This window comes from Eucyclogobius newberryi, unplaced genomic scaffold, assembly GCF_026437365.1.
Source record: "Eucyclogobius newberryi isolate DKJ021-1_F unplaced genomic scaffold, fEucNew1.0.hap1 SCAF_2, whole genome shotgun sequence".
Taxonomy (NCBI): domain Eukaryota; kingdom Metazoa; phylum Chordata; class Actinopteri; order Gobiiformes; family Gobiidae; genus Eucyclogobius; species Eucyclogobius newberryi.
In genome coordinates this window covers 25,334,481-25,894,361 of record NW_027315834.1, presented here as the reverse complement: position 1 = coordinate 25,894,361, position 559,881 = coordinate 25,334,481, and the positions used below count along the sequence as shown (strand labels likewise).

Below are 559,881 nucleotides of genomic sequence, written 5' to 3'. Positions count from 1 at the left end.
TAACGGACACTTAATTAGCATGTCTTCAATCTAACGTTATACTGGACAAAGTCGCAACAAAAGTATAGTGGGCCACAACAATTTGGCAAGGAAATGTTGGTTTTATTTCATCAAGCGACACAAAACTGCAAAACTGACCCGGTACACTTTATCTTGGTCGTGAAGCTTATAAAGTGGGTTAAAAACAATCAATAGCCTTTAATCATCTGGCGTCTGTAAGAATAATGCACATTGTAAATATTTAAACGTGTATATTTTGGGATTGCTGATGAGGTGTGCCCTCTCCTGGTGATCGGTTGTCTGCGTTTGACTGTTTTCTTCAGTTGTTTTTGACATGTTAAGACATATTGACTGTTATGAATCACTGGCAAACGTAACGACATACAGTATTCTGCGCTGTCTACAAATGTCAAAAATCATGTTTTTTTTTCAAGCCGTCCTATTAAAATGAATGGTTATAGTATAGAATAATAGGTCAGCACCAGGAGGCTTGGAAAGGGCAATAATTTACTGCGATGGCCAGAAGAAGACAAATTTCAGATTAATTATCCGCCTTCTGTTTAATAGATTCACCACATAGCAGAAGGCGGCGATACCAAAATGGCAAAATTTACATCACATTACAAACATTGGAGTATTTTGTAGAATACAGAACAAAAATAACAAAATATTATTGTTATTTTGTGGCATTTAGAGTTAATACTATTGGTGTTGTTGTGTGGCTCGGTAGTAAAGCTGCAGAGCACAACACACCCACCTGTTCAGCGTGTCTCTAACAATTGTGGCATTGACAAACAGCCAGTTAAAAGGTCCGTTCTGCTATATTTGTATTCACCCGTATGAGTAACCTCGCCACACCACCACACGCGGGTGAGAAAAACAGTAGTTTAAACCAGGCTAATTAAATGGTATATGTGATAATGAGGGATGTGTGGTGCTGGGGGTGAAACATCTTGAAAAGCTTCCTTCGTGGGGGCAGCCAATCGAAGCGGTGAGTCCCTCTGGTGAAGAGCGCGGTCGACCAATCACGTGGCTCGATCGGAGCCTTGGCAACAACCTCCTCGAACAGCGGTGTGAAGTGAGAGCGATGTGTGTGTGTGTGCGCCGCGGCTGTGTGTGTGTGTGTGTGTGTGTGTGTGTATGTGTGTGTGTGTGTGTGCGCCGCGGCTGTGTCTGTGCATATGTGCGGAAACCGAGTGTGAACTCCACTGGGCCCTGAACTGAGGGAGCCTGCAGAGTCCTGGTGCTGTGTTCAGGGACTGTGGGTTCTTTGGCTGCTGTGGACACTAATGTTAAATACTGTAGATGCCAATAAGTGACGCAAACATGATAAGAGGTTTTTTCATGCGTAATGCTTCTGTAACACCTTATTTCTTGTGGCTCACCAGTCTCTGAGGCAGTGGGTATTGCGGGTTACAGTTGAGTTTATAATGTTGTGGGTTTTCTCGTTATTTTCCTCTGCTTAAATAGACCAACACGGCAGGACAGTGTTTGAGCAGCCGTCTCTTTATTTCACGTGCTCTCAACTCAATTCGACTTCCTGTACGTCAACAAAAAGGATTGTACTGAAACAATATACAGAATAAATAAATGTACCCAAAATGAAATAAGTGCAACATCCTATAATCAAACCCTCAAATCAATATCAAATTATAAATTCCCCAAATAAATATAAATCAAACAGAAATTAATGTTAAATAAAATGATATGTTACACTTCTTTTCCTGAGCATATTATGTGAAGAGAGAAGGTAAATGATTGCAATTACAGACACACAGCAAACACACATTCAACTTTAATATCAATGTGAATTGAGTGTTTAGCCCAAGAGAGAGAACCACAATCGAATGCACATGAGATCACGTTACAAAGAAGCGCCATGATGCCTGAACAAGACGGTCATCAACCAAAGTGTGCACAATAGGTAACATCCTTCAGATTCAGTAGTGTGAGCCAAGCCAAGGCCAAGATCTGGAGATGGGTCCTTAGCGGCATTGAAGGATGGGTCAAATGCAAGAGGACAACTTTCCCTACGGAAGCAATAAAGTGTACCCTAGACTACAATAATTTGTAAAGAAGGCTTAAAATCGTGTTTGTTGCCTTAAGTTATCTGTCCAGCAAACAAACTACAATAGATTTACAGAAGTGAGAAAAAATACATCTGCAACTGAATCAGGTGCAAGTACTACATTTGTTGAAAACGTATCTATACAGTACTTTTCAGACTTTAAACCGCTACTTTTTTCCCACTCTTTGAACCTTGCATACAACGGTGCGTCTAATTTATAGATTTTTAAGGCTAACGGCCTGCACTCTTGCAGGAAGTACAAGCATTTGACACATTGTAGAAGAAGACATCAGTGGAAGCACTGTTCAGGGGACATACTGGGTTCTCTGGTTGTTAAGCTTCAAAATGCTGTGTGTTTTATTACAATCAGTAACTCATATTCACAGAGAAATTAGTCTAATTAGACCCGCGGCGCATCACTGTCATATTTATTTATGTGTCAATATCTCATGTTACAAAATGGGCACTTGCGGCTTATTGACAGGTGCGGCCTGTATATGTACAATTTATTTTTTTCTTTGTAAACTTCGTTGATGCAGCTCTACAGCCCGAAAAGTACGCTATATATGGTATCGTCAAAACTGCTTGTTGACTTCCAACCAGTGCGCCGAGGGAACATGGTGTGCCTCCAGATACTGCCATGTGTGCCTTGAAAAAATGACATGACATTGTCTTGGTGTCCAAGACAAATTTCCTCCGGGACAAATAAAATAATCTTGATCTTGGCCAGAACTGACAAATTTATCATTTCTGCATCAAAAACAAAACCGCGCTATCGCCAACTTTGAAGAACCAGATAGTGGCACGGACATTATTTACTTCATTATAAACCATACTGTTAAACTAAAGCGTCTGATTTTGTATTGTTTTCGTAGACGATGGAGTGCCGTGGAATCTTTTCAAACCAAAAAGGGTTCCGCAAGGTCAAAAAACACCGCTACAGGTTGTTATGTCATGTGGTTACAGACGATTTCAGTATTTGCAACGCTTGAATCCAGTGAAAGGCAGATTAATTGACGTCGTCATCGTGATTGCATTCTCTCCTCCTCTGAACTAATGCAGCCAGGTGTGCTCCTGCATAAAAAGCACTACATTTACCGCGGCTGGTTCAGGCTCAAACTGATCGTGCCGGAGTCGATCTGGATCTCTCACAATATACAGTAGAACGATGACGAAATCACAACCAAACAAGGGCAAGATTTTCACTCCAAAGATCAACGTCTCGAGTAGGTCAGCGAAGACGTTTCAAATAATCATGACTAGCTGGATCGAGCTGGTTCCATGTTCAAAGACAGAAGTCATATTGCATGCCGTGTGTGTAGCCATGACACAGAGACCGTACAAATCAGCATACTTTAAACCATTTTAAACCTCACTGAGCAGCTGCTGAGGGGTGAACAAAGCAAAGCGGTGGCAGCTGAGGCGCAGAGTTCAGCTCCATGTCACGACCATCCGCTCCGCGTAAAAATACTTTAAAGGACAAATATTGTGCTAAGATTGTGCTAAGGTTTGTATTTTTTTAGCTTTCGACATTGTTCCCTCATCAAAAACATACCTGGACTTGTATTTAGCTTCTACCGCATTTTCCGGACTATAAGTCGCACCAGGGAAAAAATACAAAAAACATATATAAGTTGCACTGGAGTTTGAAATGCGGTTACAAGTGTGAAAATAACAAATAATATCACATATAACTCGCTCCGGAGTATAAGTATAAGTATATAAGTATAAGTCGCACCGGAGTATAAGTCGCACCAGCAAAAAAATGCATAATAGAGAACGAAAAAAACATACATAAGTTGCACTGGAGTATGAAATGCAGTTGCAAGTGTGAAAATAACAAATAATATCATATATAAGTCGCTCCAGAGTATAAGTATATAAGTATAAATATAAGTATAAGTCGCACCCCGGCCAAAACTATGAAAAAAGGTGTGACTTATAGTCCGGGAAATACGGTACATGCTTGTCTCATGATTCCTGTTTTGAGATCCCCATGAGCCTCAGAAAACACTCAGCTTCAAAGGGATCAAAGGTCTTTTAAGTCCATTGACAAGTTCTGAGCATTTCTGCCGATAAATCATGTTTATTACGACGCATGTTGGTAAATCGCGTGTTTGTATGTCGTTGCGTGTCCTTAGCTTTTGTGGTAGTTCACAGCTGCCAGTAGATGGCGCGCTAACACCAAATCCCGATGAGAGAACGCATGACAGATCGATAATAATAAGTGCTTACAATACATACATTATTTTAAGTTCTAAAACTCGAGATGCTGCAGCAGAAGTACTTGAGAGCATGTTTAAAGGTTAATAACAATACAAACGGCCAGAATAAACCTCTATAAAAGATTTGATAAAGTTACAATGGTGAATAATTATGGTAAATTATTCAAAAACAGCCAAATAAAACACTGATTGTTGTGTCATAGCTCATGCAAGGGCATTCTGTTTAGTTTTTATTGAGATTTTTAAATTGTAAAATGAAGTTTGCGTTTAATCAAATGTATTCTGACTGTTGTTGAGTGAGTGAATCCACTGCTCTACTTTTTTAAATATAATTATGGTTAACGTTAACTTAAAGTGCTCATGTCAGGTTAGACACTCATTGAACTAAAATGCAATTAAGATAAATATATTTAGAATTTTGCTAAAAATTATAAAAATGTTATCACAGAATAGCACATTTTTTATGTTTATATTTTCACTTTCTGTTTGAAATCAATGACATCACACTAGGAAATTACCCAGCAAACACTGAGCAAAAACTCATCTAATGTGACGATTGTTTTATTTGACAAACAAAAATATATGAGCACGACTTTATTTTGATGAATTAATGTTTAGAGAGATGTGATGTCACTTCCTGTCATTCTCCACATTTTTCAACGTTTTCCCCACAAATACTTACTCGATTGGTGTAGACTATCAAAGTCAAAATAAGACATTCATAAAAACCTGTCATTGGCTCTTTAATTTTAATGTACTGCTTAACAAACATGCTGGACTTTGTTAATAACGTTCCGTCTCGATCTCTTGTGCAGCTGTCATATATTTTTAAATGATACCACGCAGTTTTAAACCCAATACATTTGTTTCAATAATTTAAGAAATGATGTATTTTCTAACAATTACAGACCGTTGCATCAGAGTTTCAGCTTTGGCGTGGCTTCTTATGTATAATTTAGACGGACATTTTGGTCAAATCCTTCCATTAAGTCTGATGATGAGCTGAGTTTGCCCGGCAACGCAGCCAAGCAAGTTTATCAAAGCGTGTTTAATGTGTACATCGCATCGCTTTAGAATTACAGCATTCTGTGTCTATGTTCTGGGAAGTTCTGAGATATTTAGGGTTCAGGTTCTGCGCTGATAAGAGTACCAAAAAAAGTACTGAAAAAAGTATCGACAAAAGTACCAAACGATGATGAAGTTTACAAAAGATATTAAGGAACAAGATATGGGAATACCTCAATAAAAACATGTAAAAGTAAGATAGAACCGTGTAATTCTAAGGGGACGATTATAATTTCAAAAGTGGTTCTAAAAATACTCGCTAAAAATGTATTTTGACATTTTTAAGAAGAAGGAATGAAGTATGCTCAAAGTTACATAATTTACAACAAAAAAGGAAGAAATATCCAAAATAAAATTCACAAATGTTGAATTTATTTGTTGGGAAGTCTTTTTTTTAAAGTTGAATAATGGCTCCTTCCTTCCTTCCTTTCTTCCTTCCTGACGGTATTGCTAAAAAACTCATTTCATTTGATTTTTTTTAATTTGTGGCGACATAGACGACACTGAACTTTGTGCCTGTTTTCGTTTCATGTGGAGAGGTAATAACACACGGTAATAACAGACGGTAATAATAGACGTAATAACAGACGGTAATGACGGACGCAATAACAGATGGTAATAACACACGGTAATAACACACGGAAATAACACACGGTAGTAACAGACGGCAATAACAGATGGTAATAACACACGGTAATAACAGACGGCAATAACACACGGTAATAACACACGGTAATAACAGACGGCAATAACACACGGTAATAACACACGGTAATAACAGAAGGTAATAACACACGGTAATAACACACGGTAATAACACACGGTAATAACAGATGGTAATAACAGACGCAATAACAGATGGTAATAACAGACGCAATAACAGATGGTAATAACACACGCAATAACAGATGGTAATAACACACGATAATAACAGCCACTTTAACTATTCCAACACCGACATCCAATTAGAATTATAACATTTAATAATTCCAAACAAATACATTCAATCTTTCGAATGGTCAAAAGTCGCCAAAACGGCCACAAAAACCCCACCATTACTTTGTTTCTCCTTTCTTTCCGAGCCCCTGTGACTTTTAACCTCCCTTTAAGGCCATCGTCCGGGCAACAGTTGTCAGGGTGACGGGGAGTTTGTGCACGGGCAGAGACGAGGGCAGATATTTGGAGACGGGAGAGGCGTTTTTGAGCGGTCGTCTGCACGTGCACGACGCCTTTGTGCGGCCGCGTGAGTCAGTGCGCTGTACGTGAGTCACAGTGAGGGGGCGCCGAGCATGACAAGTGTGCACAGCTTGACTCGCTTTCAAGTCCACGACCACAATCCATATGGTCCAACAGATACTTATATGTGTACTTTGATTCGAGTGTTGTTTTAGTTGTAGTACAATAATAGCCCGCTGTAGTGTTTCTCAAACTGTGGTTCAGTTGGTTTGATCCATATTTCTTTACTCTTTCGGGCGAAATCTTGGTTTAAAACTGCAGTAGAAATGATGTAGTCCTGTTACAGACCTGGTTTAAATCTGGTGGTACTCAGTAAGGTCAGATCTGTCCTTGAGTGGTACGTGAAGTACTCTAAAGGAGGGTTAATATGATTGTTTTTGGAGTAATGACTACTAAGGCTAATGTTGCAATAAATCCAATACTGATAAATAATTCTTTTATAGAAATAAATATATTGAAGCTCCCACAATAAAGAATTCAAGTTTATTTGAACTTCACCTCGGCAAAAATCATGAAATATATGTGCAGAGAAACTGAAATACAGCATAGCAGAGAGAGTCGTTAACAAAAATATATATTATTCAGAGTTTAGAAGTAACTAAACACATGCAGCCTACCAAATATAAGTACTGTACTCAAAATATTGATATGGAAATACTTCTTGGGAATATATTGATACAGACAAATATTATGATACTTTTAAATCATGTTCATTAAGTATATATTGGCGAGTTATACACATGTCGGCTGACTACTGCATTAAAGCTGAATCTGTTGAACTAAAAGTTGTGTTCTGATATTAAAGCCGGGTTATTTTGTATCCAACTGTTCTTCTGTTTCCAACACACAATGCTACGTAAAAGCAGAACGTTGTGAAAAGATCAGACATCCTCGTGTCTTCTTATTCTAATTATGAAACATTTTTTCTTTTCAAACTTGTGAGAAAGAGCCATGTGAGTCACTAAATGACTCAGTTTACTACTACTAGTACTACGGCTTTAATAAGCGAGCCTGGAAAATAAATCTCATGTATTTTATTATTCAACATAAGGAAAACATCCATGAAGTAAACTTTTGAGGCCAGTTTTGGGGGATGTGCCTGTAGTATATGCATCACATCATGGACCCTGCACCAGGAAACATATTGTATCATAAAGTTAAGATAAGACATGCCTTTATTTGTCCACACAATGGAGACATTTTGGTGTTGCAACACAAGTAGATACAGAAGTAAAAGAACAGATAACTTATAGAAAGCTTAAAAAAAAAAAAAAAAAAAACACTCTTAAAGGTGGTATGGACGATTTTTTTCAGCAAATTTTTTATCATATTTCCTCGTGGCGTGGATAAATCATTTGTCCTGCCACGTATCAATCATAAAACGCACCTACCGCTCACCTGCAGCCGCGTCAGGCTCGTCCCCACGTTTCCGCGTGCCTAAGCGCATGGATCTATCATAATATAGTTCCCTCAGTGTACGGGGCAAAATGAAGACGGAGAAAGACAGTTCGAGCTGACGCAGAAGTGGACAGAAATCTACGGGAGACGAGCGATGTGATGCGCTCCGTTGCGCTAATAAACAAACGCACGTGTGTGTTGTATCGGTCCGCACGGGGGAGTGCGCATGCGCACTTCCGCCTGCGTTCTCAAATCGCCGAAAAATCGTCCATTCCGCCTTTAACTGAAATCTCTTATAAACAAAACTCTTAAAGACAAAACCTCAAATATTCTTAATAAGGAATAGAAAAAATAAAAAAATAATACATAAAAGAATAAAATAGAATAAGACAAAAATAATAATATTAATAATAGTGGCAAAAGTAAACACTCTTATTTACAGCAGTTAAATGCACATGAATATGACATTATTGCGTATGAATATGACAGTATTGCACATGATTAAGTCAGTATTGCACATACAATACTCAGACGTAATATAATACGACTATAATACAACAGACAACTCAGAATACTTTGCATTGACCATGTAACAGAATACATTACAAACTACATTTTTATGCTGAGTACACAGTATTCCGTAACTAAACTAAACACATTTCCAAAGTAGCCGTCATTGAACAATGGCTTTATTTCATTACAGCTTTAGGTACTCCAGACTATGAATAAATGTAGCTTCTCTTGAGAGCTAGAGCCTGGTCCCTGGGAGCCTCACTGCTGCACAGCTTGTCCCAGCAGCTTTGAAGGGTCAAATGCAGAGGACACATAAAAGGACAATGAACAATATGTAATGACAACAAAATACTATACGAATACTAACCCTATTTTTCTCTTTTTAAAAACACAATTCAACGTTTCAAAAGGATTCAAATCAATTCATTTGGAGCTTATTTTGACTTGTCTATCATTTGATCTTTGCTTTTTGGGTCGAGGAGGTCCCTGTAGATCTGTCCGTGCTGCTCGGATGCGACAATACGGGTTGATTCTTTTGTCGTGGCAACCGCCTTCTGTGTCAGGCCAAACCGACTGCTTTCGAGTGTAATAATAGAGTTTGAGAGTGTGTGTGATGTAATCCAGTCCTCAGAAGCCTGACATAATCAAATCAGTTTTGACAGCGCTGCCCATTGTCACAGAAGAGACGCTCGTCACAGCGGTGAACAACTGCCCCCTCCTGGTGAGAGGGGGAACTGCAGCCATGTCACTACTGGTTCCCCAGTGTGTTTATATTCATTATATATATGTTCATTATGTATATGTTCATTATATATATGTTTTTATATATATATATATGTTCATTATGTATATGTTCATTATATATATGTTCATTATGTATATGTTCATTATATATATGTTCATTATGTATATGTTCATTATATATATGTTCATTATGTATATGTTCATTATATATATATATATGTTTATATATATATATATATATATATATATATATATATATATATGTTCATTATGTATATGTTCATTATGTATATGTTCATTATATATATGTTCATTATGTATATATTCATTATATATATATATATATATATATATATATATATATATATATATATATATATATGTTTTTATATATATGTTTTTATATATATGTTCATTATGTATATGTTCATTATATATATATATGTTCATTATATATATATGTTCATTATATATATATCTTCATCATGTATGTTCATTATATATGTTCATTATATATGTTCATGTTCATTATATATATATGTTCATTATATATATATATATATATATATATATATATATATATATATATATATATATGTTCATTATATATGTTTATGTTCATTATGTATATGTTCATAATATATATATATATATATGTTCATTATATATATATCTTCATCATGTATGTTCATTATGTATATGTTCATTATATATGTTCATGTTCATTATATATATGTTCATTAAATATATATATATATATATATATATATATATATATTCATTATATATATATATGTTCATTATGTATATGTTCATAATATATATATATATATATATATGTTCATTATATATGTTAATTATGTATATGTTCATTATCTATATGTTCATTATGTATGTGTTCATTATATATATGTTCATTATGTATATGTTCATTATATATATATGTTCATTATATATATATATATGTTCATTATATATATATATATGTTCATTATGTATATGTTCATTATATATATATATATATATATATATATATATGTTCATTATATATATATATATATATATATATACATATATATGTTCATTATGTAGTGTAGCAAGTGAGTATTCTTATGTTGGCATTGGAAAAAGGAAACACAATATAACGCAATATTTAGTTTAATGTTGTTTTGTTTTATTTATTTATTTTTAAATACCCAATGTGGACAGAATGGTTATTATTCAATTGGTTTACCTTTGTCCCATCCTTTTGATGAAAATGGAAAATAAGGTTTTGGATTATGAGAAAGAGGTAAAGATGTCATAAAGGTAGATCAAGCTTTGAACCGTTTTTTCTCTACGTTTTCAAATATAACACATTTTTAAAAAGACCAGAGAACTGTAGACAAATTAATGAATGAACCCACAGGACAGGAATTAAATCCTGACAGATTAAACAAATAAAAGTGGTCCCACCTGGTCCAAAGTCTGTTCAGTTTGTCCGGTTCTAAATGGAGGCAGAATGTTTTTTTGTCATTTTCCGTACGTCTGTGACAGCGTCAGTCCGGTCCTTGATTGTAGGTGAAGTTTGCGTCATACATTTCTTTTTCCCCCAATGCCAAAAGTATATTCCATAGATATCCACTGACTGTGTCCATGGCAGGAGTTTTAAGGCCCAAATACTGAAGTCAAATGGGATCAGAATGTCAAATACTGTGGTTCATTTCTGAGCAACAGGTTTAGCTCGTGGCTGCTACAGCACTTTGAACCGTTTTAATGTTAAATAAATTAGATGTTTCTCCAGTCATTTTTATCTTGATTTATTAAAAATACCCAGGAAAACTATCATGTGAATTTGTTTAAAGCTGGAGGTGGCACGTCTCCTGAATGACAGGGAAACGTTCATGGAGATAGATTACTTATACGCCGCCATGTGGATTATTATAGACAAATGAACAACATTTCCATGGAAACGGCTCATCCAGACCAATGACGGGTCAGGTTTGTAAACACACATGTTTTCTTTGTTTATCAGTGCAATAAAAAACAACACACAAAATGAAACCATGCTTTTATTTTACTCCATCTTTGTGGCTGAAAAGTGACACACTAGGGCTTTAATCAAACCTTTGAACATGCAGTGTGGACTGTGGTCACCTCATTCATGGGTTTCAACTTCCTGTTGTATATCAGACAATAGGTCTCGTCTGAAATAGAAGAAACAACAAAACCAAAAGCTTTTTTTTTTCTTTGCTTTTTTTCTATTTGGTAATCATAATGGGAACAGTCCTCATTGTCTGTGAACAACAACAACTGTGGAGTCTTGATTCTTGAACTAAATATTCTATCCTTTGAATGATGAAAAGTCAAAATGGCAGATTTCCGCGTGAACAAGAACCTACTGAAGTCCACACATAGACATGAGCTTGAGCCTGCTCTTCACTGAGATCGATTGTCTCCGTGAAATCTGTGAAAACCGAATTTCCAAAGGTCAGCCATGTTGTGTCGTTAGCGTGGACCTCGAACACTGGCCCTGCCCATATGTGCCAAGTGACCAGTGATTTATGATTCAATATTCTGCACATATTCCCCACCTGCAACTGAAACGATTCAACCCACAGTCTAAACCAAAACACAACGAATGCACTTTTATACTGTATTTTCATAGTTTGGCCGGGGTGCGACTTATACTCCGGAGCGACTTATATATGATATTATTCGTTATTTTTACACTGGTAACCACAAGAGGGCGCTCTAGGCTCTAAGCGACGCAGAAGAAGAATCTGCACTTCCTCTACCTCTGGAGTTTGTGGAGTTGTTTAGAAGTGACACAGAGGAAGAAGAATTCAATGGATTTAGTGATTTGGGGTAAAACTGATGCTTTGGTAAACTTGTTAGCATGTTCTTTATGCTATAGTTGTCTGAATAACTGTTAATATGTTACGTTAACATACCAGACACTTACCACAGTTCTGTCTGTGCCTCATGTAGCTGAAGGTGTTAGCGTTAGCATACGTACACCTATTCACCATGTTCTCTAATCTGTTATTATTTTAAACTGCATTTCAAGATTACGTTTTTGGGGGACATTCATTTTATCAAATAAATGTCCCCCACAAATGCGACTTATACTCCAGTGCGACTTATATATGTTTAATTTTTTCTATTTTGCATTTTTTGGCTGGTGCCTCTTATACTCCAGAGTGACTTATAGTCGAGAAAATACGGTATATTTATACAGTTACAGTTAGCCTAATCTAGCCTGTTGTATATTTGCAAAAACAAAATGCTAAATGACCAGTTGTTTTGTCAGTGATATTGAAGTTAATATCTTAATTTGGGTCCCGGAGCTTCACTAGCTGAAAAAGTCATGTTAGTAGTTAATGTAAATAAACACTCTAAACTTTTGGGTCAAATAGTGAGAAAATGCTGCTCGGGAAAGTAAGGCAAGTGAGGCCAATTTTCAAGGATTCACACTTTTTGAAAATAATTAACATCAGTAAAAAAAAAATTGAATTGACTGTCAAAACATGTTTCAATCTAATTTTGTACACTCACAAAAATAACACTTTCATTAAATAGATCCTCTATTTAGTAAGTCATTTTTTTTTAAAGATGTTTTGGCTTTATTAGAAAGAACAAACTTAGTACTTCAATTCAATTTCAATTCAATTTATTTTTGTAACGCCCAAAATCACAACAGTGGTCGTCTCGGAGGGCGACAGTGAAAAACAGATTAAACAATGTCCATAGGGACGAGGGGCAATGTCCCAGAGTCCCCTGTCCTTCTCGGCCAGTAAAAACCACACTACGACACAGAGCGACGGGGAGACAAACTGTTGAGGCTGGGAATCAAACCAGCGACGCTCTCACTAATGTGCAACACCCTAAACCACTGTACCACCAGCAAGCACGCAAATGCAGATTTAAATTTTTAAGTGTAGTAGTCCGAGTCCTACATGAAGCCGGGTCAGCCCTATGTTCCCCCTGGGTTAGGGTCATATGCTGAATCTGCGTTTCAGTTTTATGCAGCTAAAATCTGGAACAGTCCTGAAGATGTGAGACATGTTTTACTCTGACAATGTTCAAATCTAAGCTAAAAACAGTTTTGTTTAGCTGCGCATATGACTGAAAGGATTTTTCTTTGAACTCTCTCTTCTCTTTTATGTGTTAAATTATTTACACGTCACCCTTTTTTTATTATTATTTTAATTATTTATTTATTATTTATTTTTGACATTTTAAATACTAAAATATGTATCTGGGACTATTTTGAGGTCGTACCCTACACCATTAAGGTCTTTCTTTAGAGAAATTCTCTACAATTCTAAACAAATAAATATGGGAAGGAGTGTCTGGAATGCCTGCCAATGTGGTCAGATAAATTTGGATTTGGTGTTTATTTAGTTAATTTTATTGTATTTCTGTTTCTGTAATTTCTTTGTGATTTTATTGCATTTTTCCTGCTGTGTGAAGCACTTTGAATTGCCTTGTGTATGAAATGTGCTCTACAAATAAACTTGCCTTGCCTATTTTATGCTGTAAACCATACATTTATGCACAATTATTGGGGCTATGGAACCTGAACCAGTAGCCTATGCTAGTATTAGCGCAGTTCCCCCGTTAATAGAAAAGGGGAACATAGGAACCGGTCACCTTTGTAGTTTGGGCTGGACCCGCAGCGTAGTGGCACATGTTCATTTTTGCGGTTTTATCTTGACCAGAATAAAACGGTCCCGTGGCTACTCTACGCACCACAACCATAAAGATAACACGACGCAGAACACACCGGTCAGGACAAATCATCTGTATATTGTAGAATTCTAATAGCAGTCTCATTTTCGTAACAAAGCGCTGCTAACATCCCCGTTCAAGTTTCATTGCCACAGCTTTAGCACACGCCCGGCTCTAAGGGGAAGAGCGGAGGGCCTGGCAAAGTACCGCACGGTCGCCACTCGACGCTCGTTTGAGAAATGGGCCGATCTATAGGAACTGCCACGCTAACAGCTGTCGAGACGTTACGAGCAAAGGAGGAGAATTAACACACGTGACCCTTGTTAGCGAGCGTCTGAGCCTGCCAGCGCTAACATGCTAAGCGCTAAATGGCTCCGGCTATTGCCAACGTGGTACTCGACGAGGGAAATGGAGAGGCAATAGAGTCGAGATGCGCCACGAGAAGCTGTAGCTAATCGCACACAAGACGCACAAGTCTCCGATAAAAATGTTTATTTTATAGTCTAGGAGCTACAGCAGCCAATTATTTGTCAGTTTTTTGTTCTTTTTGTTTTGCCTGGAAAGCTCCCAAGTGCGGCTTTACTTATATATGTGGAAATGTATGTTACAAGTCAGATCTGTGAAGAGACCAACATACTCACAATAATTACAGTATTTTCTGGACTATAAGTCGCACCTGAGTATAAGTCGCACCAGCCCAAAAATGCATAATGAAGAAGAAAATAACATATATAAGTTGCACTGGAGTATGAAATGCAGTTGCAAGTGTGAAAATAACAAATAATATCACATATAAGTCGCTTTGGGGAGTACAAGTATATAAGTATAAATATAAGTTGCACTCTAGTGTAAGCATTATTTATATTTAATTATTATTATTAGCATATTTAAAACACCAGCGGGTCACTAAAGTCGTCAGTGTTTGGGATCAAATAGAGCCATTATTTATTCGCTCTTATCTCATCACTGTCCTGCACGTCTCCTTTTCATCTTTTCAGTCTGGCTCCACGCGCAACATCAAAAAACCAAAGCCAAACTCATTTCCATGACTATCCTAACGAGAAAAAGTGTAAAATACTTTCCCTTGTTTATCTCCCCCGCCAAACTCCCACTTGTCAAAAATATTGGCACGGCAAACAAGAAAGGACTGTTGACGCTCCAGTTTTAATTGCACGCCGCCGAAACTTGTGTGATTGTTTTGGACGCGCAAACGGAGCCAATTATTGATTAGAGCAGAGAAAAGTCATTAATATAATTACATAATTGGCTTTATTTTGCCACTGTAATGAAGTGTGTGTAGATGAGGCTGCCAGTCAGAAGTCACATTTACACAAGGCAAGGTGGGTGAAGTGTGTTGCCCAAGGACACGACGACAGGGTGTGCTAGAGCCACTGCTGCCCCCTCACTGTGGCACCTGGTATTGCAGACCATCGATGTACGGTACTAACCAGGCATGTAATTTATAAAACTTGATGTGGAATTCTTTCTAAAAATTAAATGTACGGATGAAACACACATTTGTTCAAACTTTTGTTTCTTTTGTTTCGTTTGGATTAGTTTTTGCCTCATTTCTGAAACCTTCAATGTACAAATCAAAGTGTTTGGACCGTTAACAAATTTTCATGTCACATATTCATTTTGTCACAAACTTGGAAACTGGTTTTCTTTGCCTTATATAGCTTGTTTTATAATTATTCATCGTTTTACGTTGCACTGAATCACCAAAGCAAGTCCTTATGTTTGTGAATTCTGTTAATTGACAATGGAAATAAACCTTTTCTGATTCTGAAACTTTTTTACGTGCTCAGCTTCTGAGATCAAAAAAGTGCAAGTACACCTTTAAATATTTTTGAAATCTAGAAAACTCATGGCTCGCACAGAATTTACCATTTAAATAGTTCTGCGTATTGCCTGCCGTGATAAGTAGATGGCATGTTTTTTGAAAACATGAAACGTGCCAGTCAATTCAGGATTACATCATATCCCATGAATTTGTGACATTATAATCTACAAGTTTAAACTGATTTTACAACAGTTTCCTCTTCTCAGTGCAGCAGTAAGATGCCAGTCAAGTCATGCAAACCTCGTTTTGTCTATGTGAAAAACTTCTCAAAATGCTCAGGACGACAACTGAGACAGGTGTTTGTATGAACTCTGGTCTCACAGAGCTGGGTTTCGATTCAAATTTCAAGAATCGATTCGATTCAGATTTTTACGTTTCAAAATTGATTCCATCCAATTCGATCCGGGGGTTAATGTTATTAAAAATGAAAAATGTATTTGAACCATTTCCTTCACTTCATGACTGTGTAGAGAAGCAACATATTAAAACTAGTATTATATCAATATTAAACAGCAAATCTTACAAGTATTGGTAGTTACTGAAGGCTGGAAGACTGATGAAAAGGTTAAGGGTCATTCTACCTTCAAGAAAGATAATTCAGGACAATAAATGGAGGACATCATTGAGGTGACTACATCTGCACAAGTGCATTATTATTATGCTTGAAAATAATTAAGAATTCACCCAAAAGCAGTCCCAAGGACAGGTTAGGGTGATGCCGCTGCAGATGATTCTTTAAGTTGGTGGTATTACCACAGTGCTTTACCTCAATTCCGCACTTTTTGCAGACAGCTTTACTTTTGTCCAGCTCGTTGGTCCCTTCTATTTCCCGGAACCCGAAATTCCTCCAAAATCGGCGCCCTCAGTGTCTCAGGTGTCTTTAAGTGTTACGCCAACATTACCATCTGTGTCAGACGCCACGATTGTTTGAGTTATCGTTATCTGTATATTAATGTGTACTGTACGTGTTGTCCCCCCCCCTGTCTGTAAATACCCCCCCTTTTTTATTATGTTCAGCGTCTTTGGGTCACTGAAAAGCGCTATATAAATAAAAGTTATTATTTTTAGACTAAGGAAAAAAATAAAAAAAATCTTTGGACGGATGAATCGATAATTGGTCATTAATATGCAAATTGATTTAAAAATCGGAAAATCAATTTTTTCAACCCAGCTCTAGTCTCACACCAGTTTAGCTGAGGTACAGTAGATCAGGCTAAAAAGGATTATTGATTCAACTAGATTTGTCACTCACAGGGAGTCTGTAATTTGATTTTATTAGGGAGCATTTAAAAGCTGCACTGTTTTTTTTTATTGATTGTAATAAAATTAATACATTCATAACATCTCCATGGGGACAACAGACCTTCCAATAGAAAGTTTACAATGCATTTTTATATCATTTGATTTAAAAGTTTTGTAGCAGACAGAAGTGTGCTGATAGTACAGAAAGTACCAGAAACATGAGGACGACTTGTGCTATGAAACAAGCGACAGGAATTTGTCAATATGAAATGATTTTTTTTAAATGTGGGCCAATAAAAAGTAGCTTAAAATATAGTATGAAATAAGATTTCTTATCGAGCTTAAACCTGATTCTAGGACAAACTTTATAACCACATATTTTGCTGTATTGACCAGAGAAACCCAATAGCACCTTGTCCATGAACCAAAACTCTCCACCATTTCCACTTGACAAACAGAGACGGGAAATCAGTGTTTATTACTACAACGTTTCAAATATATAGTTTAGCTCGTAGTACGTCACAAACAATATTCATCAAGGTTTGACAGGAAAAAGCAGCTCATACTTATACCACGTAGTGCAGTCATCTTAGCCATGTGGTCGACAAATGTGAAATTTCTTTTGTGCTGCCAAATTATACAATAGTAAAAAAATATCATAAATCATGGAAACAAACATGCAATATGTACATTACACCAATTGTTTTGCGCGGTTACATTTAAAATTGTACGCCACACAGCTATTGTTCGACAACCAAAACATTAGTCTAAAGGCGGAGCTAAATATTAAGCAGCGAGACTTTGTTAGATTTATAAATAAGTTATATAGGAGGCATAAAAATAAAAGACAAATACATTAAAATTCCCCCACGTCGACCCTCTTGTCCCTGAACTTGCTTCTGGCCTTGGTCCGCGCTTTGAACGCGGCGGAGTTGTGGAGATGCTAGCGGACGCAGACGGAGAGCGTTAGTCGAGTTGATTGAACGTGATGAGAGTTTAAAAAAAAAAAAAAAAAAAAAAAAAAAAAAAAAAGACACTGCTTACCCTTTCAAAGCGGGAGATTTTCATGGCCTTCATGGTCTCAGAGTCGACCAGAATGGGTGGTCCCAGTTCAAACACGTCGCGGATAAAGTCGTTTGCCTGCGGGGAAATAAATGAAAGTTTCGTCAACATCCGGTACATTTGGAGTGGGTGGAGGGTCAGATGGATTTGGAGTGGGTGGAGGGTCAGATATGGAGTGGGTGGAGGGTCAGATATGGAGTGGATTTGGAGTGGGTGGAGGGTCAGATATAGAGTGGATTTGGAGTGGGTGGAGGGTCAGATATGGAGTGGATTTGGAGTGGGTGGAGGGTCAGATATAGAGTGGATTTGGAGTGGGTGGAGGGTCAGATATGGAGTGGATTTGGAGTGGGTGGAGGGTCAGATATAGAGTGGATTTGGAGTGGGTGGAGGGTCAGATATGGAGTGGATTTGGAGTGGGTGGAGGGTCAGATATAGAGTGGGTGGAGGGTCAGATATGGAGTGGATTTGGAGTGGGTGGAGGGTCAGATATAGAGTGGATTTGGAGTGGGTGGAGGGTCAGATATGGAGTGGATTTGGAGTGGGTGGAGGGTCAGATATAGAGTGGATTTGGAGTGGGTGGAGGGTCAGATATGGAGTGGATTTGGAGTGGGTGGAGGGTCAGATATGGAGTGGATTTGGAGTGGGTGGAGGGTCAGATATGGAGTGGATTTGGAGTGGGTGGAGGGTCAGATATGGAGTGGATTTGGAGTGGGTGGAGGGTCAGATATGGAGTGGATTTGGAGTGGGTGGAGGGTCAGATATAGAGTGGATTTGGAGTGGGTGGAGGGTCAGATATGGAGTGGATTTGGAGTGGGTGGAGGGTCAGATTTGGAGTGGGTGGAGGGTCAGATTTGGAGACGATTTGGAGTGGGTGGAGGGTCAGATTTGGAGTGGGTGGAGGGTCAGATTTGGAGACGATTTGGAGTGGGTGCAGGGTCAGATTTGGAGTGGGTGGAGGGTCAGATTTGGAGACGATTTGGAGTGGGTGCAGGGTCAGATTTGGAGTGGGTGGCCGACCTGTAGATGGTAGTTCATTCCAGACCCCACAAACTCTCTGAAGGTGTCGTACATCCTCTTCCTGACCCAGCTGTCGATGGTCATGCGCTCCGTCCCAAAACGAATGGTCTCCATCTGAAAGTCTCCATCCTGAAATATAGGAAAACTTAAGTTAAGAATAGACCTTACATATTGCACCTTAAGTTTTTATTGCTCAAACATGCTTAAGGTGAGTGGGCCTGCCACATTTATCAGTCATTTTCATTATTTTCATCGTCTGTATTTGTAGTATTATCATTTTCCTAATTACTATCTTTTTTTTTTTAACCGTTTTTTTTTTTTACCATTATCATTTTTTACTATTAAGTTTAACATAATTTTTTTTACATTTTTTTTTTAAATTATTATTATATTTTTTATTTGTTTACTATTATTATTAATATTATCTACATTTTGTCACCAGTTAAGAGCGTTCAGGTGCTAGTCCAAATTAGGCTACATTACACTTTAAGTTGCAGCAGGTGGAAATTAGGAGATGGTGAGAAAACCCCCAAACTGCAGAACCCACAGGTTGGAAAAACAAACTCTTCATGCATCACTAGTGCCTAAGCCCGTCCCGTCTATAGGTTCAGTATATAAAGTACTATTACTATAAATAAATACAGTGGCTTAGAAACAAGATCAAGTTAGCGTTTGGTGAAAAATAATTATTTTCAGATTTTTCTTGTTCTCGCCCGAGCTACATAGGGTTAGTCCCGATCCGCTCCAAAGCAAACCGGTGGAAACTCTGCTATAGCACCCCTTCACGTTAAACCGGGACTCACCTCGACAGCCTTCAGTACGTCCCTGAACACCGAGCGCTGCTTCCTCTTGTCATTTTTGGCCCGGTGTTTGTTGCAGTCCGTGGCCAGCGCAGACAACTTATCGCACAGTTCGTTGTAGTTGTCAGTCTCAAAATCCTGCAAGAGAAAAAAAAAAAAAAAAAAAAAAACTGTTTTAACTATGAAGCATTGGAGGCGTAAACGTGCAATTTTGAAGAAACAGCTAAAATTGCAGCTATAGATGTGCAAACACATGACTTACAGCGTCTAGGTCTCGGGCCAATTCGAAAAGCAAAGCGATGGTCTCCCCGGCCGCTATCCTCATGTTGACGTCGTCGCTCTCCAACAGTCCAGGGAGTTTGAGCATGTGTCTGTGAAACACAACCACGTCTGGTAAGCATTCCATTTTAACTTTTTGATTGAGAAGGTTGGGTTCAGGTGACATCACGACATACTGTGGCCCGTTTCATTGCAGATTCCAATGATAGAATTTGATTGACTGTCAACTTGTGAATGTCGTGACCTGGTTTATGGTTCAAATTACTGCACAAATTGACAATGGTTTATTATTAAAAAAGTGGTGGCCGCATTGACAGTGATAACCACAAGAGGGCGCTCTAGGTGACGCAGAAGAAGAATCTGCACTTCCTCTACCTCTGGAGTTGTTTAGAAGTGACACAGAGGAAGAAGAATTCAATGGATTTAGTGATTTGGGGTAAAACTGATGCTTTGGTGAACTTGTTAGCATGTTCTTCATGCTATAGTTATCTGAATAACTGTTAATATGTTACGTTAACATACCAGACACTTGTAGCTGAAGGTGTTAGCGTTAGCATACGTACAACTATTACACCATGTTTTCTCATCCGTTATTATTTTAAATTGCATTTCAAGATGAAATTTCTGTTCTTGGTCTAGAATTTTATCAAATACATTTCCCCAAAAAATGCGACTTGTATGTTTTCTTCTTCTCCATTATGTATTTTTTTGGCTGGTGCGATTTATAGTCCAAAAATACGGTAAACGTCATGAACACAACCTATTCATCAGTACAAGGGGTCTTCTGGTCTTACTTGCGGATGACTTCCTTGAGCTGGCTGCCCGAGCAGATGGTGAGCAGAAGAGCCCAGGACAGCAGAGCGTTGGTGTAGAGTTGGCTCGTCTGAGGATTCACCGACGGAAAGGTGCCGTCGCCTTTGGCATACGACCGGGTGAACAGGCTCTCGAAGCACTCCATGGTGGAAAACACATCCTAAAGGAAAAAAACGGAGACTTCAGGTTATGGCAGCGCTTTAAGCTGACGCGCGCACACACCTCTGCTGCTAAAACTTAAGCTTTAAAATCATCACTTGACCCACCTAATCCCAAGAACAAGGGATGAGTAAACAAGGTCGGCACAAGTCTGGTAACACTTCGGGACTAAAACAAACTAAGCTGATGTAGCCGTAGTCCAGGCTTTGTTCCAAAATAAGTTTAGAATCATTGTAGTGCAAAAATGTGAACGCACCTAATGTTTGGTCCTGGTTTAGTCGGCGATCCCATTGGTAAATACCCTGCCTCGCAAGCTAACGAAGCTAACATGACTAGCAAAACCAGAGAAACTGACTCCTGATAGCCCAGATAAAGACTCTCATGACTTCTTTACAGCGGAACAGGGCGAGAAGACAGAAGTTATAGCTCAAGATGTCCGGAATAAGAGGCGAAATGCAGCGCGATGGAGTCTTTTAGAGCAATCGCTGCCATGTGTCCGGCCACATCTGCTGCAGTAGCCGCTGAGCTGAAAGCAGCGGGAGATCTGCATGAAATTACAGCTTCAGTCTGGCACTTCATAACCAGGAGCATATGATGGAGCCGGTCATGCGTTTTTGATGTGTTGGACTCTTATTGTGACTTCATAAATCTTAAGACTGGGGAAGACCTTGTCACAGCGGCTGAATACAACCTTCAGACAGGCGAGGAATATACAAAAACAACGAGAACAGCCAGTTACCCTGGAGCCCAGACGTGTCGACCCCAAATTGCACGTGAAGCAGAGCGGGAACTCACCAAAATGTCATCTTCCGCGACCAAAGTACATAGACCCAAGCTTGTCGCCACCTATAACATAAACGCGTTTTGGATTGTCAAGTACTTTTAACATCATAAGATTGGGTTATTTTGAACTTATTTTGTACTCACAGCTTGCCTGGCCTGGATGTTGGCGGAACCATCTGCCAAAATGGTCTTGAAGACGGATTTAAGGGTCTTCAACACCTCCTCGCTCTCGATACCCGAGCCCAGCTGGATGCAGAGCAGGCACGCTAAAGAAGCTGCGGCCCGCTGCTCTTCGCCTTTCCCTGAGAACCACAGATGATTAAGACACTTGCAGTACTTAAAACTACTGTATACCACTCGACACTTTGTTAGCAGTGAGCCGTAACATGTACCATTGGCACATTAAATATTGCAATAGTTTTTGTTTCGTCTATTCCTAGCCGGAAGGCTATACTCGACAGGTCATTTGTGTGAAAGGGGGAGAGAGCGGGTACAGACAGTCTGTTGACGTTGAGGGCTGGACACAAACCCACAAGCGACCACACATGGGCTTCCGTTACCTTTCTTGAGGCACCGCTCAATGCTGTCCGTGATGGTCATTCTTCTCTCGGAGATAAACTCATACAAGATGCGGTTGGCCATGGCGGTCTTCAGCCCGTCCAGCGCCCCCTGTCTGGTCTTGGCACTAAAGCGACGAGACATCAATTATTAATACAAGTCTCATCCAAGTGTATTATTGACCCGTGTCTCGGAGCACGGCAGCATTTAAGCAGACCGTTTTAACTATGCTCAAATCCTGCACACATTTATTTATGCAGCGGTGGCGTGTGGTCAGGGCATTCAAGGTAAGCAGCGATTGGTCGAACATCACCGTGTGCCACAACTATATTTAAATTGGTCCAAAATATATCCAAATAAGCCCGTTTTCCCCTCACTTCTGCTGCTGTAACTTGGCTGGAAGTCATGGCGGCCTTTACAAAACACCGCAGGAAGCTCGATTCTTCTTCTCCCGCCACTATTCATTTTGTGGCGGTGTTCAGAGGCCGGTTCACGCAGGCTTTTAGAACCAGAGCGGACAGCAGCTTGTTTGAGAGCTTTGTGCATGCGCTCTGAGGACCACACGGCCTCAAACTACGCTCAATAATCGTGTATGAGAAGGTGAAGAAAAACCTAGAAACTTAGACAAGTCTTTGTATTTCTTATTACCGGAAAAGTCTAATTAGCTACGAACAGGCAGTATTTTAATAGCAGAGTGCTAATTTGTGTAACGAATTGATCGGTAAAGTGAGTTTATTTTTTACGGGGGAAACCTGGGTTCGAAACTTACTCTTGAATGTTAGGATTTTGTTGTTGTTGTTTTTTTGTTTTTTTTTTTTTACACACTTTAATGCAAATATTAGCCACTAAATATTGATGAACACTCCAAGACTGCTTGCCCATCCATAAAAGTCACTGCACGCCACCATTATAAACTAATGTATACTTGGACGTCTAAAATAATAGTTTTAAACAGACTGCCACTTTGAGCCGTTGCCATTTTTACCTCTTGTCCACAGTGCTGTCTATGAACCCCTTCAACTTGTACTGGAAGTCTTCCTGGGCCGTGTCCTCACTGACCTCAGCGCCTGGCAACACAACAAAAACTCTTCAAACACTCGTAGAAAAGGGGGAATTAAAAAAAAAAAAAAAAAAAAAAAGTGTTCACAACGACGAGGACAAGCATTATTTGAGGACGATGATAAATACCTTCATCTGCAACGCTGGCGCCGTCGCTTAAGCTGCTGCAATGACTGAGCGTCTCTATGGAGGCGTCCTCATCGCTGAAGGGCTGCACGTGTCCATGCTGCCCTCCTGCGCAGACAACAACCACGTTTAATACAAAAAGTGTCAGGAGCAGAGGTTCTGTGCGTTATGCAAGCGGAGACTCACAGCTGCTGCAGGAACACAAGATTAGATAAACCAAACTGTAAAGTTTGCACGACGACCACAGCCGGTACCGGTGTTATCTGATGTGAACGACGCCGGGTTTCAAGTCAAGGCCGAACACGTGTGGGATTTGCAAACACGGAGTCAAGTTTATAGAGACATGGTCAAACAGGTCAACGTGACAAATGTTTGTCGGGAAAATAAGGACGACTACCATAGCAGTAGTACCGCATTTAGAGTATAAGTCGCATCAGCCAAAAAATATATATAAATCGCACTGGAGTATGAAATGCGGTTGCGTCGTAAGTGTGAAAATAACCAAATATATCACGTAGAAGTTGCTCCAGAGTATAAGTACAAGTATAAATATAAGTAAGTCGCACCCCGGCCATAACTATGAAAAAAAGGTGCTACTTATAGTCCGGGAAATACGGCAGTTATCCTTCAGCCATTATGAGTATTGCATTTTATCATTAATAGGATTTTTATGCGTTTCACCAACGCACTCTCTTCTGATTAGTATTATTTATTATTACTTTTTTTTGTATTAGTATTTGCTATTATACATTCTTTTACATAAAATTCTTCTTTTACATAATAAATTATTATTTTACATACCACATAATTATTATTCTTTAACATAATAAATTATAAAATATGTTAAAAAAAAATATTATGATCATGGAAAGCCTCTAATTCCTGATAATTTTGGATGTTTGGTTTATTTTACATAATATTTCTGAAGTGACAGCTACTAATAAGACGTTTATTACTAACTTAAGAAATCTAGTGAAAATTGTATTAATGACTCGCCATAGTAAGTAATGACCAATTATTTTAGTCGTGGTACAGTCAGCGATACAGTCTGCATTTGTCAATCAGTACTTTTCTACCTCAACAGAAAAAAGGCTGAACTATGGCGACTGAAGTATTTACAAGTGTATTATTAATGAAAGTGAGAAATTGTTAATTATCTTTTTATTTAGTTATGCCACAGTCTTGATTAAAACAAAAGTGGGTATTTGTGTGCATTTAAGGGTGTGTATAGTCCAAATACTTGCATTTTGATCACCACAACCGTTAAATAAAATAAACTCTTATAGTCGACTAGTAACGATTAGTTGGATTAATCGCTGCCGCCCGAGTATTGCTAAAGTACGTGTAGCATATTACTGTAAAAAGCTAAAAAAAAAAAAGAGGTTTGTTTAGCAGTAAGGACGGACGGCATGGCTCAAAGTCCAGAGGAAGATGTGGGGGGGGCAGCTCAAACCTCCTCCTCTGTGCGTTCATGGCTCTCAGCTTTCGGTTATGTTGTAAAGTCCTCAAAAATGTTTAAAAAGAGGAAGCTGAAACTCAAACAGGTGAAATTTGAGATCAAATGATAGAATGAAGAAAATAGGGCTTCCATTGTTAACGGTTTGCATTTTGCTGAGCGACAGTAAAACAAGAACAAAACAAATACAATATAGCATTTTGTTTTGATCGTCCATGAATACATACGTTTCAAAGTGATAAAAATCTAGCGCAGTTGACGGGGCAATGACATACTTCACCAAGTACTTCATATTTATCTTGTCTTTTTTTTCCTTCTTCGAGTCCTTGATATACATAACAGATGTAATACACATTTTATCCAATATAGACATAATAGCATCAAAAACTTAAATAGGGAGCAGACACAACAACAAACAACTGCAAGCATTTACATTTGTTTTTGAGGCATCCAAACATAGGACACAAATAAAATGCAGATAAGCAAACAGTTGTCACGTTTCGACATGAATTCTTTGTGATGGTTGTTTTTTGGATGTCTGGCAAAATCCATATCAATTTAAGTTTCAATAGGATAACCATTGTAGCCAGTTAGATTGTACTTCCACAGCTTTGTCTTGCCTAACAGCAGCTGAAGCCCATGAATAGCTGCTGCTCGTGTCCTAAAATTAATCTTATCCTCACATGGCGTTTGGAGCACAGCTAAGGCCACGAGCAAACCAAAAAAGGAATTTCCGGTAGTATTTAAAAAAAAAAAAGAATAGAATACACCCTCCAATTTGACATGGCCCCTCTTTCCTTCCTTCGTTCTTTCTTTCATAAGGAGAGATTTCCTTACGCTCTTCGGTCATGTGTTGACGTGGACTTTTTTTCACACCAGCTGATTCCACAGAACCGGGGCGCCGCCTTTTTCGCCCTTCGTCCTCACACACCCGGCAGCATAAATACCCACAAAGTATCCACATTCTAAGTTAACCATTATAGTAATCATATACGATGAATCCATATGAAAAGTGGTGGTTTAATCAACTGATTAAATAACTCGGTGCCGGTTTGACGTCAGCAGCAGCAGCAGCGCTAAATCGCACGTAAAAGGAAAAACACACACGTCGATCGATAAACGAAAGCGCAGGCTGTTTATTTTGTGTTCAAACAATATTGTAACCACTTATATTAAAAAGCCATACGTTAATAAGCTGTAAATATAAATGTACACTGGTTGGTGGAAACGTTTGCGTAAATAGAAAGGATCAAATTTGGATTGAGCATCGTTATTACTGTTAGCAAAACTAACAATCAGTTTACCACATATAAATTACCGTATTTAACGTTGAATGACAACTATCTCAACATCTTGTAACGTGTTTTCCAACAAACAGCAGCGCTTTGTGTAATTTACAGCTAGCTAGGTTTGCTTTTTTTTTTTTTTTTCCCACAGCAACATGCCGAGCGCTTACGTTTGTAGTCCACGTCGCTCGCGCAGTCCACGTTACTCGACGACAGAGCGACTCCGACAGAACTACAACTCCCGTCGGCCGCCCGAGTGGAAAAGCTAACCTAGGCCCGTAGCCGTCGCTAGCCGCTCACACTCACCCTTGTTGGTCCGTTTCTTGGTCCGTGGCATTTTTGTTTACGCCGTTTTACAAAGTGCAACGTTGATCCAAAATCAGCCAATACACGACCAGCCTTTATTGTATTGTCTCGTAAAATGAAAGTGTTCCCGTGGCACGGCAGGCAGAAAGGAGATGAGCGCGATCTTGGAGGAAACCTGTGGGCCGAGACGATACATTTTCCCTCAGAAACCGGGGGCTGCTTAGGAACAGCGCGCCGCGAAGTACTTATACCGGCGCCGAGTCACGTGGCGGTGTCTCCGGCGAGCGCGGCCAATCGGGGACGGGAACGTAGGTCGCGCGTGTCTCTCGCCGCTCGTGCCGCAGTTCTCGGAAACGTGAGGCTTTAACGGCAACGTATAAGATAAGATATTCCTTTATTGTCCCACATGGGGAAATTTCATTGATGCAATGACGCGCGTGATGAGTTTTATTCATGGAGAGTCGGTGGGAATGTGAAGAATGAAGTTTAAAGTAAAGAATAACGTCTAAAGAATAACGTCTGGCGGTAATGTAAACAACAACAACTTGGGCTTTGTCAAAGCACTGGAGGTCAAAGCACTGGAAGAACAACTTTTAGGACTACGACAAAGTCTGGGGAATAAAGTCTGGCGGTAATGCGACACTCGGATGCCAACCGCCATAAAACAACAACAACAACAACAACATTATATATTAGGGTTAATTGCACTGTTATAAATGCCTTTTGGAAAGACTGTTTACAATTTATAATTCTTCACATTGAATCCAATTTGAACATATATTTTTTTGGTTTTCATGACACAAATATGGACAATAGTATAGTAAGAAAATGGTAATTAATTTAATTCTTATGTTTGGCAAATTCTAAATTCATGAAAGTACATTTTCATCATCGGTATCCCTTTTTTTCCTCTGTTCTTATTAAACAAATTAAATAATATTTTCTCACCATCTCCAAAAGTTTAAACCAAAAAGTCATTTTAACTTATGAAAATTGTATCTAAATGTTTTTGATGTATGAAGTGTAATTATAATTATAATACCACAGAATGGACAGAATTTCTAGTCAGGGGTCGGAGGGTGTCCGGTTTGGGGACCATAGGATCTCATCTCTGCTGTTTGCAGACGATGTTGTCCTGATGGCTCCATCAAACCCGGACCTGCAACATGCACTGAGACGGTTTGCAGCCGAGTGTGAAGCGGCTGGGATGAGAATCAGCACCTCCAAATCCGAGGCCATGGTTCTCGACCAGAAAAAGGTGGTTTGCCCTCTTCAGGTGGGTGGGAAGTCCTTGCCCCAAGTGGAGGAGGTCAAGTATCTCGGGGTCTTGTTCACGAGTGAGGGAAGGATGGAGCGTGAGATCGACAGGCGGATCGGTGCAGCGGCTGCAGTGATGCAGTCGCTGCATCGGACTGTTGTGGTGAAGAGGGAGCTGAGCCGAAAGGCAAAGCTCTCTATTTACCGGTCGGTCTACGTTCTGACCTCACCTATGGTCATGAGCTTTGGGTAGTGACTGAAAGAACAAGATCGCGGATACAAGCGGTCGAAATGAGTTTCCTCCGCCATGTGGCTGGGCACTCCCTTAGAGATAAGGTGAGGAGCTCGGCCACACGGAGGGAGCTCAAAGTAGAGCCGCTGCTCCTCCACGTCGAGAGGAGCCAGCTGAGGTGGCTCGGGCATCTGTTCCGGATGCCTCCTGGGCGCCTCCCTCGGGAGGTGTTTCAGGCATGTCCCACCGGGAAGAGGCCCCGGGGAAGACCCAGGACACGCTGGAGAGACTATGTCTCTCGGCTGGCCTGGGAACGCCTCGGGATCCCCCCGGAGGAGTTAGAGGAAGTGTCTGGGGAGAGGAAGTCTGGGAGTCCCTGCTCAGACTGCTGCCCTCGCGACCCGGCCCCGGATAAAGCGGAAGAAGATGGATGGATCTTATCTTATCTTATTATGTACCGTGCCCATTTAGGTGATCCCGTCTTGTCCTGCAGCTCATGTTGGAGTGCCCAGAACATTCCTGTTTTTACCTACCTCCTATCCCCGCCCACATCCCCAGCTCTGAGTTGCAATTATATGAAATATGAAGTGAGAGTGAAAGCCTTCTGTTCTAAAATGTCACATACTTTTCACACACAAAAAAACCACGTCCATGACATTCCGCTGCTTGTTACGCTGAAATGTCACTATGAAGAGGCGGGGCTCATCAGTTCTACAGCGTTGAACAGGAAGTCAATAGACCTGTTTCTATTACTAAGCCAGTTTAGATCCATTTTGCTCCATAGTGTGGTTCTTTACTAACTGAAAAGAGCATAGTCTCTTTTGAAATAAAGACTTAGGTTTCATTTAAGCAAATATTTGTCTATGGAGGGGATTTAAGGCTGATACAATGCGCTAAAAAAATATGAATATTGGCCAGGATCAAACGCCATAACGACTGTCTGATATCAACAAAATACAACATGTTCGTCTACCAGTGTACAAAACATGTACAGAGATGCATCAGCATAGCCAAAATAAAATAAAATAAAGAATAAACGGTGTTACGTACATCAATCCTTGTATAGGAGATCTTTTTAGGTTTTCAGTATAAACAGTACTTTATATTTGAAAGTATTCATGGAGGGGCCCTTGAGATGTGCCATTAAAACAGAGCTTGACTTGAAATGCTTTTCATGTAGTGACTGACAAGCTCCTGCTGTATCACTCCAGCCATCCTTCTGCTTATCCGGGGCCGGGTCGCGGGTGCAGCAGTCTAAGCAGGGACTCCAACACTTCCTCCAGCTCCTCCGGGGGGATCCCGAGGCGTTCCCAGGCCAGCCGAGAGAGATAGTCCCTCCAGCGTGTCCTGGGTCTTCCCCGGGGCCTCTTCACGGTGGGACATGCCCGAATACCTTCCCAGGGAGGTGCTCAGGTGTGACTGAGCTCCTCACCCTATCTCTAAGGGAGCGTCCAGACACCCGGCGGAGGAAACTCATTTCGACCGCTTGTATCCGCGATTTTGTCCTTTCGGTCATTACCCAAAGCTCATGACCACAGGTGAGGGTAGGAACGTAGATTGACCAGTAAATTGAGAGCTTTGTTTTTCGACGCAGCTCCTTCTTTACCACAACAGGTCCCAGTTTGTCTTGGGCCCTGTCCCAAATTTCTCACATTTTTCAAGATGTCTCTCACCTCTAACGCACCGTCACAATCTCATATCTGCCAATAAATGAAAAACACGTTCCACGCCCTGCAAGTGCAACAGGTTCAGTAACTCGTTTATTACATACGCCTTATAGAGCAATACTATTAATCTCTGCTGTTGCAAAAGCCCATGTGCACCATTTATTATAAGCCTGATAATATGAGGAAAGCATGAAGTGTCTCAGGCTGATCTGAGATTGTCTGTGACTGTCAATAAAGTGTCTCAGTCGCACTCAGACCCAACTTCTCAAGCCGCTCTGCAATCTTTATTAAAATGTCACCAATTCCGCCATTGTCTCATTTCTTCCAAACAGAAAGTATTACACTTTTTGAATTCTTGTAACTTTGGTTGTGTAAAACTTGAAATAGCACCTTCCTCACTTTCTGCAAAACCTCGTTCACACGTGTATTTTCAGTGAAAGGAGCTGACCTTTGGAACGCTCACGTAAAGAGACCGTCCACGTTCAAAAAGAGTGATATTGCAGATTGTTTTAGGTTGTAAACACATGCATCAGATTGCTACATTGTAAATCAAATTAATGATGGATAAATGCAATTTTTCAAAATTGGCTCTTAACATTCCATCGCCCCAATTCAGCAAAGACCTAATCTATTAAGTTATTCCCTGTTCCTGTTGTTGAGGATGTAGCATAATTAAAACAGCCTCTGGGTAAAGTCACACTTTCGAAACAGATGTGCAAATGTCCTCACCTTGTGGACGCATGAGCACACAAAGGAATAATTTACTTAATTTAAGGTTGGCTATAATAAGATGACTAGAGCTGGGTTGAAATAATCGATTTTCCGATTTTTAATCGATTCGCATATTTATGACCGATTATTGATTCGTACGTCCAAAGATCGATTTAGTATTTTTTTCATTTTTTTCATTTTTTTTTAATTTTTAAAAAAAATTAAAATTATATTCTACATTTCCCTCAGTGAACTTCAATCTACCTTCAAGAAAGATAATTCAGGACTACTGGATTATCTTTCTTGAAGGTAGAATGACCCTTAACCTTTTCATCAGTCTTCCATCAGTAACTACCAATACTTGTAAGATTTGCTGTTTAATATTGATATAATACTAGTTTTAATATGTTGCTTCTCTACACAGTCATGAAGTGAAGGAAACGGTTCAAATACATTTTTCATTTTTAATAACATTAACCCCCGGATCGAATGGAAATCAGATCGAAATCGGAGCGAATCGGATGGGATCTGAGAAAACGGAAAAAAACGATTTTGAAACGTAAAAATCGGAATCGATTCTTGAAATTTGAATTGAAACCCAGCTCTAAAGATGACCAATGAATACAATTTCAAAAGGTCTGATAAATGTGCATGGCTTGTTTCAGAGCTGCAGAAACAGGTCATGTTCAGTGAGTTTCTTACACTAAAGAGGACATTTCAAGCAGATGCAAGTGTTCCCATGGTCCAGCTTTACAGCCAGAGTAGACACGTCTGAAAGAGAATAATAATAATCAAAAATAAACATAATTTGCAGGTTGTGTTTGGATTTTAATTGCAATATCCAGCTAAATCAATAGACCTGTTTTTAAAGCATAAAGTGTATTTGTCCTGGAAGCATTGTCCTTGCAGAAGACACAATATTTTGTTCCATGGAGGAAAAGCATATTACAACAAAGCACAGTTTTGTCCAAAGTGCTGCTGCAGCGGCTGCTTTTGCATAGTAAATAAAGGTAATTTGGTTTGAACTGAGCCTTGAGTGTGGAATTGGGAGACGCGCTCAGAGATTGTTTTTCGGGCTGAAAATGAATTACAGCTCCGCTCCAGCACAACAAACTGATAATGCTAAATCCCTTTGAATTGCAATGTATTTTCACTCATGCATTTGGACTCACAAAGTAGCACTGTCTTATTTTGTGTAAAGTTTCATTTTAGATTACCGGACCATTTCTGAAAGTTCTCTTGCCATAATGCATTTATTTTACAACGTGCGACGCCTATTTTCAACATGAAATAATAATGCTATGGTACACTTTATTGTCCCTTTGCATTTGACCCATCCTTCAATGCCGCTGGGGAAACCTGTCAGGAGCAGTAGACCCAGCTCCAGATCTTGAGCTGCAGGACTTTACCTGTGGGACATGTTTTTGGTTTAATGGGGGATTCTACTCAAGATGGACGCGGCCCGGTCCAGGGGTGGAACCAGGACCCCCTGTGAGCGTGCTAACCACTCTGCCACCGCTATCAATAACAATGCTCATGGCATATAGATGTGAGAGTTCAAATGAGCTAAGACTAAGTATAAAAAGCTTTTCTTAGACCTTATAATTTTCATTAAATAAAGCTGTAGCACATTATTTATTCATTCATTTTCTACCGCTTGGGCCCGATCGGGGTCGCGGGTGACTGGAGCCTGTCCCAGTGACTTTGGGCCTTAGGCGGGGCACACCCTGGACAGGGCCAACACAGAGACATAGACATTACAGACAAATATTCGCGCTCACATTCATTCACTCCATGTATTGAACAATCTTGATTTAATTTTTTTTTTCTTTTAAAAACTGAAAAAACACCTTTCAATATACATTTCCTGAACATAAACAAGACGTTTAATAAGAATCAGTTTTATTGCCATTGTCAGTGAACAATTCACAAACTAGGAACCGGCATTAAGGTGCAACATTAAACTGTGTACACTAATAATAATAGTAAAATAGTATAGACTATGCTAAAATAAGATAAATTGAAATACAGGCATGCAAAATATAATTTGTAGAATAAAAGTGATTTAAATATAATATATGTACAACAACAGGATCAGAACTGGCAGTGCAAAACGGTGGAATTGGAGGCATTATTTACATGTATTATTAAAGTGACAGGTGTTATTAAGGTGCAATGAGGAGTCCAGTGGCAGAAGGGAAGAAACTGTTCTTGCGGCGGGAGGTTCTGGTCCAAATGGGCAGAAAAAACACATTTCCTCTGTGCTCCAAACCACAAGCATCCAACAAGTTCTACAATTGTTGCTTTGGAGATATGCAAGTTTAGAACATCGATTGTATTGTCTATAATTAAAACAATTTAAAATGAAGACATTAACTTTGAGTGTAATGTCCCAAACAAGAGTATAAAGTCATATTTCTTGCCCTTTTTTGGTCAATTTAATAGTCGACTCACGTCTTGTGTGACACACGACGCCTCAACTGAGATCCAGGCACAATTAAAAATGACTGGATCTAGATAATTAAATTCATTGCACAGCCTTAGCCTTAACAATGATCACTCAAAACATTAAATAAAACAATCTCTGTGAATTAGGATTAAAATCTTAAATCACAGTTATAACGTGACCTCTGCAGAAGCCTCCACGTGCGCCGTTCATGCAGTAAAACCGGTTTGAGCACTAGGGAGCGCCATTCTGTTTAAAATTCAAACACGCACTCCCCACATGAAACCCTCACTCATGTTCTGATGCATTATTTATTGAGCCAGTGAAGTGTGCTCACCACTGGACTGCACCCTCACGCATCTAATGGGCAATGCAAATATCAAGAAGCCCAACCGCTCCCATTATGGTAATATTATGTTGTGATATATATCGTTTTGTTATCTAATACAAGAGTCTGTGTCCTGGGAGATCAGTCAAACAACTTAAGCTCATAAGCACAGGAAAATAGCAAATCACATGCCAATTGGGTGCGAAACAGGGCAGCCTGGTCAGAAGTGGCTCTACATGCATGACACGTGGGCTCCGGCCCTGACCACACTAATGCCAGAGGAATACAAATGATGCATTTAAGCAGGGGAGGCAGGGTGGGGGGGCCTGACAGCACATAATAATACATTTCTGTATATTAATTTCTCATGCGTCGCAACTGTTTCTAAATAATTCATGCGCTACATCGCCCGGAGCCGAGTGGTAGAGGCTGCGGGGCAAGGTGTAAGGTAGGCCCCTCTGTTAAGCTTCAATCACGGCAGCATCAAAGACCCCCGCGCAGGTGAGAAATCTATCAATGTGCAGGATAAAATTGTTGCACGCGTTTACACTCCTGCGATTTGCATGGACCGAGAGTATGATGCGTTTGAAATCATTTAAAAGGGACTATTTTGGGGGGGAATTCATGTTGTAAATGCAGCTAATGCACAGAAAGGTACATAAAATGATGAGAATGATGGACGGTAAAGCAGAATTTAACTTCATAAAGTACATGAAAATAATGTGAATAAGAATAATTAACTATAAAGCAGAATTGAACTTCAGAAAGTACAGAAAATGATGAGAATGATGAACAATAAAGCAGAATTTACCTTCAGAAAGTACATGAAAATAATGAGAATACGAATAATGAACAATAAAGCAGGATTTAACTTCAGTCGGACTCAATTAACAACGTTCTGTGATGGAATAAATCGCAATGAATTCACTTATATTCATCTATTCTTCTTTATCTCACTTTTAGTATGTTTTACGCCACTATTTGTTGTATCTTGATTGAATTGAAAGATGGAAATGTTATTGCTCTCTCCTGTAATGCAGAATAACATTTGTATGTCTTGTAGAATTCAATAACGTTTTAATTACTACACCAGCCTTAATAAAGCATGAAAAATATACTCAATTCATCATGAACAATTGAGATTGAGAGATATTAATTAAGTAACCCTACGTCATTCTTAATAAACTATTTATTAATCGAACACATGGACATCTTTATTAGAATGACTGCGACAAATTTTCTTAAATAAATATGAATTTTAATATTTAAACTGTAAAACTACCAGGAAGTGTTCTAAATAAACACAATAAACCTGATTTCTTCACGGACATGGATGATATTAATGTCATACTTTGGAACCTCCCGAACACAACAGTGACATCTCCATGGAGACGAGCAGGAGGCGGATCCTTACATATTGCACCTTTAATGGTCAAAATGTCTAATACAATCACATTTCAGACGTCTTTTATGCTTAATTCTGCAATTATTGCCTTTTGAAACATCCTATTTATTTATCAAAAAGGCTGCCCTGCTTGACAATATAAATAACTTATGACAGATGCTAAAATTGGAGCGTGCCACTCTTAATTACAGTCTGTTAGTCTCCGAACGCTGCCTCATTGCCACGTACTTTCTGGTTTCTAGCGGGGTTTAGTCGTTATCGCATGAGCTCAGTGACAGACAGGCCGCGCTTCTGTCGGGACGATTACCTCATCTTCCCTCGGCGTCTTTGTGGCTCATATTTTACAACTTCAATCTCAATCCATTAACCTTTTTAAGAGGCCCCCGAGAGCGGGAACGCGCCTTTGTTCCGGTGTTTGCCGTGTCGCCAACAACATGGAGGCCGCTGGATCAAAGAAACTAAAAAGGGGAATAGAAAAAACTTGGGGAAGGTCAGCGCAAAAGGCTTTTATTTCAACTTCAAACATAATCACGAACACTGAAGGCTTAAAGGCAATCTTGATGATAGAAAATCTAACCATGTCATAATGTTGTTCCCTCATTAAAAAGATACCTGTGTTTGTATTTAGCGTCATTTGTTCTTGTTTAATTAATCCTGTTTTAGCTCCTTTTCTCTGCTTCTTCTCTGAGCCTTACAAAAACACTTGGTGTAAATTTTCTTCGGATTGTGACGTCCTTGCGCCCCAGAGATCTTCTGTTTTTAAGTCCATATAGATAATTTCTTTAGGCGCGCTGAGCATTTCCGCCGTCAAAATTGCGATCAGTACAACCGCGTGCTTGTGTTAGCGTGTCAAGGGCAAGCTAGCTTTTGCTCATTTACTTTTACCGACAAAGAAGTATCTGTTCTTCTTGATTAAAAAGACCCAAATTTATTGCTGATTAATTTACACAATCGATTCTCAATTTTAAGCATAGTATTCAACTTTTAATTGTATAAAGATAAGATAAGATAGACCTTTATTTGTCCCATAATGGGGAAATTCCAATGTTGCAACACAGATTAAGCACAGAATATAATAATTTAAAAAACTCTTATACAAAAACTATTATAAAAATCTCTCATTTACAGTTGAATTCAATTACATTTTAGTTTTGAGCACATCCTCTAGCTGAAAACGTGGTACTTGTTAATTTGTAAAGGTTGTTCCGACCCGAAATTACTCAAAGACGTCATCATCAAGTTTCAGCTCCATCTGAAAAACAATCTGCAGAGAAGGCATTTCGTCAGGTTTACAGGCTTATCAGGCTAAAACCATTTATGTCCCACTCACACAAACACACACACACACACACACACACACAAACAGGCAGAATGATAAGGTAATGTCATTGTTATGTGACCACCTGATTAAGTAGATTAAAAACACATTTGGCTTCTGGCGTTGCGGTTGGTCCATTCTATGCACACTTGCTTTGTCCTTTGTTTTCCTTTTCTTTTCCCCTTCACAAGACGTTGTTTGCCTTTTCTTCATCACAAATATGACGTATTTTCCGGACTGTAAGTCGCAAATTTTTTCATAGTTTTGGCCGAGGTGCGGTATGTGATATTATTTGATATTTTCACACTGACAACCACAAGAGGGCGCTCTAGGCTCTAAGCGACGCAAAAGAAGAATCAGCACTTCCTCTACCTCTGGAGTTTGTGGAGTTGTTTAGAAGTGACACAGAGGAAGAATAATTCAGTGGATTTAGTGATTTGGGGTAAAACTGATGCTTTGGTAAACTTGTTAGCATGTTCTTTATGCTATAGTTATCTGAATAACTGTTAATATGTTACGTTAACATACCAGACACTTACCACAGTTCTGTCTGTGCCTCATGTAGCTGAAGGTGTTAGCGTTAGCGTTAGCGCATGTTCTCTCATCTGTTATTATTTTAAACTGCATTTGAAGATGAAATGTCTGTTCTTGGTCTTGGATTTTAGCAAATACATTTCCCCCAAAAATGCGACTTATTATTGTTTTTTTTCTTCTCTATTATGCATTTTTTGACTGACTTATACTCCGGAGAGATTTATAGTTCGGAAAATATGGTACTTTTCTTAGCTTAGATGTAGAGTAGTGACTTCCCATGTGTTACCATGGAGACTCGCGCCCCGCTATGAACGTCAGCATGCCGGGACTTGACTATTTCGCGGTGTCATTTTTTGTCCATCTCTTTTCTTTCGTTTCGGGGTTCACGTGATGTACGAGCCGCAAAGGAAATATCTGACTTTCTGAGGTCTGTAAAAGAATCACGCCGAGCCTAAACAAAGACTAAACCAGGTCTAAGAACCGTGTAATTCTAAGTGATGACAAAAATAGGTTTTGAGTTTGTTGTAGAATTTGATGATTGTGGGTTATGTAACGTTACTGGTTTTGAAAGAAATATCCAAAATAGAACATTGAACCAAATCAGGCTGAATAATGGCACCGCTTTTTAAGTTAGTGTAAAGAATATAGGTTCACTTTTGTTAGTTTGGATGTAGAGTAGTGACCTCCCAAGTAACTGACAGAGAAGACGTTGAACTTTGAACTTCGGTGTTTTGTTCACGTGGACCGGCCCAGTAATTACAGAATCATAACTTAAGACAGATCAACAAATCCACAATCTGACAGTTTAACGGAGAATTCTGACCTGCCTCCAGCTCAATGTTAAACCGTAGCGATTCTCCAATGCTGTGATGTCACATCAACGCAACCTATTAAACAAAATCGACCGTAAAAAACATATTGCCCGTAAAAAAAAAAAATGCCTTGGATTGCAGCAAAGGACAAGGAGCCCACGACTAACACGGACAGATAACGTCGACGTACAGGGATTATTAACGTCGGCGCATTGATCAGAAAAGCTGAGAACCGAGACGAGTGACGAGTGGCAAGTGGTGTCATCCCTGCACAGGACGGCACAAAAAAACTTCAGTAAAAGCGAACGATCACACAAAAAATCTATCACAGCGAAACAAACCATACACAATCAAATCAAAAAGGTATTATGTCATCTCTCTGACACTCTGAATGTCTAAATCTACACAAAACCAAATCAAATTAAAGCCGCAAGCGGCATCCAACGGCCCTCGCGGGCCGCCGGCCTTCCGACTCTGCGCTTTCGACTTGATAAAGATGGCGCCCTTATTGTGTGTTGAATAAAAAAAGAACTTGACAGACGGCGACACATTGGACATGGCCAATCCAGTGCAAATGAACACAAGTGTCAGTCAAATTTGCTGCGCCGCCGCACAGAGACCGTAGCACTTGGAATAAAAATATGGATAACTTTTGATGCCGCGCTTGTGTAGATGATTTTTCCCAAAGTAAAGCTTGATCGAGCTATTGCCCACGGAGGAGTTTGTTAAAGTGTGAAGCATAAATGTGAACATTTCAAGGATTTGGCGTTTTTCCCATTTGTGACAGTATATTTGCAGCTCCACGGCACAGAGACCGTACCACTTAAAATCAAAATATGGATAACTTTTGATGCCCCGTTTGTGTAGATGATTTTCCCCAAATATGAGCTTGATCGGGCAATCGGCCTAGGAGGAGTTCGTTAAAGTGTGAAGCGTAAAAATGTGGTGATTTTAGAGATTTCGCTGTTTTCCCATTTCTGACATATATTTGCGGGTCCGCCACACAGAGACCGTAGCACTTAGAATCAAAATATGGGTAAGTTTTGATGCCCCGCTTGTGTAGATGATATTCTCCAAATATAAACTTGATCGGACAATCGCCCTAGGAGGAGTTTGTTAAAGTGTGAAGCGTAAAAATGTGGTGATTTGAGCGATTCTACGATTTTCCCATAAGGATAACATGGGATGTTTCTGTCAACGCTACGGTTACGCCGTACAAAATATGACTTTGGCTCTCATACTTGTATGATCAGGATGGCAAATTAGAATTTCGTTCAAAATATCATGTCATTTGGAAAAAACTCTATTGTTTATAGGCCACTCTGAAGGCCAAATAGTCAGAATTCTGGGAAACGTTTGCGGCTCCGTCGCACAAAGACCGTAAAAGTTATCCTTAAAATTTGGATAACTTTAGATACACCACTTGTCTAGAGGACGTACACCGATTTTGAGGTTGGTGGGCAAAACGCACTAGGAGGACTTCGTTAAAGTGTAAAACATAAAAATGTGGTAATTTGAGAGATTTTGTGGTTTTCCCATAGGGATAACATGGGAGGTTTCTGTCATCGCTACGACTACGGCGTAAAAATTTAGGCATTTTTGTGATTGGCTTTTGTGATCGGGACGGCAAAATAGAATTTTGGGTAAAGTTTAGACAATTTTGGTAAAACTAATTTTTGACCTTCAATGTTAATTCAAAGGTCACTCTGTAGGGGGCGCTATCACTGCCATTTCAATTTTGTCAGCCTAAACTGGTCCAAACTAGAAAGTTTAACAACTGATTCAAATTTGGTCCTAATCGGACTGGTTTTGATCAAATGGGAGCAATTTTTAGACCTGCAATATTCCAAATTAAGTTGTCCAACTTTGCGGCTGCGCCGCACACAGACCGTAAAAGGTATCTCAAAAAATTGAATAACTTTAGATGCCCCACTTGTCCAGAGGACGTACGCCGATTTTGAAGTCGGTGGGCAAAACGCCCTAGGAGGAGTTCGTCAAAGTTTGACGTAAACAAAATGGCTAACTCAGCTTGTTTTCATTTTCAAAGGAAGATGGCGGCCATAGGGTAAGTTTGGGGGCGTGGCCACAATGATTTTTTTTGTTTATCCTCACGAGAGGAATGCGTGTCCCGAATTTCGTAGCTTTACGCCAAAGTTGACCTCGGGGCGTCTCCCATAGGCGCAATGTATTTTGACTTTTGTCGGTGGCGCTGTCGCGCCATTTTTTAACGAAAAAAAAAATGGCCCAGAAAAAATAAAATTTTTCGCCGATTCTGAATTTTGGGCAAAGTTTGGTGAGTTTTTGAGCATGTTCAGGGGGTCAAATTAGAGATCAAAGCGCTGAAGAAGAACAAGAAAAATAATAATAATAATAATAATAATATTTTTAGCAAAAACAATATAGCCGTTTTTACTATAACAACAAATGATACATCGTTTGAAAGCTCTAAGCCTTCCCGATGCCGCCATGGGGTGGAATCATCATTACGAGCGCTTACGCGCTCGTCACTCCCTATTCCGTCGGGATGCCCCGCCCACTCCCCATAGACTTCCATTGATTTGAGCAGATACAAGCATGGCCCATGCCTGCGGCATGGATTCTCGCGTACGGGACGATGCCAGGAGGGTTTTTGGAGGAATGCAGCGCTTCGCGCTGCTGTTGTCAACAATTAGTGAATGGGCTACGCCCATTCACTAATTGTTGACTATTTCTGTCATAGCAGGAGTAAGTATGCATGATCCATGCCTTCGGCATGGGCTAGTTCACTGTACTTGCCAGGGGCGACGGGGTACCAAACATGCGGGCTGCGCCCGCATGTTTGGTCAGACAGTTGCAACGCTGCCTTCGGCAGCGTTGCGGGAGCAATAGGCCCTCCCCCTGCTGGGGCTCGGGCCTAACTATTGCCTCTCCTTCCTTACTTTGCTAAAACGAGTGTCCTGTATCTGTCTTTAAGCGTTTGACTCAATGACTTCTAATATTCCCCCGCTTTGCTGTTTGTTTGGGGCGCGAGCGTCTTCTTACTCTCATTTAGGGAACAGGCAGCAGTAGGAAGTCGATCTATTTTTCAGTTTACCCTCGTCAGGCGTAGAACCAACAGTGCGATCGATACAATGCTGTGACTTGTTCAATTCCATTTCCTCTGAAAAGCCCCTTTTCCTATAATGAGGATTCCTCTATTTCTCTCTCTACCTCTCTCTATATCTACACTACTAGAACTGCACCGAGGTAAATAATGCCAATACTTGAATGGGAACAGAAATCTTCTTAATTGGAAACACTAGGACAATATTACTCTAAAAGCCAATAACTGTGTAAATCATTTGACTCATGTGGCGCAACAAAGTTATAATATTGGTGTTTTCCTCTCTCACAATGTAAAACCTGTTACTCTACGTGTTGGACCAGGGATATTTCAGGCATTAATGCTGTTCCAGTGGTTTTCTAAGGTTTGGATTTCCACCAGATTTAAACCTGGACTAATATGGGGCTAAATATGGTCTAAAATTAGATTAAACCAGACTTTATTTGAGACTAATCCATAGATAGTTCTAAAGGTTTATTGACAAAAGAGGACAAAAACATTTATATATTTGGTTTTAAATAAAAGAAAACAGCAGAGGTTCTTGCAGACCAGCAGAGGTCTGAGCTGACTCTGGCACCAGCAGGAGGCCGGTCCATGTTTAGTCCTGACTCTGGCACCAGCAGGAGGCCGGTCCCTGAGCTCCATGTTTAGTCTTGACCAAATAGATTTGGTTCTGAAATAATATTAAATGACTTTGATCTCCATTTGCTGTGGCGAGTTCTTACATAATCCGCAGACTGTGGACATTTTCTAAAGTTTTATTATAATTTGTGCAGCTACGATTTTACCGAGCTGAAAATGTTACAAGAGAATCTCCCTTCGCTGTTCAGTGATCATACATGCTTCTGTTCGCTCTGTGCTGCCAGGGGCCCGGGAGACGACAGTTTTTCATCTGAAGAGGACATTACACCCGTGGGCTATTAAACATGGCTGACAATCTGTTACAGGACGCTCCCGCTCTTCTCCCCATCCACACCACACCACAGTTTCTCACAGATTTTCAATTTTCACCACCTTATTTTCATTTTGATTTCATAATTCCGTATTTACACGCTCATCTTTATCACTTTATCTCGTGCGTTTCCGCCCATTGTTAAGTGCCCCGGGCTGCAGTAAAAGTCTGTGTATCATGGTATCTATTGACCTAGTTGTTATCGTTAGCCTCTAAGCAAGAAAATGTCAATCGTATTAGTGTTGGGGGAACTATCGATGTAGATCTCTGCTCACGCCCTCGAGCTAAAGTGGCAGCAAAAGCAAGTGTAGGTTGGATAAGATTTGGTTAGAATTCAGTGCTCAGAAAATCTGGTAGAACACATGCACACCGCTAAAGCAAAGCTCTTTAAAAAAAATGTTATATTAATGATAATATTAATTTGATTTTTAATATTTGAAGCTTGTACTTTTGTGGCCATGTTTTGATGCCACACATATTGAATGCATCTGAATGGAGGCCGTAAATTAGCTTGTACATGGACATTGGTTACCTGTTTGATGCAATGTTTAATTGTACTGTCCCTGTCAAATCAGTATATCAAGCAATAAATCAATAAATACAGTTTCTTCCTCTTGGGTGTACATGTTCTCCCCCAAACTGGCCAAGTCCTCTTCTTTCCTGTTAAGAGCACTCATTTCAAAGTTGCACCCATGTCGTTGTATTAACCATGTTGAAATCCTTCTGGTAAATTTGCTTTTGTTACACAGCTCTCAACAACACAACACAACACAACACGGGAACTACAATCACAGGACACAAAAGAACAAACAAAATGCTATTTAAAAAAGCGCTCATGCTCAAAACATGAAAAACTAACAAGAGCCCACAGACTGATCCAAAAAGGGATCAGAAGATGAATAGAAAACCATTTTCTAGGTTAAAAAAGGCCTTCTGATACAGTAGATATTACATTTTCACCTGTGTATTTACAAACTAAAGTTAGGACACACTGGCCCACAATGGGCAAATACTCACATGTCTCCAGTAAAGTCCAAGTTCATTAAAACAAAGGGAAAACCGGAGAGAATAGAAGACTGATCAAGGATCCGGTAAGCAGTCTGCAAATGCCAATGCCTCCTCCGGTGTAGTAAATCTTTTTATTTTTCCATCCATGTTGATCCTCAGCATTATGGAATAAACCAAAGCATAATCCACTTTCTTTTTCCTCAGGCAGGATTTCACTGGGTCAAAAGTTTTCTTGAACACTCTCGCAGAGTAGTTGTTGTGGCTAGTTGTAGGTGCGGGGGCCTGCTAGCTTAGCTGGAGCATGCTAGCCCATTTCTCTGTACTGTTGTTGTTCTTCTTTGGTTTCATGTTCATTTCAAATTAAATAAATGTCCAGGCTGATTATATGTCTGCCCACACGTTAAAATATAGAGTCTCCCTGGGTAAACTTGAAATAAAGATGGATAATTCAATAGAAGAACCACAGCCTGACAGACACAACCAAGCTAGGGGGCCATCGGGTGCGTACCTATATTCCCCGGTACCCATGTTCCCCCTTTTCTATGAACAAGAGAACTACACTAATACTAGCATAGGCTACTGTTTCAGGTTCCACATCCCCAATAATTGTGCATAAATGTATGGTTTACAGCATAAAATATAGCATCATATAACCCAAACCCTAACCCTAACCCGAGTCTCGGGAACATAGGGTTGACCCGGCTGCTATCATCCTGGAAGTCACATTATGTTTTAATGTTTTTTATTGAACATAACATGTAAACACAGTGCAGGGTTGATAGTGCAGGGTGGAAAAAGTGTTTGAACCTTTGGGATTAATAACTGATTGACCTTTGACAGAAATAACCTCAGATCAGACCTCCACCACGGTCAGGAGGAATTTTCGACCAATCCTCTTTGCAAAACTGTTTTAGTTCAGCAAGATTCTTGGGATGTCTGGTGTGAATCACTCTCTTGAGGTCATGCCACAGCATCTCAGTTGGGTTGAGGTCAGGACTCTGACTGAGCCACTCCAGAAGACCTGTTTTCTTCTGTTAAAGCCATTCTGTTGTTGATTTACTTCTATGCATAAGGTCATTGTTCTGTTACATCACCCATCCTCTGTTGAGGCAGACAGATGGTCTAAAGATTTCCTGCAAAATGTCTTGATATACTTTGTAGTTCATTATTCCGTTGATGGCAGCAAGCCGTCCAGGCCCTGAGGCAGCACAGCAGCCCCAAACCATGATAAGCTCCTCACCATATTTCACAGTAGGGATGAGGTTTTGATGTTGGGGTGCAGTGCCTTTTTTCTAAACTCAATTTTGGTTTGTTGCGCAAACTTCAAACGTGCTACAATGGGGTTTTTTGGACAGTAGTGGTGTCCTCCCATGAACTCCATTCTTGTTTCATGTTTGCCTTGTTGTAGATTTGTCAACAAGAATGTTCGCATGTGCAAGACATTTCTGTAAGTCTTTTGCTGACATTCTAGAATTTGTCTTCACCTTAAATAGCATTTTGCGTTGTGTCCTCGCAGAATGGCCACGCCTAGAGTAGCAACAGTGCTTAACATGAACATCAAGGCTTTTAAAGATCATTTTGTAATCCTTTCTCAAGACAACAATTTTTGATCGTAGGTCTTTTGAGAGTTCTTTTGTGCAAGGCGTGCTTCACATCAGGCAATGCTCCTTGAGAACAGCAGGGCATAGCAGCTTTAACCAACACTTTGTTTTTTGATTGTTGTGATTCAGATGAAGATCAGAATATATTTTATGACCAATCTATGCAAAAATCCAAGTGATCTCAAAGGGTTTACATGTTGCATTTGCAACTGTATGCACTGCCCGACCTCCCTCTTTCATTTACAGACAAGAACTGCATGAAACTTGCTGTTATAGACCAACTTAGTTAACACTATTGGAAACAGACATAATTATGTCCAAGAATGTTGTGAAACTCCTTCTTAAGCTGGGCTTACACTGTGATTTTGTGTGATTTTAAGTAGTTTTAAATTACTCCCAAACTCACACTGTGCGATGAAATCCCATACAAGGAGGATCCGAGCGCTGTACAGAGCAATGAACAGATATGTTTACCTGCTCACACAGTACGAGGGACATGAGACAGAAGAGACGTGTGTGCAGCGCTGTGGACACAGCTGTGGTCTCCCCAAACCTCATAGAAAACTGTTCAAACTGTTGACTTTAGCACTGCTTTGTTTAAGTCAGAGGCTTTCGTGTGTGCGGTGATTTGTTCAGAAATAGGTCAGAGGCCCTTGTTGTGCTCAGTTTCACATCCGCATCTCTCGCTTCACTCCAGCCCCTCAGAGAGGTGTTTACTGCCACCTGCAGCTGCATTTGACCGTGTCTGCACTGCTCTGTCACTGGGTTAAAGCAGCGCTCGGACCATATGACACAGACGCACGGACAAGGCAAAGTTTGGCAACATTTTGAAATTGTTGCGCAATTGAAATCTGTGTCTGTCAAAATCTGCCCAAACATCACACAGTGTAAGCTTAAAACATGTCAATGCAAGTACAGTCTTCAGCTTTTGTACCTTATCTAAGTTTCCATAACTTGACTAAGCAAGTGCAAGGCAAAACAGAAGGTTCAGAGTTTAACTTGAGGAACAGGACAGGTCTATTATTACTTTACTCACATTTGTGTGAGTCACAGTGACTAGACGCTGAATCAAAACGTCCGGCAAATCTGCAAACTCCACAAGTAGTAATTGGGACACATGATGGCCAAGCACTCAAAAGGAACTCTCTGTACTTCAAAACAGTCAACTGAATATAAAGCTAATTTATTGTGTCACTGCTGAGCTACATTGCAATGAAATGTTAGTGATGATATTATTTTGGCTTTTTGTTGGTCACATTTGAGGTCATTGGTCAGGAAGTCGGTGGGGGAACTCCAGTTTTTATCTGATGTCCAGCGAAGTATCTGTTCTCCTTTTTTGTAGTTCCTTTTTTGCTGTAATCACTGGTTCTGAAAAAACATGCACAAGAGAGACACAACTAGCATGAGGTAAAACCGTGTACGCATAGCCTCATTTATATAGCATGGAGAGCGTTGCACCGTCTTTGAGTGTTACAAAAGGCTGTCGGAGTTGCTTGGAAACCTTCTGTTCAGTCTGAGAAAGTGTCACGTGATGTCTCAGTGAGATGAAGAAAAATGTACTTAGTAATAGGCTACACTGGATTTTTATATAGATATTAAACTGAAGAAGAAGAAAAAATTCAAGTGTGAAGTTGTGATGATTTTTTCAGCGTTTCTGAGGAACTGTTGATGTACAGTAAATGTGCTGTGAAATGATGTGGTTGCTATACACACACAAAATGAATGTGTGTCAGTTGTAAAATGTTGATGATAATTAAGAAAAAGGGGAAATTGGGAAAACGGTTTCAATTATTTTAAATGTGTTCTGTTTGTTGCGCTAATTTTAAGAAGAAATTCTTGAGGATAGTATCTTTATCTCAATTCTTATCCATCTAAAGCTAAACTTGCCAAAATCAAGAATAATCAGGTTTGTATTAAAATGTCCATCATTGTAAAATGTATACATCACTGAAATCAAGAGGCAACAGTAGCTCAGTTGGTAGAGTGCTCAGATCTACTTACCCACAGCGTTAGCGGTGTATGTAAAACATTGCATTGAAAGTAGAAAAGCGTTATATTAATGTGACCATTTACCATTTTTTTATTTCTGACAGTTAGAAGGCAGCTACATTTTCTCCACTTTGTTTTAAAGTGTTATTTCTTAAAGTTTCCACTTTACCTAAAACAGTTCTTGATTCCATTTAGATGTTAATCACATTCCTGCAATAAAACGTAAGATGGCCGCAGAGCATTTGAATTTAAATCATTTAATGATTGGAACCACTCGCACACTTCAATCCGATCAATTACATTTATTTTACTAAAATGTAAATTAGATTAGAAGGATGTTAAGTTTAGAGAGCCATGTTGTCTTGTACTATGTGCGTGTAAATGTTGTCATGGTGCAAATGTTGTCATGGTTTGTTGTTCTGTCTAATTGTCTTGTTACGTTGAGGGCACCGCCAAACAAGATTTTGCATTTCACGGTTCTATCCCTCTAAGTAAACAAATAAATTACAATAATATTAATGTGTGCACTCTTTTTTAATCTCATATTGCATGTGTTAGATTAATCACGTACGACCATAAACCTTACCATCCCCATTCTGTCACCGTGATAAATACTATCTTTAAATGCACTTCCACAGTTTAAACGATTACAATGGGTGTTAATGCTTCCTCAACCCCTTGCTGTGCTCTGCAGGGTGGCACCGCCTTAAGCCCCGAGAACCTTCCCTGAACCCACATCTAGATCCACATCTCACCGCGGCCTCTCCAAACCCCTCTATACCGGGATCAACACCTGCCCAGGGGCATTCTGGGTAAACTCGCCGGGCTGCGTCTGTGGGGAGGATTACGGCAGATGTCTATGGACAAGATGGATGGAGAACGGGAGGCATTGTAAGTTGGGAACGGTGGAGAAATAGATCAAATGGAGAGAGGTGGTGGTGGTGGTGGTGGTGGGCAGGCAGCAGCTGGGTGATCATGACTCCCAGGTTACATCGCTGTATGCTCCAATTCTCCAGCGAGCGGAGGGAAAGAGGGAGATAAGAGAAGGCGAGAGGGAGATAGAGAATTTTTTAAAAAGTGGGAGAGAGAGAAAGATATGGCGACAAGAGAAAGGGGAGATAAAGAGAGATGGGGGAGTGAGAGAACGAGACGGAGCGAGAAACAGGGATACTCACTTACTATGGTCACTACACTAAAGATCCAGTGCACTCCTGCCATTAAGATGATGGCATATTTATGAAGCAGAACCGAGAGGCCGAACGTGCACCTGCTCCGTGCGTTTGTGCTGCGTTATGTCGTCTTCCTCCACAATAATGTCAGGTGGAAATGGGTGTATTTTTGCAACAAATGGCTGACGATGGCTGACAAACTCATTTTTGAAACTTGGCAGGAGAAACTTCACAGCGTTTTTTTCATAACGTGGTTCCAGCTGTTCACGGAGGTCGGATTTTTCTGAGTTCAGACTGGTATATTCTGGCATTGTTTCAGAGCATGATCCATGTGAGACAATCCAACACGGCTGCACCCTGCGTTTTTGATCAAGTTTGATATCTGACGGTTAAAATATCGATAGTTCTCGCGTTATTTTCCTTTTTGGTGCTTTTTAAACAGTTAAGCCGGAGCTGACAACAAGAGCAGCGATTCGCTCACAAACAATGCATTATAAAGTGTAACAGAGGTGAAGGTTTTAAGCAGGGAGAAAAGATGGTTTGAAAGAGGAGTTAAAGAGGCTATTTTTGTTAAAAAAGAAAGACCTTCTTTAAACAGGAATGGAATGAATGAATGGGGTTAAGGTTCAATGGGTTAAGGTTCAATCTTCCTGTGGTTTATAATGGAATTTTGAGCCCCTGGAGAGGTAGAGGTCCAGGGCATTCTGATGCTAATCAGGTACTCAGGGAAGAGAAAGAGAGTGAGCCAGGGACACACACAACAACAAAAAAACAAAAGGGAGACTAATAGCCCATTAAAGGGCTGATAGTAAACAAGAGGCTAGCTTGATAGAAAACAAAGAGGTGAAAGTTTCTGTTGAAACAAACAACTTTTTCTTCTACTTCAGGAGGGCCCGCCCATTGGGCAGGGCTTAGCACAGAATATAATAAATATCTGAGTTCCCGGTCTAAATTCGCAAATTGACAGTGACTCTTGGATGAGTCGAAACATCTTGTTTTTTCTAAAACTGAGTCCAGATGATACAACTGAACCTTTTTCTACAATGGAACACTCCTGGAAGAATGAGGGATTACACCGACACCGTCTGGGTTTGTAAATGGACTTTAATCCACATTCAAGCTGACTTGAGAACTCTCCTGATTTCGTTCTACTTGTATGAATCGTTAGTGCACATAAACTGTCATGTACGGCTCATTCTTTTTCCAGAAACTTGGAGAAAACATCAGTCCATGTCAGTCCTTTAAATACTCGTCAATAAATCATAAAGTCATAAATAAACATTTCAGGAAGATGAAAAATTAAGTGAAAATCAAGATGGCGTAAAAAAATATGTACCACCTCGATGCGTTCTTCTTCTTCCTTTGGTGAGCAGAAGTATATATACGTGTAAAAATGCTCAGATCTAGCAAAGCAAAGAGCTGAAAGGCCACGGGGCAGAAGCATGAGGACAGAAGGCTCACAGATAAAAATAAGACTCATGAATTTAGTTCTACTCTCATTTTCAGGGCTCTACCGGGAGACGAGACATTTTGCCCGGACTTGCTGAGAACAAAAGGTGAATAGATTTAACTTGTAGAAAAAGGGATGAGAGGAGCAGCTAAAAGGCCCAAGGACATTTTATGGGGACATAAATCAGCCCAATTATTGTGGCTGGGCTCCAACACGGCCTCATAGAAATATAAAGCGAATTTAACGTGTGTTTTTGACAACAATAACGGCGATAAAGGCAGCGGTTTCGGCGGCTGCACGACCTGAGGAGCTGCAATAGCTGCGCTGGGGTAATCAAAAGCTATAATAGTAGTTAAATGAATAATTAAACGACACAAAAAAAAGACTATATGAGATGATTGTAATGATCAGAAGTGTTTTATATTGTTCAGTTGTGAGCAGCAGTCTTAAAATAATAATGAGCCGCAATTATTTTTAGTGAGGTGAGGGGAGCAGGAGAACTTTACTCCACTTTTCTTGTTTGATCGAACTTGCATCACTAGCGTGCACTTATTTACTGTTAGATATTTGCTCAAAGTTGGTTAAAAAACATGTTTAGTGAGACACTTTTTGTCTTAAATTGTTAATCGCTATGGCAACTGTTTCATTCTGAAACCCATGGATTAAAGCAATGTTTGCATTTTTTTAATTTATTTTTCAATTCATTTTATTAATTTCATTTTTTATATTAATTTTATTAATTTTATTAATTTTATTAATTTTATTAATTTTATTAATTTTATTAATTTTATTTATTTTATTTATTTTGTTTATTTTATTTATTTATTTTATTTTAGCCCCTCTTGGACTTATAGGACAGTGAAATTAAATGTTTGCAATGGGGCTGACGAGTTGGGAGACATTCATTTAATTATTCAAACCTGTGTAGGCCATAGTGCATCATATCTTTATCATTACAAACAAGGCCATAAGCAGTTTCTTATAGATGTTATAAGATAATCCTTTATTGTCCCACATGGGGAAATTTCATTGTTGCAACGCAGGTAGATACAGAGGTAGATACAGAGGAAAAGAACAGATCACTTATAGGAAGATATATTATATATATTATATATTGTAGATATATAGTTTCATATCCAGTCCTTAAGTGTACATGTCATAACAAACAATAAGCAAGGAGTATTTTATTTCTTTATGATGTCTAACTTAATTGTTGGACATTGTCTTTTGCAAAAAATGCCCCAAAATCAAAAAATGAATGATATAATCTGGTTTATTTACTGTAAAAAGTGGATTATTGTGAAAAGTGGCTTGATGACATATTAAAGCTGCACTGTGTAACTTTTCTGGCGGAGCGTTCACCATTTGCGAGAGATGTTGCTGCTTTGCTTGGAATTTATCCTCAGTAGGTAATTCAATTGATCACCGTGGAGACAAGCAGGTAATCCCACAGGCCAAGTAAGATCCGTGGAGAGGCGAGACGTCTTCAATGTACAGCACAGTATATCTCAGCAATAGGAAACGTCAAATTGAACAAATGCAACAACAACAAAAATGCGCGTCATGCCATGCTATGGAACATTCCGGGCAAAGGAGTACGACAAGGTAGTGGCCGTCACCAGACAAGTTACACTGTGCACCTTTAATGAGCAGAAAAATGAGAGAACGTTTTCAGGCCTGGCGTGTTTTGACACTGGCGTTAATCACGTTTCCCGGTCCTAGGTGTGAATTTTCTGCTCTGTTTACTTTAATGTGTTGTGTATTTAAGCTGAATAACGGGCGCGTGTATTTGCCGGAGCGTAAACATCTGGCGGACGATCCCTTTCCTCACCTGGACACGCTGGACGCCGTCTGCGCCGTCTCCACCGGCAACAGAGACGAACTCGGCTGTAGCCTCTGTAAAACTGTTTTGTATCTCGTGCGCTTTATCGGCTACTGCAAAACTGTCCGCAAACTATTTACTAATTCAACGCGGCGTTTTCAGGTCTTCACTGTTGTTCTCCGGCTCTCGGTGTTTTCTCTTCTGTTTTTTCCTTCCTCCTCGTATCGATTGCATTCTTGGCACAAGCGGCGTTAAAGAGGAGAGATGCTTCGTGCTGTTTGTTTGTGGGTTTTACTGGCGGTCGTCCCCCGTCTCTGTATCTGACTCGCACTGGGAAAATGACTATGCTGTATTTGTTGTTACATTTGTTAGCTTAATGCAGTTATGGGAGGTGTTTGTGAGCGTTACAGCCCCGTGTGCAACATGAAAACCATCAAATATACTGAAATAAAAACGTCTTTAATTGTGGGTGTTTGGATTTCTCAAAAAACATCCAGATCCACATTTTTGTGTGGGGAAAAAACTAAATAAAAGCTTGTACCGTACTTTCCGAACTATAAGTGGCACTAGCCAAAAATGGCATAAAAGAGAAGATAAAAACATGTATAAGTCACACTGGAGTATAAGTCGCATTTTTGGGAAAATGTATTTGATAAAATCCACAACCAAGAACAGACATTTCATCTTGAAACGCAGTTTAAAATAATAACAGATTAGAGAACATGGTGAATAGGTGTACGTATGCTAACGCTAACACCTTCAGCTACATGAGGCACAGACAGAACTGTGGTAAGTGTCTGGTATGTTAACGTAACATATTAACAATTATTCAGATAACTATAGCATAAAGAACATGCTAACAAGTTTACCAAAGCATCAGTATTACCCCAAATCACTAAATCCATTGAATTATTCTTCCTCTGTGTCTGTGCGATACTATGTGCGTCCGGTATGCACTGATTATTGATAAATCTTCAGCTGAGTCTTCCTCGGTCAGAAGGAACAGACAACTCCAGTTCACACTTTGAACATTTATTGAGGGGATCAAACATTGGGAGGAGGAGGTCTATATACAGATGGGTTGAGAGGAAAGGTGCGAGGGTGTGTGTGTGTGTGTGTGTGTGTGTGGTTATCTGAAAGAAAAACAATAAAAACTGTGTCAGGAACAGTCACAAACTGGTTGCATTGAATATGGATAAAGGCATGTAGTTACACTCGGCGACCACCAGAGGGAGCCCTGATGCAGTTACACTCGGCGACCACCAGAGGGAGCCATAGTGTAATAGCATTAAATGACCACCAGAGGGAGCCATAGTGTAGTTACATTGAATGACCACCAGAGGGAGCCATAGCTTATAAGTGGTTACAGGTGAAGCTTAACATTATACAAAGTAAACTGCACAAATATACATAAGGGACTATTTACCAGGAAACATACAGGTCAGAGGATTGGATTATGGACATGCATGTGTAGAATTTAAGAACTATTTGTAGGTAGTAACAGGTGGAGCAGAGCCGCGCGCTATCACTTTAACAGGCACGCAAACAAGCATCTGCGCTCTAACTTATAGAACTTTAATATGCATGCATGGTTACAAACAATACTCACATCATATGGACGCACACGGTACCTATACACACAGGATAAGGTTGGATAAAAGGGCAAGATAAAAAGGCAGGAAAAGGGGCAGGATAAAAGACAGCGAACCTGGGCTCTGCTCCTCACACAGTGATGGCAAAAACAGTAATGGAAAAACACACGGCATACGGGCCTTAAGGAACTACAATGAACCCTGTTGCATTGTGGGATGTGTAGTACTTTCCCAGGGGACTTTTAACAGCCGCCCCTGTATTTGCAGGGCAAATACACACATACTAAAGTCCACTAGTGTAGAGAAATGCTAACAGCGTCTTCAGGCACTGCAGGAAGCTCTACCAGTTTGGTTACAGGGCGAACGTAGGTACTGTCATTAACCTGAACCTCTGCGGCTCTAACAACGCTGTCTGATCCAGGGAAAACTTAGGTGATGGTGCCAACTGGCCACAGTCCTCTGGGGAGATTTGCATCCACTATCATGACCACCTGTCCAACAGCAACATTGTCAGTAGATTTACGCCATTTCTGTCTCAGCTGAAGGCCGGGGAGATAGTTCTGGACAAAGCGCTTCCAAAAGTGGTCACTTATCACCTGGCTGTGTTTCCATCTCCTGTTGGACAGAGCATCATGAGGTCCGTACACAGCCTGAGGTAGTGCTGAGTCACGCCGCCCCATTAGCAGGAGATTAGGTGTGATGGGGTCCGCGTCCGCTACATCGGAGGAGGCGTACCCGAGGGGTTTTGAGTTAAGGATACCTTCAACCTCTATCAACGTGGTAAGCAGGACCTCTTCTGCCACAACTTGGTCCTTCAGGACGACCTGCAGAGCCGACTTCACCGACCTTATTTCCCTCTCCCAGGCTCCACCGAAGTGAGGCGCGTACGGTGGGTTAAAGTGGAAGTTGATCGTGTGCTTGGCCAACTTTTGCTGTAGTTCTGGGGCCATGTTGTCAAAGGCGGTCTGGAGCTCTTTGTTGCCACCCCTGAAGTTCGTGCCTCGGTCTGACCACAACTCGTATGGCTTTCCCCTGCGTGCGATAAACCAGGTATGGGCCAAAACAGTCCATGCCCGTGGACCAGAATGGTGGTTTGTACAGTCTCAGGCGAGATGAGGGAAGATCCGCCATTTTTGGAGTAGAAGGAGAAGCGCGCCATCTTCTGCAGTCAACACACTGGTACTGATGTTTCTTAATGGCCTGGCGTCCTCTGATGATCCAGTAGGTGCGCCTTATCTCTGCATAGAGTCTCTCTGCGCCAGGGTGGAGGAGTTGAGCGTCGTAGTGTTTGATGACAAGCATAGTCAGAGGATGATCTGCTGCCAGCACTATAGGATGAATGCTGTCTGGGTCTACATCTGTGGCCAGACGCAGACGTCCTCCAACTCTGATCAGTCCGCTGAGCTTGTCGTATTCAGGAGAGAGAGCACTCAGAGGGCTGCTGGTTGGTACTGTGTGGCCTGTTCGGAGGGCTTGAACCTCTTCAGGAAAACTGTCTGTTTGTGCAGAGCGAAGCAACTGTGTCTGTGCCTCGAGACGCTCGGCTGCAGTGCAGGGAGTGGCCGCCCCATGCAGGGACTGGTGAGTGGCCAGGACTAGGTTGTCCAGAGTTGCATACTGTGCTGGATTTGGGAGGTTTGGAAGTGCAGTGGAATGGCCACAAAATGCTGCTTTCTTGAGCTCCTCACTGCCACAGTCTGTGAGCTCTGTCGGGGTCTGTGGCCACAGGTCCGGTGTTCGAGTCAGGAAGTGTGGCCCGTCCGACCAGCGGCTGGAGACAGTCAACTCTGCCAGATGTTTGCCTCTTGTGAGGTCATCAGCAGGGTTATTTCCAGAGTTCACGTAATGCCACTGCTTTGGGGAGGTCAGCTCGTGGATCTCGCAGATTCGAGCCCCGACGAATACCTTGTAGCGGCAGGAGCTGGACTGGATCCATTGCAGCACTGTGGTGGAATCTGTCCACAGGTAGACAGACAGAAGTGGGATTGTGATTTCGGTTTGGAGCACCTTTGCGAGTTGGGCTCCGGTGAGCGCAGCACACAGCTCCAGTCGGGGCATTGACACTTGCTTGCGGGGTGCGACTCTGGACCGGGCCATGACAAATGAAGTGGAGATGTGCACTTGCTCGTTCTTCACTGAGATAGGCTACAGCCCCATAAGCCCTCTCAGAGGCATCACAGAAGATGTGGGCCTCATATGTCACACCGTTGCTTTGTTGAGGAGGAGCATAACAGCGAGGAATGGCAACGTGCTGAAGATGTGAAAGCTCTCCCTCCCATTCCAGCCAGGACTGGAGCAGCGTGCCTTCTATGGGCTCATCCCATCCTCTCTCTGTGCTCCAAAGGGCCTGCACAATAAGCTTTGCCCTTGTGGTGTATGGGCAGATATAACCCAGTGGGTCATACTGACTGGCCAGGACTTTGCAGACATTACGCAGTGTGGGGGTTTTGTAGGTCACTGGGCGGTACTTGTATCCCAGGACGTCGGTTGGGCAATGCCAGCTGAGGCCCAATGTTGATTCCTGAGGATCAAGACATTTGAAGTTTAGCCACAACTCACAGCTGTCTGACCTGGCTGTGCTGGGTAGATGAGCAACCACTTCGGGGATGTTACTGGCCCATTGGCGTATTTCAAATCCACCTTGGAGGAGAAGATCTCTCATTTTGTCTATGAGAGCCTTAGCTTCTTGTGGATTGGAAAGGGACTGCAAACAGTTGTCCACATAAAAGGCTTTGTGCACTACGTCATAGATGTCCTGGTGGGTGTCTTTGTGCGCCCTCACATGGCGTTGTAGTGCAAAGATAGCACAGCAGGGGCTACACGTAGTCCCGAATGGCAGGACTCTCCACTCATAAACGTCTGGGGGCCGCTCTGTTTCACCATCTCGCCACAAGAACCGCAGGAGGGGGCGGTCCTCTGGCAGCAGCCGGACCTGGTGAAACATGGCTTTTATGTCTCCGCTAACAGCCACAGGAAACTGTCGGAAGCGGAGGAGCACGCCGAGCAGCGTGGGGCCCAGTGGAGGTCCTGGCAGGAGGTAGTGGTTGAGGACGGTCCCCTGGAACTCAAAAGAGCAGTTAAAGACAACCCTAGACTTGTTGTTGTGATGTACTATGTGGTGTGGTACATACCAAGATTCAGTAGAGTTATCTATCTGGTCTGGAGTCAGCTTAACAACATAGCCTGTGTCTACTAACCTTTTGATCTCCTTGTTGTAAGTGAGCGCTAGATCAGGGTTCCTAGCTAGTTTACGTTCTGTGGATCTCAGGAGGCCTTTGACTACTTCCGGAGGGACTTTAAGCTGTGGGAAATCTTTCCTCCTAAGCAGGGGAGTGGCATATCTCTCTATCCCTTCTTCAGGAACTCTGATGGTCTTGGCCTCTAACATATCTATGGCTTCTACATCCTCTTTAGAGCGTGTAACCTCCTTCTCTGGTCTGTAGAGGGGAGCGTCTAGTTGCCACAGACGCTGTACATTCTGCTGTAGGGCTTCTGCAGGAGAAAGGCACGATATGTTCAGGCAGTGCACCTCCCCCTGCTGTGTAGGCAGAGTGCTGCTTGGACCCGGGATGGTCCACCCGAGCTTGGTGCAGATGGCCACGGGCCCATGGGCTGGCCCACGCAGGACTGGACAGACAGGAGTGATGAGGTGAGCATTGTCAGAGCCAATTAACACCAAAGGCTGCACCTGTGTGAAACCCTCAAGGTGTACCCGCTGTAGGTGGTGGTACTTCTCCTTTAAGAGCTCTACTTGGCATGACTGTTCAGCTAGACTCAATTGTGTAGCGGTGAAGGCCTGCGTTATCTTGTAGCGGGTTTTCGGCTTGGACTTTGGTGAGAGCTGAAATGAGACATAGGCTCCCTGTACCTGGATCACATCATGACGGATAGTCCTCAATGAAAGGGTCTCCTCTGCCTGTTCTAAACCTAGGGATTTGACTGCCGCTGGAAGTATGATAGTTTTCTCTGAGCCGTCGTCCAGAAGAGCAAATGTGTCCAGGGACTTGCTGTCATGGTGTAGCTGAACGGGAACGATCTTGAGCATAACACGCCCTGAGTGTCCGAGAGGACCCATGAAGATCCTGCTGGTGCTCACAGTTAGAATGTTAGGGTCGCGTTTCTTAGCTTCAACTAGGTCATGTAGCACTGACAAGTGCTGATCTCCGCAACTGCTGCACGGTTTCTTCAGGGTACACTGATCAGGAGAGTGTTTACGGCCACAGCGCCAACATTTGGATTTCTCTTTAACCCAAGAGGCTACAGCTTTAAGGTCTAGCTTCCTGAAGTCTTCACAGCCGTTAAGGTAGTGCTCTGTGCCTTCACAGTAAGGGCAATATGGCTTGAACTTCTGCCTCTGCTTAGAAGGGACGGAAGGAGAAGCTTGTGCCCTGGGCTCTGGCTTTAGTTGTGTTTGAGCAGGGTCTGAGCCATAATAAATGGAGGTAGACTTACTCTGTGACTTGGGCCCTGTAGTGCCTCTTGGGTTGCTTCTCTCTTGGCGTGGCTTGTCTGCCAGCTGAGGTTGAGAGGTGTATCTTGACAGCTGCAAAACATGTGATTTCCGTTCCAGCCATTCCGAGATGTCATACATGTTGTATGTACGACTGCTGCCAGTGCGGATGATACCACGTGTGATGCAGTACTCGATGAAACTGTCCCTGTAGCTTGGAGGGAGCTTGGTGAGTAGTCTGTCGACATGTGAACCACACTGAAGCTCACTGGCTGCCACATCATCTATAGAGCTGAGGAGACCGACCAAGCTGGATACTGCTAGTGAGAAATCTTCGAAGGCCTGAGTGTCACCGGCCCTAATAGGAGGGCAATTAGGTATGGCACTCAACTCACTCTGGACTAACTGCCTAGGTTGTCCGTACCTCTGTTCTAGCGCCCTCATAGCACTAGTGTAGGGAGTGCGGTCATGAATGTAGCGCCGGGCCACCTGTGCAGCACACGGATGCTCTAAATGGTCTAGCAGGATGTGGAATTTATACTCCTCTGTGAGATGAGTATGTGGGCCAAGTAGACTGTCTAGCCCCTTCTTCAGCAATGCAAAGTCACTCTCTCTGCCTGACCTGAACATCGCCAGCTTAGGTTTAGGGATGCCATATGATGAAGCTACTATAATTTCCATCAGGTTTGGCGGGGTTATATCTGCGGTAGGAGGATGATAGGCATTGGCTACATCAGTGGGCGGAGAAACATATTGTTGGTTAAGGGCAATAGGCTGCTGTACTCCTGCCACCCGTGACGGCTGATACAAGGGTGTAGAGTAGTGCCTACTGACATCTGCAGGCCCATGAGGCTGTGCAGAGTTAACCTGGTTAGAGTTGTGTAGAGGAGGCAGATGTTGCAAACTCGGGCTGTACAGGAGTTGGTCCCGACTTGGCTCCATTCTTTCAAGCTGCATTGATTGGGCTACTCGAACGGCAGGTTGTCGCTCAGGATGAATAGCATGATTGGCTCTAGGTGGGGGAGCAGGTAGTGGAGCAGGCCAAACCATCGGAATAACTCTCGGGTGCGGAGCAGGCTGGACAATAAAGCTTGTATTTACTGCAGCAGGTTGCACTGGCCTAAACAACAGGTTCACATGTGTTTCGGTGTCCTGCCTTGAGGTTGATGCTGGTTCAGCTGTAGGCGGGAGAGAAGAAACTCTGACTGGTGCAGGCACATCACTGCGCTGAGGAAAAGGGCTACTTGACGTACTAGGTTTTCCACGCGCTTGGTTAATGCACTGCTGGTTTCCGTCATGGTGACTTGCATCTCTTTCATGGTTGTCAGCACTTTGTCCCAAGCATTCTCCATCTTCTCCCATCTAGACCTCTCCTCCTTGTCTGATTCTACTGAAATGCTGTCAGATAAGTCCTCTGGATCAGATAAACCATGTTTGTAGTCTGCCAGATGTCCTGGAAGCTTCCTGCTCCTGCGTGGACAGTGACTACGCTCTGGACTCTTCTCCTGAGGCGCCTCATCTGGATTCTGTGGAGTTGTCATCTCGTTGACTCAGCCAAAGATTATCCGGCTCGAAGGACCACTTGTGCGATACTATGTGCGTCCGGTATGCACTGATTATTGATAAATCTTCAGCTGAGTCTTCCTCGGTCAGAAGGAACAGACAACTCCAGTTCACACTTTGAACATTTATTGAGGGGATCAAACATTGGGAGGAGGAGGTCTATATACAGATGGGTTGAGAGGAAAGGTGCGAGGGTGTGTGTGTGTGTGTGTGTGTGTGTGGTTATCTGAAAGAAAAACAATAAAAACTGTGTCAGGAACAGTCACAAACTGGTTGCATTGAATATGGATAAAGGCATGTAGTTACACTCGGCGACCACCAGAGGGAGCCCTGATGCAGTTACACTCGGCGACCACCAGAGAGAGCCATAGTGTAATAGCATTAAATGACCACCAGAGGGAGCCATAGTGTAGTTACATTGAATGACCACCAGAGGGAGCCATAGCTTATAAGTGGTTACAGGTGAAGCTTAACATTATACAAAGTAAACTGCACAAATATACATAAGGGACTATTTACCAGGAAACATACAGGTCAGAGGATTGGATTATGGACATGCATGTGTAGAATTTAAGAACTATTTGTAGGTAGTAACAGGTGGAGCAGAGCCGCGCGCTATCACTTTAACAGGCACGCAAACAAGCATCTGCGCTCTAACTTATAGAACTTTAATATGCATGCATGGTTACAAACAATACTCACATCATATGGACGCACACGATACCTATACACACAGGATAAGGTTGGATAAAAGGGCAAGATAAAAAGGCAGGAAAAGGGGCAGGATAAAAGACAGCGAACCTGGGCTCTGCTCCTCACACAGTGATGGCAAAAACAGTAATGGAAAAACACACGGCATACGGGCCTTAAGGAACTACAATGAACCCTGTTGCATTGTGGGATGTGTAGTACTTTCCCGGGGGACTTTTAACAGTGTCACTTCTAAACAACTCCACAAACTCCAGAGGTAGAGGAAGTGCAGATTCTGCTTCTGCGTCTGCGTTACAGCCCCCTGTGTGCAACATGAAAAGCAACAAATATACAAAAATTATAAAATCTTTAATTATGGGTGTTTGAATTTCTCAGAGAAAGAAAAGAAAAAAACTGCATAGTTAACCTTTTTGTGTAGAAATAAAAGCTTGTATTTGATGAAATGCTGTGCACTGGGGCTTTAAGCAACGTCATGAGTATTTGGCTGTGTTTATAACTAAAGCATTTTAGTTCTATTATGATCATTTATGTTTTTATTCATTTGTGTTGTGATTTCAATGCATCTTCATGTGTATGAATTGTGATCTACAAATAAACTGATTCTATTCATGGGTTTCAGGCATAAGAACTTTTCCTGATTGAAAGGATTCGGCATGGCAACGGTCCGATCGGTCTGTGTGTGTGACTGCGATGGTCCCTCTGAATCTGTGAATGGATTTATGAAACAACGATCGGACCTGAGAGAAAACTCCTCCATCAGACGCAGCACATGAGAGAGGTTTGTTTTAATGAAGCTCTGAGACGACACACAGATCCGACTCGTTCATTCGTCGTTACGCGCCGGGCACTGGAGTGATGAGCCAAACCGACCCCGTGTGCGACACGTGGCCCAGTGTCTGAATTCCCTTCGTTATTTTGTAATAGGCAGTTGGCTCGTTGGGGGCTCCCTGTTTAAATAACTGGAATAGCCTGTGCCGGCCCTAGGGGCACACTCACAGGAGTAACACACAGTTTTATTGTCAGAATAAGAGCACATGACATGCTGCTTTTCCTCTGTCTGGAAGGGCATCCGAGTCACTCACTGACCCCTCATTTCATTCAAACATAAGAGTCTCAAACACAACAGAAACAAAATGGCCTCTTGCCTTAATAGTATTAAGTGCAGGCAAATAAAGCACAATTTATTCTGTCGTTTTAAAAGTGAATTTGGGAGGGATAAGTCGTTGCAATCACTTTTATTTGCATTGGTCATAAAGCTTGATGTGGCCGCTGCTGCGTGGAGCATCTGCCTCACGTATTGATAATGTTCACTTTATTTGGAATAGTTGATTTACCTTTACTCACAAAGGTTTAATAACCCTTAAGTCACTTCCTGAAATACGTCTGGACAAGTGCAGTCTGAACGATGCAGTGGGATTTAGCAAAGTATTGTCTTCAAAACAAGTATAAGTAAACGATACATTTACTCAAATATCTGAACTGCACAAAAAATGATTTAAGAATATGTGTTTGAATGTTTGAGATGTCTAAAAACCATTATAATCATCATACCGTCATATTCATGTGCAATTACTGTCATACTCACAAACAATAAAGGCCATATTCATGTGCATATAACTGATGGAAATAAGAGTGTTTACTTACCAATAGTATTAGTATTATTTAGTCTTATGCTAGCAATTTTTACTTTACTTTACTTTATTTTATTATTATTTTCTTTTCTTTTTCTTTTTACCTTTATATATATATATATATATATATTTTTTTTTTTTTTTTTTTTCCTCCATTCCCTATTAAGATATGAGAGGAGTTTTGTTAATAAGAGTTTTTTGTTTTGTTTATAAGAGTTCTTCTATTAAGAGTGTTTTTTTTTTCAAACTTCCTATAAGTTATCTGTCCTTTCCCCTGTAACTACTGCGTTGCAACACAGAAATTTCCCCATGTGTCGACAATAAAGGATTATCTTATCTTATCAATTTATGAGTGTATATTAAGGTGCTTTTGCGTCTTTGTGATTGTCCAGGAGAAGATCACTGAGGTCACTGAGGTCACTGAGGTCACTGAGGTCACTGAGGTCACTGTCAGAAGAGCCCTGGACCTCCAGCGTCTCACCTGCTGCTTCTGTGTGGACATGATGGAGGGAGTGGGGACTCGTCCTTACTCTGGACCAAGTACTTTTCTGAGTTTATTTTCTTGACAGACTCTGGTGCGTGATCCTCCTGTGTTTCTTAAGTCTGATCATTTGCTTATTGATTTGGACTAAAACAGTATTGTTGGACTAAAAATAAATGTATTTATGTAACATTGTTTTTTTCATGACTGTACTGTAAGTAAAATAAACAAAAGAAATTAGAGAGTAATGATGTACCTTTACTTGGTAATAAGAAGTACAGGAGAATGATAAAAATGTATGTAACCAATACAAAACTTTATCAAATGTAAGAGTAAAAGTTACTCCAAAGAAATGTAAAAGTACACCTTTACTCTTGAAGTTTGCTTTACTTGTCAAACCTTTAGGATGTATTTAAATGAAAGGTTCAAGCGTGTTTCACAGTCTGTTGTTATGGAAAAGAAGTGCGGGTTAAACCAGAACAAAGAAAATATAAAAACAGCTTTTGTACCTTCCAAATGTATAACAAATATGTTTTCTCCCTCTATGCTGTAAAACCTTTTTGCACCCTTCTGACTACATCATAATTTTACGCCTTATTAAAATAATAGCTTCTGCATTAGTCTGAGAGATTTACTTTAAGACGACTGACATCAAAGTCTCACTATTTTGTTTAAAGTGAAAATATACATATTTCACAGAGTAATGACAAACACAAATTGAATCCGCCCCGCGCGCAGCTCATGTATAATAACGTCGCCTCTCGGGAGAATTGGTTTTGAATTCATAATTTTCGTTGCTTTCTCCTCCTTCAAGGTGCTTTTACCACCGCCGCGCCGCCATAATGTATGCATCCGGCGCCGAGATCAAAGATACACGCGTGATATTTTGGTGCGCTGCATGCTACACGTACGCGAGCGGCTAACAGGCATGTAGGCACATCTTCAAAAGCGGCGGAGGAGGCCCGGGGTGAGAGGTGCATGCTGGGATACATGTCTTGATGTCACGTTCTTTACCGGGATCTGCAGCCTCCCCTTAATTCGCCGTCACATTTTACAGGCGCAGTGTGAAGGCGAATCACGGCCGAGCGCATCCACGTTCGCGCGTACTGACCTTGCAATGTTGTAGCTCGATGGCTGATGCGTTTGGGAGTTTCTCTGACTCCGCGAGTCCCCGGGGGGGGAGGAGGGGGAGCGGGAGAACGAGAACATGCGGTGAACCAGGTTAACCGTGAAGAAGACGCTACAAATAAAGGCTGATGAACAATATTTTTGGGGGGGAAATAGATCTGTTTGTGGCTGAATTTTAAACGTTTCGAAGTGATGATTCCATCCTGAGCACATGTCAAACACGACCAGGAACATTCCAGAGGAGATGGAAATTTTAACTGAAACGATACGAGAATCTCATGCCGCTCAGAGCATGTTTGTAGAGATTTAACGACAGAGCTAACAAGTTTAATGCATATTTACACAGGACTTTTTCTTGCTTGTACATTGTGTTAGATGAATAATTACAGTGTTTGCAATTAGAACTGAAACAAGTTACTGTATTTCCTGGTCTATAAGTCGCACTTTTTTTTCGTAGTTTTGGTCGGGGTGCGTCTTATACTCCAGAGCGACTTATATGATATTTGAAATTATTCCTTATTTTCACACTGACGACCACAAGAGGGCGCTCTAGGCTCTAAGCGACGCAGAAGAAGAATCTGCACTTCCTCTACCTCTGGAGTTTGTGGAGTTGTTTAGAAGTGACACAGAGGAAGAAGAATTCAATGGATTTAGTGATTTGGGGCAATACTGATGCTTTGGTAAACTTGTTAGCATGTTCTTTATGCTATAGTTATCTGAATAACTGTTAATATGTTACGTTAACATACCAGACACTTACCACAGTTCTGTCTGTGCCTCATGTAGCTGAAGGTGTTAGCGTTAGCATACGTACAGCTATTCACCATGTTCTCTCATCTGTTATTATTTTAAACTGCATTTCAAGATTAAATGTCTTGGATTTGATCAAATAAATGTCCCCAAAAAATGAAATTTATGTTTTTTTCTTCTCTATTCTGCATTTTCTATAAAATAATCTTTTTCTGAACTGTACACACTTCAAAGCATGACGTGTGCTGAGAAAAGAGGTTTATGACACAGACAGAGCTGTAAAAGTTGTGTATTTAATGATTTGTTTGTTGGGTTAATTGTAAGAAATAATTGACGGATTAAGCGATTACCAAAATAATCTTAATTGCAAGATATTTTGCAACCCTTCTTAAAAAACAATCCAGATAATAATGAGAGCAACTAATGAAATTGTCAGCACTGAATTTCTGTCAGGCCAAACTGTAAATGGAGAGGGTTTGTGGGCATCTGGGTTCAAGTTCATTACAAAGTATTATCATGCAAAAACCTGTAATTAACTTCAAAGCAACTACTTCATCAACAAGGGTATTTTGAGTGTGATGTAGAATGACACTAAACAAACAGAGAAACACACAGTCTCCAGGTCAAAACAAACACTGCAAATAAATACTGAAAAGTAAAGATAAAGAGGTACAAATGGTGAAAGAAGTCTGATTTTGTTATAAATCATATGTGAGCTTGTCTGTTTCCCGTGCGTCATTGAAATGAGCAAACCTGATTGCACGTTTCTGTCTGAGTTTGGCTCTTCACATCTTTTGAAGAGAGAAAACAGAGAGAATACTCGTTTAATAATGTTCTCGAAGACTACGCGTATACTTTACAAACTGAATTGGACCATATACATTGTGAGAACATTGTAAAACAGTATGCTTTAATGTGTTGTGTATTTATGACCGTTACTAGTTGAATCGTGGCGCTGGTACTATTAAACACATTGTACTACTGTATATAAGTACTTGCTGCAGACCATTATCGACTGGCTCAGTTATTTCAGTGCTCTGTGTCTGTAGAGTGAATAATAGAGAGTGAAATACTGCAGCAATCAAACGGCGAGCTTCTTTGAAATATTGCACAATAAAGAGCCACTGTGTTTTTAAAGGTTATGTTGCCACTTGTGACAACTGACCTTAACGTCATTTCTGAACAAAGATGAGGCTCCAGATGTAAAGATGTGTTTAAAAGGACAATAATAAGACGAGGACAATAGCATGAAACAATCTCAGCTGGTGTCTTTTATAAAGTATAGTGTGTCTGCGAGAAAAAATACTTGCAATTGAATGAAAAAGGTGTTAAATTGGATGGTTGCACTTGAAATGATCCTATTTTTCATAGTTGACTAAAACAAGGGATCATCCTTAGAAATAAGGATTTTACAGTAACTTATGAAGCAATACGAATCTAGAAAAAAACTTATTTTTTCTATTCTGCGACAAACTTTTTCAAAATCTTCCATCAAATTCAATGTATTCTATGTGTTGTTGTTTTTTTCTTTAAATGAGATATAGTTTTGCATATTTTTCTGCTTATATTCATGCTTTTTTCATGTACTTAGTATTAAACTACAACATAAATAGACTGTCAGTTAACATTTTGTTCATTGTAAACTGCAATATTGATCTAAAATGGCTTGGTAATAGAAACAGGTCCATTGACTTTCTGTTCAAAACCAGAATTAAAATGTCCTGGTGACATTTCACTGAAACAAGCAGTGAATTTTTACAAGTTTTTAGTTTTGAAAAGTGGCTGTGACATTTAAGAACCCTACATGTATTACTTTGGGTCTTAATTTTTTTTAAATTATCACAACTAAGTAAAGGGATACGGGATAGGCCCTAAAATGGAAATGGAAAAATCTGAAACGGTTTATTGCCAATGAACAGAATTCACAAACAGGAACTTGGTGATTCGGTGCAACATAAAACGATAGAACAATATGGCCTATATAATATACAACACAGTAATAGTTCTATGTGGACAAATCTGCAGCAGGTGAAAGAGTCCATATTCATTCAGCAGCAGCTGGAACAGGAACATGGACTTCTGATATCATTGATATTATTATGATTTTATTACTAATGTGAAATGTTGATATTGCAGACCTGTTGGCTGTTGCTGCACAAACTCAATATGAGCTCACTATTTTTAAAGTTGAAGTTTATTTCAGAGACAAATTATTCATGTAGTGAATGAAATGAGTGCATTGTGTTTGTGTTCAGTCACATTGGTGTGGACACAGTCACAGCAGCTTCACTCTGTCAGGTTTATACTTTATTACACTCTGACCTGTGTTTAGCTCTTACATTTATATTCTGACCTGAATACTCTATTAACCAATTAATCTGGACATCTGTAGTTGCAGGACAATACAGGATTACTCAAACATGCATGAATCAATCAATCAATCAATCAATAACTTTGAGGAAACTAATGATGCGGGAATATCCTCTTTAATACAAACTAAGTCTAAACCAACAAACTAACAAACTCGTAATTGTAAAACATACATTTCATGGGAGATTAAAAGGACTAAAATGGATGTAAAGCTCTTTGTACGACCCATAGTTTTCCATGTGATGACAGTTCACTCCACTGCACTTTTTACACATGTTCACCCCCTGAAATAAATCAAATCTCACCTGGTGCATTGTGTGAGGAGCAGAGTGAGACCTCCTCCTGAGGCTGAGCCGCAGTGAGCGCCGTGAGCCTTTAAACAGGAGCTGAGGATGATAAATCAGGACCATGGGAAATCTGGCCCTCTCTTTTTCCCACTCTCTCCGTCCAGGTGCACTCTGGGTAACGCTCGACACTCATCTCGCGTCACATGACCTCATCCATCTCGCAGGAAGTAGGTATAGTCTGCTCACATCCTGTTCTGTAGGTGCATGAATAGGTGCATTGTGTGAAATGTTGAAACGTGCTGTTCGATGTTAAGAGTTTCCACATATATTTATATATATATATATATATATATATATATATATATATATATATATATATTCCACAGTATGACATGAAACTCATCTATGTGCACGGGAAATGTTCTGAAGTTTGGTTTTAACTCTCTGTTCTCGTGGAATTATGCAACTGGCTTTCCACTTCCAGAAAGTAACATACTGTGCTTTTAAGTCAAAGTAAAAGCATCACACAAATTAATCTAGTAAATGTGTTGAAGTACATGTTGTGAAAGAAAACACAGATTTTGTTCAGATTTTTTGTCGACGAAATGACAGAATCAAGAACTTCCAGGTCATTTTTATTTCCATATTTTTGTTTGCTGAAAGCCAGGACTTTCAATTCTAATTAAAAATGAAGTGAAGCACAAAGTATGATATCTGCTCTCAAATGCATGAAATAAAAAGTATCTAATACTAATTTTACTGGATTAAACAGATGATTTTCTTAATAATGGAGCACTAAATATTAAATATAGACATTTCATATGTTAACATTGAACGAGAGGTTAATTAACACTTTAACAAGTCTTCATTGATTAAGCTCTTCATAATATTCAGTGTGTTCGTTCATTCAGTTTGACAAGCCTTTGAATAAATAAGTATTAATATTATTTTGGGAATAATCCAGTATTTTATGTTTTAGCTTTTTAATAAGGCCGACATGGAAATACACTAAAGTCCTTAAACATGAGCAGGTGCTGCAAAGTGCTGCGTTCCAGTCACAAAGTCACAGCAGATCGTTCACAGTGAAGCCTTTAACAGAGACACATCTGCTTCATGTTGCATTTGAAAGTTTTTCTGCATAAAACCGTGTGCTCTAAGTGTCTGGCAGTGCAGCCTGGCCTCATGGAAATAAGACCAAAATAGCGTGTCATCTCAACACATTTTACACTTTTTGCGTGTTCATGAAACACCATTATTCCCCAATGTGTTTCTATAGCAGATGTAAAGAGTGCTATCGTCTGCTGTTCAACCACGACCAGCGATCAGCATGTATACATTGTGTGAGCGCGTTTACCTGGCCCTAGTTTAAAGAAGGAGGTTTCTCTCCACAGATCTGATCAGTAACTTGGCCTGTGTCACATTGAAGATGTATGTATGATGTATTTTGTGCCATGTAGATGAACTTATTATTATTATGAACTTATTCCAAATTGCTTAAAAGACAGCAGGATGTCCCTCCTGGGCTTCTGTAGGTGTTCACACTCTTCATGTAAGATGTGAAATTAAAAACTGCAGGTGTCTGTCTTAATATGCTGCCAGACATTCACTACTCACCAAACACTTTGAAAATCACAAATCAAAACACACGATAATGATAAAAATATGTTACTGTAGTATTACTGCTAGTCAAAGTACTGTATTGTTATTCGTGTCCTCGCACTTATGAAAGAGGGAGACATTCATAGTGGATATTGATTAAAGAATTGGATCAAGATTTCAAATGGTTATGCTTATTTAGTATTTTGAAAGTGATGTGGGGCACCAGCCTAAATTAGGTATTAAAAACACATTAACATTAACAATTCGCAAATATCTAAATTAATAAATGTTTAAAAATTAATAGTTAGCTAATCTGAAGGTTATGAGAATGTAACCATGAAGAACACTTTACCAACTGTGGTTTATGGAGCTTTATTGACCTATAAATAAACAGAAATATGGATATGGAATATGCAAATGAGCAATAAACAGGTCGAGGCACGAGATATGATTGTTCTAGATTTTTTATAGTTTGTGTGTTTGAGTTAAAGTTGATATTAGGATGATTTTTATCAGCAAATTGTGAAATATATGTGTTTCTACAACCAGAAGATGGAGCTGTGTGATTCAGCCGAGATTGATCTGTGTTTCCGCGGTGATGGAGCGGTCGCCTCCAGGGATCAGCCCTGCGGGGTCACGCTGGGAAGGTCATGGGCCGCTCGGTCTGAAGCCCCAGTTCAAACAACTGTTTCCATGTGTTTTTTTCTAAGTCAGACAATATATACAATATGATGAAATTACCTTTGACATGTTTCAACAGAATCAGAATCAGAAAGGGTTTATTGCCATTGTCAATGAACTAAATCCACAAACATATGAACTTGTCTTGGTGATCGGTGCAACGTAAAACAATAAAAAAATAAAATAACAATGAAATAAGTCAAATAACAATAAGCTAACAGTTAAAAATAAAAAAATAACGCCATATGATTGTTGATGTAACGTGTCTTAAGAGCAGTTGTTCCTAGTTATGGTCAATCTATCTTTTTGTTAAAATGCCTCAAAATGAAAAATAAATGGAAAAGACTTGATGATTGAAGCACATGTGCCAGGACCAATCAGAGATGAAAACCTATGTTTTCCCGTACATGTATTCATACTCTAGAGCTGCTGTGCTCGTACAGCCTCATGGTCAGCCACAATCCTCTGCCATCTCTTCATCTCTTGTGCCCCACGCTTTCACCACACTGCAGTAATTCAGCTTTCCTCCAGGAATGGCCTTTCTGCTGTGAATGACACGCCTGTCGAGGATGCGTGTGTGTGTGTGTGTGTGTGTGTGTGTGTGTGTGCGCGCGTCTGTGGGGAGGGCACTCACCTCTGAAAGGACATTATCTACAGAAAGCCTGCTGCTGCTCCCACAGTGTGAAAAACCTCTCTCTTTCATATGAGCTGTAATGGACGACGATTATCACGTACAAACACACACGAGATTACTTTTATGTGAGAGGTTTCTGCTCCTTGTAGTTCTACATTTGAGAATAAGGAGCGAACGTGAGGTTGTACTGTTTACTCTTTACAGTGTGTTCTCCATTCTGTGTTTTCTTAATCAATAACAGTCTAAAGTCACTCACTTACATAACAAGCAGGTGGCGGACCACAAACGTTACATAATGCACCTTTAATATACAACTATTTAAAAGCTATTCGATGCTTGGATCAGTATTGCAACTCCCCTCTTATGTTTGCCCTTGTATGATGAATAGTAAAAAAAAATGTGTAACAAAATTTGGTTTGTTTTTGTTCAATGTTGTTCAATTGGATCTCTTGTAAAAAATATTATGTCTATTCTTTATTTTCTCATTTTCGTTAAGGTTTTTGATCGTTTGTTTGGGTTCAGTGTGTCATGAATGTTAAAGGATGCTATTTTATTATTGATCGTTTCGGAATGCTTTTAGACTCTCAACAAAAGAACACAAGAACCCCAGAAACAGGAATCAGATCAAAAGGTAACATAGAAAACAAAAAAGGGTTCGTGCTGAAAACGTGAAAAGGGAAATAGCCAAAATGTAGAGAGGCACGATTTTTAGAGGTGTGCAAATTTTTGTGACTTTTCGTCAATGTTCACTGGGTGAAAAATTGGGGGGTTGGTCCCGAGAAGAAAGAAAGAAGAAAGAAGAATAATATTCCGATGCGAAAACAATGTTTCCCATTTTTCAAATATCATAAACTATACATTTTCGGAAAGCGCTCGCGCTTTCCTACCTCATGGTGTGGGTCCCTGGTCACTGACGGGTACTTTCGTTAATTTTGAGTGGGCTCCGCCCACTTTGTGTTTTTGGCTCTCTATACAGTAATAATGTTACATTTTTGCATTACATGCTTATATGCACGGAACATGCAAGAGATGGGAAACGTATTCGTGAGCTACTTAGCGCAAATGAGTGCTTTATATGGAGATGTAATGGGGATCAATGTAAAGTGCTCGTTTAGTGCGCACTTTTGCACGGGCTTCGCCCGTTTACAACGGTAATGTTCCATTTTCCTACTACTAATTAGTATGCATGGGGCGTGCATGAGTGAAGGAGTGCGTTAGTGAGTGTTTGGAAGTGGGCGAGCGCTTCGCGCTCGATTTCGTGCCCACTACATGCGCACTTTCGCAGCCAACAACAACAACAACAACAACAACAACAACAACAACAACAACATTCTGATAGCAAAACGGCTTGATCCAAAGCCACACGAGGACACCATGTGACACTGTTATGATTGTGCTTTAACAGCGGGGCGGTGGAGACAGTTTGCCTGGGGTTTTAAGAGGCAATTTCATATCCTGCAGTGCCTCTAATGCTGTTGGCTTATCTGTCCGGATCTGACTTCCTGTTTCTGGTTTTGCCGACGAGATTCTCTGTAAGCAGTGGATCTGAGCTGCTCTCCCGATCCCCCTCTTTCCTTGTCCTCCCTGTTTTGCTGCAGCATCACTCAGAGTCAATGAATGCGAGGTTCTATCGCACTCGTTCTGGTTTGCTCCTGGTTTGAGCCAACTTTAATCTTGAAATGGGTTGTTTCTCCTTAATCCTGGTTTAGGGTGAGATTTTTCCCACCTTAGACTGAAAACAATGCAAACTTGTAATTGCTACTTGTGACCTAGGAGATGGTCAAGGGACTCCTCCATCACACACGAGGATCCGAATGGTTAACCGCCAAATAATCAATGTAAACATATTAGAGACATTTGTTTATGTTTTACATTTATTTATGGTTTAGAATTAGAGGTTGGAACTCGTAACGTTCAGGGAAATAACGGATCTATCAGTAGCCTGGAATACGGCAGTTTATCCTGGTTTAGTTCTGAGTTTATCCTGGTTTAATTCTGAATTTATCCTGGCTTAGTCCTGAATTTATCCTGGTTTAGTCCTGAATTTACCCTGGTTTAGTCCTGTGTTTATCCTGGTTTAGTCCTGCGTTTATCCTGGTTTAGTCCTGAGTTTATCCTGGTTTAGGCCTGAGTTTAGGCCTGAGTTTATCCTGGTTTAGTCCCGAGTCTATACTGGTTTAGTCCTGGGATCGTCCTGGATTGGTCTTAGTATGATTTTGACTTCCTGATTTAGTCAGGAAGTCCTGTTACTTTGTCACCAAATTAATAAATATAACATTTTAAATGTTCCTTTTCCTTCTTAGCGCTGACAGGTCTTCACTCCTCTCACCAAACAACAATATCATCACATTTGATCATTTAATCAGATATAACGTCGGAACTCCTCCATCCCAATCAGCCAGCCAAATTCAATTACCGCACGCTTTGACCCGGGCGCGGTTATCAGATGTCTCCTTTTAATAACATCAATATCTGCAGACTAATATTGTTGTCATTGGAGACGGCCCCCAAACCCAGATATCAGGGAAGGCAGCCATGCATCATCCTCTGTGGGAACGACAGGAAAATCTATAAACGCTATCTTCACACTTTCACACATGCGCCGGCTCCTACAGCGCATATTTACTGCCATTACGCTGAATAATAACAATCTCGGGGTAAGCAGATGGAGACTGAAATTCAAATGTCCTTTATACACAATGTCCTTGCATATAAACTAGATCTTAGAGCAAGAGAAAGTGCTGACTAAATGGAACCGCGTCCGAGGTATCATAAGCGGTAGTTACAAATGTGTCAGCGTGTTTCCATGTCGATAACCAAGATAATAACAACCTGAGGGAAGAGCCAAAATTACCAGCTCCACGGCCGGCGAAGCCTCCGTATACCACCTTTTTGTGCGGATTAAAGGATGTAGGAGGAGAGGCTGGAGTTAGCACAGCGCGTATGCCCACAAACTAGAGAGAGAGAGAGAGAGCGAGGGGAGAGAGAGAGAGGGAGGGGGGAGAGAGGGAGAGAGAGAGGGAGGGAGAGAGAGAGAGAGAGAGAGAGAGAGGGAGGGGAGAGAGAGAGAGAGGGAGGGAGAGAGAGAGAGGGAGGGGGAGAGAGAGAGAGAGAGAGAGAGAGAGAGGGAGAGAGAGAGAGAGAGAGAGAGAGAGAGGGAGAGAGGGAGGGGAGAGAGAGAGAGGGAGGGGGAGAGAGGGAGAGAGAGAGAGGGAGAGAGAGAGAGGGAGAGAGGGAGGGGAGAGAGAGAGAGGGAGGGGGAGAGAGGGAGAGAGAGAGAGGGAGAGAGAGAGAGAGGGAGGGAGGAGAGAGAGAGAGAGGAGAGAGAGAGAGAGAGGGAGGGGAGAGAGAGAGAGGGAGGGGGAGAGAGAGGGAGAGAGAGAGAGGGAGAGAGAGAGAGAGGGAGGGAGAGAGAGAGAGAGGGAGAGAGAGAGAGAGAGGGAGGGGAGAGAGAGAGAGAGGGAGAGAGAGAGAGAGAGGGAGGAGAGAGAGAGAGAGGGAGAGAGAGAGAGAGAGAGGGAGGGAGAGAGAGAGAGGGAGGGTGAGAGAGGGAGAGAGAGAGAGGGAGAGAGAGAGAGGGAGAGAGGGGAGAGAGAGAGAGAGAGAGAGAGAGAGGGAGAGAGGGAGGGGAGAGAGAGAGAGGGAGGGGGAGAGAGGGAGAGAGAGAGAGGGAGAGAGAGAGAGAGAGAGGGAGGGAGAGAGAGAGAGAGGGAGAGAGAGAGAGAGAGGGAGGGGAGAGAGAGAGAGGGAGGGGGAGAGAGAGGGAGAGAGAGAGAGGGAGAGAGAGAGAGAGGGAGGGAGAGAGAGAGAGAGGGAGAGAGAGAGAGAGAGGGAGGGAGAGAGAGAGAGAGGGAGAGAGAGAGAGAGAGGGAGGGAGAGAGAGAGAGAGGGAGAGAGAGAGAGAGAGGGAGGGAGAGAGAGAGAGGGAGGGAGGGAAGGGAGGGAGCAATAGAGAGAGGGAGGGAGAGAGATAGATAGATAGAGAGAGGGAGGGGGACCGAACAAAAACATGAAAAGAGCAAACAGTATTCAGTGATAGTCTGCATGGGGCCAGTCTGTGGTTTTGACACATGTGAGTCAGACGCATGATTAAACTTAAAACAACATTATGTGGCATATGGGTTTCTGCTCTAGAAGAAGGTGGAGCCTAATATTCACCCCCCTCTTTCTCGCCCTCTGACCCATGCACTCCCCCTCCAGGAGGCGTGTCCAAATGTTTCGTAGCCGGATATAAGTCCAGCCGTCTCCCTTCAGGTGCATCAGCGCTTGTGTAACATGAAGAAGTTACTGTGCGTTATGGTTTTATTTCACACCTTGAGCCAATTGAATCATCTAATGTTTAAACTGAGGGTTTGGTTGAGTCATGGCCCATCACAGTCTTGTTTCCTGTTGTCTTGCCTTCCTCTCCTCCACAACTGCACTTTATTCTATTGTCTCTGATTGGTCCGTGGGGATGTTTATGAACTGAGACGTTTTGACTCTCATTCAAGAGTCATTCTCAATTTGTGGATCTAGTCTGAGGACTCAGATATTTATCCTCCTCTGAGCTGAGTAAGCTCTGCCCACCGGGGAACAACTCCTGATAATAGCCTCTTCTGTTTATCTATTTGTTTGTGCTGTTTTAAGTTTCCTTGTTTGTTACTGCACAAAAAGCTGTATCAACAAAGAAGGCAAGCAAACCACTCTTTAGAAGACAGTGAGGTGAAGACCACGTTTATTACCTTTTAAAGGGGGGCTACCTGACTTTAGTCTTGTAAATGAGTATATTTAGTGTGTAGTAAAAGCAGCACTCAACATTCACTTGTCCCTCAATTGTATTTCATGAAATACTTCGCTCCATGTCTGAGTGCTCAGGGAGTAGGTGGCTGTAGGAGCACACTGGCATTTCTTTCAAGTGGCTAACAGATACAGCCATTTATGACAACCATCTGTCCACCGTGTGTGTGTGTGTGTCTGTGTGTGTGTGTGCGCGCGCTCGTGTGTGTGTGTGTGTGAGTGTGTGTGTGTGTGCGTGCGATCGTGTGTGTGTGAGTGTGTGTGAGAGTGTGTGTGTGCGCGCTCGTGTGTGTGTGTGTGTGTGAGTGTGTGTGTGTGCGTGCGATTGTGTGCATGTGTGTGTGTGTGTGTGTGTGTGAGTGTGTGTGAGTGTGTGTGAGAGTGTGTGTGCGCGCGCTCGTGTGTGTGTGTGTGTGTTTGTGTGTGTGTGTGTGTGTGCGTGCGTGTGTGTGTGTTTGCGTGTGTGTGTGCGTGTTTGTGTGTGTGTGTGTGTGTGTTTGTGTGTGTGTGTGTGTGTGTGCGTGCGTGCGTGTGTGTGTGTTTGCGTGTGTGTGTGTGTGCGTGTTTGTGTGTGTGTGTGTGTGTGTGTAGCTTGAAGTTATGCCGCTGCTGGAGGTGCTGTGGGTGTTGGGGTCCAGGTGGCTGCATACAGTAATATTTCACCCACAGAGAGTAACAACACGGGGGCTGTGGGGGCACTGGGAGCCTGTTAGTCATAAGGAACATTGTCAAAGAAGCTCCAAACCGGCTGTGGCCACACACCAATACTGTGACATGGAGAGTGTTCGTCCAGTGTGCGGGTGAAAATGTACATCCACATACATTCAGTTCAATTTGATATAGTTAAAAATAGTAACACACATATTTTTCTCCATTACAGTAATTGTAATAGTAGTCTTCATACTGGTGTGAACCTCGGATGAAGCATATTTCCATCAAATTCTAGTGTAGAATGTCCTGATTCTATAGGAGTAATCACTATGTATTAACCATAATTGCACTATTACTTACCAAGCCATTTCTCTCTCATTACCACGCTCTATTGTGCTATGTTATGTGCTAAATTAGAGATAGACAAATGTATTTATTGGCCAATATTGTGCCGATATCTACACTTTTTAGCTTATTGGCATTATCTGTCATCTCCATGATGATTCGGCTGATCACCTGACTAAAGTATTGAACTTTAACTTTATTTTAACTCTTTAGTGCAAAGTGGATATTATACAAAATGTGACTTAGCTCTCTTTGCAGTCATAGAATTTGGTTAAAATGATCAAAATCTGCCTTACGTATCGGCCCAACTGTATTAGCAGAGATGATCAGCCATTGGTTCCCTAAATTAGTCATCTGGAGTGTGCATGTCTAGTGCATGCAAGTGTCTCCACAATTCAGTTTATAAAGTTATCAATGTATAGTTAATTGTCCAGATCAGCTGTTTAAGAGCCCGGACAGTCGGACGCAGTGACCCGCACTCGCGTCTGATCTTGTTAAGCCCATACCGAAGCATCTGGACGTGTGGGAGAGGCTTTTTGAACATGATACCTTCTGCTGGGGGGCTCGGGGTGACAAAGGGTCTGTTCAGACGATCCCTAAAGGAGCAGAAGGATGAAAAGCACCGCAGCGGGCTCTGTGCGGAGGGTCCCACGTTTTGAAACCACAGATACCGTTCGTCACACTGATTTAGAGTCGGGAGAAGGGGCGGGGCCGACGTTCATTACTTTATTTATATCTTTTCATCATCCCAATGGCAATATTTAGACAATATTATGACAATCCATCAGTAACGTGCTAAAATGTCCCGGTAAAATGTCTGAGGTTCAAGTATCTTCTTAACTTTTGTCCGAAGTTGGATGATTGATTGCTGCTCAGAGCCAGTTCTGTCATCGTGTCCTGAAGAAAGACACTTTACCCACATTGTCCAGTATAAATAAGGTTAAGGATGAAGTTAAGGTTAGCCTCTATTGTCCCCGTAAGAACGTTTGACCTCTACATTTGACGCATCCTTCAGTGTCACAGGGGAAACGTGTCAGGAGCGTTATAGACTCTAGATCTTGTGCCAGGCTCAATCAGGAGCTTTTACCTATTGTGCATGTTCTGGGGTAATGGGGGGAGGGGCCGGGAGTCGAACCCAGAACCTTATCGCTGTGATGGCTTTGAAGTTCCTCCAATCAATATATTGAGTTCTTCAATTCATTATTGATATTGCACGATACAAGACAAAGACAAAATGGCTGCACAATTACTCAAAATCGAATAGAAAAACTGACATTTTAATGGATGTAATGAGCAAATCTTTCCTCCACAAACAATAAAATATCCTGTTTCATTCTGCGTTATTCTGCTTGTCAGTTCATAGGCCAATTTCCGTCTTTTTGTCAAAAAAGACTGAAACAAATCTGTTTAAACAAATCTAATCGCAAAACTGGTCAGAAAAATTGCAATTCGATATTCTTCCCGAATTGTGCAGCACTACCACAAACTACTTTGAAATCTACCGTAATTTCTGGACTATAAGACGCACCTAAAAATCTTTAATTTTCCTAAAAAACGACAGTGCGCTTTATAATCCAGTGCGCCTTATATATGGATTAATTAATTAATCAATAAAGCGATTTTGTGTGGTAAACGTTTTGTTTTCGCTTAATGGGTCTTATAATCCAGTGCGTCTTATAGTGCGGAAAATACGATAATCTACAAATTTTCATCATTTATAACAGGAATTAATTTAAGATTATACGATTATTACCGGTAACTCTGAAAGCTTGATAGTCTGGCTAGATGATTTTAGAATTCTGCCACCATTTCTGTTCACTGAAGCAGGCTTATCTTGAGCTGGATAATCATTGAAGGCAAGGGCCGTATAAACTCCCACCGGCCCAGGAACCACCAATGTTCCTGTGCCCGACCCTGGACACGGAGTTTAGTGAAGGAAGATCCACTTGTTGATGTTAAATGTTTGCCTTTGAAGCTTCACAGGTTTTTTAAAAGTCTGAAAAAGTAACTGAATTTGTGTGTTTTTTTGCAAGACTCTCACAGTTTTTCAGCCGTTTGATTCCCAGAGCGAACACTGAAAACTGACAGGGCCCGTTTCTTGTTCGATAATTCACGTCTCGGTGCTTTTGTCTGCGGCTCGGGAATATCAAAACCAGAAAAGTCATCCGGCGTGCAGCGGTGTGAGCGGAGGATAAAAATGGAGAAGGGTGGTCTATTTTTACAACCAGCCACAACACAGTGAAAGAGAAGGTCTAGAGGAAAGAGAAAAGACTTTATACACAAGTCACTGAGCCTATTTGAGTTGGTTTTGTTCTCTCTTGTTCTCTATTTACTATTAGTGTCAGAATTGAAAGATATTTACCATGTGTAGAAAAATGCTGTGAATTCAATATTAAGTATTCATATAAATACTACAAATACTAATGAGAATTTTGTGCATAAAATTGCACGTGACGGATTCAATGTTTGGTTTTACTGTAAGAGTTTACAAAAAAAAATCTTGCCTATAAATTGTTCCTTGTTTGACAATTTTGGATAAATGTATAATTTTACATTCTGGTTGGACAAATTTAGAGGCAACTCCATAAAGTAAATGACTATTTACATAATTTACATCCATTATCTTCAGCTTTATCCGGCGCCTGGTCGCAGGGGCAGCAGTCTAAGCAGGGGCTCCCAAACTTCCCTCACCCCAGACACTTCCAGAACAGATGCCCGGAGTAGCAGTAGCCGCTGCTCCTCCACCGCTCGACGTGGAGGAGTAGCGACTCTACTCCGAGCTCCCCCCGTGTGGCTGAACTCCTCACCCTGTCTCTAAGGGAGCGCCCAGCCACCCGGCGGAGGAAACTCATTTTGACCGCTTGTATCCGCGATCTTGTCTTTTCGGTCATTACCCAAAGCTCATGACCATAGGTGAGGTCAGAACGTAGACTGACCGGTAAATCGAGAGCTTTGCCTTTCGTCTCAGCTCCTTCTTCACCACAACAGTTCATACTCGTTCCATCCTTCCCTCACTTGTAACGCAATAGTAATGATTGGTTGATTCATATCCTTTTTAGAACACAAAATTATTATAAATATTTAGCACAGGTCAATAATAATATCAAACAAAGTAGTTGGGAAAAATAATATTATATTCACTTTTTTATGCCAGATATTTCCCCCTCCAGTGAAGTGTCATGAATCTTGCATTTGAACATTTTAAAACAGCCTAATCCCCATTCAAAACTCTGCTTCTAATACACTGTATGACTGTGTACCATTGTGCATCAATTCACATGGTCGGTCGGTTGTGAATAGGCTTTTATGGGCAGATTATATCCTTAAAGGAATTACATGACGCGGAGTAAGCGAGTGGATTATCCTTCTCTACGGAAAGCTACTGCGCCAAAACCTTTGAGAAAAAAGGCAAAGCAATTAAGACCTCCGTCCCTGTAGGAGTATTCATTATAGAGGTATTAATACGTTTTCATTCTAATAGTTGAAGTAGCAGAATACATGGTACAATTGAGTTTGTCTTTCGCAGTTACAGTGCTACGCTGCAGGCTTAGCCCATATTTCATTAAAGTTGATGGTTAAGAGTTGGTTAAGTCTTGGTTTATTACTTGCTTAGCTCTGGTTTGATCTTGACTTAGTTCTGGTTTAGTCTGAATTACTGGAAGTCAATATTTATGCTACAGAAGCTGGTTTAGTCCTGTTTTATCACTGCCGTGTTTAGTCCTGACTTTATCCTGAGTTTATCCTGGTTTAGTCCTGAGTTTATCCTGGTTTAGTCCTGAGTTTATCCTGGTTTAGTCCTGAGTTTATCCTGAGTTTATCCTGGTTTAGTCCTGAGTTTATCCTGGTTTAGTCCTGAGTTTATCCTGAGTTTATCCTGGTTTAGTCCTGAGTTTATCCTGGTTTAGTCCTGAGTTTATCCTGAGTTTATCCTGGTTTAGTCCTGAGGTTATCCTGGTTTAGTCCTGAGTTTATCCTGAGTTTATCCTGGTTTAGTCCTGAGTTTATCCTGAATTTAATCCTGAGTTTATCCTGGTTTAATCCTGAGTTTATCCTGAGTTTATCCTGGTTTAGTCCCAAATTTATTCTGGTTTAATCTTGAGTTTATCCTGGTTTAGACCTGAGTTTATCCTGGTTTAGTCCTGAGTTTATTCTGGTTTAGTCCTGAGTTTATCCTGAGTTTAATCCTGAGTTTATCCTGGTTAAGCCCCGAGTTTATCCTGGTTTAGTCCCGAGTTTATCCTGGTTTAATCCTGAGTTTATCCTGGTTAAGTCCCGAGTTTATCCTGGTTTAGTCCCGAGTTTATCCTGGTTTAATCCTGAGTTTATCCTGGTTAAGTCCCGAGTTTATCTTGGTTTAGTACTGGGATTGTCCTTGATTGGTACAAGTTTGATTTTGACTTCCTGCTTTAGTCTGGATTAGTTTTATTACTACTATAGCCCTGATTTAATCCTAGTGTATTCATGCATTTGTCCTGTTTGTTTTTGGTTTGATTTTTTTATTCCAAGTTTATGACCGAGTTATTTCACAAGTTTAACCGTTCCTCAGTAGCTTTATGAAATCAAACTTTCTGAAGAAAAAAGTTATAATATTGGCATAAATTGAACTGAAATTACTCATTATAGCCGCCTTACGATTTTTTTGTTCTTATCATCGATTGACATTCCCATTCCAACATTAGACCTGGATTACATATTTCTTAGATTATTAGACGATACGAATAGTAGCGGTGTAGCTCTTAGTCCAGATTTAGCCTTATATTTACACTTCCTGTTTAGTTCTGTTTCAACCCTCGGAATTGACGCCATTGTAAACTAAAACGTGCCACAGTGTATATATTGTATATCGCAGCGGTGTGAAATCACAGCTTCATTGTATTCCTCATAAACCGTGCGTCTATATTTAGAGCGGCGTCGAACGCGAGGACGCCGCCCGCTGTGAGAGCTGCACGAGGCGTATGCCGTTCATCCATCTGATTCCATCAAACGGATCGGGACGCAAAGTCTGTGATGTTACCATATTTTTCGGACTGTAAGTCGCACCGGAGTATAAGTCGCACCAGCCAAAAAATGCATAATAAAGGAGAAGTATAAGTCGCATTTTTGGGGGAAATTGATTTGATAAAATCCAAGACCAAGAACAGACATTTCATCTTGAAATGCAATTTAAAATAATAACAGATGAGAGAACATGGTGAATAGGTGTACGTATGCTAACGCTAACACCTTCAGCTACATGAGGCACAGACAGAACTGTGGTAAGTGTCTGGTATGTTAACGTAACATATTAACAGTTATTCAGATAACTATAGCATAAAGAACATGCTAACAAGTTTACCAAAGCATCATTTTACCCCAAATCACTAAATCCACTGAATTCTTCTTCCTCTGTGTCACTTCTAAACAACTCCACAAACTCCAGAGGTAGAGGAAGTGCAGATTCTTCTTCTGCGTCGCTTAGAGCCTAGAGCGCCCTCTTGTGGTTGCCAGTGTGAAAATACGAATAATATCACATAAGTCGCTCTGGAGTATAAATCGCACCCCGGCCAAAACTATGAAAAAAGGTGCGACTTATAGTCCGGAAAATACGGTACTCTCCACAAGCAAATGGTCACTAGATGAGCTGGACCGCTTTGCCAAACGAGCTGATGTAATTTTATTTGTAAAACATTTTGACAATCAGTTTTAATCATAATATTACTTTCAGTCTATATTTGGTGATGAAATTCCACGCCAATTTAGTCAATTCAGGGCGTGTTCACATTGTCGTTATCTTGGTTCTAAATTGAGTCCATTTTCGCCCTTATAAGGACTTGGTTTAGTCCAGGTTTGGTTCTGATCTAGTCCAGGTTTAATTTCTGGTTTAGTCCAAATTTGGATGTGGTTAATGTGACGAAAGTAAAGTCTAAATCTGTATTGTAATGGATCTATTTTCTTATCCCTTTTTTTAATGCTTTATTAGTTGACCTTTTTTTTTTGCCATCACTGATTTTTATTTGGAATTTCTTTATTTTAATCTGATTTAATGTAAGGCAAATTAATCCATTTAAAGTTAATTTTCTCTGTATATTCTGAATATGTCTGAATGTTGGTCTGTGGGAATTGAATTATCTAAGAGCGAAAAGTGCTGCCAAAAAGCTGCTGTTATCAAAGCTGTTATCAACACTTTAAAAACATGCATATATGATACTCAGGGTAAATAAATATGTCCGATTTGCTGTTTGAAAAAGAGTTTGAGACATTTATAGTGTTATCAGCAAACGCAGAGAACCGAATACTCCACCTCCAAGTCATATTTCCCGGAAAACCATTACAAGGTTGAAAAAAAGTGAATGAAAAGTACATGAAAAAATGCTACAAACCTCTTCACTCCGTCTCTCTTTTGACCCGGGACAGTTTGATTGATGCGCCGCAGCTGTTTGGCTTATTCGTGGTAACGGGGCAGAAGATGAAACGCTTCTGTGCGGTTCGAGATGCAGGAAGCGCCGGGTAATCTTGGCGACCCATCTGGAGCCGCGGGGGCCTCCGTGACGACGACCATCTCCGCCGCGGCTTCTTCATATTCAGGAGGCGCTCGCCGTCGCGCTGACGAAACACACGGGAAACGTCTCTGCGAGTGACGATACGCGAAAGTGGCAGAAGAGATGAAAGGAGTATAAGCCTGACCGTCAAACGTATGCGTGACCTCTGCCACTCTGCACTCACTCGGCGCTCACTTAGCAGTCGCTCGGCAGGCGCTCCATCACTCTATATTAGTCCTGGTGACAAGACACAGGAAGACACAACATTGCGACATAACATTTGCTATTAATATCTAGAGACAGATGGGCCAAACTATACTTTACAACGACACTTTTAATATACGGAATGTAGAGGAAGAATGTTGTCAAGTTGCAGGGTGCATTTCAGTTTAGAGGTAGCCTATGAAGTAATCAAAAGAAAGAAAAAAAGTGTAAAAAGCAGTGGTTCTACTTTTTGGAGCAGTTTTTGTTGTAAACCCTGACGTAGTCCAGTCTGATTTGACCTCTGACCTAGTCCAGAGATGGTTGGTTATAATACTGGTTAAGTCCTGAGTTAGTCCTGGCTGGGTTTAGTCTTGTGTAGTTTGATATGAAGAGTTTGCCCCGCCCACTCTCTGTTCAAATGCAGGAGGATTTGAGTTTGTAGTTCATATATTGTGACAGCTCACAATACTACTGTAGTGAGAGTTTTTACTATAAGATAAGATAAGATAAGATAATCCTTTATTGTCCACACATGGGGAAATTTCATTGTTGCAACGCAGGTAGATACAGAGGAAAAGAACAGATCACTTATAGGAAGTTTAAAAAACACTCTCAATAGAAGAACTCTTATGAACAAAAAACTCCTCTAGACAAAACCTCCCATTTCCCAACAAGGGATGGAGGGGAAAAATAATAAAGATAAAATAAATAAATACCATTGCATGTGATCACGACAGTAATTGCACATGAATATGTGTCACGACAGTAATTGCACATGAATTGCACAGTAATTGCACATGAATATGACAGTATTGCGAGTGTTCAGGACTAACAGTGTTTGTTATAAACTCTGACAGCAGCAGGAAGGAAAGACCTGCGAAATCTCTCCTTCACACAGCGAGGTGATTACCGTATTTTCCGGAGCACCAGCCAAAAAATGCATAATAGAGAAGAAAAAACATATATAAGTCCCACTGGAGTATAAGTCGCCTTTTTGGGGGAAATTTATTCGATCAAATCCAAGACCAAGAACAGACATTTCATCTTGAAATGCAATTTAAAACAGATTAGAGAACATGGTGAATAGGTGTACGTATGCTAACGCTAACACCTTCAGCTACATGAGGCACAGACAGAACTGTGGTAAGTGGCTGGTATGTTAACGTAACATATTAACAGTTATTCAGATAACTATAGCATAAAGAACATGCTAACAAGTTTACCAAAGCATCAGTTTTACCCCAAATCACTAAATCCATTGAATTCTTCTTCCTCTGTGTCACTTCTAAACAACTCCACAAACTCCAGAGGTAGAGGAAGTGCTGATTCTTCTTTTGCGTTGCTTAGAATTTATCACATACAAGTCGCTCTGGAGTATAAGTCGCACCCCGGCCAAACTATGAAAAAAGGTGCGACTTAAAGTCCGGAAAATACGGTACATTATTCGGTTATTGCTGCATCCGAACTTACCAGGTATTTGTTTCGTTTGTTGTTGTTGGACCATGTGCTTTACTGCTCAGTTAATCCACCTGTAAATCACGGGCGTCCGTAATCGTGTTTGATTACGTACGTCTTTGAAAAGTACTGTCAAAGTGAGTGGTCCTGGCGGGCAAACTGAAAGTGTGAATCCTATTTGAATCTTTTTGACTGTGATTCCATTGAATAAGAAAATAGAGAAGTGGGAACTATGGGGTTTTCCTCAAATGTTCTGTTTTATGACTCACAATTCATGGAAAATATAGACGTTTACAAGATTAGATTACACCAAATTTATCTGTACTATTTCGGAAGCCACTGTTTCTTTATCGAGACAAACACCATTTCCTCCTCCTTGATGGGACCGATCCATGGGGTTTTTCCTTTCACTTTGTGCCCCGCCTAATGATTTATTCATACGTAGAGAACATTCCTCTATAGCTTACAATGCACCCCCAACCCCCAACAACCTCTGATCACAAATATCAAAATACTGTACAATCTAAACCAGCGTTACATTTAGAGCCGCCCTAATATGTATGTTTTGTATTGTATTTGCATGGGGGAAACATGGCCTGGATAAAAAAGGCAAGACAACCCTGCACTAGCGTTACTTTTCAGGGGATGTCCTTTCATAATTCACTATATAAACTACAAAGGTGTGTGGTTAAACGTCACGCAAAGAGAGGAGGGAGAAAAAAAGGGCGCATTTGACACTTCAAAGCGATAATGTTTTTGCCACAGAGGAAAAGACCTTGATAGAATAAGCCTTTACGGAAAGGCTTTGTACTCAGGTAGAATACACCGGTCTGATGAGGCAGAGAGAGGGAGTGACATGTTTGATAATCCATCTGTGGCCTGGAAGTGACATTTAAACGCTTCAATAATTTGCCTTTTTCTCTAGTCGCCGCGGCACTATTTAGAAATTGTATGTGGATGTATTAAATAGTGATGACGGCTCATAAAAAAATGTGTGACATTTGAGGAGACTCGCCCACAGCAACAGCAGCAGAGTCACGCTAACACGGAGAAGATAGAAGCAGAGCTGCAACTGGTCTCTCATCTGGTCTCTCATCTGGTCTTCACTGGACTTTACTGGTCTTCACTGGTCTCTCAATGGTCTCTCATCTGGTCTTCACTGGTCTTTACTGGTCTTCACTTGTCTTCACTGGTCACTCATCTGATCTCTCAATGGTCTCTCATCTGGTCTTCACTGGTCTCTCATCTGGTCTTTACTGGTCTCTCATCTGGTCTCTCATCTGATCTCGCATCTGGTCTCTCATCTAGTCTCTCATCTGGTCTTTACTGGTCTTTACTGGTTTCTCATCTGGTCTCTCATCTGGTTTCTCATCTGGTTTCTCATCTGAGCTTCATTGGTTTCTCATCTAGTCTTCACTGGTCTCTCATCTGGTCTTCACTGGTCTCTCATCTGGTCTTCACTGTTCTCTCATCTGGTCTTCACTGTTATCTCATCTGGTCTTTACTGGTCTCTCATCTGGTCTCTCATCTGGTTTCTCATCTAGTCTCTCATCTGGTCTTTACTGGTCTTTATTGGTCTTTACTGGTCTCTCATCTGGTCTCTCTTCTGGTCTCTCATCTGGTCTTTCATCTGGTCTCTCATCTGGTCTCTCATCTGGTCTCTCATCTGGTCTCTCATCTGGTCTTTCATCTGGTCTCTCATCTGGTCTCTCATCTGGTCTTTCATCTGGTCTCTCATCTGGTCTCTCATCTGGTCTTTCACCTGGTCTCTCATCTGGTCTTCACTAGTCTCTCCTCTGGTCTCTCATCTAGTCTCTCATCTGGTCTTTACTGGTCTTTACTGGTCTCTCATCTAGTCTCTCATCTGGTCTCTCATCTGGTCTTTCATCTGGTCTCTCATCTGGTCTTCACTGGTCTTTACTGGTCTCTCATCTAGTCTCTCATCTAGTCTCTCATCTGGTCTCTCATCTGGTCTTTCATCTGGTCTCTCATCTGGTCTTCACTGGTCTTTACTGGTCTCTCATCTGGTCTCTCATCTAGTCTCTCATCTAGTCTCTCATCTGGTCTCTCATCTGGTCTCTCATCTGGTCTCTCATCTGGTCTTCACTGGTCTCTCCTCTGGTATCTCATCTAGTCTCTCCTCTAGTCTCTTATCTAGTCACCCCATCTGGTCTCTCATCTGGTCTCTCATTTAGTCTCTCTTCTGGTTTCTCATCTGGTCTCTCATCTGGTCTCTCATCTAGTCTCTCATCTGGTCTCTCCTCTGGTCTCTCCTCTGGTCTCTCATCTGGTCTCTCATCTGGTCTCTCATCTAGTCTCTCATCTGGTCTCTCCTCTGGTCTCTCATCTGGTCTCTCATCTGGTCTCTCATCTGGTCTCTCATCTAGTCTCTCATCTGGTCTCTCCTCTGGTCTCTCCTCTGGTCTCTCATCTGGTCTCTCATCTGGTCTCTCATCTAGTCTCTCATCTGGTCTCTCCTCTGGTCTCTCATCTGGTCTCTCATCTGGTCTCTCATCTAGTCTCTCATCTGGTCTCTCCTCTGGTCTTTCCTCTGGTCTTCACTGGGCCCCATGTATTTTTCATCCACTCCCCGCTCAGACCACTGTTGAGGAAAGTCTTTGTAGTACAAGATCATGTTTTGCAATAAGCCAAGGACACTGCTGTCAGCTCACTTCATATTGTATGTTTTTCATGTATCTAATATTGAACTATAATATAAGTAGAACACCGGTTTACATTTTGTTCATTGTGAAACTCCATATTGACCTAAAAGGGCTAAATAATAGAAACGGGGCCATTGACTTCCTGTAAACGGCCATAGCAAACATGTTTTTTTTAAGTGACTATGTGACATTTTACAACCTCACGTGTATCACTCGGAGTCCGATTCTTTCCATATAATCACGACTAAGTCCAGGGGTGTGTGGATAGGGACTATAAAGGATTACTCAAACATGCAGGAATCAATCAAAACACAACTCAAGAGTTCCTACTGTGAACACAATAAATAGGGCATACTTCAGGGGGGGAAATGGAGTGGAAAAAAACTAATTAAACTCATGGTGAGGAAACATTGTTGCTGATTCTGATTGAGCTTATTAAAGTTAATTTTGCAGTATATGTTCCCTCTAATCAAACCCTTAGAGATGCTCTCATCATGATCATTCAGTTGTATGATAGATAGATAAACAATATATATTTTATGCTTGTTTCTAGTCTACATAATGACAATAATCTACAGCCACACTGAATTTCTGCACAAACTACGTTACCCAGCATGCTTTGTTGATTTCCCCGCCCCCTCTACGAGATGTCAATGGTGCTGCGTTCAGGAACAGCTGCAGCCTTTTCATGCAAATCAGTGTGAGTAAATGGCCTTCACTTAAGCTAAACATCCCATATGGTTTGTTGTGATGATGGTGTTCCACTCCTATGCATTGATGGGTCAGAAACGAGCGCGTAAAAGTACAGAATTAGTAGTTATAGCCGTGTAATGTTAGAGTATACTGGTAAAATAGGGCTAAAAAATGTCCCACATAAGATACACCTAGATAAATTAGATAAACCACATAGAGTTTAGGATTGTGACAGCACTAATCATAGCATTGTCAGTTAGCCTAATGTAAAATCAATAGCTTATTGCTCAAATTAGCATTCATCAAAAAGTATTCGAACACTGTATATTGATAAATGGCTGAGCCACTACTGGTAATTACATTTATCAGGTTATTGCATGGCTTTTTAGATAACTTTTTTTTTTTTTTTTTTAACATTGTTTTGGCAAATGTAGCTCAATGCACGTTTAGCACACAAACAACAAACATGGCAGATTTCTACGGTAAGTGACGTTCCACCCTGAGCTTTATTAGAAACAATAAAATATTGCTCTTAAAGTGTATGTTAAATGTATCTACGTGTAATTTTGTGGCTAAATGACCTGGTTGTGCCACAACCACTTTGCCTTAAATGGCTATGCTAGGAAATGTTTATTTTTGACAGTTTAGTTAATTTTTTTCACAACCAGGGTACGGATAGGTTTAAGTGCCTATGACAGGTTTGACGAAGTTTTATATATTTAAAATTTAACCAAAAGTTATGCAAATTTTTATCCCAGAATAGCAAAATTTTTAGGTTTATGATTTCACTTCCTGTTTGTAATTGACATGACACTAGGAAATTACCCAGCAAACACTGGGCCAAAACTCATCTAACGGCACCATTTTTTTAATTGGACAAATTAAAATGTATGGGAGCGACTTTATCAAAAAGAAGTTTATTTTGTGTAAACGTTGTCTGGAATGAGTGTACCTAGTGTGATGTCACTTCCTGCCATTTTCTACAGCTTTTTCAGTTCAAGTTTTCTCTTCAAATACCTGCTCGATTGGTGTAAAACATAATTCATGTGTACAACAGCTATCACCAAACCAAGTTCCTATGTTTGTGAATTATGTTCATTGGCAATGGCAATGCACTTTTTTTTCTGATTGTGATTCAATTATGAAATTTCCCCATGTGGGACAATAAAGGAATATCTTATTCTAAATACACCAAATAAAGAAATGACAGGTTTTGTAGAGTTTTTGTTTATAAGAGTTTTGTTTATAAGAGTGTTTTTTAAACTTCCTATAAGTTATCTGTCCTTTTCCTCTGTATCTACCTACGTCGCAGCAATGAAATTTCCCCATGTGTGGACAATAAATGAATATCTTATCTTAAAGTAAAAAAATAAATGAATAAAAAGTAAATCTTAAAAACCTGTCATACGCTTGTCGTAGGATTTTGAGACAGGTTTTCTAATTGTAGAACACCGTTTGAAAAAAAAATAAAATAAAAGAGAGACGATTTTGCGTTTGACCTTTACGACGGTCGCGTTTCCCACCGCCCGTGAACGCAGCACGCGTCGCTCTCGCCGCTCCGCGCTCCGCTCCTCCGGCAGCAGCAGCAGCAGCAGCAGCAGCAGCGGCAGAAGAAGAGGCGGTAGCGGCGGTCGCGGCGCTGCTTTCTCTCCCCGTCCCGACCCCCCGAACAATGCCCGCTGCCACACACCGGAGAACGGGAGCTCGCCAGTAGCATGACTCCGCGGACACGTACGGACCTCCGCTTTCTTTCCGCCGCTTCTCCGCGCGAGCACGTAAACGCGTAAACATGTGGATACCTACGGAACACGACAAATACGGCGTCGGTAAGTTCATTCTCCTCTTCTTCTGACGGTTACGGCTGCTCCCGTCTGTCCCGCTTCACGCCGCTGCAGAACATCATCATTGTGCATTGTGGATGATTTGTGCGGTGCTTTTATTTATTTTTTTAAATTGCGCGTAAAACGTGCCAGTGTGCGTCTATTTATTTATTTATTTATTATTAATTTATTTATTATTTTCCCCCCTCCCGTAGTAGCATCTCTGTTCCGAGCAGTCCGTGATGGGATAGTAGGTTTCTCGCAATGTTTTTTAAAATATTTAATTTAATTTAATTTCATGCTCTGTCGACGTATTTGATTAGTCTTCGTGCACGTTTTGAGTGTTTTTTAGCGTTTTTTTTTTTTTTTGCGAATTAGAAAAACGCTGGGAGATCATTAAGCCCCGTCTGCAATTATCATCCCCCCCACACAACACATATTTCATTATGAAGAATGAAAAAAAAAAAAAAGCTTGACAACCTCGAGAGATGGAGAGAGAGATGCAGAAAGAGGCATTCGGGGGTCCTGTAAAATGTGTGTGATATACTGTGCATTGTTACATTGTTCCAGACTGGAGAGACCACCACAGGCATCACAGTGAGACAAACACAACCAGCCACATAAACACAAGAGACGCGTCCCAAAGACGCACAAACGCACAGACGCACTCCTGTTGTGGTAGAAATGTGCGCTTGTGTCAGTCTTAAAGCGGTGAAAAGAGCTCATTGAGACACCGGAGTCGAGAGGAGGCGTTTAAATGTCTCATCATCATATCCCCCCGGAGGACGTTGGGGTCTGCTCAGCGTCTCTGTGCGCGCCACGCTCGCTCCGGTGGTCCTGAGAGTGGGCAATGTTCATCAAAATCAACACATATCGATGGCCTGTCTGTGTTTTTAGAGTGTCGATAACCATGTGCAGGCAGTTTTAACAGTGCATCGATGTGGGAATGTGTTAAAAAACGTAAATGGACCTCGACGTTGACCGCTGAGGTGCAGAAATGTCACTTTATACGTTTTGTTTTTGGAGAAAACGCCGGATTTTTCAGGTCATTTTTACTCAATGTTCTAGTTTTGACAAAGCGACAATTACGACGTTATACGTTTTCTTTTTTAACTGTCTCCCTCGTCTACTCGTAACGGCAAGCAACAATTTTTGCATTTGGAATTGCGTATTTTCCGGAGTATAAGTCGCACTAGAGTATAAGTCGCACCAGCAAAAAAAAAAAAGCTTAATAGAGAAGAATAGAACATATATAAGTCGCACTGTAGTATGAAATGCGGTTGCAAGTGTGAAAATAACAAATAATATCACATATAAGTCGCTCCTAAGTCGTACCCCGGCCAAAACTATGAAAAAAGGTGCGACTTATAGTCTGGAAAATATGGTATTTTTTTGTTTTACAGCGTTATCAAGGCTTTAAAAAACAAACAAACATTAAAAATAAAAAAATAAAAAGATGAATAAATAAATAACATCTATCTAGTCACACGAATTGAAGAAGCTACTTGGATGAGTAGTAAAACATCTTCACTCGTCCAATTGACAAAAACACAATTTCTTTAACTTCTATACCTTTTTTAGACTACTTTTTTACTCCGATGCACATTTCCAGTTGCTTATTGTTAAAAAATATATAAAAAATTGTCCACTGAGCCTGCTCTTTTCCATATCCGATCATCCTCAGCTGTAACAACAAACCTCGCTCGCTTCTGTCGGGTAATTGTTGCTTACAGCGTCCAAAAACGCCACTTTGCTCCGCGCCGACTGGCCTCACTCGACCGCATTGAACTCAAAAAACCCGCCTCCGTCGCGACCCGGCTCGTGCACTGCTTCTTATTCACTTTGGAAAATTCTTGCGTCTAATAGACTCGTTCCTCTGCCTTTTTTCTTTCCCTCTTCGTGCACTTTGAATCACGACCCCGATCGCTAAGCACTTACGTTATAATATGCTTAATCCTTGCGCTGGACTGTTCACCCCAGAGCACTTGAGCGTCACCAATTTCGATAAGCCTCCTTATGTTTATTGAATTCTCCTTAATCCCATTTCTTGACCGTCTGTATTCACTGGATAGAAAAAATATATAAAAAAAATACACATTTATTTGAAAAACGTTGACACCAGCTTTTGACCCAGAGCTGCTAAAAAGCCTGTTTTTCATTGCGATTGGTTGTGATTTCTCTCGTTAACATGCTCTAGCAGCAGAAGTACGCTCATTTATGGCCTGATTTGTTGAGGAAGGAACTAAGCTGTTTTCCTGTTGTGAAATGTAGGTTACATTATGACACATGTGTGCGCACGGACGCTGCTCAGGCATAACTTAAGCAACGTTTCAACAAGCGACAACGAGCACTTAGCATATTGTAGGAGACATTTAGTGGGCGAGGTTGTCCTGGCTTTTTTGAAAATCTCTGGGCCAAAGCGCAAGGCAAGATAATTAAAAAGTGTTAAAGTAAACTGCACATTTATTTGCAAAAAGAAGAATAAACTCTCAAAACTACAGCTTATTCAGTGCGTTCTCCTTTCTGCTGTGCTCCATATCCAGCCATATATTACCAATAAAAGTATTTGTTATTGAATAAAAATATATGTTGAATAAAACCAAATTTACTAAACAGTTACAATCCTGCAGCACGATTCATTATTTATCTGCTTTTACCAAATTTACCTTGGTTCATCTCCAGTCACAATAACATTTTTGGACACTTCCTCCTGTTGAAGACCATTTATAATTCTGTAAAACCCATGATGAACCCTTTTCTAAACGTATTCAAGGTATATACCACTTGAGCTTGGGCGAAATAACACACATTACAATGACAATAGCACGTTATAATGAGTCATTTGTGATTATTCAGCTCTTATGTTGTCAGACTGTACCATCAGGAGATCACGTGTTCCTCCATTTGCTGTGGACGATAAGCTACAAACGATATGTCATGGTTTTCTCTGTGACAAATAACAAGTTTGGGGACCAATCGCATGCTAGTCTTACTCCTCTTTAAAAATTGCCATTACATACATAAAAGCTATACATTTAAAAAACACACCGTAATAAGATTGTTATAGTTGCCTATTATAAGTATATAAAATCAGTCTTACTTTGTAACATGTTCATTTGATCATCTGCAGTAATTGTGAAGTTTGAAGTCTTTTTAAAGTGTGTATGACAGGTTTTTACACTTTTCTAATTTTGACTTTATTTGGTGTATTTGTACTTGTTGTACATATAAATTATAGTTTTACACCAATCGAGCAGGTATTTGTGGAGAAAACGTTGAAAAATCTGTAGAAAATGACAGGAAGTGACATCACAGCAGGAATGGTCAAAGTTTATGCAGAATTTACACAAAAGAAACTACAACATTTTTGACACTCTAAACATTAATTCAACAAAATTAGTCGCTCATATATTTTCATTTGTCAAATAAAAACAATTGTGACATTAGATAGGTTTTTGCCCAGTGTTTGCTGGGCAATTTCCTAGTGTGATGTCATCAACTACAAACAGGAAGTGACATTATAAACCTAAAAAAATTGCTATTCTGGGATAACATTTTTATAATGATTAACAAAATGTTACATACATAAATCTCTTTTAGTTCAATGGGTCTTCAAACCTGTCAGAGGCACTTTAAGTTTATATTTAACTTCAGTCGTACGTGCGGCGAAGAGGAGCTGATGAAATACGGCTCTATAAAACACAGACTTTATCAAATTTGTCTTGGCACGTCGCCACGGGGATCGGATCACCATTTCATTTTGATCTCCCAGGCTCACCTGCCACTATAGGCCAAGTAAATATGAGAATCTTTTAATACATCCACCAATAAGTCATGTAACGGGCCTTCTATTGTACAGTTCTATCACACATTGATTTATTACCGCATTTTCTGTACTATAAGTCACACCGGAGTATAGGTCGCACCAGGCAAAAAATGCATAATAGAGAATAAAAAAACATAACACCTTCAGCTACATGACACACTGACAACAAACAGTGGTAAGTGTCTGGTATGTTAACATGACATATTAACAGTTATTCAGAAAACTATAGCATAAAGAACATGCTAACAAGTTTACCAAAGCATCAGTTTTACCCCAAATCACTAAATCCATTGAATTCTTCTTCTGTGTCACTTCTAAACAACTCCACAAACTCCAGAGGTAGAGGAAGTGCAGATTCTTCTTCTGCGTCGCTTAGAGCCTAGAGCGCCCTCTTGTGGTTGTCAGTGTGAAAATAATTAACATGTGAAATGCGGTTGCCAGTGTGAAAATAACGAATAATATCACATATAAGTCGCTCTGGAGTATAAGTCTCACCCCGGCCAAACTATTAAAAAAGGTGCGACTTATTGTCCGGAAAATACAGTATGTCTCTTCTGTTCAAATCCTCCACATTGGGTCTTGCTTGTGTTTTTTGGCGGATACCTTGCGTGCTTTATTGGGTGATCATTAAGCTGCGTATTGAATTGTCATCTATAAATGTCCAGTGATCCAGTTAAATCAGATCAATTCCGCACCGACTATCGGACGTCACATAATTCAACCCGTGCTATTTTTTTCTTTTCGTTCACGATTCTCAATCTCACTCTCTCTGCTGTCTCACCATCTCGGTTATTGTTTTGCAATTACGCTCGCTGCAGGTGGATTATGCAGGAGTTTGTGTTGTGGGCCTAATGTTTACCCCGGCGGCAGAATAACCTCTAGCAGGTAATGATCTTTAAATGACCATTGATCTCTTGAAAGCGGCTGAAAATACCCTCTTCTTTTCTTATTACGCGAGCCGGGAGAAGCAATTTTGCCTTTTCAAAAAGTATCCGAGCTGTTGCGCCGGGATCACATAATGTCTATTTGAACTTGTCTCTTTGGCACAATTGAGTGTTTTATGAAGAAGACTCGTGTTGTGTGCGGCCGTCATATCTTATCTCGGCGCTCTTCGGAGTCACATCACGGCGTATTCTCGTCTGCAGTCCGAGTGAGACTTACAGAAATGATAAACGCAAAAGGTTTGGGATTGGTTCATACGTAGATACATCCGTTAGAGCAATAAAAGTCGATTTGCAGATCACACTGTGTGGAGTTTGCGTGTTCTTTCTATGTCCGCAAAGGGAAACCGCCGTGAACATTGGTCAGGTGGTCGGCCATACTGGACGATTGTTTTGGTAATCGATTAATTGTTATTCTTTCGATTTAATCAATTCGCTGTTTGTTAGGATGAAGCTAAAGGGAAGCCTTTTTCACTACCAGCAATTAAAGCCGCGCTAGCGGCGATGATGGCTCTTGCCACCCGCGCGACCGCCTTCCCACGCAACTCCCTTTTGATTGCGATTGCCCCGACACTGAACTCTCTCAGACTTTATTCTTTACACTTTATTCTCTAGACTTTATTCTCTAGACTTTTATTCTCTTGACTTTACACTGTACCCCCTCCTCCCTGTACCCCGGTCACCTACCAACAGAGACCTGCCGCTAATGCTGATGCTATTGCTAACGCATTTTGCTTCATCTGAGTCATAAAACTTATTTTCTCTGCACATTGCATGCTTTTGAGTGTTTAGTTCAGAAAACAAATTAGTTTAGAAGTATTGCAATAATTGATCAGTTAATTACTTTTTATCTAATACTACTCATGACTAACTCCCGATCTGATCTTCTAAATGTAGTTGTGTATGTAACGACAAATAAACAAATTAACTGAAGCATTTTAAATCAAATTAAAGGAAGTCACCAGCTATGAAGCTTTGTGCCGGTGCAAAATCTGGACAAATTGAGCTATTCGTGTCCAAAATACACTGCGAATCTCAACGAGGCAGGTAAGGTTACTGTCGTGAACCTCGATGAGAAGAGCCAAAATGTCGACATTAAAGTAGCGTTTGAGCAGTTAGCTTTACCAATCTCGGTGAACGTTTGACTGTCCTAATGCCACTGGAGCTGGGTTAACTAACACTCTCCAAACTCCCTTGGATCCTCGCGGGAACGTTTTGATCTCTGGCCAAACGTGATCGCCGCCTAATTGGAAGGTAGCTGGTAGCGTTTGATGTGCGGTTCGCCTCCGCTAGCGAAACGAGCCCCGGCAGAACGAGGGGCGCCACCGCCGATGAAATATGAATGGACTCCTCGCCGAGTTAACGTTCAGACGCCGACGGTGGAGTCATTACTGGATTTGAACGCCGAGCGAGAAGGCTGGAAGATTGATGAGATCATGCTAATATCTGATTTCTCAATGTACTCGGGAGGCTGGGGGTAGGTTCTCGGAGGCGCGGACAAAACGACGGCTGCGTTACTGCCTTTCGAGACCTTTCGCGGGGAAGACGTACGGTGCCAAGTTGCGATATCGGAACCGAGATGACAAGGCTTATACTCCCGAGATACTTCTGTGACGCTCAAATTGAATCTGTCACAAATGTCATTGGATAAGCTTTGAGTCAGGCACTCGAGGCGGCGTTGTGTCATATCGGGGCGGATGAAACTGTAGACAGACGAGACGGAGGGAAAGAGCGTGAGAGAAAGAGAGAGAGAGAGAGTGGTCTTTCCCTTCATTAAGGCCCCTTTGATTTGACCAATCAAGCGTGTCATTGCTCATCATAATTAACTTCTTTTTTAACAAGCTAGTTTGTGTTCTCTGGGGCAAATCCGCGACAGCCCCATCCCCCCGTGTTATGCTTTTTATTCATTTGTGCAAGTCTATATTGGTTGCTGTTGAATATTGAATCTAGCACGTTTGAATGCTGAAGAGTGTCATGATGCTATCGCTTCGAGAAGAGTTCAATACGTGACACAGTTGTAGATGCCACAAAGGAATGTTTTTGAGGCAATTGAACGTAATTGTCAAAGCTATATAATAATTTCTTAAACACAAAGTTCTGATGTTGATCAAATCCGTTCTAAAAATCTATTTATCTATTGTGTGTTACCAGGAAAAACAGGAAGTACATTTTGCCGGCAGTCAAGTGTCACAGAAACTGTCCGAGTCGATTGGGAGCAGACGCCGTGTCCCCCTCGGAGCGCGGCGCCGCTGCAGTGGGCCGTCCCCGGGCCTGGGGGCCGTATTGCTCTCTCGCGGCTGACAGGGCTCGCTCTCCCTGGGGGGATGTCAGCGTGGTTGATGGGGTGTGCGGGAGGCAGGACTGGGCGGTTCGCCGGCGCGTGTCGAGGTCGGACTCTCATTTTCGAGGTGTCGTGAACCCCATCCCTGGCACCGGGGGCACCCCTCGCCGCCCCCTGCTGCTCCGCGCGGGGCGGCGGGGGGAATTAGCAGGTTGTTTTGGCGACAGCTTGAAGCCCATTCCGGCGTTATGGGCATGATTCCGCTAATGCTGTGGCTATAGGCGACAACGGGCTTAAGGGGGGATGGGGTGTGGTTTTAGCCTATACCACCACCGGCTTGTAATTGCTTCATCGCCCGCTGCCGTCCTCTCCATCTGAGACACCGCCCCCTTTCCCCTCCCCTTCATGCACGCGCCGTCCACAGCCATCATTCAACACGGACCGAGCCTGTAGGACGCTCCCCGATGAATTGAGTGGACGCGGAAAAATAATTTAGAGTTAACACACGTGACCAGGCTGTTCGCAAGGGTTAAATAAATCTGCATTGACATGTGACATATGACAGAGGCGGGCGTTATTCAGCCGTGATTCACCGACACAAGGTGGAATTTGTTGCAGAGACTTGGAAAAATGCCACCGCGCCAGCTTTGATTGTGTTATTCAATTAAAGCGTGCTCTATTTATCACGGAGCCTGCAATTTTAACAGCCAAATTACACAAACATTGCTACGCCTGTTTAGAGACGACAACCGGATACGCAGAGTTGTGTCATCTCACTCTCCCGTGTTTTGAAGTTGAATGCTGAATGTATTTGACTTTCTGATTGTTCATGATTGGGATGAACCTGAGACATTTGCACAGCTATAAATAGGACCAAAGAAAATGCTGCGCGGAAAAATAACTCTGAGAGCGTTGGCATTGGCAGAGGCAAAAGATCTCGCTGTGGTAATGATGTGTATATCTGAGGTCATCCCTTTTGGCAGTGGAAAAAGGACCATACATGTTTTTTGAATATTTTGATCGAGTATCAGATCTGATCCAGAAAGATTTTACTGGTTTTACTGGTTGTGTTCAGATATGGTGTTTAGGGTTAGGCCCAACGATGAAGACTGGTTATTGTTGAAATATGCTGATTTAGTTTAGTCCTGACTCTGGGCACCAGCAGGAGGCCGGTCCATGTTTAGTCCTGACTCTGGCACCAGCAGGAGGCCGGTCCATGTTTAGTCCTGACTCTGGCACCAGCAGGAGGCCGGTCCATGTTTAGTCCTGACTCTGGCACCAGCAGGAGGCCGGTCCATGTTAAGTCCTGACTCTGGGCACCTGCAGGAGGCCGATCTATGTTTAGTCCTGACTCTGGCACCAGCAGGAGGCCAATTCATGTTTAGTCCTGACTCTGGGCACCAGCAGGAGGCCGATCTATGTTTAGTCCTGACTCTGGCACCAGCAGGAGGCCGGTCCATGTTTAGTCCTGACTCTGGCACCAGCAGGAGGCCGGTCTATATTTAGTCCTGACTCTGGCACCAGCAGGAGGCCGGTCCATGTTTAGTCCTGACTCTGGGCACCTGCAGGAGGCCAGTCTATGTTTAGTCCTGACTCTGGGCACCAGCAGGAGGCCAATTCATGTTTAGTCCTGACTCTGGGCACCAGCAGGAGGCCGGTCTATATTTAGTCCTGACTCTGGCACCAGCAGGAGGCCGGTCTATGTTTAGTCCTGACTCTGGGCACCAGCAGGAGGCCGGTCTATGTTTAGTCCTGACTCTGGGCACCAGCAGGAGGCCGGTCTATGTTTAGTCCTGACTCTGGGCACCAGCAGGAGGCCGGTCTATGTTTAGTCCTGACTCTGGCACCAGCAGGAGGCCGGTCTATGTTTAGTCCTGACTCTGGGCACCAGCAGGAGGCCGGTCTATATTTAGTCCTGACTCTGGGACTGTCCCCTCTGAACTTATAGGAGAAATATATGCAAAATCTGCTTAAATGAGCTTTTAATATTGTTACAATATTTTCATTATCATTAGTTCTATTTTGATTGATTCCTGCATGTTTGAATAATCCTGTACTGTCCTGCAACTGAGGCTCGAGTGCTCGGATAAATCCTGCTTTCACCTACCCCCTATACCCGCCCACATCCCTGTACTTAGTTGTGATCATTTGAAAAGTAAAGACTCCAATGTTACATGTAATGTTCTAAAATGTCACTCAAGCCACTTCTCACAACGAAAAAGATACAAATTCACTGCATATTAAAGTGAAATGTCACTATGAAGAGACAGGGCTTATACACTCTACAGTTTTGAACATGGAAGTCGATGGATTTGTTTCTATTACCAAGCCTTTTTAAATAAGTATTACTGTTTACAATCAACCACATGTAAAGTGCTGATCTACATATGTTACAGTTCAATACCAAGTACCTGAAAAGAGCACAACACGTCTCCTTTAACCAGTGCTTCTCTGCTGTAATAGTCAGTCCATATCCATGTTCCGTGTTATCCATGTGTGGACAGGCAGCTGGCTGGGGGTCCTGTGTGGGGGTCCTGTGTTTCCACTCCAGTGCCATCCCAGATCCACTCGCTGAAGGGCAGTGATGCTGTTCCACTCTGAGACGCTCCAGTGATTCCCAGTTCAGACCAGAATACTGCGTGCATACGGCTGTCTTAATGGCTTGGCCCTGTCACTTTGACTTGATATGAATAATTACTCTCTGCGGCCTGTGTGTCTTGTTTATGAATATGAACTTTGCATTTTCATTGTTTCTGGTGGACATGGTTAGTAAAGCGTGAGTGGAATGTGATTAAAACCCCAAAAATGACTGAAAGCTGAGATTATTTTTTTTTCATAGTTTTGGCCGGGGTGCGACTTATATTTATACTTTTATACTTATACTCCGGAGCGACTTATATGTGATATTATTTGTTATTTTCACACTTGCAACCGCATTTCATACTCCAGTGCGACTTATATGTGTTTTTTTCTTCTCTAATATGCATTTTTTGGCTGGTGCGACTTATACTCCAGTGCGACTTATAGTCCGAAAAATACGGTACATAGATTCTTATTTTTTCTTTCAAAGTAGTTCTCCTATTGCAGGGTTACTCAAAGTCCGCACCCCGGTCTGGATCCGGTTCGCGAGACAATTTTGTCCGGACCGCTGTGACTTCCGTCGTATTTTGACTTGCCCGTTTGCCTTACCCTGACCCGGTAGAGCGCTTGCGACCTCATGTTCAAAATCAACTTCGTTCCACTCTTTCAGCAAAAAAAAACAACAACAAACCCTTTTATTACTAGAATTCCAGTCAATTCTCCTGTTCGCTTTGAACCCAATGCCATGAGATGAAGGAGTTGTGAACAGAGTAGAAGTTTGTCCCTAGAGGAGCTGAACAGAATACAGCGATTGCATGGATAAGATAAGATTTATATTACAACACGGTGGCTCAGAGCACCCGTCCCCGTGCACCGTCCGGTCGTATTGCCTGGACAGACGGGCCCAGAGGAGCTGCCAGAGAGGATTCCCGTCACCCACTGCGGCGGTTCACTGTCAGTATCGCGCTGCTGGGGTGGACGGAGGGCGTTTGGGACGGACCGAACGAGCCCACAGAGAGCGGCGCTGTCTCTGCCTCGTAGACGGACACGTGCGTCCAGCCGCCGGGTGGGCTCCTCGTCGCTGACCGCTCTGCACAGGCGATGAACATTGAAGCGCTTGTCCCGCGTGGCTCTGATGTCTGTGTGTGTTTTTAAAGCTAATTTGTTTGCGTTACCCCCGACGATGTGGAATTTTAACTAATTTTAGGGAACGACAATACCAAACGGGCGTGTCGAAGAACAATCGGGCTATTATTATAACATTTGAACAAAAATGTTTGGAAAAGGAAGCTCAAATACTGTATTTTGAAGACGAAAAGGTCGATTGTGAACGTGATTAAAATTCAAGTGATGGCAAATTAGTTTACGGCGAACTGATGTTAAATCAAGTGGGTAAATGTATCACGGTGTCATTTGCGGATCTGCTGACAGCGATAATAATAATAATCATCCTCGTGAGACTTCCTCTAAACCGTGTATCCTCGCTCGTCTGTTCAAATGTAGCTTTCATGATACGGCCGTCATCCGTAAGTGAGTGAGGTTAATGCAATATGTCCGAATGTATGAATGCACCGGAGTCCAGAGCAGTGTGTTCGTGTGCTGTGTTTGCGTGTTGCTGTGTTTTGCGTGTTGCTGTGTGTTTGCCTGTTTGTGTGTTGCTGTGTGTTTGCCTGTTTGTGTGTTGCTGTGTGTTTGCCTGTTTGTGTGTTGCTGTGTGTTTGCGTGTTGCTGTGCTTGCGTGTGTGTTGCTGTGTGTTTGTGTGTTGCTGTGATTGCGTGTTCCTGTGTGTTTGTGCTGTGTGTTTGCGTGTGTGCTGTGTTTGTGTGTTGCTGTGATTGTGTGTTCCTGTGTGTTTGCGTGTTGCTGTTTTTGCGTGAGTTTGTGTGTGTTTGTGTGTTCCTGTGTGTTTGTGTGTTCCTGTGTGCTTGTGTGTGTGTGTGTGTTTGCGTGTTCCTATGTTTGTGTGTGTTTTTGTGTTTCTGTGTGTTTGCGTGTGTTCCTGTGTGTTTGTGTGTGTTTGCGTGTGTTCCTGTGTGTTTGTGTGTGTTCCTGTGTGTTTGTTTGTTGCTGTGTTGCTGTGTGGGCCGGTGCAGAAATGACTGACGCGCCATTTTTATAAACGAAGAGCGTCTGCCAATGACAATCAGAGTGAGTGACAGCTGAGGGGAGCTGTTTATGCGTCAGGAGACCGGGTTTCAGCACAAAGAAAAGACAAGTGGCGCCAGAGATATTTGTGTCCGGTCAGAGAATGGTGGCGCAGTGGTTAGCGCGTTGGACTCATAGCAACAAGGTCCTGGGTTTGACTCCTGGGTGGGGCTGGTTACCGTTTAAGAAAAACAAACAAACTGCTTTTTGATATCAAGACCCGAATGGTTCTTTTTTCTGTGCCCGTATCTTGCGAAAACACTTTTCAAGCTTTTTATGACTCTTTTAAACATGTTTGCCTCCAAAAAACAAAGTGGCATCAGTACTTACCAGACCTTTTTGGTCAGTATCGTAGAGGAACCAAGCTTTGACTTGGGAGACATGGAGGTGTTCTGTGTGCAGTTTGCATTCTCTCCTGTTCTTCCCCTGTTTTCCCCCTGTTCTTCCCCTAGAAGGACCGCCCACCGCCCCTCGCCCACCGCCCCTCGCCCACTGCCTACTGCCCCTCGCCCACTGCCCCTCGCCCACTGCCTACCGCCCCTCGCCCACTGCCTACTGCCCCTCGTCCACCGCCCCTCGCCCACTGCCTCTCGCCCACCGCCCACTGCCTACCGCCCCTCGGCCACCGCCCCTCCCCCACTGCCTACTGCCCCTCGTCCACCGCCCCTCGCCCACTGCCCCTCGCCCACCGCCCACTGCCTACCGCCCCTCGGCCACCGCCCCTCCACCACTGCCTACCGCCCCTTGCCCACCGCCCCTCGCTCCCTGCCCACTGCCTACCGCCCCTCGCTCACCGCCCACTGCCCACCGCCCCTCGCCCACCGCCCCTCGCCCACTGCCCCTCGCCCACTGCCCCTCGCCCACTGCCCCTCGCCCACTGCCTACTGCCCCTCGCCCACCGCCCCTTGCCCACTGCCCCTCGCCCACCGCCCCTTGCCCACTGCCCACTGCCCACTGCCCCTCGCTCACTGTGCCCCTCGCCCACTGCCCCTCGCCCACTGCCCCTCGCCCACTGCCTACCGCCCCTCACCCACTGCCTACTGCCCCTCGCCCATCGACCACCGCCCCTCGCCCTCCGCCCCTCACTCCCTGCCCACTGCCTACCGCCCCTCGCTCACCGCCCACTGCCTACCGCCCCTCGCCCACCGCCCCTCGCCCACTGCCTACTACCCAACGCCCCTCGCCCACTGCCCCTCGCCCACTGCCTACCGCCCCTCGCCCAGTGCCCCTCGTCCACCGCCCCTCGTCCACTGCCTACTGTCCCTCGCCCACCGCCCCTCGCCCACCGCCCCTCGCCTACTGCCCAAACCGGTCCCGTCACTGCGGGCTCAGTTATCTGTGTCTGCATCTAATTCGGGCCCACATGTATTGACCGTGAAGGAAGTGTACATCGATTTGCTTGTGCGCTGCTGGTGTTTGACCCACTGCATCATCAGCGCGACCTCAGGCTTTAATTTCTCTCCGTCGTCGCGGCGACCTCGACCTCGGGTACTGCCGCTAACGCCGATGCACTTCATGTATTATTAATGTGCTAGTAAAAAGACATACTTAATGACATGTTTAGGATGAACCTCTCATTGATGCTTTATTGATGGCTAATGAAGAGATGAGCTATGCTGTTATGCACTTAGCGCTAATGCATTATTTAAGAACGTGACGGCCTTTGTGTTAATTGCGTGATGCCGTTTCGCGCTCTTTCACAGTCGCTGCGGGGGAGGTGTGACGGGCGAGACGCTTTTCGCTCACCTTTTGTTGTGCTTTGCAGCTCAGTCCGTTTCTCTGTGGGACGATTGACCCGTGTTACATGCACAGCGTCTTATTGTTGCACAACATTTATTTTGGGATATTTGTATTAAATTGAAGTAAAAGCAGTAGAGTTTTAGCATTAGTAATTGCCAGCGTTAGTCCAAAAGATGAAAAGATCCAGCATTTTAAAGTCACGATTACGTTCTGAAAGGGCGTGTTAGCTGGTGGTGTAGCGGTTTAATGCGTTGCACATTGCGTTGCGCGTTCGCCTCTCGACCCTCAACGGTTTTTGGAATACCTCCCAGCTTCAGTTCTAGCCGTCCTGCCAAGTTAAGCCTTCGTGCCAGAAAATCTTGAACAATAAATTAATAGATATTGATGATGCTTTTGAAATTAAGGCTTTTAAAACCCTTTTTAATCTGATTGTATAATTGTGTTCTTATTTCCGTCCGCAGAAGTAGCGGTGAAAATATAAGTATTTCTTACCCGTCTGCGCAGTCCAAACATCTCTGTGATTGTTCTAGTCTCAGGATAAACAGAAAGCTCGCTTTTAGATGCGAATCCGACTTAAAAAATAAACAAACGACGCGCAATTACCCAGGAGGCATCTGTTGTGTGGTGGCAAACCCTGAAGGAAACAAAAGCAGCTAAAATGACTGGCATTGATTGGAAATACCACAAAATGTACAACAAATGATAGTATATTCCAAATAAAAACATTTTATGCTACATTTTGTACAAAAATGAAATGTTGATGTGTAAACTTTCTTACAACTTAACATCCATTTGTGGGATTTTTATTTAGGTTGTAACATTATTGATATCGGTATCGGCAAATGTCTTTAGTTTGGTTTTTCCCCTTTAGTTTAACAGCATTAAACGCGGCTGAAGTCTACGGTACATGACCACTACATACATCCATGGGTTTCAGAATGATGACAAATCAGAAAAGCAGTTTAAAACTAAATTTATTGTAATTTAAAGTTTCTTTTTAAATATTAAATCCTCAAAATGTTGCTTACAAGAGGAAGCTGAACCCCGTGGATAACCGCACAGATGCTCGAGTGATATTTCTGTCTTTTAGCATTATATAACCTGCCGGATCAGATACAACACAAACCGGGACTGCTTAACTGTAATTTCAATTGAAAGTCTACTTTGATCCTCCTAGATTTGGAGTCTGTCCAGGGCAGGTCAGTGAGTTTGTGAGTGGGTGACACAGACACACACAGAGCAACAGACCCACATGGACAGGTCCATTCCACTGGCCCCTGCAATGTCGATTTCAGTCCGGTGGTGTTGCCCGTATTATTTCCACATAGTTTAATGTGGCGTTTTGCGCTGGCTTCGTGAACCGTTTCCTCCTGGCGCTTTCGTATTCGGCTCATTTCTGCAGTGGACCGTTTCACAGACAGCGGGTTACACTGTGATGACCCTGCTGTCGCTGTCGCATTTAAACCAGAGTCTTTTCCTTTGCTGCTTTTCCTTCTGAACCACACATTTCCTTTATTTAGATTTAGATCATCACTAAAGCCATAAAAAACAAGAACGAAACAAGTACATTTGTTGACTAATTGATGCAGTTTGGATAGCAGAAAGTTGTTTTCAATGCCATTCAATAAGATAAGATAAGATGAGCCTTTATTTTCCCCACAATGGGGAAATTCCAATGTTACAACACAAAGTAGACAGAAGTAAATAAAAAACAAAAAACAAAATTATATATCTGTTTACTAGCGTGTCATAATAAATATCATGATAAATATACATTTGGAGACTAATTGATGCAGTTTGGATGGCGGAAAGTTGTGGGCCATGACACTGAGGAGGAAGAATTCAACGGATTTAGTGATTTTGAGGTTATATTGATGCTTTGGTGAACATCCATCCATTTTCTACCGCTTGTTCCCTTTCGGGTTCGCGGGTGACTGGAGCCTATCCCAGTGACTTCGGGCCTTAGGCGGGGTACACCCTGGACAGTGGCCAACTCATCGCAGGGCCAACACATAGACATTACAGACACTATTCACTCTCACATTCATTCACTAGGACCAATTTAGATTTGTCAATTTTGCCTAACACATGCATGTTTTTGGACGGTGGGAGGAAGCCGGAGAACCCGGAGAGAACCCATGTAGACTCCACCCAGAGAGATCATGTGATATTGGTCTGGTCCGGGAATCAAACCCATGATCTCCTTCTTGGGGGGCAAGAACGCTAACCGCCTTTGCCACCGTGCACCCCCAGCGTGTTTTTTTGCGACTTATATATGTGTTTTTCTTCTCTATTATGCATTTTTGGCTGGTGCGACTTATACTCCGGAAAATACAGTAATCGACCAATCATTTCTTCAGTCGATTACAGCCCTACAAACCTTCCTTTTCAGACATTCCTGTGCTAGACCCTTTTCACTGTTGCATCCATGGCCAGAAGCGTATTTAGGGATCGTGCATGACGTCTGTTCTGACGCTTTTATCGTTCCTCTGCTCGTCGTGCCACAGAAAAGCGTTCTTGCATGCGAGTGTTTGTGATCTGCTCGCATCGGCCCCAGCAGACAGAAAATACAATGTGCAGATGATAAAGCGCTCAGACGCCCTGCAGGCTCCGGAGCTGTGGCCACCGAGGACGCCGCCGTCTCTGTCATTTCGCTGTGTCGCTTTTCCCCGCGATCTGTCGGAAACGCAATGTTTTCCTGTTTTCTTTTAGAGGGGAAAAAATGCATCAATCTGGGGAGGCCGGTGTCAAAGGAGGAACAAAATGTCTGTCGTGTAGGTGAAAACGGCGGCTTTGATTTTATAACACGTTTAGGAGACCGGCGAGGCATCCATCATGTACTCCAGGGTCCAGACGAGGCAATCGGAAGTAGCAGCGACGTGTAAAGCAGATAAACACTCATGTACCATCTAAGAAAACGTGTGAAGTATAGTTTGAAATGTGCCTGTACTTATCCAAAAATATATTCTCTTTTGCTTTAGTAATACAAATAACTTTTGAACATTGTAAATTCAAGGATCGTTTTCTCACAATGCAATGCAGACGTAAAGATCAGCCCTTAAAGTTGCACCTACACACACCAAACTTTACAATATTGTACCTAACCTTAGATTTGACGAATCATTAAGAAAGATTTGGTCATATCGAATTCCAAGTTTGATTTGTTTAAGATTTGACGCACATAAAAAAGCAGCTTTTTCACACCAGTTTTCAGTAAGATCTCATTTACTCCAATATAAAATTAACACATCCAAAATTTGTCTTGCTCTGTACATTTTTTTTCATCTAATGTGACAAAATGTTTTAGCCTAGCTCTCATCCCCCCCAGTTTTATATGTCCCCACCCCCCCTACAAAAAACATTTTACACATAAAATACCCTATTTATACATGAAAGCATCGCGTGATGAAAAGCTTTATGTATACAAACTACATGAGAAATTCAAGCTTTTTTAAATATAAGATGTATTCCTATTCCCCTGCAGTGTCTTGCCTTAAGGAAAAGAAAAGAAATTGTAATGAAAAATGAAAAATAATGCTTGAAATTCCTCAAAACGCCTGGCCGACAGTGCAGCGTCTCTTTTTACACATTTAAATCGGCTTATAGCTATAACAGGATGAACCGTCGCAATCTTCACAGCTCTCTTCCTCTCTCACACACACACACACACACACACACGCGCACACGCGCACACACGCACACCGGTCAGACCCGGGCATCCCACATTAGCAGCAGCACTATCGACTGGATTGTGGCGGTGACAGTGACCGGTGTGGACGTGTCTTCTCAGCGGCTCGTCGGCTCTCGCGGTCATCACTCTCTCTGTCTGTTCACATCACAGCGGGTACAGCAGGCGCTCTCCACCGCTGTTAGCTGTCTTATTACCTGCCCCGCCGTCCAGCGCACGTGTCTGAGCGCCGACCTACAAGCCGCGCCCCAAACGCGTGATGGATAACTACGCTCGAAAGGAATATTAGCTCGGTCTAGAACCTGTCGGTCAAGTAATGTGTTTAATTTCTTTCAATTTGGACTTTCCCTGTGGGTTAAACTAAACGGAGAATTGAGAAGTGCAAGTTTTTAGTGTGTAAAAAAAGGCCCTACCGCTGATGCCACCACTTGTACTGCACTAAATGTGTTCTATAATACTGCTACTCCCGCTTCCTACTTGTGTACTGCAACAGAATTGATGACGCCTTTTGAAGCCTCATTCATTTCCAAAAGTATTAATTGGAACTGAAAGTAGAGGTCAGATTTATATTGGAAATGTAATGATATTGTGTTTTTTGGAGAAAGATTCTAAAAATAAAAGTGTTTTCTTTTCACAACAACAATAATAAAAAAACAACAGCTGTTAACTAGAGCTGCAACTAGTAAAGATTATTTTAGTCGTCGACTAGTCATTGATTTGTGTTTTCAATTAGTTGATGTGTCAAACAATTCTTTTTATTGTACATTTAGACTTAAAATACATTATCTACTAAATAAAAGTTGAAATATGCAGACTGGAGGCTTCTAGATGGAAATTATTTAGGAATAAAGTGTATTATTGATAATAATCACAAATGGTTTGTTATTCCTTTTTTAGATTTTGATTCAAAAATATGATGTCTTTGTTATACAAATGTCTTTTCATATGTGTTTTAGAGTCTTTTTAGTCGAGATAATGATTACAATGATCAAAAATATGACTAATTTGATTAATTTGTAGTTACAATTAGTCTATTAACCAGTTCTGCCCTTGCATTAGCTATTACAAAAGCATACTAATACCAACCCAATAGAAATAAAAAATACAACTCACCTGCATTTTTACTCTTTCAAATAAAGTATAATGGGATATTTCTGCATTTTCTGTTTTCAGTTACATTTTGTGCAGAATTTGAACCCCACCCACGACATTTACAGGCACATTTTAGCACATTTCTAATGCATTGCCGTAAAATCATCTAAATTTCATCATCGGGATAATGCAAAAAGTCATTGTCATGCTTATTTTGATGAATATCGGCCACTACAGGAATGTAAATGGACTCTCCTGCTGCTATAGTCCTGCGCTCTTGGTCCTGCTGCTATAGTCCTGCGCTCTTGGTCCTGCTGCTATAGTCCTGCGCTCTTGGTCCTGCTGCTATAGTCCTGCGCTCTTGGTCCTGCTGCTATAGTCCTGCGCTCTTGGTCCTGCTGCTATAGTCCTGCGCTCTTGGTCCTGCTGCTATGGTCCTGCGCTCTTGGTCCTGCTGCTATAGTCCTGCGCTCTTGGTCCTGCTGCTATGGTCCTGCGCTCTTGGTCCTGCTGCTATAGTCCTGCGCTCTTGGTCCTGCTGCTATAGTCCTGCGCTCTTGGTCCTGCTGCTATGGTCCTGCGCTCTTGGTCCTGCTGCTATAGTCCTGCGCTCTTGGTCCTGCTGCTATGGTCCTGCGCTCTTGGTCCTGCTGCTATAGTCCTGCGCTCTTGGTCCTGCTGCTATAGTCCTGCGCTCTTGGTCCTGCTGCTATGGTCCTGCGCTCTTGGTCCTGCTGCTATAGTCCTGCGCTCTTGGTCCTGCTGCTATAGTCCTGCGCTCTTGGTCCTGCTGCTATGGTCCTGCGCTCTTGGTCCTGCTGCTATAGTCCTGCGCTCTTGGTCCTGCTGCTATAGTCCTGCGCTCTTGGTCCTGCTGCTATAGTCCTGCGCTCTTGGTCCTGCTGCTATAGTCCTGCGCTCTTGGTCCTGCTGCTATAGTCCTGCGCTCTTGGTCCTGCTGCTATGGTCCTGCGCTCTTGGTCCTGCTGCTATGGTCCTGCGCTCTTGGTCCTGCTGCTATAGTCCTGCGCTCTTGGTCCTGCGCTCTTGGTCCTGCTGCTATAGTCCTGCGCTCTTGGTCCTACTGCTATGGTCCTGCGCTCTTGGTCCTGCTGCTATAGTCCTGCGCTCTTGGTCCTGCTGCTATAGTCCTGCGCTCTTGGTCCTGCTGCTATAGTCCTGCGCTCTTGGTCCTGCTGCTATAGTCCTGCGCTCTTGGTCCTGCTGCTATAGTCTGGCACTCTCTGTCCTCCAGCTCGTGTTCGTGCCGTTATGTTTTCCTGCCCTGGCTGTTCTACCTCCGTCTCCTCTGTGGACGAGCTGATGGCCGGACTCTTGGCTGCATGTGGACCGGTCTCTGGCTTTCGGCCCGGCCTCCTCACCTCTTCCCTGCACTTCCTTTTGCGCTCCAAAAAAACCCACTTTAATGTCATGTCCACTTTCAAAAGGCCTTTTCATTGCCGACCACCGCCGCTTGCGTGCTCGTTTTCGTCACGCCTTCTCCTCCTTTTTACCCTCTTTTCCTGCCAATTTGGAGAGACTGGAGCGTTGGTGTCGATTGCAATTGATTTTTTGCATGCGCGACTGCTTGGCTGATTGAAATGGCTTTATTTCATAGAAGGGATTGGCAATTCTGAGTACGCCAAAGATGGGCTTCAAACGGGCAATTTGGAAATGAGATTATACAGTTGCTTCAGATCCAAATTGTGATTATTGAGATACAGGGTGCTTGTCCTTCTTCGGAATGAATGATGTGAGTGTTTGATTGTTGAACCTTAATTTGGCTCAACAAAGCATGGACAAAGCCTTAATTCATAATGAACAAATGGTTTATTAAGCTTGATTCGTGCTTATTAAGTACTTAATTAAGGTTAGGGTTTGGTTTATGATTATTCTTAATACACTATTTGTTCACTATGAATTAAGTCTTTGTTCATGATTTACGAAGGCATGAATAAGTGTAGTTAATGTAAAGTGTTACCAAGGTTTGTTAAAAAAGTAGTGGATTAAGTCTGAATAGGTTGTGTTGATGAAATGGGCTGTAAATGTCCGGAAAGATCTTGGAAAATTCTTGGAAAATGGTAAAAAATACTTAAACATATTTTGGCAGATTTTTTTGCTGAACTTTTAGAGCCACGTCTGAAACCACATTTACATGATATTATGACCCCGCAAACACTCATACAATTAATACAATTTGTGAAACTACACAAACATATACAACATGTGACATTTTTGCAGTTTGTTTGAACCTTGTCAGGTCTCAGTGACTTCTGTCCTCCTCTGTAGGGTCACTATTTAATTTGGTTCTGGTGTAATTCTTTGAGATGTTTAATAAATTCCCATTAATGCCCATAAAACCCTGAAAATTCCTGAAATTTTGCAACTCTTTTCTCAAATGCCCACCTTTTGGATTGAATTTGCTGTTTAACTCTCAGATTGCAGATTTGATGATCCGTTTGCTATGGTCCACTTAAATCCTCAAAAACCTAAAAAAATAATTACTTTGTCAAAAAAAAAATGGTTGACAAAGATGCCTTACCAACCGATTAACCAACCAAAAAGGCCCACTGCCCTTGTACAATCAGAGACACAGAAATACATTTCAAAGTTAAGACCAAACTTTTGAATGCATCTCGAAGTCTTTCTGAAGGGAAAATCCTCCTCTGCTCTTGCCCCTTGCGGCGTGTCATTGTTGATTGAATGGGGTCTTTTCAGTATTCCTCCAGCGACACCAAAAGGTTGGCTTCCGAGTTCATTGTGGGGCTGATTGGCTTTGTTTGTGCTTGTTTTCTGGAAGTAGCACAGACAAATCCCACTGCTGGTACTTCACCGTAACTGAAACTAACTATTTGTGTCACTTTCTGTAATCTGAGCGAGTATTGGACCAGTGTAGGCACAAACATCGCCTCTAGGGACTATAAGTTTTCGAGCCATTGCCGCCGAACGATTCCTCTGATCTGATGGTAGAAAGAGGTTTTTGCCTGGTTCTCAAAAGTTTTATTATGCAGCTTTTCTGTTGGAGGATGTGCCACCTGATTGTCTCTGTGGAGATCTTGCATAGTAGCATCAAACTCTTGCATTTATTCAATTACGATTTCTCAGTAAGCATCGGTATAGCTTTACTGATGGCATTTGAATGTTTTTTGAACTGAACTATGACATTTATAAGACTTCTTAAACCTCAACTTTTGCAGCATTACAAGTTCATTGCCAGGTTCTATGGATGACAACACTATCAATTTGATCATTTATACTTTATACAGTACGTGGCTGCGAAGGGACAAGATCTCGTCGGGATCACAAGATGCAAAGAATGAGCTGGTGAGATTTTTATTCTCCTCGTGTTTATATTCGCTCTGGACAAAAAAAAGAGTTGGGCGCTGGTAAGTTGTCTTTCTTGAGAAGCTGTAGTTCCAAAAAGCAGCTCTACACTGAGGGCAAACAATTGTGAGGCCGAATTGGCAAGGGAACCGTTCAATGGAATGAGTCAAAATCAGATATTTTTCATGTTTTTTTTTCCACCCCTCGTATTTTTGTTCGCTTTGGACAACAACAAAGAGAAAGAGTTGAGGGCTGGTGAGTTGTATGTCTTGAGACGCTGTAGTTCCAAGTAGTGCTACAATGACGCAAACAATAGTGAGACTGAATTGGCAAGGGAACCGCTCAACGGAATTAGCGTAAGTCATGGCAAAATTCTGATCTTTTTCACGTTTTTTTCCTCGTGTTTACGTTCATTTTGGACAAAAAAAAGAGTTGAGGGCTGGTGAGTTGTCTTTCTTGAGAAGCTGTAATTCCAAAAAGCAACGCTACAATAACGGCAAACAATTGTGAGGCCTAATTCACAAGGGAAATGCTCATCTGAATTAGCGTAAATCCTGTCAAAATCTGATCTTCTTCACGTTTTTTTTTTTGCACTGGACAACAACAACAAAAAAAGTTGTGCACTGGTGAGTTGTCTTTCTTGAGAAGCCGTAGTGGCGAATTGGCAAGGGCTCATCGGAATTAGCGCAAATCCTGTTCTGAAATCTGATCTTTTCTCGTTCTCTTGGACCCAATCTCGCGTTGCGTCTCCTGTAAACGGCATCATCACTAGTGCATGGTGCAGAGTTGCAGCTGCATCCTGCCTCACCAGCACGTGCATAAAGTCAGACTATATACACACCACACGCCCGCTTGGCATTCATTTCCTTTCTCACCTTTCAACTCAGCTCTCAGCGTTGATACGATAAAAAATACCACACGTCTGACACAACCTGTTCGCCATAACCTTTCGGTTCGGATCCAGCCTCGCGTTCAGCGCTGATCCAGTCTCGGGGCCTGAAAGCGGGTAGCGCCGTTGCTCAGAGCGGCTGAAATGGATCTCGTTTGTGTGGGCTGGAGAGAGGGGGAAATGAGCAGGAAAATCCCCACCGCGAGAGCCTTTGTGTGGGGCGCCGGAGCGTTCGAGATCGGGCTGGTGCCGGAGGGTCCCGGAGGCCTGTGGGGCGGTCGGAGCAGTTGGTTGGAGGTGGCAGATGAGACGACAGGAAGATTTATTGGTGTGTGTGTGTGTGTGTGTGTGTGTGTGTGTGTGTGTGTGTGTGTGTGTGTGTGTGTGTGTGTGTGTGTGTGTGTGTGTGTGTGTGTGTGTGTGTGTGTGTGTGTGTGTGTGTGTGTGTGTGTGTGTGTGTGTGTGTGTGTGTGTGTGTGTGTGTGTGTGTGTGTGTGTGTGTGTGTGTGTGTGTGTGTGTGTGTGTGTGTGTGTGTGTGTGTGTGTGTGTGTGTGTGTGTGTGTGTGTGTGTGTGTGTGTGTGTGTGTGTGTGTGTGTGAGAGCGAAGGTTATGTACACAACGTGGACGCGGTGTCAACCTATGGAAACATGCTCCCCGTGCTGCCATTCCTCAGAGGCCCCCGTGGCTATTCCTGTTAGGAAGCAATTTGGGTTCAAAGCTGACCTCACACAGCGGTTGCTCGGAGTGAGTCAGATGTTTGGTGCTTATTCGAGTGCATTTTATATTGAATTGTCACTGAGATCGTGGTCAGTTGTTTGTTACTCTCGCGAGATATTCGATGTGAATGTTTTTTGTTTTACTCTGCATTTTCTAGAGTGAGATTTATTCTTTAAATGTCACGTGGGTCAGCTGAAACAAGCGATATAGGCCAAATATTTGACCAAATTACTTGACGCCTTTGGCCAATCCAATCCACTTCAGTTATATCGCACATTTTATATACAGAAACATTTCCAAAGCGCTGTACACAAAACATGTACAAAACACTCGCTTTACCAGTGCCCCAAACCAAAAAGATAATGATTAAAAAATAAATTGTAGCCAGTAGGGCTTTTAAAAAACGTATTTACTTGTTGAAACAATTAGAAAATTTGCAAAAATACTTAAAATTAGAAAGTTTAAATAATAATATTGACATAAGGGTTTGAATCTATTATCCATGATTAAGCTTATTTCAAAAGTCTGTATACAAATATATTTATTTTTTAATTGATTAATTGACAACACAATTTATTATATCAAATTCACCTCTCAATCAGTATATTCATGAGCGCTACTTGGCTGATAGAAACACATTTTGAATTGCATAATGAAGTGATTTAAAACTACTGTTGCTTATTATACATCTTGTATATATATATTTTACACCTATATAGGCTAAGGCTTTAACAAAAAACTTTTTTTTTTTACAATTCTGACAAGCAGAGGAAATAAATTCATGAGCTGGAGATTTTGGAAAATATGTCAAAACAGGTTCAATGCAACTTATTCTTCTTTATTACGAAACGGTGCTTTCTCCGTTCTGCCTGAGCTGCAATGACCAATCAGTCGGAGGTGTGTCTATTTCCGTCTCCATCCGAGTTTTTAAAAAAGTCCCCGATCCCGACTGGAGGAATTTTCCTGTGGAGTAATCCCAGCCGCTAAAGGATCGATAATGGAGATCTCTTTCCGTAACCCAAGCCTCGTTCGTCTCTCTCGGACTGACCTGTCAGACGCCGACGCCGCTGACCTTGGCACCGACTCGCCGCGGCCCAGTTTCATCTTTCAGTCTTTTGGTTTTTGATCAGGGCTTCTTTCAAGTTGCTTCATTAGTTTTACTTGAGCAAACCGGCGGCAGGTGTAGTTTAACCCCCTCATTTCATGTTCCTGCCTTTGAAACTCGATGCTGGTTTCCTCGTTGATGCTGTGAGGGCTGCTTTTCTTTGGCTTCATGAAAAGTCCTAGTTGGTTTAAGGAAAGTAAGGTTGCTGAAACATTTTTACAATATTTTACAGGATCAGTGCACATGATTTAACACAACACTTTAACGTCTTGACTGCAAATGTGTGATGAGTGTATTTTGTTTGTCGTCTTGATTGTAAAATATCGAAATAATGGGTCAGTAAAGAAAGAAATACTAATAATTACAACATCCTGTTAAAATTAAGTCTTTTGATACAGAAAGAATATCATATTATGCATATATTGTATACAAATAGCTATAACGTTTTACACAAGGTACCACAAAAAAAAAAACATTTGGCTTTTCGAATGTTTTAGTCTAATGAGTAACAATGGGAAAAGAAGAGCAATTAGGCTAGAAAATATGTTGTTGTTGTTATTTTTATGTTGCTTTTAATGGCGATTGGCAGCCAACTGAAAAGGTGCATTTACCGCCACCTACTGTAGTTGTAGTACGTTTTTTCTCCCGATCTGAAGGTCCCGAGTACCGTATTGGCAGAGTAAGACTGTACTGCCGGTTGGGTCGGAGCAGAAGTGTGTGCATTGTGTGTTTTCTTGTCTTTCTGCGGGTTCAGCCGGACCCAGTGTGCTGTGCTGACTTAATGAGTATGGAGAGGCTAAAAATACTGACGCACAAATGGAGCACGCCGCACTGCACACGTTTATGACACATGTTGTGGCTGCGGATGCTATAGTCGCACCCAAAACCGAAGAGGGGAAAAAAAAAATGCGATATGCTCTTTCGGACGTACTGAACTACATTAAGTAACACGAGTCGCTGAAAAACTTGTGACCGACATACTTTACTTCCTGTACGAGTCACGTTTCAAGTGCAAAAAGAACTTCACGACATATTGTACTGTGTGTGCATGTGTATGTGACTTAATATTTGAATAGCATGAGAGGTAAAAAGTATTGATCAGTCAGTCGAGCACCATCCTGCGTTTTTCTGGTCTGATTTTTATTCTACAGCTGAATAAGTATGAATAATTTAAAATTGACATTAAAGGACAGGTTTTTACGATGTTCTAATTTTGACTTTATTTGGTGTGTTTATTGCTGTTGTACTATAAATTATAGTTTTATACCGATCAAGTAGATATTTGGGGAGAAAACGTTGAACATGACAGGAAGTGACGTCACAGATGAGAGAACATGGTGAATAGGTGTACGTATGCTAACGCTAACACCTTCAGCTACATGACGCACAGACAGAACTGTGGTAAGTGTCTGGTATGTTAACGTAACATATTAACAGTTATTCAGATAACTATAGCATAAAGAACATGCTAACAAGTTTACCAAAGCATCAGTTTTACCCCAAATCACTAAATCCATTGAGTTCTTCTTCCTCTGTGTCACTTCTAAACAACTCCACAAACTCCAGAGGTAGAGGAAGTGCAGATTCTTCTTCTGCGTCGCTTAGAGCCTAGAGCGCCCTCATGCTGTTGTCAGTGTGAAAAGAACGAATGATATCACACATAAGTCGGAGTATAAGTCGCACCCCGGCCAAACTATGCAAAAAGGTGTGACTGATAGTCCAGGAAATACGGTAGCTTGAGAGGGCATTATCAAAAGTGACACTTTCAAAACACGCATATTCATCTGAAACACACACACCCCCCAGGGGCACGCGAGCACTTACGCTTGGAACGGTTTCAGGTTTCAAAAGGTGAAATTGAATTGTACACGTTATTTTTCCCCTTAATTGAGCATGAATAAAGACTTAATTCACAATGAACAAATCGTTACTAATAGAATGAATGTCCTTTAATTCAGTTGTTACGCCTGAATCATTCTTAATAAGCTATTTATTCATAATTAAGTCTTTGTTCATGCTTTATTAAGTCTTTGTTCATGCTTTATTAACGCCATTTAAAATGATGTAATTGTAAGTGGTATAGAATAAGGAAAGGAAATTATTGCAATACTGTATTGCGGTTAATGACTGCAATATTATAAAAATATTTGAATACAATTTTTAAAAATGCAGATAAAAATGATATCGTTGTATTAAAACAAATATGTTCATGTCTGAATGTCTTAGTCAAACTCAATCACAAATAATTTGGACTGATATAATACAAGTAATGATAATAAAAAATCATAATATTGCAAACAGTTTTATTTTCAAAACTGTCTAACTCTGTCACCTCCACGAAATATATCGCAATAACACCAAGGTCCTCCACCTTGGTGTATATATTTCGTTTGTTGGGATATCCTTTGTTCCGTCAGACAATATTGTGATATCGATACTTTTGAAATATATTGTGCAGCTCTAGTAGCACATGTTCTTTGTAGTCAATTTTACATTTTTGAGAATGTTTTGACTGCTATATATAAAAAAAGAAAAGAAAAAAATATAATAGAAATAACTGACAATGCAGTAGTACAGATTTATTTGACTAGTACCCGAGTTAGGAGGTACTTGAACTGTGAGACAGACTTTAGGGAGTACTACTAGAGCAAAACGTGAAATATGCAGATCAGTCGGAGGATTATATAGTTATTGCATAGTAAAAAATTGACAAAAAATACAATAGTTTTTCCCTTTTCGCTTTGAATATTTACCCTCGCAGAACATCCAGGATTGTAGCTTTACTTTGCCCAAATACAAGCTGTACATGTTTTCATAAAGATTTAACACCTTGAGGTCAAGTGGGGAAAGGGAAAATTGCTGTGTGGATCCAATAGTATTCCCCCTTTATAAATATTTGATTCCTTGTTCAGGGTCACGTTAGGCCCGGCGTGTCCCAGCTGACTCCATCAGAAACCAGTTTGGTAGGTGAATATTCGAGAGAGGCCGTTAAACCAAGGCTTAAGGGCAACGAGTTATTAAAACAAAATCAGGGTCATGCACAATGTTGCTGTCATTCTACTGGTGCAGAACATGGTATTTGTCCCACAATGGGGAAATTCAAGTGGTGCAACATAGATTAGGCACATAAACACAGATTAGGAACAGAAGTGGATTGATAAAAACAGATCATTTACGTAAAAATAAATTGTTTCCCGCTGTGGTTTTACACTGCTGATGAATCGTTTCAGTTTGCAATCTTGATTTGATTTGTTTTTGCTTTTATTGATACTAAGCCTTGCAATACTTGTGGAAGATGCCCTCAAACTTTTGTCAATAAAAGCTGCATTATTCTAGATTTGTGGGCTTCAGGAAAATGATTACTGTCTGATTTGAAGGATTTTTTAAGGACTTTTCCCCATTCAAAACACACACCGCCACAGAAAAAAGGGTCACACCACTAATAATTTGGTAGAACCGCCTTTAGCTTTAATTACAGCACACATTCGCTCTGGTATAGTTTCAATAAGCTTCTGCAATATTAAAAGATATATGTCCATCCAGAGTTGCATTATTTTTCACCAGTTGATCTTGTATTGCTGATGTGAGAGAGTGACCACTGCACACAGCCTTCTCCAGCTCGTCCCAGACACTCACTGGGGTTCACTCACCGCGGGATTCGTCTTTCCACACGGTTGTTTCAGAAAGCCGCTCAGTGCTTCTGTCGGTTTAAATACCGTGTTGCGGCTGAAAGATCATCACCTGCAGCAGTTCTCCAGCAGGAGCAGAGGACCTACTGCATTTACTCAGGTGAATCCAAGTGGTGCCTTTTCTTTTTGGACAGGCGCTGTACTTATATTTTGATTTGAACTGTGCTCCTGCTATTAATATACGAGTTGTCAAAATAAGCAATACCAGATACTAATCAATACATAAAATACTATCAAAACTACATGTTCATTTTGAGTATTTTTATTGAAAAAACACACAAACAAACAAACAAACAAACACAAACACACACATAGGACACAATTGGACCTTGAATGGGTTGCAGATGACATCACTAAATTCGATTGGCCAACAATATTTAGCGCTGTGGCTTTTTTCTGTAATTTGGTAAATTTTTTTCATCAGAGTCACTTGTGAAAAGCAGCACTCGGTGACTAAATTAGACCACTGTGCGCTGTCTGCATCTAATAATAAAGTATTTTCTTGTCAACCTGGAAGTAATGCCGAAAGCAGTGTTCTGATTGGCTGCGCTCATGTTTCATTTTGCTGTCTTAAAAAAAGCTGGTGCACGAGCCCGAAAATGCTGGTTTGTTAATTTTAACAATGTGTGAAAGGGTTTGTGAGAGTTAGGGACCAGTTAAAATAAATATGTTTTTGCTGTAATATAGTCCTATACTTCTAAGGTCTAGTCAGCTGTATAATTTCAGCATTGGTTAATTGATCTTTTGGATATTTCCCATGCGATTACCGTGTATCGACAGGGAAATGGGCTTTTCTAGAATCAGGAAGTGAAAATCAGAAATAGCATGGCTGCCTGGCAATTAAAATGGTGTTTAATTTTGGTTTTGAAATCATCTGACGTCGGATGGTATCAAACTATTTTCCTGAGTATCAAAGTCAAGTCTGAAATTGTAATATTGCAACAACACTAGCACGGATGATTGAAAGTACAAGTCTAAGTTGGACATGCTATTTTGGCAGCCTGGTCTGCGCCAAAGACTCCCCCTGGAATTATGGAATCATCTGTTGTTTGCTCAAAAATGTGGACAGGGAAAATTATGAGAGACAAACACGAGCTGTGACCGTTATCAAGCGGTGTTTGATATGTTGAATATTGGTGGCAGAGTGTTCATGCCTCCCGCTGCTGCCGTCTCTGCCAACAAAGAGAAAAGTACATCAAACTTTATTCAAGTGCTTTTCATACCTCTAATGTTTAGATTTAATTATTTTGTGTATATTAAATTCGCATTCAATTATGAAATGCCAAAGTCACAATATCACATTTTAGTGTCACAATTACTGGCACTATAATGTTGTAACAATGAATCAACTAATAGTCAATTGTATACATTTAAAAAAAAAAAAATCTGCTTTATTTATATAACAGACTGTAAAACACGTGAAAATACCTTTTATTATACTGGCAGTGGGATTATGCAATGAAAAAAATAATAAGCAATTTCTGATTTTCATCAATAATACACTTTATTTGTAAATATTTTCTATCCATAAGCCTTAAGTCACCATTTTATTAGTTGATAATGTATCTAAAAAGTGTCAGTGTACTATAGAAATAATCGCAGACTAGTCAAATACTAAAATAAGCTCTACTTGACACTAAACAAAGCTTTAATTGTACATTATTCACACTTTTTGAATACTAGTCCTCTAGAATGTGACCAGCTTTATGACATTAAAGTGAAACGTATGTAACTTTAATAGCCAAATAACAAATAACTTTACTGTTAGTCGTACTTTTTTTGTTGCACCAGGGTCAGTTAGAAAAAATCCCCCAATATAATATACCGTAGTAATACAACAATGCCGACGCCTTCTTGCTACTACACTTGGCTGTCATGCTCTTTCAGACACCAAGCAGGGGGAAAAAAACGGTTCTACAAGTGGAATGAAGAGCAAAAGGAGAAGAAATCCGACTCTGAGCTGGCTGAGTTGGAGAAGAGGAGCTAGCCAGGCGCATCAAATCCTCGACAGCCCATATATATATATACTGTCTGTGACGCTTGATGGCTTGTCAACTGTCGGTCCACACGGATTTCTCTCCCCTCGTCCGAGCTGAGCGGCCAAGCCTTCCCCACGTGTCTCTAACCGTCCGTGTGTGCCTCATTATAATCGTTAGACTTTACCTTTTCCTCAGGGCGTTGGATGAGCACGCAAATGAGTCCCGCGTTCTGCTCGCTCGCCGAAAGAGGTGGAGAAAAACAAAGATGGAATTAACAGCCGTGTAGCTCCCTTTAGCTCTTCCTTCAATTCTCCTGCGGTTTTTACAAGTTTGATTACAGACGGCTTTAAAGGTCACAAACGAGTCTTGTTGTCGACCTAAATCTAAAAAACTAGGGCATATTATCTCCCCAACTTTCTTACCCCAGCCCATTGATTCGAATAGTGTATGGGCAAATTAGCCGGGCACACCGCGGTCACTTTTGACACCGCCGCTGTCGAGTACGTCTCCAGGCTGCTGCCACATCCTGTTGCTGGGTCTGAGTTAGCCTAGTTTAGCCCCGTGCACGTGTGCGTTTCCTTGTACAGTTATGTCTACGGAGGCTTCGCCGGGAATCTCATCCATTTGGCACTTGCTGACAGGACGGGGGGCCACTGTGAAACAAATTGCGGAGCAGCCTCTTTGTTCGCAGTGATGTATAGCCGCTGAAATGTACAAGATTAGAGATTAAGTGTGACAATAGTTCCTGGGCAACATTCAAAGAAGACACTAGGGATTTTTTTGTTGGTGTTGTTATTGTTTTTGTGGAGGATGATGGGGCGAGAAAAAACACACATTCACTTTGATGCAGCAGCTTTCTTCCCATAATGAAATGAGCCAAACAAGGAACTGAATTTAGACAATGACACAGGGTATGACTGGGTATAGCCTAGTACCTCACAATACAATACGTATCCCGATACAGTGTGCTTGATGCGATGCGCGTCCTTATTCACGATATCCCTTGTTAAAAGTTTACTATTATGTTTTCAATAAGTAGAACAACAAAATGCATTAGAATTTCATGTTCACTATGTCCTCAATATCAGAATACAACTGTCCCATGATGAAGTCACATGTTCAGCTCTTGTTTCAGCAGTCTGTAGGTTCAAAAGTGTAACTCTGCTATTTCTTATGACTATGTTGTTTAAAAGTATTGCGATACGCATCTCTGAATCGATACAAGTACAGTGAATCCTCGTTTATCGTGGGGGTTACGTTCCAAAACGAACCCGCAATAGGCGAAATCCGCGAAGTAGAAACCTTTTATTTTTTTACAGTTATTATACAATGAAATACTCCATATAACATTGACGCTCACGCGCCGCTCTCACCGGCCTCTCACGCGCGGCGCCGCTCTCACCGGCGTGTCCCGCAGCTCACACGCGCCGCTCTCACCGGCCTCTCACGCGCGCCGCCATCTCCCGCTGCTCACGCGCCGCTCTCACTGGCCTCGCAAACTTCAATTTAGCAAGCGGTTTTACGTACGTGTACATATTAATCCATAACGTTATTGACACACAGGTAGAGAAGACGCGGAGAGACTGTTTAGCCAATCAGAATGCAGAACACAATGCATGATGAAAATCCGCAAAGCAGCGAGACCGCGAAAAGTGAACCGTGTTGTAGCGAGGGATCACTGTATTGCCAAGAAGTCCATCACGATACATCACAATATCGATATATTGAGCACAGCCCTAATACAGGAAAAGAGCGGACGTACGAGACGGCTGCCATGACTTTTTACCCCAACCCAACCCCACCCACGCAGCAGAGAGGACAGTCGTGATGTCAGGTGCTTGTGAGACGGGCTCTGACCTTTGCCCGCCCTTCGTCTTCATAGTTCTGTCACATTTGCACATGACACTGCGCAGATGCAATGGAATAGTTGCCTTGCCAAATGCATTATGCCAAATGTCAAATGTCATTAGCAGCAGTCCAGTAACTTAAAAGGTACAGATAAAAGGCCAATTTCTCCACATTACATCTGTAGCCTATAGGCCTACAAGCAAGGGGGTCGTTGGGTCGCGACAAATGTGATCGAGTTGACAAAGTGGGTCGCCAAAAACAAAGCAGAACCACGGCTGTAATTCCACACTAAATCTTTCCTTTTTTTAACGTTGCCCTTATCTATACGCTCGGTCAATGCCATGTGGACTGACGAAACAAAGCTACAATAACAACATCCTGGAAGAGAGGCTGTCGCTGTCACATTGTGGGCGACTGAGCGCAGAAATATGTCGAGGAGGAATCTGCCATGTCCATCTAAGTCTCGAAAAAAAAAAAAAGTGTTTTCATATGATCCCTGTTCCTGTAAACCACGGTACGATAAGTGAAATATCACACAAGTATGCGCCAGTATCCGTCCTCGCCGCCGTGGCTTGAATTCTTTTCCTCTTCGATCTGAAATTTGCCAGACGTGACGGTCGTTGGCGCGCTGTCCGTTCTGACATCTGCTCCGAGTCGGACGGACCGATAATTGATGTCAAAAACACATTTGAAAGGGAATCTGCTTAGATGGAAGGACCACAAGTGCTGCTCGCGTCGCCCGAAACGTCAACAGGAAACGTATGGGGCTAACGAGGAGCATGAAGCAACATCAAAACCCGCATGTCGTGTCTAAGGGCCTTTGTGGGAAGTGGCTTTTCCTTCCTGGTACGTGCTATTGGTGTCTTACGCTGTCAGAGAAATGCGTGGAAGCTCCGAGAAACGTCGTAAATTTGCTTTCATGTTTTGACATAAATGGATGCAAATGTAAACAAGGCGGGCCGAAGGGGTTTCCTCAGCAGCGTCGAGGAATAAAGAGCCGTGTGTGTGAATGTATAGCCTCTTGTCTGCGCACGTGGTCGCACACATTCCTAACCGGGCTAAGGGCTTCAGCTGTCGCCAGGGCTATTTTCCTGCATCCGACATGCCATTGGCGGATCGAGGAGGCTTATTCCCGTGGCTGGAATGGTGTTATGCTTCTGCGAGGAGAGAGAGGGGGGGGAAAATGAAGTAAAAAAGCCAGAAGAAGACCGCAGAAGTTTGGAACAACTTCTCCGGGGGAATGAAAGCGGAGCGGAGCGCGGAGCGAGGCTGTGTTTGTTATAGCTAACCACACTGAGCAACTCGCAGATGCCAAGAGCTACACAGGGAAAGAAGGCATATATAGGGAACATCTATAGCGTAGTGCTTCTCCAGGGCTAAGCAATATACAAGCTAAACAAAACTCGGGCAAACGTATGCTGTGTTTTGACAGTGTTATGATTTCAACAGCGCTGCGCAAGAACCGAAAAGGGTTTTTCATATGCCAACGAATTATTTTTCCGAGACCCTGGATCACAATGTCAATATTTCACGTTTTAAAATGCATACGTTCTATTTCAGAATCAGAACGGGTTTATTGCCATCGTCAATAAACTGAATTCACAAACATTGAAACTTGTCTTGGTGATTCGGTGCAATGAATAAGTCAAAATGAGAAACAATTTAAATCTGCTATAGGATTAGAATAACAAAAAGCTATAAGATAAAAAATAAGAATGAAAATAATAATAAAAATATGCTTAATATACGTACACACATTTACAGTTGAGTTTACATATGTAGTGCAGAAAGTGAACAGTGCAGTGAGTGATTCATCCCTGACTCATAGAACCATGGTTACATGTTTAACTTCTAATCAACTAAATTGCTGCGTCTGAAAGTTTACAATTCCCCCTTGAAATCTTATGATGAAACAAAAGCAACTGTCTTGATGCAAAGAGGTCAGGAGGTCAATACATTCCATAGGAAACAACTTGAACCACAGAGTTGCCTTGACAAACTGCTCCCTCAAAAACTTTGGACGTAACCGCAATCGATTCAAAGTTAGACGTCCGATGTGTCTGGAATATTATATAGAGAAGAATTATAGAGAAGAAAAAAAACATATATATATTGCACTGGAGTATTAAAAATAATGTATTTGATTAATCCAAGACCAAGAACAGACATTTCATCTTGAAATGCAAGTCAAATTAATAACAGATTAGAGATCATGGTGAATAGGTGTACGTATGCTAACGCTAACACCTTCAGCTATATGACGCACAGACAGAACTGTGGTAAGTGTCTGGTATGTTAACGTAACATATTAACAGTTATTCAGATAACTATGGCATAAAGAACATGCTAACAAGTTTACCAAAGCATCAGTTTTACCCCAAATCACTAAATCCATTGAATTCTTCTTCCTCTGTGTCACTTCTAAACAACTCCACAAACTCCAGAGGTAGAGGAAGTGCAGGTTCTTCTTCTGCGTCGCTTAGAGCCTAGAGCGCCCTCTTGTGGTTGTCATTGTGAAAATAACGAATAATATCACATAAGTCGCACCCCGGCCAAAACTATAAAAAAGGTATAGTCCGGAAAATACGATACGATACTCTGTTACAGCTTTCGTTTACCATTTAATTCAGCTCAAACTCTTATCATTCACTTGAAAGATTCTCCAAGTTTCTCTCGTCTCGCTTACTCTAGAGAAATATATCCCGTTTCAGCTGCAGATTGCTTCACTCGTCGCACAGTGGCTCTCTGAAAGGATGAAAATGTATGCTCCGGTGGCTTGTATTTGCGTAGCACCTGCCATCTGCGCGTCCTTGAGCGCTACAAGTGAAGCGTCTGAGAGTTAACCGCCTCTTCCCGTGTAGTGCTCTCATTTGGCCCGGTTTGGCTTTTTTTCTCTGAGGCGATCTCCACCGCCGCCGTCTGTCGTGGTGATTTCGGGCTCGTGAAAAAGTGCTGTTTGTGTGCACGTTCCAGTCGGGAGTTGTTTTCCTCTGCCACGACCCCATGCAGAGACCAGATCAAACGCAACTCAAAGGCCTTCAATGCGGTGCACATGGTTCTGTTTGGCAAAAAATGTCAGTTGTGATGCGTTTTGTTCTTTATACCGAGGGCAATGCTGGGCAAATTTGGATCAAACCGACATCTAATGGTTTTAAGTCGTCGGCGATCAGCTTTGAAGGTTTATAGTCCAGAGTTCTACAGCCGATCCTTTGTCAGTAAATGCATGATGTCACATTTTAATGTCATGATTATTGAGAGGAAAAATGTCACGATTGAATGATTTTTCGCGATTATTGAGATTGTGACCAAGCAACAGGGAAATCTTTCATTTTTCTTTCATTCCCGAGGTCTAAAGTGTTACCGTTCTTTACATTTTTGACCGGCTTTACAAAATTTTACTTTCTGAAAGACGAGATAAAGTCAAATTGTCGAAAACACCCAGATAAATTCAAGTTCTTCAAGAGACTTAACTAAAAAGACATAATTTTGCTTCTAAACTATTGTTATTTTGTAGTTCTTACAATCATATTGTCACCTGAATAATCCCAATTATTGATTGACCGAATTGAACCCGATTTGGTTCAGAATTTAGACCTTAACTTTGTTTGTAAAATGGCTTTGAGTTAAAGGTTTTTAAGATTTACTCATTTTGACTTTATTTGCGACGAGTTGGCCACTGTCCAGGGTGTACCACGCCTAAGGCCCGAAGTCACTGGGATAGGCTCCAGTCACCTGCGACCCCGAAAGGGAATAAGCGGTAGAATATGGATGGATGGATGGTGTATTTGTACACGTTATTACATTATAGTTTTACACTGATCAATTAGATATTTGTGCATAAAAGTTGAAAAATCTTTAGAAAATGACTTTCCAGACTTTTAACTGTATGCATAAATTACACAAAAGAAACTATTTTGTTGAATTATGTTTAGAATGTCCAAAAAATTAAGTCGCTCTTGTATATTTTCATTTGCCATTTTTTTTTAAAAATAAATTAAAAAAATGACATTGGATGAGTTTTTTTCCCACTGTTTGCTGGGTAATCTCCTAGTGTGATGTCATCAATTACAAACTGGAAGTGGAAGTATAAACTTAGAAAATGATCTATTCTGGGATTTTTAGCCAACTGCATTTTAGTTCAACGTGTGGTCCAACCCATCACTTTAAAGTCTGTCTTGCTGGGCGAAGAGGTGGGAGTGACATCCAGCGTATTGTCGGGGCTGGGGATGTGGCACAGTGCTTGGCGTTTGACCGTACAGTGCAGGAGGAAAAGGAGTGAAACATAAAGTGAAGACTGATCGATACTGAATTGAATCTCCGGACTTGTGCGATGTTCCAGCCTTAGTTCTGACTCGATTGTTGACTCCTCCTTCACACCGTCTCTCTCAGGGCTCATCACTGAACTCTGTTTCATCTTCCCGAGAGGAGCAGCTGAATGAAGAGCGCTAGGCCAGGGCGTGGTGTGAACATGTAGAGAACGAGTCTGCTGGGATCTGCTCTGCCTCATCCGCTCTGCCTGATCTGTGTTTTAGTGGGTTTGAACTAGGCTAATACACAAACACACTAGTTCCAAAAATGCCAAATGTGAGTGAACATGTAAACATTGTGCTCCAGTGGGCTTTCTGCAGTCACTTCATCAATTGTCGACATCCCTTTTTTTGTCAAATTAGTGTTATAGCAATGCATTATTCTGCTTAAAGGTCACTTATTCTGCATTATTTTAAGTTATTGACCTTTAAACATGTGCTTGAGTATCTTTACTTTGGCAGCTCATGTTTCAGAGCTTAACTGAAAGCATATATATTTGTGAGGCGTTTTGTCAGCATGATTTGTGTTAAAACTCCATCTATGGGCAACAGAGGGAATTACAGTGAAGAAATAATGAAAAGCTAGCTTTCCTCCGACACGCTAATGTAATTATACGGTTATAATGTATTTGGTTTGAGAAAGAAATGCTCAGAATGAGTAAATGATGAGTGACAATGATTTATGCACTTAAAAAGAGGAGAGTTCTGTAAACAATCTCTTAAACCGGATTAAAGAAAAGAGCGTGAATTAAGCTAAATACAACTCCAGGTATGTTTTTGATGAGAGAAATGTTATAACATGGTTAAAAGCTCAAAAAGAAAATGTTGCATTATGGGCCATTTAAAGAAAATTTTGATTTTTTTTGGGTGGAGGGCCTGCCAACCGTTTGCATCCATGGATATGCCTGTAATATTTCACATTATGGCATTATCTCTATGGAGATAGGTGCATATCCAGGCCACCGGGCCAACCAGGATAAGTTATAGGTCAGATCTGTGGCGAGGTGACCCTGCTCAGAATAAGTATTAATGTTTTCCAAGGCTTTCATAGTTGGCGATGAAAACAAATATAGATACTATACATTTAATGCCATATCGTGGAACATTCCAGCCAAAGCAGAACAGTTGCATAGCACTCCTTTACGTTCATTGTTCACAGCTGAGTTCCATGCACTGTAACCTGTAGCAGCCACAAGGGTCGCTCTTGTTCCTGATTGGCTGGCCCCGCACATGCTCGGTCAGCCTCATCTCTAACAGAAGACTTATGATCAGAGTGGTAATGAGATGAAAATGGCTGCAGAGGTTGAAGTCAATATTGACCCCAAAGACCGGCGCTGCTATTTATCTTCAGGACATCCTCCTCTCCTTCCTCTCCATCCTCTCCTTCCTCTCCTTCCTCTCGTCGTCCCGGGTGACCAGCTCTTCCATCCTGCGCTCGCTGCTTGGGCTGAGGGCGGCTAATCAGATCGCGGCGCATGTTTGGTGCTGTCCGCTGGGACCACTCTGACACCTCCACATGTTTAGTCTTGTGCACATCAACAGGAGCAGAACCAGATGTAGCGCAATGTCGTTTTTATATATTTATTTCTACTGCATTTGTTCGTTTACATGACAATTAGTAATAACTTTAATTTTGCGATCAATGAATTTCATAAAGTATCTGTTAAATGGTTTCTACTACAGATTTTGATTCCACAATGATAATGAAAAATACAGTTTTATGTCATTTTCAACACAAAGTAATAGTTTAGGTTTCGTTATGTTACTGTGTGGTCTCACACTAGTTCTGAGATAATTTGTAAACTGTTCAGGAAGTAAGTTTTTGTCCTGTTTATGTATGTTTTTTTTTATTTAATTTAATGTTTTCTTCAATAAACACTTGCTCAAATTAGTATCTAAAGCTTCAATAGCATCAATTAGTATCTGATTTTCTACACTTTGACGACCTAAAAGAGGCTAAACAAGAGGTAAAATGTACACAATGCCCATTTATTAATTACAACTAATCAATTATTGTGATTATTGTCAACTAATTTAGCAGTTTCCCGGTTTATGAACAGACTTCAAAACATATGTGTTGTTTAGGATTCTGATGTAGAAATCTTATAGTCACTGACCTTTTGCGGTGTAAAAAAAACAAATTAATTAATCAAAATAATAATCACTATTCATCGATAATTAACATTTTCGGTGGTTGCAAGCCTTATTTAGTAAAACGAATGTCTCATGCATTATTCATCATTGAGACTGAACAAAAATGCATTACAATGATTTTCTTGCATTATAGAGATTTTTGATACAGTATTTTATTTTGCGTGCCATTAAATTCACAGCGTCCTTTGCAGAGACTGATGTTCTTTGTTCAGTGGGTCCAGGGCGACACCTCCAGCTCATGGGGAGCTTAACCGGATACAGCGCTGTGCCATAAGGGACCACATAAGCAGCGGTTTCGATTAAGGCACGTTGTTTTTACATCTCTCGCTTCCTCTGTGCCATTTCCTTCCAGTCCCCAGCGACATGGGCGCCCCTCACCCTCACATTATCGTGCACTTCTTGCGCAATGACTGTTTAATTATGCTTTCCTTTAGTCGGTGCTTGCAAACATTTCCTTTTTATTTTTAGTTTAGTGTCGGCAAGCTTTGTGCCACATGCGTGCTGCGACGTTGATGTGTTGCTGTGGCTACTGGGCTGTGAACCAGAGTCTTCCATATGGTGGTTTATAGCTTGGTGCTGATTCGCAAATATACTTTATGCATCATGCTTCTGGGTGCAAGTGAATGCCAAGGAAAGAGGAAGGGAAAGGGGAAAAAAAACAAAGAAAATGAGGTAAAATGTTATGAGCTGCTCTTCCAATCTCGCTCTGCACAACGTGTTTGCTTTACTTTTACCGGTACTACAATTGGAAGCGGTCACTTTAGGGGAGAGGGTGAATAATTTGAATGACTTTAGATCATGAAAGTCTTATAGTAAATTATATTTTGTTCACATTTTATCTCAGCTTTAGCGTTTGTGTTGAATCAAATAGTCTGTGATTCCGTTCATAAGCGTAACACTAGAACTGTAGCCGTTGGTCATCCTTATCTTTGTTTTGTGCAGAGCGATTTCCATTTGGAATCGCTTTCCTATTAAAATTCATTAACTTAAAGATAAGCAATCATCTAAAATTAACCTAAAGAGTCACAAATTGTTTGATATAAATTTGCACTAAACACTATTATGGACTGAAATTTAACATTACTTAATAAAAAAAAACTGTTAAGTTCCTATTGTATTGAAATATTGTGAAATGGAATAATTGAAAACCATGTTATTGTATTTGAAATTAAATTAGTTTTTAATTGTTATGGACCCAGGAAGACTATAAGTTGCACCTTTTTTCATAGTTTTGGCCGGGGTGCGACTTATACTCCAGAGCAACTTATATGTGATATTGTTTATTTTCACACTGACAACCACAAGAGGGCGCTCTAGGCTCTGAGCGACACAGAAGAAGAACCTGCACTTCCTCTTCCTCTGGAGTTTGTGGAGTTGTTTAGAAGTGACACAGAGGAAGAAGAATTCAATGGATTTAGTGATTTGGGGTAAAACTGATGCTTTGGTAAACTTGTTAGCATGTTCTTTATGCTATAGTTATCTGAATAACTGTTAATATGTTACGTTAACATACCAGACACTTACCACAGTTCTGTCTGTGCCTCATGTAGCTGAAGGTGTTAGCGTTAGCATACGTACACCTATTCACCATGTGCTCTAATCTGTTATTATTTTAAATCGCATTTCAAGATGAAAAGTCTGTTCTTGGTCTTGGAGTTTTTGGGGAAATACAGTTCCCCCAAAAATGCGACTTATACACCAGTGCGACTTACACATGTTTTTTTTCTTCTCTATTATGCATTTTTTGTCTGGTGCGACTTATACTCCAGAAAATACGGTACTTCATTGGGCCATCGGAGAATAACTCAGAGAGAATAAGTCATAAAACGGCCGGTACGGTTCACTTTAGACAGTGGAGACGCCGAACAATCTGCTCCACAGAAACCAGTCAAAACAAGTCGATAAACCCCATGTAATTCTCCTGCTTTGTTTGTCGCTCTCGTCGTGAGTTCTTCTTTCGTTCCTCCTCTCTACCCGTCTCCAGTCGGCACAAGTCTCTCGATCCCTGTGAATTTGCCGGCTTCGGGGCTGTGGCTCTGGACTCCCTCGTTTTTAAATCTCCCGACGGACACGTAACACAAATAAAACTCTTACCTGTCGTAGAGCTTGTGCCTGCTCCTTATTAAATCCCATTGATTTAGTGACACGTTCCTTCCGGCTGTCTTCATTTAAATGCCATTGTGTGTTGTATCTGCCCTTTGGAGCTAAGACTGTGTGTAGTTTAGGCTTTGGCTTTTGTTTCATCATGTTTTACATCAGCTTTTCATCAGCTTCTCGATACTCTCGATACCTTCTGGCTCTAATGTAGCCCACTGCAATGAGAGAGGCATGTACTGCGGCAGGGAAAAGTTTCACTCCCATTTTTTGTGTTTGCTGTTTGTTGTACATCTCTCTACATGGATTTTCTTTTTTTTGCGGTGATACATTTTTAGACTACTGTACTTTTTGGACTTTCTGGATTTTCTGACCTTTTTTCATAGTTTAGGCCGGGGTGTGACCTATACTCCGGAGCGACTTCTATGTGATATTTTGAATTAGTTATTTTCACCCTGACAACCACAAGAGGGCGCTCTAAGCAACGCAGAAGAAGAATCTGCACTTCCTCTACCTCTGGAGTTTGTGGAGTTGTTTAGAAGTGACACAGAGGAAGAAGAATTCAGTGGATTTAGTGATTTGGGGTAAAACTGATGCTTTGGTAAACTTGTCAGCATGTTCTTTATGCTATAGTTATCTGAATAACTGTTAATATGTTACGTTAACATACCAGACACTTACCACAGTTCTGTCTGTGCCTCATGTAGCTGAAGGTGTTAGCGTTAGCATACGTACACCTATTCACCATGTTCTCTAATCTGTTATTTTAAACTGCATTTCTGTCTGTTCTTGGTCTTGGATTTTACCATATTTTCCGCTCTATAGGGCGCACCGGACTATAAGACGCATTAAGGGAAACAAAACGTGTACCACACAAAAGATTAGTAAGCACAACCAGAATTAATCCATATATAAAGTGCTCTGGGTTATAAGGCGCACTGAGAAAATGAAAGGCTTTTAAGTGCGCCTTATAGTGCGGAAAATACGGTATATGTTTTTTTCTTCTCTATTGTGCATTTTTGGCTGATTGGCTGGCGACTTTTTGTCCGGAAAATCATATATCTGGTTCAATCTTGGTGCACTTGGACATGAGGCTTGATGGACAGTAGTTTAGACCTTCCCTCAATAGTTTTTGAATGGTCTTAATCTATTTTAATCTATTTTAATTTATGGTCTTAATCTCTGAATCTGTTTTAACTTGTCAAAGACATTGATCCGCTGCAGCATGATTTCTGCAATTAAAAATATCACGAGTCTGAGGAAATAGGTTTCTTTTGTGGAGCCGCGCCTAGATGTTTGTCTTACTTTACTTGATTTAACCTTTGTGCTGGTTTCCTGTCAGCTTTAGGGTTTCGACTGTCACTCAGTTCATCTCCGGCGGATGCAGGACTTTTCAGAAACACTACTAAAGGTTTCAGTGAATCACGAGGTGTTTGCAGTGGTTTCACTCGCCATGCCCTTTCAAGCCGTTTTCTGAGGAAGTTCAGCATGTATTTTCAGAGCAACAGGACACAAGCCTAGTTTGTGGTCTTCAATTACGGGCAACAGAGCGCTCCTGAATATAAACCGCTAAATTGTACATATACAGACCGTACATGACATACATATGACACCGCATGTGTCAATCAGCCGCAGGTGCCCACGTTGTAACATCAGATATTTACACAGAAGGATGCAGAAGGTCAAGAAAGTCTCATTTCAGTGGTAATGGTTGGTAGCAAGTGTTTGCAGAAAGTGAAAATATTAGTGTTAAAAATAAGGTCTTAACTAGTGCAAGGAGCCTTTAACTTTACTTATTTAACGTCTTTTGAACATGATATGAATGTGAACACAGAATGTTATTGTCATGACTGTGTAAACATACAGTATGCAGCTCTTCTATTTCCATTTTTACTCATGAGTCTGTTCAAAAAGACAAACCCGATGTCCGGAGACAAATAATGGCAGTTTTTAATATCATCTTGTGTTTTTACCCTACTTTTTACTCAAGATCATTTTAAAACCATTCAAAGGTATTTTTTTCCCCAGTACCGATATATTATACACTTTATTTATACTAGTTTTAGTATTAATTAGTACCTGGACATCACTTTTTTGACAATGCATTTTGGCGGGAAGACGCGGCACAGCAAATGATAAAGAGATTTGGCTCTAGTGACGTGCCGCACTGACCGGAAGAAGGAAACAAAACAAACCCGCATGAGGTTTCGGCCAATCACAGAAGACGTGAGATTCTCACTGAGACAAAAGCGCGTGTTCTGCTTCTGTCATTCTGACATGTCTAAGGTCTAATTTATTAATCGAATCATCATTTTCTGGACTAGACACAGACTCCAAAACATTGTGCTGACAAAAGACAAGGCAGGAATTACATAACATGCATGTTTTTAAAGTGCTTTTATTGAAAAATCAGGTATCAGAGTATAACTCGCACCAGCCAATAAATGCATGAGACAAAAAAACATATAAGTTGCACTGGAGTATGAAATGCAGTTGCAAGTGTGAAAATAACAAATAATATCACATAAGTCGCTCCGGAGTATAAGTATAGATGTATACATATAAGTAGAAACTATGAAAAAAGGTGCGACTCATAGTCCGGAAAATACGGTATTCTCCAACGGCCTCACTAAAGCTTCATCTGGGTCAAATTTAACAAACTGTCATATTCACAGGACTTTTGCAATATTTAACTAATCGATTAATCAAAGGAATAATCACTGGACAAATCGATTAGTAAAATAATCGTTAGTTTCAGCCCTAGATTCATCTAAAATGCATTTTCAGTGCTTCATCCGCCCTCATCTTGTCCTCACATGCATTCTAGCCTTTCCTGCCCTCGCTCATGAGTCTGCAGCCTCCACAAATAGTAGGAGGGATGCGTCGGCACTGCTGTCTGCATGATTTAAACTGCAGAAGAAGAGAAAGACTATTTTACAGCGCTGCGTTAGCTTTCTTTCTACATTTGTATCTGGAGTGTGAAGACGAGATGAAAGTTATTCGTGGTCGAGGTGCCAAAGTCTGTCAGCGAAACAAAAACGATTCACGACCACATTTTGGCACAGACTCTGAACCATATTAAATAAACCTTTTGTCTTTTTGCCTTTGAAATGCAACCATCTAACAGCCAGTATTAGGTAATGGCTCTGTTCTGTTAATCCAAGTGTTTGTAGCGCGCTGAACGCTCGAAAAGCCGTGAAATTAACATTTGCCAGTCCAAACAGCCGAAGTCGAAGATGATGCTATCAAACTAGGGGGGGATTGAAACGTGTTCAGGTGAGGCAAATCCACCCAAAAAAAGATTAAGATTATAATCTCATCTCAATAAGAGCATCGGCGGTGGGCTACAGAGCGACGACATGCCGTATCTAATGGGAGATTTAGCACCCAGTCAGATTACTGCGTGGTAATGGGGCATGAAGCTTAACGCACTTTGACCCATATTTGCATTTAATCTGACTGTTTATGATTTATTAATACAGCAGATCAGCATTTTCTTTTCTTTTTTTTTACCCACGAAGCAAAAGCTGGATTTGATGTTAAGCAAGTCGAGCAAGTCACTCTATCTTAGTCCTTTTTCTTCTTTTTTGCTGTTTTTTTTACGGATTATTTTGGATTGATTTATTGTTGAGGATCATTTTGAATTAAATAACTAACTCTGAATTGACACCGGGAGCTACAGCAGTGCGTAGCGTATGCAAAAGCGTCAACTCGAGTCGAGATGTCAGAGCTCAAGTCAGTCTTTGGCCTGTAGGCTTTATTAGACTGGACGGTTTAGCGTGAAATGGGGATGAGAGAGAAGGGAGGACATGCAGCGATCTGTTGGGAGTCAGGGTTTCAACTCAGGACACCTTGGCCGACTGCGCTGCCGCCTTAACCGCGGGGCGAAGCTTTTGGAAGAGAAATAACGAGCTGTGGCTGCTGCGTTGGCATTAATTAGGCCGTTTGCCGTCAAAGTTTTTGGCCGTTTCACACTCCTGTCTTAAGTGTCCTAAATGTTTGACTAGGACAACAAACATGTCCTCGTCCATCGTGAATTATTCCCCAAGGTCCTGGATGCAAAGCACCTCGTTTACGTCCATATCATGATTTAGATAACTTATTTTGAAAGGGCTTTGGCAGTTTATCTTGACACTTCACTTATTGTAAATAAATAAATGGGGGTAATTTTAGAAGTATGAAAAGAATAAATGAATAAGTAATATTTATGGCCAATTTTAGATAAATACTTAAAACGATATACATTTACAAAGGTTTTATTGGGACTATACAATTTCAATATTACAGTTCTGGAGCTCTATATTGTGACAGGTCTGTTTGAATGCTCCAATATGTGGCTTTAAATTGATTCATTTTGCATGTAGTCAATTGCAAGTCTAATGCTCGCCTCTCCACAGAACTTAACCATAACTCGGCCTGTCGACAACGCCTGCTTTAATGCCATACGGCGGGAAAGTCTAGGCAAAGCAACATCATCTCCATAGAAACGACCAGGGCCGGGAATCACAGGGTCCCTCACGATCCGATGCGATACATGATAAGATACATGATACGATATCACAATTCTGCGATACATTCGATAATCGATATATTGCTCAAGATATTCTGCAATATGTCACTATTTTTTCAAGAACCCAATATATTTTAGCAACATTTTTCTTTATTAAGCCACGACCTGCACAAACTGAAAATAAAACACACCCCATTTTAATAATCAAAATGTCAAATGGTTTGGGTAAAAAAAAGTTTCCTTTCTTTTAACAAAATAATTTGGGACATTAGGGTTTCAGGTTAGGGCGATAAATTGATACAGAAGCCCTCGATATCGATACACCGGATTTAGTATTTCGATATTTTGGTTAAATCGTGCCATCTTTAAGCTAAGCTGTCCAACGAAAGAGCGTCGTCTTGCCAAAACCTTTCCAAAAATCCCTCTTTATGCCAGATTTTCGTTGGATTTCATATTGTGATTTCAGTGAGGCGATGAAGCGCTCCTCGCCCTGCGCTCGGTGACTCACCCGCTGTTTTCATTTCACACTGCGGCTGCCCTGAAATCACAAGGCACTTTGAGCTGCACCGTCTTATGAACTTCTTGGTGGGGGGGTGAAAAAAAAAAAAAATAATGTAATCTCACTCCTCTCACCTCCGCTCGTCGCTCTGAAAGTCGCTCCCTCGGCGGCGTTTGTGCGACGGCTTTTCATTGTTGTGCCTTTTTTCCCCGCGACCGGCGTAAGGCGCGCTATCTCCGAACGCACAAAGGCCGCAGACTGAAACCGGGCGATCGGGAAACGCGGCGGACAAATTGAAAGCTGTTCCTCCTGGCTGATCCCGCCGCCCTGGCTTTTTGTCTGCTCTGCCTATCACACATCACTGCTCTCTTTGTGTGTGTGTGAGTGTGTGTGTGTTTATTTGTGTGTGTGTGTGTGTGTGTGCGTGTGTGTGTGTGTGTGTGTGTGTGTGTGGGGCGGGGGGGATGCCAAGGTGAGTCCAACATATAGGCTCTGTATAGCATTCCCGATCCCAATGACTTCCTGTACACAAAGGAAGGAAGCCAAGGATTCAGTGCAATTGTTTCATCAAAATAATACTCAATCTTGCCGATGTGTACGGTAGGGCTTGGCAATTCATCGAGGTTCGGCTAATTGTAATGGTCAGAGGTATGTTTAGGGGTGATCGGAAGTAGAGATCGACCGACGATATTTAGAATCCAGAGAAACCTTTGGATGATGAGCTCTGCGGGTGTTTTTGATCTGATATGTAGGTCAGATCTAGATAATGATTCCCCCTAAATGTAATTTAGATTTACTACAAACTCACCAACAGTCCTGTTTTAATGCAAACCGGATAAGAGATTTCCAAACTGGTCAGTCTGGATTGAACTCATTTTCAAACACAGACTCAAAAATTTGGCCTGGCAATAATATTTTCAATTAGTCGGGTAGTCAAACGTTTTATTTCCTTCTATTGAATATTGAGACTTTTGAAGAAATATAACCATCTTAAAAACAATATATTTTAAAGTAAATGTGACTGAATAAACAACCAAACTACCCACATCCTTCTGTTCTGTACCCTTTCATCTCTTCTACTCGACCCTCGCAGAGCCCCTTCCTTTAAAAAATTCATGATTCCTCCATCCCGGCGTTCTCAATAGCGCTAGACATGAAATCGCTTCTTCCACACTCGAGCCAGGGCCCACACTGCCTCAACGTGGGCCTCTCCTAAACCCCTCGCTGCCACATGACTCTGTTCAGCTTTGTGTAAGAATAAACCTGATTTTTGTGGTTACAATTTGGGTTACGAGATCTCTGAGTAATTCCCCCGTGGCAATGGGTCGGCGGTAGTATCTTGGCAAGGGCGACAAAGCACTTTAAAGTCTTTTTTAAAAACCACGGCGTGTTTGGCCGAACGTAATTGTGCTGGTTTTGGGTGAACGAGGAATGCTGTAGTCACATTGCTGGAATTAAACGCGCTTTTTGGTTTGGCACATGCGCGCATTAGTTACGACGGCGTAGCGTTTATTGATAGTTATCTGCCATTTGAGAGTTTAATAAGGAGCTTGCGGTGCCTTGGTTTTCACGTATTTACGATTCCACCGACTGAATGTGCGGTTTGTAGTTTTACTTTACTTGAGGGAAAGTTCCTCAGCTAATAACACGATGTCACGATGGCTAAAGGTTTATTGGTTCGTTCTTGAAATCACTCACGGTTTTTAATAAAGGCAGAGGGTCTACTATCTGCTTGTCTCCATGGTGTTATTGCTTTGCCTAGTTCCGCAGGATGGCATTTTACTTTCTGCATGGAGACAAGTTGCAAGTTAGATCTGTGATGTTTTTAAAGGGATGTGTGTGCAATAAAAAGCCTGTAATAAATGCTCTAGCAGAAAAGTTACACGGCGCATCTTTAAGCGTGAAGTATGCAGTGAGTAAAGATCAATTGTTCTGTCAAGTTATTGTCAACACTGGTGCAACGTGTGTCATCACCTTCCAACCAGAAGTTTGCAGGATTAAATAACGTATTTTCTGGACTATAAGTCACATATTTTTTCATAGTTTTGGCTGGGGTGCGACTTATACTTACATTTAAACTTATACTCCGGAGCGACTTATATGTGATATTATTTGTTATTTCCACACTTGCAACCGCATTTCATACTCCAGTGCAACTTAAATGTTTTTTTTCTTCTCTATTATGCATTTTTTGCCTGGTGCGACTTATACTCCGGTGCGACTTTTAGTCCAGAAAATACGGTAATAAGTAGCTGATCGCAACATGAAAGACATCTGGAATAAAAATCATCATGTGACTCGTTTGCTGTTCCAAATGGCGCCACACGACATTTATTTAGGACGGCAAAATAGTTGCATGCTGATTTTTAAAGACCGTACATAGAAGAAGACAGAGCTAAGCCGTTAGCCACTGAGTTCAAACTAGGAAGAGAGGACGTGAGCAAGCTGGCTCTTCGTTTTCGATTGAACAATCCGCTCCCTCTTCCCAGCGCCATCTTGAGGATGAAAGCTGCACGCTGCCCCGCGAGCTGGGCCAGCAAAACGTCTTGAAACAAAGGATTTATCTTCTGTAATGTCCCCAAAGACCCGTGTTTGTTGCCAGAATTGTATTACTGTGGTCTGGAGGGACCAGCGGACTTACAGAAATCACTCCAGACTGAGCGCTGAGCTGTTGGTTTCAAGTAGTCAGCGCTAAGTTCGCTTATGCTAGTTTGCATATTGTTGCGTGGCTATGCTAATAAACGTTAGCCTACTTGTAGACAGTTTTAACAAGCATAATTCTTGAAAACGTTGAGTTTGTACGCAAAATCCTTTTAGTGTTGTTAGGTGATGAAAGGATGAAAGGCCATAACTTTTGTCTTCTCTTTTTTCATTTTCAGTTTTATTTGCTGTTTTTCATGACTATCTAACAGCGGAGATAGGCCACAGCATGCAGCGTTGTCTTCAAAATGACATCAAATAAATAACTGGACTGAAACCCATGAATTGAATTAAAGCAAATGTTGCATATTGTGTATTTTAATAAATATCAGTGCTGTTGGAGAGGTTATTGGACTGGAAGTATACTTATGTGTATAGATGTATCAATATGTAATTTCTAATCATCAGCCAAGAGGTCTGTTGTAAAAGTGGGCGTGGTTTGGAGCAGATTGAGAAATTGCGCAATTTCTTTTTGGGGTTCAGTGGCAAACATTGTCAATGAAGGATATAAAATTAAAAGTTATTTAATTTGTTTTTAATTGCAATCATTATGAGAGTTTTAAAAAAAAAAGCGTCCATGCTAGAACACCATTTTTAAAAATTGAATTAATAAACATGTAAATAATTGAATACCGCTAAAAACAAGTTGGCGCGGATCCCCGAAGCTCACGCGAACGTTACCGCAACCGGATGAAATATTCACGACCTGGGCATCTGGCGGTAATGGAGGCCAAACCAAGCCCCACCAGTTGCAGAGTAGCTAAATTAGCATATTAATGACATAAATGCAGTATAATTAACGCAAGAGTGGATTATCTGCGGGAATCAATGTCAGATCAATCAGGGGAGAAGAAAGGGCAGAGCTAATGAGCCTACAAAACATATTAACACGAACGGCAACTGTTATTTAAAATAAAATGCCAACGAGAGCCACGGAGGGTTAGAAAACGCGTAATGGTTTTTAACTTAAAAGCTGTGAAACGGAGTGTGGAGGCAACAACATGTCCCACTTTGATCATTTGAATAAGCTGGTATTTGGGATAAAGGCGGACTCTGATGTTGTTCTTTCGTGAGGCCCCTGGCTGTTTGTTCCTCTAAGGAGCTTAAAGACAGCGAGGAGGAAACCCAGTGTAACATGACAAGTGCCGGCTCCGTGCGGCGGGCCCCGGACGTATGTATTTGCCTAATCCGCGGCGCTGTGGGCTCTCCAGGAACGGCATCTTACTCAGCAAACGCTCCAGCTGCCTAGATGTGAGGGATAGCTTAACGATGGAGGCTGGAAGATGCTAGAAGGAACTGCGTGTTGTAATTTAGAATATTTAAAGTGCGTATGGCAGGTTTTTATGGTTTTCTCATTTTGGCTTTATTTGGTGTATTTATACCTGTTGTTGTGAATATTAATGATAGTTTTACACCAATCGAGCAGGTATTTGTGGATAAAACATTTAAGGATCTGTAGCAAATGACAGCAAGTGATCACACTAGGGACACTCATTTCATCCAAAGTTTATTCAGAATTTACACAAAACAAACAACTTTTTAAACACATTATTTCAACAAAACAAAGAGGCTTTCATATTTTTATTTGTCAAATAAAAAAAAAAGTGTGACTTTAGATGTGTTTTGGCCCAGTGGTATAAATATAAACCTTAAATAAGTGCTACCCCCTAAAATATCTTTATCTTAACTGCATTTTATTCTAAAAACAAGCTGGTTAACAGTAATGTTAAAAATATAGGCTAAGTGCAATAATCTCTTCTGCTACCATACTTTAATCTGAATAATAATACATACAATAATTCAAACACCACCACTACCACTACTACTCTAACAACAACAAATGCTAATGCTACTACTGCCACTACTGCTACTACGGCTACTGTTAATGTTAATCTAGAAAAAAATGAAATTGTATTCATCCGGTCACAAGACTTAACAGTATCCAGATGTTTACAACTGAATATTTATCTTCGATAGATCACTCCTGGATGAATAAAGGATTATACCAATTTACTATTGTTAATGCTAATGCTAATGCGTTTAACCTTTTTACAGAAACACACTTTTCTGTTTAAATCGTTTTGATTGAACTCCTGTGCAGAACCTTTGCTACGCCTCATTTTGGTCAATTAATTACTTTAGTCGAATACAGTCCTTACACTAATTGGGTCATAAGCAGGTACAAATCAAGTCATTGGTGGGAACAATTAATTGAATAATGGACCGTTTAAAGCTATCATTGAATCCAGGTTTTGAGACATAACATTGTCAGATTTGGCTGATATAACAGTGATGGATCGTTAATGTATTGTGCAGCTAATTCAACCTCTGACTCCCACTGTCACTGATAAATTGATGTTAACCTTGATTAAAATGTGTTTGGTCACATTTTCTTGCCGCTTCCTCTGCGTGATGATTATTTTGTATTATTGATGAATGAATCTAATCTCTTTAATCATTCATGCACATTGACTTTGAGCTCAAGGTGATGTAGAGTGCTGTCTCAACCGTGCTCCTCTCTGCAGTTGCGGTTGTGGTTCTTAACATGGATAGCGCTGCCCGGTACATGTGTTTTGTATAACCAAAAGGATATTATGTGTGACAGGTTGGACGGGCCAAATTGGGTCCTGAGGTGGAACAAAAATGTAATATTACCAGTTTGCCCAGGGTCAAAGCAGACTTACATATTATCCACCGCGATCAGGCATTTTTGACATGCATCACTTCAATTGTGAGTTTGATGTGCTTTGTTAGTCTATTGTGAGGGAAATGTTCTGACTTTAGCTTTTGTTCTGCTTTGGGGACGGGACCAAGTCTGGTCAAGGATTGTTGTATTGACTCTAAAGTAAAAGAGAAGAAGATGAACACTCCGTTTATAGTTGTTTTTCCACAACTTTCAGAGGCCAGAGCTAACTTTTTGCCATCACGGTAAAGCTGACAACAACTAGCACGTTACCTAGCATGTTCGCTTCCTGTTTCAGAGGATAAACCGCTCTATAATAAGATGCAGAGAGCACACAGACGTCTCATTTTGATCATAAGAGTTGCTTTTACCACAAATCTGTACTGGAGCAAAACCGAAAGAAAATGGCATGGTAGCTAAAAGTGCAATTATGGTTTCGTAATTACTCATGGATTTACCGTATTCTCCGCACTATAAGGCGAACTGGATTATAAGGCGCACTGTCAATGAATGGTCTATTTTCGATCATTTTTCATATATAAGGCGCACCGGACTATAAGGCGCATTAAAGGTTGAATGGACGATTTTTTTGGCCCAAATCTGAGTCTTATTTCCTCGTGGCGTGGACGGCCGATTAGTCTTGCCACATATCAATCATAAAACGCACCTACCGCTCACCTGCAGCCACGTGCGGCTCGTCCCACATTTCCGCGTGTCTAAGCGCATTGATCTATCATAATATAGTTCCCTCAGTGTACGGGGCAAAATGAAGAGAAAGAAAGAGTTTGAGCTGACTCAGAAGTAGACGGAAATCTATGGGAGACGAGAGATGCAATGCGATCTTTCGCGCTAATAAACAAACGCACATGTGTGTTGTATCAGTCCGCACAGGGGAGTGCGCATGCGCACTTCCGCCTGCGTTCTCAAATCGCCGAAAAATCGTCCATTGTGCCTTTAAGCGAAACAAAACGTGTACCACACAAAATCGCTTCAGGGTCATTAAGCACAACCAGAAATAATCCATATATAAAGCCGCACTGGATTATAAGGTGCACTGTCATTTTTTGAGAAAATTAAAGACCTTTAAGTGCGCCTTATAGTGTGGAAAATACGGTAATTTCATGGTGATAGTAGGCATTGATTAATCCTGGTATAGGCCCATTTGAAGACTGCAATTACCAGTGAACATGGTTTATATTTTCTTTATGTAAAAGACAAGGCTATAAATGCATTGATCACTTGCAGTTACCACGCCCTTACTGTCCTATTAAAATGCTGTCGCTCCTGGCTGATTAAATGAGACTTTTTTATTTTTTGTTATATGTGTCTTTTTTTATACGACAAGAAAAAGTGATAACAAGGTCACAACCCTCCTCCGGTACAGATGTCGCAGCTGTGGGGATGCAGACCTTTGGAACAGGCTGTCAGTCTGCGCCAATTTAGCCTTGTCAGAGTCATTCAAGTCTATATCTGCTCACGTCTCCTTTTCACTGTAGACACAACCTCTTAAGTGCCTTAGAAATGAACTGTAGATATTACATAATGACATTTACACAATATGAGGCGCACAATATGAACAAAATGCAAGATGCCAAGTTGTTACATATTGCCTCAAACATAATACATATTTGAATTTGCTCGAGTCTATTCTGCGTCTAAAGAATTTAGCATCTGACATATTTTCCGATAGCGAAAAGAGGGAAAATACTTCTACTGGACATTTTTAGAGCTTCAGAAACACAACTCAACACAGCACGAGACAGGAGAAAGCATGGGTTGAGTTAGCTGGATGAAGCATTGATTGAGTTAGCTGGAGAAAGCATGGATTGAGTTAGCTGGAGAAAGCATGGATTGAGTTAGCTGGAGAAAGCGTGGATTGAGTTTGCTGGAGAAAGCGTGGACTGAGTTTGCTGGATGAAGCATTGATTGAGTTAGCTGGAGGAAGCATGGACTGAGTTAGCTGGACAAAGCGTGAATTGAGTTAGCTGGATGAAGCATGGATTGAGTTAGCTGGAGAAAGCATTGATTGAGTTAGCTGGATGAAGCATGGATTGAGTTAGCTGGAGAAAGCGTGGACTGAGTTAGCTGGAGAGAGCATTGATTGAGTTAGCTGGATGAAGCATGGATCGAGTTAGCTGGAAAAAGCGTGGATTGAGTTAGCGGGATGAAGCATGGATCGAGTTAGCTGGATGAAGCATGGATCGAGTTAGCTGGATGAAGCATGGATTGAGTTAGCTGGAGAAAGCGTGGACTGAGTTAGCTGGAGAGAGCATTGATTGAGTTAGCTGGAGAAAGCATTGATTGAGTTAGCTGGATGAAGCATGGATTGAGTTAGCGGGATGAAGCGTGGATCGAGTTAGCTGGATGAAGCGTGGATCGAGTTAGCTGGAAAAAGCGTGGATTGAGTTAGCGGGATGAAGCATGGATCGAGTTAGCTTGATGAAGCATGGATCGAGTTAGCTGGAAAAAGCGTGGATTGAGTTAGAGGGATGAAGCGTGGATCGAGTTAGCTGGATGAAGCGTGGATCGAGTTAGCTGGAAAAAGCGTGGATTGAGTTAGCGGGATGAAGCATGGATCGAGTTAGCTTGATGAAGCATGGATCGAGTTAGCTGGAAAAAGCGTGGATTGAGTTAGCGGGATGAAGCATGGATCGAGTTAGCTTGATGAAGCATGGATCGAGTTAGCTGGAAAAAGCGTGGACTGAGTTAGCTGGAGAAAGCGTGGACTGAGTTAGCTGGAGTTGTTTGGAATGACTGGATAGTTACAGAGATTTGCACAGGATCCTAGTTTCTTTGAGACCTTTTTCGAGTTCTTCTCTACACGCCCTTTTAGTCAATGAATCGGATCAAGCTGTTTTGCAGTTTTGTCTCCTCTTGAAGTCAATTTATCTCCCAACCTCCTCTCAGCTCACTCTTTTGCTCCGTCTGATGAAGATGAGAGCTGCCACCACGGCCCGCCGAAGCTCTGGTGACACTCTACGTCTCGGCTGCTGAGGATTCTAATTCAGTCCAAATCTCGTCCCTGTTGAACCTGTCACTCTCTATTCCATCCTGTTTACCTCTATACATTCCAGTTCTTCCAGTTCCGGGCTGCACTGTTCATACTTTTCAGCCGTTACAGTATTGAAACCTAACACATCATTAAGGCTAGGGGTCGGCGATGAATTTAATTATTGGTTATATTGTGACGTTTCTAATAAAAAAGCTATCTCAAAATGCTACAAAAACAGTGAGTAATCATTTTAAAGTGGAATAAATAGTGTATTCTGTAATATTTCAATCAAGGTTTGCAAATCTGATCATTAAACCACAACTCTTTAACTTTGAAGACACAACATTTTAGCCCAATTCTGATTGATTGCCTATAAAAATGTAGTTACCTGGGGCCCAGTCTCCTATTAAATTATAGGTGCCTTAGTCTGGCCTCGTAAGACCTTGGCAGGAATGAAAACGGTCAAATTGTAACGAGGCCCTGGGCAACTCTGAGGGCGAGATGAACAGACCTCAATAGGCCTTAACAGCTAGAGTAAAAGAGTGATAACAAGTTTCAGTTATGCCTCGTCCCCTTGGGCAGGACCGACGTGAGCTCAGGAGAGATTCTAGCTGCTCCAAGCATTTCCATCAGATTGACAGTGACGTTTGGAAAGGAGTCAAAACATTCTAAATCAGCGTCCGGATGACTACCTTTGAATAACTAATAGTGAAGCTCCTGAGAGGTACGCCAGCCTTCATCCAATCAAGCACGTTGTTCACTAAGAATCACAGGATAACAGCTGCCTGACACTATCCCGGGCAGTTTATTCTCTGTCATGGTGCAATATCAAAGAGAGAACTAAAACATGCTGCTGACTCATGGTTCAAAATTGAACTGGAGTATAAGTTGCATTTTTATCAAAGCATCAGTATTACCCCAAATCACTAAATCCATTGAATTCTTCTTCCTCTGTGTCACTTCTAAACAACTCCAAAAATTCCAGAGGAAGAGGAAGTGCAGATTCTTCTGCGTCACTTAGAGCCTAGAGCGCCCTCGGTGTGAAAATAATCAACATGTGAAATGCAGTTGCCAGTATAAGTTGCTCTGGAGTTGCGCCCCGGCCAAAACTATGAAAAAAGGCCCGACTTATTGTCCGGAAAATACGGTACATCAACTTTGCTATTTGAGCTGAATTGAGCTCGGGTACTGCGATGTGCTTAGGATCCAAAGTGCCCTTGCTGAACCCCATTGGACCATCACCACACGGCATAAGTCTCCGTCTGTGTCACTGAGGATGAGTTTGCGTCTTAGTAGCCAGACGCTTTGTCAATGAAGGCTGAATTTATTGTTCACCGGTGCAGTTTGTCGGCGCAGTGTAGTCGCTGCTTCCAAAAGCGTTGTATGCATTAGCCTGATTATAGGATTTCCTTGTTTTGCACACGCCTGGCGTTTCCACATCGCTGCAGCAAGGGCATGTGGTGGAGCAAGCTAGGAAATGATTGGAATTTTTTAGTAGAATCCACGTGCCAAAACCCTTAACAAAAACATCAACAAAAACTTCGATGCATTTCGGTGTTTATTTGGTAGCGCTCCGGATGGATTGTGAGGTAATACAAAAAAAAAAAAAGATATTGTGGTTGAATTAAAGGCATAATGGACGATTCCACTCGTGCGTAAGCAGAGAAAAGCCTCGTTGCTACACGTGCGTTTGTTTATTAGCGCAACGGATCACATCTCCCGTCTCTTTTGAGTCAGCTCGAACTGTCTTTCTCTGTCTTAAATTTGGCCTGTACACTGAAGGGACTATATTATGATAGATCCATGCTCTCAGACACAGGGAAACATGCTGCTCTCCTGGGGATGAGCCAGAACGCGGCTGCAAGTGAGCAGTATCATAGTAGTCCTGTGATTGATACGTGGCAGGACCAATCGGCAGTCCACGCCACAAGGAAATGAGACTCCAAATTTGGTGCCAAAAAATAGTACATCCCACCTTTAATTTGCCAAGTGTAATGTTTTCAAATAGTCACGCTGCAACTGTCAGAAAGTACACTGTAATGATTCCCTTGCATGTCTGATTCCCTTCATTCATCTAGTTTTGGATGTTTTCTCCGATAACTCACACGTTTCCATGCTTTCGTTTGCTGCGACTGCTCGTTTTCGGCGGGTTTTGAGGATTCAGGCGAGCAGTTTGCCGTTCCGACGTATGCGCGCTCGTGATAAATCCCCTGCAAGGAAAATGTGTCTCTTTTTTGTTTGTTTTTTACCCTTTTACGTCTCGTCGGATAACAAGAGGTCGGAGAAGCGTTTACTTGACACGCGGACTGAACAATCAGCGTTGCCGTCGAGCTCCCGTTTGAAGGCACCGGCAGCAGACTTCATTTCAATGTCAACTCGAGAGCGTGGGCGTGCGGGTAACTGAGCGGTATAAATGTCTACTTCACTTCATATAGCGACGTAACATTCTGCCTCTCGAGCTTCTTTGGTCCTACGGTGCGTTTGATGAGAGATTAGGGCGATCTCGCTGTGTCTTTTCACTGCGTAACCTTCACTCGACGGGCTGGCTGGCTTTGAGTTTGCCAGACGCGACTGTTTAAAAAGGTTTTGAATTCGGCGTGGAAGGACAAATGTCAGTGCGGCTAATTGCCTCGCCCGGACGCAAATGCATTTTACCAGTGTGAAACGTGTCAATGTTATTTTCACAGTAAATTGACTCAGAACTTTGTGTTTTTATTCTTCAAGTTTGTGACAAAATTGAGTTTTACGAAAGACAAAATAAGGTTAAATACGACAAAAACAGCCAGATAAAAAGTTCTTTACATTTCCGTCTATTTTTTGGGCTTTAGATTTAACTAAAAACACTTAATTTTGCTTCTAAAATCGCAACAATTTATTATTATTTTGTTGTTATGATTATATTCTGATCTGAATAATCACAATTATTGATTAAGCTAATAATCCTGACATCCTTCCTTCTAAGGCTTAAGCACAGCCACGTTGAGGGGACATTCTAAGTATACCGTATTTTCCGGACTATAGGTCTCAACCTTTTTCATAGTTTTGGCCGGGGTGCGACTTATACTTATATTTATACTTATACTCCAGAGTGACTTATATGTGATATTATTTGTTATTTTCACACTTGCAACCGCATTTCATACTCCAGTGCGACTTATACATGTTTTTTTCTTCTCTATTATGCATTTTTTGGCTGGTGCGACTTGTACTCCGGTGCGACTTATAGTCCGGAAAGTACGGTAAACGGAAATTAAAACAACACAACTCCAGGGGACATACTTCTTCCTTATTGTAAAGTCAGGAAGGGTTATTCCATCGTCCACAGCAATGGAGGAAGCTAGAAGTGTTATTTTCACTGCCTTAAACTAAAGCCAGTACATTATGCGTGATAACGAGATAAACATCCTGGATAAATATCACTTTTTGAGGGCGTAAAATGCAGAGCCAATGAAGAAAATTCTTAAAAAGCCACGAAAAAAGATGGCTAATGCTAACCATCGGTGTTGTCATTATGTTAAAACAGAAAAACCCACACATTTCACAGAGCTGTCTTCACATTTCTCTGGTGAATCAGCAGCTTGAGTCATAATTTTGCAACCACAAAAAACAAAACAAAAAAAACAGGTAAGAAGTGAAGATGTTTTGGAAAAAATCCTTTCTTCAAACTAAAAGACGGTCAGATATGAGCCAAGTGGCCATAAGGGACACTTCCTGGACACTTCAGCCGACATTTTCTTCCTTCTTGACATCTTTACAATTATATTTTCTCCTTATAAAAGCTAAAACCTTCTCCAACACCACTCATCTGATGCTAGCCATCGCTCCCATTATTCTTATTATGTACAATCCACAAATCAGTGTTTAGTGCTGAAAGTTGTAAGAGGAAAGGCAGGTTAATGTGGCTTTCAGATAGAATGAGTCACTCTTTCATCTCCATGCAGGTGCCATGGTAACGAGGCTTTAAAATCCATGATAAACTAATACAAGAACCACATCTGCATTTTAGATCATGATTGCGGTTGAAACTATTTATATTTTTTGCATATATCAAATAATGGCATCCGTCGTAGTTTGCACTTGTTTTGAGCCCAGTTTGATTCTGATTTAGACTTAATTATGTCCAGTTTTAGCCTAGTCTTGTCTATGTTTAGTTCAGAATTTAGTCCTAATCAGTCCTAAAATTAATTTGGTGTTCATGCAACTTTTAATTGCGATACTTTTGTAGCCCTAAAGGGATTTTCCCCAGTACAAAAGTGCTTTTTCGGTCCACGATCATCACATTCACAATTGTGTCTACAGACTTGAAGCTGGGTGTCTCTCGGCGCACCTCAAAGTGTGTTTGAATTGCCGAGGATTAAGTATAAGACTTCTCAAGTGGGGCACATGTCTCAGCGCTGTTTACGTTTTGTTGAGGTAGACTGGGCAAGGGCTGCGGGTGGAGAAGTGACATTTCTTCTAAACACTTTTATTTTTTGAGCCTGATCCTTCCCACAGAGCTGTACGTCTTGTAAGAGGTTTTCAGATCTTGCAATTCCAGTGACGCCTTTGTGTGACTGCGCCCGGAGATTGAATCAGGTGAAAACGGGGGAATTTGGGATTAGTTTGAGTTGTTGTGAGATTGAATAAACTATGTCTTTTCACGGCTTGAAAATACGGCACAAGACTGTCCATTAACACTGTCTTATTTGATGACCGCAAGAATAAAAAGGTATGGTGTGAAGGACTCTCGATTCGAATTATAGTTTGCAGTAAAAAAAAGAGTACTGCAATTGCAGTGCTAAAATGATTTTAAAGGACAAAGCGACTGTTGGGCCCATTTTTGAAAATGCGCATGCGCACACTCACCACTCTCACCTCCCACCCTCCTGTTGTTTCCAAGAGGCCGCCTCCCATCAAACCACCACCATCAAACCAGAAGCACTCAACAGCCACACGTATGTTTGTTTATTAGTGTGACAAATCCCATCATCTCTCGTCTCCGCAGATTTCCATCTTTCTCTGTCGTCATTTTGTACTGTACACTGAAGGATCCCTCTAAACACACACCAGCATATTAACCACCAGCCAGGGAAACGTGCTGCTATCCTGGGAACGAGCAGGGAATCATTGACATGTTGGAAAGCTACTCGGCTGTCCACGCCACGAGGAAATGAGAATCCTCTATTATTCCTTTAGCCTTTTCTTTTAACCATCTTATTAAACTGGAGTTGTATTAAGCTTCATTTGTGCTTGTTTGCTGAATCCTGTTCTGCAAGTCCTCTTCCTGTGAGCATCAAAAAGACCCCAGTTTTTTGACATCATAATGTAATCAAACCAGCTGATATTGTTAATTCTATTGCTTTTTTCTGTATATAACGTTTCTAACATGGTCTTTGCGGCCTCTCCGTGTCGTCAATATGAATGGTCTCGATTCGAAGCGGCTCAGGTCAAACTCGGACCGCTGTACGCTTCCAGTCCTCGCACCGTTTATTACTCGTGCGGGTTTCAATCGATCGTCTCGCGGGGCATTATCTCAATAGCTTCACTGATTAAAACGCCATAACCGTGCACCTGAACCTCATGATGCTATTTGTGTCTCTTTCCATCATCTCATAAACGGTCTGCAGTATTGATTCGAGTTTATACAATCAGAACACCAGAGCAAAGCGTTTACGTAAGGCTGTTATGTGTTGTTTTGGAGTGCAAATGATTTTATACACTGGGTTCACCTGCACTGGCTGTGACTTCTGTGTTTTCATAACCGCAGACTTACGTAAAGCTCGTTGTTTTGCTTAAGTGTGGTCATAGTACCAAAAGTCCAGTTCTACTTACAAATTGCCTTTTTTAAACTCTCTTAAACACCTCCTTATAGGCTCATGCTCACATTCTTTATTGTTGCATACATAGGTGCAAATGTGGACAGTATATATAAAAAATAAATTATGGTATTTTGAATGTTTTTGAAGAGTAAACAGGAGTATTATACAGTCCATTCACATTACTCAACTATACACGTTGTAACACATTTCTGTTGAGTGGACGAGCAAAACAAAAACATGACCAGGAACAGAACCAGGACTAATATAAATCACATAATGTTGTCTATATTCTTTTTATCATTACCAGGATACTCAAAAAAGTATTGATATGACGTACTCATTTTTGTTAGTGTCACCCATCTGTAGATCTATCTCCACGGAGACAAACAGGTCAACACAGGGTCAAGTATTTATTCAGCTTAAAAATAAATACAATAAATACATTAAATACAATACATTTAATACATTTAGTATATAAAGTAAAATAATGTAAAATAAATGAAAACAGGGTGTACCCCAGCCCAAAGTCACTGGGATAGGCTCCAGTCACCCATGACCCCCAACGGGATAAAGCGGTAGAAAATGAATGAATGAATGAAAATAATTAAGATAGAATGATAATTGAATAATAATAATAAAGTAATAATGATAATAAAAAAGGAATACATCATAGATAGATAAGTGGCCATACTGCAGAACATTCCTCCCTCCACCAGTAAAAGTCACATCGTGCACCATTTAATATTGTTTTATTCACCAAGAAGAAAGCTTTTGGTTACTGCAGACTAATAATACCTTTATCAAATCCTGTTTCGATTAGTTTGTGCATGTAGATGTTTACAAATTCCTTGCATTTGCATGAGGGAGTTTAATGTTCCGTTTTTTTCTTGTTGTTGCAGTGCTGGCCAGTTTCCGAGGGACCGTCCAGCATGGCCTCCCACTGGAAATTGGAGACACGGTGCAGATTCTGGAGAAATGTGAAGGTAACAGACAAAACACACTCTTTTTCCATTTAAACACTTAAAACAGGGCACAACCTACTGACTTTACCAAGACCAAAACAACAAGCACATCCTTATAGATTATATTAAGTGTATTATGAAGCGTTTAGTGAACTCAAACATGTTGACTCTAAATACATCTGCAAATTGCTTCCCTGCAGCAGTAATTGAAAAAGGCAGCGACGCTAAGGTTTGAAGAGAGCAAGAGCAGACTGAAAATGTCACACAACTATTTACTAATACTCTATTTGCCAATGTCAATGTCAATATCAACCATAACTGACTATTAAATACATAGAAATCAAATGTGGTCCCTATATAAATATATAATCTCACCTTTTACTATTTAGATTTTAAGAGTAATTTAAAAGATACTATAAAAAACATGTAAATTAACAAAAAAGTCACACAATATTTTTATTTAGAGTATAGTCTGCCATTGAATTTGTGTATATTACTGAATAGTTTAGTCAGAATAGATTTTCTCGGATTTACTTTATTGCATTTTCAAGTACATACGAAAGCGATAAATCTATTTCAATTACAGCTGCAGGGAAGCTATAGGTAAGAAAGTATAATTAAGCCCGGGAATTGTTTGGTGCAGTGGGAGGCTCCAATGGCTACGGTAAAAACCAACCGACCCGTTCACTTTGTTCCCTTTTTTGCGCCAATTCAAACGAGCCACATTGTGTCTGCGACGCACGGAAGCTCGGATTTGCGTCTGCTTCCTGTGCTCCGGCCTCGCCGATTTTCCCCGTCTCCGCTGCCCACGCGCAATCTGTTTTTCTCCTCCACTGCCTCCCGATAGACTCTCCTTTGACTCTTCTGTTTACGCCATCCAAAGGTGAAGAGAAACGAGGAAAACAAAGCAAGAAGGAATCGTCAAACAAACCGAAGTTGAAAAAAAGTGCACTTGCCGTATTTTCCAGACTATAAGTCGCACTGGAGTATAAGTCGCACCAACCAAAAAATGCATAATAGAGAAGAAAAAAACATGTATAAGTTGCACTGGAGTATGAAATGCATGTGTGAAAATAACAAATAATATCACATATAAGTTGCTCCGGAGTATAAGTATATAAGTATAAATATAAGTAGTCGCACCCCGGCCAAAACTATGAAAAAAGGTGTGATTTATAGTCTGGAAAATACGGGTACTTTTTGTGTGGAGTGTACAAAGTGTTCCACAGTATGGCGTCGAACTTGTCTATCTACATGGAGACAACCGGGTGACGCTACCAGGGCAAGTGACTGGTCAGGTCTGTGGAGAGGCGAGCCCGCTCACTATAAGAATGCATGTTTTTCAACCCGTGTCATCGTAATTGCGAAATAGTTAACTTTAATGCCATATTATGGAAGACTGCAGTCAAAGCAGTGACCTCTCCATGGAGACGAGTGAACTGTGAATACCCCACCAGAAAAGTTACATGATGCACCTTTAAGTGATGTAATTGCTGGCATGTCTTCCTTAAAGCAGATATATTGTGCAAAATCAACTTTAATGAGCGTTTAACCCTGTTACAATATGGTTTACATCATTGTATATTTACACAAAGTTGTATTTAGATTTAGATTCTTGCCTGAGTAATCCTGTGCTTTACCGCAACTGACACTCAAGTGCTCAGAAAAGTCCTGTTTTCACCTACCCCCTATCCCTGCCCACATCCCTGTACTTACTTGTGATTATTTGAAAAATGAAGACTCAAAGTGACACGTGTAGAGTTCTAAAATGTCACGGAGACACTTTTTGATGTAGATTATTGTTTGATGCTCGTGGCGGTGAAATGTCACTGTGAAGGGGCGAGACTTATCAGTTCTGCCTCTTTGAACTGAAGTCAATGAACCTGTTTCTATTACGAAATGGTTTTAGAACAATATTGCACTTTTCCAACACATGAAATGCAAAATGAGAATGTTACGGTTCAATGCAAAGTACATGGAAAAGGCACATTATGTCTCTTTTAAAATAAATAGTGTAATTCATTCATCAATCATCATTTAACCCGGTGAGGTTGATCCATTTTTCATTTTTTAGCAGCAAAACCACTTGTATGGCAGCTATTTGAACAAGTATCAATTAGAAATCAAATCAAATAAATAGGACAAAAAGTGACCTTTCCAGAACAGTTTTAGGAATATGTTGAACCTAATTAGAACTAGTATCAAACCACATGGTAACGCAAATAAAATTCTATTGTTTATTGTATATCATATCATCAAAAAAGATATGTATATCATATCTTTTTTTACTTATCATTGTGGTTTCAGAATTGGTTTTGCGTATCAAGCCTATTCTTTAGTATCGAAATTGAGTTTGAAATGATAGTATCGTGAGAAAACTAGTTGGAGCACTTTATACACAAAGACACCTTTGCCACAAAAACACACACACACGCACGCACGCACACACACACACACACACACACACACACACACACACACACACACACACACACACACACACACACACACACACACACACACCACTCTTTTCCGGAGGTCTTGACTCAGTAGGTCTCACTTCCTGTTTTTAAGATTTAAACACGTATACAGGGATTAAAATGACGAGCACCAACCGACCGACCAATGGTTTATTTGTACTTGTGTTTCGGGAAAGTAGAGAGGACTTGAGGGTGCGATATTGCAGTCGACGAGATCCACGAGGAAGAAGACAATAGCAGAGCCAGTGGAATGTTTGGCCCAGAGGGAAGGAACAAAATGAAAGTCCTGCCAGCAGTCGGCGGGGAAGGAGAGAGAGAGGGAGGGAGAGAAGAAGGGAGAGAGAGGAGGGAGTGAGGGAGTGAGGGAGAGAGAGGGAGGGAAGGAGGGAGGGAGAGAGAGGGAGGGAGGGAAGGAGGGAGGGAGAGAGAGGGAGGGAGGGAAGGAGGGAGGGAGAGAGAGGGAGGAGAGAGAAGGAAGGAGGGAGAGAAGGAGGGAGGGAGTGAGTGAGGGAGAGAAGGGGGGAGAGAAGGGGGAGGGAGTGAGAGAGAGAAGGAGTGAGTGAGGGAGAGAAGGAGGGAGTAAGTGAGGGAGACAAGGGGGAGTGAGTGAGGGAGTGAGTGAGGGAGAGAAGGGGGGAGAGAAGGGGGGAGTGAGTGAGGGAGAGTGAGGGAGTGAGGTTGCTGACAACAGGAGACACACTAATAGCTTTGCCGTGTGGAGATGCTGTTGGAGCTTCACGACAGCGCTCGGCGGCTCGTGGCCATAACTGACATGTGGCTCCGGCTCACACACAGACCTCGCCAGTAATTGATTTTTGTCCCTGGAGATGTTGCTGCTGCTGGACTTTATTTGCAGTCTGTGGACACAGTATGTACAGTTTGAATAGATAACAACGTTTGGGTGTGTGTGGGCGCTACTGTAAGGGCGTAAGAGAAAGTGGGCATTGTTTTAGATAATGTTCCTCAAGCAAGTTGATTTAATGATAATAAAGCATCATGTTGTGAGAGAAAACGGACCCAAAACGTCCCATCTTTAAAGTGTTTTTCAAAATTAGAAAATCGTAGAAACCTGTCATCGGCACTTTAAGCGGTAAAACAAAAACATCTTGTAAAACTTGCACAACTGCAAATATTATGTCATATATGTCAATGTCACGTGTCCAGATCAACGGAGTGTGTGTACTTTCGACCACGTCCCAGGCCAGTTGAAACGTACATACATATCACATTTCTGTTGACACTACTCGCAAAGCAAAACACGTTTGAAATAATCGAATTGACCGTTTTAACGCTATAATTCTATTGGTCATCATCATAATCATCTTTCTTCGCGCTCGTTTCTAACTGCGATCGCGGGGAATGAGCCGTATGAATACTGAAGCACATTTACAAAGTGTGACGGCTTAATGGGCCCCGACGCGAGTGATGAGTTTCCATCATTCTCTGCGATTTTGCGAAAAATTTGTCGCGCAGCGCGGCCTCTGATCCCGAACAAATGACTCAGGCTGGAAATATGTGGAATATCTTCCTCCAGCGACATGTCATCTCCGCTTAACCGTCCACACAGGAGGAAAACAGCTGTAAAATGCATTTGTTTTGTGTTTTGTTTTATTAGAACGCTTGAGTTTAATGTTATTTTATTTTTACAACGAAACACAGTGTTCATTGTATTCTGTGCAATAATAATAATAATAATAATAATAATAACTTTTATTTATATAGCGCTTTTCAGTGACCCAAATGTAATTATCAGCATATTGTAATGTGACAATGTAATTATCAGCTCATAATGTAGTGTCTGTCATTCAAAACTGTAAAGGAAACTTTGTAGAATGAGTAGCTATAGTTTGAAATGTTATTTTTTTACATTTTAGTATTAATTAGTTATCTGGGGATCCATTTTTTAATTTTATTTATTTATTTTTTTACAAACCTGCACCAGTGAAATGCATTAACTCTCTGTATTATGACAACATTGAGCTAAATTGTCTGCCATTGCTTCATATGATGTATTCAACTCCTGTTTTAGTAGTTGATAATGCGTTCTTTATGGGTTTTACTGCTTTTCTTGCACACTCTTAAGTCTATTGTCCTATTCCGCATTTGGGTTTGTGGTTTCAGGAAGTTTAAAACAAATGGCTTCCTTCCGCCGCCGTGAACGCGCTTGTGCTGATGCTTTCATTAGCTGCTGATAGGGTTAGCCATCCGTTTAGTCGTCAGTTATGCTGCGTAAGATGTACGTTTTGTCATTAATATCAAACTAAATGTTCAGTTATGTAGTTTTTTGTCAAATGTGATGTTGTGGGGACAAGACGAGACACAATTCCCACGAGATGAGACGAGTTTTACTGTTTAGATTTAGTTTAGATGAGGTAGACAAAGGTTAAACATGACTGCGAAGCATGCTAGCATAAACGTGGGAACAGACAATTAGCTAATGTATTAGACAATTGTATAGTTGAATAGTTTTTAAAGGAATCGTGGGAATGGATTTAAGATTCCAGAGGCTGTGTGTACTTGGTCAGTTGGGATAAATAACAGTAGAGGATTGAACATTGTTTTCTGTATATTTAGAGTGAGGGAGTGAGGGAGGAAGTGAGGAGAGAGAGAGAGAGAGAGAGAAGAAGGGAGTGAGGAGCGAGAGAAGGTGGGGGGAGTGAGTGAGGGAGAGAAGGAGGGAGTGAGGAGAGAGAGAAGGAGGGAGTGAGGAGAGAGAGAAGGTGGCAGGGAGTGAGTGAGGGAGAGGAGGGAGAGAAGGGGGAGTGAGGAAGAGAAGGAGGGAGTGAGTGAGGGAGAGAAGGGGGGAGTGAGGAAGAGAAGGAGGGAGTGAGTGAGGGAGAGAAGGAAGGAGGGAGAAAAGGGGGGAGTGAGGGAGAGAAGGAGGGAGGGAGTGAGTGAGGGAGAGAGTGAGGGAGAGAATGAGGAAGAGAAGGGGGGGTGAGGGAGAGAAAGAGGGAGGGAGGGAGGGAGGGTTGGTTTGTTTTAAAATCCCTCAGTGTATTTATTTATTTATTGGGTTTATTTAACAGAGACATTGTACATAATCAACATTTGTTCAACAGCGTTTATATTTGGATGAGATGATAGAAGGCACGTATCATCGGCAAACATATGTGGGACACTGATTTTTTACAAACATTTCTTAGATCGTTAATACGAATTATGAATAAGAGAGGCCCCAAAATGCAGCCCTGTGAGACACCCGCAAATTAGCATACCTCTATTTGAACTGTGGTTGTCAATATAAACAAAAAAACATCTCGGGGCAGTTTAATTTAGCTATATATATGTTGATTGAATGTATTTACTAATTGCACGGTGTATTTTCAGGCTGGTACAGAGGATTCATCTTGAAGAACCCGAATGTCAAGGTAATCAAGTCTTACATCTTAATTTACAAAGTCTCTGGAGAACAGTTGAGCGACTCTGCGTCTCACATTATGACAGGTACCATGGTCTAATTAAGGGTAATTAATCGCTGGTAATAACAGCTTAAAGGCCTGAGCGTGGCAATAACGCGAAAATGATACGTTGAGGCGTAATTCAGGTTTCCACGCGGTTAATTATCTCGGGGTATTTAAAAGCCTGACGTCGGTGTTTACCCAAGAAGTATGATCGCACGTTCCAGGCCTCGTCCCTAAATTAATAGCGAACATCTATCACTTTGCCGCTCTGATGTTTTCTACGATTTAGGCCTTCTCGATGATGAAAGGGAAAAGAAAGAGCTTAATAGAGAAGCGGCTAGCGTTGGGCTTCCATCTTTCAAAAAGCCGAGAAGGGAGAACGAGTTTGCGACATTTTTGATACCTTTTGTGGGTAATAAACCCAAAACGTTGGATTGTACAATTGAAGCATGAACGAAGAAAATATAATGTCGTTAAGACTTGCTGGTAGAATGAACTGATGGAGCTGGCGGACTGATTGACAGTAATCAAAGTGTCAAATCCCCTGATGTGCGAAATGTGTGAATATGGAAGGTGGAAAGTCTGAATAGAAAATGTCGGCTAGATTTCTTTAGCAATTAGCTTTATACATTTAAATCTAACTTATTTTGATCTTTTTTTTCTTCCATACCAGTGCTAAGGTTGTTTTTTAACTTTTATTATTATCGTATTTTCCAAAATGTTAAGTCACAGCAGCCAAAAAATGCATAATAGAGAAGAAAAAAACATATATAAGTCGCACTGGAGTATGAAATGTGAAAATAACAAATAATATCACATATCAGCCGCTCCGGAGTATAAGTATATAAGTATAAATATAAGTTGCACCTCCGCTAAAACTATGAAAAAAGGTGCGACTTATAGTCCGGAAAATACGGTACCCCTTTCTCATCAATCTACTACTAACACGCATAGAAATGAGTGCGTTCACGGTATTTTGATGAATTATACTGTTGTACTTTAGTGCTAACGGGAAGTAAATGGCTTTTCATGAATTAAAATTAATTAAACGTTGTGGTCTTTCTGAAGGGGATCTTTCCGGCCAACTTCATCCACTTGAAGAATGCCCACATCAAAAACAAAGGGTAAGTTTTTCCGTCAACACCTGATTTATGTAAATGAGACAAAATACACAAAGCGGCACGTAACATGATTGGTCCATTTGGTGATAAAACGTCCAATTGTGATCTGATCTGCTCTCGTCATATGGTCATTTTGTGCTTCGCCGTTTAATGCAGCGCTAAAGCTCGAACGCCGACACTTCTCCCCGCTCACTCCTCTGATTGGTCGGCCTCTGTCATGCTCTGAGCGATTGACACGTGGCTTTGATCAATCACGGCGGAGTCTGAACGCTCGGAAGCAGAAGATGACAGTGGTTTCCTCTTAACGGCCGATGGAAATGTACTGCATGAGTTTGGATCAAAGCACGATTGTGATCTTGGCTTAAAATATTGTTTTGTTGGTATATCACCCTCCCCCGACAGTATGTGCACGTTACTGCATGTCTGGAATGTTCCACAGTATGCCATTAAGCGTTCATCTGGCAAGTGTTAAACGGCAGATGTTAATATTGCAAAAAAAAAAAAAAAACATTTACGGTATTCTTAATATGAGCAGTATCAGCTCTCCACAGATCTGACCTGTAAGTTCACCTGTTTGTCTCCGTGGATATAGATGAGCGTAATGCTATACCGTGGAACATATCCAGGCAAACCTTTAAAGGAGACATATTATAGTTAGCGTTTAACTAAAAAAAACTACAGAACTTACAAACTAGAGAAGTGACATCGCACCTTATCAAGCAGCGTATTGTTGTTTACTTGTTTTTACTTTTGATAGTTTAGGACCCTTCCTTTTATCACTCTGAATCGTAAATTGTTAAATGGTTGCAACAAGGTACAGGGATGTGGGCGGGGATAGGGGGTAGGTGAAAACAGAAATTGTCTTGAGCGTTCGAGCCAGGATCATTATAACATGCATCAAGTGAGTCAACTCTAAATATAACTTTTGAGTAATCTAATGATGAGGGAAAACAGTCGTAGCGAAGGGTAAACGCAATCTACGTTTGATTTTGAATAATATGTCTCCTTTAATCTCCATGGAGACCAGAAAGAGCCATTTTCAACAAATGGGCCAATAACTACTAAATAGCCTACTTTAGATTAAAGGGCGTATGACAGGTTTTTACAATTTTCTAATTTCAACTTTATTTGGTGTATTTATACCTGTTGTACATACAAATTATAGTTTTACACCAATCGAGCAGGTATTTGTGGAGAAAACATTAAAAAATCTGTAGAAAATGTTCCAGTAAAAGTTTATGCAGAATTTACACAAAGAAACAACTTTTTTGACTCTCAAAACATTAATTCAACAAAATAAAGTCCCTCTCATGTATTTTCATGTGTCAAAATAAAATAAATCTGACATTAGATGAATTTTTGCCCAGTGTTTGCTGGGTAATTTCTTAGTGTGATGTCATCAATTACAAACAGGAGGTGAAGTTATAAACCTAAAAAAAATAGCTATTCTGTGATCATTAGAATTTTGCTAGAAATAGTAAAAATATCAATTGCATTTTAGTTTAACGAGTCGTCCGACCTGTAGGGGGCGCTTTAAGAACATTCATCACAGCGTATTGCATTTTATAATCCTTCAGTTTGTGTGTGTGACAAATACAACAACTTTCAATGTTTCCGCTGTACCAGGCAGTATGAAAACCCTTCTCGTGGCGCCAGAATCTCTAGCGCCACAAACCGCACAGTGCACCTTTAACTAACTGCCACAAAGTCATGATCGTTTCCCCGCTCCATTACCGATTTGTAAAAGCCGACAGCACATAAAGCTAACTCCTGTTTTGTTTTTCAAGCCAATTTGAAACCGTCATCCCCGTGGAGGACACCGTCATCACCGAGATGACTTCCACTCTCCGGGACTGGGGCGCCATGTGGAAACAGCTCTACGTGGTAACCAAAGCACTCCGCACCCCGCAAACTCTTTTAGATAGCGCCGGTGCTTTAGTCCTATTGCCTTTGTAGTTTTCTCATCAAAGGGCTTTTTTACCTAGCCCTCGGTAATTCACAAACTGTTGAATCTGCTTCGTGATGCGTTCATTAGTGGGATTGATGGCGTCGGGGGCCTAATAAGACAACTATGTGCCGTTTCAGTTGAAATGAGAATGTCTCCTGAATCGAAGCACGTACGTTCAGATTTATTTGAGCTCTAAGTCTGTTTTCTTTTTGGACTTTTACCTGTCTGTTAATTTAGCGTTTTGTTCCGCAACCGTGATCTAGGGATGTCACGGTGTCAAATTTGACTGTTTTTATCGATTATTGTGAGAAAAAGCATCACAGTTTGTAACAATTATGCACGATGATGGTGCTGTGGCTAAATAACAGAATAACAACGGATTTAAAGACAAAATACAGTTAAATGTGACAAAAACGGCTAGTTATTTATATTAAGGTCTAGAATGAAATAAAAATGGTTAATTTTGCTTCTAAAACTGTCACGATTATTATTTTTTGGTTCTTCCGATTAAATTGTGACTTGAATAATCATGATTATCGATTAACAAACATTGCCAGTGAATCAAAAGCGAACATTTTTGTAATTCTTTGATTCCTTTCACGTTATGCTAAAATGTGCATATTTTCCTATATAGATTTATTGTCATTATGTAATCAAACTAAAGTAGTAGAGTAAAACTGAACTGTGTTGTTCTGAATGACGCTCGGTGCCATCTTTGTCACATCATGTCACATCATGTCATAGAGATTAAATTCTGGTCTGGAGGTCTGGATTGCCTCAGTGGATGATTGACAGCCGCCGCATCCGTCAGTTTTGTCCTTTTCCCTGGAGACGTAACAGAACGTTTAACTCCCACGTAAATAAATGAGCTAAATCCACAACGTGAGGGCAAAAGGTGTGTGAATGAACAAATGAGGAAAAGAGAAGACAGAGAGCCATGAAGGAAGCGAGGGAAAGAGAAGACAGAGAGCCATGAAGGGAGCGAGGGAAAGAGAAGACAGAGAGCCATGAAGGAAGCGAGGGAAAGAGAAGACGGAGAGCCATGAAGGAAGCGAGGGAAAGAGAAGACAGAGAGCCATGAAGGAAGCGAGGGAAAGAGAAGACGGAGAGCCGTGAAGGGAGCGAGGGAAAGAGAAGACAGAGAGCCATGAAGGGAGCGAGAGAAAGAGAAGACAGAGAGCCATGAAGGAAGCGAGGGAAAGAGAAGACGGAGAGCCGTGAAGGGAGCGAGGGAAAGAGAAGACAGAGAGCCATGAAGGGAGCGAGAGAAAGAGAAGACAGAGAGCCATGAAGGGAGCGAGAGAAAGAGAAGACAGAGAGCCATGAAGGGAGCGAGGGAAAGAGAAGACAGAGAGCCATGAAGGGAGCGAGAGAAAGAGAAGACAGAGAGCCATGAAGGGAGCGAGGGAAAGAGAAGACAGAGAGCCATGAAGGGAGCGAGGGAAAGAGAAGACGAAGAGCCATGAAGGGAGCGAGGGAAAGAGAAGACTGAGAGCCATGAAGGGAGCGAGGGAACGAGAAGACAGAGAGCCATGAAGGGAGCGAGGGAAAGAGAAGACTGAGAGCCATGAAGGAAGCGAGGGAAAGAGAAGACAGAGAGCCATGAAGGAAGCGAGGGAAAGAGAAGACGGAGAGCCATGAAGGAAGCGAGGGAAAGAGAAGACAGAGAGCCATGAAGGGAGCGAGGGAAAGAGAAGACGGAGAGCCATGAAGGAAGCGAGGGAAAGAGAAGACAGAGAGCCATGAAGGAAGCGAGGGAAAGAGAAGACGGAGAGCCATGAAGGAAGCGAGGGAAAGAGAAGACAGAGAGCCATGAAGGGAGCGAGGGAAAGAGAAGACAGAGAGCCATGAAGGAAGCGAGGGAAAGAGAAGACGGAGAGCCATGAAGGAAGCGAGGGAAAGAGAAGACGGAGAGCCGTGAAGGAAGCGAGGGAAAGAGAAGACGGAGAGCCGTGAAGGGAGCGAGGGAAAGAGAAGACAGAGAGCCATGAAGGGAGCGAGAGAAAGAGAAGACAGAGAGCCATGAAGGGAGCGAGAGAAAGAGAAGACAGAGAGCCATGAAGGGAGCGAGGGAAAGAGAAGACAGAGAGCCATGAAGGGAGCGAGAGAAAGAGAAGACAGAGAGCCATGAAGGGAGCGAGGGAAAGAAAAGACAGAGAGCCATGAAGGGAGCGAGGGAAAGAGAAGACAGAGAGCCATGAAGGGAGCGAGGGAAAGAGAAGACAGAGAGCCATGAAGGGAGCGAGGGATAGAGAAGACAGAGAGCCATGAAGGGAGCGAGGGAAAGAGACGACGAAGAGCCATGAAGGGAGCGAGGGAAAGAGAAGACTGAGAGCCATGAAGGGAGCGAGGGAACGAGAAGACAGAGAGCCATGAAGGGAGCGAGGGAAAGAGAAGACTGAGAGCCATGAAGGAAGCGAGGGAAAGAGAAGACAGAGAGCCATGAAGGGAGCGAGAGAAAGAGAAAACAGAGAGCCATGAAGGGAGCGAGGGAAAGAGAAGACAGAGAGCCATGTAGGGAGCGAGGGAAAGAGAAGACAGAGAGCCATGAAGGGAGCGAGAGAAAGAGAAGACAGAGAGCCATGAAGGGAGCGAGGGAACGAGAAGACAGAGAGCCATGTAGGGAGCGAGGGAAAGAGAAGACAGAGAGCCATGAAGGGAGCGAGAGAAAGAGAAGACAGAGAGCCATGAAGGGAGCGAGGGAACGAGAAGACAGAGAGCCATGAAGGGAGCGAGGGAACGAGAAGACAGAGAGCCATGAAGGGAGCGAGGGAAAGAGACGACAGAGAGCCATGAAGGAAGCGAGGGAAAGAGAAGACAGAGAGCCGTGAAGGGAGCGAGGGAAAGAGAGGACAGAGAGCCATGAAGGGAGCGAGGTAAAGAGAAGACAGAGAGCCATGAAGGGAGCGAGGGAACGAGAAGACGGCACAGAAAGGAAAACAACTCAATAGGTTCAGAACGGGCCCACGTACGGGGAACGGGTCAACACTCGCTTGTGCCGGACTGGGCTTGGACTCTTCTCTTCGGGCCGGGGCTGAACTCTCATGCCGACCTCCTTGTTTCCTTGCGCCGCAGAAAAACGAGGGGGACCTGTTCCACCGGCTCTGGCACGTGATGAACGAGATCCTGGACCTGAGGCGGCAGGTGCTGGTGGGCCACCTGACCCACGACCGCATGCGGGACGTCAAGCAGCACATCACCGCGCGCCTGGACTGGGGCAACGAGTGAGTAAACGGCAGCGAGAACGGCCTAAAATCGCCCGGTTTGATGAGGGTTAACCCAATAATCTACAGAGTTTCACGTATTCAACTTTGTGTTCCATTTGTTTCGCTAACTTTGGGCTAATCTAATGCTAGGACGCGTGAGTCAGACTGCTGCCGTTCTTTATACATTTTGTTTTCTTCGAAACCTAGGGCCACTATTGCAACGTTAATGGATTTCTCGCCCCAAATCGGCGGGGGACCTGCACTATGGAGTATTTAAAAGCGTATAATAACATTGCCCGCACAGCAGCGTAAATAATTTAATCTCTATTTTATACTACAGCGCACGTTTGGAAACACAATAAACCGGCTCACATTATCCATCAAAGCCTTTATGGAATTATAAAGTTGCTCTGGAAAATTACTGGTCCAGCGTAAAAGAAAATACACTGCACTTTACTAAATGAAAAATAGATCAATCATACGTGTTTTGCCTAACATAATATCAATAATAAGATATAACAGATTTTAAAATTGAGATCAAAGCTTATAAATTGTACACAGATTGTCGAAAAAATACATATTCACTTTTTTTGTGTTAATTTTGTGTAATAAAAAAATTCTGCTTGGATGTAATATAATTAGTTGCATTGTTTATGATTGTGTGAACAGTCAGCTCTTTAAATGTATTGTCTTTCTACATCTATTTTAATTGCCTAGCGTGTTTATAAGACACGTCTGATGCACTGAAGGAATGACACAGGAGCTCACCGTGATGGCACTGAACATCTGGCTTCATATAGAAAATCCCAATATTTTCCTCCATATATTAGGGATTTTTGCATTGAAGTAACTTTTTTGTGTGTTCTAGCTTCTGTTTGATGTGCATTTGCATAGAGTAGGATCTATCTACCGTATTTTCCGGACTATAAGTCGCACTGGAGTATAAGTCACACCAACCAAAAAATGCATAAAAGAGAAGAAAAAACATATATAAGTTGCACTGAAGTATGAAATGTGGTTGCAAGTGTGAAAATAAAAAAAATAATATCACATATAAGTTGCTCAGGAGTATAAATGCATACAAGTATAAATATAAGGCGCCAAAACTATGAAAAAAGGTGTGACTTATAGTCCGGAAAATACGGTAGTAGGGAGTACTGGGGTCCCATTACACATTTCCACATACATAGCAGTTATAATAGGCATTAGTGGTCTACAAAACATCGTTCCTAGAGATCTGAAACTTAACACAGTTGTTGTCAACAAGATAAAAATCATGTACAATGAATAACATAATTTTACAATGAAGTATGTCTTGCTTCGGACCTTTGCAAATTGACAATATTCAAGCAAAAAAGCTAAAAAAAGAATGTATTTTGTATGTTTGGGCTTCTGTAGTGTGAGTTCTGAAGCCCTGACAGTGTTCATGTACACATCTGCAGAAACTAGAAGGCCTAAGCTTTCTAATTATGCATCACACTCACATGTGGGCTGTAAGATCCTCTTTTAATAAGCAATGCCATTTGGGTCTAACTATTGTGCACAGGGCGAAATAGGCGAATATTACAGGGTTTTTAAACACACTTTTGTATTACTTGGCTCAAAAATAACAATTTATAATGAGAAAATAGCAACCAAACGTCTGACTGCTTTATTGTTAATTTCATGATCCGTTTGAGCTTTTTGTGCGACACAGTTTTAAGTACATGAGTCACAGTGCTCAAAAGGAGTAGGCGGAAGGGAAAAATACTTTTGTTTTCCTAACATAATTAAATACGTCAATATTAAAGCCGGTTACTTTCAGCTGCCGTCGCTGTGGTTCCTCTGACAAAGGGACTGTGGGACGACGCATATTAAAACTGAAGCTTGCCAATAATTATTCACCAAACTAACCACCTATTGTCACGTCATATACTTCAGATTTTCAGTGTTATTAAGTGTTATAACGTGACTTTCGCCCGGTACATTGTTACATTATTCATTGTTCCCGGCTGGACTGGTGCGTCTTTGCTCCTCTTGCCTTTTGTCGTGGCCCTTTTCCCTGCAGCCACCGTCCTCACTCACTCACATCCCTCTTTCCTCACACAGACTGCTCTCCCTCCGTCCTCACTCACTCACTCACTCACTCGCTCACATCCCTCTTTCCTCACACAGACAGCTCTCCCTCCGTCCTCACTCACATCCCTCTTTCCTCACACAGACCGCTCTCCCTCCGTCCTCACTCACATCCCTCTTTCCTCACACAGACCGCTCTCCCTCCGTCCTCACTCACTCACTCACTCACTCACATCCCTCTTTCCTCACACAGACTGCTCTCCCTCCGTCCTCACTCACTCACATCCCTCTTTCCTCACACAGACAGCTCTCCCTCCGTCCTCACTCACTCACATCCCTCTTTCCTCACACAGACAGCTCTCCCTCCGTCCTCACTCACATCCCTCTTTCCTCATACAGACAGCTCTCCCTCCATCCTCACTCACTCACATCCCTCTTTCCTCACACAGACTGCTCTCCCTCCGTCCTCACTCACTCACATCCCTCTTTCCTCACACAGACTGCTCTCCCTCCGTCCTCACTCACTCACATCCCTCTTTCCTCACACAGACAGCTCTCCCTCCGTCCTCACTCACTCACATCCCTCTTTCCTCACACAGACTGCTCTCCCTCCGTCCTCACTCACATCCCTCTTTCCTCACACAGACAGCTCTCCCTCCGTCCTCACTCACATCCCTCTTTCCTCACACAGACCGCTCTCCCTCCGTCCTCACTCACATCCCTCTTTCCTCACACAGACCGCTCTCCCTCCGTCCTCACTCACTCACTCACTCACTCACTCACTCACATCCCTCTTTCCTCACACAGACTGCTCTCCCTCCGTCCTCACTCACTCACATCCCTCTTTCCTCACACAGACAGCTCTCCCTCCGTCCTCACTCACATCCCTCTTTCCTCACACAGACAGCTCTCCCTCCGTCCTCACTCACATCCCTCTTTCCTCACACAGACCGCTCTCCCTCCGTCCTCACTCACTCACTCACTCACATCCCTCTTTCCTCACACAGACTGCTCTCCCTCCGTCCTCACTCACTCACATCCCTCTTTCCTCACACAGACAGCTCTCCCTCCGTCCTCACTCACATCCCTCTTTCCTCACACAGACCGCTCTCCCTCCGTCCTCACTCACTCACTCACTCACATCCCTCTTTCCTCACACAGACTGCTCTCCCTCCGTCCTCACTCACTCACATCCCTCTTTCCTCACACAGACTGCTCTCCCTCCGTCCTCACTCACTCACATCCCTCTTTCCTCACACAGACTGCTCTCCCTCCGTCCTCACTCACTCACATCCCTCTTTCCTCACACAGACAGCTCTCCCTCCGTCCTCACTCACTCACATCCCTCTTTCCTCACACAGACTGCTCTCCCTCCGTCCTCACTCACATCCCTCTTTCCTCACACAGACAGCTCTCCCTCCGTCCTCACTCACATCCCTCTTTCCTCACACAGACCGCTCTCCCTCCGTCCTCACTCACATCCCTCTTTCCTCACACAGACCGCTCTCCCTCCGTCCTCACTCACTCACTCACTCACATCCCTCTTTCCTCACACAGACTGCTCTCCCTCCGTCCTCACTCACTCACATCCCTCTTTCCTCACACAGACAGCTCTCCCTCCGTCCTCACTCACATCCCTCTTTCCTCACACAGACAGCTCTCCCTCCGTCCTCACTCACATCCCTCTTTCCTCACACAGACCGCTCTCCCTCCGTCCTCACTCACTCACTCACTCACATCCCTCTTTCCTCACACAGACTGCTCTCCCTCCGTCCTCACTCACTCACATCCCTCTTTCCTCACACAGACAGCTCTCCCTCCGTCCTCACTCACATCCCTCTTTCCTCACACAGACCGCTCTCCCTCCGTCCTCACTCACTCACTCACTCACATCCCTCTTTCCTCACACAGACAGCTCCCCCTCCGTCCTCACCCGCTCTGTCCCTGGAGAAAGTGTCCCGACTCTTCTTTCGCCCGTCCTTCACTTTCAATCCCCTTCGGCCTCATACGTCCTCGTACGTCACCTCAAGTCGCCGTTACTCGTAGTCGTAGTTATTAACCAAGCGTGTCTTATTTGGCCACGGCATAGCGTTTGTTTCTTCTTTAATTGGAGGTCAAATTAAACTCGTCTGTCGGGGAGGCAGCCACTCGCTTTCCGTGGAGATACATGAGTTTAATGCCGTACTGTGGAGCATTCCGAACCCAAATCAGATCAGAAAAGGTTTATTGCCATTGCCAATGAACAAAAGTCACAAACATAGGAACTTGCTTTGGTGATTCGGATCAACATACAACAATGAGCATTAATAAAATAACATATACCGTATTTTCCGGACTATATATAAGTTCCACTGGAGTATGAAATGCAGTTGCAAGTGTGAAAATAACAATTAATATCAAGTTGCTCCGGAGTATAAGTATGTAAGTATAAGTCGCACCCCGGCTAAAACTATGAAAAAAGGTGCGACTTATATGCGGTATCAAATAAAAAAGGCATGCATTAAAGAAAAACAATTTCAATTTACTATAAGATGGAAATGAAAATAGGCTTACTATGTAAACAAAATGTACAGTTATACTTACACACATAGTGCAGAAAGTGCACAGTGCAATTCTTCAACACATTTTACGATCTCGATGACAATAATCAGATGATATTTTTGCAATTAAATAGAAATGTGCTAAAGTGAACCTGTGAAAGTCCTTGGGGAGGTTCAATAATGCAAAAAAATTGAATAAACTATAAAAGTAACACTTCTTAAACATTGTCACTTTAACCATAATTTAATCACTCACTGCACTGTTCACTTTCGGCACTACATCTGTAAATTCAACTGTACATTTTCTGTACATAGTAAGCCTATTTTTTTTTTATCATTATCCTATAGCAGATTTAAATTGTTTTTTCTTTTTTACTTTATGCAGGTCGTTTTATCATTGTTTATTGTTTTAGGTTGCACCGAATCACCAAAGGAAGTTCTTATGTTTGTGAATGCTGTTCATTGACAATGGAAATAAACCTATTCTGATTCTGACATAAAAAATAGGGGCAGAAACATCACTTTATTAAAATCGCCAGCTAGACAAATTATCATGGTTTTAGTGAGTTTGTGTGGGACTGGAACCAATCACAGAACACCCTCAGTGAAAAACATTTAGCCCCTGCTTTATACTATTGTTAGATATTAATCCGCAAATTTATTTCATTTTTTGTTTATTTAAAAAAAAAAAAAAAATCCATTTTCCCCCCCACTTTTTTCAATTTTTTTTCTCAATTATTTAATTGTTTTCATTCCCCTAAATTTCCCCCCCATTTTTTGCCATTTAAAAAAAAGAAAGAAAAAGTGTTCTTTTTCTTAACATATTAAACCTAAACTATTATTTCACCATTTATGCTCTTGACAATGTATTGGCCAACTAACACTTTTACACAAAAGCAGTCTTCTCCGTCCCGCACTGACCGCTCCTTTGTGGATGGACTGTCCCTTGTTACTACAAAAAGTACGCTTGACCAGTCATATTTCAGCAACAGCACGGAGATGGTGGTCTGGAGCGGCGTCTTGGTCCGCGGGGAGTGCATTCTCAAAGGAACACGTTTAATATCATGTGGCTTTGAGAGGAGGATGGATGTTTAGACGGATCAAACGTGTGGAGTGAAGTCAGCGGCGAGGAACGGAGCGAGGGAGCGTTTTAAGGAGTTCAGGGACGGCGGAGGGAGACGAGCGGCTTTGGGAAGGAAGGATCAAGTGTCCTAGCGGGGGACTAAAGGAAACGTTTTTGTCTTTCATCTTTTTGCCCCGGCGAGCACCATCTGTCGCACGTGTTTGGATAACTGACGGAGCTGATCCGGCCGCACAGTGGAACTAAGAATAAGAGTGTCGTCGTAATGTCATTCAAATTATACATGAACGTTTCTACTTCCAACTGTGGCCATTTGTTCACAAAAGCCAAGTTACTTAAAAACTAACTTAAGTTAAAAAACTTAAAACGTTTCTTAAACTTAACTTTTTAACTACTACTACTAAGATAAATTAACCTTTATTCGTAGCACAATGTGGAAATTCCAGTGTTGCAACACAGATTTGGCACAGAAGTATAATAATTAAAAAAACAATTACGTATAAAATCACTAGTAGAAAAAACTCGTATACTCTTAATAAAAATAACACTCTTAGTTACAGCTGTTATATTGACATCAAATATTGCACAAGGGATAACAGTCACAGTATTGCACATGAGCATGACAGTATTGCACATGAGCATGACAGTATTGCACATGATTATGACAGTATTGCATATGAATATGACAGTATTGCACATGAGCATGACAGTATTGCACATGAGCATGACAGTATTGCACATGAGCATGACAGTATTGCACGTGATTATGACAGTATTGTACGTGAATATGGCAGTATTGCACATGATTATGACAGTATTGCACATGATTATGACAGTATTGCACATGATTATGACAGTATTGTACGTGAATATGACAGTATTGTACATTATTATGACAACATTGCACATGATTATGACAGTATTGCAGATGATTATGACAGTATTGCACATGATTATGACAGTATTGTACGTGAATATGACAGTATTGTACATTTTTATGACGACATTGCACATGATTATGACAGTATTGCAGATGATTATGACAGTATTGCACATGATTATGACAGTATTGCACATGATTATGACAGTATTGTACGTGATTATGACAGTATTGCACATGATTATGACAGTATTGTACATTATTATGACGACATTGCACATGAATATATGACACTATTGCACATGACTCTGAAGCTGGATGACACATATTCAGGGCTAACAGTGTTTGTTGTAGAGTCTACTACTGCTACTGCTCCTCCTACTCCTCCTACTCCTCCTCCTACTACTACTACTACTGCTGCTGCTGCTGCTGCTGCTGCTGCTGCTGCTGCTGCTGCTGCTGCTGCTACTGCTACTGCTACTACTACTACTACTACTACTACTACTACTACTACTACTACTACTACTACTACTACTACTACTACTACTACTACTACTACTACTACTGCTGCTGCTGCTGCTGCTGCTGCTGCTGCTGCTGCTGCTGCTGCTACTGCTACTGCTACTGCTACTGCTACTGCTACTACTACTACTACTACTACTACTACTACTACTACTACTACTACTACTACTACTACTACTACTACTACTACTACTACTACTACTACTACTACTACTACTACTACTACTACTACTACTACTACTACTACTACTACTACTACTACTACTACTACTACTCGTAAGCAGTAATTACATTTCAGTCACTGTACTAAAAATACAGACTTCTTTGCGAGAGCACTTTTTGTGTTGTCATTACAATAAAACATTCTCATTACCCGTTTCATGCCACCATGAAACAAGCTAAACAAAAACAAGTCCCTTTTTAATGAACTCGTACATTTGCCTGCACAAAACTAGCATAGTCCTAATTCTGTACAATATGATGCGACATTCATCATAAAATCATGATAGTTACTCAGTCCGCCCTGTCCAATGACGTGTTCCCGCTTCTCCAGTCGTGTTTTACCTGATGCTAGTAGCGATAGAAAAGCTGCATTATTAAAGTGCATTTCCCGCTCCTGTGCTTTGCAGGCAGCTCGGGCTGGACCTGGTGCCTCGGAGAGAGTTCAGCATGGTGGACCCGGAGGAGATCAGCGTCACGGAGCTGTACAAACTGGTGAGTGCTCCACATCTCCAGCACCATCTCACCTGCTCCACTTTCACACACGGCGCCCGCTCAGTGTGGAGAATCGCAGGTGCAGACAGGACCCGGCGCTGCCCTGATTCGAGCTGCCACTTCCTCTGCCCAAAGTCGCAAAACTAAACAAAAAATATTCTACCTTCACCACATATTTACACACAGAAAAGACAAAAAATAAGCTTAAAAACAAACCAAGTAACATTGATAAATCATACGTTGAAAATTATAATAAATAAATAAAAATAAACCGAAAACAACACCAATATTTCAATATATTTTAGTAGGTATTTTTATAGCTTTAATTTAAATTTACTTATTTACTAAAATGTAAGTAGGGCGGGTTTTAAAATAAAGAAATAAAAAAAATCCGTCTTTATTATTTATTCAAGTCATTTTTCTTGTGAGTAGATGTTTTAGTCATGTCAGGCAGAAGAGAAGGTTACATTTTCTTTTATTTTGAAATTTTGAATTAAGAGTTACAGTGGTGGAAAGTCACTGTAAGAACACAGGTTATTATAGTATTAAAAATCATCCAAAATACTTATTATTATTACTATTACTATACTATTACTATTATTTTAGTCTATCTTTTGGCAAAATACAACGATACAGTGGGGCTTTAAATGTGTTAGCTCTTGTTGAATACATATTTATATTAGAAATAACAATATCTTGTAATGTTTTGGAACAAATGCAATATTATAAAAGTATGTTGTCTTCAGCAAACAGTGTAAATTCAAAAGAATGAATAGTGTAATCTTCCAATTGTGTAATCTTTCAAACCACAATATTTTCTGTTGTGATATTTTTGAGTCATATTTGAACCACATTTGCAGCATTTACACAATTAACACTTCATTTCTGGTGGATTACAAAAATAAAACCTGGTTGTTATTATTCAAATTGGTCAAAAACACTTAATTGATATAGGTTGCTGTTTGAAGACCAATAAGAATATTCTGTTTGATTCAGGCTTCAGGGAGGTTTACATAATATTGGACTTAACTGATGCAGCTACTGTTTCACTCTGTAAATCTATCCATGCAAAGCGAGAGGCAGAAGAATTATGTCTGACGTCTTTATCGGAGCGCTGTCCACTTCAAAGCCTGTCCACTTCCCTTCTCAAACAAGTGCCTATTGACTTTGCAGTTCAGATTAAGAAGAAGAAGAAGTAGATGAAGCACCATTGTCTGTGTGTCTAAACTGGTCCAACTGTGGAAGCCATGTTGATGTTTTATTTTAACCAGATGCGTAAGCCACATTTTTTTTTATTTTAAAACGTTTTATTTCCCATGTGACATTAAACGTTTTGGCATTGGCTTTGTTCTGTACATTGTTTCAGTGACAGTTGCAGGGATATTCTTTCTGCTCCATTACATTGCTTAACTGCATTTTTAGCATTTTCATATTTTGAGAAAACAAAAATATACATCAAAAAGAATGTTTAAGGAACGTTTGTTTAACCAAAACTCTAACACTGTAGCACAAAATCTTGGTCCCGGTTTGGTCCCGGTTTGGTCCCGGTTTGGTCCCGGTTTGGTCCCGGTTTGGTCTTTGTTTGGTCCTGGTTTGGTCCTGGTTTGGTCCCGGTTTGGTCTTGGTTTAGTCCTGGTTTGATCCTGCTTTGGTCCTGCTTTGGTCCTGCTTTGGTCCTGCTTTGGTCCTGCTTTGGCCCTGGTTTGGTCCTGCTTTGGTCCTGGTTTGGTCCTGCTTTGGTCCTGGTTTAGTCCAAGTTTGGTCCATGTTTGGTCCATGTTTGGTCCATGTTTGGTCCATGTTTGGTCCATGTTTGGTCCATGTTTGGTCCATGTTTGGTCCATGTTTGGTCCATGTTTGGTCCATGTTTGGTCCATGTTTGGTCCTGCTTTGATCCTGCTTTGGTCCTGCTTTGGTCCTGCTTTGGTCCTGCTTTGGTCCTGCTTTGGTCCTGCTTTGGCCCTGGTTTGGTCCTGCTTTGGTCCTGCTTTGGTCCTGGTTTAGTCCAAGTTTGGTCCATGTTTGGTCCATGTTTGGTCCATGTTTGGTCCATGTTTGGTCCATGTTTGGTCCATGTTTGGTCCTGCTTTGGTCCTGCTTTGGCCCTGGTTTGGTCCTGCTTTGGTCCTGCTTTGGTCCTGGTTTAGTCCAAGTTTGGTCCATGTTTGGTCCATGTTTGGTCCATGTTTGGTCCATGTTTGGTCCATGTTTGGTCCATGTTTGGTCCATGTTTGGTCCATGTTTGGTCCTGCTTTGGTCCTGCTTTGATCCTGCTTTGGTCCTGCTTTGGTCCTGGTTTGATCCTGCTTTGGTCCTGCTTTGGTTCTGGTTTGGTCCAAGTTTGGTTCTGGTTTGGTCCTGGTTTAGTCCAAGTTTGGTCCATGTTTAGTCCTGTTTTGCTCCTAGTTTTGTCTAGGATTGTCTTAACATGTAGTGACACTTAAAAAGCAAACTCTGTAACAGGAGAAATGGCAGTCCTGCATAATTCATATTAGAGCTGGGTGATATTGAAAACAAAAACAAAAAAACACGAGGAAAATACAACATTTCACAATTTTTATTCCATTTTATCTCGTCTTTGGTCGAGGTCCTGTCTCCCGGGCGACGTGGGGCCTTGCTGTGTGGAGTTTGCATGCTCTCCTCGTGTCTGTGCAGGACTCCCCCCGATAAAGAGATGTTAAATCTCCTGGGGATTTTCCTGGTAAAGGCAAAGCACTGCAGGTGAAGAGGACAAAAAAATAACATTCAAAGATGTCAATTTGAAACTTCCCGACTCCGAAATTTACTGCATGTCCTCCCATCTCTCTCATCCCCCATTTCACGCTTTCCTCTCCTGTCTAATAAAGCCTACAGGCCAAAATATATTTAAAAAGAACAAACAAATCTGTAAAAACAGCCAAATTGGGACCTATTTGGGACAAGAAAATCTGAAAAATGGGCAGAGCTAGGTGTAAATAGCTCGGCTTGTTTTGTTGACATATTATATAGTTTAAAAAATGTGCAGAGGAGATTCTGTATATCTTATTCTGCTTTTGAGCCTTGATCTGACTTAAAATTGGCTTAAAATTTCCACATTTTGGCTCATTTTTTAGAGTTAAATCTTTAATAAATCTGGCTTTGAACTAGATGGCAACAAATTCAATGTTCCAAAGACATTTCTGGCTATAAGTGGATTTAAAATGAATACATAAATTAATACAAAATAGGAGAATATTAGATAATTGTTTTTAAAGTGCAAACTGGACAAAAAAAAGAAAAGAAAAATTGCCTATAGTGTCTCACCGTAAATATAGGTCAATAACTGCTCCAATTAGGAAGACAAAATCTGTTTAAATCAGCCGATCAGACATGTCACTGCAACATTATGTGGTGTGTGGGAGAAAAGAACAGCCCAAACTGTCAAGGTCTGATAAAAACAGAAGTCTGTTCATAAGAAACTATTGTATTCTTTTGGTTGTTGTTCCTAATGTAACTTCTAATGGGACAAAACAACAATCAAAGCAAATAAAAAAAAATAAAAATTCAAACTTCCTTGGCCTCTTTTCTGACTCATTTTCATTACAACCGTCTCACAAACACATATCATCCAGAGTAATTGTCAAAAGCATCATTTTCAAGGCAGATTCAAATCATTTTCCTAATTAGAGTGAATTTCTCTATCATCTCCCTCGCTCCCCCTCTCCCCACTTTTCCCCCCTCTGTTTCCCGTCGTCCCATTTCACCCCAACCGCTGTTACCGTGGCAACCACTTCTCTGCCCTGGTACGGCGCATAGAAACAAACCCCCAAAAAAAACGCACACGTACACAGATAACGCCGCGCACAACACGAGGCCTCCTTCGCATGGGGTAATTGAGGCTCTTAATCCATCTGTTTTCTCTCTCTGCGCCAGTCAAAACAAAAGCAGACGCAGCGACACCAGAGCTTAATGCATCTCGGCTTAATTCAATACGAAATGAGCAAACGATCGGGGTGTTTTTTTTGTGTTTCGTTAGTATCGGGGGACGCGAGGCGGATAAAGGAAACATCACTTCACTAAAGAAATATACACAGCATGACGGCAACGGCGAAGCTCAAATGACATGAGTGTTTGCCCGTCTCCTTCCTGGGAGTCTTTGTTTCCGATTCGCCGCCTTCGTGGAGCGACTTAATTAAATTGGGGCGGTGGGGGGGACGGTGGTGGTGGTGGTGGTGGTGGTGGTGGTGGTCAGGAGATCGCTGTGTGGGATGTGGTTCTGAGCGACTTGGATTGGCAGGGTTATTCAATACAGATAGTGTCATGTCATGATTACCATATTTTCCGGACTATAAGTCGCCAAAAAATGCATAATAGAGAAGAAAAAAACATAAATAAGTCGCACTGGAGTATGAAATGCGGTTGCAAGTGTGAAAATAACACATAATATCACATATAAGTTGACCGGGGTATAAGTATATAAGTATAAGTCGCACCCCGGCCAAAACTATGAAAAAATGTGCGACTTATTGTCTGGAATATACGGTATTATTTTAATATAGTCTCATCATGTTTTTAGAGACTCACTTGTAGCTGTTGAAATTCAGGTTGAGTTCATTATTACTCCTAAAAGTCTTACTTTGACAATGATTTCAGTCTTGTCTGAGTTCAGTTGGAGAAAGTTGTTTTGCATCCATAAACTGATCTGTTGGATGCAGTGACTGGTCCATATTCACCTGCCGACAGTGAAACATAGATCTGACTCGTCTGCATAGTTGTGATAGGACATACCACTGTTTTGTATTAGCTGTCCCAACGGCAGCATGTACAGATTGAACAGAAGGGGTCCAAGGATTGACCCTTGGGGGGTCCCACAGGTCAGTGCCATGCTGTTTTTTTTTCCAAGTGTTTTTCGCAAACTGCTACATGATTGACGTAAAACCATCAGTTATTTTGCAAACGTTATCATCCCACCAATATAAATCCGCATTAATATATGACTGCATCTGATATAAAATGTATTTACCAAATCCATTTCTGAATGACTGAAGTATTTTTAGTAAATATTGTCCGCCCAGGAGACTTAAAAGTGCCTATAACAGGTTGACCAACTCATTGAACTAAAACACATTCAAGATTTGTGTATTTCAAATTTTTACTAAAAACTACTTTCCCAGAATAGCTAATTTTTTAGGTTTATAATGTTACTTCCTGTAATTGATGACATCACCCTAGGATAACTACCCAAAAAACACTGGCCAAAACACTTGAACTGATGTCACAATTTTTTTAATTATTTTAATTTTCTACAGATTTTTCAACGTTTTCTCCACAAATACCTGCTCGATTGGTATAAAACTATAATTTCTATCTACAACAGGTACAAATACACACACAAAAAAGTTAGAAAATGGCCTTCAACTTGTACAGAACTTTAAGTGACAATTTTGCAATACGACAAAGCAAAATACAGTATCAGTCAAACCTGCACTGGAATTGGGAATTTAATGCTTAGTACATAGGAAGCTGCAGTGTTGACCTTTAATGGAATAATTACTATGACATTTCTATTATGTATTTATATTTTTACCTCAGACCAAAACACAGCAGATAATTGTTTTCAAACTTTCCCCTGCATTCGTTTTTGTTCTCGATGGTTTGTCAGACTTGAAAAATAAAAGCTTTGATTTGGTTTAAATACTGTTGGTGCTAAGTTTTCAGATGCAGGTGAATATTCCTGTTTGAAACAGTTACGATAACGTTTTGTCCTTTTGCACCTTTTTTCCCGTCCCCTTTCAACATCTCACCTCAGAAACGTCGATGTGTTAAACCCGGGATAAACGGTCCGAGACCCTTAGCGTTGACCCGGGCGTGCACTTTGCGAGGAAAAGATGAAAGAGTCTCTAATGCGCAAAGTGTCAGGGCGGACGCCGTAATGGAGCGATCTAAAAGCCTTGACATTTGTGTTTGACTTTCATTTGACCTGCTTGTGTTGGTTTAAGTGCGGTGGAGGCATTATGCAATTTAGGAAAAAAAAACACACACACAACAATTCTACTCATAATACTAGCATTTAAATTCATTTTTTATGTTCCATCCTGAGCTCAACACACCAGACGTCAGCACCTTACCCCAGTTTTTTTTGCTCTGTTTTGGCACGTCCTTCCTTATCTGTCAACCCGAAACCCAAGCAGTGCTCCCTACAGGTCGGACAACTCGCTGAACTAAAATGCTAAAAATGCATACATTTTTTTATCACAGAATAGCACATTGTTTTAGGTTTATAATTTCCTGTTTGTATTTGATGACATCACACTAGCAAACACTGGGCCTAAACTCATCTAATGTAATCTTTTTTTTATTTGGCAAATTAAAATACATGAGAGCGACTTTATTTTTTTTAATTCATGTTTAGAGAGTCAAAAATTTAGTTTTTTTGTGTAAATGATGTATAAACTTTGACTGGAATTAAAGTCACTGGTGTCATGTCACTTCTTGTCATTTTTTACAGTTTTTTTCAACATTTTCTCCACAAATACCTGCTCGATTGGTGTAAAACTATAATGTATATGTACAACAGGTATAAATACACCAAACAAAGTCAAAATTAGAAAATCACAAAAACCTTTCATAGGCACTTTAAGGTCCCCAGAGCCAGACTCAAACTCTGGGGGGATTGAGCCTTCTCTGTCGCTGGTCCCAGACTCTGGAACAAACTGCCTCCCGACTTGCCCCCCCCGACCCGCGCCCCCCGACCCGCGCCCCCCGACATGCGCCCCCCGACATGCGCCCCCCTACATGCGCCCCCCTACATGCGCCCCCCTACATGCGCACCATCACAGACTGTAGCCTTTTTAAATCCAGGCTTAAAACTTATTTATTCAGACTGGTTTTTAACACTCTGTAATGTACCATATTTTCCGCACTATAAGGCGCACTTAAAAGCCTTTAATTTTCTTAAAAAATGACAGTGCGCCTTATATATGAATTGATTTTGGTTGTGCTTACTGACCTCGAAGCGATTTTGAGTGGTACATGTTTTGTTTCGCTTAATGCTCCTTATAGTCCGGTGCGCCTTCTATATGAAATTGATCGAAAATAGACCATTCATTGACAGCGCGCCTTATAGTGCGGAGAATACGGTAGCGACACTTTACTTTGTACAGTATGTTTTTACTTAGTTTTATGTTTCGTATTGCCGGGATTTTTATTTTGAAGCACTTTGGCCACTTTGAGTGTTGTAAATGGCGCTATGAATAAAGATTGATTAATTGAATGCGTGAATAAGTGTACCATCAATAATAACATTAGGAAGTAGTAATGCACTCACACTTAGAATCCATCTCTGTTTTTGTGTCACGGCGGATCCGTCACACGCGGCGCTCACTGTTGCCGCGCCCACAATCACCCGATAATCGGTGAAAACAAGACCTTCTGCGTCGGAAAGGAAAACGCCAAAACTCCAGACAGACAGCGTTATTGGAGGTTTTCACGGCACTCCGCGATGCGTCGTTCTCCGGGGGATCTCTGAAAGGGCAGCGCTGTCCGGACCAAATCAAACGTATTCATCACCGTGACACATACAGCGATTGTAAAGTGATTTGTGGTCAGATTTTCACCATCAAACTGACCCGATGCCAGTCCGTCCGGCAGATGACTCCGTTGCTGTTGTTGTTGTTGATTTTTGAGACCCGAGATGATTCCAGACCGTGAGATTTGTTTACTTGTCCGCAATCGAGGGACGGCGGAAGTATTTCAATCGACCGCCGCCCGCAATCTGCAATCACAATATAACGCCGAACCTGAGAGATGCACCGAAAGGAGAATCCATTTTGAAAGATGAACATCTGTCTTCTTTACGGCCTCTGGGGGTCCCTGGATTCATCTGGAGCTCCTCACTGTAGTACTCAAGTGTAGTGTTACCTGTTAGGAGAAGAGCTATATCAAAAATACATAGAAAACGGATATAAAACAGATTAAATATAAAAAAGAAGAAAAAAAAAGATTCAAATAAGGTTATAATGTGTAATTTTGCAGGTATTGAACATTTGTCTAATAATCACCAAGACACGTTTTATATCTTTTAAGCATCCCGATATCTATAATCAGAAGATATTTTAGCAACCTAACAAGAAGGTGCTAAAGGTGAGGTTTAAGTGTCAAGACAAATGCAAAAGTATTGTAAAAAATACCCACAACGTTGCAGAAATGTCACTTCATATCCTTGTGTGTAGTAATACAATGCAAGTTTTCTGTGTTTTTAGATTTGATCTGCTGTTTGCAGCATTATGACGATAAATTATTCTCTCAATTGAAACATTTAACATCTACACAACATTCATGATAAAGCAACACAACTTGGCGTACCTTTTCGGACCCCGGAACGGCGCCGACGTACCTAGGCTTTTTAAAAATTCATATTATTTTTTTAAAACTACAAAGCAATAATGATAGTGAGGACAACGAGGACAAAAACTGCAAAAGACAGACAACAACACAGACATTAGACAAATAGAGGGAGAACAGTCTAGAAACTTCAGAGCGGGGTGATTGTGCGTGTCTGTGTGTGTATGTTTGTTTGGTGCATATGTGTGTATCTGTACCGTATTTTCCGGACTATAAGTTGCACCGGAGTATGAAAAAATGCATAATACAGAAGAAAAAACCCAAATATAAGTCGCACTGGAGTATGAAATGCAGTTTCAAGTGTGAAAATAACAAATCATATCCGGCCAAAACAATGAGAAAAGGTAGCGACTTATATTCCGGAAAATACGGTACATTCAAACACAGTAAAAACGTGTTGTATTATTATCACCGTCATCACAATGCTGCCCGTATATTGACGTGCCCAGCCTTTCTTTTTATGTAATTCCTTCGTTCTTTTTTTAGCCCTTTCCCCTTCTCTTTCTTCTGGAAATCCAAACGTAATGTGGAGCATGATTTGGCGCAGGGAGCAGTGACCATCTGCTGTTGTATGTGAGGTTTTGTGCTCAGGTCTGTGTGTGTGTGTGTGTGTGTGTGTTTGTCCTTGTGTTTGGATTGTATTTTAGCAGATTAAGATGAAGCTCTGGTTAACATCGCTGTAATGTTCTTGTTGTCGAGTTGTTTTACAAGTCATCATTATTTGAGCATTTCCTTCTTGAATACAGAAGTAGACATTTTACATTTATATATATTTCTTTTCTGCCTTCTATTGCGCAGGACGTAGATGGGTAATTGTAGCTCGCTTTTGGCTTGGCATCTGATCTGCTGCATAATCTCTGTCCAAGCAGTTTGCAAATCACTGCGCGTAGAACAGAGAGCTACTTAAAAAATCCACCGTTATTTCCCATTCCGACTGCCAAACCTGTTCAAAACTTGCCTGTTTGTCTCTATATAAAAGCAGTTTGCGACTGAATCGGACCCATGCGCACATTATGCAAACACAGAAGAAAGAGCCCTTATGTTTGTGAAAATAAAAAATAAAAATGTGCCAAAGCGTTTGAGAAATGGGAACAAAATAAAGCCATGGGTGATAACGGTTTTGAAGTGCAATCTAATATTTTTCCTGTGTCTAAATCAGATACTTCAGCATCGACTTCTCTGTGACTCTGAACTGTGATTGGCTCGAGTTCTAGAATATGGTATTTACCTTCTCACATAGACTTTACTTAACGAGCTCTGGGGAGTTATTTTAGGATTAAGGCTCATGGATTTCAGCGTTTTTAATCCACTAAAATCCACCCAGAACATCCAGTACTGTGCATTTGTGGTTACAATATACCGTTTATAGTATTTGCTCCATTATTGTTTTTTTAAATTTCTCTTTTTGCCTTTTTAGTGAGACAAATGAACAATAACAACATAAAGAATGCTCAAAAAACCACACTCAAAAGACAATAAAGACAATAAGGACAATAAATGGACAAAAAAAGAGACAAAAAGGGACAAAAAAAGAGACTAAAAGGGACAAAAAAGACAGAGGGGACTAAAGGGGAAAAAAATCGACCAAAGAAAATAGAAAAAAAACAAGAGACCAAAAAGAGACAAAAAAAGAGACAAAATAAACTCAAAAAAACAACAACACCATTTTTATTTTATTTTTTGTCAGAGGCAACACATTACAAAAGTAACTCCCCAGGAAAGTACTATTTTTTTTTTTTACTATTTGTATACATCTGCCTTATATATAAGGCAGATGTATACAAAGCCCTAAGGTGACATTTGGCCTTCTCCACTCCAAACCACGACCTTTAATCTTCCAATCTTTCTAATTCATGGGCTTTATTTCTTGCTTTACAGATGGAGCACCGACACAGGAAAAAAGACACTCCGGTTCCTGCCAGCACGCACCACTTGTTTGTCCACGTCAAGAGTCTGATGAGCGCCAATCTGGGGGAGGAGCTTGAGGTCTTTTTCCACATCTACGACGGGAGAGAAAACCGACCGCTCAGGTACAGATCAATGCACTCCAACTGAAGGTTACAGGGACTTACAAAAAGATTAAGCGGTTAATTAATAATTGTAATTATTCAGGTCGCAATATGAATTTAAGAATTGAAACCTAATCATTGTGATTATTTAAGAAGCAAAATTTATATAATTTTTATTCAATTTGGACCCCAAAAACTACACCCACATGTATAGTAAATTTCATGTGTCAGTTTGAATCACAATAACTTTTGTATTCAGAAAGTGTGAGTTCATTAAAGGGCCCATGACAGGTTTTTACGATTTTCAATTTTTTACGTTATTTGATGTATTTATACCTGTTGTACATATTATAGTTTTACACTAATCGAGCAGGTATTTGTAAAGAAAACTTCTGTAAAAAATGACAGGAAGTGACATCACACTCATTCCAGTCAAAGTTTATGCAGAATTTACACAAATTAATCAACTTTTTTGACTCTAAACAATAATTCAACAAAACAAAGTCGCTCACATGTATTTTTAATTGACAACTTTAAAAAAATGGGACATAAGATGAGTTTTGGCCCAGTGTTTGCTGGGTAATTTCCAAGCGTGATGTCATAAATTACAAACAGGAAGTGAAGTTACAAACCTAAAAATGTGCTATTCTGTGATGACATTTTAGGCAACATTCTAAATATATTTATCTCAACTACATTTTAGTTCAATGAGTTGTCCGACCTGTAGGGGGCACTTTAAGCTGACGCTTCATCTCACAATAATCGTGACAATAAACTTGATATTGCGACATCCCTACTCTCCACAAAAGCTAAGTAATGCACCTTTTAAAATGATAAGCAAGTTTAATAAGAGTTAGTTTATAATCTCCCAAGACCATCGTTGTTATATTTTACACAAATCAATGCGCAGTTTCTGGAGGGCTCTGAATAACACTTTTTTATTAACTCCAAGCTGGGAGTATTCCACATCCGTGTGACAGTCATTTCGCTTGGTTTTGAAATAACATATCCTTATGTTAAGAGACATCTGAAGACTGCCAGGCATGACTCATACTGCGCTTCACTCTGAGCTGGTAATTGGTTTCCAGATCAGGATCATACTGCGTTGTACTCGATGTACTTTCTCTTTTTGACCTGTTCGTCATCTCTCTGGCGTGTCGTGTAGTTTTTATTAATTTTCCCTCCTCGTTTTGCTTCTAAAATTATTTTCTTTGGTTATGACGAGCAACGCTTTAATATTCCAGTACTGAGAGTGTAGTGTTTTTTTACAGTGACCCGTAGCTTTCGACTCTGAGGGGAGGGTTGAAGGTCCGGCTGACACATTTACATAATACTATTGTGTCGTTATAGTGCCTATGACAGGTTTTTACGATTTTCAAATTTTGATATTATTTGGTGTATTTGTACCTGTTGTACATATGAATTATAGTTTTACATCAATCGAGCAGGTATTTGTGGAGGAAATGTTGAAAAATCTGTAGAAAATGACAGGAAGTGACATCACACCAGGGACACTCATTCCAGTCAAAGTTTATACAGAATTTACACAAATAATCAACTTTTAAAACTTTCTAAGCATTAATTTAACAAAATAAAGATTTTTAAAAACAATTTTCAGCAAAATTCAAAATAAATGTATCTCTTTGAATTTTAGTTCAATGAGTCGTTCAACCTGTAGGGGGAACTTTAAGGTTGTGCTGTTTAGTAGTATTTGGTGGTAATAGTAAAGTTCTTCTAATGCATAATAATATACTTGTTCATTGTTGGTGGGAAATATATTGTAACTCATAAGATGTAGTCAAGATATGCAGTATTTGAATTTCAGGCTGCAATGATTACTCGACTTATTAATCATAACTCATCGACTCTAAAAATACATAATTGTAGTTATTCATCATCTTGATTAGCGTAATCGTTATCTGGAGTATACTCTAAAACTTTCCCAACAAAGGGACATTAGATTCATTTTTTTTTTTAAAGAATAAACAATTTCTTATTTTCATCAAAAATAATCATTATTTGTAAGTATTCTTTATCTACAAGTGGTTTTAACCTTTTTATTTGGTTAAAGTACTCGCAATGCACCAACAATTAAAGACTGAACCCATATGATAACATGTAAAAAAAATAAAGAAAAAAATAAAATAAATAATAATAAAACAAAAATTACGGCATAGTTGTGCTGTAATTTTTGTTCATTCATTCATTTGATGTCTTGCTGTTGTTTGCTTGCTCTCTGTCATGTTCTTTGTTTTGTGTTCTCTTTTTAAATAAAAAAAGTTAAAAAAAAGTCTAAATGTTTACAAATCGGGGGAAAAAAAGAAGCTGAATAATTAGATTATACCACTAGAATAATTGTTTGTTGCAGCCCTAATTGAGTATTTAAAGCTTCTAAATAAAAATGTTTTCGTACATACATTTTTCGTGCATTACCAGGCACATTTTCAAACATGCCCGATGGATTACAAAAAACAGCAGCTGATCATTGTTTCCGGAAACCAACCCAGAATTCAACAACATATTCAATTTTGTCCATTTGCCTCTCTAATTTGATTCCGTTTGCTTGGCGTAAATCGCCCTGTGGCGCCGGTCCAAATGTTTGCTTGCACATGTAAACAGCGCCGCACGCACATTTCACATTTCAGCCACCGGTCGTCCCTCCGCAGAGCCGGTCGGTGTGTCGGGGACCAGATGGGGGGGGCTCGACCTCTTCTGTCTCCGCCTGTGCCAGCACCAGCACCAGCCGAGCCCTGTTCACTGTGGCAGCTCTTTTCATCTTTAATACTGGCTCCTTCTCTCTCTCACACAAGCTGAATACTGTACGGCGCTGACAAAGAACTTTAGAGAACATGAGACTTGACTGCCCCCTTTTGTGCCCTCTTTTGTGCCCGCTCTTGTGCCCTCTTTTGTCAAACTGGCACTTTGCCTCTTCCTCACACTAGTCCAGCACGGTCGCCCGCAGATGAATGGGCGTGTGTTTGAGTGGCTGCTGTACATTTTATATAGCAAAAGCGACGTTCATGTACCTTTAACCTCGTCACAACAGTGTTTCTGCATCATTAGTTTACTCAGTTTAATTGTATTGTCCTGCAACTGAGGCTCCAGTGCGCAGAAAAGTCCCATTTTCACCTACCCCCTATCTCCACCCACATCCCTGTATTTAATTGTGATTATTTGAAAAATGAAGACTACGAGTGAAACTTTTAGGGTTCTAAAATGTCACATAACCACCCAAAAAAATATGAAATAACAATCGGCTTCTTGCTACAAAGAAAGATGAAGAGGCGGGGCTTATCATACATGCAGTTTTGAACAGGAAGTAAATGGCTGTTTTAAATCAGTATAGCAATGTATAATCTGCCTTTGTTATAGTTCAATCCTGAGAACATGAAAAAGTATAATATTTCTCCTCATAATAAAAAAAAAGTTTGCAAAGCACTTTGGTTGTCACAAATGTCCCTAAAATTTCTTATTTTACACCGCTCTCCCTCGTCTCCACCCTCTTCTTGGTTCCTCTGGACTTTTTTTGAGAGCACGCATCGATTTCATAAGTGGGATTTCATAAGTGGGAATGGTAAATCCGCTGCGGAGAGGGAGATTGTCCATTCATGTTATGTTAATGAGGGCGGCGATGGAACGGGATAGGGGTCCCACTGGGGGGACTCTGGTCCACTGAGCTCGGAAGATCAACAAGCTGCAGCTGGGCGTGAGTCGGCGCGTACGAGGGCCGAGACGAGCGTCTGTCGGTGCAGAAGGGGCCGTTAATTAGCATCGGGGAATTCGACAATAGAGCGCTAATTTGAGTTTCAAAAAACGTGCTCGAGCTGTACGTCGCAGGAGCGTGTGGTTAAATGTAGTAAATTAACTTGAATAATTAAGAAAGGCAAACGGTGGGTTGTCCAGGCTTGAGTCCAGCATTAGAAATAGAAGATGAATAAAAACGCTAAATGATTTATTAATTAGTCGAGCATATTCTTTCTATTTTCTGTAACCAGTGTGTCAGCAACTGTGACCGCTACTAAATAAATAAGCAATGGGATAGGATTTATCTAGTCTCAAAGTCTCTTAATCCCTCAAAAACAAAAAAAATATTGAAAATTCTGTCATCATCAAATAAAAAACTTAATATATCCAAACTTTTAAACTGGTACATAGTAAAAGAAAATGTATTTGACTCAACTGGGCAAACGTTTTAAGAGTGAAGACGTTGGTGTAGGCCTGAGGTGTAAATAGGTGATAAATCGTACCCTTGTCCAGAACAAGCAAAACAACGGGGCTAATCAGAGTGTAAGAGTAGAAAGACCTGACGAAAGGGCATGAATAAAGTTGTAAAATGTGACTCGGGTGACAGTTCACACCTTAGACAGTTCAATAGACTTGACCAACTGCAGATGCACCTTACTTTAGAAAAAAAAAAAAAAAAAACAAGCTTGAGTTAGTTTCATTGCAGTTGGCTCCTCCCTTCAGACAGATCTAAAGCAAAGACTCACCTCTGTCAGAAGAACCGAGGAAGCTAAACCGATGAGTAAAACGTTGCACTGGTCTTGCAAAGTGCTGTTAGGGTAAATAAAAGTGCAGAAGAAAAGATTAGGGCCAAATTAAAATTCTCTATCTGAGGATTAGAAAAATGTAAAACAATGAATCTTTTGATGAGGGATTCTCAAGACAAGATTGGAGTTTTGAAGATTATGCTTATTTTCACCCACATAACACGGTTTTGAGGTCTTTGCAAAAGCACAGTATTGCACATTGTGGAATCAAAGGGCATTTAAGACATAACAAATGATGTTTTAAGGGCCACTTAGTGTAAATAAGGTTTTTGACTGGATTTAGTTCAGAGGAGTTACATCCCTCATTAAGCCAATCTACCACATCAATGTACCAATCACAGACAGTCTTTTCTTTTAAAAAATATTTGATGTATGTTATTAATTTTGAAACATAAAATGAAACAAGATTAAAATTCTAACAGACAATGAAAAATCACCGAAAGACAAGACAATGACTGGTGCGGTGAGTTGTAGGTTACAACACTCTTGTGCAGCTGACATAGTCCTTATGGCTCATGGCTCTTTTGTAGCTGCTTCCAACCCAGAGACTATCAAAGTCTGAATGCACCGTCTCTGAAGCCTGCTCTGACCAGTGTCCCAGTCCTGTAGGGTACATAATCCAGTTTCAATTGCTTGGACGACTGAGGCTTTGCACTGACTTTAAACTGGGGCAAAACAACTCTCTTACTAAGCATCAATATTTGTTTCTGTATACTGTAATGTGAAAGTCAATTTAGATAGATTAATACATGGATTATACATGATTACCCTGTTTATCACAAATGCTTTTATTGAATTGGATGTGAATTTAAATCAGAAACAGAAAATGTTTATTGCCAATGAACCAAAATTCACAAACATAGGATCTTGCTTTGGTGATTCGGTGCAACATAAAACAATGAACAATGATAAAACAACATATATAACGTAAAAAAGGGCATGCATTAAAGAAAAACAATGTAAATCTACTATAGGATAAAAATACAAATAGGCTTACTATGTACACAAAACAAACGTCTGGTGCTTGAAAGGAATACTATGACCACAATAATGGAAATAACTGATGGAAGGTACATTTTTACAGACATTATTCACGTTAATTATCTGTGATTTTCCCAACAATGGAGAACCAATTAGCTGCTCTGAAAATGAATCCGGAGCCTCCATATGGCCACATACAGTAAATGAAGTGGAAAGTTAGACGGCACAGCTAATGAGCAGAGTCGTAGCCAAAGTCCACCATCTCTCCACCGGTTTGTTCCGATACATTGGATAAAAGGGACTTTACAGAAGGAATACATGTATTAAAAATCATGAGCATTTGTATAATTAATCGTGTGGGGCCTAATTAATTCAAACACGGGCACCCACTGGCCTACATACACAAAACACTTGATTTATGGTGCAAGCTTGCCTCTTATTTACTTCATCGACATAGACAGTCACTTTTATTCTTGTAACAGGCGTGTGGAATGTACAAAACATCCATAATACAAGCTCGTTTAGTCGCTGTAGAAGTCAAATGCGCATTGTTAATCTATGACAATGTGTAGGGGCAAATAGATGACAGAATGTTGCAGAATAAACACGGAATTAAGGATTAAAATCACACATAACATTCACAAACCTCGCACATAATTCACTGTAGGCTCTTCATTTATTATTTCTGTCCATTTTTGGCGTCGTTCTGTCCATTCGTGCCTCCATGTTTGTTTTCCTCGTTGGTCTACGTCTTCCGTTTAGTTCTCCGACTGAATTTGAGTGGTTGTTTAGCAGAACGCATACTTAACAGGAGTAAATAATGTACATTTATGAGTGTAAAAAGTGTAAATGAAGTGACAGTAACCGATCAGTTTATGTACAAAAATTGAGCTTTAGTTACTCACGCGTACATCGCATTCAAACACAGACTGGGCGGGCAAAATGTCTTGCCCAAGGACACGTAAACACATTTGATCCACTGCGTTAAAGTGAAAGTGAAAACGACCAGATTGTCAACGTGTTTGTTTGCGCTGCGGAGAGCAAATAATGTGTGAGAAGCGCAGTCCGAAAATCCCATTCTCAATTGAGTTGTTGCTTATTTATGCTCAGTGAAAGTGTTTGTAAAGGCTCTGGAGTCGCCCAGCCAGTCTCCAGACCGGAATCCGATAGAAACTGTTTGATGGGAGCTGGAACTCTCGTGTTGCCAGCTCTAGAGAGGATCTGTGTGGAGGTGAGGGCCAAAATCCCTGCTGCAGTTATATGTGAACCTGGACAAGAACTACAGGAAACGTTTGACCTCTGTAATTGTAAACAAAGGCTTCTGTACCAAATATTAACACTGAATTTCGCAGATGTTCAAATACTTATTTACACCAATAACATACAAATCCATTATTTAAAAATCATACAATGAAATTTTCTCTCACAGTGGAAAATGATGAACATTTCAGACCCCTCCATAAATTCTAAGTAGGAGAACTCTTTTTCAAATGCTTACCGTATTTTCGGACTATAAGTCGCATACGTTTTTTCATAGTTTTGGCCGGCGCACAACTTATTTGTGATATTTTTTATTTTCACACTGGAAACCGCATTTCACATGTTGATTATTTTCACATGACAACCACAAGAGGGCGCTCTAGGCTCTAAGCGATGCAGAAGAAGAATCTGCACTTCCTCTTCCTCTTCCTCTGGAGTTTGTGGAGTTGTTTAGAAGTGACACAGAGGAAGAAGAATTCAATGGATTTAGTGATTTGGGGTAAAACTGATGCTTTGGTAAACTTGTTAGCATGTTCTTTATGCTATAGTTATCTGAATAACTGTTAATATGTTACGTTAACATACCAGACACTTACCACAGTTCTGTCTGTGCGTCATGTAGCTGAAGGTGTTAGCGTTAGCATACGTACACCTATTCACCACGTTCTCTCATCTGTTATTATTTTAAACTGCATTTCAAGAGTAAATGTCTGTTCTTGGTCTTGGATTTTATCAAATAAATTTCCCCTAAAAATGCGACTTATACTCCAGTGCGACTTATATATGTTTTTTTTCTTCTCTATTATGCATGTTCTAGCTGGTGCGACTTATACTCCGGAAAATACCGTATTTCCTCACTGCTTTCAGCCCCCGCTTGCACCTAATCGTTTCTTTCACCTGCTGTAGACAAGAGTGATCTGACGGGTTTGAGTTTGGTTGTTTCGAGCTCTTGCGTTCTCTGCACATGTAAACGCACTGGCAAACAAAAGCCTTCCGACATGTTCATCCCTTTACATAATCTGTATACTCCGCTCTTGTGAGAATGGACATATCTTTCGCCACTAGCCTCGGCGGCGACTTGGCCCATTGTCAGACCCTGGTGCGTTACAAGGTTTCCCGTCTGCTTATCGTCGGACTGTGAAAGTCACCTAACTGGATTAGCCCTCAGCTCTTGGGCCAGGACGAGCCGGACCCAGCAGGACGCCTCCGCTGTGACTCCGTAAGCCGAGCGAGTGATGGCGAGCCGCAGAAAAGTACAAAAGAACGAGAGATCCAGTAGTTTAGCTCCGGCAGCACATCGAGAACTGGCCCATTTCACACAATGTTAACTGTCTTTTTTCCTCCCGTTCCATTTTCAAAGTAAAATTTGGTCCCGATGAGAAGAAATCCATTTGACTTGCTGAAAATGTAATTAAACCATCCAAACCGTAGTCCTCCCACAAACTCCCATAAACATGTAAAATGTCACAGAACATTTGTAAAGAATTCTTCTCCAAGATACCGACTCATGATCTGGAAAATCTGTCTTATTGTGATATTTTATTTGCTCTTGTATTTATTTGGCAGGTAGTGACACTGCACGCACTATAATTTCACTTTGGATTAATGTAATACTCTTGACATAATCGCAGTTTTGATTATTATAATAAGTGGTATTCCATTACCGTTTCTTATTAGATTAGATCAGCCTTTATTGTCCCCCGTATGGAAATGTGTCCTCTGCGTTTGACCCCTCCAGATCCATGTCCAGATCTTGAGCTTGGCATAGTGAGGACCTTTGTGCATGTTTTGGGTCGATGGGGGAAACAGGATTGCCTTGTCTGGACTTTAATAGTTGAATGTAGAGAAAAGCCTGCTCCAAAATGTTTTCTTTTAGTTTCTTTGAGAGTATTGTGACGGTTTGTATCGTGAGCTGGTTTGGAGAAGTTAATGAGGTTCTAAAACGGGGCCTGAAGAAGGTATGACACCCGCTCTCTGCAGTTTGTCCTTCTGCCCTCTGGTCATCGAGGAACAGGTCTGAGTGGCTTTCGTCCCTCGAGTTATTTATAATTTATTCAATGAGTGACTGTCTGGTCGAACTGCGCCTAACCAATTCCCTCAAGGGCACAATTAAAAGTGTTCTATTCCATTCTGTTCTATAGGTTGCGTTCATGTAATATCACGGCATTATAGAACTCCTATACCGTATTTTCCGGACTATACGTTTTTTCATAGTTTTGGTGTGACTTATATGTGATATTATTCGTTATTTTCACACTGACAGCCACAAGAGGGCGCTCTAGGCTCTAAGTGACGCAGAAGAAGAACCTGCACTTCCTCTACCTCTGGAGTTTGTGGAGTTGTTTAGAAGTGACACAGAGGAAGAAGAATTGAATGGATTTAGTGATTTGGGGTAAAACTGATGCTTTGGTAAACTTGTTAGCATGTTCTTTATGCTATAGTTATCTGAATAACTGTTAATATGTTACGTTAACATACCAGACACTTACCACAGTTCTGTCTGTGCCTCATGTAGCTGAAGGTGTTAGCGTTAGCATACGTACACCTATTCACCATGTTCTCTCATCTGTTATTATTTTAAATTGTGTTTCGAGATTAAATAGCTGTTCTTGGTCTTAGATTTTATCAAATAAATTTCCCCCAAAAATGCGACTTATACACCAGTGCGACTTACACATGTTTTTTTCTTCTTTATTATGCATTTGTGTCTTTTGCGACTTATACTCCAGAGCAATTTATAATACGGAAAATACAGTAATTTAAAATTGAGAGCACATTGGACAGCAAGAAATCTAAAGCGGAATTTGCTGTTAAACTGACAGATTGCATATTTGTTGACCTGCTTTATAGTTCATTTCTTTCGTGTCGATGAACCCAGTAATTACTGGGCTGAACCAGGTCTACATTAATTACAACGTTCAACCTCTTCACTGGCACAAAAGTGAAACAATCTTTTCACATTTCCTATGCATAGTATCGTCATATTTAATCCTGAAACGCCCTTTGAGTCCCAACCTTAACAGCTCCCAAACGACTCTCTGTGGCTGTAAAAATGTGTCAAATAACTTGGATATAAGTAAACACATATACAATTATCAAGGCCTGAGACAGTAGACTTTTTGCTGACAGTTTTCTATGTCGGCTGAAGACGTCGGCGAACAATAAGCAACAACACAATGAATATTTCATCCAGCCGCATTTCCGTGTAGACTTGTCACAGACGGTCTTTGTGGGAGATTTGCTTCAGTAAATCAAACTTTGCGCATCCGTTCCCCTCCCTCCGCGGGGCCGCTGTTGTCTCCGAGCCCGTTTATACCCCCCGCACTCCATTCCGTTTGAAAGATCCACACCATTTTTAGCTTTATACTTCCAACTTTGAAGCCGTTCCTCCGATGGCTACGGTTGAGCGCTCGACACTCTTTCGACACGTTTCTAATCTGGTTTCCGTTCGCGGCGGGTTCGGCTGCGTTTTTTTTTTGTGTACGGCGAAGGCGAGCCGTCGCTTCTGACCCCGTTTATCTTCATGCGCGCCTCCTCTGTTGCAGTGAACGCTTCTTTGTCCGGCTGAATAAGAGCGGGCTGCCCAAGTCGCCGGAGAAGACGGAAAGACAATGCACGTTATTTGTGGTGAGTGGTCGATATCAAACAAAGTGTTGAGTCACTAAGCGGCTTTGTGTGGATTTGAACGAGTCCGAGTTTCTGTATGAAAGTGGATCCTAAACAACTATTTGGCCTTCAAAGTGCAATTCATTCACAACAGCGAGGACAGGGCAGTGATCGGTCAAAGCTGAACGCCACTGAACAAGGTCAAGGTCGTGTTTTTATAGCACAAAAGTAGCTGTCCCAAATGATGCCTTAAATAATATGAACCGATGAAAAATGGTCCAAGCCAGGTCTAAACTTGGACTGAACTAGAACCAAGGCAGGGCTGAACCAGGTCTACATTAGACCTAAACCAGGGCTCTAAATCAGGTCTAGATTAGGCCTAAACCGAGACGAAACCAGGACTAAGCCAGGACAAAACTATTACTAGAGTTGTATTAAGTCAGGGCTAAACCGGGCCTAAACCGAGCCTAAACCAGGTCTAAAACAAGTCTAGATTAGGACTAAACCAAGAAAAAAACAGGATTTAGCCAGGACAAAACTAGGACTCTAAATCAGGTCTAGGTTAGGCCTAAACCAAGACTAAACCGGGCCTAAACCAAGTCGAAAACAAGTCTAGATTAGGACTAAACCAAGACTAAACTGGGGCCAAACCAGGTCTGAAACAAGTCTAGATTAGGACTAAACCAAATCTAAACCGGGCATAAACCAGGTCTAAGACAAGTCCTGATCTAGAATCAGGACTAAACCAGGACTTTAAACCAGTTCTAGATTAGGCCTAAACCAAGACTGAACCAGGACTGAGCCAGGACAAAACTAGGACTAGAGTAGTATTAAGGACTATACCAAGACGAAACGGGGCCTTAACCAGGTCTAAAACAAGTCTAGAATAGGACTCAACCAAGACTAAACCAGGACAAAACTAGTACTAAAATAAACCAGTGCTAAACCAGCACTAAAGTGGCATAAAGTGATCCCTAAAATTAATAAAACTAGATACTCCAAACCAGTACTTTACTAGGACTCAACCAGGACTCAGTCAGGACTAAACCAAGCCTAAACCAGGTCTAAACCAGGTCTAAACTAGGACTAAGCCTGAACTACCCCAGGATATATTAAAAAAAAAAAAAAAAGATGAAAACAATAAAAAATGCTCCAAACCAGTGCTTACATAGGAATAAACCGGACCAAAATGATGCTCTTGGACTAAAATAATAAGAGGCTAAACATTGCAAACATCTCTTTACAGGATTTGGGAAGCAGCGACCTGCGGAAAGACGTCTACATCGTTGTCCACATCATCAGAATAGGTGAGCGTCCCAACACGTTTGGATTTTGGTTTCTCCGATCCATTTCTTCGCACCGGTTACATATTTTTTTCCTGTTTCGTTTTGTGTTTTGCAGGGCGAATGGGAGCAGGAGAGAAGAAGAACGTTTGCAGCGTGCAGTACAGACGCCCGTTCGGCTGCGCAGTCGTTAGCATCGCCGATCTGCTCACGGCCGACTCCAAAGACGACCATCTGCTCAAGGTTTACGCGTAAGTCTGAACGAACTCTTTATTTTTACCGACCGCAACGAGCCATATTTTAACTTAATTTTAATGAATGGTGGTAAAAATGTCTGCTAATTATAGGCCAAACTTTGTACAACTCTGTAGCGCTAGACGCGTACTCAGTAGTGGAAAGTAGCAAAGTGCACAAGTAAAAGTACTGTACGTGAGTAAGATTTTTCCAATCCAATCCAACTGTATTTGTATAGCACATTTTACCATCACAAAGTCTCTAAAGTGATGCACAGAGTACAAAACAAGCATAAGTAAAATATGTTAAAAAATAAATACATACAAAAGCAAATAAACGGACAAACCAATAAAAACAAATTAAAAACAAAATAAAATAATAAAAGACTAGCCAGATTTTTAGCTTTTTGGTCTTTACTTTGATACATGTTACAGTGGATACTTTTTACTTCTGAGAGCCGGTATCTGTACTCCACAACATTTTTAAAAACTAAAAAGTACTTTTCTTTGCTGTTTAAGGAGATTAATTTGACGTCCCGACTTTGAGCAAACAAAAAACATACAAATAGAATTGATTCAGTTTCTGTTGAATACAATTGCGCGCTTTTGAAAAATTCGGGTTACGACTTTTGATACTTTAAAGGTGCCATAACATGCTTTTTTTCACGTTTTCGTAGTCTATCCTTCGTTATCTAGTGTATAATTGATAATAATAAGTGTTGTGCAACACCCATAACAGAATAGTTAAGAAATATCACCCAGACCTTGGACCCCCTCACCAACCCGGAAATGCAAACAGCTTGGTTTGATATTCGACCCCACCCTTGCAAAGAGCGATCTGGCTCCCCCGCCCAACCCGTGACGTAGTCTCAGAGCGTGTGTGTGCCCCGCCCACCCGTGACGTAGTGTGTGCCCCACAGCTGTCTGCTCCGCGCTGCGCCGCTCCTGCCGCGCGAGTGAGTGAGAAACGATAGAACTTCAGATCAACACTACTTTGAGACTAAATAAATCTGGTGTTTATTCTACAGCGTGCGCAGAACAGATATATCTATAGATCTATAGATCTATATATATACATATAAACCCACAGCGCGAGCCACGGGTTTGCCACCCCTGCTTTTATAGATCTCAAAAATACTATTAAAGCAGCTTATTAAAATGCCCACTACAGGTCTGGTGACTCATTGATCTAAAAAATGCTGTTAAGATAAATATATTTTGAATTTAGCTAAAAATTATAAAAATGTTATTCCAGAATAGCACATTTTTTAGGTTTATAATTTCACTTCCTGTTTGTAATCGATGACATCACACTAGGAAATTACCCAGCAAACACTGGGCCAAAACTCATCTATTTTCACCATTTTAAAATTTGACAAATATAATGAAAGCGACTTTATTTTGTTGAATTAATGTTTAGAGAGTTTCTTTTTGTAGATTATGCGTAAACTTTGACTGGAATGAGTGTCCCTAGTGTGATGTCACTTCCTGTCCTTTGCCACAGATTCTTTTTAAAGTTTTCTCCACAAATACCTGCTCGATTGGTGTAAAACTATAATTTATAAGTACAGCAGGTATAAATACACCAAATAAAGTCAAAATTAGAAAATCATAAAAACCTGTCATAGGGACTTTAAAGTACATTTTTCATCTGGCATTTACGAACTTTTATTGACGTAGTTTATTCGTGTGATACTTTTACTTGAGTAATATTTCATTTTCTCCTCAAGTACCAACATGCCTCTGCTCATACTTTTTACATTCAAATTAATGTGACATTCTAGTATCTGTTTCTCTGAAGTTTATGTAACTCTATTGCTGTTTTTAAAGTATTTTATCAAGGATTTTTAAAAGATACAACTCGTACTGCTGCATGAAGTCCTCTCCAATGCCAATGAACAATTATTTAATACTACAGTGACAAACTGATATAAAGTTCTTCTCTGTCAGCACAAGATGAAGTGCTGACAGATAAGAACTTTATATCAGTTTTTGTTTAACGTGTAAATGCCCAGCAATGACTTAAAACAATAGAACATCAAGTGAACAGTAAACACATTGAGTTATACTTTCTCTACGCGTTCTCTGTATAGCGTATAGCCTCTGTTCCAGTCCACGCTCTCTCTCACACGCTGCTCTGCCCCGGGGCCCCGACAAACTAGTGCTGACACAGTGGAGTGACCTAAATTACAGCCGGATCGGAGCGGCCAGTGCCCTTTACGCCAAAGAAACTCCCGGATTAGCATTCGGCTGCGGATCTGGAGGTGTCGAAATGGGACGCGGGCGGGGCCGGGTTTTTACTGCAAGTAGCGTGTCACTACTATATGTTTGGCTCAACGCAATAAGAAGTGATAAAGCATCAGTTAATGCTTTTAAGTCTTGTTTAAAAACACAATTTAACTCACTAACATTTAACTCGGCATGAGAATTGTGTGGTCTTTTATTATTTTATATATTTTATGTTGTTTTTAATTAGTTTTTATTTTATTGATTTTATATAATTAGGCCCGAGCGCCACAAGCTGGCGAGAGGCCTATTAATCTCGTAAGGCCGTGCGAAGCACGGCTGCGAAAGTGCGCACCTAGTGCGCACGAAATCGAGCGCGAAGCGCTCGCCCACTTCCAAACACTCACTAACGCACTCCTTCACTCATGCACGCCCCGTGCATACTAATTAGTAGTAGGAAAATGGAACATTACCGTTGTAAACGGGCGAAGCCCGTGCAAAAGTGCGCACTAAACGAGCACTTTACATTGAGATGACGACCGCGAAGCGGTCGTCATCCCCATATAAAGCACTCATTTGCGCTAAGTAGCTCACGAATACGTTCCCCATCTCTTGCATGTTCCGTGCATATAAGCATGTAATGCAAAAATTGAACATTATTACTGTATAGAGGGCCAAAAACACAAAGTGGGCGGAGCCCACTCAAAATTAACGAAAGTACCCGTCAGTGACCAGGGACCCACACCATGAGGTAGGAAAGCGCGAGCGCTTTCCGAAAATGTATAGTTTATGATATTTGAAAAATGGGAAACATTGTTTTCGCATCGGAATATTATTCTTTCTTCTTCTTCTTCTTCTTCTTCTTCTTCTTCTTCTTCTTCTTCTTCTTCTTCTTCTTCTTCTTCTTCTTCTTCTTCTTCTTCTTCTTCTTCTTCTTCTTCTTCTTCTTCTTCTTCTTCTTCTTCTTCTTCTTCTTCTTCTTCTTCTTCTTCTTCTTCTTCTTCTTCTTCTTCTTCTTCTTCTTCTTCTTCTTCTTCTTCTTCTTCTTCTTCTTCTTCTTCTTCTTCTTCTTCTTCTTCTTCTTCTTCTTCTTCTTCTTCTTCTTCTTCTTCTTCTTCTTCTTCTTCTTCTTCTTCTTCTTCTCTTCTTCTCCTCCTTCTCCTTCTCCTTCTCCTTCTCCTTCTCCTTCTCCTTCTCCTTCTCCTTCTCCTTCTCCTTCTCCTTCTCCTTCTCTTCTTCTTCTTCTTCTTCTTCTTCTTCTTCTTCTTCTTCTTCTTCTTCTTCTTCTTCTTCTTCTTCTTCTTCTTCTTCTTCTTCTTCTTCTTCTTCTTCTTCTTCTTCTTCTTCTTCTCTCTTCTTCTTCTTCTCCTTCTTCTTCTTCTCCTTCTTCTCCTTCTTCTCCTTCTTCTCCTTCTCCTCCTTCTCCTCCTTCTTCTCCTTCTCCTTCTCCTCGGGACCAACCCCCCTATTTTTCACCCAGTGAACATTGACGAAAAGTCACAAAAATTTGCACACCTCTAAAAATCGTGCCTCTCTACATTCTGGCTATTTCCCTTTTCTAAAATAAAAAAAATTGGCGCGTCAGCGCCCCCAAATGTACCAAAAATGCATTGAGAGATGGGAAATGACCCAAAAAAAATCTGATCGTAGAATCATGAAATTTGGCGCAGAGGTAGATGGTGACAAGAGAAGTAAAAAATATTATTACGGCAACGCCGTCCGCCCAACCAAATGTCGGCCATATTGCTTCAAAAATGGCTAAACATGACTTCGGAGTTTTTCCAAACGTCGTACTTTTACGAACTCCTCCCAGGGCGTTGGCCCTAAAAAGCTGAAATTTGGTGAAAATGCTACTGAGGAGTGGGACATCAAAAGTTATCCAAATTACATTGATACCTCTCACGGTCTCGGTGCGGCGAAGCCGCAAACTGTAGCTAGAATTTCAGAAATCTCCCATATTTAAAATTTCTGCCGTTTGCGCAGATAAAGTCCGAATTGCGTCAAATTAGAATCAGTTGTTAAACTCTTTGCCCTAAACCTACTTGAAGTGAAATAAATTCATTTGGCGCCACAGCGCCCCCTACAGATTTTATATGGAGGTTAAATGTTTAGTTTTGCGAAATGATATGAAATTTGACACACAACTCAATTTTAGCATCCCCATCAAAAAAGTCAATGAGACCCATGTCATAATTGTTATGGCGTTGCCGTAACGATGACCGAAACCTTTCATGTTATTCCAATGGGGAAATCGCCAGAACATGTTTACACTTTAGACTTTCACAAACTCCTCCCAGGGCGTCAGCCCTATTAACCTGAAATTTGGTGAGACTCATCTTCAGGACCATCAAAAGTTATCCACATTTTCATTCAAAGAGTCACGGTGTATGTGCGGCAAAGCTGCACATTTTGCCAAGAATTCAAAATAAAATAGCTTTTTGATGGTAAAACAAAGGGGAGAAGATGTGACAGCGTCACAGATTCAGCAGTAGGCGTAATAAAAGGACAATTGGGGCGCGTTAGCGCCCCCTCCTCTTGCGGCGTGGCGGCGGTGGCGTGGCGAGGGCCGATCATTGCCACTTGCGGCTATATTTTATGTTGTTTTTAATTCATTTTTATTTGATTTTATATTTTTAAATTGTTTTAAATTAGTTTGTTATTTTATTTTATATATTTTATGTTTTTAATTCGTTTTTATTGCTTTTTATATATATTTTATGTTGTTTTTAATTCATTTTTATTTGATTTTATATATATATATATATATATATATATATTATGTTGTTTTTAATTAATATTTATGCGATTATTTATATATATATGTTTTTTTTAATCCGTTTTTATTAAATGTTATATATTCTTTGTTGTTTTTAATTCATTTTTATTTGGTTTCTACGTTTTTTTTGTTTTTATGTATTCAATTTTATTTTTTTTACATATTTTACGTCTGCTTGTTTTGTACTCAGCACTTTGGAGACTTTGTGTTGGTAAAATGTGCTATACAAATAAAGTTGGATTGAAACGAGCCGCTCCCTCCTCCCCCAATGACCATGAACGATGGGTCAAATGCAGAGAATAAATAGCGATTAATAAAGTACACCTTAATCTCAGCCTTAATTACCTACACATGTGATTTCATGAGTTTAATCACTATCTTCTCTTAAAAAAAAAAAAAAAAAAAACACTACAGCTAATCAATATTCATTTAGATTAAGTGCAGAGAGTAAAGCTTTCGGGATTAAGAGGAAGATCTATTATATTGATTCATTTTCTGTTTCTCTTCATTTATTTGTGATTCAGGTGCAACACGGAGAGCGAGTGGCACCAGATCCACGAAAACATCATTAAAAAAGCCAATTCCAGATACAACCTATCGGGCTCCAACACCGGTGAGTGTCTAGTTTATTAACACGGATGATAATGTGACGTTTGATTCAACATAATGATCAATTATGATGATGGGTAAAATGTTTAGAGTAAAAAGCTCATCTCAAACTGGCACAAAAGGGCAGAATATAAAGAAAAATACATTCAATTATGCTGTAATCTTTTATAAAAGGGTGAGTTTGCCACATTTTTGTGGGTTATTTGACCGTCTTGTCACATTTATCTGAAAAATACGTTCCGATTATTGTTGCTGGGATACTAAAAATATCAATATTTTCTTTTAATACCCTCAATGTACAAGTTATTATTTTATTTTTCTGTACTGAAGATGTGTTGAACCTTAATAAACATATTATAATTCACACCCCTGTTTATGAAGGCGACCGTTTCAAAGAAATCATCAGATGCAGGAAGTGGAAGCTGTTAAAAATGCATTCGAAAATAGCAGCCTTCATTAACACCAAACAGAACAACGGCATCAGCGGTCTCCCGTAGCAACAGGTCGGCGTCAAAGGAGCGGCGTGACGGACGAGGACGCGTTTTTGAGACCTTCGGCTGGTTTTATTGTAATTTATCCAAGCCGGTGGAATCAGGAAGTCTATCTGCGTAAAATACACAGGTGAAAATTAAAATAATGACATTAAATCGATAGACGAATGACAGCGCTCAGGGAGGAAGCTGATTTACTGCTTTATTACTGGAAAGGAAAAGCTGAAAACCAAAATATGAAGGATTTATTAAAGCAAGTTGTTATTTATTTAAGACGTATTTGGCAATTTGCTGCGAGATCCCTCAAAATGTTTTTTTTTTTTTTAAATGATTCTAAAGGAAAAAAATGTGTTGCGTTGTTATTTTTTACAGGTCTAGGATTAGAAGTAAATGTGGAAAATGCTTTGAATTTTTCATTTCATTTTCATATTCATATTCAGTATTTTGCATTTCTTGACAGATGAATCGTGAACCTAAAACACACTGTAATTGTCCGTGGATGTTTCGCAGGTTCCTGTTTACCTTGTGTTCTTTTTGTAGACAGAATTACTACCACGTGTATAAATAATTGTGTGTACCGTATTTTCCGGATTATAAATAGCATTTTTGAGGGAATGTCGTCTTGAAATGCAATTTAAAATAATAACACATGAGAGAACATGGTGAATAGGTGTACGTATGCTAACGCTAACACCTTCAGCTACATGACGCACAGACAGAACTGTGGTAAGTGTCTGGTATGTTAACGTAACATATGAGCAGTTATTCAGATAACTAAAGCATAAAGAACATGCTAACAAGTTTACCAAAGCATCAGTATTACCCCAAATCACTAAATCCATTGAATTCTTCTTCCTCTATGTCACTTCTAAACAACTCCACAAACTCCAGAGGAAGAGGAAGTGCAGATTCTTCTTCTGCATCGCTTAGAGCCTAGAGCGCCCTCTTGTGGCTGTCAGTGTGAAAATAACGAATAATATCACACATAAGTTGCTCCACAGTATAAGTCGCACCCCAGCCAAACTATGCAAAAAGCAGCTTATAGTCCAGAAAATACGGTAGATATATCATATATGTGACTCTGATGTTGGCCAGAGGTGCAGTTTATCACTTAACGCTTAAATGTGAGTGATAGTGGAGCTGTGGACTGAAAACATTGATCCAGAACAGTGCTTGATTCACTCCAATTCTACTCTCTCTGTCTCTCTCTGTCTCTCTCTCTCTCTCTCTCTCTCTCTCTCTCTCTCTCTCTCTCTCTCTGTGTCTCTATGTCTCTCCCTCTCTCCCTCTCTGTTTCTCCCTCTCCCTCTCTCTCTCTCTGTCTCTGAGTTCAAGAAAGCCCATGAATAATCCAAAATGACATTACAACCACTTAACACTTGATATTGATCTTAATAAAGAGAGTTCCACTGGGTTTATGATTTGGAACATTCTTCAGAACGGAACCTTTCAATCGCTCTCTCTGGTGTTGAACCATGACAGAGAAACAATGATCCGTTATATTGTATATGTAAAAAGAGTGGACTTTAGCGTGGACTAAGAAGACATAGGACTGAAAAACTGTGAGATCCTACAATTATTTGAACTTCAAACCTGTGAAATTACCGTTTCGTAAGCCAACCGTATAGATATGAAAAAATAACCTTTACAAATCTTCTTCTTGTGCTAAGTGGGCAAAATGAACGTATATATACAATGATCGTCAAACCAACAGCAATGTGTCAAAATATGTTTTAATTTGTATAAATATTAGGAAAATGCGACATATGTGTAAAATGAATCACAAAAGTGCAGAAATATCCCGACATCTTCATTTTCAATCGGTTCTTCAACTGTCATTTTTTAACCGTGAACGATATACTCAATAGTAAACAACATTCCCGACATTACCGTATTTTCTGGACTATAAGTCACACCAGCCAAAAAATACTTGATAGAGAAGAAAAAAACATATATAAGTTGCACTGGAGTATGAAATGCAGTGGCAAGTGTGAAAATAACAAATAATATCACGTATAAGTCACTCTGGAGTACAAGTATAAATATAAGTATAAGTCGCACCCCGGCCAAAGCTATGAAAAAAGGTGCAACTTATAGTCCGGAAAATACGGTATTTACATTTCGATACACTGCCCGCCGCTGTTCCACTCCACACCTTTTCCTCATCTGAAACCGCCGCGCACAAGCTACTCCCTGTGCTCTGTTTGCGAACGCTCGGGTCGCGGGCGAGTATTTCCTCTGCTGCAGGTCGGCGCCCCCCTCTCAAGTTCGTCCCCCGTTAAAACGTCCGCGCTAAAGTTATGGACCGCCGTGTGTAATTAAAGTCGGGCTATTTATTACAGTCCTTGTCAGGAGGGTAATTAAAACGAGCGTGCGCAGTGGCGCTTCGCTATGTGCCATTGTGTACATGTTTATCTGCGGGCCCCGTGGTTGCAGAAGTGTGTGTGTTCCGTTAGCTTCTCCATGCTACTCCTACACACTTGGTCGACTGCCAGGAGTCTCCTATTAGCGGCCAATTAGCAGTGAGGAGATGAATGCGCTACAGCCTTTAAGATACAAAGAGCGCTGCACACTGTGGCTAATAGTCAGGCAAAGAGGTAGTGTGAGTGGTCATTTTGTGCGCACGTAACCTAATTAGCTACAGCTTATTCAGTGTAAGGATGCATCGAAATATCCCCAAATGTTTGGACTAATTTGTGAGCGAGCCTTTCTTTTAGTGCTGTCAATCAGTTATCATGAGATTAATCACACTTTTTAAATATGATTACTCACGATTAATAACACCGGCAAGTTTTCCTTTTATTTTGAATTTTTAAAAAAAATTAAAATCACAGACATGGAAGAAATCTCAAAACAGTTTAAGACAAAGAATGCAAAGAAGATCATCTCAGTCACATGCACAGCTAAAAGAAATTCTGAAAAGGAGTAGAAAGAAAGAACAATCTTTTGTCATCTACTCCTTTTTCAACTTGTACTTAACACTGATATTTTAAAACGCATTGCAATAAACATTTGCAATAGGCAAGGCAAGTTTATTTGTAGAGCACAATTCGTGCACAAGGCAATGCAAAGTGCTTCAAATAACAGCAAAAAAAAAAAATCACAAATACATGACAGAAATCACAAAACCTTCATTTCTATTCTTTAAAATTAACAGTTTTGCTGATATGAATCATACAGTTTGTCCGTGCTTAATGATCCACCGGATGGAAAATCTATTGGCCCACACTGGCAGACACTCCAGACACTTGCCATATTTAAGCGTCTCCAAACGGACACATAGCTTTTAGATTGATTCTTTCCCATGTTTGACCGTCCCTAGACGTCAGCGCGCTATCTGCCTCTGCACACGTCTGTGCTGAGCGTATGTATCTTTTACCATGACTCTCTCGGCAACGCCTCCACCTTATGTGTGGAGCTTTTGTATCTTTAACAACGGACCCAGTCTTGTCTGCCCCTCCCTAGATTTATCTTTCGCTAAAATAATTGCAGGACAACCAAGAATGTCTTAAGTTATGACACTATCCACGACTGGGCAATACAGCGATAAAAGTCCAATTAAATCCTATTCCTGTGACAATATGCTTTTGGTAACATTGACACATGTATTTCTCTTGAAAGCAGCTTTATGCTCAAACAAAGACAATTTTTCACACTGCATCCTCCTCTGAATGAGTGACAATTTTACCAATTGCACTAAAACTGTGGTACGCGGACACCTCTTTAGTTCTTGTCTTTACTTCATTTAGACTACATTTTATTCAAAATTGTACTCCTCTTTGAGTATTAAACTGTAGCAAGGGGGTATTCCTCCTTAAGACCCGATTTAGCCCTGAAGAGTTGTTTGCCTGAATCGCAAGAAAATCCTATGCATAATTTGGCTCCAAGTAAATTGTGATCCACATTTTTTGCCCACCCCTACAGCCCACCTCTGCAAGTCACATAATGTAACTATTGGTACCTAAAATGAACACATGTAAACTCCTATGGAAATCTGAATAAACTGCTCAAATATCCGAACAGCCATTAGCATTGTGATTAGCATACAGGTCAAACATAATGGACTATAAGAAGTCTTCTAACAACTGGGATACGGCTTTTAAGTGTCTGAAACTTTCTGTGAGCATAGTGATTCTGGTGCACTAGACATTATACATTTTGAGCTTTTAGTGCTTACTTTGACAAAGATCTTTGCCAATTACAAATCTGTAAAAAGCCATAGAAAAGCCGTTCAAAATCCCAGAGTTTCGACAGCTATTCCCGACACAGGTCATGCAACATCTGTCATCCAATTTTGCATGTGTAAAAAGGCAAAGCAGAAATAAATAATACTGTATGTCATGGATGAGTTGGATGACTCTAAATGACCTAAATGACCCTGACCAAAATGCATAAGTACCATATTTTCCGGACTATAAGTTGCACCTTTTTTCATAGTTTTGGTCGGGGTGCGACTTATACTCCAGAGCGACTTATATGTGATATTTTCACACCGACAACCACAAGAGGGCGCTCTAGGCTCTAAGCGACGCAGAAGAAGTGTCTGCACTTCCTCTACCTCTGGAGTTTGTGGAGTTGTTTAGAAGTGACACAGAGGAAGAAGAATTCAATGGATTTAGTGATTTGGGGTAATACTGATGCTTTGGTAAACTTGTTAGCATGTTCTTTATGCTATAGTTATCTGAATAACTGTTCATATGTTACGTTAACATACCAGACACTTACCACAGTTCTGTGTGTGCCTCATGTAGCTGAAGGTGTTAGCGTTAGCATACGTACACCTATTCACCATGTTCTCTCATCTGTTATTATTTTAAACTGCATTTCAAGATTAAATGGCTGTTCTTGGTCTTGGATTTGATCATTTCCCCCAAAAATGAGACTTATAGTCCGGAAAATACTGTATGTTTCACGCTTCCGTTACCAACATCCCTCTGAAGGTGAAACGATTGCTAAGAAACGATGCACGGCCGATGAAAACATGTTTGTTTTGTACTCTCTTCTCATCACTGCGGTTTGCTGTAAGTTCAGGCAGGTAAAGCGTTCCCCACCTCCACGCGAGCGTAGGCAGCCCGAGAAAAACCTGCTCCAGTGTGCCGGCGTCGAGTTTTTGTTTTGCTCTTGGAGAGTTGTGAAGAGGCAGCTGGGCGGGGCGGGGCGCTGAAGGTCGACTCTGTTTCTGTCGGCGTCAGCGCAGCACCGGGATGAATAGTAATGAAACGGCGTTCTGTAATTGTGGCTCTGCAGTAGCTTTTTACCGCTCATGATGCGTCTTTGTACAATTACATGGAAATGATGTGATAATTATGAATCATCGTCAGATCAACAACGGAACAGGTGGCTGGACTTGAAGAAAACGGATCATTAACATGGATATTCTCACTTAGTACTCATAAGTTTGTAACTGTATTTCATTTACATCTTTGACAATTTGGCTACCTGCGTTTTATGTTATGGTGAAGACTGAAAGTGTAATAAAGTGATAATTCACATAGAAACAACAAGACACACGTATGATTCTATGTAATACGATGAATCAAGGTTATTCAACCCACAAAAGAATGCAAAATATCACCAACACTTGATCTGTAACCATAATTATAATTACCTGCTGTAGTAGATACATTTTTCTGCAATATTTTCAATCCAGTACTGAATCAGAATTAAACCAGGACTAGACTAGTACAGACCGGGCCTGAACACTAATCTTTCCAGATTTAAATTAGGGATAAACCAGGATTGAACCAGATTTAACCCGGGTCTAAACCAGGACCAAACCAGTCAGAGAAAATGTACAGATGGGGCCGGATCTGATCGTCTGAAGGGCCGAATCTGGCCCGCGAACCCGGCTTGCGACAAATCCCAACCCAGATTTAGTATGAACAATATAAAATACAAACGTTTTTAGTATTTTCATAGTTATAGGTTGGAATTGGATACTAGAATTCACAACCAAGAGCTGATATTTCTGAGCCGCTCTGACAGTTGGGCCGTCACAATTTGGCACTTGTTAAATTCCCACTCAATCCCTCACCCAAACCACTTTCCCTGCGTCAGTTTTGAAGACGGCATGTTCTTTTCCTGCCTCGTGTCGTCTGCTGAGGCATAATCCGTATTTGTCAATTGTATCAACAAATTGTCATGTTTTACCTGGAAACTACTGCTGTTGTCCAGTGGAAATAATGGGAAACACCACGTCTTTCAATGCTCCACTTCAGATAACGGTGTCTTGTTGAACGATCACTCAATCCTTCACAATAAACACGACTACTCCACTATTTATCCTGTTTATCCTTTCATTTTTCATCCTGTCGTGAAGTTAAAATGTTCCTGAATAAGTCGCGTCGTCGCGTCAATCTTAATGCGACGCAGTTTTGCCTTAATTTCGTCATAATCACCGTCATTCCCCCTGGTTTCCGTCCCGACTGCGCGGCCTTAACGGCCTGCCAGTCGCCGTCGCGGGCCCCGGCAGACGCTTGGAAGAAGTGCACTTTTTTTTTTAACACATAAGCGTGGGAATTCATTTAGCTGGAGTGACATTTGCAGCGTTGCCGTAGCGGTATTGATTTGGACCGGCAGCTTTCGCATAGGATTTTCTCTTAATAACATGGATTTGTGTATAAAGGTTAGGCTCCGATTTTACATCGAGATAAAAAGGATAAAGTCGTCTATATTTGTCAAGTCCCTGGGTCTCATTTGTAGGGTCTCGTTTGTGATCTATAAAAAGACAAGTTTACCTAGAACAAACAACATTAAAAAAGCACTGTAGGTAAAAATCTATTGTACATGTAACTTATTATTGTTTATTGCCCCATACCCTACAGTTACTACTACTATAACTTTAAGTGTAATGTAGTGTACTCTTATAAATATTGACAGGTGACTGGACACTTTCCGTTGCTACATCTCAAGGCCGTTTTCTCCAGGATTATCGGAGTGATATAATGTTTTATTGCGTGTCCTTTGTGTCCTCTCGACACATACTCGTTCAGACAGCGCTGCTCTTGTTCACTGCTTGTATGAAATGGTGTTATCGGTTGGCAGGTCTGGCCGTGGCTCTGCAGTTACTTCACGGCGACATCGAGCAGCTGAGACGTGAATACATGGTGCTTTTTACCCGCGGCGTGTCCATCACCAGGAAACTGGGCTTCTCCGACGTCATCATGCCAGGTAAGATACACGCTACACGGGAAAAGTGAAAAAGAGTAGTGGAAGTTTGAGTGTACAGTAACAGGTTTTTTTCTGTCCTGGGGTGTGTCTTTTTAGCACCTGCACAAATTTTGCCTAGTCAAAATATCTATAATAAACTATTGCCTTAAATGTCATTAGTGTTAGTTAAATAATCATGTAACTGTCTCATATTATTTTTTATTATTTGTTATATATTTTTTATTAAAGAAAAACACAGATCAAAAATTATATTGTCTCAAATTAAAGGATTTAGGCCCGAGCTGAAGGACCTATTGTACCCTGACTTCGACTCCCTCCTCACTGAGTACCTGATTAGCACCAGAATGCCCTGGGCGTCTCCTGCTTCAGGAGGAGGTTCCGCCCAGTGGGCAGGGCTTACACAGAGCAGGATATAAAACCTGAGTTCCCAGACTCGAGTCGCAGATTGAGAATGACTCTTGGATGAGAGTCGAAATGTTTCCCATGTCCAGATGCTACAGCAGTATTTTTCTACAATGGAACCCTGCTGGATGTATGAGGGATGACACCCATTTGACATAAACAGTTGAGATTGTTGCACACTTATTCTCCACATCACACTGAACATAAAAGCCAGTGGGAACATAACTCTATCTCGAACCGTGCGGTTGTGAAAATATTGAATGAAGTACAGGGTTTAGAATAAGCAGTATCGCATCGCAAAATGCGACGCAATTTCTCTCAAATGCGATGCATTCGTCATAAAAAAGTGTGTTTGTATCGCAGCTTTTGCGATACAAAAATGCGTGTTCAATTGTATCACCAAAGCGCCTAAAAGTACTGATCACTCGTTAATCGATGATCCGAATGTGCAGCCGGAGCCGAGACGAGAGTACTTAGGGACCGTCATCAAATAGCAAAACGAAAAATGGAATGGAACGTCAAATAGAGCGGTACAATTTGAATAACGCATAAAATACACCATGATGGAAACACCACAGCAACCTTTATTTTTCCATCAGAAGCTTAATACATATTTTTTTCCGAGTGTAATGACAATTAATATGTAAATGAGACTCATGCAAATAGTCATCTGATTGATGATGATATGGAAGAAAGTTGTAAATAAGGGTTAGTCTTAATCTGACTTTGTGTTGATTAATTTGTTCAACAATTAATTTTATTTGCAAGTTTTCTGTTTTATTTAAAGAAAACATGTTGAAAAAGTGTTTAAAAGTTAATTTGTTGAGTTTTTTTTTTAAATAGAATGTTTACAAATACATTTTAAATAAATAATCGTGTTATATCAATGGAAAATATTGATTGTTAGTCACTTTCCTGTTTTGCTATGCAATTATGAAATTACTGTACTAATTTCGAAAAATTTACGGATTGTTTAGCAGCACCGCTATACAAGTGAAAATCCTCAATCTGAGCCCTGAAGTAGTATAAATGTGGTACCCGCGGTCCCAAGGGGGAAGGGGGAGGGCCTTTATCGCTGCACGTAGCTTCAATTATAATTACAATTGGATTTTTCTTTTTTTAGATCTAAAGTAGTCACACTGCGGGGCATCTAAAGAACTTTACAGAAATAAAAATATGATAATTATCTGTTTGGCTTGGAGCTTTAAGCCTTTTCTCCAGAGTTTGTCCTGGAGCATAAATGACACATGAGCTCCTTCTGGTTTTTTGCATAACTGCCTCTTGAAATATGTGATTGTCCATGTCACATCGCTGGACACACTTTTCATTACAGTATTTTATATATATATATATATATATATATATATATATATATATATATATATATATATATATATTCTTCTAGATTTAAAGTAATGTACTTTTATTAAATAATATATACAATTTAATGCTTTACATATTACATAATACATTAACTGCTTTTTAATGAAAAGTGTTACACAGCAGGACATTTCAGTGTTCTTTTTTTTGTGTTAAAAATACAAAGAAACGAGAAGCAACTTAATTAAAAAACTATGTACTTTTTGTGTGGACTGTTGAGTTGAATTTTAGAGGAAGAAAAATATAATTTAGACAGTAATTTAAAGTGATAAAACAACAAAGGGACGTCACGGCAAAGGCAATAATATGTTACTGTAAAGGATTATTTACAGTAACCGACCCTGAGAAAGTCGAATACTCTCTCCTCTGTTTATCCATGGCCCTACATTCATACATATTTCACAATCAAGGCTTTCAGAAAGTAAACAAGTTCGTCAAGGTTTTTCTTCACTGATGTTTTCTTCATAAGCAGTTGTTTCACAATATGGGTCAAGATCTAAAAGCGGCTTGACACGATGGTGTTTTAATTCCTTCACAAACACAGTTATTATGTGTCATACAATGCAACAGCTTTTATTCTGAATTGATGTAGATAACAGATAAGAGAAATGCATTGGTTATGCTCAATTCTGCCTGATATTAACTTAAAAAAGGGCTGTCTTCTGTTTCATTAGAAGAAAAAGCAAGTTAATATTAAATAAAAAACTGAATGAATTTCCCAAATATACATTCGGGCTGAATTTGACGTGTTGTATTTTTTTCAGTAGATCTATTGTCGGGTTTGCCTCCCAAACAATAAATCCAAATTTCTCCGATTGTAGGTTAGATTACGGTAGTTTATATTGGTCAAATGTATATTTTTACATTATTCCAAGTAGGAATGCCAAAACTATTTGGTTAATCAGTAACTGTCACAATACAATCACAAGAACTAAAAAAAATAACATCCATTTATAATAAAATAAATAAAATAAATAAAATAAATAAAATAAATAAAATAAATAAAATAAATAAAATAAAATAAATAAAATAAATAAAATAAATAAAATAAATAAAATAAATAAAATTAATTAAATTAATTAAATTAATTAAATTAATTAAATTAATTAAATTAAATAAATAAGTCGATACCTGGATTAAATTCAAGCAAATACAGTAGGTTCGAGCCTCAGACTGGATACATTGCAACACAGAATTTCAACCATGTGGAAAGACAAATCCCGTGGACATGTCCCGATGTTTACAGATCTGACCTGCAGTGAGCGTGTTTGGGTCGAGCTGGGGAAGGCTTTGTGCAGTGGTCACTCTCTTTGTGCAGTGGTCACTCTCTTTGTGCAGTGGTCACTCTCTGTGTGCAGTGGTCACTCTCTGTGTGCAGTGGTCACTCTCTGTGTGCAGTGGTCACTCTCTATGTGCAGTGGTCACTCTCTTTTTGCAGTGGTCACTCCCTCACATCAGCAATACAAGATCTGATGGAAAAATAATGCAACACTGGATGGAAATAAATCTTTTAATTTTGCCAGAAACTATGCCACGGTGAAAGAGTGCTCTATTTGCTCGTTTTTGACAGGCTTTATATGTCCACCACACATTCATAAGTCTGTGTGTATTACTAGCCTCGTCTCTTTTTCAAGCTTCCACAAAGTGCTTCTTTTTATCTGGCTTTTTATGTCACAATATCAATACATTCATCATTCATAAAGTTTGATTTGTTAGTAGCATAACTGAGCAGTGTAAAATCGTACTATTACTTCACAGACTAAAACTTGATATGAGGCCATCCCTGATTCAAATCTGTATCTTTTGTCTTTTGTACAGTATAACGTTTTCCTGGCAATATTTATTTGTTTTTTATTCTTTTTTTTTTTGTGTGAAGAAAAGCTGAATTTGACCTATTATATTAAAAAAAATAAAAAAAATAAAAACGAGTTAACCCAAAGACGACAATTAATTATTTAAAACCCAAAATGACAATGACTATGAACATTAACACCGCTCTTGAGCAATATTTGAACTCGACTTATGTACGTTTTTGAACAAATACGACGTGATCTCGGTTACACGTACGCTCTCCTCAGACACCTTCCTCACTAAACGACACCGTTCCCCTTAGGGCAAGATGTGGTCGCTATGGAAACACTTAATACACCTCCCATTTAAATGCAAGACGTTCCAGACGGCTTGAATTGCCTCTCGTCTGCTTGTATTTACATATATAGTGCGCGGGTGGGTATAAAAACGCAGGTCTCGGCTCGAGCTGTACGTCCGAGCGATGCGCAGAACAGGAGCGCCTCTTGTCTCATGGTCACTGAGGTTTTCTGTGTGGTCGAGTGGATGAAGAGGAAGCGGTGAGTCCGGCTCCCCCTGCCGCTGCCGCTGCCGCTCCCCCGGCTCCTAACTAAGACAGATTTATGTTCCGTGTCTCGCTCTTTGTCTGCGTCTTGCCCATAAAACCCTCTCGCCCGGCCCGTCTGCGGAGCTCTGCCCTTGGGCTAAACATCTCCAGCTCTCCTCCCTGTTTTTCCTCCTAACCCTTCTACATTCTTTGCTCGTTTTAGTCGCTATGCACAGTAGACTTTGTTCATAAGGTTCTAAAATAATTTCAAATGGAGGGCAAGGGGCTTTATTCATGAGCTTATTAAAAAACACATAGAAAATTATACTTTGGTGGTTTAAAGTCCTTTCAACTGAGAACAATTGGTACTTTTGGGGTTTTAGAATAATGCAAACACTTATTAATAGACCCTTCAAAATGCTCTATTATCAGAATGTTCCAAATTATGGAATATGGAGGTGACTGGAGGCAAAATTACGTAAACTATAGCAAACCAGATCTAAATGCTTGTCTGTATAACAAAATAAATATGAAAACATTTGAATTTCCTGGCTAGAAATTTAACTTTGCCTTTCTCTTACAAAGGAAGAACAAAATTGCAATTTGAGTGTCACAAAAAAAAGTAGTAAATGTGGAGATAAAATTAAAAAAAAACTATTAAAACCATTGTGAGTCCACATTTCTGTAAGTAATTGTCCAGGAAAACCTAGAAATCGCTGTCTTTCATAACTAATACATGAACAGATGACGTAAAATACAATAGTTCCATACTTTTCGCTGTTTTCGTTGTTGCGGGTCTAATTAGACTTATTTCTCAGTGAATATGACTTGGATTGATTGGAAAACACTCAGCATTTTGAAGCTTGACAGTGAGTGTTACGTTGTCACATGAGATATTTACACAAACATATGGTCCACCCCACGCAGGAGTCAGGTCTGGCCAAGAAAGTCTCATCACATTGCAGCAGATTCTAAACTGCAGAATCGTACGTCCGCTGTCCGCACGTGTCTCTCCGTTTCGTCTAGATTCACTTCCTCATTAGACTCATTTCTCCGTGAATATGAGTCCCGACATTTTCTCTCTTCCTTAACAACAAGAGGAGCTACACTCTCATTGTTGTTCTTTGCTCTTCAAATTATAACTTATAACATCCTACAAATACACAATGTCACTATAAAATCAGTTAATTAAGAGCTAAATTCATGGATTACGTTTTGTTTATGTATACATTGTTATTCATTTTGTTCATAAAGACTGTAATTATATGTATTTTTTTTTATTTTAAACTAGGCAATAGGTTTAACAGTTATGCTTGGAATCAGTCCCACAAACATATAGCAGAATTATGGGTGATACATCGGTCCCAGTATCGTATTGTTCAACATGGATATTTCAAAATGGAAGAGAAATTAATGCACTTAATTATTTTACATCCCAGATAAATACATTTTGTTACTTGTTTTTACACAAGTGAAAAGTGAATGTGTGATCGTTGCTTCACCTTAAAGCAACAATATGTAACTTTCTGTAGGAGGCACATCACCTGAATGATTCCAGGGAAATAGAAAGCTAAAATCATACTTAGATATTGAGATACATTTTATGGCATACTGTGGAATATTATAGCCAAGAAACAAAATCCATGGAAACAATTATTTATATGTTATGTGCTGGGGATTTTAAGATTGATTTCTAGACATTGTTGTGGATTTTAAAATCTAAATATCACTATTTCAAATATTGGTTCAGCCACCACAGCAAGCCTAATATTGGTTATCGGCTCAGAAAATCCATATTGTACCGTCCCAGAATTATTAATTACACAATAAAATGAACATACAGAAATGCAGTATACTAGCAATATCCTACTGTACAATAGTATAGCCATTTACTACATTGTTGTTTCTTTTCCAGCACCAGCTATTCAACCCCCACTTCCTTTTATTTCCTATCGTACAGTCTGAACCCCGCACATCCTCCCATTCTGTTTTCCTCCTCACAATCTGTGCACAGCAATAATACTTATGTCTAAACCTTCTGGACAGTAACAACATATACAAAGCCCGCGTTTCCATGGAGACACGTTTCAAAGGGGAATGAAAATCAATGTTGACTGGTGCCCCTCGAGATACGACAGGCCAGGCTTCAGTCATGTGCGCTCTGAGCTGGAGAGGAACCTAGGATTGTACAATAGTGTCTGGCCACAGCCCTGGTTGCTCCGGAAACCACCACATCCTTGTCTCTGTACCCACAATGCATTGCACTATTTTTACTTCCTCTTCAGGGAGAAATAAAGACACACTGTTTGCGTTCAACGGCAATAAATCAAATTGCTTTATTGTTTGTCGTTGGACTCGAGCTTCCTCAAATGATGTGAATAGTTTAAATCCTTCCGAGGTCGAATGTACGTGAAGTATATATATTTGCTGTACATACATGTTTGTACAATGTATCAAACAACTTAATTATTTTACAAACCCAGCAGTAATAGGTCATCGATCCCAGGTACTGATGCTACTGTAGCTAAAGCAGTAAACACACTATTTCCTGTTTATCGTCAGCTTTATCTAAATTCATTTCAGTTTCTTGCACCTCTGCACTGTGTTTAACATCGATTTATGTAATGCATTGTGTTTGGCTGATGTTGGATACATTATTCACTGGAAATGTAATGTTTTTTGTGTCTTGATGCGAGTGTTGCGCGTCAATAAACAGGAAACAGCTGATGCTAACATGCGCTAGCTTTGTTTTGCCAAGCTTTGTCGGCTCAACATATAAAGTTATCATCATTGGAAATACGAAGGTTTATCACTAGACAGTGTTTGAGGAATTATTGTTTTCTATTGTTTTTCTATTTATATATATTTTTTGCGGTCTTGTCTTCACCGGAGTCTGTGTGTTCTCTTGTCCAATCAGCTCGGTCAAAAGCGTTAGTCAGCTTTGGTAGCTAGAGCTCTCATTGGAGTTCTTTAACGGTGCCGATGGTCCACAGTGTGGTGCTACATATATCTATCTCCATGGAGACAAGCAAGTGGCACTACAAGGTCAAGTTACTGATCTGTGGAAAGGCAAACTCAAAGTAGAATATATGTTTTTTAAGGTTTTTCAGGAACTAATAAAAATGTATGACATGTTTTTACCATTTTCTAATGTTGACCTTATTTGGAGTAATTGTACCTGTTGTAAACGTGAATTATAGTTTTACTTCAATCGTGCGAAACGTTGGAGAATTGTGCGAATTCATGGAGAAAACTTTGAAAAATCTGTAGAAAATGACAGGAAGTGACATCACACTAGGGACTAAGTTTATGCAGAATTTACAGAAAGAAACAACTTTTTTGACTCTCTAAACGTTAATTCAACAGAATTAAGTCGCTCTCATATATTTTCAAAAATTGTGATATTAGATGAGTTCATGCCCAGTGTTTGCTGGGTAATTTCATACTGTGATGTCATCAACTGCAAACAGGAAGTGACATTATAAACCTTAAAAATTAGCTTTTTAGTGATAAACAAGTTTTTTAGCAAAATTCTAAATACATTTATCTTAAATGCGTTTTAGTTCAATGAGTGGTTCGATCTGTCATAAAATAAAAGCTAAATGTCACACTGTGGAACATTGGCTGAGCAATACCATCTCCACAGAGACCTGCAGGTGGCAGTATCTGCACCAGAATCGCACCTTTAATCTGCGTAATACAGTTTTTGCAGTGCACAGTAAAATAAACCGACTCCATCATGTTTTGCCCTGCACTTACATGTAAAGTGATCATGTAATTACCGTCTTCATTTGTACAGGTCAAAACATTGACTTCCACTGCATTTAAAACCACTTCTCTGTCTGTCAATATGTCACGATGAATTACTCAACAAACTGAAGCCAGGGAAAGACCATTAATTATGCTTTCTTATCCGCGTGACATCTGCCGACCTTCTGGACTCCTCGCGGTGCAGGAGAGATGAGGAACGACCTTTACATCAGTCTGGAGAGGGGTGAGTTCGAGAAGGGAGGCAAGAGCGTGGCCAGGAATGTGGAAATCACAGTCTACGCCCTGGACATCGATGGGCAGATACTCAAGGTAAACGTATAAAGCTTTTACAAGAATCAACGTATTGTAGCTCTAGCATTCTTTCTATATTCTGCTTTTCATTTTGCTTTGTCAACAAGAAACTTCATCCTTTGTTGTTTGTTCACTTTAGCATTTGTTGTTGTTGTTTAAAAGTGAATAAGATGCGCCCCACAAACCACATCAACATTGCGACAAAACTGGGACTAAACCCGAAATGAAACCTGGACTAGACTTGCCTGACCGGCCAAGACCACACGCTGTGACAATACTTTACAAAGACATTCTGGTCTGGATCATTGTCCTGCCGCCCTTGATTTCAAATGACCATGATTGACAGGGGGTTTAACCAATCAGAGAAACGCACGGTTTGTTCATGTCTTAACAAACATAGGTGTATCTGTATCTGAGATAAAGTAACATATACATTTTGTTCTGAATAATATCTCTGCACTTGAGCGACGTGTGATGCAAATTAGTGGCTGTGGTTGGACCGTCCCAAGTTAGATGTTTTAATTGTTTATAATACCTTTATGTTCTGATTCCAGACCCTTCTGCATGTAAAAATAATATACCGTAATTTTTGGACTATAAATCGCTCCGGAGTATAAGTCGCTCCAGCCAAAATATGCTTAATAAGAAAAAAAACATATATAAGTTGCACTGGAGTATAAGTCGCATTTTTGGGTGAAATTTGTTTGATAAAATCCAAGACCAAGAACAGACATTTCATCTTGAAATGCAGTTTAAAATAATAACAGAGAACATGGTGAATAGGTGTACGTATGCTAACGCTAACACCTTCAGCTACATGAGGCACAGACAGAACTGTGGTAAGTGTCTGGTATGTTAACGTAACATATTAACAGTTATTCAGATAACTATAGCATAAAGAACATGCTAACAAGTTTACCAAAGCATCAGTTTTACCCCAAATCACTAAATCCATTGAATTCTTCCTCCTCTGTGTCACTTCTAAACAACTCCACAAACTCCAGAGGAAGTGCAGATTCTTCTTCTTCTGCGTCGCTTAGAGCCTAGAGCGCCCTCTTGTGGTTGTCAGTATGAAAATAACAAACAACATGATATAATAATGTGTTAATAATATCACACAGTCGCACCCTGGCCAAACTATGAGACTTCTAGTGTGGAAAATACAGTAATAGGAACTAGCTGGTCAGGCAAGGACTAAACCGAGACGGGACAAAAAACAAGTCTGTATCGAGTCTGAACCGGACTAAAACCAGGACTGCAATGTGTTATATATTTTCTGCCCTGTGTCTCTTTTTGTTCATTTGTTAAAACTGAAACCTCTGCTGAGCACCGAGCACCTCTTACTCTCTTGTGTATTTCGGGTGCAGCCCTGTGACAGTTTCGCCCTGTGGTTTCCCTGCACACTGCCCCGGCCTTGGACAGAAAATAGCTCCAAATATAACCCTCGTGCCGCCGCCGCTGTCAGCCACATGGCATGCTCCCTAGTAACACATGTAAACACACAAAAGAAAACCCATGCCACTCTTTCTTTATTGGTATTAGCGGCGCTTGCATGAAAGGCCCCGGCGGTTTTAATACATTCCCGTCACATTCATTAACTGCATGTGTGCTGGACTCGCCTCCCTCGTTTCCTCTTCCCGTCTTTTTCACTCTCACCTGCGTTCCGCTCACGTCGCGTCTCTTCCCCGTTCCAGAGCCAGGTGGCTGCCGGGGCCGGAGAGCCGGGGGCCGACGAGTACCACTCGCTGGTGCTGTACCACAACAACAGTCCGCGCTGGGCCGAGCAGGTCAAGCTGCCCATCCCCGTGGACATGTTCAGGGGCTCCCACGTCCGCTTCGAGTTCCGACACTGCTCCAGTAAGTGCCAGTCGCTTCGCCCACAATTCTTAGGGCGGGAAGGTCGCCAATCTGCGGCTTCTGACCGTCGCCAGTCGCTCGCTCGCTTACTGTCCATTTTGATTCACATGATAAATTGGAATACACATTTCACTAAAACGTAGAGGTCATGATTGTATTTAGGATTTCACAAACAAAAAGTGCATATTTTCCTCCAGTTTAAGTTTATAATGTCTCTTCTTGGACCTGAGCAGCAGATGTGACGTAGGTAGAGGTCATTTCACAACAGTTACCTAGCAACTATATCGTAAACAACAGCTTAAATCAATATACATTACATAATAGTTGTGATTTGACGAATAATAATACCTGTTAACACCTTTATTTTGTTAAATGATGATAAAAAAAAAATACATCTTAAAAAACAAATCAGTTTAAATATTAGGACTCTTACCTGGCAAAGGGAGCATATATTGCATTAATTGTGCCCTAAATTTGCAATATCTGGACCTTTGACCGACTTTCTACCTTCTAAAACTATCTATCTAAAACTATCTATCTATCTAACTATCAAAAAGTGGCCCTGGAGATGTTTTTGAGAAATACACATAATTATTAAGTGCTGGACCGATAACGTTTACCGATGCAGTGTGATCTGAATGAAATGGTGAAAAACGAAAGTGCTTTAACTAACGTGAAGCTGTTTTTACATGACGGAGGCTAATTCACTCCTCTCAATGTTTAATTTCAGTTTGGGAATTCATTTTTCCGCACTCAACGTTTCAAGGCCGTCAATTGTGCAAACAGCGGTTTTGAAAAGCACTTGGGATTGTTTCGCATCCAATTTACGCTCTCTCGCCTGGTTAATACTAAACACGCAACCTCAATAGAGATTTTCAATCGTTACGAGACCAGGATTAAAAATGTCTCCCAAGTTAAAAAAACAAAATCAATGCAATAAAAACATATGTAGCTTAATTAATGTGCATCTGGATTCAATACTAGTCAATTTAGTTGCGGAAATCTACTTCTCACTTTGTAAATCTGGAAAAATCGTGTGGTTTTGCATCATCCTATACCATTTGTAAATATTTGAATCGTTACGAGACCAGGATTAAAACTTTCTCCAAGTAAAAACACAATCAATGCAATAACACATTTGCATTTTCATTAATATGCATCTGGAGTCAATTTAGTTGCAAAAATCTACTTCTCGCTTTGTAAATCTGGCCAAATTCTGTGGTTTTCTTCTGCTCCATCATTTGTAAATCCTTGAATCGTTACGAGACAACGTCTAAACTTTCTCCAAGTGAAAAAAAAAAAAACTCAATATGATGCAATAACAGATTTGCAGATTAATTAATGTGCATCTGGATTCAATACTAGTCAAATTAGTTGCGGAAATCGACTTCTTGCTTTGTAAATCTGGCAAAATCCTGTGGTTTTGCAGCATCCTACACCATTTGTAAATCCTTGAATTGTTACGAGACCAGGATTAAAACTTTCTCCAAGTAAAAACCAAAATCAATGCAATAAAAACATATGTAGCTTAATTAATTTGCATCTGGAGTCAATTTAGTTGCAAAAATCTACTTCTCGCTTTGTAAATCTGGCAAAATCCTGTGGTTTTCTTCTGCCATCAACAATTTGTAAATCCTGTTGCGCAGAAATAATCCACAATCGCCGCTAAAGTTCGTTAATTGCATCCGATCGTATACATCCCACAAATACAATAGGATTTTGAAGTGTAAAACCCGTGTCGGTAAGTGCTTTGAGTGTCTCCTCTGTATGAAGTCACTTTCCATACGAATAAAATAGCTCACAACCTTTGTTTTACGAGACTTTGTAAAACTTTTGACCCGCTGATGACATAAAACTCGAATTACAGCCCGAGTTTTACCTGCTCTCCATATTTTCAGGACTTCAGGGAAAAGCTGAGAGACTCTCATAACGAGCTGATATTCTTGTGTATTCTCTGTGCAGTGGAGCTGAATGTGTGCAATAGATATTTTAGCCTTATTAGCGCTGCCAGTGCTAGCGCCGCGACCCGAGGGCTGCCCATTAAAGGTCTAATTTAGGCCTGTGGTACCAGCAGCGGGTACGATATTCCATGTTCTATTAGCGCTCGGGGACTTTGGGTCTGTTCAAAATGCAATGGCTAAACTCTGTAATTTCAATTAAAACTGAAAACCCATTCTTAGGGACACATTTGAATATATTGGCCTGGGAGGAAGTCCAGTCAGTTTTATTTTTCATTTCAGTTGAGAGGTTTAGAGAGGATTTTTGCTAAAGGCATTTTTGTTGGAATTTATACAAATTAGAGTGCTGTTACTCTAAGATAATATTAATCTTTAGAGGTGGACAGTACGTCGACATTTAGATAATATTTAAAACAAATTAAGGTATGCAAAATTTGAATATTGAGTATATCATTTATTTTTAAAAAGCTGATAAAAAATAATGGGTTATTCCAAAGATAGAGATATAAAAAGGTAAAACGCTGTGACCCAAATAGTTACTCAAGTTTAACTAAATAAGTAATGCAATAGGAGAAACTTGAGTGTTTGGAGAGATAAATTTGATATTAAAGTTTATGTATTCTGACAAATCTACAAATCAAATCTGGCACAAATTGTGTTTTTTATCCAATTATTAGACCAGCTAATGTAATTAAAGATAACACAAATGTTCAAACCATTGTAAAACCTTCTCAAAGTGGAAAGATTAACAAAACATTAACATTTTAACAAGTAACAGTACTCTTAAACTTACTACTCTTAAACTAACCTCTTAAACAGGAAAACTGACCTCTTATACTAGAAAACTAACCTCTTAAACTAGAAAGCTAACCTCTTAAACTAGAAAACTAACCTCTTAAACTAGAAAACTAACCTCTCATACTAGAAAACTAACCTCTTAAACTAGAAAACTGACCTCTTAAACTAGAAAACTATCATCTTAAACTAAAAAACTAACCTCTTAAACTAGAAAGCTAACCTCTTAAACTAGAAAACTAACCTCTTAAACTAGAAAACTAACCTCTCATACTAGAAAACTAACCTCTTAAACTAGAAAACTGACCTCTTAAACTAGAAAACTATCATCTTAAACTAAAAAACTAACCTCTTAAACTAGAAAACTATCATCTTAAACTAAAAAACTAACCTCTTAGACTAGAAAACTATCATCTTAAACTAAAAAACTAACCTCTTAAACTAGAAAACTAACATTTAAACTGGAAAACTAACATTTAAACTGGAAAACTAACATTTAAACTGGAAAACTAACCTATCAAACTAGAAAACTATCATTTAAACTGGAAAACTAACATTTAAACTGGAAAACTAAGATTCAAACTGGAAAACTAACCTCTTATACTAGAAAACTAACCTCTTATACTAGAAATCTAACCTTGATAAGTGAGATTTTGTTCCAGAAGCGACTCGTGTAAATAACATAACTGAATACTGCCAGACCTCTGGATTTTAAAGCTAAAATACTCTGAATGAAAAACAGCAGTATATTCACGCTCTCACGGGATAAGTTACGGGTGCATTTCACACCACTTAATCTCCTGTAATCTTTCTCACCTGAGGCTCTGCACTTTTATCTTCAGCGCTGACATCCGTGAGACGTTTAGCTCTATGTTTTGATGAAATAAAAATGCACTACAAGTTTTTATTGGAGTACGTTTGTGGCTCTCGCTCCCGGGGGCCAAACGATGCTTAAATGAAACGCTGCGGTCGCGAGAAAACGGTGGGAAATTTGCTTCCACAAGGGGGCGACGGTCACTTCCTGCTGTGCCCGCATTTGCAGAGAAATCATTTAACTCTGATTAAATTCAAATCGATTTAAATCTCAACAGCCAAATTATGCTCGTGTTACAGGAAGCGGCGTTGATTGTAGAGGGACGATCTGGAGCGCAAAGGAAAACAACGAGTCATTATTTCATCCACAGATTTAACTACCGTATTTTCGGGACTATAAGTCGCACCGGAGTATAAGTCGCACAAGCCAGAAAATGCATAATAGAGAAGAAATAACATATATAAGATGCACTGGAGTATGAAATGCGGTTGCAAGTGTGAAAATAACAAATAATATCACATATAAGTCACTCTGGAGTACAAGTATATAAGCAAAAATATAAGTAGAAGTCGCACCCCGGCCAAAACTATGAAAAAAGGTGCAAGTTATAGTCCGGAAAATACGGTATTGTTCGTAATCAATTTAGGGCTCAATTAAATGTACAGTTTTAAATAACTCACCATTTGGCATCGATTAAACAGTGTTATTTACATTATTTCTTACTTTTAATTATTGCTGTTTTGCTCCGACCAGTTTTTGCTTATGACTCGACACCTAAAACTAATAATGTTGTCTAATATGAAATTGGAAGAAAAAAAACATATATTTTGAAAGCGGTTGGTTTGAATTAAATAATAAAATAGGATATACAGATATAGTTCTTGTTTTTCCAATTTTACAGTCATCACTCAGATTCTTATTTTTTCCACATGATCACACCGAAGTACAGGAATGTGGGCGGGGCTAGGGGATAGGTTAAAAACAGGAACTTTCTGAGCACACGAGGCTCAGTTGCAGGACAATAAACATTATTGAATGATGGTGATGAAGAAACACTATCCTAACGGTCCTAAACGAGGGTAAAAGCTCTAGTTTTAGTTGAAATTCCTATTTGTCCTCTTTGGTCCTACAGAACATGACCATACTCTTACTTGATGTCATGCACCACGCCTTAGTCTGAACAGAGGTGTTCAGAGGTGAGTTACTGTTGTAGGCCGGCGGTGCTCTCGGCTAAATGCATTTTGAATGGATGAAAATCTTATCTGATTATTTTTTATCTAGAAAATATTGAGATGGATATTTTTGTAAATTTTTCTGAAGCTTTTTTTTTTTTTTTTGAGACAAACAAACAACGACAATAGCAACATAAAAAATATACAGAAAAGACAAAAGACAAAAAAAAAGCAGAAAAGACGAAAAAAATAAAAAGTAAAAAAACGTTTGTTGTAACTTTTTCATACTTTATTTTATTAATTTTTGCTTTTTTCAGTGAGACAAACAAACAATGACAATAGCAACATAAAAATTACACAGATAAGCCGGATTTTAAATTTGTTTTTATTCTAATATTGAATGGCATGACATGACATGACATAAAACCCTATCTAACTTATTGAAGCTTATAGCGACTCTGCTTTGAGTCATTTTGAGACATTTTTGCCTTATTGTTTGACAGCCAAAGACAAGGGGGAGAAGAAGCTGTTTGGCTACTCGTTTGTGCCTCTGATGCAGGAGGACGGCCGGACGCTCCCAGATGGCACCCACGAGCTCATTATCCACAAGGTAAGACCCCAAGAGCGGCGGCGGCGGCGGCGGCGGCTCAGGGTCCTGGCTCCGCTGCAGAAATCACTCACTTCACCGCGACCTTGAACAGGCAAAATAATAGTCCAAAATAAGGCTTGACTTAATCTCGCTCTGCAAATTTCATCAAGACTAACAGAGATTTAGTCACTTAAAACAAGATAAGTCTGATTTTTTTTGTCTAGGTTTAAGACATTTGTACTAAATAAATGCTAAATACGTGAGATTTAGCGTATTTAAAGTATTATTGTGCAAAAAAGTTTAGAGCGCACAACAAGACGTCAAAAAACAACCACGCAAACAAATAATGGACGTACAAAAGACAAAAAATTCCATGAAAAATTTAACACGGTGAAAGGAAACAAGCAAAAAAGTTAATATGAGAAAAATAATGATAAAAGCAAGTAAAGCGCTTGATCCTAATGGTTAACGTGCGTTGCTCAAGCGTGTGACGGCGTGTGGGAAGAAGCTTTTAGCGCGATGAGAGGTTTTACATGTTTTAAGCTTTTCTCTCTTTTGGATGTGCAATAAAAGTACAGTCAAATCTTCAGTTTTTATAAATAGAAAAGACGCTGACGAGCTTTCTTCATAATGTTATTTGTGTTTTTTGTTTGTTTTTTAGACACCGGCAGATAATTTCACTTATTTCAAGGACATTTTTGCTAAGTGTAATTTTCTAGTTTTAAGAAGTTGTAATTTTGCAGTGTGGTTTTCGACAAAGAGCATTTCAATTTAATTAAAGCTGCATTTCCAAACTTATTTGTCATAAATGTGTAAAACAAGAACTTAAAAGCCATGTGAGTCACTGTATGCTGCTTTAAGATGAGAGCTGATTGGCTGTGAGAGGGTGGTCCGCCCTGCTTCACTTCAAAAAGATGATCTCTATTCAAAACGGGACTCTACTCTAACAATATTGTAGTCGCAGTACTTAACCATATAGCAAAGACTACAGCAACCAATTTACAATCTCGTGCAGTCCTTATTATTTGTTCATATGTATTCCTTAAGGTTGTTAAACTAAACTAATAATTCAACTGACGGTTAAGACTCGAAATAACTCCAGTATTCGATCAGATCCATTTGCTTTTTTAAGCTGTTTGCCAGATAACGCCGCAAATACTGCTCGTGTCAGTATTTGTTCGAAAAGTAATGAGCCAAGGAGCAAATCGGTTCGGTGCATCCGGCTGAAACATCCAAATATTCAATTTACAAGAGACGGGTAAAGACATGACCCAAAAGCACTCCCCTGTGAAAGACCCAGTTCATGTCCAGATTTTTAGACCATTTGCGTAATCGTTGCATGGATGGAACAGTTTTTTATCGTCTTTAGTTTTTGGATGCTCCTTGTTAACAGACTTACGGTACCAACAACGTCCTACAAAGCTGTGTCATGTCTGCAGTTTAATGTTCAGTGAGAGAATATTGTCCGATTTCACATGTGACAAACGTCTGAATAATTTAATAATCGTTCAGGTTGGGATCGCCTCGTTTTAGCACGTCGCAGTTTATCTCGTATGTGCGAAGGGAGCGACGTTCAGGGGCATTTTTTAAAGTCGGAGGTGACCATAAACAACCTCCTCAAGGGTCATGTATTCTCCATCTTTGGACGTAAACAGATCCAAATGTGAATTCCGTCACCACGTTTATACTTCGGCCGTCTCTTATGTCATAGCCGTGTAGTGTTCTGTCAAGTAACCACCAGTGGGCGCTCAAGGTCAGTAAGAGAATTGACCAAAACGGAATAAAAGAGCAGCAAGAGAAACGGCGCCGACCACCGGGGGCAGCAGCGGACAAAGCGCAATAACTCGATGTTTGAAAAGTGACAAGAACGAGCTACAGAACGTGTATCTGATTTTCTCAAATCGTTTCCAACAACACGGCGATGTTTGTGCATCACGTGTGTTTTTAAGGGCTTTAGTCTGGTCCAGTGCGTCATTAAGTGAATCACGTGTTCTGAAAGTTGTGCAGTTGTTCTGTAATTATTATCATTATTATCATTACGCTGTTGTTTTTGTCCATCTGCAAAACATCTCACATCATCACCCCGAGTAAGTCATCTCGAGCAATGTCCGCTGATGTAAATGCAGGTTTTCAGGCTTAAAGGTGCACTGTGATGTGATGTTTGTGGTGTGGGGCGCATCAGCTGATGTGGAGAGTGTGTTGCAGCATGGCTTTAATGGCTTTAATGGCTTTAATGGCTTTAATGGCTTTGGATTTAGATTTATTGACGATATCCTGGAATCTGTCACAACATCAAAAAAGATTTAAAAAAACGTACCTTTAAAAATATATATTTAAAAAGATAAAAACTTTCTTAAAACCTCAACTAATACGCATACTAAAACAAGACTAAAACAGGACTAAAACAAGACTAACACGAGCCAAAACAAGACAAAAATGGGACCAAAATGGGACCAAAAATATGGTCTGAATATTATTACCAGGACACTCTATACAGCTTTGCCTCTGTAATCTGTAATCAATGCTGAAAATGACAAAATAGGGCAAATGTGTAAATTTGAATCTGCAAAGACCTAGAATGATCTGATCACTTCAAAAAATCAAAACCTTTTGTGTGGAAAATTACATTCTATTGCCAAAAAAATAGATTTTTCTTGTTATTGAGGTATTTAAATTAGTATCAATCCTTATTCTTGGTTTCAAAATCAAGTTCAATTCTTAGTATCAACGCAACCTGATGATCTTTTTAAAACCATCTCTTTTTCTATCTTTTCATGTCCCAAACTTTACCTCCTGTATATTCTACCACACCAGTCTGAACTTTATAAAATCAAGTTGATAAACGCCGCAATGTAAATTCTTTGTATTTCACACGTCGTCCATGACCAGTCTTAGTCATATTTTCACACATTTAGCTTTGTAGGACACATCTAAAGCCCCAAACACATAAAACAGCGCTGTATCCCTGCGTAAAAGCCGCCCGGGAGCCTTTCTTGGGTGTCATTTATAATAATTGCAGAGTGCGCGCACATTTTGCATGGCCGCGGGGGGAGGGGCCTGTGCGTAACCCTCAGATGGAGCGGCGAATGGAAACTACTGCACGGTCTGTCTTTTACGAGCCGAGAGGCCGAGCAGTGACCGAAAGTTTTATTATTTATTCCTCACGGAGGTTTTTGAGTACATTTCAGTCGGATGTGAAAACTCAAAGGCGTCCCAGTTCGCTGCTGGACTAGTATTTGGACTTTTTACGGTAGCGTTTTAGTTATTTTAGTATTTTTCACGCTTGTCCAGGTCTGGTCCTGGTTTGAGCTTAGTTTAGTCCCGATTGAGACTCCGTTTGTGTTCTAATCCAGGTTTAGTCCTAGTATTGTCCCAATGTTTTGATGTGATACTAACATTTCAAACTTTTGTTCTGGAATGGGCTGATTTTGATACTATAATGATAATAAAAAGACTAAAGTAAATTTCAACACAAACTAATAGTACTTTCGTTATTACCCTTGCAAACTAGTTCAGGAAAAGGTCAAATTTTGTCTGGTTTATATGATTTTTTTTAATTGATTTTTTTGTATAGATACTTGCGCAAATGAGTATCTAGTTTTGATAATAGTTTAGTATCGAATAGCACCTGATATTTGATACTTTTGACAACACTAGTGTCCAGTCTTGGTATAGTGTTTAAGTCCTAGTATCTAGATCATTAGCATAGTCCTGGTTTGGTGTGTCCTGTTTTTGGTAAAGATTCAGCCGGTCTTACACTTCCTTAACTGTCTTTTAGTCTGAATAAAAGTATAATTACCACATTGATTTGTCCTGTTTTGTTTAGTTTAAATGGTTTCCCAAAATAGTGCATCAATAAATCATCAGACAGTTTATTTCTGGAGCACTTGAGAAGACCAAGAAGAAAAACCTCATCTAAATCTAATGTGGGTTTAAAGACATGAAAGTATATGAAGTATCATATTGACTTCCCATACTCTCACACCGCCTGCGCCTCTCGGCCGTGCGGATCACACTCTGCCACTTAGGAGCGGCGTATCGCGCCGTATTTTACATGGTATTTGGCCGTGGAGGTTCGGCAAACGTGGAGCTTCGGCATTTTCCAGACCACGGCTCGGCAGCCAATCAGAGCCAAGCACACAAACTTTGTCGACCAATCAGCGCGCAGCATGCACATTTTCACTTGTTAACAGTGAGCTGTCATGGCGCGAACCACGGCGGACTATCGTCAAACGCTTCCCGGCCCGATTTAATGATGACCCTTTTCTAAAATGTATTAATAAAAATTACACCGTCCTTGCCCTCGAAAATGTCCGTCCACATGTCGAGATACCCCGTCCAAAAAACGGGAAGACGGCCCTCTAGCTAAAAGCCTGGGCTGTATTATTGTACAGCCTATACCGTTTGCCGACAATCCCTTTGCGTTTCTGAACAGATAAAAACATAATAATTAAAATATCAAATAAACAAGCAAAGTAAATGCTTCTGACCGAGCTTTATTTCTCTTTTATGTTGACTGATCCACACAATGCAATACCATACAATAAGCATGTGTAGGCCTGTCCTCAATGCAATGAAAAACATCACTGAAACAACATTAGTGGATTAGCAAGAGCACCGACGCACAACAAAAGAACGCGCTTGTTTTAGCTCTGTCGTTTATTTAAATGAAACTCACCACATCGCTGTTTCCCTGCATTTACTCCTCAGCTACAAAATAGTAGTCATATCGATGGAGATTTTTAAAACGTGCATCTGAAAGTGTATTTTTCTTAGGCTTGAGTCTCAATAGTCACTGATTTGAAAAAAGTAACTAGTACTAGATTACGTGTATGCACAAAACTAACACGTCACTACGTTCCTTGTTATTCTAAAACAGTCATTTGAGTACTCTAGCGTACTCTTACTTTATTCCAAGTCGACCCCTGACCTGTTGTAAAGGACCAGTTCCTGTCGCCCTCGTGTTTCCCACCACGGGCTCGAAAAGCCTCTAGTGCCAGATGGAAGTGGTTGAAAAGCTCAATGAAACTGGCCTAGATTCTCCTTTGACTTAAAATAGACACACACAAGACTCCAAACAGTGGGGCATCGGGTGACACTGCCACGGCTCAGAGAAAGTGACCCAAAAGCTGTCATTAGAGTCGTTAGTGTGGGAGTCTGTGGAGGATTTATCAGTGTTATGCCACGTTGTTAACAGAATCCTCAGTCAATGTGGTCAAAAGACTGAGGTAGTTGCTTTGATATTCTAAAAGTGTATGTTGCTTTTTCTATCTGTCAGCTTCTCAACATCCCTAGTTTTGGCATGTCCAAACTACGGCCTGGGGGCTAAATGCGGCCCTCAGACCAATTTTTTTGGGCCCCCCGGTTTCCTGCTAAGTTGGTCCAAACAACAAAAAGTAGTACTTTTTACTGCAAAATTGGAAAAATTCAAGCAGTTTGGTGTTATACCAACCTAATATTAAATTTGCCAAGTCTTGTTAAAGGTGTGGAGGCATTGAAACACAAAACAACATTTCAAATGATTCACTTGGTCATTCGACAAATTTGCAATTTTTAGCTTGTTTGTGGCCCTCTGCTCTGTATAAGCCTCACAATGCTGTCCTATAACTATGTACAAAAAATAAGTCAAAGAAAATAATCGATACATTACTTTATTACTAACTTTATTACTAAAAAAATCGATGGCTACAGCCCTAGAGGTATTACTAATACTAAAAACTGGTACCAACGTTTTTTTTTTTTTTTATTCCTTTTGATAAAAAGTATTTATGTCTTGTGGGTTCTTTGAGAGCACTATAGATTATTTCTAGGCATCTTCACCAAGTAGAGTATTTGTTGATCTTTTATCCATGTTCTAACATTGTTCCCTCGTTGTAAACATACCTGGAGTTGCATTTAGCCGCACTCATGCTGGTTTAATTAATCCTGGTTAGAAAATTCTCCGTTCTGCGTGAGGTTTCTCCCGAGATCTTCTGTGCAGTTTTAAAGTCCTTAAAAATCATCGCTGCACTAGTTCTGAGCATTACCGGTACTGCCGTCCAGCCGTCCATCATGATCATTACAACTGCGTTAGCTTCATTAATAAGGCGAGAACATTTTTATTTTTCTCTCAAAATTGTTATATCCTCTGCCGTCAGGATTCCGTTTTGTTATTCGGTCAGTACAGAAATAAACATATCGAGCTAGCTTTTAAAAAAAATATTATTACAGTTGTTTTAATGACTCAAACATGTCAAGTGGGGTCGCCTCTCCACAGATCTGCCCTGTGTCTCTCATCTGCTTATCTGGTTAAATACATAAAGTTATATTTCTGGAATTAATTTTGATTAATTCCAGATATGACAACAATATACAAGGGCTGTAGTTGATGGACCAACAGTTTTATTTGTCGAATAATTACTTTATTTGGATTATAAAGCTTTTATCACGGCAGAAAGGAAAAAGGGCTGAGTCAGCTGGAGTTTTGAGATATAATTGTGAATTTAATTTGCCTTTTTAGACATAAAGACATTGTTAAATAGTACTTCGCTGTACTCATAGTTGATATTGGTATTTTTGTCCAAGTACATTGTTAGATCATAGAGATAAACGACGCCACAGCCCTTTTAGTCGACTAATTGATACACTGCAGTATATGCGGACCCATACTTTTGTTTTATTGTATTATTACGGGAAACACTACACACGGATGCTATCAATTTAACCTATGTATCTTGTCTTATTCCCCCCCCCGTCCAGTGCGAGGAGAACACAAGTCTGGCCGACTGCTCGCGTTACCTGAAGCTGCCCTTCTCCAAGGCCAACCTGCCGTCCAACAATCAGACCTTGAAAGGGACCAAGGAGTCATTCTGGATCACCAGCTTCCTCTGCTCCACCAAACTCACTCAAAACGGTAAACTGTGCAGATGATTCATAGCGTTCATTGTCATCGTTTTGCCAAGGCAGTGTGTTTACAAAGGGAGCAATTTAATGAGTAATTTTCCTTTTGTTCTATTGTGAATTAATATTGAGAAATGTGTTGGGTTTATTTTAAATTGGCAGCGAAGTGAAGAGTGCAGCATGCAAAGTAACTACTGAATATGCAGATAATACGCCATAAACTCTCTGTAGTGGTTTTCCATATGCAACAGTACAAAGCTAGTTTTTATACAGGTATTTAGATAAAAAAACACATTTTAAATAATCAGTGTCTGCAAAGTCTTATAAATGTATCTAATCTATGTTTTATTCATGGGAACTGTGCCTCGGGAGATAACATTTTAATCTCTTGTCACTGTTAAAAGTTTGGATGTTTCGGGGCTGTGCTGATGACGCGGTGGTGCTACTTCCTGTTGCTTTATGTTATTGCGTGTGATGCATTAATTATACACTGATTGTGAGGCAGATAAACACAGACTATCTCTTCATTGTGACCAATATCCAAACATGTTTTTAGATATTTATGCATTAGTCCAATATCACTGCAGCGGACGCCTTTACTAGACAGGTGGGTATTTAAGGATGGTCCTGGTTTGGTCCTAGTTTGGTCCTGGTTCGAACCTGGTTGGTCCTGTTCTGGTCCTAATTTGGTCCTAATTTGAATCTAATTTGGTCCTAATTTGTTCCTGGTTGGGTCCTAGTTTGGTCCCCGTTTGGTCCTGGTTTGGTCCCGGTTTGGTCCAGTTTTGGTCCTGGTTTGGTCCCAGTTTGGTCCTGATTTGGTTCTGATTTGGTCCTGGTTTTGTCCTGGTTTGGTTCTGACTTGGTCCTGGCTTGGTCCTGATTGGGTCCTGATTGGGTCCTGATTGGGTCCTGATTGGGTCCTGATTGGGTCCTGATTTATTCCTGATGTATTCCTGAGTTACATAGTATTCTGGGTTGTTTTAGTAAGTGGTGGTGTTGAGTGTTTTTAGTGATTATCTACTGTGCCATTGTCCTCAGCAACCATGTAGATCTGTGCCCAAGAAAAGTTGTCTCTTGAGGACAATAAAGTGTATTCTATTCGATTTGATTCTTGAACAAAAGGGTCAACCACATTTTTGTCTGAGGGCTTTGGACACCTCTGGCCCATTTATCCTTCAAGTAACTATGGAGCTGAACAGAATGAATAGAGCTCGGGATCATCATTTAAGGCCCTAAAGTATTCTGAAAAGACGTTTTTAAGAGCAAACACTGTATAAAGTGATGCATGTGTTTACCAGCAGTGACACGGCAGTTTATCAGGTCGTTCTACTTCTCTTCTGTTTATTTTTTATTCATGTTTTGGGTAATGCATCTCTATGGAGGTTTTGCACACTGGCACAGTAAATAATATTAATTAATTAATTATTAATAATAATAATATTTGTATTACTTATACTACAATCTCATATCCTGTCCCTGAATTGTTGCATCCATAATTGGCAACTGACCAGTGAAAAGAAGAGCAACAGGACAATTCAGAAAATTATAAAATCAATAGAAAGTATGTTAGAAAACAACGTTGCAGGTTGTCGGCGCTGCATGTGCCGCCTCATCGAGCTACAGTGAATATATTACCACCACTTGTATTTTTAACGTTATGCCCGATTCAGTATTTATGTATATTATGAAGAAAAGAAAAAGAAGAAAGGAATTTAGCTTGAGTTTTTTTACTTAAATCATTTTCACTTTTAGACTAGATTTAGTCAAGAATTATTTCCGTCTTGGTTTTAGTTGATGATCAATGGAGTCCACCAAATCCATCATAGTTTTAGCCAACCAGAAAATCTAATGTTCAGTTTAACTATGATAAATTGTATAACATTAATTCCCAAACATTTACGGGCGTGTTCCTTGGAGTTTGTTTCTCTTTTTTGCCTTTTATTCATTTATTATTTAGCACTTAAGTTGACAGAAAGATCTACTTTTAGTCATAGATGAAATCGCCAAAAATGCATGTCGTTTCAGTCATAGTCTTTACGATTACTTGTTATTTCGTTTTAGTCAGCAGAACGACAACATTGGCGAAAACTGCGACGCAAATACTGCATTTTAGTCGACGAAACGAGCGCTGTCCTGATTTTCGGCGCTCTACATTCTTACTTCTGACCCTGTGTCTCTCCAGGCGACATGCTGGACCTGCTGAAGTGGCGAGCGCACCCCGAACGCATCAACGACAGCCTCTCCAAGCTCAAGGAGATCGACGGCTCGGAGATTGTCAAAGTAGGTCCACGGCGGAGAATCCATCGCTCGTCGTTTTGGTTTCGGTTCATGTGATTTCTCGGCACGGCGTGAAAGGTCGCTGCGTTGAATAGTGTTTGTCTTTCTTTCAGTTTCTTCAGGACACGCTGGACACGCTGTTCGGGATTCTGGATGAAAGCAGCCAAAGATACGGCCTGAAGGTTTTCGATTCGCTGGTGAGCGCGGTTTACTGAAGAGAAGTGGCCAATTTATGCCTGATTTGATCTGAGAGAAGAGCGCAGGGTTTCATCAATCATCAAAGAAATCAATCAATCAATCAATCAAAGAAATACAAAACTATTCGTGTAATATAACTTCCAATTGTATTATTTACCTCAACAATATGTGTTTATTAGTTTGCTCGGATAAATTAAGTTTCTGATAGTAGAATGATGGAAAATAATGAAGTTGTGCAGAGGAGTGTACATGGAAAAACACAAAAAAAAGTGCCTATGACAGGTTTGAACGGTTTTCTAATTTTGACTTTATTTGGTGTGTTTATACCTGTTGAGCATATAAATTATAGTTTTACACCAATCAAGCAGGTATTTGTGGAGAAAACGTTGAAAAATGTGTAGAAAATGACAAGAAGTGACATCACACTCATTCCAGTCAAAGTTTATGCAGAATTTACACAAAGAAACAACTTTTTTGACTCTCTAAACATGAATTCAACAAAATAAAGCTGTTCTCGTGTATTTTTATCTGTCAAATTAAAAGTATGTGATTTTAGAGACGTTGTTGCCCAGTGGTTGCTGGGTAATTTCCTGGTGTGATGTCATCCATTTCAAACAGGAAGTGAAATTATAAACCTAAAAAATGAGCTATTCTGTGATAAAATGTTCATATTTCTTAACTTCGTTTTAGTTGAGTGAGTGGTCCGACCTGTAGGGGGCGCTTTAAGAATGCCATGACTGTTTTTGGAAGAAAGATTGAAACTGAAAACGTACAAATGTCTAAATGTATCATTAATTATTCAGGATTGGATTCAAAATGTGAAAATATTCATCTTTTGACATGAAGGTTTTTTAATTGACAACTTTCATGACTTTAGGGTTGATTAATGCCACATTGTTTCAACTTAGTTTATTTGTGCTGATTTTGAAGATTTTGTGCAATTTTTTATTTTTTATTTTTTCTTACATGTGGATAGGCAAAGTAAACTACTTTTCTCTCAACATTAATTCAACAAAATAAAGCTGCTCTCATTTACTTTTAAGTTTTTGCCCAGTGGTTGATGGGTAATATGACAAAACAGGAAGTGAAATTAAGAAAGAAAGGACATGAAAGGAAGAAAGGAAAGAAAGAGAGGAAGAAAGAAAGGAAAGAAAGAGAGAAAAAAGGAAAGGAAGGAAGACGGAAAGAAAGGAAAGGAAGGAAGAAAGGAAAGGAACAAAAAAATAAAGGAACGAAGGTAAGGAAGAAGGAAAGAAAGGAAATTTAATTCTAAATATATTTATCGTAACTGCGTTTCAGTTCAGTGAGTCGTACGGCCTGTAGGGGGCGCTTTAATCACAGTTGTGGTTTGAGTCATTTCTTTTGGATTCATGCTCCACATTTCATTGCGTTCGACGTGTCCAGAACTTTGCCCGACAAAATCCGCTCAGACAAAGTTGGGCCGGCGCCGTAACGCTCCAGCGATCCGTGAACCAATCTCCCTCCGGTCACACCGCGCTGCGCTGACCGGCCGCGGAGAGATCGATTGTTCGGCCGGCTGCACACCACCTCAAACCCCGCCCCGTGTGGCATTATGGGCGATGAAAAGGTCCGCACAGGCCGGAGAGCTCTTCTGTCCGCCACTTCAAATCGATCGAATTAACCCGACTCCTTTAGACGTTTTATCTCCTGCGGTCAGATTGGTGATGTACAATCAGCAGCGGTCGCCGTGGAGTCAGAAAGCCAGCGTCATGGTAACCGTGATGTCTCCTCATACAACCGGCACATGCCATGAGAATATGTGTGAAATGGAGCTTTAAAATCACCCGTTTTGTACCGTTTGTATCTGTACTTGAAGTACATTTTACAGTGTGTACTTTTCACTTTTACTTCATTACGTTTAAAAGTGGGTAACTGTACTATGTTAACTGGACTGACAAGTAAAAAGTACATTTCATGACATCTTGACTGAAGGTTTAGAGCAAACAAAAATATACACATAAAATGCACAAAAAAACTACAAAAAAGAAATATATAATGTCACAATGTTTTATTTCTAATTTTGCTCTCTGGTTCTGTTCTGTGTTTTATGTTTTAAATAAATTAAATTAAAACGTAAGAACGTAAAATAAAATTAAAATATATAAATAAATACAATAAACACAGTACAATAAATAAAATAAATACAATAAACACAGTACAATAAAATAAATAAATAAAATAAATACAATAAACCCAGCATCTGTGGAGAGGTTTTTCAAGGTAATTTTGAGCCCTAAAAATACTCGTAATGTCATAAATGATAGATAGATGTGTTTTAGACCTTGCTTTGTGTATTTTTTTTGGTTGTACTTGTTTGAAAAGGACAATGTTTAATACATTTATTCCTTCTTCTTAGGTTCACATTATTAACCTTCTCCAAGACAGCAAATTCCAACATTTTAAACCAGTCATGGACACGTACATCGAGAGCCACTTCGCCGGAGCTTTGTCTTACAGGTATTTACATTGTTTATTTATTTGTATTATTTCTTATTTGGTTTGTTGTAAACTGAGAATATCACATTTCCAATTCAAAAGGCGTTTGCGTTCTTAACCTGTGAATTTTGAAAACAAAGACGGGAACAAACGACTTATAATTTAATCCCAGCTTGTCGAGAAAAAGCAGTTTGACATTTAACATAACAGTGTGAATACTTATACTGTTATTAAAGTTGAAATAATGATAATAATGCACTCAAAAGTTCCCTCTGCTCACTTTCTGCTGCTGATTGTACCGACTGTAGTGCAAACACAATGGCTACACTGCCCCCTGGCGGTTTGAGTGGAGAATAACACCCTTTCCGGTCTCCTTTAGCAGCCCTCCTTTCTTTCTTTCCTTCATTTCTTTCTTTCCTTTCTTTCTTTCTTTCATCCTTCCCTCCCTTTCTTTCCTTCCCTCCCTTTCTTTCCTTCCCTCCCTTTCTTTCTTTGTTTCTCTTTCTTTTTTCCTTTCTCTTTCTTTCTTTCATCCTTCCCTCCCTTTCTTTCTTTCCTTCCCTCCCTTTCATCCGTTCTTTCTTTCTCTCTTTATCTCCTTTATTTTTCTTTCTTTCATCCTTCCATCCCTTTCTTTCCTTCCCTTCCTCCCTCCCTTTCTTTCTTTCTCTCTCTCTCTTTCCTCCCTCTCTTTCTTTATTTCATCCTTCCCTCCCTTTCTTTCTTTCTTTCTTGCTCTCCCTCCCTTTCCTTCCCTCCCTTTCTTTCCTTCCCTTCCTCACTCCCTTTCTTTATTTCCTTCCCTTCCTCCCTCCCTCTCTTTCTTTCTCTTTCCTTTCTTTCTTTCTTTCATCCCTCCCTTTCTTACCTCCTTCCTTTTCTTACCTCCTTCCCTCCTTTCTTACCTCCTTCTCTCTCTCCCTTTCTTTCTTTCTCCCTTTCTTTCCTTTCTTTTGTTCCCTTCTTCCCTCCCTCCCTTTCTTTCCTTCCTTTCTTTCCTTTTCTTCCCTCCCTCCCTTTCTTTCATTTCCTTCCCTCCCTCCTTCCTCCCCTCCCTCCGTTGCAGACTCACATATTCAGGAGCTGCTGTTGCCTTCTCCTTCACACTCTCTGTATCTGTGATCAGACCGGACGCATCATCCTGTTATTTTACACACATAAAACACACAATGTGACGCCGCGGCAGCTCCTCCACTTTAAAGAGGCTGAATAATGGAAACAGGCGTAGTTACCACTTGCTTTACTTCAAAGAGCACATTTTGGCTCTCTTGTCCCAGTGGTGAATATTTATCATGGTGTTAAGTCGGTCAAGTTGCATTTTTTGTGAAGAAAATCATAAATTGACCCACTTTTCTAACGTTTAAATACTGATTTAAAATAAAGGTGTTATTATCCGTTCAAATCAGATCTGTTGTTGAATTGATATGGCTTTTGGCCGTCGTTTACAGTATAGTTGCTGGGTAACGGTTGTGGAATGACCTCCAACTGCGTCACATTCGCTGCTCATGTCAGACCAGGAAGTAACGTTATAAACCTCTCCGAAATAGTCGAACTGGGGGAAAATAGGCAAAATTTTTAGTGCAATCTTAAATATAATCATGCTTAGTCCATTCTAGTGAAATGTTTAGTCGAACGTGTCGTATGCACTTTAACCTAAATGAACTGTTGTTGATCTAATGTTGGATGAATACACGCTCATCAGGCCAGGAGTCTGGAGAGCAGAGGTTAAATAATGTTCAAGTACAATTTAAAGTGCTTCTGACAGGTTTTTACAATGTATCAGACTTTTAATTTTGACTTTATTTGGTGTATTTATACCTGTTGTACATATACATTATAGTTTTACACAAATCGAGCAGGTATTTGTGGAGAAAACGTTGAAAAATCTGTAGAAAATGACAGGAAGTGACATCTCACAAGGGACACTTTCAACAATTCAACAAAATAAAGTCGCTCTCATATATTTTTATTTGTCAAATAAAAAAAAAATTGTGACATTAGAGGAGTTTTTGCCCAGTGTTTGCTGGGTAATTTCCTCGTGTGATGTCATCAATTACAAACAGGAAGTGAAATTTTAAACCTAAAAAAATGTGCTATTCTCTGATAACATTTTTAGCAACTTTTAACCTGTATAGATCTTAACTGCGTCTTGGTCCAGTGTTCAAACCTGTCAGAGGCGCGGTTAAAGGGTCATGGGAGAGTTACGTGTTTTGTGCGTTTCAATCTAACCTCCTGCGTTGCCTCATGTGCGTTGCCTCATGCGCCGCTGCGGAGCCCGCCGGCGCCCCGCGAGGCTCTCCGGCGGCTGGAGGTGAATGGTAAAACGGCTGCGTGTTTTTGTCCTCAGGGATCTGATCAAAGTGCTGAAGTGGTACGTGGACCGCATTGTGGACGCCGAGCACCAGGATCACATCCAGCAGGTGCTCAAGGTGAGACGCGCCATCAAACCGCATGCACACGCACACGCACACGCACACGCACACGCACACGCTGACTATGTAGTCATTAATACCTTTTGTGCTCCCATTTGTGTGTCTGCTTTTAGCACTATGCAGAAAAAAATCTATGAAAATTGTGATAATCCTCTAAAAAGTGTTTTTCGTCGACTACGTTTTACACAAAAATATAAAAATTGTGCAGGAACAAATCTATTGGTAAACATCGCAGTTCAAATGTTGTAAAAATGTCATTTCAATATTTTTCTCTCTCTTCTGTACGTTTCATGACATAACTTTATTGATTTGAGACCTCCGCGTTTGCAAATGGAGAATTCAAACATTGATTTTTAGTTTGCTTTAATATTCATCAAACATTTGTATCTCTAAAAGTCTAAACGGGTAAAAGCACATTCTGAAAATATGATTCATTTATCATTTTGAGAGATGCAGAACAGGAATTTATGCATTTTGTTGGGGATTTATCTTTGTAGTTATTAAAGATATTGAACATGCTCTTACTTGTAATATATTGCTAGAGTTTGAAGTGTGAGGGTGGTATAACATAAATGTGTGCTCCTGAAAATGAAACGACAGCAACAAAACTGTGAAATTAAGTGGATTTGTTCTATGGCGGTGTTAAAATCCCAAATTCCAACAATGTTTTTGATATTTTTATAGTGAAATTAAATGTTAAATTAATGAGCAAACACTTTGAATTTGCAGCTCTACATCCCTTTTATCATGTGGGACTCATTCATCCGGGGACGGAACTATTTATTAATTTTTCACTATTATTAGCAAATAACACACATATATGTATGTTTACAACATATTTATCATATTTGGATTAGGTTTATAAATCATTTATCTGATTAAAATCAGGACTTTTGGGACATTCAATGATAAAATTCGATTATTCCTCACATTTCTTTGGAGCTAATGTTTATTTTGGACGGTATATTATCTCAAATTCAGGATGAAATGAGGATGAGGATTAGGTTTCGAAGCAGTTATTTTAGTTAAAATCAGACGTTTGGGACCCTGGATGAAATGGCGACCTTTTAGGGCCATTTTAATACCTCAGTTTTACCTCTTTACCACGTCATACATTGTTAATAAGTCACCCGTGATGCTTTGGTTTACTCCATCTCCATGTCCACGTCCATGCTGCTGTCAGAGCGTGCTGCGTACTCATCTAACATTCAACATATACATTTGGCAACACTGTAAATAATACTTTGTTGTGCACTTAATAATAAATGAGCGAAGCGCCACAGATGTACACGCAGCTTATTCTTGTATGAGGCGTTTAAAGAGGTTTTCTTTTCATTTGCACATTTTCAAACTCATCAAAAGCTTAGCGTACGCTTTGATTCATTGTCTAATTATTTTCAAATAAGGATTTCACAATATCAAACGTGTTGCGCATGGATTTAATGATCATTCACACACAAAACAACAGTGAAATCCTTGTTCTTTCCTCTAATATGTGACACGCTTAAATCAAATCTATGTGACATAAACGGACACATAGCCAACGTTTCACATCACACTGTTTCGGGGTGTATAATAATAAATTGAAATTACTTGAATTTTTTTTATTATTGCAATGCTTGTCTTTTTTTCTTTCTTTTTTTGGAAATTATTATTCTTCTCCTGTGATTTTACTGTTTTAGACCTGAAAACAACTTTAGTTCACCCTGGAGAAACTTTATTGAGCTTTATTACGTGGGTTATTTGGCAGGAGGTGTGGTGGTTATGGGCGTGGCATAATAGAGTATACAGCTAGTGGTAGATATGATGAAGAGGGTAGAGAGGATGATGAGGACGAGGTGAGGGATGCAGAGGAGGAGGAGGGGAGGCGGTGGGTCGCAGCACAGACTTAAACTGCATGAGGGTTTAATTGGGGCAGACTGGGCACTGACAGGGCCCTGATTGGGCAGAGGAGGTGCCAGGGGGAGGGGTTACTCGGGCGCGTTGATTGAAGCTGGAAGCGGGTGAGCCCTTGTGTAGCAGTGGACGTAGATTGGGTGGAGTTGGGTGCTCCAGGCTGAAACTACGCTAGCTTCATTACTCTAAAATATTGCTGTGAAACAGTCAAGAACAATAATGGCATTTAAGTAATTATTGTATATTATTTAAATGCAAATGTCTAGTGTCGTGTTTAAAACTTATCTGTGTTGAGTATAAGTTAAAAAAGTGGATATTCATATTTATTGTGCTTACTGTACGTCACTGATCATCTTTTTATGCGTCATTTAAACACAGAAAATATCTAAACTCAAATTATTTTCACCGATGACAAGGAATTAAAGCCAAGCTACTCACCAGTTACAGTATGTACACATCAAAATCTTCTCCTTATCATCTCATTTCTGGACCTCTAAGACAATTTAAATGACGTTCAAACTGCAAAATTGGATCAGAGAGACCACGATCAGGAAGAAATTTGATCACATCAAATTCAACTGTCTAACGTGTCATTTTAACGACTCCAAAGTGGTCGTGATCAGAGTTTGAGTCGCTGATGACAACGCGCACTGACGGCTCTCCTCCCTTTTAGGCCAGCGAGTACATCTTCAAGTACATCATCCAGTCGCGGCGGCTCTTCTCTCTGGCCACGGGGGGTCAGAACGAGGAGGAGTTCAGGGTCTGCATCCACGAGCTCTTCATGTCCATCCGCTTCTTCCTCTCCCAGGAGAACAAGGGCGCGAGTCCGGTCGCGCAGACTCAGGTACTTGCGTGTGTGTGGGTGTGTGGGTGCGCGCGTGGGTGTGGTCGGGAGGGGGATGTATCGAGGTTTTTTGGACATGATAATACCGACAAATGAGTCTGTTTGATCCCTTTGCCTCTGCTAAGTTACGAGTCGCCATGAGGAAATTCAGTACCGTATTTTCCGGACTATATGTTGCACCTTTTTTCATAGTTTTGTATATTTATACTTATATACTTATACTCCGGAGTGATTATGTGATATTATTTGTTATTTCCACTCTTGCAACCGCATTTCATACTCCAGTGCGACTTCTATATTTTTTTCTTCTCTATTATGCATTTTTTGGCTGGTGCGACTTATACTCCGAAAAATATGGTATGTGTCTCAGTAACACTTAAACAAGCTGATAAGATTTGTGAGCTTGGTCTTACAACCTTAGCTGGAGGATTTATAAAAAATATATATACACCGTATTTTCTGTATTATAAGTCGCTCCGGAGTATAAGTCGCACCAGCCAAAAACTGCATAATAGAGAAGAAAAAAAAACATATATAAGTTGCATTTTTTTGGGAAATTTATTTGATAAAATCCAAGACCAAGAACAGACATTTCATCTTGAAATGCAGTTTAAAATAATAACAGATGAGAGAACATGGTGAATAGGTGTACGTATGCTAACGCTAACACCTTCAGCTACATGAGTCACAGACAGAACTGTGGTAAGTGTCTGGTATGTTAACGTAACATATTAAGTTATTCAGATAACTATAGCATAAAGAACATGCTAACAACTTTACCAAAGCATCAGTTTTACCCCAAATCACTAAATCCATTGAATTATTCTTCCTCTGACACTTCTAAACAACTCCACAAACTCCAGAGGTAGAGGAAGTGCAGATTCTTCTTCTGCGTCACTTAGAGCTCCGGAGTATAAGTCGCACCCCGGCCAAACTATGAAAAACCTATAGCAACTTATAGTCCGGAAAATATGCTATACAAGTTGTTTCCTCCTCTTAAAAGGCACGTCAAATGCCAAATATACTTTTTTTAAAGCTTTTGTGACACTGTTCCCTCATCAAAAACACCCAGAGTTGTCCTGGAGCTTCATTCATGCTTCTTCGATCAACCCTGTTCAAAAAGTCCTCTCCGCCTGAGCCTCAGAAAACACTTGGGTTTCAGAATTTTTGTCATCGGCAACATTCTGAGATCTTCTGTCCATAAATCATTGTCAGACTCTGCGTCAGCATGTCTGGAAAGCTAGGTTGGTTTATCTCCCCTATGCAATTCCCTCGGCTGTCAGTTAGATGGAGCTCTAACGTAATTCCTAACGGGGGAAAAGCCTGACTGATTATGTCGACCTTTTTTAAAGTTCTAAAACATGAGTTAAAGTAAAAGTACTCAATGGCATGTTAAAAGACAATAACATTACAAAAATAAATCCATAATATCTGTCCTTTAACTCCTTTTGTGCACCATAAAGTTGTGATTCATGAAAATAGTTAAATAAGTGTATGCCAGAATAAATAACAGATACATGGAAAAGGTAGTGCCGTACATAACTTGTGTTATATGCTGACAGGTTGTCAGAGGCACTTAAAAAAAAATGGTGACATTAGATACGTTTTGCTGGGTATTTTCCAAGTGTGATGTCGTCAATTTCAGGAACAATTAACCGGAAGTGGAATTATAAACCTAAAAATTGTGCTATTCTGTGATAAAATGTATATGTTTTTATCAAAATTCAAACATTTATCTTAACTGCATTTTAGTTCAATGAGTGATCCAACCCGTCAGAGGCATTTTAAGTATTTGTGTTAATTCCCTTGTGAAAGGTGTGTAAATGCCTGTAATTGAGTTTAATGCCACTCGAGGCTCTTTAGCCAGTCTGTGATTTTTTTTCGTTTTTTTCCCTTCTGTCACCATTTTTGTTCCCTCAGCTGTGGGAGGTTGGCACAGCAGGGCGGCCGCCTTCACTGATTTTCAACAACGGCAAAACAAACAAGCTAAAGAGGCCTGAGAAATGTATAATTACACACTACAGCATGTCTTTTCTTTTACAGCCAAGATACTGTATGTGCGTGAGAAATGGGGTCATAGTGCCGTTTGGTCATATATATCTACTATTTTAATATACAATGGTGTATAAAAAAAAAAAAAGTGTTTGCATCCCGGGATAGTCTTGCTAACATAAACACAATTCGTAACTAAATGGTGAAAGTAGAAAAAGATTCAGTTGTAGTCATCTGGACACTTTTTTAGGAAAAAACTAAACGTTTCAACACTCATCCGCGAGTCATTCTCAATCTGCGAAGACCGGGAACTTGGATATTTATCCTGCTCTAAGTGGGCCCTGCCCACCTGCGATACCTCCTGATAAACTGTATATTTGGTTTCACCAGAAACTAACCCTCTTTGTTCACGATCAGTCCTTTTATGGGCCATCAGCCTCCTATTGTACCCGGCTCACTCTCTCCTCCCTGAGTAACTGATTAGCATCTATACGCCCTGGGCTTCTACCTCTCCAGGGATTGAAAACTCCATTATAAACAACTGGAAGGTTGAATCTTGAGCCACCGTTTCTATTTAAAGACGTTTTTTCTTTTTTAAGAAAGATTGCCTCTTCAACTCCTCTTTGTGTCCTCAAGGAGTTAAAGAGGATGCACTCTCTCAACTGAATCAACTTAAAATGCCCCCTACAGCTTGTACGATTCATTGAACTAAAATGCAGTTAATATAAAAATATTTTGAATTTGGCTAAAACCTTTAACAAAAATGATCGCTGATAGCACTTTTTGTAATCGATGACATCACACTAGGAAATTACCCAGCAAACACTGGGCCAAAACTCATCTAATGTCGCTTTTATTTTTTATGTGACAAATAAAAACATTTAAGATCAACTTTATTTTGTTGAACTAATGTTTAAAGAGTAAAAAAAGTTGTTTCTTTATCTAAATTCTGCATAAACTTTGCCTGGAAAGAGTGTCCCTGGTGTGATGTCACTTCCTGTCATTCTCAACAGATTTTTTTACGTTTTCTCCACAAATACCTACTCAATTGGTGTAAAACTATAATATATATCTACAACAGGCATAAATACACCAAATTAAGTCAAAATTAGAACATTGTAAAAAACAGTCATAGGCACGACTATAGTATAATTGTGCACCTTATATTCCAGCCGTATGGACCTCTGCTTTTCTTGTCTTTTCGCCATATAATCCTTAAATACAAAATGATTTGGGATTAGACTAAATCCATTCCAGTCCACTACGTGCATTTTCACACTCAAATGCTGTGCAGTGTCTTGTCCCAAACCACTCAGTTAGATCACGTAAAGCTGCGAGATTGCCTTTAGCAGCAGAAAATATCAATATATAGATTTTTGTCTTAAAAGAGTAATTATTTTAACATTGACGGATGATGTCGGTGTAATCCCTCATTCGTATCTGCTCTTTGGCTCCAACCACCCACTACAGCACAAGCTGGGTGTGATCAGAACCTTACAACACAGAGCTCAAGGTGTGCCCACCAGCTCAGAGGGCAAGAAGAAAGAGGAAAAACATGTCCGAAATGCCCTCTCAGCCTGTGGTTACCCCGCTTGGGCTCTCAACAGAGTGAAGAGAACCAAGAAGCAGGACAAAAGGGAAACTGAACAGAGAAGGAAGGGTGTTTCTATCCCTTATGTGTCTGGCCTGTCGGAAAAACTGCAGAGAATTTTTAGACAACACAAAGTCCCTGTTTATTTTAAACCAGGTAACACTTTAAGACAAAAACTGGTTCACCCTAAGGACAAGTTGCCGACTCAAAAACAGAGCAATGTAGTTTATTCGATCCAATGCAGTGAAGAAAGCTGTAAAGAACGGTACATAGGTGAGACAAAACAGCCTCTACACAAGAGGCTCTATCAGCACAGAAGAAATACTAGTTCAGGACCACAGAGTGCCGTGTATCTCCATCTTGAAGCCTCTAATCACTCGTTTGAAGACGGTGATGTGAAGGTTTTAAGCAGGGAGAAAAGATGGTTTGAAAGAGGAGTCAAGGAAGCTATTTTTGTTAAAAAAGAAAGATCTTCTTTAAACAGAAATGGAGGGCTAAGGTTTAATCTTCCTGGAATCTACAATGGGATCCTGAACCCCTGGAGAGTTAGAGGACCAGGCCCAGGACATTTAGATGCTAATCAGGTACTCAGGGTGGTTGAGCCAGGGTCTCATAAAGACAAAGAGGATTCTAATAGCCCATTAAAATTCTGAATAGGCTAGCTCGGTAGATACAAGGGGGGAGTTTCTGTTGAAACAAACAACTCTTTCTACTTCAGGAAGGCTCCGCCCAATGGGTGGGTCTTACCACAGAACAGTATTAATATCGGAGTTCTCGATCTAAATTCTTTTATTGACAATGACTCTTGGATGAGTGTCGAAACGTCTATTTTTTCTAACTGAGTCCAGATGACTACAACTGAAGCTTTTTCTACCATTGACGGATGATGTTTCTTGTTCTCATATTGAACTCTGCGGTAAAGATTGCTTTTCTTCCCACCCCTACAGGCTGTCTTCCTTCGGACATTCCCTGCAGTATATGGAGAGTTATTGAAGATTTTCACGGTACGGGAGGTGGCGGGATTCGTTCGTGAGACGCTGGCGAGTTTGCCCACCGCCATTCAAGCGGACTCCCCCCTGGAGACCATCAAACTGCAGTGCATCGCCAAAACGGTGGAGACCCAGCTTTACGTCAACCCAGGTGAAGGCAAACGGGACGCACGCCTTTGAGTAGAACTGTCAGGGTCGTGCGCTACCTCAGGGTGTTCTTATCCCAGCGCTGAATTGTCTGAAATGATGAGATCTAAGGAGTGGATGCGGCCGAGTTTTCTAGTCGGTGTTAGTGGTGATAAGGTACCGTATTTCCCGCACTATAAGGCACAATTAAAAGCCTTTAATTCTCTCAAAAAACAACAGTGTGCCTTATAATTCAGAGCGCCTTATATATGTTCTAATTTTGGTTGTGCTTACTGACCTCGAAGCGATTTTGTGTGGTACACGTTTTGTTTTTTTCCTATCTTATCTTTTCTTATAGTCTTTATATATGAAAAAGGGTTGAAAATAGACCATTCATTGACAAGTGCGCCTTATAATTCAGTGCTCCTTATAGTGCAGAAAATACAGTACTCTTATGATATGACCATTGTACTTTGTGGACATCTACAGAGCCTAAGAAAAAACAAAAAAGTACAAAAGTGACTTCTACAAAGGCTAAGACAGTCAAACAGTGGCCTAGGACGTCCTCAAGCAACTCCCCCTTTGACCCTCCCATTATAATATAATTCAATTCAAAGTGTCCATGACAGGTTTTTACGATTTTCTAATTCTGACTTTATTTGGTGTATTTATACCTGTTGTACTTATAAATGATAGTTTTACACCTATCGAGCAAGTATTTGTGTAGAAAACGTTGAGAAATCTGTGGGAAATGACAGGAAGTGACATCACACTCATTCCAGTCAAAGTTTTACCCAAAGAAACAACTTTTTTGACTTTCTAAAAATCAGTTCAACTAAATAAAGTCGCTCTCATATTTTTTTATTTGTCAAATAAAAAGCAAGTGTGACATTAGATGAGCTTTTGCCCAGTGTTAACTGGGAATTTTTTTTGTGAGTGATGTCATCAATTAGAAACAGGAAGTTAAATTATAAATATACAACTATTCTGTGATACATTTTTAATACTTTTATGCCAAATTCTATATATATTTATCTTAATTGCATTTTAGTTCAATGAGTTGTCCAGCCTGTAGGGGGCGCTTTGATATTGATACATTTGACATACTCATTGTATTCTTTGAGCTGCTGTGTTCGTGTAAAATATAATGCTAAATCTAAGCCTGCGACATTGTTTTTGCTGCAGAGTCCCGGTGCATCCTGCTGCCGGTGGTCCTGCGACTGCTGCACGCTCACATGCAGGAGCAGAGGGATCTGGTCATGTGTGCGCGCATCCTCACCAGCATGTTGTCTCTCATCAAGAAGGAAGAGACTGGCACTGCGGTAAGTGACGGCGGACACGTCAGAACTGCTATGAAGAGACCGCCTTGACAGTGGGACGAGGGGGAGCGAGAGAGAGGAAGAGGGAGCGAGAGAGAGGAAGAGGGAGCGAGAGAGAGGAAGAGGGAGCGAGAGGAAGAGGAAGAGGGAGCGAGAGGAAGAGGGAGCCAGAGAGGAAGAGGGAGCGAGAGAGAGGAAGAGGGAGCGAGAGGAAGAGGGAGCCAGAGAGGAAGAGGGAGCGAGAGGGAGGAAGAGGGAGCCAGAGAGCGGAAGAGGGAGCGAGAGAGAGGTAGCGTGAGGTAGCGTGAGGTAGCAGGAGGTAGCAGGAGGTAGCAGGAGGTAGCAGGAGGTAGCAGGAGGTAGCGTGAGGTAGCGTGAGGTAGCGTGAGGTAGCGTGAGGTAGCGTGAGGTAGCGGGAGGTAGCGGGAGGTAGCGGGAGGTAGCGGGAGGTAGCGGGAGGTAGCGGGAGGTAGCGGGAGGTAGCGGGAGGTAGCGTGAGGTAGCGTGAGGTAGCGTGAGGTAGCGTGAGGTAGCGTGAGGTAGCGTGAGGTAGCGTGAGGTAGCGGGAGGTAGCGGGAGGTAGCGGGAGGTAGCGGGAGGTAGCGGGAGGTAGCGGGAGGTAGCGGGAGGTAGCAGGAGGTAGCAGGAGGTAGCAGGAGGTAGCAGGAGGTAGCTAGAGGGAGGGGAAGGGAGTTAGAGGGAGCAAGTGGGAGTAATTTGAATTAAGTAAGAGTACAGATAAAGGAGCAGAAAAAGAGGGAGGGGAAGGGAGCAAGGGGGAGCAAGAAGGAGCAAGAGGGAGCGAGAATGTAATACTTCTTTATCTTTAATTTTATTTCGTACATCAATAAATCACATCACAAATTGAAACCATATTCTGATCCTCACTGGCTTTAGTCTCGTCGCGTCCCCTCGGCTGATACACACCAACACATTGCTTTGTTTTGTGTTTAATTGGTCCTGGTACCGGGACACTGGCACGGGCACAGTCTGGTAATGAGCCCCGTCCATTTAGCGCGGGACATCGTTGAAGCGGCGGTCACTCCGAACCAACCCGTTTGTGTGTGTTTGGTGCCAGCTGGCCTCTTCCTGGTTGCGTCTAACGGTTGGCAGAGGGTTGAAGTTGGGGTGAAGGTGCCCAGTAGGGTATTATAATACACACACACACACCCACACACACACACAGACTGGCAATGACTCTAAAGGGAAGTGGCAGCCGTGGCAACCAATGTGCCCGTCTGAAGCTACTTCTCATTACGCTTGTCCAAGATCTGTCCGTCTTGTCTGGGGAGAAAATTATATTACTTTTAATAACAATAATGGCGAGGATGATGATGAAACTGATAATTTATGTATGTTTATCTTCTGATTATTATGACTATAGCTATGACTTTTCCTGTTTATATAATTGTAATTTTTAATAGTCATTTTATTTATAATTTTAAATTTTTTTATTAAAAAAAAAAAGAAAAAAAACATTTAAACTTGCCTTAATCTGTGAGAAAAAATGTGTCTGGACGTGAGGGACCCATGAGGGGAAGGGGAAAAATACAATTGTGCTTTTGTTTTTTCAGCCTCCCTAAAATTATAATTAAAATTGATTAAAAAAAACAAAAAACCAAACGTTCTCATCACCTTCCACTCATCCGTCTCCTGTCCATCCCACAGGAGCCGGTCGTCTCCGAGGAGGTGCAGCTGATCGTGGAGAGCCTTTTGGGGGTCTTAATGCGGACCATTCTGGAAATCAGCAACCGGCCCCAGCCCGCCGGCCCCTCCATGAGACTGCAGTTCCAGGACGTCACTGTGAGTCACGTCTCTTGTCTCGTCTCGTTACACGGTTTTGGGGACTTGACAAACTCTGCTCGAGTAATTACGGATTCAAACTCGACCCGGTGCCACGCCGACTTTAATCCCGCCGACATTATTAACGGCGATGATTAAGATTCATGGGACAATGCGGCGTCGGGGGAGAAGAGGGCACGGTGATGTGGATATTAACGGGACAATCATCTCGACTAATAGTCCGATCGAAAGTGAGTTGTGCTAATGATGAAGCAGGGACGGGAGCGGGAGGTTAAGCGAGGCCTCGGAGCGCAGCAAAGTTTTAGTCCTGACTCTGTTAAAGCGCATACGACGGGTTAGGCCAATCATTTCACTCACACACGTTATTATAAATCTTGCTACGTATTTGTAGATTTTTAATTTTGTTATAATTTTACTTCCTTCTGAGTGTTGTATGTCCGCAGTGGCCTCAAGCAGCGCTCAGTTTAAATGTAGTTAAATGTAAATGTAATTCATGTCGATAAATACAGAAGAGAAGAAGAAAAAAAACATATATAAGTTGCACTGGAGTATGAAATGCGGTTGCAAGTGTGAAAACAACAAATATCACATATAAGTCGCTCCGGAGTTTAAGTATAAGGCCAAAACTATGAAAAAAGGTGCAATTTATAGTCTGGAAAATACGGTAAATGTGATAAATCTTTCCTTCAGTGCTTCCTTGTGCTTGAGGTAATTCCTTAACCGTTACCTAGCAACGCAAAACTTGTCTAAATGAATAGGCATTTATCAAAATTATTTATTACTATTAATTATTATTATTACTGTATTTTCCAGACACACTTTTTTTTCATAGTTTTGGCCCGGGTGCGACTTATACTTATATTTATACTTATATACTTATACTGCGGAGCGACTTATATGTGATATTATTTGTTATTTTAACACTTGCAACCGCATTTCATACTCCAGTGCAACTTATATATGCTTTTTCTTCTCTATTATGCATTTTTTTGACTGATGCGACTTATACTCAGGTGCGACTTATAGTCCGGAAAATATAGCAGAATTTTTCTACAATGCAACCCTGCTGGATGAATGAGGGATTACACCAACTTTTATCAATTAACCGAATAATCTTGACATCTCTACCGCACGCGTCGTTATCCCACCAAATATATAAAATCATAAAAGTCTATCTGCACTTGTTTTTGGGTGAGTTTGTATCGCGCTCTGTTTCTGTTTCAGGGAGAGTTTGTGGCGTGTTTGTTGGCTCTGCTTCGACAGATGAGCGACAGGCATTACCAGCAGCTGCTTCAGGCCTTCAGCAACAAAGACGACCTGAGGGTACGAGCAACGTCTGCGCGTGGGCCTCCGTGTCATTCTGTGACACGTGTGAAAGAATTTACTGACAGAATGTGCCGGTTGGGGATGTGTGGGTTTAGTTTGGGAAGATGGGTCTTTTTAATTGTCTGTAAAAAAAAAAAAAAAAGCTTTGGATTTTATGTTCAGAAAATGAAGATAACATTTTTCACAATTTATTTGTTCCACAATTGGGAAATTCCACTGTTGCAACGCAGATTAGGCTCAGAAGTATAATAATATAAACATCAATAGGTTTTTTTATAAGAGCTTTTCTATTAATAGTGTTTTCTATAAGTTATCTGTTCTTTTACTTCTGTACCTACTTTGCGTTGCAACCTTGGAATTTCCCCATTGTGTGGACAAATAAAGGCTAATTTGATCATATCTACATAACTTTTATACTCTTAACAATAATAACACTCTTATTTACACTTATTATTATTATTATATGGACAGATTATTAGTACAGATTACACAGATTATTATTAGACTAGAATATTATTATTTTTTTGACATTTTTATTAGACATATTTTTTGACATTATTATTAGACATATTATTTTTTACCATTATTATTAGACAGATTATCATTATTCGACATTATTATTATACAGATTATTATTATTAGACATTGTTATTAGACATATTATTATACATTATTATTAGACAGATTATTATTATTATTAGATGGATTATTATTACAGATTAAATTAGCTATTTATTTGAACTATATTCTTGGTTGAATTAGAAAAAACTAGATATAATATTGTTTGTTTTTGTAGTTATTCAGTCTATCTAATGAAATAAGATAAAGTTGAACAAATCTATCATTATGAGGTTTTCAAAATATATAGTTGAAACGTTTTCATTGTCAAGGCCAGATTTTAACGGTAAAATAATACCTTGATAAGTACAGGGTAAAATCTGTTGAAAAATATTTTCTTGAATAGGACCTGGAAGAAAAGTTATGACATCATCACTAAACTTGTAAACAACAGCATGTGTGTGGTGTAAACTTCACTTTATTCTGGATTATTATTGACGGACTTCACCAAAAACTACACAATTCACTTTTCTTGATACGCACAGCCTTAGAGGTTGTATTGCCTTTGCATTATTCAGATGGCTGTACCGCTGCATGTTTATGAATGTATTTGCATACCAAAATATGTAAAGACACACACTGTATGTAATGTCATACGGGGCAGATGGTTCGCCTCTATAGATGGAGCTGCATATAAATATAAATGGAGGATGTGAAACAGTGATACAGAGATGGCCTTTTAACTTCACTTTTACTTTGTTTGTGTCCAGGATTTCCTTTTGCAGATTTTCACAGTTTTCAGGATCCTCATTCGACCAGAAATGTTCCCTAAAGACTGGACAGTGATGCGGTTGGTCACGAACAAGTGAGTTTCAACTGGTGTTTTCATTGTAAAGTCCAGAGAATATTAAAGTCAAATTCAATATTTATCTTTCCTTTTCAGTGTCATCATCACAACAGTCCTGTATCTTTCTGACGCTCTGAGGAAAAACTTTTTAAATGATAAGTTTGACTATAAGGTAAGTGTGTGAGTGTTTATATTAATGTGTGAATGATTAGATAATTGTTTTGCTAAGCGCGCATGCATCACAAACTAAAGCCCTGGAGTTCTATATGTTGTACATAAAGTATAGGTTTACATACTTCCAGACAAAGTTTATGCATAATTTACACAAAGAAACGTTTTTTAAATCTCTAAACATAAATTCAACAAAATTAAAGCAGGAATAAAGCAGGACTAAAGCAGGACTAAAGCAAGGCTAAACCAGGGCTAAACTAGGTCTAAACTAGGACTATACCAGGACCAAACCAGGACTAAACCAGGACTAAACCAGGACTAAAGCAGGACTAAACCAGGACTATACCAGGACTAAACCAGGACTATACCAGGACTAAAGCAGGACTATACCAGGACTATACCAGGACTATAGCAGGTTTATACCAGGACTAAACCAGTACTAAACCAGGACTAAAGCAGGACTAAAGCAGGACTAAAGCAGGACTAAAGCAGGACTATACCGGGACTATACCAGGACTATACCAGGATTATAGCAGGATTATAGCAGGACTAAAGCAGGACTAAAGCAGGACTAAAGCAGGACTAAAGCAGGACTAAAGCAGGACTAAAGCAGGACTAAAGCAGGACTATACCAGGACTATACCAGGACTAAAGCAGGACTATACCAGGACTAAAGCAGGACTATAGCAGGACTATAGCAGGACTAAAGCAGGACTATACCAGGATTATACCAGGACTAAAGCAGGACTATAGCAGGACTATAGCAGGATTATACCAGGACTAAAGCAGAACTAAAGCAGAACTAAAGCAGAACTAAAGCAGAACTAAAGCAGAACTAAAGCAGGACTAAAGCAGGACTAAAGCAGGACTAAAGCAGGACTAAACCAGGACTTACCAAAGACTCTAAACACAGTTGTATTTATTATATTTTTTACTTTTGGTATTATGTTCATAGTTGAGGCAGGCCCACACACCACGTCCTCCCCCTCACCAGTCACATGACGACGTGTTATGAAAACCAGTGGCAAATCACCTTCTTTTTCCCCCAAATATTTCCGAATCCTCACGGTTGATGGAGGGGTTTCCGCACCGCTTTGACAGGATTCTCCTCTCCTCTGTCGTTTCCAGGTGTGGGACTCCTATTTCTATCTGTCGGTAATATTTATCAACCAGGCGTGTCTGCAGCTCGAGTCCTTTTCTCCCTCCAAGCGGAAGAAGATACTGGAAAAGTAAGCACTGTTTCCAGGTTAACGAACACACACACGAACGCGCCGGATCCGTGTGTGTTTTTTGAATGTGAAAATGACATTGCTCTTTTGCTCCGTGTCAAACCTGAAATGTGTCAAACACAGACGTCTCCCTGTGGGCCCGCGCACCGTGTTATAATGAGGCCTTAACCTGCTCCTGCCTCCCTCCTGTTTGGCCCGGAGCTGAAATGCATATTTTGTATTCTTTTCTTACAGGTACGGAGACATGCGGGTGATGATGGGCTGTGAGATATTCAGCATGTGGCAGAATCTAGGTGAGTGGTTTTGTTTTAGTTTAGTGTGTTTATGTACACGCTCTTACACTTTCTACACATTTTCTTTACTTTTTGTGGTCCATGGTTGAAAAAAAAGGTCGTCGGGACAAAGTTTTTGAAGCTAGAATTTATACCGCCCTAAAAGAAGGGGAGCTTGTTTAGTACTGCCTTAAACTGCATGATTTTAAATGATGATTTTAAAATTTTGACTTTATTTGGTGTATTTGTACCTATTGTACACATACATTATAGTGTTACACCAATTTAGCAGGTATTTGTGGAGAAAATGTTGAAAAATCTGTAGAAAATGACAGGAAGTGACATGATACCAGTCAAAGTTTATGCAGAATTTACTCAAAGAAACACATGTTTTAACTTTCTAAACATGAATTCAACGTAATAAAGTTGCTCTCATATATTTGTATTCGTCATAGGAAATAAATTGTGATATTAGATGAGTTTTAGCCCTGTGTTTGCTGGGTAATTTCCTAGTGTGGTGTCATCAATTACAAACAGGAAGACAGCCCACTTTTACAACGGCCAATTGGAGCAGCAGGGCCGCGCCGGGCTCCGTTGCCTAGTGACGGCTCTTAAACTGCGCACGTGTAGGTGTCACTTCCGGGTCTCAGGCGCACCCGTCACCTGATTGTAAACCGTTTTTCCATGCACTAAAGTAAAATCATGTGTCGCCTCAGTACAGATGTATTGCGAGACCGCTTTGTGTCGCCTGTGCCTGATTAAAGAGCGTTTTAATCTCTGCAAAACAGGAAGTTAGCATGCTAGTTGTTAGCTTTACCGTGACTGTAAATTCTGTTCCGAAAGATGTGAAAAAATCTCGGTGAGTAATAGTAATTTGGATGTTTGTAACGCAGTAGGTAAATGAGCAATAACTTTGTACCGCTGCAAGCTGTTTGAATTGAATTTGCGCAGGACAAGCTCGCCCGCGTTATTCTTTCTTTCATATATCAGTACGACAACACGTTTGTATCCAGGCCTGTTTCAAGAGTAAAAAAACAAACGAAAAAAGGCTTTAATGTTTCCATAAACAAAACGGCTGTTGGCCTAAAATCAACTCACCTTCTAAATTGTCTTTCTTTATTCTTATTCCATGGAAATTGTTGAACATAAAGCTTCTCTGTCCTCTTTATTTATTTATATAGCATCGTGTTAAGTGACGTCACGTTTAATAATCCAATAATCCAAAACATCCTTTTCTTTTCTGTCATTTTGTCATCATCGTCATTTTTGTTTTGTTTTTGCTGTAAATAAGATGAGCATAAAACATCACCCAGCGTTTTTTTGGCCTTGTGTATTTGTTTTCATCCCGACTCCCGTTTGAAGGTCGCCAGCTGCTCCTCCACAGATCTGACCTGTAACCCTTTCAGTTTGCACGTTACACCTATTTATTTTAGAATGTTTTGATTATTATTTGAATATTTAGGTTTTGTATATTTTCAAGAGTGCTCTTTCTTTAGGAGAATTGACAGTTTGTTGCAGTGGAACTTTATTGGCACAGATTAGACTTAGACTGATTAGCAGCAAAAAACAACCATTTTGACCTTCACATAAAAGCCTTAAAATAGATGATAAATGTGTTTCCATGGAAACTAGAAGTTTCAGAACAGTTTGAGCACATTTTTCCCTACTCTGTCTTTTTGTGTTTCATTAACAATCATTTAAAAAAAAAAAAAACTTTTAATATATAATGATGTGCCGTGTGCTTTTTCTACTTTGAAGTGTGTGACCTTTATTTTGTTTTTTCATCCAACAATTTTCATCAACAATATTCAATTAAAAAAAAAAAAACTTATTCAAAACCAGGCTTATTATTTTCATATTCTTTTTTTGTGTGCAAAATCATCAGCCCAATAAAATAAAAACAAATGTTGGTTTTATTTTGGCCGGTGTTTTCTCTTTCAGGCGAGCACAAGTTGAACTTCATCCCGGCCATGATCGGTCCGTTCCTGGAGGTGACTCTGGTTCCTCAGCCGGATCTGCGGAATGTCATGATCCCCATCTTCCACGACATGATGGACTGGGAGCAGAGGCGCAGCGGCAATTTCAAACAGGTTCGCTCCCATGACGACAGACTGTGCAACGTGTGTATGAACTTGTGGTAAAGTAGCTCTTACTGTAACACCAACAACCACCACCCTACTCTGTCTGTACTGAGCAAAGACCAGATTCATGTAAACACGTTTTCTAGGAAGGGCATCCAGCATAAGACTATGTGCCAACTCAGGATTTTAATGTATTATGATTGTCAAAATGGTAGTAGCAGCAGCAGAAGTACAAGCAGTAGTAGTAGTAGTAGCAGCAGCAGCAGTAGTAGCAGCAGATGCATAAGAAGTAGTAGTAACAGTAGAAGTAACAGCAGAATTACAGGTAGTAGTAATAGTAGAATTAGCAGAAGTATAAGCAGCAGTAGTAGTAGCAGCACCAGTAGGATCAGTAGAAGTAACAGCAGAATTACAGGTAGTAAAAGCAGGAGTAGCAGTAGTATAACTAACAGTAATAGCAGAAATAGCAGCAGTAGTAGTAAAAGTAACAGCAGAAATATAATTAATAGTAATAGCAGAATTAGGAAAAGTACCGGTACTAGTCGTAACAGCAGAAGTAAGAAGGATATCAGTAGAAGTATAAAGGGTAGCAGTAGAAGTATCAGTAGAAGTATAAATGGTATCAGTAGAAGTAACAGCAGAAGTATAAAGGGTGTCAGTAGAAGTAACAGCAGAAGTATAAAGGGTAGCAGTAGAAGTAACAGCAGAAGTATAAAGAGTGTCAGTAGAAGTAACAGCAGAAGTATAAAGAGTGTCAGTAGAAGTAACAGCAGAAGTATAAAGGGTAGCAGTAGAAGTAACAGCAGAAGTATAAAGAGTGTCAGTAGAAGTAACAGCAGAAGTATAAAGGGTGTCAGTAGAAGTAACAGCAGAAGTATAAATGGTATCAGTAGAAGTAACAGCAGAAGTATAAAGGGTAGCAGTAGAAGTAACAGCAGAAGTATAAAGGGTGTCAGTAGAAGTAACAGCAGAAGTATAAAGGGTAGCAGTAGAAGTAACAGCAGAAGTATAAAGGGTAGCAGTAGAAGTATCAGTAGAAGTAACAGCAGAAGTATAAAGGGTAGCAGTAGAAGTAACAGCAGAAGTATAAAGGGTCTCAGTAGAAGTAACAGCAGAAGTATAAAGGGTGTCAGTAGAAGTAACAGCAGAAGTATAAAGGGTAGCAGTAGAAGTAACAGCAGAAGTATTAAGGGTAGCAATAGTAGTAATAATAGCAATAGGTATCAGTACTTTGAATGACAGATACTGTAGTCAGTTTATTCTCCTCGTGGGGCCACATCAGATCAGAGACAGTGAGTCAGGCGTTACTAAGCAACCATTGACCGACATGAGTGATGTGCTGCCGGGCCCCGGACTTTGTCAATACTGTCTGAACAAGGCAGCTGTCTGAGCGTTACAACGTCTGGCCTGCAGGTGGAGTCCAAGCTCATCGACAAGCTGGACAGCCTCATGTCCGAAGGCAAAGGAGACGAGACCTACAGAGAGCTCTTCAACAGCATGTGAGTGTGATGCTAACGGGAGCTAACGGGCGCTAACGGGGCGCTAACAGGCACGACGTCACGGCACTGTGGTTACACCAGAGCGACAGGCAATCACACTGTTTATGGGATAGAGTAATCAGATCACTGTATACATGATTGAGTAATCAGATGACTGTATGCAGGATAGAGTAATCAGATCACTGTATGCAGGATAAAGTAATCAGATAACCAATAATTACACTCTAGAAATGCACACAAGAAATGTCATCATCCGTCACACCAGGTGAACAACTATAATTTTAATATGATGTTGTTTTTTTTGCTTTTTTTTTTTTAAGTAACACTGGCCATGTTTCCAAAAACCCAAATCATTATCTGATTTCTGGGAGGGATCAGATTATTGAAATGTCACAAAAGTGTTACATCTGATGTGAATAATCAGATTTATTTCCGATTATTTACACATGTACAGGTTTTGACGAGGAAAATGAAGGCAAATTCATGTGCCAAAGAACATTTTAAAGATTAAACTGTTGTTTAAAAATTTATCGTACTTTGTCTTCCAAATACAACAATTATTCTAAAAATGAATATGAACTGGTGTTTTGGACGATCCACTTTCTCTCGTGCGCGTACAGTAAACACACCAAAATATCTGATTATTATTATTTATTTATTTTTTGCAAATGGACCCAATGATATTTGGAAGTCAAAGTATAATTCTTGTCAGTCTTTTACATTTTGCCTGTAATCTTTGTTAGATTACGGTAGGGTTTTTTTTTTGTGAACGAACAATATGGAAGAAATCACATCAGATTTGGCCGTTTGATCAGATTTCTGGTTCATGTTCTGTCCATGTTACTCCTGACCTGGACTCTCACAGTTTTGCCTTAAACAAATAAAACGTCTAAATAACTTATTCTAATATAATGTAATGTAAAGGTAAGTCATCACAAGGCCTCCGTGGCGTTTCCTTTGACCGCTCTTCTCCATCCTGTGTATGTTTTGTGCTTTGCATGTGTTTGTGTCCCGTGTGTTTATGTCCCGTGTGTGGACGTGTGTTCTTGCTTCTGTGACGTTTTGCTGCTCATTTAACTAAAAAGATATCAAAGTTTATCATCTGATTTGCATATTCTCCATATCTATGTTCATCACTGCACACATTACTTCAAATACCACACGTTTGAGCACACGCAGTCACTTTGTACCCATCATTATTTGAATATTCATCTATTTAATTCCATAGATGTGTGTTCGATTGTAGTGATATAGAGTGTAGTGTTTATTCAAAAACATTTAAATATATGTGCTACCATACGCTAACATATTTAATTTGCAATATTTTAGTTTGTATTTCTGATTTATTCTAATTTATGTACTTTTACTTTAGTTTCTTCTTTTCCTTTCTCCTTACTAACCCCACTAACCCCTCGTCTGTGTGTGCCGGTATTAATCGTATTAATTTATTCCGCCTATGCTTCCCGCCTGGATAGAATTCCTCTGTTTGGTCCGTACCCTAGGTAAGATTTACCCTCCTCTCTGTTCTCTCGGTGTCGTCTGTGTGACTAATACCAAGGATCATCTTCATAACAGGCTTTTGGCCAGTTGTCGGTCCGGTTTGTTCTGCAGTACGTGGCTCAGTCTCGGGTGGTGTTCAGGACTATTCTGCTTTAATAACAGGCCAATTCCATTACAGAGTGTGGGGAAAAACAGCTTCAGTACTTTAATATTAACCCCAGTTGAACGCAGTATTTTTCGGTTCAGCCATTGTCGTGTTCTGGCAGGGTTAAAGTAATAATAGAGGATTTTTCTCCGAGTTGAGAACTCAAACAACTGTTGGTCCCTTTTCAATAATGCGCATGCGCACTCTCACCACACTCACCCTCCCACCCTCCTGTTCTTTTCAAGAGGCCGCCTGGCATCAAACCTCGTGCAGAAGCACTCGCCAGCCTCGCTTCTACACGTGCACGTTTGTTTAATAGCGCAACGGATCGCAACATCTCGTCCACGCAAATTTCCGTCTCTTCTGAGCTCGAACACAGTCTCTGTCGTCATTTTGTCCTGTGCACTGAAGGAATTCGCTAAACACACACCGGCATATCAACCACGCATGTGCAGCCAGGGAAACGTGCTGCTATCCTGGGAACGAGGCTGCAGGTGTGCGGTAGAACGCAGGGAATGATTGACATGTGGGAGAACTACTCGGCTGTCCACGCCACGAGTAAATTAAACTGATTGCTCGCCAAAAATCCTCTATTATTCTTCTAAGTCCTGGTTTTGTCCCAGTTTAGTTGTCTCACTTTTACTCGGTTGCTATGGCCTAACAATAGAGTTAGACTAGCTAATAAACTGAAGAAGCTACTTTGATGAGTGATGAAACGTCGGCGAAACTTCTTCCAGTTGACATGATTAAATGTTCTTTTACTTAGACTAGTTTAGTTTGTCAGAATGATCAGGTTTTTGTTTAGTCCTGGTTACTCCTTGTCTTACTTTTGACTCGGTTGCTATGGCCTAACAATAGAGTTAGAGAAGCTAGTGAACTGAAGAAGCCACCGTACTTGGATGAAACGTCGGCGAAACTTTTCTCAGTTGACAGAATTACCGTAAAATGTTATTTTGCTTGGACTAGTTTATCTGGTTTAGTCCTGGTTACTCCTTTTTACAGATTACAAATTGCTCTGGGTCACAATAAAACTAAAACATAATAATTGTGACCATTTTAGAAGCAGCAAAAGTAAATCTCTTTTAATAAGATAGATTTAATAAGTAGATAAAATAAATGTTGAGTCCTGGTTTCTTCTCGTTCAGACTGCACATGATCAAATCTAGATGGTTTTGGGCTATTTAATCCTGTTTGTCCCATTGTTTAACTTCTCATTATGATACCAGTTTAATTGCTTAATGTATTGATGAATTAGTCCTGTAATTGTTGGCCTACTCTAGTATATTTGTGTGAACACAGGCTGGACGTCAAGCATGGTGACACTGGCTTTGACCTCTTATCGTTTGCTTCCTTCTTTTCCTTTGGTCCATCGCTTTCCTTTTGCCTCTCTCTCTCTCGGTGGTAGATCTTTTGTTGCTTTTAGAGAGTCTTCACATCTTTCTCGTCTTGTTTTGTCTGTGTTCGTTCAGCCTGTTGAAGAAGATCGAGAGGGAAACCTGGAGGGAGAGCGGAATTTCCCTGATCGCCACGGTCACCCGGCTGATGGAGAGGCTGCTGGACTACAGGTACAACCGCCGTTTCCCGCACGATCACGGGCATTTGAGCCCATGTTCAGCCGCTTTTTGAGACCGGGGCGTCATTGAAACGTCCCCGTGGCGCGAGAAACAAAGATGAATGCTGTGATGTCTTGCAGGGACTGTATGAAGTTGGGGGAAGTGGATGGCAAAAAGATCGGGTGCACCGTGAGTCTATTGGTGAGTAATGACCTATAGCATTACCGTATTCTCCGGACTATAAGTTGCACCAGCCAAAAAATGCATAATAGAGAAGAAAAAAACATACATAAGTTGCACTGGAGTATGAAATGTGGTTGCAAATGTGAAAATAAAAAAATAATATCACATATAAGTTGCTGCGCAGTATAAGTATATAAGTATAAATATAAGTATAAGTCGCACCCCGGCCAAAACTATGAAAAAATGTGTGACTTTTTTGCGAACGCTATTTTAGTTTAAATATGCTATGAGAAAAAGGTGATAAAAGCACACACACACAAATAAAAGTACATTAAATAGAAAGTTACTTTCATTTAAATGTGCCATGATTTTGTTTTTTGCTGTTTAGTTGATGTTTATTTGTATTTTATTTCCTCCACTCTGGTCTAGTTCTGTTGTGATTGTGTTAAGTTTAGTCTTTGAAAAAAAAAAACCTCTAATGAAAGAAAAGGATGAAAAAAGCACCAAAAATATATTAAAAAAATAATAATAGCCTGTTAAAAATTAAATAGAAATAGTTATTTTAATTTAAATATGCCATGGTTTTGTTTCTTTGCTGTTTCTTTGAATTATCTCCATCCTGGTCTAGTTCTGCTGTGTTCTGTTGTGTTTGTGATATGTTTAATCTTTGGAAAAATTTAAAAAAATTAATCTAATCACAAAAATAGAAAGGTGAGAAAAGCACAAAAAAAGCACATTAACTATAAAGAGTTATTTTAATTTGAATATGCCGTGATTTTTTTTCTTTTTCTGTATTATTTTTGTAATTTATTCTCTCCACTTTGGTCTTATTCTGTTGTGTTTATGTTTAATCTTTTTTTGGGGGGAATCTAATGGAAAAAATATTTTAAAAAGGTGAGAAAAGCACACAATCTAAGGGATCTCTCTGGACCCCCTCCCCCCCTCAAAAGACGAATGACTGGCTTCACATAAAATGTTAACGCGTTGATAAAACGATAGTAGCTTGATAGACCCTGCTCACCTTTAGTCCCTGAACATCCTTTGGTATGTTTATCAGTAGAAGTTATGAATTCTCCAAATAATGTCACCTGTCGCTTATGTTTGTTTACTCAATCCACATGGTCCACGGCGCGTCGTGGCCAGCGCGGGGAGCGGGGCGGGTTCTCCCTCGCACGGGCCACTGCGCGCCGTGGTCACAACGCACCGCGCACACGGGCCCCGTGCTCCGCGCCGCACCCGCCGCCTAATGTTGGCCTAATGCTCGTTGCTGAGAGAGTTTTTTATTTTTCATTTCAAAACAATTACTGCCACAACGATGTATTGAAGCTTCAAAGCAACAAAAAGACGAAAAATATTACGTCTTTTCGGCTTCAACCCATTTTGAGATGATCCCTAACATGTTCCACAAACTTGGCCATTAAGCAGATTTGGATCATTGTGGACACATTTTGACGCCCTCATTTCAAATTGACAGTAGAACTATTGTGTTTGCGTGTTAAATCCCATATGGTTATTAGCATATTCATAAAGTTGTTCCAGAAGGACAGTGGCAGGAGTTTTTGCTTCTGTTCCCACGTAAACAAAAGCATCTGGAGAAGCACCTGGTCGAGCAGAGAAACTCGCCACAGCAGCCAAAACGTGAAGTTTGATTTCCACAACTGGACGTCTCCCGCTCTGCGTTTAATTGGATTTGTCGTTGTCTTTCTGTCGTCGTTATATTATCTCTAAATTGGAATAGTAATTGTCTGTTGCTGCTTTTCCAGAATTTCTACAAAACCGAGTTGAACAAAGAGGAAATGTACATCCGCTACATCCACAAACTCTACGAGCTGCACTTGAAAGCACAGAATTACACAGGTACGTTATTTTTATCTCCTATTAGTTTTATTTCTCTATTTACTATTAACCATACTTAAGTCTTTACATGCTTTAACCATCACATACTCTCTGCATGTGTCAACATAACAGCTAGCATGAGTAAAAGGTGTAAAAAGTAGTAAAAGGAACAATTTTGACCTTTTCTGAACACTTTTAGAACAATAATAATAAAAAATAGTTATTAGTTGAAGCAGAACTAAGTCACATTTTGACATATTGAAGGTCTTTGCCTCTGCGATGGTTAAATATGTATTTTTGGGGGTTTTAAAGTGCCCATCGTCGCCCCCTGCTGTCTCTGGGTGGAACTGGGTCAACTCTCCTGAGAAACTCTGGCTCTTTTTTTATGTTTGGCATCGTGAAATGTTTTTGCTTGTGATTTTATTGTCTTATTATGAAAAAGAAAGAACAAAAAACTATTATCTTTCTATTTTCAGATGATGCATTTTAACAAGTGAGCTGCTGGGGGCACTCTATCACCAGAGTTTCTTAGTTCTGCTTTCAATGCCACATGTCAAATTTAAGAAAGTCATACATTATATTGGATAAAAGTAATGAATAATGCTGTACTTCACTGTATCTTTGGTTCAAAAGTGCATCCGTTAATGGCAACTAATGGATTATTTTGATATTTGTCGACTCATTTCTAAATCCGACTTGGACAGACATTTAGTCTTTAGCTTCATCTGGGTTAAAAATCTTGTTCACGAGACACTGCAGGGGAATAGGAAAACATATTTAGAGGTATACATTTGAAACATGAAAAAAATGATGAATGTATGGTGTTTGTCATATAAAAATACGATAAGATAAGCTTTATTTGTCCCATAATGGGGAAATTCCAATGTTTTAACACAGATCAGGCACAGAAGTATAATAATTAAAGAAAACAGAAAACTTATAAACTTATATCTTATTTAGCATATTGGAGCCTGATTTCACTTGAAATTGAAAAACTGAAAAAAATTGAATAACTTGAATAACTTGAATAACTTGAATAACTTGAAAAACTTGAATAACTTGAAAAACTTGAAAAACTTGAATAACTTGAAAAACTTGAAAAACTGGGAAAAACTTGGAAAAACTTGGAAAAACTTGGAAAAACTTGGAAAAACTTGGAAAAACTTGAAAAAACTTGGAAAAACTTGAACATTCCCTCATTTCTAATCCCAAATCCAATCCATATTCTCTCTCCCAAAGCAAACCATGAGATATTCATCCACCTTGACTTGGTTTCACATCCCAGTTTTGTTGCGTTGCTTGTTGCAGAGGCGTCGTACACGTTGCTGCTTTACGACGAGCTGTTGGAATGGTCTGACCGGCCGCTCAGAGAGTTCCTGAACTATCCCATGCAGAGCGAGTGGCAGAGGAAAGAGTTCCTGCATCTCACCATCGTCCAGAACTTCGACAGGGGAAAGGTGACCCGACAGGACGTTTTTTTACACCCCTTCTCCGCGTTTATGACGGTATAAAAGATAATAACTCGCATATAACGTGCAATTTGCGGGTTGGATCCCGTTTTTTTTTTTTTTTTCGTGAAAGCGCGCTATAAATGTGCCTGTTTTCTTTATGGAGCGTCTTAAATGAATATATGATCGCAATAAACTGTCTTAGACGTTCACTTCGCAAACAGGCAAAACTATATGATCACAGAAGGATGAGGTTAAACACTGTCTATTCAATTTGCAAGCAATATGTGTGGAGATTTTGATCTATGTCGGAAGTAATTAAGCTGCGTTCACACTTGTCAGGCTTGAGTCTTTTCCGTTAAGTCCTGATTTAGACTTGGTTTGGTTTACTCCTGGCCTGGTCCAGGTTTAGATACTTTATTGTCCCTGTAGGAATGTTTGTTTAGTTCCAGTTCTTTTCCATCAAAAAAAAGAAGAAGAAAGAAAATAAAAATAAATTGTTGTTATCTTTTTATTGTATTTTAACATAAAACCCTCTCGAGTTCGAAAAAAAGACAAATAAATATAGAAACAATATAAAATATATAAACAATATAGACAACTGGAATATATGCAACAAATGTGTATGAAATTATAAAGAATGTATTAAAGTAAATAAATAATGACATTACTACTACTACTGTTACTACTACTACTACTAACCTGGAGTCAGTAATAAAGATTTAATGAAATGATAATAAACTATGTTTTATGAAGAAAGCAGATACAATCAAAAAAACATTGTTTAGGGGAATTTTCTTTTCTTTTTTTTTTTTCTTTTTTCCCACAGGTCCCAATATAAAATGTTAATGCTACAATTATTGTGAGACTAAACATCACATTGTTATTATTATTCACGATCATTGGTTCTCTTTGATGAAAAAACAGTGAAATCATTCATTTGCTTGAATAGAATAATATTGACACTTAAACAGCCTGTAAAAAGCCATTTTTAGATTCATTTATTTATTTGAGTTTATATTCAGCTGAAATTACTCACTGTTGCTGCCTACAATTCCCACAATTATACATTTTTAGTTCCTGGATAATCACGTTTAGCGATTCACGGAAAAATCTTGACATCCTATTGGTCAGGTTTTCTTTTTCTCTTCATACAATTTTTATTTTTTTGTTTTATTTCCAGTCCCCATTTAGACGAAGTGTGACTTTAGAGGATAAACATGATCAGACCAACAAACAAACAAGCTGCTGCTGCTGTAAAACTCTGTCTGACGTTAAGTTTACAGGAGCTCAAGGACATGATGGTGACATCCAAGGACTGCAAGTTAAATTACACTCAATAGTACATCTGATTGGCATAAAAATTACATTAGCTCAACAGTCACAACACACGTGATTTATTACATGAAATGAAATCCCCTCTCGGCGATTCGGGTGGGTGGGGGAGGGGGGGTGAGGTGTACGCTGCGACGAGCTACAAAATATGTGCCGTTGTCTATTAGACATTTAATTCTTACTTGTCATGAACCGTGGCAGTGGCTGGAGGCGTCAACACCTCCCCGGTTTAATCAGATAAATGGCTGGCAGCCGCAATTAAAGTAGGATTCATATCATCTCCCCAATATCCTGCCCGTCTGTCTGGGAGAGCGCTAGGCGGGACGCTAATGGTGCGAGCGACATTCAAGGCGTCATATCGATGGCTAAACCCACTCGTGAACTTTAATCCATGTTACTATTTTTATCTTTATCTCAAAAACACAGCCACTAGTTGTGTTTTCTTTCTATAATCCAACTTATTTAGTCTGTCGTCTTCTTCAGAGCACAAAGCTAACGGCGGGCAATATTGACAAGATCAAGTATCGCGATATTCTTTGGGATATTATGTCAATCCAACAGAAACATGTCTTTGAATTTATTAGAAGAGGTCAGGGCTATTCAACTTAATTTTTCGGAAGGCCACGGTTTGACGTAGCTCGAGTTAGCATCGGCCAAGTGATCGCGTTTACACAGCGGGCAGAGATTGAGACTTTTGAGTTTATAAATGTCCATATTACGGTTAAATCCATGAAGCTCCTTGTGTTTTTAAAGTCTGATCATTAGCAGTGCTCAAGATCCATCTGCTAAATAGTCGTTTAGCATTTGGACGATAACATAAGATAAGATATTCCTTTATAACTAGCGTTATTTTTAGCTTACAATGCAGCAGTTAACAATTCAGAGCTAAATATGATATATACGTCCTCAAAATGACAGGAAAGTGAAACCCAGAATTAAACTACATTTTAGGTAACTAAGGCTTTGAGTATTTGACATATTTATACGCCTTGTTTATATTACTTAAATTTATACTGCAGTAATACCAATGCCAAAGCTTTAAGCATATTTTTTTTTATATATTTTTTTTTTCCTTTTTAGTGAGACAAACAAACAATGACAATAGCAACATCAAAATTATACAGAAAGGACAAAAAATAATAATAATCTATATAGTTAATGTAAAAAAAAAAAAAAATTAATAATAAAATGCTTTAGCTTATTAGCGCACCTGCAGCATGTACGCTCATATAGCCATCAGCACAGATATACACATACATATAGATATATTACATGTATATTATATTGCTTTATGCGGTTTAAAAATCCAGAATACACAATGAACAAGATGACAGGTTCTATGCGTTGTAGTAAATGTTTCTATTTTGTTTCACCTCATTGAGATTAAAACCTCTTTCACAAAGGAGTTTTGACCAAGAAGCAAGCAACGTTTCCATTTTACAACAAACAAACAACATTAGAATAGCACACATTATGAATAACATCTGCACATTATCGACGCCGTCTCTAATGCATTTAAACACATGAACTCAGTCATTTTCCAGTCAAATGGCAGGCTCGGCGCTCCCGTTTAAAACACTTTCCCTCCGAGAGCGCGCTCATGATTACCGAACCGGCGCTGTAATTACTTCTTAAAAAGCAGAATTAAGGAGCTCCTCAAAAATTCACCAAAACATCAACATCTGAACGATTAAAAAACGATTAGCGTTCGGGAGGCGGTGCCAGTCGCCGCTCTGACGCTCGAGGATTAAATGCACAGCGAAAGTTTTATTGAATTAGGCCGGTCAGTCTCCACCTGCAGGACGAAGGGCGTAACTGTCGTCAAGCGCAGGCCACTCACCAGTGCCATCCAGTGGAACCGATACAGTACTGCAAGCAGCGTCACAAAACACGTTACTGCAGGTTTATTCGTGAATATCGGATGTGTTGTAGTAATGTAGTGCAGTAATGTTGACGTGTGGATACTGTATAACCTTGTGCATGTACGTATTCTTCTCCGTAGTGCTGGGAAAATGGCATCATCCTCTGCAGAGAGCTGGCGGACCAGTACGAGTCTTTTTACGACTACAGGAATCTGAGCAAAATGAGAGTGAGTCACTACTGCTACATATATTATGAAACTGTACGAGTGTTGTTTTGAAGATATGTAAATGTTTGATATTAAATATATTGTTTTATAGTAAGAAAGATTATACAAGAAGAGCTGTTTGAAAATGAAAAATGAGGATGTGTGGTGATATTTCTGCCCTTTTGTGATTGATTTTACAGACGTTTCATATTTGTCTGATAATTAAACCTCAACCAAATAAATGTAAAGACATCTCTGTTAGACTGACATCTGAATATCATTATCGGGATGTTCCAAAAATATGTTGAGGTATTCCTTTAGTCTAAATCCCCCAAATATTGGTGGTTTTCAGATTATAGAATGTGATGATGGTATAATCTGATTATTTGTACTTTGCCATAAAGTGTCCTAAAGATAAATGAACAAATGTTGAACCTGATCATTCTGTGAAGTCACTGTCTTACAACACAAATCTGTATTTTAACTATATTAATTTTAGCTACCCGCTAAGTAAATAATGTTTTAGATAATATTGGACTGTATAATGCTGTGAGCAAGACGGACTTGTCAACAGTACTTTGCATGACTTGTTCTTTTTGCTGTGATATTTAGATGATGGAGGCCTCACTGTATGACAAGATCATGGACCAACAGCGGCTGGAGCCCGAGTTTTTCAGAGTTGGTTTCTACGGAAAGAAGTTCCCCTTCTTTTTAAGGGTAAGACATGATTCTCTTGTCAGAAAGGCCCTTTAACATTGTAAAAGTTAAATCCTCTTCAAAAGCAGTAACACTGCACAGTCCAAACTTTTAAAACTCCTTAAGTTGGAGGTGATATTCAACAACACTTACTTAATGCCATTAAATGATGTAACAGACTTTGTCCTTGGACTTTTTTCCCTCAGGCGCAGTTGCTCATTGTGTCCACTAGATGTCAGTCTAACTCTGCGCTCCTCTCTTTCCCTGTTCTGCAGAATAAAGAGTTTGTTTGCAGAGGCCACGACTACGAGCGTCTGGAGGCTTTCCAGCAGCGGATGCTCAATGAGTTTCCCCACGCCATCGCCATGCAGCACGTGAACCAGCCGGACCAGACCATCTACCAGGCCGACGCCCAGTGTATCCTTAACGACGGGCGCCCAGGCTCGCCCCGCAGGCCCAGACCGGTGCTGCACGGCCTGGAATACAGATAATAACACAAGTGCAAAAGCTATTCAGTTATTAATAGCTTGTATGTGATAACGGACATTTTAAATTGGGTCCATCAAATCATTTGATCCATAGATTTTTCTAATTTCATTTTCCAGTTTTTTTTATTAATTACCAGTGTTGGGAACAAACTAAATGCAATGTTGCAAAAAATCGTATTCAGAATTCTAATACACTTTCTTTCATTTGGTGGTCTTCAGAATATAGATACGCTTTTAAAGCCTGAGAAATACATACTGGATCACTCTAATTAAACTTGAATAAATAAAATAATAAATAAAATAATAATAATAATAATAATAAAAACACAGCTCTTGTGATGAGTGTGTGTGATTTTTCCACTCAAATCAGTGATAAATAAATGTCAAATGCACAATGCAACAAACATAAACCTGTAATCCTCCATTTTATTGTTTTTACGCTATAATACAATACAAATTACAATTAAAAGTATTCAGAATACAGTTATCTTTCATATATGTTAATGCAAGTATTTGATATTCTGTGGTATTATTGGCATTACAGTTCATATATGGATCTTCTGTGTTTGTTCTAAGCTCGGATAATGCGGTAGGATCATTTGGAAAACTTAAAGAAAAGACTATTAAATTGAATCATCGCGCTAAGCAGAGGAGTTTAAAATTAGCTCTGTGAGGGTAGCCTGGTTAAGCAGCTCTTTATTCATGCGTTTAGTCCACTCACCTGCACCGCCGTCCCCCCTTTCTCTTCTCCTACAACCAGACAAGGATCATGAATAAATTATCGCTCAGCTTTATATTTCTGTCACAAATGCTAATTAATATAAATCCTTTTAGATTGCCCACCCATCAGTATGTGCTGTCGAGAGTGATTCCACCGCATATTTCCCAGTCTGTCCCGAAGCGGCCTTATCTCGTGATGGATTTGAACGGCGCAGGGAAAGCTCTGAGTCACTTTCTCTGCATCCTCCTTCGCCACAATCTCTGCTTTTAAATACAGGGCGAAAATATGATTTACACATTAGTGTTTTTTTATTTTTTTTATTTTTTTATTCCTGCGCTAAACAGTTCTGCGTTATGATGAAATTGCTTCTAATGGTGAACAATATTAGTAGGAAGTAGACATTCTGTTGTTATTTTAGGTCATTGAAGAATTACAACATTCTACAGGCGCATTATTTAATTTATTTCATGTATTATTCATTTTATTCATTAATTAATTTTATTCATTTTATTTTATCTATTCATTTTATTTTATCTATTCATTTTTATTCATCCCATTCATTTTTATTTAATCCATTCATTGTTATTTATTTTATTTTAAATCCATTAACCCGAATAAGGAACAAAACGACTCAAACAAAAATGATGCAACGGTTAATCGACTAATTACATCTAATAAAAAAATAAAAAATACAAATATGACCATTATAATAGTGGACTGGACTTTACAGAGCGTCAAACACGTGACAAAAGCCCTTTTTATAACAAAGACAGACAGAGGCATTGTTAAACTGAAAAGTCAAAATTAAATAAATCAATCCTTGTATGTATTGTTTTACTTGATAGGGACAGTGCATAATAATGAACGCATGGAAATGGAAATATGCAAGATTATTGATGTTAATATCAGATGCTAATTTTTATTCGTACTGTACAAATAGAGACAAATACAGAGCCATATTTTTCAATGCGCTTTATCCGTAAACTCTTTATGAATACCTTCAGTTACTATTTCAACCTTTATTTAGTTATAAAGTCTCCATTTACAAAGGAAATAATCAAAAAATGATCCGCTTACGAGTCTAAAATAACCATCAGCTGCAGCGCTAATGACGAGGGCCAATTTCATTTTCAAATTACTCGGATGGAGCTAATATGATGTTGTAAGATCTCATTATATACATCATCTTTCATTATCTTCTAACGCAGCGTTTCTCAAACTATGGTCCGCTTACCACGCGCCCTGCATCTGGATACACGTGTGGCTCTCTTCTGTTTGACTATTTTTAAATCTATTCATCTTTTTTGCCAAGTAATTATGTAGAACAGCCCTATCCATGGTTTGGTCTCATTTTCAACCACGTTTGACTCTAATTTAGGTCTCAAATACTGCATTTTCCGGACAATAAGTCATATGCTAACGCTAACACCTTCAGCTACATGAGGCACAGACAGAACTGTGGTAAGTGTCTGGTATGTTAACGTAACATATTAACAGTTATTCAGATAACTATAGCATAAAGAACATGCTAACAAGTTTACCAAAGCATCAGTTTTACCCCAAATCACTAAATCCATTGAATTCTTCTTCCTCTGTGTCACTTCTAAACAACTCCACAAACTCCAGAGGTAGAGGAAGTGCAGATTCTTCTTCTGCGTCACTTAGAGCCTAGAGCGCCCTCTTGTGGTTGCCAGTGTGAAAATAACGAATATCACATACAAGTCGCTCTGGAGTATAAGTCGCACCCCGGCCAAAACTATGCAATTTATAGTCCGGAAAATACGGTAGTCTGGGTTTTGAGCTGGCGGTGGTGGAAAATCAAATATCATCTTCAACGTTCAGAATTGTTTCTCTAACACGTATTATCTTCATTTGAGTCGCTCCAAGTTGAAATAGAGTGAGTCATTTTTTTAAATATTACACATTGTTTTCAGGTTAAATAATGATACATTTTAAACATTAAGGCAATTTTGTCAGCCTCCATCTCAGCTAAACATATACTTTAGACGTTATTTCGATTCCGCAGTTGATCCCATCACTATTAGATGAAGTAGTTTGCACCAGACTCTCGATCAAGAGACAAACACTACCCGTAGGGTCTTAAAGCCGTGGAGCTGGTTTCCTTGACGCGGCGCGCACAGACCTGCAGATCTACGCCGTCACCCCCATCCCGGAGAGCCAGGACGTGCTGCAGAGAGACGGCGTGCCCGACAACATCAAAAGCTTCTACAAGTTCAATCACATCTGGAGGTTCAGATACGACCGGCCGTTCCACAAGGGCAGCAAAGACAAGGAGAACGAGTTCAAGGTACGACGAGGCTCTTGTCTGCCCTTTATCCCCTCTTCAACTGTTTGTTCTTATTCATTTAGACGTATGACAGGTTTTTACGATGTTCCAATGTTGACTTTATTCAGTGTGTTGCACCTGTTGCACAAATATATTAGTTTTACACCAATCGAGCAGGTATTTGTGGAGAAAACGTGGAAAAATCTGAAGAAAATGACAGGAAGTGACATCACACTAGGGACACACTCATTCAACACAAAGTTATTGCTTAATTTACACAAAGAAACACATTCTTTTGATTCTCTAAACATTAATTCAACAAGATAAAGTCACTTTCATGTATTTTTAAAATTGTGGCATTAGATGAGTTTTGGCCCAGTGTTTGCTGGGTAATTTCCTAGTGTGATGTCATCAATTACAAACAGGAAGTGAAATTGTAAACTAAAAAAAATGCGTTTCTGAATTTTTTTCTGACTTAACATTTTTATAATTTTTTTGCAAAATTCTAATTATATTTCTGCTTTTGATGCATTTACTCCCACACAACTTTAATCCTTCATAACATTTATTTTAAACATTTAGTAATAGATAATACAGCCTTATGTTTAGATGGGGTTCATTTGGCCAGAAAACTAGAATAATCAGATAACATAATATTTGCATCAGATTTTTGCTTTTCTATGCTCTAAGGAAATCTGATTGTCAAAAACTGTTGGATGTAAATTTGACAAAGGACAATACATTTTAAAGTAAGTATTTCACTCTTCAACATTTTCTCTTTAATTTGTATCCAATTTTTGCATAATTTGCCTCGTCAAAACCTACGCAAAATCGAACAATCAGACAAAAATCCGATTACTCGCCTCTGATAAAACTGTTTACATGACATTTCAATAATCAGATAACTCCATAAATCAGAGAATGATCAGACGTGTGGTGTGTTCTCACTCAAACTGTACTTTTTTGTCTTGCCGTAAAATATTTGTTATATATATATATATATGTTTATTTAACTTTTAATTATATTTATGTCAAAAATCTTCCAAAACAATGCAAAAATTACTATGTATCCGTGCTGCTCCCAGAGAAAATACGATTAAATAAAATGAAACGGCTGCGTGAGGGTTATTACGCGTAACTAGTGCTGAAGTCGGACTCATTTTGCGCCGCTGACCGCGCGATAAAAGAATTCAGATAACGGGGCGGTCGCTCAAGTTTAATTGTTTCAGAGTGATTTTTGGGCGCTTTTCTCTGGTTTAAAAAGCGTCAAATCGATTAGGGGCAGTTGGGTTGTGTAGAGCGCTGGATTCGGGATCAATAGCCTGTGTCAGCACCTCCGGCACCTGCTGCACCTCCTGTACCTCCTGCACCTCCGCTCTGCTCGGGTGTCCTTGAGCAAGACTCCAACTTTCAATTAAGCTTAAATAATGTAGGATTTCCGTTGTGCGCCCGTTCTCTCGTAAACTCAAGGTGAAACCTGAGTAAGGCTTGTTCATAACACTTTAATGTACGTATCCAGCCTCAATATTTAAAATTTTCCTCACATTTCGCTGACTTTTTTCCATAAAAGTCATATTTTTAAGGTTGTTTGTCGGGCTGTAACGATTAATCAGTTAAAGGCGGTATGGACGATTTTTCGGCGATTTGAGAACTCAGGTGGAAGTGCGCATGCGCACTCCCCCGTGCGGACTGATACAACACACACGTGCGTTTGTTTATTAGCCCAACGGAGCGCATCACATCGCTCGTCTCCCGTAGATTTCTGTCCACTTCTGTGTCAGCTCGAACTGTCTTTCTCCGTCTTCATTTTGCCCCGTACACTGAGGGAACTATATTATGATAGATCCATGCGCTTAGGCACGCGGAAACGTGGGGACGAGCCTGACGCGGCTGCAGGTGAGCGGTAGGTGCGTTTTATGATTGATACGTGGCAGGACAAATGATTTATCCACGCCACGAGGAAATATGATAAAAATTTGCTGAAAAAAAACGTCCATTCCACCTTTAATTGTGATTAGTCGACTATAAAAATATAATCGTATTTTGATTAATTGTTATCTGAACGGACTGAACAATTCATACGAAAAGACCTTTTTACAACGAAAACAAAAAGCATTATTACCATTATATCATGTTACAAAAATGTTTTAAAAATCATGAATAACACACTATTCATAAATATTCTCTACTTGAATTCAGTCACACTGATTCAACCTTTATTTTCTTGATAATTTATTTACAAAGACTCAAATGGAAATAGAAATAACCGTTTGAGCGGTCAACTAATCGAAAAAATAATTTCTGACGAGACTACGGCTAAAATAATCGTTATTGACAGCCGTTCTTAGGTTAGCAATACTATATTTTCCTGAGTATAAGTCGCACCAGCTGAAAAATGCTTAATAAAGAAGATAAAAAACATATATAAGTTGCACGGGAGCATGAAATGCGGTTGCAAGTGTGAAAATAACAAATAAAATGAGATAAGCCTTTATTTGTCCCACAATGGGGAAATTCTAATGTTGCAACACAAAGTAGGTACAGAAGTAAATCATAATAAAAAAAACTGATAACTTATAAATAATATCACATACAAATTGCTCTGGAGTATAAGTATATAAGTATAAATGTAAGTATAAGTTGCACCCCTGCCAAAACTATGAAAAAAGGTGCAACTTATAGTCTGGAAAATACGGTAATTGGTTTAAACCATTTCAATAATCAGCCGTAACAACAACAAATCGATCAACCTCACGACACATTTCTTATCCGTTCGTTCTTCGTCATTTCAAGCTCAGACACCGCGCGACACCGGCCTCACGTGTCCACAGAGGGCGCCGACGCACAGCTCCTTGTTAAGAGCGATAGAACGCGTCGGGTTTGTTAGTTTATGAGCTGTCAGCCTGACCTTGTGCTTTGTTGGCGTATTGACAAGCTGGCTCACACAAGTATTCGTGCGAGAACATGAATGATGACTGGAGATGTAACGCGTGACATTTGACCTACAGCTCAAAGTGGGTGTTTGGCACAAGATGGAGTCGACATATTTAGCCTGTGCGTCATAGTAAATGCACATACAAGTAAAAACAGTGGCCCGTATTTGTTTATCTAAATGTTTTTCCGCCTGTTGAAGCGCCCCCTGCAGGTCGGACGACTCATTGAACTAAAATGCAGTTAAAGGCGCAATGGCCGATTTTTTTCGGCGATTTGAGAACGCAGGCGGAAGTACACATGCGTACTCCCCCGACTGATACAACACACACGTGCGTTTGTTTATTTCGTCGGATCGCATCGCGTCTCTCGTAGATTTCCGTCTGTTATGAGTCAACTCGAACAGTCTTTCTCCGTCTTCATTTTGTCCCGTACACTGAGGGAACTATATTATGATAGATCAATGCGCTTAGACACGCGGAACCGTGCTGCTCTCGGGGGAAGAGCCACACGCGGCTGCAGGTGAGCGGTAGGTGTGTTTTATGATTTATACGTGGCAGGACTAATCGGCAGTCCACGCCACGAGGAAATGAGACTAAAATTTGGGCCCAAAAAATCGTCCATTCAACCTTTAAGATAAATATGTTTTGAATTTTGCGGACTATAAGTTGCACCAGCCAAAAAAATGCATAATAGAGAAGAAAAAAACATACATAAGTCACACTGGAGTATAAGTATACAAGAATAAATATAGGTATAAGTTGCACCCCAGCCAAAACTATGAAATAAGGTGCGATTTATAGTCCGGAAAATACGTTTTTTTTTTGTTTGTTTTTTTTAGGGTTATAATTTTTTTTATTTAACTTCCTTCGAGCAACATTATTTTGTTGAATTCATGTTTAGACGGGCAAAAAAGTTGTTTCTTTGTCTACATTTTGCATAACCCTGGTGTGATGTCACTTCCTGTCATTTTTATACAGATTTTTCAACGTTTTCTCCTCAAATACCTGCTTGATTGGTGTAAAACTATTATGTATATGTACAACAGGTATAAATATACCAAATAAAGTCAAAATTAGAGCATCGTAATAACCTGTCATACGTCACTTTAAGTCCATTTTCACATGGTTTTTGTGCGTCCCTGCAGAGCTTGTGGGTGGAGCGGACGACGCTGACGCTGGTGCAAAGTCTTCCGGGAATCTCGCGCTGGTTTGAGGTGGAAAAGAGGGAAGTGGTACGTTTGACCCGCTCATCGTCTTCTCTTTTAGGTTAAAAAAATATATAACGCAAGGTCAGATACTGGTAACTGACGTTAGCGCATTGGTCGACTGTAATGACGCCGGACTCTGGAAATCTAATTGTTGATTTTTGACATTTTTAATATTTGAGTATATGTGGTTTTAATCAAATAAGCGCTTTATTTGAAGACATTTATATATTTTCAAAGAGTTCTTAGTCCAGTTTTTTTTCTATATAATTTATATAAAACACACATCATTAGATTTTTTTTTTTTTTTTTTTAATGGAGGTTATTGACCTGACTTTGCCTAAAAAAAATAAGCATATTGTTCTGTAGCATGGCGGTAGCGTTTAGCCCGCAGCTATTGTTAGCATTTGTAGATATTTATACAATTTTGGGCCTTGAAATGTCGCACCATAAAATGTAAGTGTTACAATTATTGTGAGAAAAAACATCACAATTTAACTATTATTCACGATGATTGAAACTGTGACCAAACAACATTGAAATCTATAATTTTCTCTCATTCCCGTGGTCTGACATGTACAAAATTAAACTTGAAAGACAAAATAAAGTTAAGTGTGACAAAAACAGCCAGATTAAAAATAGGTCCATTTTTGGGCGATAGATTGAACAAAATATATGTAATTTTGCTTCTAAAATGGTCACTATTATTATTTTTTTGGTTCTTCCTTTTATATTATGATCTGAATAATCCTGATTATCGATTAACCAAATAACCATCCTTTGTTGAACCACTTTATTCTTATTTGGCACAATGTAACACATGACCCTCTTCTACATTATAATGAATGGATTGGTTATATTGACTATTTGCCCTGCGACAAGTTGGCCACTGTCCAGGGTGTACGCCGCCTAAGGCCCGAAGTCACTGGGATAGGCTCCAGTCACCCGCGACCCCGAAAGGGAACAAGCGGTAGAAAATGGATGGATGGATGGATATTGACTATTTGATATCCGCGGTCAGGTTGCAAGAAAATTACAGATTGTGGAAATACCATAGTGGGATTTATTTTAGTAAAATGCTAAATGTCTTCTAAAGAGGGCTGAAAACATCTGATTTTGTGAGATGCTGTTCAGAGTTCACATTTCAAACAGATCCAGGAGCATTGACATGAACATTTGTGACGAGCGACGCGTGAACCGCTAACACGAGCCTTGTTTCTGCAGGTGGAGGTGAGTCCGCTGGAGAACGCCATCGAGGTCATCGAGAACAAGAACCTGCAGCTGCGCACACTCATCACGCAGTGTCAGAACCGGCAAATGACCAACATCAACCCGCTCACCATGTGCCTCAACGGGGTCATCGACGCCGCCGTCAACGGGGGCCTGGCCAGATACCAAGAGGTGCGTTTGGATAGAGCTGTGTCCAAAGTCTATAATACAGGATTTTCCGGATTATAAATTGCACCAGCCAAAAAATGCATAATAGAGAAGAAAAAATAATATATAAAACGCACTGGAGTATAAGTCACATTTTGGGGGAACAGACAGAACAGACATTTAATCTTGAAATGCAGTTTAAAATAATAACAGATTAGTGAACATGGTGAATAGGTGTACTGTTGCTACTCCGTGCGTAGCATTAGCATGTCAAGGGCAAGCTAAGTTTGCAGATCTCTTCTATGTAATTCCCTCTGCGGCCAGTAGATGGAGGTCTAAGACAATTCCCAGTGCGATCGATTATTTTTTTATGTCCTAAAACTTAACATACCAAAGCGGAGGAACTCTACAGCATTTTTTTCCCCTTTCCTTTTCCTTTAGTATAAAAATGAAGGTAGACTTTCTGTTGTCGTGGCAATAGAAACGCCGGGATCTGGAAGACAGGGTCGAAGGGTTTTAGAGACCGAGCTGGAGACGAGAGATGACGTATGGATTTCCTAATGATCCATGAAGGTGGTTTTAGACTGGGAGATGTATGGACAGGCAGCACCATTTGTAGAGGGGACGGACGGACGGACGGATGGATGGATGGATGGATAGATGGATGGATGGGTGCACGAATGGGGCGAGGGCGTGACTCAGTGGGTTCAGATGACTCGGGGAGGAGGTGACGGATTGGATGGATGTGCGATGTACAAATGGCCTGGACGCGGGCGCGTTCGATGGATGGACGCAGGGATAAAGAGGGCTCGGGTCAGAAGTGCGAGCGAGAGGAGGGTGAGGAAAGGAGATACCGTGTTTTGCGGATTATAAGTCGCACTGGAGTATTAGTCGCATCAGCCAAAAAATGCACAATAGAGAAGAAAAAAAATATAGAAGTCGCACTGGAGTATAAGTTGCATTTTTGAGGGGAAATGTATTTGTTAAAATCCAAGACCAAGAACAGACATTTCATCTTGAAATGCAAGTTAAAATATTAACAGATTAGAGAACATGGTGAATAGGTGTACGTATGCTAACGTAACACCTAATGACTCTTTTCATCTCGCCGCATTAGTTTGTAATTTTTTGCACATTTTCCTTTTAGTCTTCCATTTAGTTGGAAATCCAATTACTCACATCAGATTCAATGGAAAACTCCTGCAATCCAGTAATGATTTTAGCATGTCGTCATCGATTACTCGCCAGTGACTCACTGTTTGCTGCAGGATCTTTACATTTCAGCACGACTCTGAGAAAACTCCAGAGATATCACATCCGGGTCACATTCAAGTCACATTCGAGTCACATTCGGGTCACATTCAAGTCACATTCGAGTCACATTCGGGTCACATTCAAGTCACATTCAGGTCACATTCGAGTCACATTCGGGTCTCATTCGGGTCGCATTCGGGTCACATTCGGGTCTCATTCGGGTCACATTCGAGTCACATTCGGGTCACATTCGAGTCACATTCGGGTCGCATTCGGGTCGCATTCGGGTCGCATTCGAGTCACATTCGGGTCTCATTCGGGTCGCATTCGGGTCGCATTCGAGTCACATTCGGGTCGCATTCGAGTCACATTCGAGTCACATTCGGGTCACATTCGAGTCACATTCGGGTCGCATTCGGGTCGCATTCGGGTCGCATTCGAGTCACATTCGGGTCTCATTCGGGTCGCATTCGGGTCGCATTCGAGTCACATTCGAGTCACATTCGGGTCGCATTCGGGTCACATTCGGGTCGCATTCGGGTCACATTTGGGTCGCATTCAGGTCACATTCGGGTCGCATTCGGGTCACATTCGGGTCGCATTCGGGTCACATTCGAGTCACATTCGGGTCACATTCGAATCACATTCGGGTCGCATTCGGGTCGCATTCGGGTCGCATTCGAGTCACATTCGGGTCTCATTCGGGTCGCATTCGGGTCGCATTCGAGTCACATTCGGGTCGCATTCAAGTCACATTCGAGTCACATTCGGGTCACATTCGGGTCGCATTCGGGTCACATTCGGGTCGCATTCGGGTCACATTCGGGTCACATTCTGGTCACATTCTGGTCACATTCGGGTCACAATCGGGTCACATTCGGGTCACATTCGAGTCACATTCGGGTCACATTCGGGTCACATTCGGGTCACATTCGGGTCACATTCGGGTCACATTCTGGTCACATTCGAGTCACATTCGAGTCACATTCGGGTCACATTCGAGTCACATTCGGGTCACATTCGGGTCACATTCAAGTCACATTCGAGTCACATTCGAGTCACATTCGGGTCACATTCAAGTCACATTCGGGTCACATTCGAGTCACATTCGAGTCACATTCGGGTCACATTCGGGTCACATTCGAGTCACATTCGAGTCACATTCGAGTCACATTCGAGTCACATTCGGGTCACATTCGGGTCTCATTCGAGTCACATTCAACCGGAACCCACGGAACTTCATCGCTCCAAAAGCCAATTTGCAATGTTGAACTAAGAAAAATAACATCTGTGACAAAGCTGTGAACATGCATGGTCGCTGGTGGCGTGGTGGTTTAACGTGTGGCTCGTATGTAGTCGTTACCGGCTCGAGAACAGTTTGTTGATTGTCTCTACTCTCTCTCTGCCCCAAAGTCACGCTACTGCAGTACTTCAGGCGAGGAAATATTGTTTTAAAAAGTATCTGTAGCACTGTAAGGTCCATGCAATTAAATCATTATTTTCTTCCTTGTCCTGCAGATATGCTGGTTACTCCCAATAACAAAGCAAGGATTATTACCAGTTAAATTACAAATTAGGTATTCATAATTTGGTTGTGGATATTGTTGATATGGTTATAAAAACTTTTAAATTTCTGATCTCTCTCTTCCAAATTCATGCTACTGCAGTTATTCAGGCTAGAAATATATATATTTTTTAAGTATCGGTAACATAGTAAGGTCCATGTAATTAAATAATTCAGTGTGTTGATGATAAGCTATAATCAAATAGGCTAAACCACATCTGATTCAGTGTTCACATTGTTAACAATAACCACGTATTCCAAAGATGTTCTAGTTAAAGCTGTGTGCCTTGAAGGTGGAAAAGCACTTTATAAATACACTGTAGTAGTAATAGTAGTAGTAGAAGTACCTCTGCTGCTGCACAGTATTCTCAACATCACACTTAAGACGCTCTATTCAAACGAGGACGAGTGAAATTCACAGAAAGGATTCAGAATGAGCCCGAGAAAGTGGTTGTACTCTGAGCAGCGACTGGACTCGGCGACTTGCTCTCTGTCGCATAGCAACCGTCGTGTTCCGCTGGGAGAGAGTCGGATCCTACTGTGTGATATCTGTGTGTGTGTTTGTGTGCGGGGGCGGGGGCTCTCCTAGTGTACTGTATGTGCATCAAAAAGGTGTACACATGTTAGTTCTTTTCTTAGCTCTGTCAAATGGAGTGTAATAGAGTTTAAAATATATTCCAGTCGGTCCATAAAAAGATGAAATGTCGGTCACATTCAAACTTGCAGCCAAGAAACCTGGAACGGATCCTGGACCTGACAATGACTCAGGCTGTGTTACCTCTTGTCCTTTTTAGGTCCTAGTTTTAGTCCAGTTTTTTGTCCAAACATAGACTTGGTTTGGTCACGTTCTGGTACTGGATTAGTTCTGGTGTAATCCAGATTTAGTTCCAGGTTCAGTCAAACTATCAGGACTTTTTTTAATTTATTTTTAATTTATTTTAATTTATTTTATTTTTATTTATTTATTTTATTTTTATTTATTTATCTTTTTATTATTTTCATGGCCGATGTCGATACCGATAAATTAGACCTCAGAGCAGCTGATAGAATGTAAAATTATCAAAACTAGGCCATAAATATTGTATTCGAAATGACTATTAACTTTATTTCCGTCATATACTGTCATTGCAAGTAACTAACTGCTAAGTAACTAACTGATAAGTAAGCTTTATAGTCACATTTTGGGAAATTCCATTGTTGCAATGAATTGTTATTAATAACGCTGTATGTCAGTTAGTCAGCCCAAACCAAATATTGGCAAAATACTGGAGATTTAAAGCCGATATGCTAAAAATATCAACCCAATATGTCGGCAAACTGATGTACATTATATAGAAAGTATTAACTGTTTTTATAAATGAGTTGAATTCACTTAATTTAGTGTGAAAATAACAAATAATATCGCTCCGGAGTATAAGTCGCACCCAAAACTATGAAACTATGCTTATAATCCAGAATATACGGTACATTATTTATTCTTTCTGCATTGCGCTATTAATTAGTCTGCAAATGTATTGAGTTGTTGTTTGTTTATTCCTATTTACTTCTCCATAACCTGCATGTTTTCGAGGGAATTCAAAGCCACGAAATGATATATATGACCGCGATAATCCGCACGATCAATAAGTCAACATTTCTCTTCAGAATCGTACACACAGCGCCTTCCGAATCTCTCGACGTTCCCGCAAAACGTCCCGGCGATCGACGAGTGCGGCTTCGGTCTGCTCCGTCACAAACGAGCGAGCGATTGTCACGCTTCAGACTCACCGCTTTAGTTTGAGCGGGACCCTCGGCGTACGTCTCTTAATTGGGGCTTTCCCGATGATTCGCCGGACCAACTCTCAACTCTCCGGCACGAACTCTCGACTCCGCCGCGCCGCATGAATTTTCCATCGTTGACAGATCGACAGAAGGCTATTGATTACGTTCGCTGGCTTTTCCCCAAGATATATGCTACGGGAGAAATGAAAAATAACCCTTATCTTTCTGAATTACAACCTTGTTACCTCCCGCATAGATTCCATATCGCAATTGATTAAATCCCACCGCGAGCTCTTTACCGCTCTGGGAAATTATGTTTGTGTTGAATTGTATCTCTCTCCTTATCGAACAATAAAACCATTGTGTTGTGGTACAGTGATTATTCCGGTGCTTGTTATAAGGAGCCACGTTGCATTGTGGAAATGTTTTTTTCTCTAACGAGCCCTTATTGGGTTATATGGGTTTTGGGCCAGAGCTGCAGCCTGTTGTGAAAAACTCAATTTAATTGACAAAAATCAACATAATAGAATTATCATTATTATTTGTTATTATTGGAATTTTTAGGTTTGTAACAAATACACAAGGACATGATGTATATTTATGTCAAATTAAGAGTTTATTCCAGTACTTTATTTGAAAAGTAGAAGAAATATTCGGTGATTCAATTCAATTCAATTTATATTTGTAACGCCCAAAATCACAACAGCAGTTGTCTCGGAGGGAGACAGTGAAAAATGAATCCAGCCTGGACACTAAACTTTGTCTTTACACTATCATATCAAGAGTTAAAAATTGTTTCAATGCAGGATTCTTGTCTATTGTATTTAGGACAAAGGTGTTTTGTAATAGCCTAGAGTTATATATATATATAAAACCCACTTTTGTTTCAAGCGCTATCTAAAACATTTCTATGCATCCTTGTTTTGGGTTCAAGTGTAAGTAAAAAAAACTTTCAAACATTTATTTCCCTATATATTGGGGACAATATTTCATTTGTCATGGGATTAACCATTGTTTTGCCAGGGAAGCAAAAGATTGTGGTCTGTGTCGTCCTCTTTATGGATCCACGTTTTATCATGCTAACGATGCTAACATCATTGCTAACAATGATGATTGAAAACACATAATTTTCCCCTCACAAAAGTACTAACTCATCCGATACCTTTACAAAACGTTTCAGGAAAGGTCTAACGTTGTCCTTTAACGTGATTTTTCTATCGTATTTTTTTGTCTGGTCGACATGTGATTTAATTCCACTTTCTTGGCATTTTATTTCACGTCTTTTCTAATTCAAACGGAGGCAGATTTCAAACGGCGTGTGTGTTTTCGCAGCAGTTGTCAGTCACTCGTCTCTGTCGCTTTGGAGATAGACAGGTTCTTCCCGGGGAACAGGGGCCGCGCTGCCGCTGTGTGGATCTCACCTCGTCTCCTCTGTCACTTCAATGCGCCGCCTCTGTTAAAGATTTCAAAGCAGATGCTATTGCGACTCGTTCGAAATTCACAGCGACGCCCGTCTCAGGATTTCAAATAAACACGACTTTTAAAGACAATCCCGCGTTTTTGTTGATGACAGATTTCATCATCCGAAAGCAGAAAGTGCAGTTAAAAAAAAAAAAAAAAGAGATGTTAATTGAAAAGTGTGGCCTAGTTTCTTACGGAAAAACAATGTATTTGCCTTGTTCGCGCTCATGTAGGGAAATGTCAAATTAGGACAGTATTTTATTAGAAAAGTGGAAGAAATATTCTGTGATACGAATGCAAATAATGAATCTAAATACATATTAGTGTTGTCACGATGCTAACATTTCCAACCTGATTTTGATACGAAAGAACATACTCGATTCTCAATGTTGATTTACATACGTTAATGTGACTCGAATGATTAAAAATGCACCTTTTTAGTTCAACGTTTTAAATATTAGACATTCAAAACGAAAATAGACTTTTCACAATATTCCATTTCGTTCACGCTGCAGATGGCGGTGGAAATACTTGCGTCCGTCAACTGCAAAATATGGACTCCAGGATCAGCTGTGGTGACTTGTTATTTAAAGTTTATTAAGTTATTTATTAAGTTCATAATCATTCTAAAACTGTTCAAGTATTTTTTTAGTATCGATACTTGTTCATATCTAGTTTTAGCATAATTAAGTATCTGATTTTTTAAATACTTTTAAATACATCTCCAATGCATATATATATAGTTGAATCGTTTATGAGAAAATAAAAAACATGATGAGGAGATGAGGATGCGTAAAGATTTGTCAGTATTATGTACCGGTAATAAGTTGAGGATAAACCAGATTTTCCGGCCAAAAAATGCATAATAGAGAAGAAGAAAAAACATATATAAGTTACACTGGTGTATAAGTGGCATTTTTGGGAGAAATGTCTGATAAAATTCAAGACCAAGAACAGACATTTCATCTTGAAATGAAATTTAAAATAACAGATGTAGAACATGGTGAATAGGTGTACGTATGCTAACGCTAACACCTTCAGCTACATGAGGCACAGACAGAACTGTGGTAAGTGTCTGGTATGTTAACGTAACATATTAACAGTTATTCAGATAACTAACAAGTTTACCAAAGCATCAGTTTTACCCCAAATCACTAAATCCATTGAATTCTTCTTCCTCTGTGTCACTTCTAAACAACTCCACAAACTCCAGAGGTAGAGGAAGTGCAGATTCTTCTTCTGCATCGCTTAGAGCCTAGAGCGCCCTCTTGTGGTTGCCAGCGTGAAAATAATCAACATGTGAAATGCGGCCAAACTATGGAAAAAGTATAGTATAGTCCAGAAATTACGGTATGTCACATTAAAGTTTAATAAAATACATGATTGTCTTGTTGCCAGTTTGTTCATTGACGTTCCTAAACATTTAGACAAAGACTCAGGGGTCCATGTCCGGTGCACGGGGCCCAGTGGGGATCAAGGAAACGCTGCAGCTCCGCCTCCCCGTGCGTGAATAACAGCGCTGCGTTATGTCTCTGTACAGGCCTTTTTCGTCAAGGACTACGTTATGAATCACCCGGAGGACGGAGACAAGATCGGACGGCTGAGGGAGCTTATGTTCGAACAGGTCTGTGCTGAAACATCACTTTTCTGACATTTTTAAGACATGGCAAAGGTGGGTAGAACAGCCAAAATGTGCCAAAATGTGAATACTGTTACTTTGACACAGTGGTGGAAGAAGTGCTTAATTTGGTTACTTAAATAAAGTACAGGAGCAAAAGTAAAGGTAAATGTATCACGTATACAAATCAATTTCAGTAAATGCATTGAAATGTTTTACATCGTACGTTTCGGGTAAAAAGTAAAAGTATTTCCTTTTTTTTTGCTTTTAAAGAGGGGAATATATTCAACCAATTTCATGATGTTTCTAGACTTTTTAAATGCATTTTTTTTTTTTTTACTTAAAATGATGTCACCATAAACCTACTAAAAAATAACCCCTCAAACTATACAGAAAGTACTTTTTACTTTTCAGTCCTTTTGAAAAATGTACTGATCCTGCTCTCAAATGTAGTGAAGCAAATATAAAAAGTATCCACTCTGCTTTTACTTGGTTACTTTCCGACACTGCTTTGACATCATATTACTAATACTGCGCAAGAAGTAGTAGTAAAACTAGTGACTATGATGTAATGATACAATCTACTCGACAAAATCTTTAAATAATGAATGTATTGTTTAGTTTTTTATCCAAATAATATTTTTTTATCCAAAAGTATGAAATGAAAGATGCAACAAACGCAAATGTTCAAGAGATTAAATATTTGTCGGCTGAATCTTTTTCTTTTTTAACTGGAGTAAGTGCACTGCAACTTCAAAAAGACGCCTGATCAGCAGACCCCAAAACCCTGTTATATATATATATATATATATATATATATATATATATATATATATATATATATATATATTTTTTTTTTTTTTTTTATCCTATCCTTTGGTCACGTACATAATATAAAACATATAAAACATATACACACACATCGCTGCAGGATTAAACATAAATACATTGGTAGAACAAATATGCCCTGCGTGGTGTATCACCCGTCATGCTTTACCCTTTATCAAGTCCAAACCTCAGCTTTAACAAGCCCTCATTTACCACAAATACAGTCGTTACCATGCACACCACACTGCTCCCAATTACCCCGACAGAACCAGTATCTGCAATCCTCCTTTTTCTCAAGCTCTCTGATCAACATTAGCCCCTCTACTTACCTTCATTTGTCTTGGTCCTACCACCCACTGTATGTCACCTTCACTATTCAGCTTTATTTGTAATAATATCTTCTTTTACTGTTTCCCCATGCTCAATTTAAATATTTATGTCTGTACATGAGGTGATTTGCAACAAAACAAAAAAAGAAGATATTACTCAAGTAGAATGTGATCGATAAATAAATGCATGTTTCAAGATTAAGTCACAAAAAATATCTGTAATAATCAAAGCCTATAAGTAGCAATTTATATGTTTAAATAAAGGTCATTTAGCTCATATGTGTACATGTTCAATCATGTGAGCTCGACAAGTTACCGTATTTTCCGGAGTATAAGTCGCACCAGCAAAAAAGGCTAAATAAAGAAGAAAAAAAACATATATAAGTTGCACTGGAGTATGAAATGCAGTTGCAAGTGTGAAAATGACAAATAATATCACATACAAGTCGCTCCGGTGTAAGTATATAAGTATAAATGTAAGTATAAGTCGCACCCCTGGCCAAAACTATGAAAAAAGGTGCGACTTATAGTCCAGAAAATACGGTATACACGGATAAAAAAAGCCATTTTCAAGCCACACGGAGAAAGAGTGCATTGTTGACATTATCCACAAACTAGCCTACTTTATGTCATATTTTAGCTGCAAGATTTTTCTCTAGTCATCTATTGAAATAAATACAATCCCCGTTTCATCGTAAGCAACATCAGAAGACCTGTCGGAGGGGAAATGGGCGGGGCAGAATAAGACAAATCAAAACGATGACTGTATTCTTCCCATCACTTAATACTTTTCACCTTCCACGAGTAAGTTAAATCACACTTGAACAATGAGAGTGGGAAAGAAAATATACAGCGTTTATTGATCGCTTGCGTATCATCTTAAACAATAATTCTCGTACGAAACACTCTATGTAGACACCGTGAGATTAATTACCGTGATGGATCTCACTGTACGAGCGCGCCAAGTCCTGTAGATTTATCTCCTCAGACCGGCTACGATAACATGATCAAGCTGCTGCCTCCACAGCTAAAGATCATTCGGGTTTTACCACGGTTTTCTACAGAGACTATGGAGTTATTTTTAAAAGGAGGGCAGTGATGTTTTAAACAGTTATTCTTTTAGAAGGAAGTCTTAAGAAGGTGCCAGAAAGTGAAAAGATAATACTTTCAAAGGAAAATAATATGTCTATTTTACAAATCGACTGTACCCATGTGTTTTATATTCTAAAGACAATTTGCTTTGCTCCACATGTATCTTAAAAGGGTGAAAATTAGACTGCTGTGTGCCGTATGCATCAAACTATGGAGCGTTTCATCCTCTGCAAACCAGGAAGCTTGCTGTTAGCACGCTCGTTAGCATTACTGTGGCAGCAAAACACTGAAAGTTGACAAAAGGGCTCATAAATTCATTGCGGTGAATAATTATGACGCTCGAAATGTGTTGAAATTCTTCTCATAAATATCGTATTTTCCGGACTATAAGTCGCACCAGCCAAAAAATGCATAATAGAGAAGAAAAAAACATAAGTTGCACTGGAGTATGAAATGCGGTTGCAAGTGTGAAAATAACAAATAATATCACATACAAGTCGCTCCGGAGTATAAGTATATAAGTATAAATATAAGTATAAGTCGCATCCCGGCCAAAACAATGAAAAAAGGTGTGATTTATAGTCCAAAAAATACGGTATACATTATTTTTGGGGAATTTTAAAGACCAAAGACAAATCAGGTACAGCACCTTTAAGTAGGAGTAAGGAATTAAAAAGTGATGGATGAGAATAATCAATGCGCAAAGAGTTTAGCATCAGCAACAACAACAAAAAAAACATGTTCTGACATAGTTTACAAAAGGAAATAAGGGAATAACAACAACTCTAAATGTGCTTCCTTCAGGCTCATATTCTGGAGTATGGCCTCGCTGTGCATGAGAAGTTCGTTCCCCAGGATATGAGGCCTCTGCACAAGAAGCTGGTGGACCAGTTCCACCTGATGAAGTCCAGCCTGGGCATTCAGGTACCTGCTCCACACCCGCTCGCTCTCGCACCTCATCCATATTCACCAGGCTCCGGCGCTGACACCTTTACGAGGCACTCTGTGATTGAGAGTTTATTAACGCTAGTGTATTGCGCATTAAAAAGTATAATATTGTTTTCTCCGAGTCATTAATTTTGCGTCTATAGCAACACTTTCTGCATTTGACAAGATCCATCTGAAGACTGTATGTATTTAAAGATTTTAAACACACTCACAGAATGCAGTATTGTGATATATTTTGTACTGTGGAAGTTACGACTATCACTATTGCGCTGGATGTTACAAAACAAGAATTTGCTCTACATTTTGTCATCAGGTCTCGGGAATATTGATGCTCCAAGTGCTAATTTATGTTGTTGTTGTTGTTGTTGATGTTGTGTTTCATGTAATAGTCATTAGCCAACAGAAAAGGTGCATTTACCGCCACCTACTGTAGTTGTACGTCTTCTGTAGTTGTACGTCTCCTGTAGTTGTACGTCTTCTGTAGTTGTACGTCTTCTGTAGTTGTACGTCTTCTGTAGTTGTACGTCTTCTGTAGTTGTACGTCTTCAAAGTAAAAAAAAAAGGGAGGTGAAAAATGCAAATTTATGTTTTATTTTTTTATGAATATATCTATGTATTTATTTTGTCACTGCTAGTTCATCTTGTGCATTTCCTTCTTCAAACCCCAGGAGTTCCCGCCCTACGTACGTGCCAGTCCCGTACACTTCACCAACGGCAGCCCTCGGACCTGCCGGAACTCTGTGCCCACCATCATCAGCCCTGACGCAGGCCGAGGCGTCGCCAGGCGCAGGTCGGCCCTTTCTCTGTTGTGATTGTGTTTTAATGCAGTGTTAGGACGCAGAGGGAACAATCCACTCGACACACAAACATGAATGTAGTGGCGTGCGTAACTATGTTCCCCGGTACCCATGTTCCCCAGTACCCATGTTCCACAGAACCCATGTTCCCCGGTACCCATATTCCCCGGTACCTATATTCCCCAGTACCCATAATCCCCGGTACCTATATTCCCCAGTACCCATATTCCCCAGTACCCATAATCCCCGGTACCTATATTCCCCAGTACCCATATTCCCCAGTACCCATATTCCCCGGTACCTATATTCCCCGGTACCTATATTCCCTGGTACCTATATTCCCCAGTACCCATATTCCCCGGTAGCTATATTCCCCGATACCTATGGTCCCCAGTTCCCATATTCCCTGGTACTAATTCCCCAGTACCTATGTTCCCCCTTTTCTATGAACGGGGGAACTACGCATATACTAGCATAGGCATAATAGTTGTGCATAAATGTATGGTTTTACAGTATAAATATAGCAGCATAACCCAAACCCCAACCCAGGTCTCGGGGAACATGGGGCTGACCCCAATGTACTGTTTGGGCTGATGTATCGACAAGTACTAAAATAGAACATTTTAATTGACGCCAGGAAAATGCCGCTAATTGGTAAAGTAATAGTAGAAGAATCGGTCATTCTGGAAAAAAAGTTACCACAGAGAAAAAGGGTCACACCGCTCGAATATTTGGTGGGACCGCTTTTAGCTTTGATTATAGCACATATTTCATTAAGCTTCTACAATATTAATAGATTAATTTCCATCCAGTGTTGCACATTCACAGTTGATCTTGTATTGCTGACGTGAGCGAGCACAAAGTCTTCTCCAGCTCCAAACACTCTCTCTGAGGTTCAGATCTGTAGTACATTAGCCTCTGCTTCTCTTTCAGACTTTTTCTCTGCTCGATGCCAATGATCTGACCCTTCTCAAACACACTTACATCTGTTCCACAACCATGGGATTCGTCTTTCCACTTAGTTGTTTCAGAAAGCCGCTCACTGCTTCAGCTTGGTTTAAATACCGTGTTGCGGCTGAAAGATCCTCACCTGCTGCAGTTCTCCAGCAGGAGCAGAGGGCCTACTGCATTTACTTAGTTGAATCCAAGTGGTGCCTTTTTTCTTTCTTTTTTTTTTGGACAAGCAGTGTTTGTTGATAAAGTTACAGTTTAAAATTACTAACTTATCCATGGATTTGCGTCACTTCCTGGACATTCTGGGGGTTTTTCTTCCTTCAAAAGACACACACCTGAGGACCACGCGAATGCACCAATAATACAGTACTCTCTAGTCTCTTTCTTTCTCCTTCTCTGGTCTTTACTCATCTGGGCGTGAATGGCGGCGTGCGCTTCTGTTTTTCGACCTTGCGCAGCCTTGTTTGGTTCCTGTTTGCGACGTGACCTCGCGTGGCCTTTTTTTGTTCCTGCGCAGTCTGGTCCCAGGGGGCGCGATACAAGGCGACATCGGGTACTCTCAATCTACCGCTGACATTTCACTACTCTCTGATTTTCTCTTTTTGGAATTGTCTGGTGACACAAAAGCGGGTTACGTGCCTTTGATGAAATATTGAGGCCGGTGAACGTTCTCTCCATTCTCGCTCGTCTTGTGTAATGCCTTTTATCTGCTTCTTATCTGAATTTGTGTTTTTAATTATCTATTTACTCTCCCATCTGCTTCGCTGCTGCTGCTGCTGCTGCTGCTGCTGCTGCTGCTGCTGCTGCTGCTGCTGCTGCTGCTGCTAAAACACAATTGCTTTGGTGAGTAATATTCATGATAGCGAACAAAAATACAATCTTAATCAATGTTAAGTTTGATAATTTTTCTAATTTGATTCCTCTTTTTACATGTTTTTTCCGCAGTCCTCTCAGTTACCCGGCTGTGAACCGCTACTCCTCGTCCTCCCTGTCGTCTCAGGCCTCCAACGAAGTCAGCAACATCACAGGCCAATCTGAAAGTTCAGACGAAGTTTTCAACATGCAGGTGCTGATTAGTCTTCATTTTATTTTACTTTATTTACTAAATTAATTAATTAATTTTATTTATTCATTATTATTTTTTAAACGTTTATTTATTATTTATTTATTTATTTCAACAGTCGATTATTTGGAGTCTTATTTTGAAGTAACCACACTAGTCTCATTGTAGAAAAAGATTCAGTTTTGTTTACAACTGAATCTTTTTCAACAATGGAACACTCCTGGACGAATGAGGGACTACACCGACACACTAGTCTCACTCACAAAGAAAAAACAAACGCGAAAAATCACAGAATGTAAAGTGAGCACCTGAGATACTTAAATATTTGACTATAGACACATTTTTAGATCTGTTATTGTGATGATTATTAAGAATGAATTGTGATGTTTCGTTGAATGTTTCTTCTTCTTCTCTGTCACTACTAAACAACTCTGCCAACTCGTAGGTAGAGGAGGTAGAGGAAGGGCTGATTCTTTTTCTGAGAGCCTAGAGCGCCCTCTTGCGGTTGCCAGTGGGAAAATAACAAACAAAATTATATAATATAACACATATAAGTCGCTCTGGAGTATAAGTCGCACCCTGACCAAACCATGAAAAAAGGTGCAACTTATAGTCCGGAAAATACGGTAGTGAATGTCATGTTTAAAGGACAGTAACCATACAAACCAAGCATGATATGTGCCCTTTAAGTAGTCAGTCTGTTCTATGGTTAATCTGAGTACTTTTCACACATAGTCTTTAATATCTACGCCGCTGAAACACGGCACACATTCACACATTTGCGAGATGTGTGCAGCGTCTTGCCTGTGCTAGTAGTGAAATCAAACAGCTAACCCTCTGGTGAGTGGGTACATCGACTTAAATGAATCTGTGATACAACAGTGTTTTTGAACAGTACACTTTTGAGAGCTTCTTTACAACGCTGGTCTTTCTCATCATCTGAGCATGTTTTATGACCTGCCGTCCTCTTTTTCAAGTTTGTACCAATAACTCACAATCAAAGAGTCACACTTACTCTCTGCAGATTCGTACATCACATGGAGCTCACTTAATTTCGCCGGCACTCTCGGCTATTTATGGATTTTTATTTTTATTTTTTACTCCTGGCATGAAGTCTGCTTGTTGCACCTGGCAGCCCTGCATTCATTATAATAGCAAGAAAAACACAGTTAATACATAAATAAAACAGCGTTGTCGGGACGTGACTCAGTCTGTTACAACATAAACATCAGACGAGGCGGGTCCTTTGGCACGTTTTCCCTCGGAGGATCCATTTGTAGGTTTTTTAATTGGAGCCCTGCTGCGCATTGTGGAAGAATACAAAAAAATGCTGTGCACACAAACACCATCGTGTTTCTTTGAGTGAAATCTGTACTCTCCAGCTGAACTCGGACAAGACTGAAATCATCATCTTTGTCCCTCAGAAACAAAGAGAAAGTGTTAGCAGTCACCTCCAGAGTCTCGCTCTAAAACCTACAAATCAAGTTAGAAATCTGGGGGTAATAATGGACTCAGACTTGAACTTTAATAGCCACGTCAAATCAATAACATCAGCAGCTTTTTACCATCTAAAAAACATTGTCAAAATCAAAAGTATAGTGTCTAAACCAGATTTGGAGAGATTTATCCATGCGTTTGTCTCCAGTAGATTAGACTACTGTAACGGCCTGCTCATTGGCCTCTCCAAACGAGCTGTAAAACAGCTGCAGTACATCCAGAACGCTGCTGCTCGGGTCCTGACTAGAACCAGGAAGTATGATCACATTAATCCTGTTCTCAGGTCTCTGCACTGGCTCCTGTGGCTCAGAGACTTTAAAGCAGCTCTGCTTGTGTACAAATCTCTCCATGGCCTAGCACCAATACTCTTCTCTTTCGTGTCTTAAACTGTTTTGTGATTTCTGTCATGTTTTTTGTGATTTGAATGCATTTGTTTTCCTGTTGTGTGAAGCACTTGGAATTGCCTTGTACAGATTGTGCTCTGCAAATAAACTTGCTCTTTTGCTTTCGTTCTTCTCTCAACAGCCGAGTCCATCTACCTCGAGCCTCAGCTCCAACCACTCTGCCTCGCCGAACGTGACCAGCTCCGCCCCGTCCAGCGCCAGAGGTAAACGCACCACTCCATTTTACAACTCGCCGCGGTTTCGTCCTCTTTTAGCCGGCGTTTAAATCCGGAGTGGCCAGGCGAGTATAACCGAGGAATATCAGTGTGGACGCTCGCAGTTTGCGGAATGCGGCCTTTGACCTTTTGATTGGCACGACGCCCGCTGTTTGTTGTCGGTGGAGGTCAGTGAGGGCAGATGACAGCGAGGGAGGCGCGGGGCAGAGAGGGCAGAGGAGATGCAGCAAAACAAGCTGCAAACGTTCCTGAGAATACAAAATGAGAAAACCCGCAAAGGATGCAGTATTTAGGTCGTGATAAAACATACCGTCTTAAAATGTGAAAAACAGAAGTTGTGCAGTTTAGAACCATTTCAAACGGCGCACTTCTTGCTTCACGGCAAATACAACGCTATATAATTACATGCAGACAGCACACAATGATCTAATTTTGACCCTAAGAGCTGCTTTTACAATATGTCTCTACTGGGTTAAAACAGATGTTACTTTATTGCATAAAAAAACATATTTAAACCATGAATAATGAATCCACTATCTCCATGGAGATGTTATTGCTTTGCCTGTTTAACACTAAAGTTATCTATCTTGTTTAGATTAAATTTAGAGTTGCCTAAAATATCAGAAATTAGATTCTAATCAATTAAAAATTATTAAACTTGAATAAAAATTAGATTATCACATTTCAATATTAAAATTTAAAGAATTCAAAGTTTTTTTTATCATCATAGTGGTATCAATAACGTTTGAAATATTAGCATTGTGTTAGCATTGTGACAACACTAATTCAATTACAGGTGCTTTTATTTATTTTTGAAATACCTTGAACAACACTGTGAGCAAGGGTCACCTCTCCATAGATCTGACCTGTAACTTATGCCATACTACTAGTGATAAGTAAGCTTTGCAGCCCTTAAACACGGCTAATGAACCAGGTTGAACTTGGGATTAAGGTTTGCAGGTGTTTTATATGAAACTGGCTCACGTCAGACTGATGTGTCTCTCTCTGAATTGAGTTCTTCACATTAATCAATCTGGAAACTCTCTGGCTGAAAGCGTTGGTTAAAAAAAAAAAAATACTTCACGCTGATTGATCACAACAGCGGAATAAGCAGAAAACTCTAGTGTTGAATCCAGTGTTCAGAAAAGCACCGTAATCGTTCTGAAAAAACAGTCCATACAAACCGTTTTCTTTTGACTTCCTCCCGAACCACAATGCTGCTCTGTGATTGGCTCTGGTCCCGCCTGTTGGCCCTAAATGCCTTGTGATTGGCCCCGTTTACCACTGGTGCGGACTGCAAACCGATCAACAGGAGCTTAAGATGGATTCTCAAGAGTTTGTGAGAATCCATCTTGCTGCCAAAGAAAGTATATTATGACTCTGGGTACGATGAGGTCATACTCTCAGATTATAGATCTCAGACAGATTTACATATAGATCACGTGGCATTTACATTTCAAGACGTATCCAAAGAAAATCCAGAAACTATGATCTCAATAATCAAAAAAAGTAACCTACCTGTAATTTATTTTTAGAACTCATTGCTACTCCCTCTTATCACAATTTACTCACGATCCATACCAAATATTGATATATATCGATACTGACTGAGGTATCAAAGTATTTGCATTCATGCAAAGATATCAAAAATCTCTTGTATATCTAGTATATTTATGTTGCGGATCAGTTCACGATGGGGAGGTCATAACTTCTACAGTGTATTCCAAGGTAAAACCATTTGTAGCAGAGGCGTTTCAATGCATTATGGGATTGATATTGCGATACTTGGTATGGTAGTACTTGGTATCGTATCGAAGCAAAAATAAGATAAGATATTCCTTTATTGTCCACACATGGGGAAATTTCATTGTTGCAACGCAGGTAGATACAGAGGAAAAGGACAGATAACTTACAGGAAGTTTAATAGAAGAACTCTTATAAACAAAAACTCTTATAAACAAAAACTCTTATAAATAAAAACTCCTATAGACAAAACCTCTTATTTCCTAATAAGGAATGGAGGGGGAAAATAAAGATAAAATAAAATAAAAACATCTAGCGTAACAAGATAATACTAATAATAATGGTAAAATAAAAAAAATCATCTACAACTTACGATTATAATAAGACAATAATGGCTTCTGGTGGATGGATATAAGATCATCCACGTCTCCATAACGCACCTTTTATCTGCAAACACGTTTCTAACTCTTATCATAAAACCGTAACACATTAAGACATTTATGGAAATACATACCAGGTCTTTCCTTCATGGCGGGTGACGTGGTTGTGCTCTGGGTTTATCTTAATAAGAGCTCCTGATGAGTATCCGAGCTTATGGTCCGAGCACCTCTTCACTCGCTAATGAGCCGAGGCTTCAACAAAGCGCAAGGGTCATAAATATATCACAAGCGTAAAGACATACCTTCATGTGTCTATTTTTAGTCCGCACAGACGAGATGAACGCCGACGGATGAAGTGAGCTGCACGCATCTGTTCTTCACTGTCGCATCTGTTAATGGATGGATTAAGTGAAGGTTTGTGTGTCAGAAGAGGAGAAAAAGTGGCTTAATAAGACGCGACGATTTGAGGCTTAACTGCGGAGACGCTACAGACTCTGCTCTGGATCATTCAGATGTTAAAAAACAAACACTACAAAGACGGGGATATTCAGATGTACTACTCGAGATGGACACGTACAAGTTACGATACATCATAAACGTGAAGGGACCATTAAATTAACCACTAAAGCGCAGGAATATCACTTTGTAATTACTGTTTGAATGATTAGGCCCCAGTTATTTTATTACTTGGTTTACAGATTTTTAAAAGAAAAATATTGCACAGGAAATATAAACATGATTTCAATTTCAAAAGATGTTTTCTTCCGGGTATGCACGCGACGCACAGGTGAGTAGAAACTGTAAACTGTAGATTTAGCGTGTTTTAGACAGACATAACGGACGCTTAAGTGTGCACCCTCCCCCACCCACCCAGTCACGGCAAAACGCGCTGAAGAAAAATGTAAACGGGTTTAAAATGTGTACTTGAGATATTAAGGAGCGCAGCAGACAGAGACGGGTGCGCGCTCTCCCCGGGACCGCGCAGGGACAAACCCGCTACGTCAGACTTCCGCAGGAGTTTGGCGAGAAATTGCTTCACGCGCTCTTATCTTTTGACTTAATACTTCTTTTTACATTTAATTTAATGCTATTTGCGTTGTCGGCTGTACTTTATAAAAAAAAATATATAATAATGTATTTTATTTATATTGTAGAAATCAATCATCTAAGTGCGGCAGATCCGTAAACCAAGTAATAAAATAACTAAGGCCTTACCCTGAAAAAAAAATTAGTTGTGCACTGTTCTCCAAGACAACACTTTAAAATAAGCTCCCTTTGTAAACTATTTAAAGTATGCACTAGTTATTTGTTTCTTATTTATTTGCACATTTAAGGCATTTGCTAATGTTTATCAGTCACTGAAAACAGTTTAAGAAGCAGCTTATTCATGCTTATGAACATATTACTCATGGTTTATTAACATTTATAAGGCATTAGGAAATCCCAGTGTTGCATATAATATAATAATAGAAAAAACATAACTTATAAAAATACTTATGTAGAAAGACTCAAAACAAAACTTCTTATACTTTTAATAAAAATAACAATAATACTCTTAATTACAGCTGTTATATGGACAGAATATTGCACCAGGATTATTGACATTATGTCACAGTATTGCACATGATTATGACAGTATTGCACATGATTATGAAGCTGAGTCATCTGCAAATGCTAGTTATTGTCTTAAGTGCTTTAAAACAAGTAGCTTACACATTAAAACCTTATAGTTTACTAAAGCATTTTAAAGCATTACGATACAATAATAATGCAATTGTTTTTTTGGAGATATGTAAATTTAGTCCAGTGTTACCATATTATCTCTTTTTGTGCCGTATCTTCCATCTTTAACCCTGATAATTAACTAAACCTTTCAAAAAAAACGCTGCTCTTTCTGCTCGTTCTGTCCGGCTCATTCATCAGGTCGTCAATTACAAACGCACACGAGTCACAGCGGCTTCTATTATTATTATTATTGCTCCGTGAACTTTGCGTACGCCTCTTCTCACGCCTCCCTCTGTCGGAAACTACCCGGCGCACTAGAAGGGGCGAGGCAGGTGCGAGCGTACGAGCGAGTGGGAGCGCGCAGGAGCCATTTATCACGCCGTGGACTCGGTGAGGCTGAAAGAGAGAGAGAGGCCGGCGGGCAGCAGGAGAGATTGGCCTTTCCTGATTGCCTGTATTTGTGGGTAATGGTCTCAACACCTTGCTGCTGCTTTTTCAGGTCCCGGGTGTATTGGAAGGGGCCTGTCGAGCGCGTAGGTGGTACTATGTCTTGGCTCTTGTCGTTTCAGGTTCTCCTCAGATGGCGGAGAAGCACAAGCATTCCAGGGAAAACGCCTGTCTGTCTCCACGAGAGCGGCCGGTCAGCGCCATCTTCCCCAACCCGCTGGAGCCTGCACAGGTGGGCAAAGACAGGGCGGCGGACCCACGGTGCCAACTAAAGCTATGTCCAGATACTGGTCGATTCTAAAAGTAGTATTGAAAAAAATATATATACTGTTTTGAACAATTGCCAATGCATAAATGAGACCAAATTGGATACAATCATTTGAAAATAATTTAATGAGTGTTGTTATATGTAAGAAATACCCACTGCTGTCGTTTGGTGTTGAAAATTGCAATGTGTTTTTAATTTTCCTTTTCATTAGTGTTGAATTTTGAGTTTGCAGTATTTTACCCTATAATTTGATCCTATTTTACACTAAAGCACAGCAATAAACCATGACCAGTATATATATATCATATATATCATTGCCAATCAACAAAAGTCACAAGCATAGGAACTTGCTTCGGCGATTTGGTGCAACATCAAACGATGATTAATAATAAAAACAAGATAAATAGAATCAAACATTTACTATGCATAATTTCTTCATATTATGAGCTGGTTCACTGCATCAAATCTGTATAATATTACTATACTTAATGTATAACATTACTATACTTAGTGTATAACATTACTATACTTCGTGTATAACATTACTATACTTAGTGTATAACATTACTATACTTAGTGTATAGTAATACTTAGTGTATAATATTACTATACTTCGTGTATAACATTACTATACTTAGTGTATAACATTACTATACTTAGTGTATAGTAATACTTAGTGTATAATATTACTATACTTTGTGTATAATATTACTATACTTAGTGTATAACATTACTATACTTAGTGTATAATATTACTATACTTAGTGTATAACATTAGTATACTTAGTGTATAATATTACTATACTTTGTGTATAATATTACTATACTTAGTGTATAACATTACTATACTTAGTGTATAACATTACTATACTTAGTGTATAATATTACTATACTTTGTGTATAATATTACTATACTTAGTGTATAACATTACTATACTTAGTGTATAACATTACTATACTTAGTGTATAACATTACTATACTTAGTGTATAATATTACTATACTTAGTGTATAACATTACTATACTTAGTGTATAACATTACTATACTTAGTGTATAATATTACTATACTTAGTGTATAACATTAGTATACTTAGTGTATAATCTTACTATACTTTGTGTATAATATTACTATACTTAGTGTATAACATTACTATACTTAGTGTATAACATTACTATACTTAGTGTATAATATTACTATACTTAGTGTATAACATTACTATACTTAGTGTATAATATTACTATACTTAGTGTATAACATTACTATACTTAGTGTATAACATTACTAGACTTTGTGTATAATATTACTATACTTAGTGTATAACATTACTATACTTAGTGTATAACATTACTATACTTAGTATATAATATTACTATACTTAGTGTATAACATTACTAGACTTAGTGTATAACATTACTAGACTTAGACTGCTCCCTCTGCCGTGTTTTTGGACACAAGTAAATTGTGCAAAGACACGATGTCATTGGCTGTAATTATAGCCCTTTTTAATTGCTGCAGGCGTGTAGTGCTGCTATTGACAAATTGCACGGCCATTTTCCATTTTTTACCCAAAGCGTATGGCACTATTTGGCAATATTTTCCCATTCTGCAGGTGCAAATCCCAAAAGAAATTACCACTGGCAGTAGCCACAGTTACAGCGTGATTATGACTGTGATTACTTCCACTGCAGGGATAAAATATGTATAACAGCAGAAATGCATCATATGAAGCGACATGGGCAAAGACATGACAGATTTTCTCTCCACATGGTGAGGCAACAGCACAATAACCTGATATTGTTGTTGCTTCTCTGGCTGAAGGGCAGTACTTCTATCACACGCTCCATCTTCAGTGACAAAGCCCCTGTTTCTGAAGGAAATCATTTCCTACACTTCACAACAACATCACTCTATACTATGTCTTTGTGCTTTCTTTCACTTGTTATTTCATGCTTTTCTTTTTTCCCGTGGGGAGATTGACAAAGATAAATATATAGAAAAATGTCAAACTAATTTAGCTTAAAACTAGGGATGTAACAATATTTCAAACGCTTACCACAATATTCACGTCACGGTATGATATTTATTGCCAAATTGTCTGATAGAATTGTAGAAATGATAATTGACGAGCCTTTGGTTACATTAATATTGTCAAAGAATTAAGATGTAAAAGTGCTTAATACACTGGAATAAATAATAAAGATAAGTTGCAAATAAGTGCTTGAATTAGGTCAAATTTATCTTGATTATATTTCGAATTTCTTAAAATAAAATTTGCCTGTGAAATTAGCAGTTTTTTTCCCTTTTTTCAAGTGCAGTAGCTTTTTTTCCTGCTCATTTCAAGTGATAAAACGCTTGAGCGACAGTTTATATTTGTTTCACTGGAAACTCGTATTATAAGTCAGTCAAAAAATCCTCAAATTGAGATAAATAATACTTAATTCAAGTACTTATTCACTCATTGTCTTATTTACGATCGCAGTGAGACGCATGTCGTCTCCACTGAAACGGAGCAAAGGATCATGGTCTGTGTTGTTCCATCTCTTTTGTCATTATTTGTTTGATATATTACAACAGCCCACAATATATATATATATATATATATACCAACGTGTACTTTTTTGTTTTTACTGAAGTGATCGCTAAAAGAGCAAAAGTACACATCGATCGATTCAAAATAACAGTCTGTTGAAGTTCATTGCAAAACCAGTACAAAAATAATATTCAAATACTGCATACATCGGGTGATTAATTAAGTTCTTGTGTTCACAGAGAGCGCCTCCTCATCAAATAGGAGACACCACTTTACCGAGAAGTGACCCAAACCTCTCGGCGCCGGACAAAGGTAACACATTGTATAATTTTCTCTGCATATTCCGCATATCAGTTGGTGTTCAGTAAAGTATATGGGCGGTGATGTATTTGCGGGAAGGGCATCAGGTGCAACGGTTACGGCGGCGCAAAGTCCGACTGCCGGAATTGAGAAACAACAGATCAATCGCGACAAAATCAAATCAGAATCGGTTTTATTGCCGTTGTCTGTGAATGATTCAAACGCAATGCAACATAAAACAATGTGTAGTAATAATGATATTGGTTAAAAAGTATAGAATGTGCTAAAATATAACAGCGTGTAAGATAAAATGTGTAGAATAGAAGTGATTTAAATCTAATATGTATATACAACATGAGCGTTTAAAAGCCTAATGTTCCTGCGCGGTGCAAATTCCTCTTTCAAATTGTGGCGGTCAATTGCTTTTTTGGTGTAACATTTATCATATTTTCCGGAATATAAGTCTCAACAGCGAAAAAAAAAATACAAAATAGAGAAGAAAAAAACATATATAAGTTGCACTGGAGTATAAGTCGCATGTTTGGGGGAAATTTATTTGATAAAATCCAAGACCAAGAAAAGACATTTCATCTAGAAATGCAATTTAAAATAATAACAGATGAGAGAACATGGTGAATAGGTGTACGTATGCTAACGCTAACACCTTCAGCTACATGAGGCACAGACAGAACTGTGGTAAGTGTCTGGTATGTTAACGTAACATATGAACAGTTATTCAGATAACTATAGCATAAAGAACATGCTAACAAGTTTACCAAAGCATCAGTATTACCCCAAATCACTAAATCCATTGAATTCTTCTTCCTCTGTGTCACTTCTAAACAACTCCACAAACTCCAGAGGTAGAGGAAGTGCAGATTCTTCTTCTGCGTCGCTTAGAGCCTAATATCACAATACGGTATACTTTTGGCGGATCGAGTCTCAACAAAAAATACGGCTTATGTTAAGAGTAGAGTGTGGACATATTGATGTAGGGCTGCGGCGTGAGTGTGGCAGCAGGTCAGGTGTCTACACTCTGGAGCCTCGGAGCAGCAGTCCCAAGCCCCGCCCAGGCAAGACTTTTAGGACTTTTTCCTTTACACCGATTCACAACCAAAGCGAGGATTTTATGTCGTTTTTGTCCATGTAAAGGTCAGATCTACATGTGGTTGCGTTCAAATGCACACCTTCATAGGATTATTATCAATTTCTGGACCTTTAAGATTATTTAAACAACAGTTACCCGGGCCAAAACCATGAAAAAAGGTGCGATTCATAATCCAGGAAATACGGTAAATGAATGTCAAATCAACATAGAGGCCGACAGATGGCAGACTAGCCACTTAAAAAAAAAAACATGGTTCACCTTTGAATAAATAAGATGAGAAGAAAAAAACCTGACACGTCAGAATAAAAGTGTTGCGTGTGGAAGTGACAATTTCCCGCCGTATTCATCTGTTAAAATAAAAGTGTGATCGCTAAATAATGCCGCGAGAGAAATTAACAGAGACAATATGGTGGCTCTGTGCGCGAAATTAATGTCACGACGGTAGAAAGTGATGAAATTATGCAAAAGTGAGACTGTTCGAACGTGTTATTTAGTCACATTATCTTGCCGTGAAGTCTAAATATATAAAAACCTGTTAGTTAACTTTGCTAACAGATTGGCGTTCTATTTTTACAGTCCGAATAGAAGCGCTTTATTGTTTCCGTCGCCGACGCTAAAGTAACTGAAAGAAATAAGCCTTCGTCCTTGCCTTTGGCTCAGATACACAGCAATATTTTTTAGAAACGGCTCCGTCTCCCGGTTTAAAGGGCAGTCTACCCTCAAACAGTTTGGCAAAGAATGAAATGTATTTTTAACTTTGAGACATTTATTTGAAGGTGCGCTGCATAACTTTTCATCCGGAGAGGGGGGTCTGGTCATTCGGTTTTTATAATCGTAATTAAGATAAGATAAGATAAGATAAGATATTCCTTTATTGTCCCACATGGAGAAATTTCATTGGTGCAACGCAGGTAGATACAGAGGTAGATACAGAAGAACAGATCACTTATAGGAAGTCTGAAAAACACTTTCAGTAGAAGATCTCCTATAAATAAATAAAAACTCCCATAGACAAATAAATAAATAAATAAATACCATTGCATGTGATCCCGACAGTAATTGCACATGAATATGTGTCACGACGGCACATAGATTGCACATGAATTTCACAGTAATTGCACATATGACAGAATTGCACATCAGTATTAGGTTAGGTCAGTATTGCGAGTGTTCAGTACTAACAGTTTTTGTTATAAAGTCCGACAGCAGCAGGAAGGAAAGACCTACGGAACCTTTCCTTCACACATCGAGGGTGGATCAGTCTCTCACTGAAGCTGCTCTCCAGAGCGGAGAGAGTGTCCTGCAGGGGGTGACACTCATGGTCCAGCATAGATGTGACTCTAGCCAGGACCCTCCTGTCCCCCACCTCCTGCACCGAGTCCAGAGCACAGCCCAGGACGGAGCTGGACTTCTTGATGACTCTGTCCAGCCTCTTCCTCTCCCTCTCTGTGATGCTGCTGCTCCAGCAGGCCACACCGTACAGGAGGGCCGATGCCACCACAGAGTCGTAGAAGGTCTCCAGGAGTGGCCCTGTCACTCCAAAAGACCTGAGTCTCCTCAGGAGGTAGAGCCGACTCTGGCTCTTCCTGTACAGTGCGTCTGTGTTATGAGTCCAGTCCAGTTTGTGGTTCAGATGAACACCCAGGTACTTGTATGAGTCCACTCTCTCAATGTCCTGTCCCTGGATGTTCACTGGTGAGGGGGCAGTGGGGTGGCGTCTGCGGAAATCCACCACCATCTCCTTGGTCTTCCCCGCGTTGATGAGGAGGTGGTTCCGCTGACACCAGTCCACAAAGTCCTGCGCCAGTCCTCTGTACTCCACGTCATCGTCGTCCGTGATGAGTCCGATGATGGCAGAGTCGTCAGAGAACTTCTGCAGGACACAGCTGTCCGTGTCATGTCTGAAGTCTGCAGTGTAAAGGGTGAAGAGAAAGGGCGCGAGGACAGTGCCCTGGGGCGCCCCCACACTGCAGGTCCGAGTGTCAGACACACAGTTCCGGGCTCTCACAAACTGGGGTCGGTCTGTGAAGTAGTCCAGGATCCACTCTGCCAGGTCATACTCCACACCAGCCGTCTCCAGCTTGTCCCTCAGGAGCAGCGGCTAGATGGTGTTGAAGGCGCTGGAAAGATCGAAGAACAGAATCCTCACAGAGCTGCCAGGCTTTTCCAGGTGAGAGAGAGAGCGGTGCAGCAGGGAGATGACGGCGTCCTCCACTCCGACGCCAGACCGATATGCAAACTGCAGCGGGTCCATGGCTGAGCTCACGGTGGAGCGGAGGTGGTCCAGGACTAGCCGCTCCAGTGTCTTCATCAGGTGGGACGTGAGAGCCACTGGCCTGAAGCTGTTGAGGTCTTTGGGGCGCGGTGTCTTAGGCACAGGTACCAGACAGGAGGTCTTCCAGACCTGTGGTACCACCCTCAGCTTCAGGCTCATGTTGAAGACATGCTCCATAACTCCACACAGTTCATCTGCGCAGGACTTAAGGAGCCTGGGGCTGATGCCATCAGGTCCTGCTGCCTTCCTCACTTTAATCCTCTTCAGCTCACTCCTCACCTGTGCTGCTGTGACAGTCAGTGGTTGGCAGGGGGACCGTGTGCTGGGGCGATGGGTGAGTCCAGGCGAAGTGGGGAGCTGATGGTCCGGGGCAGATAAGCGAAGAGGAACAGATGCAGGGCATTGTCCAGCTGTGGAAGAGGGAGCATGCAGCTGTGCAGGGGGAGGGGCGGGTGACCGATCAAACCTCAAGAAGTGAGCATTTAAATCAATCACCCACTGTAGATCCCCCTCTGTCTGGGCAGGGGGGATTTTGAAGCCCGAGATGGTTTTCAGGCTCCTCCACACTCCCTGAATGTTCTTTTGCTGCAGCTGCTCCTCCATCCTCCTCTTGTAGCCGGCCTCAGCCTGCCTGATCTTCCTCCTCAGCTCCTTCTGCTCCTTCAGCTCCTTCTGCACAGTCCTCAGCTCCTCCTTGTTCCCTGACCTGAAGGCTCTCTTCTTCTCCTTCAGCAAAGCCTTCAGTTCACGGTTAATCCATGGCTTGTTGTTTGGAAAACACCGCACCGTCCGGGAGGGAACAATGTTCTCAAAACAGAAGTTGATGTAGTCCGTGATGCACTCTGTGATGGTGTTGATGTCCTCTCCATGTGGGTGGGTCATAAAGCTCAGTCCAGACAGTGGTGCTGAAGCAGTCCCTCAGAGCCTCCTCGCTCTCAGCAGACCACATCCTCACCTCACGGGACACCACAGGCTGCCTGCGCACGATGGGTTCATACACAGGCCTCAGATGTACAAGGTTGTGGTCCGAGCTGCCCAGGGGAGGGAGGGGGGAAGAAGAATAAGCCTCCTTGGTGTTGGCAAAAAACAAGTCCAATGTTCTATTCTCTCTGGTGGGGCAGGTAACATACTGGGTGTATGTTGGTAGAACAGAAGAGGGAGAAGCGTGGTTAAAGTCACCAGAGATGAGGAAGAGCGCCTGTGGATGCTGTGTTTGCAGCCTACAAGTGCAGGAGAGCAGTGCTTCACAAGCATTTTCAGCATTGGCAGACGGGGCCACATAGACTGCGATCAAAATCACATGTGAGAACTCCCGGGGCAGATAATATGGCCTCATGCCAATAGCCAATAGTTCAATATCCCTGTTACATAGCTGCTCCTTCACTGTGCAGTGTTCGGGTTTGGACCAGCTCGTGTTCACATACACCGCCAGACCTCCACCTCTTTTCTTCCCGGATTCTCTCGTTCTGTCCGCCCGCAGCAGATGAAAATTGTCCAAACCTACAATAGAGTCTGGCATTTCTGCTGTTAACCAGGTCTCTGTGAAAATCAAGACGCTGCTGTCCCTATAAATCCTCTGGGACCGCATGAGGCTCGCTATTTCCGTCATTTTATTTTGAAGGGACCTCACGTTACCCATGACTACGGCGGGAACCGACTTCCTGTTTGTCCCTCTCTTCTCTCGGAATTTACGTTCAGCCCGTCTGCTTCGTTGCGTTTTCCTTAGGATGTCCGTATTCAGGTCACAATATCAACGTATAGCCTAAAACATGTATGATAGTGACCATTTTAGAAGCAAAGATACGTTATTTCAGTTTGATTTGAAAAAGCGTTAAAATCCGGCTGTTCCTGATTACTTACATGCAGTTTTGGTTCCTACACCGGCATATAAATGTTTAAAAGGCAGTTATTCTCAATGCTAACGGCTTTTAAAGCAGAAATGCTAGAGGTGTTTGAACATAACCGAGCTGTTAGTATCCTGGGAAAGTTGTGAAAAGTGCATATAAACGCTATAAAACATCTTTAAACCGGCATATGAATGTTTAAAAGGCAGGTATTCTCAATGCTAACGCCTTTAAAATCCAAAAATAATAGAAGATAGAAGCTCGTGATGGTAAAACAACACCTCCTCGGAAGCTCCATATTGTTGAGAAAAATGAGTTTCCAGTACAGATATCTTGTAAAAGCAGCTGTTAGCATGCTAGTTGTTGTTAGCATCCTGCGAACGTTTTGAAAAGTGCGTATAAACTCTATAAAATATCTTTAAACCGGCATATGAATGTTTAAAAGACAGGTATTCTCAATGCTAACCCCTTTTAGACCAGAAATGATACTATAAAACGTTACAGTTGGTTAGAAATCCTCCCACATAAACGCCATCAGGGCTTTGTTCGGTTTTACCTTCGGCGCGCTCTCTTTCTCACTGTGTCATGAATGTGTTTGAACATAAACGAGCTTGTGATGGTAAAACAACACCTCCTCAGAAGCTCCATATTGTTGAGAAAAATGACAGTTGTTGTTAGCATGCTAGGAACGTTGTAAAAAAGTGCGTATAAACTCTATAAAATATCTTCAAACTGGAGCTGCAAACTGTTAAAAACAATTTAGTTCTGTTTTTTAAGACTTCAAGACTTTAACAAGCTTTTAAACAGTACCATTGTTGTAGAAACATTTGGTTTGTGCCGCAATTAATTGGAAATGTCTATTTGTCCGGTCACAGATAGCAAATAAGAAAAGCTGCGCTATTATGTTAATATTACTTTCTTCGCCCGCAACAAAAACCCCATGAGGTCTTATTATGTGTAAAAACCTGCTAACCCTGTTGTTCAGTAGTGGAGTGGAACATAATGGGATTTCAAAGGAGAAACTGGGATTAACCTCAGAGTGGCATAAAATATGAAAAATCAAGTTGATTTTGGCAAATGCAAAACACGTGGGAGTGACAGCAGAGCCTGGTTTAAAGACGTTTAATGGTGTTTTTTTGTTTACTTAAAATTAGATCATGATGGACACTTTTATTTGTTTTTTAATTAACGCAAGATCCTGGTTCTTAGGATTTACTGAACAAATACTTACAGATTTTTTTTTTTTAATCTACAGATATATTACCTACTTTATCACATATTATTCTGTTTATTAAACTCAAATACAATTTTGAGGTGAGAAAATAGTATTTTTCATGCCGCTATGTGGTTAAGCGGATAGCACATGTGCGTTTATTTGTCCCTAACCCTAACCCTTTATTATTAGTATTATTTTTATTTCACTCCGATGGCAGTTAATCATAATACTTATTGTTCATTGCTTTATGTTGCACCGAATCACCAAAGCAAGTTCCTGGCCTGTGAATATTGTTCCCTGACAACGGCAATAAACCTTTTCTGATTCTAAACTTTAACTTCACTGCCTCAGTCGCCTCCGTTATGATTTTACAAATCAAATCAAATCAATTTATTTTTGTAAGGCCCAAAATCACAACAACAGTCGCCTCTGAGGGCCGAATTAACAATGTCTGTGGTGGCGATGAAGTCAGACAATGTCTGTGGTACAAAGCATGTTCACAGATTTATAATAAGCCCAGAATAAAAGACCGCTGTCGAATCACTCCAGACTCACCATAGCAACGCTGTTCAAACAAGAGCCACATCAGTCGTTTTCTTTTGGCCACTCTTTAACTCTCTCCATACAGTCCCGTCTTTCCACTATTGCTCCCATCGTGTCGTTTGTGTTTTGTGTATGTGGTGACGTGTTGATGTTTTGTGCACCATAAGTGAGGCCCGCCCCGAGTAGCTGGAGCCTAGACAGTGTCAAAGAGGGAAGTCCGTACTTCTCTGAGGCCTGGGGCAAACAGCTGTGCCCGCCTGTCCCTCCTAGGCCGCCGTACACAGGTAACGGCAGATGAAAAGAAGATGATACTAACCCTTTTCCACTGCTTTTGACGCCTGCAGATCTATTGCCTAACACTATAGCTTTTTCCTCCGTCTCCTTTTCAAATCTGGTCTTTGGGTTTTGTCTCGTAGCGCCGCAAATCTGCAACGATGCCAAGGTTTTATTTACAGAGAGAACACAAAGATCTCCTGGACTTTGAGGGCTTATATGTCAATCCCAGTTCAAATCCTGTCCTGTTCTGTTCATAGCGACAAATAGCACAGTCCCAGTTCTTTCTGATATGTATTGATAAAATGATATGATGGCTTTGTGGGAGAAAATAGGGAAAACATCCTCTTTGCAGCCGAAGCATGGCCAGACTGGGATACACACAGTCGCAATGTCTTAGGGTTCACGTCTCCAGAAAGGAATACATTTCTCCCACATAAAAATTCCAACTCTTCTTTCAACTTTCGGACTATTTCTTCTACAAAATCTTCCCAAAATGTTGCATTATACTGTCATCTACTCATTTTTGTTATTGCTATAATATTATTATTTTATCATTATATACAAATCAGTGGTGGAAGAAGTGCTCACGTGTGATACGGTCTTGTGTATCCTTTATCAGTTTTTTTTGCAGCTCTTTTGAAACACATTTTGCGTGTGGTATTTTTCCAAAGAAAATATAGACTATAATACTGACACTACTTTATGCCACTGAGATAAATCATAAAAAAAACAAAACATGAGCTGATATAAATAAAGAGCAGAATTAAAGACTTTAGTAGTTAGTTTGTATCTATTGAGTCAGACACGTTTTTATTCAAGCGTTACAGCTCTTACAAATTTTATCGTTGTAAAGGAAAATCATTGTCCACATAGTAAATACCCACAGCAAATATTGACCCCAAAAAAAGGATTAAAGGATCGGTCGATTGTGACAGATGTACACTATATACTCCGACATCTATATCTCCACAATAACTAAAATCATTTCATTGCACACCTCTGTTGCTAATGCTCGTTCCCAGAGGTGTTCTCTTCTCACACTCTTACCCATCATTGCACCTTTTTCTTCTAACAGACCTGAAATCTTTATTGTTTTGAGTCTTCTTTTTTAACTTTCTGTTTGATGCAACTCCCTCACTAACAGGTGCAACACTGAAGAGATGATTTATACATTTGGTTTCCAGCGGTCTTGGATCACTTTTGATGCTTTTTTGATGAACTTTGCTTTCGCGTGGACTTTCTTCTGCTGTAAATTACTCTCTTTATGATGCACTGACTCTAACATTTGAACTTGTCTCATGTTTGTGTCAACAGTTTCCGCTAAAACCACGAGGTCACAGTCCCCGATCACCAACTCAAGATCTCCACAAAAGGTCAGTTTTTTTTTCACACTGGCTATGTTCACGAAATCTGATTTTTATCTCACTTCTGGGCCTTCGACGTGATTGATTGAAGTGAAATGTGAATCCCAAAATCCGATGTGATTAAACAGTTGCCTGACCCGCCAGCCCCTCCCACATTCTGTTCAAATGCAGAAGGGTCAGGAACCCGAGTCAGAGCCAATGAAGTGGTCGGACCATAATCGTCCGATCCAATCCCAGGCGGAGGTTTTAACGCGTCACCCCCGTTCCAAAACATTCAAGATGGTGGACCATGCTCGTGACCCGGCTTGTGACCCGGCTCGTGACCCGGCTCGTGACCGAGTGTTTACTTCTGCTCTAGCTTCGGTTTGAACAATCAGGAAAGTCCGCTCTACTCGCCGTGATGAACGTGTGTTAGATGCGGTTGTGCGAAGGGCGTCATCGCGATTCAGGAGACATTTTCTGCGTTCGGGGACGGATAACGCGGAACACGCCTTGTTGACATGGGCTACGTAATATCCGGTTAAGCGTCACTTCTGGTTTTATGTGATTGGTTCTGTCTCTGCTCTCTAAACTCCGCCCTAGAAATTTAAATTCAGCGGTCGATCCCCAGACCCACACAGTTTTGATAAGTAGTCTGCCAAAACATGTTGGGAATGGCTGGTCAGACAAATTAAACAGAGCAATCGCAGGATGGCAAGAAAAAAATAGCTATTTTCCTGTATTATATATTTGAAAGAAAAACTCTTTGCACGCAGCTTTAGATTGGTATAAAAATAAATAAAGCATATGTTTTACAATAGAACGTGTAAAACAACCCACTAGGGCTATGTGTTGCCTAGTACCTCACGATACGCGTCCTGATTCATGGATATCCTTTAAAACCGGTGTTAAAAGTTGACTAAAATTATGTTTTGATCACGTAGAATAACAAAATGCATTAGAATCTCACTTTCCTCTATATCAGAATACAACTGTCCTATGATGAAGTCACATTTCCAGCTCTTCAGATGCACCAGTCTGCAGGTTCAGAAGTGTAGAGCTCGGTAATTTCTAATAACTTCATCTTGACTAAAAGATTTGCATCTCTGTGTTGATACACGTATTCATCCAGAAGTCTGTCACGATATATCACGGCTTAACTTGTGGTAACGTCGATATACAATGCTTTAGGCTCTGAAAAACACAGATTGACAGTGATGTTCAGTAGACTTGAGTACGCCTTGTATTTACTGTCAGATTAAACTCATAAACGACATGGAAAAACCATTATGAGAAGCTGCATATTTGTAAATATGAATTAATAAAGCACATTAGTTCAGTTACTTGCTATTCATGTTGTTAACCGAAGCAACAGTATGTAACTTTCTGGAGGTGGCAGGCATGGAAATAGAAATGTGGAATATTATAGCACAAGGAACAACGAGTACGAGTCATTTTTTTTTTTTTTTTTTTGGTACAATTTACAGTGCAATAATTTCATCCAAAATTAAAAAAGGACAAGCTTTAATTTTGCTCAGCTTGTTTGACTAAATGGTTGTGTCCTGGGGCTTTAAATGTTTTTCTTTGCCTGACAGTTTGCTCTTGATTCCTCATAATCGATGGCTAATATCCATTCTACTATTAAAACCTACTGTGTAATTCTGCTCACACACGGGCACACTGGTTTAAAAGCAGCGAAAGAGTCTACTTGCCACTTTTCCAAGTTCTCTTTCTTGTTCTGAGACGGGCTGACCTTGCTTAGTGACAGCCCTGGGTCTTTATCCTGAGCGGCTAATAACGTGTTAGCTCTTCGCTCCGGGGTCTTTATCCCGCTCCGCGCCGACTGGAGGCTGGAGAGCTCTGCATTACTGTTCAGTCAAGCCGCTAACTGCTCCACTGCTGCTGCCGCTGCTGATTCGGTCATTTTATGCCCCGACTGTCCCGCGAAAAGGGCCCCGCAGTGGGACGGCCCCGGGCTAATTCCCGATTTTACTTAATGTGCACGTGCTACTGGGGCGATATGTCACCTTGTCCACTTTTACCACGTCTGCTGAGACTTGCAACTGTCATCTGTGCAATACATGTTCATGTATAAGAGTGAAAATGTGTTACAACTGTCATCTGTGCAATACATGTTCATATATGAAAATATATTTATATATATTATATATATATATATATATATATATATATATATATATATATATATATATATATATATATATATATATATATATATATATATATATATATATACTACTAAATGCTCTAAACACAAAATAATAGTTTATTAGGCCCGAGCGCCACAAGCTGGCAAGAGGCCCATTAGTCTCGTAAGGCCGTGCGAAGCACGGCTGCGAAAGTGCGCACATTGTGCGCACGAAATCGAGCGCGAAGCGCTCGCCCACTTCCAAACACTCACTAACGCACTCCTTCACTCATGCACGCCCCGTGCATATTAATTAGTAGTAGGAAAATGGAACATTACCGTTGTAAACGGGCGAAGCCCGTGCAAAAGTGCGCACTAAACGAGCACTTTACATTGAGATGACGACCGCATAGCTGTTGTCATCCCCATATAAAGCACTCATTTTCGCTAAGTACCTCACGAATACGTTCCCCATCTCTTGCATGTTCCGTGCATATAAGCATGTAATGCAAAAATTGAACATTATTACTGTATAGAGGGCCAAAAACGTGGCCAAAAAAAAGTGGGCGGAGCCCACTCAAAATTAACGAAAGTACCCGTCAGTGACCAGGGACCCACACCATGAGGTAGGAAAGCGCGAGCGCTTTCCGAAAATGTATAGTTTATGATATTTGAAAAATGGGAAACATTGTTTTCGCATCGGAATATTATTCTTCTTCTTCTTCTCGGGACCAACCCCCCTATTTTTCACCCAGTGAACATTGACGAAAAGTCACAAAAATTTGCACACCTCTAAAAATCGTGCCTCTCTACATTCTGGCTATTTCCCTTTTCTAAAATAAAAAAAATTGGCCCGTCAGCGCCCCCAAATGTACCAAAAATGCATTGAGAGATGGGAAATGACTCAAAAAAAATCTGATCGTAGAATCATGAAATTTGGCGCAGAGGTAGATGGTGACAAGAGAAGTAAAAAATATTAACACGGCAACGCCGTCCGCCCAACCAAATGTCGGCCATATTGCTTCAAAAATGGCTAAACATGACTTCGGAGTTTTTCCAAACGTCGTACTTTTACGAACTCCTCCCAGGGCGTTGGCCCTAAAAAGCTGAAATTTGGTGAAAATGCTACTGAGGAGTGGGACATCAAAAGTTATCCAAATTACATTGATACCTGTCACGGTCTCTGTGCGGCGAAGCCGCAAACTGTAGCAAGAATTTCAGAAATCTCCCAAATTTTACATTTCTGCCGTTTGCGCAGATAAAGTCCGAATTGCGTCAAATTAGAATCAGTTGTTAAACTCTTTGCCCTAAACCTACTTGAAGTGAAATAAATTAATTTGTAGCCACAGCGCCCCCTACAGATTTTATATGGAGGTTAAATATTTAGTTTTGCGAAATGATATGAAATTTGACACACAACTCAATTTTAGAATCCCCATCAAAAAAGTCAATGAGACCCATGTCATAATTGTTATGGCGTTGCCGTAACGATGACCGAAACCTTCCATGTTATTCCAATGGGGAAATCGCCAGAACATGTTTACACTTTAGACTTTCACAAACTCCTCTTAGGGCGTCAGCCCTATTAACCTGAAATTTGGTGAGACTCATCTTCAGGGGTGGACCATCAAAAGTTATCCACATTTTTATTCAAAGAGTCACGGTGTCTGTGCGGCAAAGCCGCACATTTTGCCAAGAATTCAAAATAAAATTGCTTTTTGATGGTAAAACAAAGGGGAGAAGATGTGACAGCGTCACAGATTCAGCAGTAGGCGTAATAAAAGGACAATTGGGGCGCGTTAGCGCCCCCTCCTTTTGCGGCGCGGCGGCGGCGTAGCGAGGGCCGATCATTGCCGCTTGCGGTTATATTTTAATGTGTTTTTGTATTAGTTCTGATGTAGATCGAGACCATTCTAAAACAATTCAGGAAAAGGTCAAAATGTTAGTAATGTTTATAAGGTAACTTTCTGACAGACAAATTCATTTTAAATGTTACAAAAACAGATTGAAAAAAAAGTTATTTACATTTAGGTCTATTGTTGAGCTATTGTTTGAACAAAAAAAAATCAAAAAATATCAGTGCATCAAACAATTTCTATAATGTACAGTCATCGTTAACGTGGAATAATCCTTAAGGAGTAAACCAAGCCTAAGCACAAAACAAACTATAATGTTTTTAACGTAAAAAGCAAAATTATTATCCTCAACTATAAAACGACCGCTATCACTTTCCTGCCACAAACGCACCTGGCTCAGCTCCAGACTTACAGAGACGTGTAACCCGGACCACGCGACTGCATGTGTGTGGTCTCTGCTTGTGTCAAGTGTGAAGGGAGAAACGGAGAGAGAGAAAGTGTGAATGACAGCTCGGCGCCCAGCAGGCCCTGTCAATCAAACGTGTGTGTGTGTGTGTGTGTGTGTGTGTGTGTGTGTGTGTGTGTGGACGAGGTGTGTGCGCGTCTGTGTGTTTTGTGGTAATGGAGGAGTCCTGGAGCGAGATACAGAGCCGCCCATCACAGCACAGTCGGGGGCAGACCTGCTCTGGACCTCCAGCGGCCTCGCTTATCAGCATCAGCCAACACACATGAGCTCGGGAGGGCAGTGGAAGCGTGGGAGGGCAGGGGAAGCGTGGGAGGGCAGTGGAAGCAGCGTGGGAGGGCAGGGGAAGCGTGCGAGGGCAGGGGAAGCGTGGGAGGGCAGGGGAAGCGTGGGAGGGCAGGGGAAGCGTGCGAGGGCAGGGGAAGCGTGGGAGGGCAGGGGAAGCGTGGGAGGGCAGGGGAAGCGTGCGAGGGCAGGGGAAGCGCGCGAGGGCAGGGGAAGCGCGCGAGGGCAGGGGAAGCGCGCGAGGGCAGGGGAAGCGCGCGAGGGCAGGGGAAGCGCGGGAGGGCAGGGGAAGCGCGGGAGGGCAGGGGAAGCGCGGGAGGGCAGGGGAAGCGCGCGAGGGCAGGGGAAGCGCGCGAGGGCAGGGGAAGCGCGCGAGGGCAGGGGAAGCGCGCGAGGGCAGGGGAAGCGCGCGAGGGCAGGGGAAGCGCGCGAGTGCAGGGGAAGCGCGCGAGGGCAGGGGAAGCGCGCGAGGGCAGGGGAAGCGCGCGAGGGCAGGGGAAGCGCGCGAGGGCAGGGGAAGCGCGCGAGGGCAGGGGAAGCGCGCGAGGGCAGTGGGAAGGATGAAAAATATGTTCTCCTGTAAAGGTTCATGGTGCTGGAAAATATTATTTGTCAAGAAAAGTATAAAAAAGTATGCATATTCTGTCCTCACTAGGATGTTTCTATCTGGGCTGGACAGATAGCGAACATACGGGTGCATACCCATGTTCCCCGGTACCCATGTTCCCCGGTACCCATGTTCCCCGGTACCCATGTTCCCCGGTACCCATGTTCCCCAGTACCTATGTTCTTGCAGTTCGTTGAATGGGGGAACTCTGCTAATACTAACATATGTTACTGGTTTAGGTTCCACATCCCCAATAATTGTGCAGAAATGTGGTTTTACAGCATAAAATATAGCAGCATATAACCCAAACCCAGGTCTCGGGGAACATAGGTACAGAGGAACATAGTACTGAGGAACATAGTACTGAGGAACATAGGACTGAGGAACATAGTACTGAGGAACATAGGGCTGAGGAACATAGTACTGAGGAACATAGTACTGAGGAACATAGTGCTGAGGAACATAGGGCTGAGGAACATAGTACTGAGGAACATAGGGCTGAGGAACATAGGGCTGAGGAACATAGGGCTGAGGAACATAGGGCTGAGGAACATAGTGCTGAGGAACATAGTACTGAGGAACATAGGACTGAGGAACATAGGGCTGAGGAACATAGGGCTGAGGAACATAGGGCTGAGGAACATAGGGCTGAGGAACATAGTGCTGAGGAACATAGTACTGAGGAACATAGTACTGAGGAACATAGGGCTGAGGAACATAGTGCTGAGGAACATAGTACTGAGGAACATAGGACTGAGGAACATAGGGCTGAGGAACATAGGGCTGAGGAACATAGGGCTGAGGAACATAGGGCTGAGGAACATAGGGCTGAGGAACATAGTACTGAGGAACATAGGGCTGAGGAACATAGGGCCGAGGAACATAGGGCCGAGGAACATAGGGCCGAGGAACATAGGGCCGAGGAACATAGGGCCGAGGAACATAGGGCCGAGGAACATAGTGCCGAGGAACATAGGGCCGAGGAACATAGGACTGAGGAACATAGGACTGAGGAACATAGGGCTGAGGAACATAGGGCCGACCCCTGAACATACAAAAAAGAGAGTCCAACGACCATGTAGAGAAGACTTGTCCTTACTGGCCTTTTTAGAAATTTCTCTCCACAACTTGCCTATTTGTTAACATCTTTCCTTTTTGATTTCTGTTTTTTTGTTATTTAAAACTAACAAAACACATAGAAGTGTGTATTGATGAACTGCTCACAAATGTACATGCAGGTACATTGAAAATAAATAGTTTGTACATAACTTGTACCTTATTACATTAAGGAATTACAACGTTGACCGTATAAACGTACCTTTACGTGTAAGAGCCAATAAAATAAAAGTCTGGACACATAGCCTAGCTTAAAATAGAACACGGCTACATGCACAGCAGCTAGCAACAGCTAACATTTTTAACAAGTACTGATTCATAGCTCAGACTTTAGCATAAGTTTTATATATAGGAAAACCAGATGTTTTTGCCGACTGTACTTGACTGAGCACATGTGGCAGAAACAAAACCTAAACCAATAACGTCCACTAGAGGGCAGTATTTGACCATCGCACACACAAAGGAGTTTAAGAACGAACGTAAACATGTGTAAACAGTACAATACAACTAAAATGTGACATTGAAGCGCTAAACCAGTGGCCATCAAACCTTTCACACCAAGAGAATGTGAGAAATCGTGATTGTTTTCTGGAAAATACAGACCCAAAAACACATACGAAAGACCTTTCAGTTCTGTTTGTCGGTGTCAAGATAATAGAAATAATCGCTGACAAGTCGACTACTGAAATTAGCCTTAGTTACAGCTCCAGAATACACACATCTCTGGTCACCGCTCAAAGCCAAACTCAAACAGAAGCCAAACTCAAACAGAACCGTGCAATCAGATGTGTTTACTTACGTCAGGCTCATGAAACTGTCAATCATGCACATCTGAACTCAGGGAGATGAAACCAGTGACCAGTCCGACATATGAATGCAGCATTGCTATAGCGGTTCAACTATCTGAATAGGGTCAAACTGCAGCATGCTCGGCGCTGGTGCAGGGGTTAAATGTGTTGCACATGTGCCGCAGCGCTGTGCATACAGTTCTCAGCCTCCTCGACCTTTCTTCAAACGTCTTTGTCATGTTTAATAAAATCTTGAGAGAACAACATGAAGCTTTAAATAAAAAATGCAGCCCGTGTCAGGAACAACATCTCGTGAAGAAATCAATGTCGTAAAAAATGGAAATAACTACACGCCGGGATAATTACAGTCCGCTCAAAATAGAAAGTCAAATCCAGGCTGTTCCATGTGTATAATAAGAATCATTTTTCCAGAGTTGCACATAAAAGTCTTTAAAAAGTCGGCTGTAGCGTGACTAATTCGGCCTTACCGGGCAATCGTATACTTCAGTAGATCCAATTAAAATGTAGCTGAAATAATGGTACCGGGCCGTAATAGCTTAGAAAAACTGTTGATGAGTAATCGGATTTTGAAGAGGGAAGTGTGGCATATTGTGCGTTTTCATCCCGGCGCACAGGGCCAGCTGATGGAGGGGAAAAACCTGGCCCTCCCAATCTGTTCAGTGTCCCCGTTTCTTTGGTATGAGGCGTTCACAAAACCACAGAGAGTCGAGGCAATCTGTGCTCAGGTGTGCTTAAAAAAACGCTCAGAAACACGGTCGGACTCAGAAAAGCACTGGCTTTAGTTAGAGTTGGTTTTATTCCGTGTTTTGTTTTTTAACCTGATTTAAGATGTTACAGTCATTTGGTTTGGTCTTTAGAAAATGCGACATGGGGAGAATTTGTATTAAGGTTATTCAATATCGATGAACATTCAAATACAATCCATTTTAAATTTCACATTTTACGACAAAGCACGAATAATAATCTAAAAAAAATCTAAATTTTGCTTTTTAAAAAAAAAAAAGAAAAAAACGTCAGTAGGAGAAAAAAATAATTGTAAGAACTAAAATTATAATCGTGACAATAATTTAGCTTAAATAAGTCATTTCAATTCAATCTATACTCCTAAAGAGTTTTTTGTTGTTGTAATTTTTTGATAAATTAGTAAATGTTTTCACCCAAACAAAATCTTGTAAAATCAGCACTTTTTGTGACAAAATGAGAGCAAAATGCAGTTAATAATTAAGTATTTTATTTCTCATCAACTCGGAGGTAAGAGCCGAGAAGCAAGGCCCTGATTGGCTGCGCTTGAAAAAAAGCTGTGCACAAGCCAAAATATGAATGCATGTGAATATAAACTTGTGCTTGTGCATTTGACAGGTTTTTACAATTTTCTAATTTTGACTTTGTTTTGTGTATTTATACCTGTTGTACGTATACATTTTAGTTTTACACCAATCGAGCAGGTATTTGTGGAGAAAAGTCGAAAAATCTGTAGAAAATAAGTGACATCTCACCAGTCTCATTCCAGTCGAAGTTTATGCAGAATTTACACAACTTTTGACTCTCTAAACATTAATTCAACAAAATCAAGGTTCCCTCATATATTTTTATTTGTCAAGTAAATTTTTTTTTTACATTAGATTATTTTTTTCCCAGTGTTTGCCGGTAATTTCCTAGTGTGATGTTATCAATTACAAACAGGAAGTGAAATTACAAACCGAAAAAATGTGCTATTCTGTGATGACATTTTTACAATATTTAGCAAAATTCTAAATATATTTATCTTAACTGCATTTTAGTTCAATGAGACGCCGGACCTGTAGGGGGCACTTTAAGTGTTGGTGAGTGTTATTAAGTATTAGTTAGACTAATACTTCAGGTCAGGTTCCCCATCTTGCTTTAATATAATGTTGTTTTTAGATTTGTTATTATCTGGCTGTGTACGTCACATTTACATTACTTTATCATTCAGAAAGTCGTCAAATACAATTACACAGGAATGTCACAACACTAAAATTGTACACCACGTCCCTTTTGTTAGTGCTGTACTACTCCCTACTAAACTATTCCTTCCTTATTCATCTCTTCCTTTCTCCCTCCAGAACACGGTGCCCCCGTTCACGCCGTCGCCCACCGAGTGCCAGTCGTCGGGCCTGGTCTCCAGCTCGCCGGTGCTGTCCGGCAGCTACAGCAGCGGCATCTCGTCCCTCAGCCGCTGCAGCGTCTCGGAGGCGTCCGGCACCGAGCTCCCAGCCTCCGACCACCCTCCGTTCCACCTGCCGCTCGGCCCGCCCGCCACCCTGCCCACCTCCATCTCCAGCGGCTCGGACGAACCCATACGGCGGGAGAACAAGACGCCGCCGCCCTACAGCGTCTTCGTCAGGGACAACCCGCGCCGGCCCGTGCCGCTGCCCCACAGTCTCTCCATTCCGCCCCAGACGGACGCTCCGGCGCTGCCCCCCAAACCGCACCAGCTGCGCACCGGGAGCATGAAGCTGGACGCCTCGGACCCGCGCGTCCCCCGACCGCGACCCCTGCCCAGGAAAGTGTCTCAACTATAGGTGCTGCTGCTGCTGCTGCTGGTTTTAAGATTTTACCTCCGGGGCTGGAAATACACTGGCATTATTTGCACTTTTTTTACCGGGCACCCTTTTTAATTTGGCATTCCTACTTGTCAATAACGGACGAGTTACCGATTCAGAGGCGAAACGTGTTCTAATAAATCAAACCTTTTTTGTAGAAGGCGTCGTATTTTATTGCCTCTGCACTTTTAGCTATAGAACATCATTTTACAGTGATTTCAATACATTTACTCAGAGCAGTTTTGAGGACGTTGTAATAATCTGTATGTATATTGGTATATATGGAAATTGTTTTGCCTTAAGTATTGCAAACAGAGTCTTTTATCCTTGAGTATTGCACGTTAGGTTTATTCTTTTTTTTTTTTTTTTTTTTTCAAAATAATAACTGTACATTGTATATTGTATGGCAAAAAAGGTGCTAGAGGCCTCGAGTATGCATTTCAGTCAAGTGTCGTAGATAGGATTGTGCTTCTGTATTCATATCCACATGAGTAATGGTCAAAAATAACAAAATGAAATTGGATTTGACGAATTGGATCTCGGGAAAACAATTGGAAACGGTAATATTGACAGTTGTAGGTTAAAAAAGGCTCATTGTTCAGGTCTACGTGTTAAAAAAACAAACAAAAAAACTCTCAAGCGAATCGCTGCCTTACCACTTACACTGCCCTTTCTCTTTTTTAAACAGTCGCATATTTTCCTATAATTAAAAGCCGTCGCAACACGCCCTGGCCAGTCACAAAAGGCTGCACGTGCACGTCATTTTTACCATTGCTGTTGTGATCACTGTTTTGGAAGTTCCCTCTGTGCATGACATACGTGACAACACATTTTAGGGGTAGTAGAGTAACCAAGTATTGTGCCAAAGGATCGCGTACAATGTGCTGTAAAGAGAAATTCACGTTATTTATTTTTTTCAGTTTGAGATTGAGATTGTATTTTATAGGTTTTAAAAATGTCATCAAACGTTATGAGCCGCTGATCAAGCCTAGCGTACTTAGAACAAGCACAAAATTGTCAAAACTGCTACTCGTCGTATTAAGAACAGAACTGTTAAATGATGAATGGGCTCTGTGCGCCGCGGCAGTTGGAACGCTAACAGTCTCTTACAGCTAATGCTAACTTTTATTTAAACGTAACGTGTAAAGAAACAATTGATTACAGTTTAAATTTCAACACTACCTGATGTGTTTTATTTAGAGATGACTTCAGTTAGTTATTTTATCATTTGTTTTGTTTTTATATTCATTATGCCTCAAAGTTAGCGTTAGCATTAGCTTTAGCATTGACCCACAGACACCTCCTTTTATAAACACAGTATAGTTTTTGTCTGGAGGGATGTCACAATTAAACGGTTAATCAATAATCGGGATTATTCAGGTCACAGTATAATCGTAATTGTACAAAAAAAAAATAATCGTGACAATTTTAGGAGCTAGATTATTTCTTTTTACTTCAATGTCTCATCCAAAAAACAGACCTAAATGTAAATAAAAGTTATTTATCTGGTTGTTTTCGCCAATTTTACTTTATTTTGTCTTTCAGAAATTTTGTAAAGCCGGTCACAAACTTGAAATCGGGATGTTTTGACACTTTTTTATTTATCTAAGAATTGCGCAGGAAGTAATGCTAACGCTAACACCGAGCTAGCCAACTGCTGCTGTGCCACAGAGCCCATTAAAAAAGGTATTTAGAATGAAGTTGCGATGTCAGCCTTTTTTTTTTCTTTTCTTTATCAGTCAATTGCACGCTGGAATAATATTTTCAAACTAATCACTGTCAAATATTTGTACAGTAAAAGTTTAATTTGTGTTTTAATTAAAAGCGCTGGACGTGGGCAGACTCCAGTGTCAGGAGCTGCCCCCGCGGGAACCACGACGACAACACGGCGGAAGTCAAACTCTGCCACAGGCAAACGCCATCGGCGTTTTGTAGAATACAGAACGTTTTAACGCAACGTTGAGATTTGCCACGACTTTTTCCGAAGGGGCAAAACTAGCTCGTATCGTTTGTATCTTTTTTTTTTGTATGGGTGAGCTACTTTTTTCATTTCTTGTGAATTTTTGGGAGATTCAACGTTCACATTAATCAGTACTTGACAACTTGTAAATTATGAGATTCATGTAAGTATGCCAAATATAAAAATGTGTATTGCAATTAATGTAAATATGGTGTTTTTAACAAAAATGTAGCTATAACAATTTACAGCTTTGAATGTAATGTTGAAGCAGCAAATCATTATTATAATGTTCAAACTTTTATGGTTTTGTGAGTGTAGAAAAACGCATAATGACACCTAACACATTTACAATTTCAATAAAACTACCCAATGTTATACCACTGTGGATTTTCTTTCATTGTCGAGTGAAGAATAAGAAGACATGCGTTCGAAGTGACGTCGTACATCCGGGACTTCCCCATAGCGGCCATTTTGAAAGGGGCACGCGATACACTAGCAACCACCACAACTGATTCCTTTTCTACGACACAATGAGCTACGAATACTTTGATTCTTTAGACGATAACGGCAAACTAAGGCACACTACTAAGCTATCATTCCTTGGTCCGACAACAGAGCGATGTCCTGACAGATAAAGCAGGTTTTGGGCATTTTGGCCTCATATAGCTCAGATAGTGTATGTAGTAGACGTGTTGTTGGGCCCCTTTCAAAATGGCGAACTCGGTTGATACTGTAAAAGTTCCCGAATGTGTGAACGCATGTATATTCCCAGACGAGGTCACTTTTGACACTATTATAACAAAACTTTAAATGTTAAACTCATCTTACAGAAGGTTATGCAATGTGAAAAACCGTCTGTTGCGCTTCTTTTAAAAGGTCGATCTGTTTATTTCATGACATTTACTGCCATTTCATTGCAACGTTATGTCATGTCATTCTAGCGAGCGTGTTAAGTTTGTTATTTATGCAGTTCATATGTAAATTCGGGTTTAATGACAAATGTCGAGTCGCGTCTCGATTAAGAAAGTGTCGGAGAAATAAGAAGTGATGCATTTCATAGCGAGCGTGCGCAGAAGCACCGGTTACAAATAAAGCAAGCTATTATCCTCATGGTAACCCTTAGTAACCCTCACCCAGATCCGGCAGCCGTGAAGTCTCTACTCAAGGGCTCGTGCTTTTCTTAAATAAGAAAACGAGCGAATGTCAATGGCCGTGTCCGTACGTGCAAACATACTTTAATTCCACAAAATTTTATTTTTTTTAGCCAAATGTTCACTTTTTTATAATTATAAACAGGTTCTGACGTACACATCTCTGTTCAGCTGCAAAGGACCGAAAAGCACAGGCGAGCACAAAAACACTACAACATCCACACACTCCACAGTCGAGAAGTGAAGACGAACAAAGACGAACTAAAAGTCTGTCTGACTTTTTAAGACGGGAATCACTCGACCTCAAATACAGAAGGGACGTGATTCCAGAGCCCCGGAGAAATCTCTGTGCGGCCGTGCATCGGGCTGAGCGACCGGACGGGCAGATGTGGAGATGCTGGACAGGACCGCTGTGCGACCGTGTTGGACAAAAAGGTTCTTGCAGTACTGTATTTTTTGCACTATAAGGCGAACTGTCAATGAATGGTCTGTTTTTGATCATTTTTCATATAGGCGCACGGGACTATAAGGACTATAAGGCGCATTAAGCCAAACAAAACGTGCACCACACAAAAATCGCTTTGAGGTTAGTGAGCACAACCAGAATTAAGCAATATATAAGGCATACTGTCGATTTTTGAGAAAATTAAAGGCTTTTAAGTGTGCATTTTTGGCCAGAGTTTGAGCTCGTTTGCTGTTTTTTTGTAAGACCAAGAGCACTCCTCAGCATTTATAAGTAGCGGACTGGTTAAAGTGCCAAGATAGATATAATTTGAATTTTGGTAGGTTTATAATTTCACTTCCTGTAATCGATGACATCACACTAGAGAATTTCCCAGCAAACATTGGGGAAAAACGCATTGAATGTCAGAATTTTTTTTATTTAACAAATAAAAATATAGAAGAGCAACTTTATTTTGTTGAATTCATGTTTAGAGAGTCAAAAAAATATGTTTATTTGTGTAAATACTGCATAAACTGGAATGAGTTCCCTGGTGTGATGTCACTTCCTGTCATTTTCTGCATATTTTTCAACATTTTCTCCACAAATACCTGCTTGATTGGTGTAAAACTATAATGTATGAGTACAACAGGTACAAATACACCAAATAATGTCAAGTCAAAATAAGAAAATCGTAAAAGTCATAGGCACTTTGTTTCTGGAAAAGATTGTAAGTTTGTTCAGTGGTATAAGCTTCTGCTCTCCATTTCACTCTTTCTCTCTCTCCCTCTTTTTTTTTTTTAAATGAAAAGGAACACAACAGCAACAACTACAGTAGGTGGCGGTAATGTAACACTTAGATACCAACCACCATAAAACCAAAGAAGAAGAAGCAGTAATAGAAGGTACAAGCTGCTTCCTGGGTGAGTGAAAGTATGTGGCCCACTTGGTCTTTTTCCATATTCGCAGTAGCTACAGCTAAACTTACTGGTACTTCAAAACTTCTGGCTATGTTTAAGCTTTATTATTTGTGTTTTTTAATTTTGCTCTAACCTTATCCATACCCCATTGGCCACAGCCGCCTCTCCCACACTCTGCACCCAGGTGAGTATTTAAGTGAAAAACAAGCCTTTGCATATACATTTATTCTTCTCCACTTCAGGCTAATTGCATTGTCTTTCTTTCTTTCTTTCCCACCGTTCCTCTCTTTAATCTTCTTGCGCAAGTCAAACATCCACTTGATAACTTTGTGAGCACATATTGTTACTGCCTGAGGAGGACACGTTCTGGTCCATATTTTCCCATTCATATTTAAGATTATACATGTATTCATCAAGCTCTCCTCGTGTTTGTGCGAGAGGTTTGGTTCTTGGATTCGGACGCGACGCGCAGTAATGAGCTCATTCGTTATCGGCTCCTTTCTTAAATGTCACGGCTCTCTGGATAAGTAGTGTTAGGCCGCACGCCCTTCGGTTCTGGAAATACTTTTATTATATTTTTTACATTGACAATCCCAAAAATAACATTGAATTAAAAGGGCTAATCAGTTATATAACAAAACATCACAAAATGTCTGATTCCAGGAAAGATCTGATTTAAGTAGAGGCAAAAGTACAACAGGATTCAATGGGGTTTCTTTCTTTCTCTCTTTTTTTTTTTTTTTTTAAACGGTATAGCGTAAAACACATACTTTGAAGACGTACAACTACAGTAGGTGGCGGTAATGTATCACTGTATTGATACCGACTGCCATGAACACCAGAGAAGAAGAAGAAAGAAGAAGGGTTGAGAGATGTCCTTGTAATAGCGTAAAACACATACTTTGAAGAGAAGACGACGTACAACTACAGAAGACGTACAACTACAGAAGACGTACAACTACAGAAGACGTACAACTACAGAAGACGTACGAACGACTACAGAAGACGTACAACTACAGAAGACGTACAACTACAGAAGACGTACAACTACAGAAGACGTACGAACGACTACAGAAGACGTACAGCTACAGAAGACGTACGACTACAGAAGACGTACGACTACAGAAGACGTACGACTACAGAAGACGTACGGCTACAGAAGACGTACAACTACAGAAGACGTACGACTACAGAAGACGTACAACTACAGAAGACGTACGACTACAGAAGACGTACGGCTACAGAAGACGTACAACTACAGAAGACGTACGACTACAGAAGACGTACAACTACAGAAGACGTACGACTACAGAAGACGTACGGCTACAGAAGACGTACAACTACAGAAGACGTACGACTACAGAAGACGTACAGCTACAGAAGAAGTACAGCTACAGCAGACGTACAACTACAGAAGACGTACGACTACAGAAGACATACGACTACAGAAGAAGTACGGCTACAGAAGACGTACAACTACAGAAGACGTACAACTACAGAAGACGTACGAACGACTACAGAAGACGTACAACTACAGAAGACGTACAACTACAGAAGACGTACAACTACAGAAGACGTACAACTACAGAAGACGTACGAACGACTACAGAAGACGTACAGCTACAGAAGACGTACGACTACAGAAGACGTACGGCTACAGAAGACGTACAACTACAGAAGACGTACGACTACAGAAGACGTACGGCTACAGAAGACGTACAACTACAGAAGACGTACAGCTACAGAAGACGTACGGCTACAGAAGACGTACGACTACAGAAGACATACGACTACAGAAGAAGTACGGCTACAGAAGACGTACGGCTACAGAAGACGTACAAATAAGAAGTACTACATTAGGTGGCAGTAAATTCACCTTTTCCGTTGGCTGCCAACCGCCATTAAAAGTAACACCACAACAACAACAACAACATGAGAATACAAGGTGAGCTCCTCTTTACAGCAAAAAATACACAAAAAGATGAAATCCATGTGGAGTAAATCCTGCTTTTAAAGGTGTCGTCGCTGGTATATCACGGTCATTGTAGCAGTGCTGATAAATTGTTGGTGTTATCTATGCTATTTCTGCTGTTTAAGATGAGCATGACTTCATTTGTCCCACTTTGGGAAAACTAAGATTGGTCACTTGGCAACAGCCCCGGGTGCTGTCCGGCTGCTCCGGTTGCCTGGTTGTAAAGCGTAAGAACTACTCGTGATATTAGTTTGATAACATTGGAGGTTTTGAAGCTGCGATGCCATAAATAGAAGTCACAGAAACTGTTCATCGACAAGCAAAGCTGTCAGCATTAACCCGCCGCTGCCCCCTGCTGGATTATGGCCATTTGTCTCTTGAGTGTGTTTTGTTGTTGATTTGTTTGTTGCGTGTGGGTCTTTGGGTGCAATGTAGGATTTTAGAGTGATGGATTTTACCTTAAAACAACTGTACTTTTACTTTGTGTATTTTGTGTAGGATGACTTTTAACATCTGTCCAGGGACTACAGATGAAAAATAGCCCTCTTCTAAAGCCTAATTCTGGCATATTTGCACGTAATGTCGGCTATATGCACTGTTCCTGAAATGAACAAATAAATAAATAAATAATTTAAATTAAAAAATGAAGAAATAATATAAATAATAATAAAAAATAAAAACAAGAACATTTAAATAATAATAATACAAAAATATAGCCGCAAGCGGCAATGATCGGCCCTCGCCACGCCGCCGCTGCCACGCCGCAAGAGGAGGGGGCGCTAACGCGCCCCAATTGTCCTTTTATTACGCCTACTGCTGAATCTGTGACGCTGTCACATCTTCTCCCCTTTGTTTTACCATCAAAAAGCAATTTTATTTTGAATTCTTGGCAAAATGTGCGGCTTTGCCGCACAGACACCGTGACTCTTTGAATAAAAATGTGGATAACTTTTGATGGTCCACCCCTGAAGATGAGTCTCACCAAATTTCAGGTTAATAGGGCTGACGCCCTAAGAGGAGTTTGTGAAAGTCTAAAGTTAAACATGTTCTGGCGATTTCCCCATTGGAATAACGTGGAAGGTTTCGGTCATCGTTACGGCAACGCCATAACAATTATGACATGGGTCTCATTGACTTTTTTGATGGGGATTCTAAAATTGAGTTGTGTGTCAAATTTCATATAATTTCGCAAAACTAAATATTTAACCTCCATATAAAATCTGTAGGGGGCGCTGTGGCTCCAAATTAATTTATTTCACTTCAAGTAGGTTTAGGGCAAAGAGTTTAACAACTGATTCTAATTTGACGCAATTCGGACTTTATCTGCGCAAACGGCAGAAATGTTAAATTTGGGAGATTTCTGAAATTCTAGCTACAGTTTGCGGCTTCGCCGCACAGAGACCGTGAGAGGTATCAATGTAATTTGGATAACTTTTGATGTCCCACTCCTCAGTAGCATTTTCACCAAATTTCAGCTTTTTAGGGCCAACGCCCTGGGAGGAGTTTGTAAAAGTACGACGTTTGGAAAAACTCCGAAGTCATGTTCAGCCATTTTTGAAGCAATATGGCCGACATTTGGTTGGGCGGACGGCGTTGCCGTAATAATATTTTTTACTTCTCTTGTCACCATCTACCTCTGCGCCAAATTTCATGATTCTACGATCAGATTTTTTTTGGGTCATTTCCCATCTCTCAATGCATTTTTGGTACATTTGGGGGCGCTGACGCGCCAATTTTTTTTATTTTAGAAAAGGGAAATAGCCAGAATGTAGAGAGGCACGATTTTTAGAGGTGTGCAAATTTTTGTGACTTTTCGTCAATGTTCACAGGGTGAAAAATAGGGGGGTTGGTCCCGAGAAGAAAGAAGAAGAAAGAAGAAAGAAGAAAGAATAATATTCCGATGCGAAAACAATGTTTCCCATTTTTCAAATATCATAAACTATACATTTTCGACTCATGGTGTGGGTCCCTGGTCACTGACGGGTACTTTCGTTAATTTTGAGTGGGCTCCGCCCACTTTGTGTTTTTGGCCCTCTATACAGTAATAATGTTCAATTTTTGCATTACATGCTTATATGCACGGAACATGCAAGAGATGGGGAACGTATTCGTGAGCTACTTAGCGCAAATGAGTGCTTTATATGGGGATGACGACCCGTCATCTCAATGTAAAGTGCTTGTTTAGTGCGTACTTTTGCACGGGCTTCGCCCATTTACAACGGTAATGTTCCATTTTCCTACTACTAATTAGTATGCACGGGGCGTGCATGAGTGAAGGAGTGCGTTAGTGAGTGTTTGGAAGTGGGCGAGCGCTTTGCGCTCGATTTCGTGCGCACTATGTGCGCACTTTCGCAGCCGTGCTTTGCACGGCCTTACGAGATTGATAGGCCTCTCGCCAGCTTGTGGCGCTCGGGCCTAATAAAAACAGTAATTCATAAAACAATAAAATAAAAACAAAATGAAACTAAACCAGACAAAATGAAAGAATCACATTGAACCCAAAGACATGAGGAGTAGAGTGTCGCGACGAGTGATTGCTTACTCGGCCACGCCCTCTCAAACTCATGGAGGCAAATTGGACTTAAAATCTGGCTAAAATCCTTGTAATCTATTTAAACATCCCACCAAAGCTGAGTGAAAACAATCACCTCATGGACTTTAGTTACCACATATTTGATTAGCCTCGTCGCACATTTAAACACTTTTTTATTAATGAATGGCAAATTTAGATTACTCCTGGACCCTCGGGGGACTTTGACGTGGGACTGTCGCGTTCCAGAGGCGTACACGTACCCTTGGCCTCTATACACGTGCTTTAGGAACTACATGATAAAAGGGCATGTTGAGCAAAAGACCGGCCCTCACTGGGGAGCGAGCGCGCTGCAGCGTAATCATGCGACTGTAAAATGATCTCCACCATTGTCTTTGCGCCGCTTGACCAGATGCGCCGCGTGAATGTGTTTTAAATTGTGCTGGTCCACGCCGGTCTAATTGCGAAGGCTCCTGTGTGGCATTCATCACTATTGTTGTCGCATAATCTGACAGCAATTATATCAGAAATGAATATGCTGCTAATTGTGGCGTCCCTTCGCAGCAGAGCGCACACATGGCCCCTGCGATGATGGTAGATTCATTGTTTAGCGCGAGTTGTGGATCAAAACCCTCGGCGGAGTTGCGGGCCCCGCTTTTTAGGGCGCGAGGAGGGCCGTTTCCGGGGGAAGACATTACTCTAAAAGTCACAAGAGATTTGAGCACTGTACTGTACAACACCAGTTCTGCTTCTCCAACTCCTCCAGCCCCTTTCTATTTGTGCCTTTGCAACATTTAATAGGAGGAACATTCAATAAATCACACTTTTAATGAGATTATGTCGCGATACTTTTTGCTTCTACTCGAGTATCATTTTGATAGAAATACTTAGCCATTCATTTTTTTGGATACTTAAAAAAGATTATTGATACTGATTGCCCACAAATTACAACATGATAACAAACATAGAAAAAGGGGCAAAATAAATGTTAATACCGTATTTTCCGGAGTATAAGTTGCACAAGCCAAAAAATTCCATAATAGAGAAGAAAAAAACATATAAGTTGCACTGGAGTATGAAATGCGGTTGCAAGTGTGAAAATAACAAATAAAATCACATATAAGTCGCTCCGGAGTATAAGTATATAAGTATAAATATAAGTATGAGGCGCACCCCGGCCAAAACTATGAAAAAAGGTGCGACTTATAGTGCGACTTATAGTACGGACAATATGGTAATGTTTATATCCGTGAAGGGGCGGGGTGTAGAAATCCCCAACCAGTGACGGGAGTTGAAAATCAGCACTGGCTATAAACATATGCATCACATCGGCTACAAGCTTTGTTTTGTAACTATCTATCATTGCATTGTCCCTGTCAAATAAAATAAAAACTGTAAATCGTTAAAATTGCAAATACCAAAGAAATTGCAAAAAAGCAACAAAAGTATACACAGCTGTACATCTACAAGTAAAAAAGTATAAATCCAAGACTATGTACAGGAGGTAGGGCTCTATTACCAATGCACTTATAATCAACAGATACAACTAGAGGTAATGATTTTTAGAAGCTTTTCTGAAAGTGTAAAATATGTATTTTAGTATACAACATGAATGTAAAGACACTGGACTGTATATATATAGTAGGCTCATTTCAGTCTGTGAGCTCATAAAAGGGTCAACATAAAACACTCTTATTCCATATAATCACATATAACACACAGTTTTCAAATAATGCACATTTTACACTCATTCATGTTCAGCTCATACGTGCGGTTACGTCTCAATAGAAAATCAAAATGCCAAAGTTTGTTCAGACCACAGCCATTTCCATTTGAGCTTTAAAATGATTGTGTGTGGAGTGTTAACGGAAGACTATTCCACAGATTCACACCTCAGACACACAACACTGTCTGGTCCTTTCTGAAATATATTTTCATCTTTTCTCCTTCAGCAGTGGTGTTGCCCGGCCGTGTAACTCTCTTCAAGCTCAGTCATGTTATGTTCAGAGCATGACAGCGATGGTGGGAAATGTATGTTTTTAACGGTTTTCGTAAAGATTTTCAAAAAATACACAAAAACTGTACCATTTTATTATAGCCTGGTTCAAGTTCAATAAATAAAACAGTATTTTTGTGTAATTTTTCAGTTTTGAAAAACAAAAAAAGGTCAATGTTTGTGCCATACTCTCATTTTTAATGGGATCTGAAAAAATAATAAACTAAATAATAAAATAATAAACTCACCCACTCTTATCGTACAACGGAAACAAACACCTAAGACTTTTCATCGCGTGTGTTTTTTCCACACCTCTGCAGAGAAAACACAGAGCCATTTCCAAATGTAATTAGTATAAAAATAGTTTGTTTACTGTAAAAGCAGCATTTTCCAAGTGCATTCGTTATTTCTTGCCCAGAGTTTAGCCCTATTCTAAAAGCACTAAACAGCCTGCATTTGTAACATTCAGAGGTGATGATGCACAATTATCAGGGGACACTCGGCTCCAGGTATTAATTTAAAGTTGCCCGCGGCGGATTTGAGCGTTCACACAGCCGCTGCAGAGGTGTCCCAGGGGAGACGAGAAGCAGGACAGATCTGTGGGGACAGAAGAACCTCCACCTCCAGGCGAGTTTCAAAGACAAACCTCAGAAGAACGGAGAGATGCGGAATGTAGTAAGATAAATAGATGACGTGAAGGCCGAGAGAGTGGAGGGAGTCAACACTATGAACAGGGTTAGTTTGAAGATGATGTTGCAGAAGTGAAGGCAATTATTTAAAGCTAATGCAAAAAAGATGTTTTAACTGTCGGATTGCATAATTATTGACCTGTTTTATAGTTCATATCTCCCTTACTTGGTCCATTAAGATTAACAAAGTTCAACATAATAGTTCATAATAGCTTTCGAAAATTGTGCCATTATTCAACTCCAATGACACGATTGTGCTCAGTTGAAAGGCCTTTAAGCCACACAATGTATATATTTGTTGAAAATCTCCAAGAAATAATGATAAGGTTCAAAGTTTCTATTTTGGATCTTTATTTACAGTAACAACAGTAAATCTCCCATAGAGTTACATAGGCCACGCTATTTTCATGACTCCTCTCCCTCCGAGCATCAAAAACACTCCGTTCTGAATTTTCCTGATGTGTGATGTCATAATCTACCTATGACATGGCCTCGAGATCTTTTATTTGATATTTTTAAGTCCATAAATCATCATTAGACTTTTTCTGTGCATTTCTGCCTCAAATCACGATCATTACAACTGCGTGGCTACATTAGCACGGGGGAGGAAAGCTAGCATTTGTGTGTCTCTCCTATGACATTCTATCTGCAGCCAGTAGGTGGAGCCAAAGGTCACTTCCTGGTGTTAGAAATCATGAGATGTCAAAGTAATGGTACGAAAGAGCATATTTCAAGGCTAACAACAAACAAATAATGCATAATATTTGTCATGCGTACTTTTTAATGTACAGGGCTGAGTTGTGTGAAACAGGAATGAGAGAGGGATTGACATTCAGCGGATTGGAACTAGAAAAATAAACATTCCTGACTATTTTTATCCTTTGAAAACCATGGTGAGTATCAGCAAACAAAAAAGGGTGTCGGGAGTCTATACTTTGGACAAAACATTTCATAGTTAGCATCTTTGCTTCCGTGTTGCGTGCTATTGCCCTAAATGTGTGCTGCGCTGCGAAATTGCCCGATAAAAGTTGTACTCCATGCGTTAGCTCTGCGGCTGCACCTGCCCTGCACTGCGAGGCGGGGATTTGCACCTGACAGCCTCAAACACTTAGCTCGTTTTTAAATGGCGCCGGTGGACTGAGTGAAATGTATTTTTCCTGACTCGCCGTCCTCAGAGGGAGACTGTAGCCTGAGCAGAACGGAGCGGAGGTGAGGCCTTCCTGATGCCGTGAATACTGAGCAGGGCGCGGCCGTGAGCGGATCAGAAAAGGGCTGCTGAGGTTGTGTGCTTTGGAGACTGCTGCAACATTGTGACATTTATGGAGACGCTGTGCTAAGTTCAGGCCGCGTTCAGTTAAATGGTAAAGTAAAGCTCTGCACGGGCGAGTTGCAATCGCACTGGCGCTAGTAGGGAAAGTACTTTGTTGTCTGTCAATACCAATAATAGGTTAAAGAAATAGATCGGGTGTGGGTTGGAACAGAAGAAGTTTCAAATGGATGATTCTTTTCCCTTTTCCCCTGTTGTTGCAAAATGTTGTAAATTGTGTTCAATCCTCAGTGGAAGCACAAATATCACAATGTTAATGCGTCCCCAAGTACTTGAAATAGCCTGGATTGTATATAATGTAGGACTTTTAACTTAACCTACTTAGTAAATGGCAGAATTCCCGTTTTACTTAAATACGGAATGGCATACTGTCATTTCAGAGAAGCTATTTGTCCTCAAAAACAGTTATGTATATATGTTCCACTGAGAAATAAACACACAAACACCGTATTTCATGGGGTATAAGTCGCACCAGCCAAAAACTGTAAAAACAGAGAAGAAAAAACATGTATAAGTCGCACTGGAGTATAAGTCGCATTTTTGGGGGAAATGTATTTGATAAAATCCAAGACCAAGAACAGACTTTTCATCTTGAAATGCAATTTAAAATTAAAGCCGCAAGCGGCATCCAACGGCCCTCGCGGGCCGCCGGCCTTCCGACTCTGCTCTCTGCATTTTACAGAGATGGCGCTAACGCAATTGTCTAAGAACTAAGACAGTGACACATTGTACATGTTCAATGCTGTGCTTAACCAGTGCTAATGAACACAAATATCGGTCGAATGTGCAGCTCCAGCGCACAGAGACCGTGACACTTGGAATAAAAATATGGATAACTTTTGATGCTCCGCTTGTGTAGATTATTTTCCCCAAATATGAGCTTGATCGAGCTATTGCCCACAGAGGAGTTCATTAAAGTATGAAGCATAAATGTGAACATTTCAAGGATTTGGCGTTTTTCCCATTTGTGACATATATTTGCGGCTCTACCGCACAGAGACCCTAGTACTTAAAATCAAAATATGGATAACTTTTGATGCCCCGTTTGTGTAGATGATTCTCCCCAAATATGAACTTGATCGGGTAATCGCCCTAGGAGGAGTTTGTTAAAGTGTGAAGTGTAAAAATGTGGTCATTTTAGAGATTTTGCGGTTTCCCCATAGGGATAACATGAGATGTTTCTGTCATCGCTACGGCTACGCTTTACCAAATATGACTTTGGCTCCCATACTTTTAATTTGGGGATGGCAAATGAGAATTGTGTGCAAAATGTCATGTCATTTGGAAAAACTCTTGTTTATAGGCCTCTGAAGGCCAAATAGTCCAAATTCTGCGAAAAGTTTGCGGCTCAGCTGCACAGAGACCGTAAATGTTATCCATAAAATTTGAAAAACTTTAGATGCCCCACTTGTCTAGAGGAGGCACACCGATTTTGAGATCGGTGGGCCAAACGCACTAGGAGGAGTTTGTTAAAGTGTGAAGCGTAAATGTGAACATTTCAAGGATTTGGCGTTTTTCCCATTTGTGACAGTATATTTGCAGCTCCACGGCACAGAGACCGTACCACTTAAAATCAAAATATGACTAACTTTTGATGCCCCGTTTGTGTAGATGATATTCTCCAAATATGAGCTTGATCGGGCAATCGCCCTAGGAGGAGTTTGTTAAAGTGTGAAGCGTAAAAATGTGGTGATTTGAGCGATTCTACGATTTTCCCATAAGGATAACATGGGATATTTCTGTCAATGCTACGGTTACGCCGTACAAAATATGACTTTGGCTCTCATACTTTTATGATCAGGATGGCAAATTAGAATTTTGTTCAAAATATCATGTCATTTGGAAAAACTCTATTGTTTATAGGCCACTCTGAAGGCCAAATAGTCAGAATTCTGGGAAACGTTTGCGGCTGCGCCGCACACAGACCGTAAAAGGTATCTCAAAAAATTGGATAACTTTAGATGCCCCACTTGTCCAGAGGACGTCCGCCAATTTTGAAGTCGGTGGAAAAAACGCCCTAGGAGAAGTTCGTCAAAGTTTGACGTGAACAAAATGGCTAACACAGCGTGTTTTCATTTTCAAAGGAAGATGGCGGCCATAGGGTAAGTCTGGGGGCGTGGCCACAATGATTTTTTTTTTTTGTCCTCACGAGAGGAATGCGTGTCCCGAATACGAAAAAAAAAATGGCCCAGAAAAAACAAAATTTTTCGCCGATTCTGAATTTTGGGCAAATGTTCAGGGGGTCAAATTAGAGATCAAAAAGCAGAAGAACAAGAAAAATAATAATAATAATATTTTTAGCAAAAACAATATAGCCGTTTCCACTATAACAACAAATTATACATAGTTTGAAAGCTCTAAGCCTTCCCGATGCCGCCATGGGGTGGAATCATCATTACGAGCGCTTACGCGCTCGTCACTCCCTATTCCGTCGGGATGCCCCGCCCACTCCCCATAGACTTCCATTGATTTGAGCAGATACAAGCATGGCCCATGCCTGCGGCATAGATTCTCGCGTACGGGACGATGCCAGGAGGGTTTTTGGAGGAATGCAGCGCTTCGCGCTGCTGTTGTCAACAATTAGTGAATGGGCTACGCCCATTCACTAATTGTTGACTATTTCTGTCATAGCAGGAGTAAGTATGCATGATCCATGCCTTCGGCATGGGCTAGTTCACTGTACTTGCAAGGGGCGACGGGGTACCAAACATGCGGGCTGCGCCCGCATGTTTGGTCAGACAGTTGCAACGCTGCCTTCGGCAGCGTTGCGGGAGCAATAGGCCCTCCGCCCTGCTGGGGCTCGGGCCTAATAATAACAGATTAGAGAACATGGTGAATAGGTGTACGTATGCTAACGCTAACACCTTCAGCTACATGAGGCACAGACAGAACTGTGGTAAGTGTCTGGTATGTTAACGTAACATATGAACAGTTATTCAGATAACTATAGCATAAAGAACATGCTAACAAGTTTACCAAAGCATCAGTATTACCCCAAATCACTAAATCCATTGAATTCTTCTTCCTCTGTGTCACTTCTAAACAACTCCACAAACTCCAGAGGTAGAGGAAGTGCAGATTCTTCTTCTGCGTCACTTAGAGCCTAGAGCGCCCTCTTGTGGTTGTCAGGGTGAAAATAATCAACATGTGAAATGCGGTTGCCAATGTGAAAATAACAAATAACATCACATATAAGTCACACCCCGATCAAAACTATATAAAAAAAAACGTATAATCCGGAAAATACGGTACATCATGAGCTACACCTGCATTACAACGTGAAAGATCATGTCATTGTTTCAACGCTGCATTGAGCGTATTCCCTTTGCTTTCTCTAAACTTTCCATTTTGTTGTTTCTTTTCTCACACATCCTGAAAATAACTGGGTTCCGGAAGACAAAACTGTCACCGCTTGGGCTCCCATTATGTGATGAAGCAGGCTAACCGTCGGGGGTAAACCACAGGAGAGGCCTGTAATGCACTGAACTCGTGGCTTGATACGGCACCATTACAGCAGCCGCCGCGGCAACAACAACAACACACAGAACAGTTCCTTTATTCTGGTGCTCCGGCTCTGGGGGTCCTCACAATGAATTCCTATTGATTTCTCCGGTCATGTCATCAGTTTGTATGTGGCCAAATTGTGACTATTTTCTCATCTGCTCCCGGAGGTTTGACCCTGTGTATGAGAGGCGGACGAAGCGTGGCACAATAACGGATCAAATCGCCGGAAAACTGCTCCTCCGCTTTGTCCGCGGAGTTATTTTGGGCGCGTATCCGAGCAGATTGTTATTATTAATTATCGTATTTGTCAGAGGCGATCCGGAACTGTTGTGTCGTGTAGTCTCGAGAAGCAGAAGTTCTTTTTTGTCGACCGGAAAGTTCCCTATTCGACTTTTATTATCGTCACTAAACACCTGAAGGCAAACGGGATTCTGAGAGCCAAGAATGGGAAATGTCAGATTGACAAAGATTGAAACGCGACTCAGAGGGTTGAGCTGAGATGCAGATGTGAACTCAAATGTGGTTTGCTGAATGTATCATTTTGAAAGCCCATTTTCATGTAGTCTCCGTCTCAGGAGTTTGCTGAGTAACCTCGAGTACAAACGGTGTCCTCCGAGTGAACTGTGGATGCTGGAGGGGATCAGCTTCCTGGATGCTGCGCAGTAATACTGTGTATACGTCATGTGTTTGTTCATATCTGCAGTGTTTCCCCAGGACAGTTTGGTAATCGTCTCACCTATGACCATGTTCTGATTTCACCATTTGTCGGTGTAGGTTTCCATAGCATCCCGTCCAGTTGAAAAGTTCATGCGGCGGCGTCAGATCTGGCTGCGTGCCGCTCCGTGGTGGGACCTCCTCTGGACTCTGGCTCTAATCCTGGGCTCGGGGCTCAGTTTGTGGCTCTGTTTCCATCTGTCTTCATCAGCTCTCCCAGTGCTGGGGGTTTGGGCCAGCAGGAGCGCGCTAAGCACCAGCTGCTAGCTGCCTTTTACACTGATACCCACCAAGCAGCACATATTTACAGTAGAGCTCCGGACAGGGAGAGCGCCCGACCTCTCAGCTTCAGCCCCTGTGTTTGTGTCGTTGCTCCTGTGGTCTCGCTGTCAGACCACCCACCTCCAGTGTCTTTAATCTCTGTATACTGGAGATTATAAAATCCTTTTCCAAACACTGAGTGGACACAGGAGCCATTAGTGTCCGATGGTTTCAGCTGTGCCCTCGATGGCGCTCAAAGCACATTTTATCAATCATTATTTTGATAATTGTATCATTTCATTTTACATTTCAGATTTACGAGAGGAACTGCCTTTTGCCTGGTTATCAACAAACATGTGGGAGAAACAGGTTCAGACACTGAGAGCGGCATCACAGTTTTCACTATATAGAGACCTACTAATTGGCAAATCCATCATAGAAACAGTTTGTTTAGGGTTTATCTGCGTTGCTTAAAATGTCACTTTAACTTTCGACTGCTCCAGGACAGAATAGACCTGTTAAAAGTCAAAGTACAAAATTGTGCACTCTTTAAACACATGAATGAGTGGTTCTGTGATCACTGTAAGTAATTAAGACGGGCGCCCCTGTAGAGCAGGTCACTGGGACTGGATTGATTTGTATAGGCTGCTACTTAGCATAGCGAGACACTAAGCTAATTAGCTCCCATATGAACACCAGGCTGGCCTTTAGTCACTATTGAATTAGGCCACAGGCTCTGAACGATGAGCCCGATTCCGGAGGCCAGGGGTCCTTCCTATGGAAATCAATTTGGGTCTAAATGGCAACGAGATTAGCGTAGCACTGATCTCATCGTGCTCGTGTTCCTCCGCTGAGTCGAGTCACAATGAGAGACATCAAATTTTGAGACATTTGAAACATTAGGGGATGTTTTAAAGGGTATTGCTTTTCCTAGAATAAAGGCCTGTCGATCGTGTTCCACTTCAGAACGATGTATTTGGGCCTCAAAGCTCCTGCCATGGACACAATACATGGATACTTTTGGAAGCAGGGAAGAACAAACTGCACCAACACTCTGCACTGGAGCACTGGAGCAAAATTATACATTAGACATTTGAAAATGAGAAAAAAATAGAATGAATAGACTTTGGACCAATTGTTATGACTGTGCCGGTCAATGTAAAGTATTTGTCTTGTTTCTGTTCTGTTAGTTTATGTTAAAAAAGGACAAACAAAATGAAAGTGGCACATGTGAGTGGTGTTGTGCTGCGTCTCCCAGGCGATTACCGTGAGCCCCGTCAGCTCTCTGCACCGGCGCAGTCTCCTGGAGCGAGGAGGCCAGACCTGCTGGAGCTCTTTCATGAATCACATCCTCCACTTGATGTTTTTAGCTGAAAAAAGGTATTGAGGTAATGCAATCGTTGGCAGTCTCACGACAATAAACCATAATGCGCGGCAACGGGCGCAGTCCGGCCGGTGCTGACGGCGTGATGACATCGTTTGGCAGGATCAGAAGAGAACGTCCACGCTCTGATGCACAGGCCTGTCGTGTGGAGACTTTCACTCTGCTTCATTTGGAGTGCAGGCTGTTGTCGCCAGTGAATGCAGTTACTGTAGAAAGTACACTTCCAAACACAAAATGATCAATACATATGTACATTGTTGCAGTGAATAATACATTTTATAGGGGATGATATGAGTTCTCGGTTTAGGATTCTGATGCCGTGGATATTTTCATGTCTGAATTGTTGAGTTGCAACCAATCCATTTGGGAAATGTTTGTTTTTTTCTAAATATTATTCATTCACTCGGAAGAAGAAATCCATTTTGGTTGAAAATATTGCCTATTGACATATCTACACAGTCAAAACCTTGAATATCACACTTTGCAAAACATTTTTTTTTTGTAAGTAGTAATGATTAAAATACTCACTCACAACAAACAAATTAAAGCCATTTTATTATTTGTTGGAATGGAATAAAATAGAAAATTGTGATTAATCAACATAAAAGAAGATGAATTTAAAGTTTTTTTTTTTTTATTTGTTGGATTGGAATAAAAGAAAAAAGATTAATCAACATAAAAGAAGAAGAAAACCATGATCATTTTTACTGTTGCATTGTTGCTTTTTTGTTATATCGCTAATCCAAAAATATTGAATACACCATTCAATTGTAAAAATCTAACGTCTAATGTCGATCGTCTAAACAGATTTTTAAAAAACATTATCCCCGATGACTACTTTTATAACATTATCTACAATCAACCCTAACCCTACATCTATGTTTGTTAATAACGTGTAGAGTCAGTGCTGGGTTTGATGTATTTTGCGGGCATGTAAATGTGAACAAGTACAGGCTCGGGTGCGAATGAAAAGAGGAATTGCGTTGGGACCGGCAGCTCTCCGACCGCACGAGCCGGTCTAACACGTGTTCGTCGGGGGACAGGTGCCGTCTGAGGGGAATAGTCGATTCTCACTCAAACAGAACAAAAGACGGCTCTCACTTTGGAGATTTCAGATGGGAGCCTTTCTTACGCCCACCTCCATTTCTCCAGAGCTCCAGGTCGTGATCACAGGCTGCCTGGGCTGATTGTGTCAGAAAAACCAGCACTTATTCTTTGTCTTATTGAAGAAGATCTGACAAGACTCTTCTGTAACTTCGATGGTGCAATCAAACAGGGCGAAGTTTGGAATAGTGTTTATACCATATACTATACTATAAAATTGATACTAAAACTAACACTAGAACATGATACTCGTACTTGTATGTAGTACCATATTTTCCGGACTATAAGTGGCACCTTTTTTCATAGTTTGGCTGGGGTGCGACTCATATGTGATATTTTTAACACATTCATGGGTTGTCAGGGTGAAAATATATATATATATATATATATATATATATATATATATATATATATATATATATATATATATATATAATATTTTCACCCTGACAACCACAAGAGGGCGCTCTAGGCTCTAAGCGACGCAGAAGAAGAATCTGCACTTCCTCTGGAGTTTGTGGAGTTGTTTAGAAGTGACACAGAGGAAGAAGAATTCAATGGATTTAGTGATTTGGGGTAAAACTGATGCTTTGGTAAACTTGTTAGCATGTTCTTTATGCTATAGTTATCTGAATAACTGTTCATATGTCACGTTAACATACCAGACACTTACCACAGTTCTGTCTGTGCCTCATGTAGCTGAAGGTGTTAGCGTTAGCATACGTACACCTATTCACCATGTTCTCTAATCTGTTATTATTTTAAACTGCATTTCGAGTTGAAATGTCTGTTCTTGGTCCTGGATTTTGTCAAATAAATGTCCACCAAAAAATGCGACTTATACACCAGTGCGACTTATATATGTTTTTTTCTTCTTCTCTACTTAGCATTTTTTTGCTGATGCAAAATATACTCTGGAAAATACGGTACATATGGTTGATTGAGACGTATTCGAAGATTCCAGACCAAATAGATGATTTAATGTATTTTATTTTCTACTGATGTGTCAGAAGCGTGTAAAAACATCTAACGGCAATCTGACGATAGAGGAAAAAATATAGAACAGAAAATATTGTATGTTTTTTTTGTCTTTTTTACTTAATTAAATGTGGTTGTTCAACATTTTCTCTTACGACCCCCACTCTAAACAGAAAAACAATCCAAACTATAATAAAAAAAACGTGCTTTCAATAATGAAAATAATCACATAAATTAAAATAAGAAGATTTTTTAGTATTGCTCTGCAGGTCGGACTCTCAGGCCGCTCAGATCTTTCAAACCATTATTTTCCTTATTAACCAATGTGAGTTGGACATTTTAATATCGCGACACCCAGAATTGTTTACTTCAAAGCCACTAATGCTGTTTTTGTCGCCATAATATTCATCCCGTCGTTCTATTTCCTGTTCCACACACTCTTCATGATCAAATCGTGCGGTTGATCTTCCTTCGTTACCATGCGGGGTCGATACTGTAATGCGTAGACAACATCAGCCGGATGTACTGTACCGCGCGGTGGCTTATTTGCCGCTTGTGTACAGAGCCCCAGTGGAGTGACTCATCTCACTGAATCAAATGTGAATCATTCCGTTCTGCATCATCTCATTTCCTGCTCTGTCCGATGCCACGGCGCTCCCCCCTTCCCTTTACCCCCCCTTCACTTTCAGCGCCTGATTTATTTTGTCAGTTTTCCTCTAAAGTCGCCGCTGTCGCCAGGAGCGCCGGGTGTTTGGTGGGACCCAGCGGTGCTTTTGTCTGGAGGCGAGCCTCGCCACAGGCCTCTGCATGTCTGATGCCATTTCCACTCACAAATTTGATTGCTGCAAAAACATGGAAACCGTATCGCATTATGCCTCACGCGGGGGGCGCGGATGAATGCTCCCGCCTCTACTTACAGTGCAGTTTACCTCAGCAGTTGGATAACAAACTCTATTAAGTAGAAGGAGCGTTTTTTGGAACGTAAAAGTGTGCGATCCTGCAGCTTTTGTTTACCAAAGTTTGTGTTCACGTGGAATCAGTCACTTCTCGAGTCAAAGTATTTTCAAACTGAGCTGGAGGTGAGAATGTGGTTGAGTTACTATTTTTCAATTACAGTTTTTTCCCGTCTTGACTGAACATTAGGGGGTTCCTATTATCGTTTCCTTTTATCAGATGGTGGATAAAAGAGAGTAAACAAAGAAAAAGTCATCTCAAGAGTTTATGGAGACTTCCACGGCCCAGTTACAGGTCACATCTGTGGAGAGGCAAACCCGTTCACAGTTAGAATACATTTTTTTTCAATGTGATTTTATTTAGCTAGAAAACACCTGTAATTGAATGAATGCAAGATGGAAAGGTTTAATGCTAAAATATGGTACATTCCAGGAAAAACGTTTGATTTTGCTTCTACAAAAATGTGGAAGTTTTTCTTAATACACAAACAAAAGGTTTATCTCACAAATTTGTCTTGAGCAATAACTATTAATATTAATGATCCATCCCACCTCACAGGGGCGTGTCAAGATAATGAGGAGAGGGCATGAATATTGACATGTCTGGTCAGTGTTCTGGGCATGAGTTGTGTACAGATCCTTGCAAACACCTCCAGACCCATCCAGACCCCTCCAGACACTTCCGGACCCATCCAGACACTTCCAGACCCCTCCAGACCCCTCCAGACCCATCCAGACACTTCCAGACCCCTCCAGACCCCTCCAGACACTTCCAGACCCCTCCAGACCCATCCAGACCCATCCAGACACTTCCAGACCCCTCCAGACCCCTCCAGACACTTCCAGACCCCTCCAGACCCATCCAGACACTTCCAGACCCCTCCAGACCCCTCCAGACACTTTCAGACCCATCCAGACCCCTCCAGACACTTCCAGACCCATCCAGACACTTCCAGACCCCTCCAGACCCCTCCAGACACTTCCAGACCCCTCCAGACCCATCCAGACACTTCCAGACCCCTCCAGACCCATCCAGACCCCTCCAGACCCATCCAGACACTTCCAGACCCATCCAGACACTTCCAGACCCATCCAGACACTTCCAGACCCCTCCAGACACTTCCAGTAAAGCAAAACTGAACACTTAAGAGTGGTCTTTTATTGTGGCCAGCCTAAGGCACACCTGTGCAATACTCATGCCATCTCATCAACAACTTGACGTCACCCCTCTGAGAGGAGTAGGATTACTAACATTACTAAGAATTGTTCAGTAAAAGATTTTGACAAATTTATGAACAACATTTGAACATTTGAGTTCAGCTCAAAAACAAAATGTTTTGTGTTATATACTTTTCTTCAGTATAAATGCTAATATAAAACAATGATTATACATATAAGCCACACTTGCCACACAGATAAGCTGTGGCAAGCTCATTGACACGGAGTATTTGATTTTCAGACATTTTAGCACAAATAGACGTTTAGTTTGGACGTTTACTCATTAATCTTAGATCAGCAGAGACAACAAACAACATTTCCATTTCTGTTAGTACCTGCTGCAGTTGAATGGCTCTGCTGCTGCTCACACGGAGCAGGAACACTACTCCTCACACTTCTCATGCATCACAGGGATCTTAGAGAGTGAAATCAACACACCTCAATCACACTTTTTTCTTTGTGATTTGAATGCATTTTTCCCCTGTCGTGTGAAGCACTTTGAATTGCCTCGCGTATGAAATATGCTCTGCAAATAAACTTGCCTTGCCACACTTCCCGGGTCTACATGCATTCTAAAAAAAAAAGGTTTTAAATTGGATTAGACCAGTTATCTGTTTCGTTCTTCATGTAAACGCAGCGAGTACGTACAGTAAGTCATCACTGGCACCGACTACATTGACTACAAGCGCCATCGTTGTTTTCACGCCGTTTCAATCGCGAGACGACCGCACGGACCGTCGTTTATAAAAGGAAGTGAAGCGGTGGTGAGCAGGAGTGACACGGCGACGAGCGAGGCGGGTGTTTCCCTCGTGGCCGCGCTGTACGTGTTAGGTCACATTCGCGCACACAGGTGTCGTTTGCCGTCGGGGAGGTGAAAACGGAGCCGCTAATGAACACGCTGCAGATCTCACTCGGAGCGATCTGTCATCACCTCCAGCACGGAACTAATCCGAACGCGATGGGAAATGACGACTTCTCACTTTGCGGGCGGTTTAAAAAAAGAATCGACGTGTGATGAAGGTTAGAAACGTGTGTGCAAGTCAAAGTGTTCTGTCTGTGGGACTAATCTGGAGGTAATCGAAATAAAAACAAAGCACACTTTATAGAAACAGGCTCTGAACTGACTAAAGGAAAGAATAAATGAAGGTTTGTGTGAAGTGTGCAAAGAGGATGTCTAACAATGATTGCTGCTGATGTTATAATTATACTTTTCTTATGTCGAGAAGTGCACTTTATGTTATTTCAACTCATATAATTTGGGAAAAGTGATCAAATTATGCCCTAAAATACGGCTGTTATTGACAATTGTTTAGTCGACAAGTAAAAAAAGCTGATTTTTGTCGTACATTGAGACTTTTTCATACATTATCAACCAAATAAAGGTTGGGACATGGTCACTGAAGGCTTCTAGAAAGAGAAGACTTAATGGCCCGTTCAGACCGGTGCGGCAAAAGCGTCCAGTTTACATTCAAAGTCTATGTAAACGCGCGTCGAGCACCTCCTGCGTTTTTGCGGCGCGGCTTCCGCTTATTTGCGGCGCGATTCGCCGAGGAGCGCGGCGAGGCGGGCGCGCTTTTGCGTTTTCCGCTCGAGACGCTTTGACGGGCGTATAAGCATCAATGCATCAAAACGGTTCGCTGCAAATAAGTTCAGAATTTTGAGCTTTTCTGCGGCGCGGCGGTGCAGCAGCCAATCAGAGATGACGCTCCAGTGATGTACGTACACATTTCACCCGAGAAGAACCGGCACCACAACAATGGCAGACGATATATATATATATATATATATATGTTATTTACTGTTCTATTTTTCCACAAAATAAATTATTTTATATTATAAATGTGTGTCCTGTTACATGCATCTTGTTCATATATATAATACTGGGGAGTCTGTGTGAAATTCAGTGGCTATTTAAAGATGTACTTATTTAATTTACCACAATTCAAGATCATAAACAAAAACAAACAAGGACAAGATGAGATAATCCTTTATTAGTCCACACAGAGGGGAAATTTCAGTGTTACAACGCACAAGTAGGTGCAGAGGTAAAGAGAACAGAACTTAAGAGAAGCTTCTCACTGTTTTATTCATTTAACTTTATCTCATTCTGTGTAAACAACATGACATTTGGACTCAATCTTGAGTGAGCATGTGGTCTTTGCTATAAATATGAAAATCCCTTTATCAAAAACACTTCTGTGTTGTGGACGTCCAGTCCTCTGTTGTGGAAGTCCTCTGTTGTGGACGTCCAGTCCTCTGTTGTGGACCTGAAGCTGCTGGTGATTGTCCTGTAGAAACAACATATTAATGCTATGAAAACTATGTTTAATTTTTACTATCTATGTACTTTTCATTGATTTTATACACAACCACAAGCAGATACACAGCACACACACAGCACACGCACAGCACACGCACACCACGTACACTTTATTATTGCGCTCAGACAAGAATATTTCTGTACTGACCTGATGGACAGATGGACAGGCGTCTGTAGTTGTTGTTGTCCTGGTACATGTCCGCGCACCAATGCGGGAAACAAGTCATCAAACAGGACCCGGACAAACGAAACTACAGCTGAGAGCGATGTTTATCCAGTCTTGAAGCAAATGATGGTATTGATTCAACTTGATCACTGGTGGATCCAGACACGCCGCCGAGCGTCTCCGTTTTTGGGCTTTGAAGAGCAAATACGCAAAAGGCACTTTCTCAACTTTGATCCGCCATTAAAGAAGCCAGACTGACAACACCTCCACTGCACATGCGCACGCGGCAAACGCGCGTCTGCTCACTATATTTCGTCTCTGCTCCGCTGCGTCGAGAACACGGCGTATTTGCGTTTTTCTTCATGCGTACTTGCGTCCAACTTCGCCATAACGCGCGAATGGGCGTTTGCGGTTTGAACGGGCCATTAACATTTTGATTTAACAATGGCCTTGTCTTTGTTATAAAAAGGTTGTTTTGTATGTGTTTTAGAGTATGAAATGACTGGGATCACTTTTTATGACAGTTTAGTGTGAAATAGAGGTGAGAGGTAAATTGTCAGAGTGGGATTAGGACTCGATTTGTTATTAGTCGATTAATAATGGCAGACTTTATTTAAAATATGAACATATCTTTGTCCATAATGTAAGTAAGTACATTTTTATTTGTATAGCACCTTTCACAGTCAGAAGTCACAAAGTGCTTCACAAAAACACAGAATAAAATAATTTTAAAAAACTTACAGTGGGCAATGCACGGACAACAATTTATAGTCAAATCAATCTCTAAAACAACTGTAATTAAAAGGCCTGACAGAATAAAAAGGTTTTGAGCTGATCCTTAAAAGCAACTACTGCAAGTCAGGATTCTAAAAGAAATATAATATAAAATCATATTTTCATTTTATAACAGTTTCACATTTTCACTTTGAGTTACAAGAGTCATGGAGTAAAATGGCTGATTAACGCAGCTATTAGAACGTTTAAATTGACAAATTATGACCATTAAGCACGATTGACTATTTTACCTGTCAATCAGCAAATTGCAAAGACTTTTATTCAGTTCCTTAGCAAACGAAGAAATACACCGTCTTATTCCGTACAGAACCTGCAAACCCTGTAGTTCAGACGCTACAAACATGAAACACATCAGATTGTTGACTTGGTTTAGCCTCATTTCAAATGTTAAAGCTCCTGGATGTTTAAAATGTGCACTTTGAACAGAATCCAACTATTAAAAAAATAAAACACATTGCATTATTTACGTTCCACGGCGTTTCAGACTTACCGTATTTTCCGGACTATAAGGCCAAAATATTACAAAGAAAAGCTGGCCACTTTCCGCTGCGCATACTGCATTAATAAAGTTCAACTGACTGACTCATCTGCCGTATTTTCCGGACTATAAGTTTTTACATAGTTTTGGCCTGGGTGCGACTTATAGTCCAGAGTGACTTATATGTGATATTATTCGTTATCTTCACACCGGCAACCGCTGTAGGAGAAGAATCAGCATTTCCTCTGCCTCTGGAGTTTGTGGAGTTGTTTAGAAGTGACACAGAAGAAGAAGAATTCAATGGATTTAGTGATTTGGGGTAAAATGATGCTTTGGTAAACGTGTTAGCATGTTCTTTATGCTATAGTTATCTGAATAACTGTTAATATGTTACGTTAACATACCAGACACTTACCACAGTTCTGTCTGTGCCTCATGTAGCTGAAGGTGTTAGCGTTAGCATACGTACACCTATTCACCATGTTCTACAATCTGTTTTTATTTTAAACTGCATTTCAAGATTAAATGTCTGTTCTTGGTCTTGGATTTTATCAAATAAATTTCCCCCAAAATGCGACTTATTTATGTTTTTTTCTTCTCTATTGTGAATTTTTTGGCTGGTGCGACTTATAGTCTGGAAAATACGTGAATTGTTTTGTTTTGTTTCATGCGCCTTATAGTCTGGTACGCTTTATATATGAAAAATGATAGAAAATAGACCATTCATTGACAGTGCGCCTCATATAAAATACGGTACAGAAGATGCAACTTAATGTCACAGCCTACTTTGGTATTAAACCCTCCCGGCGCGTCCCAAATCAGATTTCCACGCGGCGGTGAAGTCGTAGCTGTCGGCTTCTCTCTTCTGTCATCCGGTGCCAGAGTTTCTTCCCTTTCTTCCTCTTCTTTCGGCGCCGTCACGTCCAACAGGCGCCATCTATTCTCCTCGTCTTCGTTTCCAGACTCTTGCCTTCGCCGCGTTCTGCTGTAAATCACGTGTTCTTCGGACCGCCACGCTGGGTTTATCCGGGACGCCGGGTTTATCCGGGGCGCCGTGTGCTGGATCACCTGCATCGTTTGAACTCTTTCTGTATCTGTAATGGCCGTTGATGGTGTTGAAATAAGAAGAAAATAAAACGAGCCAAGTTTTACTCTTTTTAGTCAAAGCTGTCTCAGAAAAAAAGATGAAATAAGGACAAATTAAGTGGGCTTATCTTTATTTGGTAAAAAGTACTTGTTTTTATCCACAGTGTATCTTTTCTTTCTTAATGAGGCAGAAAAATAAAACTATAAATGTGTTGTTTACAGAATAATTAGTGTTATTTTCGTAGAAAACTTCAAAGTATTTGGGTTTCAGCTTCAAGGTTAAGTTAACATTTTGAAGACTTTTCACCATTCAGAAGACATTATTGTATATATTTGGCTTTTTAATAAGTAACACATTGTTATTTATTTTATGTGGTTAAGTTGCTATGGTAACCGTTCTAATTCGTTATCTTTCTGGAACCTGTGGATGGAATGAATTAGGATTTATTACTGTATTAGAACATCTGTAATAATAATGCCTGGTATTGGTGGAATAAGCACCACAGTATTCTCTCTGATGTATACTGTAATGTTTACTGTCATTTATATGGATATATTGCTCAAATACTTACAGTAAAGTAAACTAAATGTGGTTGTTAGCATGTGTGCTAATTCGGCGGTGATGGTGAACGATACACGTGAGCTTCTTTTCTCACGAGGCTTTGGTGTTACACGTGTTCATCAAAACACACCTGGTTTTTCATAGTTTGTGATGTTTGACGCTAAGTTTCCCATTGAAAAAGAACTGGAGCTAATGTTTGAAGCATCAGCGTTTAGAATGAGTCGTTCTGGAAGAGTCTCTGGATGAGAACAACACTGTCTTTACCAAACTCATGCCTTAATCCACATTTATAGATGTATTTTGTCTGCATCATAAGCTAAAGTCATTTAACTACAGAGCAAACCAAATCCATTTGACTTCCCACAGTGGAACTGTTTAAATGTCTAGTCCGAGTTGTCTCCGCCCACGTCCCTCCGTGTCCTAGAGGCATTTGTAGTTCTCTGCTGTTTTAATTTAAAGTATAGCTCACAGCACCCCTGGACTACAGTACACCTCTACTTCACACTTAAATATTTATGGTCAAGTTACGACTCTGTAAAACAATTAAAACAGGATAAACCCTGAAGTGTAGAGCAGAGGTGTCCAGAGGTGTCCAGAGGTGTCCAGAGGTGTCCTTCTGTGCAGCTGGAACACTTTCCCGAGCGCCGAGGAGGGGCCGTGTGTGTCTGGAGGAGGGGCCGTGTGTGGAGGAGGGGCCGTGTGTGTCCGGAGGAGGGGCCGTGTGTGTCCGGAGGAGGGGCCGTGTGTGTCCGGAGGAGGGGCCGTGTGTGTCCGGAGGAGGGGCCGTGTGTGTCCGGAGGGGCCGTGTGTGTCTGGAGGAGGGGCCGTGTGTGTCCGGAGGAGGGGCCGTGTGTGGAGGAGGGGCCGTGTGTGTCCGGAGGAGGGGCCGTGTGTGTCCGGAGGAGGGGCCGTGTGTGTCCGGAGGGGCCGTGTGTGTCTGGAGGAGGGGCCGTGTGTGTCCGGAGGAGGGGCCGTGTGTGTCCGGAGGAGGGGCCGTGTGTGTCCGGAGGAGGGGCCGTGTGTGTCCGGAGGGGACGTGTGTGTCTGGAGGAGGGGCCGTGTGTGTCCGGAGGAGGGGCCGTGTGTGTCCGGAGGAGGGGCCGTGTGTGTCCGGAGGAGGGGCCGTGTGTGTCCGGAGGAGGGGCCGTGTGTGTCCGGAGGAGGGGCCGTGTGTGTCCCTGTGCAGAAGAGAGGCCGGGTCAGGACAAACATTTGTGGCCCTGACAAAAGGCCCGCTCTGTACAGCTTATGTAATGTACTAAGACCACTGCAGCAGCCAATCAGGAGCAGAGAAGACCGAGCCAAAGCAAGCAGAACATTAAGGACTGAAAGGAGTGTGCAAGAGAAGCTTCTGACCACTTTGAAAGGAAAATGCTGCGAGATATGAAATATATAAGAGATATATAACATTTTAAAAATAAAATAGATAAAATAAATAAATACAATAATTACAACACAATACATGAAATAAATGAAATAAATAAGATAAATGAAATAAATAAGATAAATAAGATAAATAAATAAAAAGATAATACAATAGATACATGAAATAAATACAACACATAGAATTACATAAAATAAATACAATACATACAATAAATACTATAGATGCAATAAATAAAATACAAAATCCATCAAATACAAAATAAATAAATATCGAAAGTTTCAGAACACAAACATAACTTGAATATGATTAAGTCACTATTAATGTTCTTCATTTTCTGTCTATATGATAAAACCTTCACAACCCATTCTTTTTTCAGTGCACTGAAAAATGTCTTTTGTGAATTCATTGAATTCTATTTCTTTTGAGGATGAATAACCTAAACTAATCGTATGATAATAATATGACTGGTCAAAGATGGATGTACTTTTGTGTGCAACATTGCTATAACCAGGCACAAGCATCTTTCCTGTTGGTCAGTGTTTTACGTGCACTGTCACAGCTAAATAAACTTATTGATTATTATTTATTGATAATAACTCTTGTTAACGCATTTTATGAGTCATAAATGAACAGAATAAAGACTTATAAAGCTATTTTGTTACCAGACGATGTGGCCGAGGTCGTGTGAAATGATAAGTCCTTTATTAGCTTGGACTGTAATGACTCAATCTTACCACATATTTTGATATTTTAACAATGCAGAAACATGGCAAAACATCCTTGACATTATTTTTGTTGAAGTTGTGAGCTCTATTTACCTTGTCATCTCTCTCAACACACTTTTTTCTAACCGTCGTCAAAGCAAACCTCATACGGCATTTCAATTTCGAGCATGTTTGTTTCTTGTGGGACTTCTAATTCCCTCACATCATTGAGATTCACTCTTTAAAGCAAATAGTTGAAGGAAACATTTGGGTCCGTGGAGGAATAAGTTTCCTGCTGAATACCCTTCATTTTCCCGCCGCGTTTGTGGGGGAAAAAAGCTATGTGAAAATGCGACGGGGCCCACCCATCTCCTCCGCCTATCGCACGCCTTTATCATGCACGCACTACGGGCCATTACAAAAGCTGTTTTATTTGTCATGCTGCGTTGGGCTGTCGGTGAAACTGATTTGTGGGAGAATCAAGAATTTCAATGTGATAGTTGCATCCGTCCGTGACTGTACATGAGGAATATCTGCCGCAAGAAACGTCGATCTCGTTTCCACATAAATCCATCAGATGCCTTTGTGTGCGCAGCGGAGATTCACATTGTAGATTTGGCGCGTCTCATGATCAGTGTCACCGCTTCAGACGCTCTGTTTTCACATTTCATTTATTTCTTTTATTTTTTTCAGTTCAAAAGCCATCATATCAAACTCTTTTTTCCATCCCTTTTTAATTTATTTGTATGTATTTATTTGTAAAGACAATTCAAAATGGCTTTCAATATTAATTTCACGTTTAAAAAATACTTCAAAAAACAGAAAAAAGTCCTCGTTATTCCTCCGAAGCCTGAATGACGTCCTTTTGATTAGAAATATTTGAAAATTTGTAAAATTGATGGAGAAATGCGTAAATACGGGTCTGTTCACGTCCGAGCTGAGGTCACATGTGCGACAAAGACTGATGGAACGCACAGTGAGAGGAGGTCTCACTCTGTGAACAACAACAAACACGCACCTTGTCTTTGACTGTTCTGATTTTAACCTTTGACAGCTCAAAATCTATAACATTTCAAATTTGTATTACCTTTTTTTCACCCTCCTTCCCATCACTCTGAAACCCATGTCAAGGAGCTGCCATTGTGACACATTCTACTTTATCATAGGCCAACAAAGCATTGGACTGGACGACCTGAACTTAAGCTATATATTTTGACTGCAAAAAATATCAAATGTAAAAAAATATCACCTCGAAACAGACGCTGGAACCCAAGAACAGTTGGTCAGTTTCTCAAAAAAGCGACACAAAGCAATCATCACTATAATATATACTATAATCATCACTGCATTTTAAAATTTGTCTTCTTCATTACTCCGCCCTAGCGTCTACACTTTCACTTCAAAAATCTGGCTGCGCTCACGCACTCCCATGTTTAGTGGGGATATCACATCGACTTTATTCAATTCCCCGAGTCTAAATTGGATTAAACCAAACTTTTTTTCCATTCCCTTGATCTAATGACAAACTTACCTCACAGGAACCAAGCAGATTTTTGGTCAACACACAAACACAAACGGCCCCCGCGTGTGTGTACAGACCCCCCACAAAGTCACACATACCGCACACACGTACACACAATCCCGGAAAAACACAAGCACAAACCGAGACGTCTGGCCTATTTCCCTCCAGAAACTCGACAGATGAAAAAGCAGCTTCGAGATCTCTGCCGCGACCGATCATCAGAGGCGAGCGGCCGCAGTGCACCGTGGGTAATCGGAGTGGCGCTGCACGTGGCGGAGGAGGAGAGGGAAAGATGGCAGTTGATGAAGTTGGCGAGCGCGCGGGCATTGTTTCCCCCCCCCCCCCGCACGCTGTAATGAAGCGGGAACAGAGGGGTAAAAAAGAGGATCTCTGTGGGTTCTCTGGTCTCGTCAGGTGTTTGTTTCAGGCGCTCACGGGGGAGGGCTCCAAACGCTATGAAACGGGCTTACAATACCGCGCCGTGGGGGCTTTTCACGCTTTTATGCGACTGCCGTTTTCGAGCGAGGCGCATAATTGGCCGCCAGACTTGGAGTAGAATGAGTGTTTCTTTTGTTTTCCACTGTCGTTTGTTCGTCGCGCCTACAATACACCGTTTGATGGACGCAAATTCAACAAGATGGCGTCCCGTGAGGTGGCGGGTCACGGACGGGCAGAGTCAGAAAATGTAAGTTTGTGGGTAATAACTGCAATTATAACTGTCGTAAGACCCGGAGAGAGGGCAAAAGAGCATTAGGTGCAAACGCATTACGAGTCAGAATGCCAATACACACAAAAACTTCTTGATTTCTTTGTGAGAAATGACGAATAAATGGATGTTTTCTAAGTAAATCCAACTCTTAACACTATTGTATGCCAGTGATTGGACTCATGAACATTCCATATGTCAAATTTCCGATTAACTGTGAAGGTAATGTCTTTCTATTTCATGAACGTCCCCGCTTATTTGAGCCTCGTCCTTGACACTTGGTTCATTCTGTGCCCTACATACGTTCCAAATAAATCTGTTTATTAAATATGCAACGAGCGAGAATGTTCACGCAAATCTACTACCGAACCGAACTGCGAGAAAGTAGTCATTTCTGTTCTTGTGCTGCCACGGTCCAATTTACAGCTCTGCACAGCCCCGTGCACGCCGTAAAGTGAATGGCTCGTTATGTTATTTGACTTCTGTTCGTTTTAAACCACATCAAATATTAATCCAACAAAAGGAATATTGTGTGTCCGGGGAACCATTCATTTTTGGCCTTTTAATTCATTTGTGGCCTTGATCTTTGAGCCAAATGTTCAGTGTTTTGATGTGTGATGGCTCACTGGATGCTTGCTTAGTTAAACGCCAATGAATCACAAAGGTAAAACTGGATGGTTTAAAGGGGCTGTACTGGAGTTTTATTGTTTTGAAATGGCAAAAACAGAACTATTTCATTTTAAACTCTTTACAGCTCCACTTAATTACTCACTTACCAAATGCAGCAGCCTAAATATTCACTATGATGAGTTTATAAGCACTTTTCACGACTCTCTGAGCCCAGAGCGAGTAACGTTAGCATGCTAACGGTGCACTTCCTGCTGACTAGAGAATAAAATGCTCCATAAAGGGCTGTGGTCTCATTTTCTCCCGAATAGATACTTTCACAATATTGATCCGTGGCCAAACATATTTCACTTTATTACTTGGGAAATAATCTGGTAAATGAACTAGTTCTATTTTTTCACATTTCAAAACTGTGAAAATCAGGTATAGTCCCTTTAATTGTAGAGCACAATGTGCACATAAAGTATTCCAAAGAGCTTCACAGAATCCTGTTAGTCCTATGCACAGTTAAACAGAACTGTTCTGATGGTACTTCCTGGTTCTAGTCAGGACCCGAGCAGCAGCGTTCTGGATGTACTGCAGCTGTTTTACAGCTGGTTTGGAGAGGCCAGTGAGCAGGCCGTTACAGTAGTCTAATCTACTGGAGACAAACGCGTGGATAAGTCTTTCCAAGTCTGTTTTAGACACTATATTTTTGATTTGGCAATGATAAAAAGCTGCTGATGTTATTGATTTGATGTGGCTTTGTAAGTACAAGTCTGAGTCCATTATTACCCTGTACTTTCTAATTCTAATTGATTTGCAGGTTTTAGAGCGAGAGACTGGAGGTGCTGTGTCTGTATCGGTGTCTGTTTCTGTGGATGCAGTGACTGAGTGAAACCACTGGTTGGATACGACGTTGGAAAAGGAAAACATTGAGACAGAGAAAACACCGTGTGCAGGAAAGTGGATAAATGCCTGATATTGCTCGGCCAGAACCAAGTTTGTACTTTAAATAGGGCAAAGCTGCGTTGTAAGTCAAATCGTTAGTTTGTGATTGAAGAACTGAAAATGCTTGTCATGCTGTCAATATGTTTGTATATTTCTTTTAGGGAAAGGGTGCGATCTAAGAAGTAATTTCATGCAACAAACCAAATGAGTGTATGAATAGCTAATGTTGCGTTAAATCACCCTTCAGTTTTATCCGTTTGCGATGGAGCATATAATCACGTATCAATGACATGGACGCTCCACGTTTCATCCTGGTGTTTTGGTATCAATCTGCTTCCTGTCTCCTGCCCGAGCCCAGGGAACAGCTGCAGGACCGGGGCAGAGGAAGAGCCCGCCGCAGAGGAAGAACCTGCTGCACGCTCAATACAAGGTTAAATGCATGTTTGATCCACCGGCACGTCCAATGGAATCAAACCAGAAACTGCATCAAGGCGCTGACTGTACAGAAGAAAATGAGGTGAGAGTATTATAGAGCTTCTTTTTAAGATTCACTGAAGTTGATACATCTCGTAGAACTGTTGTTAACGTCAGAATACTTTTACAAGTTCAAATTGACTGTATATGTGTTTTAAAGTGTTATAATAGTCACTGTTATGTTGTACAAATGTAACTTTGCTTTCTAACTTTGCTAATAGGGAAATATAAATCTGGCATTTGGCCTGTTTTATTGGCGCGGACACTACGTTACATGAAAGAGGGACGACTTTCAGGAAATTGTCAAAGCCTAGATTACCGTATTTTCTTCACTATAAGGTGCACTGGAGTATAAAGTGCATTAAGCCAAACAAAACGTGTACCACACAAAATCGCTTTCAGGTCAGTAAGTACAACCAGAATGAATCCATATATAAGGCGCACTGTCGATTTTTGAGGAAATGAAAGGTTTTTAAGTGCCCCTTATAGTGTGGAAAATACGGTATATTTTTTATTTGATTTGTTCTTTTATTTATCATTTATTTATATCAACTCCCTTTTTCGTGAGTGCCCTGTTAAAAACCAAATACACAGTAAACAAACAAACAAACAAACAAACAAACAAACAAACAAACAAACAGGATAGCCAAACAAAATGCCAATAAAACACAGAACAAATACATAAAATGGCACTTTCACTATGGGATAAAGTCATGCAAGGCAAGAGCACTGAGGGTGGTCCTTAACCAGTGCTTTAAAATATTTAAAAGGCATAAAATAATGTTTATTTAAATAGTCTGTGTTTTGTTCCACAGGAGGGAGCAAAGTCGCTGAAGGCCTTTTTCCTGACTCAGTGTTGACTCTGTGCGACTGTGACATAAGAGTGAAAACATGAAGTTCAGCAAACTCACCAACAAGAGCTTCATAAACCAACAAAATGCAGAGCTGTTCTCTTCTTGCACATTTAAGAGTATAAATGACAGTAGTGAGTTCTGTGTCCTTCTCCTGTAATGCACCTCAGAGCTGGACGTTAGAGCTGAACCTTAGAGCTGAACCTTAGAGCTGAACCTTAGAGCTGCACCTTAGATCTTAACCTTAGATCTTAACCTTAGAGCTGCACCTTAGATCTTAACCTTGGAGCTGAACCTTAGAGCTGAACCTTAGAGCTGCACCTTAGAGCTGCACCTTAGAGCTGCACCTTAGATCTTAACCTTAGAGCTGCACCTTAGAGCTGAACCTTGGAGCTGAACCTTAGAGCTGCACCTTAGATCTTAACCTTGGAGCTGAACCTTAGAGCTGAACCTTAGAGCTGCACCTTAGAGCTGAACCTTGGAGCTGAACCTTAGAGCTGAACCTTAGAGCTGAACCTTAGAGCTGCACCTTAGATCTTAACCTTGGAGCTGAACCTTAGAGCTGAACCTTAGAGCTGAACCTTAGAGCTGAACCTTAGAGCTGAACCTTAGAGCTGCACCTTAGATCTTAACCTTGGAGCTGAACATGGAATTTCCCCATGTGGGACAATAAAGGATTATCTTATCTTATCTTATCTTAACCTTAGAGCTGAACCTTAGATCTTAACCTTGGAGCTGAACCTTAGAGCTGAACCTTAGAGCTGCACCTTAGAGCTGAACCTTGGAGCTGAACCTTAGAGCTGAACCTTAGAGCTGAACCTTAGAGCTGCACCTTAGATCTTAACCTTGGAGCTGAACCTTAGAGCTGAACCTTAGAGCTGAACCTTAGAGCTGAACCTTAGAGCTGCACCTTAGATCTTAACCTTGGAGCTGAACATGGAATTTCCCCATGTGGGACAATAAAGGATTATCTTATCTTATCTTATCTTAACCTTAGAGCTGAACCTGGATCAACTGTTTTCTACATTTAAGAGGTAAACACTTTTCATTTCTAAAGAAGACAACTGCCTTTTGGAGAACAGCATACATTTTGTTTTACTTGAATTCGTTAATCATTTTAACAGTTTTGTTGCATAGAGTTCAAATCCACAGGCGCCCTAGCATCAAAATACAATCGCATCCTCTGCATACAAGTACGTGTTTTAGATTATGACCAATTGCGTTTGTGTAAATTGTAAGTTGAAGATTTCTCTAAACTGAGTGATGAAATTCTCCCTGCAGCATATGAATTGAGATGTTGCCCTAATGTCAAATGCCAAAAGTCAATCTTTATTAAAAGTGTGGTTTTTCCTGCAAGATTCTTTTCCTGTGCGGCGGTAAAAACACCACAGCTAGCATCTGCTTTGCCATTCCATTCCATTTTCTTTTCCATTTCTTCCTCTGAGCGCCTTGGCACTCATACATCACTCTCGTGTTTATTGTTCCTGAAATATTTAGCGAACGGGGAGATGGGCGCGCTGATGGCAGATCCGATCGCCACTAACACAACCGCGCCACGTTTTTCGAATCTCTGCGTATTTCGACGGCAATTCTTGCTAGTGATTGAGCGATTTTGATAATGCGGCTAAACCGAATCACACTGTTCATCTCGGACTTGACGCGAAGTGCAAATAACCCGCCCCGGGGCTTTTTTGACGCCGTGCGGCAGGAGACCTATACACTCGGAATACAGAAATAGCACATCAAACCGGCATTTCACAAATCTGATGTCGGGGAGAAGGTGTAAAAAATGAGCTAATATACTTCACTTTCCTCTTTTGAGCACATTTTGGTCCCATAATGAGGTCTGCAGCTTTATTGAGTGTTTTTATCACCCGGGAGTTTATTGTTTTACCATTTTGTGTCCGTAAATACAGCTCATAAATGCGTATGCGCGTAATGAGTTTGCAAGAGGGCTTCTCTGTGGGAAAAATGTGGTATATTAGCAAGAGTGTTGTCTCTGAATGATCAATCAGACTCTTTTTCGCTCTCCCTCCTCCTTTTTTTCTTTTTTTTTAACAGTATAGCGTAAAACTCATACTTTGAAGACGTACAACTACAGAAGAAGTACAACTACAGAAGAAGTACAACTACAGAAGACGTACAACTACAGAAGACGTACAACTACAGAAGAAGTACAGCTACAGAAGAAGTACAGCTACAGAAGACGTACAACTACAGAAGACGTACAACTACAGAAGAAGTACAACTACAGAAGAAGTACAACTACAGAAGAAGTACAGCTACAGAAGAAGTACAACTACAGAAGACGTACAACTACCAAAGAAGTACAGATACAGAAGAAGTACAGCTACAGAAGACGTACAACTACAGAAGACGTACAACTACAGAAGAAGTACAACTACAGAAGAAGTACAACTACAGAAGAAGTACAGCTACAGAAGAAGTACAACTACAGAAGACGTACAACTACCAAAGAAGTACAGATACAGAAGACGTACAACTACCGAAGAAGTACAGCTACAGAAGACGTACAGCTACAGAAGAAGTACAACTACAGAAGAAGTACAACTACAGAAGAAGTACAGCTACAGAAGACGTACGACTACAGAAGACGTACGACTACAGAAGAAGTACAGCTACAGAAGAAGTACAGCTACAGAAGAAGTACGACAACAGAAGACGTACGACTACAGAAGACGTACAGCTACAGAAGACGTACAACTACAGAAGACGTACAACTACAGAAGACGTACAGCTACAGAAGACGTACAACTACAGAAGACGTACAACTACAGAAGACGTACAGCTACCTAAGACGTGCAGCTACAGAAGACAACAACTCTTTCTCTCCCTTTCTCTCCTGTTTTATAGCATTTTTTAAATACAGTATAGCGTAAAACACATACTTTGAAGACGTACAACTACAGTAGGTGGCGGTAAATGCACCTTTTCAATTGGCTGCCATTCGTCATTAAAAGCAACACAACAACAACAACAACACTGCAAGTTCAAACTTTCAGAAGGAGGCTGTAGTTGGCAACGTTGGAAAAATCGAACAAAATTGTAGTTCCAACTTAATGCATTTATATTTGATAGGCTCAGTTTGTGGGCGCTTAGAAACACACACCCAGGACTGAATTTAGTAGCCAAGTTTCATTAAGTCCCGGTTATAAATTCATGGCAGCACCGAGCGTGTTGAAAGGAGCAGCTTACAACAAAGTTAAAAGGCCAAATCAGGCTGGTGCAATAAAGAAGTGTGCTCCGAATGAGCGTAGCACGTGTGTTCATAAGATCCAGATGAAAGCGGTACAGACGAGCATGTGTCGGGCCTTATCGGAGGTTTTATACAGAGCGGTTAGTGATGCGGGGAAAATAAGCACAAAAGAACAAAGGCATTCACAAAGAATAAAGCAGACGAGACCCAGACCTGGAAAGAGCCTCAGTTGAGCTTTTTTTTTTACTATTATAAGCTGTCTGGGATCGCAATGCTTACGCTTTATTTTTCCCTTTTATTCACTCTTTCAGTGTTTAGTCGATCCTATGGGTATTGTTTGTTCTCTTGTTCTGTGCAGTTACCGCTCTGATATACTCTTAGGTATGCCTGATATGTCTTCTTCATCTTTGGCCAATGCAGTTGATTGTTATATACAATACTGTGTAGCACTGTATAACATTTCTAACGGAGAGTCTGGAACCTGCTTGTCTGCAGATGATCCCCATAGACGTACCGTATTTTCCGGACTATAAGTCGCACCTTTTTTCATAGTTTTGGCCGGGGTGAGACTTATATTTATACTTATACTCCAGAGCGACTTATATGTGATATTATTTGTTGGCTGGTATGATTATACTCCGGGGCAACTTATAGTCCGGAAAATACAGTAGTTACAATATTTTTTTTGCAATACTTACACCTATAGTGGAGCGAATGGAGAAAGATGGATAGCTTTGATGCCATACCTCATGTGTATTTACATTTTATTCTATTATTCTTTGGTACGAATTGCTATTTTAACCCTTGTAAGTTGAGTTGTAAAGCTGACATTATGCATTTGATTTTTTTCTGGTATTTTGTATTGAACTATAATGCAAGTATCATCATTTTACATGTTTGTTGCAATTTGAATAGTGTTCTAAAACGGCTTAATAATAGAAACCGTTGACTTCCGAGTTCAAAACTGCAGAACTTTTAAGCCCCGCCTCTTCATAATAACCTTTCACCGTGACGTTTTAGAACCTTACATGTATCACTCAGGACAGGACAACTTAGAAATACTGAAACATGCAAGAATCAATCGAAATACAAGTTTGAGTGGGTAGATTCTGCATAATATGTCTCCTTTAATGGCTTACATAGATGTTAACATGCCCGCACGGTGGAGCAGTGTTATGCAAGGCCGTTTCTCTGCTTCTGCGGCTGTCAGTCACATTCTTACTATTATACTGCTTTCTGAAAGTGACAGAACAACCGTCGGTCTGGAGAAAACGCTGCCGAAGAGCTTCTCGGACAAAAATGAACGCTTCAAAAAGGGCCACATTGGACAGGGCTCGCTCAGCTCCGGGGCCGGCTCACTTGGCTCCAAACGAAGAGGCCAAATGGCAGAGGGCACATGCTGAATAATCCAAATGGCTTTAAACAGGTTCAACACAAAGACTTCTCTACCCAGCTGGTCGTCCTAATGGCCCCCTCCTTCTGCCCTCGCCAACGCAGTGATTACGGGCCATCAACCCAACTGGCCACTCGCTTCCGCCTCGAGGCCAGGGTCTGGTTGCTGTGCAAAATGGAGATTCAGGAAAAAAGCAGTGCAGTTGTGTCGAATAAGAATAGGAGCTTGGAAAGAATAACACTTTTGAAGCTCGCCGTGTTTCAAATTCCCAAATTAACTTTCTTCGTGTTTAATGAACTGTTAATTGGTGACTGGTTCGGCGCTGATTGCTTCCGTGGTTATTGTCACTTACGAGTTGTGAAAATTAAAAAAACACTTTCTTGAGTGGAGTTTGCCTGCGACTGCGAGGAATATGTGGTACAAGTACAAATTGAGTATAAATCCTGTATAAATGTGTCGTGATCATGTACCAGCTCTTCCTCTGGGGAACATAACTGTAAATATTCTTAGGGATGGAATAAAGTCCCTGAACCCAATTTTGAACCTTTCAGTGAGGAAGGTTTCTCTGATGTTAACAGGCCCTTGTTACCATGTGGTTCACAACCAACAATGTCTCTTATTGCATACAATGAATAAAAAAGTATAGCTGAATATAACTATATGTAACTATAACGAGTCATTGAAAGAATAAATAAAATCCCTTATCAAACACAAGGCTCTATCAATCAGGGAGTGTAATCCGCCATTTGTCCAGGAGTGGCCCATGGTATAAAAGTCATTTAGATTGAAAATAACGTCTGTATGGCAGTTGAAATGTTTTGATCAAACGTATTGTCCAGTTGACCACATTTGAAACCGTTGCTATCACATCATTAGATTAGCCTTTATTGTGAATTAGTGAACAAGGGATCAGTTTTCTTAGGTTTACTTGAAGCTCTTTTCCCCCCTGTTACTATGGTGATGTCCATGCGTTGTTGTAATAATAGAATGTGATTGACTTCTGTAACTACCTGGGAGGTTATTTAGAAAATCATGGACTCCAGTTGGCATTAGAATGCTCACTGACCATGGCACACTGTTGGACAAACAATGGGCACAAGGACACACTAAAACAAAACAGAATATGAAGTAAAAGTCGCACTATAGAGTGCTCTTGAACAGAAGCTGCACCAACAGAATTTACAAATATATATATATTTTTTACACATATAAGCTGCAGGTTACACAATAAGCTGGTACACAGTAGTGTGCGACTTTTGAAACCGCGGGTCTCATTTCGTTGCGGGGCGGGTTATAAAATGTAGACCGCCAAATCGTATGTCAAAGCTTCATATGTATCTTTCATATGTATCTTTCATATGTATTCTAAATTAGTTCTTCATTAGACTCATTTCTCAGTGAATATGCATTTATAAGTATTTCAGAGCTGTCAACTTATCAAGGAGGCTTTTACTAAATTAAGACAGACTTTGAGTGAGATCCCCTCCATGCGTACATCATAAATGGATGGACCCCTAGGCTTCTTTGAGTTTGAGTTGAACCACTGACTGATATTATTCGTTACTGATACGTTCGAAGAGATTTGTTTTTCAAAATCTTTATGGCCTTTGCTGTCGATGTAACTGACGTTCCGATTGCAAACTGTGCATCGAAAGCTATGTTTCTCTACTTTCTCTGCGATGATACAAGGGTAAGACTGTGTCCACTCTGTTTTAAATGACGACTTATACCTGGCCGCACCACTCAACTTGGTCTTTTTCAGCGGGACAGCGACAGCAGCGGCAGCAGTGAAGCTGTTCCGCTGAAAAATACCAAGTTGAGTGACGGGGACAGCTGATAACTCGCGCGCTGAAACTCCACTTGTGATTGTTGTGACCTAGTTTCATGTCTGCAGGTAGATCTACGCTGGCCTGTTGGACGCGTTCAAATTTCCTGACGACAGTGACAGCGCTTGACGCGATCGGGAAGGGCATTTTTTCAAAAAGAATACCGATTTGACATTCCTTTTGAAACATATTTTTTAACTTGAGAAAAGGCCATCAGTGCGTGAGAGCGTGAGGAAGGTCATAATGTGAGTCTCACTCGAATGCGTGGGAGTTGACAGTTCTGGCATTTTGAAGCTTAACAAACATAACCCATTAAAATCAATACATTAGCTGCATCATGATATAGGCCGCAGGGTTCAAAGCGTGTGACAAAAGTAGCAGCTTATAGTCCAACTTTTATGGTCGACATTCCCGACACCAAGTACAACATCCACCCAGAGTAACAGTCACTATGCAAACCCAACTAAAAAAGCTGCCTTTATTATACACTGCATGGAGTAAAATGCATTTCCCTGAACTATGAGAAGGACAGGTCTGGCGCAGGCCCTTTTAATGACAAGAAATGTAGTTATGTTAACCAGGGAAGTGTGCTAATATATCAAAGGAAATCATAAACCTGAAATGGCTTTACCAAGGGCACTCCTCCTACAATAGAACAGTCAGACTTTAATTGAATGGATAAAACAATCACAGTGACTTGAAGGTTCAGGTCCCTTTCTGTACAATCTATTCCACAACAAAAGCATGTCTTTAACGGTCTGAAATTTGAAGAAAGTCAAATATACTGTACGATGATGTGGAATTCATAGTTCATAAGCATTCATGATGTTTTCTCTGTCCGTTCTAACCTGGAAAAGCAGAGTTATACAAGTTATACAAGTTATTTTTGAGGGCTTTTAAACATCCCGCGACCTTCATAATACGTTATTGTCTGAATGCATAAAGTGTGCATTTGAGTTTCTCAAAGCAGTGCGCACTGTGGATGTCACACTGTCGCAAAGGACTTACATTCTTTAGAAAATCTTCACCGCGTTGAATTTGACTTTGCTTTGTTCCTGAACATCACTTGATATTCCACAAGGCGCTGCACTGTACGTATCTTGGCAACATTGGGCACAATAATAATTCTCCAAAATGCATTAATTTAAGCATTCAACCTGTAAAAAAGTGCGTCGCTGCCAGTGGTGCGGATTAGGCCGAGCTGCATGGAGTCTGGAGGATGTGGATATTTAGGACAGTTTGCCCAGGGACACATTTAAGCTTCTTTTAGCCTTCCTCGATTTTCCCACACGAATATCCAAACTTCAGCACATTCTACGATGCCTCAATAGCGGCAACATGACAACTAGGTCACCGCTTTGACACATTGAGATCAAATAACGGAAAGACTAATTGTTACGTGTAATGAATTTGGCTTAATTTAAACTTTGAGATCAAATGTAAGCCTCTTTTTTTGATAATAGACTGTTGACTTTGACTGTTCTGACCCAAACTTGTGTTCAAAATCAGGCCCAATTATTCAGGATGGAAGCTAATTGCCTGACCTTGTTTCAGCAGTTGCCCTATAGAGAGCCGCAATACATCTGTTTTTTTTGTTTTTGCGCTGCAGCCAGTTATGAAGATTGATCTGTCAATTTGCAGCGACTGAACTAAGCGCTTTCTGAAAATAATAGTTTGTAGTTAGAAATAGAAAATACCTGAGCGAGACGAGCCCGTGTGGCCTCATATCCAGGTGTCTCCGTGCTGTTTTGTGGTGTTAGGGCTTTTCAAGTTTGCTGTCTTTTTCCAGGGTTTTCTAGTCATCAATCCTGTGCATATTGTAAGAGACCAACATTTACTTATTATTTGTTTATTTTATTTAAATTTTTCATGCATACATATTCTATTGAGAACTTTTTTCGACTTAAACTTTATACATTTAATCCAAAGTTTTTCTTTTAAATAGACAATAGCCTGTACCCTGAGGCACCAACCGCGTACGTCCACCTTTTCCTACCTGTCCACCATCTTTTCCATCAAATCTCAAATATTTATAAAACACTGACAGTAAGAGACAAATCGCCAGGCCTCGAGCTTAGCCACATCCACATTTCCAAACTCTGAAAAACATGGCGCATTACTCACCATCCCGCTGCTTCGAGTCACCGTGTTTACGCTTTCCCCCTTGGCTCGACATGCGGGAAGATGCTGGTAAATCTCTACATAGCACATGACTGGTTTTGTCTTTTAAGGTGCAATTGTGAATTTGTGCTTGGGAGAAAGTGTCTCTTGCAGATGGGGCCCAGGTTTCCCGGCGTGCGCTGTCTGCCACCTCCGCTTGAGTTTGTTGCATGTTTGTGTAGGCCTCCCAGTGTGCGGTCCCGTCTCCTTTCCTGCCTGTGTAAGCATATGTGACACGCTGAATCCACTGTGGGGCTGAAGTACTCATCAAAAACATATTTACCTGCCAGCATGCTCCAAATGTTTTTGCCCGAGATTCAGCTCAATCAGCGTTTACGTCCGGTATTTTAGCTACTTCACATGGCCAGGTGTTTGCATGACATCTATGCACCCAAAGAGAGTAGTCTTTCTGAACAAAGTACATTTTCACACACTTCTATAGATAACGGAAAAAGTAGAAAAAATATATAACCCCCTGCAGATTCCTTTTGAAAATGCAGAAAAATAGAAAAAAATAAAAAAAGAGCGGTTTCTCAGGAGAGTTGTCTTCGGGTTGATGTCGGCAAATGTTGCAAGGCCAGTTTTCCATTCACACAAATTTTTGCAACAATTTGTATCAACAACGTTATGACAGTTGTTAACGCAAAAGGTCCTTGGGGACTCGGCTGTTTTTTAAGAAATGACAAGATACTCTATGCAGCATGGATGAAAGATAAACCTTATCTTGATTTTTTTCAAAATGTGTGCTGTTTTTTCAAGGGGTCCTAAGACATATGAAATAATACATTTTAAATATAACATAGATGAGGAAATATAGTGTGATGCAAAGGTCTAAAATTCTTTGACTTTTTATACAATAATGGAATCTCAATCTCAATTTAAGGACATGTTTTTTCTCATTTCTGATGGATTGCAATATATATATTGTTATTATTCATCAAAAACACATGCCGCTTATTTGTGACGATCATTTGTGACGCGCACTTTTCCTCATCACAGCGTCGATCGAGTCGCTTTTCGACACATGGGACAGTACAAACAAGCCTTTCCGCCACCCCTTGTTTGTCCACCCAACTCACCTGACGTTTTGCTGCTGTCCCGAGGCCCGGGGAAGAGGAGGAAGCAGAGGAGAAGAGGCACAAGGTCTGGCGTGCAGGTGAAGTGCAGACGAGCCTTGTGTTCGGAGCACACGAGCCTGGACATTGGAAGACATGCTCGGTGCTTACGCCTGATCCCGCTCCTCGATGTATGCGGCTGTTCGCCATCGCCGTCTTCGCCGCCTGCCCGGGTCAGCGCGGCTGCTTTCCCGGAGGCTGCACGGGCCTTTGCGGCTGCACCGGTCCTGGAGCCTGCGCGGGATGTGGCGGCTGTTTTCCTGGAGCCTGCGCGCCGCTGAAATTATGAGCGCTGGGGTCCACCGCCACCGTCCTCTTCCTTGTTTTCGTCGGCTTACTCTGTGTTTTGTGTCTGTGAAAGGCGCTATACAAATAAAATGTACTTACTTACTTACTACATTTATTCTATACTCTCCAAATTTGCACCCCCAATGGGCTATTTTACGCTCTCAAGATTTGTATGGCCAGGCAAGAAACCTTTTATCTGATTCAAAACTCTACAACTATCAAAAGGAAAATGAGGTTGGGGTTTGCCTTGTCTGAAAAATTACTTTATTTCAGCTCAAATCAAAGTGTTGTTGTGCTGGTGTGACCCAGAAAACGAAGCTCAATGGAAAAATATTGAGAGTAATGTTGTGCCAGGGTTTCCTGTACAGGCTTTACTGGCAGATGACAAACGGGTCATTCGAAGGTAATGGAAAATACTAACGAAATGCTAACGAACTGGAAAAAATCTATCAAAACATAATAACCTGAACAAAGTAGTTAAAATGATTTGATCCTTTGGCTTGGAGAAACTGGACTTTTACAGGTATTTACAAATAAGGAGTAATTTCAACCAAGAAATGAAACAAAGCAACGACACTGAACTGTTATAACACCATGTCAAAGTGCTCACTCTTCACAAGAGAAACAGAAAAGAGAAACAGTGGTTGCCAGGAGGATGAACATTATCATGTGTTCTGGAACTGTCCTGTTGCTTATCAAACTGAGAAGTGCTACAGATCTTTTATCACATCATCATCCCACTCAATTTCAGAAATGTATTTGGACCTCAAAACTCCTGCCATGGACACAATAAAAATATATCTGTGGAGCCATAAAAAAGGCCATTACAAAAAAATGGACAACACACACAAGGACTGGACTGACATTGCGAAAAAATCATATTCGGACTTAGTTTGGAAATGGTATTTGTATTGTTTACTGCTCTATGGTCATGTCCTATGGTTTGTGTTTTTTAGCTTTTTGTATTTGTGGACAGGGAAGACGTTTGTGCTTTTCGCCGAATGGATTTAACAAAAGCTTGATTTCTCAGCTTGTTCCACTGTCCAATGACCAATCAGATTCAAGGATCTGTCAGGACGTTGCGCCTTTTCCCAACTGGGTGTGTAGAACTCAAGTCAGAGAGATACACACATCAATCTGGTACGAGCCGGATTATTATAACAGTTCTGTTCGATCAAAAAACATTCTAAAATTATTCAAGAAAGTTCACTTTTCTTTCCATTTATGTCTTTTGTTTCAGTATCGATAATTGGTCAAATGTAAATCTAATTCCGATTAAGTATCTTACAACGGGGACATTCGTAAGCAGATTTGGGCACTTTCCCGACGCATCCTGTGAATATCATTTGAATATTGTTATAGAGCGAATGCAAAAACAATACATTAAGGTATACATTTTTGTCAATATTGCTCCTCCCTAATCAGGCGCTATAATTACAGATGAAAAAGTGTGTTCCTTGACTGCTACATGAAGAGCTACTTACCCGGGACTAAGCCGCAGCCAAACACATTTCGACAGTAAGTGATATGTGTCTGACAAGGTTAGGGTTGGACCTTGATGTTTTATGACGAATAAAGACTCGCTATTTATGAACTCCAGCAGAGTTAATCAAGCATTTTATATACTGCATTTACAAGCAAATGGGACGTGCTTTTGGAGAAAAATTGTAATGTGGTTTATGGACATTTTGATGCCACAAAATGCTCCTTAAGAATACAATGACAGTGTAAATCTGCTTATTTTTACGTTAAGCTACTTCAATTGAATATCCTACCGTTGGCAAACAGGGACTAGGCATGTCACAATATCAAACTAATGTTATTGTGAGAAGAAACATCACAATTTTCAATTTGATTTTTCGCAATTATTAGCGCCATGACCCAACAACAGTATGGTCCTTGATTTACTTTCATTCACATTGAAAGCCTAAATTACCATTCTTTTCCCAGATTCATTCACATTGTTTAAGGCCTAGATTACTATTCTTTTCCCAGATTAATTCACATTGTTTAAGGCCTAGATTACCATTCTTTTCCCAGATTCATTCACATTGTTTAAAGCCTAAATTACCATTCTTTTCCCAGATTCATTCACATTGTTTAAGGCCTAGATTACTATTCTTTTCCCAGATTAATTCGCATTGTTTAAGGCCTAGATTACCATTCTTTTCCCAGATTCATTCACATTGTTTAAAGCCTAAATTACCATTCTTTTCCCAGATTCATTCACATTGTTAAGGTCTAGATTACCATTCTTTTCCCAGATTCATTCACATTGTTAAGGCCTAGATTACCATTCTTTTCCCATCTTTATCTCAGCCACGTCCTAGCACAGATTCATAAGTCACGTCCTTGCTATCATATCTTTGTGAAAATGTGTTCTCCTAAACCCTGGTGATGCATAAAGAATAGTAAAGTAGAGATATCCTTTTCATTATTGGACCCCGGCTATGGAAATGACACGTAAATGTAACTGACCGCGAGTGGGCTTTACCTGCACACGTATGATGGATTGTCTTTGCGTTATCCTCTGGTGGTTTTGGGACCTATATTTTTGGGTTTGCTCCACAAAAGGGGGACCAGCCGCCAGGGAAAGCGCTGCCGGCTCTAATCCTCCAAGTCCTAAATCTCTGGTCTGAATCCAGTCTCCAAGAACAATGCACCTCCGAGCTTTGGGGAGAAGCGGAGCAGATTCTGAGCCATGAGGGAGCTGAGATGGGAATTCGCCGCTGCTAAAGGAGCTGTAATGTAATCCACTGTGAAAACTATACCGTGTTTCGAGAACGGGAGTAATACAGCTTTTTTTTGTTTGTTGGACCAAACCGCATCGTTGTTCGCTGTGGGATGTTGCACGAATCTGCCAAAACATTGTCAAGCCTCAAACTGACGGGGTGGGGAAAACATCCTATAAAGCTATAATCGTATTTATTTGTGAGTGTTTTTCTGGACACAATTTTCCAAAGTGCCCTTTTTTCAATCATTTTCTCCCCAGTTTTTTTCCATTTTCCATTTTTTTCTGGAATTTTCAGAAGTATGTCATTAAAACATACGTACCTCCGTGAAGACCAGCAGACAACGCCACCAGGGCGAGTTACAGGTCAGGTCTGTGGAGGCGTGTTACAGGTACAGAGTGCTTCCTGGAGGATGGGAATGAACAGAGAAGCGTGCTGCGGCACTCACCAGACTGACTCATCCTGGTGAGAAGGCCCCGTCTTGTCTGCTCATCCGAGGAGAAGGATAGAGACTGTTCTCTAGCTAAAGACTGTGGGAATCAATCTGAAAAACACTTTAAGAGGCACCAATAGCACTGTAAGAAGGTTAAAAGCTATGAAAAGTCGATTTTGCATGATGTGGGCCCTTTAAGTATGACAATATATATATATATATATATATATATATATATATATATATATATATACATTATTATAAATGATATAAATAATAACGCATTTTGACTGAGTAAATTACTACATCTCTTCATGACACCGACACATTTAGCAACTTTTAAACGTAAATAGCTTATGTGAGTTTCTCAGGAAATCTTTTCATCTAGAACTATACCCCAAAACACACATCAATATCCAATCCCACTGGTATATCAGTTTAACATTTTCCAAATAGCAAAAGTTTTGTCTTCTTCAAATTTAGTGATCAATTATTTACATTTAACCGGTAGTATATTTGTAGTCTTTTAAACTCGTGAATTATTAAGTCCAAACGTTGCACCAGATTCTCCCCTGAAGTTCACATATTCACGCACGGGCAACAACAGAGAAACCATTTCCCGTTTCAATTTTAGCAAAATGAAAAAGTTCCATATGAGCGAAACAGTAGCTTCACAAACAAAACTGAGGCAAAATAAGCAAAGAAACACATTGCGTCAGTTGTGATGCCCGTGAGTTTGCAGCGGAAATGTTGAGGGGCATTAGTAGAAATAATATGACCTGTGCATAACCTCTATTTACAGTGTAGGAACATTCCAAGCAAAGCAATTAACACCTCCATGGAGACGAGCAGGAGAAAAGTTACATAGTGCATGCACCTTTTAATTTGTATTTAATGGAGAGACCAAAGTGAGAACTCTCAGTAACGGAGAGGACAAGGACATGATGATCCTAACAGACAAGGACGCTCTCAAACCCACTGTGGGGGCGAGAAAGAGGGAATAGATGAAATAATAATGGCCACTTTGAACATAAAGAATTGCTTGCCTTTGTTCTGATAGTAAAAAGTGTCCCGGTCTAAGCTGAAATGTCTCTCGTCCCCACTCTTTTGCTCTGTTTAAAACCCATGTCCTTGAGCTTTTGCCTCTCCTCCTCCTCTTCTGCCTCTCAAGCAAAACACACAGTTATCTTTTATTCATGCCAAAATGAAATGCAGCCATCCCAACCCAAATAATTACACAGTGAATATACAGCCACAGTCTCCTTGATGTCAGCGTGTCCTCCGAGTTACAGACGGACCAACCCACTTTCTCAGACTGCCGTCCTCAAAAAGCCAAATACTCAGACAATGAGACATTCTGAAAATTCTGTTTTGGAGAAGACAGAGGTAAATATTGAACCGGAATGATTCTGAAAGAGTGGATGATTCAGTAACAAAGTGTTTACGCTTGTGGAATGACTCAAGAGCCTCTTCCTATGTATGTACTTAAACTACACATTACTTTTGAAGAAAATAATGGATTGGAATTGGAAGCTAATTTTACTGTTAGTGGATTCTTTTGGAAGGCTTTAATGGCACTAAACATTATAAAAACATTTTCCGCAATTGGTAGTTCATGCTGCATGCCTGTCCCCCAATACGTTGCGTGCCTGTATCTATAGTACATTATCTTCATTAAATATATATATATCGTCTTCCTCATTTCCTCGTGTCCTAGAATGCTTGACAACTCCATTAAGGTCCTTAGGGAGCAGCAGTGAAAGCGCAAATGTAACACTTGAGGTTTATTTGCAAAGACTCAAGGTTTACAGAGGCAAGATAATGTCAAAGACGTGATTTCTTATTTTGTACTCGCGTACTTGAGGTGTGAATATATGAACATGTGTGGTCCAACATGTGGTCCGTTTCCTGGAAGAGAACGTGTCGCATATGATGAAGTTATTTAGTAATGAACCCTGCGATCTGCAGCTCCCCTACAAGCCTCATTACTCCCAACAGATCACGACTTTTATATAGCTCATCATGTCAGCATAAATGCATGTTATACATGGGTTTCTGGTATAACATAGTGAGCTGTGAATATAACTATAATTTGGCCCATTTGGTTTTGGCCAGCGTGTGTAGAGAGGACATAGAGTAGAAGAGGATGTATTTTCTATACAGTAGGATTGGTTCATATAATAATACAACATTCAACTGATGCCTCGCTCATTGATCCATGGAGGTTAGAATCAAAATAATGGCCTAGTCTTCTGTCAACATAAACATACAATGGTGATGTATATTTCTTACAATAGTATTTTTTTTTATAATTGTGGCATCATTTCAAGTGTTGGACTGCTAATAGATTCTGAGAGGAACTCCTCATTCCCACAATCTTTCAACGAGGAAGCATCACCCAAGCTGATGTCACTGAGGTGGTTGGCAAGCTTCTTGGTAGCACAGCTCCAGGGTGCATGAGATCCATGCAGAGTATCTTTAATCTCTGGATGTTGTGGGACTGTCTTGGCCTCTGCTACATTGGTATAATGGCCATATCAACTTGTCAATATCTGATCTTATCAGACCTTGGAACCTAACTAGGGATGGGCCTGGTTAGTATTTGGATGGGAGATCACTGGAATACCATGGCAGGGCTGTTGGGCATATGTGTCCTGGGCTCATGGCTACAATACGGCATGTTTACAGCTTGTCTTTCAAGTACAGAATGTTCATTCACACACATTGTCCCACACAAATAATTGCTTTGTGATCTGGGACAGTGGCTTTGGATTGGGGTTCCTTCTGTTTGAGAATAGAGGGATCACACTTCTCAGCTTCCTCGATAAGTTCTACTCCACGGTACTGAAGAGGAGAATCTGACCGATAGTCGAACCTTGGATTCAAGAGGACAAGTCAAGGGGCGGCTCGGGCATCTGTTCCACTGGCTCCTGTATGCCTCACTGGAGAAGTGATCCGGGCAAGTCCTACCGGGAAGAGAACCCAGGGAAGAGTAGGGCCTATGACATTAGCCTCTGCGACCTGGCCTCGGATAAGACAATGGATGGATTATTCAGAACAGAGGTCTGATTGGCGTTAGCTGAACAGAGTTTAAGACAAAAGATTAATATGGAAGTCTTATGCCACAGAAATAATAATTAAGTTCAACATTCACATCTCATTCATTGGATTATTCAAGTTCTACCATCATGGCTTGATTGTTTTTTTTAATTCCTTCAAGGAGCATCACAAACAATGGAGTTCCTGCATCTAAACCACCAACATAATCTTCCCCATCCCTTGTTACTGAAATTATCACAATTTTATTTTGCTGCTGCTCCTACACCCTACCCCAAGGAGGACAAAAAAACACACCAAAATCTTCCATTTGCATTTTCTCTTATACTTTCTGTCACACTGCAGCTTCTGTCACCTCCGTTTTGTACACACGTTCTCACATCCATGTATCCTTGTAAAAGAAGAGCTGGTAAAGCATTTGTATAAATTATTCATCACTAAGCTGCATTCTAAAATACCACAAATTGTCCGTGTTGGAGCAGGGTAGGCGGTGATGCAATATGAAAGCCATAACGCCCTGTGATGTCATTACAATCTCACAGGGGCATTTTGTGAACGTGCAAAAAGCGTTGAATAATGGAGACGTCTTTAATCAATCCATTCCGAAGGGTGTGACAACCTCATTTAAATAAAGGTAGCGGCTGGCTGTAAAGCACCCTGGGTTCGTCGTGTCGTTCACTATGCCCTTTGAAAACGCTTGCATACCAAAGAGCCCATGATCCAAATAAATGTGTGTTTCAGCCCTATATGCATACGTCTGTGTTAAATGGTGGTTTCGTTGGGGGGCATCTCCGCTATGAATTGAGCGGAAATGATGTGCGCCTTTTGCCCCGCGAATGTGCGAGCCTATTTCGGTATAATGGCTCCATTGTGCTGTAACCTCCCAGGAGTCTTGTATGTTGCTCGTTGCGATTGGCTTTACTCCCCTTCCTTCACAGCCCAAGACGAGATATAGCGGAGTGTGATGTGTTAACACTGATGAAAGAAGGACGGTCATTACATTGGCCTTATTATTCTCTCCCTGCACCAAGGGGATTGTCAGCAGTGGACGCACTTATTCATTAAACACATGAAATATGACCCGGGCCGCGTCGCGTGTGGCTCTGAGCATGCATGATGTGTTTCGCCTGAGGGTTGGAGCCAGCCCGGCTTTTTATACTCCACTTATTGCTTCTTAAAGACTTAATGGATGTATTTTACTCTACTGTAGACTCTTACTGTGGTTTGTCAGTGTTTACTCATCAATACGCCGTTATCTTTTTGTTTTAGAATAGTCAGCAAGAATATACTACAATAGTATTTTTCCTTGGGTATTTTTGGAGACTTGAATGATGCTGAGATAATTCTTCTATAATGAAAACTCAAAAGAACACATAATTGACTATAATTGACTTTTTTAACGACGCTGTGACATTGTTCCCTCATCAAAAACATACCTGGAGTTGTATTTAGCTTCATTCCTTAGCGCCCTTTCTCTTCACCCTTTACACTGCAGACTTCAGACATGACACGGACAGCTGTGTCCTGCAGAAGTTCTCTGACGACTCTGCCATCATCGGACTCATCACGGACGACGATGACGCGGCGTACAGAGGACTGGCGCAGGACTTTGTGGACTGGTGTCAGCGGAACCACCTCCTCATCAACGCGGGGAAGACCAAGGAGATGGTGGTGGACTTCCACAGACGCCACCCCACTGCCCCCTCACCAGTGAACATCCAGGGACAGGACATTGAGAGAGTGGACTCATACAAGTACCTGGGTGTTCATCTGAACCACAAACTGGACTGGACTCATAACACAGACGCACTGTACAGGAAGAGCCAGAGTCCGCTCTACCTCCTGAGGAGACTCTTTTGGAGTGACAGGGCCACTCCTGAAGACCTTCTACGACTCTGTGGTGGCATCAGCTCCTGTACGGTGTGGCCTGCTGGAGCAGCAGCATCACAGAGAGGGAGAGGAAGAGGCTGGACAGAGTCATCAAGAAGTCCAGCTCCGTCCTGGGCTGTGCTCTGGACTCGGTGCAGGAGGTGGGGGACAGGAGGGTCCTGGCTAGATTCACATCTATGCTTGACCATGAGTGTCGCCCCCTGCAGGACACTCTGTCCGCTCTGAAGAGCAGCTTCAGTGAGAGACTGATCCACCCTCGCTGTGTGAAGGAAAGGTTTCACAGGTCTTTTCTTCCTGCTCCTGTCAGACTTTATAACAAACACTGTTAGTCCTGAATACGCAATACTGACCTAACCTAATACTGATGTGCAATTCCGTCATATGTACAATTACTGTTGTGATTCATGTGCAATTACTGTGAAATTCATGTGCAATCTATGTGCTGTCGTGACACATGTTCATGTGTAATTAGTCGTGATCACATGCAATGGTATTTATTTATTTATTTATTTGTCTATGGGAGTTTTTGTTTACAGGAGATCTTCTACTGAAAGTGTTTTTCAGACTTCCTATAAGCGATCTGTTCTTTTCTTCTGTATCTACCTGCGTTGCACCAATGAAATTTCCCCATGTGGGACAATAAAGGATTATCTTATCTTATCTTATTCTTGTTTAGTAAGTCCCCTGTCTCTCTCTGAGCATCAAAAACACCACGTTCCGTCCCATTTTTGTGATGTCATAGGCAGAGACCTTCTGTTCCGTTTACAGCCCATAAATCCTCTACAGACTCTCTCTGGGCATTTTTGCCGTCAAATCACGTTCAATACAACTGCATTCGCATGTCGAGGGAAAGCAAAGTTGGTTTTATCTCCACTTTGTAATTCCCGCTGCTGCCAGTAGATGGAGCTCTAACTCATTTCCTGATGTGTGAAATGCCTGACTGATACGAAGTGTGTGTGCGTTTTGTAAAACTATTTCTAAAACATGAGATGCCAAAGCAGAGGTACTCAAGAGCATGTTTACAGGATAACAACAATACAACGAATGCATATTAATAATGCATAAGGATTGTTCTTTAAAGCTGGGGTATTTGATTTGCAAACCTGTCAAAACAATGCCACTATGCATATGCAGGATTTTAGTTTTTTACTTGCTACTAAGCTTTAGTATATTTTATAAATGGATGCTAACAACACATATGTATGATCGACACAAAGTTCAGCTATAATTGACTGTTTTGGGGCAAAAATTATTTTATAGATCCCTTCAATATTATTATTCATTAACACTTTGACACCCATGTCCTGGAGGCACTGTTGCTTAATAAGATAAGATAAGATAATCCTTTATTGTCCACACATGGGGAAATTTCATTGATGCAACGCAGGTAGATACAGAGGAAAAGAACAGATCACTTATAGGAAGTTTGAAAAACACTCTCAGTAGAAGATCTCCTATAAACAAAAACTCCTATAGACAAAACCTCCCATTTCCCAACAAGGGATGGAGGGGAAAAATAATAAAGATAAAAATAAATAAATAAATACCATTGCATGTGATCACGACAGTAATTGCACATGAATTGCACATGAATTGCACAGTAATTTGTAATGTGGTAAACATGCAGCCCGCGAACCGCATCTTGCCCCCCAGACAATTTAATCCTCCCCAAAAAACATGTATAATTTATATTTATTAATTTTCGATTGACATTTATAGCATTTTTATCACTAGAACAACACGTCCCACTGTCCTTTGCAGCAGCCGCCCCTCCCTTCTGCTGCTCAGTGCTGCTGGTGCAAGTGCCGAGGGCTGAAAAGTGCCAACGCTCATCGTGCACTTTACAGACTTGAGCAGAGGTCTAAGTGAGGAAAGAGACGTGTGGTTTGGGTAACACGTGGAAGAAAGAGAGGACAGTTTTGTGGACGTTAGAGCTGTGATAAAAGTGGTGCTAATGTGGAGCTAACAACAAGGAAACAAACTTCTGTGATGATGCTCTGTGAGGAAAACATCCTCTGCAAACCTGGACAGATCAGGAGGGTTAGTGAAGCATCTATGAGTTCTGGCTGTGTCCACACAAATGTGACTGTGAATAACACAATTTTAACCTAGATCAGCTCAAACTATAAAAATAGTGAGCCCTTATTGAGTTTGCGCAACAGCAACACGTCTGTGATATCAACATTTCATATCTGAAATCATATCACATCAAGTCCATGTTCCTGCTGCTGATGCATAAATATGGACTCTTTCACCTGCTGCAGATTTGTGCAACAGTGTCCACATATAACTATAACTAGGCTATATAAATCTATTTATTTCTTGTATTTTTTTCATTTTGTACGTTATGTCCTGAGACAAAGCCTGAGCGTCGAAATTCGGCCCACAGCCCAAAAGGAGTTTGACACCCCTGCTCTAAGATATTTGAATAACAATGTTTATTTATTTTATCTTCATTATTTTTCCCCTCCATCCCTTGTTGGGAAATGGGAGGTTTTGTCTATAGGAGTTTTTTGTTTATAAGAGATCTTCTGTTGAAAGTGTTTTTCAAACTTATAAATTATCTGTTCTTTTCTTCTATATCTACCTCTGTATCTACCTGCGTTGCAACAATGAAATTTCCCCATGTGTGGACAATAAAGGATTATCTTAATCTTAATCTTAAATATATTTCAAACCCTTTAAGAACCAGAAATCAAATGCTAACATGTATCCTTTGCCATAACTGAGTGACTACAAGATGCATCACAGCATATTGACAAGCCCATGTATCAACACTTTCTTCTGTGTTTAGAAGACAAAATTGGGACTAAGCCATAATTGAACCAAAACAGGACAAATGTGAACACAGCCTTAAAACGATCATCACTCATTCACAAGAACATATATCATATAAAGTTGCTCTTGCAGTGCTACGACTCACTTCTAACACTTTGGTCAGTTCCATCCCTGTCACAAGCCTGGGCCTGCTCCCACCTCTGATTAAAAAGGAATCACTCTTTATGAGCCGTGTTCTCATACTACACCAAACGTCTCCGGGGGACAATATTTCTCCCACCTGCACAGCTCCATCCCCACCGTCTTCATGTTTGCCCTTTGAGCTCAGCTTCACCCCCATTCCCCAGCCTTGACCCGCAATCTCTGCTTTAAGAAAATGTGTGCAGTGATTAATGCTGAGGGGAGATGGAGACCCAGGGCCGGGACATCTCTGGAGCCCCTCGAAGGATAAGGCTGATAGGCTATTTTAGTCTTCATCGTATGTCCATTTCTCAATTTGATGCAGCGCAGGTACAGCATGTCACCATAAGAAGGAAGGAGGGTGTGCAACATCCCAGGAGTAGTTGTCCCTCCAGAAAAAAAAAATACTTACTATAATTGCAAGTTGTTCAAGTGTTTATTTCTAAAAAGAACATGTCATGCAAGCAAATTTCACTTTTATGAGCTTTAAATTTACATTGCACACGTTGTAATGATCCCTCATCAGAAACATACGTGAATTTTGCTTCATTGGTGCAATTTTCCTGGGATTGTTTCATGATGGATTGCAAAGCAAATTCTGCTGCACAGGTTTTTTGCTGTATGATATCGGTTCCAGTGTCATTATCGGTCGATATTGACAATTTTACAGATACAGCCCAAAATATATATATTTATAGTGAAAAGGAAAACAGAAGAGCAACTTGTTTACACAATCATGCCACACATTATTTCATATCCTAGAAAAATATATTTGTGGGCCTTGCGGTGGATATTGAAGTCTAAATATTGGTATCTGCAAGTACCTGTTATCAGTCACACAAATAAGCCAAATATGGGATATTGGCATCAGCAAAAAAATGAAAATTAAAATCCATATTGGACCCGCCCTACCGTAAACCATGGCAGGATGATGCTGATCCCGTTGCTGAAATGCTTTTTCATGGTTCCTGTTTTTTGCTGTCAGCAGGGGGAGCTCTAAGGCAGTTTTACCTGCTGGAATTAGGGATTTAAAGCTTGTTTTCCAAATATAGGGATTATTTTAAGGTCAGATACCTGTGGGGCAGGCATGAACCGTCTCAAAAGCCTTCAACGGCCTGTGCATTATCCTCCATCTGCCATATCGCGCTCACATAACACCAGAGCGTTACAGAACTCTTGGCTCTAGACGCAATATTCCCCCGTCACGTTCTACATTCAAACTGTGCCGTGGGCTATCACCAACAGCTCTGGAACCGTATCGGGAAAAAGTTCTTCAAAACATGAAATATGTTCAATGAGAAGATTAGCTCTATGTGCCATAAACGGGAGCACACGCTTTGTAGCCCTGTTCAATTAAACTGAGACACACGACTTTTGTGTTTGCCTGTGTTTAACTCTGCGTAGAGGGCGACTTCATCCCTTAGAGAGGCACTTTGATTCACAGTCCCAAATGAAACAAGCGAGAAGAGGAGGAACACTGTGCTCGGGATGGTGCGCTCACGGGGCAGCCACCTTTAAATCCGCTTTGCATAAACTGGAAAACACATTCTCTTTTATTCAAGAGAGTCATGACCAAGACAGCCGCACGGATCAGTCATAACTTCAAGACACATTTAGACAAGCACAGCGGTCAATCATCATCATGTATTTTGGGAATGGCCTCAGAAATATTCGACTGAGATGAACAAAGTGCTACAAACCGTTTTAAGTATTAACATGGAACAGTGTATTTGGGTCTCAAAACTCCTACCAAGGAAACAATAAATGGATACTTTTGGTCGTCTGGCTGCAGAAAAGAAGGCCATAACGAAGAAATGGATGACACAAACTGAGCCAGCAGCCAATTGAAATACTTAACATCCATTTGTACATGTTACGTACATGTTCTCTGTTTTGTTTTTAGACGTCGATACTCAATATACACATTAAAAACATAAAATATACTCAAAAAAACAAAAAAAAGACAATCACAAAAAAGTACAACATTCGATTTTACTTGTAAATTATTCCATGTCGCGGGAGCAGAATATCGAAATGCCACTTTACCCGTCGCCGTGCCAACACTTGGTACAGAAAGTGTTGAGATGGCAGCGAATACTGTCCATCTGGTTTTTGTTGACTATATGTGCAGAGATATGGAGCGAGCAGACACGTTCTTCAGACTTTTATACTTTGAGAAACTTTAAGAAATGCGCATGATAGTGTTGGATTTGACTGTGAAAAAAAAAAAAAAAAAAGCAGCCACATGTCACTACCGTATTTTCCGGACTATAAGTCGCACCAGCCAAAAAATGCTTAATAGAGAAGAAAAAAACACGTGTGAAAGTGTGAAAATAACAGATAATATCACATATAAGTCGCTCCGGAGTATAAGTATATAAGTATAAGTATCACACCCCGGCCATAAATAAAGTCTGGAAAATACAGTATATATTTGTCAGGGAAAATATGGTGATATATTGCACTGCTCACCGTTTTACCAAGAATAAGAGCAGTTCTGTCGCCGGGCAAGTCTATTTGAGAAACCGTTTGAGCAGCTGAGCCTTCCCGGCGCATTTGCATTCGACGGACCTTGGTGGCCATATTTCCTCCTGTTGCCGTGGAAACAGGTCGATTCCGTTTGCGTGCTGTTTATTTCTGTCGGCGGCGTGTTCTCTTCTCAGCGCTCTGGCTTCTGCCGCATGATTATTGAGGGGTTTCGCCGCCGTCCAGAGTCTCTCCACTGCCTCTTCAGAGCGGCGAACTGTGTCATTTGTACAAACGTTAAACTGATGGAATAAGAAGGTCGCTGCGGAGTGCGTTCTGGAGGAGGAGGATGTCGGGACGGGAAACTAAAGCCCTCAAAAAGGATCAACACAGTAGAGCTTGGACTTTGCTGCCTTGATGATGTATTTTATGATTTGTTTTATGACTAATATTTGCGAACTTTAGTCAATATTAGAATGCATTGGCACTTGTACTTGTTTGATCTCAGTTTAAGCTCAGTTTCTTTGGATGTAGACCTGATTTACTTCAGTTTTAGTCCTGACTGTGTCCATATTTCAATACAGGTTTAGTCACAATTTAAATGAGGTATTGAAGTGTGAACCCACCTTTAGTTTACTCATACTCAAATAAAAGTAACACAAATGTTACATATCTATGGACAATAAAGGAATATCTTATTTTTAATTATTAATTAATTCCATGTTCAGTTTATAATGCTTTTGACCTGCATACCAACATAGGAAGTATCAGAAAATCACAGTGTTCACAGCCTTTTGGTGATTTTGGAATAGTTTTAGGTCATCATGTAACTAAACCCAAAAGCTCATATTTTAATTTTTAATTTAATTTTGAAGAGACGTATAAAGCTTTTTTCATGTACTTGGGATTGAACTAATATAACATAACAAAAGTAGATAATAATTTTACATTTTCTTCATTCTAAAAAGCAATGTTGATCTAAAACGGCTTATAATAGTGACAGAAACAGGTCCATTGACTTCCTGTTCAAAACAGTGGATTTTCATTTTCATGTTTTTTGTATCATATTTCAGTAATGTGTCACTTAATATGTCAGAGATATGACATATTAAGTGATTAAGTGATATGGGCGGGAACAGGTGCAGTGGGAAGGTGTAAACAGAACTTGTAAACTTATGATGAGGAAACACCGGTGTAACACATTTAGCTTATTCAAGTTAATTTTGCATAACATGTCCCTTTTAGATTAGAACACAAGTTATAATAAACATCTTTGAGAGTCCAAAAAGTTAGATGCATTATTATTATTATGACTAAAATCAACCACATTAAGGTTAATTCCCTTTATGCATCATGTTTGAGGCGACTTAAGGCTGCTATCTGGCTACTTGTTACCAGCGCTTTAGCTCTCGACAAGTCACAATGTCAAAAAGTAACAAATAAAACGTCCAAACTGTTAGAAGAGAACGAGTCCACAATTCTATGGACTTTGTTGATATTATTTCTCGGCTGATCTTGAAGGCATCTTGAAAAGCCCCGACATGGTTGAGACTGTAGCAAAACGCGACAAACTGGACCTGAAATGACTTTGCCGGTGGGAGGAGCAGCCGTTATGTCACTTCAAATGTTATGCACAGAATGAATGAATCAAACATGCTCTTTTCATGCTCATCGTTAACAGTTTCTCGGAAATATGACACATTTTCATCATCAAGTCCAATGACACGTGAATGTTGTCCACGCTCGCCGCAGTCACCTTGTCATGCCTCTGGGCCCGTCCCGACTGTAATTGGCTGGAAAATGATTTTCATGTTCTCTGCACATTGATTTTTATTTGCATAGTTATTGGTTGATGGATACAACGCCTGCGGCCGTTTATTGATCGTTTCTGAGGGAGCAAGTCGTACCATTTAAAGTCAGCACGGTACAAAGTAAATCTAAATATGGAGCAGAAATGCATTTTCTGTACACGTATCATGCATATTTGTGTAGTTATTGTCCTTTATGATAATGTAACTGTCCATGTGAGGCAGGTGTGACAGGGCGGAGCTGGGAATGAGGTACGCAACAACGTATCTACTGAACGTGCACATTATATCAGGCATTTCCCATGTCAAGAATGAAAATAGAGCTCCATCTACTGGCTGCAGGAGGAATTACACAGGGGAGATAAACAAAGCTTCCCCCTGTACCTCACATGCAAGTACAAAGCTGGTGATGAATGTGATGAGGCAGAAATGCTCAGAACGAGTCTGGAAATGATGTTTGGACTTGAAGGTCTTGAAGCTCCTCCTGTGACGTCACACATCTGTTGAATTTAGCTTCATTCAAACTATTGTGCAAGAAGCTAAATACAACTTTTTTTATGTGGCGACAAAGTGAATGGTTAAAAGCGCCAAAAAAGGCAGTTTTGCATAATATGTGTCGTTTGTATATTAAAATATGGGTACTGTTACTGGACTATTACTGCTACTTTAATGCCACAGATTAATTACAGATTCATTATATATATATATTTTCCCATCCCTCATTTGTGAAGGTTGTTCACTGACCTGGGAAAAATGGTTTATTCTGATTCTACTAAAACAAAACGTTTACTATGGTTAAGGCAAATGTATTTGCATTTGACCCGTCCTTCACTGCCACAGTGGGAGACAGCTCTAGATCTGGAGCTCAGCTTAGTCAAGACTATATTATTAGAGAATTTACCTGGTGTGCATGTTTTGGGTTAAAATATTGAAATAGATTTATGAAGGATTTTGCTTTCCTCTATCGCATTTGTTTAATATATCACTGACCTTACAGAGTTTTTTCAAGGTCATGTTCTGACATGGTGGTCCATTGGCTCAAAAGGGTTTTTCTGTGGTCTTTATTGTTTATCCAGGTTTGTAGATACATTTACCTGTGCTTAGATTTAACACTTAATGAACATCGGACCGATCCCGCTCAATCCTCCTGCGCCTGCACTAAAGACAAAAGCCTTAAACGGATCAGTGTAGCCGATTGTTGCCATTGTCACCAATCAATTCTACGTTTTTATGTCATCTATTATACTACACATACCATAGTGTTTTATACTACATCTATTATACTACACATACCATAGTGTTTTATACTACATCTATTATACTACACATACCATACTGAAAGTGTTTTTCAGACTTCCTATAAGTGATCTGTTCTTCTGTATCTACCTCTGTATTTACCTGCGTTGCACCAATGAAATTTCCCCATGTGGGACAATAAAGGAATATATTATCTTATAGGCAGAGCATGAATGGATATATTTTCTTTACAGCGTTATCTCAGAAACTCAAATCTTTACAATCATCGATTCCCTCCCCACATTCAGGGTTGGTAACATCCAGTCGTGGCTGCCCTGAGGTGGAAATACAGTCAAATGTGTCTCTCAATCTGAACCTGTAGCTTTTCTCCCGAACACCACTTCTCCAACCAACTCATATCGCTAATGTTGCATGGTAAAGGACTCGGCAACGCTGTGCACCGCTCTGAGGGATTTAACCTCCTTCTTAGTCACTACAGTTTGACAGTTGTAAACTCCAATAGTGATTCAAAACAGCTTAATAAGAAAAAAGCGGTTCATACAACTGATAAACCTCTTCATCTTAGCCTTTCACCGTAGCAAGCAGCTGATTTTTTTACGTGTTTTTATGATTATTGAAAAAATGTTAAAAGCTCATTAGAGTAAATTTTACATAATATTTCCACTTTTAAAGCAAGACTAAAAACATTTGCCTATGTCTGAGTTATATAATCTCTGTGCGTACACATCTTTTTGAATGGAACCCTATAAGGAGTTTCCTCATGTATGAAATTCAGTAGTCTTTTATTATATAGTCTATAATCAGATTTGCGTGTCGCCCACTACAAGGTCAGAATGTTTTTTACCCCATTTAAACTGTGGTTAAAACAACATCCTTGCACGAGACTTGAACACATCTGCGGACGGCAAAAACCAGAAAGTGTGAAGAGTAGAAAAATAGATGAGAAAGTGAGGACACGAGGAGAGAGAGAAAGGTGGCAGCCATTCACACCACCGACAGCGCTCTCAACGGCGAGAGTGACGGAAATTACCCAGAATGAGGACGGAGCGCCAGGCAGCCCGGGAACAAGGTGCTGATGGGCCGGCGCAGAGGGAGGGGCTTACGACTCACTTTTCAAGGTCGTCAGCCGCGGTCGATTTTGAGATTCTGGCGAGGTTCAAATCACAAAGAGGTTTTTAATGATGTGGTTTTGTGAATTGTATCTATTGATTTTTAGAGAAATATTTACAGGGTTTTTCTTGTTTATTGCAGACATTTCTACTTCTACAAGGACCAAAGACATTGAAGTGCCTATGACAGGTTAGATTACTAATTTTACTAAAACGCTGTTAAGATATTATGCCTATGACAGGTTTTTACGATTTTCTAATTTTGACTTTATTTGGTGGTTATACCCTATTAGTTTTGCACCAATCGACCTGGTATTTGTGGAGAAAACCTTGAAAAATCTGTAGAAAATGACAGGAAGTGACATCACGCTAGGGACACTAATTCCAATCAAAGTTTATGCGTGATTTACACAAAGAAACAATTTTTTTTAAAATCTCTAAACATTAATGCAACAAAATAAAGTCACCCTCATACATTTTATTTGTCAAATGAAAAAAAATATTACATTAGGTCATCAATTACAAACAGGAAGTGAAATTATAAACCTAAACAATTTGCTATTCTGTGATAACATTTTAAATATTTTTTAGCAAAATTCAAAACATTTATCTTCACTTAATTTTAGTTCAATGAGTAGCTCAACCTGTCAGAGGCACTTAAAGATGTAGCTGAAAAACATGTTCATGCTATATATGCTAGTCCAGTTTAGCTATATTTTAGGAACACATTTTACTTCCTGGTTTTAAATTATTTTACCATAGCAATCATGTTGTACAATATAGTTACCATAGCAATCATGTTGTACACTGGACCAAAACGCAACAATTATTCTTTGACAAATATAAATCTTTAAAAACTCCTTTATTATATTGAATTTTGTTTGAAAAGGTCAGAATTATGTTTGTTTATGTTCTAAACTGCACCAACTTTTCTCCCTAATGTATTGTCATCAATATGTTTTGGAACTCTGCCCTATGATTTTCAATACATTTTCCCACTTTTGTCCACAAACAGCTACTTGACCGGTAAAACACTTTATTTAATAAAATATACTATCCACTGAATTACTGTCGATTGAAACAAAAACATAGGCTTAAACAGTTTTGCTAATGGTTACGTTTGGACAATTTACTCCAAAGTAAAAATTTTTAATCATTAATACGTTATAATTCTTTGCATTTTCCAACCTTAATAACAAAGTACAGCAGTATTAGTAGCTGCGAGTACTAACATCTTAACTGTGATGGTCAGAGGATATCCTAAATCTTACTTTTATCCAAGTACTTTACCGCCCTCAGGATATTTCTCCCATTGAGTTTTCAGGTCGCAGTAATTTGGTTGATTGAAATATCATATATCTTACATTTTGGTGGGTTGTGGGCTCCATTCATAAGATAAGAACTTAAAGATTATCAGTCTATACAAATGTGCAATGTAACTGACCTATAATGGAGACAGGAGCAGTGAAAATATGTGTGCAAACCCTCAGTCGAAAGAAATCTGTCAACTGGACAAATGTTTTAAGAGCGAATACATTCCACCCCTCATCCAGGTCTCTTCCAAGTCTCTTCCAGGTCTCATCCAGGTCTCATCCAGGTCTCTTCCAGGTCTCTTCCAGGTCTCATTCAGGTCTCATTCAGGTCTCATTCAGGTCTCATTCAGGTCTCATTCAGGTCTCATTCAGGTCTCTTCCAGGTCTCATTCAGGTCTCTTCCAGGTCTCTTCCAAGTCTCATCCAGGTCTCATCCAGGTCTCTTCCAAGTAGCTTCTGCAGTTCCTCTGACAGGGATGTAGAGGGAGGAGCTAACTGCACCGAAACAAACACCCCCAGATACTTCCGTACAGTAGACAACCAGTTTGTGTTTCAGTGTAGTTCGTGCCCCTTTCAGACAGATATAAGGCAGTGACTCAACTAAAGACGCTACTTGGATGAGTGGCGAAATGCACCCACGTAATTAAATTTTGCACTGAAAACAGTTTGCCGTACTGTTTAAAACTATATTTCTGTTCCATGTTTAATCTTTAAAAAAAAAAAAATCCGATGAAACTTGCATTAAGACTAACGCTAATGGTTGAGTGGGAGGGGCACCATCTTGGCGGGCGATCAGTCGTGCGGGAGGACAGGTGTCGGACAGGACTGGCGCCGAGCTCGGGCAGAGGGTCCAGAGACGGAGAGAGAGACAGATGGATGGAGGTGGGATTTCGGCTGGGGACGAATCGTATTTCATGAGCTCGCCGCCAGAAAAATGCAAACACTCCAAACTGCAGATGGAAAAACAGATACAAAAATCACAGAGAAGGCGATCTAAACCACAAACAACGTCACGCTAAGAAAGCTGAGGAGGGTTGGAGCGGTCTATAATTAGTTGTACTCAGTGGTGGTGATTTTCCGTGAGATACGAACCAGGATATGAACCGGGAAGAGGTGTGATCAGAGCGCGGCTTCGGTCAAATCCAGTACCGTATTTTTCAGACTATAAGGCGCACTTTAATTTGTTCAGAAAACAACAGTGCGCCTTATAATCCAGTGCCTTATATATGGATTAATTAATATCTCACAGCAACTGTCAAAAGATTACGAAGAAAAGATGGTAACTTTCCGCTGCGCATACTGCATTAATAAAGTTCAACTGACTGATTTATCTGACTGTTTTGTATCGCTTAATGCGCATTTTAGTCCGGTGCACCTTATATATGAACGATGATCGACAATAGACCATTCATTGACAGTGCGCCTTATAGTGCGGAAAATACGGTACCTTTTGGATCCGGTAGGAAACGGGAAAAAATCTGCAAATTGCCTCATATTTAATTGTGTTTACTGACAGATATGTACGAAATCCAATACAATTTGAATAAGTTGAATGAATCGTACACAATATTGGCCGGGAGACGGAGAATGCTTTATGGAAATGAGTAAATTGGGTGATTACGAAACAAGTAAATTGGGTGATTATAGATGAAATATTTGGCCCATTCATTTCAATTTGATGCTAAAACTAAAAATTATATCCACAACTAACTAAATCATGCACAACTGAAATTCATAACACGATTTGCTTACAGATTATTGCGTCAAACTTGGAGGATGGATCAGGCACACTTTAGAACACCTCCTGTCTCCTTCTTATTGCTGGAAGGTAAGACTGTGGTCCTTTGGTCGTTTAGTTGATTAATCAGTTTGTGTCTAACATTTTTGATTAGTCAAGAATATTTTGTATTAAGATTATAAGGATTCATAGTGACAACAGCAAAAAAGAGAACGCAAAGAGTGAGTTTGCCGGTGTTTTGGAAGTGACTGAAAAGTTTAATCTGCCTTTTCTGTAATTAATTCTCAATAGAAATGGATTTGACTCGCTGAACAATATAGATTTATTATAGACAACAGAAAACAGTCTCCAATCAAACAGAAATATACTTAATACACGTTCACAGGTCTAGAAAACAGACTCCAGGTGGGGAAAAAAGACAAACTGGCACTGAACAAAGGAAAGGAGGGGCTTAAATACTAATACTGAGGGAGGTGGAGACAATTGAACACAGGTGACATCGACAAGGAAGGTCAGGAGATCAATAGGCGGGAAACCAGACAAGGAAGAGCTCTATCTTTCCCTCTCTCTTTCTTCCCTCTCTTTTTCCTTATCTCTCTCTCCCTCTCTTTCTCTTCATCTAATTTGGATTTAAATTTTTTTGGACGGTGTGGCGTGGAACCCATGCTTTGAAAATAAACAACTAAAAAAGACATACAACTACAGTAGGTGGCGGTAAATGTAACACTTGGATACCAGAAGAAGAACTGAAAAACAAGGTGGTGTGTATCAAAATAAAAGAGGAAAATCAGCAACTAAACAGGTGGATTTACAGAGCTGGATGTAACATTTTCACTGATGAGGATGCCGTTTACTACATTGATGTTTTTGCACAATAACAGTTTTTTAGAGCTTTGGCCAGTCAACCTGATGTGCAGAACATGGTATGACTTTAGTTGGGGAACACTTTGCTAAAACTAAACAAATACTAAATGGTTCCTATGGAAAAGGACGGATCAGAAGCCTAAAACCACGCTACAAGACACGATTGATTTAAAATGGTCAGATGGCACACGTGCACACGGTTCACATGTTGGCTACGACCACTGTTTGTTCGAGTGAATATCAGACTCGCTACATGTGCTACAGAGTGAGACTAATAAACTGAACATGTGAACATTTGTGTTTGTACAAGTTAGAAAACGAAAGGGTAATGAAGCGATATGGTCAAGGCTGAGTTCTTCCGCTGTTATGTTTAGGTGTGTTTGTGTTTACTGTCGTTCACATGTATGTGTATACTGTCGGTCACATGTTTGTGTTTGTGTTTACTGTCAGTCACGTGTTTGTGTTTACTGTTAGTCATGTGTTTGTGTGTTTGTGTTTACTGTTAGTCACATGTTTGTGTTTACTGCCGGTCACATGTTTGTGTGTTTGTGTTTACTGTTAGTCACATGTTTGTGTTTACTGCCGGTCACATGTTTGTGTGTTTGTGTTTACTGTTAGTCATGTGTTTGTGTGTTTGTGTTTACTGTTAGTCACATGTTTGTGTTTACTGTAGGTCACATGTTTGTGTGTTTGTGTTTACTGTTAGTCATGTGTTTGTGTGTTTGTGTTTACTGTTAGTCACATGTTTGTGTTTACTGTAGGTCACGTGTTTGTGTGTTTGTGTTCACTGCCGGTCACATGTTTGAGGACTCACTCTGACACTAAGATTCCGACACAACAGACGTGTTTGACATTAATAGCCGCTTGTCTTTGGTCGTATGACAGTTCTGAGTTTGACCTTTGCCCTCCATCTCACTGGGAAACCTGCGTTTTCGAGCCACAACACAAGGTTTTTCTTGATGATCTGTAATCTAACTCCTGTCTTTAACAGTCAAAGCTACACTGACAATGTTCTGTATTGATTGAGTGGCCGTCTCATTCACCAAAGCCATTGTAATCGAATAAATGTATCCCAAAAAGTCCCAAAAAACGTTACACCGTGTTGTCCGATTCCATTTTAATAAACAGCAGTGTTGCAGCTTAAGCTCTACCTTCCCAAGCTGCGAACGCTTTGAAATATTTGCCGTTCCTGCTTTCTCCCCGAGACGGAAACGTTTCATGCATCTCTCAGAGGACGCGGAGGGGGCATCGGGGGAGGCTTTTTAGTTCCACATTTTCAAGGCCGCGTTAGTGATCTGTTTAATTAGCAAACAACACGCCAAGTGGAAAAGTTTACGCAAGACTGCGAGCGAGAGCCGAGTCAGCTGGGGGGTAGATCAAAAACGAAATCCGCCTCAGCCAGATCCGCCTTGATATCCTCGTCTTTGAGTGAGTGCGCTCTTGGTAAGCACAATGCAATATGTGCATCATACCGCGCTGCTATTTTCCTAAACTACACTTAACAACTATTGCGCAGATACGACCGATATTTCCTACTGTCCTTTTGATGCGAACCTTTAGTCGGATTTGCCTTGAAAACCCTGTGATATCTTGTGCTGTGACATTGCGAGCATTGTATTTTGTTGTTGCAGCTTTGTCGTATCATTAAAAAATACACACGCGCACGTTAGAATTACACGTTATAAACATGACAACACAAAGGGAGGTTTATTTTCCTCCCGAGCCGGAGAATCTATTGGTTTTGACATCACACGGGGCAGTCGGCCATGTACAATATTTCCATAACAATCAGCTCGGATATCGGGACAGTCTGCGCCGTACGGATTCTATCAAAGGCTCTTCACAGACTTATTTTGTTAATGCACGGAGGTTACATTTGTTTACATTAGCGACGAGAACCAATATGGCGGCGGGTGGCGAAGTCCATGGACATTGATGCACGTTGAATTCTCGATCTCTGCCAACGCCAGCCGGACTTACGTCAAATGGAACGCCACCGTCGCATACGAAAGAATGGTGAAGCCAGTCTCCATATTAAAGCAAATGAAAAGTGTATTTTATGACATTGTTGTGGAATTTCTGCAAACAATTACAGAGAAATTATGAAAATGAACAGTTTGTCTTTCTCAAAAGGCAAGGCAAGTTTATTTGTAGAGCACATTTCATACACAAGGCAATTCAAAGTGCTTCACACAGCAGGAAAAATGCATTCACAAATCACAAAGAAATTACAGAAACAGAAATACAATAAAATTAACTAAATTACCTTTGTCGGTGTAATCCCTCATTCGTCCAGGCGTGTTTCATAGTAGAAAAAGCTTCAGTTGTAGTCATCTGGACTCAGTTTGAAAAAATAGACGTTTCGACTCTCATCCAAGAGTCATTGTCAATAAAAGAATTTAGATCGAGAACTCCGATATTAATACTGTTCTGTGGTAAGACCCGCCCATTGGGAGGAGCCTTCCTGAAGTAGAAAGAGTTGTTTGTTTCAACAGAAACTCCCCCTTGTATCTACCGAGCTAGCCTATTCAGAATTTTAATGGGCTATTAGAAACCTCTTTGTCTTTGTGAGACCCTGGCTCAACCACCCTGAGTACCTGATTAGCATCTAAATGTCCTGGTCCTGGTCCTCTACCTTTCCAGGGGTTCAATAACCCATTATAAATAACAGGAAGATTAAACCTTAGCCCTCCATTTCTGTTTAAAGAAGGTCTTTCTTTTTTAACAAAAATAGCTTCCTTGACTCCTCTTTCAAACCATCTTTTCTCCCTGCTTAAAACCTTCACCTCACCGTCTTCAAACGAGTGATTAGAGGCTTCAAGATGGAGATGCACGGCACTCTGAGGTCCTGAACTTGTATTTCTTCTGTGCTGATAGAGCCTCTTGTGTAGAGGCTGTTTTGTCTCACCTATGTACCGTTCTTTACAGCTTTCTTCACTGCATTGGATCGAATAAACTACATTGCTCTGTTTTTGAGTCGGCAACTTGTCCTTAGGGTGAACCAGTTTTTGTCTTAAAGTGTTTCCTGGTTTAAAATAAACAGGGACTTCGTGTTGTCTAAAAATTCTCTGCAGTTTTTCCGACAGGCCAGACACATAAGGGATAGAAACACCCTTCCTTCTCTGTTCAGTTTCCCTTTTGTCCTGCTTCTTGGTTCTCTTCACTCTGTTGAGGGCCCAAGCGGGGTAACCACAGGCTGAGAGGGCATTTCGGACATGTTTTTCCTCTTTCTTCTTGCCCTCTGAGCTGGTGGGCACACCTTGAGCTCTGTGTTGTAAGGTTCTGATCACACCCAGCTTGTGCTGTAGTGGGTGGTTGGAACCAAAGAGCAGATACTGGTCCGTGTGTGTAGGTTTCCTATATACCTCTATTTGGAGTTTCCCGTCCTCTCCTCTGATCGTGGAACAATCAAGAAAGGCCAAGCGATTCTCCTTAGCGTCTTCTCTTGTAAACCTGATATGTGGGTCCACAGCATTGATGTGATCAGAGAAGGTTTCCAGCTCTTGTTTCTTAATTGTTACAAAAGTATCATCGACTTCGATCCCTGTTCACCTGCATCCCGACCTCTGATGCAGTAGCAGCAGTGAGGATGCATCTCCATCTTGAAGCCTCTAATCACTCGTTTGAAGACGGTGAGGTGAAGGTTTTAAGCAGGGAGAAAAGATGGTTTGAAAGAGGAGTCAAGGAAGCTATTTTTGTTAAAAAAGAAAGACCTTCTTTAAACAGAAATGGAGGGCTAAGGTTTAATCTTCCTGTTATTTATAATGGGTTACTGAACCCCTGGAAAGATAGAGGACCAGGACATTTAGATGCGAATCAGGTACTCAGGGTGGTTGAGCCAGGGTCTCACAAAGACAAAGAGGATTCTAATAGCCCATTAAGATTCTGAATAGGCTAGCTCGGTAGATACAAGGGGGGAGTTTCTGTTGAAACAAACAACTCTTTCTACTTCAGGAAGGCTCCACCCAATGAGTGGGTCTTACCACAGAACAGTATTAATATCGGAGTTCTCGATCTAAATTCTTTTATTGACAATGACTCTTGGATGAGAGTCGAAACGTCTATTTTTTCAAACTGAGTCCAGATGACTACAACTGAAGCTTTTTCTACTAAATTACCTTTCTTCTAACTTCAAAGAAGGTGGATCTTTATTTACTCGTGCACAGTACAAAGGTCTCTGTCCCTCTTCCTCCAGAACAATGACAAAACACATCCTTTTAAAGACAGTGACATAAACTGACACATACGCACATCATCACAGTCAAATCGGCTCCGAAAGAGGTAGAACGACCATCAAGGATCCAAAGATTCATGCTATCTCTTTCGGAGGTGACCCGACCCTTCAAGACACGTCCTGACGCACGACTTCACGATACAGAGGCAACCATATTTATTATCTTATAACAGCAATAACAGCGTAGATAGAATGACATGACATTTTACCATCTCAACATGCGTGTAATGTCTCTGATCTCCTCACCAGCGGCGTGTGAAAGAGGATGTTTAATGGTTCTGGAGTCTTACCAGAAGAAGTCAGAAATCTCAACTTAAACTAAGCGTAATAAGACGCCAAAAGGTTTTACACACTCAACGATTACTTTAACGAGGCTTTGACCTAAATGCGGTCGATTGGTCGGTGCTCACTGGTGGGCTAATGCTAATGCTATCGGTTGTAGGGACGGCACACAGGACTGTCTGGAGTTCCTCAAATCTTGCCAAGTTGTTGATCATCGAGCGCCGTTTCTCCTGATTTAAATGTCTGTGGCAAAAAAATGACCGATTGACAGATTAACCTCTTATTAAGAAGGTTTCAGGTTGATTGACAAAAGCGAAGTTCACCCACCTAAAGCTCAAATTAGCGCGTATAAAATGTCATTGTCTTAAGAGCTAAATTCCTTGCAGTAAACACATCACACCAGTGGGGATTAAACCACAGTCGCAGCTTGTCACCCTTGACAGCAGCATATGTTGGTAACTTTGAGAAGTCATGTGCAATTTAGCATGAAGACAATTTCATACTTGCAGAAACATTTTTGCTTTGACGGCCCATGAGGCTGGCTGCAGCCGCTGTGGCACGGCAACGTTTTAGTGCTCACACTGTCAGATGTTGGCAGAACAATGATAATCGCACGTCAGAGTTTGTCAGGGTGGTCTGCTCGATTATTGTGGCGTCTTATGGCCTTGTTTTGAACACACACTCCCTATTGCCATGTGGTCTGGAGGTTCAAATATAGAGCAAGAGCTTTCTAAAACTATTCAGGGAGTCATTTTCCTACTGATCAAGAATGTTCAGTATACTTCTATGTACAGAACACACTATTCTTGAGTTCACTTCTTTTTTGTTCAGGAAGTTTAGAGTTAATTTAATATAATCTTTACACAGTTGATGGAACCAAGAAAAATGTGTTCGAGTAATATTACAGTTGAACTTCTCTTATAGAAAACTCCCACATCTTCTCCAGACGAACTGAGAAAGGCAGACAGGAAATGGATTATTGCTCGGATGATAGAAGGCTCTCCGTATCAGTGCTTTGTGGTCCCAATGCAATAAAGGCGTTTGCTATAATGGAACCAGCGCGTTTGAATATGGAGTTGTGTGAACGAAGAAGTCCGACTTGAGACGAGTCGACGGCCGTCTCTGTGGCGCGAGGACGACTCTGGGACGGTCCTGTCTGTAGCTGTCAGAGGGATAACAACCTCCGGAAGGTCACGCTTTAAAGTGTTACCTGTCAGCCAGCCAGCTCACTATAGCCCCAGAAGAAATGTAATTAGCTTGAAACGGCAGTGTGGATGCAGGTGACATTAAAGGACTAGCGCGATAACCATGCAGCTTTTAATCCGGCGCTGGCGAGGGAATAGAAGAAAATAGCTTGAGAAGAAGCTTAGAAGAAAATCCTCTTTATCAAACATTGCTGACTTTGATGGAGGTGAATTCTTTTCAGGTGATATGTGGTGTAATTAGTGATGTGTACGTGTTTTACAGGGTAAATAAACCACCCACACACACACTTTGAAGTGTAATACAGACTTCACAGAAATCAGTGGACCAGTAACTGCTCTGCTGAGGAGGCGTTTACTTTAGATCCCCGTTTAAATTATACACCGAGTTTAAAGACTAAACAACAATTACATTTAATAAATACGTTTCTCACGCTTTGTCTAATGCCCCTCCTTAACATACAAAGAAAAACAATACTTTGACTGAAATGGTGGAAATTTGGCAGAAAATGACTTTATGCACCACTGATCATGAAATTAAAAAAGAAGCTCATGACTTATTTGTACTGTTTTGCCAATAAATGTATCAACATCGTTCATTATAAACTTGTGGGAGTCAAATTTCTTTAGATCCCTCCAATCGAAAAAGTCAATATGACCTTGTGCTCTATTGGGATATATATACAGTATATATATATACACATATCTGGTTTTCCTCTAGTGACCCTTTCTAGAATATCTAATGTTTTTTCCCTTAAAATCTGGGCCTATGAATAAAAAATAACACAGCAAAAATAGTCACACCCACTGATATTTAGTGTGAACCATGTGTTCATTGTCTGTGATCAGGAGGCTCAGACAAACTCACTGTTTCTGCTGTTTGATATCACACTTATATTAAATGGACATTCTGCACAAACTTCATTTAGAATCAGAATCAGAAAATGGTTTATTGCCATTGCTAATGAACAGAATTCACAAACATAAGAACTTCCTTTGGTGATTCAGTGCAACATAAAACAATGAACACTGATAAAACAACCTATGTAAAAAAGGATAAAAAATTAAAATAGACTATAAGATGAAGAATAAAAATAAAATAGGCTTACTATGTACACAAATGTACAGTTGAATTTAGATATGTAGGTTGAATTTACATATTTATCAGTTAAATAAAAAAAAATAATAAATCCACAAAAATAATATTTATTACATGTGCTGGAAATGGGGTTATTATCATGTGGGAATATTACATTTATGGGGCATTTATGGGACATCCCCATTAAAACTACACACTGGTCTGAGTTTATTTGCATTTAGTCTAAATAAACGATGTCTAAAAATCCATCAATGTACAAACTAATATTATAATGTGATTATATATTTCCATTACTAAAATATTTACTGCAGAAAACCATCGTAAGTGTGAGCAGAGCAGAACTTCCCAGTGTGAGTTGTAAAACCAGTGGAGGAAGCATTCTTTGTTGTATTATACTTCCACTCCATGTTCCTGCTGCAGTTTCCTCTGGGATGATCTCACCAAACACAGTAAGTGCAACACAGCAGCAAAAACTCATGGGTTTCACTTTCTTTCTTCTTTCACTCTCTTATACGCACCGTCTTCCTGTAAAAAAATGTGTACTATTCTGTTTTAAATTGTTTATCGTGATGGCAACGGCCCCAATTTCTCATTATTCTCAATCCCGTGGATATTCTGTTTCCATTCCGATCGTAAATCTCCCAAATCCAAGCACTATCTCTATCCAAAGCAATGTTTTTTGTTTGTTTGTTCATTTATTTTCAGTTGCATGACTAAATCTGTCCAAGTTTTTCTATTTTATTTTTCAAAATAGCGTTAAAGACAAGATAAAATGACCATTATTTGTTCCACAAAGGGGCAATCCAATGTTGCGACACAGATTAGGCACAGAAATATAATAAAAAAAATTAAAAAGAAATTAAAACACTTTTATGAAAACACTTATACTCCTTAATAAAAATATCACTCTTATTTACAGCTGTTATATGGACAGAAAATATATTGCACCAGGATGATTGGCATTATGTCGCAGTATTGTACATGATTATGACAGTATGAGTATTACAGTATTGTACATGATTATGACAGTATGAGTATTACAGTATTGTACATGATTATGACAGTATGAGTATTACAGTATTGTACATGATTATGACAGTATGAGTATTACAGTATTTTATATGATTATGACAGTATAATACATGAGTATCACAGTATTGTACATGAATATGACAGTATTGTACATGAGTACGACAGTATTGTACATGAATATGACAGTATTGTACATGAGTACGACAGTATTGTACATGAATATGACAGTATTGTACATGAATATGACAGTATTGTACATGAGTACGACAGTATTGTACATGACAGTATTGTACATGAGTACGACAGTATTGTACATGAATATGACAGTATTGTACATGAGTACGACAGTATTGTACATGACAGTATTGTCCAAGATTATGACAGTATTGTACATGAGTATGACAGTATTGTACATGAGTACGACAGTATTGTACATGATTATGACAGTATTGTACATGAATATGACAGTATTGTACATGAGTATGACAGTATTGTACATGATTATGACAGTATTGTACATGAGTACGACAGTATTGTACATGATTATGACAGTATTGTGCATGAATATGACAGTATTGTACATGAGTACGACAGTATTGTACATGAGTATGACAGTATTGTACATGAATATGACAGTATTGTACATGAGTATGACAGTATTGTACATGATTATGACAGTATTGTACATGAATATGACAGTATTGTACATGAGTACGACAGTATTGTACATGATTATGACAGTATTGTGCATGAATATGACAGTATTGTACATGAGTACAACAGTATTGTACATGAGTACGACAGTATTGTACATGAATATGACAGTATTGTACATGAGTACAACAGTATTGTACATGAATATGACAGTATTGTACATGAATATGACAGTATTGTACATGCATAGGACAGTATTGTACATGAGTATGACAGTATTGTACATGAATATGACAGTATTGTACATGAGTATGACAGTATTGTACATGATTATGACAGTATTGTACATGAGTATGACAGTATTTTAGATGATTATGACAGTATTGTACATGAATATGACAGTATTGTACATGAGTACGACAGTATTGTACATGATTATGACAGTATTGTGCATGAATATGACAGTATTGTACGTGAGTACGACAGTATTGTACATGATTATGACAGTATTGTGCATGAATATGACAGTATTGTACATGAGTACAACAGTATTGTACATGAGCACGACAGTATTGTGCATGAATATGACAGTATTGTACATGAATATGACAGTATTGTACATGAATAGGACAGTATTGTACATGAGTATGACAGTATTGTACATGAGTATGACAGTATTGTACATGAGTATGATACTATTGCACGTGAATATGACAGTATTGTACATGAATGACAGTATTGTACATGAATAGGACAGTATTGTACATTAGTACGACAGTATTGTACATGAGTATGACAGTATTGTTCATGAGTATGACAGTATTGTACATGAATATGACAGTATTGTACATGATTATGACAGTATTGTGCATGAATATGACAGTATTGTACATGAGTATGACAGTATTGTACATGAATATGACAGTATTGTACATGAGTACGACAGTATTGTACATGACAGTATTGTACATGATTATGACAGTATTGTACATGAGTATGACAGTATTGTACATGAGTATGACAGTATTGTACATGATTATGACAGTATTGTACATGAGTATGACAGTATTGTACATGAGTATGACAGTATTGTACATGATTATGACAGTATTGTACATGAGTATGACAGTATTGTACATGAATATGACAGTATTGTACATGACAGTATTGTACATGATTATGACAGTATTGTACATGAGTATGACAGTATTTTACATGATTATGACAGTATTGTACATGAATATGACAGTATTGTACATGAGTACGACAGTATTGTACATGATTATGACAGTATTGTGCATGAATATGACAGTATTGTACATGAGTACAACAGTATTGTACATGAATATGACAGTATTGTACATGAATATGACAGTATTGTACATGCATAGGACAGTATTGTACATGAGTATGACAGTATTGCACATGAATATGACAGTATTGTACATGAATGACAGTATTGTACATGAATAGGACAGTATTGTACATTAGTACGACAGTATTGTACATGAGTATGACAGTATTGTTCATGATTATGACAGTATTGTACATGATTATGACAGTATTGTACATGATTATGACAGTATTGTACATGAATATGACAGTATTGTACATGAGTACGACAGTATTGTACATGACAGTATTGTACATGAGTACGACAGTATTGTACATGACAGTATTGTACATGAGTACGACAGTATTGTACATGAATATGACAGTATTGTACATGAGTACGACAGTATTGTACATGACAGTATTGTGCATGAGTATGACAGTATTGTACATGATTATGACAGTATTGTACATGAATATGACAATATTGTACATGAGTACGACAGTATTGTACATGACAGTATTGTACATGAGTACGACAGTATTGTACATGACAGTATTGTACATGAGTACGACAGTATTGTACATGAATATGACAGTATTGTACATGAGTACGACAGTATTGTACATGACAGTATTGTCCATGATTATGACAGTATTGTACATGAGTATGACAGTATTGTACATGAGTACGACAGTATTGTACATGATTATGACAGTATTGTACATGAATATGACAGTATTGTACATGAGTACGACAGTATTGTACATGATTATGACAGTATTGTGCATGAATATGACAGTATTGTACATGAGTACGATAGTATTGTACATGAGTATGACAGTATTGTACATGAATATGACAGTATTGTACATGAGTATGACAGTATTGTACATGATTATGACAGTATTGTACATGAATATGACAGTATTGTACATGAGTACGACAGTATTGTACATGATTATGACAGTATTGTGCATCAATATGACAGTATTGTACATGAGTACAACAGTATTGTACATGAGTACGACAGTATTGTACATGAATATGACAGTATTGTACATGAATATGACAGTATTGTACATGAATAGGACAGTATTGTACATGAGTATGATAGTATTGCACGTGAATATGACAGTATTGTACATGAATGACAGTATTGTACATGAATAGGACAGTATTGTACATTAGTACGACAGTATTGTACATGAGTATGACAGTATTGTTCATGAGTATGACAGTATTGTACATGAATATGACAGTATTGTACATGATTATGACAGTATTGTGCATGAATATGACAGTATTGTACATGAGTATGACAGTATTGTACATGAATATGACAGTATTGTACATGAGTACGACAGTATTGTACATGACAGTATTGTACATGATTATGACAGTATTGTACATGAGTATGACAGTATTGTACATGATTATGACAGTATTGTACATGAGTATGACAGTATTGTACATGAATGACAGTATTGTACATGAGTATGACAGTATTGTACATGAGTATGACAGTATTGTACATGATTATGACAGTATTGTACATGAGTATGACAGTATTGTACATGAATATGACAGTATTGTACATGACAGTATTGTACATGATTATGACAGTATTGTACATGAGTATGACAGTATTTTACATGATTATGACAGTATTGTACATGAATATGACAGTATTGTACATGAGTACGACAGTATTGTACATGATTATGACAGTATTGTGCATGAATATGACAGTATTGTACATGAGTACAACAGTATTGTACATGAATATGACAGTATTGTACATGAATATGACAGTATTGTACATGCATAGGACAGTATTGTACATGAGTATGACAGTATTGCACATGAATATGACAGTATTGTACATGAATGACAGTATTGTACATGAATAGGACAGTATTGTACATTAGTACGACAGTATTGTACATGAGTATGACAGTATTGTTCATGATTATGACAGTATTGTGCATGAATATGACAGTATTGTACATGAGTACGGCAGTATTGTACATGAATATGACAGTATTGTACATGAGTATGACAGTATTGCACATGAATATGACAGTGTTGTACATGAGTATGATAGCATTGCACATGAATATGACAGTATTGTACATGAGTACGACAGTATTGTACATGAATATGACAGTGTTGTACATGAGTATGACAGTATTGCACATGAATATGACAGTGTTGTACATGAGTATGATAGCATTGCACATGAATATGACAGTATTGTACATGAGTACGACAGTATTGTACATGAATATGACAGTATTGTACATGAGTACGACAGTATTGTACATGAATATGACAGTGTTGTACATGAGTATGACAGTATTGCACATGAATATGACAGTGTTGTACATGAGTATGATAGCATTGCACATGAATATGACAGTATTGTACATGAGTACGACAGTATTGTACATGAATATGACAGTATTGTACATGAATATGACAGTATTGTACATGAGTACGACAGTATTGTACATGAGTACGACAGTATTGTACATGAATATGAAGCTGAATGACAGTTTGTTGTAGAGTCTGACAGCAGCAGAAGGAGAGACCTGTGAAACGTCTCCTTCACACAGCGAGAGTGGGAAGTACATGAAACACTTCTTAGCTTAAATAATCAGTTTTAAAAGTTTAGCTGTTCACTTTGAGTGAATTCTAGGAAAAGAGAAAGAACAGAGCCCATAATGCAGCCGCACGCTATCAGCAGAAACAGGCTTCGGTCTTGAGCAGTGTTTTTGTGTTCTCCTAAAATATTCCCTCTGAAGCACTTAGCCTAATTACCCATCATTTATTCTCCCGACTAATCAGTCCAAATGTTGTGTGTCTTCTCAAATAATAACAGCAGTAGAGTAGTCAACAGCCTATATTCCTGCTCTGACTGATTTATGCTTTGTTTCAGAAATTTTACAGTTTGTGGTGATGTTTTCATGTTCTTAATTTAATTAGAGACATTGTGATTATCAAAGCAAAACACGAGTTCCCTCATCTGTCATAGAACTAATGCAAATGCACAGACGAGACGCCATTGTGCCAAAGCACAGCAGGATTCTTTCAAACAACATTACAATTTACAATAGACAATGTGTAAAATAATGATGTATTCATGTCACAAAGACAAAAATGTATAAGAGAGAAGAAAAAAACACATACAAGTCGCACTGGAGTATAAGTCTGGGACATTTATTTGATCAAATCCAAGACCAAGAACAGACATTTCATCTTGAAATGCCGTTTAAAATAATAACAGATTAGAGAACATGGTGAATAGGTGTACGTATGCTAACGCTAACACCTGACAGAACTGTGGTAAGTGTCTGGTATGTTAACGTAACATATGAACAGTTATTCAGATAAGTATAGCATAAAGAACATGCTAACAAGTTTACCAAAGCATCAGTATTACCCCAAATCACTAAATCCATTGAATTCTTCTTCCTCTGTGTCACTTCTAAACAACTCCACAAACTCCAGAGGTAGAGGAAGTGCTGATTCTTCTTCTGCGTCGCTTAGAGCCTAGAGCGCCCTCTTGTGGTGGCCAGTGTGAAAATAACAAATAATATCACATCATAAGTCGTTCCGGAGTATAAATCACACCCCAGCCAAACTATGAAAAAAGGTGCGACATACAGTACGTTACACCTTACATTACACCTTCTTAAAATACACTATGAATAATGTTGTCACCAGGTTACTGAATATCGAGTAAGGAGTAATTTTTTAGCATCAAAATCGAGTTTGAAATCCAGTGGCAGTGAGCTACTGATTTTGTCTTTTGGGAATAAGTGATGTGCTTGTGATATTTGAGATAATGGGCTTTTGAGTTTCAGCTAATGGCTTTAAAATAGGTCAATATTTGTTTGGGCTGACCACTTGACTTCACAAAATGTGACTGACCACACAGAAAACCACGGAAAACAGCTTTAAATTTAAGCATTTTTTTTTTTTTTCAAATTAGTGATTTTCATTTTTTTGCAGAATGCGCAAGTTGAAGTCACAAAGAAGCCACTCCATGTTTCAATTAACAGTATTGGTTGCCTTAAAAGTATACATTGAGCCGTTAAAGTTGGTTAGTTTCTGGGTCTTTTCCGTGCTTGGCTGGAGGGTGTTACCCAACAAAATGTTATTGGTTTTGACCAATCAGCTGAAGCTTTGTTTGAATCTCAAAAAGCCATGCATAAGATGTTCCCTTATTTGACATACTTACACGTGGAACGAGTTTGCCGGCAGTAACTGAGTTTATAAAGCTTACATATCACATTGTTTGAGGATGACCATCAAAATCTGCCCTAAATGTAAACCTAAAACGTAAAAAATCTCAACGCCTTGCTCAGACCGTACGTGAAGAAACTGCGACTGTGGAGTTCTGATCTTTATAAAACCATTCAGGGTCTAATTCTGTCCTTTTTATGAATCATTATCGATACATATTCTTCACAAAGTTTCAGCGTGTGTATTTTAATTGGCGTAACACACTCGATAGAACCAAGAAATGTGTATTCAAGTAATATTATAGAACTTCTCTTATAGAAAACTCCTACGTCTCCTAGAAAGGCAGACAGGAAATACACGATCGCTTGGATGGTATAAGTCTCTCCGTATCGGTGCTTCGTGGTCCCAATGCAATAAAAGTGTTTACAGAGCGTATGCATATTGAGTCGAACGATTGTTTGACTTGAGACGAGTTGGCGCCCGTATCCGTGGCATGAGGAGTCTGGGACGGTCCTGGCTTTAGCTGCCAAAGGGATAACAACCTGAAAATAGACTCCCAACGGAATGAATGAATCTGGCGCTCCTCCTCCGCCGCCTCCGCTACTCGCATCACATTTTCGGTTGTTGTTTTTTTTGCGGCCTACACACCTCAGTTCTTCTGCATGCAGAGTCGGAGCGAGCGTGATATTTACCTGGCTATTAGGACATTATGTGCACGAGCATGAGACCGCAGCCTGAAAATAGCATAGCAAATATATGAACTGTCTCCTTTTTATAAAACTATTTTGCTCATTCTTACCAGATGCACATTTCTTATCGCATCATATTCTATTGCGTTACAGCCATATCGAACGCATTTACCTCGCCGAAACTTGAGATCATCTCCAATCCAAGTGCAAATGATTCTATCTGTTTTACATCTTTCTCGGAAGCTATTGTCGCGAGCGGGGGAATAACGGCGCCGTGCACCCACACACAGTGTCGAAGCTGAATTTAGCATTACCGCGGGTCACTGAATACATTTCTGAAAAGGCAATTGGTATAATCTCTCAGGGGACTTGTTGTGAATAGTGGGCCGCGTTTACCCGGTTACCCTTGCACCTCTGTGTAGATTAAGAAACGCGTTTAACCGCTATCACCCAATCAACTGCACCTCATGTGTTCCCCTCTGACAATCCCCCCAGAATACAGTCTTTCCGAGGTGTATTCTTAAGGAGCACAGCGGCCGAATATTCGGCCTAGTTTCTATTGAATACTAAGAATCATCCTGGTATTGTCGGTAAATCCCAGTTTGAAGTGATTCCACTGTTAAAATTCAATTCAATTCAATGTATTTTTGTAAGGCCCAAAATCACAACAGCCGTTGTCTCGGAGGGCGAAGTGACACGATTGTAGTGTTGCCGTAAAAAGTTCATCTGAAACATTCGCAGTGGTCAGACACTTAAAACTGTACTTCATTGTGGTAAAAAAAATAACTATTGGGCTCTTCTTGTAGGCTTCAAATGGCAAAAGTTTCTCAAAGCCTGTGTTTGGAGCCCCCTTTATTATTTTTTTTAAAGGCGTTTGTTCGTTCACAGTGTATTCGGTCAGTCGCTAATGCTAACACCAGTCTGCGATGTAGTCGAAGTCGCCGAACATGTCCTGCTCCGTGCTGGACAGGGGGCGGGGCTTTCGTGGCGGGGTCAGGATGGGCGCCTCCAATGTTTAACTAGTCGTCTCTGGCACTGACGTCGCTGGATCCTTGGATGGTCGGGACGAAGGGCGGTTTGACTTTCTTGGCCAAAATCAAATGTATAATCGTGTCATTCCCTAATATCATGGCACCAGACCCAGATTGGTTCAGGGCTGGATAAAAGAAAAACGTATGATCTACATAATGAAAGGGATGTCACAATTATGGATGTAACGATACCGTATTCTATGACTCTCTTTTCTGTTTGAATATAGAACAGTTGAGCCATTTTGGAGCAGTTTTTTTCCTGTATCATTGAAAGTAAGTAAGGAGTAATGTGTGTATTCCGTCAGTTATCGTGAGTATTGTTGCATCCACGCACGATATGAAATGATAGTGTTACGATCATTTTGAGAAGAAACATCACACGTTTACGATTACTCACAGTCCTCAACAAACAACCAACCCGGAGATCACATCACCCCCGTCCTTAAACAACTCCACCGGCTCCTTGTACAACACCGCATCCAGTACGAGGGCCTCATCAGCTACAAGTCCCTCCTCGTCTCATCAGCACCGTCTCACCCGCCGCCTCAGATCAGCAGACGCCAGCCTCCTCGCTCCCATCACCAGACGCCAGGCCCCTCGCTCCCATCACCAGACGCCAGCCCCCTCGCTCCCATCACCAGACGCCAGCCCCCTAGCTCCCAACACCAGAACAAAGCACCGGAGACTTTGCTGCAGCCGCCTCCATCCTCTGGAGCTCACTCCCACGGGCCATCAGGAAGTCACGCTCATTACTTCAGAACTTCACAAAGGGCATGTTTACACTCATTAGTCCTGAGAGGTGTGGCCTGTAGTGCAGGACATGGCCATGTCTCGCTTTGGCCTGTGCTGTCGTGTGGTGTACGACCTTCCCAATGCTGCACCCACCTCCAGTCCTTCTGAAGATCGATGCTACGAGGAATAGACCCTCACACACTCATGTTCAGTGTTTTTATTTATTTTATCATCTGTAATAAGAGTAAGGCTCCTTATTATTACGCATAACTCTCAGTCCTGGTTGTTTGACAGATCTTAGGGCATCTGCAGATCTGAAGGGTTGGCCAATTCTTCAGATAGCAACAAGTAACCAAGCTTGTAAAAACCCACATGAAGCTAGTCAAACGTTGTCTGTCACCACTGAATGCCACGCACATATTTTAGTAGAGTATATTTAACATCATGACGGCTTTAAAAGTCTCTTAACGGGAAACAGAACTTTTTCCAGAAATAGAAGCCTTTTCTCTACAATAAACAATTAAAGTCCAAGTCCAGACAAGGCAATCCTGTTTAAGATAAGATAAGATAAGATATTCCTTTATTGTCCCACATGGGGAAATTTCATTGGTGCAACGCAGGCAGATACAGAGGTAGATACAGAAGAACAGATCACTTATAGGAAGTCTGAAAAACACTTTCAGTAGAAGATCTCCTATAAATAAATAAAAACTCCCATAGACAAATAAATAAATAAAAACATAAATACCATTGCATGTGATCCCGACAGTAATTGCACATGAATATGTGTCACGACAGCACATAGATTGCACATGAATTTCACAGTAATTGCACATGAATTCCAACAGCAATTGCACATATGACAGAATTGCACATCAGTATTAGGTTAGGTCAGTATTGCGAGTGTTCAGTACTAACAGTTTTTGTTATAAGGTCCGACATCAGCAGGAAGGAAAGACCTACGGAACCTTTCCTTCACACATCGAGGGTGGATCAGTCTCTCACTGAAGCTGCTCTCCAGAGCGGAGAGAGTGTCCTGCAGGGGGCGACACTCATGGTCCAGCATAGATGTGAATCTAGCCAGGACCCTGTAGTGGCAAAAATAAGGCAAGGAGGCGAGTTGCTTTGTCTCAATCTTTAAGGTGATTTAATCAGGCGTTTCTCTCTCTCTGGTTCATTATATGATCAGAGCTCCCTCTTGTCCCATGTCCTACATATTTATACCTGTAGTCACATGACCACACACCCAGAAGTTCCTGGTCATTGTTCTCTCAGGTACAAAGGAATACAGGAGCAAATGGGACATCAAAGAAACAGTGGTTTCAGGAAGGAGACAGTACATAACATTAGCATTAATTCAATTCACATGTCTTGCCTAGTGTGAAACATAACGTGGGACTTCCTAGCCACTCCAGGAGGTCCGGACATGTAAATTTCCAGGCCAAAAGGGGTTGTGTCAGGCTGTTGACTGTGTTAGAACTAAATCTGATTAAAAATAGGATTGAAAGTTAAAAAGTAAAGGGCCAGATTATATTTTTCCACAACAACCCTCCTGTCCCCCACCTCCTGCACCGAGTCCAGAGCACAGCCCAGGACGGAGCTGGACTTCTTGATGACTCTGTCCAGCCTCTTCCTCTCCCTCTCTGTGATGCTGTGACGTCATTTCCGGTGAGTGTGTCGCGTTTTCAGAGCTGTTCGTTCTTAGAGCCTTTTACCGATTAATCCATGAATTATACACACTATTTACGCATCATATACACGAAAGTGAACGTTTGATTTCTCCGCAAACAATCCGGAGCCTCAAGCCGCTCGCTTTTCAGTATTTCGTGGATTAAAAAGCCCTCCTCACTCTCTAGCTCCAGCCTGAACTAGCCTAGCGTAGCCTAGCCGCTAGCGTCATGGCTGGATCTACCTTTACCTGTTTGAGCTGTCATATGTCGAGTCAGAACCCTGGCTCCTTCTCTGATGATAGGTGCGTGAAGTGCAGTGTAGTGGTAGTTTTGGAGGCCAGGGTTACGGAGTTAGAAGCGCGGATCCGCTGTTTAGAGGAGCTTAAGTCCAGTTATAGTTCGGTTTTAGCGCGAGGGCTACCGGACCGCGCTGCAGGGCGTAGCATTAGCATTAGCAGTAGCAGTAAGGCCGAGCTCAGCCCCTCAGCGTCTCCCGTGCAGCCGGGACTAGACCAGGAACAGAATAGGGACCAATTTGTGACAGTTCGGAGGGGACAAGGCGCTAAACGCCGAACCTCAGAGCGCCGTGAGCTTCACGTCTATAATAGGTTTTCTCCCCTCAGCGATCACACGCCCGCTGAACACACGAGAGAAACTCTTGTAATCGGGAGTTCTATTGTTGGAGACGTGAAGCTGCCAGCTGCTAGCGTTAGGTGTTACCCGGGGGCCAGAATGGGTGACATCGAAGGAAACCTTAGGATCTTAAAGCGGAGCAGGACCCGTTTCCGGCGAGTCGTGATTCACGCAGGCGGTAACGACGCCCGGCGGAGACAATCAGAGGTGCTCAAAGTTCAAGTAGCCGCGGTGTGTGACCTAGCGAAGTCGATGTCAGACACTGTAATATTTTCTGGTCCCCTGCCCAATCGGATCAATGCTGAATTGTACAGCCGTCTCTCAGCATTCAACAACTGGTTATCCAGATGGTGCCCTCAAAACAACGTTGTCTTTATTGATAACTGGAGTGCGTTTTGGGGAAAGCCCGGGCTCATACGCAGGGATGGCATCCATCCGACTTCGGAGGGTACATCCCTATTAGTTCGGAATTTGACCGATAGTCTTAGTCGTGTTAAGTGACCATCTAGGGATGAGCCCCAGGTGCAGAGCAGCAGTTCAAGACGCTCCTCTGTCGCTGAACTCTCGCCCGTTCTGTTACATGTGAAGTGTTCAGATTCAAGACAGATAGAGACTGTGTATGTCCCTCGTGTTCCTCGTACAAATAATGCCAAAAAGTCACATCTCAGAAAAAATATTTCAGGCGCCAGACCAAATAACAATCACAAATGACACAAATACACAAATGAATAAACACGTAAAATGTGGACCGCTAAACATTAGAGCAATTTCCTCCAAATCGCTCTTAGTTAATGAATTAATTAGTGACTATAACATATATCTTCTAGCTCTAACTGAAACGTGGCTTCAACAAGACGACTACGTCAGACTAAATGAGTCCACCCCACCCACCCATGTTAACTTTCAGACTGCCAGGAGCACAGGCCGAGGTGGTGGTGTGGCAGTGATCTCACACTCAAGCCTACTCATGAGCCCTAAAACTAACAATGCATTTCACTCATTTGAAAGCCTTATGCTGTCGATCACATGTCCAAATATGAAAAACCAAAAAGGAGTTTTGTTCATAGTTCTCTACCGACCCCCTGGTCCCTACTCAGAGTTTTTAACAGAGTTTTCTGACTTTATATCAAACTTAGTGTTAGCCTGGGATAAAATAGTTATAGTTGGAGACTTTAATATCCACGTGAACATGAGTGATGACGCTCTCAGTAATGCCTTCAGCGCCTTGTTAGACAGCATTGGTTTCACTCAGAATGTAAATAAACCGACTCACACTCACAAGAACACTCTGGATCTTGTCCTAACGTATGGAACAGAGATTAGTGACCTCATTGTCCTCCCTCAAAACCCTATATTGTCAGATCATTTCCTAATTACCTTTCAGTTTATTCTTAAAGATCATCCAGTCCCACAAAATAAAGTTATAATGAAAAGGACAATATCTGAAAAATCTGTCTCAAAATTCAAAGAAATAATAGAGCCAGTATTCAGTGACATGTCATGTGATCCTGCTGAGAACAGCTTTAGTCCCAGTTTAAGTGATCAATGTGTCGACTTGACCATGAATTCTCTGAAGTCTGCTCTTGACGTTGTAGCGCCGTTGAAACAGAAGGTCATTATGCCAAAGCGCGCCTCCCCATGGTACAACCAAGAACTGCGTTCACATAAACAAAGAGTTAGAAAGTTAGAGGGATTATTTCGTCGCTCTCACACCGAAGAATCCCTAAAAGCATGGAAAAGTTGCCTGCTGTCCTATAAGCAGGCTCTGCGTAAGGCCCAAATCAGATATTATTCAAATCTAATAGAAGTCAACAATAGTAACACTAAATTCCTTTTCAGCACTGTAGCTAGGCTAACAAACTGTCACAGTGCAGTAGAGCCCTCAATCCCAGCTACACTTAGCTCTGATGATTTCCTCCTATCTTATCCATGCATTTGTAACGACTAGATTAGACTACTGTAACTCCCTGCTTGCAGCGTGTCCTAAAAGCTCCATAAAAAGCTTTCAACTGGTTCAAAATGCAGCAGCAAGATTACTAACAGGAACAAAAAGAAGAGAGCACATTACGCCGGTGCTGAAGTCTCTTCACTGGCTCCCCGTCGAGTCTAGAATCAAATTTAAACTCCTCCTCCTGACCTACAAAGCCATAAATGACATGGCCCCATCCTACCTCAAAGATGCTATAGAACCATATCATCCAAACAGAGCTCTTCGCTCTCAGAATGCCGGCCTTCTGGTGGTCCCAAGAGTCTCTAAAAGTACAGTAGGAGGTAGAGCGTTTAGCTACCAAGCTCCTGTGTTATGGAATCAGCTCCCGACCCATGTTAAATATGCTGACACAGTCTCTTCATTTAAGTCCAGGCTTAAAACGTTCCTCTTCGAAATCGCTTATGGTCAGACTAGTTAGGAACAGAAACATAAACCCACAGCTTTAGCTACGCTGCCCTAGGAGTAACTATGCTGGGGGAAGTATGACAGCTTGAGCACTATCCTCTTCTTCTTTTCCCAAAGAGGTTTTTTTTGTAGTTTTTCCTGGCCGAGAAGGAGAGTCTAAGGACAGAGGACCCTGGGACATCGTCCCTCGCCACCACAGACATTGTCTGACTCCATCGCCATCACAGACATTGTCTGACTCCATCGCCACCACAGACATTGTTGATTCATTTCTCCCTGTGGCCCTCAGAGGCAACTGTTGTTGTGATTTTGGGCCTTACAAAAATAAATTGATTTGATTTGATTTGATTTGATGCTGCTGCTCCAGCAGGCCACACCATACAGGAGGGCTGATGCCACCACAGAGTCGTAGAAGGTCTTCAGGAGTGGCCCTGTCACTCCAAAAGACCTGAGTCTCCTCAGGAGGCAGAGCCGACTCTGGCTCTTCCTGTACAGTGCGTCTGTGTTATGAGTCCAGTCCAGTTTGTGGTTCAGATGAACACCCGGTTTCCCCCATCGACCCAAAACATGCACAGTGGGTAAAATCATAAGTATAAGTCGCACCCCGCCGAAAACTATGAAAAAAGGTGCGACTTATCTGTCTACAAAATTTAAGGGAAAAAAGAAAAAGAAAAGAAAAAAAAGATGAAAAAAAAAAAAAAAAAGTGAATGGTTGAAATCAGTAGCATATGCAAACAAAAATAATAAGTTAACTTTCACATTTGGACGTTTTCCTTATGTTTCCTTGTCATTCTGCGAAGTTCCAAAATAAGTACCACCACCCCATCGACCCAAATGAAGAATAGTGCTGCACCTCTGTGAAGGACGTTGCTGAAAGCCCCTCGTTGCCAGATCAGCTTTCTCTCTCTCTCCCCCCGTCTCCCTTTCTCTCTCTCCCACACACACACGCCTTGTCGCCATTGTTGCTGATCTTATCGCTCAGCCTATCACGGGACTAATGACCCCGACAATCGTTGCTGACCTGTCGGAGGGAGTGCGGCTGCCCAGGAGAAGGGAGCTGAGTCCATTAAAAGATTAATGTAAGGAAGTATACACATCCTTTGGACCCCGGGCTTCGCTACGGCAGCGCTGGTGAGTTTGATTTATAGTGGCCACCCCTCCCGTCGCGCTGAATAGGCAGAGAAGGATGAGACGGCGAAGTGCGCTCGGCTCCTTTCGTCAACAGCTGCAGCGCGCTTTAGAAGTCGGCCATTTTCCGACCACTGGAACGTTTTATTTCAATATCTGCGCGTTCACCTGTGAGGATTCGTGGTAGGTTCTGGGATGCAAAGGCTTTATGAAGACCCCAAGGCTTAATCTAGCCTCAAAACATTTGTGTAGCTGTGCAATTGACGGAAAGTTTTCCATGACCTTGATTATTTATGATTTTTGTTGCCGTTTTTGTTCAAATTGCTACTTAAATGCACTGTTCTTGTTCTGTAAAACGTTTGAATTGTAGTGTATGTTTAAATAATACCGGAAGAAAGTTTGAAAAAATTTGAGAAACTATTTAAAAGAGTGTGTTTAAAGGATAACCTCCTTTGTGATGTGGTTCTTACGTATATCTGAGTGTTTTTCAAACTTCCTATAAGTGATCTGTTCTTTTCCTCTGTATCTTCCTGCGTTGCATCAATGAAATTTCCCCATGTGGGACAATAAAGGATTATCTCATCTTATCTTATTAATGCAAACTTACAAAGACATATTTGTTTTTGTGATTTTTATTGGATTTTCCATTTTTTTTTTTTTTTTACCATTATATTGTACAAAACATAATCAATAATACCTATTGTTTCTCCACCCCTCCCACTACCTCACCCATGCACACACACACAAAAAATATATATATATATACATATAATAATACAAATATAAATTATATTTAGGGTAATCATATACTTCTAACATAGTCAAACTAAAGTGTTCACATTAAAAATTGTCCCTAAACTGTCCACTGTGGCTAAAGCCCAATCCCAGGTGTCTCGACCTTTATAGTATATACACAGATGCCATACATAATGCATGAAACATACATAAAGTGCCCTTGTTGATCACTCGACCAGCGCATATTTTAAGATTTGATATACAGCAGGCCTACTTGTTGTTTTTAATGTTTTTTAACATATCCTTCCAGTAGTTTCCCTGAAATGTCTATGACTAAATGACTCAAATCACCCATGGTTGATACTGTAGCTGCTTCAGAACCCTTTGGAGTTCAAACAAAATGGCTGGGCTTTGTGACGCTATTTCAGGCGCTCTGCAGATTTGGATGAGTAAAACTTGTTGGGAGATATTAATATTTGGGGAATTCAAATGTTTTGCTCTCAATGTTTTGTCAATTGTACGTATGTATGCATCTATTTGCGTGCGTACAATCTGATTCCTCCCAGAATGGTTCATACGACTGAAAATATGTGACTCGCCACGAGAATTGTCGGACCATGTCGGCCTCGGTGAAACTGAGAAAAACAGCATTTTACTTTTTTTTCCCCAAATTTGTGATTTTCGTTTTTTTGCAGAATGTGCTAGTTGAAGTTATGAATAAGCCCCTGTGTGCTTCAGATAACACTATTGGTTGTCTTAAACGTATACATTAAGCTGTTAAAAATGTGGAGTTTTCGGGTCTTTTTCCTGCTCTCCTGGGGGGCGTCACCTTTTTCTAGCCAACGTGTTGTTTACATTTTCCACCAATCAGCTGTGATCCGCATGGCCAGCTGCGTGCTCCGTGTTTTCCTCTCATGACTCCAGACCGTCTGCAGAGCACAGTCTTCAGAGCTTACATTTCCTGGACTACATTGCAACGGAACTGTTTACTCAGGTACACTTTTACTTTACTACTAAATTATTGCTTTAACGCTGTGTTTTAAGGCGGTCTCGTGATCACTTTAGAATCTTACTTGTCTGCTCCGGTGGAGCTAATGCTAAGCTAACATGTTGCTTCAGTGCACTCTGCAATACGGGCTTAATGTGACTACTTGCTGTTATCACCATGTTATCGGGTTATTTTTCAGCGTGGGTTGGCCCGAGGGTTGTGTGGGTCGTGCTTTGTGTGTGTTTTATGCTGCTAAACCGGCTGTTAGCCCCACAGCCCGGAGCTAAACGCAACTATTCGGAGCTAAGTTGTAAGCTAAACTTTGCTATGTTATCGGGTTATTTTTCGGCGTTTTGTCTGTACAAATTATATACTTATGTAGTATTTCTTGACCCGTGGGTCGTGCTTTGTGTCTCTTTCGGCGAGGGAAGAGAAAAAAACTACAACTCCCGATACCACTTCTGGTCACGTGGCTTACGTACGTTGCACGTCACGCACGCACTGCGTCACTCGAACCAATCACGCGCTTGCCTGGCCATTATCAGCTTCCTGTGTGTCTCTCTGTGCACGGTGTTGGAAGAGACAACAGGACGGCTGAACCAGGTAAGCTTTGCGACTAAAACACCCGCTTTTAATCACTTTAATGTGCGCCGGTTTTAAACTTGAGTGTATGTTTATGTTTTGGTGTGCTGCTCTGCAAGTGTTTTGCTTTTACGAGCAGTGTTATCTCAAGTGAGCTAGCTAGCATCGCTAGCCGAGGGCAGATGTCCCAATATCTCCGCGTTTTGCATCTTAAATATATCGTTAACGTCACAATGTGAACTGTTATCTGTGAAGTGTGTTATTCCCATATTACTGTTAACCCTAAACCTTTTTTTCCCCTTTTCAGAATTGGCAAAGACACCCTGACTGACATGACCTGTCTCTACGTGAAGTCTGCTAAGGAGCGTGGTAAGTGTAAAACATTATTTTGGTGATTTTCGTGTTTTAATGATTAGAGTATAATTAACCATAAGCAACATCTGTTTTTCAGGTGAGCCTGCAGTTTGTACATCAAGCTTCAGATCACTGTGGAAACAGCTTCTCCCACACATCAGAAGCTGCAGGCCACGCACAGATCTCTACAACAGAATCTAATGTGCTGTCTTTCAGACCCTCACCGCCAGCAAGCAAAGACATCAGGATGCATTACAGCTTTGACTTTGCACAGCAGGTACTAATGATAGTGCAAATGCAGAATAGCAATTATAGACATATACGTCTTAATCAAATGTCATATGTATCAATCTAATCTCCTTTTCTCTCTCTGTCTACTACCCTCTGCAGACGGGGCCAAGCTTCACTACACAATGGACATCCACTTCCTCATTGCTGGCCACACCAAATTCTCCCCTGATTGCGGCTTTGGACTTATCAAGCGAGCATACATGAAGACCAGGGTTGACACTTTGGAAGACATCGCTGAGGTTAGTTTATATTATTTGACTACTGTAATGTGTAAACATTAGCCTGGCAAAACTTCAGTGCTGCTCTCTGCTTAAGATATGTTTCTTCTGTTCTCATTTTTTTACAGTGTCGCCCTTGTCATCAGGTAGTGGAAAACAACTCTCCTGAGTCTCACCTCAATATCCCACTTCTTCAGACGGCTTCCAAAGATCAAGAGTTATCAGCACTTCAGGTATTTATATTGAAACTCTCACGTTGTGTTAAAAAAAAAAAAAAGTTAATGAGTGTTTTATGTGAAATAGTTAGCCATTTCTTAAATGTCCTGTTATTTGTTTACAGCTTTGATGCCAAGAGCCGAGAGTCACAGCACAGAAGAGTGCACAGACGAAGAAGAGGATGAGGATGTGATCTCTGATGTAATTGGACTCTGGTGGTGTACATATCATATCTATTATCTCATATCTCATATATTCAAAGCCATGGACCCGTTGCAGTTCGTATACCTGGCCCTGGCATCTGTTTATAAGAGTTCTTCTATTGAGAGTGTTTTTTAAACTTCCTATAAATTATCTGTCCTTTCCCCCTGTATCTACTGCGTTGTAACATTAAAGGCTATTTTATCTTATCTTATCTTTTTGTTGTTTGTGTTTAATCATTCAGTGCACCATTGTTGGTGCACTGAATCACCTGTGAATTATGTTTATCGACAAATGCAATGAACCCTATTCTCATTCTGATTCTTTGATTCTATTCAGGGCCTTTTGTAATCCAAGTATTTCCATTTTAATATAGTAACTTCTAATTCTGATTCAAGTCCAGTTACCATCAATAACAACACTGAGTCTTGAGTGACAGCTGTAGGGGGAAGGTGGTGTCAGTGTGACAGGGGGGAGGGCTTATCTCAATGAGATGCAAATGAGCCCCCCTGTGACTCTGGGCTCACTCCGGTGAGAAACTTTGGAAGCCGTTTTCTCAGTGAATGGGTTTGAGAGTTGTATACATTCAAATGACCACAACTTACTCAAATATTATCAGATCTACATGAGTGAGACATCATTGGAAAGCTTTGGTTATTCACACTTTCAGAATCTGTGAATAACTCAAAATGTCTCCGGGTAGACATGTAACTGGGTTTCATACGGCCGGTCACATATGTAGATTGTAGCCTTAATTTTATAATTTACATGCCAAGGATCATGATAGATCCCTTTTATCAGACGGTTGACAAAAGGGAATAAATGAAAAAGAAATTCAAATGTCCCACCTCCAGGATGTTGGAAAATATTGCCTTATTAATTTCATTATTACTACAGTAAACAGGGCTTTTTACCGAATCAAGAAGATATTATATTTTTAGCAGCTGGTATCTTTGAAGGACATACAAGTATTGTTTTTAAAGATGGCCTTAATGTCTTGTTATTGCACTTGTGGCCTTTAGATAATGACCAATTAACCTTTGCTTAAGGAAATTGCCCTGTCCACTTTTTGATAAAACATCACAGGTTTTAACAGTCCATACATTTCTGAGATTCCTCGGGCCAATTTGGATGCACCGCAATTTGCTTCCATTACTCTTGTGTATGGAACAATGCTGGCAGGAAAAAGCAGCCTATTTCATGCTTTTAGTAAAGATTTGCTGTCGTTCTTTCTTTTAAGTCTTTGTGGCATCAGAATCAGGAGAAAGCTTTGGGTTTTTTGTTCCTCTGTAGTATTCTTTTGCATATAATTACTGTATGAAGCGTTTCATTTTGTTGTATTTTTTTTATATCAGAATCAGAAAAATGTTTTGATGCCATTTGTTAAAGGAAAGAAAAAAACACAAACTATGAATGTGCCTCAAATAATGTTGTTTGGATGTATACAGTATTTTCTTGACTATAAGTTGCACCGGAGTATATAAGTGGCACCAGCCAAAAAATGCATAATAGAGAAGAAAAAAACAAGTCGCACTGGAGTATAAGTCGCATTTTGGGGGAAATTTATTTGTTAAAATCCAAGACCAAAAACAGACATTTAATCTTGCAATGCAATTTAAAATAATAACAGATGAGAGAACATGGTGAATAGGTGTACGTATGCTAACGCTAACACCTTCAGCTACATGAGGCACAGACAGAACTGTGGTAAGTGTCTGGTATGTTAACGTAACATATTAACAGTTATTCAGATAACTATAGCATAAAGAACATGCTAACACGTTTACCAAAGCATCAGTTTTACCCCAAATCATCAGTCATTACTTTTTCCCCCCCTTGTTCTTAAAGGATTTTAAAACATGGCCATCTTGAAACTTTAATGAATCTAATATCAATCAACAAACACATGACTGAATTCTAGGACTCTTTGTTGTGAGCAAACTGTCAGTAACTAAATGTCAAACGAGTATTCAATTCCTCAAGCGCTGGTACTGCTTCTCCAGTCAGTGAATTATTATGCCGGCGGATTGCTGTTCCCGTATCAGATGCGTACATGAATTCCCATTTGCAGTTACACGGACTGGGAAATGCTATATACTGCAAGTCTCAGATACATGGTCATTACCGGGCCTTAGCCACAAGAGACTCGAGTTCACATCCTGAGAACAGAGGCTTGTTAGGGGGAAGCCTCCGCGGTTGAAACGGCTTTATGTTAAATATTCATGAGTGGGAGAATACAGATGTGATTCTCAAACATGCATATTTCACATATTTCACAGATCACACATTTGGACAACTCTGCCGTCGTTAAATGTGATCCGGGGAAACTGTTTTCGCACTGACAGAGACAAATCTTTGAACTGTAGGAATAAGAATGAGTGTCGAGAAACATGAAAAGGAGAGAACTTGAACTTGGTTGTTGTTGTTTAAAAATGTTTTCTATATGTCTTTTATTGACACTGCAGTTTACCAACTTAAATGTAAGAACATGTATAACACATCTTGCATAGAGTACTGTTTCCATGCATAAATAAAGCCTTTTATTTGTAAAAAGCTACAATTGCATCTATTTAGGGTCAAAATCCTAAAAAACGGATAGAGCTAGATTTTAATTTCTTGCTTCATTTTGTACAAGTATAGAATAATATTAAGGGGATTTTGGATATCTTATTCAGTCAAGGTTTAAACTTTAATAAATTAGGCTTGGAATTGGCTATCAACAAGTCCTCGTATGGTATGTTTAGGTGCTACTTTAAGGGCTGATCTTTTTGCATTTGGAGAATACATAAATCTATGGCTACAAGTGAGTTAAATGAAATAATAATTAAAAAAAACTTGTTCTTTCCACGAAAGCTATACACTGAGAGTGCAAAAAGACAAAAAAATAACTTTAAAAAAAATTGTTTTGTGTCTCCGCTTAGAATAGTATTATATATGTTAGTGCTTGGACTGGATTTATATATTAGTAGCCAAGCCATTTACTTAATTATTAAAAAGGCAATTGATATAGCAGCCCGATAATGTAACCTCAATGTAACTGAAGTTCACCCCACATGATAATCCCAATTTCCAGTTACTGTTATACAATATTTCTTTTTTTTTTTACATAAATTAGGCTTTCATAAATACAGCTTTTATTGTTGTACATTTTTTGCTCAAGTTTCCCAAGAATTCCCAAACATTTTCCATCACTCGAAGTCATCTGAAGTGCACGCAGCCCAAACGGAAATGGGTCAGCGCTGATGTGGGCCTGGATCGTGGTCAAAACACTAAAAGCTTTACAGGATTGTTACTTTGAGCCTCGATGGCCCGTGTTAGTGCCTAATGATCGGGCCGCTCCTGCTTTTTATACGGGGCACGGGTAATTAAACCCATGGATACAACCGAATCAATACACCGCCGATGGCATAAAATATTCCCTTTCTGTTTGCCGTGGTAGAGCCGCGAATGGAGAAAAGTCAATATGATGGGCGTGAGGTGCGGTTTGAGTGGGTCGCTCGAATTGCAGGGCTACGTTTTTATTATGACGGATGAGATGGGTTATTGGAAACGGGAGGCAGGGCTTTTTGATGGCGTTTCCTGCTACAGCACAAGCGTAGCCTATGCATGGGATAAATGGGACATTCAGCTCTTGGCACACACGGTATGCGAACTGTTATAATGGACAGCGTGGAATCCATCTGTTCCTTCTCTAATCCCATGTCTCAACCTCTATTAACTCCACACATTTTTTCATTTCCTCTCGTGCCCCTTCGTCCACCTCAGCTTTTCATTGTTTCGGTCCCTTTTGCGCGCCACTTTATCTCATATAACTCGCCGTCCTTGAAGGCAAAAGAAACGAAAACGAGGGTCACATTGCAAAGCCCCTAAAAAGAAAAGCTAGCCACCGTTAATGAAGAAGCTGTTAGCAAAAACAAGGGTCCGACTGCGACACCAGAAAGGAATTAAAAGAAATTGCGAGCAGTGTGATTCTCGCAACTGTGGGCCAATTAGGGAGCTTGGCATTCTCCGGGAGCATTCTCATCGTGTGTTTGATGAGGGAGGGTGGACTTCGGGCGGCCATTTGCTTCAGTAATGACTACGCAAACGGAGGGACCGGAGCACATTATCAGAACATAGAAATCCTTCCAATTTTGCGTTGACATGCCCAATAGTCATCAAGTAATGAATGCCCAAAATGTACCTATCAGTGGAAAGAACGGTATGTTGGATTTTCTTCCTCTCTTTTCCTCTTTCTTTTTATTGTAAGTCGTCATGCTGTATGTGTGTGTATAATAGGTCTTGTGAGTGTGAACCTGCTGACTGGACAACTGTCTGACTTCTCTTGCAGGAACAATCCGTTCGAGCTAATTACCAGCACCCCTTAAACCCTTTCAAACTGTCATAGACTGAAAAAGAATGAATATCTTTTCCCCCCTTAATTACGAGCACGACTTGGTGCCTGGTGCAAGTATGCAAGCTCCAAAGCAGCAGATCACAAAGGGAACAGACGTGTGTTCCTCCGGCTTCATTAGGATGGAATCAGAACAATTTGGCTTTTATTAAATCACAACAGGGTTCAAGTCACTGACTGAGCCCCAGACTTTATTTATTGGAAAAATCTTTACTAATTAAATTGAAGATTTTTCTTTTTTCCCTTACCTTTTAAAATAATAACATGATAAAAATTGGTTTGTTATCCCACATTTGTTTGTTCAAAAGTACTTGGACTTGGTGTGTACAGAACCACAGCTGGCAGCAACAGGTAAACACACACATTTGTTTGAAAGTAAATATCAGAATCAGATTTTTTTTTTTTTGCTCAGAAAATTCTCAGAGCCACGTCACGGATCATGAAAACGTCAGGGTGTTTTTGACTCTCGGAGGGGAGAGGACTTTCTAACCAAGATTCATCAAACTCATGTGAATATTTGTGCTTAAAAGAAAAACAAAAAGATATTGACAACATTTGATACCTCTTTTTATTATCCCGAGCTGATACTGAATAATAATCATGTACCTGTAAAGGTCTTTTTCAGGTTCAAGAATAAATAGGGTTGCAAAAGTAACATAAAGATTATTCTGCAAGCTTGTTTTTTTTTGGAAAATTTAAATAATACGTTCCGGTTTATTATTGGCGAAGACTGCCATTGTGTGAAATGGGGAGAGAGGGTAGGGACATTCAGCACAATGTTGTGGCCAGGAGGAAAACAACGATGCTACGGCAGTAACAACACCTCAAACCTCTACACCATTGGCAAATACTGTTTACATGTATTTTTTTTAACCACAGGAAAAATACTCAACATTCTAATTTTTCATACCTCCAAAATAACAATTACTGTATTATCTACTCTACAATAGGTTTCCTTCTAGTTCTAAATTGATTTGAGAGAGAACAGTTTGGACCCGGCCACTGTGTGTTGAAATCCATTACTATAATTGGCCTCGATGAAAGCCTTCCCATTACAGCTCATATTTGTGTCTGGGGCCCCCGGTGTCCTGGTGTCAGATGGTGCTTATTTGTCCACACAGACGAGACGCTCTGCTCTGCTCTGTGTGTGACAGGCGGCGGCTAAAAGCTCATTTTGGGGACACAAAGTAGGAACACACAGAACCTGTTTTCGGTCTCGGCGGGCTCATCTCGCGCTGGCAGCAGGAAGTCCCTCCAGCATCACTGCAGCTGGCCATGACTGATTTCTCCCAGGCAAAAGCAGCCACAGGAGGAAGCGCCTGCTGTTTTGGCTCGTCCATTTTGATTTGCTCTCGATGCGTGGCCGTTTGACAGTTTGTTGTTTAGTGTCTGTCGAGATTGAACCGCAGTGGTGGACATGAGATGCTATCCAGGTGACGGAGGCGTGTTAACCAATCAAGTCAAGTGGTTAAAGTGGTTAAAGGGTTCATCTTCAACTTCAGGAAGTTAAGCATCAGTGGCTTTAGTTCACACATTTCACATGTAACACAAAACGTGCATGGGATCAAAGCAGTAAGGAAAGGCTGTTCTTCATTTAGAGTACATTTTTTACACTGAAATTTCCCCATGTGTGGACAATAAAGGATTATCTTATCTTATCTTTTATATCACATTTTGTCTTTAGTAATTTCCAAGCAGTGGTGTATTTCTGTTAAAGTCTGGTTCAGCCCTAATTCAACCTTGGACCAGGTGGAACACAGAAAACCAAACCTTTTCTTCTGTGGTACTCGGTGTAAAAAGTTTGGGAACTTTTACACAAGTTGTACATTTAATATTCAGAGGACTTATTTATAACCACATTTTTTTGAGCCTGTTCCAAACGTTAAGGCAAGTTTAAGATAATTTGTTAAATGAAGTGGACTGAGAGGGCATATGATATTACTGTCACGTGTGTGTGTGTGTGTGTGTGTGTGTGTGTGTGTGTGTGTGGTACGCTAGAGCCACAGCCAGGGACAAACAGAGACTACAGCGCCCTCTGCTGAGACGGTGATCGGCTGCAGACTTACATCTTTGCAGGACCTGCACGTTTCCAGGGCTCTGGGACGAAGTTTGTGAATTCTGTTTATTAGCAAAGGCAATACACCTTTTCTGATTCAGATTCTGTTAAATGTAAATGTTGACCATGGATCTATTATATTATCTGGATAGGGTACGCCCCCTCTGCCTCTGGCTCCAAATTGAGTAGTGGCCACTCCGTAGAATGCAGCCTTTTGGTCGGACCATTTCAGGAGTTCGGCCTCTAAAATTACCAAACATGCTAAATTGTTTGTAGTCTAAAAATAAAATAGAAGGAATTTCACTCTTTGACTGTTTCTAAAATACTTTAAAAATACATTTTTAACCTCCCGGAGAACGGTGTATGCGCACCGAGCGCGCACGTAACCCTCGTGAACGAGCCTCGGGAGAACACGTGACGGAAACTAAACATAAGCAGAAGAAAGTGACCAGACGAGACCAACGATACACGTAAGTTGTGTTTGTATGTCATTCCTCACGTTTAACACATCGTTCCATGTGAAGTGTAAAACAACGATTACACAGTTAACACAAGCTAACGTTTAGCTACACAAAGATGCATTGGAACGACACGTCGTGATGGCTCATGACGTCTGCAAATAAATAACTCATTAATTCTCCTACTAAATGTTCTAAGAGACAAAAGGTCAAGCACAGATGAAGGAAAACTAGAGAAAGAAGGGAAATAAAGTGATGTTTGTATGATGTGCAATCAAAAACTACCAATAATTCAAATATAACCTGCTGAAATGGGTCATATCTTACATATATAAATGTAAAGGGGCTGAGACTACATTTGAGGTTTTATTACCCATTTAGTAATGAAGTGTGCTGTGTTTAAACAGCAAAGCACACACTTGTTTTCTATATGAATGTCATGGATTTACTTCCATGGAATATGTAGAGATTTAGCAAACATGTCGGTTATGTTCTAACTTCTAAGGTTTAAACTTATGCAAAAGTAAATGACTTTTGGTTCTAGCTTTAAAAAATAATGTGAATAGAGGAACTTTTGTGTTACAGAGCGAAATGTAAATCTGTCAATAACATATTCCAGCTTTTCTCTGTTAAATGTGCATAATATATCAACGTTCTAATGAGTATCTTTCTCATCTTCAGTGCTGACCAGTGAGTTTGGTCTGTCTGTGCTGTCCAGAGCTCTACAGGTCACTGCAGGTCACTACAGGTCACTGCAGACCTGATCACTGCAGACACAGAGTCATCTCAAGTAAACTCCTGACGACTCCAAAGCAAAAGGTATTTTAATATTAACTTGTGCCTCGACTAAAAGTAAACAGTGTAGAATCAGCACTTTGAATTTATAAAATGTCTGTTTTGTTATGATCAAAAAAACTAAATGATAATTGTTCTTCAAAAGAGACACTGCTGTGTCACATGTGTCTGTAAAACAGCTTCAGTTATATGACTTGTATAAATCTAATACATATGAAGTGTATGTTCTATGACTTGTATAAATCTAATACATATGAAGTGTATGTTCTATGACTTGTATAATCTAATACATATGAAGTGTATGTTCTATGACTTGTATAAATCTAATACATATGAAGTGTATGTTATGTGACTTGTATAAATCTAATACATATGAAGTGTATGTTCTATGACTTGTATAAATCTAATACATATGAAGTGTATGTTATGTGACTTGTATAAATCTAATACATATGAAGTGTATGTTCTATGACTTGTATAAATCTAATACATATGAAGTGTATGTTATGTGACTTGTATAAATCTAAACATATGAAGTGTATGTTCTATGACTTGTATAAATCTAAACATATGAAGTGTATGTTCTATGACTTGTATAAATCTAATACATATGAAGTGTATGTTATGTGACTTGTATAAATCTAATACATATGAAGTGTATGTTCTATGACTTGTATAAATCTAATACATATGAAGTGTATGTTCTATGACTTGTATAAATCTAATGCATATGAAGTGTATGTTCTATGACTTGTATAAATCTAATACATATGAAGTGTATGTTCTATGACTTGTATAATCTAATACATATGAAGTGTATGTTCTATGACTTGTATAAATCTAATACATATGAAGTGTATGTTCTATGACTTGTATAAATCTAATGCATATGAAGTGTATGTTATGTGACTTGTATAAATCTAATGCATATGAAGTGTATGTTATGTGACTTGTATAATCTAATACATATGAAGTGTATGTTATGTGACTTGTATAAATCTAAACATATGAAGTGTATGTTCTATGACTTGTATAAATCTAATACATATGAAGTGTATGTTCTATGACTTGTATAAATCTAAACATATGAAGTGTATGTTCTATGACTTGTATAAATCTAATACATATGAAGTGTATGTTCTATGACTTGTATAAATCTAATGCATATGAAGTGTATGTTATGTGACTTGTATAAATCTAATGCATATGAAGTGTATGTTATGTGACTTGTATAAATCTAATACATATGAAGTGTATGTTCTATGACTTGTATAAATCTAATGCATATGAAGTGTATGTTATGTGACTTGTATAATCTAATACATATGAAGTGTATGTTATGTGACTTGTATAATCTAAAGCTGTGACATGTTCTGTTTGTCCCTCAGTCAAACGATGGAGCTGAACGGAGGAGTTTACTGAAGTCCTTTTCATCAGAAGACTGCGTAGCCATGGAAACAAAGTCTTGTTAAATACTGAGATATTCAGTATTTAACGCAATAATGTCACATTCATGTGCATATAACTGATGTAAAAAGAGTGTTTATTTTACCATTATTATTAGTATTATCTTGTCTTATGCTTGCTGTTTTTATTTTATTTTTATCTCTATTTTCCCCCTTCATTCCTTATTAAGAAATGAGAGGTTCTGTCTAAAGGAGTTTTTGTTTATAAGAGTTCTTCTATTAAGATCGATCTATTAAGAGTGTTTTTTAAACTTCCTATAAGTTTTCTGTCCTTTTCCTCTGTATCTACTGTGTTGCAACAACGAAATTTCCCCATGTGTGGACAATAAAGGAATATCTTATCTTATTCAGTATGTTCTATTTGACTTATACAGGTTGTTTTATCATTGTTACTATTTTTATGTTGCAGTGAATCACCAAAGCAAGTTCCACTGTTTGTGAATTCTGTTCTTTGACAATGGCAATAAACCTTTTCTGATTCTATTAATGATGATAATAATAATGAACAGTACACAGACTCCAAAACTCCTTAATAAGGGACTCCCACATTGTAGCTTTAAAACTCAACTATTTATCATTTGTAGTTATAATCAGATTTGCATTTATAGAACAATTTCATTCATGTTCATTATTCTTATTAAATACATTAATAAACAAATGTGTTTTGTATTTATTAAAGATTGACATGATATAAAAACGACACAAAAGGAAAAAGTGAATATAATTAAATACTGCTTAACTCAATTATGTAACAGAATCGATGATTATATTTTATATTTCTTCTCATTTGATTAAAAAAAAGCATATTGGCTAAATCATATTATGTAAATAAATAACTGAAAAGTTAATAACAAAATATATACCCAAACCAAAAACGACAGAAAATTATGAGGACGTTATTACACCTCTAAGTGTAATTTATTGTCATTAAACCAGACTTTTTATCTTAACACTTCTTTATAATTCTCTTAAATATCAGACCTTTACAACATGATACATGTATATTTATAGATGGATATAACAATCCATCATTATACGTTACGTAAACAGACTATTTCAAGCCGAATCATTCCAAAAGTCTGTGTTGACTGTTCTCAGTCTTTCACGCTGCTGTGACGTGCGCGCTCCCGACGCCAAAGCCTTATGGCGATGACGTCACAAAAGTGGGCGTAAATGAGACATTATTCAGGAAGTAATGCGGAACTAAAAAACTTTTTTGGAACCATGCGCCAATGAGCACGCTCCATAGGTTTCAATGGCGGCCATCTTGGCTTCCGGGGCTTGATGTTGACGTACACGAGCCATTCGGTCTTGATCACAAAAGAATCTTTTCGCAGATGCTGGTCAAAAGCAAACTAATCAAGATGAATATCCTTATCTACTAATTGCTCTTTGAGGCCTTTTATCTTCTACGTGTGAAAGAAGCATACTGTTCAACCAGGAGGAAAGTGACTGATCCCCACATCTTTTACAGCATCTGTGCATTAACCTGAGCAGAAAATTGGACAGTTCTTTGCTTTAAAGTGTGCTATAGAGCGATGTTTACAGACATCACAGCAGACGTCATCACAGCTTAAGAAACAAGAACGACCAAAGCTGAAGAACCTAGATATAGATGGCTCGTCTCGGCTGCAGTGTGGCCACAAAACCCTGCAATATTGCTGTTTTCTGCTGAAATTGAGAAGATGGACGGCAAGAAGTCCATTATTGATCAACATAAGACCCGACTTGTCCCCGCGGCCAATGTATTCCTCTCCGGCGATCCCAGGGGCTTTTGATTGAGCAAAGCTATATCAGAGCTGTATCTGGTTTGATGGAGGTTTAAGGGAGCTGTCACTGGGATGTGGACGGATGTATAGCACAACAAGACGCTCCCTGGAGGAGAGGGGGGAATGCAAAGGTTTGGCCGAGGTCGAAGGTCACAGGAAAGAAAAACAGTGAAGGGGTAAAAGGGACTCTTGTTGATGGTTGTGCTGGGTTAAGTGTGGGGCGCCGGTCAATACAATACAATATGTCTGACTGGTGGAGGAAAACAAGATCAAGTCATTTTATCTTGATTTATTTATGATTTATTTTGTTTGGATTGAAGTTACCTGGCAATTTGGCAATTTTGTGCTGCAATCAAGAAATAAAAGCTAGGAAAGTGCTCAAATTAGCCAAAATGCATATCCAATTGAGATTATACATTAACCCAGACATCACATTGTTGTTGTTGTTGTTGTTGTTGTTACTTGTTACTTTATTTAACAAAATAAGTCTGAGAGTGAATTTTTGTTGAAAAAATTGGAAAATAACAGATTACAATCACATTACGATCCCCAGATGTGGTAAAAGTTCACTACTCAAGTACAAGTACAATGACATGTCTAAACAGAACTGTACAGCTGACACTCTTTTACTTGAATAAAAGTACTAAATTACACCAACATAAATGTACTTAAAGTAAAAAATGAAAAAGTAAAAGCACACAGTTAATTGAACTGTGTTAAACAAAATGTATCAATTGAATCACAGGCTTTAAATGAATGAATTACAACTATTTAGACTTTAAAAAGGGTTTATGTTAGAAATAAGACTGAACGAACTCAAACGCCACGAAAATATGATATGATTCAGTCAGTTTGTTTGTGCATCTTCCTGCACCGTCGTCACGTGAATGCTTCTCCCCCCTCTTTTCCCTCTCTCCCGGTTCTCACCATGTTTACACCAATCGGCTTATATTTCTCCCACCGCGTTATGCACGAGTCCTTGAGTCTACGCCGCGCAGCAGGATCAAAAGTGGAAGTGAAAGGAGAATACAGCCGCCGTTTGATCCGAAAGCACAGACTGTCCACTTGAACACTCCAGGCGAAGGAGCCGGCTACATGTAGAACTAGATACTATACAGTGCAGTGATACAGTACAAATACTTCATTAATTGCCACCTCTGACAATCGCTAATGAAGCTGTGACACCAAACACAAACACGAGCTCTGGAATTTTCTCAGTTTCCATGTAGGAAGTACAAGTCGGAAGTTGGAAAATACAACTACCGAGGACAACAGGAATGCAGACCAATCTCTGCTTGAGTTCTAGTTTATTTACTGTAAGATTTACTACACAAGTTCATGTCTAAAATTGATGAAAAACAGTACATGGCAAAATCTATCGTATTTTCCGGACTATTTTCATATCGTTTTGTCCGGGGTGCGATTTATACTCCAGAGCGACTTATGTGATATTATTCGTTATTTTCACACTGACAACCACAAGAGGGCGCTCTAGGCTCTAAGCGGCGCAGAAGAAGAATATGCACTTCCTCTACCTCCGGAGTTTGTGGAGTTGTTTAGAAGTGACACAGAAGAATAATTCAATGGATTTAGTGATTTGGGGTAAAACTGATGCTTTGGTAAACTTGTTAGCATGTTCTTTATGCTATAGTTATCTGAATAACTGTTCATATGTTACGTTAACATACCAGACACTTACCACAGTTCTGTCTGTGCCTCATGTAGCTGAAGGCATTAGCATAAGATATTCCTTTATATACGTACACCTATTCACCATGTTTCCTAATCTATTATTATAAACTGCATTTCAAGATGAAATGTCTGTTCTTGGTCTTGGATTTTATCAATCCAATCCAATCCGATCCACTTTATTTATATGGCACGATTTATACAACCAGAGGGTTCCAAAGTGCTTCACAGCAAGGTAAAAGATTACAGAGGCATAAATAGGATAAAAGTAATAAAATAAGAAATCAAATACATTTCCCCCAAAAAGCGAGGGTATATATTTACTTAATGCACAAAAAGAGCACCTTGGCCACTAATATCAAGTTCTAAATTAAAACGAAACATATTGAAAACATATATGTATAAAAAAAAATATACAAACAAGGAGATAAACTGAAAACTATTATGCTTCTGTATGTTTCAAGCCACATCACTTTCTGAATTGGTTGTTGGTGTGAAAAGTTTGCCAATCACTGCATTAGACAAAGTCGGGGTGCGATCATTTCATGCCCTGGAGCAAAATCTATTAAAACAAATCTACCAGTCTGCGACCTTACAGTCTGCAAGCCGCCGAGGGAATCCATCAAATCACAGCGAGGGCTATATCCTTCCAACGCTACAAAGACTTAAGATAAAATCTCCCATTTTTCCTCTCATCCAACACAACAGACCCCTCTAAAACAAGAACCGGGGCAAGTCTTTTATAACCCGTACAGAGATGGTCTTCCTCCTTTTTCGCGCAAGATATATTAGACAGCAGATACAAAGCCAAGGTCCTTAATAAAAATCATCAGTTTTTGTCACAGCCGAGCAGGGGAGAAGACTTTGCGCCACTATCAAGAGACACTTTTTTTTTTCATTCCTATCGTCCCACTATCTTTCTCTCGCTAAACAGAGAGGAGAGGGAGGCGGCTTCCCATTGTCTGACACTATCTCCTACATCATCCGGTGTCTCTCTGAAGGCTGACCTCTTCGCTCTACGTTTTGGGGGCTATCAAGTGCCACTGAAAGTCACACTTATCACCTGCAGAAAGGATGACTATCCCCGACGCCATTTATTTCCTCTATTTCGCCGAGCTGTGTCGACGTGATTGAATCTGCGGCATCCGGCACTCTCGGGGGCGTCCGGGGCCGTCCCGAGAGGAGACGAGAAGCCTCCCACACCCCAAAACGGAACAAAGTATTTCTCAAAGTGGATTAGGGTTATTTGTTGCTGTCTTGGCTCGGAGTTGATTGTCAGCGTGACGAAACAAACAAAGAAATATTGTACTCGTATGGAATTGAATGATGTGCTATTGTTGTTTATCATCGTAACTAGAAATGTGACGAGGCTGGAGGTGGGCGCGTCTGCCAAAAGTTACAGAACCTGTTGGTGGGAACGTGTAATAGTTTGCGTTCCGTTGCGTATACAGCCTACGCGCAAAGGACAGAACTCGGAGACGAATGTAATATCGGGGCCTTGTCTGCAGAGTATGTTCATGCCATATGCGCCGGCTTGCGTAAAGAAAGACGGCGTCTCTTTCACGCCGCTTGATGCGTCATGAGATCGCCATATGTCGCCGGCTTCTTACTCAATGCTAATCTGTGGCAACGTATACTGCATCATTTATTATCTTTCTCAACTGCCGCCCGTCTAAACTTTTAGGGCATTTAATCTCAAATTGTTCATGAAATGTCCCTAATGGACCCTTTCAATCTGTAAATTAAACATTAAAATGACAAGAAATCAAACATTTAAATCTCCCTTCATTGTATTAATCGTTCTTCTTTACCCTGTGCACTACTCACTACACTACACTGTGGAAATACTATGACTGATCGAGTGCAAGGGTGCAGTGCAAGTGAGAAGGGCCCGTTTGGGAGGGGGCCAGTGAATGATTGGCCTCGCCGTCTTCGTTCCGTCTCTCAATCTGATGTTGAGTAAGTGTAAGAATTATTTAAGCAGCTTGAGCGTCTGCTTACTCCTGGTCTTGTACTTTTTTTTTTTTCATTGTTTGAGGGCAATGTCTTTGTTAAAAATAAATGAAACCAAATGAACCTTAACCGTGACAAATAAACTCCTGTCAGCTTGTTACACATAGATATTCCAAGCAAAATTCTCCTTCTCTACCCGTTGCTACAAGGAACTCCCTAAATATTCAAAATTGCAGGACCAGGAAAAGCCACATTTTTAATCAAAGTAGTTTTTCCTAAACCAAATCCTAACTCTAACCGTATCCTAATTATGGAACAATATATTGTCAAAAATAAACGTTCCCACAGAACTAATACATTATGCCAGGCTCCATGTGCAGGCGACCGCAGTGTCACGAGTTCCAATCCCGACTAATGTGCTGCATGTCCTCCCTTCTCTCTCATCCCCAATTTCATGCTCACCTTTCCAGTCTAATAAAGTCTTCGGACCAAAAATATGGATCAAATGGAGTCACTAGAAGTTATACAGAAAGTGGAGGAGCCAACACAATGGGTTAACTCCATGGTGTGCATCAAGAAACCAATCGGTGCTTTGTGAGTGCATGGATAAGACTAGCCTCAGTCTTAATTCTGTTAGATCTGAGCGCTGCTTTTGACACTGTCGATCATGGGATCCTCTTACAGAGACTAGAGGACTGGGTGGGCATCACTGGCACTGCCCTAAACTGGTTAAGGTCCTATCTGGAAGACAGGAAGTACTTTGTTGAAATTGGTAGCTGTGTCTCAGACCACATGACCCTGACCTGTGGAGTGCCCCAAGGGTCAGTCCTGGGTCCCCTTCTGTTCAACCTCTACATGCTGCCGTTAGGTCAGTTGATACGCAGTGAAAATGTGTCCTATCACAATTATGCAGACGACACTCAGATCTATGTTTCACTATCGGCAGGTGAATATGGACCAGTAGATTCACTCTGTCACTGCATCCAACAGATCAGTTTGTGGATACAAAACAACTTTCTCCAGCTGAACTCAGACAAGACTGAAATAATCGTTTTTGGCCCACAGAAACAAAGAGAAAGTGTTAGCAGTCACCTCCAGAGTCTCGCTCTAAAACCTACAAACCAAGTTAGAAATCTGGGGGTAATAATGGACTCAGACTTGAACTTTAATAGCCACGTCAAATCAATAACATCAGCAGCTTTTTACCATCTAAAAAACATTGTCAAAATCAAAATATAGCATCTAAACCAGATTTAGAGAGACTTATCCATGCGTTTGTCTCCAGTAGATTAGACTACTGTAACGGCCTGCTCACTGGTCTCTCCAAACGAGCTGTAAAACAGCTGCAGTACATCCAGAACGCTGCTGCTCGGGTCCTGACTAGAACCAGGAAGTATGATCACATTAGTCCTGTTCTCAGGTCTCTGCACTGCCCCCTGTGGCTCAGAGAATAGACTTTAAAGCAGCTCTGCTTGTGTACAAGTCTCTCCATGGCCTAGCACCAAAGTACATCTTGGATATGTTAGTGCCATATGAACCATCTCGGACTCTGAGGACCTCAGGGACCGGCCTCCTGCTGGTGCCCAGAGTCAGGACAAAACATGGGGAATCTGCGTTTCAGTTTTATGCAGCTAAAATCTGGAACAGTCTTCCTGAAGATGTGAGACAGGCTTCAACTCTGACAATGTTCAAATCTAAGCTAAAAACAGTTTTGTTTAGCTGCGCATATGACTGAAACAATTTTTTCTTTGCACTCTTCTCTTTTGTTTGTGATTTTATTAGTTTAGAAAATCAGTTGGATTGATAATTTTTAATTTAGTTAATTTTGTTGTATTTCTGTTTCTGTAATTTCTTTGTGATTTGAATGCATTTTTCCTGCTGTGAAGCACTTTGAATTGCCTTGTGTATGAAATGTGCTCTACAAATAAACTTGCCTTGCCTTGCCATGGATTAAAAAGATGTAAGTACAAACATAAAAGAGAGCACTATCAGATACTCACAAGGGATGAAATAACAAGTGAGCTGGACGAGGCAACGTATTTCACCAAACTGGATGCATCACAAGGATGTTGGCAACTCAAGCTTCATGAAGACAATACAAAGTAGGGCTCTTTCAAAACACTATTCAGACGCTACTATTTCTTGAGAATGCAATTTGAAATCTCTTCTCCCGAGATTTTCCACAGGACAATGGAGAACATGACTGAAGGCATTGATGCAGTATGTGTGTGTGTGGACGACATCATACTGTGGCGGTCCACACTTGAGTGGCACAGTGAGAAACTTGTCAAAGTACTGCAAAGAGTCATAGAGTTCGGACGCAAACTGAACAGAGAAAAGTGTCAGATCAGAGTGACTGAAATCACTTTTCTTGGAGATAAGATGACAGCAGCTGGCATTGAGCCAGACGAGGACAAATTAAAGGGAATAGTGGAAATGCCACGCCCCGAGGACAAAAAAAGGGGTTCCGAGAGTATTTGGAATGATCAACTTTATTGGAAAATGCATCCCATCATTAAAATATGAATTGTGTTTTTCAAATGGAGCAATGATCCGTAAAAACAACAGAACCAGTGCTAGCATATTCTGATCCAAGGAGAAAGACGACGATATCCACAGATTTATCAAAGGACGGGATTGGAGTCATGTTATTACAGGTTTATGGAGACAACTGGAGGCCTGTAGCCTTCGCCTTCGCCTTGAGAGCGATGACGACATCAGAATGCTGTCATGACCAGATTGAAAAAGAGGCTTTAGGACTTGTCATGGCTTTGAAAAGTTCCACAGCTTCGTCTTCGACTTACCAACATTTGTGGCAGAGACAGACCACAAGCTGTTTAAGCCATAACGAAGAAAACCTCAGTGAAACGCTGTGACTTCAACCTGATGTACACCCCTGACCTGGTAGCTATGATAGACATGAAATCCAAACAAATCGCAGCTGAGACAAAAAAAAAAAAAACACTTATGGCAAATCGTAATAACCCTGTTGAATTGGAAATGGAAACAAGGTGAATGTCAACCTTATTACAACATTAGAGCTGAGCTAAGTGTAGTCAATGGACTATTACTCAAATGGGGTAGGGTAGTAATCCTCACACTAAATGAGACAAGAACTGCTCAGATGACTGCATGAAGGACATCTAGAGAAAGCATAGAAAATGTAATGTAATGTAGCTAGAGATAGAATGGTGAGGAATAAATGCAGACTTTGAGAAAATGGTTGGATATTGTGAAATATGCACAAAGCACCAGGCAAAACAGCCAAAAGAGCCGCTGAAAATAACAGACATTCCAGATGAGACTTGGCAAAAGGTAGTGACTGACATTTTCCAAAAAACATTTGTTAGTAACCGACAATCTAACAGAGATTGTGCTATTGTTAAATATGTCTGCCATTTGTGTCATTACACACTTGAAATCAAACTTTGGCAGCCAAATACCTGGAATACCTCGGGTTTTGTACCATGACAACGGACCTTGGAATAATTGCAGAGTTAAATGTGCTCAGGAATAGGACTTTAGCCATGTGACCTCCAGCCCATTGTTTCCCAAGTCAAATGGGAAAGCAGAAAAAGAGCTACACATAGTCAAACAGTCACTGAAAACAGCTCAAGACAGTAAAGGTAAATCCTTATCTAGAGTTTTTATATTTGATTGAAAACATAACCAGGCTCTGACATGTTCCTTGTTTTGTCTCATGTGCACACGTCAAATGCTTTTCTGTTATTAACACCATTATGGCTTAAATGTACAGATAAAAAGCATATTTCTCGATATTATAGTATCGTTTATTCAAGCCATAGTCCACTTATAAAAAGAAGAAAGAAAAAAAAACGAGGTGACCAAAAAAAATATTTGAGAACCACTGCTCTATGATATATACTATATTATAAATCAAAACACATAATTATTGATGGTGTTTTATACCTTCATTTATTAAGCTGCTAAACACAGTTGGCCCATTCTCAATGTATTCACATCGTTGTTGATATCTCCAGCTCGTTCTTATTGACTATTGTGTCTTTTATATATTTTTATGATGATGAATGTTCAGCTGTGGAGCTACAAATGAATTGCCCTCAGGGATAAATAAAGTTTTCTGAATTTGAAAGTGTTAAGTAATCACAAATTCAGTCAGCATTCAGTCTCATACTTTTCTCTTATTTTATTTCAATTCGTGCAAGAAGAAAGAGCAAGAAAGAGCAAGAATAGACACATTTGGGTAAAGGTCCAGATTTTGGGCATGAATTTGAATTCCTTCTCTACGGCGTTGCTTTAATTGCTATTACCCACTTACGTTACAGTCTTCACATCATCCTGCCTGCATCACACCTCTCTGCTGCCATGGTTACAGTCAACACACCCTGTCACCACAGACGCCCTGCCTCTCAGAAGAGCTTTGCCACCTCCTGCTAGCGCCGCCTCCTTCTACATATGCGCCGCACGTGGAAAACACCGGCCCCACGTTTTATCCCTTTTACGCTTGTCAGATCGGATATGTAAATTCCCCCCCAGCTCAACTGATAGAGACTTTGTTCGCCCCTAACCCTCTCGAAAATGGCAGCAAATGCGGTCGAGCGCCCGTCTGGTGTGAAATAAGATGCAGCAGATGCCCACTAATATGATCTGTTCCAGTCTGTTGAAAGGCAGAGAGAGTACGAGGCGCTGGCAGGATGCTTACCTTGATAAGCAGAGCGGGCCCGTCTTGCTTTTACATGATTCAAAGCCCCACGGAGACGGCCCCCCTCCCACCGGGCGCATGTTTTTCAAAAGCGTCGGGGCCTTTCTTCTGCTCTTTTCAGGGCCTCTCCAGCTGCCGCCGTAGTCTCCGTGAGTGTCACCTGTCTGGGGGCTTTTCAAAGGAGCTTCTTCTTTCTCTCTCGATCTTTGCCCGCCCGTGTGAAGTGTGCGCGCTCATTTAGCACTCTGCGTTTGTAGTGTTGTTTGCCGCTTCATTTGTCGAGATGTTGCCAATGTCAATGAATGCGGTAAGATGGAATTGTGTGTCCTGTATTTGAATAGAGATTGAGTGAAATGATTCAATATCTAAATGAATCTAGGGGTCATTTAGATTTGAGCTGTTTGTTTGTTTTTAAAGGAGACATATTGGACTTTTTTCAATTACTTTTGACATTTTAACAAGCATTGTATGGTCTTTTGGATGTTTGTATTTGTGAAAAGTGGCCACATGACATTTTAGAACCCCATATGTATCACTCTGGGGTCTTTTTTTATAATCATAACCAAGTACATGGGGTATGGGGGGGATGGGGGAGTCAAAAACATCAGCATTAGTCAAATATGCATGAATCAATGAAAATATAACTTTGAGCAAACTAAAGATGAGGAAAGGATAAAAGCTCATAAAAGTTGATTGTTGTTTTAACCTTGACGTGTTTTTGTTCCTCAGAAGTGTCATCCGACTGCTGTGACTTCTATCCGTGGATCTTCCCGGATGTGGCTTGACGGTCATAACAGATCTGCCGGACTGGCCACACAGCCACTGCCCGACTGGCCACACAGCCACTGCCCGACTGGCCACACAGCCACTGCCCGACTGGCCAACATGTCCCTGAGATGTGGGAGCATGAAAGCTCTTCGTCTCTGTTCAAAGGTATGTTCATTTTCTGATGTCGATTTCCTATTTTGTCTTAAAAACAAAAAGAAGAATATTGAGAGAGGAAGACATGATAAATTTTGGGGGATATGTGGGTATGTACCATCTGAGCGACTGCCACTCTGAGAGCCTGAGATATACAACTGTAAACCCACACCAAGGTTGGAACAATGTATTTAGTTTGGTCGACAAGCTTTTGGTTTCATTTGGCTTTTTTTTTTTACATAATAAACTATATTTAAAGCTATATATATTAGGGAAATTTTAAACGGAAATTTAGTTTGAGAAAAGATAATAATTTCAAATAAAATGCAAGCAGTGATTGACAAATACAATCTAAAATTACCGTGTGTTATAACTATATTTAAAATTGTCGGAAAAATATCCAAATAAGCCTGTTTTCCCTCACTTCTGCTGCTGAAGCTTGACTTTTTTAGTGTGTTTTAGTGACCTCTACAGGCCGCTGGGCAGTACTGCAGGAAGCTTGATTCTTCTTCTCCCACAGCGGCTCTGTGGCCGTGTTCAGAGGCCCGTGTTCAGAGACCCGTGTCCAGAGGCCCGTGTCCAGAGGCCCGTGTCCAGAGACCCGTGTTCAGAGGCCCGTGTTCAGAGGCCCGTGTCCAGAGGCCCGTGTCCAGAGGCCCGTGTCCAGAGACCCGTGTTCAGAGGCCCGTGTTCAGAGGCCCGTGTCCAGAGGCCAGTGTTCAGAGGCCCGTGTTCAGAAGCCCGTGTTCAGCGGCCCGTGTCCAGAGGCCGGTGTCCAGAGGCCGGTGTCCAGAGGCCAGTGTTCAGAAGCCCGTGTCCAGAGGCCCGTGTCCAAAGGCCCGTGTCCAGAGGCCCATATCCAGGGGCCCGTGTCCAGGGGCCCGTTCATGCATCGCTCTCTAACATGAGCTTTCAGAACCAGAGCGGTCAGCAGCTTCTTTTAGAGCTCTGCACATGCTCTGAGGACCACACAGCCTCAAACACAAGGATCTGAGCTCAAACCTGCTGAAGAAAACCTGTGTGAGAATCAAAGATGTTTGAAGGTTTTGTCCAAACTAAGATAAGATAAGATAAGATAAGATATTCCTTTATTGTCCCACATGGGGAAATTTCATTGGTGCAACGCAGGTAGATACAGAGGTAGATACAGAAGAACAGATCACTTATAGGAAGTCTGAAAAACACTTTCAGTAGAAGATCTCCTATAAATAAATAAAAACTCCCATAGACAAATAAATAAATACCATTGCACATGAATTTCACAGTAATTGCACATGAATTTCACAGTAATTGCACATACGACAGAATTGCACATCAGTATTAGGTTAGGTCAGTATTGCGACGGGATAACGTGACGATCTCCGGGTAAGACGACTGTTCTCCGCAGTTTCATTAGTTCTTCCTTTGTGTAAACGCGGTACGGCGCCGGCCGGGGGGCGGGGCCGGAGCCGGGGGGCGGGGCCGGAGCCGGGGGGCGGGGCCGGAGCCGGGGGGCGGGGCCGGGGGACTCGGAGCCAAAACACATCGCAACGACACGACGAAAACACTCAATCCAGCCGAATAAAGTCAAAACAAGTTAATTTAAAGCGATTCCAGTGCGTGTCCCGATCGTTCGTGGGTTAGGGTTAGTTCCTCTTTCATATAAACGTGTATATAAACGTGTACCGACGACACGCCGTACTTTAGCGCGGCCGGAGGGCGCGGGGGGGGGCTGGTGGGCTCGCTCGGAGCTAGCTCACGTCACAACAACACAACGAACGCAACGAAAAACGCTCAAATCCAGCCGAAAAAAGTCAAAAACAGTTGAATTAAAAAACTATTCCAGCGCGTGTCCCTATCGTACAGTAAAATAGAAAAAATATACTAACTATATTTACAAAATATATGAGATAAAGCACAATAAGTGTGAGAAAGAAGAGAGAGCGTTTACACCGGGCTGCCAGCTGTACCAGCGCCTTATGACGTCTGAGCATGTGCAGAAGAGAAGAGAAGCAACAGCAGCGCCAAGATTCAACAAACAGACTTAAAAACGATCTTTTAGAGACAAGTCTGTGTTTGTAGCTCAGGCTCTGATCATGTTCATGATTAGACGATTGTTAGAAATACAAGTAGTATTTTAATAACATTGGAGGCGTGTTTGTGTAATGAATTGATTGGTGAAGTGAGACTATTTTATCCATCTGGCATGTAATAGTTAGTACGATAGTTGCTGCTTAGCAATGCTTAGTAGGTTCAGCGGTTGCCCTTCACGTGAGAGACCAGGAATTGAGCCATGCAAATATGATCCAAGTCCGCTTGCTCATCCATAAAAGTCACAGCACGGTACTAACATATAAAAACGTTTGGACACCTTTGCCGTGGCTACAGAGCTTGACCGGAGTGGGCCTTGTATTACTGAAGCACTGCACATATATAGGTCAAACTTGAGCACCCAGACAAAATAAATGAATAAACACTATTACTAAATATTACCATTGCAATCTACAACAATAAAATGCAATGTTGCCTTTTTTTTAGAGAGGGTTAACATATCACATTTCTTTAGCGGACAAAAAGTAATATATAAATCCAGAGTGAAACACCAGGTGCTTCCCTCCTGCTGCTTCCGAGTCTCTCTCAGTCAGTGTCTAGACGCTCTGCTCTCTGCTTGACTTTTTTCTCTTTTAATAATGACAATATTATCAGGTATGGAAGGATGCATTTTGATAAAGGTGCACAGGACATTCACTCCAATATAGAGGACAAATTGTTAAGCAACAGGCAAAGAAAACGCATCTGGTTAGAGAGGTTTGAAAAGCAACCGCGTCTATGTTGGCATGCGAATCGATGAATTATTTGTTTTTTGCTGCTCCCTGCACATGGGTTCCTCCAGACACAACACGATTGCACACGCTCCAGTTTTTGGTCACGACTTGAATTCAAAAGCGACAAACCTCTGCGTCCGACTCGCGACAATATTGATGAACATCCAACACAATGCACGGCTGATTCCTCGTTATTTCTGTTTCAAAGTGGCTGAGCGCAGAGATGTACACGATTACTTTGCACTTTCTATTAAAATGGAGGCGTTAAAAGCATGCAGCTCAACAGTTTATATGTGAAAAGACCAAGAGGTGAACTCTCATTAGTATGATGTGCCCGTGTGCGATTCACACGTTAAGCTGTTGCGCTGATTAGGGCCATGTAAACGGTTCTTTATGAGACTATCTGGGCCAGTGTTTCCTCTGTGTTATGGCACCAGGCACTGCTGATGAGAAAAGAGCACCCTTATTTGTCCTACAATGAGGAAATGTCAATGTTACAACAGAAAAATCCCAAAACACCAGCACTGAAACAATATTTGAATCGCTTTTATTTTGAAAATTCAGTCACTAACTTTTGCCGTTTCTGTGGGATTTTCTCAATTTAAAATTTCAAAATGAAAAGTTCCCATTTTACACATTCAATGCACATATTTGGCCGTACCAACTTACCAATACCCGATCTTGCTTTGATGCCAGGCGCCAGGGCAAGTGGTATAGGATAAAAATAAAATAGAAATCGTCTTTCCCCTCTTCTAGGTGCGTTTGTGTGTTGTATGACTTCTATTCTTCATCCCCCTTTCATGCCTGTAGAATAAGTACATTCAACAGCTTTGGTATTGAATTAAACTTGAATTTGGGGCAATTCTTTAAGATTAAATTTAGCCTTTATAGTCCCCATAGAAAAATGTGCCCTCTGCATTTGCACCATCACTCATCGACAACTGTGCACAACCTCAGAAGCACTGCAGCGCCCGAGGACCCGTCTCCAGATCTTGGCTTGGTCAGGACTACCTTCGCTGGAGGATTTTACCCCATTGCGCATGTATTAGGTTTAATTTACATCCATCTTGATTGCTTGCAACCCCGGAAGTCCATTTAAATCAAATACATTTCCCCTGGCTTCACAACAAGTCTCAGGTGAGCTTTGTGCCGTGTCGTTGCTAGCATTGGGGCTAAAAACGTCAACAATCATCTCCTTCTTGCTAGATGCGTTGCTATTGAGCTAAAGTCAAACATGCGCGTTCACATGTTGGACACAGATTAGTTGAAGTATTAGGCTTTCATCAATACAATACGTTGCTAAGGCAAAGTCTGGTGTGTCCATGCTACGGATCCACTCGGCGATAATGAGGCACAATTGATTAGCTTTGGTTCCCGAACGACCCCGGCACGAGGCAATTTGGGCGAGCGCTATAGCACATGTGGACGTGATTAATAGCGTGTTCGTGAAGGGTTCTTGAGGTGTTTACATAATCAGCCAAATTAAATAAGCCGTTTTCATTTCACTGAGAACAACGTCCTCCTCTAATTTGAGCGTGGCACCTGATTTCGCGGCTCCGTCATAAATCATAATGCTGTGCGGCGCAATAAAGGACTGATTGGGTTGTTTGCCTCACTATTGATACTGGGCGGCTTTGAGCGTTTTTGTTATTCCGTTACATATTGATCAAAGGGAAATTGGAGACTTGTTGTAAATTGCTTTGAGTAAACTAAGCATGGACTGTTCGTACAATTCTGCAAATGACGCCCTTTAACGTATCATTGAGAGACGTTGGCCCGAGCTGTTGCAGGATATGTCCAACATTTGTAAAATATTTTTGCTGTTGTTGTTTTTAAGATTGCATATTGATTAAACTGTCAATACAAAAGATGCAAAGGAGAGAATAAAAAAATAAATGCGTGTGGGTTTAATAAAGTAAGAACAAATATGTGTATCTGTTTTCTGAATAAAACTATGGAATGATCACTGTGATGAATTTAAGAAATGACAATAAAGACAAATTCTAAGTTTAGGATGTGATAACATGCAGTGTACCGTATTTACATATTATAAGTCATACTTTTTTTTAAATAGTTTTGCCCAGGGTGCGACTTACACTCCGGAGAGACTTATTTCTGATATTTAGGCCCGAGCGCCACAAGCTGGCGAGAGGCCTATTAATCTCGTAAGGCCGTGCAAAGCACGGCTGCGAAAGTGCGCACGTAGTGCGCACGAAATCGAGCGCGAAGCGCTCGCCCACTTCCAAACACTCACTAACGCACTCCTTCACTCATGCACGCCCCGTGCATACTAATTAGTAGTAGGAAAATGGAACATTACCGTTGTAAACGGGCGAAGCCCGTGCAAAAGTGCGCACTAAACAAGCACTTTACATTGAGATGACGACCGCGAAGCGGTCGTCATCCTCATATAAAGCACTCATTTGCGCTAAGTAGCTCACGAATACGTTCCCCATCTCTTGCATGTTCCGTGCATATAAGCATGTAATGCAAAAATTGAACATTATTACTGTTTAGAGGGCCAAAAACACAAAGTGGGCGGAGCCCACTCAAAATTAACGAAAGTACCCGTCAGTGACCAGGGACCCACACCATGAGATAGGAAAGCGCGAGCGCTTTCCGAAAATGTATAGTTTATGATATTTGAAAAATGGGAAACATTGTTTTCGCATCGGAATATTCTTCTTTCTTCTTTCTTTCTTTCTTTCTTTCTTCTCGGGACCAACCCCCCTATTTTTCACCCTGTGAACATTGACGAAAAGTCACAAAAATTTGCACACCTCTAAAAATCGTGCCTCTCTACATTCTGGCTATTTCCCTTTTCTAAATTTAAAAAAATTGGCGCGTCAGCGCCCCCAAATGTACCAAAAATGCATTGAGAGATGGGAAATGACCCAAAAAAAATCTGATCGTAGAATCATGAAATTTGGCGCAGAGGTAGATGGTGACAAGAGAAGTAAAAAATATTATTACGGCAACGCCGTCCGCCCAACCAAATGTCGGCCATATTGCTTCAAAAATGGCTAAACATGACTGGAGTTTTTCCAAACGTCGTACTTTTACGAACTCCTCCCAGGGCGTTGGCCCTAAAAAGCTGAAATTTGGTGAAAATGCTACTGAGGAGTGGGACATCAAAAGTTATCCAAATTACATTGATACCTCTCACGGTCTCTGTGCGGCGAAGCCGCAAACTGTAGCTAGAATTTCAGAAATCTCCCATATTTAAAATTTCTGCCGTTTGCGCAGATAAAGTCCGAATTGCGTCAAATTAGAATCAGTTGTTAAACTCTTTGCCCTAAACCTACTTGAAGTGAAATAAATTTATTTGGCGCCACAGCGCCCCCTACAGATTTTATATGGAGGTTGAATGTTTAGTTTTGCGAAATTATCTGAAATTTGACACACAACTCAATTTTGGCATCCCCATCAAAAAAGTCAGTGAGACCCATGTCATAATTGTTATGGCTTTGCCGTAACGATGACCGAAACCTTTCATGTTATTCCAATGGGGAAATCGCCAGAACATGTTTACACTTTAGACTTTCACAAACTCCTCCCAGGGCGTTAGCCCTATTAACCTGAAATTTGGTGAGACTCATCTTCAGGGGTGGACCATCAAAAGGTATCCACATTTTTATTCAAAGAGTCACGGTGTCTGTGCGGCAAAGCCGCACATTTTGCCAAGAATTCAAAATAAAATTGCTTTTTGATGGTAAAACAAAGGGGAGAAGATGTGACAGCGTCACAGATTCAGCAGTAGGCGTAATAAAAGGACAATTGGGGCGCGTTAGCGCCCCCTCCTCTTGCGGCGTGGCGGCGGCGTAGCGAGGGCCGATCATTGCCGCTTGCGGCTATATTTTTTGTTATTTTCGTACTGGCAACCAACCGCATTTCACATGCCAACCACAAGAGGGCTCTAAAGCTCTGCAGCGACGCTCAAAGTGACACAGAAGAAGAAGCACTCCCTCTACCTCTGGGGTTAGGGGAGTTGTTTAGAAGTGACACAGGTTGTGATTAATTGTGCAGAGTAACTCGCGCAGTAATGTAAGCACAAGTAAAATCTGAACAACTCAAAACTACTCAAAACAACGTTGCGATTCGCTCACACTTTCACAAACACTGCATCAAAACTGAGAATAAACCGAGGCTAATCCTGGAACTAAACCTGGACTAGAACAGGATCAAACCAAAGTCTTCAACAAGGACGATGAATGAGGTGTGAACACAGCTTTCCCTTCAGCGCACAATTGTCACTGAACTCTGTGTCTGTCGATGCATGTGCTTTTGTCGGTGTTGAAGAACAGACGGGGCACTGCTGTTTAGAAGTGACACAGAGGAAGAAGAATTCAATGGATTTAGTGATTTGGGGTAATACTGATGCTTTGGTAAACTTGTTAGCATGTTCTTTATGCTATAGTTATCTGAATAACTGTTAATATGTTACGTTAACATACCAGACACTTAGCACAGTTCTGTCTGTGCCTCATGTAGCTGAAGGTGTTAGCGTTAGCATACGTACACCTATTCACTGTGTTGTTGTGCTCTAGTATTGATGGTTCATACTTGGCGTAACTCTATCTCTACAGGTCGATGGTACCGACTGAGCGTGAAGCCTGTCCGGTGTGGGTCATGTGCCACTGTTAGCGTCTGTGTCCATCTGTGCGTCATGTAGTCGAAGGTGTTACGTTAGCATAAGTGTACCACGTTGTTCGTTCTCTAATCTAATATTATTTTGAATTGCATTTCAAGATGTCCTTAGTCTTGGATTTTATCAGATCAATGTCCCCCAAAAACGCGACTTATACTCCAGTGCGACGTATATATGTTTTTTTCTTCTCTATTATGCATTTTTCGGCTGGTGCGACTCATAATCCGGAAAATACGGTATATTGTTACGTCTGAATTGTTGAGTGCAAGCTGCTTCAGCCCAATCCTTTTTGCAACCAATACAGTTGGAAATGTATTTTTCTGTTGTACATCTATTTTTACCATGGAAACCAAATAAACATCTTTATTCATTCATTCAAACCAACAATTTTGACTACTGTTGTGATTTTGGGCTTGAATAGAAAACGAATAGATTGAAATAAACTCTGGACCTGTGACAAAATGCATTATTTGACTTGCATCTGTTTTTTAGTCCAGACGTGGATCGAATGTATTTTTAACGCTCTTACTGTATATTATAAGCTAAAACACCAACGTGTACTTCATTTTCAGCAGTGAGGCCTAAATTACGATGCCTTTAGTCTACCTTTTGTTTTGTGTGTGTTAGTGAAGATGTCCAAAGTCACATCGTAAATGTTTGTGAAGCGCGGCGCTGTGTTCCTCTGCCATGTAGCCGCTCGCCGCCTGTTCGCCGCTCGCCGCCCGTTCGCCGCTCGCCGCCCGTTCGCCGCTCGCCGCCCGTTCGCCCGCTCGCCGCTCGTGTCCCGGGCCTCGCCATTCATCTGCCACTCAACGCAGACCACTTTCCTTCACACACAGTCTCGCACTCCGCCCGCTCCATTTCAAAGGTTGCCCATCCAGTCCCCGCAGTGCTTTCCTCCCCTAAATAAAGCCTCCTCCATCACGCCAACGCCGGGCTGGTAAGTGCAGATATCACAGAGTCAGTTTGACCCTCTAAAGTGACAGAACGCGCACATAAAAACAACATCAGCACTCTGGCCGCACAGAAGCCGTTTCTAAACAGCTTCGAATGGACCCAAGAGCAAATAACACTACAAAGGCACCTTATATTTAAGTACGACGGGTTCAGCAAATTCTGTACACATGCTACGGTCGGCTTGGAAGTGAAACAGCTGAAAAAAGTAATGCATATAAGAGTTTAGGACCTAAAATAACAATACTCTGTAGCATAGCATGTCTAGCATATCTTTTCCTGCTTGTTTTTGTGGAGATGTTCTTGCTTTGGAATGTTGGAATATTTCACGCTGTTGGATTAAATGTTTTTACATTCTTTAACATGTAAAAACAGAACTACTTTTGTTTGCCTGTTTGTCCAAATGTGTTTCTCGCTCTCCTAATGCCTTCTGAGCATTTAAATTGTTCACCACGAGGGAGTGTTTTTTTACAACTCAACAGAGAGTCACGAACAACTAGTTTTGCAGAGAATAAATGCTTCATAAATAAATGCAGACGACACACATCGGTCTCATTTTCCCCCAAAAGAAAATGCTGTTATAACATATCTGGACTGGAGCCAAACAGATGTCAGTAAATATTTTCTATCTCCATGGTAACAACCAGGCCAAGTTACAGGTCTGATCTGCGTGGAGACGAGCAGACAAGTAGCAGCGAGGAGGTGGTACATTATTATTATTATTTTAAATATTACATATTTTAAAAGGAGCTTTACATTTGAGAGAGAACTTAAACATGTTGTAGAACATGTTTTTGTAGATCAAAGAGTAGATATTTTAGCAAGATTTTCCTTGTTTGTTTTTTCTGTTTCATAAAAAGTTACGTGGACACTGTTTTAGAGCTCAAGACGCTTCGACTTCCATCCTAAATCAAACTGATGCTCCATTAAAATTACAATAGGATTTAAAATGCTCAATAATGTTTATTAAATGGCAAAGGGCGAGCTATGAACTTTTCATGTGTCTACAACAATTGCATTAGAGGAAGTAAAGTTAATACGTTATGAAAGTACGATCCATAATTCACCATGACATTTATTTAATATTTAAGATTTTAAAATGTCTCCCGTGACAACTAAACTTGTTTCATTCTTTAGTTCAGAGTCATCGTTTGCATAATAAACGTGCGGCTGGCCCGGATGCAGCGCATCCGTGCGTGTCATGTAGGATCCTGTCATCCGTGTTCCAGAGTCACATCAGCGACCGTTCCCCGGTGACCCCCCCCCCCACACACACACACACGGTGACACCCCCCCCACACGGTGACCGCCCCCCCCACGTGGTGACCCCCCCCCCACCCGGTGACCGTCCCCCCCACATGGTGACCGCCCCCCCCACCCGGTGGCCGTCCCCCCAACCAACCCGGTGACTCCCCCCACCCGGTGACCGTTCCCACCCAGTGACGGCCCCCCCACCCGGTGACTGCCCCGACCCCCCCGGACACGCCCCTGTTGCACATGTACGAGGTAGAACTTCAGAAAACAGTTAAGGTTTGAATTTAGAAGATACTCAGTAGTTATATGGGACTGGTACTTGTACTGATACGTGTTGGTAGTTCTAGTGGTAGATTGTGGTAGTTGTATCATAGTGATACATAATATGTATCACTGATTTGTGATTGTACTTATAGTTGTTGTAAAGGTCAATTTGACACGTTTATGTTTTATGGTAAGGTTTTGCTTTATTTTGGTAACTTCCTGTGTAACCAGAAGTGATGGTAAAACGGAAGTCTACTTGACACATTGGAAAAGACGAAAAGTAAATTGAACAACGGAAAACGGACAAAACACGGACAAACTCAAGGATCTAGCTACAGTCGACAGGGGAACAAGGTCTGTAGTGGAAAACAATTGTATTTATGAGATATCTGAAATGTTTTATGGATGTATATGTTGTGAAAATATAGTACCAATGTAATGAGTTAGAAATACAGGGATTTACGTCCAAAATGTAATTGTCTTTTTATTTTATTCTGTCTAGCTCTTTCGTTGGTTGAATGACACGGAAAGGCTCATTAAAAGACATTTAACCATCAGTTCTGGCCTTCTCAATTCGACTGGACGCTACAGTAAGAGCTTGACCGCCGCCAGTTTGCTGCACCACGAGGGCTCACGGTTTCAAGGCAACACCCACAACGTCCGGCAGATGGCAGAAGCTGGTCAGGAAGTACAAAGCTAAAAGGTGAAAGAAGAATAAATCCAAAATGGAGGACTACGAAGCTGAAAATCCAGAAGACTGTAAGGATCGGATTACAAATTCACAAGAAGAAATAAATGACTTAAAGGACTCGCTTCAAAGTGAAAGTGAGAATAGACAAGACATTAAAGATGCAATCTCAAGTAAACAGAAAACATTGAGGGAGCTGCAAGATGAAGCCCAAAGCACATCAGCAATGCCACGACGTTCTGAAAGAGTCAAAGTACCAACTGAAACAAGCAAAAAGGAAAAAAGACTTTTGACTCTATACGAACAGTGGAAAATGCAGGTGCGTGAAACACGAGAAAAACTAAAGTCAGACATTTCAGAAAAGGAAATGGCTGATCTAGCAGACATACTAGAACAAAAGAGAGATGATCTGTTAAAACTGTACAATGACATGAGAAGTTCCATGGCACCTTCATCAGACATAAGGAGAAAAACTGATGCATGTGAAGCAGTGACACATGACGTTGTAAGAATAATTCTGGAAAGAATAAGTGGAGTAGATGGATATTTTGATGCAGAGTGTGAAAGAAAACGTTTACGTGGACTGTTAGAGTACGATTACGCCCAGTCCATATATGGCTCAACCGCAGCATCAAACCACAGTCAACACTCCTCAGCTTCACTCCTAACATCAAGACGAGCAGACGCAGCGGCCGAACTCGCAGCGAAGGAAGCGGAGTATAAGATTGTACAAGAGGAGCAAAGACAAAGGGAAAAGATAAAGGCTCTAGAAGAAGAGCATAATAAACAAATGGCAATTCAAACATCAGAGTTGGAACGTTTGAGAGCTGAGAAGGACGTGGAGGCAGCTCGTGCCAGGTGGGAAGCCTTTAACAGAGAATTGTCTCAACTAGACGACGCGCAGTCAGTTAAAGGTGAACAGGTGAGCCCAGAGCACACACCCAAACAAACTGTATCGCCTCATACCATACCTGCGCCAACAGCTCCCCTTAGTGTTAGCCAGCTTGCACAGGCCCTACAAGACAGTATAAGAATGAACAGACTCCCCACACCAGAGCCAACAATGTTTAGTGGTGAGCCTATAAAGTTTATTGAATGGAAATCCACCTTTATATCACTCATTGAACAAAATGGCATATCAGCAGCGGATAAACTGTATTATCTAAAAAGATATGTGACTGGCCCAGCTCGCAAATGTCTTGAAGGGACTTTCTTTAGAAATGATGAAGAAGCATATAAAGACGCCTGGGAGAAACTAAACCAAAGGTATGGCCAGCCATTTGTGATACAAAGAGCATTTAGAGAGAAGTTGTCTAACTGGCCAAAAATACAATCTAAAGATGCCGATGGACTAAGGAACTTTGCAGACTTTGTAAATGCATGTACGCTTGCTATGCCGCATGTAAAGGGTTGCAAATACTCAACGACTGCGAAGAAAATCAGAAATTGTTGCATAAACTACCAGACTGGATAAATGCGAGATGGAATAGGCATGTGACAAAGACACTTATGAACGGTGGTGAGTTTCCCAGCTATAATGATTTTGCTTCCTTCCTCTCACTTGAGGCTGAAGTTGCATGTAATCCAGTCACCTCCATTCATGCGCTACGGTCCACTGAAACAAATTATGATAAAAGGAATACAAAGGAAATCAAAAGGAACAAAGCAGGTGTATTTAACACAAACGCAACTGAACATGGCGACAATCAGGCAAAATCTAAAATGCACAGTGGCTCTTCATGCATGTTGTGCCAAGAGACACATCCACTTATTAAGTGCCAAGACTTTCTGAAAATGACCCTAGAAAACAGAAAGAAATATATAAAGGACAACAAACTTTGTTATGGTTGCTTAAAACAAGGGCACAACGCTAAGGACTGCAGACGCCGCCTCGCTTGTGAGACTTGCTCTAAGAGACACCCAACCTGTCTTCATGATGAAAACTACAGCTACCGCCTGCAAAGAAGCACACAAGGTCACGTGAGTACAGACAACGCAATTCAAGGTAACACACTGGAAGCTGCAACAGCCATGTCACTAAATGTTGCTAGAGCAGAACACGCTGTCAGCACCTCAATGATAGTTCCAGTATGGGTGTCAACTGCCACAAACCCACAAAAGGAAAAACTAGTCTATGCATTATTAGACACTCAGAGTGACACGGTCTTTATTGATCAAGATATAACACGTGAACTGCAAGCAGATGTGTGCCCAGTAAAACTCAAACTGACTACAATGATGGGTAAAAATGCAGTTGTAAGCAGCGGAAAAGTGTGTGATCTTCTGGTGAGAGGTTACAATTCAGCAACAGTGATAAGGCTCCCCACTGCTTACACAAAGGACTACATACCTGCAAACAGAGAACACATACCAACATGTGAAACAGCCAAATTGTGGAGTCATCTGTTACCCATTGCGGATGATGTCCCGCCGCTCCTCAATTGTGAAGTAAGTCTTCTCATTGGTTACACTTGTCCCAGAGCTTTAGCGCCCAGACAAGTACTCCTTGGCAAAGACAATGAGCCATATGCTATTCACACTGATTTAGGATGGAGCATAGTTGGTAATTCAGTGCCTTGCAACGAAACATGCACAATGAACAGTGTCTGTCACAGAATAACTGTCAAGGAAATCCCTCCTTCCACTCCTGCAGACGCAATACGTGCTTTAGAAAAGGACTTCAAAGATGGTGAAAGAAACGAGAAAGCTGTGTCACAGGAGGATCTCACGTTCCTCGAGAAACTTGAACAAGGCATAATACAAACTGAGGATGGACATTACAAGATGCCATTACCCTTCAAGAAAAGGCCGCAATTGCAAAATAACAGAAAACTTGTTGAAAGCAGACTCAATCAGCTAAAAAGAAAACTTATGCGTGATGAAAAATACAGAAAGGACTACGTCACATACATGAATGACATCATCAAAAGAGGTGATGCAGAAGAGACAGATGATAATGGCCCAGAAGGTGAGACATGGTACATACCGCACCACGGCATATATCATCCAAAGAAACCAGAAAGGCTGCGCGTGGTGTTTGATTGCTCAGCTAAGCACAAAGGTACCTGTCTTAACGAACATTTACTTACCGGCCCCGACATGATTAACAACTTAACTGGTGTACTTGTACGTTTTCGACAACATCAAGTTGCTCTAATGTGCGACATAGAAAAGATGTTCCACCAGTTCAAAGTCAACACAAACGATCGCAACTACTTACGGTTTTTATGGTGGAAAGACGGTGACATGAGTAAACCCCCCCAAGCATACAGGATGACAGTACACCTCTTTGGCGCAGTTTCGTCACCTGGTTGTGCGAACTATGGACTCAAACATATGGCCAAAGAGAACAACCATGAGTACCCTGTAGGCTCACAGTTCATTGACTTCTATGTTGATGATGGAGTCACAAGTGTGGAGACAGTGAAGAACGCTGTACAACTAGCAAAAGAAGCGCGTGAACTTTGTGCAAAAGGTGGACCAAGGTTACACAAGTTTGTGTCCAACAACAGTGTTGTTCTTGACAGCATCCCTGCTTCGGAACATGCAGTAGACACAAAAACAAAGGACTTGACGTTCACCGAGACACAAACGGAAAGAGCACTTGGCATTTATTGGAACATAGAAAAAGATTGTTTCACGTTTAACATCGCAGAAAAAGGCCAACCACCAACCAGGCGTGGAATCTTGGCCATAGTCGCAGCAATATACGACCCCTTGGGATTTGTTGCTCCTTACGTGCTCAATGGCAAAAAAAATCCTCCAAGAAATGTGTCGTCAAGGAATGGACAGGGACGAGCCGTTACCTGAATGTCTCAAGCCACGGTGGGAGAGTTGGAAAAAGGATTTGAACAATCTGAAAAAGTTGCAAATAAACAGATGTTATGTTCCTGCAATATTTGGAGATGTAGCAAAAAAGGAATTGCATCACTTTTCCGATGAAAGCACAACAGGATATGGACAATGCACTTACTTAAGACTGATAAATAAAAACAAAGATGTCCACTGTAGCTTTATTATGGGCAAAGCACGTGTCTCTCCAACAAAGGTCACCACAATTCCAAGGCTAGAATTGACTGCAGCTACAGTATCAGTCACAGTAAGCAACATGCTAAAGGAGGAGCTACTCTATGATAACGTGGAGGAGTTCTTTTGGACGGACTCAAAGGTTACTCTGGGGTACATAAATAATGAAGCAAGACGCTTCCACACGTTTGTCGCCAACAGAGTGCAAAGGATCCGCAACAATACCACCCCACAACAATGGTTTTATGTACCTACAATTGAAAACCCTGCTGACATGGCATCAAGAGGAACAACAGTAAATTAAAGCCGCAAGCGGCATCCAACGGCCCTCGCGGGCCGCCGGCCTTCCGACTCTGCGCTTTCGACTTGATAAAGATGGCGCCCTTATTGTGTGTTGAATTAAAAAAGAACTTGACAGACGGCGACACATTGGACATGGCCAATCCAGTGCAAATCAACACAAGTGTCAGTCAAATTTGCTGCGCCGCCGCACAGAGACCGTGACACTGGGAATATATATATGTATAACTTTTGATGCCCCGCTTGTGTATATGATATTTCCCAAAGTAAAGCTTGATCGAGCTATTGCCCACGGAGGAGTTTGTTAAAGTGTGAAGCGTAAATGTGAACATTTCAAAGATTTGGCGTTTTCCCATTTGTGACAGTATATTTGTGGCTCCACGGCACAGAGACCGTACCACTTAATATCAAAATATGACTAATTTTTGATGCCCCGCTTGTGTAGATGATATTCTCCAAATATGAGCTTGATCGGGCAATCGCCCTAGGAGGAGTTTGTTAAGTGTGAAGCGTAAAAATGTGGTGATTTGAGCAATTCTACGATTTTCCCATAAGGATAACATTGGATGTTTCTGTCATCGCTACGGTTACGCCGTACAAAATATGACTTTGGCTCTCATACTTTTATGATCGGGATGGCAAATTAGAATTGTGTGCAAAATATCATGTCATTTGGAAAAACTCTATTGTTTATAGGCCACTCTGAAGGCCAAATAGTCAGAATTCTGGGAAAAGTTTGCGGCTCCGTCGCACAGAAACCGTAAAAGTTATCCTTAAAATTTGGATAACTTTAGATGCCCCACTTGTCTAGAGGACGTACACCGATTTTGAGGTCGGTGGGCAAAACGCACTAGGAGGAGTTTGTTAAAGTGTGAAACATAAAAATGTGGATATTTGAGAGATTTTGCGGTTTTCCCATAGGGATAACATGGGAGGTTTCTGTCATCGCTACGACTACGCCGTAAAAATTAAGGCATTTTTCTGATAGGCTTTTTTGATCGGGACGGCAAAATAGAATTTTGGGTAAAGTTTAGAACATTTTGTTAAAACAAATTTTTGACCTTCAATGTTAATTTAAAGGTCACTCTGTAGGGGGGGCTATTGCGCCCATTTCAATTTTGTCATCATAAACTGGTCCAAACTAGAAAGTTTAACAACTGATTCAAATTTGGTCCTAATCGGACTCGTTTTGATCAAATGGGAGCAATTTTTAGATTAGCAATATCCCAAAATAAGTGGTCCAACTTTGCTGCTGCGCCGCACACAGACTGTAAAAGGTATGCTAAAAATTTGGATAACTTTGGATGCCCCACTTGTCCAGAGGACGTACACCGATTTTGAAGTTGGTGGGCACAACGCCCTAGGAGGAGTTCGTCAAAGTTTGACGTGAACAAAATGGCTAACTCAGCTTGTTTTCATTTTCAAAGGAAGATGGCGGCCATAGGGTAAGTCTGGGGGCGTGGCCACAATAACATTTTTTTTTGTCCTCAAGAGAGGAATGCGTGTCCCGAATTTTGTAGCTCTACGGCAAAGTTGACCCCGGGGCGTCTCCCATAGGCGCAATGTATTTTGACTTTTGTCGGTGGCGCTGTCGCGCCATTTTTTGACGAAAAAAAAAATGGCCCAGAAAAAATAAAATTTTTCGTCGATTCTGAATTTTGGGCAAAGTTTGGTGAGTTTTGAGCATGTTCAGGGGGTCAAATTAGAGCTCAAAAAGCAGAATAACAAGAAAAATTAAAGCCGCAAGCGGCATCCAACGGCCCTCGCGGGCCGCCGGCCTTCCGACTCTGCGCTTTCGACTTGATAAAGATGGCGCCCTTATTGTGTGTTGAATTAAAAAAGAACTTGACAGACGGGGACACATTGGACATGGCCAATCCAGTGCAAATGAACACAAGTGTCAGTCAAATTTGCTGCGCCGCCGCACAGAGACCGTAGCACTTGGAATAAAAATATGGATAACTTTTGATGCCCCGCTTGTGTAGATGATTTTCCCCAAATATGAACTTGATCGAGCTATTGCCCACGGAGGAGTTTGTTAAAGTGTGAAGCGTAAATGTGAACATTTCAGAGATTTCGCTGTTTTCCCATCTGTGACAGTATATTTGCAGCTCCACGACACAGAGACCGTAGCACTTAAAATCAAAATATGACTAATTTTTGATGCCCCGTTTGTATAGATGATTTTCCCCAAATATGAGCTTGATCGGGCTTTCGCACTAGAAGGAGTTTGTTATAGCGTGAAGCGTAAAAATGTGGTCATTTTAGAGATTTCGCTGTTTTCCCATTTCTGACATATATTTGCGGGTCCGCCACACAGAGACCGTAGCACTTAGAATCAAAATATGGATAACTTTTGATGCCCCGCTTGTGTAGATGATATTCTCCAAATATGAGCTTGATCGGGCAATCGCCCTAGGAGGAGTTTGTTAAGTGTGAAGCGTAAAAATGTGGTGATTTGAGCAATTCTACGATTTTCCCATAAGGATAACATTGGATGTTTCTGTCATCGCTACGGTTACGCCGTACAAAATATGACTTTGGCTCTCATACTTTTATGATCGGGATGGCAAATTAGAATTGTGTGCAAAATATCATGTCATTTGGAAAAACTCTATTGTTTATAGGCCACTCTGAAGGCCAAATAGTCAGAATTCTGGGAAAAGTTTGCGGCTCCGTCGCACAGAAACCGTAAAAGTTATCCTTAAAATTTGGATAACTTTAGATGCCCCACTTGTCTAGAGGACGTACACCGATTTTGAGGTCGGTGGGCAAAACGCACTAGGAGGAGTTTGTTAAAGTGTGAAACATAAAAATGTGGATATTTGAGAGATTTTGCGGTTTTCCCATAGGGATAACATGGGAGGTTTCTGTCATCGCTACGACTACGCCGTAAAAATTAAGGCATTTTTCTGATAGGCTTTTTTGATCGGGACGGCAAAATAGAATTTTGGGTAAAGTTTAGAACATTTTGTTAAAACTAATTTTTGACCTTCAATGTTAATTTAAAGGTCACTCTGTAGGGGGGGCTATTGCGCCCATTTCAATTTTGTCATCATAAACTGGTCCAAACTAGAAAGTTTAACAACTGATTCAAATTTGGTCCTAATCGGACTCGTTTTGATCAAATGGGAGCAATTTTTAGATTAGCAATATCCCAAAATAAGTGGTCCAACTTTGCTGCTGCGCCGCACACAGACTGTAAAAGGTATGCTAAAAATTTGGATAACTTTGGATGCCCCACTTGTCCAGAGGACGTACACCGATTTTGAAGTTGGTGGGCAAAACGCCCTAGGAGGAGTTCGTCAAAGTTTGACGTGAACAAAATGGCTAACTCAGCTTGTTTTCATTTTCAAAGGAAGATGGCGGCCATAGGGTAAGTCTGGGGGCGTGGCCACAATAACATTTTTTTTTTGTCCTCAAGAGAGGAATGCGTGTCCCGAATTTTGTAGCTCTACGGCAAAGTTGACCCCGGGGCGTCTCCCATAGGCGCAATGTATTTTGACTTTTGTCGGTGGCGCTGTCGCGCCATTTTTTGACGAAAAAAAAAATGGCCCAGAAAAAATAAAATTTTTCGTCGATTCTGAATTTTGGGCAAAGTTTGGTGAGTTTTTGAGCATGTTCAGGGGGTCAAATTAGAGCTCAAAAAGCAGAATAACAAGAAAAATTAAAGCCGCAAGCGGCATCCAACGGCCCTCGCGGGCCGCCGGCCTTCCGACTCTGCGCTTTCGACTTGATAAAGATGGCGCCCTTATTGTGTGTTGAATTAAAAAAGAACTTGACAGACGGGGACACATTGGACATGGCCAATCCAGTGCAAATGAACACAAGTGTCAGTCAAATTTGCTGCTCCGCCGCACAGAGACCGTAGCACTTGGAATAAAAATATGGATAACTTTTGATGCCCCGCTTGTGTAGATGATTTTCCCCAAATATGAACTTGATCGAGCTATTGCCCACAGAGGAGTTTGTTAAAGTGTGAAGCGTAAATGTGAACATTTCAGAGATTTCGCTGTTTTCCCATCTGTGACAGTATATTTGCAGCTCCACGACACAGAGACCGTAGCACTTAAAATCAAAATATGACTAATTTTTGATGCCCCGTTTGTATAGATGATTTTCCCCAAATATGAGCTTGATCGGGCTTTCGCACTAGAAGGAGTTCGTTATAGTGTGAAGCGTAAAAATGTGGTCATTTTAGAGATTTCGCTGTTTTCCCATTTCTGACATATATTTGCGGGTCCGCCACACAGAGACCGTAGCACTTAGAATCAAAATATGGGTAACTTTTGATGCCCCGCTTGTGTAGATGATATTCTCCAAATATGAACTTGATCGGGCAATCGCCCTAGGAGGAGTTTGTTAAGTGTGAAGCGTAAAAATGTGGTGATTTGAGCAATTCTACGATTTTCCCATAAGGATAACATGGGATGTTTCTGTCATCGCTACGGTTACGCCGTACAAAATATGACTTTGGCTCTCATACTTTTATGATCGGGATGGCAAATTAGAATGGTGTGCAAAATATCATGTCATTTGGAAAAACTCTATTGTTTATAGGCCACTCTGAAGGCCAAATAGTCAGAATTCTGGGAAAGGTTTGCGGCTCCGTCGCACAGAAACCGTAAAAGTTATCCTTAAAATTTGGATAACTTTAGATGCCCCACTTGTCTAGAGGACGTACACCGATTTTGAGGTCGGTGGGCAAAACGCACTAGGAGGAGTTTGTTAAAGTGTGAAACATAAAAATGTGGATATTTGAGAGATTTTGCGGTTTTCCCATAGGGATAACATGGGAGGTTTCTGTCATCGCTACGACTACGCCGTAAAAATTAAGGCATTTTTCTGATAGGCTTTTTTGATCGGGACGGCAAAATAGAATTTTGGGTAAAGTTTAGAACATTTTGTTAAAACTAATTTTTGACCTTCAATGTTAATTTAAAGGTCACTCTGTAGGGGGGGCTATTGCGCCCATTTCAATTTTGTCATCATAAACTGGTCCAAACTAGAAAGTTTAACAACTGATTCAAATTTGGTCCTAATCGGACTCGTTTTGATCAAATGGGAGCAATTTTTAGATTAGCAATATCCCAAAATAAGTGGTCCAACTTTGCTGCTGCGCCGCACACAGACTGTAAAAGGTATGCTAAAAATTTGGATAACTTTGGATGCCCCACTTGTCCAGAGGACGTACACCGATTTTGAAGTTGGTGGGCAAAACGCCCTAGGAGGAGTTCGTCAAAGTTTGACGTGAACAAAATGGCTAACTCAGCTTGTTTTCATTTTCAAAGGAAGATGGCGGCCATAGGGTAAGTCTGGGGGCGTGGCCACAATAACATTTTTTTTTTGTCCTCAAGAGAGGAATGCGTGTCCCGAATTTTGTAGCTCTACGGCAAAGTTGACCCCGGGGCGTCTCCCATAGGCGCAATGTATTTTGACTTTTGTCGGTGGCGCTGTCGCGCCATTTTTTGACGAAAAAAAAAATGGCCCAGAAAAAATAAAATTTTTCGTCGATTCTGAATTTTGGGCAAAGTTTGGTGAGTTTTTGAGCATGTTCAGGGGGTCAAATTAGAGCTCAAAAAGCAGAATAACAAGAAAAATTAAAGCCGCAAGCGGCATCCAACGGCCCTCGCGGGCCGCCGGCCTTCCGACTCTGCGCTTTCGACTTGATAAAGATGGCGCCCTTATTGTGTGTTGAATTAAAAAAGAACTTGACAGACGGGGACACATTGGACATGGCCAATCCAGTGCAAATGAACACAAGTGTCAGTCAAATTTGCTGCTCCGCCGCACAGAGACCGTAGCACTTGGAATAAAAATATGGATAACTTTTGATGCCCCGCTTGTGTAGATGATTTTCCCCAAATATGAACTTGATCGAGCTATTGCCCACGGAGGAGTTTGTTAAAGTGTGAAGCGTAAATGTGAACATTTCAGAGATTTCGCTGTTTTCCCATCTGTGACAGTATATTTGCAGCTCCACGACACAGAGACCGTAGCACTTAAAATCAAAATATGACTAATTTTTGATGCCCCGTTTGTATAGATGATTTTCCCCAAATATGAGCTTGATCGGGCTTTCGCACTAGAAGGAGTTCGTTATAGTGTGAAGCGTAAAAATGTGGTCATTTTAGAGATTTCGCTGTTTTCCCATTTCTGACATATATTTGCGGGTCCGCCACACAGAGACCGTAGCACTTAGAATCAAAATATGGATAACTTTTGATGCCCCGCTTGTGTAGATGATATTCTTCAAATATGAGCTTGATCGGGCTGTCGCCCTAGGAGGAGTTTGTTAAAGTTGGAAGCGTAAAAATGTGGTGATTTGAGCAATTCTACGATTTTCCCATAAGGATAACATGGGATGTTTCTGTCATCGCTATGGTTACGCCGTACAAAATATGACTTTGGCTCTCATACTTTTATGATCAGGATGGCAAATTAGAATTTAGTGCAAAATGTCATGTTATCTGGAAAAACTGTATTGTTTATAGGCCACTCTGAAGGCCAAATAGTCCAAATTCTGGGTAAAGTTTGTGGCTCCGTCGCACAGAAACCGTAAAAGGTATCTCAAAAAATTGGATAACTTTAGATGCCCCACTTGTCCAGAGGACGTCCGCCAATTTTGAAGTCGGTGGAAAAAACGCCCTAGGAGGAGTTCGTCAAAGTTTGACGTGAACAAAATGGCTAACACAGCGTGTTTTCATTTTCAAAGGAAGATGGCGGCCATAGGGTAAGTCTGGGGGCGTGGCCACAATATTTTTTTTTTTGTCCTCACGAGAGGAAAGCGTGTCCCGAATTTCGTAGCTTTACGCCAAAGTTGACCTCGGGGCGTCTCCCATAGGCGCAATGTATTTTGACTTTTGTCGGTGGCGCTGTCGTGCCATTTTTTAACGAAAAAAAAAAATGGCCCAGAAAAAATCGAATTTTTCGCCGATTCTGAATTTTGGGCAAAGTTTGGTGAGTTTTTGAGCATGTTCAGGGGGTCAAATTAGAGCTCAAAAAGCAGAAGAACAAGAAAAATAATAAAAAATATAGCCGCAAGCGGCAATGATCGGCCCTCGCCACGCCGCCGCCACACCGCCGCCACGCCGCAAGAGGAGGGGGCGCTAACGCGCCCCAATTGTCCTTTTATTACGCCTACTGCTGAATCTGTGACGCTGTCACATCTTCTCCCCTTTGTTTTACCATCAAAAAGCTATTTTATTTTGAATTCTTGGCAAAATGTGCGGCTTTGCCGCACAGACACCGTGACTCTTTGAATGAAAATGTGGATAACTTTTGATGGTCCACCCCTGAAGATGAGTCCCACCAAATTTCAGGTTAATAGGGCTGACGCCCTGGGAGGAGTTTGTGAAAGTCTAAAGTGTAAACATGTTCTGGCGATTTCCCCATTGGAATAACATGGAAGGTTTCGGTCATCGTTACGGCAACGCCATAACAATTATGACATGGGTCTTATTGACTTTTTTGATGGGGATGCTAAAATTGAGTTGTGTGTCAAATTTCATATAATTTCGCAAAACTAAACATTTAACCTCCATATAAAATCTGTAGGGGGCGCTGTGGCGCCAAATGAATTTATTTCACTTCAAGTAGGTTTAGGGCAAAGAGTTTAACAACTGATTCTAATTTGACGCAATTCGGACTTTATCTGCGCAAACGGCAGACATTTTAAATATGGGAGATTTCTGAAATTCTAGCTACAGTTTGCGGCTTCGCCGCACAGAGACCGTGAGAGGTATCAATGTAATTTGGATAACTTTTGATGTCCCACTCCTCAGTAGCATTTTCACCAAATTTCAGCTTTTTAGGGCCAACGCCCTGGGAGGAGTTCGTAAAAGTACGACGTTTGGAAAAACTCCAAAGTCATGTTTAGCCATTTTTGAAGCAATATGGCCGACATTTGGTTGGGCGGACGGCGTTGCCGTAATAATATTTTTTACTTCTCTTGTCACCATCTACCTCTGCGCCAAATTTCATGATTCTACGATCAGATTTTTTTTGGGTCATTTCCCATCTCTCAATGCATTTTTGGTACATTTGGGGGCGCTGACGCGCCAATTTTTTTTATTTTAGAAAAGGGAAATAGCCAGAATGTAGAGAGGCACGATTTTTAGAGGTGTGAACATTTTTGTGACTTTTCGTCAATGTTCACTGGGTGAAAAATAGGGGGGTTGGTCCCGAGAAGAAGAAGAAAGAAAGAATAATATTCCGATGCGAAAACAATGTTTCCCATTTTTCAAATATCATAAACTATACATTTTCGGAAAGCGCTCGCGCTTTCCTACCTCATGGTGTGGGTCCCTGGTCACTGACGGGTACTTTCGTTAATTTTCAGTGGGCTCCGCCCACTTTGTGTTTTTGGCCCTCTATACAGTAATAATGTTCAATTTTTGCATTACATGCTTATATGCATGGAACATGCAAGATATGGGGAACGTATTCGTGAGCTACTTAGCGCAAATGAGTGCTTTATATGGGGATGACGACCGCTTCGCGGTCAATGTAAAGTGCTCGTTTAGTGCGCACTTTTGCACGGGCTTCGCCCGTTTACAACGGTAATGTTCCATTTTCCTACTACTAATTAGTATGCACGGGGCGTGCATGAGTGAAGGAGTGCGTTAGTGAGTGTTTGGAAGTGGGCGAGCGCTTCGCGCTCGATTTCGTGCGCACGTAGTGCGCACTTTCGCAGCCGTGCTTCGCACGGCCTTACGAGATTAATAGGCCTCTCGCCAGCTTGTGGCGCTCGGGCCTAATAATAATATTTTTAGCAAAAACAATATAGCCGTTTCCACTATAACAACAAATTATACATCGTTTGAAAGCTCTAAGCCTTCCCGATGCCGCCATGGGGTGGAATCATCATTACGAGCGCTTACACGCTCGTCACTCCCTATTCCGTTGGGATGCCCTGCCCACTCCCCATAGACTTCCATTGATTTGAGCAGATACAAGCATAGCCCATGCCTGCGGCATGGATTCTCGCGTACGGGACGATGCCAGGAGGGTTTTTGAAGGAATGCAGCGTTGTGGGAGCAATAGGCCCTCCGCCCTGCTGGGGCTCGGGCCTAATGAACTACTGTCATCCAATTGGCTTACAGGGCCTCAGTTCTTGTGGGAAAAGGAAATACATTTTCCTTCAAAAGAGACAATTGTACTCCCAATAGGAGACCCAGAGGTGAGAAAAGTGCAGTCACTAAATACACAAACTACAGAACACAGAAGTCTTAGTGACCGTCTCACCAAGTTCTCATCCTGGTCTCGCGCAGTCAGTGCAGTAGCGCGTCTCAAACGATATCTGCTCAAAGACAAATCAAAATCACGGAGCATTGTAACCGAAAGACAAAATGCAAAAATATTCATCATCAAAGACCTACAAAGACAAGAATATTCCACTGAAATAAAGTCACTAAGTAAAGGAAAAGCATTATCAAAAAACAATAAAATGCACAACTTGGATCTTTTCTTGGATAAATACGATATGCTCAAGGTGGGAGGAAGGCTGCGAAACTCATCACTTCCAAACTCATTCAAAACATTATGGTCCGACAACGATGGCACACTCCTAAACGAAATATTCAAACAGGTGACATAGTGATGGACAAAGATGAAACTCAACCACGATCACAATGGAGACTTGGAAGAGTTTTGGATACTGTAACAGATACAGATGGACTTGTGAGAAAGGTTAAAATAGCCTTTGCAGACAGAAATCTTAACAAAAAGGGTGAACGTTTGCATAAAATGTCTAGTGGAACGCCCAGTTCATAAGTTAGTTCTGTTATTAGAAGGTTGTGGAAAGTAAATGTTATAAAAGCTAAAATGCACTGAGATGTTGTAATTATTACATGTTCATATAGTTGTTTTACGGTTAAGTAACTTTAAGAAATTATTTGTGTTTTATTTCATGTTCATTAACAGAAAATAATTTGATGGGAGTGTAAAGGTCAATTTGACACTTTTATGTTTTATGGTAAGGTTTTGCTTTATTTTGGTAACTTCCTGTGTAACCGGAAGTGATGGTAAAACGGAAGTCTACTTGACACACTGGAAAAGACGAAAAGTAAATTGAACAACGGAAAACGGACAAAACACGGACAAACTCAAGGATCTAGCTACATAGGCCATAGGCTGTAACTCAGAATGTGGCTAGAAAATGAATTTCGCTCCACCACATCAAGACTACTTTTCAAAAGTGGTTTTCCAATCTCAAAGATGTACTTGAGCTGGGGGAAAAAGTTCTCCGCATGATTTCTGCCAGTATTTGAGAAAATAGGTGTCGAAGTTGCCAGTTTACCCAAATATGTGACAAATTGGGCTGTACACCCATCTTCATACCTTCTTATTTTTTTCATTCTTTGATTGATTACTTCAGAAACTCAGATTCTCAGAGACATAACTACTTTCTTGAAGGATGTAAAGTGGTAAGACTCTGGGTGCTTTAGTTTATGTGCAAATGTAAGTTAAAAAAACAGTTTTAACAATTTTGCATGTTATCGTTACGCAATTGAAAACTCTTACTCCACATTTAGTATTCAACTGATGCTTCAACAATGACACATGCTCTAGTCTTGATTCATACTACACTATAAAAACATAATCTAAAAGTAGTATTTTAACCCTTTCAACACCAGTTGCCCATTTGAAGAAAGAAAACATAGGCTATTGGTAAAGGTTTTATTCTATAGAACGGATATAATTTTATGTAATGTATTTACAATATGAACAATATGAATAATTACAATCATAAAAGCAGTATTTACATCGTGATAAACAGGCTAATTAACATGTGTATCTTTCGATCTAGTATAAGGCAAACTTTCTGCAGAATAGGATATACAAACAAACAGAGGAATGATATAAGTATGATTGATGTCAAAATGTGTAAGTACAACATTAACATGAGGCCATGACATTGGACTGGTTTGATTTTTACCTTTTGAGGACAAATATATATCTTGGCAAATTGACAGTAAACAAAGATCAACCTCCTCGGATACATTTACCATGTTAGACAATGTCAATTTATCACTAGCACCTACACACCAAGCTAGTAAGTTATAAAGTTCAATTGGCACAATCTTTCTGGCAGAGGAAACATTTAGATCCTCTGATGTAGGAGGCCAATTTACATCCATACTAGGGGCACTCTTGACCGCTTGTTTCATCCATACTAGGGGCACTCTTGACCGCTTGTTTCATCCATACTAGGGGCACTCTTGACCGCTTGTTTCATCCATACTAGGGGCACTTTTGACCGCTTGTTTCATCCATACTAGGGGCACTCTTGACCGCTTGTTTCATCCATACTAGGGGCACTCTTGACCGCTTGTTTCATCCATACTAGGGGCACTCTTGACCACTTGTTTCATCCATACTAGGGGCACTCTTGACCGCTTGTTTCATCCATACTAGGGGCACTCTTGACCGCTTGTTTCATCCATACTAGGGGCACTCTTGACCGCTTGTTTCATCCATACTAGAGGCACTCTTGACCGCTTGTTTCATCCATACTAGGGGCACTCTTGACCACTTGTTTCATCCATACTAGGGGCACTCTTGACCGCTTGTTTCATCCATACTAGGGGCACTCTTGACCGCTTGTTTCATCCATACTAGGGGCACTCTTGACCACTTGTTTCATCCATACTAGGGGCACTCTTGACCGCTTGTTTCATCCATACTAGGGGCACTCTTGACCGCTTGTTTCAGTGATACACCTGCACTGTAAACTGTCCTTGAGAGCTCTCGCAGTGCTGCATCTTTACCACTTTCTGGCACCATTTCTCCATCACTACATGACATCTCAGAAACTGACATATCAGTTTCAGTTGAAAAATCCTGGTGGAGAAGTCCTGTCGTCTCCGTGGAAACCATTTCACTCAGGTTTCTTCTTGGTGGTTTGTGAAAATTCAGCTGTGGGAAGTCTCGCTGTAATCTCTTCTTCAGAAGATCGGATCTGTAAAAATTAGACAAGGAATAGAAATTCATAAGTATTGATAGATTACTATTTTATTTGTGTTTTAGTTTTAGAATTATTATTTTATTTGTGTTTTAGTATCCTATGTTTGTTGTTTATTTTGTGTTGTGTTTTAACAGGGTAACCACTTTTCTCACTGGGTTTTCCCTGTATAAATAAACAAAATGAATGGAAATATGTAGACTCCTGTAGCTAACAGGATTAGTTTGATCTTGAATGAAATTTCATGAATAAACATAGCTGTGATGTTTATCTGATCTTCTATTGTTTTCTTTCATAAACAATAAGAATAATTTAATTACCGGTAACTTCCATGACCAGGGTGTTTTTTGATGAATTTCTGGAACAGGGACAAGAGCTTCTTCATTCTGAGGATTTCCTGATTTTCAATCAGTCGTGTCCGGATGACACAGTGTCACAGAATGCTGTATGTCTGCCGTACTCCCAGACTTTAGGTCACCTGTATAAAGCAAGGAAATGCAGTGATTGGTCAGTGATTGAAATATACTAGCTCACTACAAACAGAAATTTGCTTTGATTCAAACGTCTTTAAAATGATCGTGTAGTCATTACAATAATTTTCAATTAAATTATGAATTTATCTAAATATATGGAAATATATATATATTATTTGATTACCAAAATGTTACCTTTCATCACTTATCTTCTTTGTCAGAAAGCTTGTGTATTCTTTGTAACACCTCTTGTGATAGAGGTGCCTTCAATAGCAACACAATCTTTACCTCTGGTACACATCAGGATGGATTCATCTGCTCTTGATTCAGCTGCTTTGACCAAACTTCCTAGTAAAGGAGAAGTAAAAGAATTTCAATCAAGGGTGAGCACAATCAGTAAACAATCGCAAAAGTTGTATTGCCTTTTTATTCAACTCACATCATCATACAGTCTTACGTACATTACATCTACACCTACATGTAATAAACTAGGCACATATTCCTATAGTGATCTGTTCTTTTCTTCTGTATCTACCTCTGGATCTTCCTGCGTTGCATCAATGAAATGTCCCCATGTGGGACAATAAAGGAATATCTTTTCTTATCTTATCTATGTATATTTTGGCCAACTTATTTCACTGTGATTAGTCCTATTTACCACGAGCAAGAGAAAACACACATGCAAGAATCAATATATAATCTACTCACCAGCAGTTAAAGTTTCAGCTTGGACCAATTTATCTTTCTTTGTCTTGTGAGCCTCTTTGATACAGCGATCAACCTTCTGCCAATGATGCAAACTGCAGGAAGTACATCGCTTGACTTTTTAGATGATTTTGTCTTTACATCTGTGGTAGATCTCAGTCGTTTGGGAGAAGGTGGCAGAGTTGATGTGGTAGATTCAGCTTCTCACCCTCGCCATGCTGCCCACATACCGACTGTTTTGCTTTGCAGCACTAGTAATTCGTTTCTTGTCAATGAAACGTCTATAGCATGTAGGGTGAAACGTCTATAGCATGTAGGGTGAAACGTCTATAGCATGTAGGGTGAAACGTCTATAGCATGTAGGGTGAAACGTCTATAGCATGTAGGGTGAAACATCTATAGCATGTAGGGTGAAACGTCTATAGCATGTAGGGTGAAACGTCTATAGCATGTAGGGTGAAACGTCTATAGCATGTAGGGTGAAACGTCTATAGCATGTAGGGTGAAACGTCTATAGCATGTAGGGTGAAACGTCTATAGCATGTAGGGTGAAAGCCTGGCTTGTTACTTTCCAGAAAATTAGAAAGATTTCCGTCCGAAGAAGCCACAGAAGACGTAGGATAGTTTTGTTTGGCGAAGTCATCGTTGTGACACAAACAGCTGCCGCTAACGCGCGGTCTATTCCATCGATTTCTATCCACTTCTGAGCACAAGTCACCAGCTTCCTCCAGCGGACAACAGCTTCCTCCAGCGGACAACAGCTTCCTCCAGCGGACAACAGCTTCCTCCAGAGGACAACAGCTTCCTCCAGAGGACAACAGCTTCCTCCAGCGGACAACAGCTTCCTCCAGAGGACACCAGCTTCCTCCAGCGGACAACAGCTTCCTCCAGCGGACAACAGCTTCCTCCAGAGGACAACAGCTTCCTCCAGAGGACAACAGCTTCCTCCAGAGGACAACAGTCTGTGGCTGTGTTTGTTCTTTTTCTACCGATGAAATGTGTGTGATGCACGTGTAATCCATATTTTCATAGTGTTTTCTATCGGCTCGAGAGACAACATGCCGCTCCACGGGAGCAGCCATGTTTGATGTTGTTGTAGTAATCTCTCCCCTGATTGGCTGATTCAGAGGCGGAATGATTCAGGCGTAGGGATATTGCGCTATCAGGCTGAGAATATAGTTCCGCATTTAAGTTATCGCCGTAAAAAAACTGGCGCGATCCGAGTGGAGAACTTTTGGTCATGAGCTAATGGTACAATGATAATTTTATATTTGAAGTATTTTTTTAGTCTTGTGACAGGTGTAGCGAACTTGAACGATACAGGCTACAGCCTATGGCCTAACAGTCGACAGGGGAACAAGGTCTGTAGTGGAAAACAATTGTATTTATGAGATATCTGAATTGTTTTATGGATGTATATGTTGTGAAAATATGGTACCAATGTAATGAGTTAGAAATACAGGGATTTACGTCCAAAATGTAATTGTCTTTTTATTTTATTCTGTCTAGCTCTTTCGTTGGTTGAATGACACGGAAAGGCTCATTAAAAGACATTTAACCATCAGTTCTGGCCTTCTCAATTCGACTGGACGCTACAGTTGTACTTAAATGCCTACTAAGCAATGGATCGTATTTTAAAGTGCTACCAGGAAGGGAATTGTAAATGTAATGTGCATAATAGTGTGAGTTTATACAAATTATAAAAAGTCATTTCATCTTCTTTAGCAGCATGATTTGTGTAAAACCATCTCTGTTTTTATAGTATGTCCATCTCCTGCAGACATAAAGAGTTTACTCTATTTAAATATGTCACTTTTCCATTTTTCCATTTCATTATTTTATTTTGATCCAAAGTAAGTTCTTTTATAATGATCTATTTCAAATGCATACAATAATTTAACATGAGCACTTCTGTGTGTAACCTGATCATGTTACACTGAGTGAATATAAAAGTATAATATAATGCAGGCTGGTCATAAATCATGTGTTGACAGAAAAAGTGTATGTTATTGCCGTTTGCCCTCTAGAACATTCTGAAATGCAAGCGATACACCGCAGTCATTCTGCCTGGGCCCAAACGCACACGGGCATGTCCCAGCTGGCCTGCTTAATACCTGCTCAACCTTGTAAATCAATTCATGAAGAAAATTTAATTTTCATATTTCAGGTGTTGATCAGCGCGTGGCCCACAGCACAAACAGCTCCCGTCCCAGTCACAAACAGGTGCATAAATCACAGTGTGACCTTTGGCGCTGGCAGAGGACACACACCCAGGGCACCGGGGCACAGAGCCACGCCCGCCAGCTGCAAGAGGCACAGAGCCGCGTCTGCCAGCTGCAAGAGGCACAGAGCCGCGCCCGCCAGCTGCAAGAGGCACAGAGCCGCGCCCGCCAGCTTGCAAGAGGCACAGAGCCGCGCCCACCAGCTGCAAGTGGCACAGAGCCGCGCCCGCCAGCTGCAAGTGGCACAGAGCCGCGTCTGCCAGCTGCAAGAGGCACAGAGCCGCGCCCGCCAGCTTGCAAGAGGCACAGAGCCGCGCCCACCAGCTGCAAGTGGCACAGAGCCGCGCCCGCCAGCTGCAAGTGGCACAGAGCCGCGTCTGCCAGCTGCAAGAGGCACAGAGCCGCGCCCGCCAGCTTGCCAGAGGCACAGAGCCGCGCCCACCAGCTGCAAGTGGCACAGAGCCGCGCCCGCCAGCTGCAAGAGGCACAGAGCCACGCCCGCCAGCTGCAAGAGGCACAGAGCCGTGCCCGCCAGCTGCAAGTGGCACAGAGCCGCGCCCGTCAGCTGCAAGAGGCACAGAGCCGCGCCCGCCAGCTTGCAAGAGGCACAGAGCCGCGCCCACCAGCTGCAAGTGGCACAGAGCCGCGCCCGCCAGCTGCAAGAGGCACAGAGCCGTGCCCGCCAGCTGCAAGTGGCACAGAGCTGTGCCCGCCAGCTGCAAGTGGCAGAGAGCCGCGCCCGCCAGCTGCAAGTGGCACCGACGCAGCAGAGGCTCTTTGATGCAACAAACATGTACACACAACACACTGCAAAACGCACTACACACATGTACATACAACACACTGCAAAACGCACTACACACATGTACATACAACACACTGCAAAACGCACTACACACATGTACATACAACACACTGCAACACTCATTGCACACATGTACACACAACACACTGCAAAACGCACTACACACATGTACATACAACACACTGCAAAACGCACTACACACATGTACATACAACACACTGCAACACTCATTGCACACATGTACACACAACACACTGCAAAACGCACTACACACATGTACATACAACACACTGCAAAACGCACTACACACATGTACATACAACACACTGCAACACTCATTGCACACATGTACACACAACACACTGCAAAACGCACTGCACACATGTACACACAATACACTGCAACACTCACTACACACATGTACACACAACACTCACTGCACACATGTACATTTGTGTTATTTTCAACGACGATGATACTCAGACACTAAAAAATCAGAAATATGCCAAAACATGGCTGTAAATGTGTATTTATTCATTTGAATTGGGAAAGGCCATATGAATGTGTCAGCAACAGCTTTAACATTAAATATGCCAGAGTTTGCACTAAAGCTACATTTCCTCTGCTGTCCTAAAAACATTTACTCAACATATTACTTGACATTAGAAGACATTAAACATTAAATCTCATTGACACAGACACACACCTAGACACAGAGAGATACACAGAGAGGGACACAGAGAGAGAGAGAGGGAGAGAGAGAGAGACACAGTGAGAGACACACAGAGAGAGATAGAGAGAGAGACACAGAGAGAGAGAGACACACACACAGAGACACACAGAGAGACACAGAGAGAGACACAGAGAGAGAGACACACACAGAGACACACAGAGGGACACAGAGAGAGAGAGAGGGAGAGAGAGAGAGACACAGTGAGAGACACACAGAGAGAGATAGAGAGAGAGACACAGAGAGAGAGAGACACACACACAGAGACACACAGAGAGACACAGAGAGAGACACAGAGAGAGAGACACACACAGAGACACACAGAGAGACACAGAGAGAGACACACAGAGAGAGACTCACGGAGAGATACACACACAGAGAGAGACACACAGAGAGATACTCACAGAGAGACACACAGAGAGAGACACACAGCGACAGACACAGAGAGATACAGAGAGAGAGAGAGACAGAGAGACACACACAGAGAGACACACAGAGAGAGAGACAGAGAGACACACACAGAGAGACACACAGAGAGAGAGACAGAGAGACACACACAGAGAGAGACATAGAGATACACAGAGAGACACAAAGAGAGAGACACACACAGAGAGAGAGACACACAGAGAGAAACACACAGAGAGACACACACAGAGAGAGACACAGAAAGACACAAAGAGAGAGACACAGAGAGAGACACACACAGAGAGAGACACACACAGAGAGACACACACACAGAGAGACACACACACAGAGAGAGACACACACAGAGAGACACACACACAGAGAGAAACACACAGAGAGAAACACACAGAGAGACACACACACAGAGACACACACACAGAGAGAGACAGAGAGAGAGAGAGAGAGAGAGACACACACAGAGAGACACACACAGACACACACGTATGTCCATAAATCTGAGCAGTCTAGAAAAGATCGTCCCTGGATGCAGGACCGTTTTGAGGTTTGAGTAGTTGTCACATAATGTTGTTTCTCTGACTATATGTCATGGTTGATGTACAAACATACACACACGCACACACACACACACACACACACACACGTCTACACGCACACACACGCGCGCACACACACACATTTACACACACGTTCGCGCACACACACACACACACACACACACACACATTTACACGCACACACACACACGCGCACACACACACACACACCATTACCTCTAATAACATAACTGATGATAAGTGTTTTGTGGTTACACATAAAAGTTCTCCGGCTCCGAGTACTTTAAAGTACTCCGGCTCCGAGTACTGCACAGATCCTTGCTACTTTCATACAGCTAAAAAGCATGTTTTTATCCAAATCTGCACTTTTGGGAATTGCTCTGGGCTTTACCAGGCGCTCCACGTCGGCTTTAGGCCCTGTCTGCTTCAGTGGCTTCATTTCGTGGTCAGCGCTTGTGCTTAAGGCTTTCTGGCTCACTGTGCACTCTTTAATTTACTCATTGTTGCTGTGGCGGCTCAGAGACTTCAAAGCACATTTACATTCATGCATTTTGGCACTTCACCAATGGCTTTTAGCAACGGGCCAAGCTGCAGAAGAAAAAGGAAAGGTCTAAAGAAGGAGCTGCCTACAGGTCGACATCCATCACCACTGATGAAAGGCAGTCTTGTATTCATATTGTGTTGGAGGGAACACTCGGCAGGAAGCTGGAGGTGTCTGTGTCAAACACATTGATTTGTGTCCCATGAACAGAGCGTGGCTTTAATGATCCTCCCCATGGTCCAATTACAGTCACATGTCAGAAAGAAACACAAATCCAATACATTTAGTAACAAATCATGGGGTTTTGGAATGAATAACTGAACACAATCAACATACTTTGTACATAGAACATAAATAATATCTACAATGTGCATTATTTTTTTGGATGATTGATAAAATAGAAACAATTCCTTACATTAGATTTGAATTGGAAGCGTGAATGAAAAGGAGAAAGAAGTATGAACGTATAATGCATTTAATGAGTAAAAAGGACATAATGTGTAAAGAAATCAGCAGAAAGCTCAAGTTTCCCGCTCTGACCTGGTTTTCGTGTATTTCACATCATTGTCGAAGTCTTTCTCTAGTTCTGGTTTGGTGCCAGTTTTCTTGACTTTACTTAACATGTTAAGTCCCCAGAAAAGAAACATAAATAAATGCAATGTTTTCTCAAACTGAACATGGTCTACGAGCAGATATAACTGAGTCAAAGTCAGTGAGAGTTAAAAACAAACTGCATTTCCCTCTGGCAAAAAATATTCAATAAAAATTGAAAAATACATCTAAAACTAAAGAGAAAACGCCTGACTCGCCAAGAAAAAGCAACATGTGATGGTCATGAAGCTAACGAAAATGGCTCTACTTTTAATTGAAACAGATGCAGTTGTTGTGCCATTCTGGTGCCCGTGTGCCCTTTGGCAAGGCCCCTTTGGCGCGTCCCCTTTGGCGCGTCCCCTTTGGCGCGTCCCCTTTGGCGCGTCCCCTTTAGCACAAGGCAACAGTGAGTTACACCTGAATAAAATCAAGATAAAACCAATTTCAATCCCTACAACCTTAACTTCTCAAAGTCAGAGAAACCAATGGTCCATAAGTGTTCAAACAATGAAGAGTCACCATGACGCCCGTAAGAGGGGCGGGGCTGTCACTACATATGCATTTTATTGGTGAATATAAAAGCTGCATTCACTTAAATGTACTATTGCTGTTGAAGACAAGGGCGGGGCTAGAGCGAAACATGAAATATGTAGACTCGGCCCAGATGAATGTGCTTTTGTGTTTAATTTATTTTCTTTTATACCGAACATATAAACTACAACATGACACAGAGAGAAATCAAACTCCTTTCAGTTTATGGGCTTTAGTCATGCTTTAGTCATGCTTTAGTCATATTTTAGTCATGTTTTAATAATGATCTATTTCAAATGCATACAATAATTTAACATGAGCACTTCTGTGTGTAACCTGATCATGTTACACTGAGTGAATATAAAAGTATAATATAATGCAGGCTGGTCATAAATCATGTGTTGACAGAAAAAGTGTATGTTATTGCCGTTTGCCCTCTAGAACATTCTGAAATGCAAGCGATACACCGCAGTCATTCTGCCTTATACCGAACATATAAACTACAACATGACACAGAGAGAAATCAAACTCCTTTCAGTTTATGGGCTTTAGTCATGCTTTAGTCATGCTTTAGTCATACTTTAGTCATGTTTTAATCACGCTTTAGTCATGCTTTAGTCATGTTTTAATCACGCTTTAGTCATGCTTTAGTCATGCTTTAGTCATACTTTAGTCATGTTTTAATCACGCTTTAGTCATGCTTTAGTCATGTTTTAATCACGCTTTAGTCATGCTTTAGTCATACTTTAGTCATGTTTTAATCACGCTTTAGTCATGCTTTAGTCATGTTTTAATCATGCTTTAGTCATGCTTTAATCATGCTTTAGTCATGTTTTAATCATGCTTTAGTCATACTTTAGTCATGCTTTAGTCATACTTTAGTTATGTTTTAATCACGCTTTAGTCATGCTTTAGTCATGTTTTAATCATGCTTTAGTCATGTTTTAATCATGCTTTAGTCATACTTTAGTCATGCTTTAGTCATACTTTAGTTATGTTTTAATCACGCTTTAGTCATGCTTTAGTCATGTTTTAATCATGCTTTAGTCATGTTTTAATCATGCTTTAGTCATACTTTAGTCATGCTTTAGTCATACTTTAGTTATGTTTTAATCACGCTTTAGTCATGCTTTAGTCATGTTTTAATCATGCTTTAGTCATACTTTAGTCATGCTTTAGTCATGTTTTAATCACGCTTTAGTCATGCTTTAGTCATGCTTTAATCATGCTTTAGTCATGCTTTAGTCATGCTTTAGTCATGTTTTAATCACGCTTTAGTCATGCTTTAGTCATGTTTTAATCATGCTTTAGTCATGCTTTAATCATGCTTTAGTCATGTTTTAATCATGCTTTAGTCATACTTTAGTCATGCTTTAGTCATACTTTAGTTATGTTTTAATCACGCTTTAGTCATGCTTTAGTCATGTTTTAATCATGCTTTAGTCATACTTTAGTCATGCTTTAGTCATGTTTTAATCACACTTTAGTCATGCTTTAGTCATACTTTAGTCATGCTTTAGTCATACTTTAGTCATGTTTTAATCACGCTTTAGTCATGCTTTAGTCATGTTTCAATCATGCTTTAGTCATGCTTTAATCATGCTTTAGTCATGCTTTAATCATGCTTTAGTCATGCTTTAATCACGCTTTAGTCATGCTTTAGTCATGTTTTAATCATGCTTTAGTCATGCTTTAATCATGCTTTAGTCATGTTTTAATCATGCTTTAGTCATGCTTTAATCATGCTTTAGTCATGTTTTAATCATGCTTTAGTCATGCTTTAGTCATGCTTTAATCATGCTTTAGTCATGCTTTAATCATGCTTTAGTCATGCTTTAGTCATTCTTTAATCATGCTTTAGTCATGCTTTAGTCATACTTTAATCATGCTTTAGTCATGTTTTAATCATGCTTTAGTCATGCTTTAATCATGCTTTAGTCATACTTTAATCATGCTTTAGTCATACTTTAATCATGCTTTAGTCATGCTTTAGTCATGCTTTAGTCATACTTTAATCATGCTTTAGTCACGTTGTCCATTGTCTTGGTTTCATTGAGTCCTTTCCAACCATAACTGAGCAAAACTTGCATATTTTGTTAGTTCAAACTGCCTCCAGATATTTAGATCTTCTCACCACCGAAACACTGCCGGGGCAAACAAAGCAAAGAAAAGCGAGTGAGTGAGAGATGAGTGGAGAGGAAGGGGCTCGGCAGGTGCAGCTCGGCAGGCAGCGACACAAGCAGTGGAATACAGAGGAGGGATGTGTGGGGCTCCGGGTGTAGATCCATCTTTCCCTGCTTAGAGCCCCGGCGCTGGGGTAATGGCGGCGCAGTGGGGGCCTTCAAAGGTCAGGACATGGGAGATGAGAGATCTGGGAGAGCAGAGGCCAAAGTAAGAGGTGATTTCCCCGGCAAAGCCTCTTCATTTTGACGGAGGAGGAGGTGCCGACGCTGAGAGAGAAGCCGGGAGCAAACCGGCCGCAGCAGAAAACTGGTTCTGACGGAAGAAGAGTCTTTGTGCTTCACTGACTTCTATTTATATGTATATTTGATCTTAGCATTTCTAAAAGAGATAAATTTAACCAATGGGGGATTATCCAAAGACACAAATGAGTAAGGGAAAGAGATACTATTCCAAAAGCATGTAAATATTAGCTCGACTTTGATACTACTTTAGTTATTAAGGATTTTTGAAACACAAGAAATATTAACTCTCTGGGAAGTGGTAGAAAGTTTTTCATTCATTATATCTTTTTTACCAAAATGATAATAATTGAAAAATGCGCTTGTGTAAATCTCAATTGGAGATAATAAAAAGGATACAAGTTTACATTTGTCCCAATAGACTTTTAGGTAAAATATATATTTAAAGTTTGAAATGTGGCTTTCCCCCCCAAATCCTCTGAATGATTTACATTTTGTAGGACTGATTTAAAAAATAGGTGACTTTTTGGGCAAAAGATGTGAACAACAGAAGTACAATATGTAGCTCCGCCTCTGCTGGAGGCTACGCGACTATAAGATAACTAGGACCAATGACCACAAGACCTCATTTTATCTAAAATTTGTCACACCAAATGTATTTTTTAAATGTGAAGTTTGGATTGAAAACAACGGTGTTAAGGATAGTTTCTATAAAACTAGCCTCCTCCAAGTCTTTAACTCGTAATGTTAACATTTTACAGTTCTAAAGTTTATTGGAAAGAAGAATGGAACATTGTTATTTGTGAGTGGGACTGATGAGCAACATAGGTGCAACTGTATTTGATGAGTAGTGTTTGGAACACAGACCGTGTACAATATATATATATATATATATATATATATATATATATATATATATATATATATATACACACACACACACATGTGTTCTTTCTCATGCATCCGCCAGATCCGTTTTATACATCTTTACAAAAAGATACTACGGTACTAAAACTACGAGGTCGTTTGCGGTCACACCATTTATTACATCTTTATTATCGAGTCTCGTTGCGTGCGTTTTGCAAAATTGCCTTTAATGCAGATGCACTAGCAAAATGTGGTGCAGCTCAGAGCACCCACTCGCTTTAATGAGGTCAGTGTGCTGAGTAGAACGAATGCAGTCTCAGGCACACGCTCAATGATACAACACAACAGTCAGGGAAATCTCTCCACTGGGTTCTGCATGAAGGATGACTTTCTTTCTTTCTGCTCTGGCTTTAAAGGCGACAGTTTTGTGCAGAGGAGGCTAACCTTTGCAAAATGTCGTTTGATTTGGGCAGTGGTCGTACATGAAAGTCAGAGGGAAAGACAATGAGGCCAGACATCAAAGTTTGTGTGTTCGAACGGAGAACGTGACAATAAGAGGAGAGGAAAGGTCTTTGGTTCTTTTGGCGCTTTTGTGTGTCGAGCCGGCGTGGACTCGCACTGTAGTGGTCCTCCAAGTAATGAGCTTTCTCTGGGAATGCTTTGCTCTCTTAATAGACGAGATTGAAATGTGTAGAGCTTAATACTTGTGCAAATAGTGCTGTGGTACAAAGATAGTGCGCTCAAGGGTCGTGGTCTGTGTTTTGTGGATTCTTCTGGTGATATGAGAGCTCCTTTACAATTTTAGCTGTTTAATTTAGTCAGTTTTATTCTTGACTTTATCCTCCTCCATTGGATACTCCTCCAAGTACTTAAGTTACGGTTTGGTCCAATTTAAAACCTGCGTAACCCAGTGTAAATGACCTGCTCTGGTCCACCCGGTGTAAATGACCTGCTCTGGTCCACCCGGTGTAAATGACCTGCTCTGGTCCACCCGGTGTAAATGACCTGCTCTGGTCCACCCGGTGTAAATGACCTGCTCTGGTCCACCCGGTGTAAATGACCTGCTCTGGTCCACCCGGTGTAAATGACCTGCTCCGGTCTACCCGGTGTAAATGACCTGCTCCGGTCTACCCGGTGTAAATGACCTGCTCCGGTCTACCCGGTGTAAATGACCTGCTCCGGTCTACCCGGTGTAAATGACCTGCTCCGGTCCACCCGGTGTAAATGACCTGCTCTGGTCCACCCGGTGTAAATGACCTGCTCTGGTCCACCCGGTGTAAATGACCTGCTCTGGTCCACCCGGTGTAAATGACCTGCTCTGGTCCACCCGGTGTAAATGACCTGCTCTGGTCCACCCGGTGTAAATGACCTGCTCCGGTCTACCCGGTGTAAATGACCTGCTCCGGTCTACCCGGTGTAAATGACCTGCTCCGGTCTACCCGGTGTAAATGACCTGCTCTGGTCCACCCGGTGTAAATGACCTGCTCCGGTCTACCCGGTGTAAATGACCTGGTCTGGTCCACCAGGTGTAAATGAGCTGCTCTGGTCTACCTGGTGTTCCCGCCTTTAACACTCTTTTTGATCGTGAAATAATGTCTCCATCTCTTTTCGGTCTCCCTCTCTGCCATTGACCCGATATCTCCCGGGCGACTACACTACACTCAGAGAACCGTATGTTTGCACTTACACTGATAACATCTCGCTTTAAAGCCTGTTTGGTCTGAAGTGAAGACAGTTGCCACTCATCCAAGAAGCTTCTTCAGTTCCTCTGACAGAGCCGAGTCACTGTCTTAAATATCTGTGTGAAGGGAGGAGCCAACTACACTGAAACTGCTGTTGTTTACAGTAAAGAGTATTTGTTAGTGACGTCTATTGAACTTCTCTGAGGTGAGAACTGTCCACTGAGTCATATTCAGCGTAATTGTTCTCGCCCTTAATGGTTCATGCTCCGATTCGCATATTTTGATGAGCCCTATTCTTTGTTTTGGTTTAGGCCTGAGGATGATGGTGTAAATGGGTGAAAGAATGTACCTTAGACTCCCAAAGAAATCCAACCTCTTTAAAGAATATTATCATAGATCATGTTACAAGCAGTTACAGTGTTTGATTATAGAAATCATGTGTTGAATGACTGTCCCATTTTAGTGCTGCTCTGGTGTGTTTGGCTTTTTGGTCAGAACGGAATATTGAGGGTTTGTTCTGGTCATTTATAATTCTCATCACTTAAAACAACATTAAATATTCAAGTCATGTATTCTCTATGAAGCCGCAAAGGCCTTTGAAAAGGCGATCGCAGCTCAAGCCCACGTTTCCAACAGAATGGGTAAATACAGCTGTCATTTAAAAAGGTAAAATTAGCATAACTCCCATATCAACCCACTGCAGAAGTCTCAATCTTTAATTGATGCTCATACCAAGAGACATTTTAGGATTCAATTAGTTCAGTGAAAGGCAGAACTAACATTCAAGCGAGGAAGCCGGAGCAGAATGGCGAGCCTTGGGCCCCGCTGCGATATCTGAAATTAATATTATATAAAGGCCGGTAATATAGTAATTAAAGCATGAATTTAGAAGCTGAATAGAAATTTCATTGGATTAACGGGTACAGTAAAACCCAAACTATGTATTGTTTTATGGCATGTGTTATAGTGCCATGAAAAAGGCCATTGTATCAACCGAGCCGTTTGTCAATCCTCTAGAAGCTCCCCAAAGAGACAAATTTCCACAACTATGACATGCTTGGACAAATCTGTTGACACATCATAAATTAAACCCACCTCTTTTTGTCCATATGGAGTAATACTTCATTAGCTAGTTTATCCATGCCACAAATACAAAGGATTTACTTCCAGGGAAATGACAAAGGGCCTCTGAACCGTGCACAATAAGAGGAAAGTAACGCCTGTGACAAGTTAATGAATAATGTGGATAAAATCAACCGTTTTCACACAATAAGTCAGTGAAATTAAATTAGCAAACAATAATTGCAATGCGCCGTAGTGCATGGGTCAGCTTTTTAATTCTGTAGAAAATGTGTGTTTTTTTCCACATTTAAAGGTTAATGCAATCAGAAGGGCCCACCTGATGCTATTATTTTAACGTAATCGTGAAGACATTTTTTCCATTATAAACTATAAGGCTATAAGACTACGACTGCACATTTACTTCTGACTATTTCTAGATTAAGAAATATTCATCTTTGGTAGAATAGTTTTGTCATTTCTTCATCATTCTTTTATCCCGATATATGTCTGATATATAACAAAAAACAAAAGTATTCTAACCATTTGTAAGGATATTTTGCTCTGCGGGCTTTCTTGTACAGGACAGTTTATGTGTAATGAGGGAGAAGTGCAGGGAGAACATTCAGCAAATTGTCGGAGCTGGGAATCAAATTTGCAAGCCAGCGGTTCTCAAACTGTGGTGCCTGTACTGGTGGTGCTTCATCTGGTGTAAGTGAGATCCTCTGCCTTTCTAATGTTTGAGTTTTTATCCACTTTTTGTTCCTCCTTTGGACAGTTTCTTGGTACAATGATGCTGTTCCATGTTAGCACTGCATTAGCGCGGGTGTAGATCTGGTGGTACTTGGAAAGACAACCGTTCTCTCAGGTGAAATTTGGTGTGAAATGTTTTAGAACCACCACTCAATTGGGCAACACACACTTCAGATGCTAACTGTGCGGCATGGGGTGTTTCCCAAAGCCTAGGTCCCTTGATTCTTTAGACTTGATTTCGAAGACAAGTCTAAAGAATAAAGCCTAAAGAATAATGTCGGAGTGGGAGACAAATTACCAAGAGTAAAGTCTGGAGAATAAAGTCTAAAGTCTAACTGCAGTGGGTGGCGGTAATGTAACACTTGGATACCAACCGCCATAAAACACAGGAGAAGGAGATGGAGATGGAGATGGAGAAGGAGATGGAGATGGAGAAGGAGGAGATGGAGAAGGAGATGGAGAAGGAGATGGAGATGGAGATGGAGATGGAGATGGAAATGGAGAAGGAGAAGGAGAAGGAGAAGGAGAAGGAGAAGGAGAAGGAGAAGAAGATGGAGATGGAGATGGAGAAGGAGAAGGAGATGGAGATGGAGATGGAAAATAATTGCCCAAAAAGATGTCTGATGGAACTGGCTCCAGAGAAAACGAGCAGCAGCACTGCAGCAGCACAAATAAACCAAAACGTACTATATACACGTGATGGCCCTAGTCGCAGTTGGCATATTGCGTCTTTGCTACACGTCCAGAAGCTCTGAGGAAATGGACTTACAGTTTCATGGACACGAAGAGAACAGCCTTAGAAACTGTATCTGCACACTATGACTCCTCCCCCAAGAACTACGGATAGAAATGAGTCGTTAAGCAACAGTCTGGTAAAAGCATCTATACATTTGTTTAATATAACTGTACATTGTCCTAATGAATGCATGAATGAACGCAAGATGGACATGTTTAATGCCATACTGCGGAACTTTGCTGGCAACACCAAAATCGGTTAAAAAGTTCACTTTTAAGTACAAATACAGCGGCTATATCTGTTCAATGTATTTTACAAAACCAGAACAATTCATCACAAAGGACCCGTTACTAGAGATGCTTATTTTACTCCAACTCGATTTGCAATAGTTGTTTTTATTACTTAAAATGTTCCTTCCAATAAATAAAAGCCGCCGCACTGTACGTCTGTCTCCCGCGTGTCCAATCTGTCTTCCTCTCCCGATCTTGTCAGGACAGCCACGCTCTCCACTGAAACCGATAGATATTTGTTGCCATCAAACTGTGCCTCTTCTTTATTGCCTGATAGGTTTTATGTCAGTCTCCCAGTGTCTTTAACTGTCCCACATCCCCGCCGCGTGGCCAATCACCACCGCCCCCGCGTTACCGATGTGGGTTTTATAAGAAATGCCACTGCCGGCGTGAGCAGACTTGAACACCAATCTGAATAAGTCACCGCCGTGTCGCTGTTTGCCTTGTGCCAGCAGTCTTTTAAAGCTGTGCGGAAACGGTAAAGACGAAATATTGAGCAGTGACACGAACACTACGCTCGTGGGGATTGCCTATATTTCACCTGCCGGAGACGTTATGGGGGCAGAGCGGCGGGGTCCTCTGCGGCGGGAGTATTGACGGTGTTGAGTGACATTGGCTGTGTGTGCTTGGACAAAGGTAAACAAGGCGAGAGAGCGGGTCGGGGGATTTCAACACCACGGACAGCGACAGCTCACATAACAGCTCTACTGGAGACGTTTGCTTAGAGAAAATAATCACCTTCAACAAAGTCAAAGGTGCGCTATGTGGCTCATTCACATTATGTTCATTTGAAACCACGATATTGATCAAAAATTAAAACAAATAACACAAACCTGTTCAAAACTGATAAACTCCGCCTCCTCATAGTGACTTTTCACATCAACAAGTAACACATGTTCATGTTTTTATTGTAGAAAAATGACTATGTAATATTTTTGTTTCATTTAATGTTTGACCCAGAGTCTGATTTATTTCACAAGTAAGTACAGAGCAGTAGGCAGGGATAGGGGATAGTGAAACCAGATATTTTCTGTGCTCTCAAGCCTCGAATGCAAAAATATGCAGGATTATTCAAACTTGTATTATTCAATCAAACTCTGAGTTAATTTACGATGAGAGAACATTGATATAACATTTAAAAGCTCATAAAGCACAGTTTACGTAATATGTCCCCTTTAAATTACAAGAGTTTTAATCCTAAGTGATACCTTTTGAAACATACATTCTCACTGTTCTTACTGTGTTACTCTCCACAGATATGACCTGTACCTTAGCCTGGTGGTATCAAGTGCTTGTGTCCATGGAGATGTATGAGTTTAATGCTATACTTTGGAACATTATAGATAAAACAATGACACCATCATGAGACAAGCAGGGGACGGACCCTCTTGACTTTTCACATATGTTTAACTCAGTACTGCAGTGAGTTTTAGTGCCTACAGTAATAACTGCAGCTGTGTTAAAGTATATTACACACCACAACCGCTGTGTTTTATGAGTATTTGTTTTTTATCTGATTTTAAAGCATTGCACTGCGAGCCAACCACGTTTTGTTACAATAAACATTTAATTATTCATTGAGCTGGATTTGCAAATGTTGAACAGTGCTATATTTTCAGCCATAGTCGTAATACAAGTTATTTAAGCAGTAAAAGTGGGATCAGTAATGTTCATTTTTTATCTTTATTTGAATTTAAACAGATTGCACACACATTATTTAACTTTTATTCACTGAGATATGTATTTTTTAATAGGACTCCAAATACGACATGTTTTTCTGTTCTTTCTTCACATGTTAAGAGTTTAGCGCTATACAAGTGAGGAATTAATACATTATTTTTAACTTTAAAGGTGCAATGTAAGTTTGCGGTTACAGGCACATTCTGGTCTCACAAAAATATGATTGCCCACAGTTTTAAAGAAAAACTTGGTTTGGTGGAACATTCTAGGCAAAACAACAAGACTTCCTTGGAGAACAAAAGGTTTCGAATCCTCCTCTTAAAAAAGTAGTTCCCCATCATTTCCATCTCCAAAGCCAGAAAGTGTGGTCATATTATAAACGATTGCTTCTACTAATGATAAAACGTGTTCTAGGATTACTTCCCTTACCACAAGTCATTTAGAAACATTTCCAGTTTAAATGTGCCTTCACTTCAGTTAACGAATTCCTTTCATCCATGACCATTATAGCTTTAGCAGTGTGTAAAGCTGTGCAGAAGAGTACGACTCAACCCTCTGATGTGTTCTTCTCCTCAAACGCTCTCTGCTATTAGCACATCCAATCCCACATCACCAAAAAGTTCTCTCATTAGCCACTTTCTCGCTGGTGTTAAGTGCTTCCCTAAAATCATGTTCCAAAGCTATTAGGGCTTCCTCTAAATTTAGAAACAGAGTTGTTCTGATTAGATTTGATCTTCCGGCTGCTTTTGCTTTCAGGCTCGAGCAACAAATTTGAAATGTCCAAAATCTGACGTGTTGTTTCTGCTTTGATGGTTTGTCTTCACAGTGAATTGTCCATGTGCTGTTTCACCACATTCAATCCGTGTTGGGCTTTTGTTCTTCAAACAAGGCTTGCCACAAACATGAATTAATAAAATTGGTAATGTTACGTCGATAAACACATTTTGCAAACCACTTTATGTCACCAACTCAATAGCCCCAAAGCAGAGGCTCTCAAAGCACTCTAAGCATCACCAAAGAAAATATTTAGCCTTTTACATCTAAACTTAAACTGTTACAAGTCTGAATAGATAGAGTGATGAACATTTATATATATTTCTCTATAACCTAAAGTCAAACATGTATATTCTTAACATTCCACTGTTGATATATGAAAACTGACTGTGTTTTTGTAGATGGTATTGACTTTAAAGGATATTAAATTCAATAAGTAAGGAATATAAGTGACCGATCTCTAATATAGACTTAATTGTGTTTATTTGAGTAGATGTTTAGGTAAAGTGACTTAATTTTACTCAAATTACTTACAGTTTTTAATCAAACATATAGTAAATACAGTGTTGTAATTATAAAACCATTATTGTCCGGGTGATCTTGCGCCCCCTGGTGAAGGCGACTGAACATCACCTTTACGCCTCATTTTCTCAGAGAAGCTCAGGGTGAATTCATTCAAGGCAAAGTTCTCAATACGTGTTATTATGAATCTGATTAGGTTCATTAGGTCTTGATATTATCAAAGTGAAGTTTCTTATGAACAGACCTCTTTTTTAATCAGACCTTGATAGTTTGGTCATGTTGCAGTGACATGTCTGGTCAGCTGATTTAAACAGATTCTGGCACTCTTGTCTTACTTGGAGAAGAAGGACACTAATCCATCTGCTTCAGTCTGCCATCTCAAACTCCTGCACGTGTGAGGACCACCTCTACACCACTGCTGGACCAGGGGGGCCATCGAGTTACAGAAATGCACCCACAATTGTAATGAGAGGGCAAAGGGACTTTCTCCTATCTGGGAAACAGTTCTGAAGATACAGACTGAAGATGGCACTGTCGTTCTGCTCCTCCAAGTGGAAAGACAGCGCCAAAATCTGTTGACAACACAGCAACTTCACATGCACCAGAGAGCACCTGACAAGGTGTGATAAATAGGAATGGTCATATTAAACTTTTGTATAAAGGTATTAGTCATCATAATATAATAATAATCATTATTATGCCCTGTCAAGGCTCCATAAAATGGGAACTGGCAAAATGATCCATGTTAGAAATGGGAAAAATGCCACAGGCACTATGTTTTTTGCCAATATTGAGGAAAGTGTGAGACTTCATGCAGGGATGGTTACCATGTGACCTACTCCTGTCACCCGGGCTGTGCCAATAGGGGGATAAAATGATTTTGCCTAAAAAATATTTTTTTTACTTTATTTCCATTTTCTATTGTCACCTCTGTTCAGTAAGATGTTACATACTAAAGAAAATCTCTTTTTGAATGAGATCGAACAAACTGAACATGTTGGGCTCCATTTAACACAGGTCGATTGGTGTTACCCTGGTGCGGAGTGAAACATGTGTTGCACATTTCATGCTCACGTCACATGTCTTGTCAGCTGATTCCCTCCTTCATTTGCAGTCCAGGCGTGTGGGAGTGAAACGAGCCCCTCGTCCCAGTTTACAGCCTAGTTGTCACCTTTATGTATTACAATAGCCTCCTTTTGGAAGGTGATTTGTTGTGTTTTATTTTAGTTGGTGGTTATTACATTTTGTAGTGTTTTTTTTTGTTTATCATGAAAATAAAACATAATAAAAATAACAATGTTTTATCATTTCAGCCTGGATCTTAACCAGCGGCTGTCTTTGCACGAGCATCATTTCCCCAATTATTTCATTTAGTTTATACATTTTTACAAACACGAGCGAGTAAAGTTGTGTCGAGAAGAGGCCGACGACGCAAGAGCACGACTCCCTCCCTCACGGCACTATTCTCTCTGCTCTGAGCTTTATAATTACAAGCTTGTTCCATTTGCACCATCCCGCCGCCTGTAAAAGGAAGAGGTACGGACTGTGTGAGAGCCGGCGAGATATAATTATCATAAGTGTTCCGCGGGCGAAAATTATAGCCCCCGTCCACGCGCGCCTCGTCTCTTTTTCTTCTGTTTGTGGATCGCGCCGACTTTATTAGGGATTATGCGATTTTTGGCGAAAGACAAAAGCTGCACAAAGCGAGTCGTGTGCGGTTTGCAAGAATCAAGCGGGCGATGTCAGAAAATGATTCATGTTCCGGCCGCCTTCCGGTCACTCTCCTCGCTCGCAGTCGCTTCAGATTTCGAGAAAATTCAATTCGGTAGTTGACTCGGAGTGATCAATGCGCATTTTCAGGGAGAGCGTGTTGTTTTTTTTGCTAAATATTGCACCACGAAACCCTCCGGCGATGTCAGCGATACTTTCATGAAACGGAGAAGCCGGTTGTTTGGAGAGTGAACGGGAAAGTGTTTGGATTTGTTCGAATTTATGGGCTGCACGTGCAAAAGGTGAAAGTGCATACATTTACTCATGCCCTGTGGAAATATCATAGTGGAATAGAAGTAGTACTTGTTAGCGAAGTAGCAGGAGTACATTTCGGTTGTAGTGGAAGTCGTGGCCAATGTAGTGCTTGTTGTGTCTCTATGGAGATGATATTACTTTGCTTAGAATGGCATGATATTTATTTGTAGTGTAATGTTAACGTGAGCCACAGATGTGTGTGTTTTTGAGTACATTGTGCCATTTATTACAGCTCATTGTGTTGATGAAGATATGTTTATGTTTATTCATAAAATGGGATTATTCTCTTTTATCATACGACATTTTTGAGGAAAGGAAAACATATATTTGATAGGCCAAGCAGAAGTTTTTTGCCATAAAGAGGCAAACTAAAATATTACTTTAAGTGTCTGTACCATATATTTTTTTAACGTACTCATGTTAATGTCGGTGTAATCCCTCATTCGTCCAGGCGTGTTCCATAGTAGAAAAAGCTTCAGTTGTAGACATCTGGACTCAGTTTGAAAAAATAGACGTTTCGACTCTCATCCAAGAGTCATTGTCAATAACAGAATTTAGGTCGAGAACTCCGATATTAATACTGTTCTGTGGTAAGACCCGCCCATTGGGCGGAGCCTTCCTGAAGTAGAAAGAGTTGTTTGTTTCAACAGAAACTCCCCCTTGTATCTACCGAGCTAGCCTATTCAGAATCTTAATGGGCTATTAGAATCCTCTTTGTCTTTGTGAGACCCTGGCTCAACCACCCTGAGTACCTGATTAGCATCCGGATGTCCTTGTCCTGGTCCTCTACCTTTCCAGGGGTTCAGTAACCCATTATAAATAACAGGAAGATTAAACCTTAGCCCTCCATTTCTGTTTAAAGAAGGTCTTTCTTTTTTAACAAAAATAGCTTCCTTGACTCCTCTTTCAAACCATCTTTTCTCCCTGCTTAAAACCTTCACCTCACCGTCTTCAAACGAGTGTTTAGAGGCTTCAAGGTGGAGATGCACGGCGCTCTGAGGTCCTGAACTTGTATTTCTTCTGTGCTGATAGAGCCTCTTGTGTAGAGGCTGTTTTGTCTCACCTATGTAACGTTCTTTACAGCTTTCTTCACTGCATTGGATCGAATAAACTACATTGCTCTGTTTTTGAGTCGGCAACTTGTCCTTAGGGTGAACCAGTTTTTGTCTTAAAGTGTTTCCTGGTTTAAAATAAACAGGGACTTTGTGTTGTCTAAAAATTCTCTGCAGTTTTTCCGACAGGCCAGACACATAAGGGATAGAAACACCCTTCCTTCTCTGTTCAGTTTCGGAGCCCCAAAACTGTGGCTCCGCTATGTCGATGATACTTTTGTAACAATTAAGAAACAAGAGCTGGAAACTTTCTCTGATCACATCAATGCTGTGGACCCACATATCAGGTTTACAAGAGAAGACGCTAAGGAGAATCGCTTGGCCTTTCTTGATTGTTCCACGATCAGAGGAGAGGACGGGAAACTCCAAATAGAAGTATATAGGAAACCTACACACACGGACCAGTATCTGCTCTTTGGTTCCAACCACCCACTACAGCACAAGCTGGGTGTGATCAGAACCTTACAACACAGAGCTCAAGGTGTGCCCACCAGCTCAGAGGGCAAGAAGAAAGAGGAAAAAACATGTCCGTAATGTCCTCTCAGCCTGTGGTTACCCCGCTTGGGCTCTCAACAGAGTGAAGAGAACCAAGAAGCAGGACAAAAGGGAAACTGAACAGAGAAGGAAGGGTGTTTCTATCCCTTATGTGTCTGGCCTGTCGGAAAAACTGCAGAGAATTTTTAGACAACACGAAGTCCCTGTTTATTTTAAACCAGGAAACACTTTAAGACAAAAACTGGTTCACCCTAAGGACAAGTTGCCGACTCAAAAACAGAGCAATGTAGTTTATTCGATCCAATGCAGTGAAGAAAGCTGTAAAGAACGTTACATAGGTGAGACAAAACAGCCTCTACACAAGAGGCTCTATCAGCACAGAAGAAATACTAGTTCAGGACCACAGAGTGCCGTGTATCTCCATCTTGAAGCCTCTAATCACTCGTTTGAAGACGGTGAGGTGAAGGTTTTAAGCAGGGAGAAAAGATGGTTTGAAAGAGGAGTCAAGGAAGCTATTTTTGTTAAAAAAGAAAGACCTTCTTTAAACAGAAATGGAGGGCTAAGGTTTAATCTTCCTGTTATTTATAATGGAATACTGAACCCCTGGAAAGGTAGAGGACCAGGACCAGGACATTCAGATGCTAATCAGGTACTCAGGGTGGTTGAGCCAGGGTCTCACTAAGACAAAGAGGACTCTAATAGCCCATTAAGATTCTGAATAGGCTAGCTCGGTAGATTCAAGGGGGGAGTTTCTGTTGAAACAAACAACTCTTTCTACTTCAGGAAGGCTCCTCCCAATGGGCGGGTCTTACCACAGAACAGTATTAAAATCGGAGTTCTCGATCTAAATTCTTTTATTGACAATGACTCTTGGATGAGAGTCGAAACGTCTATTTTTTCAAACTGAGTCCAGATGTCTACAACTGAAGCTTTTTCTACTACTCTGTAACAAAGTAAAATCATATTGTTAAAGTAGCTCTAAGGGTAAACGCTGTGTCTGCATCTAATTATAAAGACTGTATCAAAACTCAGAAACTCACAGAAATTTGTGAAAAGCGCTTATAAACTGGTTAGGATGAATTTGTTGTTTTCACATTTTTAAGACAATACAAATCAGGAGAACTACTGTGCTTTTCTTTGGTATTCAGGCATATAAACTACAACATGTATAGATTATGGTTTAAAACATTTTGTTCATTGTAAACCGCAATATTGATCTAAAATCGTTTAAAAATAGAAACAGGTTCAATTACCGGTCAGAACTGCAGAACATTTTTTTTTTTTAAACGTTTGAACACTATATTTCTGACCCAAAGTCTCTCTCTTCTTCTTCTTTTTCTTTCTTAACGAATCCCAAGTAAGTACAGATATGGCGAGCGTAGGGGGAAGGTGAAAACAGGAATGTTCTGAGCCCTCAAACCATTGAAAGGAAACACAAGATCACTCAAACATTCATGCATCAATTGAAACGTGACTTTGAGTAATTTAACCTGAACACACTCATTCTGCACATTTTCGTTACACTTTTGACCATGTTTTAACACCGTTCTCTCATCACAAACATACCTCAAGTTGTATTTAGCTTCATTCACGCTCGTTTAGTAAGTCAGTAGACACTTTATTGAGTTTGTTTAAAGGCCAATAACACAACTAATGCATTATATGTGTCCTTTAACTCAAGTAATAATGTAAATATGTTGTTTAGGAATAAAAATGTATTTTTTGCAGCACTGATTTGGGATATTTGTCTCATCTCCATTAAGAGGCGGGTCAGTTCAGTTCTAATTTTGCAGCCAAGCCAACCAACCAATCCGCTTCCACGGTGACGCTCGCCTCTGGGAGGAAGAGGATGCAACATTAAAGGTAGTGCGTAGGCTGCCATGACAACCATTAATACACCACTTACAAGATTAGGGCTACATTTTCCCTCCTTTTGCATAATATTTATATTTTTGACACTAAGCTGATGTGTTTTCATAAACTCTTTCTTGAAATAATGCATGAAACGTGTCAGTGCCAACGAATAAGCGTTCCAGAGCCAAAGGGCAAAGACAATTCTATTAGATTTGTGGCACTATAAATGACAATGTTTGAGCGTTCTAATGGCGGAGTGGCTCTTTGATCGTGCACTATATACATCTTCATTCTACAGTGCGTACCTTGAAGTTTAGTGATATTAATTCAAATGTTCAGTACAACAGGGAGCTACACACAAACATTTGCTTCTTGTGACTCGAAAGATAAATTGCCCTGTCATGATTAGTCTGATAATTAAGTATTTGATTGAAAAAGAGGACAATGATTATTATATTACATTATGATCACCTCGTCCATATGGGCATAGTACCACGACTCCAGTGCAGGAGCACTTTCTTAGTTACGATTCTGGCCATGAATGTATCACTCCACACTTTAACTTGATTTACTCCACCTCTTAGAATTCCACGCCCTGCCCTGTCATCAATTGTGCCAACGCAATATGTGACGAATTGAGCTCTGCAGTGCCCAAGTTAACGCTAAGAAAGTAAGAATACTATCGGAATATTCCCAAAACACATCAAGTATTTTTTGTCAGTTTTGCCCAGCTTAAATATACAGTTTTATAGCACTTTTTCACACACAATTCAAAGGGATCCATTCTGTACCATCCCAGTGTTTGGAGAGAACATGGTCTTCTGAGTTGAGGGTTTAGTTCTCACCTAGTAGCTCTTCACACATGGACGGGACTCATCCGACCGCTCTCCGTGCGGGGACTCAAATCCACACCTGGCTGCGTCTAATCCCGACCGCAATCACGGACGCGAGGGATGCCCAGGGTCCAGAGCACAGAGCCAATAAGTTCCTTGGTGCCCCTCTCGCTCGTGCTTCGAGCCAGTGCTGCTCCATGCCCACAGTTACATGCAGTCGTAGTTTTCCATTTGTCAAAAGCAGTTCACCCGTTTCGCTCGGGATGATAAGAAAAGACTGGTGGGATGTTTGGCTTTTGTGCTTTGAAGTCTACTGTGCCTTTACAATTCAAATGGATGCCTATTAATGAGTACACAACAGTAGAAAAGTCCTATAGTGATAGTTGAGATCGGGGGAAAGGTGTAGCAGTAAAAAGCACTTTTAGATAGCCCACCAAGACTCAAGCCTACATTATTTGCAGGGGACAGTGTAAATTTACACCGATGCATTTGTCTTATTCAGCTATATATCTAACCCAACATATTTAAAGGTGCACCATGTCACTTTTCTGCCACCTCCTTGTGTTCATGGAGATGAGATGTTTTTGCATTTGCTATGAATGTTCCCTGGTATGGCATTAATCTGTATCCATGGTCACAAACAGGGGATTTTGCCTGGCCAAGGAGAAGTGAGCAGTGAGAATACATCAACAACTAAAACAACTGTAGCTGGATACAAGAATGAAATGTCAAATGTATTTATAGTATCCAGCACAACTGCTCGAAGGGCTTCACATGCACAGTGCATCAGGGGATTTGGGACTACATCAAAAGACTACTATTTCAGTTTTGGGTGAACCGGGCAAAGTGTCAATGGAATCAGTGAGTTACTGGGGTAAATATATGTGCAGGTCTCCAGTAGAGAGAATAGGGCAGGGCCTAAGACCGAGCCTTGTGGAACGCCTCAGCTTAGGTGTGTCCGTGTTTAGTCCTGACTCTGGGCACCAGCAGGAGGCCGGTCCATGTTTAGTCCTGACTCTGGCACCAGCAGGAGGCCGGTCCATGTTTAGTCCTGACTCTGACACCAGCAGGAGGCCGGTCCATGTTTAGTCTTGACTCTGGCACCAGCAGGAGGCCGGTCCATGATTAATACCGACTCTGGGCACCAGAATCTACTATCTAAAATAATGTTATTTTACAAAAGAGCTTTGACTAGAAAATCACTGCGTGTCTGACAGTTCCTATTCCAAAATACAAATACAGTACAGGGCGGTGGGTGTATTGTCTGAACACAGTACAGGGCGGTGGGTGTATTGTCTGAACACAGTACACGGCGGTGGGTGTATTGTCTGAACACAGTACAGGGCGGTGGGTGTATTGTCTGAACACAGTACACGGCGGTGGGTGTATTGTCTGAACACAGTACACGGCGGTGGGTGTATTGTCTGAACACAGTACAGGGCGGTGGGTGTATTGTCTGAACACAGTACACGGCGGTGGGTGTATTGTCTGAACACAGTACACGGCGGTGGGTGTATTGTCTGAACACAGTACACGGCGGTGGGTGTATTGTCTGAACACAGTACACGGCGGTGGGTGTATTGTCTGAACACAGTACACGGCGGTGGGTGTATTGTCTGAACACAGTACATGGCGGTGGGTGTATTGTCTGAACACAGTACACGGCGGTGGGTGTATTGTCTGAACACAGTACAGGGCGGTGGGTGTATTGTCTGAACACAGTACACGGCGGTGGGTGTATTGTCTGAACACAGTACACGGCGGTGGGTGTATTGTCTGAACAAGCGCAGACAAAGGCTGTGGAGGCGGCTCTGCTTTGTATGCAAAACACAGCTCCAGTGGTAATCAGCGAGAACAAACTTAACCAAGCTTTTAATTGTTGTTTGTGTAACTGTCTGATCCGTTTTGAAGTTGCACAGATTTCCACAACGATAAAGCCCGCTGCAGATTTATATCCTGTTAAAACTGACTCCAAGGCCAGTTCGTAAATGTAGTTCACAAAACAATGAAGGCTTAATCATCATAAACTGTGTGAATGTAGAGTTTGAATGCAGAGTTAGAACGTAGAGCGCCGGCACCAGATCATTTCATCCTTTGAGAACACAGCGCTGAAGTGGCCTTGGAAGTGCTCAAACGTGAGTGTGTCATTAAGGACTATATATAGTTAAATTACAGAGTCGATTAAGTACCAGACAATTTTAAGTTTAAGTTTTAATGAAGAAATCAGGGGGCTGAACATTTAACCGTACCAGAATTAAGTTATGATATTACGTTGGTCTTTGTGAACCATGAAAACGTTTAATTTGGATGAGTTTTCTTCAGCATTTGGAATGAATAGTTACATTTTCTGTTGATAATGTACACATTTGGTCACTAGGGTGTACAAATATTGGGTGTATTGGACAGTTTTAAGCCAGGATAATGTACATATGTATAATAAAATGCTGCCCTCAGATTAGTTTCTGGCTGGATATTTAAAAATTAATAAATTTCTTGAGTAAATAAGGCCTTTCAGGACAAAAATACTACAAACAAGAAATGTATAAGAATGTTTATATCTGGAGTAATGTGGGTGCCACTTCCACGCGTCGATGGGTCATTTTATGCATCAGAACAAGTCGCTCATTTTATCGATTTGTTCCTCGAGTTTTCCATCCATTCTGGAGCATAAATTTTACACTGCTCTTTGGATCATAGTTACAAATCATGCCGGGCTCAACTGAACTCTTCCTGATGAGGATTCTACGTCTTGTTCCTGCCTGGCGTCTTTGAGTCTTATGTTTACAGCATTTTTGTGACAACCAACTCATAGTTTGTTGTATTTTACATTCAAATTTGGATTAATTATGTAAGACTCACCTCCCACATTCTGCTCAGTCAAAAGCATTTCAAGATGTCTTTATTTGCATTGAGAACCTTTCTGTTACTGTCAAAATTACAACAATCTTTGGCGATGTATTTGGCATTTGAACCTTTGTGAATTGATCCTTTTTCATGCACGTTTTGTATGATTTTGCCATAACTTTGAGACTTGTTAGGAAGCACATAAGGAGCATACATGGTACATGGAGACATCACAACTTTCTAAAAGAGGTGGGAGATGTTTTTTTCAATGCCTTGTAAGCTTCACCTCATGGAAGGAAAGAAAACAAACAATATCTCCCTTTAATAACGCAGAATACAGAAGGAAGAAGGAACACGTAATCGCACAGTAAAACCAACATGTGGAAAAACTCACCAACATGTTCATCCTCTCAAATACCACTTTTTGCGGTTGATGTTATTGTCTTTTCCCTTTTTTTTAGTGGCACTTGAACTTGAATCAAGACGCACAGGCTTGTTTTAGCACAATTTGGATCGACTGCCCTACAATCCACTGAAAATTGGCAAAACATTGTACTCCGTCTAAAATTCAGGTGAAGGTCAGACTTCTTTGAGAATTTGCAGTTAAATTGTCAGAATGCAGATGTTCCGACCTGGTTTATGGTGAATATCTGTGTTATTACTGGTCCTATCCACGTACAAGACCTTATTTGTCAGCAAAAATATGAAATATAGAGTAATTTGAATCTTTCTGTTTTGGACACATTTCCAAACTAAAGCTGATACGGTTCAAACATATACATATATATTGCTCTGTTTGATTATTTCTTTCCAAACCAGTGATCGTCTGATGAGCCTCGTCTCACCTCACTCACAAAGAAACCTCTCCTCTGGCTGTCTTCATGAAATATGGAGCAAAAAATGAATTATACACAGCACCTGCTCGTTTGACATGCCAAATGTACGTGACTTATGCGCTACTCCAGAGCTACACTGAGTCGCACCTGTTCCCCACGTGACGACGCCCCCGACGGCAACCAAAGGACATACTTGATCTGGAACAGCCAATATTTATGACAGGGATGTGACACTAAGCAAATCTCGAGCTTCAATAACACCAAGCTACGCCTTTCACAATATTAATCGCGATATTGTGGCAAGACATGATCTATTCCTTACCTTGGCAAGTCTTTGGAGCCAGTCGTTACCGTCGTATTCCAAAGAATCTCAGCATTAGAACGAGATTAATGCCAAACTTCAGACGAAACGATGTCACTGTATTTTGGCTATTGTTACTATGTCGCTATTTTGTTCATGGAGCTTTTATAATCATCATCGACAGGCAAATGACTTAGTGCTGTGACAACTAATCAGATTATTTCTAACCAATCAATTACTGAGACAATGGATGGCTGATTTAATAGTGAACTAATTGTAATCTGTACATGTCACATATACATGCCCCGGGTGAAGAGGTTCGGAGCTGGAATTAAATCACGATGGTCAAAGAGGTGTTGTGATTGATTAAACTGTGTCCACTGCACAACTTTGGGGGAACAACAGGGGAATCTTGGGATTGTGGTCCAAAGACGTGGCTCGTAAGTCCTGCAAGTGAGACCGGGACAAAGACTAAACTCAGAAATGTCGTATGACCAAAGACGAGCTACGACTGATAAGAGTGAGACATCCTCTCGCTGCGTTTCTCTCTGTCAAACATGTGGCCGACAGTAAACGCAAACCGCTATGGGACTAGCACACGTAGCTATTTGCTCAGACAAACCTTGGCCATAGTCACAATTTACTGTGTGAACCTTTGTGGCATAACTGGAGAATACTGATGGTTAAATGTGTGTTTTTTATAATACAGTTGGCAGTATGGTCAGGAAAATGAGCTTTCTTTGCAACATTTATCTTATAAGAAGAAAAACACAAGTTGATACCATAAAGAAGACAGAACGCATTGTCCAAATAGAACACAGATTTTTGCAACGATACCCCGACTACAGTAAGTTGGGAGAGGCAATCAAATGTTAGACACGTGTTCCGAGGTTTACTCACTAGTTCCAGATCGGCTACAACATTTATGGCCTCTTCATAGCGTGGACTGAAGCGGTGGAAGTTGGACGTCGTCTCTGGGGCAGACTCACCTGTTCTCCGTTGTGACAAGCCCTCGCTCCTTCACGCCAGCTGCATGCATTATTGATACTTCTAATCTTTTCTGCCTCTCGGCGTTTGACCTCTCCTCGCAGCCTTTTTTCGGTGTATCATAGAGTATCGGGCTGCCCTGCTTTATTTCACTGTTTGATTGTGCTTTTCAATGAGGAGGCTATCGATTCCAGGTTGAGTGAAGAGTAATTGGGCATTACCATTGTGCCACTGTCAGTCAGCGGGCTAATAAGTGTGATTAATACTATGGAGATGTACAACGTGAACAGACTGGGCAGCGAGTGTACAAAAAGGCGGCTGCAGTGTAGTTTGTGCCTGTAAATCTCAATCATTTTCTAATCAAATATCTATTATGATTTGACCGTCAAGACTTTAATGTAATTGAATAGTTAGACTAATCTAAGAGTCTTTAAATACAATATATCTTTTAAGGCGAGACACTGCAGGTGAACAGGAAAAAAACATCTATAATTTACCTAGATACAAGTAAGGTAACATATTTTTGTAAGATATACCATACTTTCCGGAGTATAAGTCGCACCTGCCAAAAAATGCATGATAGAGAAGAAAAAAACATATATTAAAGCCGCAAGCGGCATCCAACGGCCCTCGCCGGCCGCCGGCCTTCCGACTCTGCGCTTTCGACTTGATAAAGATGGCGCCCTTATTGTGTGTTGAATTAAAAAAGAACTTGACAGACGGCGACACTTTGGACATGGCCAATCCAGTGCAAATGAACACAAGTGTCAGTCAAATTTGCTGCTCCGCCGCACAGAGACCGTAACACTTAGAATATAAATATGGATTACTTTTGATGCCCCGCTTGTGTAGATGATATTTCCCAAAGTAAAGCTTGATTGAGCTATTGCCCACGGAGGAGTTTGTTAAAGTGTGAAGCGTAAATGTGAACATTTCAAGGATTTGGCGTTTTTCCCATTTGTGACAGTATATTTGCAGCTCCACGGCAAAGAGACCGTACCACTTAAAATCAAAATATGACTAACTTTTGATTAGTTTGTGTAGATGATTCTCCCCAAATATGAGCTTGATCGGGCAATCGCCCTGGGAGGAGTTCGTTAAAGTGTGAAGCGTAAAAATGTGGTCATTTTAGAGATTTCGCTGTTTTCCCATTTCTGACATATATTTGCGGGTCCGCCACACAGAGACCGTAGCACTTAGAATCAAAATATGGGTAAGTTTTGATGCCCCGCTTGTGTAGATGATATTCTCCAAATATGAACTTGATCGGGCAATCGCCCTAGGAGGAGTTTGTTAAAGTGTGAAGCGTAAAAATGTGGTGATTTGAGCGATTCTACGATTTTCCCATAAGGATAACATGGGATGTTTCTGTCAACGCTACGGTTACGCCGTACAAAATATGACTTTGGCTCTCATACTTTTATGATCAGGATGGCAAATTAGAATTTTGTTCAAAATATCATGTCATTTGGAAAAACTCTATTGTTTATAGGCCACTCTGAAGGCCAAATAGTCAGAATTCTGGGAAACGTTTGCGGCTCCGTCGCACAAAGACCGTAAAAGTTATCCTTAAAATTTGGATAACTTTAGATGCCCCACTTCTCTAGAGGACGTACACCGATTTTGAGGTTCGTGGGCAAAACGCACTATTCAATTTTGTCATCATAAACTGGTCCAAACTAGAAAGTTTAACAACTGATTCAAATTTGGTCCTAATCGGACTGGTTTTGATCAAATGGGAGCAATTTTTAGATCTACAATATCCCAAAATAAGTTGTCCAACTTTGCGGCAACTCAAAAAATTGGATAACTTTAGATGCCCCACTTGTCCAGAGGACGTCCGCCGATTTTGAAGTCGGTGGGCAAAACGCCCTAGGAGGAGTTCGTCAAAGTTTGACGTGAACAAAATGGCTAACACAGCGTGTTTTCATTTTCAAAGGAAGATGGTGGCCATAGGGTAAGTCTGGGGGCGTGGCCACAATGATTTTTTTTTTTTGTCCTCACGAGAGGAATGCGTGTCCCGAATTTCGTAGCTTTACGACAAAGTTGACCTCGGGGCGTCTCCCATAGGCGCAATGTATTTTGACTTTTGTCGGTGGCGCTGTCGCGCCATTTTTTAACGAAAAAAAAAATGGCCCAGAAAAAACAAAATTTTTCGCCGATTCTGAATTTTGGGCAAAGTTTGGTGAGTTTTTGAGCATGTTCAGGGGGTCAAATTAGAGATCAAAGCGCTGAAGAAGAACAAGAAAAATAAAAATAATAATATTTTTAGCAAAAACAATATAGCCGTTTCCACTATAACAACAAATTATACATCGTTTGAAAGCTCTAAGCCTTCCCGATGCCGTCATGGGGTGGAATCATCATTACGAGCGCTTACGCGCTCGTCACTCCCTATTCCGTCGGGATGCCCCGCCCACTCCCCATAGACTTCCATTGATTTGAGCAGATACAAGCATGGCCCATGCCTGCGGCATGGACTCTCGCGTACAGGACGATGCCAGGAGGGTTTTTGGAGGAATGCAGCGCTTCGCGCTGCTGTTGAGGGCCTATTGCTCCCGCAACGCTGCCGAAGGCAGCGTTGCGGGAGCAATAGGCCCTCCGCCCTGCTGGGGCTCGGGCCTAATAAGTATCTCTGGAGTATAATACGCACCCCGGCCAAAATTATGTCTAAAAGTGCAATTTAAAATCTGGAAAATACAGTATGTTTTTCCAAAAATTGGCAAAATGGCACATATCTAAAGACATAAATCTGAAAAATGTGTAGAGCCAGGTTTGAATTTCTTGCATTATTTTGTTGACATATTAGCCACACATTATTTAGTATTTGAGAAAACTAGACCTTACAAAAATGTGTTCAAGAATTCTAATTTTGCCTCATGTTTTGGAGTTAAAACTGGAATCGGGCTCGGAATTACACATCAATAAATCCATCTGGTAAGTACATGATTGTAAAGTTTTGTGTGTGTACTGCTTTAAGATGAACTTTAAGTGTCTATAGTGCATTTGGAGAAAAGTTCTTCTTTAGGTTCGTATTGGATCAGTTTGTTCTTTCCACGTAAACGCTTCTTTGAGTGTTTTGCTCGTTGTGTCTTAATCCTGCTGTACAAAAATAACTCCCAATCTACAAACATTTGATCTCATCAGGCTAACGGTGTGGTGGAGTTTGTGTCTTCAAATCTCCAAACCGTCTGAGCCGACATATTGGTCTGGCTGAAATGTTCACAGCAAACATATTTACAAAACACTGCATTGCACATTTTACATAGTGCAGTAGAGTTACATGACCAGAAAGAATCAGAAGAACATAAAATACATGTCTGAGAGAAATCTGATCATCAACGACATTTGTGACATGAGCAAGGTATCAACAGATTCTTAGAGTTGTTTTCGAAAGACAAAGTACAAGGAATTTTAAACGTCCAATCTTTAACATTTTCTCTTTTTCGTAATTTTTAAAACTTTTACAATTGAAATTTTGTCATTTTTTACATTTAAAAAATGTTTGTCTTTGCTACATTAAACTGCCCATCATTTCCCTTGCAAGGGCGTGACCAATAGGAAAGAAATGAGATTACTCGCATCAGATTACGTATTAGATTACCTATTTCAATGAAAATGTGTTTTGTATACTGTTCCATAGTACCTTTGTTGTGTTTCTATTGTATTTGTCATTTGTCCAGTTCCTTTTGTCGTCTATGTGAGTGAAACACATCTCCTGAGTGAAAACGTGCTTTTCTTTGAGCCAGTATCGTTGATTTAATGGAACTTTCTGTTAAGCTAAGCCATCGCACTTTGTTAGGTATTGTGTGAATTCAGTCCATCAATACCTGCTATGATTGGGTCACTTTCCCTCACACTTTCTATTCACAGACATTTTAACACTTGACTGTGTTCATGGATTTTATTTCGCCCTGTGCACAATGGTTGGACATACCCAAATGGCATTGCTTATTAAAAGAGGATCTTACAGCCCACATGTGAGTGTGATGCATAATTAGAAAGCTTAGGCCTTCTAGTTTCTGCAGATGTGTACATGAACACTGTCAGGGCTTCAGAACTCACACTACAGAAGCCCAAACATACAAAATACATTCTTTTTTTAGTCTTGCTTGAATATTGTCAATTTGCAAAGGTCCGAAGCAAGACATACTTCATTGTAAAATTATGTTATTCATTGTACATGATTTTATCTTGTTGACAACAACTGTGTCAAGTTTCAGATCTCCAGGAACAGACATTTTTAAATTATACCATCATTGAATAGACTTTATGTGCGTGAATTGCATCGATTTGTGCCATAAAAAATGCTAAACAAGACCTGAACAGCTGTACCTCCACAAGTATAACGCTAGAAAGACAAAGTGATTTACTCCATGCTGTGATATGAGCGATTACCTTGGTAGTTAAGTTCAAAATGTGCAAATGTGTTTCCAAAGTGTTTGCAGTGCAACTGAATGGCCTTTGAACATGGTTGAGTATGAGCATAAAGTCAATATTGTACGCTAACTCGCCAAAACAGAAGGCAAATGCAGTAACGACGGTGCGATTGAAAAAGTGGGGAAAGAATGAAAAAAAAAAGAAAAGAAAAATCCATTTAAGGTTGTACAGATCTGCTTTCACTTTGCTAAGTGTAATTAGGCCCATCCACTCTGTCCAAGTGACACCCCGAAGGCTCTTTAAGAAATCAGCACAAATAGATCTCTGGCAGACAGAGGCAGCGGATGGCAGAGGATTAAGCAACACTGTGCTTTAATTTGGCTCTCATGACAGAAAAGACCAGGGGCAGCGATGTTGTGTGAAATTCAAAAGAAAGCTGTGGCAAAAACACAATCTATTATCTTATACTTATTCACCTTAAGTTTCCAGTTAACTTTTCTGTTCCAGTTTCACATATAATCACTATTTCTTCTAAGACAGCTTGCTCCTTGGTTGCACTGTATTTCCAGACACAGAAGTAGCATAGGAAGGAATTGTTCTAATTTGAATGATATGCATTGGCCAGATCAGTCCTCCAATCACCACCATTCATTGAATCACACACCACATTCACGCAGGAAAGGTGTGGGAAATGTCTTGCACAATGACCCAACAGCAGTATGCAGTAGTGTGATCAGGGTTCAAACCACTAAATAGCTGAGCCACTGCTGCCCCAAACTGTCACGGACATAGAATCCCTCATTATTCCATGACAATATGACTAATCCTAACTCCAGCCGTTGATCACCAGCTAAATGGCCCAAAACCTGGTTATTTCCTATTGTGTTGTAATATGGAAGCTGCTTTAATACATTCGAGCACCACGACTACTGGTGATTTACATCGTAGTGTTCTCTCAGTCTTGGAGGCTCCTCCTCTCATGGGGGTCGGCCTCCGGTGGCTCCTCTGATGATCGTCCATGCCTCTGCACTCGCTCTTCTCCCTTACGCTGCCCATGGCACTCCTGATTGCCTCACCCCATTTCTTTCAGTTTATGTGCCCCTTTGTTCTAGGCTCCTTCCTGAAGTTTTTTTTCCCTTTTGATCACAACTTTGCTTGTGCTTTAATTTCTCCCTTTTCCATACCACACAGCAGCTGTGCCGGTTAACTGCTACACATCATTGGGGAGGTGTTAGATTCACAGTCATTTAAATTCTGAAAACTATTCAAATGTCTGTAAGCTTTATGTAGAGGTCAATCCATCCATCCATCTATCTTCAGCTTTATGGGGGGGCGGGTCGCGGGGGCAGCAGTTTAAGCAGGGACTCCCAGACTTCCCCTCCCCAGACACTTCCTCCAGCTCCTCCGGGGGGATCCCGAGGCGTTCCCAGGCCAGCCGGGAGACATGGTCCCTCCAACGTGTCCTGGGTCTTCCCAGGGGCCTCTTCCCGGTGGGACATGCACAGAACAGGAGACATCCGGAACAGATGCCCGAGCCACCTCAACTGGAGGAGCAGCAGCTCTACTCTGAGCTCCTCCTGTGTGACTGAGCTCCTCACCCTATTGCTAAGGAAACTTCATTTGATCCCTTGTATCCGTGATCTTGTCCTTTCGGTCAAAACCCAAAGCTCATGACCAGAGGCAGGAACGTAGATTGAGAATAAATCGAGAGCTTTGTCTTTTAACTCAGCTTCTTCTTCACCACAACAGTCCGATGCAGCGACCCGGCCCCGGATAAGCGGAAGGAAATGGATGGGTGGATGGTTTATCCTGTTTTAGTTTGATTTATATCATCTACTTATATCATAACTTTTTTTCACAGAATCTATTTTCAAGTTTTAAACGCTTTCAAAATGGTTTCCTTGAATCATTTCTCAAGTGTAAACAGAAGTGAATAAAATACGTTTATGGAAGACAGAGTCCTCACTGTACAGCGCTCTTCTGAGAAATAAACATCGCACAAAACCCAAAAGAGAGCGAGTCAAAATGAACAACAGACACGTTCATAAGTCAGAGTGTTATTGCATCTTCCCTTTATCGTGGAGAAGAAAAGGATTGACGGTGCGAGCGAGGAGAGCCCCACCGAGATGTGCATCAAGTTATCATTCCCATGTGCGCGTCTTGAGCAGATCAAACGCCTCCAGACGGTAAGAGCTGCAAAAAAACAGCCAGTGAGAATGATTGGTCTGCCCTTCTTTTAACCCTGTTTGTTTCACTGTTTTCTTCTAATGTGGATTTCGACCAAGGTTTCGTCCTGCATTGGCTCGGCACAACCATAATGACCTATGCTGTTTTTTTAGGCTCAGTCATCTGTGTGATTCCAAACCAATTCCGGCTGTGTGCTGCCTGTGTTTCGGTGGGGGGGTGCGCATGGGGCTCATCTGTGCAAAACCATGGAGTAACACTTCGGAAAGAAAGAGAGAAACCCAAAACCCCTTTAGGTTAGGATATTCTACTTAAGATACTGCTAGGTTAGTATTAGGCGAGATGTAGTTGTGGTTGTCCAGGTCATTAATGCATTTATATACTTTGGATATTATTCCCCTTGAAAGTTCTAATTGATATGCCTTAACAAAGATTTCATTCATTATTTCTTGATTATAATAACGTCTTATTTGTATGTACCTATAAAAGTCTTGTTTCTCCAGGCCAAAGGGTTCCTTAGCATATCACAGATTTTCATTTGGTCTTATTTTACAATCCGGTGTTATCCATATCTTAAATCTCTGGTCGGTGCAATTTGGCTTAAAACTTTGGTCATAAACCAACCAGCTTATGATTTTAACATATTTATTTGATTTATATGTTTCAATTAGCTTCTTCCATGTCGGAAGCACTGATCTCAGCCAGGGATTCTCCATTTCCTTCAAATGACCGTTCCCCATCTGCCACCAAGGCCTGTACAGGAATCCCCGGCACAACACTACGTTCATCATGTTTACATTGTGCCTCATACTCCGGGTCACACCAGTACAGCAACACTCTGATGTGAGCTTAAATAAAGTCACTCTTCAAGAAAGGAAGGCCCCAAATACCTGTTTCGTTTGGTAGTTTTAGGGTCCTGAACCGGGTTTCAGGTTTTTTCATGCCATATAAAGATTGTTTTATTACACTCATCAAATAGAAATTGGATAGAAATTGGCAGTGTCTGGAATAGAGCGAGAAATATGGGAAAAAACATTCATTTCAATAGTTTTAATCAATTGGCTTAGCGTGAAATATGGAATAAGGTCTTTCTTTATAGAAGGAAAAAAAGGGTGTTTGTTTCTAAACGTCAGTTATCGTGGAGAGGATTTTCTAACTAGGATTTGTCAGATTAGTGTGAACGAAGCTAAATGCTACTCCAGTCGTGTACACTGACTCCAGTGCGGGTGCGGTTTGGGACCCGAGTGGGTTATTGCAGATTGTTATACCAGGTCTGGTTCACTGCGGTCTGTTTTTGAAAATAAATCACGCCGATTCACGTGGTTTCTCACGAGGACACTTGTTGGATGATCTGAAAACCGGACCAGACCGCTGCGTCAAAGACAGACTGTGGCACAGACGTGCTTCTCCGCTCTTTCACACTCAAATACTGAAAGTGTTCTACAGGGCAACGATGACTTTGTGTGCGACCATTTGTCACTGAAATTCATTAGGTTAATTCTAAAATTGGTACAATTTAAACTGAATTGCTCTGGCCCAAAGCACAATATTAATGACCCACAGCAGCTCTTAGAAGAAACCAGGCAACACTAGAGCAGAAAAACATTGAGGTCAACTGACTTAAGTGTAATATGTGTTTTTTTCATTGACTTTAGTGTAATATAAGACACATATTATGCATTATTAGGCCCGAGCGCGACAAGTTGGTGAGAGGCTTATTAGCTCCGTAAAGCCGTGCAGAGTTACAGAAAGTGCGCGCGAGTGCAAAGTGCTCGCCCGCTTCCTCATGTACATCCCATGCATACTAATTAGCAGAAGGAAAATTGAACATTATCATCGTAAAAGGGCGAAGCACGAAGTGCACACTAAACGAGCGCTTTACATGGAGATGACGAGCTCACTCATGCATTCCCCAACTCATGAACGTTCCATGCATGTGAATTTGTTAAGCAAAAATGTTACATTATTATTGCATTGTGCTGAGGGGCATGTCAGTGACCAGTGACCCCCACCATGACGCCAGCGCTTTAGGAAAATGTATAGTTTATGATATTTAAAACATGGAATCTCCTTTTCCTAAAATTTGGCGCATCAGTTCCTCCCAATGTACAAAAATGCTCTACGAGGCATGGGAAATGGCAAACAAAAATATAATAATCAAATTATGAAATTTTGCGCAGAGGTAGAGACAGGAGAAGTAAAAACTAGTATTACACCAGCACTGTCCATCCTGCCAAATGCTATATTGGATCAACATTTGCCAAGTATGACTCACCAGTTTTTTTCCAAATGTCGTACCTTTACGAACTCCACAAGGGCGCTGGCCCGAAAAAGACTGACATCTGGTGAAAATGGTGTCTCTGTGCGGAGAAGCTAGCATTACGTTAGCCGTTAGCACAAAGTCTGAATTCCAGTAGTTAAACACGTTGTCCTAAATCTACTTAAAGTGAAACAATTTAATTTGACACGATAATCGCCCCCAACAGAGTCAAATAACATTCTACATTAGGAGCAAAAAAGTTTGTTTTAATGATCAAAAGTGATCATGTGTTTTATTCTAACCGCTACGGCCTGTTCACACTTTGACAAGAATTTCGAAAACATTGCCTTTTGAATGAGGACCACATTTAGTTTTGAACAAAATTCTATTTTGGCATGCCGATCAAAACATCAGATCATTGTCAAAAAAATATCATTTCCTACAGCGTAGCCGTAGCAATGACAGAAATCTCCCATGTTATTCCAATGGGAAAATCACCAAATCTCTGTTTTTTGTTTATACTTCATTCTTTTACAAATATTAGCCTGACCAAGCTCAAATTAGGTGAAAATCATCAAGGAGTGGGTTGTAAAAATGTATAAAAAAAATTCCTAAGTATAACTGTAATTTTGTGGCATCGCCACAGTGAATGACGCTCGATGCAACTCCAGGTATGTTTTTGACGACAATGTTAGAACATGGCATCCTTTAATATGTTTGGTAACTTTAAGAAATGCTCTTGTTTTAACCGTTTGGCTTTTGTATTGTATTTAATTATATCCTTTTGAAGCACTTTGGGCAGCGACGGTTGTTGTAAACGTGCTATACAAAATAGTCTGACCTTGACCTTGGAACTTTGTATGTTTCAAGTCAAATTAATGTTAATTTTAAGCTCCTTAAGGACAACAATATCTGTAAAGTAGAACACATCAGCATGCAGCAACAATTGTATATAACAATCATACATATATAAATGCAGCCCTACCCGTGATCAAAGCCGACAGCCGCACGGAGCTGAGCCGGGCTGCAGTTTTCACAGCCTCCCTGTAAAATCAGCCGACCTAAAAGCCCAGTGATGTCCGTAATCCTCACCTGTGAGTGTGCGCCTCCAAATCCCCTCACTGAGCCAGTCCCTGAACAGGGCTCTGCGTCCTGCTCAAACGGTACAGACAGACCTCCTTGGGGGTAAGTCCCGACCCACTTTCACCCCCTTCCAAGACGCAGCAGAGACGTAGAGGCTTAAAATATGAGAACTTGCGTAGAGCTGATCACGCCAGGGTCAGAAAGGGCCTTGAAAACTCACATTCGAGAGAAGACTGGAATATGAACTGATACACAAAGCCTAGAATCCCATGCATTTCAGAACAAGTTTGGAAAGGTCTAAACTACAGGTACAACAAGGTTTTTCAATAATAATACAGGCTATTTTCTTCTTTGCAGAGGAGATTCTATTCTCTAAGTAACTGCAGTCGAACACAGATTGTGATTTAGACTCGGTTGCAGCCCTACTTTAGATTTCCTCCTGTTTGGAATCCTTCTCGATTTCATTTCGATGTCGTATTTGAAGAAAGCGCGAGGATTTGAATCTGGGATCTCGTGTAGAGCTGATCAAGCAGGGACAGGTTGCGCTAGAAGTGTGTTCAAACGCTGGATTTTATAACTAATTGTAACTGTTGTGAATTGTTGTAAAAGCTTCTTCAAGGTGACATTGTTTAAATAGTCTTCATGTCCCGTGGCTATTTTGAGCATTGCCCACCTCTTTGTTCTTCATGCAAATCTCATTTCACTGTAAACAATTATCTCCATCCTTCGTGAGGTGCATTAAGGTGGCAGGAAACTAATTGAATTATCTGTGTAAAGCTACAGGCCACTGCTGAGGAATATTTTTGTCCCTGGAAATAACTTAACACAAGTAATATGCAATTTACGTTGATTACACAAATGAGTCTCATTCAGAAGTCGTTGTCGATAACCTCCACACTCGCGAGCGCTCGGGGCACTTTCCAGAGCTCTTTGTGTGAACATTATAAAGTTGTCTTGTGTAGTTCCATTTTCCTGTGTTGGAAAAATGTCAAATAATCTAATAGCATTTTTATTTTGAAATTTGAAAGACATGAAGACGCTGCGATTGGTTTATTATTTGAAAATGGAAAGAAGCTTGTAATGCTTGGTCAAAAGTACGTGTCAAGAAGTTCCCCACTGATCACCGGTGCATTTTGTGTGACTTCAAACCCTCCATGTGACTGGGCACCCATGCCTTTCATAAAAGATGGATTTTGAAGGGATTCCTCTCTATTTTCACAACCTGAACTTTAACATTTAAATCTAAATCCTCAAAGCGCCAGGTTAGCTTTGTGAGATGTATCATAACCTGGTTCTCAGCCCACACAAGCTAAATTAAATTTAAATGAATTCCTCTGATTTTAGACAATTCATGGTAATCTTAATTTGAGTTAGTATTCTGGATATGTATTTTTGGCACATATATACAGATACTTCCCAACACTGTGCTGCATGATGTAAATACATAAGTAAGGTCTTTTTTATAATAGTACACCATGTCGAGCTCAATGCGTTCTTGAAAATAGAAACCATTTTGATTGATTGATTTTAGAAATCATTAGTGCAGTCTTATAATGACACATAATGATAGTTTTTTTCATTATTTCTGCTTGATGGCATTAACAGACAGCCAGAGAAACCAGAACCATACTAAGTTCAGTGTGATGCTTTTCTAGTATGTTCTGAGCCGTTTGTGATCTATCTGTTTTAATGATCTACGAGCCATGTAAGGGTCCAAAATAAAGCTTTGATGATGATTATTATATGCTATAAGACTGTTTGAGATGTACTAAACTGTTCTGCTGTCGTTATTCATCCATAGCAAGTTAAATTTACTCTTATGTGTTTTTGGATAATATCCCCTCATTCTGTAAGTCAATAATATCCACTTAAAGGATGCAGACTTTTCTAATATAAGCTAATATGTTCTGTGGTCGCGTGACTTGGAAATGACTAGGATCAACATCTGTGGATTTTAGTAATGAAAATACCTCCATCTGAAAGTATGACATCATCACATCCTAGAATCTGAAAACCATTATTGCTCAAGAACTTTTTCAAATTGTAGAATGATAAAAACTTTCTCAATCAGTCAATATAAATAAGTTTTGTTTGTTTGTTCCACTTTGCATGCCATCCCACAGTGGCAGAGTGGTTAGAACTCTCACCTCACAGCAAGAGGTTTGTGGGTTTGACTCCCGGGCATCTCTGTGTGGAGTTTGCATGTTCTCTCCATGTCTGTGTGGGGGTGGTTTCCTATGTTTGTGAATTTTGTTCATTGAAAAGGGCAATAAACCTTTTCTGTTTCTGTTTCTGAAATATTGCCAGTATTTCTAACTGATGTCGAACCATTAGAATAGTGAACGGAGCCTCGTCTCCAACATATAGTTTTTAAGTCAGTTTGTTGAATCTTGGCACTGCTGTTGCTTCTCTTCTCCTCTGCACATGCTCAGTGAGGGCACAACCTGCAAACATCCTTGACTCACACACAGGTTTAGCATAGAAGCAGGGGAATTTCACTGTTAGCATGCTAAGGCTTGCTAGCTTTACAACTTGCTCTGGACTCAGAGACTCATGAAAGGTGTTTATGAACTCATCACTGTGAATATATAGGATGTTGGGAATGCATTAGGTAATAGGTAAGTGAGTGATACATGTGGAGCTGTTTAAAATGGACTTGTTCTGTTTTTCACGTTTCTGGCACAGCCCAGGCTCTATTTGCCCATTTTCAGCCTTTTGATCACAAATATATGTCGCCAATGCATCTGGTACTGAATCTGTAAGTTGTTCCAAAACAATGAACTCACCATGTACACCAGCACGTAACATGCATCTTTAAATCTCAAGCAAACTCCAAATTCATGCACAAACTTGTATGGCTTCAAAACTGTGGTCTTCACTCTATCAAATGTGTTACCTGAACTGTCCAAAGATGAAGAGAAGGAACCGACCACTCATTTTGTCAGCTTTCTTTTATCTGATGCTATTTTTCTTGTTACTGTTGATATTTCAACAGACTTATTTACGGTTTTATCATAAAGCACCACAAATTTAATGAAATGAGCAATTATGATTGCTTTTACATTTTCCTTAGATTATTTACTTCCAACTTGCAGTGCTTACACTACTAGTGTAAGTGTAAGTGTGTGTGCAGCGCTAGCACCGGGGCATGTGTAAAAAGCTTTGACGAGTCCACAGACCTGTCATGACTTGGCTATGAGGCCACGGCAACAGCACTAACAAACAAACTCAAAGTAACACAAACAAACTAACCAGTTCTGTGGATGTCTCTGCGATGCAGTGACGGTGGCAGAAGTTGAATGTGTGTTTGTAACCGGAATATGAATGAACAATGATGCTTTGTAAATAAGGAAATAAGTAAAAGTCGTGCACACGCTTTTACAGGCACAAAACTATCACAATATGTATATGTAGGGTTGTAGGGTAGGAGTTATAATGACTGTGTTTGCCACCAATAATGATAATAATACATTTCAAAATTAACCTCATTTTGAGAGTAAACATTTACATTTTAATATCATTATTTCATTTATAAGTCTGAATATGGTCAAACCAGGCTATATGATCCCAGATATACCATATAAGCCAAGATAAGTCAATGAAACAACATCTGCCTGCTTTGAAATTCAATCATCTAACATTTTGCCTGTCAGATTAACGTTTCATAGAGGCTGGATCTACATTAGTTTAGCTTGCCACATGTTAAGGTACATTCATGTTGCTTTATTTTGTCATAGAATAATGATTCATTCTATAGATGTATATGCTTTGTGCAGCACTGACTGTGGTGTTACAATCTTAACCCAGCGACTGTAAACTGTGAGAATTGTTCATTAAAGTCAAACAGTTTGCTCACACTGCATTTGTCATACCAACTTGTCGATGCCCGATCTCGTCAGATCTTGGAAGGTGAGCAAGGATGGGCCAAGTCCGGTACTTATGGGAGACGGCTGGAATGCCAGGTACCACAGGGGGGTGAAGGAATACCAAATATTAACTTTACTTAATTGTATTAAAACTGTACTTTGATATAATAGGGGAATACCAATTATATTAACTCTAGATTTATGCTGAAACGGGCCTCACAGACCACATTCCTAGATAAGGAGAAAGCTGCAGACCCAAGGACATCTCTGTGCGATGGAACGGCGAATGGAACAATACTGAGAGAAGGCGTCAGGGACAGGGCGCGTCCGGACTACGCCCATGTAAGTCGCCTCACATTGGAAAGGGACATTTTAGGTAAGCGCTCTGGTTATCTGTATTAGTCTTGTACATGGCAGGGATCAAACATTTCATTAATTCTAACTCTTTTTGATTCTTGCCCCTTCTTTCATAAACGAGCACGCCAACAGGGGCAATATGTTTGCTGGTGTTTGTCTGAGAGTGTTATGAGCGTGAATGTGGGAAAACAGATGGAGATGGTGATGTGTCATATTTAATGTGAGTCTGTTGTCCCTCTCCCGTGTCGTGGGGCTGGTACAAAGAGCTTTGGCTGAAATATCTTTCCTCCAAAGCATAAAAGAAGCCCTTACACAATGTAAACTTTCCTTCTCTGCTCTCTCTGCCTCTGGCCCTGGGGCTGGGGGTGGAGCCGGACAGGAGGGAAACTCGAAAAGCGGCTGAATCTATGTATTTTGTAATTATCAGATCAAATTATCAGTGGGAAACTGAATTAACAGGTTATTGGTGTGATACACAGGGGACCGGCAGCTCCTCAGCTGCAGATGAGGGCTGCCAGTCCACAAAGAGAAAGTTATATATATGTGTGGACCACGTCTCTGATGAAAAGGAGCATCAGCCAAGAACTTTAAACACACTTCTCGTCATATTGGCACTTTTTCTGCCCCGTGTATTCCCCATAGCCAGACTCTGACAACTAAACGGGATGAGGAGGAGTCCACTTTAATGGATTTCTCCTTTAAAAAGAAAATGTTTAAAATGGAAATAGTGTCAATACATTGCAAATCTTAACCCTGATTTACAACTTCATCACTTCCAGATGAGACTACTGCAATAGCATTCTTCACGGTGCACCTTCCGAAACGCTGAAAAAGCTCATACATTCTAAGACCGTGGCCCACGTCTTCAGACAGACGATAGGAGATGCTGGAGAGGACCACCGCGTGCAGATAGGTGTGGTGGACAGGGACAAGTACAAGTATGGATTTTGTTAAAGACAAAACCACAACATACTGTAGTTTCTTTTCAGTACAGAGTGATGTTCATATTGATTGTTCCTTTAGTATGTCGACACCCTCTGAATTATGCAAACCCCTTGGACTGGACTAACATGAGAATTGTAGATCATCATGTGCAAAAATAAACCAACATTTAGTATGGCGTACACTATTGGTAGTGGTCAAAATTTAATTTCTATGGTAAATGTCACCTCTGGGTTGATGTTATGCAGTCTGTATTGTCTGTTGTCTGTTTTGTGTATCTTCATGTCCATTGTTTGAATTTCTCCATAAGTTGACAATAATGGCTAGTATAAAAGAGGGGGGGTGCACGGTGGCAGAGTGGTTAGCGCCTCTCGCCTCCCGATAAGGATATCATCGATTCAATTTCCGGGCCAACAGACCGAGACAGTAAATTGGAAACTCTTAATAGTGAATGAATGTGAGTTAATGGTCGTCTGTGTGTCTATGTCTTTGTGCTAACCCTGCAACAAACTGGGATATGCTAGAAAAATGAATAAATTAAAAATATGTATGGATCATTGTGGTTGCAATATCCCAGAGAAATGAGCTAATATGTGCCCCGCCGCCGCAATTGTCGGACCATGTCGGCCTCGGTGAAACTGAGAAAAACAGCATTTTACTTTTTTTCCCCCAAATTTGTGATTTTCATTTTTTTGCAGAATGTGCTAGTTGAAGTTATGAATAAGCCCCTGTGTGCTTCAGATAACACTATTGGTTGTCTTAAACGTATACATTAAGCTGTTAAAAATGTGGAGTTTTCGGGTCTTTTTCCTGCTCTCCTGGGGGGCCTCACCTTTTTCTAGCCAACGTATTGTTTACATTTTCCACCAATCAGCTGTGATCCGCATGGCCAGCTGCGTGCTCCGTGTTTTCGTCTCATGACTCCAGACCGTCTGCAGAGCACAGTCTTCAGAGCTTACATTTCCTGGACTACATTGCAACGGAACTGTTTACTCAGGTACACTTTTACTTTACTACTAAATTATTGCTTTAACGCTGTGTTTTAAGGCAGTCTCGTGATCACTTTAGAATCTTACTTGTCTGCTCCGGTGGAGCTAATGCTAAGCTAACATGTTGCTTCAGTGCACTCTGCAATACGGGCTTAATGTGACTACTTGCTGTTATCACCATGTTATCGGGTTATTTTTCGGCGTGGGTTGGCCCGTGGGTTGTGTGGGTCGTGCTTTGTGTGTGTTTTATGGTGCTAAACCGGCTGTTAGCCCCACAGCCCGGAGCTAAATGCAACTATTCGGAGCTAAGTTGTAAGCTAAACTTTGCTATGTTATCGGGTTATTTTTCGGCGTGGGAAGAGAAAAAAACTACAACTCCCGATACCACTTCTGGTCACGTGGCTTACGTACGTTGCACGTCACGCACGCACTGCGTCACTCGAACCAATCACGCGCTTGCCTGGCCATTATCAGCTTCCTGTGTGTCTCTCTGTGCACGGTGTTGGGAGAGACAACAGGACGGCTGAACCAGGTAAGCTTTGCGACTAAAACACCCGCTTTTAATCACTTTAATGTGCGCCGGTTTTAAACTCGAGTGTATGTTTATGTTTTGGTGTGCTGCTCTGCAAGTGTTTTGCTTTTACGAGCCGTGTTATCTCAAGTGAGCTAGCTAGCCCCGCTAGCCGAGGGCAGATGTCCCAATATCTCCGTGTTTTGCATCTTAAATACACCGTTAACGTCACAATGTGAACTGTTATCTGTGAAGCGTGTTATTCCCATATTACTGTTAACCCTAAACCTTTTTTCCCCTTTTCAGAATTGGCAAAGACACCCTGACTGACATGACCTGTCTCTACGTGAAGTCTGCTAAGGAGCTTGGTAAGTGTAAACATTATTTTGGTGATTTTCATGTTTTAATGATTAGAGTATAATTAACCATAAGCAACATCTGTTTTTCAGGTGAGCCTGCAGTTTGTACATCAAGCTTCAGATCACTGTGGAAACAGCTTCTCCCACACATCAGAAGCTGCAGGCCACGCACAGATCTCTACAACAGAATCTAATGTGCTGTCTTTCGGACCCTCACCGCCAGCGTCTCACCTCAATATCCCACAGCTTGTTGGAACGGCGGATAGCAAAGTGTTTGTCAAGAACTTGGACTGGCAGAAGCATCTGAGTCCCTTCTTCAGACGGCTTCCAAAGATCAAGAGTTATCAGCACTTCAGGTATTTATATTGAAACTCTCACATTGTGTTAAAAAATAAATAAATAGTTAATGAGTGTTTTATGTGAAATAGTTAGCCATTTCTTAAATGTCCTGTTATTTGTTTACAGCTTTGATGCCAAGAGCCGAGAGTCACAGCACAGAAGAGTGCACGAAGAAGAAGAGGATGAGGATGTGATCTCTGATGTAATTGGACTCTGGTGGTGTACATATCATATCTATTATCTCATATCTCATATATTCAAAGCCATGGACCCGTTGCAGTTCGTATACCTGGCCCTGGCATCTGTTTATAAGAGTTCTTCTATTGAGAGTGTTTTTTAAACTTCCTATAAGTTATCTGTCCTTTCCCCCTGTATCTACTGCATTGTAACATTAAAGGCTATCATATCTTATCTTATCTTTTGTTGTTTGTGTTGAATCATTCAGTGCACCATTGTTGGTGCACTGAATCACCTGTGAATTATGTTTATCAACAAATGCAATGAACCCTATTCTGATTCTGATTCTTTGATTCTATTCAGGGCCTTTTGTAATCCAAGTATTTCCATTTTAATATAGTAACTTATAATTCTGATTCAAGTCCAGTTACCATCAATAACAACACTCCTCTTGAGTCTTCAGTGACAGCTGTAGGGGGAAGGTGGTGTCAGTGTGACAGGGGGGAGGGCTTATCTCAATGAGATGCAAATGAGCCCCCCTGTGACTCTGGGCTCACTCCGGTGAGAAACTTTGAGCCCCGTTTTCTCAGTGAATGGGTTTGAGAGTTGTATACATTCAAATGACCACAACTTACTCAAATATTATCAGATCTACATGAGTGAGACATCATTGGAAAGCTTTGAATTCACACTTTCAGAATCTGTGAATAACTCAAAATGTCTTCGGGTAGACATGTATGCCACATTTTCGCAATATTTCCCTATATCTACCGTCGGTAAATCTCTACACACAGTTTAGACTGCTGCGTTTCCAACACCCTTCACCTCACCGTGGAAGAGGTGTATCAATTAAAAGGACATTCTGAGTGTCTGTCTGCATGCGCTACATCCTGTGCTTCTGTGTTTTCCTGGCTCCTCTACGATTTAACTATTCCACAGCTTCAAGTCTCTGCAGGATAGATCCCTCCACCTACTGCCGCTGGCTGCAAAAATAAATATCTCCATAAAGGCCCCAGCTCTGCCCACTCTAATCAATAGCCAAGCGTCTAATTAAAGACTACTTCAGCTTTTATACTCTAACACTTCACTTCAACCTGTAATTTTCTGTACCTTTCAGCCAGTGTGGGAAAGCCTTATGCTCTCCTCTCCCCAGCGCAGCCCAAATTAAATTTCGTTTTGCCGCTCGCTCTCCCGCACCTTGCTCCATACAGGCGCGGCTATAAATGTCAAGAGCCTTTTTGTAGGTTTTGCTCACAGAAAGCAATAATAGATTTAGTGCTTACAATTATGTCAAAGTGCCAGAAAAAGGTAATGAAAACGCTACGTCTTTGAGGACAATAAACCTCACCTCCCTTCTTCATCTATCCAAATGAATTAGACTCAGGTGCTTTTATGGGAAAATCCATATTGGCCTCGTCACATGAGACAGCAGTCATAGTGAGGTACAGTAATGTCAGAGCAATATGACTAAGACATGAACATTACAAACCCATTAATGCCCTGAGCTTGCAACCATGTTTAGGGGATTTTTGTGATTGCCTTTGATTGTCACCAACATAAATGAAAGAAACGATTCCATGGCCAAACAAGTTAAGACTACTGCATTTCAATGACCAACCTTTTCAATGGATGGCGGTTGAAAAAGATGATGCCAACACTAGTGTGCACGTTTGCCCATAAACCTCGGGGAAAGACTGGCCTTTCAAATGATTGCAGTTCATTTTCTTGGCACAGATATGGCACTAACAAGCTACTGTTGCATGTAAATTCGGAAATTCAACCCCCGAAAAGCTGCTGGACCAGACGGTGTTTCCCCATCCACCTTGAGACACTGTGCAGAGGAGCTGACTCCTGTTTTCATAGACATTTTTAGCACCTCCCTGGAGTCAATTATTGAAACCAATAACCAATAATTTCACTATTCTGACCAACTATGAAGTCTGTATTTATTCAGACCAGGCCTATTTTATTTTATTTGTAAATTAAAATGTATATGCATGCCCTTTTTAATATATTTTCCTACTATTACTGTTAATTGTTGTATGTTGTCACCTTAATGCCAAAGCAAGTTCCCTAGTTTGTGAATTCTGATTCTGAAGTCAACTCTGGATGCTTAAGTGACCACGTGGCAAGGGTATATTTAATGTTTTAGTCTCCAGTTCTCCAGCAGACCTGATTGGCAGCATGTAGTCTTCAAAGGGAATGCAATTAGAAGTGTGAATATGACAAAGGTCACAGCAGAGGTGGGCTCCCAGCTGAGAGCAGGCCACAGGAGACCTCCACTCCACAGAAGCCAAGTGCGGTGTCAGAATGAATCATGCCTGTGGACGCAGAAAAAGATCAGTTTCACCATGTAAGTATTTAGTATGTTTGCAGTACGGTTGCTAGGTAATATGAATGATATTACCTTTGTATATCACATCTGCTGCTCATGGATACAGATGGTGCTTCCTGAGCAGTCCCTGAGCAATTTTACTCTGCTTAGGTAGATTTTTGGTGTTCCCCACTTTTTGACTTTTGCTGTAGCTGTATGTTTAACTTCTATGTTATGAGTTTGAGAACCTTTTCGAATTTAAGTGAGATTTAAGAACCTTTTACTCCCAGAGCATTTATTTTGACTGCCTCATTCATTCAATGTACATTTTAAATATAAGTTTAATTGCCAAGACAACAAACTGCTCTGGGAGTTCTAATAGTTTAAATACTCTGGGAGCCCTGGTGTTAAAGGGAATGTCGTCAGTTTGTGTGGGAAATAAAACTATTCATGTTAATGGAGACTCTTCAACAAGTGTGTGTGAACAAATGTGTACTCTATGGTATATATTGAACAAATACAGATATGAAAACATAAAAGAGTCGAAGTGTGGGCTAATTGCTACCACAATGTTAGCTGCCTGCTGTATTTTAACATCTACAAAACAACACATTTACTTTTCCGAAGGGACATTTTCTGGTCACCATTGTGAAATTGTCACCATCACCACATTTTCTAACTGGGGAATATATTTAGTCAAATCTTGGATGTATGTGTGTAAGTACATATGTTTAAGTCTTTCAGTTAATCACTCTCAATTATTTTGAAAAACAGCTTTAAATGGGACAAAGAAGGTTCTCATGAAATCTATGAATGCCATTTACATCTGAAAATGTATTTGGCAGATTTCCACTGTTTATCTCAGTTTCACCGAGGCCGACATGTTCCGGCATTAACGGTGACTCGGCACATATATGAGGCATTCATGTTTTTTGACAGATAAATGTCAGTAAATTGTTGGCTCATTTTCTCTCACCTTACAGCAGTCAGTAATTGAAATGCAGTTGTGCTCGGAACCGCATGTTTTGAAAAACTGAGTGGGTTGTAGTTTGGGGGGCTTTTTCATAGTCTGTGAAACTTGATAAACGACCTGAATCCTGTGGCCTCTTCTGATTTATGAGTGTTTAATCTGGGCTGAGTCACTAACAGCTGTAGACGTCGGCCTTCTCATTTATTTTTTTAAATTGTCACTCTCCTACCTTTACATCATCCTTATGTCCAAACCCATCTGCTCTTCTAATGCCCTCAAATTAGGTTAGGCACATTTTGTAAGACCATTTTGGTTTCATATTAACAGTTTGGCAAGGACTTCAGTTGTGAATCAGTGCTGAAAAAGTGTTACATTTCACCCTATAAGTTGTGCAGGGGCCCCGCGGTAAACTGAACTGAAACTCAGTCTTTTCAGAGGGTTTTTCTCTGGATCCATGTTGCATTGATCAAATAAACTAATAAGACTTCATCTAATGATTATACAAACCACCAAATACCAAACACCAATCAACCCAGTACACAATAATTGATTGAATGAATTTACGTTTTTAACTAGTTTTGTTACTATTCCACTCAACTAAAAGATGTATAATTGGCTAAAGTAGAGTCAACTCTTCTCCGTTAAATATGTGTGTATTTTTCCCTTTGGCAATGGGCTCTCTGCAGGGACGCCACGCCAGAGAAGCGGGCTCTGAAAGGTTTTGCCTGAAGATAAATTGGGTAACCTTCTTCCGTCATTAGTAATACCTTTTGCACTGCTGAACATGGAGAGTGCCGGCTGATGGAGAGGAGAGGTGTGGAGGGAGGGGCAGCAGAGTCAGGCCTAATTAGCCATGAAACAAAGGCCTATGTGGATCAGTTAAGGCGGCTCCAACACTCCTGGCTCTATGTCTGAAAGTGGGTTTTCAAGTCATTCACATATTTGTCTGTAGCAGGGAAATCAAAGTCGCACTGTGTAACTTTTCTTGGGGTGGGTCACCCGCCGCTCATCTCGGCGGAGATGTTATCACTTTGCCGGGAATGTTCCGCAGTATGGCATTAAGGTTAGACACGGCGGGTGAATAGGGAAACATTTTACATTTTTAGTATTAATTTCTGTATTTTACATGAATGTAAAAAAAAGTTTATCATCATGTAATGTTTTTATACATTTAAGGCGTTTTGCATGTAAAATTATGGTGACACAATAAATACAAAAAATGTACAGAGGGGATTTTGATTTTTTTCAGTAAATTTTACCTCAGTTTTAACTCCCATTTATTTGGAGTTTAAACTTTAAGTGAAAGTATATATATTGATTGAGCAAACCGGGAAACTCTATTCACCTCAATCCACCCTGCCTTCTTTTGCCTGCATTTAGCTTCCTTCACGCTAATTTCATGACCCCTGTTTAGAAAGTCCTCTCCCCTCCAAGTGTCAAAAACACTCCATTCTGAATTTCCCCGCAGTGATGTTTTTAAGTCCAAAAATCATCTCTAGACTCGTTCTGAGCATTTCTGCCTCAAATGACAATCATTACAACTGTGTGGCTACATTAGCATGTCAGAGGCTAGCAAGCGTATGTTTCCCTCTCCTATGTAATTCCTTCTGCAACCAGTAGATGGAGCGCAAAAGTCAGTTCTTCAGCGTGGGAAAAGCCAGAGCGTTGGAAAAGCCAGAGAGCTATGAAGTACTCAAGAGCATGTTTAAAGGAAAATAACAATACAAATAATGCATAATATTTCTTTAAATGATACAAGCAGAAGAAGAGGAACAATTCATTTTTATTTCCGTAAAAATAAATAGAGAAAATAGAGTTCGGGTCGGTGGAGAAGTAGGATCCCTCACAGTCAGTTGACATTGTGGTGGTGGATGAACAGCAGAGGAAAGTCATTATGGTTGACGTGGTAACACCAAGTGATGGCAAGATCAGGAAAAAGGAACATGAAAAACTGGAGAAATACCAAGGACTCAGTGAAGAGCTGGAGAAGCCCGTGATCATCGGAGCACTTGGCAGTCATTTTAAATACACTCTCTAATTTCTTTTGGGTATTTTTGTATCAAGCACAGTTCATTATTGAAGTTTGTAAACAGCATTATGACATAAATTAATGATTTTACCATCACATCTGGTTTGGAAAATGTTGCAAAGTCATGAACTCTTTTGAGTTTTATGTTGGATTGAATATAAATCAAATTCTGGTCCATCTGCTTTTAGATGTGGTAATATTTCTGGCGTATTACCAGAAGAAGCCACACCACCTGCTCTTTTAGGCTTAATGATGTAAGAAACCAGTCTGGACATTTCATTTCCTGCAAAACTTCCACTAAATACTTTCACCGGAGTTTAATAATTTCTAAATACCTAAATAAATGTAATTTGAGACTTCTGATCAAAACACGTGGATGCAAAATTTCTCTTAAATCTGAGGTACTAGGATGGAGGGGGTTCAAAGTTTTACCTGCAAATCATTTTTATTACCTCTCATCAACCCTCCTGCTGGTGTTCCAGAAAAGCTCCAACTGTTTATTTCAAACTCATCAACCCTCTTATAATGTCTGTAAAATACAAGACTTTTTCCTTTTATTTGTGCCGTCTGTAAACGTCCATAAATACTAACTCTTGTCTCAGTGGTTATACAAGCACTGTTCCGATTCTTTTACTATTGATCGAAACTTTTTGGATGCAAACTTGAGGAAAAGAGGGAAAAATTATGAAAGTATGTTTTCGTAGGTCCCATATTTCTCCCAATGTGACAGATTTTTTGTAGGAGTTAGGGCGGGGTCATAATGCATGTTTTTGCTTGATATGTGCTATGTTTTTTTAAATCAAACACAGAACAAGACAAGAGAGCAAAGTAAAAGTAGCACATAACATCTAAAGAAACAAAATCACACCACATACAAATCACAATAAGAGTCCCCTTTTGTCCACTGTCAAAGAGGTCCATTTTCAAATTTACTCCAAATTCCCCCACATTTGTATCTCTGCACCTGATGGACTTACTTCCCTCACTTTTCTGCAAAGTTTTTCATTTTTCATCAAATAAACTCACAAAAATATATTATGTTTTCCTTGGATTTCTTCATTCATTTGAAATACATTTCCACAACACGAGTCACCTTTCCATTTTCTGTTTTCTCTCCACTTTGAAGTGCAGGCAGCGAGCACTGGGCTTTGGTTGGTTTAGAATCAGACTCTGGGAAATAGACAAGTGCAGCGCATCAGGGCCACTGGGAACAGCCACATAACCTTGTCCTTCTGGTGTCAAGCTACAAAATGTCTTTTTATTTAATGTTATCCGGTCTCATGCAAGAGAGTGAATGAATGAAAGTGCAAACTGACTCCAACGCAGCAGACAAACAGAAGCGCGCCGCTCATTGCCACGTGTCGCCAGTTTAGACGTTAGCTGCTAGCAACATCTGGTGGCTATCAGTCCACTGACCATGCACAGTAGTGAAGTCGCCATCTGGTTGTTCCCCTCGCTGTTAAATGCAATAATCTTGAGGAAATTGAAACAACATCAGCACATTTGGATCACAGACACCGGGCCACGACAGGTCTACGACAGGTTCTACCCCAACAACGCTCATAAACCCTTTGTCACATCAACTGTGCATAAATCTTTCAGGCACATGCACAGCTTCTTGCCCTTTTAAAAAGTGAGGGACTCCAGCTTTAAATTATTTACCAACGGTCATGTGGGGTTGTAGCAGTAAAAACGGAGAGGTCTTGTTTTTTCTCAAAGTGGCCGGAGGAGCAGCGACTCTAGTCCAAGCTCCATATATTTACACCTTTCGACATCCAGGAAATTCAAACCACTTCAGTAGATTTTTGTACTACTTTGTTTACAGTGTTACTAGGTTGCACTAATGGACCCGGTGACACAGCGCCACATAGATCCACCTCTCCCCCATAGATCCAGCCTCTCCCCCATAGATCCAGCCGCTCCCCCATAGATCCAGCCTTCTCTTCCATAGAACCAGCCTTTCTCCCATTGTTCCAGCCTCTCACCACATAGATCCAATCTCTCACCACATAGATCCAGCCTCTCGTCCATAGATCCAGCCTCTCCTCCATAGATCCAGCCTCTCCTCCATAGATCCAGCCTCTCCTTCATAGATCCAGCCTCTCCTCCATAGATCCAGCCTCTCCTCCATAGATCCAGCCTCTCCTCCATAGATCTGGCCTTCTCTACCATAGATCCAGTCCATAGATCCAGTCTCCCCCCCATAGATCCAGCCTCCTTTCCCTGGTTGACAGATCCTGTTTTAGGGAGAGGTTTCATGTTGACAGCCCTTTCATTAGAGTCTTTGTCCTGGAAGAGCCTGCTACATAATTAATGTCTACGTGATGGATTACACGGTGGTTCGCAAACAGCGCAGAGGTCGGCAAAAAGAGGAGGACCGATGCGGGGCTATTTTCCCCCTTGCGGACCCGCCCACTACGTGCCCCGTCTGCGCTCGCACCAAAATAGCTGATTATGAAGTCACAATATTTACAGCGGCGGCTCGTATGCAGGTGCAGAATTAACCCTGCGCGCTGGAGTATTGCTTTCGCGCGGGGGTTTCTTTTGCGGGAATGGGAGGCCAAATGATGATGGTTATTGCCAGTGTGTGACAGGTGGGGCTTTGGGTGGAAGTTAACCATTTATCAAAGCCACGGGTAATGAAGCAGAAAACACAGTGGAAATTATGCACCGTCTGTTCGTCCTTTATATAGTGCTGAGTGTTTATAAGAAATGATCGTGTGTAGTAGCTCGAACTGGTCCAATACCGTTAAAAAATAAAACAAATCTTAATTTGATACGATAGGGCATTTAGCCTCAGAGTCGGTACCAATACTGACCAGACCAGTGCCACATTTTGTCACAATGTGGCTAGAGGTTATCACATAATTAGTGATGGTGTCATATGCCCTCCCATCCCACTATCTCTGATTGGAATTTATTTTGAAAAGCATAACCATTTAGGGCATTCTAGTTGCAGCTTGATTTCTTATAGACTAAATAAATGGCCAACATGCTCTATTGGTGCTTATTCTGCGTGTTATCACAGAGTCTTGAATTTGCAATGGTTTTGGTCCCAAAATTGCACCCAAAATTAGGTCAGTGCAGCTGAAGAAAAATATTTAGCAAAACACGTACAATGGTAAGTAATCGGCAAAATAAATAAAAACAGCCGTGACGACTGAAAGAATAATATTCTTTATATACAACAACTGTGAAGCCTATGCTCAGTTTCCTGACCAGATGAAGTAAATCGGCTAAATCAGTGACAGTCATGTTTTTATGACTTTCATAACTCGGTGACATCAGTGCAGTGCCGTGAGTTTATAACAGAAGGCTAACGCTGCTGGGTGGTGCTGACAATTCTCTGCTTGTTCATGCTTAGCAATTTGTGATCGAAAAACAAATTCAGCGACTGAACAGCGCAGAGCTTAGAAAAGAGGCATGTCGATGGTGGACATAGTGTGGTGGCTAGAGTTAGAACACTCAGGAATGCTAAATGTGGCTCCAATTTAGTGCGGACGGACATACAAACTTTTAGTCAAACTTTTAAATAGCCTTACTACAGTTGTTTTTCAGAAATAATTAACAGCCCTTTCTGAGGGGCAGGACAGACTGTACTTGTAGTCTTGTACTTGTAATGTATATTATGTGTGGAGTTGTCCTCTATAAATGTGGTGAGTTTATAAATGATTAAATAAGATGTGTAGAAACCAAGGGACTTTTACAAATTCAAAACATAATAAATTACTTTTCTTTAACCTTGGTTTTGTGCTTCTATCTTGAGCACACGTGCTGATTTAAGACCCCTCAGAAAACTCCAACCAATCCTCAGAGCACATGGTTAATTATGCACGATGTGTTTTTGCTCCTGTCAGGTAGACCGTGCTGTTAATTCAGCAAAAATGTATCTTTCACGACAAAGGCTAATAAATAAATGTCTAGGACAAACAACTACACTGACTCAGGACCAATTAAATTGTTCATTTATTCGTTGTCACATAGTTTATTTAGCATGCGTTTTGTATTTTTCAATCCATTTTCTCCCATTAATCTACAGTCATCATAATAAATCCAATGTCAGTCTTGTTTTCGAAGTGGTTGCACATAGTTTACCACCATGAAATGTCCTCAATGGCACGACGGCACAAACACCTCAGGGACATAATATCTACATAATAATATATTATTAACTTTACTAGGCTTATATCTACAGTAGCTTATGTTTCGGCCACGAGTCTGAAGTAGGAAGAGCAGAAGATTCTGCTCAAGCGCTCAAACGGTGCTCTCTATCTAAAGCAGCATGTAGATGGACAAACTAGATCTACTATCAGTTATATTATATGAGTACATTTGGACACTTTGGGATGAGAGCTGATGGACAGTTTAGGGATATCACCCTGCGTCACTGAAAAAGCTGATCTAAAGCTGCGCTAACTGTCAGTCCAAGGTGTTTGGGTTAGCTGGAGTATACCACACGGAAAAGCAGCACCTGAGTGGTTAGTTATTATTGTTCTATGTTGATTTACAAAGATGATAGTGAAATAAAACCACCAGGATCATGTACAGCTTTTTAAAACAAACATTTCAATGCCTGAGTCTGATAGCAGCAAGTACAGAGTAAGAGGAGACGAGCAGAGCCTTTCACCCTTAATCTGTCGCACAAACTTGTTTCATGCATTTAAGCACTTAAAGGACAACTATTATGCATCATTGGCATTGTTGTTGGCCTTAAACCATGACTCTGGCATTTCATGGTTGTCTCGGAGGGCGACAGTGAAAAATGGATTCAACAATAATAATGAAGCTACGCAGTTGTAATGATCATGATTTGACGGCAGTAATGCTCAGACACTTCCAGGAATACTGCTAGAACATGGTTAAAAGCACAAAAAAGTACATTTTGCATAATATGTGTCCTTCATGGTTGTCAGCGTAGTTTAACTTCTGGGCAGTGGTTGCGGTTGGTTAAATATTTATTGAAAACTGCAGCGCCTCTGCAGGTGTGCGCAGATACTGAGAGGCTCCTTAGGCTTTGGTGCTTTTACTCTGAAGGCTTTAAGTCCCGAGGTCATGGTTCGCCAATGAAACAGAGTATACTGCCCGCTGCTCTGGACGCTCGCTGTAGCATTAGCCACGGACCACCAACAGTGACCGTTCACAGCTACAGGGTCTCATTACAGTGTGATGGTGGATTTGTGATATGACTTGGCTATTTTCACACCTTGTAAGTGTTAGTTTGTTTGTCAATTTCAACCAAAAGTCAGGAATTGCTGCCTGGGAACTTTTGTGAAATGTCTGTTATAATACTCCCTCCCTATGGACAATAATATCACAATAGGTCCACAACTGAAACTTCAAGTAGCCTTCTCTCAGGCTTCTTTAATTCATTCTACAACAATAATAGGCCACTAGGGACCATTCATTGGTTCTTGATCCTTCCTCTTCTGTTACTTTTAATGGCAGCCAACTGAAAAGGTGCATTTACCGCCACCTACTGTAGTTGTACGTCTTCAAAGTATATGTATTACGATATGCTGTTAAAAAAAAAAAAGGGGGAGAGAGAGCGAGTCATATTTAGTTCACTACTGTTCTTGCAAACGTATTCCGGATTAAATAGTTTTGTATTGCTTTTTCACAACAATGTCAATACATTTATTTAAGTTTGTGGTCGTGACATGATCAAATGTGAGAAAGTTACAGGGGTGTGAATACTTTTTGAAGCCACTGTATGTGAAAACACTTATCTTCTTACTGTACAGCTTAGGAGCCAAATGGGCTCACTTAATGATTTGTACGTTTGACATTGCGAGCTGAATGCGAGCGGAAGCATTAGTGTGTTGCCTTCTCCACTTCCTTCAGGCAAAGTATTAAAATCACAAACTGAAGCGTGACTAATTGCAGCACATGGCTCTTTATATAAAAGATCAAGTGGACTCAAGTGGGCTTGAGTGGAGTGGCGTCTCATTGGAAGTGCATGGTTTGATCTCACTGTTTTCATGTCATAATAGCCCAAGGGAGAGACAGGACATATATTCAACCATTTCTACTGCTTTTGGAAGGTTGACACTACTGGCCCAAATTTGATAGTTTGATTGCCCATTTGAAATAATACTCCTAACTAAAATATCACTTTTGTTTTTGCTCCCCTTTTTATGAGAAAATATCCATATCACAAATATTGCTTACTAATATATCAAAATCTGTCCTAATGAACAGTGAATATTAATATTAACCTATTATGCATAATTTCACCTTATAATACCATTAAATAAAAACATTTATCAGTTGTGGTTGGAGGAGAGGATGGGGTAGATTGGCATCAAAGATCAGAATTCCTAAAACTTGGGGCACAACTGCATGTTTATAAAAAACATATTTTGTATAATAAAAGCACTGATTCACAGCTGAGAGTTAATGCTGTAGCTTATATTGGTCTCGTTTTCTCCTCACAGGGCAGAGCCAACATGTACTGCATATTCTCTGGGACCGGCCATTACATTGCGGACGACGTGTGTGGGATTGTAGGGAGTTAATGTTCATATTTATATTTAAAACAGAACGATCTGAAGCTTGTTCAGTAAAACCTACTCTACCCTACTTCATAAAGTGGAGCTCTCGAATCATTGATTGATGATTATAACTCCAAAAAAGGAAGATGAATAAAAATGGTCCAAACCAGAGGGATTTTGTGTGGTTTAATAAACTAAAATATCAAAGCATTAATTACACATTTTGCTAAACCAACTTAGTTAAAAGAAACGCTGGTATTGAAAAGTAAGTTTTGATCAAACCTCAAAAATCTCAACCCTCAACAAAGTAATTTTGAGTCCAGACTTTGAGCCACTCTTTGAATCAGGCTCAGATGTGGATCAAGGCTCCTCTGAACTCTTTGGGTCGTAAGAACCGTCGGCAGCGTGCGGATCTTTGTGCAGGATTTAGATATTCAACGAAGCATCCAGGGCCTGAGATGTTTCAGGAGCCACTTTGGGATCCTTTGTGCAGGAGCATGGAGCTGCATGAGGTGAGGGTTCAAAGTCCAGGAGCAAGAGTGAGTTGACCGGGGCTTAGTGGTCTTTTTATCCTTTTTCCCACAATAAGAACATACAATAAGTGTAGTCAATAATAAAACTAACGCTGGTTTAACCGGTTACACTACACGGAAGTCACATCAACTTTTTTTTATCCTATAAGGACAATAGTTAGTCATGTGACCTTTTCACATTGTGCCCTATCATAAATGAACCCTCTTAAAATATTTTCAGTGGTCCTGGTCCACGTTTGATACATTTTTAAAAAGGCCGTGGCTGCAGAGCCGTGGCGCGGTCAAATGACCTAGCAGTTTCAGGAACTGCAGCACTGCCATACAGCCTCATGGTTAACCCTAAACCTAACCCTAACCCTAACCCTGACCCTGACCCTAACCTTAACACGGCGCGGTCTAAAACGGCGCGGTCAAATAGCGCAGCAGTTTCAGGAGCTGCGGCACAAAATAACATGGCAGTTTCGGCCTCTGTAGACACTCCCTTTAAAAATACAGTTTTAAGGGGGCCCTAGAGAGCAATTTTATTAGATAGCCACTTGACTTGCAATAATTTCCTTCTGCACACAAAAAAAGACTTCCTGCACCACGTCTGAATCTCTTAAAGGTGCAGTACGTAACTTAGTGGAGGGTCTCATGCTGATGTAACGATACTTATTTTGCTAAATTAATTTAAATGAAATAATACTTGTCATTGAATTAACACAAGATTGAATGTCCACGCAATAGCCCCTCCATGGAGTCAAGCAGGTGGTGGACCCTCCACCAGAAAAGTGACACGGTGCACCTTTAACATCAATGACTAAACTGAACCTTAATGGACTTGTAGAATGTTCTCGTCTTTGTAGCATGTTGGGTACAGTCTGTTGCTCCGGTAAAGAGAGTGACTTGTTCAATTATACATTCATTTAGAGGAGTAATACAGTGCTGCCAATCTGTGCCAAAGCCGGGGTTGATTACGGCGGCGGCACAGCCTGTTTCCTCACACTGATCAACAAAGTTTTACCCACACAAACCGTACAGAATGAAACAACTCCCCTTCATGTGCCACTCCACTAGCTCCCTTCATTACAGCGATACCACATTTGCACAGTGTCAGTAAGCAGTCCGTAATTATTTTGGCAACTTTTCAGACATATTAAGTAACAAAAGAATACCATCTGCAATATAAATTTATAGAGGTATACAGAAAACTAAATATATAGTTTAGGCAATCAATTAATAAGCATTTGCTCACGTGCAAAACTACTAACACTAAAAGTCGAGCAAATACCTGACACAATTAACATTTGCATCTCATTTGCATCTCATTTGCATCTCACAAAGCCACAGCACAGTTTTTCTTCGATGTACAAATGCATAATGCAAAACTGGGCTTTTTGCGGTGGACGAAACGCAATTGAAGAAGTGGTTCATTAGGTGCTGCCAACTATGAGAGCCAAACCTCAATGATAATATGGTATGCTAGACACAGATGCTTCTAAAAAGTACAACTTGTTTTAAAAGCATCTTAGTCCCTGCCTCCCACAGACATTATTCCACTGAGCATTCCACAGCAGCTGAAAACAGTGGTGTTTCACTTCTGCGTGCAGTGCAGTGATCACCATGGACGCAGTATCTCTGCACCGCTGCGATGCAACAGGTGTGCACATTTTCCTGTGCGTGACAAGTGAAAATATGCATTTATTCCAGGAAAAGGAGGAATAATGCATATTGATGAACACTTAAACACATGTAAAAATGACAGATTATAGCGTTAGGCACATTTGCATCTGCAGACCCCATGGCAGGTTGACAGAAGAGAACATGCACACACTGTAAACACAGACTATTTACAGCTGGAAAGAAACTATTCACCAACGCAAATTAACCTGCTTAACATGGCTCCAACAGACAGTCCTCGGTCCAAACGAGCTCCGCAAATAAGACTCGGAATGCTCGTCCGGGAAATGGCAAACATGAAGGGTCATCTGTATTTTCATGCTCTAGAGTACCTTTACTCTTTTAGAATAAAAATGTTTATAACAAACAAAATTACATTTGGATCTCATGGATCTCATTGGATTTTATTTAGTATGAAACATGTTTGGAAATAGGGGGCAAATGTTAATTTTCATGTATTGAACAAACAGTTCCCTGCAAACTGGGAACGTTTGTGACTCAAGGAACAGATGCAATACTCTCATTTACAATATAGTACTCGAAATTTAGCTCTTGGGTTGATAAATGAGGCCCTAAGTCTAACTTTAAGGCGAGACACTCCCAGTCAAAAAGTGTTGTTATTATTTGTCGTCAGCTGAAAATCTACACAGAAAGATTATTACCGTACTTCACTGAATTAGATGGACAAGTGTGATTTTCTTTCCAATTTTAAAGTAACTATTGTTTTATGTCCATGATTGATTGAGAACCAATTCTCATTAATCTCACACACTTGGTAACACTCGACACACTTGCACACGTTCATATTGGAACTAAAGCCATAACTACACCTGGAGTTGAACAGAACCAAACATCAACATCAAGTATGAACAGTGACAAAGAGTTCTCCTTTAACGGACCTGAGCAGATATCGTCTTCTCACAGTTACAGGAAAGATATTTGGCTATTTTGCCATTGAGCTGATTGATAAACCTCCTTTGGGACATTTAAATATGCCTTTTAAAAATATGTCAGGCACAACAATCCCAGTTTCTCTGCCATGAACTTTATAAAAAATAATGATATAGTTAGTTTACAGAGGGTTACCATCGCCACCCAAGCTTACATGACACCAGTTATGTTGTATATTGTGCATTAGAAAAACACTTTGTCATAAGGTGAAAAAGGCAGTGTTACAGTATTACAGGTTCTGAGACTTTGGTTGAAACGTTTCCATCTCAAAACACAACATTTTTCCAGGTAAAACAATAACTCTCAGGCCTCATAATCTGTTTCCCTTTAATTCAATCTGCACAATCCAGTTTACATCCCTGAAAAACCTCATGATCAGGGAGAAACGAGCTAAACACTGTACCGTCTCATCTGGTCCCTGATTGGCTGAAGTGCGGTTACAACTCACCCCGTGGAAACGCTGCATGTTTCTCTTGTTGTGCCAATATTCTCATACTTTATTCTTGCTGTTTTTCATCCAAACCTTTTCCCTTCTCCAGCTCATCTCGAAAGCGGCACCATAAGGCACCGTGGATCCCCCTGAGAGCCCCCCGTCCCCTCCCTCGGCGCAGGAGCCAGCGAGACAGACTGTCAGGCCGGGACTGAACTGACAGCTCCCGACAACTGCTGCCAGCTGCACTTTGCACGGAGACGTCTCATTCCCAAGGTAACACTTTGTTAATTGAACACGGATGAATATAAGTATTACAGGAGGCGGGAGCCAGCTCTATTTCTGATCCTATGAGAAAAAACAGGCAGAAATTTTCAAAAGGAAAGAATGGAACTTATTTTTTCTTTACCTCAAATGATCTGAGCTAACATCTTCTACAATATTTGATATACTTGCACAATATCTTATCAACTATGGGCTGAACATGGATGGTTTAGAAAATGTGATGAACTTTTCTGGTTACAGTAGAATTTGTTTGTTGTTGTTGATTTTGCCCAAAATAAAAATTTACAAATCGTAATAACCAAGAAAAATGTGAATTGCCAGTCGAAGTTAATACTCGATTTTGACATTTTTACTTCATAATCAGGGACCAATACTTTTGAAATGTACTACCCTATTCAACTTGTTGGTTTAAAGGTTATTTCCCCTTTCAAATTAATGTTTTGTGAATGTTTTTGTTTTTTTCTACCTACAAACTCGTGCTATATACATGTTGGAAACCTACTGAGCACAATAGGTCATTCAAATCTCAAGTACTTCTTTTAATACTAAAAAATATAGAGCAATTTATGATAAAATTTGCTAAATAAAATATTTTTCCAACAATACTAAGTTGGATCTCTCTTTTCCCTGTATTTTTCTCCTCAAAATTAGTCCATTCTCATCCATACACTAATGTAACTGGATCATTAGCTTTAGCACATGGTTTTGTCTGTTTAATATCATCCAACGTGTAATGATGATCATATACAAGCTTTACACACATCAGGTAAAGCCTCCAGGGTGAAAATCAACAGGTTTTAAGTAAATTGTACAGTGGGTTTACAGAACTGAATGCAGGGTTTCATTTATAACAACACCACTTTTCAGAGTGGATAAGTAACACAAAGCATAAGAAATGATGTTAGAATATTGCATTTTATCTTCTTTCTTCTTGGTTGATCTCTTGAGTTGGAAGCACAGGTGTTCTTATTAGCTCTGCAGTGATGTGCAGACGATCCAGCTCAGTAGAATGTGTCTTTGTGGAAATGGATCCCTGAAAGTGTGTTTGCCGTGAGAACCATCTGCTCCCAATCTGCCAAGGCCTTAGAAACAACATCACTTTAATCATGTTTAATAGAAGAGTAACTCAAAAGTGTTATTAATTGGTGTTTCTGGCCTTAAACGTCAAATAAAATGATTGAAAGCTACAGTAAATGACAGCCATTTGACTTTTTAGAAATGATATGTAAACCGCTACCACCTTTTTCTTTTTTTAGTTCTAGAGTTTTGACTTGAACTGTTGCCACGCCTTACAGTTTGTTTTATTCCACTCAAACAGCTGGTTAGGGAGGGAAACTGGAAGAGTTTGGAATAGAAAGAGGAATCTGGGCTAAATATACATTGACTAAAACTAAAGTATGGTCATTATAGAATAGTGGAAAAAGAGGAGTATAGTTTGAGTCTAAAATTGCTGACAAATCCTCATGGATTTACTCTATGTCCAAATATTTAAACATTTGCCATTTAAGTGGGAAGGTCCAGTAAAAGAGAATTTCAGTTTTTTGTAGTTTGCATCAAGACATTGGATCAATATTATGAAGGAAATGCAATTTGTTATGGACAGTTCTAGTTTGGTCAAATATAATATAATATATCATCTGTGTAGCATTTATGCCATTTGACCTTTCTAATCTCAATGGTAAAACCTAGTGAAGAGCTTCTGGTTAAAAGAGACATTTTATAATAACTTTTAGTCATGTTTCAGTTGTTACCCTTCTCCTTTCCTTTCTCAGAGTTGTATTTAGAAAGTTTTCACTGACCATGATACACGGCTCTGTACTTTCCCCTCTTAATCGTTGATAGGATTTGGCTGCTTTGCCCAGTCTTTTTGTCACAAATGGCAAAAACATCTGATGTGCACTTTTGAGAAAGGCAGCTCTCCATTGGCAGAGTCTGTCAACGTGACACTTTGTAGTGAGGACAATCACAGTGTGGCACCGAAGGGCCAGGCAGAAGTCAGCAGACTCATTTCTTTAATTAAAATGTTTAAAGATCATGATTTATATTTAAATAGTAGATTATTGCTAGCTATTGCCTAGCCGACATAAGCCTAAATGTCTTATTATTTTTATTGTTGGTGGCCTATATGCTTTTAGAATACAAGATTAGGGCAATTTAGCTATGTATTGTTTTGTCCTTCCAATTACATTGACTTCTTATGTACAATTGTGCCAATATTTAATTGTGATGGTACAATACACTGCTAAATTATTATTACTTGTGTGTTTGATTGTACATTTGTCATGGAGCACTTGAACCTAGGTGCACGTCCATGAAAGGGGCTTTACCTGGACGGGGTTCAGAGTTAAAAGTAGGTCAGCCACGCCTACTCATTGTGTTAAGTGTGGCCCGGGTGAGCTCTGGCTGTTGTAGCCCTGCGTGCCTCAATAACCGTGGACTTATTAAAAGTTGCAAAACGGAATGTATCGTCTCATCATTCGAGGGTGCAACAAGTACTTTCTCAAATACTTACCTTTTAAATAAGTAAATGTCCAAGAATTTAGCCTACTTACGTAACAGCACTCCTACTTTAGTATTTTTTTTTTTAACTGGCACAGACTGCTACCAAGGCATTGCACCACATGACCCAATCCCCATGCAGTCCCACACGCTCCCCCTACATGCCCTTTACAGTCATGTTGCACGTGTTATATTTCATGCAGCCGCTCAAAGAACAAACAAGTCACACAACAAGGGAAAGATTAGTGGCTGGAACAAAGTGCAGATGCCCAAAGGGATTGGACTGATGCTGTTAGAGTGAGGACTTGGCTCCAGAGCTCTAAGTCTCATTCTTTATCTCGTCGGCTCACACAAGGTGAAGCCGAGTGGCGTGGCCAATAGGATCAAGTGCATGAGCTGGTCCCGTCTTTAGGGGAGTAACTCATATGCAGATGGACCAATGCCACGGTAAAAAAGAGACTGATGGAGGGAGAATCTAAGAGCAGATCTACGGGAAGAGTGAGCAGAGATGGGCAGCAAAAGGAGAGCATAAAGCAGATAAAAATCCATGAAACCATTTACTAATCGACTAAAATCTAATCTAATATCAAATAGATGTGCCGGTGTAATCCCTCATTCGTCCAGGCGTGTTCCATAGTAGAAAAAGCTTCAGTTGTAGTCATCTGGACTCAGTTTGAAAAAGTAGACGTTTCGACTCTCATCCAAGAGTCATTGTCAATAACAGAATTTAGGTCGAGAACTCCGATATTAATACTGTTCTGTGATAAGACCCGCCCATTGGGAGGAGCCTTCCTGAAGTAGAAAGAGTTGTTTGTTTCAACAGAAACTCCCCCTTGTATCTACCGAGCTAGCCTATTCAGAATCTTAATGGGCTATTAGAAACCTCTTTGTCTTTGTGAGACCCTGGCTCAACCACCCTGAGTACCTGATTAGCATCTGAATGTCCTTTACCTTTCCAGGGGTTCAGAATCCCATTATAAATAACAGGAAGATGAAACCTAAGCCCTCCATTTCTGTTTAAAGAAGGTCTTTCTTTTTTAACAAAAATAGCTTCCTTGACTCCTCTTTCAAACCATCTTTTCTCCCTGCTTAAAACCTTCACCTCACCGTCTTCAAACGAGTGATTAGAGGCTTCAAGATGGAGATGCACGGCGCTCTGTGGTCCTGAACTAGTATTTCTTCTGTGCTGATAAAGCCTCTTGTGTAGAGGCTGTTTCGTCTCACCTATGTAACGTTCTTTACAACTTTCTTCACTGCATTGGATCGAATAAACTACATTGCTCTGTTTTTGAGTTCGGCACTGGTTCACCCAAAGGACAAGTTGCCGACTCAAAAACAGAGCAGTGTAGTTTATTCGAAAGAGGTTTCTAATAGCCCATTAAGATTCTGAATAGGCTAGCTCGGTAGATACAAGGGGGAGTTTCTGTTGAAACAAACAACTCTTTCTACTTCAGGAAGGCTCCTCCCAATGGGCGGGTCTTACCACAGAACAGTATTAATATCGGAGTTCTCGATCTAAATTCTTTTATTGACAATGACTCTTGGATGAGAGTCGAAACGTCTATTTTTTCAAACTGAGTCCAGATGACTACAACTGAAGCTTTTTCTACTATCAAATAGATGTGCATTTCAACAAGTATTGATATCTAAATATGATTAAACGATTCAAGTTGCTTAGGTTAACCTTCCATTGCAGTTTACACGCTTTCAGTTTGCTCATAATGATTAACATTCATTTAGTTTTACCACAATGAACATATTGTAGCACTTGATGGGTTCATGTAAATCAAGTTGGTTTGACAAACATTTAAAAGCAAAATTACAAGGAGGAATCAGAAGACAACAGCTTGGATGGGCCAGCTTTAGGTTACCAAAGTTGGAAACGCACCACTTGATAGACGCCCACGACGTGCCATCTACATCTCGACTGAATAATCTGCAAAGCTTGAAAAAGTATTCACATTATTTAACTGGTTCCACATTTTGTTATGTTACAGCCTTGCTCCAAAACGGATTCAATTCTTTACTTTTTTTTTTACAAACAATACCCCATAATGACCGAGGAAAGAAGGTTTGCGTGAGTGACCATTGGGTTCTAAGGCCCGTCTCCTCTGATTGGCTGAAGAAGAGCCAATTTGGTTCCAAACTATTTCCATTTGCCGATGGTGGAGGCGACTGTGTTCATGGAGATCTGGGCCTTGATACAATCTTGTCTCGGAGCTTTACCAATGCCTTGGACTTCCTGGCTTAGAGAGACAGGTGTGTTCTTTTCCAAATCATGTCCAATCAACTGGCTTTACAACAGGTGGACTCCAATCAAGTCGTAGAAGCAGCTCAAGGACAATCAGTGGAAAAAACAATGTGTCTGAGTGCAATTTTAAGTGTCATGGCAAACATTGTGAATTCTGTCGAGTTGTCATTACGGGGTATTATTTGTAGAAAATTGAGGATAAAATAATGAACTAAATATATTTTAGATAGAATAAGGCTATAACTATAACTTTTCCAACTAAATATGGAAAAATACTTTCCGGATGCACTGGAAACCATCTTTCTTTCCTTTTATCTTTTTTTTCTTTTCTTTTCTGGGACTCTGGGATTTGGGACCCTGGGATTTGATCGCGATCGAGTTCCAGCTACAACACAGATTCTAGACTGGTTCCTCCAGGTGTGGTGTGGTCCAGTAAGCTCAGAAGACAGAAGTGTAGCAGAGAGAGGAACAAATGTAAAAGCTGTTTTATATGTTTTAGGGGCTGGCACCATCTGCTAATTAAGTCTTTATTGCCATAAGATTTCATGAAAATATCAATAAAAATACTATTACATGAACAAAGCACTCTTAAATAAACAGTTGCTTTCCTTTGCTTGAGCTGTTCAAAGATCACCATCTCGGCCAAAAAATACTTATCCAGTCCGTTTGTTGTTAAAAGTTAAATCCATGTTGAATAAAACTTGATGATTATTAGTCCATAAGTGAGTGTCAGACGGATTTGATTTAGATTTGACTTTTTTTTTTCACCCAGACACCAAAGTCACGTGACCCACAGTGAGGAGAAAGTAGTGAGCTGAGTGTCCACATCATTACGTGATCGAGTGCACGATATGGTCAGGTTGGGGACTATGGAGGTCATGCAGACACAGCCTTGACCTTTAGATAAAGTGTTTCACGGGTTACACATGGTTAATGAATGGCTGCAGGGGCCGGGCTGCAGGGGCCGGGCCACTATGTCAATGTTATGTGATGAAGAATACATCAGCATTAACATTAAACAAAAAGTATATTTGATCTGAACATCTTGTATCTGAGGACACAGTTTGGTCAAGACACACAGTTTGGCTACTAAAATGTGCACCGAATTTTCCGGACTATAAGTCGCACCGAAGTATAAATTGCACCAGCCAAAAAATGTATAATAGAGAAGAAAAAAAACATATATAAGTCGCACTGGAGTATGAAATGCGGTTGCAAGTATGAAAATAACAAATAATATCACATATAAGTCGCTCCGGAGTATAAGTATATAAGTACAAGTCAAACCCTGGCCAAAACTATGAAAAAAGGTGTGACTTATTGTCCGGAAAATACGGTAATCAAAATCTTGCATACAGTTCTTTTAAATAAAGCCTTATGTTCACCATCACCATATGTCAAAGTGCACGAATCATTGGCCCATAGAGTGTGCACATTTCCATAAAAGTCCATATTTGTCCAACAGAAATAAGTTTACCCCTGAGTTTCATTTGATTGAGGGTGCCTTATTTGATTGCCTGTCCAAAAGTCCCATATTCACGGTCCGCGGTAGGTGTAAAGCCGCGTGCATCTTCTCCATAAATCAGGCAAGCGCAGGCGGTGCTGCTTGGCATTTATATAGGAGGCAGTGCTGGATGTAGGGTCTGCCGAGAGGAAATGGACCTGTCGGAGGGGCCGTGAAATAGCGCCGAGCTCTGTCAATCCGGTGCTCTCCTTCATTAACATAAGGAAATAGATTTGAGAAGTCCACAGGAAAGTTTAGGAATACACTACCCAATATTTGTCTTCTGTATCTATGTAGTTTGGGGTTGTTTTTTTTCTCCCGAACATCATGATGGATGGATTTCCCAAACAATAGGAGTTATTGGCACATCTTTCTCAGCCTGTCATTGGTTCAAGCATGAGAGCGTCTATTTTTAATGAAATTATTAACAGAGTAAGTCAAGAAGAGGGTGCTGGTGCCTACAGATTACAGTGCAAAACATTTTACAAGTAACAGATTATAATAAAACTGTAAATCTGAATTTTAACAGCAGTGGAAAAAGTACTCACTTATTGTTACTGAAGTAAAAGTACAGATACAGGGGCAGACAATAAATGTAAAGTATCACAGATGAATATCTGTAACCAGTTCATGTATTATTGTATAATCACACAAAATCTTTATTATTTTTGTTTAATATTATGTTCAACATGCCTGGTGTTTGTTTTATTGTGCTGTCGGTGTCCTCCAGCCCCCTCCTTCTCTTCTTTGTGTGTTCCCTTATATTCCCCCTATAAATGTGATGGACGTGACTTTCTCTTCCCTTCTGTTATCTCCGTGCGGGGAAGAGGTCAGTCATCCCTCGGGTTGTCCTTCATGTTTTGTATGTAGTGTGTTGATTTAATTGTGTTATATCCCTTTTAGTTTGGGCTGGAGTTGCCTCGTGGCACGTTTGGACTTTATTTTTGTGTTTCTGTTTACCAGAATAAACGGATAAAACCGTGTCTTGTGGCCACTCAATTAATCCACAACGCAGGAACGATCCGGTCACATATCTACTGAAGTAAACAAAAAGTATGGTGGTTATTTGGTCATTTCAGGCGGCCTTAAATCCTAACGGAAAGAGATTCACTTTTCGACATTTCAAAAATGTAGTTACCGTATTGTCCGCACTATAAGGCGCATTAAGCAAAACAAAACGTGTACCACACAAAATGGCTTTGAGGTCAGTAAGTACAATCATAATTCATCCATATATAAGGAGCACTGGATTATAAGACGCACTGTTGTTTTTTTGAGAAAATTAAAGGCTTTTAAGTGCGCCTTATAGTGCGGAAAATACGGGTAAGTAGAAAATACAGATTCAAGCTCTCTCAGATGTAACGAGGTAAAAGTATCGCCTGCAAAACGTACTTAAGAATAGAAAGTACAGATGCCTAGAATATTTACTGAAGTACAGTACATACTTTCCACTGAATATGAAGTATTGAGTTAGAAAAAATTAGGCCAAAAAGTATAGAAATCTATTCATTTATAGTATAATTTAAAACTCATACATGATGTCAATAGATATATTTATTGCTATTGGTTTATTAATTATTTTCACATTTAATATCTAATGTTGTTATGTTAAGGCTGTTTCTCACCAGTTTTTATTTTCCTAGTTTGATCCGAGTTTAGTCCAGATGTAGACTCAATATGGTCATGTGCTCGTCCTGGTTTAGTCCTGGTCAAGGTCAGGTTTATTTGTAGCTATAGACAAAAATGTTGTAGTGTTGAGTAAAACCTCACAAACGCTTGTTTATAGAGCCTGATCCAACCAAATCCTCTTCCCTGGATCTTTCCATTTGATATAAACTGACTCACTGTGAAGTGCATGATGCTTTTTAACCATGTTCTTCTAATAGATGGATGTATGGCTCTAACCTCATCTCTGGCCTTTGCAAAGTTCTCCACGGCATTTAGACCTGTGCTAATGGAAGGCTCCCGGAGGCTTCTGGCCCGTTTGTTCTGACATGTCAAAAAACATCAGTCAGTTAAATGGGGATGTGGAGTCGCCACGGTCGCTGCTGCTGCAGGCAGTGACCTTGTGAGAACAAGCTGGAAATGTCTCCTTTAAACACCTGCACCACTCTGCTATTCTTAACTATGGATTCTGCCACAAGTGACGTGTGTGGACGACTGTCAGTCATACAAAGGATAGCATTTATTTAAAAACTGCACATACCTCAAAAATCAATCGATCAATGATATCCACAACTGATACAGATATACAAACGTAAGCTTTGAAGAGGATGGATTCACAGGGTGGAAATGAAGGGTTTTCTTTTCCGAATCTCCACACACAAAACAACATAAAGATTCAAGATACTACAATCTATAAGCAAAACATTCGTAAGAAAGGTTTATTGCCATTGCCAATGAACAAAATTCATAAACATAGGAACTTGCTTTGGTGATTCAGTGCAACATAAAACAACATATAAAATCAAAAAGGGAATGCATTAAAAAAAAACTATTTGGGGTATTTTAGGATAAAAATGAAAATAGTCTTACTATGTACACAAAATGTGAAGTTAAATTTACAGATGTAGTGCAGAAAATGAACAGTGCTGTGAGTGATTAAATTATGATCAAAGTAACAATGTTTAAGAAGTGTTCATGAGTCCAACAGCAGAGGGAAAGAAACTGTTCTTGTGACGGGAGGTTCTGGTCCAGACCGTAGCCTGCTGCCTGAGGGGAGTGGCCTCCTTCCTGAGGGGAGTGGCCTCCTGTCTGAGGGGAGTGGCCTACTACCTGAGGGGAGTGGCCTCCTGCCTGAGGGGAGTGGCTCAAATAGTCCATGTCCAGGGTGAGAGGGGTCAGCTGTGATACGACCTGCTCGTCCCAGAGTCCAGGAGACGTACAGGTCCTTCAGAGATGGAAGTCTGCAGCCGATCATCTTCTCAGCAGAGCCCACAATCCGCTGTAGTCTCTTTTTGTCCCTGGCTGTGGCTCCAGCGTACCACACGGTGATGGACGAGGTGAGGATGGAATCAATGATGGCCGTGTAGAACTGCACCATCATCTCCACTGTCAGCTTGGCTTTCCTCAGCTGCTGCAGGAAGTATTTCCTCTGCAGGTCCTTCTTGATGAGGAGCTGATGGTGACACTCATATGTTTGTACACTCATATGTTTGTACAATCATGTTTGTACACTCATGTTTGTACAATCATATGTTTGTACAATCATATGTTTGTACACTCATATGTTTGTACAATCATATGTTTGTACACTCATATGTTTGTACAATCATGTTTGTACACTCATGTTTGTACACTCATATGTTTGTACAATCATATGTTTGTACAATCATATGTTTGTACAATCATATGTTTGTACACTCATATGTTTGTACAATCATGTTTGTACACTCATGTTTGTACACTCATATGTTTGTACAATCATATGTTTGTACAATCATATGTTTGTACACTCATGTTTGTACACTCATATGTTTGTACAATCATATGTTTGTACAATCATATGTTTGTACACTCATGTTTGTACACTCATATGTTTGTACAATCATATGTTTGTACACTCATATGTTTGTACAATCATATGTTTGTACTATCATGTTTGTACACTCATATGTTTGTACACTCATATGTTTGTACACTCATATGTTTGTACACTCATATGTTTGTACACTCATATGTTTGTACTATCATGTGTTTGTACAATCATATGTTTGTACACTCATATGTTTGTACACTCATATGTTTGTACTATCATATGTTTGTACACTCATATGTTTGTACACTCATATGTTTGTACAATCATATGTTTGTACTATCATGTTTGTACACTCATGTTTGTACACTCATATGTTTGTACACTCATATATTTGTACACTCATATGTTTGTACACTCATGTTTGTACAATCATATGTTTGTACAATCATATGTTTGTACACTCATGTTTGTACACTCATATGTTTGTACACTCATATATTTGTACACTCATGTTTGTACACTCATATGTTTGTACACTCATATATTTGTACACTCATGTTTGTACAATCATATGTTTGTACACTCATGTTTGTACAATCATATGTTTGTACAATCATATGTTTGTACACTCATGTTTGTACACTCATATGTTTGTACACTCATATTTGTACACTCATGTTTGTACACTCATATGTTTGTACACTCATATATTTGTACACTCATGTTTGTACAATCATATGTTTGTACAATCATATGTTTGTACACTCATGTTTGTACACTCATATGTTTGTACACTCATATTTGTACACTCATGTTTGTACACTCATGTTTGTACAATCATATGTTTGTACAATCATATGTTTGTACACTCATATGTTTGTACACTCATATGTTTGTACTATCATATGTTTGTACACTCATATGTTTGTACACTCATATGTTTGTACAATCATATGTTTGTACACTCATATTTGTACACTCATGTTTGTACACTCATATGTTTGTACACTCATATATTTGTACACTCATGTTTGTACAATCATATGTTTGTACAATCATATGTTTGTACACTCATGTTTGTACACTCATATGTTTGTACACTCATATTTGTACACTCATGTTTGTACACTCATATGTTTGTACACTCATATATTTGTACACTCATGTTTGTACAATCATATGTTTGTACAATCATATGTTTGTACACTCATGTTTGTACACTCATATGTTTGTACACTCATATGTTTGTACACTCATATGTTTGTACACTCATATGTTTGTACACTCAAATGTTTGTACAATCATAATTCCCCATCAGAATTTGTGCCAAAACACCTCCCATTCCTTAACCTTGACAACTTGGACAGCCAGATCCATCTGACCCAAACAAACCAAAACCAACATGACTATGCCGACCGACGCTTATTTAACTTAATGGTGCCATCTGACCGGGTTCTGACAGTACTTGCAGTCTAGAGGGTTTAAAGGGGCTGTATCTGATTTTCACTGTCTTGAAAGTGAAAAACAAAACTACTTAATTTACACAATTGTTTTGCGTGTGATAAAGAACTAGGGGAAAAATCATGCACACTGTCTTACTTGCAAATGAAATGTATTTACAGGTGAAGAGGCAACGTTTCGGCAACGAGCGTGTGATAAAGTAAAATCTGTTTCGCATTTATTCAGGTGAAAATGAGACCACAGCACTCTCGATGTATCTATTTCTAGAGCGTGGTATTCTCCGAGAAGCAGGAAATACACCATTAACATGCTAATGTTTGTTAGCGTTACGGCAAAACCCGCTCGGGGCTCAGAGACGAGTGAATATTTAGGATGCGGGGAATGCATTAGGTACGTGAGCGATACATATGGACTGCTGTGACCGGTCTATCTCCTCTCAGTACGTTCTCACACATCTAAACGTGCCAATAATATCAGACGAGCAGTTGGAGAACGCCCGGGGACCGCTGTAAAAATGTCACTTGACTCTTACTGTGTGTCTGGTGGTGATCCTCCGGTAAAGTCTGCCCAAGATTCATTATGGGCTGGGCAAATAGATCAGAGCAGGTACCAGGAGGGCTTTATGGAGAAGGTACGACTGTTGCCATAGAAACATGATGGAATGGTGATGTGTGATAAGCAGCGCCGCTCTCATCTATCAGAGGTTAAAATTATAGGACTGTATTACTTGCCATGTAGTGGGCAGTTATTGGTTTGGATGATTACATTTGAGACACGCATGAAGAGGGCAGACAACCAAAATATGAAGCCTTTAGCTACACATAGTTACATCTTATTGTTCAAAGATGTATTTTATTCAGCCTCTTTTTTTTTACAGAGATCAGTATAGCACTGCATTTGAAAAGTATATGTTTTTAACTATGAGATCGATAACATTCTCAGCATTCTCAGTTAGTCTTGTAACAGTAATCGTAAACCATTAGAAATTTGTAAAATGTAAAATGCTAATTTAGTTTAAAGGGTTGTTCAATTGTTGCTGTGAAATATTTTGAACAAAACAAAAGCAGAACAGAAGATCAGCACAATTAACAAAAACCCTGAGTGGGAACAAGACCTAAATTAACCAAAACTATGCCACAGTTCTCACCCAGCATCACCCATATCTTTTTTGTTTTAATTGTATTTGATAACAGCGTCATTGATGATTTGGTGTAAATATAACATGCGTAAGGACCGTGTGTTTAGAAGTCTGCTCACTAATGAGGAACATTAAGTGCTTTCCAGGCTTCACTGTTGGATTTAAAGGCTTTAACCTGTGTGAGTGCACAAAACATGTACGATATGTAAATTCATCCTGCTATAGACCGAGCCTAGCACAAAGATGGAGATGGAGATGGGTTTCCAGCAGCGACATTGCTCCTAAAGAGACGTGTCAAATTTCCCTGTCAAGTGTCCCTTATATGCAAACACAACCAGGACAACTCACATGTTAACAGTCTGTGTGAAGTCTAACACTATTCTCAGTATTGGAAAAAAGTCCAATAAAGCATGCATTAAAATGCCTGTAGCAAATATGACATTTCCCTATATTAATCCTCCCTGCCGATCCTTGTTTTATTGAGCCTTGACGGTGTGTAATAAAACCTGTTGAGGATTTCTCCTAATAAAACCCCTGCTTTTTGCATGGACCGTGTCCCATGCGCCATCTTCATAATATACAATGGAGATTGCTTTCATAAATAGTTCAGAGACATTTACCATCGTAATTTTGTCCGTCTGTTTTTGTCTAGTGTAACTTTGGACTTTGCTGCCTTCTTTGGTCATTGATCCCAGTTGGAGTCCTAATGTAGGTTTGGTTTTGTTCTGGTCTAGTCCAGGTTTATATCTTTAGTTTAGAACCCATAATGTGTCTACATTCTGGGTTCTTAGAATGATTGTAGATTCCAGTCATCCTCTTAGGTCAGAACCTGAGTGATATTTTCTCCAAGCTTTGTGTTCTAGTTGTCAAGTCGGGAAAAACTATGATCAAAACATTACTGTAATGACTCACATAAGAATGTCCAAATAAAAGCCACAACAGAACCATGTAAAACTTCTCAATTTCGTCCCAAAAGCCTCTCACTGGGGTTCAGATCTGTAGCACATTCGTTTATCTTGTTTTCTCTGCTTGTTAACCCTTCTCAAACACACTGCCATCCTATCCATGACCACGGGATTTGTCTTTCCACATGGTTGTTTCAGAAATTAAAAAAACAATCGGGTTTAAATACCATGTTGCAGATGAAAGACAATCGCCCATGTCTATCCAGTTGGGAACTTTTTTGGGGGGGGACAGGCAGTGTAAACCAGGAAGGTGTAGATCCAATTAAGTGACTTTATCAACCCTGACTGTGTTATCACATGTTTTATTACAGAGCATTTGTAACCGCTGAAGCGCAAAGGCTCAGAGCAGGAGCAGGTTCACTGACAGCAGGTGGATAGAAGGAAAATAACTCAAGGATATCAAACTTTCGCCAAATGCGGGGCGCAGCCAAATGTTGCCTGAGTTTCTAGTTGGGGATTCCTTGATGTTCAAGCTGGAACTCTGAAAATACGACCTCCGAGGACAACTGGAACCCAGATGCTCATTTTAGTCTGTAGGAGTTTGATCGCCACAGCACGTTCAATCCATTCAACATTATCTGCTTATTATTTATTCAATATGACATCAGAAATTGGAAAAATCCATCGGGAGGGAACGGTACAATGTGTGCTCGTGCTCTCGCTTGTGTTGACAGTGACGCTCTGTCTGTCACATCTTCTCTATCCGAAGGAAAAATCCCTCTCAGCTATTGTAGGAGTGGAGAACCGACAAGTAGTGAGTCACTTCCACTCTTCTCACTGCCAGGGCTGCTGTCTCCGCTGCGGTACTAAAGGTGCGGCACGCCAAAACAACATTCCAGCAAAAAAAAAAAAAAGAAAGCACCCAACCGCTCGGGCCTGGAGGCAGTACAGCAGGACGGAGGGCCCATTGAATCCGGTCCCCGCGTGTCCCGTGATGCGTGTGTGTAGTTAGAGTGAAACTACAGCCTTTAGCTCTCGTCCTGAGGTGCAACACGATGCGCTTCCAGGCACGCAGCGGTACAAACAGCACCCGACTGTCCAGGACCTTGAACAAACCGCATGCAACACAGCAACATTATGTTTTCGGTCACAGGGCAGAAATCTAACCAAAAATCTAACTTTACATTCGAATGACCTGAAATTATGATATTGTGGGTATTTTTCCATAGAAACATTTTAATTTTAAATGGACTTTATTTAAAATGAAAAATCTAATAATTTGTAATTTAGCCACATGGAACCTTTTTTGTGGCATAAATGAGTCAAAATTGCTGCCAAATTGTTTAAATTGTCCGACAATCAGTCACGTGACAAAGTCGCATGATATTGAGTGGATTGTAGAAAAAGACTCAGTTGTAGTCATCTGGACACAGTCATCTTTTTGTTTTTAACCCAGATGTTTTGACTCTCATCCAAGAGTCATTCTCAATCTGCAGATTTAGTCTGAGAACGTGGATATTTATCCTGTTATGAGCTGCATAAGCCCTGCCCACCGGGCGGAGCCTCCTGATAATGGCTTGTCCTGTTTATTTATCTGTTTGCATTGCTTTAATTTTTTCCCAGGGTCTTATCTTCTTTGTTACCCTAACAGCCCTGTAATGAGCCATAGGAATTTTATTGTCAGTGGACACAGCTCCCTCATCACTGATGAATATGTGCTGAACATCTGAATGGCCAAAGCTGATCCCGCCCCCCATGGCTTCAAAATGCTGTTGTACACCACTGGTAAATTGAACCTTATCCCTCCATCATCAGGAGGCTCCGCCTAGTGGGCAGGGCTTACGTAGCTCAAAGGGACATAAATGAAAAAGTGACGACAACTGAATATTATTCTACAATGGGGCACTCCTGGACAAATGGGGGATTACATGGATTCTACAATTTAGCATCAATGCAATGACAAAGGGTGAAGAAAAGCTAAAAGTGTTTACCAAACGTTAGCACCACAAACTCACAGGTCAGACCGCAGTTTGGATCGGACCCTCAGCCATGTTTAATGTTGACTGGGATTCGAAGACGACCACTCTGCCATCTGAGCCTCTGAGTATTTTGGAAGTTTCCCATAGGTAATTTATGTAAATATTGAATAGATTTGGATAGATTTAATATAATTCTAAGATTGTATTGGACAACATGTTAAAATGTTTATATTTAAAAATATACATATATAATAATAATACTGTGCTATAAAAATAATAATGGGTGCACGGTGGCAAAGGCCATTACCGTGGGTTCTCTCCGGGTTCCTCCCACCGTCCAAAGACATGTCAAATTGGTAACTCTAAAATTAGCCCTAGTGAATGAATGTGTCTCTGTGGCCCTGCGATGAGTTGGCCACTGTCCAAGCGGTAGAAACTGAATGAATAATAATACATGACTTACTTTTTCTACTATGGACTGCTCCTGGACCAAAGATGGATTGCACTAAAAGAACATTTTAGAACTATATATATATATATATATATATATATTTTAATATATATTAAAATGATTTATTATTACACTTATCAAGTAGCAGTGGAATAGCTGCTTTATTATTGCTTTGCCAAGAAGTGGGAAAGTGTCAACACTGCTCCCTGACACTGAGCCAAGAACTGCGATGTTTGCTGTGAGAAGAAGAACATCAATACAAGAATCCTGAATCTACTGCGCTGCAGAAAACAGCACAAACACTATACATAATGTTTATTTATCCAGTTAGGATTTACTTTTGCTTTTACCCACTAAACAACTGGCAATAGTTTTGGCTTAAAATTGTTTTATTTAGTTTATCATATTAAACTAAATCATAAATCATAATAAATCACAAATCATAATATTTTTTTCTATAAATATACTCATTGTAAATGTATATGTTCATATACCTACAGTATACATACTGTGAGGTTGGTTAGCCGTGAGCGGTTTATCTGGTTTGCCTAACCGGCTACAATGGCATAGGGATGATGCAACAACATCAGTTTTTATAAAATGTTCCTAAATAATCCAATGACAAAACCAAAACCCACAAACCAAAAACAAGTAGAGGCATAAAAAGCCTGAAACTAAACACCAAAATAGAATTTAAATCCATCCAAACACCTATCCGGCTAAGTACCATGCTCAAACACAATTCACGAAAATACTATTAAATACTCTACCACACATATCACTCTTAAACATTCTTAAACAGACATTGCACAACCCTAAAGTGCAAATCAGACATTTTGGACTGTGTTTGACCATTTCTATATCAACATCTATATTTTTAAAGCACAAATTTAAGGTGAAAATTCACACATGCAACAGTTGTGTATAAATATGCAGGCTTCATGAAAAAGACCCCGGACTTGTTACTTGGCCTGGTGATATCAATTATCTCCATGGAGATGAATAAGCTTAATGCCTTACAATGGCACATCCAAGGCAAATTATATCACAGAGCAGCCATCAGAAAAGTGATGTAGTACTACACCTTTAAGTATAAGAGAACAGTTTGATTATCACTGACATCATTCACAAACCTCCGGATGCCTCCTCTGGGAGGTGTTCTGGGCATGTCCCACTGGGAAGAGGCCCCGGAGAAGACCCAGGACACGCTGGAGTGACTATGTCTCTCGGCTGGCCTGGGAACACCTCGGGATCCCCCGGATGAGCAGGGGTGAGGGGTGGGGGTCCCTGTTTAGAGGCCCCGGATAAGCAGAAGAAGATGGATGAATACGTCATGAACCTTCTTGAAACGTCTTCTTCTCACACGTTTAACATTGTTGGAACAGCTATTGGTTGATACTCGATGGATATCGAGTATCTTTAATACTTTTACACCAGAGCCAGTTTCTTTATTACATTAACCAGCTTTAATGTGGTGCACAGTGGCTCATTTCTTGTCTCTTATTAAAACAGAAATTCCGATAGAGATGCCTGAAGGCCTTTGCTTACACAGCGTTGTTTGCCTAGAACCACCCAGCGGCATGGGCTATAAATCACTCCCTAATATTTTTATGCATCCAGTCCATCCAAGTGCTGCTAATGTGTCCTCTCCTGTTTCTTTGTAACTCATTTATGCTGGGCGGTGGCGCATGACACTGTGTGCAGGGGTAGGATTGCATTGGTGTGATGGGGGTGTACCCTGACTACAGTGTGGGTGCGGGACTCGCAAAGGTTAGACCCACTGCTGTCCGTTTTTGACAAACTTCTACAGATGGTTTTGCTCGAGAACAAGTCGTTCTGAACTGTACCGATGCAGGAGTGGGTGTACACCAGGCATAAAAGTGCTGCTGCAAATGCTGTATTTATTGATTTATTTGCTGCAAAGGTTGAAAGTGATAATACATACCATAATACATTGAGTAAAAATGCTTTGTTTTTGTCAAGGGTTACCACAAGGCAAGACACCCTGGCCAGCCAAGACTATAAACCTTTCCTAACTGAGGTTTAATCTGGGACAAGGTTATCCGCAGTGCCATTACACACATAACACGCAGTGCGTAGGGCATCAAGTGCTCTGAGGGGCACCAACCTTACCAGGCAGTTTGAATTGAATGACGGAATAGGCTATTTATGCAGCAGTCGCACGATTCCTTTTGCAAGGCTGGGAGGCTGGAGTAGGCCTACTCTGTCTTTCATTCTTTAATCAATTCAAAACTAACTAGGACTGAAGTGTTGCAGCACTCCCTCTCTGAGTTTGTAGTTGGCAGCTACATAAGCAACAGTTTAAACAGACGTAGAAAGAGAGAACACATGCATATTCTACAAACCACAAGGAGCAAAACAGTCTAAAGATGATGAAAATCGACATCATATCCAATTAGAAACTGAAAAAGAGAGAATGAATCAAGATGTGTGATGTGTCCTGCTGGCACGGCAAACCACCGAGCTGACATGTGGGACCTTCTTACAAAGGTCTAAATCATGTTTTTTATAAATGCAGCAAAAATCATCAATGGTTTGCAGCCTGTGGTGTTTTCTAGAGCCTTGATCTGTTCTGCAGAAGAGAAAGAAAAGGGCCCCGAGCGATTCTAGAGCAGGGACAGAACAGGAACATTTAGGGACGAGTAAGAAGGAAGAGCAATTACATATAAAATGTGCCAGAATAGAGACAACTAAATGATTGTGTTGAAAGCTTTTTGGTTGAGGGCCCCCAGACCCCACTTCGGATTCTGATTTATGCAATATCTATTTAATTACTATTATCAACATTTAATTTGCATGTATATACTAACACAAATAAACAAAAGATTCACTTTAAGATTCTGTTACAAACATCAAACCCCTATGCAGTATTTACACAAAAAGTGGGTTGGGGGCACCACTGAGCATTTCTGCTTAGGGCCCCCAATTGGCTAGCAGCGGCCCTGGTCATCGGTGACACTGTTGCCAACTTTAAGTAATAATAAAAAGCGCCGTAATAGTAATAATAAAAGGGCCGTAAAAGTAATAATAAAAGGCGCCGGTCCAGCGGGCAGCCCGGTGCAACGCTCCGCTCTTTTTTCACACTTTTTTCACACTTATGTGCTTTATCTTTTGTATTTTGTAAATATTTTTTTCTACTTTAGTTGTACGATCGGGACACGCGCTGGAATCGCTTAATTCAACTTGTTTCGACTTTGTTCGGCTGGATTATTGAGTGTTTTTCGTTGTGTCGTCGTGATGTGCGCTAGCTCTGAGCTAGCCCCCCCGGCCCCACCGCGCTCCTCGGCCACAGCCGCTGTATGGATCGGCGCCGGTGCGTTTATACAAAGGAGGAACTCATGAAACTGCGGAAAACCATCGTCTTACCCGGAGATCGTCACGTTATCCCGGCAGACATCCTAATTTTTCCCCTCCATCCCTTGTTGGGAAATGGGAGGTTTTGTCTATAGGAGTTTTTGTTTATAAGAGTTCTTCTATTGAGAGTGTTTTTTAAACTTCCTATATTCTGTGATCTGTCCTTTTCCTCTGTATCTACTGCGTTGTATCAATGAAATTTCCCCATGTGTGGACAATAAAGGATTATCTTATCTTATCTTATCTTAATATATCAGCTGTAGGATAGTGTTGTAACACAGTACCTGCAGTATTAATACAAACTGTTATAATTTGGGACATTTGCCTTGATATGTTTGGAACCAAATCACCTAATTCTTCAGAGTTGGGCCTGGTCAGTGTTTTGGTGGGAGACAGCTCTCTGACTGAGGCCCTTCTCCCCTGATTCTTCAGTTGGGCCCAGTTCTAGACAGAGTCTTGGTGGTTCCAAACTTTTTCCATTTACGAATGACGGAGGCCACTGTGCTCAGAGGAACCTTCAGTGCTGCAGAAATGTTTCTTTTCCGGATCCATGCCCAGATACAATCCTGTCTCGGAGCTCTACAGACCATTCCTCGGACTTCCTGTTTTGGTTTGTGCTCTGTGACACTGTGAACAATGGGACCTTTATAGAGACCAGCGTGTGCTTTTCCAAATCATGTCCAATCGACTGGATTTACCACATGGACTCAAATCAAGTTCTAGATCAATCAAGCAAGAATCAAGCATCTCAAGGACAATCAGCGACAAAACAATGTATCTGAGTTCAATTGATGTGATGTGTTTTTTAAAAAAATACATTTGCAAAGAATTTTAACAACCTCCTTTTGTGATGTCATTATGGGGCACGCTTGTAGAATTTAGAGGCGAATAATGAATTTAATCAATTGTGGAATGATGCTGTAACGTGACAAAGTGAGGAAAAAGCGATGCGCTCTATTGTACATTAAATAAGTCAAAACAGCCGCACCTTGTCATGGGGGGTTATTACATTGTCCCATGTCAATTAAAACACCAACACACTGGCACCAGCTCGCACTCTCCTCCTCTCTATTCTCACTAATTGAAGCCGGCGCTGCGACACCTGCCAAACTTTAGTGAAATAAATGCCATTGTGTGTGTGTGTGTGTGTGTGTGTGTGTGTGTGTGTGTGTGCGTGCGTGCGTGCGTGTGTGCGTGTGTGTGCAGGTGTCTAAGCAGTAGCCAGAGGAAGTGTGAGAGGAGTGAAAAATATTGTGGACTCGTACAATCTGTTCTTTGTGCTGCTGTCAAAGAAACTCACTGTAACGTAGAGGAGCCAAACAAAAGTGATTTTGTTTGTTGTCTTGTCGTATTGTTGTCTTATCGAGTAAGAAAACAATAGGTAACGTTTTAAAGTGAGGTTTCTCAGTGAACTATAGGCGTTAATGAGCACTCGTTATCTGTTAATAAGCATTTCAGCACTTGTGGATGTCTTATAAATGTTAATAACCCTTTAACCCACAGTTTATGTGTCAATAAACCTATTCACTTTAAATGTAACAACAACGTCAGGGTCAATAAGTTGACTTAAATGGATCTGCATTTGGACCCAATGCTGTAATGTAGAGCTTATTGTTTTTCCGGCGTTTTATGGCGGTTGGTATCCAAGAGTTACATTGCCGCCACCTACAGTAGTTGTACGTCTTCAAAGTATGTGTTTTACGCCATACCGTACAAAAAAAATAAGAAAATTGTAGAAAGAGAGAGAGAAAGAGGAAGTGAGAGAAAACGTCACTCTCAGGCCTAAATTCCATCCTCCTAGAATGACTGGAACACAGCATAATTCCACTGTTACGTAGCAACCATAATGTAATGTAAACAAGGGCCAAAATCTGTATAAATGACAGAAATGTAATGACTCTACAAATAATGATACCTGATAACACCATAGTTTGTTAAATGATTGTTTGAACTGTTAGAAATGGTCTTAGTTGTATGTAAATTGTGGCATGACGACATTGTTTAGATCTTGGCACTACTTCCTGTGATTTTCAACTTAATTTCAAAAGAAAATCTTCACAAACTGCCACTTGACTGATCCAAAACAATGATAAATATTTACCAATGTTTTTTTCGCACCTGAATTTGAAGTCATACTTGAGGAAATGGGCTTGTAAATTGATAAGTGTGTATTTAAACCTCTTGAATGATTCTCCACTCTGCCGCTCTCGTGGGCCGCCGTTCTAAAGAGCTTCTGTGGCCGTCACCTTTAAAAGTGACTCACATCCTGATGACCACAGCGCTCTGAATGGCCCCTTCAATAAGCAAAGTAACCGCAAGAGAATTCAATTAGTCCATTGGGAATTTATGACATAACTATATGTATTATTAAAGGTAACTATTTCATGTTTGACACGTCTGACTCTTCACGATCCATCGAGTTACATTCAATTTTCCTTTTACCAAAAACATGTGGTGTCAGGGTTTTCATCTACTCTTGTATGTAGAAATATGCGGTGTCAAAATAGGACATTTAGCGTCGTGAATATGATGTGTTATCAGTGAAATTTGGCTTGAGAACGCGTTGAACCTCCATCCATCCAATTCATCCACGGCTTGTTTACTCCAGTCACATTTTGAATAAGAACATGGCATATGGAAAAACAACCCGGCCTGTGCTGCTCGGCGTAAATGGAAACCGCTTCACCTCTGCTGACGTAACCGTGTACATATCGACATGCTATTGAAGTGACAAGATCTTAGAAAAAATAACAAACACTCACGATGATGTGCAAAGCGAGAACGTCGCTGTTGCCATTAACTATAGAAACTTTGGTCTCTCCAAGACCTGGTCATCCAGACAGCAGGGGGCGCCACCTCTCTCTCTGCCCTTCGCCCGAACCACACAAAAACAATGGAACTCTTTGGATTATAATTTAAAAACATCAACTAATCTCTCAGTTTAAAAGCAATAACAATCAAATCATATAAATAAAAATAAAAAGACCCAATTATTGAAGTGTGGCGTGTCATACATGTAAAACAGTGTATGTAAAACGTAAAACAAGTGGTCCAAACTAAATGTGTTCAGAACCATCTTGTATTTTTTTCTTTTTTTGTGTGAAATTCAAGAAAGAGGCAGCTATTTATAAAAAAAAAATCTTCTCACTGCTCCTTTTCGATTGTGATGGTAATTTATGTTAACGTGAATAACACAGAATTGAAATGAATAAAAAAATGAATGAATGACTGTTGTTCTGGGTTCATGGTAAGAAAGGAAGGACTTTGAAATCAAACGTTTTCGGCAGGGACATGATTGCCAGGTCCTCAGTATTCCAGCACGATTGGGCGCGGGGGGGAAATCTAGTTCTGTGAGTTGCGGTTCTATTGGGCTGGTTTTAAAACGTGTATTCTGCCGCAAACTAGCAACATATTGCATCACTATTTTGCCACTTTCTCTAGACAATAACCAGCCAAATGCCGTCCACAGCAGCGTCTCCTCGAGGCGCGCACCTGCCGCAGATGGACACCCTTTTTCATTGGCGGTGATGTTCGTATGCTAACGCTAAAGTCCAATTCAGCATGTCGTTCCACTTAAAGCTGCAGAAACAAGAACAAACTTCTTACGGCTAAGAAAGATGAGCGCTTCAGTCGATCGAGTGTAAGGTCAAGTGCTCTTCAGGATCACAGTGAGGCTGGCACTGGGAGATCAACAAAAGTAAGAGGCACTCCGACAGGAATAAGCCTTCTTCAGGGCGTAAATGAGTCCAAATGATGAGGGGATTTAATTAGACGACACCCCAATTCAAAAACACCGTACAAAAAATATACCATAGTTTTCGGATTATAAGTCACACTTTTGTTCATAGTTTTGGCCGGGGTGAGACTTATACTCCAGAGCAACTTTATACTATTTGTTATTTTCACACTGGCAACCTCATGTCACGTGTTGATTATTTTATTTTCTGGAGTTTGTGGAGTTGTTTAGAAGTGACACAGAGGAAGAAGAATTCAATGGATTTAGTGATTTGGGGTAATACTGATGCTTTGGTAAACTTGTTAGCATGTTCTTTATGCTATAGTTATCTGAATAACTGTTCATATGTTACGTTAACATACCAGACACACGCCTCATGTAGCTGAAGGTGTTAGCGTTAGCATACGTACACCTATTCACCATGTTCTCTAATCTGTTATTATTTTAAATTGCATTTCAAGATGAAATGTCTGTTCTTGGTCTTGGATTTTATCAAATGAATTTCCCCAAAAATGCGATTTATACTCCAGTACGACTTATAATCCGGAAAATATGGTAAATAAAAACATTAGCGTGTGGTGTGGCATAGAACATATCTATGTAGGGACAACCAGTTTGAATTGACCTCCACATAATAAGACCACAACAACCACAAAGACAAGGGGAGACGGGGTCCGGACACTAGCGCAGAGGCCTCATTTAGACTCATTTATACCCTGAAGATGGCTCCGCGGGGCCGAAACACGAGTCTTAATGCTATCAGAGTGCCTCAGATCTTTCTTTTGTTCAACTTCTTATGGGCTTGGACGTTTCATCAGAGGTTCGGCTGCCATGCCCCTCTTCTCTTGAACTGATTATCAGCAGCACAACGGCAACGCCATTTTGACTGTTCTATGTTCATAAAAATGCCTGAAATTGTAAAAAATAATAATTATAATAATAAAAAATCCCTTAACCCTCCCAACAATCAAATATCATAATATGTCAATTTGAAAATGGAATCATTTAACAGATACTGCAGTAAATGGGACATAAACGCCGGGAAATTTATACTGTGAGGTTTTTCCTTGTTTTGGGATGTTTTTTATTGATTATTACCTGTTTTGTTTTTTTTCTTCAGTGTGTCATGATTTATGTCTGTTTTTGAGGTTTTTTTCCCGTCTGCTTTATTGGACAGCGCAGTGAAACATGGATGAGAGAGGGAAGGACATGCTGTATTCAAAAACTCCCATTTTGACCATTAACCAGGTCAAACATCTGCAAAAAATCCACAGACTGCACTTAAGAATATTGAGATGTCACAGAAACGCAGCCTATTGGAGCTGGATGGGGTCAAATCAAATCACGCTACATAAAAATATACTGTATATTACTTTACTATAGGCGTAAGGGGGAAAAAGACCGTAACAAGTGCATATATTTGTCATGGTGGCGGTGTGACAGGAGCAGGGCTATGACCACACAGATAGTATCAGATTGTTTGGTTGCTCCGGGCGCTGCAGAGCCATCAGATGGGCTTTGATAAGGCTTTTGACAAGAGCAGGCGGCAAGGTCAGGACCCACTGCCACTGAGGCCACGGCGGCTGCAGCCTCAGAGGAACGAGACTGAGGCGGGACGGATCAAATGATCACCTTGAATTACAGCTTCTGGTAAAGTTGGGGCTTTCAGATACTGGCTAAACTTGGAGCATATTTAGATTTTTTAAGATAAAGAGTCATTACGGCCAAACCAATAAGACACATTTTTCTCACACCAGCCAAAAAATGCATAATAGAGAAGAAAAAAACATATATAAGTCGCACTGGAGTATAAGTCGCATTTTTGGGGGAAATTTATTTGATAAAATCTAAGACCAAGAACAGACATTTCATCTTGAAATGCAGTTTAAAATAATGACAGATGAGAGAACATGGTGAATAGGTGTACGTATGCTAACGCTAACACCTTCAGCTACATGAGGCACAGACAGAACTGTGGTAAGTGTCTGGTATGTTAACGTAACATATGAACAGTTATTCAGATAACTATAGCATAAAGAACATGCTAACAAGTTTACCAAAGCATCAGTATTACCCCAAATCACTAAATCCATTGAATTCTTCTTCCTCTGTGTCACTTCTAAACAACTCCACAAACTCCAGAGGTAGAGGAAGTGCAGATTCTTCTTCTGCGTCACTTAGAGCCTAGAGCGCCCTCTTGTGGTTGTCAGTGTGAAAATAATGAATAATATCACATATAAGTCGCTCTGGAGTTTAAGTCGCACCCAGACCAAAACTATGAAAAAGTACGGCACATCTCAAAATATCTTTCTGGTGAACCTTGCAAGGATTTGAAAAAACAAAAAAACATATTTATACCGTATTTTCAGCACTATAAGGCGCACTATCAATGAATGGTCTATTTTTGATCATGTTTCATATATAAGGCGCATTACGCCAAACAAAACGTGTACCACACAAAAATCGCTTCGAGGTCAGTAAGCACAACCAGAACTAATCCATATATGGCACACTGTATTTTTTTGAGAAAATGAAAGGCTTTTAAGTGCTCCTTATAGTATAGAAAATATGGTAGTTTCTAGAATGGTATGAGGACCTAATTTGATGAGAAAAGTAGTGTCATGGGCTAATTATGAGCAAAATCTCTAACTCAATTAAAAAATTGTGTTTGTAACAGACAAGGCAGCAGATTGAATCAGCTCCTACTCTGCCCCGCTAAATGTTATTACTGAATGTTATTTAGTAAAATTCAATAAATGCAATATTTAAACAACAGAGTTACCTCAAAACTGGAGGCTAAGATGAGGCTTATTTTTTTTTGATGGAGGGAAATTAAATGTTTTTTCCCCCGTTGCTACATTACAATACTATACACTATACATATACAACTTTTGTTTTGTTTTTTTCTTGTGAAAGACTCTGTCTAGTATTTTAAAAAGAATATCTCTTTCCATTCCCACAACTATACTGTTGTGAATTATATGTAGAAGATAATATGTAGAAAACAAAAAAAAAACATTGCAACTCATTTTCAGATAGATTGGCGACATCAGTTTTTTTTTGTTTCTTTTTTCTAATTAACTCTAATCCTAATTCATTCCTAAAGCAGTGTATTGATCACAAACCAAGAAGAAAGAGTCTCTGATACGTTGCTCTGTAACTCTGTAGCTTCTTTGGGATAAGCACATCGCTGAGCGAGGCTTGTCCATCCAGGTCCATGTCAGGTCAGATTGTCTTCAGAGAGACGTTATTGCTTTTTTAAATTCACAATAAAGCCTTCAACATATGCTCTGACAGCTTCCAACATTTCTTTCCCTCTCTCATCCCCACTTCACCCTTTGCTGTCCTTTCCACTCAAGCCAAACATGATCTCAAGTATTCGTCAATTAACTCAAAAAACCTGCCGTACTCTTGCGATTCCTTCTCAATTAACTGCTGAAAAATGCCGTTTTCTCTTTCAACTGCTCTTTTGTTACAGCACAGTCATCTCCTGAGTTTTCTGGCCCCATTTCTCTCCTGGTCTTTTAGCGCCCACTCAACCTGAAGCGTTCCACCTCGTTCCGAGTCACAACCGTTTCCATCTCTGACCTTGCGTTCGGTATCGCTTTAGACAAACTGCCAGAGCCCCTAAAGACGCGTACTCCTGCTCAAAGGCTGCGTTCTGAGAGCTCGTGGTCCTTCGCAGTCTCAAGTCGCTCATCAAATCCATCCCGAGGCCGGTTTTTTTTTTTTCACGCGCATTACAGAAACACATTGGCTTTTATGTTCGGAGGGATGTAACGTTGGCCGGATGAGGCCGGTTCATGGGCCGTTTCACCGGCTCGTATTAAAGATCCTTCAGACAGCTATTCGGCCGGAGAAGACGTGTTCAAAGCCTGTCTCGGTCGCTGCAGAGGAATGTACACAGCGGATATTATAGGATTCATAAGGTCTCTGTATATACCAAGTTTTATAATCACTGACAGATGGTGAAAATGTCCTAAAGGGTCGCTATGTAACTTTTCTGGTGGAGGGTAAGCTGTGCATGCTTGTCACTATGGCGATGTTATTGTACGCAACATCATGTATTTGTTGACTGCTTGTTTTGGAATATTAAATGCTGACAATTTCTTCACTTTGAATTTTAAAGCATGAAAAAACATGTTTGAATTCTACATTTCAGTCACTGAGGTTTGCAGAATAAATGGTTCAGTGTGTCTCAGTTTTAAAATAAATAAATACATACATAAATACATACATAAATACACATTTTAAATATTCTACTCATATTTCCAAGTCCTCAAACTCAACACTTTGAGCTTACAGTTACTTTTTGGAATATATTGGAAAATGATGTTTTAATTTTTACACCTTGGATTTTGACTGTTGAAATTATATGTATTCAATATTTAAAATGTGAATTTGTCATTTTTATTTTTAAACTGAAGAAAACACATTGAAAACGTTCACTGAAAAAGTCAGTGACTGAAATTCCAAATTGAATGTTTTTTTCAGGGTTAAATTTCAATTTAAGTATTTCAAATTCAAAATCAGATGAAACGGTATATCTTCTGCTATACTGCAAAACATTCCAGCGTTGCCTTGAATGTTCCACAGTAAGGCATCCTGTACTTATTAGGCCAAATTAGAGGTCAAATCTGTGGAGAGGTGACCCCGAAATACACTGAGAAAACGTGTATGTTTTGTAAGCAATAAAAATATAAATTCAAGATCTGTTTAATGCCACACTGTGGAACTAGGCAAAGTAATAACATCCCCATGGAGACGGGCAGAAAAATCAACAACAGATTCAAAGTAGATTTTCTCTAACTCTTCCCAACTGTTTAAATTCAACAACCAAAAGCTATTGCAAAGTGGACACATCTTGAAGCTTGACATCTTGAATTGTTTTTGGTCTTCGCTATCGCAGTTTCCTCTAATTCAAAAGAAAACAAACCTGTTCTTCAACTACCAATCTCTGAAATAATGTGTTGCACTTGATGATCTCATTTTTTTCTAACAGTTATGAGTGGAATGTAACTAATAACAAACATTGTGTCACTGTAATTGAGTAGATTTTTGGGATGATTGAACTAGGGTTGTTAAAAGTCAGAAAATCAGTAACTGATCGATACTAAAACTATAATCTAAACTAGACACTTGTTTGAGTAGTAAAGTACTTCTACTAAAGGAGTAAATTAATAGACCTTCAGCTGTACTGGGCCAAGGACCCTTCAATTATTCTTTCGAAAATGTTTACGCATCTAACAACACGGACATGAGGCTCATGACTGAAAGCATGGGCTTTGTAGAACATCTTTATGGACTCTAAACTGTTCCTACAGCACTTGTTTTCTCGCTCTGCTGTTAAGGATCAGGCACATTCAGGCTATGAGTCCCTATAGGAAGCAGGCAGCGCTCTCACGGGTCCAGTCCAGCAGTGATGCTCAGGCAAGCTGTTTAGGATACGTCTGAAAGAACAAACTGTGCAGAAACTGTAGAGTTTGGGACTAGAGCAGCCTGGATCCTGCAGGAGCTTGATGCAGGGTGAACATGGTCAGGACACATCGAGATGAGGAACTTTAAACTTTAAACACACACAGTCTTGTATGTCATTTGTGTTGTTATGATGCGTCTAAAACACAGAGACCGTTGATAACGTTGCTGCTCCAGACACTTTTTCTCTCTGTAATGGCTTAAATTTCCTCTTCGCGCAGCTAAACATGTGTAGTGGCAAAAGTCAAGTGGCTATAGGTTTAGTTAATTCAATTATAAAGGCCTCCAAAGCTTTAGGGGAGTCTCACGGTGCTGAGTGGCCAAAGTTCATAAAGCAGAGCCTGAGTCGCTGTAGACTGAGCTATGATCTGGCTCGTAACACCACAGCAGTAAATATAGTCTCCATGGTGAGCTGCTGCACACAGGGCGCGCCTCATGTCGCTCTGCGCTCTTCGCATGAACCCTGACGTCCCTGCCTGAACAGTTTGAATTACATAAATACTTTATTTACAGAGCACTTTTCACAGATAAAAATTGATCCACTGAAAAAAATGATATTGAGCCAAACCCTTATTATTGAGTGTTAAATTGTACTATTTTACTTATTTTTTTTAACCTGTACTTTTATTTGAGCATCATTCAATTCAATCCCGTGTATTTTTGAAGATCACAAAACGACGCAACCACCAAAACGGACACCTGTATCTAATTCTAGTCCTGTTACTTTCACTTGACTTGACTTCCAACTTTCATCGCTTTCCCGCCAACGCTAGCAACCACCCCTTATACCTGCCATTTTCAAATCTAAAAGGACGCCGCTCCGGTCTCTTCCCCGTTAACAAACATCGTCAGCATCGCGGCGCTTGGCCTTGGCCCAAACTTGAATAATACATTTGATCCATAATACATAATGCGCTCAAAGACGAGATCTGATTGATATTGGCCTCCTGGTGCTCCCCCCGTGGGTCTCGTGTTAGAGGAATGCACGACTTGTTCTGAAAAGCCGCAGTAAAGAGATGGCTACATGAGAGAGTAGCTGGCGGGTAAATTACTTGTGACAATCTCCGTGCTCGTACGGACTTCAGGAAGCCGAGGACCGTCTTCCTTTGTGCTCCTTTGCTTTCTGTTTAGCCTAATTAGGACCACCGGGCTGGGTAAATGTTGCAGCCATTATGGGATCGCCGAGGCCTGCAGGTGTAGGCTCCACATGAAAGGCTTCAGAGAAAGAGAGGAGGCAAAGACAGGCGCGCCAAGCCATGCATGAGTCCAACAACGCCGGGCTAATGCATCCGGACAGACAAAGCCTAGGGAGGAGGGAGCAGACAAGAAGCAAATAAATAAGGAGGACTTGAATGGGAGAGGACGAGGTCGACTTCGGGTTTCAGAGGTTTGAGGTTGAAAGTGAGAGCATCATTGCGGCTTGTGCCAACTCAGTCCGGTCCGTAGAGCGCTGGAGAGGCTTTGATCACGACACAAAAGCTGCTGAAAACTGATGACAAGACGGATTTTCTCATGAGCTCTGTGACTGTCTTGTCGTCGCGTCTGTTTTTTCCTCTCCATATGCAGTAAGTGTGTTTGCTTCATCCCCATGATGAAAAAAACATAGGCAGAAAGCTTGTAGTTTAGCCACATGTGAGGACGTAGTGTTGCTTCATGTTAATATGTTGGTATTGGCTTTTGTTTTAGGGACATATTTATCACATATGAATTAGAGTTATAGCGACCCACTTTTCTATGTGTAACCCTCACAACGTACTGTCATTTTGTATGTTCCTTAGCGATTTCGAGACAAATACAGAACGATAAATTCCGGATTGACACAGGACAATAAATTCCATCTCTGCCCTCAAAATCTGATTCACAGTAATGTATCATTACAGAGTCATCTTGATAAAAGTATTTTTCCAAGATCGATCGTCCTGCGCTGATGTGTCTTTAAATATATGGAATATTGACATGCTAGATAATACAGGCTATAGTTTGCCATTGATCAAGGCAACATACCACTGTTTGACAGGACTTGATGCTAGGACACTTCCTGAGACAACAGCAGCTGCAAGAAAAGCCTAGAGTCATGGCCAAGTCAACTATATTGATTTAAGTCTCCGGACTTTCATATGGGGGGTTCGAATCCCCCTTGGGACATCCGGTGTGGGCAAGACCCTTGGCGTATCTGCCTATCTGTGGTGCCCATGGTCATCGGAGCACTCGGGGCAGTGACCCCCAAACTGGAGGACAAACATCAGACATCTCAGTCCAGAAAAGCTTGGAACAGCAGAGATACTGAAGACGCCTCAAGCTCTGGGTAAGAGACTATACTACCAACAATCCCCCTCTCCTCTGGGTTAGTAACTACTGGTGGAGGAGCCAACGGAGACGAGAGGGTGAGAAGAGAATTGATATACTGCCTACAAGTAAAATACATGGCGGATTTTCAAGCTAAACTGTTATAACAGTTGCAAAAGGCGGAGGATTGAATAAACATCTTGGAGTACACATTTCCAGTTCCTATGCCCCTCCGGACTCCCACCTGGCAAACAGCTCAAGTAGCATCTAATACCTTTATCTCCACGTGTATCTCTGTCTGCAAAACACTTCCGATATTTCGCCCAAACCTCTCTACAATGCACTGGCACAGCATCACACCAAGTAATAGACACCTCCGTAATGTGTTTTCCCCCTTCGAGGTAATGCTTTTCACAGTGGAGTTAATCTGTAATCACCGTAGCCCGCTGCAACCGAGAAGAGTGAATTTAAGTTTAGGCATTCAAATGTGAAATCAAACGGGGCACATTTTTTAACTCTGCAAGAAAGAGCAGCTGTGGCAAACGAGAACAGAGGAAGAGATAGACCCGAAAAAGTATCGCTGTGTCGCAGAATATCCTCACAATCAGAGGAAACTGCAGACGATGGTTGTGGGTTTCATAACAATCACAATACTGGACACAAATTAACGATGCGACTTTTTGACACCGCTATTCCACTCAAATTTGGAACAATGTATTTAGGTCTCAAAACTCCCGCCATGAACATAATGGATGGAAAGAAGACAATAACAAAAAAGTGGATGACGCCAGCTGCCCCGACTGGACTGGACGGACATCATAACTGACACACACGACTTGAAAATGGACAAATTCAACAAGCAATGGACGAAATGGGACCCATACTTCCTGCCATAAAATACGTTAAGTCCTTTGGATGCTAGCTAGTTCACTATCTGCTAACCCTTACTCCTTACAGATTCTGAGTTCCCTACGGTTCTACCCAGCCCTACCCTTTAAATAAATTTTAAAAATATGATTATTATTATTATATAAGCATAAGAGATAATTAGTGTGTGTGTGTGTATGTATACGTGAATACAAATATTTGCATATATATACATGGATCTGAAGTATTATGTGTATATGAATTATGTGGATATGTATGAATATGTATCTTATTTTTCTCTTCCCTATATCTTTATAGGGTAGTTTGTTGTGTGTTTGAAAAATAATAAATTGTAAAAAAAAGAAAAAAAGGGGGCGTATTGTGCTAAATCAACCGTAATGAGCATCTAACCTTGTCACGGTGGCGTTTCCTCATCATTCGCTTACTCAATGTTGTATTTTGATTCATTGATTCATGCATGTTTAATTCGACACATTCCACTTACCGCAGTTACTAAAAATAGACCGGTGAAGTCAGACAAACAAGCGCAGATGTGGCTTCACGTGCTGAGGAGGTGTCGTTTTACCATCATGAGCTCGATCGTGTCGAAGAGCATTCATGTCACAGCGGGAAAGAGAGCGAGACGGAGGTAAAACAGAGCGCGGCCCCGACTGCGTTTCCGTGGGAGGATTTCAGACACACGGAGAAGTGCGGCATGTGCAGGGATCTGACAATATAACGGCCTCCATTTCATTTTCTAACCAGCCATTCTTGTCGTTCGCGTAATACTCCCTGGCATTACAAAGTGTCGACATTTAGAATACAATGTACTGTGCCTTTTAAACACTCATTTGCCGGTGCAGGAACCATGTCATGTGATCCTGCTGAGAACAGTTTTAGTCCCAGTTTAAGTGATCAATGTGTCGACTTGACCATGAATTCTCTGAAGTCTGCTCTTGACGTTGTCGCGCCGTTAAAACAGAAGGTCATTAGGCCAAAGCGCGCCTCCCCATGGTACAATCAAGAACTGCGTTCACATAAACAAAGAGTTAGAAAGTTAGAGGGATTATTTCGTCGCTCTCACACCGAAGAATCCCTAAAAGCATGGAAAAGTTGCCTGCTGTCCTATAAGCAGGCTCTGCGTAAGGCCCAAACCAGATATTATTCAAATCTAATAGAAGTCAACAAAAGTAACACTAAATTCCTTTTCAGCACTGTAGCTAGGCTAACAAACTGTCACAGTGCAGTAGAGCCCTCAATCCCAGCTACACTTAGCTCTGATGATTTCCTCCTATTTTTTAATAATAAAATAAAAACAATCAGAGATAAATTAGATGAAATTACCCCCGCTATTAGCCCTGAACTAGCCCAAGCTGTAAATCTAACGTCCCATATAAATCCACCTGTAAACCTAGAAAGGTTCACAGCTGTTGATCAAGCAGAGATAACTTCAGCCATTATGTCCTCTAAAAGCTCAACTTGTGTCCTAGACCCCATTCCAAGCAGACTCCTCAAAGACATTCTTCCCCTAATTATAGACCCTATTCTTAATATAATAAATACTTCACTCGAAAGTGGCTATGTTCCACAGTCCTTCAAACATGCAGTCATTAAACCTCTTCTGAAAAAGCCTAATCTAGATCCCGACCTATTGGTAAACTACAGACCTATTTCAAATCTTCCCTTCGTCTCTAAAATCCTTGAAAAAGTTGTAGTAAAACAGCTTTGTCGCCACCTGCAGGACAATAACTTATTTGAAGTTTTCCAGTCAGGGTTCAGAGCCCACCACAGCACTGAAACTGCACTAGTTAAAGTCACAAATGATTTGTTATTAGCCGCTGACGATGGACTGGTCTCAATCCTGGTTCTGTTGGACCTCAGCGCAGCGTTTGACACCATTGACCACAACATTCTACTGCAGAGGTTAGAATGTGATGTAGGTGTTGGAGGAACAGCCCTCAGCTGGTTTAAATCCTATCTATCTGATAGGTTCCAATTTGTTAATGTAAACCAGAGCTCCTCACCAAGCTCTAAAGTAATTCACGGTGTGCCACAGGGTTCGGTACTCGGTCCAATTCTGTTTACTCTTTATATGCTGCCATTAGGCAACATTATCAGAAAGCATGACATTAACTTCCACTGCTATGCAGACGACACTCAGCTGTATTTATCAATGAAACCTGATCAGAGCGATCAAGTAGACAGACTTAGTACTTGTGTGAAGGAGATAAAAACCTGGATGACACTAAACTACCTGCTTCTTAACCCTGAAAAAACCGAGGTCATTGTGCTTGGCCCTAAGCATCTACGAGACGCTCTATCTGAGCAGATAGTCACACTGGACAATGTCAGTGTAGCCTCCAGTTCTACTGTAAGAAACCTTGGAGTCTTATTTGACCAGGAGCTCTCATTTAAAGCTCATATAAATCAAGCTTGTAAAACAGCCTATTTCCATTTGCGCAACATCGCCAAAATCAGAAGAATCCTGCCTAAAAGTGATGCCGAAAAACTTATCCATGCATTTGTAACGACTAGATTAGACTACTGTAACTCCCTGCTTGCAGCGTGTCCTAAAAGCTCCATAAAAAGCTTTCAACTGGTTCAAAATGCAGCAGCAAGATTACTAACAGGAACAAAAAGAAGAGAGCACATTACGCCAGTGCTGAAGTCTCTTCACTGGCTCCCCGTCGAGTCCAGAATCAAATTCAAAATTCTACTCTTGACCTACAAAGCCATAAATGACATGGCCCCATCCTACCTCAAAGATGCTATAGAACCATATCATCCAAACAGAGCTCTTCGCTCTCAGAATGCCGGCCTTCTGGTGGTGCCAAGAGTCTCTAAAAGTACTGTAGGAGGTAGAGCGTTTAGCTACCAAGCCCCTGTGTTATGGAATCAGCTCCCGACCCATGTTAAATATGCTGACACAGTCTCTTCATTTAAGTCCAGGCTTAAAACGTTCCTCTTTGAAATCGCTTATGGTCAGAGTAGTTAGGAACAGAAAGATAAACCCACAGCTTCAGCTACGCTGCCCTAGGAGTAACTGTGCTGGGGGAAGTATGACAGCTTGAGCACTATCCTCTTCTTCTGACTACTTATGCTATCAAACAATATTTATTTTTTAATTCCACTTGCAAACTGTTCACCGCCTTCTTTTTCTTTCTCTCACTCCTGAGGACCTGTGGACCCAGATGTCCCTCTCCTGGTGAAGTGGTCCCTGCCCCATGTGGACGGTCCCTCATCTGCCTGAAGAGTGGCTCCAGTTCGCCTCAGTCGGTCCCTCATCTGCCTGAAGAGTGGGTCCAGCTCGCCTCCGACGGTGCCTCATCTACCTGAAGAGTGGGTCCAGCTCGCCTCCCACGGTCCCTCATCTGCCTGAGGAGTGGGTCCAGTTCGCCTCCGACGGTCCCTCATCTGCCTGAAGAGTGGGTCCTGCTCGACTCCGACGGTCCCTCATCTGCCTGAAGAGTGGGTCCAGTTCGCCTCAGACGGTCCCTCTTCTGCCTGAAGAGTGGGTCCAGCTCCAGTCTCCCTCGTGTCCGTCTGTCCGTCTGTGAGAGTCGGATCTCTCCTTCACTGGAACTCCTCCAGGTTTCTACGCTTTTTTCCCAAAGAGGTTTTTTTTGTAGTTTTTCCTGGCCGAGAAGGAGAGTCTAAGGACAGAGGACCCTGGGACATCGTCCCTCGCCATCACAGACATTGTCTGACTCCATCGCCACCACAGACATTGTTGATTCATTTCTCCCTGTGGCCCTCAGAGGCAACTGTTGTTGTGATTTTGGGCCTTACAAAAATAAATTGATTTGATTTGATTTGAAAACTGTCCAAAGTGACGAAGATGTCGAGGGTTCTGTGACTCGTGGAATGTGATTGGCCGAATGAATAAAGGAAGGTAAATATTTTTTTTTTTACCCGGCATCTTTGTCTGCCCAGAGAGTTGAAGATCCTACATTGTTTTTTTTTAAATCTGGAATCGTGATGTCAACTCCAAAGCGTGCTATTATTAGGGCAAATAATCCACTGCTCGCGTTGGTGATATGCCACCATTAAGAGGCACGGCTTATCCTTTCTACAGTTTTAAACATGGAAGTCAACAAACTGGTTGTTACTGAGCCGTTTTAGATCATTTATAGTTTACAATTAACACAATGTAAAATGTAGAAAAAGATTCAGTTGAATCATCATTCTGTTTTAAAAAAAAACTATACATTTCAACCCTCATTCAAGAGTCATTCTCAATCTGCGAATCAGGACTGGGAACTCAGATATTTATCCTATTCCGGGTAGGCCCCTCTTTGTTTTCTTTCAAACTAGCCTCTTTGTTTACTATCAGTCCTTTAATGGGCCATCAGCCTCCTATTGTACCTGGCTCACTCTCTCTCCTCCCTGTGTAACTGATTAGCGTTCGAATGCCCTGGCATCGACCTCTCCAGGGATTCAAAAACTTTTTTTTTTTACAAAGATTGCCTCTTTAACTCCTCTTTCAAACCATCTTTTTTCCCTGCTTAGAATCTTAACTTCACCGTCTTCAATAGAGTGATTAGAGGCTATAAGATGAGGATGCACAGTGCTCTGTGGTCCTGAACTTGAGTGTCTTCTGTGCTGATAAAATAATGATATACTTAAAGTGCCACTGACCGGTCGTGCAATTCATTGAACTAAAATTTAGTTAAGATTTATATATTTTGAATTTGGCCGTGGCTGCAGAGCCGCGGCCCGCGGTCAAATGGCCGCGCAGTTTCAGGAACCGCGGGACTTCTCTTATAGCGTCATGGCTAACCCTAATCTTAACCCTAACCCTAACCCTAACCTTAACCCTAACCCTTAACCCGGCGCGGTCTAAAACGGCGCTAAAACGCGGTCAAATAGCGGCGCAGTTTCAGGAGCACAAAAATAACATGGCAGTTTCGGCCGCGCGCCGCGGCTCTGCAGACACTCCCTTTGAATTCAGCAAAAAATTATTAAAATTTGATCACAGAATAGCACATTTTTTAGGTTTATCATTTCACTTCCTGTTTGTTATTGATCACACTAGCAAATTTCCCAGCAAACACTGGGCCAAAACTCATCTAATGCCACATGTTTTTTTATTTGACAAATAAAATATGAGAGCGAACAATACTTTGTTGAATTAATGTTTTGAATGTTTTTTCTCTGTGTAAATTATGCATAAACTTTAACTGGAATGAATGTCCCTGGTGTGATGTCACTTCCTGTCATTTTCTCCACAAATCCTTGCTCGATTGGTGTAAAACTATAATGTTTATGTACAACAGGTATAAACACACCAAATAAAATGAAAATTTGAAAATCGTAAAAACCTGTCACTTTAAGTTATAGCTCAATACTAAATACCTTGTGCCAGGATACACAGTGTATCTCATGTGGTCGTGATGTTATTCTTGATCTGTGTCCTTTTGTCATCGTACGGCTGTTGTTGAAGGTTTTGGTCTGTTTTAGTAAGTCATTGTCGGATGTTGCTCTGCAAACACATTTAAGACAAAAGCTACATATTCGGGGGAATCTATATGCTGTTCACCCCGTTCATACATGCATCTTTTTTTTTTCAAACAGCTATGAGGTATTTTCAAAAGCCACCCCCTCGTGCCTATCTGTGTCTGTTAGCATATGCGCTACGTTAGCAACGATGCCCTTTTAGATTACACGGGTAGCGCAATCTGTGTTCGGCACACGGGGGCCTCGGAGGGCGGATTAAAGTATAATCAGAGTGGCGGGATCCTGTCAGCACTCGGAACGGGACGGTAGGTGTCCCCAGGAGCCTGTGGGACAGATGTGGGGTGTTGATGAGCCCAGATCGAGCGGTGCTAGTCTCGTGGATGTACAGACGGCCTCATTTATCTGCATTAACACATGTGTCGACTGCCTGATGAGTGCTGTGCTTACAGTGGAGGCGGCCTACGGCGAAGAAGAGCCTGTTCCATTGACACAGTTAAACTTCTCTCCTCTGCAAATACTTATTATTTACTGCTAATTCTGGCTAATAGTGAATTGGAAATATTTTTTTTAAACAGCCAAGAGGATTTCCTTTTGCACTGGATAGAAAACTGAATATTGAACAAACGCGCTGAATAGAAAAGAAGAATAGTGTTAGAAAGGGCTATTGTTAGATTATAATGTGACAAAATTGGGGAATTAACCCTGCGTTAATATTTAAAAACACTAAATAAGTTATACAGTTTCATCATAACATTGATTTGATTTTAGTTTTTCTTAGTGTGTATTACATCATGCCTCTTAATTTATTACTTTTTTTTGTTTGTTTATTACTTTTTTTTACAAGATGCATTTTGGAACGACATTGAGTTGGACTGATTCCCCAAGATATATTGCGTATGTTTGCTATTAGCACATTGCAAATACCAACATTATTTGAATAAAAGGATTAAGTAGCAAACAACATCCTGTCTTTCTCACAGAACCTGCAGCTCTGTAGTTTAGACCTCTTCAAACTGATCATACATTGGCCCTGGACACGTTTAAAAATGTGAACTTTGAATAGAATAATAATATTCTAAAATAAATGTTATCACAGTTGCAATGCTGGTCATTAAAAAACACACACACACACAATTAGTACATTTTCCAAAATTGCTCAGGCCTGGTGGAAAACACAATTTCAACAACAAGATTCAGGAATAAAAGATTGCCGTAACTCTATTTTGGAACCAATTGCCACGTTTTTTTTTTTTTTTAATTAGTTTACTGGCAGCATTACATTTGCAGGGTCCACTTTGGAACACTTAAACAGACCAGCACGGTTCATTCAAGACGACGGAGACACTGAGAGTGCGGCAAAGCAAACGTGCCCGATGTTTCCACCGCGTCTCCAGAGGTCAAAGTGCAGCTCTTGTCCTCCGCCTTTAACTCACCCTGTTTTTGCCCATCCTTGGCACCCGCACACATTTGCAGTCTGTCAGATGGCCGTGGGCCCTGTATGCACACTGCGGTCTGTTCTATAGGCTCCGCCCCCAATCCTCCTCCTCTCGCCGGGATCTCAAGGACACTCAGTCAACATTTACAGGGGTTTTGATGGCTTTACGGCACATATTACAGCTACACTCCCCCCTTCTCTCTCTCACTCTCCTCCATCTTCTCCTAGTGACATCAGCAGGTCTCAGTCTGTGCATCGCGGTGTAATTAACAACGCGACGGGGCGCGGCGCAGCATCCGACTTCAGAGTTTCTGAAAGAGGCCTCACGTCCATCTGCTGCTGGTATTTAGAGGAATAGGATGGGATTTGGACAAACTGGTGGTCTTCTTGTCTCTCAGTAAGCTATGGTGTTGCTGCTTTAAATTTGTTTCATAACGTAATGTAAAGTGTTTATGTGCTTCCAATTATATTTTGCACCACAGTGAACAAAAATCAATGAACTATTTATATGAAGCATTGTTTGGGCTGAATTTAATTAAAAGGGAACGGTGATTAAGATGTAAGAAACACGTATAGAGATTTTATGGTGATTCAAAATGGCATTCAAGCTATATTTCCATTAAAATGTAAAAAAATACAGAAGAAAAATGTCTTAATAATAATTTATAAACCACATTTACTTATTTAGCAACTTTGAAAAAGCAAATCTGAAACTTTGCCTTAAGCGCTTAATCCTACCACAGACACATGCTAACGGCCCATAACACACACATTCCTCCATGGAAAAAAATGGAAAAATGCCAAGTCTGTAACATTGTGCTGTTTCTTCAAGCGGTTATTTTGTTTACAGTAAAAGGCTCAAAATCCCTTTACTAGACTCATGTACTGTATTTGTACTGAGCTTGTACTGTACCTACATACAGTACAAGCCTGCACTTATTGATCTGGCTTCGCTCTCGTTACACTGCCTGAGCTTGTATAACAGACAAGCTCTTGTCTTCCCCTCCACCACATACATTTTTACGTAATTTCAATGTTACAGAATTTAACCTGTCATCTAGAAAATCAATAACTACTATAATTGCCGTTGTGAATGTCTGATCTGAGCAGGGCAGGGCCTGGTTAGTACTTCTACAGCTCTCGTAGTGGCGTAGCAGTGACTCTTGTGCAAATTTTAATTGTGTTGTAGAAGTGAGTGTTTAGAGGTGGTTCGAGGAGCCGATGGAGCAGATTGGAAGGTTTGTTTCAGTCTTCAATCTTTCAGTCTGTGGCTTCAATATTAGCTTACCAACAATGAGTGGAGGGAATGAATAGGGCACAGAATTGTAAAGCAACTTTGAGCATCTGGAAAAGCATTATATGAGACTATCTGCTGTTGAAGATGTGTGTAAAACCAATTCAAACCATGTTTCACTTATATTTTTTGTATTAGCCTATGAGTAGTGAAAAAAACAGGACTGAAAATCAACTAAATAATATGTACTGTCACCTACTAACCTAATAGACTATAGTCTTATTTTGAGCATGCAATACACTTTTTAAATCCAGCCAAACCCTTTTCATGCTAATTCTTATTAAACCTCACGATTTTGTTGGGAATTTCACACTCTCTGCCCGGAGAGCCTTTCTTACTGGCTGCAAAGATGGAGCAAAAGTAGGGTGACAATTCATTTAATCCTCCCTCTCCTCTCCAGGGTGAGAGTGAAGAGATGCTCCAGGCTTTTTCCCCTCTGTAAAGAGCCAAGCACTTGGACCCCAGGGAAATATTTTATTCAGGCGATGCCAAATTTGTACTGGTATACAAACAGTTCTTTTATGAAAGAGACTGAGCGTGGCCTATTTCACTTGTATGTACAGTGTATCATCACAGTGGAGGTTATGCTTGAAGTACATGAGGTTAATTTGGCTACTTTAGCTCAAATCTCCTCCACTGTAAGTGGCTGTGAAAAAACCTATAGCATGTCCTATATCCAAGCTGCAAACCCTTTGTTTGTTTGAACCATGTGTGTCACAGTATGATGCGCTGGGATGAGAGCTGCTGGCTGTGCCCGGTCCTCTCTGTTTTCAAAACATGTATGCATGAGAATACTGGCAATGTGCCATAGGGTTTGTGAGAACTAGGAACCATTTACATAAATGTACTTCCTTCTCTCATGGTTTGAAAATGAGGTAATCCAGCTTTAATGACATACTGTGGAATATTCCCCCAATGAAAAAAGCAGGTGAGGTATTGTCCTTCAGAAAAGTAACATTTAATAACTTCAATATTGTCCCTGTTCATTTTGAAGAGAAAAGGCCTACAACAACATCCATGTACATCCTCCTCTTGCTTCATGTTGTCGTGGCAACTGTTTCTGTTCAATAGAGCACCTGCATCAGTAGCGCTTGTGTTTCTGTGGTCACCTGGGGGAAGGTGATTATGTTACAAACAAACAGTTGCTTGGTCCGGCTGCCTCGCCTCATTACACCAAGTCCATGTGCCGAAATACCTCTTTTACAACCCCCCAAAACAAAGGCCCACACCTCAGCTAATGCACCAAACAAAGGCCCACGCCTCAGCTAATGCACCAAACAAAGGCCCACACCTCAGCTAATGCACCAAACAAAGGCCCACGCCTCAGCTAATGCACCAAACAAAGGCCCACGCCTCAGCTAATGCACCAAACAAAGGCCCACGCCTCAGCTAATGCACCAAACAAAGGCCCACACCTCAGCTAATGCACTGTGGATCCATCTACATGGTGAGGCCCAGAGCGGAGTTAATTTACTGTACTTTTCTCAACGTGTACTAAGTGTCAGTTTGTGTGTAGTTTTCTAATTGCAATTTATATTAATTATAATAATCCAGCATTCTCTTAAACACACACAGATTTCACACGTGTGGTTCAAACATCAACATTAAAGGAGCTGTCCCTGATTTTTTTTAATGTAATATATCATTATTTAATTTCACACTGCAAATCCAGTTCCATGGCACGTGTCCAGGAAAGCTCTTTGTTCCTTGGGACCAGAGCTCTGGGGGCAGCGCAGAGGCAAAGTCGCTGAGAGCATTAAGAGGTGAAGAGCTCTCGCGGTTGGTTTACCCCAAGACGAGCAGTGAGAGGCAGAGCGTGATCACTGTCCGAGGCTCAGCTTCCAGGACGGCTTATACAACAACATACACAAGTGTACCAGTAAATTGAGTCTTGGGCTCCTGCGTCATGGAGTCTTGACCTCCTCATGGTTCAGTCTGTTCTGTCTGTGGTAAGACCTGGTTTAGTTCAGGTTTTGTTCTTGTTTAGAGAGTCCATTGCAGTCAGTTGTTTGCAGCTACACATTTCCAGATGACCGTATGGCGCCGCACTGTCCTTGTGTAGCCGCTTGGTCCACTCAAAGATACGGAGCATGTACAGGGTAAGGTGATGATGCTTGTTGTGCAATGCCCATGCAAGCCTTACTACCAACCTTAATCTAATATGTACATACTACGAAAGAGATCTGCACGAGAGTTGAGTAATAAAGTCATTATTTGTCCCTGAAATGCAGAACTTTAGTTAGGTTTATTCGAAAATGAATACATTTTACATGAAAAATTGCTCTTGCCCAACCCACAGACAACATTTTTGACCCGCAGCAGCTCTCAAAATGTCGCCCACATCGCAGCACTGGACAGCAGTTCCATTTTCTTACTTTTTATCGTGGGCACACTGTGACCAATATGGACATTTTACACCTCTAATAAAGCTTAGATCCTGCAGTTCAGTTGTTGTTTTTCAATTGCATTAAGTCACAATTTGTGCATGAGCAAAGAAGCAGCAGCACCACTTAGCAACGTTAGCTGCTACTGTGGTAAACACAAGCACTGCTGAGTCTACGCGACATCTGATTTAGGTGAATTCGTCTGTCGGAAAGGTGAGGTTAATGTGCAGTTGCCAGATAATGTGAACTCTTAATGATTCTTTCTGCTCAGGGCACAGAGCTGCAGGACTGTACATGTATCATTATATATGTGTATGTTTCATGTTCTTTATGTCATTTCAAAGCCTGTTTTGTGCATACCGACATAACTAAATAGGTCCTGCTCTTGTTTATCTGAATCTAAATGTAATGTTTTTTTGTAATCAAAGAAAGTATCGCTGTGGTAACCCGCGGTGCCTCCTGTCAGCAGCCCTCCTCTGCCTCCTCAGCTCCTTCTCCTCTTCCTTCCTTCCTGTTCTCATCTGTAATCGAGCTCTTCCACAATGATTTATCACACACTTCTGAGGCTCACGGAGGAATACACAACCCTTTATGAGTGCTTATTTGCCCACATCAACTCGGTTTGAATGATTACGTATTTCTGATTATCCACCGTAAACTACCATTTGAGGTTCGGTACCACAATTATGTACAACTCAGCAGCTGCCTACAACAGATATTAAACAAATAAGATAAATACATTGATAAATAAATAATTTATAAAAGACTCAAGATTTAACATTTTAAAATGTGTTGAAAAATATAGTATTAGTCGTCCTTATACAGTACAAGGACAATGTTATGGTCAAGCTGGTGGAAGTGGTTTAAATTAGTCTTAATGATCAGCTTGAATATTGGTCAAATAAGTTTTAGTAAAAAATGTGATGCCTAAAGCCTGGTGTCCACTGCACAATGTTGTTTTTTTGTGTTATAAGATCTATGGATGTCACACTGCAAGACCTGAGGAGACAGCACAGTCACACAAGCAGTCGTGAATACACAACCAGAAATAGTCCGAGCAAATATTATGACCTAATGCTAGCTGTGTTTTTGCTTTTTAAAAAGTCAGTAAAAGAAAGAGATAAAAGGAGATATGGTTCTGTTTACGGCTGTGCTGTTCTGAAGCTTGTGTTTACTGCTGGTCACATGTTTGACAATTTCGTTTTGAGATCAGAAAATGGAAAACAGCTTGTTTTCCGGTAAAAGAAAAACATGAAATGGGTCGTTTTCCAATTCCAATTTTAGATTTCACATTTCCAAATGAAAATCAAATGGCCAGCAGGTACACTTTTTTAACAGTGGCGTGCGGTGAAGGCAATCAAAAAAAGCAGTGATTTCTAAAATTACTTTTTGTCACAACTATTTTTAAATTGGTCCGAAATATTTTCAACTTAGCCTGTTTTCCCCTAACTTCTGCTGCTGAAGATTTGCTGGAAGTTACTGTGTTATTAGAGGCCCCTACAGGCCGCTGGGCAGTACTGCAGGAAGCATGATTCTTCTTCTCCCACAGCTGCTCAGCCTGTGGCCCTATTCAGTCCATTCAGCATCAATTACTCTTATGGCAGTATTTAGATCAGTTCCTCTC

The 559,881-nt window shown here is 40.6% G+C and overlaps 2 protein-coding genes across 3 annotated transcripts; one reads left to right on the top strand and one right to left on the bottom strand.

Moving 5' to 3' along the window:
• Positions 1–17,829: 17,829 nt before the first annotated feature.
• On the bottom strand, positions 17,830–26,984 carry ifrd1 (interferon-related developmental regulator 1). Its single transcript, XM_072454832.1, has 12 exons — positions 26,752–26,984; positions 23,707–23,811; positions 23,504–23,585; positions 22,521–22,645; positions 22,105–22,262; positions 21,973–22,023; positions 21,000–21,178; positions 20,189–20,297; positions 19,930–20,064; positions 19,127–19,255; positions 18,092–18,187; positions 17,830–17,990 (listed from the first exon to the last, which is right to left on the bottom strand). Exons 1-12 carry the CDS (start codon positions 26,780–26,782, stop codon positions 17,904–17,906), a joined length of 1,287 nt encoding a protein of 428 aa, XP_072310933.1. The 5' UTR covers positions 26,783–26,984; the 3' UTR covers positions 17,830–17,903.
• A 60,464-nt stretch (positions 26,985–87,448) lies between these two features.
• dock4b (dedicator of cytokinesis 4b) lies at positions 87,449–315,485 on the top strand. 2 transcript variants are annotated; one of them, XM_072454830.1, is made up of 53 exons: positions 87,449–87,542; positions 148,020–148,103; positions 153,893–153,933; positions 155,035–155,090; positions 156,875–156,971; positions 160,111–160,259; positions 167,949–168,033; positions 178,273–178,424; positions 188,740–188,821; positions 190,047–190,107; positions 190,202–190,334; positions 195,843–195,931; positions 203,463–203,588; positions 211,661–211,785; positions 213,462–213,624; positions 218,867–218,973; positions 225,691–225,844; positions 228,017–228,114; positions 228,225–228,308; positions 230,687–230,787; positions 233,114–233,195; positions 235,768–235,938; positions 240,469–240,661; positions 241,822–241,958; positions 243,624–243,758; positions 244,983–245,081; positions 246,413–246,507; positions 246,586–246,661; positions 247,789–247,889; positions 248,124–248,182; positions 250,103–250,251; positions 251,656–251,741; positions 253,217–253,243; positions 254,856–254,951; positions 255,080–255,140; positions 256,886–256,979; positions 258,267–258,415; positions 261,744–261,830; positions 262,422–262,526; positions 262,781–262,922; positions 265,856–266,022; positions 270,080–270,166; positions 271,364–271,540; positions 279,097–279,180; positions 282,228–282,347; positions 283,040–283,161; positions 285,077–285,188; positions 287,208–287,289; positions 291,719–291,828; positions 294,636–294,708; positions 301,850–301,966; positions 303,273–303,331; positions 312,671–315,485. In XM_072454830.1, the coding sequence occupies exons 1-53, from the start codon at positions 87,506–87,508 to the stop codon at positions 313,127–313,129; spliced, it is 5,937 nt and encodes a 1,978-aa protein (XP_072310931.1). In that variant the 5' UTR covers positions 87,449–87,505; the 3' UTR covers positions 313,130–315,485. The 2 variants fall into 2 exon arrangements, with proteins under 2 accessions (XP_072310931.1, XP_072310930.1); XM_072454829.1 differs by having other exon boundaries at positions 285,068–285,188.
• The last annotated feature ends 244,396 nt before the right edge of the window (positions 315,486–559,881 follow it).

Excerpts from the sequence above, each read along its gene's own strand:
- ifrd1 (XM_072454832.1), bottom strand. The coding sequence starts at position 26,782 with ATGCCACGGACCAAGAAACGGACCAACAAGG. Across the intron at positions 22,646-23,503 it reads GACAGCACTGTGGACAAGAG|TGCCAAGACCAGACAGGGGG; the intron begins GTAAAAATGGCA and ends TCGTCGCTTTAG. Across the intron at positions 22,024-22,104 it reads ACATCCAGGCCAGGCAAGCT|GTGGCGACAAGCTTGGGTCT; the intron begins GTGAGTACAAAA and ends TTTATGTTATAG.
- dock4b (XM_072454829.1), top strand. The coding sequence starts at position 87,506 with ATGTGGATACCTACGGAACACGACAAATACGGCGTCG. Across the intron at positions 178,425-188,739 it reads AGAGAAAACCGACCGCTCAG|TGAACGCTTCTTTGTCCGGC; the intron begins GTACAGATCAAT and ends CCTCTGTTGCAG. Across the intron at positions 255,141-256,885 it reads GGTGCACCGTGAGTCTATTG|AATTTCTACAAAACCGAGTT; the intron begins GTGAGTAATGAC and ends CTGCTTTTCCAG.